Genomic DNA, 576,716 nt, shown 5'->3' with positions numbered 1-576,716 from the left:
ATCATAATCTCTCCTCTTTCTGTGCCTGTGCCACACACTGATTTTGTATGGGGAGCCTTTTAGAAGTAGAAGTATGTAGTTGCTGTTTTGAAATAACTTTCTGGGTGTTTATGCTTCCTCCATTCCGTGTAAACAAGGTTGTACTCCAGACTAGCTAGGCTCATTTTGGTATTCCAACCATGTCTGGCTCTGATTTAATCTTAGCTCCTTTTTCTAATTTTATTTTCAGATTTTCATTTGGCATAAGTGATCTCTCATCTGTTTTAGTCAGCACAGGACTCTTCTATCAATATCCATGGAAAGTTTTACCTCTTCCAGGATTATGCCAGTCCTTAGTAGTAGTGTTGTCTCATACTGTATTACTATTGGGTGTAATGTTTTTCGATGTTAAATGTCACACATTCCATTAGATGCTACATTCCCGTAATATACACTGAATTACTTTCTATCGTTTGTGTCCTCGGCCAACTAAATTTGTTGCAGCATTACTTGGGTTTCAAGGGATTTTGCATTCAAAAGTTTGTTTTGGAATACTTTTTCTTGAGAACCCATAGTCTGGAGAAGGCTTTCTTTCCAGTATGTGATTTCTAGCTGAAGAGGTAGGCCAAACAGGCTGAGGTTTTTGTCGTTTTTTCCCATCAAAATGAGGGTGTTAACCCATATGGGTGGATTTGGGTAGAAAAACAGCGGATCTATTAAACACTACTGTCTTCTTCCAAATCTATAAGACCATGGAGCCCAGTCTTCATGCATGAGATTTTGGCACCATGCTATGATCTAGATACCTGGTATGTCTTTATTTTGTCCCTCTGTGCTTGTGGTTTGTGGTTTTGGTTTTTGTTTTTTTTCATTTACATCTATCATACTCCTCCTGATTTTTTTTTCTATAAACCCTTCTACAAATGCAGCAAAAGAAGAATTTACTGGGCAAATATTTTTCTATTTTAAGTCTTTTCAATTATGTGAAACTCTGCAACAAGTTTAATCAGCTGGATCTGCCTGTTACTCTGCCCTTTTTAAGCTTTGAAAGAGGGCGTTAGTTCTAAATGTCAGGATACATTCTTGCACAAAGACCTCCCCCATCTGCCCACCATACCTCCTTTGTATTATTGCTTTTGGAGAAACAATTCATTCCCATTGATTTATCCTTAGTACAAGCCAAAATGCTGGAGTAAATAATATATACTTCAGTAAAAAAGCTATATTTTTGAGTTCTTGACTGCAAAACAGAAAAAAGAAAACAAAAGGCAACAAAAAGGGAAAGTAGGGAAATGAGGTATAGTCTTTCAGGACACCTGACATTTTAGTCTTTCCTTGTATTCCACCACGGGTCTTTCAGACCCAGCTTAGTCATGGACTCTGATGACTAAACAGGTCCTGTGCATCTGGCTACTTTTCCTCTGAGCTTGTGATGTGGAACTTGGTTTTATTGTTTTCAGGGCACTCACTGTTTTCAAGTGTTTCAAGGAAAGTACATTTTGTGACAAGAATACACCCACTCAATTCATATCTAATTTATAGACCTTATTGTACCCAAGTTTTCTTCATTTGTTTGAAGTTAGAGGTCGCAAATGAGGTGTTTGAGAAGAATGATTCTGCTTTGATTTATATGAAGACTGTTCATTCATGTTTGTCTTGTTTTCCAGGGGGTCAATTAAATTTCAGTTGTAGGTTTACGTCAGAAGTATTTCTGAATTTGTACCAGATCACACAGTAAGTTATCCCTGTACAGCAAAACATATAGACACCAAACATGCACCGTAATAAAACAAATGCTGGACTGAGTTATGGACTGAGTATTGAAATGAAGAAATTTCTTTTCCCTCCATTTTTACCTAAAACATCATGACAAATCAAATAATAATAGTAATAAGAACAAGAATAATAGTTCTAGACTCTTAAATATAATACTGTCTTCTCTGTTTCCTCCAGATACTGCTAGCAACAGTGAAGACATATCCTAAGCATATCACGATCTTGCACAGTTACAAGAGACAGAGGTAGCTTGTTATTTACTCTGCTTATGTGCTGAAAAGCTTAGGGAATTCCTTTTTTTTTTTTTTTAAATTCTTTACCCAAGATGGGGCCTAATCTGAGACTATATTTCTCCCCGCTCTTACATATTGCTGAAACTGCTATACCTTTTCATTCTCACAGTCACAGCAATTACCCTCTCTCATTACTGAGATGATTAGGTTTCTGATCTGGAGTTTTTCACACAAAGGAATAAAATTCAGTCTTGTTTACATCACTGACCAAAGCCTAAAGTGTGTGCAAGTGCTATGTTGGACACCGAAGTGAAGAACAGGTTGTGTGTTACTGTTCTCAGAGCAATGAATTTCACTCGTAGTGCTTCCCAGCTCTCAGAGAAGTCACTTATGCTGGCTAGTAGTGGCAAAAGTTCCCCAGACTATCCCCCAACCATAATAAATATAGTTTAAGCTAATTTTCCAGTACAGCTGCTACGCTGTACTGCAAAAATAATTTCTAGCATAATAATCAGGGAAAATGAGAGTAATGCAGTCACCCTATTACAACCTCCTTGACTGTAACACTGAGAGGTGTCAAGTGCCGTTCTCTTTACACGCTTAAAAATTCTTTTATGCTGCTATAGCTTCTCAAAGAAAATAAGTTATACTTGTCAGAAAAAAATAAAAAATCAGTATGTAAGTCTTTTTGATGTTACTACTGCGTTGAACTACAAATAAACAAGGGAAGGCACAAAATAATTTTACTCTTAACCAAAGTAGTTAAGATAACAAAATATTTTAAGTAGTGAATATGCCTGAGATGAAAAGAGAATCAGTGTTGTAAAAAAATTCTGGTATATAGAAACCAAATCTTTCTTATGACATCGTTCTTAACAGCCAAATGGCTGTCAAAGGACTGTTTGCCATAAGATAGCTTATAAAAGCAAAAAAGTTTTGAAAACTTTTAAACTTAGACATTATAAATGTCTATCTGGCATGAAGACTAAAATATCTAAAGACCCACTAATCCTAAAGTACTTTATTTTCCAGGATCTTATATGGACAAAGTCTGATTAAGTAGCACGTAAACGACTGATTAATAGCAGCCTTCCTCAAGGTCTAACAGGCATTTTCAATTTTTGTTCTTTCTGTTCATGACAGGTCTGTGATAGTTTAAGTTCCTCATTTGCATGAAAGCAGTATTTGGTAGCTTTGCTTCTAATGGTAGCTGGTTCAGGCAAATGGTAAAAAAACCCAACTCAAACCAATCTGCGGCTTTTGCTTAAAGCAACACGTGGGGATACATAGAAATGTTTGTGATTCTGTTTTTTAATTCTGTGTGTTTAGCATGTAATTATTGTGTGTGCTTGTTCCTTTTGACTGGTGTGTTTGATTTCATGGGCCTAAATGCACATTCTTATAGGAAGAGTTTTACTTGAAGTAGCGCCAAGCACCCACAGTTGTACCCACAAGCCAATTCTGAGCAGCAGTTATGGCAAAGGCTTAAATTCTTTCTACAAAACTATACTAAATATAGTTGGCAAAATTTGTCTTCCTGAAACAGAAGGACCTTTTAATGTCCACTTTTATTCCCTGCCCTATAAGTATAAAATTCAAACCTTTAAGCATAGCTTTTCATGTTTCACATATGTGCTTCCCAATATTCCCTGCTCCAAATTTCCCACTGCATCTCTCATTTAGATTCATAAAATTAAATTTATAAATCCTTCATTCCCTCACTAGGTAAATGAAATCTAAATGTGTTCATAAAAAAAAAATTCTAGTTGAAAGGTAAGCTGACATATATGCCAACAACTAAGCTGAGTGAGCTGAAATTTTCATATATTAGGAGGTTTGTTTTCAGTAGAACCTACCATACTAGCTTCTCTTTTTCTACTGTTCCTGTATGTGCTTTCATTTCCCACACTAATTGACTTCTTTTCTTCCTTTTGCACTGTGAAATAGTCCAAAAAAATTTTAATTTTAGCTTTTTTCATTGATTTAGTAGAATTCAAAAGAGATTCATAACTCAACTACATAAACGCAGAGGAAGAATTTATAATATTTGTAAAAAAAAAGTCCATTTGCTATTCAGGTGTGGTTTTATGTATTTATTTTTAAATTTATTTATGTAGTTGTTTTAATTTTTAATATATAATTTCATTTAATCTCACTGTTTAACTCAGTGGAAATTTTCATTTAGGTATTTCATTATCCACACATACAAAAACAGAAGTTCTAGATAGTAGAGTTTACATTTCAGTTATATTTTACAATACACACTGGATTTTGCTAGAACTGCTTTCCCTTTGTCACTAAATTCTGGCCTGTAAGATCTGATTTATGCTTGTCCTTTCTGCCCACCTAAGCCAAGTGTCTCTTTTTTATTCCTTTTTACTCTTTTTGATGATTTATATCTATTGACTATATAATGCATTGTCTTTTAAAGCAGATACAGGAGCAAGAACGAACTCTGAAAGTTGAGCTGTCTTCTATTAATACTTTATATAGTTAGCAGACACTATGTTTATTTTTTCACTAGTATCTTCTTTCCTGTCCTCTTGCCTGCACCTGGTCATCACCATTTTTACAGCCTTTCTGGAACTAATTTTCCTGTTTCTCCTGGTTTACAGCAGCATCTGCATGAGAGAAGGCTCTGTGTGAATGCGAGGAAGGACTTTGTGGGACCAGGAAAACAGTGCTAGAAGAGACTGGTGATGAAATCTTTCCCTTGAGCACCTTAACCTTAGAGAAAAGAAAGCCTCATAAAGTAAAACAAAATAACTGTGTCGCGCTGAACAAATACCTTCTAGTCTCACTTCTGCATATGTTTATATGTATTAAAATTTAATCAATCACATAGTTTTAATGCCTGTAACTGCATTTTATTTCTGCTGTTTAATCAGAGTATTGACATGGTTTCGGTGACTGCTCGGAGAACTGTTTGTTTGAACAACAACAAAAAAAATCTTTTGAAATCCATTTTTGGAGTTAAGTTCCATTCTTCTTATTTCTTTCTCTTTGAAATCACTCAACAGATAACAATCCAGGAGTATTAATTCAGAAGGTATGCATTTTTGCAAGTGAATGAAGTTACATGTAAGAAATGAAAGAAGATATTAATGAGCATATTCAGGAACTGATTCTTGGAATTTTTGTGATATAAACTCTTCCCAGACAGTTAGTTTTACTGATTTACTAAGAATTCATGAAAATTTTTTGCATTTACTTTCCACACCCCCACATCTTGCTTTTTTGCTCTACTTATATCTTTTACAGTTGTATCTGTGGGACTCTGTATGGAATTTCAAAATGCTGTTCAGATACTTCATTAAGTATAAATTTTTCACATGTGCCTGCTTAAGGAAAAAACATATACTCATTAGAAGAATTTAGCAAGTCCAGCTAAAATAAGAAATTCTTTGTGGGGCAATGTTATCTGGATTATGAGATATATATCTGTCATAGCTATCTGTCAGCTTCCCAGAAACAAACTGGCTATTACAGATGAAAAAACTGTTGAACTTAAAATAGTTATCATACTCTTTGCATGCCATTTTTGATGAGCAGACTCAGCATAACTATGAGGCCTCATTCTCCAACTACATCTGGCTGTGTCTAACAGTGCTTTAGGAAGTATCAATTTTATATATATATATATATATATTTCATATCCAGACTGTGTGCCATTTGATCCTCCAGGTTGTTAATCCACCTTTATTCTGGCAAGAGGAATATACAAAACAAAATGAAATACAAAATATTATATTGAGGTATCCTATACTTTTCTACTGTGCTACCTTTTAATTTTCTTAGATCTTTTCCCAAGTTGCTACCAGTGCATGACATGTTTCCTTGGACTGGAGGCAATGCTTAAAGGCTGCTTGAGTTGTTAAAGTTAGGTTAAACACAAGCAAATAAACATATAAGAAAACATGGAGAGTTAGACTATGGAGCACACTTATAGTGAAGAAAGTTTAATTTACTTGCTTGATTGTTTGCTTGTTCATTTGTTTAATTAGTTTGCACACGCACCTGTAGACTACTGGGAAGTGACAGAATACGCAGGATGGCAAAACCATGCTATCAGAGCAGGTATGCAAGTCTGGCTTGTGTTATCAGATTGTTTCTGTAGGGCTGTGCACAGCCACTTCTGTGAACTTGTCATGAGGGTGAAGGCTTCTTCTAGACCTCAAGTGCAGGCTCTCCTCCATATGTCTCACTTCCAAGCATCTTTCACAAAGAGAGAGGTGATGAATGAGGTGGTGGCTTTCCTCGTGGATTCTCTTAGTCTAGTTGCATAAATTCTGAGGAAATTAAAAGACTTCAGGATGTAATTTTATTTATAATTTTTCTTTATTTATTCTTCCTTGTTTTCTTAATCATAAGGTGTCCTAGGAAGAGTGTAACATTCAAAAGCAATTGTTTTCTGCTACAATGGGCAGATAAAGAATGTTAATTTGCTTATTCCTTTATTGTTGCACAGAAACCCAGTTCAAATACAAAACACAAGCAGAAAAGCAATCAAGGTTGTTGAAATCAGTAAAATATTCAGGTTTGAATAGAGAAGAGTGGTGGGATTTTTTTTTTTTTTGCGTTACTTTTGTTCTTGAGAATGTGTATGACTTTAAGTCTACACTACTGTTCTGAATATATGATTTCTAGCGGAGAAAGTTGTGAAAGGGGCTAAAAATTTGCAAGGGGTTAAAAATTAAACCTATTAATAATTGCTTTATGTTGAAATTGTAAAGGCAGACATTATGCTGCCAACAGGAGGTAGGCAATTTGTGCAGCAGTAGTTCAGGGATGCCACAATCCTGTGTGCAACAAGTTCATAGCAGCAGATGTCGGAATTTGAGACACTTAATCAGATACAACTTACTTTTCTCCATACATTACTTTGTAAATCCTAGCTGCACTTTGCACCCATCATCTGGATTTGATGTTTTTCAACAACTCCATTACTCTGACATAAGTGACAGTGCACTTTGTTCTGCCAATGCGCTACTTTTTCTTTTGTGTAAGTACACAGATGAAGCTTTCACATCACCTGTATTCTCTAGTTGCAAAAAAGGCCTTACGATGAAATGTGAAAGATAGCAAGCTTCCTCATGTCACCACAGAGTAGCTAATGTCATTCAAACGACAGCAAAGACTACTTACAATATATGAAGTCTACAATCTTTCTGGAAGGACACACATTTACATGAAAATGCTTTTCAGTGTATGTTTTCCTAACAAACAAGGATACTTTTTCAAGGTCATTTTCATGGTGATAAGAAGTGCATGTTTGATTTTCAGTTGGAGAGCTAAATATAATGTGTTTTTAAATTTTGAATTCTTTTGGATTTATTAATACCTTGACTGTCCCCATTCCTCTTCCACCCAAAAATGTCGAAAAAACCCAAGACCCCAAGCCTATATTAACTCTAGTATTTCCTTGGGGGAGAGGACAGGACAGAGGGGCAGATCAGAACATTACTATATTTCTGTCACTAAATTTTTCAGCGTATATTTTGCTTTGGTTAGATGGGCCTCGTTTCCAGACACCTGAATTTTTTGCATCATCCAGAAAGCCTGCTTCACTTGTATTTTTCTGGGAAAATAAAGAACGTAAATAATCATAAAAGCTTCTTTGTGTTTTCTGAACTTGTGGGTACAGTGCAGTGGTCTTTCTTAAGAAGTCAAATCTAATTTTCTGATGGTCATGCCTGTGCAATAATTCGTTCTCTACGAGACACCACATGCTTTCCATCAGCAGAGAGAAACTGTCAGATGAATGTATTTAAAAGTCTTATTTGTTTTCTTTCTCATTAAAATGAGGATGTTTTTTAACAGCAAGAATAGTTTCACTTTGCATTAGGAATGGAAAACATAGGTCCCTGGCATGGATGTATACATATACATGTGTGTGTATGTATACATGCATATAAACACAGGGATATAGGCACAAAAATAGATAGGAAAGAGAAATGTAATTTGAAGAAGGAAGTTAGTAAACAAGCATGTCAAGAGTATTTCAAATTTACAAAGGTGCTGTCAATTAGCCAGGATGCTGTTATTTTTCCAAATGTGATTTAGTGAGTATTAGAAAAATAATCTTGTAGTAAGGATTAGATGCTAAATAGCTGAAATGAAAAGAGAGGAAGAAATGATCCTGAGTAGCCATTTTTATGTAGGTCTCCACATGTGATATTGCATCCTCAAGGGGGAAGGGAGCACCCCAGGTTTCTAAATGTTTATGGTTGAAAGGAACGACAAAATTCAGAGGGTCTCCAAAAGCTTACCAAGTTTTATTGCATGCTTGTCATGGAAATTGGTATGTTAGCCCCTCATCCTGGTATAATGACATGGAAGTGGGTTTGGGATAAAGGGGTAGGATGAAAAGGAAGAGAGACAAATAGAAATTAAATAGGAGGAGGAAGAAAGAAAAGAAGGAAAGAGAGGAAAAGAGATCACCAGTCCTGGCTCCAGTGTTGATCCAGATGATGGGCCGTCCAGCCTGCACATCTGGGCTTTGTGGGGGTACCCTTTTATAGATACGTTTTTCTCACCCTGGAGATAAGTTTCTCATTTTCTATGCAAAATAGTTATCATGCACAGTCCAATTTGCTAGACCTTTCTGGAAATGGACTGGAGGGTTTGGGGGTCTTTGGTGGTCTGGATCCTCTCCTACAGTCCAGATCAAGTCCCCTTCTCAATCTTATTCCTGTGCTTGTGCTGTACTGTGTTGTGCTTATCTCCAGTAGCTAGAAAAAGGATGTTTGCCCCAGAAAAGTACTGCCCTGCTTCCGTATGGTTCCCTTCTCCTACATCCCGTTCTTTCTCACAGCGTGTTATTAACAACAGTCATTGGTTGTTATTGCCAACAGTCCTGGGTTGGCTCCACAGCCATCCAGCTATCGATGTTTCAGACGTGTATATTAGCCCCTTATCTTCTGGACTTCGACACCACCCTCATGTCTGATCTCCTGGTCCCTGGACAAGCTGCATCACATTGCCAGTTTGCCATTTCATATGGTTATTTATGAAGTGGCTGGAGATCTCTCAGACGGAAATCCTTCACGTATTATTAAGTTGGCCCATCTAGTTTAACTTCTTTGCCTTAGATTCACCCTTGCACTGTAGTATGTCCCCTGTAGACTTAGGGGATATGCCAGAGACAGGGAGATAACAGTGCTACTTTGCGCCCTCCTCACTCTTGACCTCAGCGGTCTCAATATTTTAGCTTCCATATCCTGCAGTAATCATTTCATATTATTCATACATTTTGTATAGTCTTGTAATGTGTCATCTTAATTTCTCCCATTTGCTCAGAGAAATTCACTTCTTTCAAGTACTGTCTTTTCTGACAGATTCCTTCATTTGCTTTGCTTGAAAAGTAAGTTTTCCTTAACTAAAGCAATGTCTTTACACATAATCATTTTTGAGGACATCTGGAACTTTCTGTCTTCTTGCTGAAAACTTTATTTTTCTAAAGAATAAGAAGGATTTTTCTAAAGAATAAGAAATGTACCAATAGCATTACCAGCATCCTTATGATGACTAGCTCAAGAAGATATTCCAGTCACATATTACTGAAGAACTTAACTCGGATGAGGCTTTTACCTTTACTGAGAGAATACAAGGAGATAACCAAGGAGTTCTGGCCCTCTTAAAGAGGTTACAGCTCCCTCATGGACTCGGTAAATGAAGCAACAGGATAGTGCTAATTATTCATTTAAAAGTCTGTCTTCTACACACTACCGGGTAACACCATCACTGCAAGGAGGTATGTGAGCAAGGTGAATATATATCTGCTGACTGTGGAAAAAAGTGCAGCTGTATGTACACCAGGTAATAAAATCAGATTTTATAAAGACAACAGAGACTTTTGTACATTTGCTGCAGGAGCCTCATTTTCAGATTAAAGTCTAGGATGCATTGCTTTCAAGTAATTGTTCAGATTTCTAACTGCATGTTCTAGAACTTGAATTGATGCTTGAATCTATGAAAGAAAAAAGTTCCAACACTGACATATTTCATGAAAAGAAAACTATTTAGTAGTGCAATTGAAAGCCATGCTGATAGTCCAGCAGTGCAGCACATTGCTGCCTAGGCTTTTCTGCGTGGGGACCTTATCCCTGCAGGTTCTGACTGTGTATTTCTCTGTTTTGAAGGCTCTTTGTGTGCTTGAACTTCCCCTAGGATACTGGCAGCTACTCTTTGTGCCTGAATCTTATCAATGTTTAGGTATTAAGCAGTTGTAACCTTAGCACTGGGAAGTCTGAACTGTCAGTTGCACAGCTACAGGGACCAGGACATCAGTGGATGTCGGAGATACTTGACAGCTGTCTTGAATGACACCATCTGAGACTGGAAATACTCAGATCAGTGGTGAATATGTCTGTTGCAAAAAAAACTGGGGGATAAGGAGGCCCTGGTCATATGTGTTTGGTATTCCTGAGCTCAGCTTAGAAAGATATTGTGCTGAATTCACTTCTGAAGACTCTGTCATGCATTCCATGAGGCTTTTCCTGCCCTCTGTACCAGGAAAAAAAAATCTGCTTCATTAACACCAAACAGAGTAACTTGCCACACTGTTTAGTACGAACAAAAACGCAGTCTGCTTGAGGAGAAGAGAGCACATTTTTTGCAGCTTGACCTGTGTTTTCATGGTTAACCCTGGGCATTTCGGAAGCATAACAGTGGTATTGAGAGTGTCACTTGAGACAGTGTTTTGTGCTGTTCTGAGATAAAAGGCATTAGTGGGTCACTGTGTAGATTTAAAACACAAAGACTATCATAGATTTTATTGAAGCTATAGCTTCTGCCAAGCCTAGACCCTGAGGCATAAGAAAAAATGTGATCAAACCTCTCTAGCCATAAACAAGTTATTGAAGATAATAGTTGCAGTTGCCTAAAGCCTGGTAGGTCAGAGCTAACACAGTACATTAAACAAAGACTTTCCTCAACAAAGGACAGAAAAGTTATTAGTTGAAATTTAGGTTTGTTGGATAAAAAAGTCAGAATTGAGAATTGCGTTTGAGAGCTTGAAATGAATTTATTTATTTATTTATTTATTTATTTTGAAAACTAGAATGATTCCTCCAGAGAAACCATTTTGTGGACAAATTCAGAAATATTTTTCGTTTTCACTGTATACAGGTCAACTTCATGGATATGGACTGGGATTTTTTTATCATTTATTTTTTCTTTCCTTTTTTTTTTTTTTTAATGTATTTTTATCCCAGTTTATCTTTCAGGAAGTGAGCAGGAGTTTTGGTATAGGAGGTGGGATTGTTGTTGGAATGGGTGGTGATTTTGCTTTATTTTTCATGGCTTACTGTGATACTTTGAGGGCATTTTACCATCTCTCAGGACAGTAGGCATCTCTGAGTAATTTGTTCATTGTATAGGCACTATTGAGATTTAAGCGTATTACCTAGGTGAGTATGTATATGTTTCATTTGAGGAACCTGTCACTGACAACAGTGGTACATTAGTGATATCATTAGCAATAACTAAAGAAAGGTACTTGAATACCTATGATAAAAGTCCACACCTATAACAGAGAGATTAAACAGATTTTCAGACAAAGATACCAGAAAATATGGTAAGCCATAGGACTCTGTTGGTCATTTTGCTATTGATTTCTTAGGGAAGAATCTCAGACACTTGCTAATGGTGGTGGTTTAAAGTCTTAAAAAGATACGTATTTGGAGGGGTACTCTGAAGGTATTGACTTTACTACCTAAGCCTGTCATTTGGGACTTTATTGAAGTGCATCTATTGAAAACAGACCAGGCATGGGTCACTGTAAAGCCTGTTATTTAATTGTTCATGGGCTTTGTTTGATTTTAAAATCCATTTTCACCCACGGTAGATGTAGTCGGGCTGGCAAAGCTCCTAAATAGCTGGAAAAAGCTGCTGTTACTAGGAGCATTTTGTTGAGGATATTCACTATCAACATTTTTTCTGAGAACTTGTTTAATTAAAACATACTTTACAGATTGTGACTTTTCAAGTCAGTCTCTGAGGTCTGTTTTCCATCTCTGAGCAATACTGTGGTGTTTCCAGCTATAAACACTGAAAAGTGTACATCAGTGTCACAGGGCCCAGGAGGCAAATGCAGCTCTCCTTTACTTCATTCCGCCTTGCTGTGGAGTGAAAATGGTGTCTTATTGAAAATATATTTATTCCATGTGTTTCCATCTCACCTGAGAAACCATAGGAGCCAGTGAACTGTTCAGAGGGAGAAAAATATTTTTCTTTCCTTGTTTTGCCTTTCCTCGCCTTGCCTCTTACCTTCCCTCCCTTCTCTCCTCTTCTTTTCTTTTCTCTTCTATTTTTTTTGTTAAGGCTGTGTCTGCTGTCTCTCTTATAAGTGGCAAGTGTCAGGAGAAAGAGCCGCTATTTACTCTAATTTTTTTTTGTGGGTATAGCTGCAAATAGTGGTCTGCTTTCATCTTGTAACTGCTTTTTTTTCAAGGCCAGCCTCAGAAACCATAATCATACCTTTGTTACTTTGTGTCAGTTTGAAGAGAGAAACTGCTGTCAAATACCCTAAAGAAATGTTGGTACCTATCTCAGATTTTTTAAAATATTTTTTTATCTGAATTTACTTTTTGATCCATTTTTATCTGGAAATTAATATTCAGGAGATTTTTTTTAAGGTATCCAATAAATCCTCTGTAGGAGACTTTTCATATCTTGTCAGATGTGTCTGGATAGATGTCACAGATGACCCACTTGAAACAGAAAATAGTTGTAAACTTCTGTTTACTTCGGAAATATTTAAGGATAGCAATAACTTATCCCTTGCTTGGCTCCGGGGATTATGGGCTGTTAAAACCCACAGAATTGCACGAATATCTTTAGGTTGTCCAGCCTGCTTGTAAATAGCCAGATAATGTGTATTTGCTTTGTTGGAAGTCTCCAAGGGACCATGTTTGAGGTATTAGGCACTGAACACATGCCTAAGAAGAGGCAGCCTTGTCTGGAGGAGTTTATTGACTTTGGCTTTACAGAAAGACAAAAGAAAGGAGAAGATAAATGTTGTTATTTGTTATTGTTACAGTAGGGGATTGAGGTAGAGAGAGTAAACATCTTCCCAGCATACAGACTCAGTTAACACTCTTCTCCAAGGGTCACATCTTTTGTCTGGCTTCTTACAAATGGCAAGTACCAGGTGGAACAGAAAACTTGGGCTCCTTCCACACGGTTGCTAACCACAACTGGAGGAAGATGAGCAGCTCTGTGGCTCCAGGGAGATTCATGGAGTGAATTCACTGGTTATGTCTTCCTAACCTTTAACATTGGGATGTTTGTCAAAGTGCTTTTAAAAGATGGAGCTCGGTGAATAAACCAGAAAAAAAAAAAGAATCATTATCCTTTAATTATTTTCAAAGATAATTCTGGAAGCATACAGTATTTGAAGCAAAGCTTGCTTTATTCTAGAGTCCTCAATGTCCCAAAAACTTTGGCTTCTGCTCTGGGAAGTAGTCCCATTATAAAGAGAGATGTTGAGAAAATACATTAGCAATGTTGATATAGAACCCTGATTAAGACTATAAGAATAGCTAAAGAAATTACTCCCATTACTAAACCTCCCATTCTGAAGCTTATACCTCCTGCTGTTTGTGCTGGATGCTCACTTTTATTTTTCCTGAAGTTACTTCATAGAACACCATGAACTCTTTCTGTTATTGATAATTTTCCATTGCTGCAAAGGTCTTTGTGTTTGTTGCTGTGGCATTGCTACCCATTCCTGAGCTTTCCCACAGTTGCATTATTGCTCTACAGCACAATCATGTAGAATTTGGAGGAGGAAAAACTACTTTTGAAACAGAAGCAGAAAAGATGATGTGGAACAAACTTGGTGATACCCTGCAGCCTATTTAATTAACAGAATCAATCACTTCTTTGAAAGGATAGAGTGATTTGATAGAATTCAGAGAGGAAACACCTTCTTTCTAGGGTAGGGATAGTTCCTTATTGACATTCCCACTGGTTTCTTAAATTAGTGTCTCCTGATTCCCACAGAGAAGAGGAGAAAATAATTTTTTTATTGTGTATTTAGAACCTCAGAGTCAAATATAAGTGACTTTGGAACATATTCCTCTCACAGGACAAGGCTTTCTCTGTCAAGCTACTAGTTAATACTAAAATGATTTAGTCAGTTCAATATGATAAATACATGATGTTTCAAAGTACATTTTAAATGTAACAGCTTTACTGTATACATGAACACACGCATGCAGACATTAGAAATATTCCTTAAACAGATTTTCCAAGTTAGCAACTGTTCTAGTTATGGGGGCCAGTTTATCACTGTGTGAGTATAACCAAAACTGTGTATTTTACAGCCTCTATGTCATTTCTGATGGACTGTTGATGATGGATCATTTGCAGCAGATGCCCAGGGTACACATGACACCCCATCCATATCAAAAGGTTCCCTTTCCTTTTACTTTGCCCCCGGGGGTCCACGTGGTGCTCAGGACAGGGGCTAATGAACACCGTTTTGTTCCTATTTCAGGGTGCTGGGTTATACATCTGTCTTTGTGGGTTAAAACCAGTTTTCTCTGTATCATTGTATTTATTGTAATCTTTTTAGTAAATTATAACTCTGATTTGTAATCTCTTGTCATGGTTTGACATAGCTTCAAAATCTTAATTCTCTAGTCTAAGCCCCCTCCCACATCTCAACCCAATGTGAGATGGGTTTTTCCAGACAAAACACACCAGACTCAAAGTGGGGGAAAGGGAATATATTACAATGACTGCACAAATAAATATTATAACACATTATACACACGATCACAACTATCTCTACCATGACATATAGTATTTACAATGGATCAGATCTCTTCTCCCCTCCAAATAAAAGTCCAGGAGGGAAAGAAGGACAGATCCCTTCCAGTCTCTCAGGGCAGCAGCTTCTTCAGAGTAGCAGTCTATCTCTCTCTCATGCATGCAGCTGTTGCTCGATCTCTGCCAGCACTCACGAGGGAGGTATCCAAGCTCCCTCGGCCCCTTGACGCAGGCAAAGGGGTCTTCCTCCGTGGACTACGTCACCCCAGACAAAGGTCGTTCCACCATGGTCATATCACGAGATGCAGGGGGTCTTCGTGACGGTCTGGTATCTCCAGGAGATTCAAGCTCCTTGCAGGGCCTCTGTGCCCTGTCTCAGGCTGCGAGCTTCTTTGTAGCTTGCAGCAAGGGAGGGCTCCCAAGGCCAACCTCCCACACCGTCCTGGCTCAGCTCTCAGGACAACTGAGCTTCTCAGCTCCTCTCTCTCTCTCTGGTGCTGCAAGTCCAAAACTGCTCTCCAAATTAGGAGTCCATCTCCCTCCTTTGCAAGAGGGGTCTCAAGGGAGTTTTGGGGGGTCTGGTATCAGTTCTTACCCCCAAGAACTCTGTAGCTCTGCTGCCGGCTCTCTCTCTCTCTCTCTCTCTCTTTCTCTTTCCAGGAGTTCCCTCCTGCTTGGCTGTAATGCCTCTGCCGCATCTTATCTTTTCTGGCTCTCTGCCACCACTCCAGTCAGTGCAGTTCTGCCGCTGCCGCTTACAATGAAGAAACATCTCCAGGTTCAGCTACAGACACTTAGCCCAGCTTAACACTGTTCCAAGCCTTTGCAGTCCCCCCCAGCCAGGGGCTGGGAGGCCCCAGAGGCCCCGAGGGGCTCTGAGCCCCTTCCTCGTGGCTCTAAAACATGGCTACTTCTTCTAACAACCAAAAACTACAACTCGTCTCTTCTGGTGCTTGTGATATGTTTATATTTTTGCAGGAGTGCCCATTGGACAGAACTTCAAAACTTCTCTCTGGTGTTAGGATAAATTGTGGGAAGGGGTGGGGGGAAGCCTAAAGATTGGATTTTAGATTTCTAATGTGGCTCAGGCTGCCACACCCTGCAAATCCAAATTTACTGTATCCATTTCACCTTATTGTAGGATAGTTAAAGATATACTCTTTGCACTAGTCATGACTGAATAATCTGAAGATTAACAATCCAATTTTATATTTTCTGTAGTACTAAGAAACATAGAACTGGAATGTGAAGAACACATTTACATATCTAAACACAATGTTTAGATATACAATTTACATATCTAAACACAAGAAGTGTTTTTTTTGCTGTTGCAAGAAATAAGGTACCAAAACTCTTACAAAGCATAACAGTTCATTTTCTAGAGGCTTAAAAGCCAAAATGTTCCCATTGGCATGCCTGCACCATTGTGAGGTTTGCCAGGAGGCAGAAAATAAAGTTCCTTTTGTCTAACAGTCTCACTTGCAGAAGACTCAGGCCTTCCCCCTTAGAGACTGCCAAAATAAATGGACACAGTCTTTTCCAAGCAAAAACTGGTAAAAACTATGTTCCATCAAGGATGTTTGAAATTTTTGAGATTTCTTCCCTAAAAATACAGCCAACTGTCAAAAGTGCTGGTGTCAGGAATAAAAGCAGGCTGACTGCAAATAAGTAGGGTCACACATGGTTAGTTTTTCTGGGTAGAGTCATAACCAAGCTCGTACCTGACAAATGCATCTGGGTGCTACAGCTTTTGTGCTCTCAGTCACTTCCATTGGGGGCTGCAGCCCTTAGTACGTTGCCTGCGGGCTGAACATAGAGTGGGGATAGGCAAGCCCAAAGTATTCAAAGTTCCCAGTGCATGCACTCCTGAAGGTTGCTTGGAACGATTTTGCTCCAAACATCAGGCACATCTTAGTGTCTGCTGACCTGAGAAGACAGCTAGGTCAGTTCATGGTGGTACTCCCATGTCTGGTGGGGCAGACTGGAGATGTGACAATCCACCTTCGTTACTAAATGAGAAACAGAGAAAGAGGCATGTAGCATGCCTTTTTTCTAGATCTGATTTGCAGTGTTTCTGTTAGTTCTAGGGAGGTTCAGGGTTCCATACAGATGACCTTCCAAGCCACATGCCCATGTAGTACAGCTTGCAGGGAGGTTTCAGGGAGCAGCTCCCTGCAGGTAGTGATCACAGGGTAGACTGTCATGGTGGCGGAAGAAGATGGCTCACAGGAAGGTGTGCAACTTAAAAGCAGTCAGAGGTCTACAGCTTCAACCCTGCTGTCTTGTGTATAGTCAGGAGAAAACAAAAAGCAAAGATCTCCAAAGCTAATTAAATAGTTACAAATTTGACTGGTACCTGATAACAGCACGGCATATTAGGGCACAGATAGCCCTTACATATAACATTTGTTTAAAATGGACTTTGGCTCTGTAGCAGTTGTGAAATCTTTATAGTCATCTAATTAACTTGTTTTCCCCGGATCATAGGCATCTTTCTCCAAAACCCCAAACACTTGTAAAATATTCTGTCAAAGCCTTCCTGCAACATTCCTTTTACTGGCCCAGAGCCTACAGCCTCCTTTATTGAATTTCTAATAAATAATACATTTTTTAATTGTTTGACTCTCAAAACTGCATGCTTTCTCCTGTGGCAAGAGAACAAAGCTGAGATTCATAGCCAGCAGAATTAATGGTGTGTTAATTCACTATATTTTTCACTCTGAGAAATCCTGTTCTACCTCTGTATGTTTGTTTGACCACTTAATCCATGGAGAAGAATGAGAAAAATGAGAAAATCTGAGCAGACTTGTGAGTTAGTGGGCACACTTGAGCAACAGGCACATAAATTGTCAGCTGTAAAAAGAAGAATCAGTTGTCCTTTGTCCCATAATTTCCAATATTGATAAGATCAGTCCTTTAACTATACAAATACTGAAGGACAGGAGAGTTTCTCTTCAAACATGGCCTAATATTTTTTTCTTGTATAATTTTTCATATCTCTCTTCACCTTGTCTTGCAATGAATGACTTGTTAGTTCTGTTTAAAAGCTTGGAGGCTGGTGGTTTTCAGTATCATATCCTATGCAAACCCTTCCCAAAATGAGTAAGAAGAGGCATCCTACATTGCTAGGAGGCTTACAGGTGTTTTCTTCCTTCTTCTGCTTTACCATAATGTTTTACACAAAAGAGTAAGTGGAGGTACAAATAGCTTCATGAGGTGTATGACAGTGATTAATGGAGCTCTAGCTTACTAGGCTGCAGGAGATATGCAGCTAATTAAACTTCCTCTGAGACTTCCTTGCTGTTTTGTTCCCAAATTTGCAAACTGTGTGATATACTCTAAGTGTTGTATGAGGTAGCCATTAGCTACAGTGACTGACTCATGAAAAGCTAATATCTTTCCTATCCAGCACAACTAGTGTCCTTTGCACTTAGTTTGGATTCTGGTTTGATCTGTGCTTAAAGGAAAGAAAATTTGTCATGTTTAGCTGGAAAGAAAATTCCTGAAACCTGCTGTTATGCTGCTAGCAAAGCTTCATGGATCTGAGAATATCATTGATATTTTTGGATAATTACTTAGAGAAAGTTTAGGAGGGCCATGTTCTATTGCACTTTAATCATAGTCCAAAATTGAGTTAATTTCTCTGAGAGGCAGATGTAGAAGAAAACCAAACCAAAAGTTAAAGCAATGTCAAAGGCACTTGTTTGTTCATTTCTCAAGTGACACACTTCCTTTTTTCTTATTCCTTTTTTTTTTTTTTAGAATTACCTTTAATTTCATTTGGATATTCCACCCTAATAAAATACATTCTTAAGAAATAAAAATTACTGTCTCTGTCATGTGAAATTTTCAAAGTGCCAACTATTGATTATGGAACAATAATTTGGTGAGAAAGTTTATCTCTGTGTCTGTGCTCGTAAAAACCTTTCATGAAAAGGACATTTGCCCTCCATTTTGTTGAGTGATAATATTTTTCTTCCAGTTTTCCTGAGCAGCTTGTTTAGAGGAAGGAAGGAATACTGAAGCATCTGTGCTTTGCCGTGTAAAAGAGCCGCTATTCATAGATTCCTTTTGATCTTCAAATACTGAACTGCAAAGACAAAAAATAAGAGAGTTTGAGTCATCATTCATTCATGGCTACCTTTGTGAATGAAGATTTGGGAAGGGCTCCACCCACGTTTGTTGCAAGTACGCTGGTAGCTAAAGAGGCCAATATGAGACAGGTATGTCCAGTTGCAAAAGGCACAGCAGAAAGACTCCTGAGGTGGAATATTGTGCAAGACACGATTCTTTCTGCGTTGCCTTTTCTCCTCAAGGGTGATCCTGCGTGCGTTCTCAAAAGAAGCAGCAGCGTTATAGATGGTGTGTCTCCAGACCTCCCGATTGGAGGCCAGAGTAGACCAGTTATGTCGATCAATATGGCCGAGGCTGAGATGTTGTCTCAGGGAATCCTTGTATCTTCTCTTCAGGGCTCCTCTCTTGACTCAGCTGGTGGCAAGTTCACCATAAAGCAAGATCTTAGGGAGGCGGTGGTTGGTCCTTCATCCTGGAGACGTGCCCTGCCCATCTCAGCTGTGTTCTCATCAACATGGCCTCAATGCTTGTGATTGCTGCTTGTTCTAGAACAGATGTATTGGTCACATAATGTGACCAGTGGATGTTTAGGATTGTACAGAGACGATGTTGATGGAAGTGTTCTAGGAGTCGCAGGTGGTGGTGGTAGATGACCCATGATTCAGATCCATATAAAAGAGTGGACAGCACTATGGCTCTGTAAACACTGATCTTTGTACTTTTCTTCAAGTGTTTATTTTGCCAAACTCTTTTATGGAGTTTTCCAAAAGCACTATATGTCTTTGCCAACCTGTCAATCTCCCTGTCAATCTTACCATCTGAGGAGATGAGGCTACCTAGGTAATTAAACTGCTGGACTGATTTGAGCTCTGATTGGCCAATGGTGATGTGGGGATGATGGGGGACTTCCTGAGGTGCCAGTTGAGAGAGAACTTCTGTCTTCTTTAAGCTGACTTCCAGCCCAAAGAGCTCAGCAGCATCTGCAAAGCAGGATGTTAAACGCTGCAGGGCTGCTTCTGTGTGGGCGACAAGGGCGGCGTCATCAGCATAAAGCAGCTCCCGGACAAGATGGTTTAAGGTCTTGGTGTGGGCCTTCAGTAGCTTTGGGTTGAACAGGCTCCCATCAGTACGGTATCGAATGTAGATACTGTCCTGATCCTCGAGGTCTGCCATGGCCCTTTGGAGCATCATGCTGGAAAAGATTGTGAATAAGGTTGGTGCAAGAATTCATCCTTGTTTCACCCCACTGGTTATTAGAAAGGGCTCAGAAAGCGCATTGCCATATCTGACTTGGCTGCGCTGATCCTCATGGAGTGAGATGATCATTTTAAGGAACCTGGAGGGACATCCTAAACGTTCCAAAATCTGCCATAGACGTTTTCTGCTCACAGTATCGAAAGCTTTGGTGAGGTCGACAAAGGTTACATAGAGACCTTTGTTCTTTTCCCTACACTTCTCTTGCAGTTGTCTGAGAACAAATACCATGTTTGTGGTACTCCTGAATTGGCTGCTTAAGAAAAGACAGGCAATTTTCAGAAAAAATGAGACCCAGCAAAAGAGTATCCAGCTATCCATTTTATTTTTCCTAGAGATAGCAATACTTTTCTCATACAGAAATAATCAAGCATAAAAAAAGGGACTCTGAGCACTGAATGTTTTGAACTGATATGATACCAGAAAGATGTTTATAAAGCTAAACACCAAGTGAAATTTCACAGTGGACTGTTAGGGTCAACTGTATAAAAACAGGGGTGGGAGAGCCAGGAATCTACATCCATGGAAGGAGTTACAATTCAGCTAATGCAAATTATCCATCTGTAGCAAATCAATTTGAAAACACCCTGAATGTTTGACCTTTAGAAAAAGGGTATCAAGGGAATTTGAAGCCGAGGTCCCACTGAGCTCTTATCTAACTCAGCTACATCCGACTTTTTACCCTTTTTGTTCGACTAAACAGCATCCTGTTAATTCTGTTCTTTAGGTGGGCAGAGAATGCTCTGTTTTTAAGATAATTCTCCAAGGCTTTCTTTTTGTCTCCTATTATGACTATGCTCCATTTGCAGAAGCTGCTGATGGAGTTGTGTATGTGATAAAACATACTGCCCTTGTATTTTGCAAAGGAAAAGGGAGTAGGGAGGGGGCTATGCACCAAATAACTTCAATCTAGTACTCGTTTATCAGCCTTCTAGTCTAAAGAAGTTTTTCATGTAGAAAAACTGTATGAGTCCTTCATTTTTAAGAGCAAAGACAGAGCTCATTTACATTTAATTCAAGTATGAATTTCCTTACTTTTCAAGAGGGTATTTTAGATCAGACAGCTGACTAAGAAGTAAAATGAATATAAGAAGAAAAGTATAAGAAGAGGCATCTATGCTTTTTTTTTTTAAGAAAAATTGTATTAAAAAAATTTATAAGTCACCTTATGTCTGGACAACAGTGCAGACAAAACAAATCCTATCTACTAAAGTGCAGCATATGAGGGGAAAAAAAAAGGATATAATAGTAGGCCATCTTAAGAATCTAAAGGAATATATATTTGGCATACTGTGGTCAAGGATGTCTGAAACACAGCTTACAAAATCCTTTGAGGAACTGTCTTCATGCATCTTCTCCAGGGTATCCATGCTTGCAAAAGCCATCCAAACCTGGCTTTGCAGAACTTTCAGCTTCTAGTGACAGAGATTCAGGGAGGGTACAGGGAGAACATTTTTAGTAGTTGACACTTAAGTTTCCCTGTTCAGTGATAACTTTGTCTCAGTCTAAGTATTTTAATATGTATTTAATTGAGCGAAGGTTGATGGAGAAAAACACACTGATTATATTTCTTAATGCATATTTCATAACTGAACATTAATTGTTTCAAATGGAAAGACTTCCTTATTCTATGCGTGTGATATTTAGAATTTCTTCTCTTTCCAGTCACTATCAGCTGTGTTTTGCCTCAATTTCCTCTGGGAAAAAAAAAAAAGGCAGAACAACTCCAAATCAGAAAAATTACCCCCAAAGCCAACAACAACAAAACCCCTTTGTCTATATCATAAGCCTTTGAGGCCTGTGGCAGATTACATCTACTTTTAGCAGAGACACAGTGAAAAAAATGATGCTACAGTCATTTCTGTGAGAACTGATATCTTGTTTTGGAAGCTAATAACAAACTATTCATAAAATATAATTTATTTTTTTTAGCACAATATTACTTTCCCTAACTTTTCTATGCTTTTATTATTGAGTGACAAAAACACCTTCCACATGTATTTCACATCAATGGACTTTATATATTTTCTGTCACTCTGTGTTAGTCTAACGCAATCTAGCATAGAAAATATCTTCCTACTGCCCTTACAAAGAATAAACTGTATGCTTTTACAGAAAAAGAGGTGTATTTTTTGGATGTAGAAAAGAATTGTAACTTTTTATATAAGTAAAATAATTCTTAAAGCTTTCATCTTGTATCCAGGGAACACAGGGACTAATTGTACTATACAGATGCTGCAGAGACCAGGGTGCAAAGCCAAATTAGTAGGAAGTACATTATGATCCCTCTGAAATCTGCAGATTGACTTTTGTCAAAGTGAAGGAAGCTCACAAAACTTTTACAGCTCTGCAATACAGGCAGGAAGGTAGTTGTAACACCATGTTACCTCCTTTGCTTAAAATGTACCTATATGTCATAGAAAAAACATTTGTTCTCACTGTATTTGTTACAAAACTGGCCATCTCCATAGAAAAATCGTTCTGTATTGATGTATATGCTGTTCTTGTGCATTTTTTCTTCTGTGGGCCTTTGCTTTTTTTTATCTTTCTTTTTTTTCCTGCCTGTTTTTGCTTTATTTTAACATGATAGGATTCTCAACTACAACCTGGGTTCTGAGGCTACCCAGTGCTAGGCAGATCAGTCTGAAACTTGCACCCTTTGCAGTTAAATTCATGTGCTTTTCAAAAATATTATCACCTGGGTCAGGTGCTTGAGACCATGTCCAGGTAGGTATTGAAGGCTGTAGACTCCTCAGCCTTGTAGGGCTATTTACTCGAGTCTGATCATGAAGTAAAAATCCTCTAATTTTCTGTTTTCCCATTTGTGTCCATTACCTTCTGTCCTATCACTGGGCACCACTGAGAAGAAAGTCTGATTTACTCTTCTTTATATTTCCTGATCAGGTGGATAAGATATCCCCAAGTTTTTTGTTCTCTGTGGGAACAGTCCCATCTCTCTCAGCCTTTCATCATGGGAGAGATGCTCTAGTCCCTTTAACATCTTTGTGGAGCATCACTGCACCAATATGTCTCTGTTGTACCAAGGAGCTCAGAACTGGACCCATCACTCCAGGTGTGGCCTCACCAGGACTGAGCAGAGGAGAAAGTTCATGTCCCTCAACCTGCTGGCCACATATTAGGAGGTGGGCCTCCTGATGCAGCCCAGGATGCTGTTATCTGTCTTTGCAGAAAGGACACATCACTACCTCATATTTGAATTGGTGTCCATCAGAAACCCCACCTCCTTTTCTACAAAGCTGCTTTCCAGCTGGATGACCCTCTGCACAAACTGGGTTTGTTCCCCTCCAAGTGCAGGATGTAGCATTTGTTTGCCCGGTTGATGATTTAGCAAGGGAACACTAAGTTGTCATTTTAATGACAGCCTATGAATTACAACTAAAATTAAAAGAAAATAGAATTTTTTCCTTGGTTTTACTGTGACACACATGATTGTTTTTTGATAGAGACAGTATTTGCAAACTTCCATATGTGTTGGCAGATGAAACCTTTATGTGGTAGAAGGTTGTCAGGCCAACATATACTGCTGAGAAGAATTGCTATTCCCCTCAGGCATGATAATAAAACCTGATTTTACCTTTAATTGTCAATGAATCACTTATTATTTTGGAGTCATCAAAACCCCACCTCTAGAAATGGCTATAAGATTTCCAAGACCTTCTGCAAAATCAAATTATATAATGAAACTTATTTACCCTGAAGTAGTAAGCCAAAATAGGGATAGAGGTAATGCAAGTTTTAGCCACCTACTCACTACTGTTTTGTCTAGCTCACAGTCCTTTTCTGACATATTATGCCAACTCTACCTATAAGATTGAAGTTTTGTAGTTCAATGTGCTTCTTTGAGAAACCATTTGCACAGGGATCTGTCAGGTTGGCTTTTCAATGTCACAGAATGGAGAGCCATGCCATGGCATTGCCTAGATAAGACAATTTAGCAGAAATCAATAAATTTAGTCTAGAAACCTAAAAAATCCCGCACAATGCAATGGAAGGGCTGTATTATAGAAGACAGGTGGGCACTGTAGGCATTCAATTAGGTATCATATTAATTATTGACAACACCATTGTACCTGGCATCAGATTCCATTGAAGGTTCAGGCATCTGACAAAGAAGGACTTGCTCTGGTGAATCTCTGCAAGACCAAAGTTACGTTGGAAACATTTTAAAATAAAACTCAGAAGATGCCTTACCTCTCTCAACAGAGGTCTGATGTACAGGGATGCAAAGACCATCAAAGTTTCTAGGTGTCTTTTCTGACGATTTCATAAAAAACTTCCCCATTTTCATTGAACTTTATAGAATTTTGGTCACAATGTTCTCATGAATTTGAATAAGAGAGAAACAGACTCTTTCTCTGTTATTCTTTTTTCATACTGTATCCTTTAGAACTACTCACATTTTGACAATTATGTGTTTTGGGATCTTACTTACTGGGTAAAATAGTTGGTAATTCACAACAGATTTCTCTTGTTTCGTGTTTTTTTTTTTTTTTTTTCTTTTTAATATATGAGGAATAATTGTCAGAGAAGTGATAAAACATCACATCATTCCCCCTTTCTTTTTTCTCTACTCTTATTGGAAGGCAAATGAATATATAGAAATAACGGCATCATGTTCCTTGAGAAAAGGAAAAAAAGGATGTCAAAACTGTAAAATGATGCCTTTTTCTTCATATTTTCTGTTAAATAAAAAAGAAAACAATGACTCAAATGTTAATTTAATTTTTGGTTTTAAACATTTATAAGTACATTTAAAAATTAAATATTTTTGACTGAAAATACATAATCCTCTGTTACCCCTAAAAAACCCAATTTATGAAAATTTCCTTCAACTACACATTTTGGCAAATTTGCAATATACTTCAATTGCAAAAACTTTGAACTTAATTGATAAATGTTGTCAAGGCTCTTGAAACTTAGGTTCAGGAACAATATCATGTTTTCTTTGTACAAGATCTACTTCACTTCTCTGTTGAGTCCACCAAGCAAGGCTGACATAAGGATGAACTTAGATGAAAAGACAATATTGACATATTACCAAGTATAACATAAACTATCATGACAAAACTTTTCCTAATTTCATTATTTAAAGGTAATATTTTCAATACATTCTGTTAAACTGAAGTGGGGGAGACCTAAAAAATAAAACAAGATTATTAATATGGCCATAGTTTTGAAATTACAATAGATCTCTGGAAAAGCTGAAGAGAAGCCTGTTGTAGTCACTGAAATCCTCATACATAAAGAATACATCTGATGTTATTCAGAAGGAACATCAATTTAATTATGTTCTGTAAGCTGGACAAATAGCATGGAGTATATGTCAACAAAATTTCTACATGGAAGTGTGTCCTCTATGCAGGTTGGAAAGAAAGTAGATCCAGAGAAAATAAGGGTTGTGCAAAGCTAACAAAGAAAGAAACTTGCCCCCCCCACCAAATATTTTTTTTTCAAATAGAAATGATATTACAGTAGAACAATCAAAGAAAATGATTTCTTTTTGCCATGAATAACTAAAACCATTTTTATCTGTCATAATTCTTTTCCATGCTGAAACCAAGCAATGCAATGGTGATAGGTTTGGAAGCAACGTATATAAGAAAGACAGCATACATCTGTTTTCAAAAAAGGCTGTTTTTAAAAGAGGTGGTGATATAATTAGTAGAGATGTCAGAACAATGCTTTAGGCAAAATAAAAACACACTGTTCATTCATTATTTTTACACAGGCACTGCAAAATGTTCTGCCTTTCCCTTTCTAATTCCTAGACACACATATACACACCACTGTAGGTATGTTTCAAACTCTCTTCAGGAGATCAAAAGAAAAATACACCATAATTACAAGAAATTATTATTCTCAGCAGCATAAAATGTAGTGAATAAAGGATATTGACTCAAGAATGAGAATGCAGGAAAAGAAATTAGGCGTCCATATAACATAAGAAAATCTGTGTAGTATCCTTGCTAAAATGCATTGTTTCACTGTAAAAGTGAGTGGAAGGATGTTTTCAAAATGGATTTAGAAAACTATTGATTTGTTTCAAGTACACTGGCCTATGGATGCCCAAGATGAAATCTTTTACACAAACAGCCACCCTAAGAAATGCTGTGTGATGTACACACACTCTCTTCTGAATTGGCTTGAAATAGGAAACTAAGTACACACGTAAACTGCAAAAGCTCTTTTCTCCACCTGGGGATATCAAATCCCTGTGAAACAACTTGCTTTTCCAAACGTAGGCACTTGTATACAGTACAGGGCATATACCATCCTTCACATTTGCAAACTACCACTGCAGTTTCAGATACCATTGGAAGTAAGACTGCATTACTCTATGTGAACAGTAAACTGGATGGTGGTGGACTTGATGGCCAATATAACAACATAGCAAATTGAGCACATTTATTACCGTGATTTGATCTTGCCATTTCAATCAACATTGCGAATGATGCGTTTTTTGGGGGATAGATCATAGCTTCTGCTTCCTCACCTTATTAAATTAAAAAAAAAATTATAGGAAAACCAACCTGAAGGTTTGGCTTTTTGTGTTCTCCTACAAGACCCAGGAACAGTATAGCTTCTTGTCTTGGCTCTTCATCTGAAGTAGTAAACTGGAATACTTATTAATGATCTTTGCTACTGCAGATTTAACATTTGGTGACATACCCTCACATCTCAAATCACCTTTATCAAAAGGTATGGGTTGCTTTTTTATCTGAGATTCATCAAGTGGACATGAAATTGGTGTGCAAAAATGTTGAGCTTTATCACAGCAAAATGACTTGCAGGGAAGTAGAAGGCAGTTTGTATTTATTATCCAGGTAACTAATAAGACTTATTCATACTCGGTTTATATTCTTTAGAGGGTAGAACACATGCACTCACTTTACTGACAACCAGACCACTCTTTTAAAGGTCATACTGTTATTTACTTCTACCTTTGCTCATCAGCCTGACATAATCTGGCCTATCAGTGTTCTCTTCTGCTCAGATCTATACCACACAGAAGATCTGGAAATTTTACATTTTACTAGAATTTACAAGAAAGAGCACAAATAATTTAAGAGACTACCCAGGCAAATATTATTACATATGACAAAACATTATTTAAACAATAAATGAAGTTGCCATTTTCTCTATAAGCCCACTTATTTGTTAATTTCACCTTAACAGTGAGAATTCAAGCTATGTTAAATATTAATTATTCTTAAATAATGTATTTTTACTAGGTAAAAAACATTTACTGTTGACAATTAATTATGACTTTATTATGCTAATGAACAGAACTCATGCCCTTCATATATTTATCTATGACTTCTTTCTCGTTTTTTTTTCTTCCTTATTATAAAAAATTGACTGTCAAAACATCTTTCTGAAGATTACTGTGTTTAAATTAATTAAGCAATATAATAAAAACTATGATTAAAAAAATTACTGTGCTAAAAGCTAGTGGTAACTCATTTTAAAATTTTAAGTAAAGAACAGAAAAAAATCAATCAAGGGAATAAGGCACCCAGTTTCTCGTGATTTGTCATTTGGCTGCCAAAATCTAAGAGCTTTTTGAAAGGGAGGGCTAATTACAGAGGAATTGATTCAGATTAACTGTTTCTTTTTAAATTCCAGTGCCACTTTCAGATACATCTACAGTGTCTGATGTAACACAGGCCTGGTAGGAGGCTAAATACTTTCTTGATTTTTTTTTTTCTCTTGGTTTGTACTGAACCCTTTTCTAGATGGATAATTGGTTAGTATTAAAGATGGCAAAGAACTGTTGCTAATGAGGAGGAGTTAGTATTCCTATGTCACTTTTGCATGTAGAATCTCCATTATACTAGATATACCCTTGGGATACTAGTAGTAATGCTTTCCTTTTCTCCCTGATAGATTGGATGGCATGACAATTGTGAGCTGCAATAGTTCTGTATCTGGAATTTATTGCATCAAAATTGCTCCAAAGGCAATCTGACCAAAAGCATTATGCCTCTGTCTTTACTGTCTTTGTCATTTCAGTCTAACAGGAAGATTTTTTTGACCGTTGTTGGTCATAGCTAAGAATGAAGGGATATACAAGGTTATCTTGAGCCTCTTTGCTCTGAGCCAGTTACAGGATGAATGAAAGGCATAATTGACATTAGTTTATCACAGCTTACTCCAGTTTACCTATCACAATAAGTGTTTTTCCCATTAAAAAAAAAATTAAGTGTCTTTTGTAAGGATGGAGGGTCTCCTATTTTCAGGATCAGACTGACTTTGCATCATGACAGTCTAGTACTGTAGAAGTTAGGCAGCTATGGGACATTAAAAGCTATCTGAGAAGGGTGGACCTTATTAAGTCATAGGATTAACTTCTCACCTCTTTTCTTGCCTGCCAAACACAGGCTCCCTTCCACCAGAGAGCAACATGCAGGAAGGAAAGATTGATGCCCACTTGAATCTCCTTCTGGCATGAATCCAAGACTCAACAATGTTTGAATCATGGTACTTTGAAACATAGTGTTAATTAGTTTTTCCACACCTCACAAATCAGATTTTGTAATCTGAAACTGATGAAAGTTATAAAAAAAGCAAATACATTGGTTAATTATTGCACACCAAACTGAACATCATGTACTTTACACTTGCCTGGAAAGCATTTGCATTGTTTCACTTGAAAAAAGCTTTTTTTTTTTGTTAAATTCTTAAGAAGTCTTCTCTGTTCTTCTTTCAGAGACCAGGGGGAAAAATGCATAACTTTAGGATAAGTGAAGAGGTGAGTCTAAGTCCCAAGTAGTACTACAGGCAGTTGCACTGCTGTTTATGTTTGATGATCATCATTGCCAATTAGTTCAAGAAGACATGGGCTCTTAGACTTGCAATGAAAATTAGCATAAAGATACCAGGAGTTTTCTCTAAATATTTCAAACTGTTTAAAAATAATAAGTCAACGTTACAAAATTACTGTAACACCATGCAAGATAGAATTACAATCATATTTTGCAACACAAATTTTTCAGTACCTTAACAGAAGAAAAAAGGCTGAGGTAAAAGCTCCCTCCTTAAGGGACCTTACAAAAAAGATGTTACTTTGATTTTGGTTTCTATTTCCAAAATGTCATATTTAAATGTATAAGGGATCTGATTCAGAAAATTCCTTTGATAGGAGTATAATTTAAATAACACAAGTAGTTCTGTTTTCCAGGTAATTACTTGTGCATGCACAAAGTTTAAGATTTGGGTTTTGGTGTTGTGGCTTATTCTTTCTCTTATTTTTAATTGCATAATTTAATATAACAATGAATCTGTTCTCCCCAAATCTGTACTCTACTGGATCTCATGTCCATTTTCTTTCTGAACTTTGGCATGTTTTAGTATTTTAGATCAAGAGAAAAAGAGTCAATGCGAAGAACAGACTGTGAAGTCCGGGTAATGACAGAACAAAAATGGGCAGAATTTAGAAAGTGACTTTACTGACCTCTTATAGTCTTAACATAACATTATTGAGTTTCAAAAAAAGCAATTTTCAAGTCTCGATTTTTTGGATTCTAAGAAACAGAGGTGATGACCAGAGAGAGATTCAGTAAGAAGACAAGTAATAGTCTCAGAAGAACATAAACAGGTACATGTACTACATAGAAATACCTTTTACTTGGGAAGGGCTTAAGAAGTCACTGACTGGCTTGTATAAGTGGTAATTAGGTTAGTAGTCACAATGTGACACAATCCAATGGGCGTAATTTCCTATGTCAATTTCATTAAAAAACCCCCAAACCATTTACACTTACATGATGACTCACACATAGAAAGCATTTTCACTAATATCCAGACACATCGTTTAATTTGTTCACTTTCATTCAAAATCAAGATCTAAGGGGGTGATGCCATTGTGCTTAGAGAAAGTCATAAAGTCTCAAGAACTCTCTTCAGAACTGATTCTGAACTAGTTCAGCAAAGCTAGTGAGCATACAAATTAAAGAACTGTTTGATATATTGTAAGAGACCAGTATAAAAAGAACAAATTTGCACATGTAGACTTAATTTCTACACTACCTGAATGTTTGTACTATGTCTCTTTAGGAGCCTTACAATTTCTTTTAATATTATTTAATTGTATTTGGTGAAGATGAAAAGCAGTTACATAAATTTAGTATTTGTTTGGCTGTTTATTTACTGTTTTGGAGGTTTTGCCTTTTTTTTTTTTTATGTAATGTGCTGTTGAAAGGTCAATGTACTAGTCCCAGTGTGCTTGTCCTTGCATGTGTATAGGGTTTTCTTTCATCTGGGTACTCACATTGCTGCCTTAGTGCAGCTGGGGGACTTCACCTGTGCCTTGGGGTTAGCATGGTATATAACCTGATCTTTAAAATTTTATACTGGGCTCTGGTAAACCTGAGTCTTACAATAGTTTAAGGCCACACTGTTTGTGACTCTTCATCCCAAGATCATGACAGCCACCAAATTTTTATTTCTGCCCAACTTTGAGATTTTCCTGTTCGTCTTGATGCCTATAGTCCTTTCTCATGAATAGCATGCCTTGACATGTCCCACTGTCATATCTGTGTTATTTGAAGACACCATCCTATTACTACGTTCAACTGGAGGACCACATCATCTACTTCCAGAGTTTGAAGTTTACACTATAATAATGAATTTCCAACGTAGCATTTCCCTCCCTCATTACTACCCAAAACATAGCAGCAACCTTTGGTGATTTCAGTCAGATTGACTTTCCCTTGCATGCAAAGCACTGATAAAGCCACCATAATTTGAAAAGACCTTTCACTGTACCACTCACCCTTTCATAGCAGTCTGTATTTTCAATCTTTCTCTACTGAAATTTTCTCTTCATGTTTTTGTATCCGTAAGTCCTAATTTTTCCATCTCATTGTGAACTCTTTAAAATCACCTACATCTTCATGTGCAGATCCAGCAGTAGTTGTGCAGCTGTTAACAGTAAATTTCTCACTGTCTTGCTGTGTGAGTGAGATAGTTAGACGATACGATTTCTACTGAGAGCAGTAACTTAACTGGTGGCAGTTTTACTGAAAAAGCTCTGCTGCACTTTGATATGTATTCTGTCTTTTATATCCAAAAGCATTGCCTCACAGACAATGGCCCAAATACTGTATGATGTGCATTGTGTAATCCTGCAACAACATGTTGAAAAAAACCTAGTAGACAAATGAATTCAGTGCAATTCTGCACGGTCTGTGAATAAAGCCAGGTGACTTATTTGACAGTTGTATTGCTTAAAAAGCTCCATAAGTAACAGAATCCTTTTAACTCACCGACAACAGTAAAACACTTGTGTTTTTGTTGGCTGATCAGTAACTATCTGACCACAATCTCGCACTGTAATTTGCAATGACACAGCTGCAATGGACAAGCCGCTATAAAGCTTTTTGGTCAGGATATTGACAAAGAACCGGTGCTGAAATTTTGATACAGCTTTGTGCATTTCCTACCAAAGCGCTACCACTATATCTTATTGACAGTGGCAACCCTGGTGCTCTAAGTTCTCAAGTCAGAAAATCTTTTCTGGCCTGAATTCATTAGATGTGTTCTTCTCTTTAAAGTTTTACTGCCATTGTGCCACAAATGGCCATAGCTTCTGGTTCATTTGTTTTGTTCTGCTATTTCAGTTAGGAAGCTCTTGCTTGGTCTCTCAGCTAACTTGGAGAATATTTTCAAGAGCACTTACAAATCATCTCACAGCAACACCTGGCTTTAAATAAGCCCGAATTCAAAGCCCTAACTTTAGTTAGCTACTATAAGAGTTTCAGCTTTGCAATTTTGGTAGTAAAGATGATGAACTGCCACAACCCTGCCTAAAATGAATGGCAGTTTAATCTATCTGAAAAGCAGGGTTTAACCGCATATAATACCTAAATTGTAATTTCTCAGTGTTCTCTTTAAACTTTTACTGCCATTGTGCCACAAATGGCCATAGCTTCTGTATTTAGATACAGAAATGCTTATTTTGTGTAACAATGTCCAGGATCCAATATAAACTTCCTGGTAGGAGCAGTGTTTACAATCTAACTGAGGAATTTAGCAGACTTTATTGTGGATGCAAACTACTCTAGACAGAGCTTTTGTGGATGGGCTTGTACCTCAAAAAGATGCACTACCACTCACAAAACAGATGTTTTCATTTCTGTTTCCCCACGCCATGCTGGTATAAACCTTGATAGGATTATGTGCCATATGGGAACAGTTCTTTGGCCAGAAGAGATGAAGGTTCTTTCAGGTGGAGAAATGGGAAGTGGGTGCTGCATGGCTTCCACAGCCACTTGGAACACCATTCACACTTCACTGCAAAATTTTATTTATAAGCATACTCATCATATGTGCATTATGAAATCCCTTAGGAAAGGAATTTTCTCCTCTTTTCTGAAAGGTAGTAGATTCCTTCTAAATAAAACTTAAATTCAGCTGTGAAAAAATGACCTGGTTTTGAACAGCGAATTTACGCGCGCACATAATTCAGAGCTGTACGGAAATATATCCTTTGCCATGTTTATTTTAAGAAACACTACTGGCAAATGGCTTCACTCACTTTTTTTTCTGTGTTGTTTGGTCCCAGTTGAACATAAAAAATGTCATATTTCAGTCATCAATAATATTTGTAAACTTTTACAGCCAAAGTGCTCATAAAAACTACTATTTCTACATTAAAACCTATCACATCTCTAACATAGACTATTTTACCCTTGGGGGAATGTAGTTAACACATGTATATCTTTATTTCATTTCTCCTTATTTTAGTTGTGTAATCAGCTATAATGGAACTCTAATGTATTAATTACAAAACATAAAAAAATTAAGATCCAGTGGTTTCTAAATAGGATTATTACTAAAATGTTCTTTTGGAAGGATTTTTTTTCAAAACACACTTAATTTCATCAGCTAAGACTTGCCTTTAGATAAAGGCAAGTCTTAGCTGATGAAATTAAGTGTCTGTAATAGTGTTGGCCTTCCAAAGGCTCTGAATCATAAACAGTCTGATACTATAATATGTAAATAAATATACACAGAGGATATGTACTATAGTCTTGTCTATTTACCTAAATTAAAGTCTTTGCTGTCCCTTAGCCTTTTTCTCCCCCCCCCCGGCCCATTTTAGTGTTGTACTTAACTGTATATGCATACATAAACATACAACTCTGCTCCATCATTCTTATACATGCAGGTTTTCATGTGTGAACAATCAGTAATCAAAATTTATTTGTGTATTCTGTTACTTATGGTAAAGGGATCTTAAGCCTTTCCCCAGGCTCCCCAGGGCAGTGGTCACAGCACCAAGACTGAAAGAATTCAAGAAATGTTTCAACAATGTCTCGAGTACATGGTATAATTCTTGGGACTGTCCTGTGCAGGGCCAGGAGCTGGATTTTGATGATCCTTGTAGGTCCCTTCTAACTCAGGATATTCCATGATTGTACAATTCCAAGCTCAGTGTTAATGCACAGCTTGCTCACATTCTCAGAACCAACCATCTGGAGGTGCTGGTATGAAGCAGTACCATGTGGGAGATGTTTGGATTTCTTGAACTTTTGCAAGATTTTCTTCTTCCCTGTCATGTAAAACTTGATGAGCCACAAATAAAGAGTATCTTAAATGAACTCTGTGTGAGTGATACATCGTTCAAAAAAAAAAAAAAAACACCAAGTCTTTAGTCCTGAACTTGCCAAAATAGTAAATAAATTCTGGCAGAGAAAGACTGTTATTTGCACATATGCTGAGATAAGATCTAAAGGTAACCCTAACTCCAGCATAAGTAGATGGATTATCTTATTGTAGCCTTAAGCACATTGTAAGGGGATATATTGAATAGCATGCATCATAATTCTGGTTTGTATTGGCCTAGTAGTGATTGCTGAGCATCACACATAGCATTACCTTTCCACTTTCCTTTTTCCTTCATCTCCAGAGCTCTTCCTCTGCCTTCAGCATCTACTACCAGCAGAGCAACAGTTAAATGTCCTTCCTTATCATTGTGCCTTGAGGCAGGGGACACTCCTGTTTCTTGGTGCTAAGGTCTTTCACTCTCCATGATTAACCCACAGGATTAACTAACTCTGGAAGCAGCACTCTGGAAAATTCCTTTCCACCCCCCCCCCCCCCCCCCGGAAGTATTTTCAAGGTTGATTGACACACTGAGACCAAGAAGGTTCTCTGAGGGCTAAAGAAACTGAAGGGATGCAAAGGATGTTTCCAAATACGCTTCCCTGTAACCATCTTCTCTTTTAAAGCACTCCTCATTGTTTGTTGTAGGGCATGCTGACCATATATCTTTCTACTCACCTGATACCTTATATTTAACAGAGAGGACACTGCAGTCTCAAAAGTAGCTGTTTTGAAACTGAGACTTGTCTCATCAATTTGTCTGCTATCTGAAAAGAAGTACTGTTATTACATCTTTCGGTATTTAAAGAATAGAGAACCTCTCCTAAAAATGCCTGTGACAGATTATTTCCCTCTGATACATATTAAATTTTAACATCCTGCAGTCTTGTTTCTGTATGTGAAATATGTATTTGAACTCTACATTATGATTTTTTGCTCCTGAAATGGATATTATTGACTTGTGAGGAAACTAAATCAAACAACTCTTGCAGAATCAGATGGGATGCTTCACATATTCTGAGGGTAGTTTTGGCAGTCCTTATAGCCCTTACTCAAACAGAAAATGTGCTGACTCGGCTTACTGCATGTTAGTCACTCTAAGTAGGTTAAATGCCTATTCGTGTGTAAAAATAATTTTTCCTTTGTTTGGATTTTTGTTTGTTTTGTTTTGGTTTGGTTTGGTTTTTTTACTTTATGTCAAAGCTAGCTTCTGTTTTATTCTTGCTTTACTGTTCACTGTGGCTAACTGATTAAATACATGGATTTCATCTTGTGAATTCCAAGCTGTGGAATCTAAAACTATTCATATGCCAGCTCATTAAATATTTGTCTGATATTTGTGATGCTGAGGCAACAGTATTGGTCTTAATATTAAGATCATGAATATTACTTATTTCTTTCTTCCTTATTGTGAATTTTTTAACATTTTAGTGGAACATAACTTCAGATCTAGCTGGAAAATATTATAAGAGCTAGATATTGCTTTCAATCCAGGTCAGTTGTGTATTCATTTCATGTGTAAAAATAAACATCATTTTGATCCTACAATTTTTTTCTTGTACATCAAAAGATTTATATTCTTAAAGCTAGTCATCCCTTTGACATGATTCACTGATGCATGCAGTTTAGAATAGCGTATGATTGACCAAACTGAACTGTCTTTACTCAAACATATTAAAATCCTATCAAGTTATCCCAAATGAGGACTTCTTGCAGAGAATACTAATGCAGTGTAATTCTCAAGAGACAGTGCATGAGCATTTTATGGGGATTGAGAGCCAGATTTGAAAGATTATGATCAGGGTATAATTGTAGAGATTCTGTACAGTGCATAATGCAATCAATGGCTTACTTCTAGTTTCTAGGGACAGTCAGATAGAGCCTTCACTGGTGTGGATCAGCATAGCTGCACTGAAGTGAGCAGAGAAATACCATTTATTTACACAAGCTTATTTTCTTGCTTGGGGCAAACAACATGCTAATGAAACCCACAGGACGTAATAAATGGGGAAAACTTATGAACATCAATAAGAATAAAGAAATAATAAAAAGACAACATAATGAAATAAGATATCTGAATGGAAGATTAAATGAGATTCTAAGATGGAAAATACAAACAAATCTATCTTGGGGAAAAAAATCTTGCTGATACTATACTCCAGCAAGAGGAAGAAAAACTTATGAAGTGGTAATTGTGTGCAATTTGGAGGAAATACTCAGACTGGAATTTGGCCCTCAGTGCTCATTGACTTTCAATAGGATTGGAATACTGGTTCTGCTCTGTACATTCAAAAATCAATCCATCAACTGACAGTAATATATGGTGGTACTTTCATGTTGATTTTGGTTGTTTGCTTTAAAACATTTAGTTGAATATGGGGCTGAAAAACACAAGCTTTTGTTTTAGGAGGAGACAAAAATGAGTTCAGGTCTCTCCAGTGAGACTTTTGTGTACATCCAGAATACTGTTTGTGTTTCTGCAGAAATCCTCTTATTTCACACAAGCTAACTTACATTAGGTATAAAGGACAGTTATACTAGGAGAAGAAAGACAGTTACTTTTCAAACGCATGCTTCACATTTTCTGTAATGTCAGAGCAACAAGACAATTTGGGCAAGGTGTACTATACATTTTTAATATTATGTCTCATTGTCTATAGAATAATGATCCAATAGTAACTGTAGGAAGCTATAGTTCAGGACAGTATAACCCAAAATGCACGTTACTAGACATAAGTCAAGAAACAGAACTTGGTAAAATGAAGGACTTGATAGGCTTATATTATCTTTTCAATGTCTGTTTTTAAAGCAAGCACCCAGATGCACAGTCTTAGTTCCTTAACTAGAAAAAAATTATTTACAAAGCAGAGAGGCTATTTTGGTTGCTAAGGTCCCTATTTTCCAGAAGATGACTCCAAATGAATGTGAAATTGAATTAATGGAGTAACTACTTAACGTATCTTAAGAAATTATAAACATGAAAAAAATCTGCTCGTGGCAGGCTTCTTGTTCAGCCACCCCACGCGTCTACAAAAACTTAACAGATAATATTTTTTCCAGTTTATTCTATGGACTAAATATAGGATTGCAGACACTCATTTTTACTTCTCTATGCCTTTGTGTTCCCTTCTCTAAAATAAAGGTGATGTTATACACCAAACGTTTAATTTCTTAACCTTCTTAATTTTTAAATTGACTTTTACCTTCAAACACTTTGATTAGCTATTTCAAAACACTCCTCCCCCCCCAAATAATTTTATCACAGAGACACATCAACTGCAAAGAGTATAGATAATTATAAAAAGTGCATGAAGGACGATTAAACAGTGGTTCTCTGTAGCTTGCTGGGATATTAATACATATTTTTTCAATATAACGTGGGCCATTTTTCTGTAATGCTAGGAGGCTTTATGTTCTGTAATATTTTTCCCTTTCTGACTCTTTCAAGATGCATGTATTTCTAACATTACTTCCTGCATGCTGCTATTCAAGTTTTCCTTACATGGTTTAGAATTGCTACCATGAATCCCTTACCTACTTCTAAGCTTTTGTTTCAATGGCTTTCTAATTTCTTACCCCTAAACTATGCCTGCCTCCCCTCCAAGCCACCTTGCCATCTGTCTCTGTGCATACTCCTGGCTTTTTGTGATTATAATAGCCCCAATATTCTGCAAAATAGCTTGCAGAGTGACTCTGAGATTAGCTCAGTTGGTAAGAGCGTGATGCTAATAATGTCAAAACTGTGCATTCGATCCCTGTATGGGCCATTCACTTAAGAGCTGGACTCGATAATCCAACTCAGGATATTCTGGGAAATGTTTGCCCTTGGTAATCTACTCCACTTTCCACCAGGCAACAATAGCATTCTTTTCTCCTCCTTCACAGTGAGGCCAGTCTGCATAACTTGTTCAGAAAGACCCTTAAACACTAGATCAGTTCTTTGACAGTGAGAAGGGGAACAAAGAATGTTTCTTATGTTTCATAAACTGCAACTAGCCATTGCTAAAAGTCAGTCATTGGATGAGATGCAGTGCTAATAATAAACCTATGGATAGTGGTAAAAGGAAGTGGTTTTGCTTGTAAACATTCAGATTCTCAGTGTGAATAATCTGACTGAAACTGAAGGTCTTGAATGTCAGTCAAATTAGACAGAAATGTTACATCCTTTGCTGCTATCTCTTTCTGTGCTACCTAACCAACTCCATGTTCTCTCAGTCAGAAGCTCCACATCCTTCCCTTTTCTTTGCTCTCTAACAAATGCTTGGTGAAAGTCTACAAGAGGAAGTGTCACGACTCTGACCACTGAAGGTGGGGGAGGTCCGATTTTAGAAAAAGTGGAGTTGAATGATCAGGTTTTCTGAGTTCATGTATGCTGAAGTCAGTATAAAGTGATTTGAGAAGGTGGATGCAGGTTTGATCTTTATTCAGGTGTCAATTTTTGAAGTTTGTTTAGCTAGCTGCAAAGTTGGAATGAAGGATCTCTGTGAAAAAGAGCTTACCTTGATGATAAGTCAGTTCCAGGCACAAGACAAAAGGTTCTTACATGGTATTGAGACATGACCTCTTAGACTGATGAACCCTGCATGCGGTCCCAAGCATTCAGAAACACATGGGAGGAGTGGGAGGATGATTCCAATGTGGGGCATCATGGATTGTCACGGAGTTGTGAAATTCCTGCTATGCAACTATAACAAAAATGACTTAGAAAGACACAGACCATGAAGTAATCATAGAGTTCCTACTTTGTATTGTTTTCCCCTACAGCAAATATACTCTTGTAGAAAATTGCAGAGTTTTTCATCTGTCAGCTGTTCAGAGCCTCAAGAAACTTCATCTGAGTACCAGGATTTCTTGATTCAGAGCTTGATTCGGGTATTTCTTATGAGAGATGTCATTCAGCTTCTTTGTTTCTCAGCTCTTACGTGGAAATTTCTTGGATTTGGATCAGATCCACCAGCCATATCAAAGCTGGTGTTGTTATAAAGCCCTGAGTCTTAGTGTCATCCCAGGCTGGACTGAGTTAAGTACTTGAAAATTAATGGTAAAAATCGGTGGATTGAGGTTAATAATCTCAAGCATCATTATTGTCAATTGTCTAACAGCTGTGAGATGCATAGTCTGAGAGGTTATGTGACAGCATGAACTTGCACTGATTTTGATGACAGCCCCAGAGGTTTAACATTAAAATACAGTCTGAACTTCTTAACTCTTTGCAGAGAAACCTGTCCTTGTCCAAGTAATTTTGTCCTTCCCAGACCTTGCCTTGAAGTTTTCCTTTTGTCTTCAGTTCATGACAGACTCTCTTGGTATAAAGCCTTTTGTGTTACTACCTCTGAAGGATGCTGTTTAAGAACAAAAAATTCTGTAATGTATTCTTTATCTATTTCTTCACATACAACATTGCATTTTAAGCAATGTTTAAAAAGCCCAGTATTCAAAGCCCATAAAAAATTAAGCTGAGAATATTTGCAGCACAATGCTGGGTGATGCTTTGGGGCATATTTGGGGAAGTATGAATATCTTTTTTCCTTTGCCCTAAAGATTTTGCTATATGAACAGTCAAGCCAAAACCCATCAACTAAGTCTTCTTTAAGCTGTACTACAATAATGATATTAATGTTTTGCCTCTTTATGCCTTTTTCTTTGTCTCAATTGTAAAAGGTGTCTTAAATAAATGCATTCAACTGCTGTACATTCAGCACTACTATTGCTCCTCCCTAAAATTTCTGGACAGTGGTTGGGGCTATACAGGCACAGGATAACATCTACACTGTAATCCAGGTATTTATTTTTATTCAATAGTCTAGACTATGTCCTTTCCCTTTTGTCTGAGTAAAGCAACTGTCTTTTGCTGGAAATGGCAAAATATCAGATAACACAATTCTTGGATTTGAGTGATTTTTGGGTTTAAAATGGAGAAGACTAGTGTTGACTGATTCAAGGGAGTAAACAGGAATTCTTCAGTCCCTGTGTTTGAGTGTCAGTTGCAGAGCCACATTTCAAATATCTCATATATATTTTGCCGGTTATGCTTCTGTTTTAAATCTGCTTATCTGCACAATGTTTCAACAAGAAATGAGGCCTGTCTTCCTTACAAGCTTGATCTGACACTGTTGGCTATTAAGGTACCAGTGTAGATATACAGCTGTTGCTGATGACTGATTGTTTTCAATAATCCCATATAATTTTGTCACACTATTGTATGTGGGTAGGTAATACTATATTAAAGTGGTAACATGTCTTTATCTCTTCTCTGCAGCTGTCTCTTCAATTCCATTAAGTTTATGATCCTAGTTGTGTACATCCAGAAAAGTAGATTACTGTGTCTGCTCAAAATCCCTAGATATAATAAGTTGGTAGATGTGTGATTTAGTCACCTACATGTCTTGTATGATTTCACTTGGACATGTGATCATTGTTTTTTTTTTAAGATACTTTCTTTTCTGTTCTTCTACTCTGACATTACAGATATCAGGGCACATCCTTCTGTACTATACCACAACCTGCTAGTGGTACAGGAAGCAAATGGATACTGTTTGAAAAGTATTTATGTAACTAGTGTATGTGTAATTTAGTTATAGATGCCTTATATGCTGAATGAATGCATGTCTGTTGGGATTAGAGGAGTTTTGGCACTCACAATTAATTCAAAATTATATATTTATCAGGCAAATAAGATAGTTAGGTGCCTGTGTGGATCTAGCTTTTAGGGAGAAATGCTGTAATCCACCCACAGACTTCTTAATCCACCTCTTTTCTGCATTGCAAGACTTCAAACTAAGCATCAGAAGGACTGAAGATTTTTCAATGCAGAGATGACTCTGGAGTGAGTAGTAATACTTGTGAGGAAAACCGTACAAAAAAGGTAAGTTTTCAAAGAAAAAAAAATTGAATTCTCCTTGCTTTTTTCCCCTCCCTCATGCTTTGTGGAAGGCTGTCCAGGTTTCCCACAGCAAGAGAATACTTTCTCTGGAAATTTCTGTGTTTAGTCTCAGATTTACTTACTCTGAGCTCAACTTTTCTACAGTGTATAATTCTGTTGATATAAATTAAATTAGTCACACTGCATATGTTGAATATGTGCTCAAGCACTTGTGGACAGCCACTCTAAGACAATATACAAGAATTTGACTTATCTAGCTCTTCTCATTCCTATGAAATTATTTTTTATTTATCAAAGGAATCAACAGCTCTCAAACATCTTAAATGATGTACAAATCTTCTTCTGAATAATTTTGACTAGAAAAAAAAAAGCATCTTGGAAATAATAAAAATATAATCAGTGTTCTTATTTTTAAAGTTAGGAAAATGAAGCATAAATATTGGCAGAATTCCCTGAGGATAAGGAATAAACAGGTTCATTGCCTCAGTGCAAGATCCCTGGAGCCCACAGACTTCTCCCCATTCTCAGATTTCACCTCCTAAAAACTGACTTCTCCACATTCAGACCTTCACACCTCTCATCTCTCATTTTGATGTTCTATTGCTTTGTGGTGAATATAACAACAACAAATATTAACTAGAACATCTTCACATTGCTTAGAATAGGATTAATTTATCATTTTCTGTAGATTAGACTAAACTATATTATATTACCCTAGTTTGCTCTGATGCCAACGTCAGGACAAGAAGCTAGTCACACTAAATGATCTTTTGTTCAACGAAACCTTAATTTTATATTTAGACATAGCACTTAAAAAGAATGCTTCCACAGAACACTGGCTATAAACACTGTTTCATTAGCATAAAGTGGTGAGTGTATGGTGCCGTCAGAATATGCTGTCAAACAACAGTGGTTATAGCATTGTACTAGAAACCACATTTGTTTTGATATAATTGAATTCTCTTGTCCTGCACTTCAATTTCGCCATGGGTAATTGCACACCCGGAACCACAATTTAAATAACTCTTTTAATTTATATGCTGTGCTAGCTTTTTATTTGCTGGGTGACATTACTATTAGAGCTTTAACTTTCCCCAGCAGTTTGAGATTATTTTTTTTTAGAGTTGAGATGTTAGACTGTTATAATTTATACCCAATTACATATATTGTCATAAATTGTCAAAAAAAGATGGAATTGAATCATGACTCAAGTTATACAATAAGGTTAATGGTTCAGAAGTGTAAAGCAAGATCTGTAGGTTTACTTGTACTGAAGCAGTAAGAATGTGCTAGACAGAAATCCTTTTGTCACCCAAGTGCTGGAGGTGTTCTGACTAGGAGAACCGCTTACGAATGGGGTAAAACTGTGGCTGGTCAGGGCATTAGTGACCTCAAGCATGTGCACATTGCCTTGAACAAATATTCTACTTGATAAACAGTGGCTCCAGCTTGATATCTGAAGCAAAAAATTAATACCAAAATTTTTTTTGGGGAGGAATAAAATGTTTACTATCATAAGGCACTTGCTAGACAATCTTAAACAACAAAGGCTGCTGACACCTATTCTGAGTTTGCCAGTCTTCCTTCTCTTTTCTAGAAGAAATCAGAGCCACATTCACTGTATAAGGTGGCCCATTATTCATGGAAACTAAGCATTTACCCCTTTCCTTATTGAAACTTTCCCTAAAAGTTTTTTACCAAGCTTTCTGTTTCCAACTTTTTGCACTTCAATTTAATATAGGAGCACAAATAGTCATAATAACTTTTATATAAGACTTCTGATAATTTCTTCTGCAGCTCTGTTAATAGCAAAAATGTGAACAAACTTGGGGAAAAAAAACAAACAGAAAACTACCACAGGATGTTTTTCTAATCCATCATTTTCATTTTCAACATTTTATCTGATCTAAGCAGTTTTCTTCTATAAGGACAGACAGAACAATCACAGTTGTAATCTGCTGGGTTAAATGCAATACAGTGGGTTAAGCACACTACAAATGAAGTATTCTGTTTAATGTTCAAGAATATTTGTATTTCCTACATCTTTATTTCAAAGAAAGAATGTTATTTTTCCCTAATATGGTTACTGCTATTCAATTTTCATACTTCCATGGCCTGTGGACATTTTACAAATAACTTCAACTGCATAGGCAAGTAAAAAGTATATTTTAGTTAAGATTAATGTAGATCAGATGAGACCAGACGCTGCTGAAAGAGCACGAAGTTATTGTGAGGCTTTGAAATTCTCATTGCCTGGATTTGGAAAAAAACAGCATTTTTTTTTTACAACAGGAGCAGCTGGATGCTTGAAAATCTGGTCTTTCATTTGTAGGCTTTAGGCCTTTTTCTAAACAGAGAATTTACTCTGGCTTTGTTGAAGCAACCTCAGGGCTTATCTACATGGGTATGCTTGTGAGGCATGAGCTAGGATATGAATTTTTAAGTGTCACAGCTGATTCCCATAAAGGGAACGCTTTGGGATGTAGGTGCCTTGGGATGTAGTGAAGGTTCGTCTACTAGCAGAAGAACTGGTTCTTTCTGCATTCTGCAGCTATGTAGTTAATTCTTCCTCAAAAGTTTCCTGTTCTGAGAGGTTGTTATTGTTGGGATTTTTTTATTTCTCTGCTATTGAAATTGGTTTGTTATCTCTCCCTACAAACTTCTTTCATTATTATCTAGAATATTTCAGGTGCAACTACAATAATGTGACAGGATTATACCGAGCCGGTTTTGACTTCTGAGATGGCTTGTGTGCTTCTACATTTAGGTATTGCATTAAAAAAAATGAGGATTTAAAATTTATTTCTGCCAGATGTGATAAAGAAATTACTAACTTGAATCTGAAGCACTTCTAAATTCAATTTCTTCAATATATCTGCCTGACCGCTGAAGTAAAGAAAGTACCCCAGAGCACACTGACTCTATGTTACCAGTTCAGTGGAAGTCATGACATTCACAGTTATCAATAAGGTGCTCAGCTGCTTGCTTTTTTTTTTTTTTAAAATGAAAACAGATGTCAACTCTCTGTCTTTTCACTGTAAAGTTGCTAATTGGAGAGAGATGAAGGTGTAGTAGGAAATCTAGGGAAATTATTTCAGTATGCTAACTATTTATTTTTGTTATTTCCCTCACTGTTTCAGTGTAGAAATAAGCGACCTCTCTCCATCTCTCTCTCTCCCTCTCTCTTCAGTGGGTAAGCTTGCAAAACCACTGAACTCCCTATGTAATAAAAATATTTATTTTGTGTGACAGGAAGCACATTTATTTTTCATTATTTTCTCTACTTCATAAGATTTTTGGACTCCATGTGTGGATTAACTTTTATATATAGTTCTGCAAATGCATGGTTTTCAGGTAATGTAACAGAGAAGATAGAAATCCTCTGCCCAATATTGGATCACTGGGGCTGGGAGAAAGTCATGCTTGAGTGGCAGCAAAATGGCAACTCCAGTTAAAAAAACCAGCAGACTTGGTTGATGTAGAGCTCCTCCTTTTTTTTTATTGGATTGATCTTATTTGCCATCATACCTTCAAGTGATGGAAAAAAACCAAAGCAATACTCTGCTAACAAGGAGGAAATCAGAAAGAAAGGAGATATGCTTGCTTGGGCAAACCCAAAAGTAGTTAAAACCAAATACCTATCTGCACTTAAAATCTGCAAAGTGGTAATTTATATCGTTGCAAAGAGTGTATTGGGATACTGTCTTGCCTACCTCTTATCCCCAAACTCCAGATAAAAGGCAGACTTTTTGTGCCTGTTCTGCATTCACATTGTAGGCAGCAATAACTGATGTTTTTCGTAGTTATTTAACTTAACAGAAGTTCTATCACGTGGTTTTTCTGATAGGTAAAGGTTAGATCTGACAGAGAAAAGGGGGATTATCACTGATAAGAATATGCTTTGAAGGATTACAGAAGGAAAATAAATTATTTTTTCACATAATTACTGAAATTCTTTAATGAGCAGAGTATATCAGTACTTTTCCCTCATTTAAGGAGGAAACTGGAAGTATATGTGGGTGCCAGGAGAGTGCCAGATCCTTTGAGAATATCTGGACAAAGCAAATACAACAAGGGATAATAAGAAGGAGGAAGACAGAGACAACATAGACAGAGACACAGATGTGGTAAAATAAACACGAAGAAAATCACAACAGAAAAATCCTGCCACTCACAAGAGGCTACCAAGGAACTACAGGTGCCATTACAGGATGATCAGCCCAGACACCGCAGTGGAAAAGGCTGTTAAACAGGTCTGGGAGGGGGAGGGAGTTGACAGAGTTGTACAAACGCAGGGAGGACATGCCAGGGAAGGGAAAAAAGGAGGAACAGAGCAGGGATAGGCAGAAAAGGTTAAAAGGGGTCTGGTTGTAGAATGAGTATGATCAGTGCTGGTGAGATCTTTGTGTGTGACGGGATAGGGTGCCAGCTCCTACCAGTCTGCAGGTGCCCCAGCCCATGGTATCAGTTATGGGGTCTCAGTGTCAGTCACTGGGCTGAGTGGGAGTCTTTACCCTGCAGCCATAGGGCGGGAAAGGTGCATGTCCTGAAAACCAGCTATTGGGTGGGAAACAGCACAGACGAGGTGAGCAAGAAACAGTGCTGGCGACTGGAGCAGGATCATGGGTCAGGATCATGGAGGGGAACCATCTGTATCTTCCTCAGTCCTAGTGTGCATGTGGGGGCCACGTGTACTCGCTAGTAAAGCTGGACAGGCTGCCAAGTTGCTGCATTTGAACCTGTAACCAGGAAAACAGCACCTATTTCCTCAGCACAGGCAGAGGCCCAGGTCTCTAGGGCACTGGACTGGGCTCCAATGGCTGCACCCCCAGGTTAAAGCAGCTAGAGGAGGTGGCCAAGCTCTGAACATCTCATAACCAGCATCTTGATAATTTCTCCCTCCTTTGAAATTGCATAACTCCACAGAAACTCTTGTAAACTCCTTCGTTGTGTGCTATTTCCTTGTTTGTTTGGGACATAATTTTTTAGCAATGTGGCTTTATTTGGACAAGGAGGTGTGGTAAGCAGTTCGAAGCTGTTGTTATCTGTAATTGTTGTGGTTTAACTCCAGCTGGCAGCTGAGCACCACACAGCGACTCACTAATGCCTCCACCGGCAGGGCTGGGGAGAGATTTGGAAAAGTGGAACAACTCGTGGCCTGAGATAAAGACAGTTTAATAGGTAAGTAAACACTGCACACACAAGCAAAGCAAAACAAAGAATTCAGTTATTGCTGCCTATGGGCAGGCAGGTGTTCAGCCATGCCCAGGAAAGCTGGGTTCCATCATACCTAATGGTGAATTGGGCAGAAAAAGGCCTCTGAATGTCCAGCCTTCCTTCTTATCCCCCCAACTTTATGTGCTGAGCATGATGCCATATGCTGTGGGATATCCCTTGGGTCAGTTTGGGACAGCTGTCCCAGCTGTGTCCTCTCTGAACTCCGTGGGGAGCTCCACGCTATGGGGCAGCACAATGAGCAGCAAAGGCTTTGATGCTGTATATGCACTGCTCAGGACTAGTGTATACATCTCTGTATTAGCAACATCATTCTCAGCACAAATCCAAACACAGCCCTATATGAGTTACTATGGAGAAGATTAACTGTACCCCAACCCAAACCAGAAAAATGATAATACAAATAATTTTTGTTGAAAGCTCACCCGAACAGGTGGCTGATGAAGAAAGTTCCAATTTATCTTTCTTGTTGTTGAATCCTTTACAATGGCTAATTCACCCCCATAGCTACCAGTTATTTGAATTAGTTGCTGCTAAATAACGTCTGTTTTACAGTTACTCTAAAATATGACAAACCGAAAAGATATGCCCAAAGGCTCTTCCACGCAATTATGCACAGGCAGGTTTTCCTCAACTGTTTTGGTTAATTACTAAAACTGAGGCACTATTGGTTAAGAGAGATATGCAAAAGTATGAGTATTCAGAACTACAACACTTATCGTGTTAGTTAGTAAGAGATCAGAGAGTTAGTAAGAGATCAGAGAAGATCAGCTAGAAAAAGCATGAAAAAAACCCTAAGCATGTTGTGAAATGATGAAAGCTGGCTTTTGTGGTCTAATCTTGAGATTTGGGAAATAATTTCTGATAATTGTTCATTCAAATATTTGAACAATAAATAATTAATTTTTCCCATTATTCCCTCCCTCAGTGCAGTGACATTTCTCCTCTTTCATCCTTGTTCTTTTCCACAAAAACAGAAACGCTCAGCTCCCTTTGCTGGTTCATCTACCAAGCCATAAGCATGCTTTCAGAGCTTAGCAAACAGTACACTTCTGCTGCTTCTTTAAGTCTGCTGCGTTTTCAGCTTTTACAACTGTGAATGTGCTGGGCACAGTAATGACAGCCTGGAGAGCTCTAGTCATTTATTGCAAGGCTGCTTCTTTTCAAGCCTTGTGCACACCCACAGAGACTCCTGTCTGCAGAAACAAGAGGCTGATCACACATCTGTGAAGCACACATGTGCCAGCAAGGTCTGATAGTGCTGGGCAACTGCTGAGGTAAATTTCTGCCCAGAAACAGACTGCAGCTTCCAATTTTTATCACAGAGAGCTTTGATTGACTTGCTATCAGCAGTTATCATTCTGGACTAGCTTTGGAGCAGCACCTGATGCACGAAAGATTATAGTAAGTTTCTGGACAACTAATCTTTTGCAATCCATCCCACTTTATTCACTTTAAAACCCCATTCCCAATCACTGGAGAGCAGATGCCTAAATCTACAAGCAAACCCAAAGATTTAATCAAAATTGAACGATTCAGCAACAACAGAAAATACATTGTTCGCTTTCTATTGCTTCACTCTGAAAGTGTGTTTTCAGCCTGTGCTTCTTGTTGGGAAAAAAAAAAATCAAACCCCAAACCCAAGCCCAGCTGTTACTTATTTTAGATGTGAATGCTGTATCTTTTTGGATGTGGCATAACCTATCAGCTTATGTGATAAAAGATTTTTGCATGCCTACAGCAAAGTGTAACAGCTACCGGCAACCCCAATTATGGACTCAGAGGAAAGAGCAACCTCTCTGGGCCTCAACCAGCCTCAGCCTCATAATTCAGACGTGGAGTTTATCAAGACTGAAATAAAAGGGTAGTTACAGGGTAAACACAGATTTGAGCCCAGCTGCTGGGCGGACCCACCTTATATCTATATACACACATACACATTTCCCCATTAGTAGATGTGCATCCTGTTCAGCCAATGAGGCCACTGTAGCCACCCAAATTTATATGATTGCTCTGTGTGTTTGCCTCTGGTGATCCATGTGGCTGGTTGTGTACACATGTGGTGTATACCTGTGCTTGTGTACACGTGCCCGTTGGTAACACGCGTTCAGTCTTGTTGCTGGTCAGAACTGGAGTTGTGGAGCTGCAGCAGCCTTGCCTCTTTCAGTTTGCTGAAACTGGCCCTGCTTCCCCTAACACAATGCAGAGAGCATTCAGCTTAAAAAAAAAAAAAGGTGGTTAAAGACACATATGTTCTTTTCTCCTCCCTCCCTGGTTTGCCCTGTGTTCACATTCTTCAGGCTTCATTTGATCAAAATGTACTCGGCAATTACATCAACAAGTGGTGTCCCTCAGGGGTCCTCACTGGGACTAGTGCTATTTAATATCTTCATTAATGACATAGACAAAAAGATTGAACATACCCTCAGTAAGTTTGCAAATGACACCAAGCTGAGTGGTGTTGTGGTTTGAGAGCCCCAAAATCCAGTTGACACACATGAAGGGTGAGATGCCATCCAGAGGGACCTGGTCAAGCTTGAGAAGTGGACCCACGGGAATCTTGTGATGTTTAATAAGACCAAGTTCAAGGTGTTGCACCTGGGTCAGGGCAACTTCCTGGGTTCAGCAAAAGCTGGGGTATGAACAGATCGAGAGCAACTCTGCCAAGAAGGACTGGGGAGCGCTGGTGGATGAGAGTCTTGACATGACTCGGCAACGTGCACTTGTCCAGAAAGTCCAGAAAGTCAATTCTATCCTGGGCTGAATCAAAAGAAGCATGGCCAGCAGCGTGAGGGAGGGGATTCTACCCCTCTACTCTGTTCTTGTGAGAGCCCACCTGTAAGACTGCATCCAGCCCTGGCGTCTGCACAGGGAGGGATGTGGACCAGTTGGAACGAGTCCAGAGGAGACCACCAAAATGACTGGAGGGCTGAAGCACCTCTCCTATGAGGAAAAGCTGAGAGAATTGGGATTGTTCAGCCTGGAAAAGAGAAAGCTTAGGGGTGACCTGACTGTGGCCTTCCAGTACCTGGAGGGAACTTACAGGAGAGATGGGGCAAGACTATTCACAAGAACATGTAGTGACAGGACAAGGGAGAATGGGTTCAAATTGCAAGAGAGGAGGTTTAGATATTGAGAAAAAATTCTTTACCGTGACAGTGCTGAGCCACTGGCACAGAGAGCCACACCCCAGAGAGGCTGTGGGAGTCCCATCCCTGGAAGTGTTCAAAGTCAGGTTGGCTGGGGCTCTGAGCATCCTGGTCGAGTGGAAGACATCCCTGTCTATAGCAACGGGGTTTGCGCTGGATGATCTTAAAAGCTCTTCCAACTTTTATGATTCTATAATTCTATCTTCAAGGTCCCTTCCAACACAAAGCATTCTATGAACTGCCTTGTGTCTATGAACTTATGAACTGTCTTGTGCTATCTCCATCGCAGTTTCCAAATTAAAATTCCCAGCATTTTTAAGAAGGCTCACATGGCATACAGTTCCTGAAATCTTTTTTGCCTTCTTTTCACTTGTTGCAAACTAACCTTTCCAAGGGCAGTTGATGAAGAAGAGTTGGCTTTGTTCCCTGAAGGCTCATCCAAACTCTACACTTGAGCTACTGAGAGGAAAAATGTAGATGTGGTGTTGGGACAATGTGGTGAAGAACACATACAACACTCGGGGGTTAAAATGATCCCTTGGCTACCTTTTGTTTTTCTATGCTCTGACCTTTTCTTTCCAGGTCCTGAAGGGCACTTTTAACTCGCACTAGCACAATCTCTTACCTCAAGCATATTTAAGACAGAGTGAAATGGCCTAGACAGACATTATTACAGTTTAAATCTTCCACTTCATGCTTTAAAAGTCTTTCTCATAGAAATGGTTCTCAGATACAATTCATGCAAAACTGCTTCAGGCATGCCCATGGCATTTTTCTGCTTTCTTCCCTTTGTTCCTTCCACTGCATCAAAATAATCTCCACGCAAGTCTGCTCTCTCACTTCTTGACCTCTGGGATTTCTTAGGGTGTGGGTCACCTGAAGTGTATGCTTTTCTTTATGCATTTATCACTAAGTTGCAGTAGTTTAACTTACCATTTTTAGTCAAATGATGCTATTCTCAGAACATTAATAAGGCTTTGTCATACTTTTTTCCTCTTCTATTGTAAAGACTCATAATCTTACTAAAGCAAGTCTGTAGTGATACAGAGCACAATCACACGACAGCATGTTAATGTGTATCTACAGGTATGAAAAACCAAACTGCTTTCAATCGTATGGATGAGCTGCTCGGTCAATGAAGCATCATCACATATTTCAAGCATTTATTATCATCCAGAGCTCCTCTACCACTCCTTGTTTAGTTTTGATGGATCATCTGTTACATTAAGAATAGTTATAATTTCTTCAAACCCAGATTGATTTTGCTTCTGTGCTGAAGTGACGTTGCATAATAGAAACCTCAATTATCACACTTATTGTCATTCAAATAATATTGACAGGATAAAAGCAGGCAGAAAATATATTTTATAGTTCATCACAAGGTAGGTAGATTTCATGATCTCTTTTATATGAAAGAGTGTATGTCATTTTGGTAAGTCTAGTTTTAACTCCTTAACTGACTGGTCCAAGACTGAATTTAAAATGCTGTTTCTACTTAGTTTGAGTCCTTTTAAAATTTGGAGAAAATGTTGAGCTATGTAAGCTTTTATTTTTACATTATATTGAAAGATTATTTCATCTAATGCAATCTAAAATAATACAAAATAATGCAAAATTTTAGAATTTTTATTTTCTATTTTGGTTTGTCTCATGTTTTGTCCTTTTTTTTGTTAAAATTTAGTCAAGTTGTAGATGTTATCATTGTTTTCTTTTACTACAAGAAGCTGTAGGCAAATTTGGAGCTCCCCATGACTTAGTAATGATGTTCAGTCATTCCTTCTTTAGTTACAGTCTACAAGATAAGAAACATTGTTGATTTCTGCATTAGTCCTTTTGTAGAGCAGATTGACTGTAATTATATCATTCATATTATGGATTTTGACTTTTTAAATTATGGTGCTTCTTCACCTGAAAATGAGAAACACAGAAGAAACAATTTGAAAGGCAAATGAGCGAATGTCTGTAATGGTAGTAGTTGTTACATATATGAACTTATTTGTGGCCCTCAGGAATTTAGATGGCAATTAAAAATTCATTCATATATAATGTGACTTTCAATGTAAATATGGGAACACAGTAAATACGTTGCTTGTAGGTAAACCCATTATTGAAACCAGAAATGGTTTTGATTTCCTGTTAAACACAGATTTTTGTACGTAAGTTCAAACACAGTCCTGAAAACCATTGCCTCAGCTCCTCCTTTCTTCTGATCCTCTAATACATCCAGAGCTTTTGAGGTGAAAGAACAAAAGGTACCATTAAGAGCTGTCCTATCCTACTCTGAGGGGGATTTCTAGACCTTATTGTGATGCAAGTAAAAATCGCAATGACGTAAACAGAAAAACCACCATGGTAAGCAAAACAACTACAACAACAACAAAAAAGTTGTGAATGCTGACTGGTAGCAGATTATTTGTGTGTCTTAACTGAGGGAGAGACTGAGTGAGTGTGTGAGACATCCAGTCAGGGTAAAAGCTCTGAACTTGTTAGTCCTCTGCTAAGCCCCAGTAGGCAGGTGGCCTATGAGTGCACTTGAACACTTCAGCTTTTTGAGAAGATGGAGTAAAGAAGAGAGTGAATGACTTTGGTACTGCAATGCTTTCTTATTTGTCTACAGTTACCAGCAAAACTTCATTAAGACTGCTCCAAGCTGACAGTTCCTGATGGGTAGCAATGGGGTACAAGATAAAACACATGAAACCTAAACAGGTTTGGCGTCAAGTCATGTGGTCTCAGGATAAGTGTTCTGTAAAAGCAAAATAAGGATTGATTTACTGTGGCTCTCAGGAAATAATCCATCTGAATTCCAAATTAGTCTGGTTGGGTTCCTGTTTGATATTAGAGGTCTATCTTTATAGCACTTTGAAGGCACTAGCCCGGCAGTGTCAAGGAAAGCTGACTAACTACGATACTAGCCTGGAAGGAGAAATTAGTGACACAAAACTTAGTGACACTACTTTGTCTTGTGGCTGATCCACAGCATTAAAAGTTTGCCGGTGACACAGAAGTTAATGTAGGAAGTTATGGTCACAAAGACAGGAATATCAAGGTGGTGGCTTTCAGCTACCTAAGCACAATGATTCTTGGGATATGTGAGATACTCTGCTGGCCTCTAGTTGCTGCCAGGGCAGCTTGTCTCCACCCACTACCAGTCTCATAAACAGCAACCAAAGTACCTTCATACCAACTAAATCTCTGAATAGCGTTTAATTTCCATGGAAAGATTGAATAGTGCTTCCTTCCCCAAAGCAAGCTGGCTCACTGTTCAGTATATCATACAGCTGCCCAGGGTAATGACTTTAAAGACAACAGAAAGCTGGTGTTCTACTGGCTTTTAAATACATTGTGTGTGTTTTCTCTCAAGTTCTTGCAGTTTTGAGCATAGAAGGTATTTTACCATAATGATAAGACTCCAAGTCTGTGCAAGACTGGTACACATAAAACACAAGCATGGATTGTCAACGCTGCCCCTAAATAGTGGGTACTGCTCTATATTTGGCCCTTTGGGAAAAAAACCCAAAACAACAATGATCTGACAGCTTCTGCAATTACTGTCCTCATTCCCATCCTTAGTCAGTGAATCTGAATGCTAACTTAGAGCAGTTTGCACAGGTTTCCTGGGACTTTGCCAGATAACTTTGAATGTGTGACAAATCAGACTAGATCTCTTGCAAATAACATTGCTGGAGAATACGGATGATGCTGTCAGAAACAGTCAGAAGCAAATCAGCTTAGCTGGAATTGCCAGCCAACTGAGATGCCAGTTTGTGGGCTTTCAGAACTTCATCTTGAACTGTGAGGTACTTTAAATGTGTGCTGCTGTAATGAGACTTCGGTGATAAATTTGTAAAGCAGTAATACATATCTACTTTTTCATATGCTAGCCTTTTTAATAAAATATTTAATAAAAGACAACAGGTAAACCATTTAAACTGTAAAAAGACAAAACCATTTTGTAGTGTAAGTGATTACATACATACAAAGTAAGGTAAAGTTTCTTAGGCCTGCATATTAAAGGCAATGAAATAATATAGAGGTTATGCCACCGTGTTTGCTTATTCACTCTACAGTGTGCCCCTGCTGTTCATCAGATTGCACATCAAAAAGTCCCCAACAGGTTCACATCAGCTTGTTTGAACCATAGTTCATTTTTTAATTAGTGCTGGAGTTCAGAATGGCATTGTAACCTACCTTTAGTAAGCTGTGTCCCCAAAAACAGCAATCAGCTGGATTTCTACACCACTTTTGCTATATATTGGCAGCTAAAGGAAATATTTAGCAAACTCCTCATATTTAGCAAAGTTAGGCTTAACCGAATTTGACAAAAATAATCTTGAGAGATTGGAAAGGCAAAACTAGCAAGAGCAAATTATCCCACCTGGAAGAGTTATGATGTGATCACTAAGACACAAAGTCTACATGAGCACAGCAAGAAGTTTTTTTGCATCTGCACCAGGATGGAAACATACTCTGGTCTGACAGACATTGCTTGTTAGTGCTCATGGTAGCATGAACACTCACTGAGTTAGGGTAGGGAACCTCAGGTAATTTTATGTGCTCATTAAAGCAAATGACAGTGTCCATAGGTAAATAGGCTCCCCAATATTTTCAAGGTCCATTGCCTGTACTGCAATTGTAGCTATGACCCTGAGACTGGCTCAGTTGGTTAGAGCATGGTGCTAATAACGAAAAGGTTGTGGGTTTGATCCCTGAATCCACTTAAGAGTTGGAATCGATGATCTTTGTGTGTCCCTTCCAACTCAGAACATTCAGTGGTTCTGTGATCTGCTGGTTGCGTGGTGTGACAAGAGTAGAAACGTATTTGTACCATCTTCTGATAGACATTCTCATCCAACCTGTACTGCAGGTGCTTTTGTCTGTCTGTCAAAGTCTTCCAATACCAAGTTGCATCAGCAATATTCAGCCTCCAACTACAACTGTGGCTCTGACTTGCCCTTACGTGGCTTGCCCATGACCCCTCCAGCAGTGTGAACCCCCACAGTTGCACAACTATTTTTGCATTTCTAGGGATTACCACTAAATCAGTGCTCTGGTTATTAAAGAGTTTTAAATCACCTTTCTGAAATAAAACATGACCAGTGAGGATTAAGAACACTTTCTGGATTCATGGGCAAGGGGCATACTGCCATTATAGTTAGATTTCTGGAGGCAGCACTACTGTGCCAGGGAGAAAATTGATCCTTATTAAATATAAATGACAGTATCTGACAGCACATTGACTTCTTAGGCTACCTTGAGGTTATTTTATTGGAGAGGAAAGAGATAACAAAATGCACAGGAGAGCAAGCACTGGATATGTAAGTCCAGAATGGGAAGAAAAGAAGAAGCAGAGCAACTTATAAGGTTTACTCTTCATATTACCCTCAGGGTATAAACTGTACTATACCTGAATGACCCTGAAAGGGAGGTTAGGCTTGCAAGGCAAGACTAGGCCTTTGAGGGATGAGAGTTTCCCAGAGAGCTCCTATTTTGTTCCTATCACCCCATGCAAGCTGTGCTTACATATCTGCCAATGCAGTATCACAGTGTTTTCTTTCACAAAAGGTTTATCTCCTTGGTCTATTTGTATGTATTGTGTAAGTGATGTGTTTATGCATACAGTGTGAAGTGAGGGCTTCTTGAGGCCCCTTCTAGAGGGTATCTGAAACCTGCTTGCTCCTCTGAAAAAGATGATTTTACCGTCAGTAGGCATGATTTTTTACAATTTTTTTCCAGCTTCAGTGTCAGTGGTTTCAGATTTCATTATCATGGATCACAGGACATAAAGTATAGGGATTAACCTAATGAAGATCAACGCATATCCATCTCTGTTTTTCTTGGAAGTGGCATCACCTTCTAGACACCTGTCTTCCTCACCATGTGTGAAGGAGTATTTTCATTGAGAGAGACATTTCTTAAATTGAGATGTTAAAAAAAAACCCAGAGAAGTAAATCTTCTTACCTGATTCAGCAGCCTTCTCAGAGACCTGCCCAAGTTGCCACACTTATGGAGCGCTATTTCCCCTTCCTTCTGTTTCAAAGGACACTGAAGGAAAGGAGAAACTTCACTGAGTCCACCTTCTTGTAGACCAAAACCAGTTGGGTCACCAGTGTCCTGGACTTGGTGACATATATATGCAAACTTGTAGTTAAATATTCCAGCACATCTAAGGACAGGAAAGTCAACCAAGCACTGCAGACTATTTTGTTTAATCAGAGAAGAAAAAGAAACAATAAAAACAAAATAATGTTTGCAAGAGAATTTTATTAATGCTGTAAATTGCATTCACAGAAGCACTCAAGAGCTCTCTAAGCAAAATGGAAAACATTCCTTTTTCTTTTCTGACAGTTTACTTTTAATTTTTTATGATTGGGCCCTGAGATCAATATCAGCAAGCTTTATCTCATTTGCTTTGCATGTGGAAAAAGACAAAACCAGGAGATAAACTGCGCCTCTGAAATTGCGTTTGTGTTGGCAGTTTATTTTGTGTTTTTGTAATTTTATTAAAACCACTTATATGCATCCTACATGATTCCACACACAGAGTCTGTAAAATGAGCTATTTAAGCTGTAGTGGTTTGCTGTGTAAACATATTTATCAGGACTGAATTGCCAGTCAGCAGGTCTGTTGTATAGAACTTAGAAAAAAAGTACACATATCTCCTTTCATATGGCATTTTCCTGTATTTTAATCAAATCAGACTTTTTAAACTGGTATCATTGGTTAATCAAAAGCTCCACAGTCTTAGTGAAATTCTTGCAGCACCATGATTAAGATTAGTAATGTGTGGCTTTCCTTGCACACCAGCTAATACACATATAGAAGTGCAGACGACTACTGAAGGTATCTTCCAGCAGTCACATAGTTCAAAGAAGAAACAAATCTATTCTAGAAATTTTGTTCCCTCCTTTTAATTTCCTGTGTTTGGGACTCAAAAAACCCTAAAATCAACCTTTTACTTTCTGCAGCAGAACAGGATAAGCAGACTCCAGCTCCTGCAGAGATTCAATTCTGGTCTGTAGTCTCTTCATCTAAAAATGCACATGGTCATCTCATGACCCTGTGTGTACACTTGAACAAGAAGCATTGTGATAGGGTAAGAAACAATGCACACAAGTCATGTCATGGGAATTTCGAATAAGATATAAAGAAATGCTTTTTCAGTGTGAGAGTGGCCAAACCCATAAATAAGTGCTTAGAGAGGCTGTAGAGTCTCAAACCTTAGTGACACTCAAAAATCAACTCAACAAGGCCCTGAGTCATCTCATCTGACTAGACACACCATGAGCAGCAGGTTAGACTAACTGCCCCCCAAAGGTCCCTTTCCTCATAAATTAATCTCTGATTCTGTGATTCAAATTAGGGAACAAGAAAGTAAAAAAAGGGACAAATGTTTCAACTTTATGTCTACTTGTGAAATAAGTAGTCTGGAAATCTCGTACTGTCATGTAGCAAAAATAAATTATCCCTTAATGTTGAAGTGCCATATAGAACTTCTATTTTATATAATTCTATCTCATTTTTTAGACTCCTCAGTGGCTGGCTATTCCCAATCCAAGTTTAGCTCCTTTGAGTTATCTTGTTCTGATTGCTTTTCAGGTTTCCCTACAGATAGTGGTACATCATCTTCTCCTGATGATTCTGCTTTGATTTCTGCATTCATGTGTTTCAGAACAGTGTAATAATTCACGACGTTCAAGTAAGCAGACTTTAATCTCTCTCTGAAGAATGCTACATAGAGTTGACAAATGTAAGCTAAGGACTCTCAGTGAACATGTCTGAGTATAAATATTTTTCTCTACCACTAACAAGACCTGCAAAAGCTAACAAAAGAAGCCTTGTTCCCAGCTTTTCCTTTGTGAGGAATCCTCCAGACCACTCTGTGATATCACCAACCTTTTCTGCAAAGGTAGTTTCTTACTTTGCTATATTTTTTATTACCAGTTTCCTTTCTGTCAGGATACAATACAACCATAGGATGCTACCAGCAACTACATTTTTTTTCTCCAGATTCATCTCCTTCAGGAAACAGCTTTGTTTTTTTGCTTAGAGGGGGATTGGTTTGTTTGTTTATTTGCATCAGCCTTATTCTAAAATGCTAATATGTGTTAAGCTCCCAGCTTTGACATTATTTCATCCAGGAAAAATATTCCAGATTCTTGGCAAGTATTTTCTCCTCTTCCATTGTGTTCTGAGTCCAAAGAAGTTAAAAATAGTGGAAGATTTCCAGTACAGACTTTGAGACAGAGGAGTGCTGAGAGAGAAATAAATGCAATAAAACTATTACCAAAATTCACTAACTACAATTAAAGATGCAATCTTTTATACACTCCTCTACTTTGGCTTTATGCCTTTAAGATCTCTGAGAATTGGTTTGAAGGTTGTTTTTAAACTTTCAACTCCTTCTCCCTGAGGTTTGCTGGTGTAGGTATAGAATTATTGGTCTGGAGACCTTCTAAAATGCATATACATATAAATTTATAATTATGTATAAAAAAGCATGTCTTCTTCCTTATTATCACAGAATCACGGAATATGCTGAGTTGGAAGGGACTTGCAAGGATCAGTGAATCCAGTTCTTAGCCCTGCACAAGACCATTCCCAAGAGTCACACTGTGTGCCTGAGAGCATTGTCCAAATACTTCTTGAACTCCCTTAAAAGGAAACCTTAGTTTTCAGAGATACGATAAGCTTTGATGAGCAAATGTTCTACCAAATTTGCTCTTGCTGGATCTTCCTGAAGATATTCCTGATGAGCATATATATAGCATATATTCTCCTTTTTTCCCCCCCTTTTCTAAACACAGATAGCAGCACAAATAGTTTTAAATAGTGCTCCAAAGATGGACCTAAAGTAGGTAGCTTTTAAATTACATTAAGACTTTTTTATTCAGTCCTTCTCTATCATGAAATTATCGTGGACCATGTTGTTCATCTATTCTATCCTTCTGGCAAAATGTTGTATGTAGCCTGCATATATCCTGTCTTAAAGCTCTAAATCTCCAAAGGATAAGGTCTGGAAGTACATAATGCAAAACTTCCAAAGGTTCTGCTTTGTTTATCTCAGACTCACTGTGAACGGTTTCTCTAATGTTATTTCAAATGTCAAAATGTTCTCCCAACACTGAAACACTGGCTGGTTTTGTTTTATTTTTGGGGGGAGGCAGAAACACCAAAAAAAATTTAGTGATGTCTGCATACTTCTAGCACCCTCTGAATCTCAGATAACTTCACTCTAAGGCACAAAACTGTGAATTTCAACCAAGTGTAAACCTGCATATGATATGGGTGGCAGGACTGAATCTACAGATGTCTACAACATGGGTGTTACTGTTAGTTTGTGCGTCTGTGTGTATCCATTTTTCACTGCCTGTAGGTAGACACACCGATATATTTGGCTTTGGTTCAGTATTATTTCAATTGGATGAGATCTGTGTTATAAAAGAAATTATAGCAGTACAGAAGATTGCATCAAAGCCAATCAGCTCACTAAAAATGAGCAGTGTTCCAGCAGTGCATCTATACTGCAAAGATATTGGGGGTTTCCCAAGTGGTCTTTGAACAAACTCCCTAGTTGTGTACATATAAAAGATTAATACAGGAATTTTTTTTAATTTTATTTTTATTTTGTAGAAACTGCCAGACACAATTTTTCCTTCAGCTTATAAATAGAAAATAAAATGTTTTGTTTAGATTTGCAGAAGTTCTAACTCTAAGGGATTTTTAACATAGTAAATTACTTCGTGCTGGATCCAAACTGCCATATTAAATTGCCTTGAGAACCCAAATTACTGCTTCTACATCTAGTATGAGTATGTCTAAATTCTGCTTCAATACACAGGTCCTAGTCATTAAAAGATGTATGAAGACTTTGGCTCGGCAAGGTAAAGGCTCATTGTTCGTATTCGTAGAGACTGAGCAAGTTTTTTCTTCATCTCTGATTAATTCTTTCTCTACGTTCTGCAGAATAAGACCTCCTCTTTCAAATACCTTATTTAGACAGGTATAACACTTAGATAATCTGATAGATTATTAGTATGTTTGTGTTTTGAACAACTGATTCACTAGCAGTGTTTGTTTCACCCCCATTTCTGGAAACTATGAGAGAATGTTTTCCACATTTCCTTCTAGTTCCTCCCTTCTTCCCCTCTGCCATTGTCTGTCTGCTCATCTCTCACAGCCATTCACCTCTGATTTGTGTGTATGTTGTCTGAAGGCCAGAGTATTTTAAATACTGGCAGATTTTGGAAGGACTGTCAGACATGTTAAGAGTGGAGAATAATAACATTTTTTTCAAGCTTATAATTAGTCCTGTAGAGAAGGATGGAAGAAAACACAGTTTGTTTGTATGTAGGAAACTAACTAGTATTTAATTCACCACTGAGAATGTCAGAAGAAATATTTTATCTTAGTTAATTGGATTGTGAACTTCACAAACCTCAAGAACACAAAAGGTTATTCCCTACACTGGGGAACAGTTTCAAATTTATTTTCTGCTTTCCTGGTATAAATTGGTTTGGTCAATATAATGTCAATTAAGATAGATAAAAGAAAAAATTATGCATAAGCAGACAGCTATTGCAAAATATAACTTTGCAATAGAGAAATCCCATGTGAGCATGTGGTAAATATCATCTCTAAATAATCTCTCTCATTTTAACGCAGAAAGTCCCTGATAGAAATAAAAAAACAATTTAGGAAAAGTAATGAAAATCAATGGAGGAGAAAAATATGAGCTTTTATACCATAATGCCTTATGAAGAATATTTTTATTCTGGACTGAATTGAAAGATCATAAAAACATGACCTCCTTAAAATGAAATATTAGAAATGAGAAAGCTGTCATGATTTGCTTAATATTTTTGGTAAGCCTTCTGGGGAGCCTCCACTTATTTGACTGTTCATGATAATATAGGCCATGTTACCATCTTGGAGAGAATCAACTGATTTCACATGGATGTTTATATTTTCCTTTCTACTTTTTACAGAGAAAAAAATTTCTTATCTCTGACTTTTCTTGTACAACATGAGTTCAAGGAAAGTGTGAACTACTCGGTCTAGCAAAGATTTTTACTGTCAATGAATACAGATTTCCATCTTTAGGTGTTTTATCACACTTTGTTGGTATTGCCTGTGGCTTAAAACGTTCTAGTTTTTCTTAGGATAACTTGCATTTATGTACTTTTTTGAAATACAAAACTGCTACTTAAGCTGGCATTTTTGTACTTCTGCAGCTTCTATATAAGTTTCTATATCTTGAACTGCCTAAGTTGCACTATCAACAAGTGTATTAATTTAATTTCTTTGCTGTATTGTTAAAGCATCTCCTTGCATTTCTCTGGCAAAGAATACATTGGTGCAAGAGATCCTAATCTTCGTTGATTTTTCAAAGACCTCCTATACTGGAAATTCTAATATCTTAGAATTCGGATCTTCAATAAGCTAAATAGTACTTTAGGAGAAAAAAAATTGACTGACTGCATCCAGAAACTTATTAGTCATCTCAAAACAAGTACTTTGTATTTTTTTGAAAATTAGGTTCTTTCTGGGTATAACATTCAAAAATTCGTTTTTGCTAAGGAGAACCCTGAGCTTCAAAACTTTTTTTAAATAGTTGTGATGTCTGCAAAACAGTCTCTGACGGCTTTGAATGGACAAATGATTGAAGAGATTATTAAAAATAAGTGATTGACAAACTTCAGTTACATTTCTACATAGTGCTTGTACTCATGTGGGTGGCCAAAAACGGATGTACATGTGTGCAGGTTTACACGTGGGCGCCCTCGAAAATTGGGTATTGATATGTTTTTGAATGAAAGGTTTGATACGTGTGTATGCATTCAGCACAGCCCTTGGCCTTGGAGACAGTTAAGCCTCTGTTCTTCTGCAAAGGAATGAAGCTCAAAATAGATGAGGTTTGAAATCCTGCCATCAAAAATCATCTTGAAGTCTTTACAGAGGTTTCCCACAGGAATTCTGAAACTTTCAGGAATTTTACAAGGGAAGAATCCTTCCTGTTCTGCTTCACTCCAGATTTTAACTGAGTCTGACAACAACTGTGTATCATCCACAATGTCATCATCAGGAAAAAATCTAGATTAACTATGGCATTTCCAATTTTCTTTTAGTATGAAAGCCCTTCTCAGTCAAAGCACCTTTCATTTTACTACCTGTAGTTAGATTTATAGGTTCACTATAATAAAACACTTCAAATCTTTTGTGAGTTGAGGGAAGGAAAAGCAGCCAGCACTAGCCTTGTTTGAGTAATTACTGACCTGAGATGAAACTTTAATAAGAATAAGTAAATAACAATATCATGTCCCCTCACTTTGCTATTAGTATGCTAGTGTGTCCACTGTCTATGTAATTTTATCATGGCTGATCATGATAAATGCCCATGAAAACACCATATTTGAGAAATGATTTCTGTGGGGATGCAGACATTTTATATATTTCTTTTTAATGGGGTTTTGCTTCTAAGCATATTTTCAAGAAAATCACAAATCACAGAAATGAAGGTTCAGGCAGCTAAAGCCTTGAAGTAGATGGATCACCTAAGGGATGACAGGTAAGCTAAAACATCTGTGCTAGTAGATTGAGGTAAATGAGTTATCCCCTCAATGAACAAACCATGTCCCTGATGAGTTCTCCTTTCTCCTGACAGTAGCTCACTGATGAGCAGTACTATTGCATTGATTTCAATTTGGTTCCTTATTTGCATGGACCTTGAATGAATGAATGAATTCAGGAAAATGGAAGAGAGACAACCCAAGAGCTTTTAGGAATTCCCCCAGTCTGGGGGCACACTTCAGATATTTGACAAAATCCTTATTCTTTTGAAAAAATCAAGTTGACTGCTCATCAGCTTCAGCTCAGAATGCCATCTTCTTGAAAAAACTTGGCGCTGATGACTTGATGTGGCTTACTGTTTTGGCTTTAGTTTTTCAGTTACTTGGACAACAACTAACTGAACTATAAGACTGAGACTGTTTTTTCCATGCTGGAGAACTGATCAGTGTATTGAGGAATCTCAGATAGAACTATTTGCCAAATGAAAGCTTATGTCTTACTCCTTCATTACCTCATGTTGCTGAAAGCTTGCTTGTGTAATAAAAAAACTTCAAGTACACACCCAGACACCTAACCTAATTTAGGAAAGTTTTCAGTCACAGACTTAAATATTTTTCTACAAAGATATAATTTTCCTGATCCTTTACCAGGGCCATGCAGGGGCCAGGGGCTGCTGAGGTCTGGAAGCGTGGGGGGGTCACCTAGGGATGGCAGGCCCCAGGGACCTGGCAGCCAGGACCGTCCCAGTGCTGCACAAGGCAGCAGAGCAGCTGAGGGGTAGCTGGGGCAGACCCAGTCCCAGACAGTGGCCAGCTTCCTGGAGACAGGGAGAGACTGACATCATGCTGAGATGAGCCTGTGGGTGGGATCAAGATCAGGTGTGGTGAGGGGACCCAGGGTCAGATACAGCCCCAGGATGACTGGACAGGGTCGAGGAGACACCTCTGTCATCAGAGATCTGAAATAAAGGAATCACTAATAAAAGAGTGCGAGGGAAGGAAGAAGGAAGGGAGGGAGGGAGAGAGGAAGGAAGGAACCCCCAGCAGCACTGCCCTGGAATTAGGCCTCTACTGAAGCAGCCATGCCCAGAGGGGTCCCTAGGGCAGCAGCTCCTTGTGTAACTTGCAGAGCCGGGGCACTCATGTACTGGACCTGGAGGGTAGAAGAAGATGTTGGGCCCTAGGAAGAAAAGAGTAGGACTGATCTGTATTCAAGTCTCCCAGTTCTCTCTAGGTCCTGGTTTGCATCTGAATGCCCAGGGCTGAATTTTGCGACAAAGCTGCCGTCTGGCATTATTCCCACCTCATTATCCTCAAAGTGTCCATGGTTAAGAGGTGTACAGAAGAATATTGCTATAGAGGATTCTTCCAGAAGCTTTACCTGTGGAAGTGCTCTGTGTGCAGGTTTACACGTGGCTATTTCCTACATGAACTGCAGGTCAAAAGGCTCTCCATATTCACTCTTCCCTTTCCCTCCCCAAATCATCACCATGGGATCACTCCATTGTAAAAGCTGAATGCCGTGGTGCAGCCCCATGGGAAAAAGGGCCATGACATAGGTGTCCACTACCACCTAGAGGTACCTTTTACCTACCTTTGATATTGCAAGAGACATAGTTGTTGATTTCTGTTTAATGTCTACTGTTGAGAGCTGGAGTTATGCTGGTGTCATTGGCTGCAGAATGGTTTGAAATAGAATTCTCTGGGGTAGGCAATACTTGGCTCTGTCTCCTGCAGGGTTGTGCATGCACAGACCTTCCTTGCAGATTGTACTGGAGCCTGGAAGGATTTTAATTAATGTTTATGGACCTGGATTTCTGGTTTCTTTGGTGGGGCAGTGGAAAGCCACCCATGCAGAAGCAGCTGAGACAGTGCATGCCTGCAGCCCAAGACTCAAGGAAACCACAGATTGAGAGGGATGAATTGATCCAAAGCCAAGATCAAGTGCTTCAAATTGCCTACAAGCCATCCCCTGGCTCCCATCTCACAGCTTGCAGTGCTACTCATGGGCATCCCCAGGGAATTAACAGTTCTCTAATAGTACTGAGTCTAATGGATGCTCAAACCCAAGGCTCTGTGTCCAAGTGCAATGGTGGCAGCCAGAGGGAAGTGGGATGTGATACAGCCCTAATGCTTCTATGAAGAGAGTCCATTTCACTATTCTCTCCACAGGGCAGAGTTCCCACTTTTGCACCTTCTACTTTGTTCTCACTTGTTTTCTGCTGAAAGGTTATGGTGATGAGTCCCAATGCTGGATCACTCTGTTTTGATTTTTAAACTGGCTATTGTAATGAAATCAGGAACTCATCTTTCTAAGTATTACTAAAAATGTATTCTCCTCTACAAATAAGCTATTTATATGCATATGTATCTCTTTTTCACATCAGATCAGGTAAGTACCAGTGCAGCTTTCCTGTACAACGTCTTTAATGGTACATGCAAATCTAAACTGACCTGCCTGCTTTGGATTCTTCTCTAATGGGGTTTGGATTTCTCATTGGTTAGGATTTCTGAGTAAACGCAGGTTTTGTACTCATTGTTACAAAAAAAAAGTAGAAATTGTCATATAACATATATGAGTATAGTACTTACACAATTCCTAATGAAGTTATCCAGGAAATACATGATCAGATAGAAGTGGAAAAAACCCCAAACCCAAAAACCTGTAGTTTACCACATCTGTCTAGAATAGTAAAACAAACAAATAAATAGAACTTCAAGTCAGCCTTTGGTTGATGATCCCCAGCCATTCTCTTTCTTAGGTAAGTCTCTTGTAAATAAGTACCCCTTCAGTAAAAAGTAATGCTTCAAACTGGCATACCATATTCCACTTAAGAATTTGAAATATTTGCAATTCTCATGAGTCACATCTCAGTGATCTCCTTTTATTGATTTATTTCCACATAGACAAAATTAGACAAAAAAGATGGATTTTTCTAAACTCATGGTGGGAGTTGCATGTGGTACCAAGCCCCAAGAGAGTGAAAGGGAATCCCCTTTTTCTTTTTGGTAAGTCTGCAGATCAATCATCTTGTAACTGGAAAATCAAAGCTCCTCTCTGCTTTCTTAGCATTTACTGATCTAGTGACCCATAGGGATCTAGTGACCCTAGATAGTGATTGCAGATAAAGCAGATAGTAAATCTTGGGGTAAGATGATGTTGGTCCAAAATTGTCTGAATGTTTCAGCATTCTTATTCTTCCATCCCATATCATATGTATAAGGTTGATGAATGGGGAATAAGAAAGACTGGTCCATTCTTTTTACTATTCATGGGTACTGTGAATACAATGCATTAAATATCTGGAAATCTTGAGAACTGTGCATGAATACTCAGAAATTCCTGTTTTAAAAGACAGAAGACTGCCTTTCCTGCTTTGAAACGCTATGAGGATTCACCACCTCAAGCATCAGTTTGTCTCCCATTTTAAAGTCCAGAATTTGAGACTGGGAGTCAGGAAAGCAGAGGTAAAGGAATCTTACCTCTTAACAGCCTAGTGAAGAGACAGGAGGATGAAAAAAAGCATTGTGCTGAAGGTGATGCTGTGAAGTGAAGGTGCTGGCCATTGCCAGCTGTGCCAGAAATTATTACTGCAGCATGGGGCAAAAGGAAAAGTGTGTCAGAACGGGCTATAGCCAGACTGAAGGACTCATTCATGTCACAGTCCCATCAGAGCTGCACTAGGTCTACCAAAAAGAGGCAGACAAGGTGGGATATACCTGTTTACATCTACGTTATGACCTCTGCACTAATGTTTGATCACTGAGAAGCTGTCTGGAGTTTCACAGATTCAGCTCAGTGACAAATTAAGAATACAAACCAACAGCCCTGCTTTGTAGCAACCCTTAGTTTGTCCTCCCTCCTCTGAAGCTGTTCATGTGTGTTGGTGCTTCTTTAGCTGATAGACTGAAAAGTCACAGAATTGCGGAATCTTAGAATAGTTTGGGTTGGAAGGGACTTTTAAAGGTCAGCTAGTCCCTAGCTCATGAGCGCAGACCCTCTTCACCTTCAGAAAGGTGAATCCCATCTCATGCCAGCAAGCCTGTTGCTGTGTAAGTCATCCTATTATCAATACCCCCCAAAATTAATAGACTTTGTCCATTTGTTTCTTCCAATGTCACTACCCAGAACTGGAATAACAGAGGAAAAAATAACCAGTGCTCCAAATTCCCTTATCAAGCACCCCAAGGCCTTGAAGACCATTTTATTGACCTTAGCCTACATGTTGTGACTTCGTCGCCACCCACATGAAAGAGCAGTAACAGCAATAATCCAGGGGCTGTATCAGACTAGGAAGTTTACTAGTGATGTCCTTAACCCAGGCCCCATGGAGGCAGCAGACCCCCCTAAGAGGAGGGTCTGTCTTGTGGTGGTAGTCGCAATACAAGGGTCAGGTCTTTCTGACTGTGGCAACACCTCTGATGTAGAGAGATCATTACCCTTATCTACTGACTGGCAGTCCAACTCTACAGTGCTCATACTTATTGTACAGAGGCTGCTTGGAGGGTGAGGACCTTCATGTGGTTGAGAAGACCAAACTGATTTGAATCAGAAATTTGGTTGAGCCAGAGAAGGGCACGGTAATGGCAGAGAAAAAGCAGGAAGTCCATGAAACTCTGGAAGAGAAGGAGGAGGAGATGGCCCAATTTCATGGTTGAATAAAACAAATAGCTAAAAAAGGTGAGGAATTTAAACATCAGAAGGAAAAATCTGAAAGAGTTGCTTTTGAAGAGTTTGAGAGGGCTCTGAGTATTGCCCAAAAGTAAGAGTAAGTCTGGAAAAAATTGCAGGTTGAAGTAGACGAGAAAATCAAAGCACTAGAAAAGAAGCTCCAGATGGATCACAAGCTGAGACACATCTCCAAGAGAAATTTGATCCCTCCTTAGAAGAAAAAGAGTAACTTATTAGTGGCCTGCAGACTCAGTTATTGTTGCCAAACAGAGGTTACAGAATGGTCAGATAACAGCCTGATCCAAATACTTGAACCACAAGTTCAAAGTTGAACAAATGGAATAAATTTTCACAGAAAATACTGTGGAACCAGGAAGCAATGAGGATAATGATGGCTTTGTTAAAATGCTGGAAACTGTAAATCTTTTCACATGAAACTCCACCACAAAGGTTCAATAGTGGAGACAGCAAGGTACCTCTCAACAGGAATGCTCTGATCGACCTGGAAGGATGTAGCCAGTTAGTAAATTCATTGTGTCTTGTCATTTTTGTTCATTAGCGCTTAGCATGGAAGATATCCTTGACTGAGCTCAGTATATTTGGCCCACTACAGATGGCAAGATTAACAGAATTAATCCTGCCGGTTAAAGAGTTTTGTGTGGTGTGGTGAAGCAGAGAAAGCAACTGCTTGAGGAGAAAGAGATTTGCTCAAGGCAATTGTCAGCCAAGTTATGGGGAAACAAATGTAATATGTCAGCAGTGCATAAATTCAGTGGCTGCTACTTTTTTAGAGAAGTGCATTTCCATTACACTCAGGGAAATAATATTACTGTCAGAAAAGAAAGCCATGTGCTTTTCTCAGTGACCTGGCAGAAAGTGCCATTCAAAAATCCCCACAAGCAGCTCAGCAGGAGGTTAATTTTAAGATCTGGACCAACATGTCAGCATTGCAGAATCCCTGGCAATGGAGCAGATCAACAGCATTAATAAATTCTATGATGTTTCACTGGAGGGATTAATAATGTTTCATTGATGGGTTTCCTAAGACACTTGAAAACTTGTGGTTTTACTAAGTAGCTTCTAAGGTATTCTAAGCCAGCTTTTGAGTCTCCGTTTTTTCAACTTTGAAGCCTGGTGTTGTTTCTCATTTTCATGACTGACATACAGTAGAGTGACTACCTTCACTGAGATACTGCAACCTCTCTCCCCTTCTTATAAGAGTCTTTTTATGAAGCTGTCTTAAAGGCCTTAAAGTAGTCTTCTGACCAGAGAGGTGCTTTACTATGTCACCTTCCCTCCAAATCAAACTGCACAGCAGCAAGAACTAACTAATGGAAGCAAGAATTTTTAAATGAGGCTGTCAACTTGCAGGGAAAATCCAGTACTCTACCAGTCACTCCATAAAAGTGCGAAATATTGCAAAGCTTATTCTTTCAGTCCTTCTAATTCACCCTGCTTGCTTGGCTTCTCCAAAACTAGCATCCTTCTCTTATAGAGGACAGCTAAGAGAATTTTCGAGGCAATGTTTCGGAGGATGCTCTTTCTAAAAATGGGGCTTATATTTCTTCTATCTGTCACAGCTTTTCAAATGTGATAGACAGTGTCTTTGCGGCTTCACCTGCTAGTTCCCTTGGGACTTAGATCTCAGTAGCTTTTGAGAGGCCCATTTACAGGTAAGTGTTGCTGTGGATTGGTTCTCTAGGCTTTGTTTGGTACTCCTAGCTGTTCCAAAACTGATCTTGTCCACCGTTTAGAATGACTGAACTGGTAGCAGGAAAGACCTGACTGGTGCCTAACTGGCTGACCAAAAGCTAACCTTTTAGCCAGGGAATGGAGGACACAAAAATACACCCCTGTGCATCTAGTCCATCTTGTTCCAGGTGTTTACTCCCAGCCAAACCTCCACCTGTAAACCTGGCATCACTTATGCCATGCTGTATACTCACTGCTCAGACTCTTTACAGAGGGGAGAGGCATTACAAAGATAATGTGGGCATGTTTTAGAAACTCTCATATCCCACCTCCTGATGGACACTGCCATACACCAGAGAGTAAAGAGGGTGACCACCCTGAGCTTGCAACACCTGGTGTATCCCTGCCATGTCAGAGTATCTTCCCCTGTGCTTGGAGGGAGACGAGGAGCCTGGGACATTGCCTTATATTGGAGCAACCTGCCTGTTGCTCACATAAAGCCCTCATGACCCAAGATATTTGCTAGCCTTCTTGGTTTGTTAAGTAGATAAGCTTTACTGTGGGGTTTGGATGGTTTGCACGAAGAAATGTACAGGATTTTTGCAGAGACTTCTTCAGGCCTCCACTCTTACCCTACATGTGCAGCCTGTGATAGCACTACATAGCAGAAAGCCCCAAGCAATCAGGGGAGAAGAATTAGGCAGGAGAAGCAAATCAGGCAGGGGACCATGTTGTGGGGTCTTAGCCCCAACAGTTGCCCTGTTCTCAGCTCAGCTTCCCGACAGCCCTACCTGGATGTGGGGATAGAAGACAGATATGCTACAGGGGCTAATCACAGCCTCTGCCCCAGCAATGGCAGCTCAGCTCCCAGCTTGTCCTGGTCAGAGGAGCAGTGGCCTCAACCCAGCCATGGTAGCAGGGAGGCAGGGGCCCCAGGACCATCCCCTCAGAATTCCCAGGGCAGTGTGCTGGGGTGGGTAGATGGGCAAACAGGGCAGGGCTGCAGCAGGACTGTGATCTGCAGGGCCCTGACAGCCAGACCAGAAATGGTCAGTGGAAAAGCATTGTATATTCCACACTGCAGATCGATAAGAGCCATCAAAATTCATGAGGGATATTAATTTTAATATATATGAGAAAGAGAGTGACAATATGCAAGCAGTCATGCTCTGTGTGATGAATTGCTGTCCACTCACATGTGGTGCTTGCAGTAATAACCATTTGCAGTGATATATCATTTTCTTTATTATTTAATCTCATAGCTCTTAATTAGCACATTGAATTTTATGGTTGTTTCAGGGCTTGTGGAGACATGATTAGAAATTCTGTGTAAAATCCCTCCCCATGTGACATAACAAAGCCTCAGTTCAGCAAGTTCACAAATGAAATGCTCTCTGGCTTTACCTTGGTTGAATGCTTGATACCACAACTCACTTTTTTAATGTGTTTTTAAAAGACTTTCATTGAGGGAGACTTTTCCTTTTTTCATGACAAATTGGCAATGTTCTATCTCCCTGAATGCAGAAGAGGTTCCTCCTGACTTGCACTGATGAGAACCACAACCAGCCTTTGAGGAAACTCTTCAAGAGGTCTTTACCTGTGAGTCTTCCTGGAAGAGGAAAAGGTTGGAGCATTTTTAGACACCAGTTTTGTCTCAAGTCTTGCTTCTTCATTAAATGAGTGTTATAACCCCAAATTTCAATTATGAGGTGGGATCTCTAAATTAATCTCAGAGAATATGACAACAGATCAGCTGATACATTTGATGGCATCTCCTTTCATCAGTTCCACTGAGCACAATGGTGTTTTTCAAGTTCTTTGATAATAGTAAGTATGATCCCTTGTAAAATCAAACCAAAACAGATGAGATAATAATATTGGCCAAAGGAGGTAGTTCATGATGTGATTAAAGAAAAAGGCAGTGGATGTCCCAGATCACATATTAGGATGACAAAAATGTGCACAAGAGCAAGTGAAAAAATATTAAAGATTATTAAAGTATTTAAAGAAATAAAAATATCAGAAAAATTATTATAATTATGAAAATATTCCATATTACGAAAAGAATACAGTTTCAACAGTCAGATGGAGAGCATTACTATCTTGACTATAAAGCAGCTATAAAATGCAGGAATACCACTTTTCTTGAAAAAAAATTATGAAGGTAAAGATAAAGAAACTGTCATCCAATTTCTGCCAGGTGGGAAAAGATGTTGAACTGTGAAAGCTGCAGGTCTGTTAGAATAAATATTGGCAGCAACCTGCTTCAGTTGAATAGCCTAAACTGTGAAGAATAGCCAAGAAGACAGGAATTGCTTCAAGGAAGATTTGGATTCTCTAAGGACTGAGAAAGTGCTTGTAGGATGAAGTGTGGCTGAGCAATTTGATTCTTCAAGGCATGCTTTCATAGCCCCATAGGAAAAAAGGCCAGTAAAACCTTGCCTCAGTTTTAAGGTGAATATATAATTCTTCAGTTTCCTTCATACAGCTGGAAACGCTGATGCCAAGCGAACATGAAGAGCTCTCAGAACAGGACTTTGTACAGGTGCCTCTGACTGTGCTGAGCACTGAGTAAGTATGTTATGAACACTCAAGGAGTTAATGAGAACACTGAAACTGTATTTAATTAAATCAGGGAGAGGGGAAGGAAATATTACATCAGCCATGAACAAGTTTTGTATCCCTGGTAGTACCTGACAATTTACAAATGCAGTACCCTTATTTTCAGCTACCTTACAAACTGGAGTAGCTAATCCATTATATCTTGTGTATCATGTTAATGAGTTATTGGACTTGAGTTTCCAGTACTTGAGTTTCAGAAAGAATGGAAGCAGCAAGATTGGATCAACTATCTATAAGAAAAATGAGCTAGTTTAAGTTCAGTGTCATGCTATTAGTAGAAAAAAGCAATATAGATGCTACGAATAATTTTTGTATATACAGGGTTATTTTTAGAGATGTTAGAGCTTGTTTTCAGACTGGAAAGCTGATTCCTAAGTGAGGGAATGGAACCATGGATTTGACAGACATGTAAGGTTTAGTGGTTTTGTCACACCAGAAGGAAGGGATGCTATCGAGAGGGACCTAGATAGGCTTGAGAAGTGGGTACATGGGAAACTCATGAGGTTTAACAACACTAAGCTCAAGGTGCTGCACTTGGTATCAGCACAGGCTGGGGGATGGAGGGATTGAGAGCAGCCCTACTGAGAGGGACTTGGGCCTGCTGGTGGCAGAGAGACTGGACAAGACCCAGTAATGTGTGCTCACAGTCCAGAAAGCCAGTTGTGTTCTGGGCTGCATCAAAAGCAGAGTGGCCAGCAGGGAAAGGAAGAGGATTCTGCCCCTCTACTCTGCTCTTGTGAGAGCCCACCAGGAGCGCTCTGGGGTCCAGCTTTGGGGTCCTGAGCACAGGAAGGACATTGACCTATTGGAGTGAGTCCAGGGGAGGGCCACCAATGTGATCAAAGGGATGAAGTACCTCTCCTAGGAGGAAAGGCTGAGAGATTTGGGATTGTTCAGCCTGGAAAAGAGAAAGCTTAGCAGTGTTCTGATCGTGGCCTTCCAGTGCCTGAAGAGAACTTACAGGAAAGATGGGGCAAGGCTATTTATAAGAGCATGTAGTGACAGGACAAGGGGGAATGGGTTCAAATTGAAAGAGGTATTAGAAAAAAATTCTTTACTGTGATGGTGGCAAGACACTGGCACAGGTTGCCCAGAGAGGCTGTGGGCCTGGAAGTGTTCAAGGTCAGTTTGGCTGGGGCTCTGAGCCAACTCTGGTCTAGTGGAGGGTGTCCCTGTCCATGACAGGAGTGCTGAAACTAGATGATCTTCAAGGTCCCCTTCCAACCCATTCTATGGTTATATGATGCTGTGATGATTCTATGGTTAGGAAGTAACTTTTAAAAAATTATATTTAGGTGACAAAAAAAGAGAAAAATATCTGAACAAAGTCAGTACGATTGCAGTATGGGGTCCACCACAATGGACTTTGTTGCTTTACTGCAATTTGTTAAGGTCACTAATTACAGTTATTGCACAGCTCTGTGAATGTTAATGTGCTCCATTAGGCAAAAAAAGTTCTTTGTGGTTTGGGAAAAGCTGTGAAACACATTTTCCAGTCAGACTTCCAAGTATTAGGGGAAGGTAGAGGGAGTGTGTTCTTCTTTCTGAGTTAGCTAAAGTGTGGTATTTACTATACAGTTAAATCACGTTGCAGAGAGAGGTAGTTAACATATTGACTGACAGTTCATAACGTGAAGTAAGAACACAATTTCAGTGCTGAGCATCAGGTAAAAGCATTGCAGCTAGTAATCAAAATATGTGTCCCAATGTGTCTTAAAATGTAACTTTCAGATTTATTATTTTTTAAGTGGGCTAAGGAAAACATGTGAATTTTAAAACAAAGTGGAATGCTTTAACCAACCTTTTGTGTTTCCAAATACAAAATAGCTCAATCAAGCTGATGCTTTTCATTTTCTTAATGTATCAGGATTGCTTAAATAATAGGGATGAATGGAAAAGGTTATTTTGACAATTCTGTTACAATGTCTCCCTGATGAAATATGGAAATCTAGAAAATGACTCTTTATACCTTTATTAATTTTCTGCTATATGGATGCTGCATCTCATGTTTATACATTTGAATGAAATGGGTTTTCCAGTTTGTCTCTGGATTTAGAATTAAAAACTATATGCTTGTATGAAAATAATCCAGATTTGTTGACTCTTGAGAACTTGCTTAGGTAGTGATTTAGACTGCAATAGCCTTTCTGAAGTTTTTTTCCTTGTGATTTCTCCTCATATTTTTCAAGCCTCACGTTGTTGTGTAATATCAGTACTTTAATTTCCTGCTTTGTTGCAGTTTTTGTGTGGAACTTAATCTGCAATTTCAGCTCTTCTCCACTTCTGAAAAGGAAAGCAGTAGTCAGATAATGTATATACATGTTGGTTCATTCTACCTGGTGTGCAGGTAAGCTAAAGTCAGCCTTAGGTGTTGACTTAGACTTTCAAGAATAATAAGTAAAACAAGGAATCTTGCTCATTCAAATGGCTATGCAGTGTGTTGCCTTGAAATTATATTCTCAATTGCAAGACCATGGTCCTGAGATAAAAGGGAGGGGAGTTCTATCAGTATTGGGAAGGATAATAAATAAAAAAATTCAAAGCATGTCTTTAGTATCAGGTCCTTGCTATTGTCTCTGAGTACAAATGGAGTCTGACAGTTTGTAAATCAGGAATGAGTCTACCATTTTTGCCATTCCACACAGTGCTAGTGCTAGTGCCAGTGAACATACCTTTTCTCCTCAGTCGGTTTAGTATGGTCTTTGGCAAGCTGTGGATGAAGTTTTGATTTTGTCAAAATTGGATTCTGTTCTTCCTGGGGTGTCACTTCTTTATGATTTAGTCTTTTGGATTGAACATTTCTAACACTCTGTGGCCTATGAAGCATTAAGCATCCTTCTTGTTTTTATATTTTGCACTTTTATTCTGACAAACATTGTAGTTTACTAAAGTGAAACAATGTTCAGTGTCAAGGCTAGAAAAAGAGTGCACCTTTACTGTTGCAGTTTTCAGGGGCTTAATCTGGAGGTGTTTCTGTTTTGTGCTGTTCCTGGACAATAAAACTGTTCCTTGGCAGTGTTTGGTCTGTCCCTCGTCTCTAATTTAGCTTTTCATATTCAGGTCTGTTACTGTAATCATTCAACTTTGAGTCATTGCTTCCACTGTATCACCCCTTAGCAGGTCACCCTTTTGTGGCACTCATGACAGACTGAGGTACTTTTGTTTTAGAAGTGGAGAGAGCATAGGTTTGCTGTGTTGCCTAAAAGACCACAGAGAAAAAAAGACTCCAGGCCAATTTAGTGTAGGACATAAGATAAAGAGAGTAGGTCCTTTAATCTCAGGCCTCAGGCCCAGGGAATACATACCACGAGTGTACCCACAGACACTGGTTCTATGATTTTATAATAATGTCCATCCAATCCCAATTTGTCCACCCCCTGGTTCTGTCCTGTTCTACCCCCCCAGCTCACCCCTTCAGAAATTGAGTTCTGGGAGAGTTTGGGACCCCTTCTTCCTCATCTTTGTCTTCCTTGCAGCACATACAGTCCTTGGAGCTCCTCCAAAATCCTGGACTTGAAGGTGACTGTGTCTGTGTGATATCTCATGGTGCAGGCCTCAAGGTGTTTTTCTGCAATTCTACCTTGAAAAGAAGACTAAACAGCTAATGGAATCTTGAGGGATTGATATGAGATGGGGCAGTAGGGTTTGGTATGTGTAAACATTATGCTAAGGGTAAGGGATATAACACAGTTACATTAAAATCTACATTTGCTATACACCTACTTCTAAAATCTAGAAAAATTAAAAAAAATCAAAAAGCTCTGAGGCATCAGCTGCAAGTCTGGAGCTAACCGGGAGAAGGTTAGTGTCCAAAAGGCAGATGAGCACAATTTAAATAACTAGAAATACATACTTGGATTCTTCCCTATAAAGTGAGAAGTCTCTTTATGTTTCTTCTCTCCCTCTAACAAGTTCTCCAGGGTGTATTCAGAGGTTTACTCTTGCAAGGTATTGTTCAGGCTTAGCCAAGGTCATTCATTAAAATTTGGTAGAGTAGATGCAGAGACAAACAATAGTGACAGTGGGTTCCTCCCCAAGACAATGTGCTCTTGACAGTGCTATATTTATATTTATATTTATATTTATATTTATGAAGAATACATATGAAGAGCTGAAATACTTCCAGATATCTCCCAGTAAAAAGGAAGTACAATCCTGAATTTTGAAGGTTGTATCACAATTATATTGTCTGATTGCAATAGGTTAGCTCATAAACAGAGAATTAAGCTTATAGCTCCTTTGGCTTAGTGACTCTTTGATAGACCTTTGCCAGGAGGCCAAGTCTTTTTGGTTGAAATTGATTTCTCAGTTACCTAAATAGAAAAAAAGGAGCAGGTTAAATAAAGAGTGAGCATGAATCCCACCTTGGAGAGAGGCAGTTTGTTTGCCTGAGTTTAGATTGATTTATCTGAATATCTGAATATTTTTCAAGTTCACTGGCTGGAGCACAGTAAAAGAAATGTTTTGGTTTTCTGCTATACGAGAATTTTGAGCATCCTAGAGAAAACCTCCCCTGTGCACCTCTGCGTTTCGACTTTTCCCTGCTATCTGCTTTTTCTGTTTCCCAGCACTAAGCACAAAGCCAACAAAGATCAATTCCCTTGTCTTTTTGAAAAAAATAATATTTTGTCCTGTTCCATGTTATGTAGAAACCTACACAAGTTATTTGATTATGGAAACATGGTTCAAAATGTAAGGAATTCTTCAGATTAGGCTATATTGAAGGCCTGAGAAATTTGTAGGGGAAAAATATTACTTAATATATAGTTTAGCGTCTCCAAGAGTATTTTAGGAGGAGCAGCTCAGAATCAAATCTTATTAACAGGGAGGATAGTCCTTTTCTGGAACTACCCTGTGGTAGTTTGTGTGAGAAAATTTTGGTCCTGGGCCAAGGGGACTACAGGGGTGGCTGTTGTGCGAAGCTGCTAGGAGCTTCACCCATGTCAGATGAAGGCAGTGCCAGCCAGCTCCAAGGTGGATGTGCTTCTGGCTGAGGCAGAGCCCACCTGTGGGTGTGGTAGCACCTTCTGAGATAATATATTTAAGAAGGGGAAAAGTTGCTGTGCAAAAACAACCAGAAGAGGAGTGAGAATATGTGAGAAAAACAGACCTGCAGATATCAAAATCAACGAGGAAGGAGAAAGAGGAATTGGTCCAGGCACTGGAGCAGAGATTTCCTCACAGCCTCTGGAGAAGACCACAGTGAGGCAGGCTGTGGCCCCTCAATCCACATAGGTGCATGGGAGAGCAAATATCCACCTGCAGCCCCTGGAGGACTTCACACTGGAGCAGGCTGGAACATGAAGAAGACTGTGACCCCATGGAGACCCCACACTGGAGCAGGCTAGTGGCAAGACCTGTCAAACCATGCAGGGAGGAGCACATGCTGGAGCAGTTCACCTGGCAGGATTTGTGACCTCGTGCAGGACCCAGGCTGGAGCAGTCTGTTCCTGAAGGACTGAACCACGTGGAAGGCATCCACGGAGGTGCAGATTGTGAAGAACTGCAGCCTGTGGGAAGGACCCATGTTGGAGTTTGTGAAGGACTGTCTCTTGTTAGAGGGACCCCACAATGGAGCTGGGGAAGAGTGTGAGGAGTCCTGCCCTTGAGAAGGAAGGAGCATTAGTGACAATTTGTGATGAACTTGCCAAGCTCCCATTCTCTGTCCTCCCACACTACTATGGATGGAGGAGGGAGAGAATTTGGGGATGAAGCTTTGCTTGGGAAGAATGGAAGAGTGTGGGAAGGGTATTTTAAGATTGGTTTTATTTCTTATTACTCCTCTTTGACATGTAATAAACTAAATTAATTTCCCTGAGTTGAGTCTGTTTTACCTATGACAGTAATTGATAAGGGATCTATCCCTGCCCTTAATTTGACTCATGAGCCTTTCCTTATACTTTCTCTCCCCTGCCAAATTGAAGAAGGGAGTGATAAAGCAAATTTGGTGAGGTGTGGTGGTCATCCAACCAGACTCAGCACACTACACCTTTCCGTACTGTCATTGATGAGGAAAGATAAAATTTGTCTGATCCAAATGTTAGTTTATTTAAAAAAAAAGTGGCTAGGGGGAAGAATTAGAAACTGTCAAAGTTGTGCAATGGCTTGAGCTATATCTGATTTCCTAGTCAATTCATAAATGAAACAGTGATTTTTTTCTGCTATAAACCTTACATAACTGATATATTTATTTGCTTTAAACACTGCCACTAAGGTTACCACCTCTGATGTGACCTATATACTATCTAGCAAAAAGAAAATACATTTTTTCTTGTTCTTTCCAAAACAGTATTTTCATAATTTAATAAATAGTTGAATACACACATTTGGGTTCTCTTAGGGATGTAGCCAGAGCAATGACCTGTGGTATACGCACAGATTCTTCAAGGGGTGGTGTGGGACCTTCCTCCCTAGATCTAGCTAACTCAGCTAGCACAGCACCATCCCTACTGTCTTCTGTCCTGGTGGTGGTGTACAGCAGATGCAGAAACCCAGGTTATATGCAGGGTGAGATTTCTTGGACCTTGAACTTTTGAGTCATTTGACTTTAAGCTACTGGAATGCCAGTAGGATCTGATGACTTAGAAGGGCTACTTTCTGGTTCTTTTCATACGCAGAAACTGCAGCAGCACTTGATCAGTACTCAGCTCTTTGTTTCACCCCTGCGCTCTCCAGTAAAGCAGAACTGGCTTGAATAAGCCCATGTGGAAGCAGCTTCAAATTTTCCCTTAGTGCAGGGAAGCAAAAACTCTGTACTTCACACCTACCTCCTAACTGTAACTGTGTGAGACCAACAGTAGCAGCAGGAGGAGAAAATAAAATAAATAAAAAAAGAAAACCTCATCGAGTAGGGTTTAACTCTGTTTTTGGAGGAGACATCTCTAAGTGGCAGCTCAGCATTGCTCCAGGGAAACAGTTATCTGAATTTCATTGAGAGTAGGTCTAGAAGGGAAACTCATGAATGAATGATTATTTCCATTTCAGGATATGACAGCAATCTTTTGACTGAATTCTGCGGAGCCTCAAATGCTCCTTAATCCTGCAGAATATTAGACAGCAGAACATTCTTCAAATTCCACCCTTTTTCATAGTAGCTTTTCCTGTTTCTCTATAAACATTTCTGTTGCACTGCCAGATCCTGCTTTGTACCCTCTATTTTTTAGTCATCCATTTTGTTGATTCACAGGATCATATGAGAGCAGATGTGTTTGACAGCTTAGAGAGTCTACTAAAGAATCCTTTTCAGTGTATGGTATATTCTTCCAAAGTGATATCTGTCTTTAAGACATCTCCTTGATGTTAATCTATCTGAGATTTTCTGCTGATTGTCTAGAATACAATAGTGCTTCCAATAAAGGGGATATATATTGCTATGTGAAACTTATGTTAATGCAATGAGGCAGTTATGGGCATCTGGGTTTTCAGCAAGTTGCAGCCTTTTGGTATAAAACAGCTAACATCTGTCATGGGAATGGAAAATGAGAGAGATTTTGTGAGAGGGAAAAAAAATCCAGCAAAGAAACAGAAGCACCATTGTGGGAGAACACAGAGGTTATGAGCCATGGAAAGAACGCCTATAGGAATGGGTCTCTCACAGCAGCAGCTCTCCAGGATCTAGCGGAGTGGGAAGACAACGATTACTTGCATTTTTATTGTATGGTTCTCCCTTGAATTCTGTAATTCCCTTTCCCACATGGTCTCCCTGTACAGGGTCATGTTCTCTCCCCTCCCCAAATTAGTCCCTGCCCCTGTACAAGCATTACTGGTTGTCTCATCTGTCTCTACCCAATCCCTGGTTTGTTATTGGACTTTGGTCCTCCTGTATCCCCCACTGTATCCTCAAGCCACTCCCTTTCCCCTGAACCCTTGCCCAATGACGTTCCCCTTTCTAAATCCTCGTCTGGAGACTTTAAAAGCCCGTGGGATTCGAAATAAACTTCTTTTCGCCACTGGAATCCGGAGAAGAAACCTTGTGGTCGTTTCCTCCTGGCTAAGGGAGATTGCTAAGGGAGATTGCCACTGAAATCCTTTATGAGAAGCAGCGAGTGAACAGTCTACTAGCAATCAACTCTGTTACACCATCATTAAAATCCCAAACCAACAAAACTTCACATAAGCTTTTTGGAGCATTTTTGTTCAGGATATGTCTCCTACCTAGCACAGTGTGCCCATGCTTGGGATTCCTGGGTGTTGCCATAATCTAAGTGCTTGTAAAACTACTGTTTGCAGGAATATGAGACCTGGCACTCCTTACACGCTGTTTTTTATGGTGAGAGATGCTTCTGAGTCTGAGGGCGGAAGAAGACAACTGTGCTGAGCATAATAACACTCCGTTTCTCCTCCTGTTTTGTGCTGACTCTTCATTCATGGTCATGCAGGATGTAATCCTCCTGATTAGCTTCCACAGGCCAATAACCTCAGATTTTCCTTTCTTCTAGTTTTCTGTGAGTAGGTCCTGTGCAGTCCAGTCCTGTCCAGTCAGGGAGGAAGACTTATTGTGAGAGAGTGAGAAAAGGAACAGTAGAGTTAAACTTACAGAAAAGATTCCAGAGGAATGTGGAATTACTGGGACTCAGTTAGTATGAGTGTTACATAGGAAGAACAGTGAGACAGCTCCCACCCCCAAAATAGTGCTGAATTTGGAAACCCAATTTATTTATAAATGTGTCCATCTGTTCAGTGGTAGAGCTTGGGAAGCTACTATATGTTTCAGAATGAAGGTTAAATCTTTTCTGGAATAGTAAGGGCATGTGTGTAGAAATATTTTCTCTAAAGGACTCAGGTTTTGAAAATAATAGTTGCTATTTTATGTCCTGCTTAACTGAGGATACTTGCTAAGTGTGTTTTGAAAAAAATGATGTTAAAAAAAAAGTGAGGAGGACCAGAACTAAATTGCTATGCTTCTAAGTTATAGCTGTGAAAATGCTGAAGTCCAGAAACTGGATCCAGTCAACAGTGGATATGTTATGTTTCTTCAGTTCTGCTGACCTCAGCTCTGGAACTGTGAAGCATGCACCCACAGCAAACACACTGTGCAGAACCTGGGCCCTGTAGGACTGTGATCAGGCTTAGAGCACAAAGTCCTGCCAAGACCCAGTCCGGTGGAAGCCCTCTGGATGGAGAAAACACATCTGAAATCCCAACTCCACATGGAATTTCAGTTCTTTCTCAGTCAACAGATCCTGAATGAGCAATCTTCCTTAAAGACAGGTGATTGTGTCATCCTTTGTGAAAAACTACACCCTTTTCTTTCACGGAACAGCAGACAGCTGGTTCAGTTGGTCCACTCATTTATGAAGTGAAAAGCTTGAGGTCAATGACTCCTCAACTTAAGGGGCTATGAAGCTGTACCTGTCATACACGAGGAGAGCCCTTAGCCACAGACCTGAGACTCTTTTGGGGAGAGGCAATTTCCACTTAACTGTTGGGAGAATGTACCTCATGCAACAAAGAAATTCAACTTGACCATTACTTTAAAAGAAGTAGAAAAGGAATTTAATGACATTATCTACTTTGTCTAGCAAACAAGTACATTTTATTCTGCTCCCACCTTCAGGGATAACTCTGTTTTTTTAATTCATATAAAATACTGCAAGAGTTTCATTGTGGCTATAATGGTGTATTTCATCTTTGTTTTCAGCTTTAAACTGAATCAAGAATTGTGTCATATGATGAATAAATTACAATATGCCTCTCATAATTTTCCTGTTTCATCAGAGGTGGAAAAAATCAGGCTGCTTCTGCCATTCACTGGCTTAACCTTTTATATACCACAATTCACTGCATTGAGCAAGACATATTCTTCTTCTTTGGATACATTTCTATAGTAACACCATGAAAACTGTTTTTACTGCTTTTGGTAACTCTGTAACATATTTCCAGTAATATTGGAGCTCATTTAATAAAACTCCTCATGCCCAAACGATGGGAGACAAACCTCCCAGTAGACTATTTCTGTGGTAGCAGTTGCTAGATGCACAAAGGTGATTAAAGCACATTACAACTGATGCAGAATGAACTGTATAAAATATTGATTTCCTGTCACAGAAATATCATTTAAGAGGTGGGAGCAAGGAACAGGCGAATGAAGCCCAAACCCATTCCTATTCAGAATTTATTGAGCACAACTGATTCTGGCATCATGGTTTTTCTATCACAGACTTTCAGAAAGGATTTGTCTTGCGGAAGGAACTGAAAGACAAAACTTAAATGGTTTAAGAAAAAAATATGAGTCTCAAATGATACACAAAAACTCACTGCTGGTTTATGCCTGTTTCTCTGAAAGAAGCATGGCCAAAAAATCCCCAAAACCACTTATAAATGGTATAAAATAATTTTACAGTAATACCTTTTTTTTTGTGAGAAATAAACTTTACAGTATAATTTTGGACGATTAAATAAGGTTTCTGTGTGATACATATAAATTGGCATTTCCATCTTTAAAGTATTTATGAGGCAAGATAATCCATCTTTTGTATAGCCAGGACAAAAAATTTCCGTGTATCAATGAACCTTGTATAAATAAATCTATTTACAACCAAGTTATTAATAAAATGCATATGTCTAGTTATGAATATACAACATTTTCAGAGATTTATAGGTAATTTCTAATATGTATCACTAGAAAGGCTGCCAGAAATATATCTTCCTAAACAAACTACAAATAACTATTGTCGAAAAGGAAGTGTACTGATATTCATACGAGGATAATATTACTGCTTCGTACCTTATGATTAAAAATAAGAATAAATTGTTCCATGAATACTGTAGCTCATGAAGATTGATCTCTTACTGATCTCAATTCTTCAAGCACTAGGTGCACTAAGCACCACTTCACCTCTTCTTCCTCCAGCACTTTCAGTACTGTGAAAGTACTCCTTTTCTTACTCTCTGATGCCAAAACAACACTACTTTTCCTGTGCGAGTGGCTCTAAATCATCTCTTACAGACCCCTAAATTTCTTTTTCCATCTTTTTTGTTGGTTGGCTAAGAAAGGGTATGAATGGCCTGGGGTAACCAAGTTGATTAGCCAACAAACATGTTAGACACAATATACTGGTGTTAAAATCATATGTCTTCAACATACAAATTAGGGCCTTCTGTAATATAGATGAATTTGTAGAAGTTTCACACCTTTCAGACTTCAATATTTATCAGCTTTTCTCGAAATGCTTGAACAAGATATCAAAAAGTTTTTGAGGATAACAACTGCAGTCAGATACGATCAGCACGGTGGCTATAAAAACAAAGTTTATGAAACAAAATCTGTAATTTTTGATGCACTGTATGGAAACATCCTGTAGAACAAAAGATGATGCTTTATGATTTTGATTGTAGTCTGGAACAGTTGATGGACCCATTTGTTTCAGCCATTTGAGTCTTTGTTATCCAGTCTAGATCTGACTTAAATCATCAGCATCATATCTGAGTTTGCTGACTGGATTCCACATTTTATTATAATTTTCTTACAAATAAAAATATTGTGATTTATTCTAGCTTCATAAAATGACTGTATATAAATTGCAGTTGTGTTACTTTAGTGATGACTTTTTGACTATTAATTTTAGTATCGTTTGGGTATTACTTTCTTTCTGGAAAGTCATCAGTACCAACTTCAAACTCCAGTTATTTGACTGCAAACCAGTATTTTTATTATTATACACACAACAGTAAGATACAAATAATATACTTCAAATATTAATACATCTGTGGCATTCCTTTAAAAATTTCATGTCTCTTCTTTCAGTCAACACAAAGCCCAATGCAGAACCTGGCAGGTATGAAGCTACAGAAGACAAAACCAAGGCCTGAAATCTCTGCATTATATTCTGCCAATCAAAACCACAGAATGCTTTGCTCTGTAAAAAAGGTCATGCAATCTCAGATTTCCCTCCAGACTCACAAGAACTTGATAATTTCTAATTCTAGTGAGAAATACAGAGTTGCCTGTGTAAGAATCCTTGTAATCAAAGCAATGAGAAAATATCTAGTCTTTTTTTGTCTAGAAGGCTTTTCTTCAAAAGAAGTAAGAGACTTTTTTTTATTACTTCAGAAATTGTTGGGTTTTTTGAGCATCTAATCAAGTTACATATAATTGTAAACCCCAGTAATTTAGAGTTGAAGTTGTCAAATACAGTTTACAATAATTTTACATGAATGCCCAATATTTTGTTTGCTATTCACATGGTTTTCATTACATATATTCCATCACACCAGAGAAGTTTATGTAAAATGTTCAGTAATTCCTTAGAAACAGAAAGGGTATTTATAACCTTACCTGTTTCTCTTTTTTGAAGTGAAAAATGGAATATGAAAACAGGTTTTGTTTAAGCAGCTTGAAAAGACAGCCTAGGTCATAAACACAAATTAGTCACAATTAGAACATGTGTTTTGTAGTTTCATGTTCCATTGAAAATCACATTGTGCACTGAAATACTTCACCTTGTAGTGTGTATCTTCTGCTAGATTAGAGTTCAGGGATCTCTCAGTTTCAGAACAGGCCCTGAAGTCTTTCTTTACCTCCCGAGACGAACCAGGGTTTCCAGTACTATTTCAGGTGTTCTTTTGCTTTTTTTTCCCCCTGAGCAAATATTTTGGCTCAATATCAAAAAAAACCCCACTTGATTCACACAGAAATGATTGAAGCATTTATGTTTATTTTAAATTGTTTACCCTTTCTTTCCCCTCCTCCCCCTTTTTTTTTTTTTTTGGTGTATATATGTGTGTGTGTGCATGTGGGTTTTTTCCCCTGGGAAAAATTGTTCTTAGAAATTTATCTCCATTTCAGAAAAGCAGTCAGTTCCGCTGAAATTCTACCATTCAGTAAATGTAGTAATAAGACTAAAGTAAACGAAGGTAAAAATTTGGGCAAGAGCCCATGAGGGCTTCTGTGATGATATATTCTTTCAGCTGATAGATACGTACTTTCAGCTGTATCTACTGGTCAGTGAATAATCTGAGCCTGTGGAACTCATTAACAGTCTTTGATAATCTTTTGATGGTAGACCTATACTGGTCATAATTAGTACTGGCAACCTATCTGAGTATTAACACATCTGGTTTTCGAAACCAAAACAGTTTCATGCAGACTTAGAAGGTAACTGATGGGGCTTGCGGGGTCTGATGAGCTCCCTAACACTTGTGCTTTTCACAGTATTTTTTCTGATGAAACCACTGTTTTTCAGCTCTGCAGAAGTATTTTAGAAATAGTACTGAGCCTAGAAATGTGTTTGGTTTTTATTAGGGTGCAGATACCATAAGTAAAATATTACTTATAGCTCTGCAGCTCTTCTGCTTTTTAGGATGCAGTAAGACCATGAATAAGGATGAAAATAATATCAGACAAATTCATAGGAGTTGGTTAAAAAAAAATCCTTGGATAAATATTGTTTTTATTTTGCTCAAGGTGATGTGTATGGTAGTATATTCATGTGACCTCTTATTAAGAATATCAGGAAAGCTTCCTAAGTTGAAAAATATTTTCAATTCTCTGAAAAAAATATATTGTTAAAGAAATTTGTTTTCTTGAGTTATAGAGCTGATATGAGAATATCATAGAGAACCCTGTTACAAGGAGAAAAGGATGGCATAAACTACTGGTGGACTGGAAAACTGCATACTGACTTTCTCCGGAAATTGGTGCCTTGAATCTTTGAATTTTGTTGTCATACCTTTCTACTCTAGGGACAGTCTTTATTATGATCTTAGACCCCCTCAGGTGCTGGATATCTCCACGGTTCTCTAAGGTCAGCAGAAGCAACAAATGCTTCTTTGATAAACAATCCAGTAGTGGGCTACAGCAGCTACCTACATCAATTACGAAATATTTGTTTGGCTGCTCTCTCTCTGGGCTCCAGGGCAGTGTAACTCTTCTGCAACTTGCCTAAGAAATCTGTCCAGCCTTATGGCAATAGCATCAATGATTTCTCTCAAACTGTACTGCAGCTGGTTTCTACATTAATTGCCCCAAACTTTTAATTCTTACTGTGTTGCTGGGGTCTGATATGCAAAGGTGAATCATGATGAAGTGTATATTTCACTGGATTGATTAAGGTTGTATCTGGAATATATGGCGACGTATAATAAAACTTTATTTCTGTGGCAATTCAGTGCCAGCAAAACACAGCATGTGACAACTGACAGTGTGCTTTCTTCCTGTCTACTAGTGACTGTATGACAAGATAGTGATGCATGAGGTGTGTGTAGTGAGCAGAATAAGCATTACTGGCAAGCTGTTACAAATGTGTAATACAACAGAACTGCTATAAAATCTTCAGTGCATTACCCTCACCACACCAGTCTGCTCTCCTGGGTGTGTTTGAAAAATTTCAGCTTGTGGTGTACAATGGATGCTGTGTAAATACATATCTGTTGGATTGCTGAGTAAGTACTGAAGGTGGAGGGGGAGGAAAGAAGACTTGTTTTGTTTGCAATAAACACCAAGCCAAACAGTTGAGCCTTTACAATTTTTGATTAACTCTGTGGTCAGCCATATTATTGCTCATGATTCTTAGACAATTCTCCCAATTTCAGAGACATTTGTACTTAACCTTCCCATTACATGAGAGACTGTACTAGAAGTCTCAGAGAGTGTCCTTATGCCATACAAGTTTATGCGTCATAGTTGTACCTGCAGCTAGCTCAAAAGATAAAAGTGCTGCTATGAAGCCAACTAACTTTGAAGAAAGGCAGGACTTGGAAGATAAGGCATAGCCCTGAACTGATGTTGCATTGTGCCATGGAGGGCCTGGGCCAGCCTTTCCATCAGCACCACAGAAGCACATCGGATCTTTCCAGCCTTCTCCAGAGTACTGCATGCCATGTTCTGCCGTACAAGATAGATCTGGCCCAAGCCACATTAGTTGGAAGCGGGTAGATCTGCTTCTCTTCTATATTATTATTCTATTAAACTGGACTGCAATTCTGTTCACTTTATTTGGTTTCATTCCTGTTAAAATTGAAAGGGTTGCAGAATATGGTGAAACTAATTGGTCTGACTTTCCACCTATGTTTAATGAATGCAGTGGTAAATGATTTGTGTAAATTTAGTTTAAGGAGTGTCATAGATGCTCTGCACTTTGTAACCTGATTTTATTACTTATGAATACTTTTCAAGAGTATGGGACTTTAAAATTCTCATCTTTATGGAGAATAACATGACTAGTGAGGAAATAGCTGCCTTTTTCTTTTTTGCCTTTTTTTTTTTTTCTTTTCTTTTCTTATCTGTGGCAAAAGGCATTCAAGAGAATGGTTTTGAACATTTTTTAGGGTAGAGAATATGTCCCAGGGAAGCACCTGTCTTGCATATCTATTTTTTAAAAGAATCCAACAATCTCAGAGCATCTCTCTGGAGGGAGATAGTTCAACAAAGAAGATGCTTGATGAGTAGGCTTCCCAGCAGTGTAAGACTCACTTATTCATTGCAATTCTGCAGGGTTAGGATGAAATCTCTTATCTCACAAGGGATCTGATACAGTTTCTCAGCTTCAGTACTTGCAGTTTCTGTCTGAAGTCACTGTTTCTCTGTTGCAACATTGTCTTTGCTTTCTTGATCTGACCTTGCTCTCTCATAGAAGAAACCATTACCTGTTCATATATCTCCAGCTGAGCGATTGGAAATAAACCAGTACAGTTTTGTGGCTTTTTCCTTTTTTCTTTTTCCCAGTATTTTTTTGCAGGATTTTAGAAAGTGGGCTAGTTTGTCCACTGCTTCTAGTGTACTGCAGAAAATTTGCTTTATCTGCTCTTGGATAGAGACATATGGTAGACCATCACTTGCAAAGTTGAGAGCAACTTGGTGAGGCTTGTCCTTGAAAATCAAGGGCTTAAACATCTTCATTCTCTGCCAAGTGAAGCAACATCCTGTCATGCAAATGGAAGAGATCTTGGTCCACACCACATTCATTTCCAGTTGTTGACAGTTAATTTTCACTTTTTTTCTTTGAACCCCAGAAGGTTAGTCACCTAGTTTATTGAAGTGTAATCATGAGGAAGAAACTTACTTAAACAATTCATTTGTAACAACCTTATAATAGGAGCAATTACTTTTGTGCAGTACTGAATCCAAACCTGGGAGGTAGATGTTTTATGTGAGGAAAAATATAATTCTGATAAAATGTGAGAGAAGTGAAGCAAGAACTCAGAGGGGAGGTGGAGGAGGGGGCATGTGTTGCTCCCAGCTGGACTCTAGGTCAAACATGTATAGATTGTGGTAAGATTAGTATATCCTCTTGTAAATAAGTCCGTTCTAATATTCTGTCTGTAAAGGTACTGTCTTTTCACTTTGTATTCTAGCATCTTACACAACAACTAAGTTCCTATTAGGCAAATCATAAACATTGATATAAATTTATCTCTTCCAGTAGAGCTGGACTAATTTGTACTTTCTGGAGGAATGACCTTTTATACATGGATACATCACATCTTGCAAAACTTTAACACTGGCATTTTGGTTCCTATAACAAATGAACATCTTGGAGTTGACCTTTTTCATGAAGCAAAATTCCAAGTGTCACCATCCAAATATCTCACTCTCTTCCTAAAAGAAAGTATAGGCCAATGAAACAAACAAGGAAGTTATTAAATGTCAAAAAAACCCCCAAACAAACAAAAAAAACCAGCAAAAAAAAACCAAACAAAGCTGGAAGAGAAAAAGAAATGTCTGTCATATGACAAAACTGTTTAAAATGAAACAAAAGTTTATAAATATCTTCTATGGGCATCTAGGAATTTTCACCTAGATCATCATCTCCCTTATTTTCTGTTCTGTGGGAAATCATAGTGCATTTTCTGTATCTCTGCACAAGAACTACATGTGTACTATTTGTCTACAAGTCTAAATCTCTTCAGTTTTTCATTTTGCAAAAAAATATGTATGATTTATGCTTTGTGTCTGTTTTTACATATAACTTCTTATTCATCTATGTATACAGCAATCAAGGAAAGCTACTCAGAATGCTTGCTAAACTACTATTTCCTAAAGGCACACAATAAACTGGACATGATACTAGTAGACTTCTGATTCAGTGAATTGTATGTGTTTTGAGTTTAAGAACACTCTAGCATCTGAAAGGATTTATAAATTTAATTGGATTTTCAGTTTGGACCTAGCTCATTAGAGGAGCTCAGGTAACCTTCATGGGGTTCTTGTTTTTTTTCCCTTTTTCACAAATTACCATGTATGAAAAACAGGACGTTATGCATATATGAAACAGTGGTTATGAACATACAGTGCATCAATGGATGGAACAGATAGTTAGATAGTTCAGAAATGTAGAATTGGGTCAACTCATTTTTTTCCAGCATTTTTCACTGTTGTCTTACCTTTCTCCCACTCATATTTGCTGTGAGGGAAAAACCCCTTTTGTGGAATCGTCAAATCATTAGGGTTGTAAAAGACCTCTAAGATCATGGAGACCAACCATTGACCTAACATCACTCTATGGAAGTCACAAAATGGATTCCTCTAGGTGTTAGGCACTGTTCATCCAAAGAAAAATGTAAAAATTTCCAGACATTCTCAACATCATTGTCATAAATGGAACCAGGACTGCATTCAAAGAGACAAATGTACAGATTCACCTGCTGATAAGCAGCATTTATGCTTCTAGTCCCTGCTCCCATTTAAGTCATTCTGACCTCAAAGCTTGTGTTGCTAAGACTCATTAATTCTTGGGAACAGAACAAAATAAATGTATCTTTTTTACAAGTCAGTAACAGATGTCACTTGATTCAGCAATGATATTTCACTCTGGATCAACTTATGACCAGTTATGACTCTTTGAACACAAAACTGTATTCCCAGCTGTCATTCAAACATATGAATTTGCCATCCTCAACGCAGAATGAAACTAATTCCTTTATGTGTTACAAAAGAGAAGGTAAAAATGTTGAATAAATCAGCTCATGCTCTTCCTACACACTCATTCTGTCAAGGCATAAGTATTATCTTATCAGTAGATATCTCCTGTGCTCCACAGGTGAACTCATTGTCACTCCCTCTCTCTGATTGACTTGAATGTGAGATGAAATAAAAGTGTGATGATTAAAACTATCGATCTGATTTGCTGAGACATACAGGCAACTTTGACAAAGGAGATATAACCTGTATTTGAGCCTGTACATCATAAACTGCTGGTATAATTATGGGAAGATGTGAGATATTTGATTTCACCAGTTTAGATGGCTTTATTTTATTAGTTAAGCTGGAAGATTCATGTATTGTTGTGTCTTAAAGCATAGAAGGTTAACATTCAGGACAATGCTGGGAGACAACAGCTCTATATATTACTATTCAGTTAAAGCAAGGTGTTCAAAAACAAGCCATGGGTGATTAAACAGGATTATGAATCAATGAGACAGACTCCTTTTAAAAATTCTGTTGTTCATCAAAATTATAAAAACAGTTGCATAGGGAAGGACATCTGTTTTCCACTTTCATGTCGTCTGTTTAATAACCTTTATCATAAGACCTGAACACTCCCCATTATATTTGGAAGTTTTAACATAGAAAAGAAAAAAAAAATTAAACCATAGCTCTTCAGTCTGGTAACTTCATTCTGCTCTGGATATTCTGTGTACTTTTTCACTTTATTTTTTTAGATGATGCATATTGTTAGGGCAAACTGTCACTTGCCAACATGTCTATACAAATAAATGAGCATGTAGCCCTTTCCTTCTCTTCACTGGATGCCAGCTTTATAATGCATTGTGTTGCACAGAGTGAACTCTAAATAATTCTTTAGTTGGACAGATCTGAAGGGACTGTCTGGAATTGAGAGAAGTGCTCTCCACATCCCCAGGCATGCCTGCTGGGGCCATGCAAAGAGGAAAGGTATTGGAGCTTTTGTCTAAATTTGCACAACCTGTATATTCTGGGACTAAGGTGACAAAACAAAGTCTATAAGCAGCTTACTTCGTATTGTCTGTGAAGGGTGTATTTCGTGCTGCTACTGTTTGCCTGTGTGGTAAGGGAAGGGAACGTAAACCAGTGCAGTGGTGCTGCCCCAGTCCTGGGTATAAATCAGTGATCATAGACCCATAGAATTGTTTAGTTTGGAAAAGACCAGTAAGATCGGCAAATCCAGCTGTTCATACAACACTGACTGATCATACAACAGGATCAAGCCATGGGTGAGGGACTGTCATGAAAGATATTAGACACCTTCAACTTGTATCTGGGCCAGAAGGTTTCAGGATTGCTTATAATCTTGCTTTGATGCCTTCCTGGTTTCTCTGAGTATCACAGGGATGCTAATTACACAGACGCAAAAGGAATATAACACTGGATCTTGAAGATAGCAAGTTGAAGGGGAAGGAAGGGGGAGGGGAAGGGAAAGGACTGTGATAAGAGGGAAAATGAACTGACTCAAACACAACCCTATGAAAGGCCTCCTTCTGCTGTGAACTACATGAAGTCAGCTTTGTTATCTGCCACAGGGATACCCCTTGTTATCTCTCCTTGGAAATGAGAGACATTCACAGAAAAAGACTCTCCTGGAAACCTTTGCTTCTGGTACTTTCCTTCTGTCTTTCATCAAGAAATGTCAAATTTAAATGTGATCCCATTTGGCAGCTATGAAGTTGGAGGGAGAGCTTCTGTTATGAAAGGAGTACATTTAGAGTGATATGCATGAGGCCAAACCCAGAAGTTTAAATTCCACCTGTCAATGACAGACAGCTTTGATCTGAATTAACTTTCCTGTCTTCCTTTCTGTCTTTGCTGTTAGGTCGTATACTGGAATGCTGCCACTTGGGATAAGGGTTCATTTCCTTGAGTGTCTGAGCATATCACAGATACATATCATGGTGTGCTAGTTTTGAGTTAAAGTCCTGTGAAATTAATATAACTTGATTTTTTCTCTTTCTTGTGTCTTTTTCTGTGGTGATCTTAAGTGGTTTCTGTCTAGTTTCTTACAGAAGCACAAGAAAGTGCCCCTATGATATTTTTTTGAGTTTTTCGTTTTGCTGAGGCTGATATTGCATCATTGTACAGTACTTTTGGTGCCTTAGCATCTGGAAAGCTATGAGTCTTCCTTTTACAACTCTGGAGCACACCTTTTTACTTCACAGTCTTTCATCTACAAACACCGAGGATTCCTGGCAGTGCTTTTAACCTGTTTTCCCAGCTGCTCTCTTCCCTGGGCATTGCTTCCTCGAACCTTTGCTGGCTCTTGTTTCTTGTGGATAGTGATTGCCACCTATGTTTAAACCTATGTCCCGCTCTTTCCTTGCCTTTTTACCTTTTTTCTTTCAAGATCATGGTTCTTAACTGTTTTCCTTTACCTTTTGCTTCATAGCCTTAAGTCTATAAATTCATGTTAGAAAATATAGTACCTAGTAAGTAGGAAATAAGTAATCATATCACTTTCCAGTAAAAATTTATCTGATAGTTAGATGTCTACCTACCTGGTAGAGATGAGATGTCTACCTACCTGCCTATGTCAGATAATATTTAATATTTAATTATATTTAATAATACTAATATCACCAATATTGTCACAGAGCAGAAACTACCAGCTAGGGCATTGTGTTAGTCTCAGTGAAAACTGTAGTTGTACCAGGAAGGAATGCCTAAAGGTTCATTTTCATCCTCTTACTCATTTTCACCCCCTGCTTTATTGGAGAGGATGCTTGTCACAGGACCTACTGGTGATTGCTAGCCAGCAGGCCACTTTGTGGAAGTCTTTTTTTCCACACTTTCTCTTTTCTGTTCTGTGTTTGTTTTCTGTTGTCATTTTGGTTTTTTTTTAACCCCTGAAGTGATTTTGAAGTTGATGTATGCACTCTCACAATCTAGAATTTCATCTTCCCCTGTGCAGCAGTTGGTAAGTTTGTGGGTAGTGGGAGTTCATCTGCAAAATTAATGCTTGTTTAGTGTCCTAGTTAAAGGGGCCATTAACATAGAGGGACTGTAAACTCAGAGGGCAAATGGCAGAGCTCCAGAGGGACCTATCTTCCCATGGGATGCTTCCGCAGCTGGAGACACTAAGGGATGAAGACCAAAAGGTTGTGACAAAGCAGCACTGAATTTGAAGGTCTGTCAGTTCCTCAACCTGAATTTACTTTTTCATGATTTGCCCTAAAAATGTGATGTGAAAATCTCATCCAGTTTTCCACTCCCTAGCAAGAAAATGTTCGGGCAGATTTAACAGCAGGTGCTGTTTCATATTTGCTGTGGGTGACTGTTAAGTTGGTTTTGTGTTATCTTAATTTTTTTGCTTCAGTACAAAGAATACAAAAGTATCTGTCAATAAGAGATTGTTGATTTAAAGAGAAACCTGTGCTATCTCTAATATTTTCTGTTACCTTAAACTACCTGTTTAAATAAAATTGTCAGCTACTGAAAGAATCCAGTAACACAAGAACAGAAAATGAGTGTTTGCTCTATTACAGTAATGGCTATTTCTGTTACAAATTTATTGGTCTGGAATACAATAAGAGCCACAATGGATTGCTCAAAAATGCCATCCAAAGAACAGTTAATACATTAAAATATGAATATTTTATGCAGGTCATTAACCTTGATAATTTACCTTAAAATAACTTTGAACTTGCTTGATTTTGGTTAGTTTCTAATGGAGCTTGAATCATCTAGATGTTAATCTTCCCTGTGTGGCTGACAGGTTGTTGGGTACTATCAGGCTGATAATTATTCTGCTTTCATCATCTTATAAACTGTCTTTATGTATTTAGTAATAGATTCAAGGAATAGTAGAGCTAAAGGAGAACTCCAGGACCTTGTCTGTTTGTCACAATTGCTTCTGACATGCTCAAAGAAAAGAATAATTGTGCTCATGCTACATTTTTTCCTAGGGTTGGTTTTTTTTGTCTTGCTTTTAAAAATATCCTGGTCAGGCAAGCCTGTGACGTCCCCAGGCACGTCATAGGAGCTTGCCTATCTCTGACAACAGGGAAATTTTCCAAATTTCTAAAATTTCTGCTCTGGCATTGAATTGGTTTCTTTTCATACTGTGCAAAATGAATGAGGAAAACTGACTGTTCCATTCCATACATTTGTTTAGTGGTGGTATTTCTCTCTCTTCTTTTTTTTTTTTTTTTTTTTTTACCAGAGATTTATGTGTTTTTGAGTACTGCAATTAAATTAGATTTGTTTCCTGCCTGTCTTCTGCTCTTTACTTTGAAATTGTTTCTCTCATAGGATAGCCTTTCTCACAGAACCTAAAATCCAAGCCAGTCCTACAATTTGATCATTTATGTTTTGGGAATTGACTAACAGAGGACAGAGAGATTAGGGAGAAAGGAAAATTTGTTGAATAGGAAACTTGCACTCTTGTACAGTGACCTCCTGTCTCCTAGACATTCAGGATATGCTCTGGGTTTGTTTGATTTCTATGTTTTGTGTTAACTATTATAGTAGGATTTGGGGGATTGAAAGAATAGATTATCAACTCTTATTTTCTGGTAAAAAGAACATGGAAAATACAGTGCTATGCAAGAAATTTTAAACACATGGGAAGAGTTACAGATCTGGAGGGTAAGGACATGACCCCAGTTAAAGGGGGTAAGAAGGCTCTGAATTAGAAGAAAAAAGAGAAAGCTGGAGGAATCCATGATGGACACACTAAAATGAGGTGTGATTGACAAGACAGCACCAGTCATCACAGATAAACTTCTATCTTGTTGTGAGGAATGTTTTGTGACACCTTCTGTCCCTGAATGAGTTTCTTTCTATAGGACTGGAATGTATACAATATGCAATTAGATATGCAATAGTAAAATGTGCAATATATTTGTTTTCAAGGAGGAACAGTAAGTAGAGGATAACGTAAGACATAGAATTAGAAAAGGGATTTGGATATGAAGTTTTTGGTTAGCAAGAGTCATGCATACATATTGATGAGATGGTAAATTATTATAGCTAATACCAGACAAATATCTTCAGAAAGAGGTAGATATATTGTTCTACTCCAGAAGCTCCTAAACTCCTGACTGCCTATATAACATGTTATGCAATCTCAAAAAATATAGATAAATCCATTTTTCCCACCAAGACTCTTGACATATTTCCACTTAATTAGCATGAATTGGATGGATGCATTAGAAGAATTAGTTTGTTCAATTGCACAGCTGGGCTGTACTGCAACTGAAAAATTCAGTTCAGGGCTTTTGGATCCTGAAACAGTAACTCAATTCTACCTGTTAGCCTTCAAGAAGATTTTGTCTTTCAGAATTATCTCAATGTCGAAAGGTTAAGAAAAAGTTACATTTTATTGGAAAGGTGCCCAAAAGCAAGATCTGTACGCTACACTTCACACTAGTCATTTTTCTTAATTATCCTCAGTTTAGGAAACAACTTTTAATGAATTTCCTGTATTTTCCTCCTTTTTGCAGAAGCCTCTCTTTCATCCCCAGCATGTCCTTACAGGAGTCTACGTTATGGTTCCCTTCCTTCCACCATTTTGTTCAATGAAGGACAATGTATCTAGCTGACACTAGGTGGTATTGGAGTTCTTTTGTTCTCATGAGTCCTTTGAATCATACTGCTATCACTGCATTTCATTCCTGTATATCTAATTTAAGAATAGACATATGACCTAAAACTATTTATCATCTTTCCTTGAAGAATACAGTTCACTCAGTCTAATGTAGTTTGCCAACTCTTTCACCATGCAGCAGCCTCGAACACTCAACAAACAGATCTATGACCTTGACAGTCACTTCAGCCGTATGAGCATTGTTAGGATAACAATGAAGACAGAGAAGAAAAAGACGGAAGATTAGATGGCGAGAATACAACCCTTGAAGATGGGTGTACTTTGAAGTTAATGAAGTGGAAGAGCTGCTGAAACTTAAAAGAATAGTTCAAAAGTTGCTGCACTTTGATAGGTGTATTCTCTCCATGTTTTCTACAGGTGCTTTCAGAAATATTTTCCCTGACTGTTGTTTGAGGGACAAAATACGGGACGAGGCAGGGGAATTTATAGGCTGAATATTCAGAGAGCTACCTTGGTTTGCTGCTGGTTTTGTTTGCCAGGATATACGGTAAAATGAGATCTTCGTGAGAGGTGATCATGACTTATATGAAGAATTGAACCTCGTGGGACACTTCAGTAGGCTATCATGACAAAACTTCAACATGACAGATATTCACATTGTGCTTGAGAGTTGTAGGTGGGTGGCATCCTAAAACAATTGTTCTTGATGCTGTTAACATGATTCCTTCTAACTGATAAATCCCTTCTTTCTACTAAGAACAATCCAAAAAATGTATGACATTAGTAAAAACCTGTTCAGAAGTAACTGTTATTTTAGAGAACTCTGTTTTCCTCCATATAATGGCATAAAAATAACATATTCCAACCTAATGACTCTTCATTCTTCAAGCATCCAATCTATCTAAAAAGCTGAAAAGAAGTGTTCGAGCATCTTTAAGTTACAGGTTCAGTTTCATGTTTACAAAAGTGTAAGAGAGAATAAAGAGAATGAAAAAATGTTTTATATTTCTGAACATCATTCCTAAAGCCTGAGATATTCTCATTATCATCTCAGTGACTAGATTTTCTTTGTTTAAAGTTTCTTTTATTGATTTGTAGCATATTGATTTACATTACAAAATGTGGTGATGAAACCAGAAAAGTAATACTGAAGTGTCCAGCTTTCTGTATTGAAGCACAGTGCAAAAATGTTTGAAATTTGCTATACAAGCACTGCTGGCTATGTCATTGCCTCTGTTTATCATATAATTTTGTCAATGATGCTATATTCCCTGAACATAAATTGTCATGCGTGTCATGAACAATTTTCATGCTTGTAGAGATACTTACCAAATATTTTATTTTTCCCTTTTCAACTTTTTTCAATTTTTTTCTAATCTAAAGTGAGTGAGGATTCAATTTAATCTCTTTCCTCCTTTGGCTTTTTGAAAAATCTCCAAATCTCACCATGAATGAAGGAAACACACTGGTCTCCTGCTAATGGTCTTGGGAATAATCCTTTTCCTAAAAAATGTTGCTTAAATAAGACGTTTTATGAAGACTTGACATGAAAAATCAAAGTGACCATGGACACAGGTCATGTGCACAGATGAATAAAAAGCACACCTCATCTCCACAACCTCCAAAGTTACTTCTCTATCTGTTCTCCTCTCTGGCTTAAAGGTTTTTATTTTTATTACTGTTTTGTTCCAAATTATTCTAGCCTCCCTGTTTTTCAGTGTGCATTCCATTTCACTGAAGTCTTACACCCTCTCTGCTTTCTTTGTCAAGTCCCTGTTATAACATGGAAAATCTCTAAAATCTCTCTGAGAAAAGCTTTGCATGTGACTATCCTTTCAATATGGGTTCTCTATCATCAATTAGTCTGTAAGGAAAAACACATTGGTTTACTTATCTGCATTTGCATTGGGAGTTTCTTGAAATATGGATTTTCCTTTCTTGTCTGTCCCTAAAAGTGGCTGCCTTCTGTCAGTACGAGAATAATGATAATAATCTAGAGTTCTTCTGCAGTGACATGGTGAAACTGCACTTGATTTGTAGACTGAAACTTGCCATTTTTCAGAGAAAATGATTAAGCTTGTCCTATTGTAGCACTTGATAACCTCCATACCATTATTATTTAAAGTTGGTTTCAAAAGAGAGTTATCACATCTCCAAAACATGAAACAGCAATGTGTATCTTGCTGGGACTGCGACTGGTCATAGACAAGATTTATCAGCTCTCTGAGATTTGTCTCTAATGTTATAATCAAGCAAAGCTTTTAAAAAGTAAATATGCTCGTATTTATAGAAAACAGAAATTTTCCTCTCATCAGACCTCAGAATCTGAGCACGCTCATAGCTGCAAACATGCCTTCAGAACAGCCCTCAGCACAAGCTGTTTTCCAGTCTCAGTGAAGGAAGTAGAATTTGGATCCCCACACTTTGATACTTAGACACTGTTGTTTTTTTTGCAATTGATAACAGACGAATACTCATTCTGAATCAAGAGCTATCTTTCTGAGTGTAGTACCGCCAAACAGTTTATTGAAAGGGGTTTTATTTTTGTCTGTGGACACATGAGGGTGTTTTCCTTTCTCATAGTTGTATCATCCTAACACATACAGATGGCAAGTTGAATGTGAGTCAGCAGTGCCCTGGCAGCCAGGAGGGCCAACCCTGTCCTGGGGGGCATCAGGCAAAGCATCGCCAGCTGGTCGAGGGAGGGGATTGTCCCTCTCTGCTCTGACCTGGGGCACCCTCAGCTTGAATATTGTGTGCAGTTTGGGACACTGCAATATAAGAAAGATATTAAGCTGTTAGAGAGTATCCAAAGGAGGGTAACAAACATGGTGAAGGGCCTTAAGGGGAAGCTGTACGAGGAGTGGCTGAGGACACTTGGTCTGTTCATCCTGGAGAAGAGATGAACATCACAGTCTACAGCTTCCTCATGAGGGAAGAGGAGGGGCAGGCACTGATCTCTTCTCTGTGATGACCAGTGACAGGACCCAAGGGAATGGCCTGAAGCTGTGTGAGTGTCATGACAGTGAGGAAGGTTTAGGTTGGATACTAGAAAAAGGTTCTTCACTCAGAGGGTGGTTGGGCACTGGAAGAGGGTCTCCAGGGCAGTGGTCACAGCACCAAGCCTGACAGTTCAAGAAGCGTTTGGGTGATATTTTTAGGCAAATGGTCTGACTCACGGGGATGGTCCTGTGCAGGGCTAAGGGCTGGACTAAATGATCCTTGTGGATCCCTTCCTACTTAGCATATTCTGTGATTCTGTGATTCTGTACTGTGTATTTCTCTGGATTACCATTTTATCTTATAAAAGACATCTATGCTATGTCCTACTGCACATTTAAAATTCTGTTATGTTTCCGTAGCACTAGGCAAAAAAAACCCCAAAAAACGAACTCAAAAGTGCTGTGGAGCCTGCAATGACTCAGACTATCATAAGTAGAATAAAAAATAGTAAGCCATTTTTCCTAAATGTCTTTTTTTTTTCCCCCTGTAGAAAGACCTAATGTCAGAAAATGAGAATTTGACATTTTAAATAGATGTTAGAGGAGAAGGTTTATTTCTCTGTCATTTCTCTGGTGGGTAAGTTCTTATAAAATTTGTAATATTTATTTCATGGAAATGTTTAAGCATTTACTTACTATCCTATGTCTGTACTTTGCCCTGATGAAAGTGCTTTCAATGAATGAGATACATGTGTGCTTTGAATGTTGTTATTAAGATCTAAGATGCTAAGACATTAAGTTTTTTTTTAGGAAAATTAGAAACAAAACATTTTTTAATGTTTTTTCTCCTCCTTTATTTTTTAAAAAGGCATACAATTTTGCAACTTTAGAACTTTTTCATCTTAATGCATTTTTATGTCAGACTCCATCAAAAGCAGGGAGAATACATTATTTTCCTGTTGGTAGTACCCATCCTTTGAAGAATGTCTAAAGCCCAAGCATAGGAAACATTGCCTGAGGTAGCATATTCCTATGTGCATTTCCCAGAGCTTGAAAAATCCATCATAGGATTTTTATTTGGTATTAACTCGTTTTGCCAGAAATATACAATTTGTGTGTCTGCAAGTGTCTGTGGAGTGCCTAAAATTTTTTTAAAGAATCTGGATCTAAAATGGAATATCAAAACATTTTGGTCATTCTCACTTCTTAGCAATTCAGTTTTAGTTGGGATTTTCATTCACTGGAACCTGTAACTTTGCAGTAAGAAAAGCGTAATGTTGACACCTGTAGATACTCTTCAGTTATTTATTAGTGATGTGAAAAAGGTTTTGGGAACCCCTCTGTTTGGTCTACTTTTCTACTCAGAAACCCAAGAGCTCTTTTTCCCAATACACGTACTCATCATGCAGAAGCACAGTGCGTGATCAGACTTCTAATGGCTGATTCTGTATTGTACCTCTTTCATTAACTGAAGGGTCTACGACATGCCACTTCCTTTTAGTCCAGATGTTAAAATTTAAAGCCAGCTTATGCTGGCTGCAGCTAGCATGCAGCAGAATTTTGCTGGAGAATTCAGAACCTCAGTTCCAGTTCCAGATATTCCTCTTTGCCCCCTTTTCCACCACCTATTCATGCTCAGTTTAAACTGCGTTTTTTCCTGACTGATATTGCACCCCTTGCTCTTCAATTTGGACTTTTTAGGTAGGGCTTTTGTAATATTATAATCACTTAAAGACCACAAGTATCACTCAGACCTGTACACACCATGTTAAGATTGGATTGTTGATTTTGGTTGCAATGGAAGAATGTAGAGATATTTTGGTATCTCTTTTATGGGGTAATATTTGACATATTAATCTTGTAGTCAAATTTATTATTTCTTAATTTATTAATTATTTGCTATGATTTATTACATGGTACTTCAGATATATAGTTAAAGGTTGTATCTCATAGGCTAAACAATTGTGGCTTTTTCATCTATGTTGTGCATATGGCTGGATTTCTGTCTATCATTTTCCACCCCCTGGATTATGTGATCTGATATACACATATATCATGGGGTCAGTGAAGTTAATATTGCTGTCAGTCCAGGGACATTGTCATGGTTTGAGATAGCCCAAAATCCAACTCCCTAGCTCCATTCCCCCTCCCACATCTCAACCTAATGTGAGATGGGTTTTTTTCCAGACAAAACACAACCAGACTCAAAGTGGGGGAAAGGGAATATATTACAATGACTGCACAAATAAATATTATAACACATTATACACACGATCACAACTATCTCTACCATGACATATAGTATTTACAATGGATCAGATCTCTTCTCCCCTCCAAATAAAAGTCCAGGAGGGAAAGAAGGACAGATCCCTTCCAGTCTCTCAGGGCAGCAGCTTCTTCAGAGTAGCAGTCACTAAGCAGCAGCATCTTCTAAGGCAGCAGGTTCTCTCTCTCTTCTGTTTCTTGCAGCAGCTGATCGCTGGATCTCTGCCAGCACACACGAGGGGGAATCCAAGCCCCTCGCAGCCCCGTCGTCAACCAACCGAGGGGTCTTTCGTGGTCTTCGTCACTCCAGACAAGGTCGTATCACCACGTCATATCACGAAGCACAGGGGGTCTTCGTGACAGTCTGGTATCTTCAGGAGATTCAAGTTCCTTGCAGGGCCTCTGTGCCCTGTCTCAGGCTGCGAGCTTCTTTGTAGCTTGCAGCAAGGGAGGGCCTCAAGGTCAACCTCCCACACTCCGTCATGGCTGAGCTCTCAGGACGACCGAGCTTCTTAGCTCCTTTACCCCATTTAGGACTTCTAATCAGTAAGAGTCCACCCCCCTCCATTTTTGGAGGGATCTCCAACGAGGTTTAGGGGAGTTTTACAGTTCTTACCCCAAAGCTTTCTCTCTGTAGAACTTAGTTCTGTTCTCTGCTGCCGGTTCTCTACCTTGGCTTCAGCAACTCTGAGTCTTCCTTGGCTGCATGCTGTTTCTGCTGCTTCCCTGGTTCAGGTCTTATCAGTTGGCTTTTAGCCATAACCTCTGGACGCTACCGCCGCTTCTGCTCTGTCTCTGCTCACTCATGATGGAAAACATCCCCCAGCTCACAGCTACAGACACATAGTCCAGCTTAACACTGTTCCAAGTCTCTGTAGCCCCCAGCTGGGGCTGGGGGGGGGTAGAGGCCCCCCCAGAGGGCTCCTACCCTCTCCTCGTGGTCTTTCACAACATGGCCACTTCTTCTAACCCAAAACTACCACTCTTCTCTTCCGTTTGGTTGTGGTATGTTTACATTTTTGCAGGAGTGCTCATTGGACAGAATTTCAAAACTTCCAGGGGTTTCCACCCCTTGGGGTCTACCACTTTTCTTGTCCTCTGGGGGAAAACAAAGTCCAAACCACTACAGACATATAAAACATTGACTGAGAACATCGGTTGGTCCTGCAGATTACCATCTCCCAACTCATTCACAGCAACTAGATGAAGCTGTGTTGTACACCTCAAGTAAACATACAGAAATCCACATAGGTGATATAAAACACATTACCATTAGATGTATTCTCACAGGTAGTGGCCTTTGCAGCCTTGAGGCACCAATCTAAGGAAAATACTTATTTTTTCAGATGTACAGTGGATTCGTGACTGAACAAAATTTGACTGTTCATACCCTACTGATAGTCCTTCTATGATATCTCATGTACTTACTCATTTGTTGACTCTTATAAAAATCCCTTCCTATTTGTAATGATGACATGGTGTAGAGGGCAACGGACAGATTGAAGACCCTACGATTAATCCGTGATCTTTCAGTTGGGCTTGTACAAGTTGGTTCGGAAATTTCTACCAGCATCCTGCTGCATCTTTTGCAAATGCATGAAATGATACTCATAAGTACAGATGCACAAATGTACATACATAAAAATGTTTGCAGGACTGGAATGGGATACTCAGTTTTTTGTGTTACCTATTGAAGGCAAGAATAGCTGCTGATTATTATTAATTGCTGTCTTTGTTCCCCAAGCTGGAAGATATCCCTTTGTAGAAGCATCCACTATACTCACTGACAGTCTTTTCCCGTTTTTCCAACTGTTGGTTAACTTTTCCCTTCCTTCCTCCCTTCCTTCCCTTCCTCCCTTCCTCCCTTCCTTCCCTTCCTCCCTTATTCCCTTCCTTCCTTCTTTCCCTTTAAATGAACTATGCTAACGTATTACTCAGGATACACCATTACATAATGTAAATTGTCAAAAATGCTAGAATACAGCTGTTAAGCTTATTTAATCAGACAGATACGTGTCCCGCCCTTTTTCTTCCATGTTACTTCAGTTCTGGTTCAATTATTATATCTCAGTATTCACCATCCTCTCTCAAATCTTCATATTCGCGTGCTTAGTCAATAGTTAAGCTGAATCTTTGACTTCTTAGGTACAGACAGCCTTGCCTTTCTCTTCTCTCTGCTACAAACATTCTATCTTCCTGATATCTCCTCCTGTACTACACACCTGTTAAAAACAGCATGACTGAAACCAATATTTTTATTGCTGTTACTTTTCAAGGTGGTGGTCTTCAAAGGAGCATCCTGTAAAACACAGAGAAAAGACTGAGCAAAGCAGTTACGGTCTTATGGTCTAGCTTTAACTTTGACTGCTGATACCATTGTTTTTTAGATTACTCAGGGTTATATGCATCTATAACTTCAGTTCAAACTGTTTCTCTACATTGATTTTCCTTTATGACTGACTAATAGCACACAAAATGTTTTCTCATATGAACTACAGTACCGTTTTGTCCTTTGGTGTTGCAACAAAAAAACCCCAAACCCTGGCACCTGAGTTCTAGTATTGGTGTAATGCATTCCTATTGGTGTATAAATAAAAAAGCAACACCAATAATGTTACTTTTCCTGTTGAAAATTACTTGTCTGCAAATGCTACCAATAAATTCTGTGCAGCCACACAACGGGGATGTTGTATATATGCAGTGTGCATTCAGACACACCTACAGAGCTAATTGCATCTCCAATATATTGTTACATACAGCGCACAATCTTCAGTTGCATAACCAGAGTCATGCTTAGCACAGAAGTCAACTCAAGTCAGCTCTCTGCCTCACTTGTTTTTCTGTAAGTAATTATTTTCTCATTTCCCACGGCTGTGGCAATACTAGTAAAGCTCACATGAAAATAATAAAAAAATTTGAAAGAAAGAACACCTAATTTCCAAGATAAACTAAAGTAATACTTGGAAAGGGTATATAATTTTTCCTGTGAGGAGTAAGAAAGAATATGAAAATACCCACTCAAAAAATGTCAGCCAAATCTTAGTACATGGTAAGATTGGAGTATATATACAGGATATATCCTATATATCTAGGATATTTTCTATAGGGTTTATGATATTATAGATATAGAAATTCTGTGTTGTTATTTGAATAATAAATCACATACCCTATTGATAAACTGATGTTGCAACAATCAGAATGTGAAAAGACACCATTTAGGGAGCAAAACCCCCTGACATATTTCACCCTTCCTGGTCATATCTTTTAAAATCCTGTTGGACAATGAGGATTAATCATGAAAGCAAGCAAATATGTTTAGCAATTTTCATGATTTACTTTAATATAAAAAAATGAACATCAGTTAAAGGAAGCGTTCGTCTTTAAAAATTAGAAGGAAAATGTGACAAGATATCCCTGAAAATGATCCCTTAAAAGAATTTATTTCAAAATGTGTGGACATTCATGTAGGTAAGAATATCAATATTACAGAATCAAAGAAGTAAGAGTTTTTTATGTCTGTATTATTCCTGACAGAGCTCCAGAACAGTCTTCTTGATAGATTCCCTATTCCATTCCTTTGACATGAAGGCATTGACAAATTTTTCGTTGATACATAGACATTTTGTTCCCCAGTTCAAACAAGTAAGTCTTGGCCTAGTCTTTGTGTCTCTGAAGACCCATGTTTTCTCGTTTTCCTCTTAAAATGTCATAAGGGATTGTGGCAAGGCCACATGTCAGTCCTGTGGGGAATGAGATAGCTACCTTCCCATGCACAAAAAAGTTAAATGTTGTAAGTTTTTTCCAGGCTTTACTAGTAATTCCTTCTCCCTCATTACCTTTCAGATGAGTATGAATGATTTGCTTGATTAACACTTTCTAGCAACTGAAGATAAGCAGTCTGACCTATAGCTCTCTGAGTCATTTGTTTAACGTTTCCCTGCCTCTCCCAGCATGAACATCATTAGTCCCATCTGATTAAAAACTTGATTTTTCGAAGTACTTTTTAATTAACTTTTGCTTTTTATTTTTTTTTTTGCTTTGTTTTTGGTGTGTGTGGTTTTTTTTCTTCTCATTATTGTGTCTGTACAGTCCTTTTACCATAGATATCAGTTTTGCTGGCCACCAATTATTCTACAGTTGTACATTTATGAGAAAGCATGTGGTGAGGGAAGACATTAACTTTCACCTTTGATATTCTGTTGATAACTTTTCATGTAGACCATTTACTGTGTATTCTTCCCATGACAAGGAACTTACAGAACAAATTCCCACTCCTTACTATGGACCTTATTAATTCCATTAGCACTTAGATACTTGCTAAACTATTCAACACTGCTTTTATCAAGACTTTCATACAAAGCCTCCATATAAACCATATGCTGAGAGAAAGAGGTAAAGGAGCAAGCTAATCTTGGACAGGAATAACATAATAATTCTGTTCATGCTCACTGAAGTGTGTGATACTACTGAACAAAACTTGACATTGATCCTAGTGATAACTGGTACCAAGGTTTCAATATCTATATATTATCTCTCACTAATCATCACTCAAACACAGAGAAAAAAAGCCTTTAGCTAGGGACTTTGGTTGGTTGGTTGGTTGGTTTGGGGTTTGATTTTGTTTTTCTGTTTGTTTGTGGGTTTCTTTTGGTTTTTTTTTTTTTTTTTTTTTTTTTTCCTGATTTAATAATGATTTTCATTAAAGTTTGCTTTATGTGACTTGGACAACTTAGATTTACCACATGTTTTGACCAGTTATGTGGTATCTTTGTGGTATGGTATCCATATCCATGTGGAGGTGCTGTCTTCTGTGTCAATGTAGGTTGTATAATATACATGGGTATGTTAATCTGTTTCTTTTTCTGTGTCATTTGTATGTTCTGTAATTCTCTTTTAAAGCTCTGGGGGAATTCAACTTAACTGGGAATGCTATTAGACTCAGAGTGATTTATAGCATTCTCTGGAAGACGTATAATCTACCTGACATTGTTAAGGTCTGAAGAGAAACAGATAGCAATATATTTCTTGCAAGAAATTTATTATTGTAGGAGTTGTCTTGTAGTACCTTTCTAAAATATGCACTTTTTTTTAATATGCATGATTTTTCTGAGGAAGTCAGAGAACTTTCACTGAATGCCCAGATTTAATAATACTGTTACAAAAATGTTTATCCAGATGTACTGTTTTCTTCTTGAATGCTGAGAAAACAAAACAAAATGCCTGACTGTATCAAAGAATTAGATGCTCTTAAATCTGATTTGAGAAATATCTTGATTATCAATGCAGAACCAATTTGATATTGATGTGCATTCACTAATGGCACAGTAATAAACCATGGGACTGTGCTCAATCCTATATTTCAGGAGTGTTGTTTCTGCTCAAATGACACACAGTCAGAGAAAGCATGAGGAGAGAAAAGAAATTATGTATCATGAACCTCAGATAAGGAGTGTAGAGAAATGCGTAGATAACACTGGAACAGCTGTATCGGATGAAGGCACTTGGTATCAAAGTATTGCCTAATTTATGATGACAAGTAAAAAAAAGAGTTCAGGGGATTAAACCAACCTCTAACTAAATATTCAGGTTATTTTCAGAAGGGTCTTTAGACTTATTTAACCATAGCAAATACATGATAGCATATCCAATAATAATTTTTTTTTTGTCTGTTATTTATTTATTTATTTTACAGAAACAGCATTTTCCCAAGAGAGGATCAGCTGCACCTACGTAAGTAGGGGGGTATCACTTATTGCCCATAGCATTCTTCTGTAACTTTTGTACACGTAAGATGTTATTATTGAACAACTAAAAAGAAAAGAAAAGTCATTACTTGCTTACTGAACAACTGTACATTTCCTATAGTTGTCAGCACATTTTCTACAACATACAGTTTTTGCTACATTGAGATTAGTTGAGTTTTCCTGTGTGAAACCAAGAACTGAACCTTCAGTGAAAACACGTGCTTTGCCCCTCTGGATACTGCTGACATATCTTCAGAGCAGACGACAGACATGAAAATAAATCGGCTACATATATTCATCTGGAAGGAATAGTTTCAAGGGGCAGGAATCCTGCCAAGGTCTGAGTTGAATTCTTTATGGAAGTAATGAACCTAGATAGTTTTATGAAGGTCAGAGCTTGTGTTTTGCAAAGCTATTGAGTTCAGATTTGTGAAATGGTCACTCCAAAACCACAGATTTATGATCATTTAGGAATATAGATTTTTTTCTCCCGAATTCTCCTAGCCTTGGGCAGCTTTCCACTATGAAAGAATTGTGTGCAGTTTTTTTTGGATTTATTGAGGAAAAATTTTCATGTATATTTACTCATCTGAGTAGCCTGGTAGAGTATGTGATGTTTAAAGAGGTGATTTTATGTAATAAGCACTGTAGATGAAATTCTATTTCATAATTTAATGTAAGGAAGAACATAGATCAATGAGATTTTGTAGCTCTAAGCCAGTTCAGGGTTAATCTGGTGTTACAAACTGTGGGATAACTTCAGCTTTGAGAAAGAAATACTGCCCTTGGGTTGCGTATATTTTTTCCTTTCACAGCTAGCATAATTCAGTTTTGTGTGTTGCAAAAGGAAGGAAGCTCGATAAGGGATATAAGGTCTGTGGACTGTTACAGGTACAGAACCTGGGGAATGAAAGCTGTTGGAGTCCCATATCACACATTTGCTCTGCACATCCGCACCTTTTATTCTCATATTGAGAACATAAACATAATACAGCATGGAGGAAGTGAAGAAGGAAAGGAAAGAAAAATTGGCCTGAGAAACCTTCAAACCACCATCTGGAGAGAGTTGCTAATGTCATACATCAGTAAACTGGGCTATTTTTGTCATTCTCAGGTATCTTGCAGTGGTGAACTACAGGACTTTCTTCAAAATATCAAACTTTTTTTTGTTGTTGTTAATTTGTCAGTTAAGTTAGTCATTTAAGCCAAGAAGGGAGCTGGAAAAAATTTTGAATCTTTCTAACAAAGTGTATTATAAGTTCTAGAAACTATATGGAAAGTCACCAGTGTGTAGTCTAAATCAATTTTTTGGGTAGTCTCTTGAAATAGTGCAGAACCACTTGGTGTGCAGAAGAGCTATTTATGAAGTAAAGTATTTCCAAAGCGACTTAACACCCTAAATTTTTCTTTGATGAAGAATTCTCTTCTGCCTTTCCAGTGAAATTAGTTCTAATATTCATTTTCCATCCAACCCTTTAGTGGTGGATCTGCCATTTTTCAGAATGTGTATCTTGCTTCACAGATGACTAGAGAGTTTCTCACCTTCAAGTTTCCTTGCAGAGTTATAGTGGCAAGTCTCAGTAACATAATTAGGAGACGGAAATTCTTAGCCAATCAGGGATTAATAATTAGGTAGATAACTTGGATATCACGATGGCTAACTTCTATTTCAGACACTAATTCACGGTGTGGTTATTAGCAGACACTTAATTGCATGTCATATTCTCCTAGTGAAACAGCAATATTTTTGCTTATTTTTAGTAGTCATGCTGAGATCAGAGAAACTTTTTTTTTCCTGACTTTAAATGCAAGGTGTTGTTTGATTCTCTGATTCTGCCTTTTTTTTTGCCCTTTTTTTTTTTCCCCTAGCCTTCTAAGCAGACTCTGTGGTGATTGATGTCATCATAAAACTCTAGAATATCACTGAGCATTGTCGTTATTGCTCAATACTAAAAGCAACAGAAGACACTAAATCATATGCTGAAAATGGGAGAGGTCACGATGGAACAATAATGGATACCAGAGAGCCATTTTGAGTTAAGGGAGATTTTTATTCAGGGAAAACAAAGCGTAATACATAATCATCCTAAGAGACTACTGTAAATTCTGGAACAAAAGTTCTTGTTTCATCCTTTTCGGATAGGAGCATTCATCTTGATTATATGATATTAGATGACTAAAGATACTGATTTAAGAAGGCAGTATATTTGCTCTTGGAGGATAAAGGACTTTAAAAAAACCCAGTACAATGCTCATTACCCATATTAAATATAGCTTCGATAAAGTCATTCCATACAGACCAGTGTTTTAGAAGATTTTAACTCTGTTTTGGTGCACAGCAGGATAGAGGCTTTGCAGTCATCACTGTTTTGCTCATAAGATTTATATGTGTAGGAACTCAATATCCATAACTAAACAGCTGAGCTCTGTGCATGTGTTCAACCTTTTCTCTGGTGGCCAGTGATAGCACAGGAGGGAACAATATGAAACAGTATCAGGGGAAGTTTAGGTTGGATATAATCAAAAAGTTCTTCAACTAGAGGGTGGTTGGGCCCTGGAAAAGGCTCTCTGGGGATGTGTCACAGCACTGAGCCTGACAGTTCAAGAAGCATTTGGACAACACTCTCAGGCACATGGTTGGGGTGGAGGAGTTTGACTTCGATGATCCTTTTAGGTTCTTTCCAGCTCAGGTTATTTTACGAATCCATGATTCTATAACACTTTACTATCCTCATACAACAGAAAGGGATGAAAAATTATTATTTTATCCCCATGAATATTTTCATAACATGTTGGCTTTTCTTTCCAGATCCTGAAATGTTTTTCATTGAAGGCAGTCTGTGTATATTGGGCTATAGATGTTTTAGTTGCAAAATAATATTCTGGTTCTGTGGTTACTCTAGACACTATAAGCCAGAAGAGGGAGACGAGCAGGAGATAACTGACTGGCTCTGAGGTATGGCATGTGTTCCTGGCTGGTGCCCTGCTTCTGCAAAGGTGCCACAGTGGCTGGGGGCTCAGGACAGCTGGGGAGTGGGGCAGCCATGCTGCCGTGCTCTGGACGGCATAAGTTAAGCATTAGCTGGGGGAAGCACACTTGCAGATGTCAATGACCTGGGGTATTCTGTTGCTGAGTGACCTGTAGTTGCAGTTTCTGACACTGATACTTGCCCCAGGTGTTGTGAGTGGGAAGGTTCTACATAAACACACCAAAAAGTTCCGTTTATTAGCGTGCATTGCGAACCTCTCCTTAGTAGCTCAATTTGGTATGTTACTTCTACTGAAATTTTGGAAGTTTGTTCCTAATCTTCTAGGAAAAAAAAAAAAAGTCCTTTGAGTCTTCTCTAAGAGACGATTTTATTTGTTTAAAGTTTGTTTGTTTGATTTTTCTATTTCCTTCTTACCTTCTTCCTAAAGTGTAAACTTAGTGGTATCCTCCTCTACACATTCATCACACACTTGTCTGGTGTGGTATGCAAAAGTTCTTGTAGGGTAAACTATTTCAAGAGGATGGCTGCAATATTTCTCAAACGTGGAAGATGTTCCACGCTTGCCTGCCCACACAGAGCACTCTTTTAATTTCATTTCAGTGGCACATCTTCGAGGCGATTAATTTGATTTATTTTGGTTTCTTTTAGGCTTAAGCTTGTGCTGTTTTTGAGATAGTGCTCTTGAAACCTGAGAAGCTGTGACAGATCTGATGCATTGCTACTAGCAGCATGGAAATCCTCGAGGGTTAAAACTTCACGGTCATGGTTTTCAAAGAGCTGTCTAAAAGAAACTCAGGAGCTTTATTTTAAGGACAGCTTTTCAAGTTACACTGGACAGTCAGTAGACTGGTCGGTCTTCATTTGTCCCATGAAAGGTAAGTGTAAGTTGGTGCTCATCTAAGGTTTATAAATAGAACCAGTTATCTTGTAAATCTGTATCTCATTTTTCTCCTCAAAATAAAACTTGGTTGCACTTGTGGGTTTCTGAGTAAATTTCTTGCTGGAACACTTCTCAAAAGTACTAAGTTAAACACTTTCCATCAAATGAAAAGCAATTCAAGACATAAATAAATAGTCTATAAAAATCATTGAGAGGTTTGGTGTATTGAATTACTGTCTTGTTTAAATACTTTTTGTTGTAGACAACTATAAAAGACATTCCTCTTTCTGTAAGCACCTGCTCCTGGTAGAAACAAGAGTTATATTGATTTATTGCAATTTATTTTCTCCCTGGATTCTGGTCTTGACATTGTGAGAAGATTAATTGGAATTAATGGCATTTGCACAGCTAATTAAAGTCACTCTTCCTCCAGTCAAATGAATTCCTTTTATCAGAGACATAACAAAGTCTTGCTCAGTTCCTGCAGTCTGCATGTAAATGTTCTTTGCTTGAATAAGCACCTCTGCAGTCATTAGTGGTTGAATACAGACATTGCTAATGATACCTGATATTTTCTTCAGCACTTGAAAAGCACAAATAATATACCTATTCATTCTTATAGCTAGTGTAACAAAATAAGAATTTTTAAAAATTGAAGTTAGTTAAAGACAGGGTGTATTATTACTCCAGGGAAGGAGTCTGGAGATGATTATGGTAGTATTAGAGAGTGTACTCTCAGTTTTACATACACTACCCTAACAGAAATAAATGGTACAACTCAAGGAAAATAAATCCTGTGTGAATTCTAATAATGCAGTCTCTCTTTCTAGGCATCATACCAAATAGTTTATTAACAAATTACTGTATGAAAAGGTTTTGCATGGAAAATAAAAATAGGATGGAAAGCAGAACAAAATCAACATGCCGCTAATCTGTGTGTTTCTACTTAAAATGGAGGAGGTATAACTTCTACTGCAGAATAATTCTTTGAAGAAGAATTATTTTTAAACCAATCTGTACTGCTTACTTCACGCTTGAGCTGCAGTAGACTCTTGGGAAACATACAGAACATTGCCAAGTACAATGGCCCTATGAGTTGGCATTGCAGTCTGAACAAGTACGAAAGTGTTTTTGTTCCATATGATGGTAGATTTTTGTTCTACTTTGATTTTTCCTTATAAGTGGTACATAGAAATTATGTGAATCCAAGCACATATTGAAGATATTCTTTGACTATGGATTTATTACAATAAATCCCTCTTTGCTGAAATATTTAGTATGAATTGTTTTCTAATGTATATGAAATCTTAATTCATGTTATAAAAAGAGAAAATCTCTAGCAGTTCATCAGATAATAGATAATCACATGACTGTGATTACCAGTTCTGCTGCCTAGATACAGATCTAATTTTCAGACTCAGAATATATTCATTATCTTTACTTTTATACTAGATCTGCTCTCCAAAAAGGTGTTGAATAACATAATAAAAAAATTCAAAAAAAACGTCTCTGGGCAAAAGTTGTGACTGGTATTATTTACACTGTCTCTTGTAAATGTACAGTGGATGCAAAAATGTCGTATTCTTGCATCTGTACAAAATTACGTCGATTCTGTGATGTGAGTTGGGTTTGTCCAGCCTGGAGAAGAGATGGCTCTGTGGAGACCTCACAGCAGCCTTCCAGTATCTAAAGGGGGCCTACAGGAAAGGTGGAGAGAGACTTTTTCCAAGAACATGTAATGACAAGACAAGAGGCAATGGATTTAACCTGGAGGAGGGTAGGTTTATACTAGATGTTGGGAAGACATTCTTTACTGTGAGGTTCATAAGACACTGGAACAGATTGCCTGGAGTAGTTATGGATGCCCCATCCATGAAAGTATTCAAGGCCAGTTTGGATGCAGCTTTGAGCAACCTAGTCTAGTGAAAGGTGTCCCTGTCCATGGTGTGTGTGGGGGTTTGGAACCAGATGGTCTTCAGGGTCCCTTCCAACCATTCTATGATTTTACAATTCTATGAATTCATATATTCAAAGAAAAATTTCAGGAAAGGCTGAACCCAAAGTCTCCATGTCTGAGAAAAGCCAGTCTTTTAACCACCACTTGATATTAAATGAAGCAATTAAAGCAGTAGGATTGAAAAGTCTGTGATCTGAACAAGGGTATTCTGAGCAAGGAAGGATTCTTGAAGCTCTACTTTCAACACTTACCTGTATTATATCTGAGTCAGTTCACCCTGAAGTAGGATTCCAAATACATTTTGCTGTGCTGTTTTTTCCCAAAACTGTAAGGTATCTTTAGTCCAGTGTATTTAGTCTGTTTAGGGAATCACTGTATTCATAAGGGATTAAAAAAGTTATACACTTTTCATCTTGTTTAGAAGTTTGATGCTGAAATGTTTCCAGAGTTATGTTTTAAAATGCAACTTCTGAGCCACGTGAAATACAGACTTCCATTACAGAGATAGTTTGGTAAGCTAATATGCTTTGGGATTAATGACTTATTGAAAGCTTCATGACAACAACTTGGTAGTTGTGCACCAAGAAAGTATTTCTCATTCTTCAATTCACCATTGAAAACCTTCTGAACCGATACAACTGAAATAGTAAATATCTTCCAGATGCCATCATCTTAACTCAGAAAATCCCTACAGATTTTTATACAGTCTTTGAAAATGTCACTTCTGAGATACCTGAATTTGCAATGAGAAGTTTCTCAACCACAACATTATTTCAGCTGCATTTTGTCATGATTTAGCATCAGCTGATAACTAAGCCCCACACAGCCTGTGGCACGGGGAAAAGAATTGGAAGGGTAAAAGTGAGGAAACTCATGGGTTGAGATAAAAACAGTTTAATAGTTGAAATAAAATGAATTGAAAATAATATTAATACATTTTAATGAAAAGGGGATTAACAAAGATAAGAAATAAAACCCAAGAAAGACAAGTGATGCAGAGGAAAAAATTGCTCACCACCAACCAACCAATACCAGTCCCTGAGCCCCAGTCCCTCTTCAAACTACCTCTTTGTTTTGTTGCTGAGCATGCTGAATACTTTACTTTTCTTGATGACTTTGTATTCATATACATATACTTTTCAATCATGATTTCTTTCAATCTTTTTTTTACTATTCCAATGCTTATAGTAAATTAAAAATAGGATTGAGATGCATACATATCACCTTTCGTTTCTGAAAGTGTTCCAATTATTAAAGTAAATGAATTTATGCTCTCTTTGCATTTACTTTCTTAGGATTTTTTTGCCTCATGTTGTCAAAAACCACCAAAACCAGGCTAAACCAAATTAGTAAAACAATGTAATTTCACAATGAATAATTATAACTTAATTTACTAATTAAACCACATCCAGTGAAGAAAAAGAAAATCTTGTGACCAATTAAAACCATTCCAATGTTACTGTTTAATATTCTGATCAAACAGCTGACAAATGAGTGATAGACAAAGAATTTTCTCTGTAATCATTTGATGAATAGTTTTGAATTGCTGACATATTCAGAGAAAACCGCAGCAAAAAATGTAGACCTGCCTGACCAAGCAAATTGTTCCTTACAATTTATTTCTTCACCTCTAATTAAAAACAATAAAACTTGCTTCATGAATATTTAATCTCAACAAAAATCCTACCAGTTCCGTTACAGTTCTCTGAAAAGTTTTATGTCAAGAAACCGTATGATCTACTATTTCTCAGTTTTTTCCTTAAAAAGCATGAATATTTTAGAGCAAATTAGACTATTCTTGCCATCTAGTCTTGGCAATAAATTCGACCTATGTGATAATCTCTTTAGAAATAGTGCTCTTGCAAGAGAATGCAAAAACATCAGTATAGATGTTTGTATTCCTAATATGAAAGGGAACAGAGCACAAATTTTCTAAAGAAAGTAGAGTAGTACTGGTCTGATGATATCTTTATAATTGTGCTTAGATAATAGCAAACTATAATCAAACCTTACATATCATTATAACTGATAAATTGTTGAGCTAAGAAACTACTGTGTACAATCTTGGCCATTCTCAAGGCAGAGAGAATTATAAATCATAGAACAGTTAGGATTAGAAGGGGCCTTATAGATCACCTCGTTCCAATCCCCCTGCCGTGGGCAGGGGCACCATCCACTAGACCAGTTTGTTCAGTCTTACCCTGCCTAGTCTTGAACTCTCCCAGGGGTGGGGCATCCGCAACTTCTCTGGGCAACCTGTTCCAGTGCCTCACCACCCTCACAGTAAAGAATTTCTTCCCAACATCTAATATAAATCTGCCTTCTTTCAGTTGAAAATCACTTCTCCTTTTTCTGTCACTATCTGCCCATTGAAAAAGTTTCTCTCCTTACTTTTAGCAAGTCCCATTAAGATCTGCCTTCTGATCCTTGAGTGAAGGAAAAACTGGAGGTGCATGGAAAGTACACCCACCAAAACACGAAGACACAGAGCCTTGTCCAAGTCTGAAGAAATCAGCGAAATCATCCATGCCATGTTTTGGATCTGAGCCTCTATGATGTGGTAAGAAAGTGAAATTTTACAGAAGGTGAAGAGAAACTAAACCCCAATGATAAAGCACCAGGGAAGCTCTGATCTCTGGTTCTGATGGGAGGATACAAAGTGCAAAAAAGAACAGGAAAAAAAGGATGCAGCAGACTCATAAGGAAAGATTCTGTGCAGAGTAAATGTGCTTTGGAGCATCCTAAATGCAATGTGCTGTTCCAGAATTGTTTTGTTAGTGGCCATTTAGAACAAAAAATCTCTCATTTTCTGCACAAGAGGTGCTTAATGGCACTGAAAATGTTCAGATAATTAAGAACTCACCAGAAATGTTTTTCTTAATGCTTCTGGTAACACCACAAATTATTGAGTTTTGTTCACATTCAGAAATGAAGATGTCATTTGCAGCTAGAGAAGACTAAACAACATCCTAATAAGACTCTTTCCATTTTACACAATGGGCTATGCTCTTCTCTCAGTTTGGTGTAAATCTGAAATAGTTTCATCAAGTTAATGTGTTGAGTTTTTTCTTATAGTTGTAGAAAAGTAATTAATGCAATCCTGTCAGAGAAAAATCCACAGGCCATTTCTGCCATTCATGTAGCTACTCTGAGTACTATAAAACATCTATTTTTCAAGCTGATTCCAATTTCCTCTCCGACAAGAGAAGAAGGAAATTTTCCATACCCTGTTTTTCAGTTATGATGTAAATACTATTATCTCTTCATAAAAGTTCTCCAGTTTGAAATAAATAAACACAAAATTTCCAGAAATAAATAAGCTCAAGATTAGTATTGTGAAAGTATGTTCTTCTACCTTCAAAACTCACCCATTCGTCTCTCTTTCTTTTCCTTTCCAGAACCCCATGTTGCCACAGAGACATTTTTGAAAGCAGTATTCACAGGTCTAAAGATGTCAGGACATTTTCAGCACTGGTGAAAAATATTGAATTGAACAAATGGTTGGACTAAAGCTTTAATTCTAGACTGACCTACTCCTGCAGCAGTTTTCAAAATGGGCCACCATCAGTCTAGTCCAGCATAACCCTTCAGCACTGGGGAAAACACCGATTCTCATTCGGAATTCTGCAGATTTGGTCTGGCAAATGGCAAAATGGCATTCTGTCAGTAAAGGAAAAATTCTTACTGTTCCGAGCTGGTTTGCTTCTCTGTAAGTTTGGAACTGGTTTTCTGTAATTTTGCTGGTCTGAGATTGGGGTCTTTCAGATGCCCTACAAGTGCTTGCAAAAACAGACATTCAGAATTTAGGAGAAACTTTGCTTTCCTTGAACATCTTTGATAAAACTGTTCAGTGCTTTTCAGACTGATAGTCCCCCAATACAAAGGAAAAAGAGGTAAATACGAAAGTCAGAGTAATCATTATATATGACATTCCAGGAAGAATATTTTTTCTTGACTTTGTGAAAAAAAAAAAAAAAAAAAGAAAATTACCAGTCATCCTTCATATTGACCTACATGTTTAAAGATTAGATCTTATCTTTGTCTGGTTTTCCCTTTTTGATTTCATATTAAGAGCATATTTTCATGTTCTGGTAGTTATTAAGAAGGTCTCTTGGTGCAAAGTTGAGGCTGGTTTTACTCATTATCTATTTCTAGTTTTCCCATGAATACAGATTTTAATTTTGAATATGTAGAGAAATCATTTGTATTTTACTATTAAAGGCCAGAAGGTGACATCTCAGTAATAGTCTAGCAGATAAAACCTACATGCAACCCAACCGCTGAAGGAAGGAAAAATGTATGGATAGGGACCTGGACATACTGTAAGAAAATGGGGCTTTTATACTGACTTTTTGGTTTTGTTTCATTTAAATCAGCAGAAGATCTAGGATATCTGTGCTCAACTAAACCATGGGCCTTGTACACACAACGGTACCTGTAGCCCTTAACAGACAAATTTGATCCATATAAGGCAGATGAAGCATCATCATCATTGGCATCATCATCATCATTGTCATCTCTATATGTTATTTTCTCTTTTTAGTTGCCAAATAATTTTCTGTTAGAAGGTAAGATGGAGTATTAAAGCAATAGTTTACATAATAGTATATATTATAGTATATAAACCTTGTGATGACTGCCTTAAAGAATGTAAATACTCAACTTTCAGGGCCATTTTGTGTAGTAAAATCAGACTTACTTATCATCATTTGCAAAATCTGAAGTGCTTCATACACACAAAGCCCCACAGCTAAGACTTGTTTGATTTCTTTTTTCTGTTTCTCAGGATGTCATCTAATTTTAACCACAGTAAATAACTGTATTGATTGCAATAGCGAGGAGCATATTTATTACTTGCATGATAGCCTCAATATAGGAGATATTTTGGCATTTAATTTACAACAAGAAATGACAACATTTAGTTTCACTAATTTAAACACTAACATAAGGATCACAACAAAATAAAACTTTTGTGGTAAAGAATGAACAAATGAATCATCTTCCTCTTCCCGAGGACATTTGAATAAAACTTTTGAACTAGATATTACTTGTAATATACATAATTATTGTAATTATTATTGCAATTGTTTTAAGTTCTCTATTATGCTTTATGTCTCATTATATTAATATAACAGATAACATAAATCCAACTGATGTGTTATGAAAAAAATGTTGGTTTTGTCTTGCTTTTACTATAATGTCATTATGTAACGCTGCTTGCCTTATTGCTCTGTTTATTCTCTCTAAGGATTAGAAAAGTATTTTGTGGTCTGATGCATGAAACACGTACTGGTTTTTGCTGACCTGCTTGCTCACTTCCTGCCGGTGGGATGGAAGGGACAATCAAAAAGGTAAAAGTGCAAAAACTCCTGATAAAGACAGTTTAATAGACAAAAGCTACACATGCACACAATGCAAAGTGAGGAATTCATTCACTACTTCCCATTGGCGAGCAGGTGTTCATAGCACCATACAAGCTACCAGGAAGAGATTATATCCTAGTCAAAATCAGCATGGTTCCTGTTGTTAGTGTTTTGACAGAGGCCACCCATGGGCCTTGCTGGCCCTACCCCACTGCTGGGACTTGAAGTCACAGCCACAGAGTCACAGTCACAGAGTATTCTGATTTGGACAGAATCAAGAATCATTGAGCTCAACTCTAAAGTGAATGGATTCTACAGAGATTGAACCCGTGACCTTGGCATTATGCTCTAGCAATGCCATCATCCATGGTCCAGCACTCCAGTCCTAGTGTGTCCCAGCCCTGGCTCTGGTGCTTGGGGCCTTCTGCTGCTGGAGAGGGGGAGAAAATGCACTGGTCCTTCCTCTTTCTTTGTTGCTGGTAGTTTCTGTCCCAAAAAGCTAAACTCGTCTTATTATAGGATTACAGAATCAATCACTGAGGTTGGAAAAGATATCCAAGGTCATCAAGTCCAACCTTTGACTGATCTCCACCTTGTCAACTAAACCATAGCATGAAGTGCCATGTCCAGTCATTTATGGAACACCTTCAGGGATGGTGACTTAACCACCTCCCTGGGCATCCTGTTTCAGTTCTTGACAATTCTTTTTGTGAGGAAATTATTCCTGGAATTGTCTCCACAGCCATCAGGCAACCCCCAGATGCTTCATGATATTCTCATGGGCCCACTTTTTGAGCTTGTTCAGATCCCTCTGGCATCCCATCCTTCAGGTGTATCAACCATGCTACTCAGCTTGGTGTCATTTGCAAACTTGCTGAGGGTGCACTCAATCCCTTCATCTATGCCATTAATGAAGACATTAAATAACACTGGTCCCAATATGGACCCCTTAGAGACAGCACTTGTCACTGATCTCCACTGGGACTCTGAGCTGTTGACCACTACCCTCTGGATGTGACTGTACAACCAATTTCTTATCCATCTAACAGTCCACTCTCCAATTTAGAGAGAAGGATGTGGGGGACTGTGTCAAAAGCCTTACAGAATTCCAGATAAAAGGCATCTGTACCCCTTCCCTTGTCCACTGATGCAGTCACTCCATCACAGAAGGCCAGTAGGCTGGTCAGGCAGGACATGCCCTTGGTGAAGCTGTGTTCCCTGTCTTCCCTGTGCCTCAGCACAGCTCCTAGGAGGATCTGTTCTGTGATCTTCCCAGGCACAGAGGTGAGGTTGACAGATCAGTAGTTCCCAGGGTCCTCCTTTCTACCCTTTTTAAAGATGGGTACAACGTTTCCTCTTTTCCAGTCACCCAGGACTTCACCTGACTGCCATGTCTTGTCAAATATAGCAGAGTGGCTTGGCAACTACATCAGACGATTCCCTCAGGACTCTGAGATCTCTCTAAAGACTCTATGGGATATCTCACTGGGTCCCATGGATCTGTGTGTGTGCAAGTTCTTCAGGTGGTCATGAACCTGATCTTTCCATGCAGTGGGAGGGACTTTGCCTCTCCAGTCCCCGTCCTGGGAAGAGGTGTTGCCATTGAAGTCTTGCAAAAATGTTGTTAAGGACCTCAGTCGGTGTTCTCATCCACAGTTACCAGTTTACCAGCATTGTTTATTGGGGGGACACACGTCCTTTGTCTTCCCTTTTCTGGTAAACATACCTGTAGAAACCCTTGTTGTTATTCCTTGTGTTCCCTGCCAGGTTCAGTTCCAGCTTTGCCTTGGCCTTCCTCACCCCATCCCTACACAGTCAAACTCCATCTCTACAATGTCTATACTGTTACCTGTCCTTGTCTCCACTGTTCCTGCATTTGGTTTTTTCCTTTTAGAATGACCAGCAGTTTCCTGCTCAGCTATGACAGTCTCCTGCCTTCCTTGATTGATTTCTTGCTCCTGCATATTGCCAGCTCTGGCACCCTATGAAAGAGTTCCTTAAAGATCTACCAGCTCTGTTCCACTCATTTGCTCCTAAGGGCAGTTTTCCAGGGGTGTCCTGTGGACTGCCTCCTTGAAGAGATGGAATTTTGCTTTCCTAAAACTCAGAGACTTAACTTTACTCCTTACCTGACCCATATCCCTTGGGACTGTGAGCTCCTCCAACACACAGTTCCTGCAGCCCAGGCTGCCTCCAATCTTGACGACCCCAATTAGCTCACTTGTCTTGGTGACCAACAGATCCAGTAACGCATCCCCTCTAGTAGGACCATCTGTTACCTGGTTAATAGAAATAGAAAGTTATCCTTCATGCGTTCCAGGGGTCTCCTGAATTGCCCACAACTTGCTGTGCTACTTTCCCAGCAGATGTGAGAGTGGTTGAAGTCCCTCAGCAGGACAAGAGCCTGCAAAGGCAATGCCTTATGTAGATGGAACAAGAAGCTTCTATCAGTAGGCTCCTCTTGATCAGGCAGGCTGAAGCAGACACAAACCACAAGGCTTGTTTTGTTTACTTGTTCTCTGATTCTTACCCACCAGACTACTAGGTGCTGTGAGCCAATCCATTTGCCCATCTGGCAATGCATAATGCTAATCCTTTCTTTCATAGTTTTCTCAGTGATTGGTGTGTGTAAATAAGACATTTGTAAGAGCTGGGAAGGTGCTGCTGTTCTAGCAAAACATTTCAATTATTCCTGTAATTTTCTTGTGAGAGACTTGAAGCTATAAAAGCAGGACAAGAGGAAATGTTAGGAAGATCTGTGCGGTTTTCTTTTATTGCTTTTGTAATGAAGGGTGATTTTTATTTTGCAGTTGTATCTTTTCCAGAAAAGTTTTTTCGAAAGAATATAAATTTAATTTTTATGAATTTATTATGTATTTGAGAATACATAGAAAGTATATTAACTCTTCTTTTGATCTTCTCTAATTTCAGAATGACACAGTTTTCTCTTTCCTTTTGTGTTAAAAAGGCATTTAAGTAATTCAGTCTAGCAACAAGAGGCATCATAATGTTCTGTGTTCTTTCCTCCCTTCTCTTCCACAAATTTAGCCATTAAAAAATCCTGAAGCAGATAAGTGCATTCAAAACACAGTTCTGATACTAGTTCTTTATTTTCCTTGAGTAAATCTTTTAAGCACCTCAGTTTTCTTTTTTCTTTTTTTTCAGAAGAGGCTCAACAATGGCATTTTACCGAACATTTGACAGAGGAAGTCTGAATCTTTACAAACGGGGAAAATGTTGCATATAGAGATGAAAAGGTTTGCCCAGGGTCATCCCACAGACTGAAAACAGGTATAGTCAAGACCTATTAAGTCCAAGTCCAGGAACACAAATAAGTAATTTAGCTTTCTATAAAACATATGTAGTTGTTTTAGAAAATTCTTGGAGTTAGAAAGTGTCACTTAATAGAATTATAATACAAGCAATATAGGACAATCAGATCTATGGCTTGCAGTGTTCTAGAGAAGTTATTGCAGCACATATAATTTCTAAGAATCAGGATTTACAAGTGAATGTCATCACATACAGGAGTAGGTTGAAACATAAGAATTTTTCCTTGTCTTATTTCAATTAATCACAATTGCATACTAAAAATGGGTCTGCCCAGAAGTTGGTTTTCTTGACTTCTTGTGTATTATGTCTTGGCTAGAATAAGGAAAACAGGAACAAAGGAAGAATATTGAAGTTTTTTTGAGGTGGTGGTTGATTATGAGTCAAATGTATGGCTTTTTTTAGTCTTCTAACAGCTAGTCCCACTGTCATTTATTTCTATAAAAAGCAGAAGCCTCCCCTGTCAAAGACAGGCACTAAGACCTGATGTAAAATTGCCAACTTAGACAGTGTGATCTCATTCTCTAGTTTGATAGTTTCTGTCTCTTCAGCTGGAACATGCGTGATATATTTGTATGTGTCTAATATTTATTTGTTCATAAATATGTACTATTTTTTACTCCCCCATTCAAACAGCATTTACTCCCCCATTCAAAAAATACCCACGTAGAAGGAGATGAAGATGAACTTCCTCGGTTTTCTTATGAATTAAAAGGTGCTATGATCTGTGCATGGGCTTCACTGCAACCCTTTGCTTATGCCTACATTGACCATGATGCAGCTAAGTGAGATGCCAGTGGCACCAAAAGCCACACTGTGTAAGCTCAAAACACATGCTAAAGGAGTGAGACAAAGAAATCTTTGGGCAGCCACCTTGTGCTGAGCCCCTCATAGCTGCAGTCAGACTGATGCAGAATTGCAAAGGATGGGCCATTCCCTTAGACTACCAACCCAATCCCATTAAAAATCTTTTCTTTCAAATGAGGATTGTAAACATTTAAATTAGATCATATTATCAACTCTCTTTGAAAACAATAAAACCTAACTAAGAAAAATGAAAACCTATGAAATTTTAACCCATCCATTTAATGACAGTGACGTAACGTTTGCTTAGGACTCTACAGAAGCAGTGAAATCACAAATGAAGCAACAGCAGTCTAAAGGGTCAATACACATCTATTAATTACACACAGTTAAAAATTATCAGCCTTTTACAGATTTAATTGCATAGTATATTAAAATAGTTTTTTCTTTAGATTTTAAACTGTAGTAATTTTATAACAAGTTCTATTTTAAAAACAAACCAAAAACACACAAAAGAAGACCTCAATACCACTTCCTGCTGCTCTTTCCCCACCCGCCCTGCCTTGCTGTTCTTCTTCTCCCTCCACCCCAAGTCTGTTTTTTCTGATAAGTGGTATGATGATGCTTAGGTTTCTGTTTCATGGTACAGTAGATAATTTCTTGGTATATATAAATTTATGGTACGTAGGCTTATGGACAACATAAAACGCAGACTGCTAGATGAAAAATGAACTGCACGCTTTCTGGAAGCCTAAAGAATATCCATGAGTTGTGTGGTGAAAGAGGAATTCTGATTTTCGTTGTGTCTCAAATTTTAAGCAAGATTTCTCTGATATTTAGCTCACCACTTTAAGTTATGCATCACAACTTTATTGATAACCTTAGCTTGTCAGCCCCCAGATTCAAGTATTGCACATACTATATTTAAGAAAAGTGTATTTTATGAAGCCTTACTGTGCATGTTTTCATACATGTCAGTAGGCTCCCAATTTTTCTTCTCTTTAGTAATTTGATAGAATCATAAGTATCTTTTGTTATAAAGCCTGAACCTAGTTCTAAAATACCTGCATCATTTTGACAGAGGAAATGTTTTAAGTATCTTCTTAATGGATCATCACTACTTGTTCCTCACTTCTTAAAAATCTGTGATTTCATCTACAGTGAAAAGGGTATTGATTCTGGGAGTTGTGACATTTCCTTTTCTCTGCCCTTTTCTTTAAAATCTGTGAACATCTTTTGTTGAACATCTTCAAAGAATATATGCCAACCTGATGGCTGTCTTGTGCTTTAACGTAACAATTTTTTTTTACTAACATAAGCTTCTGTTAAATTTTAATGGTCCCTCCTGTGTTGATCTTTGCCTTAATTTTAATTATCTATAACAACAGGGATGTTTGGGGTTATGTCCTATCCTACCCTTTTTATGTTCCAGTTTTAAGGATTAAGCACATCTGAAAGCTCTACTGTTGCACCAGCAAAAGAGGTAGTCTGTCTTACAGGATTGAAAACTCATTTGTTCAACAACACATATTTACCAGGTCTACCAGGGTGTGTGTAAGACAGTAGTCACTCTGGCATCTTGCCTGAAAATTAAAGGAAGCAGTGAAATAAAGGAACAGAGAGAAATTTAAGTGCAGAAATCTAAAGGTACATCAGTACTCTGTGCACAGCTTATGGTTTCAGTAAGATTGTATAATATTTATATATATGTTTCCTCTAAGTGTCTGAAGTGTAAGGCAGTTTGAGCAGATTGTAAAGGCAAAGAATTTGCACAGTTCTTCATAGAGGAAATTTTAGATGTTAACTTTTTGTAGTAAAATGCTTCAGCAAATGTCTGGGTATTGTTATAGTTTAGAGCCAGTGTAAGGGAGTTTAAACATTTTGTTGTGTTGATTTCTTATCTGTCTCATGTATCAGGTATAGACATAAGATACAGTTCTTTGATCTCTTCCCATGAAAAGACCAGAGCCTTGGACACACCAGTATAACTCTGGTTTACAAAGGAAAGAAGATGAAACTTATGACAGGCTCTGCAAGTTCACACTGCTTTTGTACATGGTTTTCACACATTTGAATTACACTTGTAAATAATAACTTTTGGAAAAGAAAAAGTAGTTACATCTATGATATTGAATTTTGCTTGTGCCTAATATAACTTATCCAGTATGGGGAGGGGACTGGGTAATATAATCTAAAAGTAAAATTAAAAGGAAAATTTAACACATTTATCCCAAAAAGCAGTGGGAATACTGGGGATTGAATGAAACTAAACTGTGTTTGCTACTGATTTTTCAACTGAATATCTCTGCTTCTCCTTTTATGTTTCTATCTAGTGATAAACGGTCTCTTTTTCCTTAAGAAACAGCTGATCTAATAGAAAATTTTCACAAGCTATTAGAATGTTTTTGGCTAACCCAAGAGTCAAGGGTGAAGAGGAACCAAAGACAATCAACTCCTTTTTCCTCCCCCCCTCTCCCCCCCATTTTTGTTTGTTTGTTTGTCAGCTTGGTTTGGCTTTGTTGTAGAGTTTTGGGTTTTTTTCCCCCCTGCTTTATCTCTTGGTACCTTTAGTAGAACTGTCCACACTGTGGGTAATCTTACTTCAAGCACGAGGTGCTCTTACCTTCAGGTGCTTGTACTCTCTATTCTACTACTAAGGAGGATAGGTTTTCATTTATCTAATGCCGGTCACTATCTTGCTTCTTAATCCCTTCTCATGAGTATTTTGTATGGCTTCTTTACGGAACATTCTTCACTGAAGCATTACTAGTTTGATCTGATGAGTGTCACGGGAGAGTAGAAGGCTTAGACAAAGTTTTGAAAAGCAAAACCTTGCTGGTGAGCCTCGAGGTGTAGAAAGGACTCCCTTGCTTTCTAAACTCCTTCTCAAGAAAGGGTTTAGGTGTGGCTGAATCCTATCTTAACCTCGGACTGTGGTAATGGTTTAAATTTAAAGGAATTGTAGAGGTGTGATTAAATCACTTTGTCCTGCAGGTTTTAATGATGGCAAAACAGATATATTTATATAAATGAATTATTTATTATGACAAATTAACAAACAGGTGAGCAGCTGAAAGATGTTAATCAGAGTTATTTACTACACAGTATAAAACATAAAAAATCTACTAGTAGACTATTGTATAACAAAGTAAGATAGTACACTGTAACAAAGCAATTGTATTAAAGTAATTGTATTGAAGCTAGCAAAAGAAATAATTATTAAGTAGAGATTGATATAACTCACCATATGAGATAGAGGGCAGATCTCTCTCTTTCTCTTAACCCCTGGGGAACAACCATGAAAAGTCTCCCCTGCTTCACGGGAGAAGATCCACACTTCAATGAAGTATGTGGAAGAATCTGCCATATGGAAATTGGGCTGGGCTTTTACAGCTATGAAGTGACGGACTGGTAGTCACAGATTTACAGGCTTGCAGACGAGCTTCTCTGTCACATCTTGTTTCAAAAAAAGGGTGCGTATTTGAAGTCTGGTGAACCAGGATTGTCTTAGCATAATTTAACACCCAAGACAGTACCCTGGCACCAGCAGCTGAACTTGCACGATAGCTTGCACGATGGCCTGCATAGTATGTATTACTGGATTTTAGGTTTGTTCAGGGTGGACTATCCTGCCACAATGAGGCTTCTGCAGTGTACATTGCATGCCTCAAATTTCAAATAGTTAGCTTTATCTTCAACAGAAATGATTTTTTTTTTTTAATCAAGTACAAATGAGAATAACCACATATGAAAATGCTGTATTTTATATTTTATTGATATTAAAAAGGGAGTTGGAGTGAAGGACTCCAACAAGGAACATAAGCACTTTCTCAAGGTACTACTTAAAGTGGTAATACTATTTAAAATGGTAAATGTGAACAACTAAAACTAAAAAAAAAAAAAAAAGTTCTTTTACAAATACCACATTAGCTGTGACTTTTCACCTGTATTTTAAGAAGACAAATATTCTGAATACTCTAAACACCAACAGCTCTGTCTTTCTTCTTTTAAATAGTACATTTGCAGTATATACATTGTTAAGTGGGCATTTCAGTCCTTTTTTTAACAAACAGAATGTTCAAAATTACTTTAGAAAGCATTCCTTGCTTGTATTAAAAAATATTTGAGCAATCAATCCTGACAAATTACGGTAGAAAGACTAATTTATGCAGAAAGGGAAAGCTTTTGTTATATACTTTTGTGTGCTGAGTTTCTTCCTAACATTTCTACAGATAAGCAAAAGAGCCAGAGCATTTCTGCTATAATGAGTGATGTTCATGAAGCAGTTTTATGGCTGAATTTGGTGAATGAAGTGTGCAGTTGCAATACAGAGCTACTATTTGAAGCAAAATCAGAATTTATGATCTGTTCCATATAACTTCAAAAATTTCTGTGTTGCAGCTATTCCCTTCAACGTCTTTATCTCATCCTGGTTTACATTTCCCAGAGTATGGTGAAGTTTATTTCTTGATGAGAGAGAAAAATTGCTGGAAAATGAGGAACTATTGGACAAAATATGTGCAATGTTAATGTGAACAAAATATGTGAATTTGAGAACAGATATATTTGTTGATTGACTACACAAAACATGAAAACCAACATCATGAAGGAATGTTGTGAATATATAAGTATGTTAATGACTTCATTGTACATTTTTATGTAGAAGGCCATATAGTGCAGTTACATAATATTCACTCCCTCTGTTCCTCTCCCTCTCCCTCTCTCTCCTACCCCTACTTCCTTCTTGGTTCCCTTCATCTTATTTCTCCCTTCCTTCTCCTGATAACATGGAAGAGAAAAAAAATTTGCTTGCGTTAGAAGATCAAGTTGCATTGTTTGAATATTTGAACTACATACATTTTAGTAGAATACTGACTGAATCATTGCCCCAAATGGTAGGAACACAACATTTTAAAGGGATCCTACTGACTAATTCTGGAAGAGTAAGTAAGGTAATCTGATTCATACAAGGGTTTTAAACATGTACAAGAAGACTTTCCAAAGTTGCTTTTTTTTTTTCATTTATCACAGTGTAGAATTTAAACATTATTTAGGCTGTTCATTTCATACTAGGCTTTTGACATTAATCTTCAGTAAGTGAAGACAAGTCTTGAACCTATATAATTCATGGATAAACCAAGGAAGTAGAGATTTGCAGATGAGGTGACTCTTCAACAAAAGGTGAGATTGAAGCAAAGTATGCAGAATTACAGACAAATCCAAAGTTAGAAAACATTTCAAACCAGACTTTGGCCACAGTGGTCTGAACAACTTGGGAGAAAGGCTTAACTTTCAGGCATAGGGGGAATGCACTTAAATGTTGGTAGGATGTTGTCCTTCAGTGGGCACAGAGTGTACCACAAGTTTTTGTAAAATATATATTTATGTCAATTCCAATTTACAGTTGTAGTTATTCTAGAACATGAGTGAGAGACAGGAGAGAAAGAATGGCCCCTGAAGATATCTCAGGCTTTATGCCCAGATTCTTGATACAAGTCTTTTACACCATGGACAGATACTTTAAAGATATTTCAGAAATAAAATGGAGATTTGCCAGAAGAGAATGAGGCAAAAAGCATGAACACATTGTGAAACTGTAGCCATATGCAAACACTGAAGTATATAGTGTCTGTGAATATACTGGGAAAACCAAAGAATGACAGTGCTCTTTGTTACTTTCTGTCCTATTCAAGAAACTGAAGCAAATTAATTTCACTGTTCTTAGCTCTAAACAGATATTGCACTGAAGAGGTTGCACTACTGAGTGCAGAAACAGAGTCTCTGGAGGTCCTCTCATCCAAAATTCCCTTTACTGCAAGGTAACCTAGAGCCAGCTGCCTAGAGCTGTGTACAGATAGCTTTTGAATACCTCCAAGGATGGAGGCTACACCATCTCCTTAGGCAATGTGCTCCAGTGTAGAGGAGTCTCCTGTTTATTTGATTTAGTACTGGTGAAATAAAAATCAGTTTAAACTAATGAGCACCATAACACTCTCAAATTAATATTGTTACCTATTTTCCTTTTGAAGCTTGATGGTGTGTCAGCCACAAGCAAGGTTCCTCAAACTTTTTACTGGTCTGAAATTCACATGTGAAAGAGAGATCTTAATTTTTTTTCAAGATAAGATTAATCTTAATTGCCTCTCTTAAAGTCATGTAAAATTTTCTGAAGTATTTCTCCCTTGTTCAAGTTTCATTATGTTCAATGATATGTTCTTGAAATATTTTCTTTTAACTATCTGTCATCACTTGTATCAAAACCTTCCTTCATACTACTAGAACTGGAAATTCCTACTTCAGTTCCTGTGCAGAGCTAAGGGTTGGAATTCTATGATCCTTGTGAGTGCCTTCCAACTCAGCGTATTCTGTGATTCTGTGAAGTCAATATTTTTTCAGTCTCTCCTAATTTGAGTTTCACTTTGAAATGCAATATTTATATCTTTTTATGACCAGGCAGCCTGCTAGTGGATGAGGGGAAGGCTGTGGATGTAGACTACGTGGAGCTCAGCATAACCTTTGATACTGTCTCCCAGGGCATTCTCCTGGAAAAGCAGGCAGCCCAGCTTGGACAGGGGCACTCTTCATTGGGTACAAAACTGGCTGGGTGTCTGAGCCCAGAGTGTGGTGGAGGTGCCACATCCAGTTGGTGACAGGCCACTAGTGGCTTTCCCCAAGGCTCAGTATTGGGGCCAGTTCTGTTTAGTATATTTATTGATGATCTGGATGAGGGGATCAAGTCCATCATAAGTGTACGGATGACACCAAATTTGGAGGGAGAGTTGATCTACAGAAGGTTAGGAAGGCTCTACAGAAGAATCTGAACAGACTGGATCAACAGGTCAATAATGAGGTTCAACAAAGCCAAGTACCAGGTCCTGCACTTGGGTCACAACAGACCCATGCAGTGCTGCAGGCTGGGGGAAGAGTGACTGGAAAATGGCCCAGTGGAAAAAGACCTGGGAGTGCCGGACATGAGCCAGCAGTGTGCCCAGGTGGCCAAGAGAGGCAGTGGCAACCCGGCTTGTATCAGTAATAGTTTGATCAGCAGGACCAGTGAAATGGTTGTCCCTAGTGAGGCCTCACTTTATTACTCTATGCCTATAAGACTCTCTACTGACCCTGGTTCTGAGCTGTCCAGTCAGCAAGATGTTTTTATCTCCCCACATACCACACACACTCATGTGACTGCTTCCAGCCACAGAGAACAGCCATGCTTCAAGCAGCTTTCCGGTTTGACCTTGCAATTCTTTTCACACACACACTAATCTTAGCTCTGGCTCACTCAGGACCACAATATTTTTGCTTTAGTATTTTCTTCTTCTTCTTTTATCATCCTAGTGGTTGGTGCTGTCCATCCAGCAGCTCCTACACTAGTTTAGGCTGGAAAAAAGGAGGCTCAGGTGAGACTTATTGCTCTCTACAATTATCTGGAAGGAGGTTGTAGCAAGGTGGGGGTTGGCCTCTTCTCCCAGGCAACAGTGATGGGACAAGAGCAAATGGCCTCAAGCTGCACCAGAGAAGGTTCAGGTTGAACATCAGGAATAATTTCTTCGTGGAAAGGGTTATTAAGCATTGGAATGGGCTGCACAGGGAGGTGATGAATTCAGTATCCGTGGAGGTGTTTAAGGAATCACTGGATGTGGCACTGAGTGCTATGGTCTAGTTGACAGATGGTGGTTGGTCAAAGATTGAACTCAATCATCTCAGAGGTCTTTCCCAGCATAAATGATTCTGTGATTCTGTAAGAGGCTTTGTATATAAAGCACTGAAATATGAGTAGCACTTGAGACATAATTTTTTTTGTTGTACCGCCTTCTTTTTCATTTGTGTGAGGAAAATGTGAAAATTTGTAGGTCTGAGATGGCTTCTCAAAACATTTTGCTGAAAAGTCTGCAATAGTATTTGCAATTAAGCACTGCCATTGGCTTCAACAGAAGCAGAGTTGAGCTAATGCAGCACACTTTACACGCTTCAGCTGCTTCCTTGTCATGTCCTCTTTGACATTGTTCAATAATGTATGCTATTATACCATATCATAAAATCTTTCTACTCATAGTGTAAGAAAAAAAAATCTGGAACTTTATAAGCTTTGTTCTGGAAAACAAAAATCTTGGTTGCATTATGGGAGGTACACCCCAAACAAGTGAATCGAGTAACACCTAACCTTTTCCTCTAGGGACAGGTAACTAGGATGTGACATGAACATTTCCATTTTTTTCATGGGATAAAGGAGATTTTTTTTGCCTTTTTTTTTGTCTTCCTTTTCGTTTTTTTTTTTAATGAAAAAATCTTTTTTTTTTTTTTTTGGGGGAGAATAATTCCTTGCCCCTGCATCTTCCCTCTTAAACAGCAGCTGTGAACATAATGAAAGTACAGCGTAACTCCAGTGCAGAGCACTGAAAACTCAGCATTCTTATGGTATTGTGATGGCATTGTAAAATTAATGGGGGGGAGCTGAGTCAGCTCCTTTTCATTTGTATTAAAATAAGTTTCAATGACAGCTGAAAAAATTGTGCAGAACATATGCAGTTTGGGAAAAGAATGCTATCCAAAAAGTGCTTAATGATTCATAACTTGTCTTTCATGCAAATAAGCAAGAGATGGTAGAGAAAAAAATATTCCCTGCTCTGCTGGTTTGAGCTGTGATACAGTTAATTTTCTCCCTAGTAGCTAGTATGGGGCCATGTTTTGAACTTGTGCTGGAAACAGGGTTTGTAACACAGGAATGTTTTGCTTATTGCTGAACAGGGCTTACACAGAGCTAAGGCCTTTCCTCCTCCTCATTCCAGTCCATCAGCAAGGAGCCTGGGGGTGCACAAGTTGTTGGGAGGGGACACAACGGGGACAGCTGACCCACACTATATGGTGTCACTCTCGGCATACAAAGCTGGAGGAAGAAGGAGGAAAGTGGGAACGTTTGGAGTGATGGTGTTTGTCTGCCCACGTAAGACTTAAGCGTGACGAAGCCCTGCTCTCTTGGAGATGGCTGAAAACCTGCCTGCCTGTGGGAAGCAGTGAATAAATCCCTTGTTTTACTTTGCTTGCGTGCAAGACTTATTAAACTGTCCTTGTCTCAACTCATGAGTTTACTCACTTTTACCCTTCTGACTTGCTTCCCCATCCCACCAGGGGAGAGTGAGCAAGTGTCTGCGGGGTGCTTAGCCACTGGATGGGGTTAAACCACAACGTTTGCCTATTAACAGAACAGAATAGTTCCTTTCATTGCTGATGTTCATAGTATATGTCATATAACAGGTATTCACTTAGAAAAGCTTTTCCTACACTATGCAATTACTTCTCTCGCTCTCCTATCACAAAATAGTCCTAAAGGTTGTGGTAGCATTCTTTACTGCTCCTTTCAGTTTGCAATTAGTGTCTATCATTTAGATATTTTCATTATGTATGTTTTATTTTATTCCTGGTGATAGTGCTTCATCTCCCCATGCTATCTTGTATTTTCTATTTTTAATGTCTGTGTATACAGTTTGTCCTGTGCAAAGTTTACAGCCATGGTTGCAGGAGGAACCCAATCTTAGTTGGAATATCTAGATTTTAGTCCATTATAAATATCTGTGAAATGTAATTGAACATTCCTTTTGCAGTTAACACCATTTTTGCAAATTTTAGAAGACAGAATTAGCATCCCAAATTGTATTACCAAACTTTCTTTTCATTTTTTTCTTTTGTATATGTTTGATTTAAATGAGCAAATAAAAAGGTTATGTGCAGTGGTAGTTTCTTCTACTCTGGACAGGCCGAGGTGGCCTAGTGACCTAGTGCATGTGGTTTCCAAATTGTAGAATACAGAGAAGCAATCTGTGAAGATTTCTGTGCCTTAAGTAGCACTGAGGAGTTTGGTTCTTATGTAGGTAATAATGTAGGGGTCAGCAGAATAGGTCAACAAACACAAAAATGCCTCAGCTGAACCATGGTGAGCTGTATGACCTTTGGATGCAGCATTGGTGATAATATCCAACTACTTTTAAATCAACTAAAGTCTCTTGGGATGCACTATCCAGCTGTTATGAAGAAAAAAAGTGAAGCAGGCAATAAGTTTTCTTTTGTTGTACATCTTGCAGTAGGGCAGCTCATTAACATTTTCTTTCAAAGAGAAAATACAAAATGATGGTAACTGGGGTTAGACTTCAGAAAGTACAGAGACACAACTGGGAGGATAAGAAAATTATTAAATTAAAAAGAGATTTTAGGATCCTTCTTTGGCAAATGTTTTACCAGTGCTGTGAAGATAATGTGAAGGTAGTGTGAAGATACATTCAAGTAGAGTATGTTTGGTATGGTCTGCTGCAGAAAGCCTAGTAGATCTCAAAGATCTACTTGTAGAATTGTATTCTACCTTAGTGAAACAAAGAACTGTCTTCCTGCTCAACTTGAAATCTCCACCCATCCTCAAAGGGAACAACTAACCCAGTACTGTGTGTCTCTTAGCTTCACCAGAAAGAGGCCTGTTCTATTTAAGCCTACAGCCTGAAGACTGTATGTTGAGCCATTTATACCCATCCTGCTCACCACGTGCTCCTTTTCCATCTCTGCTCCGTCGCAGCAAATCGTGTTGCTGCTTCCTGCTTTAACTTCTTAGCTACATATGGCTGCACCTCAGGATTGCTAGAACTGTAGACATAATAAAAACAGATTCCTGTTTGCTTCTGACTACTCCAATTATCAGTATAGTGGTCAGCTTCCTAAACTGGAAGACCATTTTCCAGCCATCTGATCTCACTCACTCTGTTACCATGACTTAAATAGTGGTGTGATGGGAAGGTCTCATCACGGCTTGTTCAGAATAAGTGAATTACACCCTGTGGTGAGTTCACCCTGTCTGGAGACCAGGTGTCCACCAAAGCTGCTCTGTCACTCCCCTTCTCAGCTGGACAGGGGAGAGAAAATATAATGAAAAGATCGTGGGTCAAGACAGGGAGAGATCACTCACCAGTTACTGTCATAAACAAAACAGATTTGAGTTGGGGAAATTAACTGAATTTATTACCAATCAAATCAGAGAAGGAAATCAAATCAGAGTAGGATAACAAGAAGAAAACCCAAATCTTACAACCCCTTTCCTCCACTCCTCCCTTCTTCATGGACTAAACTTCACTCTCCGTTTTCTTTACTTCCTCCCCACCAGCAGCACAGGGGGACTAAGAATGGGGGCTGTGGTAAGTTCATCATATGTTGTCTCTGCTGCTCCTTCTCCCTCAGGGGGAGGACTTCTCACACTCTTCCCCTGCTCCAGCGCAGGATCCCTGTGATGGGACACAGTCCTCCATGAACTTATACAATGTGTGTCCTTCCCAGGGGCTGCAGTTCTTCATGAATGGCTCCAGTGTAGCTTCCTTGCATTGGGTGCAGTCCTTCAGGAACAGACCATTCTAGCACTGGTCCCCTGTGGGATCAAAATTTCCTCCAATAAAACTGCCCTGATATGGGCTTCTCTCTCCATTGTGTCACAAGTCCTGCCAGGAGCCTGCTCCAGCACAGGATCCCCATGTGGTCACATCCTTCTTTGGGCATCCACCTGTTCCGTCCTCCATGGGCTGCACGGGCACAGTCCACCTGACCATGGTGTTCACCATGGGCTATGGGGGAATCTCTGCTCTGGTGCCTGGAGTACTTCCTCCCCATCTGCCTTCACTGGCCTTGGTATCTGCAGAGCTGCTCCTCTCACATATTCTCACTTCCCCCTTCTCTGTCTGTGGTTGCTGTTGTGCAGCAACTTTTTCTCCCTCTTACCCCAGAATTGCTGCCACTCTTTCTGATTGGCTTGGCCTTGGCCAGCAGAGTGTCTGGCTCGGATCTCGCTGTCACTGGCTCCATCAGACATGGTAGAAACTTCTAGCAGCTTCTTATAGTTACCACGCCTTTAATGTGTGTGTTTTTGTCCACATCACCACCTCTTTCTTTAGTCTTGAAAGGTCTAATTTCTTCACCTTATTAATTGCATTGACAGTTGTACATGGATAAGTCAAATGTATTCTCATTTAGTATACTTGCATTTCATTCCTAATAGATCTATTTAGCAAGTTTTCTAGAGTATATAAAACAGTACAGTTACAGATTAAACTACATTATCTACTATGTTAAAATACATTAAAACCTACATTATCTTGGGTTTCTAATGCCTTACAAAAACCAGAGAACCCTTTAATGCTTAGTAGTAGGTCTTCAAATGTTATGGGAAACTGAGAAACTCTTTTTAATTAGCTGACATGTTGAGCATAAATGTTTACACTGTTTAGGTATAGATACTATGTTGATAGGGTGTTTTTAGGTACAGGACAACCTATCAGGGAATGCAAACCAACTCTTGTTCACTACAGGCTTCAGGTAGGTATAACCTGGGGAGGCAAGAGAAGTGTGGAAAACAAAAACAAAACCAGCAAAAGAACCCAACAACAACAACAGCAAACCCCCCAAAAACCAAAAGATCCCAAACCCCCCAAACCAACCAACGAAACAAACAAAAAAATCCCACAATTAAAAAAACCCCTAAACCAAAAAAACACCGCCAAGAAAACCTCACAAGATTCCTGCTTCCCTTTTTCAGTAGAAAAATCATGCCTATCAAAGATTTGGATGCCGGAATAAACGTCACCAAAACCAGGTTAGACAGCAGATAACTGGCAAGAAGATAAAGGATATATGTTCAGTTAATAAATCACATCTCTGAACTCCTAAGTGTAACACCTCCACGTATGTGTAATATATTAAATGAATATGTGTAAAACACGCATGCACACCATCACTCTGTATACTCAGTCTATTAACATTTCCAAAGCGCTTGTCATATCCCTGTCTAATATTTCACAGAATTAAAACACCACCATTAACATTTAAAAAGTTGTAATTAATTGTCCTTCTTGTACCAGATAAAATTATAAACTTGTTTCTGAAGAAAAATGATTTTTGCACTCCTGATTTCCTTTTAGTGAAAGGCTGTTGTTTTATAATATTACTTTATTGCTTTCACTCAAGCCCTTTGGGAAAGCTTGAGTGATGAAGCAGGTCTTACAAAATAATCCAAAGAATGTAAGGTGATGGCTTTTCTTAGATCTAATTCTGGAAGATATTTCAGAGTCTGGGACCTATGCTTAGCTGTTAAGTGTAGTGCACTTGTTAATCACAGCAGTAGCAGCTACAGACAAAAGCCTTGAATCTGTGCCAAAGTACAGACTCACTGCACTGCAGCAACTGCAGATCTTCAGTCTGTGAGAAATAGGAGGAAAATAAAAATTTCTGGAAAGCCCTTCATATGTCCCCCAAATGGTTCCTTTCCCACTGTGTAAATAGACCACTTGTGAAAGCAGTTTATCATATTACATAACTCCAAAACCTGATTCTAGATCAGTTTTGGCCCATGGGTCCTACTGGCTTTCATAAGTCACTCAGCTTACAGAAGAACACACCCATATGCTTCTTTTCCTCCAAGGATGAACCGGTAGTTATGTTTTAATACACTTGGGTAGTTAATGTCTTCCAGCAGGAGAATGTGAACCACTCATTTTTTTTCTCTTACATTTTTCTCAGTATGGCAGTATTCAAATGGCACTGAAAGTGTCTTTAAGATCAGGTGCACTGCACTGAAGAGGGACTCTTAGAAGAACCGACATCGCTAGTTACCCGAGAATTGGTTTATGCATTACTTGTTTCTCAGGGAAAAATCCCATTATCTTTCTTTTGGATGAGATTCTCCACAGATGATAAAGGCTTTTTCATGCAGAAATGCAGTCATATGGATACCTACTCTTGCACACATGAAATCTTCTTTCTGCTAATTCCTGTCTGCTTCACCGGATTCTAATTCCTAATTGCCCCGATAATCAAAAGCATCTTCAGCTGTTTTGGTTTGTAGAGTGGGAATCCTGAATCCAAACCACTCCATTAAGGTTATAAAACAACATGACAGTCTGGAAAGTCTGGGTCTGGAGAGTATATTAAGGACAGATGGTGAACATAGAACATGAAGGGAAAAAAGTAGGTATTGTCTTGGATCTTATGCTGAGCAAGTTCTTTTTTGTTTGCTTGCTTGCTTGGGGTTTGTTTTGTTATTACAGTTTAGTCAGTTGGTTCAAACCATGCAAATTACTTTTCTTTTTGGTATGAAATCTTTATCTTAAGTTGCTGTATGAGGTCTGTGTTGCAACACAATAAAGTACTATCAGCTGACTGCCCCATCGAAGTGGTGGGACTGGGGAAGAGCAGGCTCAGGAGACATCTTACCAGTGTACAGAAATACCTGAAGGGGTAAAGTGAAGAGAACAGAGCCAGGCTTCTTCTAGCAGTGCCTAGCAACAGAACAAGAGGCAATGGGAACAGGCTGAAACACAGGAACTTTCCTCTGAACACCAGGAAACACTTTTGAAGTTTGCATGTGGCTGAGTACCTGAACTGGTTGCCCAGAGAGGTGTTGGAATCTCTGTCTTTTGAGGTATTCAAAAGCTGTCTGTGCGGTAGGTTTGAGGGCATGAGTGAGAGTATTGGACAAGGTAACCTCCAGTGGTTGTTCCCAACCTCAACCATTCAAGGATCCTCTCTAATGGAAAGAGAAGCAGCCCTGGGGTCACTGGGGACTGAGCAGAGTATGCTGCTAGCCAGAGGGTCATATCAGAAAGAAAGCATATTGACAAATCTTTCCTTTTCTTCCCCCACTCCCTCCACCCCACCTCCCTTCTCCTCCCGGCCCCCATTCTCCAATTTGGCTGTCTTTTGCTGGTCTGTAGAGAGATCACGAAAGGAGGAGAGTTCAGTGCCCTTCCATGTCATAGCTCTAGTAGGCTTTGGGTTTGGTCACCCCCTCAGCTGTAACAATGCTTGTGTGTGTATATCAACTCTATTATTTGCAAAGTCCAGATTGTGTTCAGAGAACGGGACACTGAGTTCCAAATCTCAGGTGACGAGAGGACAGCCTTGAAATGACCAGTTTTTGTTTATTACATACAAGCTAAGAATGGCAAATCTTTCCTTTGATTAACCAGTGAGAATGTTTATCATAGAATGCATATGCCTTGGTGATTTCTATGGCCTTATCTCATGTCAATAAAAGAAAAACAGTTTTCCTGTAGTATTCCTGGAGCTCTAAAAGTTGCCAATCTTGCCAGTACCTCACAAATACTTCCAGAAGTTGATAAAATCTTTTTTTTTTCCTTCCTCACACTGAAAAAGTCTGCAGCGAATGTCAAACTAATGATAAGCATAAGAAGCCTGGGTAAAATTAAAAATTGCTTGAAGCCTTACTGGACATTGCTAGTTTTGAAAACTCCAACTGGTTTGGTTGGTTTTAGTTTAATTTCCAATGTCTAATTATTCTTTGTCTAGTCCAATAACTCATTGACTGGTTTTATTACAATTTGACAGAGATAAGCATATCACAAAGACAAGCAAGTTTTTATGTGAAAATAGGAAAAAAACTGTGGGGAGAGAACTCAGGGACTCCAACAGTAGGAATAGAAATACAGTGACTTCACACAGTTTAAACACAGGAAAAATCTTCAAACACAGATAAAGCTTCAGTCAGAGCCAGCGACTGATTAAGGGACATAAAAGTGAAGAAGAAATGTCTGTATGTGTTTTGGTCCTCACAGAACTATTTGTAGTGAACAAGGCTAGGTCAAAAGTCCGTAATTTGGCCATCTAAAAAAAAGTCCCCAAAACACCAACCAAACCCAGACAAAAAGACACCACCACCACCCCACAAAAAAAACCCCAAAACTAACCAGACAAACCCAAAATAGAAAACCAAACCTACCAACAATCTGACTCTTTTTACTTTGGAACACTTTGAATGCTTTTGGTATTTTGAACAGAAATATGGATTTTGGCAATCAGATAGAGCAAATTCACAGAAATTATTACAGAACATTTACTGAAGGAATGCATGAAATAGCAGGATGAGAGAGTAGCAGCTGACCTGGAAGATCAAAAGGCTGGAGAAAGAGGGGCTAATGGGGCAGGGCACTTGGGACAGTGAGTTAGGCAGGAAGCCTGTTTCTTATGACTAGAGGGAAATCAACAAGAGAGAGAAGGTTAAAGGAAACTTGGATCAAAGAGAACTTGAATATGGGTGAAGAGACTGTAAAGCTGAGCCACTGTTTCCTTTTATTCTGACTTTTCAGGTATTTGATTTTCCCCCTCTTTTAGTGTTTTAGAAGTTAGATTTGGTGTTCCAGGAGACAGGTTTGAGGCAAAGATTAATGGAGAGCTAATATGTATGTGTATAAATTGTTATGGTTCATCCTATATATAGAAATAGTGGATTCATAAACCAAGATTTTAACTAACATCTGGCTACCAGAAAAACTAAAATAAATATTGTCACATGATGCTGTTTCAGTCACAAAAAATTTCAGGGACACTCTGACACACTATATGTTCATCTACTGAACTAAAACATATTCTTATTTTCTTTCCTTGTCTTTCTTTTTTAAAAACAATAATATTAAATTCATTTTTAAATTTGAGACAGGCCTACCTTTGAAATAGTCCTTTAAAAAAAAGGGTGCAAACCGGAAGGTGTATGTACCAAACTTAAAAATTTGTGTGCGCAAAACAAAATTTTTTGTTTTCTAAAGCTACAGATTTTTTTCCAGAAGCAGAAAAGTTGTTATTGAAATTGGCATAATATCCTAAAATAAAAAAAGCAAGATTTTTTTTTATCAGGGTTTGCTCCTAGGATAACTCAAAGAAACTAGAGAACAGCTGCATACAAACCTTGTTAAGTGACATGGTTAAACCCAGGAGAAAAAAAAAAAGAGAAAGAATTGTCAGTGACTGCATATTAATTGATAGGTTTCATGTTCTTCAAGACATATTAAGATGTAAATTAGGTGGACTGTTTATCTTGGAACAAATCTATTCTAACAAAGACATTTAAGCCTCTTTTTTATGCTTAAAATTCAAATAATTTTTATTTTTTTTCCCAAGATGTCTTTATAGAAGACGTGTGTTTCAGAAGCCACAACTAAATTCAGAGCCTCTCAGGACTAAGAAAAAAAAGTAGGGAGAAGAAGAGGTGAGAAGTCTTAGTAGTGAGACTTAAAGGTTTCTGAGTATGTGAGCATGGACTGCAGATGATGTTGTGCAACTTGATTCAAACTGAATTATTTATTCAAATCCTGATGTTTTGGCGTGAATTCCATGTAACGTACATGGATTGTCATGCTCTTACTTTTGGAGTTGGAGACAAGCTTGTGTTAAAACATTGCTTCACTTCTGGAAAATCACTCAATAACCCAGGGGCTTCTGTCCACTCATCCCACATAGCACAGGCAGGACAACCTCATCTGAACTCCTCCGGTGTCATGTCTAGTGGATGCCTTGACACAGAAGACCCAAGTGCAAGTCAACCATGATATCAGTTTATTGGCGTTTTTCTGCCCACAAATCAATACTTTGTACACGCAATGAATAAACAGTACAAAGCATCAATGAAGGACTGCGATATTTTTGCCCCTTGTCAGCCCCAGTGAACTGAAGCAGGCTTTTGTAGTAATTTTAGATTACTGAGCTACTGTGGAGAAATGATATAGGCAAAATCATGAGAGATTTCTTCTTAAATTTTATTACTACTTTGTCAGCTCTGTTCTTCTGTTATTTTTTATGCTATGTTCCTTAGGCAATAAATCCTAATGCTGTTTTAAACCATGATAAGAAAACCAATCCATGAGGTGTTTTTTTCGTGTGTTGTCTTGCAGTACCTATTCAAGATGCTAAAAGCTTGTCCTAGGAGTTCACCTTCTGGTGTGATCGACTAGAGAGATTAACAATTAAACAGACAGTTAAGGCAAAACTCTGCAAGTGATATGTTAGTTATCTATGTCTGGAAATATTTGATATACCATTTGACCACAAGCCTGTTACATTAAAAACATCATGGAAGATTTAATCCCAAACTTCACTTATGTATAAAATTAAATTATGCCACTAATTACTTACAACTCTTTTTCTTTCCTGAATAGCTTGCTAATTTTGTTCCTGAAAACAGATTTGATGAGGCTTTGGGCAATCTGACCTAAGGTGAGGTGTCCCTGCCCATGGCAGGGGAGTTTCAACAAGATGATCTTTGGGTTCTCTTTCAAGCCAAACCATCCTATGATTCTGTGACTACACATTTCTGTCCTACTAAGTGTGATTTTTCATTAATACAACTGGTTTCTAAAATCACTTACTCCATTCTACGAATATGTGAATTCTGACTCTTGAAAACTTATCAATGTATGTTCTGCTCATGGTGTTGATGGTCACGTCGTGCTGATCTGAACAGTTCTCTGGTGTTCTGACTGACTGGTAATCCTTGTCATCTCTGAGTCTTTCTCTAAAACAAGAAAGTTTGTATACCACCACGATAAAGCATTTTTGTGAATGCTTTTTTATCAGACATTGTGTTCTTGGAGAGTACTTGGAGAACTTGTCTAGATTTGGCAAGATTTACCCTTTACCCCACATTATTCTTTCTGCAGAGGCAGAAAAGGTAATCGCAAATATTATTCTCCTAAAAAAGTAACATTTAGAAGAACTTTGCATGAATTTCATCTGACATTTTTCTGTCCATATTTGTAAATCCTGCAATTTTATGAAGGGCAGAATGATCTCTGAGAACAAAGTAAAGTTTATAATAATCCTAAAATCCATGAAAAATACCGTAAGAATATTTTATGGTGACATTTATATACAGCATTGTAACAAAGAGAAAATAGAGGGTAGGTGCTCATTTATGGGGAACATATGTCCTTATGGAAATATTGCTATTACCAGATGAGGAAATTATGTACTCTAAGAGCTATACATCTCCACATGAAGTATACTTCATGTGGAAGTATACTTCAGAATGTGGAATATAACAGAAATTGAATTCCTTCTCAGTAGTGCTAAGATAAAAAACTCAGTGTCTTTGGAGTATAAGAATTTATGTCCTTTCCCTGAGTATTGCAGTGCTGATGGCTTGGAACTGGTCTTGGTGGTATGACTTCATATTAATCAACCCTGTGATTCCTGTCTTGTTTAATCAAGTACATCATGTACAGTTTTTTGAGCTCTGCTACCTTTCCACATCTTGAATCAATCAAATGCTGACTGGCTCTTATGTTAAGCAAATTAAATTCCAGATTCACACAGCCTTGCTAGATTATTCTGCCATTGAAAAGATTTTATCATTTACTGAACTTGATGGAAAACACGTAGTTGTGTAGCTCTAATAGCTAAAACTTATACAGTGCCTATACTGATCTCTAGGTCATGTTTCATACATTAAAATCACCCTTCCTTATGTAGAATCACATGAAGGTTTTTCAACAATTTAAAGTAGTTTTTTCCTATTTTGGAAAGTCTGTTTTAAAATCTCTGTGTACATTTTAGTCATTGCTAAATGGCAGTTGATATGGACAAGTGAAGATTTTGGCTTTTAATTTTTTCACTTAATTTCATTGTAATTATTCTTTCTTCCTTTTGATCTGTAGGCAAAAATCTGAATAGTCTGGAAAAAAAAATTATGGGAAGTATTATGATTTTAATTAATTCAGGCTGTTTTCTAATATACGTTATGAAATCTTTTCAAATATGTTTTCTCTGTATCTATAAATCAACTGTAATTACTTGCATGCAGATTTTTTTTAACATCACCGCTACTAGTATAGTAGCTAAAATAAAATCCCTGAGACAGTCCTTCTGTCTTAAATGTATATTTAATTAAATATTTTGGTAACTTGGAACTATTTTCTGAGAAAAAAATCTCAAACCGCGAACTTAGTAGCAGGAGTAATGGGAAAAACATACACTTATGGTATAACTCTTCATTCTATGTAAACTTCACAGAGGACTTCTAGAAAGATGTTTTTAATTCACCTGTAGTAGTTCTGTTCTATTGAAGGGTTCTCATATTCTAAGCAGCTCCTGAAAAAGCAATCTTTCAAGGTGGCTTTGAGCCCAAAATAATGTGTCTTGAGTGCTCATGAAGCCAATGGGACCTACTATATGTGTAAGGACATTATCATCTTGTTAGTTTAATTTAAATATAGCATTTGTGTAGCATGAGTTTAATTAATTAAGTTACCATCTTTGAGTCAACATATGTTTAAACTTCTGCTCACTCCCTAAAGATCTATGAGTTGTCTAAGAATTTCATCTTTCAGAGAGGTAAGCAGATAAACAAACTTTTTCATCCTTCTGTTCCCTGACTGGTCCTTTCCATCTGCCTAAAATGATATAATCATTATATGAGTTTTATTGTGGGTTTATTTTTTTTTTTCAGATGGAGTGATAGTACATATCGAAAAATATCCATTAGAAGCCCAGCTCTGATTTAGCAGAGAAGCTCTGTTCTGTTCCATCTCCATCCCTTGCTTTTACTAAGGGCACTTTAAAATTTACTTTTCCGATCATTATTCATGTCGAAAATTTTCTACAGTTTTTCTTAGAGTCTGGTGGTGTTTTTGTGTAGAAAGCTGTTAACAAAGGAGTTTGAAACAGAATTTTACTACTTGAAACAGACTGTGAATCAGTATTTAATCTTGGAAGGCGTATGAGGGTTTCTTTTGGAACAGTCCTCCATTTGGGTTTTAATAGCTTATTCTAAACAATGCTCCACCTGTGGATTGGATTAGTGGAAAAACAGCTACCAAAATATATTGTGCACTTTTTCCCTTTTCATTCCACCAGATGGACTGAGGAGGTGTCAGTGTAATTCCTTCTCTACCTTCATCATCTCTGATGATGATGATCTGATGATCACTGTTACAGCCTGACCTTGAATTTTTTGCAACACTGTTGATATATCTGGACATGGAAGACAGAGCAGTTCAGCACGATATAGATGATTCCAGCCATGAATCTCTCTTGTGAGAATTTACCTTGAATCTCTCTGTTTCTTCCCCTTGTGGGGCTGTATTGCTCTTGTCTTCCAGCTGCTGAGCAGGAGTGTTTACCGAGTTTGAAAAAGTTTTTGAAAAAAAAAAGTTTTGAAAAATTGCTTGAAGATAGGTACTTGATTATGCTTCTGCACCAAGATCGAAAGAGCTGCATTTAAGATGAAAGTCCCAAACATAACACAAAGTAATTTCTAATATATTTTGGGGGAAAAATCAAATAATGTTTTTTAATACATATAGTTTTGAGAACTCACACACTGTCTCTGTTAGTGTCCCTCTCACTCACCGAGTTCTCCATGGGCTGTAGAGTGGCTCTCACCGAAAAGATCCTGTGTTCCTACTGGGAAAGGGAGAATGGGCCCAGTAGGGTACATGGCAGAACTGTAGACCACCTCTGTGTAAAGGTAACTACACCAGAGCAATTCTTTAGATTGTAAACTACATTTCATTTTACCTAGAGCTCTTTCCTGGGTCTCTTCTCTATCAGCTGAATTGTATGTGAAATTGAGCAGCGTGCCTTGTTTCCTTCAGATGCAGCACATTGAAATACGTAGAAGGGAGATAGAAAATGGCTAGGTTCAAATGCACAACTACATGTCTGCCTAATATTTGCTACTGCAAAAGTGTCAGTGGTTGTATAAATTCACACTTGTTCAAATTTCAGTATGAGATCACAGTTTTGAGCACAGAAGTCAGTAGAACTGTAAATATGCATATGTGACTCCTCAGTAATGACCATAGTATTGAAACAAAGAACTGTAGCCTTGAAATAAGAATAATAATAAATAAATCAAAGTGGTTTTATTGCTTGTTCTTTCAGCTTTATTTTAATGGTACTTGCATAATTTTTTTTCAACTTGTATCCTAAAATATATTTGATCAATCACAGTTCAGCTCTGAAATGTTAAGGAAGTTATCACATGTTAATGAATGAAAATAGATAGTTTTTTCTATTATTTTTGAGTCAATTTCATTATTTATTTACTTATTTTCAACAGTCCTATTGAATCTTTCAGTTTCCTTGACAGATGAATAATGACAGGCCAATGAGACACCAGGAGTTCAGAAGACCAACTTTTCATTTCAAGACTTTGAACTGTACAGAAATTGCATGATATACCTGTTTGATGTGACCTTTTAGATTTTGGTGGTTGAGATTGCAATATCACTATGACGATGTTAAATAGTCACTTTAATTTTTATATTCTTCTTACCAGTGACAGTTCAGCAAAGTACTGAGACTTTATCTTGATTTTAAGTGCTAGTTTAATTACCTTACTGGATCAGAGATTATATCTATTTGATTCTGGATCAGATATGACATTTTAGGAATGGTTATTTGCAGCTCCATACTCTGCACTGTCAAAATGTTCTTATTTTATTAAAGCACTTTAATGTGTCCTTAAATCTCAGCAAGATGGCTGTTCTTATTTAGAGTTGTGGACATCCTTTACTGTTTGTATTTACTCAAATACCAGAAATAACATTCAGGTTCTTCCTGGTGGTACTGTCTCCTCTTTAGTGTTTGACTCTTGTTTGATCCAACAGAACAAAATTTTTGGCTGATGTCTAGGGTAGTGCCTTAAAAAAGAACTGAAATACCCTAACTGGTATCCCCCAGTGCCCTTGGTAGTAATAGCATGGTTTAAATGACAGCTCATTTATGTCACTTTCATATTAGCAGTACCATTAATGCTCTTGTTATCCAACACACACTCTCTTAAAATTGTCAGTGGTTAAACTACTCAACTTTGTAAGTATCACTCTATTCTTATCCCAATTGGAGAATGTTTCAATCCAATAAATTATGTAATCTAGGGCTACATTGTTTTATTAACTAAAATTAATTTAATTTTAAAAATTTATTTTTTTTTAATTTAAAATTTAATTAACAAAAAATGTTCTTCTGTGTCAAAGTCTTGGACATAATCTTTTTTTGTTTCCCTGATGTTACTTCACAACATTGCGAGCCAGCTTTACTGTTTGGAAGCCAAATTCTTTTATATTTGTGGTGTGTCCTTTTCCAGAAATTGTGAAATGGTCAGAGGTTTTACCCAAATGTCCTGATATGAATATGAAACATTTTGAGCACATTCTTATGCTGCCTGAAATATTGTGCAGTCATTGACATTTGTGTAAACGAGCACAAAGTATTCCCAAATCGGAAAGACCATTTCACATAAATCTTTAATAGGTATAAAAAGCTATCCAGTGGGCAAGATTTAGGCTGCTGAAAGCGAGCTTATGTTTGCTTTCAAGGCTGTGTTTAACTCCACTGTTTACTGTAAAACCTGCTTTTCACTGTCTTTAACGCTGATGTGGAAGTGCTTGCATTACTAATGACCTGGTGCTTTGGAGATTCAAATAATTAGTGAGGGCAGACTGCTCATCCATGGCAGGCAAAATCTCACCTTGACAAGAACAGAGGGAATCTTTCTGTCTGTTCTGATTGTTTGGTGCCACAGATCAGGTTGACCCCTATTATCACATCTCTGTCTGATGATGTTTAGCCAATGTTTTAGTGCAAAAACAATTGACTCACCCCACCTTGGAGGAAGGCATTGTGGACAGCGGGGATGTGGAGCACAGTGAGCATGTCTGTTGGTGTTTAGTTCTCAGAGGTTATAGCTCTGAGTTAGACCAGAGTATGATACACTTCCTCTGTAGGACTGTGGCTGTGCCTGCCAGACAACTTGCTCTCCAGAATGTTTCTGACATCTTTTTTTGGTTGGCTCCTCTCTGGGAGCCATTACTGGGATTCTCCTCTGAGAAGTGCCAAGCCCTTTGTTGGTGTGAGCAGTCATTTACCTCTACCTATCAATATATGTAGGCAAAGTTTTTTATTTTGCTATGACCAGTTTTTCAGTCTGACCCAAGGGAGCTACATCATGCTGAGTTTAAAAGGCCAGATAAAACTTATCTCAGTGGAAGAAGCAGGGAGTTCTTGGGCAGTTTGCTCCAAAGAGTTGCCAGAAATAGCTTTAAACTTGCACTGATGACATCAAAAACTTGCACATCTGAAATCAAAGAAGAAAACACACCTGTAGTTTAACAAAAATGCAACTTTGGACAAGCATAACTTATTTCATGGTAAATGTAGATGAAGATACTTGAACCTGCCTGAGCGAGTGAGAGTATGAGGATCACTGCTTTAAGATAATAATCACCTGCAACTTATGCTTGGTTTTCACAACACATAAAATGACATGCTTAATCTGAAGCATTTGAGTAATCCTGTTGAAAGTAATAGAGTTATTCACATTTTAAGCAATTTCTGAGCTTACATTTACTGTAATTTTTCAAAAATAACATAAAATTAATAGCATAAACATAGATGTAAGACATATTTCACTTTGTATAATTTTAAATCTCATAATGCTATAGCCAAGAGATTTAATTAAGTTCTACAAGAGCATTATTTAGAAAAACATCACCAACCAAAAAATACCTACAATTACTAATATATTGCAGAGGTTTATTTATACAACTGTAAGTTTCTGAATTATCTAAAGAAGGAAAGATAAAATAACTCACTTTCATAAATTTTAACTATGAGTACTGAAATTAGACTGTCATGAATTGATTTTAGACGCAAAATATCTCCAGTACTTTGCTTTCTCAAAGCTTTTATGTAGAATGTTGCCTCTCTTCCTGTCACCGTGTACTTCTGAGGGAGGTGAGGCATTGAAATAAATCTTTGGGAAACTAATTCCATAGCACCATTGTGCTTTTAAGCTTTCTTTTTCAAAATTCATTTGTGGACTATTCAGAGTGATGTTGAAGTTTGGGGACTGGGTTTTTTACTGTTGTTGTTTGTTTGGCGTTTTTTTTTGTTCTGTTTTCTTTTCTTTTTCTTTCTTCTTTTCAAAGCCATTGGTAGTTGGAGAGCAATATTCTTTTTTCAGTGTAAGCAAACAAATGTAACAACACTGTTCTTTTTAGAATAATTTCTGGAGAATAAGTCAGTGTTCATCATATTGTAATATTGTTACCAGGAATAAAATCTCTCTGTGATATGCTGAGACCTGTGTGCAGTGGAAGGATTGCATAAGTATGTAAATCCTTAAATTCCAGTAGGTGCCATGTGTGACTCTCTTTGCAAGAAAAAGCCAAAATTTTGTGAACAGTGTTTGACTCCTGTTTCGTAGAATCACAGAACAGTTCTGGTTGGAAGGGACTTTAAAGATCATCTAAATCCGACCCCCCTGTCATTTTATTGGCTACAGCTCTATCTGAGTTAAGCTGCAATGACAAACTTCATGTGTTAATTATCAGGTAACTATGTCCTGATCTTCCACAGAAAGGAAGTTCCAGTGATCTACAATCTAATGGGCCCTTCTTTTATCACATCTTTTTACTTCAATAGCTTCCACTTCCCAAAGATGGATGGATAGTGCCTGAACATTCTAACCAAAAGTAAAAAAAAACAAACATGACCTCACCTTTCTGCTGCAGTCTACCACCACTAAAGAAGAACTCAGAATCCAAGGTTTCATTGATGATTTTGGCACTGCAAAGCTAGTTAGCTAAATACAGATTTGTAAAAACAAGCACATAACTAGACACTGTGTGAACTGCGGCACTAGTTATGAGATTAAAAAGCTCTGGATTTAGATAAAGACTGTGAGTTACGCCTTAACCTGGCTGTGACAGGAAAAAAGAAACCCAAACAAATTCCAAACTCTTGTTAATGAAAGACATTGTAGTAGTTTGATAATGTACATGCAGTATCCCTGGGTCTCTATCTCTGTAGTACTCAAATTAATTCTTTTTTTGGAAGATGCTGATATTTGCTGGAATAATTAATTCCAGGTCTCTGCTTGAATAAACAGCTGATATCCTTCTCTTATTGTGGTATGCACTTAAAATGAATTTTATGAGTCCTGAGATGGGATTCATTGCAGATGAAGGGTGACAGGTGTAACAATGGCAAATAGTTTTCTTTGTTAAATATGTCTTTCTTGAGTAAGGCAGGCTTTACCTGAAGACTGAAAATGTCATCTTTGCCATTAAGCAACATAAAGGTTCACATTTCACTCCTTTAAGTCTCTTGTGATGCATTTCGAAAGAATAAATGTCCATATTCCAATTTTGAGAGCAGTGTTTTTAAAATGTTTTCTCTGGTGTTTTCCTCTCCTTTTTTTTTTTAACCAGAGAAAGTGCATTAATCGAAGTCTCTCCTCAACGGTTTCGACAAGAATCACTTCTTTAAAGAGGAAAACTTTTTCTACCAGATTCAATGGAGAGAGACAGCATAGCCTAATTGTAATTTAAAACATTCAGAATATAAACCAGCTAATTTCTTTACAAGTATTACAGCTTTTTATGGAAAACCACATGTTGGTGTGTGCAAATTTGTTCTGTGGTGTGGTTTTTTGTTTCCCCCCCCCCCCGATTTTAACTTTGTGTGCTGTGACTGACACTAACTTCTCATCTTCAGTTTTTCAGGAAAGGCATGTGATGCTTCTGTCTTTCTGGTACATATACATGTTGTACTGTGCATTGAAAATAGGCACTACACAACAGGTAAATCTTCTACTTTAGCTTTTTTAAGATTCTGTAGTCTACTAGCAAGAATTTTCTCTGCTGAGGTACTAGATGTGATTAGTCAAGAAAACATCCTTCAGTTTTTTGTACCATCCATTTCCTTTTTGTGGTAAACTGGCATGCTGACTATAAAACATTTTCCAAATATAGAAAAAATATATTGAAGAAAGACAACTGAGGCATCTTTAAATACTTGTATTTTGAGATGTCCTCAGACAAAAATCAAAGAGATTACCAGAAATTTGAGAGAGAATTTGAAAAAATTGAAAAAGAGAAATAAACAGGAAAGAGCTGTGGTCTAAGTGTCTACTTACATTTGTGTAGGGAGCACAAGTTCTTCCAAAAAAACTCTCAGGACTCACCAGTAGCCAGCTCACATGTACATATTTTCATACATGCTAGAGTCTTGAGAGGAGTTTTTAGCAATAACTAAGTAGTTCTTTATGACTTAAATTATGGAAAGATGACTGTATCTGTAAATATTGTAAGGTTGTTGGGATATGAGTTAGAAAAAAGATGATCTATGAAAATCAAGGCTAAAATAGACATTGCATATGTACTGATTTTACCTGCGTTAGAAATTTTTTCTCCACTTTTCTGTGCCCCTGGGTGTTAATAACTCCTCTATAGTCCTAGATAGATGAGAAAAACATATTTCAGAGTATTTTTTCTATAAAATATGTGGCTTACATTTAAAAAAATGCAAGCATTTCAGAAACTTCTTTTTCCACAAAAGTACTCACCCCAAAAATACCCCAAAACCCCAAAAAGCCCAAACAAGAAAAAAGCCATAATGTACTAATTTTACACTTCGGTTTTTCAAGATGTCAAGAAAATTCAATCAAAGAATCATACAGAACTGTATTTTATGTTGATATAAAAAAAATAAAAACATCATCTAACTTTGGCTATAGTATTTTACTTCTGTCTTTTGCTCATGGGAAATTAGGATTTTCCAGTGTAATTCAGGGCAAGCCAGGTAGGTGCTGCCCTTAGCTAATTCCATGAAACCACATGATATGGTCCAGCCTCCCCTGCCCTGACACCAAACAGCTTCCCCCAACCTAATTTACATGTTTTCCTTTCATTCCCTAAGGCATCTCATATTCCTAAATAACCATGACATACGTGTGTCATGGTTTAACCCCATCCAGTTTAAGTCCCACACAGTCACTCGCTCACTTCTCCCCCAGCAGGACCGAGGAGACAATCAGAAGGAAGGTAGAAAACTTGTAGGGAAATCAAAAGCTGCACATCCAAGCAAAGCAAAACAGGGAATTAATTCACTGCTTCCCATGGGCAAGCGGGTGTTCAACCATCTCCAGGAGAGCAGGGCCCCATCATGTGTAATGGTGACTTGGGAAGACAAACACCATCACTCCTTCCTCTCTTTTCCCCCCACTTAATATACTGAGCATGACACCCTATAGTTTGGAATACCCCCTTGGTCAGTTCAGGTTACCTGCCCTGGCTGTGTCTCCTCCCAGCTTCTCATTCATCCCTGGCTCCCCACCAGTGTGGCAGTATGAAAAGCGGGAAAGATCTTGACATTGTACTAGTGCTGGTCAGCAATAAAAAAAACCATCTCTATGTTGCCATCACTGTGTTCAACACAAATCCAAACACAGCCCCACATCAGCCACTGTGAAGAAAATTAACCCTACCTCAGCCAAAACCAGCACAGCATGAAATGGGGGAGAAGTATTATTATAGTCCTGACTGTGAATAAGCAGACAAGCTAGTAGGTGAGGATAGTAAAGAAGTTTTATGGCTAGAAGTTTGGAACGGACAGTAACACAAATCATGAATCCTTTTGCTGCAGAGATCATAAAGGTCAGTCGACATCTGGATCAGTTCTATGGATGCACATTATTATTGGAGTTCAAGTGTACCTTGTCCTGCTTAATTTAAGAGATTTAGTTAAATAGGTAGAAAGTGAGATGTTCTTCTTGAACAGAAGTGACTAAACAGGTAGAACATCTTCAATTAAATAACTATACTAATTTCACATTTTCAAACTCACTCCAGTATATTTTCAGATTCAGCTCATGGCATAAAGCTTGATATCCAAATACCTCCTTCTCAAATGTCTGACAGATCACACTTGGCCAACTCAAAACCTATGCTGCCTATTTCTCCTAGTTTAAACAGGGAAGAAATATATCTGTATACTCAGTGAACGTCTTTGTGATTATTGTCACTGATACTCATTTCACAGCTGCAAAAAAACCCCAACAACTTGAAGAAGGATGAATTAACAATGAATCTGAAAACAGAACCAAAAAGACAGTAGCTCTAACTTCCTAGCCATGGACTCACAGATGTTGTGCATCTCTTCCTTGGCACCAGGATGGCACATGGATGTCGATCACAAATCTGTTGTGTAACTCTTCTTGAGACGCAGCCAAGCAGCATAGGTATGCCTAAAATAAGCCCAACTGCAACTTATATTTCAAACCATTCTTCAGCCAATGACGGGCTCTTTTTGCTGACTGTTGGATGATGCTGTTTAATAGTAGTAAGACTGCATTGCTATATTACTACTAATATCTACATTAAGAAGACTGAAAAAAATTGCTCACTTTTTCAAGCGGAAAATGTCAGAGCTTGGAGAATAAGTGTTCAATTTCACCTAAAGTACCTAAACCATCTACTTAGGTCAGGATGGGGAGAAAGCTGATAAACCAAATATTAAATACACTATAACAAAAAGGTGTTTCAAATCTGTGAGAATATATACTGAATATATCACAAAATCATATATTTTTCAAGATTGGAAGAGGTCTAAAGATCACCCAGTCCAACCATCCACCCAGCACTGCCACATCACCCAGTGCCAGATTCAGATGCCCCTGAAACACCTCCAGGGATGGTGACACCATTGCATCCCTGGGCAACCTGTTCCAATGACTTTTTCACCTTAACAGTAAAAAAAAAAAATTCTAACTTGAATCTCCCCTGTCTCAGCTTAAGGCCATTTCCTCTATTCCTCTCACTGTAGGCATACTGATACTCCAGGTGACAGACTAAGGGTGAGTGTATGGATCAGATATTAATAACAGATATAACAACAATGGGATGCTTTTGGGTCTCTTTGTTCCTGATTATCCCTCCTGAGAAACATCAGGAAATCAGAACTTTCTTTATTATAACATTTGTAGGTTTTCTTTTTTGTGTGTGTTTATAATACATGAAAGTCCATCCAAGCTCTCGGAGGAAGGTGATGGCTATCGTTTTCTTTATGAAAAGATTTTCTATTTTGTCAGCCCTATCTAACCTCTTAAGGTTAAGAAGGGATACCTGCCTCATTTAACACTCATCTCCTCTTAAGGAATTTCTGAAATCTACAAGAGAAAGGTCTATGATCTGTACCAGATTTCTTTTATTCTCTTCTTTTATACAGAGTTAAATTTCTTTAGAAAGTGAATAGAGAGTAATATGAAAAGCTAATAAGAGCATGAATTCATAGTAGAATAAGCTAAATAAATTATGACTTTGCCATCTAGACACAACTGACCAATTAATTTGCTTGTAAACCACAATGTTTATAGTTAAATGTCCCCTTTGGTTTTGCATTGATTATTCTTGGGGTAGTTTCATTACACTTTTGAACTGGTTCACACATTTCTCAGCCTATGTTTTTCCATGAAATTTGCGTTATATTTAAAAAAAAATGGAATTAAACCCTCTACTTTTATTTTATTTTCAAGAAACACTCTGAAGCTCATGAAAACAACAACAAAAAATCGTTATGACACAAATGTGCAACAGCGAAGGAGAGATTAACTGGGATTTTATTGTCTGTGAATTGAAAAATTACTTGAGCAAATACTGATTTTTTTGAGTCCTAATGAAAGTAAAGCTAGTGAAATAAATTTGCGAATAAAGTCCATACATCATGAGTTTTTACTTTCTTTCTTTTTGGGGGAACATTTTAAAGAGTTTATACAGTGACAAAGCTCAGAGTTTCCCCCGAGTGAGTTCATTTAAGTTTAAGGTATTGATGGAATTTGTAACTGCTAGCATTTGTGGATGTAAAGCTACAATATCAAATGAGATAGACTTTAGGTCTCCATCCATGTTATTTATGAGTTATTATCAGGGGAATTACCTAGAGGAGAATTGCATAGAGAGATTTGGACATATTAATGCTGAGGTGAAGTATTTTCTTGATCTTGCTATAAAAATGATACATCAATAAATAAAATAAATGAACCTTTATTTTTCTGACTCTCTGTATAGTATTAACTCTTTCCTGCAGAAGAACACTTGTTCAATTATGAACCATACCCCGGGGTAGTTTAAATTGTTGCAGCTCATCCAAATGCAACACATTGTCTAGATAGACCTGGGGTCATTTCTGTCAGCTGAGGCTCTGCTGCTATAGAGGAGCAAAAGGATACAAGATTTGTTCAAAATTATTCTAATCTCAGTCAAAACATCATCTTTGTTTTCAGATATAAAAAGCATCAGCAGTGTATCAATAATTTAATATTATTGCTGTTGACAGCCCTCAGCAAAAGATCTTTTACAGATGCTAATAAAAAGGAATGCCGTACTGTATAGGAAGAGACACGTAAATGTAGTTCCTGAGTTTTAAGGTGTCCTAATGAAGTTTCCAGGATAACATGTGGTGAGAGAAAGGTCATGAGCCTCATTTGTCGTGGCAGCAGTTTTTACTGTAAATCTCCATGCACAGTGTATAAATATATTCCCATATCATGCTCTGTGCTATGAAACGGTATCTTCCTCTGGTATTCAGCAGGAAAGCTATCTCAGGGGGAGCTGTATCTCTCAGGGCTCAGCGGTCCCAAAGGCATTGGTTAGACTGTGAAGAGTTCATCTTCCATTAATAAGTCATGTCTTACATCTATTTGGAAGAGCGGTTCCTGAGTCAGCTCACTTTCTTTGGATCACAGTGAAAACCTGCATGGGAGCTGGGGCTTGGGCTTTGGGGTTGTGCAAATCATAACCTTCTCTCCCAAGCCCTGCCTCATTCCAAAGCTAAGTGCCTTTCTTTCTTTGTAAATGCAATGAGAAATCTCCATCCCTCAGCAGGATTCTGTCCTTTCCACCCCTGAGATTGGGAGTCTGGGCACACTACACATTTTCCAGTCTTCTACTGGGCAGTTCGTAAAACCAGATATCTAATTTCTTCCCAAAGCATACCAATTTTTTATTTCACCTCTATAGGGATTTGCATTAGGTCATCTTCCAGCTTCAGCAGAAACCTCTGCAATATCTCTGTCAGCCTGTAGATATTAATTTAGCACCTTGGAAGTGCAATAACACTAATGCTTACCAAAGCTGAGAGAGTGATTTTTGAATCCTCTATGAAACCTCTACATCCTGCTATGACTCAGAATAACCAAAGTTTAAACTGTTTCTGGAAAAGGTCCAAGCAGTATAATGAAGCATGGACAGTATTAATGTTTTTGAACCCCTTTCTGGATCCTCACTACACAAAGTAAATTGTTTGATATCTACAATTCTTTAGAAATGGGCAGCTCTGTTCCTCTACTCTACCTATGTTGAATGAGGATGAGATGACTTTTGTTTACCCTCTGTTAACCAGAAAGCACTATAAATACACTATAAATCCCAGTGTTATGAATACCATCCTGTAGATGCTGTGATTTATCTGCTCCATCTGAAATCAGAATAGTTTGTATGCTGAGAGCAAACCTGGACACAGTAACATTTAAAAACAGTCAGACTCATTTTTGGTTCCTAAAAACGGGCTGGACTAACAATAGCAATTACAAGTGTTAATACAGAAATGTTCACACATTCCCTGCAATTAGCTGTTAATAGCTCTTCTGTTCTTTATCACGTGTGTCAAGTTGTCTGCTGGGTTGTTTTTTTTTCCCTAAATCCTGGACTTTTCTGAATCATACAAATAAAAATTAGTCTTTCTTTAAAGAAATATATTAGTGAAATGCTAGAAGATTTACCACTCTGTGCTTGAAAAGGCACTGTGATGTGAAGGATCATCCTTGAAATCTCTCGGTTTTAAAATCCATTTTATGCATTTCAAACTCAGTTGCAAATAATATTGCATAGGAATACTGTTGTAAGAGACTGATGTTGTGTCTCAGTCCTTAAAATGGGTAAAATTAACACCAATATTAAATTCAATATGTATGTATATGTATATATATATATATATATAAAGAATTGGAAAGCTGATACTTACTGACTTACAGTCACTCAGCACTGAGTAGGCCAAGATGAGTTTGGAAATAGTTAAGTAAATTGGCTAATTGACTGATTGATTGAGTCCTTACTGTTTTTAGCTAGGACTTTTCATTGCTGACTTAGAGTTTCCTACCCATAACACTTTAAGTATTAATCCATTTACATGTCTCTCCGACGGCAGAATTTCCAAGAGCATCAGAAGAACACACAAAGGCAGACACAATAAATGTAATGGAAAAACGTATTTTTTTTCTTGTTTGAGTACAGAGAAAGGGAAAAAAAAAAAAAAGTGGAAAAAAATGGTTTCTTACCATATGCACCTTCAAACATTTTGGTGTGTTTCCAGGGTCTGTGATTTGAACATCATCAGTTTTAGAAAAGACCTAGCATGCTGTAAGAAAACTAAAAAACTGACAGCAATAAATGTGGCATTTATTAGAATGAATTTATTAGAATGAAGTTTTAAACAGGAAAATGTAGAGTCTTTCAATAGTGAAGGTTGGGGGGGTGTCGACTTGTTGTACGAGGAGGATCACTCCTGCCCTGCGTGTGGGTCTGCAGCACCAGAACAGACAGAGTGTTCTGACAACAGTGGAGGGGCGAGAAGCCATGACCAACACAGTAAACATGACAGCAGGGCCTAAACTAAGAAGCAGCACCAGAAGGAAATGAGGAGTGTCTGTAGGTGGAGACTACAATTAGGGATACGTAAAAGAAAACCAAAGAAAATTAAGTTTAGGATCACAAAAGGCACTTGACTAAATCAGTCATATCTTAATGGATTTTTTTAGGTGAGCCAGTTCAGAAATGTCTCTGCAGACTCAAAGCTCTAGGGGTCAGATTTTATTTTTCACCACAAAATCATTATAATCATGCTTCCTTTTACATTTGTTTGCAAAGCTGCCTTTTCAGGTAGCATTTATACATCGAATTTCAATCTGCATAAATTCGGGGTGATTAAAAATGATACACTAGGGTTTTTTTGTCTGGTTTCCATCTCTGAAAATGTTGTGTATGTCTTCCTTACAAGAGTGATAAGCATATGTCCTAGTTACATCTGTCTTTGTGGGTTAAAACCAGTTTTTCCTCTGTATCATTGTATTTATTGTAATCTTTTTAGCAAACTGTAGTTCTGACTTGTAATCTCTCTTGAGTTGGGTTGGTTTCTCCAACTGCTTTACTTTTAAACTGGCACAGCATACACAACCAAACTAAATTGTGGGATGTATAACTGTATCTTGCAACATTCTTCTTAATCTTGTAGAACAAGGTAAGTTTATGTAGCTCTGCAAGAAAAAACACTGGGGGATTAAACAGAAGCTCTGCTTTTTCACAGTTTGTTTCTATTTTCTATCTCCTAGATCCTTGCATACCCACCAACTCTCTAGGCACACTCCTCTTATGGTTTTCCTTCAGCAGAAAATCTGACTTTTACAGAAAAAAATAGTTTTGAGAATTTAGAGTTTTGTAATTTTTCTGAACAAACGAGCTTTTGAAACAGAGCTTACACTTTAGAAGATTGTTCTGCATTTTGAAAGTGAGTAGGCTTTGTGGTTTAGAAGAATTTGTGTATGTATACATATTTACACTTGTGTACATATGTATGTACAGATGAAAGCCTCCTTCTTTCTCCTTTCATCCAATTTTGTGAACTCAAAAGAAAGAAATAAAAAGAAGGTGAATTAAGAAAGTTAAAAATTCCTTAGTAACTGACATATTAATATAAAATAATGTTCAAAGAATAAGTCACTCACCATTTCCAGAACAATCTTGAGTAAAATCAGTGTAACTAGTCATGCATAGCAAAGACCTTGACAGCTTACACAGCAAAGAACATAAGTAAGATGTCAGAGTTAATGATTATCAGAAATGGGATCTTAAGAAAGATGCTTGCCCCTAAATCTACTAACACCTGAAAAAATGACATCAGAATTTCACTAGATGCAGGCAGCCTTTACTGGCTTCTGATGATATGTGACTACAACAGAAAAGGGCTCTGCTAAGAAGCATTTATCATGTTTTGCCCAATGCCAGACAATAATTTTGTGAAAAAGAAAGTGTAACAAAGGAATGAAGAAAACTAGCAGTTGTATCTGTCTCTCATGGTTTCAAATAATTACTTGCCTTCTAGAGATTGCATGTTGGAATAGTAATCCCTATATATGCCTGTGCTGCAAGAATAAAAACAACAGTGCATTACAAAATTCCTTTGGCACAGACAGTTACAGGTTTAGAGGTATTTTGCAATCTGGCCCTCACCCAGGCAGGACAAAATCAGAACAGATTGATTCCTTCACTAAATAATAGGGTAGTTTTTGCATGGTGGCAAGTCTTGGGCTTCCTGAGATGAGTACAGCATTCGGGCACTGCTGGTAGCTGTCCATGTGCTTAGAGAAAATGGTAGGAAAAAGTGTAGGTGGAAGTAGGTTCAGGGGGGACCTTATCACTCTCTACAACTACCTGAAAGGATGTTGTAACAAGGTAGGAATTGGTCTGTTCTCTCAGGTAACAATTGGACAAGAAAAAATGGCCTCAAGATGCACCAGGCGTGGTTTACATTGAACATTAGGAAAAATTTCTTCACTGAAAGGGTGATCAGGTGCTGGAACAGGCTACCTCGGGAAGCGATGGATTCCTCCATCCCTCAAAGTGTTCAAAAGGCGTGTGGATGTGGCACTTGTGAACGTGGTTTAATGGTAAGCATAGTGGTGCTAGGTTAGCATTTGAATTTGATGATCTTAGAGGTCTTTTCCAATGCTACTGATTTTATGATTTTAAGTAGCCAATCCATCCAATGAATGGGATCTATTAGAGAGATGTTAAGGGTGTAACACAGTGATTTGTATTTTACATTGCCACCTGGTGATCAGAAGCAGGAAACATAGCAGTATTATGTACAAAATAATTCATGTTTGTCTCCACTATCTGAACATATACAGTTCCAGAGGAAATACACAATGTTGACATTAAACATTTTAATGTTCACTTTCAATGACAGTGTTATTACTGAATGTGTGGTTCTCAGTTCCATTTTTCAGACCCCTTTTCAGACTCAGTGGTAGTGTTAAACTTTGGTTTAATTAACTCCTGGAAATCATCAAAGTAGGAGGAGAAAATGTGAGTAATGCAGATACTGGAGGCTGACCTCAATGAATTATAAAAGATACTAGAGATAGGAAGCTGTGTAAGAAGACAGCTATGCCTGGGGGATGAGCACAGCTTCTCAACCTGCTCATTTCTCAGCAAGTTCACCTACAGGAGGAACATGATGGTAGTGGAGCTGAAGGATGTCTCAGATTTAAACAGTTACATGTTGAGCTGATCTTAAGATCTCTACGTAGTACTGTGTCATGCTGTGCATGACATACCTTTCCATTGGCAGTCTGTGGCCATGTTTGCAGGGAAAGAAAATTCCTTCAGCCACAGAGAATTTAAATAGAAAGATATTCTAATCTATTAAATCTACTAATCTCTCTAATTAGTTGAAGAGACTTTAATCTATTGTTTTCCTTCCACACGTATCTATTGGACAAGGATTTTAGCTGTGTATACCTAGAAGTAATCCTAAAATTAAGAATAAAAATTAATTATAGGATAAGGGTTTTTTTTACATGAAAAGTTTTGTTCAGGTATCAAGAAATATATTTTAAAGTCCTGAAGCACAGAGGAATTATTTGGAACAAATTCAGAAAACTCCTGAATGAATAATTCACTGCACAAAGCAAAGGAAAAATGTTCTGCTTTTCTTTGCAGTGCTTTTGTATGCTTACTGTTCCTATGAAAGAGAAGCAACTATCACATGGAAAGCAGAGGAGAATATATGTATGCTGTGTATGTTTTATATATGCTTACATTGACAGTGTGCTGTTGGTGCAGCATTAGTCATTTTAGAAACATCATATCTACACAGAGAAATCACAAGAGTTCTTGCCAAAAGAATATTGGCAGACTGGGTGTATTCCAGGTTGTCAGGAAGTTCTGGTGATTTTCAAAGCTTTGTGAGATGACCATTTGAACTGGTGTGGTGGTTTGAACTCCAGCTAGATGCCAGGTGTCCACCGAGGTACTCTCTTACTCACCCTCCCAAAATGCACAGGCAGGAGAAAATATGGCAAAAAGCCCATGGACCAAGATTCAGACAAGGAGATCACTCAACATTGCTGCCATGGGTAAAATAGGCTTGACTTCGGCAAACTAATTTAATTTCTTGCCGATTAAAGCCAAAGTGAAATAATGAGAAGTATGAACAAATCAGCAAACACTTTTTCCTTTATGGTCTTCTCTCCATGGGCTGCAGCATCTGATGGGAACCTAATTCTGTGTGGGCTGTCCATGGTCTGTGGCTTCTTTCAGGACACATCCACTTACTCTGGGATATCTACTCCCCACTGGTCCTTCATCGGTGCTGGGGGGACAACCTACATCACGGTGGTCTTCACCATGTGCTGCAGGGGAATTTCTGCTTCTTCTCTGACCTTGGTGACTGCAGGGCTCTTTGTCTCAGTTTTAAGACTGTTCTCTCACTGGTGCTATGCAGCAATTTTTTACCCTTTCTCAAATATGTTATCATGGAGGTACTTCCAGTGTCACTAACTGGCTCAGTTTTGGCTAGCATCAGGCCTATCTCGGAGCTGACTGGTATATTGGACAGGGGACAGCTTCTGGTATCTTCTCAGAGAAACTATTCCTGCTGTCCCCTCTCTACCAAAACCTTGCCATGGAAATCCAATATGGCTCGAGTGGAAAATAATGGGAAAACTAGAGGAAGATACTCTCTTTATCATGACAGTATGATATATAAAAGTAATAGTAAAATAATATAATGGGTTGCAATGGAAAGGATCTTAAAGTTTATCTAGTTTTAACTTCTCTGCCAGGGGCAGAGACACCTTCCACTAGACCATTTTGCCCAGAACTCTATCTGACTCGGACTTGACGACTAACAGGGATGGGGTACCCACAGCTTCTCTGGGCAACCTGTTTTAGTAGTAGGTTTAAGTGCGTGATGGTATCATATTTTCATGGTGTAAAAATATTGTGATAATAATACAAAAGTCTACTTCTATCTGTATATGATAATTAAACTAACCTGATATTTTTTCCTATCAGAATAAAGGCTTCTGTTTTTTAATTAATTACTATTTTAATAAAGATTGAAAAATGGGAGAATTAGATGATTACTGAAAAACAAAAATAAAAAGTGCTCTGTCCTTGCGTTTCAGACTTTCAACAAAACTAGAAAGTTGTGATATGGAAACAGTAATCATAATAAATATAACATGATATTTCAATATCTGTGTCTTATGGAAAATCTCTGGTGAGGTTTTTACTGACACTCTTGAAGAAGTCACGTAGAATCTCCCTTTAGTTACTATACTGCTTTCTCTTCTCCTCCAGCAAAATGCAGCTGTCATATATCTACTTTATGCTGAACTCCCTTGTTTTTTCAGTGAATCACCAAAGTAGTTTCTCATTGTCAGGAAAATACGCTTGACATCCCACAAATCAAACTGCTCCAAACAGAATAGACCTCTTTCATAGAGGAGTAATATGGGAGCAGTCATCCTGGTTCAGTATTTCCAGATGTTAGCTCAGATAATGTGAAAAAGTACAAATTCAAGCACTGTCATTGCCTCTTTAAGTAGTCTCTTCAGAACTGGAAGATGCAGTTGTTGTAAGAGTGTTACATTATGAAAAAAGCTGCCATTTTCCATCTAGACTACTTCAGTTTTTGTGGAGGAGGTAAAAAAAATGATGGAGAAGGTTTGATTGGTGATTTTTTTTAAATTATCATTTTCTTTCAGAAAATTCTGCAGGCTATCTTATGCTCTTCATGAGAACTAGTCCATCACAACAATGTAGTTGCAAGCAATGCTGTAAAGCAGTAGGTAGGGTGCAGTTGCATGTTGTCTTGCGAAGTAATGCTCTCATTCAGAGTATATATTCTATACATGGACTAGTGTATGTGAGGGTTTTTTACTGGTATTCTCCAAGAAAAGATTGCATTTCTTTTGTGAGAGTGAATCTTTCTGTGTATGCCGGTGGAGTCTCAGAATTTATGACACCTCAGAAGGTGGCATCTCCATTTCCAGTAGTCTCTGAGACACAATCAAACCAAGAAATATTTCTCCTTGTGTTTCCAGATTAATTAGACTTGTGTCTGCTACAGATCATTTTCTAGTTTCTTCATTCTTCACATCTCTGACACATGCAGCATGGGGAGAAAAAAGGACAAATTACTGGTCTACAGGTGGCTGCAGAGCCACAATCTCATTGGAAATAATGAAGATGTGGTGGGATAGCTTATGCAACTGGAGTGCTGCAGCAGGTGGATACAGTCTCTTCAATACGGGCAGGACAGGAATATGAGGAGGAAGAGGAGGAATTTAATGTGAAAGCAGCAGGTATGTATGGAGCTCTGCCTAGGGATGGATGATGAGACAACTGAGTGCTTATGCATCAAGATTAGCAGGCAAACATAGATGACTGTCATGGGAGTCTGCAGTGGACTGTCTCATCACAAATGAAAATCAAATGATACCTTCTTTAGACAAAAGAAAGAATCGTTGCATTCTCAGTCACGGGGAACTTAAAGTATGCTGATATCTGCTGGAGGGATAAGATAACAAGGCAAGCTGGGGTGAATAAATGGAATTTTGCTAACCTGCTGTTAGAGGTGCCCATGCTGACAGCAAGAGTCCCCTCTGGGGAGGCAGAGGGTCTGTGTATATGCATGGGGTTGCCCTCCTGCTCCCTGGCAGTGCAGATGTCCCATTGGCCCAAATGCCTCTGGTCCTCTTCACTGCACTGGGGCACAACGGCCAGTGCAGGAATGTTGCATGTGGTCTTGCAGGCTGGACTGCAGCTCCTGGACCTGAGTACACCTTGTTGAGTTCCAGAAAGCACAGACTGGTCATGATAACAGTATCCACTTCAATCACTAGCCACCATCAGACCCCACAGATCTCCTGCAGCAATTATTGCAGCCAAGACAGGATGAGCTCAAGGGTTTGCGGATAGCCTTGGAAAATGCTTGCCCAGGTGTCAGGTGGGAGGCCACCTGCAGCATCCTTGGGTACCATCTCTGCAACCTCGAAGAAGAGCATTTGTCGGGAAAAAGATGGTGGGAATGCCATGGAGTGATGGGGCCTGTGAGTATCTGGATGTCTAGAGCTCTTCCTACGTAGTTGCTGGAATCTGAGGGCTCTGTGACAGGCTTATTGGTTTAGTCTAAAAAGTTATCTTTGACCCACACCAAGAACTTGATGGGCTGGACAGGGCCCACACAAAGGAGTCGGTCTGTTTTTATACTGGTCCACTGTATCACACAGCCAAAGCAGACCTGATGTGGACACAGGATCACATAGGCCAGGTCAGACTGAGAACTACAGGAGATGGAACATGTCCAGCCTGGTGCTATGGCCATGGTCTCAAAGCATTGTGGCAGGCTGGGGAGAGCTCAGGGTAGCAGCTGCTTTCCCATGGCAACCAGGGAAGCACAGCCAACAGCTGCAGCAACAGGCATCAAGAACTGCTGCCAAGAGCCCCCAACGCACCACACAGCACCAGCCAGAGCCTTGCTTGACCCTCCAGGCATTGCAGAGACATGTAGCAGGATTCCAGGCATTAGGCAGGCTGGGCCAAGCTTTGTCAGCTCCTGGGCACGAGTGGTGAAAGTCTGTGCCTGCCAAGAGTGGTAAGTGGGATTTGGGAAGAGGGTGAAGCCCAGGTGCTTTTCTGTCTTGGGAGCTCATGGGCACCAGGCAGTGTCAGTGCCTTCCTGAGACAGGAGAAAATACGTATCTCAGTGCCTAGTTCCTCCACTGGTGGTTGTTAGTGGGTAAACAGAGAATAAGTGAGGGTTGAAACTTGATTGTTAATAAAGACATGGGGGAGTGCATTCATCCTTTTAAAATTGCTATCATCCTTTTGACCTGAATGGACATCTGTCTCAGTTTCCTACACACCTAGTGGGTCAGGATGTTTGGATCAGAACCAAAAAATCAGTTTGGTTCTCTTTGTTTTGTTGACTGTTTGGTTTGGTTTGTTCTGTTCTGTTTTGCTTTTTTCTCTTTTGCTTTGTTTTGTTTTGTTTTCTCTTCTTGAAATAATTTTTCTGAATTAGACGAAGTAGTCATAAACCTGACTTAGATGCTGGCTACCCAGAGAGTTGAAGTGTGTATTGAAGAAGTGTGAAGGAAGAAGAAGGAGCTACACATGGGAATAGCATAAACAAATCTACTGTTTAAAGAATAATGAGTTAGGCAAGGGCTTGGGAGACTCTGCTTAACTGTTGTTTCTCTGCATGGATTCAGAAAATTCAGATTTACTTCTTTGTAAACCGTAATTTCCTGAGTATAATTTGCATCATAGCTAGTTACACCCTTTGTAAAAGGATTTTGTATCCATAACCAAATTATGGAGGGGGAAAGTTTTTTGGAAGACCTTACCTACTGATGTTTCAGTAGATAAATTTGTATAATGTGATATTATGCTTAGTTATGTAAAACTGTTGAAATATTTCCATAGCTGTATTTCTGTGTGGCTACTTTTTCAGACAACAGAAAAATTTACTACCCTTCTTTCTGTCCCTCAGAAAAAGAATTTTTGCCAAAACCTCAGGTACAGTATAGACCTGCCTGAACAGCTTGTTTTCATTGGTCCCACTAGTCAGAAAACCATACAGCTGAACCAACATGGCACTTTACCCAAAGTAATTCCCCTAGTTTTAAGTTTTTACAACTGTATGGTTTCCAGACCAGAAACTGACTACTTTAGATTTAGAAAGCCAAATTCATGTACATGGTGTTGAGGACTCAGACTGACTAAGATTACCTTAAAATCCCAACAGTAGCTTAATTCTGTTATTTTGAAAATTAAAATGTTATATTATAGCAGAAATGAACAATTTCACACAAATACCAGCAGAAGATCTGATATAAAGCTGAAAATCAAAACCAGCAATCTTGCCTCCCAAAACATGGTAAATGCACTAGACTAGTCAGTGATTTTTCATATTCCTAATTACAAGCTTTGTGACTGCTCCAAAGTTCATGATTTGAAGCTCCAAATTTCCACACCATTATTGAAGTGAAACTGATTGAAATAGTGATGTCTAATCTTTTGTGTAAATATTTTCTTTCTCTTCCACAGTTTTAAGTCTCATCCATAGGGGTTTTGACATGCAGGCAGATAGTTCCAGCTATCCATCTGAGCACTATGAAAGTAAGGTACTATGGAAGCATGATCCTAATTCCTCATTGACCTAAACCACTGACGTGACCCTGAAGTAAGCTCCTGACTTCTGTGCATGGATATGACCAAGGACAAATGATGTGGATGTGCAGTGCTTTTGCATGACGTCATAATTGTCCAGTCTTGCTGGCATACGTGGACAACAGCGACAAAGCCACACATAGGCTAAAGCAGCAGTTCAAAACTTATATGTAAATTATGACCTGGCAACTGCTGTCATCAATGATCTTGCTTTTTACTCTCAGATTTTGTGTCTACTGAAGTTGATATTCTTGTTCTGAAGTCTTCTTGCTGCTATCTTGTCTCTGTGTCTTTGCATTCTCTGTCTTCTTAGGGTCTATTCTATGCACATTCTCATTGTTCCTGCTCAAAATGCAGATATTTCTTCAGAAGTCTAAGCTTGTCGCTGGACTGTATCAAATCTGGACTTCAGGTTTCAACTACGTGTACTTCAAGGAAGACTGGGTGAGAGAGTAAGGAAACAGGACATAAAAAGAGAGAACAGGATGTTTGAGTTAATAGACTGGCTGGTTTAGAAAAGTGGAAGCTGCTGATTATGATCTACTTATTTGATTCTTCACGTCTGGAAAACAGAATGAGAGCAGAGCGAGATGAAAAATTGCAACTGGCATTTGTAGGAAGATAGTTGGCCCCTGATAGCATTGTCTATATTGAAAATTTGCTCTCTTTGCTGAGATAGTTACAGAATTTCCCGGAGTGCTCAGGTGAAATCACTATTATACATCAGTGAAATCTGATAGGTGAAACCCTACTTCATAAAAAAGAAGGACTAAATCAGAGAGTCTATTAAGAGTAAACCCTTATCTTAAAGAAACTTTTCCAATTGTTTTCATCTTTCTTAAGATAAATATTTATCATATCCCATTGTGAAATATGACTTTCGGTTGCTTCTAAAACCAATGGTGTTCAAGTGAATATTTTTGAAATTGTAGCACTAACAATAACTCCTAGTGTAGCCATTCTTTGCTCTATCAACAAAGACACAAGCAGGGAGGAATATGCAGAAAACTAATAGTGTTTTTCTTAAGCTGTGACTATAGCAGTAGAAAACTGTAATTTGCCTGCTCTTCTGAAAGACTGCGAGACCATTACACAAAAGTATAGGAAGAAAAAAAATAGAGTTGTACAGATTTCAGTCTTGCAATAGCATGCCTGGATGATTCTTTCCTGTTTCAGGATTACTGCTGGTATAAGTTTGCAGTGTCAGCTGGCTTGCAGATAATAGAAAAGGGAAAAAATTGGACTTTTACACTGCTGCCTGCTCCACTTTACCTGTTTCTGAGATAAAAAGAAGAGATAAACCCTTCAACTGTTACAGAACTTTTCCACTATGAAGCACCCCGTAAGAACTGTAAACCCTAAGAGTATAGAGCTTCAGGAGTAGTTTTAAGCCTTTGTAAAATGAGTGCAAAAGAGGAGCCAGAAATGGTCAGGTAAACCCTAGAGCTGAGCTGTTACACATGAGAGCATCTGCTTCAGGCACTTTGGGGGCTTCACTCCTGGATCTGTATCAATCATTATAAGGACTAAAACTTACCATTATATTCGCTTAGCCTTGTTAGTGATTTCTAGCTGAAACAGGCATATAATTATATCCAATGGGCCAATGCTGCAATAGTTAAATAAAACCGTAATTCTTTTCTTCCTATAAAATCCTTTTTCAGAAGAAAACACAGAAAGTCAGAAAAGTCTACATATTATCAAAAGGTTAATGAATCACCTTTTCTTTTTTATAGGTTGTCTTAAAAAAATAATAAAACGTAGGAGACTAAAGAAGAAAGTGGTTGGGTTTTTTTCATATAAAAAGTTATACTGCTCTCAAGATGTCACTTTATTGTGTTAAAAAAAAATATAGTTTAAAATCTTGGTAACCCATCATTTTTGTTAAAAGTATTTTTGACCAATGTGAAACAGAGTTCACTTACACTTAAATTCTCATTTTCAACTGCAATACTTTTTATTTTGTCTTGTGTGCCTGAGTCTGTGAAAAATAATGAAAAATGTGTCCATTTCCAAGCTTGACATGAATTTAAAAAAAAAAAAATTGTACTTACTCTCTCTTTATCTCATTTGCCTAGAAATATAAGAATTAAATAGTTGTTTCTTCTCCCACTTTTTTTCACAGCACAGAATCTCTTTGGGGTGGGGTAGTGGGTTGACCCTATCTAGATGCCAGGTACCCACTAAAGCCACTCTCTCAGTCTCCTCTGCAACTGGGCAGAGGAGAGAAAAAAAAACCAGCTAAGGATTCATGAGTTGAGATAATTGCTGGGAGAGGTCATTACTGATCACCATCATGGACGAAACAAACTCAAAGTGGGGATATTAATTAAATTTATTACTAACAGGATCAGAGCAAAATAGTGAGAAATAAAATAATCTTAAAAACACCTTCCCCCCCCTCCCTTCCAAGTTCTCCCTCCTCCCCCCAGTGGTGCAGGGGGATGGGAATGGGGGTTACACTCAGTTGTTGTTTCTGCCACTGCTCAGGGAGAGGAGTCCTTCCTCTGATCTTGTGGGGTCCCTCCACAGGAGACAGTCCTTGATGGACCTCTCCAACGTGAGTCCATCCCTCGGGCAGCAGCTCTTCCCAAACTGCTGTCCATGGATCACTCCTCCATGGGATGCAGTCCTTCACCAATGAGTGGTACTGGAATGGGTCCCCCACAGGGCTATAAGTGTTACCCAGGAAAAACCTACTCTGGTGTGGGCTTCCCTCTCCAGGGGCTGCACGTCTCCGGCAGGACCCTGCTCCATCTTGGGCCTCCCACAGAGTCACAGCTTCCTTCACGTATCCACCTGCTCCAGCAGGGGCTCCTCCATGGGTCTCTGCACCCCGATGGTCCCCCATGGGCTGCAGGGGCACAGCTGCCCCACCCTGGTCTGCACTACGGGCTGCAGGGTCTCAGCTCCGGCATCTGGAGCACCTCCTACCCCTCCTTCTGCACTGACCTTGGTGTCAACATTGTTGTTCCCATCTTCTCACTCCGCTCTTCCCTGGCTGGAATTCTTTCTGTGCAACAATTTTCTGTTCTTAAATATGTTATCATAGAGGCGTTACTGTTACTCTTCATTGGCTCAGCCTTGGCCAGTGGTAGGAAGTCTGTCCTGGAGCCTGCTGGCATTGGCTCCATGGGACAGGGGAAGCTTCTGGAAGCTTCTAACAGAAGCCACCCCTGTAGCCTCTCCACTACCAAAACCCAGCCACAGAAACCCCCTATAGGTGGAAAAAGCAATAATGAAACCACACTCAAGCTACATCATGGATTAGCAAGTAAGTGCCATGCATTTTTAAAAATACTGTATCAGATGTTCATAAATCTAGTTTGTAGATGAGTTGATGGTAGATCTCTGTTTGTGGAACTTTTAAGTTTTTCCTTTTCATTTATTTCCTTCATGACATTGAGCAGATATTCTTTCTACTACTGGTACTTTATCTCTGACATGGACACTGAGAATGATATCTGTAATAATGTCACTGACCTGACATGAAAATGTGAAACTGGGAAGAAAGGTTATGTAAAGAAAAAAATCAAACCTGTTGTGTTCATTCAAGTACCCTTGATCTCAGTGTAATTGCTGAGGACTAAAATTCAAATGCAAGGAATTATGTATGCATTAAGTAGATATTTGCATTGATCTCTCCAACCACCGAAACTTTATCAAGTAAAGGTGAACAAATCTTTTTAAGCTCATGTCCCGTAGCTGTTTCCAAAGAATTTTATATAGATAACAGCTTATCTTTCTGTATTTCTGGCAGCCTGTAAAGTTCCTCATCTTAGCCAACTAGTAGCATATCTTACTGAAGCCTAGCAGGAAAAATTTTTACATTTAACACATAATTTTTTTGTTGAAGTGAAGACACCTGACCCCTTTAAAGAACAACTTGTCATGCAATTGTCCATTGCAATCACACTTTGGAGAACCTGTCTTCAAAAACAAAGTACTGCTGTAATGAAGAAAGATGTCCGACATTTCTGCTTTTTCCCAGTTTTTTATCCCTTCCTTTCTTTCCCTTTCCCTGTCTGTCTTCCAAACTACTACCATGGAAAAAAGCAGCTCAGCAGCATTCTGTTCACATCACTGTTTTATGAAATCCAAGTAGCCCTCTGCTGAATATTTTTTGCCTGTAATTTGTGTGATAACATCAGATATTTTGGAGATCAATGCTCTATGGCCTGCAAAGCGAAGAATTGTTGTCCTCTGTGTGTCACAAACCATTTCCATATTTCATTCTTCCTTCAAGACTTGATTTGTGTACCTCCTTTGTATAACTAAAAATGTAATGTTTCTTTACATGTAGTTAGCATTCACCTTGTGATATAACACACAAATCTGGAGGAATAGGGAATTTATTCATACGCTTGGAAACTGACATCTACCTTCATCTTTTTGTTGTCTAAATGTCCTCTCTCTTGATATTGCTCTAATATATTCTTCAAGTTATTAGCATTTGCAGCGTAAAATAATAAGGCTCTTTAGTAGTGTTCTTTACTAAAGGTAGCACAACACAACTGCTGTAACTATATAGCTGTTTAATTTGAAACTTAAGTTGAATTCACTAGGCAGGTCATCTGATGTAAAAGGAGATCAGGTTGTTCAGGCAGAACCTGCCTTTCCTAAACCCATGTTGGCTGGACCGGATCCCCTGGTTGTCCTGCATGTGCCGTGTGATCACACTCAAGATGATCTGTTCCATAACCTTGCTGGGCACCCAGGTCAGGATGACAGACCTGTAGCCTCTCAGATTCTTGTTCCGGCCCTCCTTGTGGATAGGTGTCACATTGGCCAACCTCCAGTTGTCTGGGACCTCCTCAGTTCGCCAGGACTGATGTTAGATGATGAAGACTGGCTTAGTGAGCTCTTCCACCAGCTTCCTCATCACCATAGAATCAAAATCCCATCCGGTCCCACAGATTTGCGTGCATTTCAGTGGGACAGCAGGTCACTAACTGCCTTGTCCTGGATTGCAGAGAGTCTATTCTGCTGCCTGTCCCTATCTACCAGCTGCTCTTCTTGCTTTATTTGTTTATTTAAAAAAATTGACTTAGTTATTTTAATCTGCTTTTGAATCCTATAGGATAGAAAATGTGAGAAATTAAAAAATCAAGCCTTTCCTACAAGAATGTCAATGTCTAGGTATTTTCTAAGACATGTTTAAGTTTGTTGTTCAGCTCTGCTTAAAATTATCATGGTGAAATGAGAAAAACCACTTATACAGAACTCTGAGTTTTGCCTATATTGTTATTGCCCAGGTGCTGTGAGAGCAGCTGAGTGTCTGCTTTTGCTGTCCAGGGTAATGAGACCTTTTTTCCTGTGTTTACTTTCTTAATTTATTATTTAGATTTTTATTTTAAAACATAGAGATTAAAACAAGAATACTTTTATCTGACTCTGTTATTTGAAGCTAATTTCTTAATATTACTAACGAAGTCCCTAAAGCAGATCATTTTTGCACTTCTCACTGCTAGAAAAAAAGAAAAAAGATGAGTAGAAAGGAAACCATTAGGGAAAGCTATATAGGATTCTGGAAGTGTTCATAAGAACTAGCAAGCATAAGGAAGCAGACTTCAGAGGAATATAGCGAAATTGCTGTAAATCAAAAATATGTCACAGTATGCTTGAGAAATGGAAAGCTGGAAAGATATCTGTATATCAACTTTTTTTCTATATTCCTTATGCTCTAGGATAAGGCAATGCCATCTCACATATTTTAATTTGATTTAAAAGCTAAGAAAAGAGCTGTTCAAATGTTTTTTGTGAAGTGTTTCTCACTAGACTGGACTGAAGCAGGCACAATCTGTGAGAATGGTAAATTAGTGCTTCTCATATGGCTGTAAGGAAGACAGGAAAAGTGTTTGGACCACAGTAATGTTTGAAGATTTCCAATTTGACTCGAACTTGAATTTACAGAAAAAGAAATGTTTTTGCCCATGTGATTATGAGACTGTGGTACCGTACTATTTATTTTGTGCCTTAGGGGTCAAATTACAACAGGCTTTGGAGAGGCAAGACAACTGATATAAACTGGCACAGTCTTTACAGATGAGCCTGCATCTCACTGACACAGCTAGGAATTTCAAATACATTTGCCATCAAGCCCGTTCCCATCACTTATGATCCCACAGCGGAACAGTAGGTCTTGAAACACTGTTTTCTGCCCATAAAAGTGCAGCAAGAGCTTTCAACCATCAGAGAAGGGTCTGCTCTTGTGGCTGTCTGGCTGGGCTCAGCTACAACTGGGACACCCTTCCAAAGGAGGGAAAAACACTTCCTTTGCAAGAGAAAAAGGGTAGGAAGAAGTGTGGTATTACCTGCTGTAACAGCAGGTCCATGACAGAGTTCACTCAGTCAGGTCTCCCAGAGATTTTCTATGTCTGTATTATTCAGTGCTAGTATCTGTATTGTCTGACTGTTTTTGTCATGGGTTTGTTCATAAGACATGCATTTCTGTGACTCCTGTATCCATTGTTTTTAATTGAGGCCAGTTAAGCAGTTGTTGTCTCCCACAATTTTGGAGGATTTCAAAAAAAGAAAAATGCAATAGCAATATGACAGTAATATGTTCTCCCTAATGGCTAAGCTGCTCATCATCTCTTTCTGGAGCACTGCTGTCTCCAGAGACTCATGCAACTCAGTCCCCTGAGGCACAAAACAAAATGCTGGCTGTACTTTCACTGCTACACCAGAGCAAACATTTCATTTTCTCTACAGGATTCAAAACCATTTGTTGGATTGCTTTCAAGATGGAAAAGTTTCCTCAGTAGCGGTATCCTTTCACAAACAGGTCTCGTATATCCTTTAAATTCACATCAACACATGGAGGTCTTTTATTTCTTAGCTATTAATACACATTTAGTGCTATTAAGTGCCTCTGCTAAAATATTATTTATGTTCAGTGTTATCAAGACTCTTGATGCTATGCTGTATTCCAAGGCTCTTGTTTACATAGATAAAGTCTTTTGTTTTGACAAATCTGGATACATAGAATGCAATCCTCTGACAAGGTAAAGGCTTTGAAAATTTTATTTACAGAAGCTGCTTTTTATTATTCTTGGATTTTCACAAACAGAGAAAGTTAACAACTAATGCTAAATGCTTATCAAGTACAGTTGTCATTGCATATTAAACTTATTAACAGCACAGGACAATCTCTTCAGGGAAGAATTTAAATTTTTCCTGTGGTATTTGTTTTCCAAATGTTCTGTTTTGTTCTTTCTGCCTCTTCCTAGTAGGTAAGAGAAGAACTAGCAAAAACTCAGAGTAAAAGTGTGGTGGGTTGACCTTGGCTGGATGCCAGGTGCCCACCCAGCCACTCTGTCACTCTATCCCCTTCTCAGCTGGGTAGGGGAGAGAGTAAGGTGGAAAAACAACTCGTGGGTTGGGATAAGGCAGTTTATTTAAAGTGAAAGCAAAGCAGAAGCTTGCACGCATAAAAGCGAAGCAAAAGGCAGCACAGTTTATTCTCTGCTTCCCATCAGCAGTGATGTCCAGGCACTCCCGAGAAGCAGGGCTTCAGCACACGTGATGGCTCCTCAGCAGGCAGCCATCAGACAGTGAATGCCCACCTTCCTGCTCCTTGCCTTGGCTCTTATATCTGAGCTGACGTCACATGGTATGGAATATCCCTTTGGTTGGTTTGGGTCAGCTGGCCTACTTGGGTCCCCTCAGAGGATCTTGCCCTCGACTGAGGAAGGAACACACTGATGCTGTGCTGCCCTGCTCAGCAGGAGCCAAAACACTGTGTGTTATCAACACCCTTCCAGCTGCCAATGCAAAGCACAACACTGTGAGGGCCACTATGGGGAAATGAACTCCAGCTCAGCCAGAGCCAATACAAAAAGACAAACCTTAACTGCAGGAATCAAAGTGAACAGTTTATTTTTCCCAGCTTCATCCTATAACACAGAGGTTTTTCATTTCTGCTTGCAAGGAACTTTCCAAAGCTTACCATGGTTCCCAATGTGCTGTTGCTTTCACTCCAGCTGCCATGCAGGATGTCTTTGCTATAATTTTCTTCACTTCTGTTCTATTAACAAAAGGAAGGAAAACAGACTTTTAATCTGAGGGTTCAAGTAGGAGTCATAGATAATCAAAAACCAGCTTAGCATAGTGACATTTATCATTTGTATGTCATGGGCTTTGCTTATTCTGTATCTGTTACCTTCAGAATGAGTAAAGAGAGTACACATCCCATGTTAAACCAAAAAAGTTACATTTACCAGTACTGAGAAGAGGGATGAGAATGACTTGAGACCCATGTACAGAATCTGTACTTTGTGCTTGATATCCTGGATCAGACATAAAATTTTTTGCATTTTTTTTTTCTAGCTATGAGGAATAACTGTATAAACAAATATGACCATTAGCTAAGGATATAAACACTGTGCTGTAAACATCTGGTACTGGATTTTGAAACTATGTCTTCTCTCTGTTGTTCTGTCTTTTCTTAGTCATTATTTTTTCCCATAATATTACATTTTTAAAAAAATTAAAAATTAAAAAAAATTTATGAAGATTTCTGTATTTGTTGCATTTTATATTACAAATAAACTGTAGATTCTAGTAAATTCTTTACACAACTCTGTGGGGTTATGTAAACCATGTATACTGGAAGTGCTTGGTGAAAACTAAGGAAACATACTAAAATATAGTGGATTTTAGAGTAATTTGAGGAGCTAAGGCCCTTTCTCTCCCATTCATAATTATTTATTTGTTGTTAAGTGCAATCAATATTGAATAACCATGAAGATGTAGTCTGCATTTCATATTCCTCTGTGTTAAAGAGTTTTTTATTTACTTTTATTTTAACTGGAAAGACTTATTTCATGGTCATAGGAATAGCTAAAATAGAACTGTAGGAGAAGGTGAATTTGGGGGTCCTGCAGATATTATCCCAGTGTTGTATTGTTAAAAAACACTTGGAGTTTACATGTGCAAAAGCAGTGCAATTTAACAGTGAAAAGAAACTTCATAAAAAGATCTTCACAGGCTCTGTATTATAGGTCAGTGCACCCACAAAACCTGGACTTTTGAGTGTAGCCTTGCTGGTACCATCTAAACTGTTCTTACTGGGACATCTATCACTTTCCTGTGACCTGTATCATGGTTTAACAGACTTTAGTTTCCCATTTATATAGGAAAGGGTATTAGTCTACTGGCAAGCAGAATACCAAATTTGTTTAGGCTTTTGCTGTATAAATATTATTTGAATTAGAAGATGGATAAAGCTTGCTTAAGAAGTCCTGATGATTTTTCTCACTAGCCGTGTGATAGAAGTTCCTCTCAGACTATATTTACCTTTTAAATTAAATTCATCCTTATTTAATCAAATATATTACTACCTAAATCTATTTCATTCTTTTAAAATAAGGTCATCATTTGCAGTATGAGTTTGGTTTCTTTTTTGTGGGAAACCTACATCAGACTTAGAGAATTTGAAATATTTTTTCCTCCTTTTGCCAAGCTGTGTTTTGTAGTTTCTATTCTACCCTTCTGGCACATATAGGGTACAGGTACAATTTGTAGGGACAGGTACAATTTTGGAAGAATTTGTAACAAAAAGCTAGAACTGGTCTCCCTTAGGAAGATGGTAAAATGCCTTCTGAAACGGGCTAGATGTTTTTTTTCCTCCCTTATGCGTTTCAGAGAAAGTCTCAGTTGTGAGCAAGCTGCCTCTGTCCCTGGTATACACAGAGATAACATGTTTGCAGACATGCACAAGGCCTCCTTGGGCCAGAAAGGGTGGGTGAGCAGAGAGAGAAGATACAAAAAGCCTCAGAGAAGGTGAGGCATGACCTTTTTCCCCTGGAGGCCCTGTGTGTACCATGGTGCAGAAATGGTCCTTACATCTGAAATAAACCTTTTTTTTTTTAATCCTTCCACTACCTTGGCATTCTTGAGAAGAATATCTGCGTATGTTTTACCTTACAGGGTTGTAAGATGCTGTAGGCCAGTGTGTGTGTTGTAACTTATTGCTCCTGTAGGGGATCATAGAAAAACAATAAGCATCAGAACTTCATTTTGCTAAAAGTTTTACATATGCATGGTGGAAGGCACTAAAGCTCCGCAAAATCCTGATGCCAAAATGCAGATGGACAGAACCAGTGAACATCCTTATTTCAGTGGCAATATCTATAGTGTTGAAAACACAATGGGAGGAAGACTTAATTAATTTTGGCAAAGCTGATACAAATTTGATCTTAGATATTAGTTTAAGTATAATTGTGGACTCCTTTTCATTTATTGGTGTGCTGGTTTCGGCTGGGGTAAAGTTAGTTTTCTCCATAGTATCTAGTATGGGGCTGTGTTTCGGATTTGTGCTGAAAACAGTGCTGATAACAGAAGAACGTTTTTGTTACTGCTGAACAGTAGGTGAGCGAGTGAGTGGCTGTGGGGTGCTTAGTTACTGGCTGGCATTGAACCACAACTGTTGGTGAAGGGAGTAATTCTTTTTACCATCCTTCCTTCCTCAGGAACATACAAAGAGTTTGACAAAAGGAGAAATCTGGAACCTATGAATACTGGGTCAGTTTATTTAGTGTGTTGTTCTTGTGATGTGCAGCCTAAACATAGGATGTACAAGAAAATGAAGCATGAAAGAGATAAAAAAGGAAGAAATTTTTTTTCAGAATAGAGATTTTCTGGAAGCAGAACACTGATAGGCTTGAGGACTGATCCATTGTCCAGTTTTTTTCCTCTTGAGTTCCATAAGGAGTATTCTGTTAAGCCAAGCTGGTCTTCTGTCCCATTTGCTTGACTTATGACATATTGACTGGTCTTGAACTTTTGAAAGCGGTTCTTAAAAATTACCAGCACTCATAGACTCCTAAATTGTCAAAGGCAGATTCTCAGTGTTCACTGCTAAGTAGCTCCCGAATAGTTTAAGTTTTGTGTCTTGAAACCCAGGATAGCAATTCTTCTGACCTTTTTACTCATTACACTGAAAATTTTAAACTCAGTCATTTCATGACAACTGTGGCAGACAGCCACCTACCATTGCATCTCCCGTGAGTCCTTCTCTATTCACAAATAGGAAGTTCAGGAGGGTGTCTTTCCTATCTGACTCATTGAGTACTTCTAACAAGACGTTATCTCCTACAAACTTCAAAAAATTGTTATCTCCCACAAACTTCACATCGGTAGCAGACAACCACTACAACATCTCCTTTGTTTTCCATCCTCCTAACCCAGAGTCACTCAATCATATCATCACTAATGGTAAGGACTGAATGGACAAACAGCTTCTGTTCATACAGTGCAAGTCCTCCACGTTGGCTGGCCTGCCTATCCCTCCTGAAAAACCTATAGCCCTCCATCCCAGAACTGCAGGTGTAGGACTCATTACACCACGTTTCACTAACATCAGCGATATCATATTCTGGGAACTGACCAATTAGTTGTCTGGTAGAGAACTTGCTATGTGAATTTAGCAAAAATAAGTTAGCTGTATAATCTTTAGCAATAATGATGACTGCAAGTTTCAGTCAAATGTAATGCCCAAGGCAGTTCCTCTGGTTTAAGGTTCTGTAAAGGTGGATAATCCTTGCTCCACTCCCTTTGCTAATTATGAGAGTAAATGCCAGTAATTATTTATATTGAGCAGAGAACTGAGGTACAGATCATGCTGGAATTCAGTGGGGTTTACAGCTTGTTTAGAATCCAGATACCAAAATTTAAGAAGTTCCTTTTGATACATAGAGGTTGTGACTTTGGCCCTATAATCAGAATCTCATGTGCTTGAATGACAATTACAGTATTTTAAAGCATAATATAATTTAGGGAAATAGTTAAAGAATTTCCTTAAAGTATTCCTTTGTAAAAGATTAGAAACTGTGGAAATTTGCAAGAGAATAAACAAATATAGTAAAAAATGTTTTTAGTTTCCCTCTTCTTTAAAGGATTATCTGTGGGGTTTATAAATCTAAATTATCCGCTGGTGTAAACTGCATTACTCATGTAATTTGGCATACACATTGAGCATATCTGGGTTCTGGATGAGAGCTGGCTTGATAAATTCAGTCTTGCCTAGTCTAAATTGTTTAAAGTTGTATTGGAAAAATCAGGTGCCATAGATAATGAAGAACATCCTTTGTTGTCGAGGAACACATTTCAGTGATTGTGAGAAGCAGGCATATGAATATATTTCTATAATGAGTAAGAATACTTCTCTCTGTTTACTTCTAACACGGAGAATGCAACCATATCTCCAGCTTCTGTATTTTGCAGTGAGAGTGAAGGGAAGTGATCTCATACCTGAATTTTTTGGTACATTTTTTGCTGACCCATCTCAAATGTCATAGATGTTTTACCTCTTTAATCACAGGTAAACTTGTGATGGTATTAAAAATGACCCTCCCATTATTGTACCTCATGAGTCATTCCTGAACTATTATCTTTAACCTGTCTTGGTTGCAGAATGATAACTCTTTTCTATTTAAAACCTTGTCTGCTTCCATGGGTATGTGTCACTAGCATTCAGACAACTGATGGCTCCTCTTCATGTGAAGATTTTAAGAACACCTGAATTATTTGGGTTTTTTTGAAGTACAGCAACAACAGTAACACAAATACTGCTACAGCTCTTATTTTTCTATATAATACATAAGAAGCAAAGTATCCAAGCATGGAAAAATTGGTCCATTTGCCACCGAATGATCCTGATTCTTTATTGTTTCTCCTTCTCATTCCTCACACCAAAGAGTAAAAAGTGTATTGGAAGGGAAGGTGCCTTGCTGGTTTTGCTACATCTGAACATGATGTGTAATAGATTTCCAGTTCAGAAAGCTGGGATTAAGCAAGTTTATTTGGTTATGTACTTCCAAATACCCCTAAAAGAAGATGTGATTCCGTATTCTTGTCTCAAATAATGACTGTATAGTGAAAGCAATATATTTCCAAAATAAAGCTTTTAGGGTTACTTTTAAGATTTAATTCTGTAGATTTTCAGTACAGGGAATCTTTTATTTAAAATATTTATGAAGCTTTAATTTAATTTTACAGTATCAGTATGAATAACTCTTATCATTTACTTTCATAGGGAGTGACAGTATTTTGCATAATAAAAATAGACACATTTCTATTTTATTGTCAAATAAGCTGAAAGGGCAAAAAGAGTAGGTTTGCTACAGAAATGAGTAGTACATGTTTAAACAAACTCAGTCATTCCCAGGAGGAAATTACAGCAAAACCCACTGACATTAGGTTGTTAATTTTGCTACATACCTTACTCCTTTTTTATAGAGATTGATTTTCACATCTTATTTTCAACCGTGTAAGATGATAAATCTGTTACTTTTTTCAATCACATATAATGCAGAAGGAAGAAGTAGTTTGCCCCCCTGAGATGTTCTATGTGTAACAGAGGGGAATTAATGGCAAAAGAATAAGAAGTTCTGCCTGTCCCATTACCAGAGTCCCACTGGTCATTATATTTTACTGGTTATACATATATGAGCAAGTTAAAATCCAAATGGGATAAAGAATCATCAATAGTAGTAGTCCATATATTATTTTTATTGATAACCTTTTTCAGTCCACAGGTATGCTTTTTAATTTCATGTTGGACAAATCAACAGTCCTTTTATGCAACTATTTTTGCAAATGCTGGGGAAAAAGTGTACAATCTGGAGACTCCCACCTGATGTGAAGTGCAGCAGCTCAGTACTAGCCAGGTAATGCTGCCTCCTGTTTTGCATTAGTAGGAGCACTGTCAGCAGGTCAAGGAAGGTCCTCTTTCCTTCTACTCAGTGCTAATAAGACACATCTGGGGCACTGTGTCCAGCTCCATGCTGGACAAACATATGGACTTATGGGAAGGAAGCCTGTGCAAGGACCACAAATGTGATGAAGAGACTAGTGCATTTCTTTCTTGAAGTTGAGTGACTTGGCACTGTTCAACCTGGAGAAGAGAAGGCTTAGGTACGGGTATTATCAATTTTTTGCAAACACCTGAAGGAAGAGTGCAAAGATAATGAAACCAGACTCCTTCCAGTGGTGCTCAGTGACAATGGCCACAAAATAAAAGACTCTAAATTCCATCTGAATACATGGCAAAGAAAATATTTTAACAGAAAATGTTAAGACAGTAGGACAGTTTGCTTACAGAGATTTTGGGGTCTCCATCCTCACATCCTCAGGCCCAGCTGGAGACAGACCTGGGTAATCTGTGATTGAGTAAAGGATTGAACTCCATGACGTTCACAGGAGCTATTCCGTCACTCCGTGAATATGAGGGTCAGCTGGTATCACTACCAGTGATGAGAAGAGAGTACGGAAACTTTGCTGTATATTATCTGAGCATGGTGTGCAGTCAAACTGCCTTCTGCTACAGAAAGCCACAGAGTTAGACTGAAGTTTATCATATATGGAGGAGAATAATAAAAAAAAAGTTATAAGGAAGAAACAAAAACTTTGAGAGATTCCTGGAGCAGAATATCCTCTGTTAAAACCTTTGCACTACAGCGACTACACATCTGCAGCCTTTGTTTAGTTTTCTTTCGTTTATTTACATGATTTAATTATGGTGACAGCATGAGGAACACCTAAAAGAGAAAACAAACCAAATCAAACAAAAAATCAGGAAGTATAGTAATGAAAATTTGTGTTTTGGTTTTTTTTTTCCTATACATGGTCTGTGATAGTTAAGCAGTCAAATAATACACAGCAAATAATCTGGGACAGTGAATCCACTGCTAATAGATTCGTTTTATTTAGTTTTAATATTTTCATTACAAAGTCAGTGACAGTCAAATGAAATACATGCCTACTGTAAAAGTAATGAGTTTTATAATGTGGTGTATAATATTGAAAATGTCTATGTAAATGGCCTTGAGATGTTCCTGAAAAATCACTCAACAGCTTGATTTTTTGTGAATTTCTTCAGCAAAAGGAAGACCCATGGACTCAAGGAGTTTTTTCCTGAGTTTTGGGGAAAGGAAATATTGCATATTTAAGTAATTACAAAATTAATTAAATAAATAAATTTCAAAACTGTTTCTTTCACATTTTTTTCACATTTATCCTGAATAACCTTAGTGGTTTTCTCAGTCAGTTAAAAAATCTCTTGGGTGTGTTTTTATCTTCTCTCCCTATGAACAATACATTCATTGATCCAAAAATAGCTATTTTCTTGCATGCAGATCTAGGATCAAATTCTTTCCTTGCACAGGTTCAGTACAACTGTCACTATTGAAGTTGTGCACCAGTCAAATCAGCAAAATGGGTATTGACAAGAAACCTAGGTCAAAATTTGTATTCAATCTGTGCATAGCTTTCCCACGTGTAAAGTGAAAATATTTCTCAATTTTCTCAACACATCTATGGTATTTTTAAATTACACATTCAAATGGGCCAGACTGCTTCTTCATGTGGTTTGGAATAGTTCTCCACAAAATATGTGTCTGATGTGGTGGTCCGTGGCCGCCGGGGGCACAGTGACCATGAAATAATAGAGTTTTCAGTACTCGAGGACACAAAGAGGGCCATCAATGAAACTTAGGCCCTGGACTTCTGCAGGGCAGATTTTGGCCTGCTCAGAAGACTGGTTCAGAGGGTACCTTGGGAAACAGCTCTTGAAAACAAAGGGGTCCAGGAGGGACGGATATGCTTCAAGAAGCAAGTCTTTAACACACAGGTGTGTTTTGGGATGAAGCCAATTACTCACTTGTAGGTGCAGTAACTGAATTAAGTTTATCACAAAGAACACCAGCTTAAATACAATGCTCAAACTGTAACACGTGATCTTTCAACCAATGACATTAGAGCACTTCAATGTGTATGTCGGATAGAGCACTTGGAACTTGATGATCTCAGAGGTCTTTTCCAACCTGGTCTATTCTATGATTCTATGATCCTTTGATGCACGTTCCAAATTGACATCTGGTATGCTTGCTATATACTGTTCATATTTGATTTGCACAACCTCTTTCTTAGAGTTGTGCACCGTGATAAAATCAGACCAAAAGGTCAAAAGCATATGATGCTCTTGTTGAAAATCTTTATGGCATTCAGAGAACTAAAGATGTAGACTAGCACTTCTGAAGGCATTTATTGATGGCTAAATTATTACTTCCCCCATTTGTCATAAGAATTAATTTTATTTTAAGTCTGGAGTGCTGCTCAGACCCCATTTTCACAAGGGACAGTGGAAAGTAGGAAGTAATTGGTTGGCAAATACCCGTGAAACAGTACCAATCTCTGAAACTCACGTTTTTGAAGTCTCAAAAAAGGGGACAATTGTTGTGTCAGAAATAAGAAGCACTCTTTGCCCCAAGGTGGTGGTCAAGTGCTAAATCTGTTCCAATACTTTTTTGTAAATGTCAAATATTAACAACCTAAACATATTGGTTTGCATTTACTTTGTTCTGTTTCACATCCTTTAGGTAGACCTTTTGGTGACACTTCTGAGCTTGTTAATTTCAGGCCTGCTCCAGAAACCATATGTGATTTGGTGGTCCTTTAATTATAGAAGGTAGAAAAAAAAGAATTGATTCTACAGAGGGGTATGAAGTATGAAGGGAAAATAATCCTTTCTTCTTAAAGAGGCAAAGTTGTCTAATCCCAAGGGTATGAATAACCAGAATAACCCAGCTGGTTTTGAGTGACAATAAGAAGCTGTTGCAGGCAGCCCTAGTCCTGTAACACATCTCCACATGTGAGCATATGTGCAGTCTTAGGCAATGGTTAAGAAGAGCTGTCTGAAGAGGTACTTAATGTTAGCAACTGCAAGGGCAGAAGGACTGTTGAAATGAATAAAATTTTCTTTTGCATTTCACTGGATGTGGCTATTGTTCCCTCGAAACTGGTGAAGTTTACACTTTTACAAACACATTACTACACTGCCATACTCCAGTACTCTCCAGGAATATAGACGTTATTTGAAAAAATGTAGAAGCAATAGTATTTTACTTAAGCCCTCAAATTTCTTGTATTTTTTTGGTTTAGCTCTAGGACTTTAAGTAGTTTATGATGAAAATACAGGAACAATTTTTAATTTACGTTTCATTAGTTTAACTGGAACGCATAGTCTAGTTTAAATTACTGTAATTACAGTGCTAAGTCTAGCATCTTTTTAAGTATTGTTAGGAGAGTGATACAACATACAGTCAGTTGCTGAATAACTGTTAATGTATACAGTCTGTAAGTCACAGGTTATTATTCAGCAGTGAAGTCATTACCTCTTTGAAAGGTGAATAAAAACTAATCTAAAGCAGGGAACTAGAATATCACATTTTGTAAAGGCCCAGTGCTATGTCCTTTGCACATCCAATTGGGAGTATATGAGGTAATTTACCTAGGTAGAGTCACTGAAGCTAAAAAGATTAACACATATAGAAGATTCAGTTTCAAAAAATAGTTGCATCCATACAGATTGATTAGGGTCTTGTGATATTTCTACAGGGTATGATTAATTCTAGTGTATTTCTCTTAAGGAAGGATTATACTATATTTTCTAGCATATTTTTTCTGATTGTTCATTGAAATGTATCCCATGACCCTTCGATTTCTGATAAACTTACTTCTCTCACAGCTAGAAGTCAAAATTTATTAAGAACTCAGTAAAGTGCTGTATATTACAGAAATATGGTACACTTGGGAGAAATAGAAAACAGAATCAGAAGAAGTTTTGGGGCCACTCTAAAGCTTTAACTAACAATGAAAAGGCATTGTATACTAAAGTTATCTCTGTGAGTCATACTCCATAGGGGCCACATGAGATTGACACAAGATTCTACAAATGGCATGAAATCAGTTTTGACCTTTAAACTTGCTGTACAGCAGGATGTTTGCATCCTAAAATCTCCAAAGGAAAACCAACAATGAGTAAATATTGGCTTTGATTCTTGAGTGCAAAGCTGCTTATTTTCTGAGCAGCTAAATAGCATGTACCTGTATCTGCCTAAGTACAAAAAAACCCAAACCCAACCAACCAAACAAGAAAACCCCAAACAGTCTTGAATCTGCTGGAAAAAAGCTGGAAACAAATCACATCTTTTTAATCATTACCAGTTTTTATCTGTACTGAACACCTGAATCTTACATGTTAGCCTTCTTGCAGCCTGTTTCATTTAGTAAAGAAATTAATTTCTACCTGGTGTAGTAACATTTTTTTTAAACTAAAATTTCAGTTACTATAAATGGACTACCTCCTTCACTGGCACAGGAAAGAGTAGTGCTGTCAGAAGTAGTGCAACAGGTTTGTTTAATATATGATGGGCAGCTTGCCCACTGCTTTCTTCCATGCCACACCGGCCTAGTCAAACTGAGTCAGAACTCTGCTGATTTTATCCACAGACCACCTATAAAGCAGCAATATAAAAACTTCTTCAGGAGTTCAAGGGCTATCCTTGCTGATTTCTAGTTCATCTTTGTAGTGCCTCTGTCAGATCTTCAGCCGTCATTAATCAGCTTAGCTGCATCGACTTAAAAGTAGAGTTTAGTTATGCCAGTTAAAGAGACACACCTACCGATAGTACTAATTCTGCAGGAACTGGCTTGGCATTAGCAATTAATTTTTTACTCTCAGGTGATAACAACCCCTGATGATACCGCCTTAACCTTTAAATGAAGTTCAGAGGTTTAAAACAGAAATAGCAAAATAGGTTCCCCCACTATGTTTCCTGAGTTTTAGTATACTTTTTCTTGATCGAGAATAACAAGTTAAAATTAATTACGTTTCGTAGAGTTCTAGTTTTAAAAAACCCATTATTTCATACACCATAGGAAAAAAGCTGGGTTTACAATCCACCTAGCCTCCAAAGGGACTTGCATGCCTCCTCCCTGTGTCCCTTCATGTCCAAAGGATGGGGTTTGGATGTCATTCTCAAGCGTTAATTTGGATAGATTTACTGTTTCTGAAATGCCAGCCTGGTTCTTCAGAAATAAAGAAGTTTAATTGAGAATTTAAATGCTTTTAACAATATAATTAGTAGAAATACAAATCAGCAATAACAGCTTCTGAAATTCTCCTCTTTCAAGGATTGCTTGCACATACCAGTGTTGCATATGCTATCACTTGTAAAATAAACTTCTTACTTCACACGCTGCTCAAAGACAACAGTGAGTTTCTGTGATGACAGTACTGTACACATGTAGAGCAATTCCTTGAAAAGCTGTTCTTTAGAAAGTCTGGGTAAAAGCCATCTCTGGAAAAAGACCAAAGGCAGGTAATGAGAAGTCAGATCATGTGCTTATGTATGATGATGTATATTTTCAATGGCTGGGTATTTGGAACAATGTCTTTAAGAGTTTAGATACTATCTTTGCATCCAGCTTTAATGAAATATTTTTTTCAACTTCTTGTAAGCCATGAGCCACACAAAAATGGAAGACAATGTATGTAAATGGATTTGTACTAAGTAGCTTTTTTCTCACCTTTCCCTCCCAAGTTTTCTTTTATATTTTCTCTCCCCATACAAATATAATAGAGTAATTAATCATATGATATTTTGCATTTGACAGTTTTAGCTTCTCAAATACATTATATATCAGCCAGAACTTCCTTATGCCACATCCCTTGGCTTGCTATATATTGCCCAGTAATTTTTATTGCCATCTACTATTCACCTCAGACAGCAGTTTGCAGCCACTCAGGAATGATTATCTATCTGAGAAATCAGTAAACTGAAGGTCCATTAATAACACACATTATAAGGGACATGCCAACATGACTGTCATATTCTCTTGTGTGAGAGCTGTCTTAACATAGAGGAAGCTGTCAGAAACCCATTAGAAATAAATCATTCTGACACCATCATTCTGCTTTTTTAATAGCGGGGTGTCAGCACCTCAATATTTGTCTGTGCTGATAGATGGGTGGTGTGTGGAATAAAGTTCTCTGTCACTAACAAAAGACTTTCAAAGGCTTGAGTTTTGGTGTGACACAAAATGAAAACAACAGACTAACTTATGTTCTCTTGCCCCATGGTCACTGTTACATAGTACTGATGCAAACACACTGATTTGGGGAGCATTTGAAAGCGTGCCTGCTTAGTTACAGTGAGTGACTCTTGAAAAGATTCACATCAGAATAAAACTGAAAACTACTTACACAAACCAATGTAACTTAATCTCTACCCCTGGATGCCATAAGTTTGCTCACAAAACACGATGGCACAGGACCTCTGTCGCCCATTTCACGGGATGATACATCTGAAGAGTTATAATTTCCTGGTCTGTTCTGAATATTACATGATTCTCATTATTCTACATGATTGCAGTAGTCAGCTGCAATCAAAGGTGTGCAATTATTGAACATAGTACTTGACAACTGATCCAGTTTGCCCTTTGCAATAGGTGGTATTGGTAAAGAGAAATCTAAGGAAAGTAATTGTAATATTTCAAATCATTGTTGGGGTTATATTTCACAGGAGATGGTTGTCACTTTTCAGATTTGTAGCACTCCTTTTCTACTTTTTGCCTTGTTTTTCAAGACTGAATAATGTCCTGTAATCCTTGTGAAAGAAACCCTGTCAGTCAGCAGGATTTGTTTGTTTAGCTTATTATCAGACGGCATACACAAGAAAGAAATTATTGTAATTCAGATCCTTATGCTTGTGTATTACTATGGTCTCTGTTCCTGTGGGGGAAAGCTTGGTAGGCCTTTCCAAGGGAGAAAGAAGCAGATATAGCATATCATGTGTGAGATAACAACATCTACCACCTACATGTGGCCTTCTGTTTTGCTAGGTAGATGTGTTTGAAAATCCCTGACCACAAGGTGAAGAGAGAAGACAAAGAACATTCCAATTTATGCAAGAAAGTTTTATGTAACTCTTTGTCATGCAGTTGAGGTCACAATGCTGTCGTGTCTCCATATTTGCAAAAATTATATGTGGAGTTTTCAAGGACTCAGATCACTTTATTTGAAGATCTGAGTGAAACTGAGGTTTCAAACACTGTTGGGGATTTGGAGAATCCAATAAGTTTTGAACAGAATAAATTAAGTAATTTGTTTTTACTGGTAGACTTTTATGCAGAATTAAGTCCTTTTAAACTTTTACAAGTAGACATATGACATTTTAACTATTACTACTTATGAAATTCAAGAGATGATGAAACCCCAGACTCACTGAGACACAAGACAACTGAAACAAAGAAGAAAATTATGCATGTGTCCATGTGTAGAAAACATGGCAATTTACATAATAAATAACAATTATAGATGATAGTGAAATAATAATTGCAATGGTGGAAATAAATTCAGGAAAAGGGTTTTGATATATCATTTGGTGAAGCATGGACTTTCAGGGAATTTAGACTCCCAAGTTCTTGCCCTCCTGCTAAATAGCTGTTTTCCTCTGTCTCTCTGTTTGTGGTATGGATGATACACACTTTCTCATTGGGGTGCTGTGACTTCTCTCCAGTGTCTGAAGCTGATGTGTTAGACATGACCTATTGGCTTGGAAGTTAGGCATGCATATTTTCTCAGATCCTGAATAAAGAAAACCCTGTAATATTACACAAAGGCAGATCCAATGTATCTCTTGCTGAAATGAAAAGTAGAAGGGGGATGAGTTAATGCTGTGCAAGCTTAGTTTTTAATTCATGTCCAGTTTTGTCTGACTTGCAAATTTATGTATTTTCTCACAGCAGCAATAAACAATACATTCTGGGATGCCACATAAGAGCTGATGTTAACCTTGGTTAGTTACCTATTTGTACTGTATAAACCCTAGTGTAAGCAAAACCTTGACTATACATACTTGACATCAATTTTGGGACCATAGGACTTCTTTCAGGAGTAAGTTAATACTTAGTTAATATTTGTAACTTTATGGGGATTTTATGAAACTTTAAAAGTTTGTGGAATTCCTTCTTTCTTTCTTTCCTTTTCTTCTCATTTTTTCCTTCTTTCTTTCCTTCTTTCTTTCTTGTCTTTCTTTCCTTCTTTCTTTCTTCTCTTTCTTTCCTCTGCTGCATCCCATTAGTACTGTTGGTATAAAGAGACTCAATGGCATGAATGATATGGGAGACTAAGATCTATGAATGCCTTCCCCCTCCATTGGTTAGAACTGAATAATGAAAAATAGTAGAAGTTTGACTAGTTCAGAACCCTCTCAAGGTTATTATTTACTGGCTGCTGTTCATGTCTTTGTTGTTTTTGCTTGTTTGTTCATTCACTTGTTTTACACAGCAGAAAGTGTACACGCAGGAAAGGAATTCTGTTTCTGGCAATGAGGACTTCCCCACAGCAAAGTCAAACACCCTGGGGCATAGCTAGGAAAAGTAGAAGAAGGGTTGATCTTACAGATTTTAAATGCAAGAATCTTACAGATTTTAAATGCAATGTAGCCTTGGGTTTACAAATTTAAGGAATTGCTGAAAAATCATATTAGCAATTATATAACAGTATTTTCCATTAAGAAATAGATTTTGGTTCAGTGCTGAGATGCATCTCTTACTTTGTACAGAACTCCTCTAAGTAGGAATAGCATTGCTTCAAGTAAAACAGTGGTTATTTGAAATAGGACATCAAATTCTGTTATACACAATCTGGAACTTTAGGAAAATCTGGTTTTGTTTATTGCCTTGTTACTTCTGATACTTAAAAATGTATAATTATCATGAGATACCTGCTCTTCAGAACTATATCATAGGAAATAAAGCAAATATATAAGCATTATTTGTGAATGTTAACCCTGCTCTTTTCCGAGGAGACAGAGGTTGCAGACAATTAGGCTGCAGTCTCTAAAGGAAGTATTGGTTTGTGCAAAGGTAGAAAGCAAAGAAAATGAAGCAAAGCAAAATGAAAGAATATTAGCATTTTCACAGAACCCATTAGAATGGGAAAATAGGCATGATGAATGTGAGGCAAGTTGTGACTGCACAGTAATGGGTAGCATGGCAGGTGAGCTGGATTTGGATTGCTGGAAGCATGTGTGTGTGTGTGTGTGTGTGTGTGTGTGTGTGTGTGTGTGTGTGTGTGTGTGTGTCTGTATGTGTGTGTGTGAACATGCCTGTGATGGTTTATTGTTTTTCTGAAGCCTTAACTACCACAATTTCAGAGAAAGAAAACAAAAGAATAAGCAGTCCTTTAGTCCTTGTGCAGTTTGTTACTACATCTTCAATATGAAACCAACATCTTTGTAGTGTCTCACAGTCTGTAGGGGAATGTAGAATCACAGGCTCATAGAATGAATTGGTGTAATTCTGTAATTTTCTTTTCAGCCAAGGCCACGAAAACAACAGTAAGACTCACGTGATAGCACTTGGTTCATATTTGAGATATCAGTGTATCCATACGTTCTGTATTTAGTGACTAGTCAAGGCCCTGGAGCATTTGATAGTAGATGCTCCCTTGGTCTCCATCTAGGCCTTGGCCAATCCTCAGGGGAATAGCAATAGAGCAAGAAAGACAAATTGTTTTCCACACCAATTAAGTGATGCAAGCTGGTTTGTTGAACACTACATAAGCTGGACCCTCTCACAGGGAAGATGGATGCCTCACCTGCGAGTGGACACACTGTGTAGGATTTCCCAGTTACCAGGAAGGGATTCTCCAGGCCTTTGCTGTGATCAGGGGCTCCCCAGATGAAGTATGGTCTGCATTATGATTGTGGTGATGTGTTTAGGGTAACTGGTGATGTATCTCTCTCTCTTTCTTAATCCCTATGAGGCTTTCTTTGTAGTAATGATTGGATGCATTGCTAAGTGTATCCTTTCATAAGTCACTGCTTCTTTTGTAATCCTTTACTGTTTTGCACTATAGTAAACTTATATACTTATTCTTTAAGATTGGTGACTGTGTTCCTTAAATCCATCCCTGTTACTGTGAGAGGGAGGAGGCAAAACGGATTGACAAAACAGTTGGGTTGGAAGGGACCTTTAAAGATCATCTAGTCCAACCCCTCAGCAGTGAGCTGGTAGTAAGTTTTGTTAGCCCACCTGATGGAGCTGGAAAATAAGCAAGCCTTCAGGCACACTGATCTATTAAGACTTTCATCATCAGTATGTCTACAGTATCCTATTTTGTTTAATTCTAGAAAACCAGCAGATGTGACTTATCACCCATTATTTAAAACAAACTTCTAAAACATATTTGTATTTGAAACAAACACACTGAGTCAGCATGTAGTTTGTTGCTTAAAATGGATTAAGAAAATTTACTGAAATAAAGCTATTTAAAAGAAAAATTTGATCTAAAACTGTTATACAAACTGTGGTAAGTCCAGAAGGTGGTTGTTCTGGTTCAGGTGTGTGGGAAATTAAAACTACAATTTTTCTTTTGATGTCATTAAAATAAGCATTATAAGTTCTTTTAGAATTCATTCTTTTAACTAGGAAGAAAGCAGAATAAGTAAGTGATATATATAAGTGATATGTATATAAAATGTATTTATTTATATATATGTATATGTATACATATACATGATAATGACTGTCAAGGATTTCTCACTAGATGACAAAAAACAGTATTATGCTACTCTCTGAAGAGCCTATGTCAAAAGTTCCTGTGCAAACCCAGATCACCCAGTAAGTCTGCTTTCATTCTCTACCTTTGTGATGCTTGGTTGAGTAAGAGAAAAACCTTGTTGGGATCTCCTCTGCACCCACTCCAGTTATACCATCAAGCCTACCATCAGCAAAACAACTTTGGTCTTATGCATTAAAATTTTGCCTGTGGATCTCAGATGTAACTAAAAACATGCTAAGGATTGTTGAATGTATTGAACAGATGGGAAAAGTACTTAGAGAGTGACTTACCAAAGGTCAGCACAAGCACTTTAAAAGTTCACGTAATTCCTACCAGATTTGTAATCTGTTCTGTCTCCAAAGAGAAGATCCAAGTCTCATATCACGTAATTGAGATCCTGACATTTAGTCATGCAAAGTACTTTATTAATATTGAACAAAACTCCTGCATGACTTATGCAAAGTGACTGAATTAAAGGAGAAGGTGAGCAATCTGAGAACTAATTAGAAAACATCCAAAGGAGAGCCATGAAGATGGAGAATGGTCCAAAGGGTAAGCCATATGAGGAGTGGCTGAAGTCACTTGGCTTGTTCAGCCTGGAGAAGAGGAGACTGAAGGGAGACCTCATGGCAGTCTACAATGTCCTTGTGAGAGGAAGGGCAGGTACTGATCTCCTCCCTGGTGACCAGTGACAGCACCTGTGGAAATGGCCTGAAGGTGTATCAGGGGAGCTTTAGATTGAATGTTAGAAAAAGGTTCTTCACCTAGAGAGTGGTTGAGCATGGACAGGCACCCCAAGGAAGTGGTCACAGCATCAAGGCCGACAGAGTTCAAGAAGCATTTGGACAATGCATTCAGGCACGGTGTGATTCTTGGGGCTGTCCTGTGCAGGGCCAGGAGGTGGATTTCAATGATACTTGTAGATCCTTCCAAGTCAGGGTATTCTATGACTCTATGATTCTGCGATTTGAGATAATTCTGATTAAACCTGGCAGGTTTTTTTTCTGCTGTAAATTGATATGTGGTCATCAAAGTCTAATCAGATCTGAGTTTTCAGGCTAATGTCCTTCACAGATGCAAATTGATGCAGCTGCCATGGAATGAGGGATAAGCTCATTCTGTACTGCCTTAGGATCTGAAACAATCAAGGGTGTTATGGAAGTAGACTGTGATTCAGAGCTTGAAAATTGACAGGAAGTAACATTTAATATTGGTACACCTCAGAAAGCAATGAGAACCTGAGCATGTACATGTAATAAAATGGAAATCGGGAAGCAAAATTAAACATCTGAAACCTATGGAAATTCCAATTTAGTCTTCCCAAGGAACTTTATTGTGTTTCTTTCACACCTGCTTGTGATGCAAACTGATGCATTGTCTTATCCCCAGCCACATGTTCACTGTTTCAGAACAAACGGTGTAAAAACCCCTGGGTTGCTATGCTGCATTTTGTTCTGTGCCACATCAATCACTGTGTGGTCCAAGTCTTGTTTTCCACACATTGTTCAGATGCACCCCTGACAACAAATTTTTTCATCTGTTCCTCAAACCTGAGTGCCTCAGTGATGCACAGTCCATTTATCTTCACAGTGCCCCTGGGAGGCATTTTGTCCACTCCTACACGGAAAGGAGCACCTAGGATTCATGGATCCTTGTGGTTGAAAAAGAATGGGAAAAGGGTCCAAGAAAAATCTCAGGAAGTTTTATTAGCAAACTACACACTTGGCATGGAATTTGGTATGTCTTATACCCCATACAACAATATTAATATTTTTCAATAATATTAAGAACATTGATAATATAGATAAGAATATTAATAACAGCAATACTAATAACAACCATAATAGTAACAGAATAAAAATAAAGAGAGAAGAAACAGAGACAAAAGATGAAAGGGATGTGAGAGAGGAGAGAAAAGGGGAATCATCAGTCTGGGTCCACCATTGATCCAACCAACAGTGTGCTCAGAGTCCTGCAGGCATGCCACATGGGCTTAGTGAAGGTACCTTCCCACAGGTAAGTTTTGTCCACCCTGGGGTTAGGTTTCTCCATCTTCACATAAATGAGTTAGTAAGCGCAGTCCAATCTTTCTCTATATTTCTATATCTTTCTGGAAGTGTTTTGAGGGGCTTTTGGGGGTCTCAATCCCCCTTTATTGGTCTTACCTTCTCCTTGATCACACTTCTGTTCTTGCACTGTATGTTACACAGTCACCACGGACCTGAACAGGAAAACTAACTCCAGGAAGGGGTTACCATACCTTTGCATAGCCCCCTTTCCAGGCACATTCTGTTCTAATTAGTCTGCTTGAACAGTGTTCAAGAAGCAGTGCCATGGTCTAGTTGAAAAGGTGATGATAGTCAAAGGTCGGACTAGATGATCTCAGAAGTCTTCTCTAACCTAAAAGATTCTATGTCATTCCATGATTTTGTCATTGGTTCATTGGTGCTTGGGGAATAGTAATGCATTAACTCTTTGCTGCTCAGGCTTCTAGACAGTTGAGATGGTGTCACAGCCATTTCAGGATCTCCATCTGAGAGCACTGACCTTTTTTTTTTTTTTTTTTTTTCTCTTTTTACAATGTTTTTGCCTTGTTTAGCATCTTTATCTCTATTTAACTTCAGGTGAAAGGTTAGTAGCTGGCTCAACCTCAAAATAGGGCCCTGCTAATTTATATTGTGCACTAGAAAACGGAGAAGGCAGTGCAATTGTTACTGTGAACCATCAGTCAAAATAACTTTTTCAATATCGCTGAAGAAATCACGAGAGGAGGGACAGTGAAAACCAGTTGTGTGCAGCAGCATCCTGCTGTCTTCACCACGAAAATACTATATTCACCTTTACTGTCTGGTAACCATGGTGCCACTTTCCAAAAATAAAAATACTCTGTGAAAGCTTAACTGTATCCAGAGGAGAGATTAATATTTTATACAAGGGAGATCAAAAGCCTGTTGTGGTCCCACTGACAGTTTTATTACAGGAAGCATTTAAAATGGATATCGGACAAAAACCTAGACTTATTCACACCCTGGGTTTGATTTCAGCTACCTGTCTTATTATGAGGAATAACTGTATTGCATTCCTTTTGAAACAGCATGTGGAATGGTTTGACCAAGGATGTGGTGTCCATCACTCTGCTGGGTACCCATAAATATATGTGCTGTCACCAGAGATACTTACAAAGGGATGTGACTAAACTAGCACTGGTTCTGAACTCAAGGTTAGATGGGACTTTCTGAAGCCACCTTTAACTTTTGATTAAGAGCTCCCACTCTTCTGGGATCACACTCTCCTCCCAGACATAGACACACTCTTCTTGGATCACACTCTCCTCCCGGACATAGACAGACTAGTTTGTCACATTTAAATCAACAAGGCTGCATTAGGAAACATGTGTGAGTGGCAGGGATATGTAGTCCAGCAATTATAAACTCCTTATTATCTTGCAACAGAGGTTTTTCAATAAGCAAACAAAAAGCATGAAGGAATAAGAACTATTGTTACAGATAAGATTACTCTAATTAAGTTTAATTAATATACTCTTGCACTACAGTATTTGAATTCAAACTAATTTAATAAATACATTAGTCATGCTGATTAAATGGAAATGAATAGGTAATTCAGTATGCCCTTCAGTTTCAAGAAAAGTGTTAAGTCTTTTATTAAATTATATACCCAGGATAGAGAAGACTGGGGAAAAATATAACATTTGTGAACATTTTTGTCCTCTCAAAAGTTCCCATGGTTAATAATTCCTTTTCTAGAGTTGTGTTTCTCAACCTTTTATTACTGAAGGACCACTTCACTTTTAAAAACAGTGCATAGATCTCCCCATTACTGCTTGGTAGATGGCAGCAAAAGTAATTAACAGATTATTTATTATTTAGGTATTAGAAAATTCTGGCTTGTACAAAAATATAATGTGCTGTTATGATTAAGAATGACACAGTTAAGTTTCCTGATGGCTATAAAAAAGAAAAACAAAGTGACTACCTATCCATCTTCAGGACCTGTTATATAGTTTCCATTCAGGTATGTATTTTTTCTTCTTTTTGCATTTCTCTCCAGTTTATTCATGAGCTTTTTGTGAGGAAAACAATTGATTCATGAGGGCCTTTGTGTGACCACCGAAGGGCTGAGCATTATTGTTTTAGAGAGCTGTTCTCCAGTCATAAAATTTGTATTTGGATATGAATCTGAATATTGAATTTGTGTGGATTATTGATGTAATAGTCCACTGGAAAGAATTTGTGCTAATGTTTCTTAATCCTGTATTTGAACCAACCTAGTGGATGCAGTGCTTCAGTCAATACATGGCTAAATACTATTGTTTTAGTGATATTTGTGAAGTAGATCTGGTCCATCAGATAATATGAAAGCGATGGAAAAAGCTTCTGTTGAAAGCTGGTAAATCTAATTAATCTGTGTACTGTGTGTGTAATGTACAGTGTGTATTCTGTTTTGCATCTTTCAATCCTGGCTTTTGCACTATCCAAAAGGGTTGACCTTTTTATGGACTCAGTGCTTGTACCCTGAAGTTTCCTTGCATGGAAAGCAGTGTGTGTGCACAGTGGTCTTATCCAGCTGTACAAACAACATGTGGCCATGGTACTTGTACTGGAAATAGATGTCTAGGGCACAACAAACCTGCGTTACACTGTGAATGCGCCAACTGGAGCCTTGATCACTGAGGTAATGATTTTTAAAATGTCACCTTTGACATATGCAGTTTGAATTACTTAATCCATACTGTACTTCATACTGGGGAGCATGTTCCAACCCCCTGAAAAGTGGATGCATGTCTCATCAGGTGATCTTCACAGGGAGAGTGAGGAGCAAACGGGACATAGGATTTGTACTTCTCTTGGTTATCCCATTGTAAGAATCGATACGCATGCAGATAAAGCCAGAGAACAAAACCATGGCTCAGGTATTAAGGAAAAGTTTATTTTAAAGTCAGAGAACCTGAAAATATTGCAATGCATCACTGAATGATCATGCAGCAGGTGAGAGACTTGTGTGCATGTCTCTGCCCTGGTGCTTTTATAATAACACCTTTTGCACATGCATGACTTTAAGGTTGTGTTCTCCCCTGTGCTTTTTATGGACTTCCTCTCTCCCAGCAGGGCCCTCACCATATGTCTGTGAGAAAGTGTTGTCTCTACACAGGAATCCTACTTCTCAAAACAGGCTGAGAATAAACATCAGTAGCAGTAATAAATTATATTTTCCCATACTGATTTTTCTAGGCCTAGTTTTCCTAGCAACGAAAACTTCCTTGGGTGAAAATGCTTTTTCTTCCTCAAATATATCTTCCTCACTTAATTTCTCTGTCACTACACTCATGCCTTACAGTGAAATGGAAAATGCAAAAACTCGCTTCTGTACTTTATTACAATAGTCTTCTGGCTTCCAGAATAGCTGATAAGTTGAACTAAGCAACTGCAAACACACAGGGACCTTCAAAGAATCAAAAACTCTTCTCTTTCTAAAGAGCTTCTCTAGGTCTTGGCCAAGTATTGGCAGTATGCTGTGACAGTGCCTGTGGTTAAGACCCACAGGTCAGAGGTACTTGACAGTGTGTGGCATATCATAGCAGAACTTCTTGTAGCAGAGCTCTGCAAGATGAGGACTTGCAGTGTGCTCCCAGGGATCAGAGTCAGGAAAGAACATTCTTATGTTTAATGCTTGTACTGAATCTAAAGGCTCTGGGATTTTGTTCCCTGTTGTGTTAGAATTCACTCAGAGAACACAGAATGTGTTTCATGAATGAATAACAGGAAAATGTGAAAAATGGGAAAAAATTCGTTGGATTGTTATAGAAACAATTATTTGACTGTGGTTTTACAGAAACATATATACTTACATATAGGTTTACACATATACATATACACACTAATGGCACATGGATTATGTCTCAAATATCATATTTTTCTTGAGTTTTGTCTGGATGTCAAAGTTCTTTTTCAATATATATTTACCATTCTACTTTAAAAATAGATGATAATAAAAATGTTTTAAAGCATATTTTAAGATTAAAGAAATCCCACATACAATTTTTTACAGGAATATTACAGGTTTTTTTCCACTACTACCTGTGTTTTGACAGTATCCATTAGAAAAGCCATGCCTTTAAATTTAGCCTCCTAGATTTAGCCTCCTAATGCTGAGGATTTTAAAATCCATTCTGTGAAGCTGAATGAATAGCATTTGGCTTTATGGTTGGAAGTTGTCTTAATACCTTGTAAACTCAGCCTAGCTACATTATAAAGGACACTTAAGTGAATTGAAGTATTTTTAACAAGACCAATTTTCCAATAAAGTTTTTATTCTTATGCTCCCCAGTAACCAACAAACGAGTATTTTTAAATTGCCTTTTCTAAGCATTTGTTCTCTGTTGGTGCAGTCCAAATTTACAATACAACATACAGAATCCCAAAGTAAGGGATTTTGTAAGCAACTTTGCTGTCACACCTACTTCCTCATCCTGCCTTCTGGGTGATAGCAAGTTACCACAGGACACTTTGAGACTAAGAAATAAGGTTGAGATAAGGGGTGTTTCAGAGTTAATGGTTTTGTTCTACAGCATCAGCTCAACTTTAGTTGATTTACCTTATTTCTTTTAATGTTTGTTAAGATTTGTACCATGGAAATGAATTTTGTGACAAGCCACAAAACCACCCTGCTATAGGGCAGTGCAGGGTCCCTGTGATGGTCAGGGCTGGAACATGGGGTGCACAGTGGGAGGTGGTGGGTGCTAGACTGGTTCAGCCTGGTAGAGGAGACCTTAGTGCTGTTTGCAACTGCCTGGTGAGAGGCTACAGGAAGGGAAACATGCTCTTGCTGGAGGTGCATGATGAAAGTACAAAGGAATTCTCAGTAGATACAAGTAAAAAAAAAATCTTTATCAGGAGTGTTGTTCTCTGACTGCAGAGAAATGCTTGGATCTCCATCCATGGAGATACTCAAAACATGATAGGACAAAGCAATAAGTAATCTATTAAGTGGCACTTTCAGGACCAGGCATTTGGACCATATGAACTAGAGGGATCCTTTGATCTACATAAACTGCCGAGATCCCTTTTAGTCTATGTTGATCTTTGATTTATGATATATTCATTTTACTCTAAATTATGTTCCAAGCTTCCTAGGAACACTCATAGTCATATTTCCATATTTTTCATTTCTAACTTGCATAATTTTTTTTTTACAAGGACCTGTTTTACATTAATGATTCTGAACCAATATGTGTTGGGTTTTTTCAATTCCCTGGTGCATTTTTTTAGCCTTGTTCATACAATTCTTTTATATTACTTTATGAATGCTACTACAGCTGAAATTAGCTCATAAACAAGCTTGATTTCCATGAAAAATTGCGACCCAGATCTTCAGATTTTTAATTTGAATTTAGAAATAAAATTTGGAGAACTAATTGATTAAGAACTTAATTTGCTGAAAATAATATCTCTACTTTTTTTTTCCCTTGTAGTTCACTTATTCTGAGTGTAGGGCCAGAGATCTACCATCTTCTGCTTAATTGAAATCTAAAAAATTGAATTAGAAATAAATGTTACCACTCTATTTGTAACTCTTTGTATTCCAATTATATTTTAGATCTGTAGTATAACCCCCCTTCTTAAGAAATAAGAGGTAGGCATAGATCAGTCAGATGTCCACACAGCAAAGGGAAGGTTTATTTTCTCAGGATGACACTGAGGGCTTGGAGCAGACTGCAAACCTAATGAAGAACAAGAACATCACATGGATAATTCTTGTTTGGGAAGTTATGCCCATATGAAATTACGAGGAAATATTTACAAAAATCACCTACCATCTTATAGGCTATCGACATGACTTACTGAGGTTAAGATTAATCTCCTTATTGGTTGATAGATCTATTGATAGTGAGTCTCTGTGTGTGTGTGTGTATGTGTGTATGTGTTTGTATGGCTATCTTTTTCCTTTACTGTCAAGGAAACATGTCAAATGTCACCCTTCAAAATTGGAGGCTGGTAACTGGGGGGAGAGCTGGTTTGTACTGAAATGAGTAAATCTTCTTGAACAGTAAAATGTTCTCTGTGTGTATTTGGTTTGCATTGAAAGGTTTTTCAGGTGGGTGCTAGAGGGGTAGCTTCTGTGAGAAGCCGCTAGAAGTTGCAGCCAATGCCAGCTGTCTCCAAGACAGACCCACTGCTGGACCACACTGAGTGATGGTGGTAGCACCTTTTGCATAAAGTATTTTAAGAAGATGGGAGGAAATCTGTAAGATGCAACTGAGACTAAGAAATGCAAGAGAAACAATCCTTCAGACACTAAGGCCAGTGAAGAAAATAGGGGAAGAGGTGCTCCAAGCACCAGAGCAGAGATTTCCCTGCAGGCCATCATGAACACTGTGGTGAGGCAGGCTGTCCCCCTGCAGCCCATAGAGGGCTTGTGACCCTGCAGGGAACCAAGCTGGAGCAGTATGTTCCTCAAGGATTGCATCCCGTGCGAGGGACCCGTGCTGGAGCAATTCAGAAAGAACTACATGTCGTAGGAAAGAATCACATGGTAGAAGTTCATAAGAGGACTGTTTCCTGTGGAAGTCCCCACATCACAGCAGGGGAAGTATGTGAGGAATTCTAACCCTGTGGAGAAAGGAGTAGCAGAGATAACATGTGATGAACTGATCACAGGTCCCATTCCCAGTCCCCCTGAGCCAATGAGAAGGAGGAGTTAGGGAAATTATGAGTAAAATTGAGCCCATAAAGGAGGGAGGTGTGGGGTAAGATTTTTTTTAGGGATTTTTTTAGATTTTTTTTTAAGATTTAAAAAAAAAAAAATAAAAAATTTGGGCTTCCTTTTCATTATCATACTCTGATTTGATTGGTAATAAATTCAGTTTATTTTCCCTGAGTTGAGTCTGTGGTGGTAATCAGTGACATCTCCTTGGCCTTATCTTGACTGTGAACCTTTCGCTGTATTTTCTTTCCTCTATTCAGCTGAGGAGAGCAGTGGTGGAGTAGCTTTGGTGGGGATGCCGGGGTCAACCCACTATGCTAGGAAACCCGGAAACTGAGGCTTTTTCACAGTGATATGGTATCATTTTAATTTATCATTTTAATAAATGACACATTTAGTGGCCTCTGATTATTAAATATAAAATTTAATTTCTCATAAAACACAGAACTATGAAAGGTATCATAATTGTTAACTACACTGGAGAGGCAGCCAATTATTATCTTTACTTAAGTCTTTTGTGAAGGTCTTTGTTTCAATGTTGTATTAAAGAAATTTATGATTAACTTCAGCCTCCTAGAACCTGTTGTTCATGTCAATAGCTAGAACACTGCTAGCCCAACTATTAAAAAGAAAAAGATTTAAAATTAATTTGTTCTGAGACTTGTTAGCTATTATTATTGGGTTAAAAAGGAAAAACAGTTGTCTTGGTCCTTAAATTTATTTTATCTCTTCAACCAGTTTCTGGTTGGTTTTTCCTTTTTAATCTGACAGAAGAAATCTTTTAAGAATCATCTGGCATTGTTTTCTTTTCAGGTACATGTCAACTGTCATGAAAAGTGTTATAAGAAGACTGCACAGCATTTTTTTTCCCAAAATCATTGGTCAATCTCCTAGATATTACAGTAGGGTCCACTAGCAGCAGGAAATGTTATACTTCTTGATAATCTCCTTTTTTAGAGGCCATACTGTACTGAAAATCTTCTTTACTCAAACTGCTAGATTCAGAGAGTAAAACTCTCTTTTCAATTTTTTTGTTTTGTGAACTGCTGGGTCAGTGAGACCAGAACATAGGACTGGTCCTTTCCAAATCACTGAGTCATACTTCCATTGGTCTTTTCTCTTCCTGTTAAAACTAATATTCTTTGCTGTTGCAGTGACACTACTTCAGTAGGAGGGATTTTTATCTTTTTTTTTTTTTTTTTTTTGACTAAACAGAGAAGTAAATCACTTCTTTTCAGGGGTGAAGAGAGAGTATATTATCTGCGAGTCAAGAAAAGACCATGGAAGATGAACAAAGAAGATCAATAAAATAGAGAATGTGTCATCTCTTTCAACAAAACGTGCAAATCTCAGAAAGAGGCTATTTGTCTTTTCCTTTCACTTGCAAATCTGTGACTGGGATGCTTCCATTAACGTCTTCTTGTTCTACCAGTGTAACAACCCTGGGTACCACTTTGAACATTCTTAAGGAAAAATGACAGTCCTTCATTTAAACAACCTTTTTCTTACTCTTAAACAATCTATTTTCTATGTGACAATAACCAATCTTCTTTCCTATTAGCTACAGAAAGTATGAGGGACAAAGACTGGATCATGATTTCCCTATAGGCAAAGCTAAATTCAAGCTTTTTTAAATGCACTGCTCAGGACCCTCCAGATAATTTCAAAAATAATATTGAAATACTTTAAAAAGAAGTTCTCTCAGCTTCTTAGTGATTTGTCAGATTTTAGTCAAAAGCACTTATGTTACATCACACAGCATTTAAGCTCCTACAAGTTACCGTATACAACAGTATACGAGGTAGAGATGGGAACCTGAAATGATCTCTAAGCATTAAGCAAAGAAGTACAGATTCAAGTCCGAAGTTAGAGGACAAAGTGTAACTCAAATTTCTGTCATAAGAGAACAATAGCTTCTTTTGCACTCATGACAAGAATACTTTGTTTCTATGGCTTTTAGTGTTCTAATTCCAAACTCTTGACTCACTTAAGTGGTTTCCAGAATTTTACCAAAGACTGATTCTATGTCAGAAATATATGGTCAAGAGAAAACAAGTTGGCATAGAGGTACTCAACTATAAAAAAAAGCAAAATCAGAATAAACAAAATAATACAGCTGCTCCAATTTTTTTTTCCCCTTGCAGACCTGTCAAGAAGTATTTTTAGTTTTGAAGATTAGTAATTATTATTAGATATGTGTTTGTCTGGTTCATTCTTTTGCAGATACATGTTTCTCTAGATTACTGCCAGTTAGGGACAAATCTGCCTAGGACTGCACATGGCAAACTGAACATAACATTTATGGACTGGTGACCCATTGGTGAAAGAATTTTTCCTGTTTTAAGTTTTCTCAGTTCTCTGCTTCTCTTCTGGCACCAACTGTCGTGGTTTGAGAGGCTCCTGCCCTGGGGGGACTGAAAATGGTTTGCTTCAGAGTGGCTCTTCTGATGCAGAGGCAATCGAAAGCTGTAGTTATGCCTCTGCAAAATGACATATTTTGATACACTGGGAGAGAAACTGGTTGTGCGGTAGGAATTAGAGAACATGAGGTAAAGAGAGAGAGAGGGGGCCATACGGCCTGCGGGGGTCGGGGCTTTTCCCCCTCCGGCTGTGGGCCAGACGCAACACTGAAGCCAAGCTGGGCCCCTGGCTGACATGAACTCAGAAAGACTTAGCTCCAGGGGTGGCCGAGGGAGGACCCTGGGCCTCTGTGTGCCTGACTGGGCCAGAGCTAGGGCAGTTTCCCTGTCATTTCCCTCCCCACAGTGCGAGCGGGGACAGCAGCGATCGCGAAGCAGAGCAAAAAGAATTCCAGGCAGAGGAAACTTCAAGCAGTCTTGCTGCCACCTGCCCCACCATGGCGGGGGAAGGGGGCCACTTGAGCTGAGATCAGAGCAGCAGAGATGGGCCAAGGGGCCTGGAGGCGTCCTGCGAGCTGGACCAGGATGGCCAGACCCTTAGTCAGCAGGAGCAGCCGAAGCAGCAGCAGCAGCAGCAGAAGCAGCAGCAAAGCATAGCAGGGAGCGGAGCAGGCCTGGAGTGGCCAAGACGGTACCAGTGGCCAGCTGGAGCTGGACCGAGAGATGTGGGGACGCCCTGCAGAGAGAACTTGCAACACAGTAGAGAGAGGGAAGCCAAACTGGAACATTCTGGGGTGGGACTGAGCCAAAACCCCAGAACCTTTGACCCGAGAAGAAGGGGTGGCCCCCAAACTTGGGGTGACCCCTGAAACTCCCATGGAAGGAAACCTCCACGTAGCAGGAAGCTTTAACTCCCTGTACTCCGTGGTGAAGACATGGTGATAATGAGTGTTTCCCTTGAAGCCCACGGTGCACTCTCAGTGGGAGCCGACTGGTTAGAGCCGGGGTACTGAGGCCCCACACCCTATAAGAGAGAGAAAGAAAGAAATTTTACATCTACGATGAATCTAGGCTGTGACCCTGAGAGTGAAGGAGAGACTTCTTTCTCTTCCTGGACTGGTATGGGGGGAGAAGGGGTGATTTTTATAAATACATAGATTTGTCATCATAGGAGAATTAGTTAGGATTGTTGTATATATTACTTTTTAGTTTTTATTCTGTTAGCAATAAATTTTGATATTATTTCCCCATGCTGAGTTTGTTCTGCCTGTCTGGAAACTTCCCTCACCTTTGAACAAATTTGTGTGGATTTGAAAGTTGGGGCCCTCTCAAACCATGACACCAATTTAAAATATTCAGCTGCCTTATTTCTTTTCTCTCTCTGATTGAGGAATTTTTACTATGTGCAACACTAATAGAAAAAAGGTTATCCCCTCAGACACAGAATTATATGATGCTTTGTAGTCAAACTTGAGACTAAACATCTTTTGCTTGGTTACTGCATTCAGAAAAATTTCATGCAAATATCTCTATTCTGATTGTACTTTAGAAGTTGAGGAAGAATGTGTGCTGTGTGGTCCATTAATGTGTGTGTGTGTGTCTGTGTGTGTGTGTGTAGAGGGAGAATTCAGTATTAAAAGGAATGCAACATGAAGGAGCTACATGTAGAATACATGCTATAGAAAGAGAAGACATCTGTATTTTAGCCATTATACCTAAAAGGACTTTACTTTTCAACAACGCTTAAGAAAGGTGTCAGTTATGCAATGAATGATGGTGTACTCCATTCCTGGTGAAAAGAAATCCTTCAATTTCCATCTTTTCATGGGTATTTGCAGGGGGGTGGGAATAGGGGGTGGACTTGTATGTGAAGTGCATGGGGGTCAGCAGTCCACTGGAATGAAAACAGCTTGAGGTTTTGCTGAAAGCCCCATTAAAACCAATTTATTTTCCAGAGATATATGCTCTATAAAATATTAATTAATTTTGTTATTTATTGAAGAAATAATTTCTCAATATTATGGGAACTAGATAGAAAACTATTACCTAAATTAAAACTAGAAACAGAATTAAATTCTTCTGGTGCCTTTAGGGTGCATTTTAGTAGCTGTCTGACACTTTAAATGAAGCAGTGTTTATCTGCAACAAAGCTTACCATTTGATGAACTCACTAGTAGATAGAAAAAAAAGGGATTAAAAGCTACAAACATACCAGTATTTATCTCTTTATGTTGTGTCATGAGGACAGGACCATGGTCTTTTGAAGATAGGTATTTTATACAGCTTGAGATTTCTGATCAAGTGGGTCCCAAGTCTTTTTTGCTGTATGCTTTGTGAAGTTTTTTTATATTTATGGAAAGCATGAGCCACCTGTGGTTGTGTAGCACTGGTGTGCACAACTTCCCAAGGGATTGCCTCAGACTATGCTGGCTGAAACCACTAGTCACTGACAGCATGGGACTATCTGCTGTATTTAAACCCTGTTGCCCACGACATACTCCCTTTCCTAGTCCCTGATATGTGAGTGATAGAAAAAGTCACAATATATGGAGCCTGAGACTTTGAGTGGCAGAGATGTCAAAACAAAATAACTGGAGTATCCAGCTATTTCATGGAGATAACATGCTAATCTTTTGTGCCGTTTTAGAGCCATTAGGTTTCCTTAGCATCTCTTACTGGAGTTTTTTGAAGTGGTCTAGGATGTAAAGCCCTCAAGCAGATGAACTTCTTGGATATACACAGGTTATCATGTGCAGTGGTTTGGAAACTTCCTGCACTGTGCAATCAATGCTACAAGAGGATGAAAAGCAGTACAACCCTCTGTGACTTTTGCAGCCACTCCAGATAAAAAGATAGCTTAATATGAGTCACCTTTCATCAGCAGTTACAAATTTCAGATATTCCTAGGCTTTGATCCTGACTCAGATACCAAATATTCTTGCACCTTTCTATTAAACTCTGTCCACTTCCATCTGTCCAATTGTTTAAACAAATCAAAACCCCTTGTTGGATTCAGGCAGTAGGAAGACAAATTAGCTGGTATTTTTTGAAATGTTTTCCAGAGCATTATGCTTTCAGAAGAGATATCTTTTGTGAATGCTAAATATTCAGCTCATGTCCGTATCGTTACAGCAACAGGATTACATGTATTTACTCAAAGGAAGCTTGGGATAGAAATAGTTTGACAAGCTTGTCCAGGAGGAAATTAGCCAAGTCCCAATAAATTTTGAAATAACAGAAGTGCTAGTAGTCATCAATTTTGTGGTGGATTTTTGCCCTGTAAAACACATCAGGCTGCTTACTGAAAGTAAATAGAGCTGCATGTTTCCATAAGCATTGGTAGATCTCTCACTAGCAGAAGATATACCAGTGCATTGAGTAGTCCCTAAAGAAACTGGAGATTATTTTAGTATAGTACTTCTTTTTTGTTAAACATTATAATTAATAAAGTATCTAGGCTGACATAACATCTCACAACATCTGTTCTCTAACCTCTACAGAGCAGTAAAACATGCATTATACTAAAGTTAGGTATTATCATCTACACCTGCAGTTCCCTACTGTTTTAATATAAAAAGACATCAACCAGAAAGTAATTAGAAATGCAAATAAAAAAGTGTGAGTGGTACTGTGTTGGTAGATGAGTAATACAGGACAAATTATCAATGAGACTGTGCTTAGGACAAATTTAGGACAAGTTATGGGAGGGTAAGAGAAAAGACAGGGAGAGTAAGTGGAGAAGGAGAATTAAAGAAAAAAAGTTTACGTCCTGAAGTCTCTCTTCTTTTTTAGCAAAGTTCAGTGTTTGCTTTAAACTACTCAGTGGCTTTCTCTAAATTTCAAAAATTGATTTCCTTCTTTATACTGACGCAAATAATTTTTTTTCCAAAAGTATTATTTCCTAAATTTCTACTTAAATTGGTGGCTGAAAAACAATGAAAAATTTCGCAGAAGTTAGTACAGTTGTTCCTTTTTTGTCTTGGTTTGGCTTTTTGTTTGTCAGGTTTTTTTCTTTGGGAAAAAGCTGAGTCCTTAGGCTGCAGATCTTCTAGAAGTTAATGAATTAATGAAGTGGGACTGTAATAAATCTCATTAGAGATGATAAATTAAATATATATGTATACATATGTAAAAGACACTAAATGTATGCTGTTGAGTGACAAATCTTTAGCCGAAACATACAACTGAAATCATAGTAACTGTGTTAAATGGGAGACACACATGGACTTCGAATATTTCTGACTGTGTCACTGTACTTAACTTGGTCTTGTATTGTCTGGGTTCTTGGGCATTACATTTGTTCATATGCTTACTGTCAAAGGCACGATCAGAGGCAGGAGGACATTTTGGATTGTTAGGGATTTTGTTTACTTTGTTTGCTCTTCTGTTTGCTTTCTGCATTTTTTGGTAGTATGATAATTTCTTCGGCAACAACTGATCACCATAGCTTCCATACATACCTTGTGTATTAGTAACCTGTCTTGTATAACTGGCACTTTGACTGTAGTGAAAAAACAGAACACCTGAAAATAAGGGGTTAGAATAATTTATTTGTTTAATGTGATCTATATTTGGAGGCAGATGGGGATAATATACTCACAGACAAAGTACAGTTTGATTGGGAGATAGTTAGTAAATAGACCCATGAACAGCTGGAATTTCAGGTTCCTGAGTGGAGACATGTTTGATGAAAGCTCTTTCTTTGCTGATAGCCAGAAATTATTTTTCTTTTAGAATTTGTATCTGATTTTTTAGACTAATTTTCTGAATAGATAAGTATACTTTTTAAAAGCGCTGGTCTTCCCTCAGAAGGAGACAGCCCAAAACATTCAGGAAAAATCTGCAGAAATAATGGGGTTGTAATCGGAATAAAAACAGGAGCTGGTATGACAGTTTTGTCAGGATATACTTTTGAGGTATTTCTTTTCTGTGTGAACAACCCACATTTCATAAATACAGAATACACTCAAAGACAGAGTCAAAAGTAATCAAAGTTTCTGTACTATTTTAATGAATAGTGACGTGCATGTCACTTCCTAGTCATAAAAGATCTAACTTTTTTGCCTCTGCAGTGATTAACAGAAAAAAAATCCAACAGGATAAAGTTGTCCAAGGTATCTTGGTTTTTTTCACATCAATCATACAACAACTAGATATGATACTGTGTTTAGATTATTATATAGTCTCTTAATTGTGTGTTGGCAGCACGTTGAAAGTTTGTGCATGTGTACTGGGGTTTGTTGCTTAGTGTCGTGCATGCAGGTTGATTTTGTTTTGTTTTGTTGAGTCAGATTGCAAACAGAGTCTCTGAAAGGCTGTTTCTGGATGCGCTGTATTTTGAACTTTACTGACAAGTGTATATCAAGAAACAGCTATTTTGGAGAGTTGCTATTACACTTTACCTATATTTGAAAACAAACAGTTATCTTTTGTGAGCACAAATGCCAACATGAAGAGAAAAAACCCCTAAAATCCAATATCTGAAATGTCTCTTTTGTAGATGTTAAAAGAACATGTTACCCACTAACAAACTTAAGTATTTGATACATACTGTAGCAACAGCACATATAAATATACTTCAAAGAAGTATATTCTCTTCAAAGAAGAGAATCCCATACATCTCTAAGATTTCTCACGTATTATTAATACTCAGGTCTGGGTATTATTTAATCATACTGTGAATCTGAAGTACTAAAAATGCTTTTGATTTTGATGTTATGCAGGCTTGCACAGGCATTGTGCTGTTCAAAACAAGCTTTTCAGCTCCTTGACACAGTTCTGTTCAGGGTTTTCCTGCTAGTTTACAACCTATGGAAATTATAAATTTTAACCCATGAAAGCACCACTGGATTTGTTTAGATAAAGATTGTGATACCTTTTATCTGAAATTTTATATAGAAACTCTTTTGTATACAGTTATGCAATAGTTTAGAAATTAATATGGAGAAGCAGATCTATGTTTGGAATTTCCAGGATTAAGTTCTGAATGGACTTTTCTGCCTGTAATTATTTCTCTGTGTGAATTTAACCATGATCCTATATCTGATGAAATCGTTCAGTAAAGCAACTTGTTAAGTTCACACAGCTCCAAGCATTTGCCAAACAGACACTCTAAGACTGACAAAATATGTGATAGCTAAACAAGAGTATCAGGAAACATAATTATGCTCTGTACTCTGGTTATTTTTTTTTCTATGAGATTTTTTTCTTGGTCCTGTCAAGAACCTTAGCTTTGCAAAGGTACTGAAGGACTTTATGATAATGATCTCTTTATTAACTGGGGAAATAAAAGAGAAGAAAAAGATATTGTAGCACATGTTATTTTTATTTCCATCTTAGACTTAATGCCACAATGTATTTATCCTAATTTGAATAACACATACTGAAAGCATTAAGGATGTTGTTACTCACCAGAAAATATCTGCATAACACAAGAGGTGTGGACTAGCTATCAATGAAGGAGTTTAAATGATGAGGACTATATTATCAATTTTCAGTTAGTAAGCTTTTCCCACATTTTTAATGATAAAAATATTTAGGGTTCTAGTCTTTGTGGTGCCACTTTTTGTATTTGTTTTAACATTTAAAAGAAACACACAACCAGTAGAGTAGAAAGTAATTTCAAGTGTAAAACTTAATTCAGTGATGGTTTTCCCTCTTAGTGAAAACATGGCTTTCTACCACTGACTTTTTTCTTTTTTTGTGCTGCACTGTTGATATGAAGACCTACAAGACACATGGTTGCTAGGAGCAACTCATTGCAGTAATGTTTATAGCAGAAATTTTGAGGAGAAAAGACAACACAGAAAGAATCATATCTTGCCGAATATACCACTTAAGGAGTCTTTCTGCTGTGTCTTTTGCAACTGGACATGTCTATCTCCTACTGGCCTTTTAAGCCACCAGCGTGCTTGTAGCAAATGTGGGTAGAGCCCTTCCCAAATCTTCGTTCATGAAGCCCAGCCATGGATGGATAGCAGAAACAGCAAAATTAATCCCTATTTGAGAGTAATGCTTTTAAATGTCAAGGGCACTTTGATATGGTTGTGGAGTCTTAAGTATATAATAGTATCATAAAATCATGCGGACTTTTCCGGCTGAGCTTTTTATTTTTCATTTGGTATTCTACTGGGTCTGGCTGAGATAGAGCTAATTTTCTTTGTAGAGCCTTGTGGTACTGCGGTTTCTATTTGTGACTGAAACAGTGTTCATAACACAGTGAAGTTATTGCTGAACTGTGCACGTAAACTGTAGAGAGTTTCTTTTTCCATGCTCTGCACCCACAGTGAGCAGGCTGGAAGGACACTGGAGGCTGGGAGGGGACACAACTGGGACAACTGACTTCAACTAACCAAAGGGATTCTCCCTACCATATGATGTCATTAAATGTATATTAAACTTGTAGGTAAGACAGAGAATGTATGTTTTATTCAGTAAGACCTTTTTTTTTTTCCACAATATATTTTTTATTGAGTCTGTTGTATTTTCTTGTAAAACTGTAAAATTTTACAATGTTAGCATTTGTTCTGCTCCAGAAAAATCTTTTCTCTCTCATGTAAGATGAGGTAGAGGAATTAATATCTTAATGTTTAATTATAACAATGTACTGGACCTGCCTAGCATAGAATTAATTTTCTTCATAACTTGCTAGTTTGTTTGTTTGTTTTATACTGACTTCTTCTTCCTTTCCTTTTCCCCAGACTACTGGGTATAGAGGTAGACATGACCTAGCAGTTTCGAGATACTTAGCTACCACTGGAATTTAGCCACAACAAACAGTGATTCTTAAAAATTGAAATATTGTATGGAAGAGCCTTGACTTAAACAGAAAACTGAAAGTTATGGAAAGGAATGACTGAGTGTTCAGATACAGTTTTGTGAAAAAAACACACAACAAACAATCAGGCAGAGAGAAATATAAAAAATAATTTCTTTAATTCTACATATGATTAGAATCACACTGGCATGAGTAATTGACCCGTTTTAATAACTTCATATATTAATATTTTTATGGGAGCATAGAAAGCAGTTTAAAACAGAAAGAAACAGACAGTCCAGGTGAAATACTTCATCTGTTTCCCACTGTAGAAAGGATGATTAATAAATGTTCTTTTCAAATTCTGAAAACTGGCCAGTAAGCTTGGGTTTACAAAGTTTACATAATTTTTTTTCCCTTCTTGCTTACAAGTTGAGAATTCTAGATTCATAAATATCTTGAACATTCCAAAAATGTAGAGTTGGTGCTCTAAATCATACTGTTCTACATTACTCATCTGTGTCACCCCACTTTCTTCCTCTAGCATTATAATTATTGCAGTACATATTAGAAATTCATGGAAGGAACTAAAACACCCTTAGATTTACAAGATAACTGGTTGCTACCAGGAGATACCCTACCAGGTGGCAGAATGATAAACAGGAAATGGAAAACTGCTGGGTCTTGGGGGTTTTTTTTAGTTAATTTTTTTTAGGAAACACCATTTATGTTGATGTTTTTAGGAAAACTCACTGGCTTGATCTTTAACAATGTCAAGTTGTCATTGCTGATAACGTGGACGAAAAGAAAAACTTGTTTGAGTGTGAAGTTTAGTCGGATATTAAAAGCACCTCAGCATAGTCTGATAGAGCTGATCTGCTGGCTTATGATAGGCCAAGCTGGTTGTTTATAGACACAGATTACAAATGTTAAATGGATTTTATAATCCAATTCATACAAACCTATTCAGGTCAGACAACTACTTTTTACACAGATTTTTGTGAAACAAACACTTGGGCTACAGATTCAAGATTGTTAAAAAGCAGCTGTTTCAAATCCTTCTTAGCTAAGACAACATGTTGACTGAAAAAGTAAATGGAACTGTAGGAACAAAAGATTCTGGATCAAAGTCCCTCAAAGATCTGAAGAAACACAGAAATTACTAGGAATATCAGTATTGTTTTTCAGTGTTGCTTCTTCAGAACTTTCTTGCCCTTTTGTCACCTAGAATTAGGAGTTTCTTCTGGGAGAAAAACAGCAGTGTAAGGTTCAGAGACTTACCAGAAATGTATGTGATCTGTGACTAAGTGAAAAGCTAGATTCTTCCCAAATGGAGAGCAATTTCACAATTGAGTTTGGCAGTACTTTTCTACATCATTATTACCTTTTCCTTTCAGTAAGTTTTTGTTACATTTTCTACTCCATATTCGCATAGGCTGTGGTCTAACTTTGGTTTCAAGGCTTAGTTCTTGCTTAGTATGCTGTTTCTTGGCCCCATAGATACAAAATAACATTCATGATTTTTTGGTTCTTTTTTTTTTTTTTCTTGCTATGTTGAGTGCAATTCTAATTTCAGCTGCTGCAGTTTATGTGTTTAGGCATATTAGTTATGCAGGGGTTTAAAACTGGCTGTTATTATCTTCCTGTTCTTTTGCTTGTACAATATGTTTGGTTTTTCTGCTTTGAAGGAGTGGTTTCCACTGGTTACCTCTCAAAGCTCGTTACGTTTGTGCCCAAGTCCATTGGGTGACAAACACACTGAAGAGAAACAGAATGCAGAAAGCATTACAATTCCAGAATAATTCCTTTCAAAACCAGCTTGATAAAAGAAAAATATATTTTTCAAAATGTTTTTAAAACCCACCCAAACCCCGCAACAAAACCAAACCCAATACACTCACCATCTTTATTACTGCTAGATCAATAACTTGCATTAAATCAAATGTTCTCTATTCTTAGGCTTAATTATGAAAGCTGTGCACTTGGGATTTTGCATGTGTTGCCCAGCCTTATATGTGTAGAAGAGGACAAAGTGGATGACTTTTTTTCATTTTCCACTACTTGATCTCCTGGCATGTACTTAGACTTCCCTTTGTGACAAGACAACAATTCAAGTATTCAGATATGTACCTTTTACCTGCCAAAACACAGCATTGCTGTTGTAGAGCTTGGAACAAACAGCAGATTTTTTTTGCTGACTCATTTACACCATTAAAATCTCAAAAAGCATCTTGCTTTGAACTAAGAATGCATGTTATATATCCTCAAAACTCTGTCCCAAATAATCTGACTGATGAATCACTGTTATCAGGGGAGAAAACAAAGGTGAGGTTATTTCAATAGATCTGAGAAAAAGTATCCACGTAAGAATGCAAGCAAAAGCACAAAAGTTGAAAATTGCTACAAGATATCAGACTGAATTTGATAAAATATTGCTTTCTCCCTGGGACACGGTCACGATGACTTAAAAAACCCAGTACTTATCTTGCCTTAGAGTTTGAGTTCATTGAACAGAAAAGGAACACATACAATTATTTTCTTTCAATAAATGATTACTTGGTCTTTGGAACATCTGTTTACATCCTCCCTCTTCCTTACTTTCTCTGTTCAACCACAGTTGTTGTCATTCTAATTGTGTTGCAGTGGTTTTCTATAACCTACTGACTCATCCACATGCTTTGTTTTGAAACAAAGATACTAATATTGCATACTTGTGAGAACTAAGGGCTTTACTTGCAAACTGGAGCATGCATGACTAAAGATAGTATAAAACAAATGTAAGTCGCTAAGAGAAAGTAAGATAAACATGCAAAGAACAGAAATTTTAGCTCTTCTCTAAAAAAATAAAAATAAAAGAAGTCTTATTCTGTAAACGGTAAGAAATTGGGTTTAGAAGTCTTATATCATTGACAAAAATCAGATGGAAAAGTGATATAGCAAAGAAGTGAAACGTGAAATATTAGAATATTGGAAAAACAGGCCATCTTGGAGTATTTACATGCTTCCAAAGCCTACAGTCTTAACAGTTCTGGGAGTGTGCTAATGGGGTATTTGAGCTCCTGCGTAGTACCTATGTTGACTAGGAAAATGAGAGGTTACATCCTTTGGGCCTATTTATTAGTAAATATTAGATATTAGGAAAAATTTTTCACTGAAGTGATGGCCGGGCATTGGAACAGGCTGTCCAGGGAAGTGATGGAGTCACCATCCCTAAAAGTGTTCAAAAAAATGTGTGGATTTTGGACCTGGAGGTGTGTTTCACTAACATTGATGTGCTAGGTAATAGTTGGACTCAATGAGCTTAGAGGTCTTTTCCAACCCTAGTGATTCTATGATTCAAATCATTGGTTGCAACAATTTAAAGGTATATCCATTACAATCTCCATCCGTGGTCCCTTTGGACCAGACCATCAGGTTTAACATGGCAATGAACTCCTTCCCTTGCTCCTAGCCTGGCTACTAACAAGAGATTCCTGTTACAGCACCCCCATAACGTGCAACTCCAAACACAGGTTACAAAAATTTAAAGGTGTTTCCATTAAATCGTCCCTGGTCTCTTTCGACCAGATTACCGGGTTTAACATTGTAATGAACTCTTTTCCTTGCCCCTGTTCTGGCTTGGAGTTATTCAGAGACTACAGTCTCTTAGGGGTGTAGTTGCTCCAAGGAGAGCCTTATGTATGAGCCACAGTCTCTTCAGGCATAGACTTATCACATCCACAGTCACTCTGAGGTGCACTGTTCTAGCATGGTCTTCTCCACAGGCCATAATCCCTAAGAGATATACCTGCTCCAGCATAGCCTTAATTACAGCCATAGTCCCTTCAGAAAAACCTGCTTCAACATGATCTTACCTCTGTTTGCAGTCCCTCCAGGGTTGTGCCTGCTCTTTTGTGGGCTTATCCATAGCCACACACTTTGAAGTGCTCCAGCATAACCTCATGCACAACCACTGACTTTTCAAGGTGTACTTGATGCAGCAGAGACACTCAGAGATGTTTTGAGGTGTACCTTCCTCAGGATGGACGTACTCTTGGGTCAGAATCGTTTCAAAGCTATACCTGCTACCACACAGACACAACCATGGCCACAGGTGCTTTGAGATGTACCTGCTCTCATATGGACTTATCCACAGCCACAGAGGCTGTGGAATGTCCTGCTCAGCCATTGACTCACCTATAGGTCACAGTCCCTTTGATTCAAGTTCACACTGAAGTTCCAACCTGTCCAGTACAGCAGCACAAACACAGAAGTGGTGCCCTGGCCACCTGCCAGCCCAGGAGCATTGCCAGGCTGTTAACAAAACATTCCCAGGTACAGCAGAATGAGGTGATCATCAGCACAGCACTGCAGCGAGTGGTGAAAGCACTAGACTCCAACGTACAGCCAGGCAAGAGACCCCCATGGCAAGCACAGGAGCCTCCTCATTTACTCCTGAACTGCAGTGACAGCTATAAATTCGGTCTAGTACATCCCAACCTAACCTGTCATTATCTTGAACCTTGTGAGCCCCATGTTGGGTGGCAAAAAGGACTGTTCCCAGCACAAATCTAAAACATAGCTGTGTACTGGCTACTAGACATGAGTTTGGTTTTGGACATTCAAGTGGGACTTTGAAATCTTAATAAGCAAAACAAGAACGGACCAGCCTATGCTGTTTTGATAATCTCTTTATACTTTGTTATTCCTTCTTTGACATCCAGAGACAGTAATTTCTCTTTCTTATTCTTTTATCTCTATAGATTTTAGTCTCTCTGGTAGGTATTGCCTTTTATGCAAATTCTTTCACATAAACTTTCTTGAATACAACTATGACACAAATAGTCTGTGTTCCTATGAATATATTTTATCTGAATGAGTTCCTAAATACCTCCTATACCATATAGAGGGTGTACAGAGGGGAGATCATTAATCATCGTTCACCTTGTCTATTAAGCAGAATATGCCTGAGAAAGGGATACAGGGCATCCAGCCGTTGGCAATGTAACCTTCCACCACTCGCACGAAACTGATAACAAAGATAAAATCAATAACATTTAACATCCCAGTCATTTTAAGCCTTGGATTTGCAGTTTTTATCAGGATGATGAGGTTTTGCTTCTCTGGTACAGGGTGTAAGAAACCATGGATATACAGCAGCTGCAGAGAGCTTTTGGAATAACATTGTTATCAAGTTTTCCTTCCTTTTCTAAGTGCCTGGTTCCATCCTGCCATCTCAAGCTTTTATTTCTGTTTGTGCCTTTTATCTGAAAAGACCTTCAGTCTATTTAAATATTGCTTTCTTATAGATCTGGTACATCATAACTTAAAGTTTGTGAAGTCATTTTTACTAACAGAAATCATTACAGCGTACAAAACAACTTATAAAGCAGACCGACAGGAAGATATTTTGCTATCTCTTGCTGTCTTTTCAGATATTTATTGCTCAGCTACAAAATTGTAGCAATTTTACATCAACCTTCAGAGCCTGGCTGATGAAGTCAGATCATTTAGGTTTCATTTGCTTCCACTGATGAAGGCACTGGACTTCAGTACTGTCTCTGTCTCAGTGTGTTATAGCACTGAATCAGCATCCTATGTTTTTAATAATAACTTCTCAAGGAAAAGGACTTTAAACAGATATAAAAAGATGAATAGACAAAAAAAACACTGACTTTATTCTGTTTAAGGTAAGCAGTATTGTCTGCCTTTGGAGATCACGTGGTTTTGGTCTGGAAGCACAGTGCTAAGTTTTCAGTCTTCATATGTTAGACAGTACGTTGTAAATGTCTCCTTAAATTCCAGGAGATAAAATATTTGGGAAATTCCCTCAGTATGGAAAATTATCCCAATATGGAAAACAAACCTTACTTGTCTCTCTTCTTTTATATCTTCCAGGTCCTACTTGTATCTTTCAGATCCATTGCTTCTGGTATATTTAACTGTCATGTTCAGTTGTGAACTATTCAGCAAAAAGCACTTGCTGAAGACAAATTTCCTTCACGCAGGGAATGATACTTGAACACAGATGCATATTTTCTTTTGAAAGAAAATTATTCTTAAACCGTAAAGAAACCTGAATGGGTGTTTTTGGGTTGGGGTTTTTTTTCCTCTTTCCTTTTTTTTTTTTTAAACAATTGGTACAGTTCCAGCCTATACTGGTGCCTGAGGTTGTTCCTTCCGGGGTGCAGGACCCCGCATTTACCTTTGTTGAATTTCAGACTGTTCTCTGCCCAACTCTCCACCTGTCAAGGTCTTTCTGAAGGGCTGCACAGCCCTCTGGGGTTTTGACCACTCCTCCCAGCTTTGTGTCATTAGTGAACTTGCTGAAAGAGGCATCTGTCCCTTCATTCAACTAATTGATGAACAAGCTAAGCAATACCGGGGCCACTACTGAACCTTGGAGGACACCACTTGTGACAGGTCTCCATCTAGACTCTTGTACCACTTCTGATTTGTGCCAGTGATCCCAATCTTCAGTGACCAACTATTCACCTATTTCTCAATCCACCTCACTCTTCACTCATCCAGCCTGCACTTTCTGACCTTGTCTATGAGGATATGATGGGAGACAGCATTGAAAGGCTTGCTGAAATCCAGATAGATAAAATCGACTGCTCTCTTCTTATCTATTCAGTCAGCCTATTGTAGAAGACAATCAGGTTGGTTAAGTATGATTACCATGACTCATAGAAAGTGTTATTAACCATTGGAACAGGCTACACAGGGAGGTGATGGAGTCAACACCGCTGGAGGTGTTCAAGAAACAACCGGATGTGGCAGTTAGTGTTCTGATCTAGTTGACAAGGTGGTGATTGGTCAAAGATTGGACTTGATGATCTTAGAGATCTTTTCCAAACTAAATGATCCTGTGATTTCCCTTTGGTGCATCAATGCTGACTACTCCTGATAATCTTGTCTACCACATGCTTAGACATGGCCTCCAGGATGTGTCATTCCATCACCCTTCCAGGAATGGAGGTGAGACTGACGGTCTGTAGCTCCCTGGGCCCTCCTTCTTTCCCTTTTTGAAGACTGGAGTGACATTTACTTTGTTTTCAGTTCTTGGGCATCTCTACTGATGGCCATGACCTTTCAAAGATGATATTAAGAATGGCCTAGCAATGATGTCATGGGGCTGGAACAGGCTCCTCTGGGAAGTGGTCACAGTACCAGGCCTGATAGAGTTTAAGAAGCATTTGTACAATGTTCTCAGGCATATGATGAAATTCTTGGGGTGGTCCTGTGCAGGGCCACAAGTTGGAATTCCGTGATCCTTTCAGTCCCTTCCAAGTTAGCATATTCTATGATTCTGTGTCTGACAGTCCCTTCATCACTCCCACCGGGGCCCGTGTACTTGTGGATTTGAAGTTTGACTACATGGTCTCTAACTCAGTGTGCCTCATTAAGGGAAAGTCTTTCACCAGACCTTCTCCTTCGTCTCCTGGGTCAGCTAGAAGCTCCAGCTGCACTGCTCCAGCCTCACCTAGTGCCTGGAAACATTCCTTTCCAAGTGCAAGATTTTGCACTTCCCTCTATTGAACCTCAGAATGTTACTGCCAGTCCATTTCTCCAGCCTGTTGAGGTCCCTCTGAATGACAATACACACATCAGCTCTACCAACTACTCTTCCCAATTTGTATCATCAGTGAACTTGCTGACGGTACATCCTGACCTGTCTTCCACATGATTCATTAAGAGGTTAGGCAATATTGACCTCAGTATCCCCCTCTGGTCTACTACCGCTAATGACTAACCTCCAGCTGGACTTTGTGATATTGATCATTATCCTCTGAGCCCAACAGTTCATCCAATTTCCAAGCCACCTCCCATGCTTCATCAACTTGTACCAAAGCTAAAGTAAAGAAAAGTACTAGGAGTAAAATTTCTTACAGCAATGGAACAACTTTAGGAGTCTTTCTTATTGGAATCTATTTTTTCAGGAGTTTAGAAACTGGAATAAGGATTAACATGTTAATAGCTATAAAACATGTAAATCAGTTTTTAGAAGCTTATTTTTTTCTGGCATTCTGAGGGTTCATGGTTCTTAGCTAGAGCTGTTCCATGTGATGAACAATTGTTACAGCCGTGTGTCTGAGCCTTGACATTTGCCTCTTTTGCAGAATGCATGATGTATTTCCAGTGCAACCAACAGACACTGAGTAAAGTGTATTCCAGCAAACACTGCAATTTCCTAAGCCAGTTGTATTGCATTAATCTATATGATTAACTTCAAAGAGTTCTCACAATACAGCTTGGAATATAAGCTTTACATTGAAAGGCATTTTATGGGAGTTCTATATATAATTTAACAGGGACTACATTGTCTAATGCACTTAAATCCTTTGTATGTTTTGAGGAATGCACTATTAATGTATTTGGATAGAAATGAAAATTCCCCTCATTACTGTGTGTCTCATAGGGACTATTATTATTTTTTTCTCCCAAGAATAAAATGATAATTTTTCTGTGTGTAGTTATTTAGTCTATTGTACTAAAGGTGGACAAGTCTTTGTGTTCTAAAATTTAGATGTACAATTATTTTTCTCTCAAGTATTTACTGGATTGAAAATGATTTGCCCATATTAATTTTCTCCTGCTGAAGCACTTATTTCTGAACAGAGCAATATGACCTTGTCAGTTGAGAAGAAGAGTGTTCAGCTTAGAATATTTTAGAGCTTGTTGGCTCTGAAATTAAATTACATATTTTACATGAGCATATTGTTCTCACATACATTAGAGGGGAAAATTTGAGAACATCAGAGATGCTTTTTATTTAAACACTGAATTTAGAAATGCATTTCTGTCATTGTTATGGTGATCAGTAATGCTTCCACCTGGAGCTTTACTTTAAAGTTATGTGCAGAAATTACTTAGGGTTATAGATTAAAAAAACCCCAAACCAAAACCAAGCCCACTTTCCCCCATAGGTTGTTAATAAAGAAAGAAAATACCAAAAATTGTTAGCAGGAATGCTCAAGTGGGAAGGTAAGTTTAAAAGACAGAAAAAGCAGCATGGATCTTTAATATATTGATAAATTTTAATTCAAATGTATGGTACAGGGTCATTTGATTATAATTTTTGTGTGCTTGAAATAGACAATACTAATTATTTTTTTAAAAACATTTTAAAAACTTCATTTCTATTATTCAATTCTTTCACTTAGCAAACTTCATGCTTGTTCAGGTTAAGAAAAAAAAGAGAAAGGGCAGCTTATGTAACTTAGATCTGACACAAATGTTTAGAATAGCTTTGTGGAGAAAGGAATAGCTTTGCTGGATTTCTTTCCTGCTAAAACTAGATTATAAGAAAATATTTTTCAAAAGGTTCTCTGATAAAGGAGTGTAGCAAATAACTTTTAACCTATTAAACACTTTTTTCAGTCTGTTTTATCAGCAAGTGTGACAAATTCCATCAATTCATGTTTATAAAACTGGATATAAATTATTTTATGTTGTAAGTTTAAATATCATTTTTTCTAGTCATATTCAAAATTGTTTGGCAAAAATTAGGGGTTTTGTTTTGTTACATATACTGAAAATGTCAGTTTTCTGCCTGGCGTTGACAGCCTTAAATCTGGATAGTAGAGTGATGGGAAGTGATTTACAAAAATATATAAAAAAAATATATCTTGGCTTCACTTAATTTTTTTTCTAAAATCTTCACCCTCAGCATTTTTAAGGATGCCTAGCACTTCAGGAAATAGATGGGAAAATTTCCACTAACATGGATATTGGATTGACCACTTATTTGAAAGGCAGCAAGTACCCAGGGATGTCTGGAGTCATGATAATCTGGAATGTATATATCTGCCGCTAGTTTTGTTGCAGAAATAAAGATGCTCATTTAGTCCTTGCTCCAGATTCTACCAAGGTTAATATAACAATGATATTGTCTTCATTTTTTTTTGACTGGGAGCCTGAAGCACCAAATTAATCACAGAACCACACACTATGACTCTGAATCTATCTTAGATTGGAGTCTCTTTTTAGAGGCTAAAAACATCAAACCACTCTTTGGAGTGAAGCAGTAATTTCAGGGTCTAAGTGGCCAAGCACGAAGAGCAGCTAAGTAATTGCCAACATTTCTTTTGAAGTAACTCACTAAGAGGAATATTTTACCTTTTCAAAGTCAGTGCTTTCAGTCCTAAGAAAACATCCTCTTAAGTGATTGTTCCTCCATATACTGCTTTTCTTGATATTGTTTTCTAGAAGATTTCTTGTAATTTTGTGAGGCTGAACCAAGGTCTATTGGGTCAGTAATTACCTCATACAGGGGGACTCAGTTTCATTTTCACTGCAATTAGAGAATGACATCAAGAGTTCATATAGTTTCCTCTTAAAGCAAGAGAGATCAGGCCATGCACTTGATCAGTTTTAGCCTTGCTTTGCCTCTGGCTCTGTGGAGCTGAGAGGATTAATGGACCATGAAAAGAAGGATGTGACACACCAGAAAATGACAAGATTTACACTATTGCCTGTGTTCTGCTTCTTGGCAAATATCTGTCAGGATAAGTAAATATGTGCAGTTCCTGCTAGCCTGTAAAATATTCACTTGCTAGGGTTTAAAGCCTCTAAATCAGCATAGAATGTCTTAACTATCTTGAAGGTAAGAAAAGGTTTAAACAAGATCAGTAGCTAGAACTGAGGACTGTGGTGACCATGGTCCTCCAGGACTTCAAATTTCAACCAGAAGTTCAGCATCATCTGTCCGCCCAGCTCAAGACCATACATGAGCATTTAACTGACGAACACACACACAAATAAAAAGGTGTTTTTAAAATTGAGTTCATGGGTAGCTAGAACTACAATTCTCTCTTTGAGTGCAGGTAGATTGACAGTACTGTGAAATGAAATTCCCTCTTTGCAGTTGAAGTATAAAAGGTGATGACACACGATTTCATTATGTTGTTTTGTCACAGCAATTTAAATAAACTCATGAAAGCTTGTTTGGAAGGAAATGTTCATTAGTATAGTATAGATTTGCACTGAATCTGTGTGATTAAGACTGATAATCTAGCTCTTATTAAACATAAAAAACTAAAACTGCCTCTGCTATGGAAGTTATATTTCTACAAATGTCTCTCTAAAATCAGTTCCCTATTCTTGAAAACAAGTATCTATAATAAACAGAATTATTTTTCTCAGAAAGTCCCCTTATCATTTTTCCTAAACTCATATGCTACATGTGCATTTTATACAGGTTTGACTATTTGCATTTTCACATTTATTCTATCCTTTTCACTCTTTGCACGTTGTAGGCACACACTTTAAACCACATTTTTCTTTATCTCCTGATACTGTGCCGATTCATCTCAGAAACATCAACATTTCTTGGGAAAAATGTGAATAAGGGGGAAATCAAGAAAGCCTAAGAAATTCTGGTGTCAATCTGGTACAACTTTAGTCTGCACTATCTTTGTAGAAGTTCTTTTACTGTTCTTATCTGGATATATGATTTCACTGCAATGTGTATGTTAAAGGTGATAGCAAAAATCCCTAGTGGACTAGGGAGGTATGTTCCATATCTCCTTGATTCAACAAAGAAAATAACTTGCATGAATAAATCCAAGTCTTAAGGTAGGGATGCCATGGGTGAAGGGGAAGGTAAAGTATGAAGATTTCTGTTTACTATAATTCAAAGGTTGATTAATTTAATTTAAAATTAGGTACAATTTATTTTTACTGTGTAAGGGGGTCTACTGTTATTCTTTGGGGATCTTACTGTACAAAGAAAGTGTAACCAGTGACTGCATCAATCAGTGACCAACTCATTATCTGTCACACAACAGCTGTCCTCAGTGTTACACAGGATAAGCCTGAATCCTGAAACAGGAATGCTGCCACAAATAACCATTTTTGCAGAAGTAGGATGAAGCATAGAAAAAGTAAAGAAAGGCAAAACTTATTCCCGCAGTGCTTCTAAAAGCTGTAAAAAATGCTTAGTATCAATGTCTCTTTTGTTGATTCTCCAGAGAAGTCCTGTAGAGAGAGGCTCAATCCCAAGAATATGAATTTTTGATATTGAAGATGGAGGATTTTTTCTTTTAGGTAGATAGCGTAACAAAAGAAAAATGAATGCTTACTCAATCTCAAAGAAACCAACATGAAAGAAAAATGACATTTTGTTACTTTCCTTAAGGGCATTTTTACTATATTCACTCAACTGTATCAGTTGCATCAAGACAAAACCTTCTGATGAAGTGACCACATTAGACTCAAATTTAAAGATTCCTCCTGTTACATTTAGAGCCTGGAGGCTCAGGTCAGATCCCTGGCTCCTTATGGTACATTTTCTGGAGGGATCCATGGAAGAGGGAGTAAGTAGAATTTTACAGGAGAGCATTTTACGGTTCACAGGTCATAGATGTCTCCACTAGCACAGTGAAAGGATGTGCCAGCTGGATTCATAAATACGTGTCTCCTGTGCCTAGTTCTTAAGATCTACACTGGTTTCCCCATGTACAAATTCTCATTATGCCTTCAGTCATGGAGCATTTTCTTCATAACTGGAGGAAAGAATTTAGGAATTTTCCTGAGAGCAATAATTAGTGTTATTGTGTGCTAGTGCTGTGAGTTTGGAGTGATGGAAGCTTTCAGCCTAGGAAACTGACCTCAATCCTGATATGCTCCTCAAGGTCCTGCCCTGTTCTTGTCACATACATGAAAAATCTTTGTGTGAAGGTATTAGATTTTTTTAGAGTAATAGCTTTTTTTTTTCAAAGTTTGAAATGTAACAGCTTCCTCAAATATGAAGTCTAAGGCTTTGTTGTCTCTGTCAGTGTTATACATATCTGTGACAACCCAAGGGTGTGTGAATGTAGAGACTGTGCTTCTTGATTTAGTCAGGATCAAAGTATTCTGTATACTCAGTTGATCCTTAAACTTGTCGTGGACAAATATAAAGTATGGAACATAGGGATGGGTAAAACACAGGTCCGTGCTATTTGCATGCTTAGAAGTCTAAAAATTGCAAACAAAATGGTGCAAACTGTTGTTCAAAATGGCTAATCATTTAAAGCAATAAGGATGCTAAGTGTAATGCTTAATGTTTTTGTTAATCACTGTGGGGGAAATAAACCCTAAGACAATGGAAACACAGTCGAAATATACATGAAAGGTGCACAAATCTTGCATAAGGCAGTCAATATGCAATGATATGTCAAACTGTTTCCTTATACACCCTTAAATTTCTTAATATTCTGAAATTCTGTGACAGAAATGTTAAGGGTGCTGAGAAAACCAGATGCTCTAGTGGTGAGTACAAATGGAACAGGTGAAATATTTGGGTTACAATTAAAAAAAAAATAAGTCTACATCACAATAATGAGTTCCCCATACTTCAACTGATGATGCTAGTATTTATGAAGACCTTTCCATTGGTTGTCCAAATATTTTATTCTCTATCAAAACTGGTTTGCATGCTGAAGGAATGAAAGTCTTTTAAGAGCACAAGTATTAAGGTAGACCTCCAATTCTGGTTTGAGTGAGATTTAGGCATTGAAAGGATACACCTGGTGCCAACAATAAATTGATGATGATGTGCAACTGAAATAGTTCAGTGTTTTTAGTCAATGTTATGTCTTTCCAGGAGGACTGCTTCTATTGTTGTTTGCAATTCTGCCACTGCCAATAATCTGTTGTTATTCTAGCTTCTTAGAAAAAGCAATAAATGTTCTCATCTGAATACAGCAGATATGTATCTCACTACAGGTTAGGATTTCACTCTCAGCAGGGAATACTGATACACTGTCTTTCTCATGACGTTAAGGAAACAATTCCTGTCTCATGGTAGTCATAACATATTCTAGCACATTCTTGGCAGAAAAGTACTTTTGAGGCTCAAAATTGGAGAGTCTATCAGAAAATTAATGTCAGCCCTGTAGAGTTGTTTTTTATTTGCAGATAATCTAGTTTGGGGGGGATTATGTGTTTTTGTTGTTGTTGTTTTTTTTTTGTTTGGTTGGTTTTTTTTAATTATTCGTTTTGATTTTCTTGTTGTTTTTTTTTTTGGTGAATGAATCTGTTTTTCTAGGCAATACTGAATATGGAGTTTTTAAGATAGAATTTGTAGTGAATTTATTAATTCCCTGGATAATCTTGATTTCAATCACTTTTAACTTTCCTAGCTTTCACCATTTTTTGATAAGTTTCTGGATTTGATTTATAGAGAGGGAGGTGCTACATGGAATTCATGTAGAAAGATACATAAATACTTTGTAACCAGGGCAGGTCCATACAGAATACACTGGACCTGATTAGTTTTGAAGTGGAAAAGACAAGAGTAAATACTCTAAGGTGTGAAAGGAGATAATTTTGTAGAAGTGCAGATGAAGATACTAGCATGTTCTACACAGTCATCAACTGTCAATCTGAAAGACTTTAAAAACTGCAAGTTTTAAAGGAAATATCAGATACTGTATGAAACCTTTGGACAATTCTTGTTTCTTGTATGTCACCAAAATTACCTTTCCTTTCTAGTGCCAAAATCTCAGCACCCGTAATCTTTTCCTGAATGCCACTATGCAAAAAGGACAAACATTCATTCATACCTGTCTGATTGAGAGGAGTGCATATTGGCTATATAAACAATCTGGTCCTAAATAGTCATTGAAAAGCCTGGGGGTAAGGAAGTAAAAGAACAATTATAACAAACCTGGTAGTAGTTCATGTGATACAGAGTCCAGCTGAGATCCTGCCAAAGTAAAATGTAAAACTATGAGAGCTGAGAGAATTGGGTTTGTTCAGCCTGGAAAAAAGAAAGCTTCAGGGTGACCTAACTTTGACCTTCCAGTACGTGAAGGGAGTCTGCAAGAAAGATGGAGACATTATTTACAAGACCGTGTAGTGACAGGACAAGGGGGAATGGCTTCAAACTGAAAGAGAGTAGCTTTAGATGTTAGGATATTAGATATTACTGTGAGGGTTGGGAGGCATTGTAACAGGTTTTTCCAGAGAAGTCATGAAAGTCCCATCCCTGGAATTGTCAAGGCCAGGTTGGATGGAGCTCTGAGCAACCTGCTCTAATGCAAGGTGTCCCTGCCCATGGCAGGGGTGTTGGAACTAGATGATCTTTAAGGTACCTTCCAACCCAGACATTCAATGATTATATGATATGAGTAGAATGACCTATTTTCAGGGTGGTCACTTTCATTTGTTGTTCAAATATCAAAAAAGTTTAGCAATAGGAATGTTCATATCCTTTTGAAAAACGGAGCTTGAAAATAGTTGACACGAACTTGAAATTTACATTGTAAAAATATGCAAATATTGAATAATTTAAGATGAACACGCAATTTGTAAATGACATTGATAGGTATTGCAATGAAAATTCACAGAATATATGTTATGATATCATAGATTCTCCACAAAACCTCCTCTGATTCATTTGCATGCTAGTTATCTTGTTAACAAGCTTCTGCTTTACAGGTGTATGTTGAAATACAAGTGGTTGGCTTTTAGTATTTCAATTTATTTAAAATGTTTTGAGGTACCTATATCATGTTAACTAATTTTTATTAAATGGGTGGATTCTTCTCTTCACATCCCTTCACGTTTCCTTTGTAATTTTGAAATCAGACGGTTGGTGAGGTTAACAGAAATCTGTTCAGTAGTTTTGGGTTTTGTTTTTTGTGGTTTGTTGAGGGTTTTTTTGTTTAGGTTTTTTTAGCAGTTTGTAACTTTTTTACAATTCAGTATAATTTTAATATAGATGTATCTCACAGTTACATTTGAAGCAAGTACATTTTCCATTCCTAAATACGCTGACATTGAGATAAAGTTACTCTGCTCATTACAGCTACAGGAGTACAGGATGCACTTGGAAGAAATATTCTGAAAGGGAAATAACATATACTCCGTGTAAGTCATTAGGTTGACAATGATATCTGAGTAGAGAAAGAAACTATTAAAGAGAAAATTTTACACTGGAGAAAAAAAATCACTTTTCTGAAAGTTTAATAAAGACCAGATATTGTGATAGCAGACCTTCACATGAGAAATGGTCAAGAAACAGAAAAGAAGTTGAATTGTCAGTGCTGCGACAAGAAAACAAATGAGGCACTAACATCAAATTCTTAGGTTCCTGCCTGTGAATTTTTGACATCTAGCTGATTTTCTAAATTTCTGTGAAGTCCGACTTTTCTTCTAGTTTTGTAAGTTATGGTAGCGTATCTGCCACATTTATCCCCCATTTTCTCAAGGTGGTTACTGCCCAAAATGAAAATACCCATGTGAAATACTTTGGATTTCTGATCTCAGCAGTTTGCATAAGCTACCGTTTCTGTTTAGCATGTACCTTAAAGGACACTTGTTAGTAAGCACATAGGCAGCACCTTCCCTGCAGTATCCTGAATAGCACTGAAAAATTTTGGTCTTGGTTATACTTTTGTGGTAGTTATTATTCTGTGTGTATATGATATCATATCACTTCGAATTATCAAAGTTTTTGGAAGTAGTCAATTGATTTTCAGTTATCTGGTTGAAAGGTTTACTAATTGAAAAAAAAAAAAAAGAAGATTTTTCCATTTCTTCATCTCCTTGTGGTGGTCTGATAAATGGCATTTCCAGCAGTGCTCTTTTGGTTGCCATAAAAGCCTGGTTTGATTTATGATAAATGTTAATTGCTTTCGTATAGCTTCCAGCCTGTCCAAGTAAGTGTTCTAGGACAATAAATGCCACGCTTATTCAAGCACACTGTGTTCAGAATATTATCTATTAAAGCCACTGTGGATTAAATGAGGCAGATAATATGTGATGAAATGTTTATTTTCTTCTTTTGGCTCACAAGACAAGTATGCATTACTACACCACTAGATGTCTTGCCTGAAGGAAGAGAGTTCCTTTGCAACCGTGTGGCTCTAATGCACTGCTTTGTTTCTTTACACTGCATTTACATCATTATTTTGCTGGTGAAGCAGGAAAACACACACTTAGCTGGAGAAGAAATAAATTTTCTTGGGGCAAAATATTATTGGAACCTGAGGTGAAGCAAACTGGGAAAGCAATAAATTCAAATGAAGAATGCCCTTCTAAAATCAATAACAGTGCCCCTAAAACAGGGATATTGTATTGTCAGTGTATCTTCTTACTCAGAATAGAGGAATGAGAAACTTTACTGTATCTGAGTAAGAACATCTAATATCCTCTTAGAATTGTGAAAACTCATACTATGTTCCTTTCATGTCTATTTTTTAAATTTTTTTTAAACATTTTGCCTTAAGGGACTTGGATTCAGGTAAATCCATCACAGGAAAGTATCAGCAGTGTCACCTATGTGGCAGTGTTACATGATGAAAGATTACAGGTTGTGATCATTGCAGTTTCCTCACAGTGTCACTACTAACCTCCCTCAACCTCAGGCAAACTCTGAGACACAATTTAACCTCACAACTCCCTATAAGGTTTACTTAGAATATGTTAATTATCTTTTTTCTAAGGAAGACATAGGATTTCTGTCTCTGCATCTGTAGCTATGTCTCTTTTTCTCTGTCTGTCTGCCTCTCTCTCTTTCCCCTCTCATCTAATCTCATCACCATTTCTCTCTCTCTCTCTCATCTCTCTCATCTCTCTCTCTCTCTCTCTCTCCCCCTCTCCCTCTCTCCCTCTCTCATGTCTAGTCTATGTCTATGTCTATGTCTATATGTCTATGTCTATGTCTCTCTCTCTCTCTCTCTCTCTCTCTCTCTCTCTCTCTCTCTCTCTCTCTCTCTCTCTCTCTCTCTCTATCTCTATCTCTATCTCTATCATCTCTATCTCTATCTCTATCATCTCTATCTCTGTCTCTATCATCTCTATCTCTATCTATCTCTATCTCTATCTCTATATCTCTATCTCTATCTCTATCTCTATCTCTATCTCTATCTCTATCTCTGTCTCTATCTCTATCTCTATCTCTATCTCTATCTCTATCTCTATCTCTATCTCTATCTCTATCTCTATCTATCTCTATCTCTATCTCTATCTCTATCTCTATCTCTATCTCTATCTCTATCTCTATCTCTATCTCTATCTCTATCTCTATCTATCTCTCTATCTCTATCTCTATCTCTATCTCTATCTCTATCTCTATCTCTATCTCTATCTCTATCTATCTCTATCTCTATCTCTATCTCTCTCTCTCTCTCTCTCTATCTCTATCTCTATCTCTATCATCTCTATCTCTATCTCTATCATCTCTATCTCTGTCTCTATCATCTCTATCTCTCTCTCTCTCTATCTCTATCTCTATCATCTCTATCTCTATCTCTATCATCTCTATCTCTATCTCTATCATCTCTATCTCTGTCTCTATCATCTCTATCTCTATCTCTATCTCTATCTCTATCTCTATCTATCTCTATCTCTATCTCTATCTCTATCTCTATCTCTATCTATCTCTATCTCTATCTCTATCTCTATCTCTATCTCTATCTCTATCTCTGTCTCTGTCTCTATCTCTATCATCTCTATCTCTATCTCTATCTCTATCTCTATCTCTATCTCTATCTCTATCTCTATCTCTATCTCTATCTCTATCTCTATCTATCTCTATCTCTATCTCTATCTCTATCTCTATCTCTATCTCTATCTCTATCTCTATCATCTCTATCTCTATCTCTATCATCTCTATCTCTATCTCTATCTCTATCTCTATCTCTATCTCTATCTCTATCTATCTCTATCTCTATCTCTATCTCTATCTCTATCTCTATCTCTATTATCTCTATCTATCTCTATCTCTATCTCTATCTCTATCTCTAGTCTCTATCTATCTCTCTCATCTCTCTCGTCTCTCTCTCTCTCTCTCTCATCTCTAGCTGTATCTCTGTCTTTATCATCTCTATCTAATCTATGTCATATTTGTCTCTATTTTTATCTCCATCATCCCTATCTCTATCCTCTGTATCTCTACCTCTATCTTTATTTAATCTATATATGCACATATATATATGTATATATATACACACACACATATCAATAGCACCTATATTTATATCTATATATCTCTGTATATAGTATTTTCTTTTTCATTCTTTAAATATGTTCATACATTAAGTAAGATGGCATTAGTGAAATGCAGAGAGATTGGCAGTCAGGTCAAGAAGAGACAAGCCAGTTTGGCAAGTATTGGTATGAGAGATTATACCACAGAAACTATAATTTATTTCTGGGCAGGAGATCAAGATTGGCCCTATTTTTAATATCTCTGTTATTTCCTCAGAACAGGCATGTAAAAACAAAATCATGGGATTTCTAATGCTGAATATCATGTAGTTTGTGTTTCACCATGGCTGGTACTAAATAAGGAATGCTGAAAACTGAGAAATACTGCAAACTGAGGCCTACATTTAAAAAATTGTTTAAAATAAACAAAAGCAACAAAATGCACATGTAGGATAAATGTAAATAAATTAGATTGTTATATATGTATATACAGGTGTCCTGGCATTGGTGGAAGCAACTTAATTGAAAGGCAACTTGATTTTTGCATGAAGAATAAATGCATCCTTTTTCTGTGTGTGTGTTTATGTTTTAATGTATTTCCCATTATCCTTTTTTGCCTGCTGATAACTCCCTCCAAGAACCCCCCAAACCAGCCCTTAAAGACTGTGGAATGTTTCACAATGTATTGTCATGAAACAATTAGTTAGAAGGCTTTTTTCTTAGCTACTTAAAAAGCTTGCTGACACAAAAAATAGTCTGGGGTTTTTTTGCTTTGTTTTGTTTTAGGTTTTAGGGGGGGTTGTTTGTTTGTTTGTTTTGTTTTATATTGTTTTTTAATTCAGAGAGGAATTGATTGCCACATTGAACTACTTATGGTTTGAAATTTTGCTTATGTATGCTTATGTGTGTGTTCACATTTTTTAAAACATAGTTGTGACACCTTTGATCACTGTATCCAGCTTTTCTCCATTTTCCCTTCACCTTCATAGACTGATGTGTTTGCACTTAGTTCCTATATTAAGCTAATTAGTGATAAAAACCTGTCCATGACCTTTGGTGCGTGTTTTTTGTTCCCTATGCAAATGTGTTCACAAATTTTGACAAAACAGAAAGTGTTTTGCCATAAGCATGTTTTCCCCTAGTGAGAATTTAACACTGCAGTCTGCACAGAGATTCAAAATATTATGGAAGAAGTTTATCATGATAGATCTCAGTGTATGCCATAGTCATTGCAGAACTTCTTGAGCACCTTGTCTGTGTGTAGCAGCAGTTACTTCAAAATCAAAGAGAAATCTACCACATACTTTCTTTTCCCAAAGGTCAGACAAAATGTCATTTGACTCAATCTTTCACAGGAAAGTAATGCTACATTTTTTTTAAACAGACACATAGCAGCTTTTGTCTTTACTTAACCAGTGTGCTTACTAATACCAAAATTTTTTCCTTCTCTGTAAAAACACACATTTTCTTATGAGATTTAGGAATTTATCAGTTTTTCACTTCCCCCTCCCCCCCAGTGAAAATGTACTTTGTAAAAGTTATTATTTTCAGATAAAGAGGATATAGCTTTGTGAGGTCCACTGACCTTGAAATAGGTGTTAATGACAGAGGAGAACTCCTGAAAGGTTTTGACTGATGTGTTTTGTCAATTTTCCTGTAAGATTTGCTGTGCAAGATTTTCCTGTGTTGACATCCTGATGTTCAAGGTTTGGTGAATCAAAATTTCTTTATGAAGTCAATTGAATTGTTGGGTGCAGTCACTAGATTTAGGGATCATACTGTTGGTTTTGAGCTATTCCTCCCATACCGTATTGTACAATAAATGTATATCCTTATAAATAAAGGGTTTTCTTTATGTCTTTGAAAAACACAGGGTGTTATTGCTAAAGCATGCTAGTTACTGGGTATGACCACAAGTTTTTCACAGATGTTTTGGTGCGCTTTTTTGTGCATAATAAGATGTGATTGATTCTTGCTTTTGGAATTTTGTCTTTTAATCTGATTATATAAAAAGCTTATTTATCTATGGTCAGCTTTAATCATGCTGTGGCAGATGTGTTTGACAACAATCTCACATTTGGTGTTTGAATGTGTCCTGGTGGATAGACTTCAAGAAAAAATAAATTCTTCCATTTTTAATACTATCTCAAAAGTTAATTCATTAAATGAAAGCATTAAATCTGTTTTCATGAACTTGTTCTTTAGGCTTTTGATTAGCCTTATTGGCTCATTTTCCTAATAATAGGAGAAACTTGAGGTACATGTTTTAAAATACTTCTTTTTAAAGTTTTTGAGACCTTAATAATATGTTTGTTTGGGTTTCTTTTTCCTTAATAGGACATGAGAATAGGACCAAAGTATGTTTTTAATTTTTAATGGAAAAATAAGAGGGAGAAACGTGCTTTGCCCCCATTGAGAGCTTCAGCATTAATGAATCGATCTGGATTTGAGTTTTTTAGCTCAACTCAGGCAGCACAAATGGCCCTGTGTCCCAGACACTAGAACACAGGCTCTTCTAGTCTCCTTAACAACCAAAAGCCCTTTTCATACTGAGATTAATGGAACTGATGTGAAGTCCTGGCAAAAAAGACCCGATATGATGAGGAATAAAAATAGCTCTTGTGAAAAATTCCCAGTAGGTGTAGCAGTATTGCTTCTTAGACCAAATTATTTTGATTACTTCATGCACTTGGGTTTAAGAGACTGATTGTAAGGCTTTTAAGTGTTAATGGCTAAAAAGAAGAATAGCCTAGAATTTAGGGTACTCTTGAAAGAATTTGCAGATATGGATGGAAAGCATTTGAAAACCAATGCTTGTCACAGGTTTTGTGCTAAATTTTAGACAAATAAGCTAGTTTCTCTCTGAGTCTTAATGCAGCATCTGTAATATTTGTCATATTATCCTTCTCTTAATTTATAAACTGTGTGATTAAATTGATATATGTTTGTGAATTGCTTCAGTATTATGCGAAGTGAAAAACTTGTAGTCCAAAGTGTTACTAAGCAGAACAAAGAAAGAGGAGAAATTTCTCATCTGCCATGAGCTCTGAAGTATATAGGCTCCTTGCAAAGGAGTATCTCCCTCAATGTCCAAAAAGCCTCAATGTCCAAATTTACCTCTACTAATTAATTTTTCTTCATGTCTGTGTATGTAGTTCTCAGACTATTGTAATGACCAGAAAACAGAAAAAGGACGATCTCATGAATGCCTGCACTGAAACAAGTCAGCTTTTTGTTTTGAAAAACCCATCTACTCATTTACAGTGGAAGCCGACTGGTACTGACCTCCTGAGCATGTGGGCTGAGCTAATCCAGTAATCTTGGTTCATTAGTGAGTAGTTTAAGAGCATGGCTTTAAGAAGTGAAGTAGCTATGCTTACCCATGCATAAACAATAACGAGAGGAGAACGAGAGATGTCAGGGACTGAACAGCTTTGGAGAATCAAGATTATGGGGAATTGACTTTTGGCAATAGCACTGTTAATGTCATTCTTAGTCTTTGATATCAAATATTTGGGAATTAGTGGTTTTTTATTCCATTACTCTGAAATTTTCCCATTCTCAATTGATTTGTACATTAGCATGACTCTACAAACGTCAACATTTCTCAACATAATCAGGAAAGGTTTTTGTGTGTTTTAAGTAGGTACTGACAGCGTAAATCCACTTACACTCACAGTTACTCTTCTTGGAATGTACTTAATTTCCTATACACAAATACCTACATCCTATTTGTATGTGGCTGGAAGTCTTGGCATATGCACCTCGAGTGAGGTGATCCTGCACTGCTGAGGCTGCCTCTGGAGTGCTGTGTCCAGTTCTAGGCTCTGTACAAGAAAGACATGGAGCTTCTGGAGCCAGTCCAGTAGAAAGCTATGAAGATAATTAAGGCACTAGAGTATCTCTTATGAAGAAAGGCTGAGGAGTTGACCTGTTTAGTGTGGAGAAGAGGCAAGTGAGAGGGGATCTTATCAATATGTATACAAGTATATGAAGGGAGAGTATCAATAGGATGGAGCCAGACTCCTCTCAGTGATACCAAGCAATAGGATGTGAGGCAACAAGCAGAATCTGATGTACAGGAAGTTCCATCCAAACATGGGGAAAAATTATTTTACTGTAAGGATGATAGAACACTGGAACAGACTTCCCAGAGAGGCTAAGGATTCTTCTTCCGTGAACATATTCAAAACCCACCTGGAGGCAATCCTGTGCAACCTATTCTAGGTAAACCTGCTTTAGCAGGGAATAGGACTATGTGATCTCCAGCCATTCTGTGCTCGGTTATGACACGAAAAGCCTTTTCAACTATTCATATTTGTTAAACTCATCTTTTAGTATAGTAAGTTTCCTTACAAATTCCTGTTCCGTACTTTGTATAATACATTTAATTCTGTCTTATTTCCAGACCAAACCTTAAGGCAAACATAGTCCTATCTTCAAGGCAATTCAGTTGTTTTGTGTCTGTATTTCAGTATAACCAATCCTTTTCTGTATTGAGGATACTTTATGTCATCAGAAAATTTAATTGGCATATGCCCCTTACCAAAAGGTTGCTACTGAAATAGGCAAAGCTGGTTTCAAAGCAGGTCCTGAGAAGCTCTGCTAGTGACTCTGCTTCACTCTTGTCCCTTCATTTTCAGTATTAATTTTATGCTTTGCCCTTTTATACAGACCCCTAGCTATTCTGTGGTTCTTTATCTTCTAATGTTTTCTTCATATATTTCAGTGAAGATGTTGCAAATTCAGCTTTGGCTGGACTTAGGCATATGCAGATGTTGTATAATATCTAAGACTCAAAGCAAATGAATGTAACTGAGCTTGTGACAACACTGATTAAGTAGATAGGATAATAGATATATCTCGACTACCTGTTGGAACAAAGAGGTACTTATAACTGAGTTTTTCAGAGAACAGCTCCAATCGCACCTGCAAAGTTATTAGTTTGAGAATTCTTTTCTCAGTGGAGATAGTGCTCTCTCACACAGTAAGCCAGCAGATGTGGAAAAAGAAAAACTCAGCCTTACCAGCTGAGAAAGGGACACTTTTCAGAGTTTCAAAAGCAGAACAAGTGGAAATGTAAATGGTGATAATTGGGAGCTAATTATTCCCCTTAGCACTTTATGCACTCTCTGAGATGCATGCATGGAAAGAGACTGGAAACAAAAGATATGGTTGCTGCATTTTGACCCTTAAGTGAATGTGTAAATGAAAATGTCCCAAACAGAATATAAATCACAGTGTAATGCTTTGTTCCTAGAGGAATATAGTTTAACCTTGGAGTTTTATATAACAAAAGTATAAGGTTGATTTTTGCGGTTTTGTGCATCAGTACATCTTACTTCCTTTTTTTTTTCTTTTATTTTTCCTTTTTTTTTTTTTTGTACTTCTGTGTCAGGGAATACATTTTTAAATAATGTGCTCATGTAGCATTTGTCCTTCTGGATGTTTATAAACCAAAAGAATCTACATAGTGCATTAATCGATTCATGACATGTAAATAATCCCAGATATGACAGAGGCACTCAGTGTTAATCTGTAAGCATGTCTATCAAATGAAGGCCTGCCCAAACCAGGTTTTTCTAAATAATTTCATTGCTAATATGTGCAATATCACCTACGGTTGACTGAAGCTTTGATTTTTCATGGTGTGCTGGTTTTGGCTGGGGTAGAGATAATTCTCTTGACAGTGACTGGTATGGGGCTGTGTTGTGGATTTGTGCGGAACACGAGGCTGATAATATAGAGTTGTTTTTGTTATTGCTGAGCAGTATTTGCACAGAGCCAAGGCCTTTTCTGTTTTTTGTACTGCCACACTGGCAAGGAAGTTAAGGGTGATAGTACGTATCAGTAGTTACTGCCACATGCCAGAGACTTTCTTGTTAATACTGAGAAGCAGAAAGCACTGTAAAAACTCATAGGTGCACTCCTAAATTCTCTGATATGGTCACAGCTGGAAGACTTGATTGTCTGTGGTATCATTTAGTGTATGTTCTGGAAAGTTAGCCACGTAAAGAAGGCAAAGGCAGCTGTATGGTGCCAAAGGCTGTGTGACATTTATATTGTGCAGCGCATATCCAAGATCTTTCTTTTTTTTTTCTTCTATTCTCTCGATACTTTCCCTGTTCCTTTTCTCTAAAAGAATTCAACAAGGTATTTTTTCCACTTGTTTGCTGACGTAAATATTTTTCACTGTGCTGTTTTCAGATGCAAAGTTCTTTATCATGACAAAGTGTATTTTAAGATGTTAGACTCAGAGAGAAAGAAACAACAGAAGGTTAGAGAGTGGTGTTTCAAAGGTGGTGGTAATCACAGCAGTCAAGGTGAGAAGTGATTTCATTTTTCGCAGAGTAATATAGTTTCATCTTAGAGGAACATGGAGTCACATGATATCAAGGATGTTCTATTATTCTTTGAAAAATTGTTTGAGCCACTTTGTCTTGCTGATAAAACAAATCTATGGAGATACTCTGCATTTTGTTTAACAGCAAACTTATAATGGAAACTGAATAACTACCTGTTTTTGTGTTGAAGAGAAGGGATGAGAAATGTAAAAAAAAAAAAGAACAATATGGCAAACAGAAATTATGGGATAAAATTGTTCATAGGGTTTGAATATTTAGCTAAATCTTAATACACTGAATATTTACCAAATAATTTTAGGCCATCCCTGGGGAGTGGAATGCACATTTTCAGCACAACTCATCCAACCCTTTGGATAATATCACATATTCTGTCACCGGGTAGACACATAACAAAAAAAAAAAAATCAACTTCAAGTTATATGTTTTATACTAAGCCATGAGATTTTTATTATTTTACATAACCATATGACTGTGATAACACATGTGATCTATTATCTCAAAACATTTTTTGATCGGTTGGTTGTTTTTTAGTGTGTTTTTAGTTCTGTTTGTTTGTTTGTTTGTTTTTTATATGTGTCCCTTAAATTCTGAGTTTTATCAACGGGAACTTATCCACACAAACTCTACTCTCAGAATTGAGGATCACATGGCTAATTTTAACTTTGATTGGCATCATTCTTTTGGCTACTTTGACTAGAGTGAACTTAGTTAAGTTAGAAAAGTATGATTCGTAGCTGTAGAAGAGTGAATTAAATCAAACAAACTAAAAATGCTACATAAATAGAGGCAGTATTAAATGGCAAAACTGAATTTATCTGAGGTCATAGCAAAAAGCTTCACAAGTATTTGTTTGTGAGAGAAAACTATCTGCTATAGCCCTGACTAGAATACAAGAGTTTGGTCTAGTACTTTCCCAGCAGTTCTCAGTGATCTCATGTGGTTTGCAGCTGTTCAGAATAAGTTTCTGGATTGCCATGGTTGTATGTGCAAAATTCACTTAGTATAGGTAAGTATCCCAATGCTGCTTTTTGTCTAATTTGTTCTCCTAAAAACTGTTGAACTGTCCAAAGACTGAGACATTGTGGTGGTGCATCCCCCCTCTGTGCCAATTACACTATGATCTGAGAAATGAGACCTTAAAACACTCATTTCATGACAAATATCCTACATCTATGTATGCAAGATCTTAAATATGTGATTGGATTTTTATGTAGATGCTCTGTAGAGAAAACTAACTTCCAGCACAGAAGTGATTCGGTTTCCTTTTTATTTCACCTTTTTCTTCCTTCCCAAACTGGACCGATTCAGAAAAACCATGTTTCATCCAACAGAAGGCTTGACGACCTTCTCAGTTGAAGAAAGCAGCATGATTTTCCCAAGGAAATATTTATCTGTACTTTTTACTTAATTGGTACAGAGCAATAACCGATTGCAATTATGAGAAACTGATTAGGTTTGTGCCCTAGCTCTTAGGTGACATTGTGTGTGTGGAATGGAACTGACAGAAAAGAAAAATTTAAAAAATGTCAAGATTTAAACTAAGGTTTCACTCTGCACAATTTTACAGAGATTTTGAAATACAAAATTATATGATGCCTTTCAGGCATCCTCTTGCAGATCAGCCTTTGTTTCTAGGATCAGGCCATTAGTTTCAGCTGTGTTTGCATTTCTGTAGAGTTTACTTACAGACGCTAAAAATACTTTTTTTTTTCCTTTTATGTTAGTATCCTCCAAGCATAAACACAGTAATTTCTTTTATACTTAGGAAATGAGGACCCCAGGATTCTCTCTGTCCTGAGTCCTGTCCTATTTATTGTCCTTATTAGTGACCTGGGAAGGTGACAAAGTATATTCCATCAGTTTTGTAGTGGACATCAAGTTTGTTGGGGATGGTTCTTTTGGGAGAAGGGGCAACTTTGGGACACTTGGTGTCTACAGGGAGGCAATTGAGGGGACAGAGATAGACAGGAGGATGAGACTGTTGCTGGGACACACAAGGTTCAAACTACATATATTGCAATCAACACGCCACTCTGAGGTTAACTAAGTGGTGGAACAGGTTGCTCAGAGTGGTTTCAGACTCCCCACCTTTGGAGACTTTCATACCCCTGTGGAACAGAGCCCTGTGCCTCCACATCTGAGTTTGGTGTTGGCCCTGCTTGAACCAGAGGACCGCACTTGAGACACCCTGATGTGTCCTCGAACCTGCGTGATCCAGTGATTCTGTATACAAAACAGAGACTCTGAGAAATGTTTGTGCCTTCAAACAGCAGTTTTGAGATTACATTTATAGGCTGTATAACAAGTAAGGATTACTCTGACAGTGAAGCAGAACTGAGTGCACCATTACTGTTTTGGGTCTTTGCTGTTTTTAGTATTCTTGTAGGCACCTGTGCTGAACAGATGGGCTTCCTTATATGTGATCTGTGAGTGACCTTTCAGTTTCATCAACTTTCCCATATATTTTCTATTGTATCTATTTTTTTTCAGCAGTTGGTTCTTCTCCCAGCTGCATAGGTTTCAGTTCTGAAAGAAAGTCATTAATAGACAAAGACAGATGGGTTTTATCTTCCTAGTCCTGGTGCATAGCATTCTCTGGAACATACATTTTCAGTAAACATCATTGTTTTCTTTGCCTTTTAACTATCACAAAAGACTGGAATTTTACTGTATTAAGGTTGATTTTTATACTTTTTTAAAAAACAAAAATCAAATACTTTGTTGGATTTTAGTTCTTTATTGCAAAGGAAAAAACACAAGTTCTGAAAAAAGCTTCTTTTTTTTTTTTTATAGTGTGTGCGTGTGTTTCTAACATATGAACAATCATATAAAGCAAGACAGAAGTTTCCCTACTTCACCATTCTGTTTCTGGTAGCACCCAGCCTTAGGAAAAGTGCAAGTATAAGGCATATCTATGTCATACTGTTTCAGTCATGTGGTATATTTTGAGCCAAAAGCTGCACCTACATGTTTCTGTTTACCCGTACTTTGCATTAAAACACTACTGGGTTAAAACCAGGCTGGATGGCTGGGCCCAGAGAGTGGTGGTGAGTGGTGTCCCATCCAATTGGGAACCAATAACTCGCAGTGTTTCCCAAGGCTCAGTATTTTGGCCAGTCCTGCTTAATATCTTCATTGATGATCTGGATGAGGGCTTCAAGTGTACCCTCAGGAACTTCACAGAAGATACCAGGTTGGATGAGAGTTTTGATCTGGTGGAAGGTAGGAAGGCTCTGCAGAGGGATCTGGACAGGCTGGATCAATGGGGCAAGGCCAACAATTTGAAGTTCAACAAGGCCAAGTGCCAGGTCGTGCACTTGGGTCACAACAAACCCATGTAGCACTGCAGGCTGGTGGAAGGGTGGCTGGGAAGTGGCTCAGCAGAAAAGGACCTGGAGGTACTGGTCAACAGCCAGCTGAAACTGAGCCAGGAATGTATTCAAGTGGCCAAGAAGGCCAGTGGCATCCTGGCTTGTATCAGCAACAGTGTGTCCAGCAGGACCAGGGAAGTGATTGTACTGTACTGTACTTGGCACTGGTGAGGCCAAACCTCAAGTTCTTTGTCCACTTCTGGGCCACTCATGACAAGAAAGACAGTGAGGTGCTGCAGCAGGTCCAGAGAAGCGCAACAAAGACGGGGAAGGGTCTAGAAATCACATCTCAAGAGAAGTGGCTGAGGGAGTTGGGGTTGTTTACCCAGGAGAAGGGGAGGCTGAGGAGGGAACCTTAGTACTCTCTAAAACTACCCAAAAGAGGTTGTAGTGAGGTGGATTGTTGGCCTCTTCTCCCAGGCAACTAGCAACAGGATGAATGGACTTAGCCTCAAGCTGCATCAAGGGAAGTTCAGCCTGGACATTGGGAGTAATTTTTTCATGAAAAGGGTTGTTAAACATTGGAATAGGCTGTCCAGGGAGGTGGTGGATTCACCATCCCTGGAGGCGTTCAAGAAGTGACTGGACATGGCGCTTACTGCCACGATATAGTTGACAAGGAGAAGATTAGTCGAGGGTAAGAAGATGATCTCAGAGGTGTTTTCCAACCTCAGTGATTCTGTGATACTGACAAATATTTCTGTGCTACTTAAAATATCCTGAGTTGGAAGGGACCCACAAGGATCAACAGAATCCAACTGCTGCCTCTGCATGGGACTTCCCCAAGAATCATACTACGCCCTTGAGTGCATTGTCCAAACACCTCTTGAACTCTGGCAGTCTGGGTGCTGTAATCACTTCACTGGGGAGCCCGTTCCAGCGTCCAACCATCACTGAGTAAGAACCATTTCTTGACATCCTGCCAAAATCTCCCATGGTACAACTTCATGCCATTCCCTCAGGTCCTGTCACTACTCTTGACAGAGAAGAGATCAGTGCCTGCCCCTTTGCTTCTTCTCACAAGGAAGCTGTAGACTTCAACGAGGTCTCCCGGGGTCTCTTCTCCAGGCTGAACAAACCAAATAACCTCAACTGCTCCATGTATGGCATCCCCTCTAGACTCTTCCTCATCTTTGGAGCTCTCCTCTGCTTTCTAACAGCATTGTATCTTTTGTTGTATGCCCAAAACTACCCCCAGGACTTGAGGTGAGGTCACACCAGCACAGAGCAGAACTGGACAATCCCCTCCCTCGACCAGCTGACGATGCTGTGCCTGATGCCCCTCAGGACACAGTTGGCCCTCCTGGCTGCCAGGGCAATGCTGACTCATGTTCAACTTGCTACTGACCAGAAGCTCCAGGTCTCCTCTCATGGAGCTGCTATCCAGTGTCTCATTCCACAGTCCGTCCGTACATCCTGAGTTGCCCCATCCCAGGTGCAGAATCTGGTGCTTATCTTTGCTAAATTTCATAAGATTGGTGATTTCTGCTTAGAAAGTTTCATTTTAGAAATTTTAAAAGAAGAATCCCAGAATAAGTACTATACTGGCAATATTAATGTCTATGTTAACACTCCCTAAGATGTACATCTTCTCCTTTGTCTCATTTAGAGAAAACAAAGATGAAATACTTAACGTTAGAGTACAGTATTCCTTCAGCATGTAAGAAAAATATTGCCACTGTTTCTAGATGGGTTTAATATACTAAACCAGTGAAAACACTCAGGTGTTTTCAGCTGGTTTTAAAGATGTTTCTTTGGTTAAGAAGCTAAAAAAATTTTTGTTTTTGCATATATTCCCTGAGTAAGAATGTTAAGTGATAACCAATAAACTCATGTAGCCACTGAAGTTGACTGCCAGATGATCAAAATTGCCTGGTATTTAAGGACAAAATTCTGCCTTGAATGGAAAATTAGAAAGTACTTGTGCCCTGGTTGTAACCCAAAACAAAATGTGCTTTGCACTTGACTGTTTCTCTGAATGTTAAATATTCATGACCAGATTTACTCATTATAGAAATTCTCACTCATATCATTAAATCATATAATGAATTGCATCCTCTGTTGAAAGTAGTCATTATAACTTGTATCTCATCCAATCTCATATTAAATTTTCCCCTTTCTCCGCTTCTATACCTCCTTTTTTTGCTGAGGCCTTTTATTTTTTTTTTTTGAGAAATAAATGTAGGGCTGATATCTTACATGATTAATTACAACCTGCATCATATAGTTATAGGCATCTTATATTACACTTCTTAGACCTTTTGAGGTAAAACAGCTTTGTAGAAGATCAAAGACTAGCATTAACTAACTTGTAGACTCTCTCTGTCACAATTTATGCCTAAATTTGGACTTTGGGCTTTCTTCTGGTGGGGCACCTTTTGTGTCCACAGAGTTCACTAATTCCTCTCCATTCTCAGGAAAAAAACCCACAGTTTTTGGCTTTTGGTTCAGTGACATGACATTCCAGTTGGGAACAGAGGAGAAAACAGGAGGAAGAGAAGTCCAGACTGAGGTGGATTTTCCTCCATTCTCAAAAGGAAGGCTCTGTGTCACCACACAGTGGACATTGCTGACCACCCTCTCAGCTGTACAGAAGTAACAGGAAAACATTAAGCAGCCTCACTGCAAAGAGGAAGAAATCTGTTCCTACAAGTTTCAGTTATCCTAAAGAGCTCAAGAGTTTTATGTGATCATCTCGGTAAATTCAAGGGGAATTTTTCACAGGTATATATATACCTTTCTAACATACTTTTTGTCAATGCACGTGCATGTGCAAATTCATTTGAACACCCTGTAGCAAGAATAGCATAAATATTGCCATTTTGATGTAAAAATGTACCTGGATTAACATAGTGCAGAAATCTAATGGTATATTTGAGCTGCATTGCCCCAAGCCAGGATAAAGGGAGGTCGGTAGAATTGCTTCATGATATGAAAAAATCACATAGTCACAGTGGTGTTCAGTGACTGTTTCAGTAAGAAGTGGTATGTTATACCAAAATTATTTATTGTTTTAATAATTTAAATATCTCTTTTAAAGTTGTAAGTAGAAATTATGCAGACAATTGCATTGTAAACAGAGAATTGTATTTTAAGAAGATAATCTATATGCTTATTTATTACAGTTTAAAGAGATGTACCTTTTGGCTCAGTGCACCTAGTGATGTGAATAACCTCAGGCTGATTTGCTCAGTCATTAAGAAAAAGTTTCAACCATTTTTTTAGACTAAATGTCTATGACTTTAAACATATAGACGGTAGAATAAAAATATATAAAATACTGTTTTGCACACTTGGTTATATAGTATTGACGATTAAACCTTTCCAAATAAATAACAAAATAAAACATAAAATATAATTGCTCATTTTGAAGGAACTGACTTGACTGCATAACAGAAAGACAAAATTCAGAAAACATGTGCAGTTCCCGTAGTTTTAATGTTTTCTGTTTTGGATATCTCTGCTAATTCAAGTTAATACCTCACATGTTGATGAATCAAGCCTTGCTGCAATTGTGGTCAGTGGGAAAAGCTGGGTAACCTTCTGATCTTCTTTAAATACCTTAATGCGATAACCTATAACTCTCTTTACTGATGTTTTCAGGTTACATTGAGTGATATGAGTTCTAAATCACTGAGAACAAGCCCCGTGTGATCTCATATCTACTAAGGGGTGATGGAGGTTGAAAAACCTGTGTATGGTATTGACTCTTTGCGTAGGGGAGGCATAGTCTTGAACATGAAGATATTGCAAAGAGGCTGAGCCCCCTGGGGTCTATTCACCCTCAGTAACAGTCAGCAGTTGCAGAAGTAAGCTATTTCATTGTGAACAAGAGCAATTTCTCCTTCTACTCAAACATGCACTCTCCTTATTGGCTTTCAAACACAGTACCTGATTTCCTAGCAAGTTTCTCATAGGATGAAAATGGAAGCTATACACAGCTGCAACCACAGTAAATGTTGCTGTGGGGTAGGGTATACGAGGTTTATGCTTTCTCTAAGCAGATGGGAGATTGTTGCTACCAAAGTGTTTGAATAAATGTATAATAAAAACCAGAAAAAAGGTAATTGAGTTTCTCTTGCATGCCAAACCTAAAACCAACGTGTGTATATATACATATATATATATGTATATATACATTTTAATTATTGTCTCAACTGTAAAACAAGATGTGAGAATTTCTTTGCATAATCATAATCATATAGCATTATACTCAGTGGTTATCCTCACCTAATACTGTGGTAGTTCAGATCAAGAAGGGTAAACTGCATGTATAAATACATTTTTTTTGCGCTGTCTTTTTTCTGTTCAGATAGATTAGAGATACTTTCTGCTCACCTGACAGTGATAGGAGCAATAACAATAATAGAAAAATACGAAATCTTGGTAAAAACATGTGTATAATCTGTGTGTAAACAAAAGAACAAAGAAATCAGTGAAATTATTCTGATCATTCTGAAGATTTCAGTTGGTATCAACTGAAGTTTAGTGGTCCAGAGCTTAGGGTGTAAGTTTTTGTTTACTATTTCACACTAGGATATATCAAATATATTTTGCATGAGGGAGGAAGAGGTTTTATTATAATTTATTTTTCAATTGCTGACACTACCACCTTACCAGCTGCAAGTTATGTGAACAATTTTTATCACAAACATCAATTGAAGTCATTGCAGTGATTTCAGTAGGGTTTCTGCTTGTTTGCTACTCTTTTATTCAGGGATAATGCTGTGTGTAGTCACCCCCTACTAATATTTACATTCTACATAGCACTACAGTGTTGTTAAGTGAAGTTCACAGCAGTCCTGTTCTTTGTCCTATCATTAATTATTATGATCTGAAAAAGTGGCTAAATAATGCACATAACGCAATATGGGCAAAACTATAATGCAATGCATTGTTCAAAGACTGAAATGTACATGGAATTATTCCTCAAGGATGAAGAAGTTTGCCAGACTTCTGTATTGGTTTACAGTACAAAGTCAACAATCTTAGGCAAATCAATAATAAGCCTGAAAAATAAGCTCTTCGAGAAACTTCTTTTGATCTCTCCTTCCTCTACTGTCACCTAGAATTCAGAAAAAATGTGACAATTTTCAGGAAAAAAACTTATCCCTAAAAAAACATACTACACAGAGTAGAAAAGTTTGCCTTTAGAGCTGAGTCACTATGTTTTCCTTTGTAATCAGAGAGCAGTGGTAGTAAACTTCTACCACCACAAGGATATGTAAGGAGAAGTACACTGCACACACATTGTCCTGTCAGATTCCAGGAGGAGTGTCGGACTGAGGGTGTGGTGTGATGTTAGGTGCACGTGTAAAAAGCCCTTTGACTCTTTTGTCTAAGTAACTGATGATGTCAAACGTTAGTTTTCAAACAAATCTACTTGGATACCAAGCTGAGCTCTATATTTCAGGTACCCAAACTTACTTCTTGTATGCTACTGATCAGAATTAAGAATTTCTGAGACAAACTAATATGTAAAAATTTGAAAAGGGTTGTTTTGTTCTAGACTTAAAACGTGTCAGGAGCTTCTATAAATATATTTATGAATAATTTATAAAGTCATTTATAAGGAATTTATAAAGAAAAAATAAAAAGGATTTTTTTTCTTTTAGAGGTATCAGTTTACTAATTTCTAAAATCTGTTGCTGAATTTTACTTTTCTGAAATTCTTTATTTACTTACAATGTTAGAAGAGCTCTATTTCACAAAAGATGTATTTCCAATAATGCTTAGGTTCAAAAGTACAGATTTACCAGAAAAGTAGCTTTACTTCTAAACCATAGGTGAAATGGGTGGTTTAGCTGTCTTTCTTCTCATCATAATAATCAATTTTTTTTTACCGTCTTAAATATGCTGGCTGAATCTATGAATATATAAATCCTTTCTTCTTCTAACAATACAGAAATTAAATGCTCTATGGAAAATTAATTTAGTTGTCCTTTGAAGTGTAGGTGTTTTGTATGTGTTTCAACACTTTCTGCTTGTGTTTTTTAGTAAATTTTAGTCTTATTGGTTTACCAAAAAAATAGTTGAACTCTTTTAATACAGATGTTCCATAATGTTTAGGGATAAATTAGTTATGCAAGCAGAAGTTTCAACATGCACCTCTCCAAGAACTCCCTAAAATTTCTCTAATCATAAAAGTGTTTCTACAGGAGTCTATTTTCTCTTAATTATGAATTTCCAGTAAGGAATAAGTGACATTTATACCTTGAAATTTAATAGATATTGAGGGAGATGATGTAAAGTACTGCCACACAAAGCTTCTAAAAAACTACTGCTACTATTACTATACCCACTATTACTACTACTACTACTGTTTTTGTGGTCATTGTCATTATTATAGATGTTTCTAAATTATTTGACAACATTTTACAACAACACTTGTACCAAATTGTGATTCTAAGCTCTCTGGTGTTGAGAACCAAGAACAGGATTTTTTCACTTTTCTCAGCGCTATCTTTAAATGTCAGGTGGCTCTTAAGCAATGAGACAATGTCACAAAATCATGTCAGTTCTTTGTGTTCTTCCGATGTTTTCCTTCTTGGCATATTCACTCTCTTCTATGAGTTTTGTGTTCTTTTGGAAAGACAGTAGTGGCAACCCTTACATAAAGATGTTTGAAGCACATATACGTCCCAGAGAAATCTAGGAATAATCAGATTGAACCACCACATTCAGAAGAAGCTGTAGAATTGCTGTCTCAGCTTTATGGACCTTCCTGAATCAAAGGACCAATATTCATAAGATTACACATTCTAACTGAGTGTTAGAAAAAAAAAAATAAACAAAACAATATCCTAATGAGAGTTTTAAAGTTTTTGTGTGTGTGTGTTGGGGAGGAGTTTGTTTGTTTTGTTGTTTGGGTTTTTTTTCCCCAAAGTAGTAATAGAAAGAACAGTGACATCCTTTTAACTATATATATATAGTTTACAGGGTTCTAACTAACAATAAAACTCAGGCATGGAAAAGTTATATTCCCTTATTTTAACTTGCATTGTTTCTGTAATAGTAAATCAGCGGATGTGTGAAATAATTTTATGGTGGAAAACTGTTTCAAAAAGTGCTTGCCAGTGTTATCTTACAGTGACCTAGGTAGAAATTCTTCCAGCTTTTATCAGTGTAATTCAGGGGAAATAATCCATTCTTGTGCTTTCACCTTCTCATATTAATTCCCTTCCATTTTACCTGTACACAGAAAATGAAATTAAGTTATTTCTATGTGTTTGTAGGTTAAATCCAAGGCCTTATTGAAAATTGTCTTTCAAATGACATTTGGCAAGACTTTAAATTCCTAATAACCTAGGAGGAAATTGTGCTCTAAGATTTATTCATTCTGAACATCTAAGGTTTATGTAAAATTATAATTAAGAATTTGCAAGGAGTAAATTATTCTACTCTTACATTATTGCATTCATTATCCTTAGAATTTGTATTGTATTCATTAGTCTAGAAATAGTTGCCATACTAACTAAAAATTCTCTCTGCCAGAATTTTTTATTACTATATTACTGGTATTATATAATTTAATCTCTGTTTAACGCAAAACAAAACAAAACAATAGCCATGAAAAAAGATTTTGACTATTCTTTGCTAACAGATGTCTTCAAGGTGGGGAGTGTTTACTGAATTGAATTTAACTCAGTAGATACTTAAAACATAACACATACTCTCCCAAAACAAGTAATAAAATTCATAGAAGTCAAGAATAATCTGATTTATGCAAATGGAGATCACCTCATGACACACCTAATAATAGCTTTTTGGAAAATCTTGCTACAGCCCTAGGGTCATAAATGGTGTTGAATTTCTTAAATATTCACTATTAAAGATATAGTCTGTGAAAGTGTTTTTGTTTTTGTTTTTGTTTTTGTTTGTTTTTTTTTTTTAATTTTTATTTTTTAATTTTTTTTTTATTTTTTAAATAATGTATGTATAGATTGAATGCCTTATTACACATGTTAAGAGCTGCTATTTTCATTTAGAGGGCAGACACTTTCATTATCAACAATATCTTCACAAACTGTTAGAGCAACTGAGCATCCAACCCAGGCTGAACAAATGTATTGTGAGTATTAAATGCTGCCAGTCAATAAAACTAACTTATTGAGAAATTATTTGCACATAAAAATGGCTGCAATCCAGTCTTTTCAAAGAGTTTGCATATACTGATGGCTTAATTTTTTCACTGAAACCTGCAGCAGAGTTAAAATATTGAATTCTCATCCTTTCTAGTTCCACTAAATGGTTTCATCCAAACTGGGGATTTCATTGTGGGTATAATGTTGCTTTTATTCCTGACAATAAGGAAATATTGTAAAGTTAGATTATTTCCAAAATTGGAACTTAGAATGAGAAACATGTAATGTAAAAGATTGAATCACTTAAAAATGCTATGTAATGCTAAAAGCAAAACAAATTTGACTTGATTCACTATTAAGAATACATAGAGCACATAGAAATAAACACAAATATGAAAAAAAATCTTAGTATCAGAATTCCTACCCACGTCATTTCCAGAAGGATTACTTTCAGAAATGTAACAACTGTTGGCTGATGTCAGCTACTCTTGTTCTGGATTGAATGGTTGGATAAAGGTTATTTAACAAGAAAGCTGATGGAGACAAGAAGTGTTATGAACAAAAAGCTACTGTGAGATTTTGCATGCAATCAATATTGTTAATATATGTCCTGAAATGATGAAAAATTATAGCACATATTGAGTTTTATTTTCTCAGTCTCCTCTCCTTTCCTGCACATGTTCTTCAGCTCCAGTCACTAAGTTCTCCACTGGAAAATTAACAGTCCCCAACAGTATTATCTTCCTACATTGACAATAAAAAAATATATCTCACTTCACACAGCTATGTTCACCTGCTCACAAAAATAAAAACCCCTTTCCCTCAATGGGACATTTTCCGTTAAAGACTTTTTTATTGAAGACAAAAAACCAAGACAGATCTCGGTTGAAGTTTCAATATGTTTCTTGCTATTTAGACATAGTAACAAGTGGTATGATAGAAAGGAGTGAAGAGTGGATGAAGGGAAAATTTTAAAGTTCCTGGAATATAGTTTTCACAGTGTCCTCTAACATACCAGAAAGTTGACCCAATATTCTGCTTTTCCTTTTTTCTTGGATTGTGTCTTCAGCATAACCATTAGTAACTCTAATTTGCTCAAGGGAAAAACAAAAGTGTAAGGTCACTAGTGATGTGCTAGCTAAATACCCACAGTATTCACCTAGAAAACTTTTGCTTTGAGAAGTTTAACTTTTCTGAGAGAGTGGGGCTGTGGTTGTTTCTCTTTTAAGCAGACACAGGCCTTTCTGGCCACTTTTTTGAGGAGCAGGGGTGACATTTTGCATTCAGAACTGGCTATGTGCACTCCCAGAATTCTGGTCTAACTTTCTTCTTTAAAAGGAGTGGTCTGAATCATAACTTACTACTGCATCTGCCACTGTAGTGGTCTTCAGGATGCAGCATTATACTCTTCAGGAAAAAGGAACACTGTGGTTGTTCTAAGCTTGCTCACTTATTTTCATCTGAAATGAAATATTCAGAGCTGCTATTGCCATTTGGAGGCAATGTACAAGTAGATTTTCCAGTAACTCATGCATTAGCTTGTGCCTATACCTTTTGGGAGCTCAGTCTTGATTCATTTGTTTGGACAGGAAATGTGAACTCTGAGGGAAGATGTTGCTCAGGGGGTTAAAGAATACATTGTGGGGAATACACTATGCTTTCTAATACTAAGGCTTCTGCCAAAGAAAGCCTAATGAAGCAAGAGAGAAAAGCATGACAAAGGGGGATTTTGCAAGTCACGTTCTCCAGCATGTTCTCAAACGTAGTAGATAAGATGTTCTCTGGTGATCTGAAAATAACTGGGATTTCAGAAACCATCTGAGACAAGTTGAGCACAGTCTTTATCAACCATGTGGGAGGCATCCTCTAATGGTGTAAATTTTCTAAATCAAGCCATTCTTTTTTCGGTTCTTGTTCTTTTTATTTGTTTCTACTGATCTCTGTTTAAAGCAAAAAAAAAAAAAAAGAAGAAAAATTAGAAGCAGGCTTAGTTTTGTGTTAACACTCTCATGTTTACAAATTAATTAAGTTATGTCTGTTTATTTTGGGATTAGCTTTTAATGGTAACATCAGGTAACAACTGCTGTCCTGAGAACTTACACACATCTTCTAACAGAAATTTGAAGGAGTGCTCTGTTCTTAACCTATATAACACTTAGTATTCAGGTGTTCAGAGTCTTTCTAATGTCCTTCTAATATTTTGCACTAAAAGCTAGCATATTAGAAGATATAGCAAAATTAAAATTGATGAAGCATGTTTTGGTTTGGTTTTAGGTTTATTTTACAGGTATCATTCACACGTATCTAAACTCTTTTGCTGTTAGTGCAATACGCTAGGCACAATTGCATAATTGAATCTAGAGTTATGACATAAGTGATTCTCATAAAAGGTATTTAATACATATTTAGCATATATATGTATAGAAAATCTTATTGAAGTACAAGAATTTGCTTAATTCTTTTGAAATCAATTCCACAAAGTTTGCAAAAACGTAACATTCTGCCCATTCTAAATAAGTGATGTATGACATGATATTTTACAATAAAGTCATTTGATATCATAATTATTAAGTCCCAGGGTAGGACATTACAGTTAATCTTTCACACATCTCAACCACGAAATGCACTTTTCTCTATATGTCTGCTACAATGTTTTAAGAAAAACACTTTCACTCTGCTCATTAACACCTGAATCAATATATTAGCTTAAATTATTTTTACTTGGTCTTGCCTTGAAGATTTTCTTCCAGGATTTACTTGTATTTTTCTCAGAGCATTCATCTCATATATAAACAGGAAAGAGTTCTACCTGTAAGGGAATTGCCTCTTCTCTAAAAAATTAATGCTATAGCATTCTTCCTGTTTTTCCAGAAAACTTCCTTATAATTTTGGTGTGCAGTTAACAACGCAAAAAGCATCCAAGAGAGTTTTTCAATTACGTTTTTCTAAAACCCAACCAAAACAACCCAAAGCAAAACAAAACACCAAAAAAGCCCTACTAGGCTTTCAAGTTGTTTAGCCTTCAAAATATTTAATTAAAACGTGACAGCAGTATAGGTTTCTCAAAAATTCAACAGTACAGACTAAGTTACGTTGTTCCCTACTCATTTTCAATGTAGTTGTTAGATGTTGCTAGATGTTTTGTAACATTAAACTTCTTCTTGAGGACCCTTCTGAGTGAACATGAGGTATTGCCAGCATCTGTTTCTCTTGTCCAAGATGTACATCGTGCTGTTAAGCTTCTGATTTGTGAAAGTTTGAAATACAAGTGCATAAAATACCCTCATTGAGAAGGATGGCACTTGGGCTTTTTTCTCTATCCATTCCCAAGAATGGAGGAATTTAAAACACCTCACATTTTAAACTGATCATGGTGGGAAATAAATCAGCTGCCTTCAGATACTACTGCATTGGTGAAGGGTGGATAACTTAATTGGTAATACATTGGATTCACATTTCGGAATTCTGAGTGCAATTTACTTCCCTGCTTATTTCTATTCTCTCAGGAAAATGATTTAATCTTTATCTCATTTCCCTTTCTGTAAAATAGCAATAATATTGCTTTATGCATTTGGATGGAGGGGAAGTGTGCAGTTGTGTGGGACTCAGATTTTGTAGTGATAAAGTAGGAAATGCTTCACATGAGTTTCAGACTTAACTGTGCATACTTGGAAAGGGATATGTTATTTTTCCCATGTGGACATTGATCTCGCTTGTGGTTTTTACAGAAAGACAAATCCTTGCTGATGGATGTGTAACTCTTAACGCATATTCAGCATTGTGCAGGATTGTATAACCAAGGGAAAAAAAGGTTAAATTCAGAGAGAAGTCTTTTCTTCAGAAGAAAACTTCAGAAGATGCGAAACTAAATATCTTTTCAATGCACAAGTAGTTTCTGAGTTCATTTATGCAGCACTAGAGAAACTAAAGTTTTGATCTGATCATACAGAATGAGACAGCAATTTTATAACCCAGCAAAACCAGGGAAATATTTAATCAAATAATTCAGATTTTTAACTTTTGCAATGAGTGTCAAAGAGCATATCTAAACTGTGTTTTCCTTCATTTCAGTTTTATCCCATCTTGCTCTCTCCAGAGAGCAGTTTTATTCTCTTCTATCTGTGTCATCCTGATGTGAAACCAAGCAACCACATATGGCTTGTGAACTCTGAATGGAGAAAGACATCTGAATGTAGTCATACAAGAGGAGACAAACTACTGGGCTGAAAATTTACCTGGGAAAGAAATAACACTCCTGTAATTGCTTGAGTAATGTATTGCTGTGCTTATATTTCCCCAGAAAGACTCACCAAAAGCTTTTTTGGTTTGAGGTGATAACAACCCAGTCAATTCCTTTCAGCAAAGACAGTGAACCTTTTTGCAGCTTTTCATATTAATGTGCAAAAACAAACAAGATAAGTATCTTTATCTTGCAGATCCTGCCCTCATTCCATTGGTATATTGTTCTATTACACAGCTAATAGTCTGGAAACCAGTCCTTCGGGGTTTTAATATCTCATTGGACCAAAATATTAGAATGCCTATTTCCCGAGGGTAAATAAAAAAGAAATCTGAGGTTTTGTGATTTTTTTTTTGGGATTGTGGTTTTGGTTTTTTTCTTCTTTTCATTGTAATTTTTTTTTTCTCTACCTCTACAGAATAAACAAAAATGTGTTTCTAAAAAGAAAGTGATTTCACTACCACTTAAAAGTGGGAAAAAAAAATTATGAAAAGGGAGAAAGATCCTTACCTATTAAAACCTCTGTGTACTATAATTGTATTTTTAGCTGATTTCTAACTAGAAATCATATGACTGATTATAGTCAGAACAAATAATGTCCAAGTGATGATCTGCTCTCATTGATTTACTACATTCAAAACTAGAACTACCAGGTCAAGGCTGGTAACACTCTATTCCCAAGACAACCTTTACTACATGTTTGCCTTTGCTTTTTACTTTTTTGGGGGGTCAGGAGTTGGTTGTTTGTTGGGAGGTTGGTTTCCCAGAAGAAAACTCAACTGTGTTAGTTACTTAGCCTGTCTTCATTTTACTCCACCTACAAAATGGGCTCGGATGATGCAGGTTTCTTTCTGAAAGAATGGAAGATTTTTGGTTTTACATCTGCTCCGTGATTTCTCTGTTTTGTTTTTTTTTTCTAAGCAGGGTATTCTAGTGGCTCAGAACTGTTTAAGTAATAAGCTCTTGGTAAAAGTAAGTAACATGTGGCCTTTGATTAAAATACCTTTTAAAACTTAGTCATAAAAAAAATTATTACATTGATGCATTTATTCAAGTGGAATATTTATTTCCAGTATTTAAACATTCATGAACCAAATTAATTGTAATAGATGATTCAAACTGGTTAATAGAAAGTTAATAAAAAAATATATATTCATCCCAATCTGAAACTAGAAACTGGCCAGTGGGTATCAGATTAATTTTATTTTTATTCAATGATAATAAAGTTTACTCTACATTTTACAAGAAGAATTAGAACACAAAGCTGATTATCCATATTGCCCAGGAGCTTAGAATGTAACAGATACATTTAAAGGCTAGAATGAAGCAAACTACCAATAGTAGAATTAAAACTCTATTACTGATGATAAGTTACAGACTCTACTGAGTCAGAGTAGACATTAAATCTTTTTCTCAGAGTTTTAATTATCATCTATGACAAATGAAAATACACTACCTCATGTTGCGAAGCCTGAATGATTTGCTGTGCTTCATATATACATGCCTATGCTACAGTTTTCATTCTTTCCAGAAAGGAATCCATTACACAGCTCAGTATGTTCTCCATTGTATCAGTGTGAAAATCAGCCTTTTAAATAGGCATTACTAATGAGGGAAGAAGACCACAAAACATAAATAAACTGTTTCTATTCCTTTTATTTTCTAACCTTTCTCATATTTCTGCCAATATCGTGCCAATCCCAAGACATTTGTGAGTGCTACAACTGTCACTGACTTCTCCAGCAATCACTTTGAAGTATCACTGGTTTTTGATCACCTACTTCAATCATAATCAGAGGATAAATCAATTGACCACAGCAGTGGACAACTATTTAAGTGTATTGCCCAGATAACACTGTTGGAGAAATGATATTGAAATTGAAAATTCCTGGTCAAAATTTTTTTTTTTAATTAAGATTGCTTTTTATACAAGATTATCAGGATATGCTAATGACTGAGAGAAATAACATTTCAGGGTTAGAAAAGTTTCCTAGGGTTTTCATACGCAAAAGGGAGGAGCGGTCCGTATCAAGCCTGCCATGTACATACATAGTGATAATTATTATTAATGTGATTTCTTTTTCCACAGAAGAAACATGGAACACAACTTGCTGGGATATTATTAGATTGTCTGTAATTCTTTGAAAATGTATGAAATGCAAGTTGTGAATTGTTTAAATGGAGCATTGCTGATTTACTGTAAAACATTATTATTGAATTAAGACTTGTTTGTTAGCTGCACAGTATAGAAATGGTAGTAGACTTGCTAGATTTCAGAAGACAGATGAATAAAACTATAAAAAAAACCCCAACAAAACTTTGATGATCTCATCTGATACATGCCCACACTGTGTAAGAGAACAGTCACTGATGGATAAATGGCAACTTTGTGGTCTGGGAAGTGCCTGGATATGCTTTTATCAAGTTAAACTTGAAGCATGACACTGTCTGAGCCTTGTTTCGACTTTGCTTCTAGTTGATATTACAGAGACACAGAATATGCTGAGTTGGAAGGGACCCACAAGGATTATTGAGTGCAGCTCCTGGCCCTGCACAGGACCATCTGCAAGAGTCACATCATGTGCCTGAGAGTACTGTCCAAAAGATTCTTGAACCTTGTCAGGCTTGGTGCTGTGACCACTTCCCTGGGGAGCCTGTTCCAGTGCACAACCACACTCCAGGAGAAGGACAGCTTTCTGGTATCGAACCTAATCTTCCCCTGACACAACTTCAGGCCGTTCCCTTAGGTTCTGTCACTGTTCACCACAGAGAAGAGATCAGTGTCTACCCCTCCTCTTTCCCTCATGAAGAAGCTGTAGACTGTGATGAGAGTCTCCTCTTCTCCAGGCTGAACAAACCAAGTGACCTCAGCCCCTGCTCATGCAGCTTCATTTCAAGGGTCTTCATCATCTCTACTGCCCTCCTTTGGACATTCTCTAATAAGTAAATATCTTTCTTACATTGTGGTGCCCAAACTTCACACAATATTCAAGGTGAGGATGTCCCAGGTCAGAGCAGAGTGGGACAATCCCCTCCCTCAACCAGCTGGTGATGCTTTGCCTGATGGCCCCCAGGACAGGGTTGGCCCTCCTGGCTCCCAGGGCACTGCTGACTCACATTCACCTTACCATTGACCAGGACTCTCAGGTCCCTTTCTGCTGCACTGCTTTCCAGCATCTCATTCCCTGGTCTATACTGTTTTGAAAGAGAAAGGAAAAAGGTCAGGATGGTCTTCATTAGTTTTTTCTCTTCTATTTGTAATTCCTATGTTCTAAGTCCAAAACCTGGTAACCTAATTACATTCTTGTTCTAGATGAGACTATAAAGGTCACATCAGAGCCAAGAAAGAAAATCAACATGCAAAAAATCAAATAAAAAATGTTGTCCTTAATTTCAAATGTACTTAAGTTCAAATGAGACAATTATTGTCTTCTGGACACTAGCTGTCCACCTTTCAACTTAAGTGCATTTTAAATGTGTTCATAAAGGAAGCAGAAATTTCAATATTCTGTCTCCTACAACATTCATTACTTTCAAAGCAAATGGTAAATTCTTATCCATGCAGACCACTCAATAATGGGTTTTTTTCCTTTGTTAGTTTTTTTTTCATTATAATGGAGGTGACCGTGATAGAATCTGATTTTTATATCTGTGTAGTCTGACATAACTGAATAGTCTTTTTTTTTGGATCTGTATCACTTTACAGTGATGAATTTCACACCATGAGTTATTGTAACTTCCTTAATTTATTTTGCAATTTGCCAGATTATCAAAGTTGGAAGAGAGATCTAATCTTTGCCAAAAGACCCTATAATTATCTGACACTCTACTGATCCATTCTTGTAAACACTGATCACATTATATGTGTGATTTCTGCACCCTCAAATAGATAGTGCTGGAAGGACAAGATTTAATTTCCTCATTTACTAGAATTCAGTTGGACTGAAAATATTAATATAAACAGATCATATAACCTACTCATTATCTCTGTGCACTGCTAAGGTCTGTAAAATGCTGCAGCACTTCATATTCACTTTGACCCTGAGCAAATAAAACCAGCAGGTATAATTTAGAAGGAAATCAGAATCTGATATTTCTTATTGTTTTTATAATAGCTCACTGTGTCTGTTCCTATCAAATTCCATATCTAATGAATTGCAGTTTCAAGAGCTGGTTGTTCTACTGTCTTGCAATCCAAGCAAATGAGTATGTATCATATAGTCAAAAAAAACCCCTCAGAAGAACACAATTTTCTAGTATGTAAAGAAAAAAAGAAAGGGGGGAAAAAATTAATCATCATTGGTGTTCCTGGCACCAACAAGGTGAGAAACTTTATGTCAAGCTTGAAATTCCATTTATTCTTGTGTACCATTAACCATACATCCAATCACATAGGGTTTTTTTCCCAGGGTCTGTGAAATTTGCCTTGCAAAATAGTGGAAATGAATTAGATGTGCATTAAGATATTTTCCTGGTGTGTAATGTGTTATGAAGTATTTTTCACTCTAAAGCCTGACTGGTACCTTCAGGCTTTTCCAACGGCCAGAGTAGTCCTGACAGTGGTACCATTGCTGTAGAAAGTAGCACTGCCAGCAGGCAAGAGACCAATAATGGTTCCTCTCCTGTAGCTACAGCTCCTGCTTCAGAGGGTACTGAAAGAGGCAAAAAACTCCTACAGCTCTGGGAGAGTGAAGGAGGAGTCTTCACTTCACTCTCAAACATCACACAATGTTTCCAAAGGAACGACATAGCTTCTAAATGCTGAAAGATAAAAAACAAAACAAAACAAAAACCACCAACCAAAAACCCCTGATGTTTCCTCCTCACCTTTCTCTCCCCTGTATTCTTGGAACTCCACTGCCCAAAAACTTAAAAGCATTGTAACAAATGATGATATATACATTTTAGGGTTTTCTGATACAGTCATCACTGAACAGTTACTTAACCTTGATAATCTTTCCTTTTATGGTACATTATGACTACATAATTCCACTGTGATTAAAATAGTGTGTTGTTCAAGGTTATACGCAGAAGTTCAGTCAGATGTCTATTACATTTTAGCTGCTGCTTCCTTTTACCCATCTTTATGTTGTGTTTAGAGATTAGGAGGTTTTAATGTTTCTTATTATTGATGTTATAGCTCATATAAGAAGGTATAACCCAAATTAAAACCGATTCCTCCCCCTCAGAAAGCTCTCTGAAATTGCTTAAAAGATGCATGCGATTTTACTTCTTCAAATTCCTTTTACTTCATATTTTAATACTTCATGTGAGTCTCGAAGATGCCTTATTTTAGCTAATGAGTTTTGCAGGCAGCATTCAGCGTTGCGGATTTACATAAATTGTACTTCTTTGTCGATATTTGAGTAAATGTTGAAGGTAATGATTTCATCAATGTTTATATCATTATTTATATCATTATTAAAAGGCATAAAACTAAAAAGTATAACCTACCTTACTGTTGTTCACTTAAGTATTCACTAATTACTATTAATCTGATTAGTACAGCAAATTAAAACAGAAAAGAGACAGAGTTTATTCATGGTTAAATTACGGAAATCAGTGGGTTATGCAGTATTTGCATTTTAATTAAGTCGTGAACACTTAATGCTATGTGCTGGAAATACAGATGGATTCTCTGGCTTCACCGAAATTTAACATTCCTCTAATTTTTATTTTATCTTTTTTTGTAGAATTTGGTATCCGTGTGTCTGCAGACATCCGCAGGTAGAAGTTCTGATACTAATACAACTCCATAACATGGCAAAATTAGTTGACAATTCTTTCCTAAAGACTATCAAAACAATCCTAAATCTGCATTACAGGTAAATCATTAACTTGGTTTTGTTATGATCCTTGGTTCTTAAGCTTACAGACTATGTGTTGAGAGAACTTCAGATTTGTAACACCACAGTGCGTGAAGTGCTGTTAAACTGTAGACCACTAGAGTCTGTGCAATGTAAATTTTATGTGTAATAATGTTTGGGCATCTGCTATTCGTTCTGAAATTCAGTATAAAATTCTTTACAGGTTGTTTTTATGTAATACATAGGGAAAATTAAGAATCTCACAGGGTAATTCACAGTTACCAGACAACAGCGTAGAGGCAACATCTTCTGTCTAGATGGACAACCCTCTCTGAGCCTGATACTTCCACACGAAGACTTTTGAAGGCCAAACAGAATGTAGAGGTGATATGGTTTGAAACTGGCTCCCTGCCAAGTCTCCAAACCTTACCACAAGAGTTCCCCCCCCCCCCAAACCTCAGGGAGAAACAACGAAGAAAACTCGAAACAAGAGAGAGACAGCTAAAGTGATATATATAAATATATTTATACTTATATTACAATTATATACAATTTAAATATATACAATTTCACAAGGGAAAGGGAAGGAGGAAAGGGAACAAAACCAAAATAAAATATATATTTATATATATCCCAATCAGTAGCCCAAGATCTAGTAACTAAAGAGTTAGCAAAGAAATATCCCACCACTCTCCTTGGGACAACCGAGAGTTGCTCCGGGACGATCGCCGGCAACCTCCGCCTCCCAAGGTCGACAAGGCCTTACCAGGCCTCGCTCCCCAACACGGCAGACTCAACAGCAGGGAACCTGCACCTCCAAGCCGCCGGAAGGAAAGAGGGCGAAGGCCTTCCCTCCTTTCTTCTTATAGTCTGGCTTACGTAAAAATCGTAGGGAATACTGGGTAAATCTGGACCCTTCCTTGGTTACAAACTGGTCACCAAGGAAGGCCTAGCCCAAACCACCACAAGAGGCTTGCAGTTTTCCTTCAAAATAACTTTTTACTTTTGGCTTGTTTGGTTTTGAGGGATATAAAGAGGATGTAACATCACTCTCTTCTGTAGAAAACCAGGATTATTCTCTGAAAGGAAGAGAGATATGGAGATTGTCTCTTCAACAAGAGGGAAATCCAACCTGTAGCCTTCCATTTTTAAAACATAGTCATTAGTGATATTTCAAGTGAGAAGAGGACTCTTACTCATTAAATTCTCTTAAAATCAAAGGTAGTACAGGAATGTAAGAGCTTGATCTGGGTTCATTTCATCAGGCACTTATCCTAAATCTTGTTTGTTATACTGATCAAGGAATACGTCCATGAAGACTGGAAAAGAGAGACTGAGGGAGTTATATCATTCTTTAGGCAAATATATGATAGTCTCTCTTGATGGAAGGGAAGATCTGGAGCTAAGCTGCAGCTGTAAATTGGCTTCCAAAAGGACAGTGTTTTGTTATTCACAGAGGTTGAAGCTGAGACAATGGCGCCTAGAGAGACCTGAACCTTTCATTCACACTACTGAGAAGAGGCGTGCTGAACATATACCACTTTCAGCTTGGTTTCTTGTAGCTTCTTGTGAATCTGAGAGTTCTGGACCTGTGAGCAGGCACCAGGAGATTCAGGGTGCTTCTACCAAGTTTAAAATTTATCATCAAATTACACTAACAGAAAAAAAAAAAAAAGACTGTGTCAGGGGATTTTGTTGTACAGCTCCCACTCACATTAATGGAAGCTGCATGACTAAACCCCTGTGCTCAGCAATTAAATTCTATCCTTTAAAGGAACATATTAGGAGGAATAAGGAACTAATTCAGTGGCTAAATGGAACTTCTGAAAGCTTATGGTACGGTGATTTCCCTCTCCACTCTATAAGAAAAATACTTAAAACTTATAGAATATTGTAAATTGGAGGAAGTACTGAATGTTATACAGCTTCAATCCAAACTGTCTTCTATCTGCTGTTCTCATTGGTATGTAACGTGCACTATACAGAGTGCTGGCTTTAAAAGAGTTGAATAGAGTAAATGTCAACACTAAATAAATGCTATTGCCAACAAGCTGCCAGGAAACGTTTATCACACTTCTGGTAATGTGTAAAACAGTTACTGCACAATGATGAATCATACCTTATATTACACACATGTTGATCATAAATGTTTATCAGGCTTTGGGAAGTTTCCAGAATGTTGAAGAGGCACTATAGTTCGTTGATGAGAAAGTCTCTCTTCTCAGTAAGCAGTTTTCTTCACTTTAGTATAAGCAAAACTTGTAAATTTTTTTAGATGGTTTTGCCAGAGATAAAGGAAAGATGGAACTCTTTTTGATATAGTGTACAAACATACATATATATCAAGATATATTAATTTTACTCTGTTCTGACAATCTTCTTTAATTTTCTGCTTATTATTTTTTTAAGAAAAATTGATTTAATATTTTCTTCTAAATCAAGTTAAAGCGTTTTTGTGGTAGCAGAGACACAGTAGACATTACATGGATTCCTGCAGGTCTTAATTATGAAACTTTGAATTTAACAAAGGCTTCATTATGGTTTATTTGGGTACAGACACAGGCTGTATTTTATATTTTTGTAGTGGATGCATGTTTCAGTAACAAATTTTAAAACATGCATACTGAACCCACCACACAGAGGCACATAAAATTATACCAGTGATGGGAAGTGAGAGAGCAATTTAGTGGCCTATTACAGACGAAAATAAACTTTTTTCTATTTTTATATCCAGATTCATGCCCTAAATGTCAAATCATTTAGACCTTGCCATTAGATCCAATGCTTACTGCAATATTGCTATGATCGATCAGGAGCAGGGAGAATTCAAAGGCATCACCCTTTGAGGGCAAAGTGAGACTTGTAGTTCGAATTTTCCTCAGTCTGAGGAGAATGATAAAGCCTCCTCCACGTATCTTTGTTTTGATCAGAGTAATCACTTCAGGATGATTTTTCCTTTAAGCATATCTTTTTTTTTTTTCCTACATTTATATTCCATGAGAAGAGAATGGGTGTAAGAACAGGATTATTTCAGCAAAAGAAGTCCAACACCCCATGGTCACATAGTAAAAATTAATAATTGTACACACTTTGATTTTGGACAGAAATCAGAGAATTTTAAAATACTTTACTGCTATATTTAAATTGCTGTGTCATAATTCATTCCATTATTATCCAAGAATTATTACCTGGCAACCTAGTTATGGAAAACTTAACATCCTTTTAAATATAATTTTGAGAATTTCTCACTTCTTTTTAAATAAGAGCCAGTTTTAAGGCATCAGAAATGAAAATTTCAAACCAGATAAAGCATTGGGCTTGGGGTTTTTTTATTATTATTTTGGTTTTTTTGTTTTTTTTCACGAACTGCTATATTTTTTTTGCCTTAGCAATGCCTTGGGCTGTTATAGAGAAGCTAATGAGGTATGTGCTTGAAATAAGATCAAAGGAATTTCAGCAAATAAAATGAAAATGAGGTCTCATAAAGAATCAGTACTGAAAATAAAAAAAAAACCCTCAAGAGTGTGTTATCCAGTTACTAACTCTCTTTTGAATTATCTCTGAAATCAGAGCATCCTTTATTATACTATTTATAAAAATTAATCACTCTGGAACCAAGACTGTGTACTCTGACATAGAGCAATGCAAAATGTTACACAAGGGTGTGACTATATATTAAAAGCCTTTAGGTTCAAAATAACTTTACGTTCTGCAAAAAGACCTTCTTGTGGCAGTGAGGTAAAACTACCATGTTCCCTTACTATTTTTCTATTCCAGTAACTAGAGAAACGTGTGATGTAGTAATGGCTCTGGTAATGAGCCAAAATGCATTTTAGAGAGGTACAAAAATACATGCTAGAATTTGCCTGCCACAGCTAAAAAGTGTAAGCTAATGGAACCTAAAGTGATTCACTGTGGAAAGAGCTCTCATTCTTCCTTTTCAATGGGATGAAAGAGGGAAGGCAGAAGGTCACATTTCAGGAGGGAGATTGTATGTGTCTTCAAGGGTTTCATTTTCCATATGAAGGGTTTTTCTGTATTGTATTGGGTTTGCATAGCAAGGGCTTGGTAGCAGGAGGAGCAGTTACAGGAGTGGCTTCTGTAATAAGTTGCTAGAAACTTCTCTTATGTTCAATGGAGTCAATGCCAGAGAGCTCCAAGACAGATCCATCTCTGTCCGAGTCCGAGCCCACCATAGACAGTGGTAGCATTTTTGGGATAACATCTAAGAACACTGGAGAAGTCAATGAAGGATTGTCTCCAATGTGAGAGATCCCACACTGGAGCATGGGAAAAGTGTGAGGAATCCCTGCCTGAGGAGGGGGGAGTAGCAGAGACAATGTGTGATGAACTGACTGTAACGTCCACTTTGGATCCACCTACATCACTAGTAGGAAGGAGAAAGAGAAATACTGAGTGAATTTGCGCCCAAGAAGAAGGGGGAGCTAGGCAGAAGGAGTATTATTATTAATTCTCTTTCTCATTACCCTACTGATTTTATTGTTAATAAACTAATTTCTCTGAGCTGATTCCTTTTTGTCTGTGATAGTAACTGGTGAGTGATCTTTTCCTGCCCTTATCTCAACACGCGTTTTTCATTACATGTGTTCTCCACCATCCACCTAAGGAGGGGAGTGATAGAACAGCTTTGGTGGGCATCTACTGTCCAGCTAGTGCCAACCTACCACACATACCTTTGTAGATTTTAAGTAATATTATTTATTACAGCAGCCAGACTGAAAATACATACTAAAGAACAAGTCATGCTGCAAAGGGCTTAGAAGCTGAAAAGCACAAGATGAAAGGCAAAGAGAAATATATGATGTCTGTTTCCACAGAGAAAATAAGGTCTAGAGAAATTAGGAACAAACCTTACAAATTACTTAGAATAAATCATCATTTGTGAGAGTTAAATTGACTTGAGTAGAAATTAAACACTCCTGAAAATACCTGCTACATGCTTTCCCGCACCTGAAGGACACTGGAATCTGTCACCATGGCATTGCCAGGACTATGAACAGGAAGCACACGTATCAGCATAGAGAACTATCCAAAAAGAAATGATTTGAGATACATGCCACAAAAGTCACATGCAAAATTACGTGAAGACTAGGATGATTGCTAATCATGTTCAATTCAATCCCTAGTTGCATAAGGAATGCAGACTAGAAGTCTTTACAAGGACAATTTATAGACATTCTGAAGAAGCAGTACAGAATATAAGAAGTAGTTTTGCAAATAACTTCTAGAGTGGAATTTCAGCCATCGTCAAGACTGTGTTAGATAAATGATCTTGTACAGCCTGAAAAAAATCAGCATTCTGAATTTCATCTTTTTTCAGGGTATTAAGAATGACTTGAAATGTCAGTTTTCTTTGTTTTATTATTCTTGATTTACTTCATATTTTTCTTTATGGAGCATAACCTAGCTGTGATCACTCTCTATCATTAAGCATTGCTCTACAAATGCTCCTTTTTTGCTTTATTTTACTAAACACTTTTGGCTTCTACATCAAAAAGTAGTTCATGAGTGTTGCCATGGTGATTTCAGGTGGCTGGAAAATGTCAAGACACAATATGTTGTGCATATACAGCTACAAATATGAAAACAAAAACAAAACTAATTTTTTTTTAGCACAGTGGGAGAACAAAATAACTACATGTTATTTTCAGTTTCATCTAATTTAGATGAAAATTTAGATGAAACTGAAAATACTAACTAGTTACTCTGCACCCAATAAAATGGGTACGTTACCTTTCAGATATACAGTATTGAACGCCTAAAAATATTAGTCAAAAAATATCATATATGTATATTAATTTTGACACTTGACACTGTCACCTATTCTGAAGGCTCTCTGTTGCCTTTGACCTTAATATTTCAGCCTCTGGATATATTTTTTTTTTGTAGACCATTGTAGATGTGTACAAAATCTTAGTAAAAAAATTAGATATTTCAAGAGCCAGCTAGGGTCTTTAAATTCGTTCTTGCATGTACAGACTTATATACCATCACCAAAATATACCTAGATTCAACAGATACTTTTGCTATGTCTAATTTGTCATAAAGTGAAATAGAAGAAAAAAGAGGGAGATTGGAAAACAAATGAAAATTCAGCCTTAAAACTGGAGTTTAATAGAGTTTATGGAGGTGCATTTAGGTCTTTGATAATAAATTGAGGTAATTTTGAATATGAGAAAGACTAAAAAGTTAGTTATTTCTAGAGAAGACAAATTTTCAATTGTTTTTCTGAATATCTCTCTTTGCATAATTTGTATCTAACTGGGTAATCCTAAAGTATAAAGTAAGCTTGTTTCTATGAGAAGGTGATTTTTCAGAACAACTTTTTAGGAAAAAAAAAGCCAACAAAAAATTAACATAATTTTAAGCACAATTTATTTGTCTAGGGAGCATAAACAGTAAATTGGATTTGAATTTCAACTTTTATTGTTATATCAAAAAATACTTTTTATTTGATATTTACCTCACGTATCTATTAAACCTATGAGAATATACTGCTTTGTCTCAGTTGTGCAAGTCAAAGAGTTAACCCAAGTCCACTAGACAGTAATTTCATGTTGCTGTGTCAGTACTGAAAAGGGAATAGCTCAGTGGGTAATATCTTAATCTAATATTCCTTTCACTCCTCCCATCCTTCTCTGTATATTAAGAGGAAATACCAAGAAGCAAATCACCAGCCTTGCTCTTTTACTACTTGCAGCACTCCTGCAATTGCTCCCCATCTCCCAGGCTCATCCCCATTTCTGGAGCTCTTCATGCTCTGCAATAGCAACAAGACCAAAACTTTACAGAACTTTAAGTTATATTGATCATGTTCACAGATATTTCCCAGGCTTGGGAATGGATTGGGAGGACAAGATATTTTTATTTTCTGATGTCTATGATTTTCGAAACATATAAGCATATCTGAAAGAGTCAATGTGACAGTGTTGGAGAGTTATTTTGGGCAGTAGGAACTAAATCTGCAGTAGTAAAAGCTTATATTATCTGCATGGAAGACATCCAAGAGAAACCTGTTCCTTAGCATGCACAAATCTCTTTAAGGAAATGACTTATGCTAGATTTCAGTAACAAGATACATTATATGAGTCAGAGTCAAGTTCTCTCTGGCAAAGTTCTTTCAAAAATTCCACACGTCACACACAGAGATGTAATATTTAACATAAAATTTGCCTATTTGAAGATATTTGATGTTACACAGAATTTCTCATTTACTTTTGTTTTACAAGCTATGCTGAAAACACAGTATAAAAGTTGCACTTCACAGAAAACCCAGCTATTGTAATACACAGTTCAATCACAATACCAATGTAGCTCCCATTTCTGTTCACTGTCACAACATCGCGTGTCCCCAGTTTCCAGGAAGCCATATATGGGTGGAAGCCAGCTCAAGCCCTCTGCTTTCTTTCAAATTCTGTTATTGGTTGTTCAGTTCCTATATTCTATGTTCGGTTGGGATACATATTCCCTTCCCTCCCACCCTCATCCTACCCCGTGGTGGTCTGACTAACGCAGGGAAACTCATTTTAATGAACTCAGGGCAAAATACTTAGACCACTTAGATCACTTGATCCACTCAAGTGTTGATAGCTATTTATCTAAAACATAGGTCACTCTTCAGTCCTCCTTCATGTGGAGATAAAATCAGGTCTTTTGCAGCAGCTGTAGCAAGTCATGATCTGCATTATTGAACAAGCACATTCATGAGCACCTCACCTTTGCTCATCATAGTGAATTGACCCTGGCCAGACGCCAGATACCCACTAAAGCCACTCTCTCACTCTCCCTCTGCAACTGGACAGAGGAGAGAAAAAAAAACAGCTAAGGATTCATGAGTTGAGATAACAGATGGGAGAGGTCAGTGATTACCTTATGGGCCAAACGGACTCAAAGTGGGGATATTAATTAAATTTATTACTAACAGGATTAGAGTAAAAGACTGAGAAATAAAATAACCTAAAAACACCTTCCCCCCACACCTCCTTCCTTCCATGTTCTCCCTCCTCCCCCTCAGTGGTGCAAGGGGACGGGAATGGAGGTTAAGGTCAGTTGTTGTTTCTGATGCTGGTCAGAGAGAGGAGTCCTTCCCCTGCTCCTGTGGCATCCCTCCCATGGGTCCCTCTCCAGCATGAGTCCATCCTTCAGGCAGCAGTTCTTCCCAAACTGCTGTCCTGTGGGTCACTCCTCCATGGGGTGCAGTCCTTCATCAATGAGTTGTACTGGAGTGGGTCCCCCACAGGGCTATAAGTGCTACCCAAGAGGAATGTGCTTCAGAATGGGCTTCCCTCTCCATGGGCTGCAGGTCTCCGGCAGGACCCTGCTCCATCTTGGACCTCCCACAGAGTCACAGCCTCCTTCAGATATCCACCTGCTCCAGCAGGGGCTGCTCCTCCATGGGCTGTAGGGGGGTCTCTGCACCCCAATGCTCCTCCATGGGCTGCAGGGGCACAGCTGCCCCACCCTGGTCTGCACTACGGGCTGCAGGGCCTCAGCTCCAGTGCCTGCAGCACTCCTTGCCCTCCTTCTGCACTGACCTTGTTGTCTATGTTGTTCCCATGTTCTCATTCCACTCTTCTCTGGCTGGAATTCTTCCTGCACAATACCTTCTGTTCCTAAATATGTTATCACAGAGGCGTTTGTGGAGGATCAAGAAACAGAATGACAGCGTTTCCAAGCTTGGAGAGGCCTGTATGGTGCTTGAGGAAAACAACAACATATGGACTTCCATGTTTTTACCCCAGTTCTGAACACAGTTTAATGTACCCACACATATATCTCTGTATTAATCCTCTTGACTTGTATTACCTCAGACTTGTCTGAACTTGTCCCCAGTTGTTTCTCGTCAAAAGTTGTTTACTCCCTTGCTCTCCTCTGCTTTCCTGCTCATCCCACACTGACTGGTCAAAAAATGCTGCAGTGCAGAGTGAGCTCCCACTGGTCCCAAGCACCAGACTCCTCCCAAGTTCCTCCCTCCTTTCCCCTACTCCCCAGTCCTGTTATACCCTGAGATGCCCATCTCATGCCCCACCCTGGTTATCAGACCTCCTTCACCTGAACCCTATAGAAGTCCTCGTTTCTCTTAATAAAGCGGCCATTGCACCCTGACCTTCCACCTTGTCAGACCTTTCTGTGCAGTGTCACATCCCTATTTCCCTCCCTTCCAGACCATGGCAGGCGTTACTGTTACTCCCCATTGGCTTGGCCTTGGCCAGTGGCAGGAAGCCTGTCCTGGAGCCGGCTGGCATAGGTTCCACCAGATAGGGGAAGCTTCTAGCAGTTTCTAACAGAAGTCACCGCTGTAGCACACCTGCTACCAAAACCCAGCCACAGAAACCCACCAAAGTCATCTGCTTTAACCCTTCTTCCATTTTAAGGGCTTATTGAGCAGTCACAGTGCAAAGAGTATGTACATAAATATATAAAAAAAAAAGTTTTATATGATAAGGAAGGATCAATAACATTCAAATCAATAAGAAGAAAGTAAATTTGAAGTTAGATTTAGGAAGAAATTCCTTACTGTGGGTGTGATAAGGCACTGAACAGATAGTTCAGGGAAATTGTGGATTCCCAGTTTGTGGAAGTGCTTAAGGTAAGATTGGAACTCTGAGCAACTAGTCTAGTGAAAGGTATCCCTGTTCATGGCCAGAAGGTTGGAACGAGATGACCGTTAAGGTCCCTTTCAACCCAAATTCTATGATTCTATAAAATTGATAGTGCAGAAATCCATAAACAGTAAAGCAAATGTTTTGGGTGGGCTGCTAACAACTGGTATAACAGGTTTTTTTAGGGTTGTATCACAGCATTTTGTTTACATACACTGATGTCTTATTTCTAATAAGCAGTGTTGACAAACAAATATTTCTTTCATGGTACCTTAATTTTAGTTGCTATGCTACTAATACAAGAATGTTGTCTGAAACAGGACCCTGGGTTTTACTCAAAGCATAATGTTGTGGGTGTGGGGAAAATGTTCCCTTTTGTGCTTCTGAAGAACTTCTTTTGATAAATGTCATGCTGACCTATCTGGGAAACTTTCTTCATCTACAGAAGAAGCCTTTAAAATGTAACTATGGATCTATGAAAAAAAAATTTAAGCAAAAGAAAGCAAGAAACTGTTTTTAAAGCTGAAATGCTGTCTAATTATACATTTTTAAACATTATTTTTCAGTGTGCACAGTACAACTGAAGGTCTTTAAATAGGTTTATGTTTGTAAGTGGTTGTGGAGGACAAACTTTTTACCTGTTGCAATAGAACAAGGGGTATGGGTTTTAAACTAAAAGAACATCAATTTAGAATAGATATTAGGAAGAAAATTTTTATGATGATTGTGATGGTGAAATCCTGGCACAGAGAGGTGGCAGATGCCCCATCCCTGGACACATTCAAAGTTGGATGGAGGTCTGAGCAGCCTGACCTAGTTGCAGATGTCCCAGCTCATTGCTGGGGAGTTGGACTCGATGAACTTTAAAGATTCCTTCCAAGTGAAATTGTTCTACTATTCTCTGATCAGGTTCTTGGGTCATGCTATTAACCTCTTAAAACTTTTATTGTCTGTGTATTGCTATTGCCTCCCACAACCTCTGTGCTGTTACAAGGCATTTTCTTCTTGATAAGCCTGTCTTTTATTGATAGTATATTTTCTTGACCAAAATTGCTGGTTTTTGCATTTCAAATTATTATATTTTATGGTAATATATTACAATATTCACTCTATTCTCCCATCTGGTTCTGTTGAATAAAAAGGCTTGTAACATTCACCAAGGATAACAATAAAAGCAATTACAACATAGCTGATTATATTTTTTCAATCTGCTTCTTAGAGCTTTTATTTTCATTTTATTTTCATCCCAAACTCCATTTGCTAATAACTTTCAACATAGGAACAAAAAAACTTTAAGATGTGTCCTTCGCAGCAGGAATAAGTGTTAATCAGCTATAGATTAGTTCTAGTCATTCATAAACATTTAGAGTAGGCTCATGATGTGGAAAATAATAATTAAAAAGCTACTCTTCTTGCGAAATTCAATTTCAATCACAGAAACTGGCATGAATGATAGGCCATAAAAACCTGAGCTAGTCCATTGTACAAAACATTTAGATATTTTTGCTCCTATTAATATTGTAATATCTGACTGTCTAAGGTGCCAAACCAGAGACAGTTTAGGACAAGTAATTTTTCAGAAAGAGCCCATCACTAAAAAAGCTTCCCATAAATCATGATGGATTTTCAGACTTCAGAGGTACTACTATAAACAACCTCTAAATACTCTCTTTTGAGTGACTGCATTTTATACTTCTAAGTGTAGTTTGTGAAGTCTTTTAAAGTTCCTGCAAAATATGACATCTAAGTGTTTACACTCAGATCCTCCTTGTCACAGAAAGGAAATGAATGTTGGGTTTTCATGATTTTATTGGTACTTTTTTCTATTGGTAAAGGACAAAACAAAGAAGACTGGTTTTAGCCTTAATTAAATACATTTTTTTTATCTCATCTAATAAGTGGAGTATTAACTTTAGAGGTTTTGCTACCATTTTAGTACTTTATATTTTTATGTTAAGACTTTAGCTACTCAGTTATCACAAATTGTAAAGAATTTTAAGTTAGAAATACTTAGTATCCCTTTTTGATTAGAGTAGTATGTTTTAATACTCAGCATGGTGGGAAATTAAGATATTTTATTCCAGTATGGGTCATAGAACCATGTTTTAAAATACTGATTGGTAATTTTCTGCTTTTGACACAGTCATGTGAATACATCCAGCTGTAAACATGAATGATATTACTACACAAAAAATGTCTGATCACATCCAGTTTTGGCCTCTGCAGGGCGAGAAAGACACTGACACATCAGACCAACTCACCAAAGGACCTTTCAGATTGCTCAGGAGTGGAGCACTGGATGTAAAATTATAAGTTGAGAAAGTATGGCTTGTTCAGTCTGGAGAAAAAAGGTGAAAGAGAGGCTTTACAAAGCCATCTAATGGGAAAATGTATAAAGAGTGGAGATCAGACTTTTCTTGGAGAAGTCAAAGAGCAAAATGCAATGAACACAGGTTGCTAGAATGAATTCAGATGCTGTCTTTTTCTCAATGAGGATAACACAACATTAGAACAGGCTCCCAGGAAGGTGATGGAATCTCCTAGAGATGTTGGACAAGACCTGAACAGCACAATCTTACTGGACTTTCACAGTGCAGCAGGTTGGCACAGACGCCTTCAAGAGGTCACTTTCAACCTTCAGTACTGGGACTTTACGTTTCTACTTCATGAAGGCAGCTAAAGGGTTTTACAAGCATTTGTAGAGTATTCTGGTATATTATTGCAGTACTGCGTATTTTTTTTAGTTTTTAATTTTTTTAATATGAACTGGAGGCACTTTCCAGGCACTGGTTGCATAAAATATATCAAAGTATATCAGTGTTCCTTTGTATACGTATGTATGTATGTATGTAACTATCTATCTGTCCATCCATACAATTATATATACACTTCCTGTTCCAGGCTGACGTATTGTTACTGTTAAGCAATGTTGTCTTTTTGTCACTAAAGCAATTGAGAATATTTTACGACAGTCCAAGTCTTTTAAAACAGTCAATGGCATCTACTTTCCCTGGTTAACAAGCAGAAGGAAAGAATTGAAAGAGAGGTTTTATGCAAGGCCATGTAGTAATAGGACAAGGGGGAATAGCCTTAAGTGGAATGACAGTGGTCTTAGATCAGATATTAGGATGAAATTCTTTACTGTGAGGGGGGTGTGGCACTGGAACAATACCCAGAGAGATTTTTGACTTCCTGTCTCTGCAGATGTTAAAGATCAGGCTGGATGGGGCTCTCAGTAACCTGGTCTAGTGGAAGGTTCCTTGCCTATGGCAAGGGAACTGGAGCTAGATGATCTTTAAGGTCCCTTCCAACTCTAACCTCCATAATTCTAATCGGAATAGCTTCCTGGTTTACTCCATGTGCTTGTACATTCTCAGCTTTGGTTTGCAGTGTGTAAGCTTTCTTCGTAACAGATAATTAAGCCATGAGAATCTCAGGCATATAGATTCAGAAATGGTATTTTGACTTTCAATGGGAATTGCTGCATTTAATTTTTAACATAGGGAAATGAAAATTCTCGTGGTATACCATGCAACACAATTCTTCCTGAGGCTTAAATTACTCATGGGCAAATTGTTTTAATATGCTGTTAGACATCAGAACAGCTATTATTAGGTCAGAACACTTAAGTTGTATGGAGTTTGTGTTTGCTGGGTGTAACAAAGGTTCTCTTACTATAGCAATGCTCATTAGTCTCAGTAATCAGTTGCAATGCTTTCACAAAATTGCACATTTCTGTAAAACCTTTTTTTGTCAAAATACCTATTTTCTCACCAAATTAAAAGAAATCTCTTAGGAGAAAAATGTTCTCCGGATGTGAACTCAAGGTCTCAAAGAATCAAAGACTGTGCAAGGGTTTCTGTGGGAGAAATCTCTTGAAGTCTAAAATTATAGTGTACAACCAGTAAAAGCATGGAGCTTCTGGACCAGGGTATAACATACGCAAGTTGACATTTCAGTATATGCCAATCATAGAAACGAAAAATCAATACATTTAAAATAGCCTGCCAACTATTAACATACAGATGGCTCCACAATTCATTTCTCCCTGCAGAGGTATATCTGAACGATATTGGTACCAGCAGTATTAGGAAAGTTTAATGTGCCAATGTAAAATCTTTAGTTCAGTGTAAATGTATATAAGTTTGAAAAGTAAAGATTATTTCTCTTCCTAATAGTGTGCAACTTTGGCCAATAGTATCCACATGTGGATCTGTCAAGAATGGACAAAATTTACTAGAATCTTACTAGAGATGTGTAGTGAACTCAAAAAGTTAATTATTAATGTGCTACCATATCTTTATTTTGGAACAATAATCTCAGAGTTTAACAGCAAATTACATCAAAATTTTACTTTCATCAAAACTTACACAAGCAAGACTGAAAATTTCATATTTCTGGGGGAAATAATATTAAATTCCACCTGCATTTCCTTCATTACCTAAGCACCAAGTGATTTCATTTCCAGAATGATTCTTTAATCTAGCAGTTTCCCTCAATGATAGCTTTCATTTGAATTACATATGGCCACACAAGAAGGACCACAACACTACTCCTTGATACACATGACATTAGTCCTCCTATACTGAACAAGTTCCAAACATTTTGGAGAAAAATTTCTTAATCCAAATTTCCAATCTAGGCTCTGGTTAAGGCTCTGGAGTTGACACAGCAGAATTGTTTAAAATCAATAGGTCCTTCATTTGGAAATGTTACTTCACAGCAAGTACTTGGGTTAGTGTTACAACTCCCAAGTCCTACTGGACATTCTCGTTAGTAACTTGCAACCACTTTTTGTGATTGTAAAAATGCAATGGGTGCCTCAAGGCTACCATGTTGTACACTTGAGACTCCACTAAGAAAACTACATTAAGACTCCCATAGCAAGTCTCAGAGAAATTCCTCTCTCTGAGAATCATTGGTATTCAAGAATTTTGTGTCCTGCCTGATGGCTTTGAGACAGAAATTGATGTATCATTTTTTGTATAGTAAGGCCAGCCACATGCTTCAGCTTCAAACCCATTACTTTGTTGCATCTTTCTCTCTGCTGTGCTCTCAGTCAAATGACATTGGATTAATTTAAAAACAGATTTTGAACTAAGTCATCTTCAAGATGTGCTATAAAAAAAAAAGGAAAGAGTTTCCAGGCTCTTTGTATCCTCCCTGAGGAAAGATAGAACGTTTCTATTTTAGAACTACAACCTTAACTTATAAAATAAATTCTTGGGAAATTTGTTTTGCCTAAATATCTTCATTATATTTAAATTTATTGACAATGAGATTTTCCTGACTTAAAATATAAACAAACAAATAAAGACCAGTTGCAATTGCACAAGGGAACCTTATCAAGGAAAAGTGTTTAGTGGTAAAACCATGACAGGTCTCTTCCAACCCAAAATACGATACTGTGATGTACAAAAGTTTGCATGAAAGATCTTTGGCTGTAATAGTATGCATATATACTGCCATTGTAATTATTTTATTTCCTTGAAATTTTTTGTCGAATTGTCAGAACAGGCACATGTGCCATATGATATGCTACATGGCTTATGTATTTAGTGTACAGTGCATGCTATGGTCTTCAAGTACATATTCAGGAATCTTCAGCCTTTTTTTTTTCATGAGTAGAAAGAGAAGAAAGTACTGCTTGCAAGGCCATTGAGATGATGTTGGAGAACAATAAAAAATGCAGGGGTAACTGCATTTCACTGATTGTGTAGTATAAATAATAGGATGAAATGAAGAATGTAAAAATGGAAGGTGAAGAAGAGAGTTTCTAATTATAAAACAAATTTCAAAGAGAAGCTTTCTACAGCAAAAGTCAAGTAAGAACTGTGTATTTTGTAATAGAGGTTGACTAAGTAGAGGTAAGTTCAGAACCTTTGAGATGGAGTAGCATCTGCAAAGAAAAAAAAATGGAAGAGAAGAAAGAAGGGGAATTTCTGTATCCTTATGCCATCTCTTCTTTCTACACTTCATAGGCACAGTGATACAAGACTGTAGAATTGACACAGTTTAGACTTCTATGCCATAGTGTTCACATATGGTATGTGTACATCAATTTCCCTTCAGCTACCTCCAACTGATCAATATGAGTCCTGTTTGTAGTTAATTTCCTCTATTAAAGACAAAGTAACTGAATCCTCCTCTTAATACTCACTGACAGCCAGCTGAGTTCAAGGGCTCATGAATCCACTTAAAAGTAGATTGAACAAAATATTGACATATCCACCAGACTTAATTTGGCACTAGTTATGGGGTAAAATACTGGAAGGAGCTACCTGGGGATTTTCTGGAATCAGGGAAACCTGAGAGAGAGTGGAAAGACCCATCAGGACACATCCTGACCTGGCAAAGGCATTGTCAAAGTAGCTATGAGAGATTTAAATAGCTCCAGGGAGTGTGAGAGACCCGGAGGATGGTGAACAGTGCTGGTGAACAGCAGGGGCAAACAGAACATGTCACATCAGCAGGACGTGGTTTAGCACTTTGGGTAGGCATGTTGGAGGGTGCAGCCGCCCTCCCGGCTCCTGAGGTGAGCTCAGCTGGTGGTTTTGTCTTACCCAGCTAGAACAGACCTAGTGATGGTTTCCACATGGTCGAAAGCCATTGCTGGGAGGAACATGGTGACCCAGATGGAGCTCCCTCAGAGTCATGCAGCTGTCCAGGTCTCCAGCTGCAGGAAGTGTTTCAGCTTGGCATTAATACAGGAAGGCAGCAGAGACCTAGGGGCCATATGCCAGTGTTGGGGATAAAATGGATAGCCCAGCTGAAGTGCACTTACACCAATTCATGTAGTATGTGTAACAAACAGGAGAGCTCAAAGCTGCTGCACTGCCGGGAAACTACGGTGTATTTGCCATTGCAAAGATGTGGTGGGATGACTCCCATATCTGAAGTACTGCAATGATGGTTATAAGCTCTTCAGAAGGAGAGGGGTGGGGTGGCTCTGTACTTCAGGGAGTGTTTTGACTGTATAGAGCTCAAGGGCAGTGATGGTAAGGTTGGGTGCCTATGGATAAGGATCAGGCAGAAGGCTAACAAGGCAAATATCCTGGTGGCTGTGTTATAGACCACCCAACTAGGATGATGAAGTGCTGAGGCCTGAAAAACAGGCCCTGAGCCAGAGTTGACCTCTAGATGAACCTTCAAAGTTAATGTTATATTCAGCCAGGTATCTCTTATTAGCCAAAAGTATATGTAATCACTGGTAAAATACGTAGTATGATAAGAGTACACCTGTGAAAAAGGAGGTTCAGGACAGGCTTTACTGCTCTCTACAACCAAGTGAAAGGAGGTTGTAGCCAGGTAAAGGTCAGCCTCTTCTCCCAGGTTACTAGTGACAGGACAAGAAGACATAGTCTTGAGCTGCACCAGGGGAGGATCAGGTTGGACATCAGGAAGAATTTACTGAAAGGGTTTTCAAGCATTGGAATGGACTGCCCAGGGAGGTGATGGAGTCGCTATCCCTGGAAATGTTCAAGAAATGACTGGACTTAATGCTATGGTTTTGTTGAAATGTTGGTGTTCAGTCAAAGGTTGGACTCAATGATCTTGGAGGTCTTTTCAACCTAAAGGTTTCTAGGATTCTATGATTAGATCCTTCCTCTGAGGAAAGTAAGGGTATCTCCTTTGACACTTGCCTATAATACCTATTTCTCATTACTTATATTTCAAAATCTAGTTTTGCCATTTTTTTTAAATAATTCTACTTGTCACTCTGAGTTGAGTGTCAAATATTTTGACTCTTCTATTTTTAATTTTTTCTTTTTTTTTTTCAGTTTGCATATCTTCACGTAGAGTTATTTTCTAGACTGTTTGTCACTCTACATTCTTGTTATCCATCATGTCTTATCAAATAAAAAGACCAAAATTTCCACCAGAAAGTCTGTACAATTCAGGAGACCAGATGCTAGAGTCTGATTATAGACAAAGTTACAAAGACATTTTAATCACGAGCTGCACTAGTGTAGCCTACTCTTTTTAGTATAGTGCCAAAAATTATCCATATGGTTTATGCACATATTCTTTCCTGTTGATGTTGCTTATGCATCAGATATTTAAACAATAATCAGGTGACAAACAGAGATGCGTAGTTCTTATTACAATGGTGAAGTAGTACCCTAAAGATAACAAGATGTCCATTTTTATACTTCTGCAAACAAGGTTTCCTTACCTGTGCATTTTATGAAGTCACAGAATTGACGGGTCAGGGTGTCACAGGACATAGTCTACTTTTTTGTTTTATTGCTTAGGATTTTTTGCCTTTTTTTTTTTTTTTTCATTCTCCCCAGAATACCTGTGTTGTCACAGAATCACAGATTATACCAAATTGGAAGAGACCCACAAGGGTCATTGAAGTCCAGCTCTTAGCCCTGCACAGGACAATTCGCAAGAGTTGCACTATGTGCCTAAGAGTATTGTCCAAAGGCTTCTTGAACTCTGTCAGGCTTTGACCACTTCCCTGAGGAGCCTGTTCCGGTGTCCAACCACCCTCTGGGTGAGGAACCTCTTTCTAATATCCAACCTAAACCTTCCCTGACACCACTTCAGGCCATTCCCTTGGGTCCTGTCACTGGTCATCACAGAGAAGAGATCAGTGTCTGCCCCTCCTCTTTCCCTCATGAGGAAGTTGCAGACTGCAATGAGGTCTCCCCTCAGTCTCCTTCAGGCTGAACAGACCAAGTGACCTCAGCTGCTCCTCATAAGTCTTCCCCTCAAGGCCCTTCACCATCTTCACTGCCCTCCTTTGGATGCTCTCCAATAGCTTAATATCTTTCTTATAGTGTGGCACCCAAAACTGCACACAATATTCAAGGTGAGGCCTCCCCAGGTCAGAGCAGAGCGGGACAATCTCCTCCCTTACCTGGCTGGTGATGCTTTGCCTGATGTCCCCAGGACATGGTTGTCCCTCCTGGCTACCAGGGCACTGCTGACTCAGATTCAACTTGCCATTGACCAAAATCTCCAGGTCCCTTTCTGTGGCAATGCTCTTCAGCATATCGTTCCTCAGTCTGTACAAAAACACAGGCTTGCTCCATCACAGGTGCAGAATCCAGCACTTCCCTTTGTTGAATTTTGTACAGTTGGTGATTGTTCAGTCCTTTAATTTGTTAAGGTCTCTCTGGGGTGCCTCCCTGCATTTGAGGAAGTCAACAGCTCCTCCAAGTTTTGTCCTGTCTATGTACCTCATTCACATATTTTTCTGTTATCAAATGACATTTATTTATTCCCCACTTAATTCACATGACACTCATGTTACCAAAGATGATTTCTTACTGTCGGGTTTTTTTCCCCACTCTCATTTCCCTGTGGATACCTGACTGTCACATTGAAGTGACAGTTGTCTCCTAATACTAATGTAATAAAATTATGATAGTAGGGATATAAGTTTATGGCAAAAGAAATGTAAGGAATTAAACTTTTTTTGTGTAAAACAACCAGTCATAGAGAGGTACTGCTGCAAAATTACCTTTTTGTCAAGTTTAAACATGGAGGAAACCTGCTGATACCTGAAGACTGAAATGAAATCTAGAATTAGATGAGAGTTATTCCAAAATAACCATACTTACTTTTTATTGCTTGCCATTGAAATTTGGTGTAAGTATACCTTCATGTACAGATTATTGCACGTGTTCTGAACTGTTCACAGGACCAGAACTCTTCAGTCCCTGATTAAGAAGAGGCGCTCACCCTCCAACCACAAGTATAGCATTCAGCTACATCTTGGAGAATCCCAATCATAAATCTTACACATTTTCATCATCAAACTTTTAATTGAAATGTGTTTTAGCCTTTACAACATCATAATAATTCAACCAAGTTGGATGGCCATGATCAGACTGTCACCTATTGTACCAAATATCCTCTTATTCCCCCTCTTTCTTCATTAACTTTGGTGTCTGTGGGGCTGTTTCTCTCCTATTTTACTAACTCCTCTCTACTATAGCTGTTGTGCAGCATTTTTCACCCTTTCTGAAACAGATTTTTGCAGAGTGACCAACAATGGCACTGGTAGGCCCAGCTGTCTTCTGTGGTGTGCCTTTTTAGAATCAGCTAGAACCACCTGGAACTGGCTGTGTCCAACATGGACAGCCCCTGGCCTCTTCTCACAGAATCCAGCCCTGCAACTCCCCTGCTGCCAACTCCTTGGAACCAACATCCATTATAGACTAATTGGCCACATTAAATAAATTTCAAAAATGGTTGAAAATTTGCTGTCATAATTTTTAAAAATGGGGATATCATATCAATGAAAATAATATATTATAGCACGCTTTTAGGGGGATGCTGGTATAATTTTCAGCATTAGTAGTGACTAAACCAGCTAAAACACCAACATATCACACAGCAGTTAAGTAGCATTGTTCATGCTGCAATGCTTAGAGTTTCAGAAAAGCCACGGAAGTAAGACAGTGTTCCACAAATTGCCAAAATGTCTCATTATGTGCCAGAAAGGTCTTAAAAAGGTTGGCAATGTTTTCCTTTTGATTTGTGACAGAGCTGATGTAAGCTGCCACTGCAGGAGATGATGCCACCATCATTGAAGGTATGCATACTGAGTAGTCTACTGTCAGCTTAGCTGATGTGGGGATCATCCCATTCTTATTTGTTAAATTATGTAATACAACTTCTAGATGCCAGCTGACTACAATTAATATGGTCTTTCTTATTCCTCCCTTTCCTTTAGATGTATGCACATGTACCCACTTAAATTCAAAAAATAATTTATAAGTATGTGCATCTCCATAACAAATACATAACAGTTGTCGTGTAGAAGTTTTTAACACCAGAGGTTCATAGGAAATAGTCCTGAGACATCTGATGCAAAAGTGGAGTTCTCATGTGCCAGGATTAACTCAAATGGGTCACGCTTTATCTATTTTTATTTATTTTTTGTTAAACAGAAATTATCTACACTGTAATATCTGCAAAACCTTTTCTTACTTTGGAGAAATATATTGTAGCACATATATTTTCACACTGCTGTACATGAACGGTGGTTTTCAGTGAATCAGAGAAAAGTATGAAAATATTTTTCTTGTTTGATTTCATATGGTTTTAAAAGGGTGAGATTATTTTTTTCTGATCATTCTTCATGAGCTGGTTCCAAATGTCTACATATAGTCTGAAGAGTTTAGGCTCTATGAGTCCACTCCAAAAAATTTAGATCTCCAAGCTATGACACTTGTGAAAGGAAGGCATATTCACATTTTATTTACTTTCAAGATTTTTCTATTTTTTTTGTTTGTTTTAGTTTCAGCCTGAGTAGTGCAAAACCATAGATATATAGGCTTCAGGTAGCACACTAACATTTGGTCATCTGTTTTCTACTACTACAGCAGTTGGGAAAATGGAAGAAATGTATGGAGAGAAATAACTGATAGCTTCTCTCAGATATTGATACACTTTTCATTTAATAAGGTCAAACTCATCCATCAGCCAAAGCTTAGTCTGACTCCAGCAATCCTGTTTAATTTCATTTAATTGGAATCAGCTCATAAGAATCTAGAAATTTATCCTTAGCAACCAGGACTGTGTTGGAAAAGGTCCTAAAGGAGACAAAGTTCTTACTGCATTCTATCACTCTGTCAGCACAAAAAAAGTATGGCAAATTCTGTTCCTTTTTAGGAAACTTCAAATACATGCCCAGTATCCCACTGTTTTGTGAGTAGAGCTTAGTATGTCTCTTCACATGTTCTCAGTGAACACTCAGGATAGAAATTATTAAACAGAGGGAAACGAGTGACAAAATCTGACTCTATACATATTATACATTTCAATCATCTTTCAATGAAAATATTTCAGTTTTCTTGACTAAGGGACAGGTTCTGCTATGCTTATGAGCGTTAAATACCTGCTTGATTCTACAGGGAGCCTTATTTTTATGGTAATGATTAGCTTCAATGATTATCTTTTATCTTCTTTGATGAATGACATTGAACCTTACAAAGGAAAGGCAAGTGAAATTTTTGAGCCTAAAGATGTGCAACAAATTTACATTTTCAACAAAGGCTATATTCATAATTTCATATGAAGAAGCAGGCTTCCTGGTCCTTTGGGTTCAGTCAGGGCAAGAGAAGATAAATGTTCTCATCATATACAGTTATTAAAAGAGAAAGTCAGGGGAGCTGGATACATAGTGCATAAATCACCATTTGTTTATCCATCTGCCTTATTTTTCTCCTCCATCCAGAGATTAAGGCATATACACATGCTACATTAAGCATCCTAGAGGAACAATTGCAAGTAGCTATCTCTTTTTAAGCATTGTCAATTTCCTTTTCTAATTACTAAAATAATTAAGAATTTGTGACAGTTATGTTCTGAATTAATGGCAAAGAAATGAGCTGTAACACATAGAATGCTCTGTTCCATGGCTTACAACATGATTTGGGAGTATTATTTGTATTATGCTTATGCTCATTTCTGCAAATAGCATGAGTCTGACTGGTGCAGAGATAATTAAAAAGTGAAAAAGCTTACCTATTTGGTTTGTCTGAAAAGCAAAGGGACTCTAAATTGCCCACCTCAAAGGTGGGTATACTTCATTTACTAGAGTGTTATGTTGGTGAGACACCACATACCCACATAATAATAGTAGGAGTACTCTCAAAGTAACCACATTTCTGGAGAAGTACTAAACACACTGCATAAGATAAGCAAGTGAGAAAGAAAGCTTATTACTGTTTATAGTTATTGTAGAATTTTTTTTTTAGTAGTTAAAAAATCAAAATTTCCTTTAAAGAAGTAGCCGGCACTTTGCAATCTCTGCCTACACTTTAACTCTTCTTTTGATGGAAAAAATTTAGAATAAAGCCAATTCCTGCTGTAACCTCTTTGCCATTGTCTGAATGAAGTGTACTGTCTTGTCAGGTGCTAAAAATGGTTACCCATGCTGGTTGTTTTGTTGATACTGCAAATGGAAGAGAAGCACAGTCCTCTGTTGGAAGATACATATATTTCTGTTGTAAGTCCTCCTTGATTGTCTAGGAATAGTTTATTTCCCTTGTTGAAAGGAAAGAGGAAATTTATCAAGTCAGCACTTATTTACCATTTCAAATATTAAAGTTGCCAAAAAAGAAAGCCTATAACATGACTTTTTTATTTAGAATTGCTATCTGCTAATCACATGAGCGTAGGTAAATACCTTAAAAAGAGGATTAGCTGTTAACTACTAAAAAGAAACTGATATTTTAGTGGAGAAATGTTACAAACTGAGACAGACATTTTTGCCATTTTTTACTGCACAGCTGTGAAGGAGTTCATGAAGCTGATTTCACAGCCCTTGAAGTTCAGGAATGAGGCTGACTATCGAATAGATCAATGGCTCTGTGGAAAAGTTAAGGAAAAATACTGTCCAAATACTTACCTTCATGATGACAAATAATAGCAATTTCTTGTCTCAAACAGTCACATCTAATTGGCAGAGTCAAATAATTTCAGAACAGTCAAGGATCTTACTGAATAAAATATTTCATTAATGTATAACCTGGTACACTGACCCTAGCTCTTATTCACACTGAAGGCCCATTAAGATGTATTTATGCTTTTGTCTACACCATACCTCCAAATAAGTGAAAACAGAATTAGTTCCAGGACGTTGCCTACGTAATTCTTAGGATTTTGGCAAACAATTGTGTTTGTCTTTGACTATTATACTTAATACTAACTCCAAATATGAGCACAAGAATGTGTTTGTACTGTCGTCTTTCTTCCACTTGGGAAAAAATAAAAGATGCTTTAGACTGTAAGATAAAGACTCAGGAAGAACTAATCACTTTAATCCACCTCAATACAACACATTACATATAAGAATTAATATTGCTGATAGAGCTTTCAGAGGCCTACTCATTACACATATCACTCTTAGTGGAAATATGTTATCCCAGATTTTCCTAGCATAAGTATGCTCTTGCAGTTTCTGGTAAAATTAAATTGTTTCACACTAAATCTGTAAGCAGTTTTATTCTCTTTAGAAGAAAAAAGGAAGTTAGGTATATTCTCGGTGGGTTTTCCTGGTGGCAGACATGGGATGTTTTGAGTTTGGGGCATTTTGTTTCATGTCTATATTTTCATTAGGAGAACTTTTTCTTTTACAAATTCATCAAGCTTAAATTTTCAGCAACTGTATTCATTTACATTCTGATAGATTTTCATCATTACATAGGAAAACCCCAAAACACTTAGCCTTCTTCATACCAGAAGATAAATTGCAATCTTTAATAAAATATGGAAGATGTACAAAATTGTTATCTACTTTCCGAGCTGTCACTACCTGATTTAGAGGAAAACATCTATTTATCTACTCTAATTTAGTAGTGTTTTTTCTATTTTGTATGTATGTACACACTGCTGAGGATTAACATAAAGAGGATAAATAAAAAACAAAAATTCATTCTTCTATGACAAAAATTTGCAAATTCAAACCAAAAGAGAATAGAACTAGAACTTCACTGTTCTTGAGGGAAGTAGTTAGAGAGCACATTGGGTCTCAACTCACTATTATTCACTGAGTTATTACAGAAAATTCCTTCCTGTATCTCCAGTTAATCATCAGAACCAAAACAGAGCAGCAAAAGATTTATGCAGAGAAAGAATCAATGCATGTATCTCCTTATGAAAGCCATAAAAGCCATTTCTGAGTCATACATTTGAATTGCATGCTTTAGGGGAAAGTTTTTCACATAAAACAGAAAATATTACTCATGTGTTGACTGTAAACACATCTATCAAGGACTGGTAAGAGATGGCGTATGAGGAAATTGTACATGGGATTTTTAATTTTATTTAATTTTTATTTTTTCCAGATTAGTGCCTCTTCAGGTCTGCAGATTGAATTTAAAGTGAGTTAAGGTGTGTCTAAATTCCCCCATGGAGTGAATTTTAGCAAGCTGTTCAAGCCAACCTCTGATCAAACACAGAAAAACTGAAACAGCTGGTAAAATCTGGTGTTTTTTGCTGTTGATAGTTACTACTATTGTCCTACATCTATCAAGAATTAGTTCTGACTATATACTTCAGCATTCTGCAATATTGACTCTACGCATCTGTGTCACAGGTTTACTGGTAGAGAATTCAAGCACTGTAAGAAAAAATGTCAAGGCACACCTTTGTTTGGAAAACAATAATCAATTCAAAAAATTGTTGCAGTACTGTAGATTACATCCTTTTGAGAAGGGCTTAATTGTGATGGGTATGTGGTGTCCATCCAACGTGTATCTTGGTGGACAATTCTCAAGTCAAAATGGACCTCCATTCTTTGGCTAACTATAAAGCTTGCACTGTAATTTCTAAGTTGTAACAAAAAACCCACAAAAACCAAACCAAACGAAAACAAAAACACCACCCAAACCACTAAACCCACCAAAACCAAAGCTGTAACCAGTATGTGGCTTCTTTGTGTCATGACAGTAGGTAAATTGAGTAATTGAAATTTAGTTCAAGCACTAAAGTTTGATTGATGGCTTCCGGCAATAAAAAAAAAAGATTGACAGCAGCTGTCATCGCTAAGAGAAGAATTTAAAAACAAACAAGGAAGAGTGAGAAAGGATGTCAAGAGTATAATCCCTGAGGTAAGAGATTGATCATTTATCCTACAGACAAAATAATATCACAGTTTACCCTTTTATAATAAGAGAGAGCAGTACTATGATATGAAGAAAAAAGAATTAAGAGGAAACTCATATTAAAGCATTCCAATTTTGTTTGTAAAATTGCAGAATTTTAAAATGTCTGCAAACTACTACTACTCCTGTTTCGACTGCCACAACCATTTTTTCCTGGATGTTCTGTTAACATTCATGACAGCATTCCCAGATAATGAGAGATCTGTGTTTATTATTCCAACCTAAATGTAATACATTTTTAAGCAGTCATATTTCTTATTAATTTCAACTTTTCGACCTTAGGATGGAAAAATTAGGAAACTGGACTTAATACAGAAAACATAGATGCTCAGACACGATAAAACTCCAGTAACTACTACAAATTTATTTTTGGACCATCACCATTTCAAGCTGAAATTAATTTGTATATAAAAAGATCATTCAGGTCTTCTCTGTTCTGCTCAGAGAATAGGATAGTGCTGTTTAATGCCACTCACATTAAATATTAACTGTTTTCTGCAGCCAAACTAAACTAAGAGTAGCAATAACAAAAACATTCCGTAAATTATTTATGTGTAACTTCATATATTACCCCAAACCCAGACATATGAGAGCAGTTTTAAAAAAGCTTTAAAAGAAAGTTGTTTTGGTTTTTTTCTCTCTCAAGTTTCCTTTTTTTGATGGATACCTCTTGAAAATATTGATATTTTTATCTCCTTTGCATGCTTGCTTAAGTTTCAATGTTTTTCTTCTTTTTTTCAAAGTTTTACTGAATCATTTAACAAATTGTCAAATTGAAATGTGAAAATCCACCTCATTTAGGCTTTCCCTTTAATTGCTTTTGACAAATAATTGTTATTTTGATGTTTCCGTCTTTCTCATGTGTGTAGCTATATTAATTTATTCAAGTCAGTTTCTCCTGTGTTTAGTGTCCTCTAGTCCCTAACGAAAGTCACTGATCTTTATTTATCAATAGGCTGGTGTTAAGGATTTAATGATGGTTACATTCATAACAACTAAAGTGCTATGGAATTAAAAGAAAAAAAGAAAATGTTTAATTATTTGCCTATCTTGTATCACCTTTGCTCATTTAGGTATTTGATTGTCCTAAAAATCTGAACCTTGCTTCAAGTTTTCATTTCATTCATCCATCCATCCATCCATGCACCCATCCAAGAGACATATATTTCTGTAGTGATTCTGAAAGGACTTGTACATGAAGCATGAAAATTGAACAATATATGCTATTTCTGGTTGCTTAGGCTTTCTTGAGTTCTTTTATGACAATAATTTTTAATGCTCTATTTATTTGAGTCTGTACAGAACATATGTGTCAGAAAATAGCAACACAGAAGGAGTATAAAAATGTGAGTAAAAGCTGCAGCGTTACAAAAACAAATTATTGACATGTTGTTTACCACTAGCTTTGATAGTCTATTTTTGCAAACAGAACAATGATAATAATATGGTATGAAGTGGACCCAGGCTTAAAAGGCTTTTTTATCAAGCTCTGAACATTACTTAAATGTATCTACCAGTAACTTATTCTAAAAATTAAACCACTAAAAAGCAGTCTAGACTATAAATTCTAAAAAAAAAAAAAGGCAAGCAAATTATTCTGTAAAACCAGCAATATAATACGATATTTAAAATGTGATAACATCTTTTGGACACAGTGACTTGAGAAAATATAGCCCTGGCATGTGGTAAGTAAAGACTATGGGCACCTGCTGTGTGCCCACTACTACCAAAAACTGCACAAGAACAGTGAATTTTCAAGTTCAAGATTGAGCACTTTTTATTCAAGAATGTTCTTGCTACTCTCCACAAACCCATGGATAGTATAAAAAAATCAATCAGCCATAAGCAAAAATTTAAAAATGGTTGTCAGGTATAAATGGAATTTTAGCAAGAGGTGATTTCATTTAAAACAACCTGGGAACACAAGTCAGGCTTTTGCAGCAGCCTGAGCTTGTCTGTCTCCAGTCAATCCATCACAACATTGTCAGAGTGAAGTACTGGTTCTGCTGTGGAATATGTGGGTTTGGCATTAAACTTTGTCAGGCCGGAGTTTCAACTCAAGTGAGCAGTGTAATACTGACAGTATTAATTTCTCATGTAACAGTAATAATTTGTCATGTTTCATCCTTGTGGTTTTCTTATTTGCCATGAACACACATCTCAGTGAAAAATCCTTCCAGAGAGAATGGCCTAATGTATCTGATTTTATAACCTTGTTTTGAAATTAGGTGTGAAATAAGTTCTGAGAAAAGTTACTGGCGAACACACAATAGTTTTCCTGCTTTCCAAGGTGGTGAATCTAATAAAGTCTTACAGAGCACTGAAAATATGTTTCAAGGAAAAGAAGTGTGGGGAAAAGAAAAAAACAAAACAAAATGTTATGAGTTATTTGAAAAAAAAAAGAAAATATTTCAAGAAAAATACAACACTTTTCTGTATTAACTTAGATGACTCATTCTCTTTAACAAACTGTGTTCCTATATTGCATTAGAGTTTTTCAAGAGAAGAAACAGTTCCTTAGAGTACTTCTGTTAATGGTATGCAGAGACAATTCATTTCAGCCAGACACATTTGCCTCATGATAAGCACTGAAACTTGGAAGAATTAAACTAGTGTGACATGATATCACAGCACAGTTTGAATATAGAGTGTTTGGAGATTTAATGTTTTAGTGAGGAGACTTGAAGGGTGACCTCATTGCTGCCTACGACTTCCTTGTGAGCGGTAGCAGAGAGAGATCTCATCTCTCTCTTATCTGGTGATTGGATGTGAGCAAATGGCTTAAACATGCATCAGAGGAAGTTCAGATTGGAAACTGGGGGAAAGTTCTTCAAAGAAAGGGTGGTCAAGTACTGAAACAAGTTCCTCAGGGAAGTGGTTGTTCAAGAAGCCTTTCAGCAATGTCCTTAGATATATGGTTTGTCTTTTAGGTTGCCCCGTGTGGAATCAGGAGTTGGACTCGATGATCCTTGTGAGTCCATTCCAAGCCAGCATATTCCATAACTCCATGATGTAACTGTTAAGGAATAACATTCCTGCATAAAGTAGTTGCTTTTCATGAATAAATAAATAAAATTGTATCAACAGACAATTTAGTTTGATTTGCAATTTAAGTAAATGGACAAAAAAATTAAACAATTTTTAGGCTTTGTTTTTTAACATATATAAATATAGGATAAAAGACAGTTCACTAAAGGAATTATGGATATATTGCATTTCAAAAGAAAGAAATTCCTTTGAGGTTTTCAAAGTTTCAAGGCTTTGGAACATTCATTTTCATTAGGGAAATTTGCCTTCTGATTCCTGCAGAGCAAAAGTACTTTGTGAAATACCTGTATACTTGTTAGGTTTGTGAAGGATACTTAAATCTTTTTTATATATGTCAGAAGTTGTTAAGGATAATTAACCTTTCTGTATCATTTCCATGGCTGCAGTACATGTATGACCAATGTATTATTCGAGGAAGAATTTACCAAGCAGAATAATTTTTCTAAAGTTTTTTTTTTCCTTTTTATCTGCTGTAAAGTAACAGATTATAGTGCTTAATTTATTCTTTTTTGAAAGCATTTGTTTCTGGATTAGAAAATAAAATTTCCTATTAGTTTTAATCAGTGTTATTCAAAATAAGAGCTTCTGTAATAACGTATCTAGGAAACAAAAGTCTAATAGAAGTAGATAAGTTTAATAGCCCAAAATGTAAGCACTCCTATTCATGCAAAGCTTTCTGTTCTCCTTGCATGAAATAGAGGAATAATTTTTTGTGAGTTTATATTATATTTAAGATTAATTCCTATGTGGACCACAGTGTGGTCCTATGGCTGCTGTGCTACTACATTGTTGTGGGCTCCTAAATCACCTTTCAGAAAGCAAATTCAAAAGCATAACTGTAATTTCAAATTTTATACCACTACACTACATTACATATTCTGATGAGGAGCTTGTTCCACTTTCAGCAGTTTAAAAAACTATATTTTTGAAGGTTCTTCTACGTATTTTTTTAGTAAGATTTGCATATCAGGTGAATTTTGAATAATATTATTTAATTATACTTGGTTGGTTGTAACTAGTTTCTTGCAGTTACCTCAGAAATATATTATTTACCAAACTGATCAAAGTAAACACATTGGCATGTATAAGCCTTCACTGCAACAAGAGGTTATTCTTAAACATACTATGATGAAGCAAACACACTAGAGGGTCTGAAACCTATGAAAACATACTCAGTCACAGAAAGAATTTCAGTTATGAACTAAAGTTTTGGTGTTCCAGATACCAATACTAGTCTAATACAAATATTAACTTTCACTATGATTTTCAGGACAAATGCTCCCATCCTGCTTGACTAGGCAAGCACCTAGTATTTGCATGTGTAGGTTGAACACACCCAGCTAAAATCGTATACTTTATTCATAGATAGCTTTTAAAAAATGACTGGTTATTTACTCCATGGTATTTTCTGCAATACAGTTAAACAAAGTAGTCTAGACAGCTATATCTGCTGTCAGACGTGCAGTTCATGCAATTGAGAGTTGTAGCTAAGTTTTGAAAACAAGTTGTTTCTTGAAAAATATAACTTTTGAAGGCGTTTTTTTTTGAAGCATAAGTATCCTAATTAGCCAGACTTCATGAGAAATCTTCTTAGGACGTAGATAAAGGCTAACCATGATATTTGAAGCCCAGTTACAACATTTTCTGTAACTTCACAATTTATTTATAATGCTGTTACGTATTGTATACCACCTCTTGAAATTAAGAAAATGAAACTTAAAACCAAAATGTTTCTATCGTATTTAAAACTTTAAGCAATAATTCTATACATCAAACTGCCTCTTACCCATGAAATATAGGGTATACATTGACAATGAATGAACTGACGCTTATTGCTTGCATTTTTACATATCTAAGTTGATTACTATAGGTAAATACTTTCAGATTTCAAACCTTTTCACATGCATATTTAAACTTGATCTCTGCTAAATGAGACTACTATTCTCACCATTATTCATGAAGCTACTATGAAAACTACTGCAGAATAAAAATGTGGGAGCAGATAAAACACTACAGAAAAAATCAGCACTGCAAACCCCACCACCCACAGCATTCAGTTGTCTGTCCATTTAAAGATAAAAATACTATCCAAAATAATATGGGTTCTAAATTTATTTTCATTTCATTTAATTTCATTTTTTTTCCTCCTTCAGAATGCATTAGTATTTATAAATATGAACATTTTAAAGGATCAAGTAAGTCCTCTTCAGAGATACTGAAATTTTGTTAAGATACTATTTATATTAAAAAAATACGTATATGATTTTTATAGTTAGAGTCTAGAGTAGTCTGATTTGCTATGACATAGATGTAATTCTGGTACTCAAACCTTATTTGGGACTGCAGTTCTATTCTTTTTTTCAGCTTCCCAGCCCACCCTGCCTCCTACCTCCTGCCCAAGAAAAGGATTGAAGATCTTCCAGTGCTTCAAACTCACAGAATTAAGTACTACTTCATTGAATTGGCACTTATGACAGGTTGAAAGTCACTATCATAGCTACTTGTACAACCCTCCTTCCTGTTACTGATGAGTTACAGGTAATCACAAAATCACAGAATCACAGAATATGCTGAATTGGAGGGGACCCACAAGAATGATCGAGTCCAACTATTAGCCCTGCACAGGACCATCCCTGAGAGTCACAAGAGATTTGTCCAAAGACTTCTGAAACTCTGTCGGGCTTGGTGGTGTGACTACTTCCCTGGGGAGTCTATTGCAGTCCAACCACCCTCTGGATGAAGGACCTCTTTCTAATATCCAACCTAAACCTCCCCTGACACAACTTCAGGCCATTCCCTTGGGTCCTGTCACTGGTCACCACAGAGATCAGTGTCTACCCCTCCTCTTTCCCTCATGAGTCTCTCCTCAGTTTCCTCTTCTTCAGGCTGAACAGACCAAGAGCCCTCAGTCACTCCTCACACAACTTCCCCTCAAGGCCCTTCACCATCTTCACTGCCCTCCTTTGGACACCTTCTAACAGCTTCATATCTTTCCTGTGTTGTGGTGCCCCAAAACTGCACACAATATTCAAGGTGAAGCCACCCCAGTGCAGAGCAGAGCGGGACAATCCCCTCCCTCAACCGACTGGTGATAAACGGACTTTGTGAAGTCTTTGCATGTTTCTATGTTTATTAAAGACTGAAGTATCTTTAAAAAAATTCTTATGGCTGTACATTTGGAGAATGAACTGATCTCAGAAATTTAAAAAAAAAAAATTAAAAGGCATTAAAGACAGAGTTCAAGAAAGCATAATTTTTTTTGTGAAGCACTGCATTAAGTAAAATAAAAATTAACCATATTCCATTCTGAGTTAATCATACTAGATGCTTCTTTTTAGCATAAAACCTTGTCAAAGAGAAGTCATGGACAAAATTTCCATTAGTGTACCTTTGGATTTCTGTTTTTGGATATCATCACAATGCACAAGTTTATATATATAGTCATATAGTCAGTGAAGCTACTGCTCAAGGGTAAAAGCACAGCTCAGCCCTTGTTAGTATTTTGACCTTTTAGTAGGTTGTTTTGGATTTTTTATCAATAATCAAAAAATCGTTATTTCTAGTATTAAAAATAAGCAATTTTCCCTCTTTCTAAATTATCTTTAAATTCCAAGATCTGAAAGACCAAACTAGGACAGTTATTCCAAATGAATAGAACAGTAATCTGTACATAGTCTCAATAAAGAAGGTTTTTGAAAAGAAAAAGAAACCATCCTTCCAGAAAGAGAAGTAAAATAATGAGATGAATACTAATATGTACGGAATTAATTTGCAGGTCCTTGAAGAAAAAAAATACTATAGAATAGATTTTGAATAGAAATGTTTCCATTATAGCTGATGGTTGGATTTCCAAAAATATGGAACAGTATTATATAGTCAAATACTCAGAAGATTTGTGAATCAAAATGTGTCCTTTAATTTTACTTAGGTAGTCTGGTATTGTAGACCATTTTCTGTGACACTGGTTAACCATACAGTCAGTGCACAGGTAAATGCAATTGGCCAGGAAAAATAATGTGGAGCTGCTTTGAATTCCTAGGGACTAAAATTTGCCAGAGAATGCCGGATAATATAACTTTCAGTTTCTAAATAAGACACAGTATCACTCTCATTTTGAAAAGATATATAGGTTCATGCACATCATGGATACATATTCAAATGATCTGATCTAAAATATAAAGAAAAAAATACGCAAGAGGAAAAAGTAGCATAAATACTAGTCACATTTTTATTTTCAAGACCTATAATCCACCCATATAAGGAGACCTGTAGTCATGAATATATAAGCTTGATTTTTCAGTTAAGCAAAATCACTTTTGTACGGTAAAATACCATGTATCTCTTCACTGATGTGTGGATTTAATTCATATATAACATAGATTTAACCAGAGATCTCAGTAATGAAAATTGGTCAAGCTAACTAGAAAACTCCACTCTTCTCCTCCATACTTGATGTGAATAAAAAGTGGTGCACACTGTTTTCACTAGAGATTCTTTGACCTTTTAACTTATTTAAATTTTTATATATATTTTTCTCAATGAAATTTCCATGATGGGAGAAAAAGCCTCAGATGACTTAGTTATGTTGGCCAAGCTGGAAAGGATAAAATATTCTCAAGCCTTTTTCAATTCATAAAGGAAGCAACACTACTGAGGTATACTGTTACAGTCATTACGGTCATCAAGATATTTATATGAAAGAATGATGCAATGTGGTTTCAGTACGATTGCCCAATCAAGTTTCAGCGTGGTAAAATAATTTAGATATATTTAAAAATAAAAAAATTGGATGATCTGAGTGTGTACGAAAGATTCTAGGTAAGGTAGGAATGTTAAATGTGGAATTATTCATTCTATGGGAAAAAAAAATTACTCCCTCATTATTTTTATGTAGTTTGCTATTTCTGAGTAGAGACTTGGAATTTAATTAGATTTCAATGGAATTATGTACCTTCTTGTAAAAAACAGCACAAAAAAGGCTGTAAAGCTGCTTTTTTCTTTGTAAGACGCTTTATATGTATGAACAGTATTGTTGGCTCATTGTTACGCATACAGCTGGATGGAGGATCACAGCTTACAGCTGGAAAAATAACCCTATTTTACATAAAACTAACAGCCTGGTTACTATACTGTAATATGTTCTTTTTAAAGAAGAGTTCAACAATTATTAGAAGTTTCTAAAAGCTCCGTTTTTTAACACATGTCTCTGAAGAGATGAGGAGAAAGTTGAAATTATACTAAGGTAATCTACTCAATAATGTTATTATGGACCAGCAAATACTTTTCCTAGAAAATTTGCTTGGTAAGCTAAATAGAATTTACCTTCATTTACTGTATTAAATGAAATTTGCTATGAAGATCAGAAAAAATCAAACTGCTAGCTTAGTATTATGAAAAAATATTCTGCACAGAAGGAGGGACTCAGATGTATAAACACAAGTATTCGGGGGTAGTTGATATAAAAGACTGACAGATGTAGACAACTTAAAACACTCCTCCTTTCTGAAGCTGATGGGAGACTCTGTATGACATACACACTATGCCTAATATAGAAAACATACTACTGTTTAGTCAACTGAGTTTAATCAACTGAGCACATACTACCCAAGAACTTTAGGGAATAAAAAGCAGAATAAATATAATGAGCGTATTTGACACAATGTGCTTAGTAAACAGCACATTAACTAGTTATTAACTTATGAATATGGCTTTTGTGGTGCTCCTATATCCTAATATTATCAAGATAGGATTTTGAACATAAGGAGAACCAGACATCTGGTTCACCTAATTCGCCTAGGTAGATTTGAAATACAAGATATCATAAGGAGTATGCAAATGTAGATACCAAGTTAGCAGAGGTACACAGTGACACCAGTTTTGACATGGATATAAAAATATATTTTTTAGAAGGAATATCATAATTTTGCACATTTGTCTGCATATTTTTTTTCTTAAAGGAAATAAAATGGGATACCACAGCAAATACTAAAACCCTGATAAGAGAGCCGTCACATCCTGGAAAATAAAACTGTCTTGTGAATGCTTTTAAAGACTTTATCATGATTGCAAATACTTTTAAAGCCTTTATCATGATTGGAAATACTTTTAAACCTCGCGAGCCAAAATGTATCATTCTTATAAAGATGGCACAGTTTCTCCTAGTTTAATTTTCTAAAAATTCTTGTGATTTCATCCTGACAGGGATTATGAATAGTTGGTTTATGAAATCTGTATCAGTGAAATATCATTTCATCACCGATTTAGAAATTGTTATTTCTGATATCATGAAGAAAGAAGGGTGCCATTTGCCTTGACTCGTTTAATAGGACAGAAGAAATTGCTTGGACCACTTTAGGTGTGAAAATGAACGCTATTTCAAGCACTGGATAAATTATGTGAAAGATTCTTACTCTAAGTCAGAAAGAAGTATAAGGAAGCTAAGCGCTGCCTGTGAGTGCATAGAAGAGTGTTTATACATAAATGTGTAAAACTATATACCATAACTTCATTGCTGCTCGCATATTAGTCTCATGATTTTCCTCACAGACAGTTGAAAATGTACAGCTGTTAGTCCTTTGTTTTGTCAGCATTTCTTATTTTTCACTAGTGTTGCACTTCTGTGATCTGATAGCACAGACTTTGACGTAAGAACGTTGAGAGAGAGCAGGTGGGGAACAAGGGTAGACCTGGGTATAACTACCATCTTGTACTGTACTGAAACAGACCAAACATTTTCCTAACTTGGAAAAACACCCACTTCAGACATAGACACCTGGATACAGTTTTTACAAATTGTAAAACATTTGCATTGGACAGTGTGAAAATTATGAATATTCAAAATGCAGTTGCAAATTTCATGTAAATTTTTTTTAAAAAAATCACATTTCAAAAGGTGTAAACTTTGAAAAAATGAAAACACTGCTAGCAATAGCAGTTAGCCTTTGAGAAAGAAAAATGCCTCTCAGATCAAAAGAAGCCACAGAAAATGCTTTTGTTTATATGTTTATAGAAAACTCAGTCATTGATGAAATGCCTATCACCTCTGACCCGTGGGAGTTGTGTTTTCAGGTAACATCATGGCCCATATATGAGGTTTTCCTTCTATCCTATCACAATTATCCAAGGAGAAAAGACAAAGAACTTCTTGAATAGTAAATGAACTCTTTCAATTCCTTAAATTTCTCTGACTTTTAAGTTAACTCACCTGTTATGGACCTGTTCGTCTACATATAATTCTGTCCACCTGCTATGGGCCTATGTGTAATTTTGTGTTTCTGCATTTACACTTGATATACTCTGGAAGTGGGCCAATTAGTTATTTCTGATCAACATATGACTCCATTAGCTCTTGTTCATTTTTTAATCCATCTTCTTCTGTATAGTTAAAAGAAAAGCTTCTTTCTTAATGTTTAGTGACACGTTTCAGTGTTTTTTTGAAGGAACTTGCTCAGATGAATTCCTTGTGACATTAGACTGGTAATTGATAGGAGTTTAGAACATTTTGAATTACTGAAACAAATACTGAAGGGTTAAATACATATCTTAGTAATTTCTTGAAATAAGCCATGGGAAATGGGGTTCATGAGTGATCCCTCAGTAACAAGATCAACTATTTTTAATTACAATTTTAAACAAGACTGGTGAGGAGATTATAAAAGCTGTTCCTAGAATCACTACAACTAAAGGGAGAAAATAGAAGCAAGGGAAGTTAGCTGTGATAATTGAATGTCAATGTTATGCCCTGTGAAAACCTTTACTGAATTCACCTTCTGGGATTCATTGCTATTGTTTGGTAGAGGCCTCCCAATTTCTTAATTAATTCTTACCAATACATAGATTTGATATTTTGACTTAAAGATTTCTTAAAGTCACACAGTACAACAATGGATCACATAATAAAAGGCCTCATTTGAAGCCCACAATTAAGGAGTTGGTCCACAAATAACCAAGGATGATATAAAGATGATGAAAAGTAAAATATTAGGCTACTTATTTATTCTTAGCCAAATTTTGTTCTGTAAACAAGGGAAGTTACTTCACAGCATTTTTGTTTTCTCTTTAGGAGACCATAAGTATTTAATTTTGGGGGCAGAAAAAAACAGCATCCTAGGTCAAGTTCATACTCCATGAAACACAGCAAGATTTGTTCCAGGTGGGTTCAACAGATGAATAAAAACAATAAAAAAATCTGTCCCAGCTGAGTTAAGCATGAGAACATGCAGTGTTTGAATATTGTCCTGAAGTAGCTACACATTATAAAGAATGTGCACATACCTCTCAGTTCGTCGTAAAATTTCTTTGCTGCAATAAGCGATAGAATCCGATTAATCAGTATTTGTTTGTGTTTTAATGATCATGTTGCCAGATTATTCACTTTTCTTTATCACTGCTTATATCAGAGGCATACAGAGGTTCCTGTCTGTCCACTTGAGACCTCTTTGGGACTTTTTAGACCTGTATGTGCTTGGTCTCAAGGTTAAAAAGAATCATCTCACATGCACATGTGTTGCCTTTAAGTGAATCTTGGGTAGGTTTGTTTTTTGGTTTTTACTTTTTTAAACACTTCCCGGTTTGTAGTCTCATATGATTGCAAATATCATTAGAACTTTAAATGAAGATTAGTCCATGCCAGTATGCAATATATCGGTTTAATAAAAATAAGTAATTATAGTAAATCAAGATGCTAGATATTGATTGTTATTAGGCATGTTTCTAAGTCACTCAAGGGTATGAAATGGTGTTACTTTTGATAAGCACACCAGCCTGAATGCTACTATAGATCTGTCACTGCACTTTGATTTACCTTCTCCCTTCTGCCCCACTATGTCCCCTCTATATTTGGCTTCTGTCACAAAGGGACTGTTGATACTCCTTCATTTTCTATAATTAACCTGAGAATTTAACAATTTAGAGAACTTGCTTAATTACTATTTCCTTATTGCCTTCTCCATTCATTATGATAAACAGTACATTATGTAGCCTGAGTTTCTAGTCGTGAGGAGACTGAAGTTGTGACAAATTTGAATGATTTATACTGTTGTGTATCTTAATCGGATCAAATCAACCTTTGCAATATTTAAGTGAAGGAGGAAAGAATACCCATGCTCAAGGTTCTACATCCCTTCTCTCCATACAGTACTTCACTAAACTGATACACAGCATCACCACCAAAGGTTAATCAGGTCCTTGGATGTCCTATAAAGTTGGCTGGGAATTTTAAGTGCAAAATTTAAGTGTAAATGATGGAAGTGGAAGGGGAGGAAAACACCTTTGATAAACCATCATGTTCCTATCAAGGTAACTGATGGACTTAGTAAAACTAGACCTGTAAATTATTTCTGGAGAAGGGGAAAAAAAGAAAAAAAGCTGGCAAATACCAAATACAGTAGTTGTTAATCAAAGAGACTTGAAACAAGGATTGTGTTTAAGGTCCAGCTGTGTTCTCCTCCATGTGATTCCTCCACTTGCCGAGATGCAGCTTTTTCCCCGCCAGCTCTTCCTGGCTGGGAAGATGAAGGGGATCTTCTTGACCCCATTGACTGCTCCTCAAAAATGCATGAAGTGATAGCACTGAATGACTAGACACGGATGTATCAGTCTGTAGAGTGCTTGGTCATCAAGACTGGACACCTGATTGGAGCATAAGGCAGCCTTTTTTTGGGTAACTTGCTTATGTAATCCTCCTATGGAAACCACCGTGGGAAGGGACAGCAAGACAAGTGTGTGTTCCTCTTTTACCACAGCATTGAGCCAAGAAACAGATGCCATCCATGTGTATAGAGGCCTGAGAAAATGGAATCTGTGCTAGGTTTATCACTTCGGGCGTAGTTTAAATTAACCATAACTAAGGTTTTGGAATTCGCATAGAATTTGCAAAGGATACACTTAAGATCAAGTAAGCCAATTATTATTTTACTATAACTTATGCTCTTAAAAGAAGAAAGCTGAAGTAGCTTTTGACTGAGTAGCTTTTGACTGAGAAAAACACAATTCAACTATTTCACAGCAGAGGTATGACAAAATGGGCATCAACCAGGGAGTTGACGAACAGCCACGGGCTTTTGCAACATGAATAACATCATTATGGTATCAACAAAATTTGTGGTAAGGGTGAAGGCAATATAGACTACAGATTGCTCATGTCTTGCAGTGATAGCAGTCAGAGTAACATCTGGAGCACAGCGTGCTGCTCCTGACTGTACTGTTTATGTTGATTATGTTACCACTTAAACGAACTTTATCTTCTAAACAGAGAGATTCCTTTGTTGCTCCATTTACCATAAATGCATCTACCTAAAAAATGTTTACCTAAAATAGTCTGTTGGGGGTGCTCTGCATATTCTGTTTTCTATTTCTGAAAGAAAACATATGCGGTGGGGGGAAACAGTTTTCCCTCTGAAGTTATAAAATGGTAAATCCCCAGGGGGTGGTGACCCTTGAAGTTTTGAGCCAACAAGCACTTCTGCAAAATATAAGCGTATCACAAGCAGAATGGAAGAGAAGGTAGTTGTAGTTGTTGTTAGAGAAGTAGCCATGTTGTAAGGCCACGAGGAGAAAGGGCAGGAGCTCCCTGGGGGGATCTGACCCCCCCCGCCCCCCAGCTGGGGGGCTGCAGGGACTTGGAACAGTGTTAAACTGGGCTAAGTGCCTGTAGCTATAAAGCTAAAGAAGTTTTCTCCACCGTGAGTGAGCAGAGACAGAGCAGCAGCAGGAGCAGCATCCAGAGACTGTGGCTGAGAGCCAAGAGATAAGAGAGAGCAAGCAGCAAACAAGCATGAAACAATGCACAGAGAACTCCTGCAAGGAGGGGGGGGGGAGAGAGAGAGAGAGAGAGAGAGAGAGGGAGAGCCAGCAGCAGAGAGACAGAGTTTGGGTAAGAACTGAAACCAAAGACCCCAAACTCCTTGGAGACCCCTCCTAGAAAGGAGGAGGATGATGAACTCTTACTTGAAAAAGTCTTAAAGTGCTACAGCACTTCAGAAAGGAGCTGAAAAGCTCCGAAAAGGAATGCGGAGAGGGTGACCTTGACCTCCCTGCTGCTTGAGACAGAGCACAGAGCTCTGCAAAGGGGCTTGAATCCTCTGAGGATACAGACCGTCACGAAGACCCCTGAGCTTCGTTGATATGACCGTGGTGAGACAACCTTGTCGGGGGGAACGCAGCCCACAGAAGAGAAGACCCTCGCTTGGAGACGAGCGGCCGAGGGGGCTTGGATACCCCCTCGTGTGCACTGGCAGAGATCCAGCTACAGCTGCTGCATGGAAGAGAGAGACAGAGAACCTGCTGCCTTAGAGACTGCTGCTCTGAAAGTCGAAAGGATCTCTTCCTTCTTCCCTCCTGGACTTTTATTTGGAGGGGAGAAGAGATTTGATCCATTGTAAATACTTTTATGTCATGGTAGAGATAGTTAAGATTGTATATAATGTATTGTAGTATTTATTTTGTACAGTCATTGTAATATATATTCCCTTTCCCTCATTTTGAGTCTTGTGTAGTGTCTGGAAAAAACATCTCACACTGGGTTGAGGTGTGGGAGGGGGCTTGGACTGGGGAATTGGATTTTTTGGGACTCTCAAACCATGACAACGTGAGAACTGTAACATGTCTACAGTGAGAGGACTAGAGAAAATGGCCTGGAGACAGATGAGAAAATTTTTTTTTACTATCAGGGTGGTCAGACATTGGAATAAGTTGGCCAGGCAGACAGTGGAGTCACCAACCCTGGAGTCGTTTAAAAGATGTCTAGATCTGGCATGGCTGATATGATTTAGTGATTTAGGGGCTACAGTGATAGTGCTGGGTGGATGGTTGGGCTTGATGATCTTAAAGATCTCTTCCAGCCTTGATAATTCTTTGATTCTATGATTCTATATTTATAGTTCTTACACCAGAGCTGCTTTTTTTTTTAACATGGCAATATTCAAATGTTCTTATACAGTCCATATAGAAAACATTTCACATTTCTATGGTAGTTTTTTATTCTCATTTGCCCAGAGACTGAACAAGGTGAAAAAAACATCTATCAGGCAGGTAAGATACATTATCTGCTTCTAATATGTGATTTAGGCTGTGTGTCAAGCCCTATATAAACCTTGCTGGACAGATTTAGTGTGAAAACCTTGAGTTTTACAATACAGCATTTGTAACATTTTCAAAGTTAGCCCTCTGAAAATACAAGTGTATTGTTTTGCTCTATCGGCTCTTCTCCTTCTCTTTTCTTGTTTTGGGCTTTTCATGAACTGTAGTGATATTCAAGCCCCAGGTGAGTGAATATATCCTGCTAGTCCAACAGAAGATCCACATTTAGCCTGAAGTAGTTAATTGTATTTAAACTACTTCAAATACAAGTAGTTCAAAGTATTTGTGTGCTTGCAGTTATTCTTTTAGCTTTTAAGTACACATCCTGTATATTGTTAAGCATATTCCATTAAATAATTCTCTGTAAGTGATGGAACTTCACTAGAAACATTTAATTTTGGTCCGAGGAAGAAGAGGAATTTATATTTCACTGACATCATATTAAAACAAACAAGTTAAATATTAGTGAAGGAGGTGCAGTTCAGTTTTACTTAATTTGATATAAGGTTTCCAGCTCTTATCACAACTACATGAGGAACGTAGTTGGCTTTGCAGCACTTGTATGTACTATGAAACACCTGAACAATGATTATAAGAAAACAAATATCACATTTTCATTATTATGTTAGTGTAAAGATTTCTTAAATTAACAGAGACCTTGTGAAACACTTCAAAATGTACCCCAGGTGAAAGGTTGTTGGAGGGGTTTTTTTACATGTATCAGGTAAACAAGGAATGGTTTACTATAGCCACCAGCAGACACAGGTCATTTGGCTGCCTTTTGCTGTGGGCAGGTTTAAAAATCTCCTTGATCGAATATTAATTTTCTCCTTCACATATTTTCACTTAACCAACACACTGTGTAAAAGAAACATTTAGTGAAATTAAATAAACTAGTGCTCTCCAGATTTGAAATATATACAATCATGAATGATCTATTGCCCAATAGACCTCATAACCCAAGGATCAAATTAAGTTATCATGTAACTTGATTAGGCAGCATGTTTAAAGCTCCTTAAGTATGGAAGATTTTTAATAATGAATAGTTGGAAACACACTGCAACAAGACACTGTGGAAGCCAAAAATTTAACACAATTTAAAAATAGATTGAATAATCTCATGGAATAAAAATCTAACAGAGTCCAAGAAGAGGGAGAATATGAATGAACTCTTTGACACCTAAACATATATTTTCAGAATCACAGAGAATACCTTGTGGAAACATAACTGTAGTCTCAGAGTTACTGTCAGAAACTTGATACTTTTTTGCTGGAGAGCCTTAGTTGAGTCAAACATTGCCTTCTTTTTCCCCCTTCCATAATGGAAAAAACAATAGTCCATATTCTCTCATTTAGGTACCTCCTGTATAACTCCAAAGTGACCATAAATTTGTATTTCTCATGAAAGAGACTATCTAATTTCTCATTCTCCTTTCTTAAATGTCAATATCAAGATTACTGTTATAGAATATTTTCTACTCAAATTTCTAGTTAATTGCTTATTCTCTTTTCTTTTCCTATTGAAATTTTACAGAGCAGTATTATAAATAGCAATATCTTTATTACTTTATATGACAAGTTGTTTTCAGATTACATAAGGGTTTGAGTTGTTTTTATTTTAGATGGAAGGAAACACTTTTAAAATAAAGTTAAAATTAAAAAAGAATAAAAAGTGATAGGATTCTCTTTGGGTGCCTACAGATATTCCTGATGCTCTTCACAAATCTCCTTGGCAGCTTCTGTCCCACCACATGCCAAACCAGAAAATGTAAGAGAGGTAAAACCTTCAAGAAAACTGGTGTCAGTGACCCAGAGACTTATTCCGGTTGTTGAAGCTGGTTCACTAAACATCCATGACCAGGTGGTTGTTAGTGCACTCCTACCATGGTGTCATCTATCTGTCCTCTGACCCAGGCTTCCAGCTCTCACCTCTAGTTTCCTGTTCCATGGAGAAGCCCTTGATATCTGAGCTGCTCCATCACACTGAGAACCACTCCATCCTCCTCTTTCTCCCTGCCCACCTATACTGAAGAGTTTTTACACAACTCTCTCCCTAGTTTTGCTAGTTGTCTTACCACATCTCAATTTTTGCAACAGCTCCCCAGTAGTAGCATCTATCTACAGAGTGCTAGTGAGTGTCAGGACATGCACCTTTCTAGGTGCTTTGGAAAGAAATGGGGGAACTTAGTAAAGTAGTGTGTATCAATGAAACATGAAGCCCTTTGGTGTAAGAGCAGGTTCCTATTTGTTTTCTAGGTTAGAGCAACAACTGTTTCTATTTTATTTGATTTGCCTGGCTTATGTGACCATATTTCCAGGGCTTTCAGAGGATGCCAAGTCAATTTCAGCTATCTTGGAATTGGAAATGCTATGTGAATATTCCCAAGTGCCTCCTGCTCAAAGAAAGAACACAGTTAACAGAATAATAAAAGACTTGTCAAAATAAAGATGGAGTTAAACTGGATCAAAACATGAGTTCTGTAGCAGTATCTATTATCCATAAGCATTAGATGCTGTAGAAAATAATTAATAACTAACTTGAAATTAACATGAACAACTTTTCCTGCTTATTCATGTGTGTTTCATAAATTTCACCTTCATCTTTCAGGAACAAAAAAGTTCTTCCCTTAGTTTCTCTGTGTTTTTGAACAAAACTTACTGACGTTCAGGATTTGAGAAGATCATAAATCTCTGGGCAGGACAATCTGTCTGTGCCTTCATACACCTCTGTGTAATGTGTAAAATTGCTGCCATTCTCTATGTGACCTCAGCAATTGCAGAATTTCAAAGATTAAGAGTAGCAGTCTATTGGTTTTTCAGGCCATTATTTTGTCAGGAAAACACTGCAGTGGTTCTGTGCTGGCTACCATTTTTGCAGTCTTACAACACTTTATCTATATTTGATGTGTGACCAAGAGCTGTAGGAACTTTTGCATAGAGGAATTATCTAGACTTGAAACACACGTAAATATCATACAGTATTCCTCTTTGAAAGTAATTGTGTGAATACACTAAGGCTGGTCTGTGCTGTGTGGAAATGATTGACTGAAATCAATGCAAGGTCAGTTGAATAATCTCCTGGACTGCAACAACCTCCACAGGTCCTCTCTGTGTTGCCCTTAAATAAAGAAAACCTAACTTATTAAATGATAATTAATAACTCCGGCACTCATTTCCTCATTTTTTTTATCTCTTTAGGTACAGTAAATATATAGCAGAAATTGTTTCGTTTAAACAATCTAAAAGTTATATTTGAGAAGTGGACTAAATGCCATAATAGCTATATTTGTCTTGGAAACAAAAATTTACCAGAGTAAACATCTTGACATAAGCCACAGTGATCTTAGGTTCAAAAACAAAAAGCCATGAATTCACTCTTGAGACTAGCATATTAAATCTTCTGAGGACCTTTACTGAATTTTAAATTAGATCAGGAAGTTGGCACTGATTTCTTGGACAGTTTTCAGCTTTTTTTTTTTTTAATCTACTAGTACAACAACAAATATCTGGGCAATAATACAGTCTGGAAGAACACAGGCATGGTCTAATCAATAGCGATATGTATGTGTGTCTACCTAACTGAAGGTTATTTCCTATAAATATCTGCTGCAGGCTTGTGGTCTCCTTTTCATTTCTGCTCCCACCTGCAGCACTAACATCCTGATGAGTAAATAAAGAGAGAAGGTTTTTCAGTTCTTGAAAGAATTTTCTGTGGAGACCAGCAGGTTATAAAACAGTAATATGTAAACAGCCCAAAGCATATACAGAAGTTTTTCAAGTCTAATGGAATTACATATATTTGCTTAACATGCTTGCAAAGGATGTTCTGACTTAGAATGGGGTAACCTAGGTAGGAAAAAAGTCACCCTGACATCTTCATCAGGATGCATTTTTAAGTCTGTATAACTATATCAATAAGCTATCATGTAGCTATTTAATGGAATCCAAACCATAGTGCAACCTCCAATAGAGATTTTAGTCTAGAAAATGTAACATGCAGGAAAGAGTAAGAAACAGTTGTCTACATCATACCTCTCAAGCAATATCATGACTATTTTAATAGTATATAACATACACTTCTGTTTTTCCATTTGCTTACTAACTTTCTGACTCACCAATAATATCATGAAACTACACGAAAACTGAAGAGATTATTTCAGTTTGCAAAAATAAGGAGTTTTTAAGTACCACATATCTTGCTTGGTGCCACAGCTCGTGGGTTGAAAGGGAAAGGATAGGGCACTGCGAATAAGGCTAGGGCACAGTTGAGGGTGAGGAAGCAATGCCAATTTTATTAAGGGAAACACAGACTTATATAGGGTAGCTTTAGGGGTTGGGCTCAAGCAAGGGGAGGAGGGAAGGATTGACAGGTCAGGAAGGGTAGGGATTGGATCTTAGGACTAGGAGGGGTGGTGACTTCGGGTATCCGGGGGAAAGGACCAATGGGAGCTACCTCTGCACTGCGGCAAACTGCAACCAATCACAGGCAGAGGAGCGGGAAAACAGGGGAGAGCAACAGGCTCTGGCGGGAAAACTGTGAGGGGAGGAAGGAGACAATATGGAGGAAAGATTTTTAAAACAACAACCAGGGGTACAGACATATTGATAACTTTGCAACAATAAAATGGGGGCAACTGGAAGCAACTGGGGGTAACAGGGGTGTAACTGTCAAGTCCGGGTACAGTCTTTTCAGGTTGTAAATGTCCATTCCAGTGATAAATAGTCTTTTTATGAATTGTAAACTCTCCTCCATGCTTGGTATCTCTCCCATTCCTCTCGCTGATTCTCCTCGTCGTCCCCAACAGCTTGGTACAAATTGGTCTTGAACCTGATATATTAGTAGTTGATCTGTTAAGGATTTAATTTGTAACATTTATATCATTCTGTGCTACTATTTCTGTAAAGCTTGAACAGCAAAGTCAACCAGCAAAGACACTTCAGGAATTGACCTACACATGGGTTTTGACTTGTCAAGAGCATGTTCCCTTCTGATGTACATGTGTGCCTACTTTTACAATCTATCCTTCATCTTGGCTGTGGTCCTAAAACTGCATTGATTTACTGTACCAAAAATGTACAGTACAGGAGTCTAAAAATACAGACTATACAAGTGCAGAAAACAGATGAGACGTTCACAAGTTTCTGACATTCAGATTCCAGTTTGAAATGTTGATTTATATATACATTTCTCTGGCAGTACCATTTCTGTAAGATTATCTGTCCTGCATGTTTCAACTGTATAAGGCATGTCTAGTAAAAAACAAACAATAAGAAAAATTCTACAGAAACCAATTTTTGTTTAACAATAGGTGTATATTAAGCTCCTGCTAATATTGCAGTGTCTTCATTCAAAGGAATGAAACCACAATAATTTAGATCACCCTCCTTGGTATTAGGGAGAAGGTGATTTCCCCAAGGGATGCTGAAGACTTGGGGCATATTTTCCTAATTTCACATGACAACAAAGGAAGATCCACACTAGTTCAGGTCAATGGACCCTTTAGTCAATGACCCATCTCATGAGACCCCACTGGGCTTATCTGGGGACCCCAGCACAAGAAGGATGTGGACCTGTGGGATCAAGTCCAGTGGAGGGTCACAAAGATGATCAAAGGACTGCAGCACCTCCTGTGAGAGGACAGGTTGACAGAACTGGGGCTGTTTGGCTTGGAGAGGATGTGGTTCTGAGGAGACCTTACAGTGCATTTTATCTTTCCTAAAGGGACCTATAGGAAAGATGAAGAGATATTTTTTCAAGGGCATGCAGTGAAAGGGCAAGTGTTGAAGGCTTTAAAGTGAGAGAGAGTAGGTTAACATTAGATATTAGGAAGAAATTCTTTACTGTGAGGCATTGACACAGATTGCCCAGAAAAGTTGTGGATGCCCCATCCCTGGAAGTGTTCAAGGCCAGGCTGAAGGGGGCTTTCAGCAACTTGGTTTAATGGAAGATGTTCTTGAAAAAGGCCCACGCTGGAACTAGGTGCTCTATTAAGGTTTCTTCTAACCTAAATCATTGTGTAATTCAATATCTTTAACAAAGGTCCTGTGCAAATGTTTAGGAAAAGAAAGAGCAGAGCAGATGTGTGCGTATCTCAAAAAACATTTTCCTTGATTTTCTGCTTCTAAAATTGAAGTTCTGTCTTCCTGAGTTAGATCTAATTTCGATTCCAAGTCCTTTCACCATATATTTTGCATCTACACCTTCATTTGACAAGGTGTTCTATAGATCTATTGCTCATTATGTGTTGAATCACTTTATGTAATTGCTGTTTTTTGCTTGACTGCTGCTATTTCCACCAGTGATTCCTGTTTCCTACACCGGAAAAAAAACATTAACAGTTGACCCATTTTTATATCATCTCCATAACAGTAGATTTTGTAGAATTACATTTACAGAAGACCAAGTTTACTAAGTTCAATTATTATTTTTTTAATGGTTCCTTAAGTGATTTTTAGAATTTTATGGGATCGGCAGGTGCCATATAGGTCTATGCCACACATAGACACATATTTAGGCGTGGAAACTTACTGTTCACAGAGATCATGTTCTACCTTCCACTGTTTTGAATAAGCAAAAGACCACCATAAGGAAGTGTCCTTTCATACATGCAAACACCATCTATTAGTTGCTTATTAGTTGTTCTTAAAGGCGTTAGGAAACAACTGGAAACAGTTTCAATTAATTTACATATGAGTAAAAGACCATGAACTCTCTGACATCCTCATCATCTTGCTTCATTCCCAAGAGTAGTTCACGAGCAAGAAAAAAATAAAACAGAACTGGAATTTATTATCTCCTTTAAAAACAAAAATCTGCTTTTGCTCCTAAAAGCAGCCTTCAGGCAATAGTTCTGCCTTGCCTGTGTGACAAGAAATTTCCTTTGCTACGTGAAAAGACAAAGAGAATAATTTTTTAGAAAGAATGTAGCTAACATGAGAACATTTCTAAGGTTTTGCATGTCTAGTGAGATGTTTTTGTATTGTCATATGAAATCACAGAATTAACTTGGTTGTGATTATGTCATCAATGTGTCCTTCATTAGTATTTTAGTAGTTACTTCACAGTTTAATGACTTGGATTTGCTAAATCAGTACTAAAGTGGCTACACTGATAATCTATATCAGTGAAAGTGCTACTTTTAAGGGGTGGTGTAGAGTTGGTTGACAGACCAACAGTCTTTATCAAGAAAATCTTTACTTGTTTATCTAATATTTGCACACCTTGCTTATACGGCTGATATCTGTACCTATACCATAAATAAAGTTTATGAATGTAGCTTGTGTGTCTGAGACAGTAGTTCTATGTGAGCAAACTCTGACACCGCTGGACTTCCTGAATATCATGCTGATGGTTGTATGATTCAGTATGATTAACTAACCATCATAACAGGATTTTACAGTTTCAGCACACTAGATTTAAATTCTACCACCCTTCTTTTTGCTAAGTGGTCCTTTAACATTGCTGTCATTTTGTTGAATTGTTCTTTTTGTGGTCATCAATTTAGACATTTTCAAATGGTTTATAGGCCAAGAAGTAGTCACTATTATCAGGGCAAACTTTGTTCTAGTTATGCTAAACCCTACAAATACTGTCCACACGTGATAAAGTATGTGATAAAAGCTTTATTCTTAAAAGCTTCACCTGGCAGTATCAGTGGATCTCTGTTATTACAGACCTAACTGCAAGACTGAATCCAAAATACGGTAGTTTGAGGTAATTCTTCCAATTATGGCAGCAGCAGCAGTTCTCTATTTTGTCTGTAGACTTTTATTTTAAATTAATCCCTTAAAATTCTCCTGTGCAAGAGTAAGATATGTTTCTGTGCCTCCAACAACATTCCTATGTAAATAAATTCCACCGGAGGAATACATGTTCACACTGGCATTTTCTCATTTATAGCATTTGTCAAATTAATAAGTACCTGCTGAAGACATCAAATTTGATAAATTTACAGAAATTATGGGAGATTCATGATTATAATGGGATGATATATGTACATTTAATGTTAAAACTTTATTTATTATGGCATTGAATACTCATTAAAACATAATTAAGTTAAATAATTTAGATTCATTTAGAAAAAAAAAAACAAAACAAAGGAGAGAAATAAAGCTGTTTCAGTAATATTGTTGTGGCAGTCTAGTATATGACATTACAATCAGTCTTGTACAGTAGTTTAGGTCCAGAAATTTGGAACTGTAATTTGAAGATAGCTCTAGCAGTATGAGATTCAGGTAAAAGATGAAAAAAACACTTTTTATGATGGCATTAACCAAATGGAATTTTCACAGTCTTGCAGTTCTCTTAGATACTTAGAGAGTCTAGTAATATTTCTTCTAACAGATCTTGTACTGAGAATCAAGTAGCTATATAAAACAAATCAGCTTTTCTTTTTAACCTTTTTCTAACAGTGTTGCAATGCAAAGCTTGTAAAGATGAATCTTAAGTAATGAAAAAGCCACAGGCAAATAAAAAATAATTCCTCCTCTGATTATTTTTTAAGTAAATGATATGATTTTGGGATAATTTTGGATGAGTTATTTCTAAGTACTGTGCTCTGACATTTATACTATAAAATTTGTCTCTCTGTTAACATCATCAGATGATCTGCCAGACTTTTTTCTTTGTCAGCGACATAGACTTATAATATCCTTTGGATAAAGTGCTACAGGATTTTCAACACAATATTCTGATAGCAATTATTTATCTGGTTTCTTGGAACTAATATATTTTAGAGCTCAGAGACCTTAACTATCTACTGGAAAATCCAGATATATACAAATCGTTATGTACATTTCTCTATGGTTATAGGAAGTAGTAAACACTCTAATTAATGAATTGATTGTCTGCCTTTAGGGTTAACTTAAAAAACAGAATCAAGATGATCACAAAATCACAGGATGGTCTGGGTTGGAAGGGACCTTAAAGATCATCTAGTTCCAAACCCTCCTGGCCCTACCATGAGGAATGCTGCACAACACTGGATCAGGTTGCTCAGAGCCCCATCCAATCTGGTCTTGAATACTGCCAGGGATAGGACACCAGAACTTTTCTGGGCAACCTCTACCAGTGCCTCACCACCCTTACAGCAAAGAATTTCTTCCTAATATCTAGTCTAAATATCTACTCTTTTTATTTAAAATGTTTTTGTTTTCCTATGAGTAGATTTTACCTGTGTAAGTAGTTGCTCTCTTTCTTTTTAATAGGACCACTCTAGGTAAGGAAAGTTGTAATAAGGTCTCTCTGGAACTTTCTCTTTTCCCTACTAAGCCAACTCCAATTCTGTCAGTCTGCCTCTGCAGCAGAGGTGCTCCAGCCATCTTCGTGGACCTCCTCTGGAGCCAATCCAATAAGCCCACATCTTTCTTGTGCTGAGGACCCCAGAGCTGGACACAGCATTATAAGTGAGATCTCACAAGGGCAGATTAGAGGGACAGAATCACCTCCCTTGACCTGCCGGTCATGCTTCTATTGATGCAACCCAAGACATACTTGACCTTCTGGGCTATGAGCACACACTGTTGCCTCATGTCCAACTTTTTTTTCATTGATGAGAACTCCCAAGTCCTTCTCAGCAGGACTGCTCTCAATGTCTTCTTCTCCCAGTCTGTACTCATCTGGCATTGCCCCAACCCAGGTGGCAGCATCTTGAGCTTGCCCTTCTTGAACTTCGTGAGATGTGGACACACTTCCCAAGATTGTCCTCCTTTTCTTGTGTCAACTGCATCACTCAGTGTTGTGTCATCTACAAACTTGATGAACGTGCACTCGATTGCACTGTCTGTGTAATTGATAAATATATTAGAGAGCACCAACCCATGACAGAGACCTGAGGGACACCACTCATCACTGTGAGGGACATCTCCCATCACTGACCTCCACCAGGACACAAAGCCATTGACCACAAGCTCTGATGATCTGTTCAATACATGCTTCCTGTTTAAATCACCAAGGAAAAGGGTGTGTTAAGTAACATGGGTATCATGGGTAATCTAACCATGGGAAGATTTTTTTCATAAAGGATGTATAAATAAATGCAGAAGCAGGCTGGGGTCAGAAGATCTACAGTCGTTTAAATGAAAACATTTAAAAATTAAAGATTTTAACAGGTCACTATGATTCCTTACTAAGTGATATCTGCCGATCTGATTTCATCTACAGCCTGACTCCATAGGCAGAGCACTTGTATCATAATGCACTGGTACACAGACTCCACAAAGTAACAGTTCCTTTCATTAAAAGCAAAACAAGCAGTATTTGCCTCGAAAAATGTGGCAGCTCACTTTATCTAGGAAAACCAGTACTCAAGACAGTATTTCCAATGCAGGATTTTTTTGCATTTAAATTTCTGTGAAGCAATCAATAAATTGAATTAAGAAAATTAAATTTTTTAAAAAGTCTTCAAAAGGAAGAAATAGCTGTTATCATTTAAATGTAAATAGCAGAAGCAAGGACTGCCAACAATATGATCCATGTGCAAGAAATGACTCTGCAAGCAGTGCATGAATGGTTTTTAGCCATTCAGAAAGAGAAGAAAGCTAAATCTACTTCCCCAAAGGCTCATTAAAGTACATCTGTGCTCAGGGCAGTTCAGTAATTATGTGATAGGAATAACTTCTGTGATTATAGTACATAATGGCCACCTACAAACTTTTGGCACTAGAGTTGTAGGGAAAGCACAGCCAAGGGGAAGAAACTGATTGTATTGAAGAAGAGAAAATCTTTAGGTTATAAAATTTTACAGGCCAGTAATCACTAGTATAAGAAAACTAACTAGCGTGTGTTTGTTTTATTTTATTTTCTAACATAATCAGCAATTAAAATTCTGGTTTAATCTTATTTTCTCTTCCCTCCCCCTGCCCCCCCCCCCCTTCATTTTCGATATCGGAATACAGCATCTCAGTCCCAATAATGTTTTGCATTTCTTGCAGGATACATGAATTATTATGTGATTTATTAAAAAAAAAAAGTGCAAATTGTATTCAGTAGCTACATTTACAGTTGCTCTAAAGAGAACTGCAAAATTAGCTTTAACAGGGTAGATGATTTCCATTTTGTCTTAGTTTTCTTCCTTGCACTTCTCATTTGGTTTAGTAATTCAAGAGAGTAGGCAAACACAAATTGTTCCTAACCAGTTCATCAATTCTGTCCCTGCTGCTAATCGCTCAATTACTGCATTTTGCTAGAATTACTTTATCGTTTCACGTCCATTGCTACCTAGATTCTTACAGATTTCAGGGTTAGCAAGAAGGACTTCTGCTAACAAGGGATCTCTTTGCTGTAACTGTTATGGTAGAATGTAGGTACCTTAGAAGTAATGAAGCTTTTATATTTGTGTACTACCCATACTTATTTTTGTGTAATACCCCAAGGAGAGCTTTCTATATCTGAGCATTCTCTGACAACAGAAAGACATACTGCATAGCGACAGCCAAACAAACAACTATCAGACTAACCAGCATCTTTTCACTTTTAAAAATCATTGTCAGAGAGATCTGTTTTGCTATTGTATTATCAAAACCTGCTGTTGAAGGTTGATTTCCTACCCTAGAGAACCTCATCCAACTTGTCTTTCAGGTTAAACAGAGCCCTCTGACCAGCCTGGGGAAAGATGGAGACTGAACAATACCAATCACTGCTGTGCCCCAAAAGGGAAGAGTCCTTCTAGAGATTACTTTGTTAACAGTTGTCTTCTGGAGGTTTTATGTTCAAGGAATAAAGTAACCTCAGAAGCTGTGATGCTGTGTTAATGCTATCATATTTTATACTGCTTCTCACCTAAACTTATTGCTTTGAATTTAGGATGACATAAAGTAAAACCAATTAAAGATAATGCACTTTTTATTATTTTATGCACTTCAATAGTCTTTGAAGACCTTTGCCAAGACTTTGTCATGTGCTATGCAAATGTAGGAAGTTGGTCTGTGTCCTAAAGAACTTACATTCTGTAAAAAACCCATGGCTATTAATCTTATTTTACAGCTGAAGAAGCTCAGATTGAAGAAAATAAACTCCCGAAGTCACATGGAAAATTCTGAAACAAGCAGGAACGAGATGTAGATCTGCATCTGAAAAAGCTCTTTAAAGCATTTGTTCTCTGGTAAATCTTCAAGGAAGCCTGTTGACAGAATTTTCTTCTACAAAACAAATTGTTTTATGATCAAATAGTTGGATATAAGACTGTTAGAGTAGAATGGTATTACAATCTGCTTAAATATTGCGGAAAGAACTTCAGACTCTAATATCCCCTTGAAGCAAAATTAAAAGTCATGCAGGTTATCTGTTGATACCAAACCAGATTTTATTAATTGCTAAGAGATGCAAAGAGAAAAAGGAAAAAAATAAGAAAAGGTGGAAAATGCTGCGATTACTTCTAGAAGCAGAGAAAAGATACCACCAAAGCTACCTTTCTTCTGAGCTGGCCTGAGGGGGGGGGGGAGAAGCAGTTTTCTGCCTTGTTTTTTCTCTGTCTCTACAGCTTTTCGATGTTATCTCTTTAGCTGCAGGGGGTCTTAGCAGCTTTAGTTCTCTGGAATGCAGCCAGGGTGTGGGTTTCGACACATGCCAAGAGCTGTGTCCCAGGCTGTGCAGAGGTCCTGGTCCAGCTGTACCTTTTGGCCCTCAGAAATATGGTCCGGGTATAAGGATAAGATATAACTCACGCAGGTGGCATGATGGGCCTCAGTCCCCTCCGGGTCAGCAGAGTTCCAGTCCTCCGATGGCAGGCAGGCAGCATATGGTGGCAGAAGAAAGGTGAGGGGGGAGGTGGGGGAGAGATTTCTTGGCTGCTGTAGCCAAATCTCTTTCCCACTCCTCTCTCCCTACTTTTCCCAAATTTCTCCTCAACTTTTATAGTGTTCAAAGGAGGTTGTACGTGGTTTTTAGGCACGTAGCCCTATATAGATGTTCGAAGGGATGTGATAACCCTAAACAATCACGGGATCTTTTGGCAGGAAAAATCCGGTGGGAAATTCTGGTGAGAACTTCTGGTGGAAAACTGACACAGAATTTTTGGTAGGAAGTTTTCGACAGGCAGAAACAAGAGTGAAATGTAATTTTTTGGCATTTCTGTTATCTGTCTGTTACAGATGGAAACCTACACTGGAATATGGCAACAGGTATTAACTGACAGGACAACTCTTTTTCTCCTTTGTTCCTTTCTGGATAGAGTAATTGAATAGTGAAATTGACACTACAACATCCTTCCATATGTTCTTTCTGTTGCAAGTCCTGCTGAGTTCTCCTGCCCTGATCTGACCCACAAATCAACCTCCAAAAAGGAGGACGTACCTAAACATCAACAGCACATGTTAGTCCTCATCAAGTCTTGCACTATTTACCCTTGTGAAAATCTCTGCTTTTCATTACAACATATTTGAGGCAAACTGCAGCTACAAAGCAAACACAGTAACAGACCAAACTGTGGATTGTGTTCAGAAGCTTGTGGTCTAGTTGATTTTCTCTCTTGAAATATTCAACTCTGTGCAAACTAAATATTGAATGAAAGGATGTGTTTACGTAAATGTACACAGCACAATCTTGGGAAACACAGAATTTGTATTGCAACAATTAGCAACCAAGTACAACGTACTGCAGTCAAAGGCAGTGGATACATGGAAGCTAAGTGTGAGTGCAATTAAGTTTGGGAATATAAAGTGCCATATCCTCACAGTTTCTTCATCTGACTTCCACTGGTTTCATTGGGGTTTAGGTGTAATTGTCTTCTCCTAAAGCAGACTACACAGTGTAGGAGTCTGAAAGAGAAACTTGTTTAATCAAAATAGCAAAATGCTGGTTTGTATCAAAGACAGTCTCAGTGAAAAGGGAATGAAGTACACAGTAAAGTAATTTTTTGCCTAAAATAGCAGTTAATTGTGTCGCTCATTTTAACGTGGTTTGAATGTCTGACTAAAGAATACTGCACGCTTGAAAAAATAATTTTCTGAGTTACACTAACGGCAAATATCATTGGGTGGGTTTCTTTCCAGTAAGCAGATGTAGATCCATTTAACTTTCTTTCAGTTTAAGAGATGAAATCAAGTGTGTAATTTTCTTATTAACTGCAGTGATATGTTAATTTTGAAATATTTAGGAGAAAATTTATCTGAATACCTTCAAAAAACCCCAGAAAGATCAAAATCAACTCTTGCATTTTTGTTGTTAATTAATCATAAAGCTCTCAAAGTACTAGTAAAGAGTCATGAAATAAATTAATAGAATAACTAATGTGGTATGTGATATATTTGATGACATTGAACGTTGCAGCTAATATAGAATCTGTTCTCTGGTTTGAATCCTCACAGAAAGAGGGGTAAGAGGGGAGAAATCAATACTTTAGGAAAATAGATTCCATTTTTATTGAACCTATTTATTTTACTCTTTTTCTATAATCACTACCAAGAATGATGAAGAAGTGTTGGTTTTGGCTGGGATGGAATCAATTTTCTTCGCAGTAGCTCGTTTGGGACTGTGCTTTGGATTCGTGCTGGAAACCAGTTTAGTACCACAGGGATGTTTTTGCTACTGCACAAAGACAAGGCCCTTGCTGCTCCTCACCCCACCCCACCAGGGAGGGGACTGGGGGCGCACAAGGACTCGGGAGGGGTCACAGCCAGTACAGTTACCCCCAAGTGGTCCAAAGGATATCCCACACCATTAAACATCATGCTCAGTATATAAAGCTGGGGTAAGGTTGGTGGGGGGCTGTTGCACAGGGACTGGCTGGCCATCAGTCCGTCGATGATGAGCAACTTTTCATTTATTTCACTTGTCTTTCTTGGGTTTTATTTTTCTCTATAATTTTCTTTTTAATTAAATTACTATTATTATTACTACTATTATTATTATCATCATCATAATTGTCATTACCATTATTGTAATAGTTATCATTATAATAATTATATTTTATATCAGTTATTAAGCTGGCTTTGCCTCAAATCACAATTTTTCACACTTTCATCCTTCTGATTCCTTCCACACAACCCACTGTGGAGGAGTTAGAGACTGGCCACGTGGGGCTTATTAGCTTGCTGGGGTTAAACAACAACACAACACCAAGAATTTTAAAAAAGAAATGCATTATATAGACAAAAAAATAAGGATGGTTGTTTAAAAAAAAATAAAAATCCATAACCAGAGTAAACTCATTAAAGTGATACTAAAATGGCAGAAGGGTTCAGGAGGCTTTTTGCTTATAATTCTGAAAGCATATCCTGCTATTTTTTACCGCAGCTTTAGCAAATAGGTAAGGTCCTATCCATAATGTTGAAAACAAAAGAAACATGAAAATTAAAAGTCTGTCTTGGTTGATTTTCTTACAGTTAAGTTAAGTTTTCTTAAATTTCCAAAGCTGGTACACCTGAGCCATGCAACCAGTTAAATATTTTATATTGTATAGTATGATGCAAATATGGAATGGAAAATAATCCCCCTAACGAAGGGGCTTTTAGCAACCGTGCAAGTGAAAGTAAGTGGGGAATAATAAATTCCAAATCTTGAGAAAAAAGAACATGTTGGATATGTTCTTCTTGTAGATGCTTCCAGTATGTTACACCACAACAGAAAGACTTGAAATTAAAATAAATAAATAAATAAAAAACCCACTAATTTTCAAACAACACCACAGTGGGGAAAAAATTACATTAAATAGTGACTGTACTTTCCAAAGAAAGATATATAGGAATAATCAGTGTTTCTTGTGCAACTGATATGGATCACATGCAATCAGACCAAGCTAAAGAAGTGAGTCACTAAAAATGCCACATAGAGCAGCCTGTACCTCCCATGGACCAATTACTACAAGAGAGTTTTGTCACCTATTAGAGAAACTCGAATATTCCTTCAATTTAAAGCATTTTAGCCTTGAGTGTCATAGTCCATCCGGTGAATTTGTAGACACATTTTCTTTTTCTATGGCCAGATGTAAGACAAGTCCCATATCATGATACCATGAAATTGGAGAATGCAAAACAATATTCTTAGAGAAGAACAAAGGTAGAGAAGAAAACTTGCCTTTAAACATGTATAAACTCTGTAGATTTTATCTAGAAATTTATGGAAAGTATTAAGAATCTGAGACTTATCCTTTAGTTGTAAAATACATATTGCTTAGAAGTGGATAATGAGCTGTAGAATCTTTCTGACAGTGAATTAAATCCATATGAAACTGGCAAAACTCCATGATGATGTTACTCCTTCTGTTATAGCAGATTTTCTGATGTTTCTAATGTACTAATTACAATTACTGACACTAATGGATTGTTTTGTTATAAACACATATAAATAAATGGGCATGAAAAGGGATGAGGAGTTTATTCTCCCTCTCACATATGTTTAGTGTGCAGTGCAGTCCTGGATAATCAGAGATTCAGAATCTAAGTAGGTATGCAGTAGACATATCCCTCAGATCGACTGACTAGTTGATCATTAGTTTAAAATTAACCTGATAATGTGTGCATAAGATACACACTGGCTTCTTTTAGAGAAAATTTCTTTGCATCTGCAGCTGTGAGATTTCTGTTACCCTATTTGGCACTGACAAAGCATAAACCTTTTTCCAACCTTCCCTAAGAGCTGAAGATCTACCAAAATTAGCCAAACATATGCTCAATAAGCAAACATTTGAGTGCAAATTAATAAAGATTGTTTTATATAGAAAGCTAAAAAGTAATGTTTTGTATATTTCCTGTATATTCCAATTTCTTTGGCATTTGAGTCATCATTGTTTAGTACACAGACGTGCATCATGTTTTATAAATTATAATGTAAAATAATTTTTCTGTGAAGTGCAAAAATTTAAAGTAGTAATTGTATAATATATATCTACATGCTTTTAATATTGAATAACTAAGGATGATATCCCAGTTTTGGTACAGGAGTCTAAGAAGTTCAATGTAATGTAAATGTATGTTTTCAATAAAGACATATAAGTTGAAACTAGACCTTCTCTTTAACAAACTACTAGTCTCCTTTCCACATTCACCAATTTACATTCACCAATATTTTTAAGACTAAATTCTTTACTGTTCAAATGTAGACAATGCTAGAGTCAGCAAACACCATTAGATCTTTCTGGAATATAGTCAGTCTGTATGATCCAGGTAACAAATATTTATTTCTTTTATCCTATAGAGATTCCAAATTTTTTTCAGTGGGAGAGGAGAGAAGAGAAGCCTTACAGTCCAGCAACAAATGTAAAGAGCCATGCGTGATTTTGAAAGCCTAAACCATAAATAATTTCCAACCACAAAAGGTAGTCAAAATTGCAAGGACAGGTGTAAGGATTGTGTTCTGGACCAATGACTTCACGCTGAGATATCATACAGTGTGGACAATACAAGGATCTGCACTGAAGGACTAGTGATTGCTTCATAGCATTTTCTAAAAAGAATAACAACTCTATTCACTGCCAATTAGTGCCTACAATCTGCCACCTACTGCAAAATGTAAGCTGAGCATGCCTTTCACCTTCCTGATTTTTAGTCATATGGAGGCTGACTTTTCTTCAGCATTTTTTCGAAAACAAGGGAGAACCTGAAGGAGGCCTAAAGAAAGCTGGAGAGGGATTTTTCACATGGGCATATGGTATTAGAACATGGAAGGATGCTTTAAACTGAAAGAGAATAGGTTTAGATTAGATATGAAGAAGAAACTCTTTACTGTAAGGGTAGTGAAGCACTGGAACAGAATGTCCAGAGAGGTTGTGGCTGCCCCATCCCTGGAATTCAAAGTCGGGTTGGATGGGAGTTTGAGCTACCTGGTCTAATGGAAGGTATCCCTGCCCATGACAGGGGGTTGGAACTAGATAATCATTAAAACATCTTCCAACCAAAACCATTCTAAGATTATATGATGATTCTAGATTAATTTCTAACTGCATGTGTCTAAGATGTTTAGTTAGAACTAGCTTGTCTTCATAATATGGTCTAACAATTTAGATAGGTTGTCTTTAGTTTAAAACATATCAAAATAGGCCACTTATTTTATCAAAATTTCTCAAAAAAGTGTAATAAGGTAATTTGAAAGCTGGTTTAGGTACTTCTAAATAGCCAGGCAGTTTCTCACTTGTCTTTTTTTTTTTTTTTACCCTAAAATGTTAATTATACATTCTGATATTTTTTCGCAATTCTGTATGTAGGAATTAGAAGGACATTTACTTATGAACAGGATATGAGGAAAAAACATTTTTTTAAAGTGTATAATTCATAGCAACAACTCTCAAAGATTAATACAATTAACGCAGAATATACTATTTATTAACTTTTAATCTGTACAATATATAGTTCAAGAGTTATTGAATAAAAAGTAAATAGGAATATTCAGCATTTGAAAGCTGTAACATTGCATTGCACAGTTGAAATATGGGAGGCATTAGGCTACAGACTGACAGCATGGGGATGAATTGCTGATATGTTGCAGAACTCACAAGAATTATGTTCTTTTCACTTATATTTAGTGCTAGTTGAAAAGGTCACAACTGCTGATGACTGCATCCATAAGCTATGAATTATAGGTCGAAGTTTACCTGTTCTTCCATTCCTACATCTTCAGAACCATATTCTCCACACAGTTGCAGGTAGCTTTATATGTACATTTGCCATAAAATGTCAGGAGATATGTATCAGTTCAACCAGAGTCATGGATTGGTGGCACTTTGCCAATACAAAACAGACATAAATGCTTCTCCTCTTGACTGGTTTATATCTCAAAAGTTTCTCAGTCTACCTGAAGGAAGCCAAGAGTTTCAGTTTCAGCTGTAGAGGTGATTTCTAGAAGAGATGGGCTAAAAGTAACGATTCTTCAAAATAATAAATCAATAATTAGTAAGTGATTTTACTTCTCTAAGAAAGTCATTCTACATAGTGTCTTATCTTCTATAAACCAGGTGATTTGAAGTGGTTTTTTTGTTCTCACCAATGTTTTGCAAGCTTGATTTAACACTGGAATTTCAGAAAAATTTTTGTTAGTCCCTTTACACATATTTTTGCCTTTGGTCCAGATGCTTAGTGAATGTAAATAGATATAGTTCAATCCCAGCTAATAAAACTATGCTGATTTACGTCAGCTAAATATCTGTCACTTAGGTTTAGCAAGTTGCTTACTAGAAAGTATTCTAAAACCTCACAGTGTGGAATATTCAGACATGTGATCCCAAATGAACACTTTAGTGGACCTTCAGAAGCTACTGCCTGGCCAGTGAGAGTTTATAGTAGACTGTTCACTTAGTGTCTTCTCATGTTGTAAAGCAAAATGCATTAATTTGATAGAGATTCATTGTGTTCCTTGCAATTGTAGTGCCTTGAAATGTGGATGTTTTCTGTACTGCATCACGGCTAAGAAATGGCAATTTCTTTCAAGAAAGTGATTCATCATCTCTATTTGCATGAACAAACTTCACAGGTGTAAGCTCATGAATAAAAGGGTATTGGAGTCAGATTACTGGAGCAATTACTATCCCCTGTCCTTCTCACTCTTCTCTAAGCAGGGGTTAATTCTCTGAATTAGGGACAGACCGACCATGAAGGAGGTTGATGGCACATTCCCAGAGTCTGGAGCATGGTATGAGTTGAAACCTGAACTGGCATAAAATTTAATGATAAAACATGCTAATTTGCAACATCCAGGTTGAGTACTTCTCCATCTTTAGGTCAACACTCTGCCTCCTCTTTCAGTAGAAAACCCCTCGGAGTCATGGAATTCTCATGGATCTCCCTATGTACAGAACCTGGACACCAGGGTAGTAGGTGCCCTCATTCTGTTAGTTGTTTGGTCTGGCTGCATGCAAATTCCTTACGTTACCAAACCACTTAGACAAGCATACTGACATCATCTGGCAAATACCTCTGTAAAAGACTAATTTTCAGTTGATATATACTTTTCCAAAGAAAAACATTTACCTCGTTAGAAGCATAAGAGAGATTTCCAAAGATCACAAATGTGAGTCTGAATCTAAAGCATCATTTTTATTTATGTGGCTTGTCATCAAGTTTTATATTCAGTTTCTGAACAAGTCAGCAATACTATTCTTTATCATTTTATAGCCACCGGCTTCACAACATTTTATAAAATTGGAGGAGTATTACGATCCTTGTTTTCCAGAAAGCTTGATTTAGCTGCACAGAATCTACAATCTTCTGTTCCGCGTCTTTCAAAGAAATGTATTTTCCATGGTATTCAAAACTGAAAAAAAAACAAGAGTCCACGTAGAATTGCAGCACAGTGAAGGATTTCAAAGCAAAACATAATGACACTGCTTCAAGAATTCCTAAACTTTCTGATTCATTTTACTCAAATACAGTAAGTGCAAAATATTCCTAATAAATAAGACACCTGCCTAGTAGACGAGGGAAAGGCTTTGTATGTAGAATACCCGGACTTCAGAGAAGCCTTTGATACTCTCTCCCACTGCATTCTCCTGGGAGAGCTAGCAACCCATGGCTTGGACAGGTTCATTCTTCACTGGGTTAAAACCTGACTGGATGGCTGGGCCCAGAGAGTGGCAGTGAATGGTGCCACATCCAACTGGCAACCAATAACTAGCGGGGTTTCCCCGGGGCTCAGTACTGGGAACTGGGATCAGTTCCTGTTAAATGTTTTCACTGATGATTTGGATGAGGGGATTGAGTGTACCCTCAGTAAGTTCACAGGTAAAACCAAGTTGGATAGGACTGTTGATCTTCTGGAGGGTAGGAAGACTATGCAGAAGGGTCTGGACAGACTGGATCTATGGGCTGCAGCTCAACAAAGCTGAGTGCTGGGTCCTACACTTCATCCTCAGCAACACCACACAGCACTGCAGGATGTAGGAAAAGTGTCTGGAAAATGGCCCAGCAGAAAAAGACCTGGGGGTGCTGGTTGACAGAGGCTGAAACTCGAGTTCTGGAGGGTGCCCAGGTGGTCAAGAAGGCCAGTGGCATCCTGGCTTATATCAGCAACTGTGTGTCCAGCAGGACCAGGGATTGTCCCCCCTGTATTCAGCTCTGATGAGGCCACTCCTCAAGTTCTGTGTCTGGTTCTGGGCCCCTCATGACAAGAAAGACATTGAGGTGCTGGAGTGAGTCCAGAGAAGAACAATAAAGATGGTGAAGGATCTGGAGGGTAAGCCCTATGAGAAGCAGCTGAGGGAGCTGAGATAATTTAGCTGGGAGAAAAGGAGCCTCAGGGGTGCCTTTATTGCTTGCTCTCTACAACTACCCGAAAGGAGGTTTTAGCCAGGTGGGAGTTGGTCTCTTCTCCCAGGCAAGTAGTGACAGCTCAAGAGGACAGACCAAGCTGTGCCAGGGGAGGTTCAGATTGGACATCAAGAAAAATTTCTTCAGGGAAAGGATTGTTAAATGTTGAAATGGACTGTATAGGGAGGTGTGATGGAGTCACCATCCCTGGAGATGTTCCAGAAATGACCTGACATGGAACTTAGTGCCATGGTCTAGTTCACAAGGTGATGGTCAATCAAAGATTGGACTGGATATTCTTGGACGTCTTTTCCAACCTATTTCTATGATTCTGTGTGAGAACTCTTTGACAGGGGATGTCCTAACAGTGATGGGTTTATCTTTCTTTGTTTACACCTTTCCTACCTGATTCTACTTTGTTATTTGCTCTTCCTCCAGAAAAGGAGATCTGGTTTGCTCTTGACCTGCTTACCTTGGTTTTACTTCTTTCTTATTTGCTCAGGGGATGTCTTTCCTCTTTGCAGTTTTTTGTGCTTATCTTGCTCTGGGTTTTTTCCTCTTATAAAGTGCCATCTCAATTTCAACACACATCAGGTCTTATTTTTCCTTTTTTTGCTACTGAATTATAGAGATGTTCTAGCTACAAAGTCTTCAGTCTAATCAGTCAAACTTTCCTATTCTTTTTCTCCTGTAAATTTTTATCTTCACTTTTCTCAGTAGAGTTGCAGAAACATAGTGTAACAGATAATATTTCACTCCCCACTCCCACAATTCCACTTTGTTCAGATAATCCTACATGTTCACTCCTTTTACATATGAAGAACCATGTGGCACAGTTAAAGAGATTTTAAAAACATTCATCTATGCCTCCAGATTTTCTTTAAAGGTTGTTGCTGCTCGCTGCAGAAGAGTTTGAATGAAAGTGAGTTCTTAATGAATTCCATCCATTTGAGCCTGAATTCTCACGGTCAGCATAGCAATGAGTGTTACCATCTTGGTGAATGCTTAATGTCTAAATAATCGCCTCTTATGTATCACTGGATAAACTACCACATCCCTGTAAAGCCGTCTTGGTTTTGTGTTCTTCTATGACAGTTTTTTTTTTCCTGTGCATTTGCCACTGATGAACACAGAACACTACCACTGTGCAGTGTGCTGCCTCTGCTCTGTGTGTCTTTACAGGCTGGTTTCTGATGCTTTGAATGGAGCTACTGCACAAAGTGTTACTGAAGTTCATGTTCACCTTAAGATTTTAAGTTCAAGTCCTTTTGCAGAGTTTGGAATTGCAGGCTGAAAAGTGGGATTCTCTGCTTAAGTGCAAACAACAGCAATACTGACAGTCACAGTGCATATATCTGGTAATTTCAATGTAGTCCATCACCGTAGAAAGAAATATGCTCCTCCTACTGTTTTGAATTAATATAGTAAGAACAAGGAAAACTCAAGTAAGTGAAACTGCTGCTGGTGCCTGTTACTTTCATATGCGTAATTATCAAAATTCCATCACCTCTTGTATCTGGCTGCCATCCTTATTCTCAAATGTAATTTTGTCACCTCAAATGTCTATTTATCAATGGTCCTGTAAGATTCGACTACACTGTGTTGCAGGACTCATGCAATGACTTGATCACTAAGTGGTCTGAAGTCATGTCTTGGTGTGAAGACAATAACAACTATGAGGAAGATAATTTTACGAAATGGGGATACATCTAGAAAGTTCTGTGTGGGCTTGGTTAGAATTGAGAAAATAATTGGGAGTTCAAGTCTCTATTTTGTTTCAAACTACCCTTGAAATATTGCACAAACTGAGGTTTTTTTGGGTAGGATGTAGAGGAGTGCATTCAGGTGGTTTAGAAAAATCTCCATCAGTCTTGTAAACATAAAGTCTGAATACAAAAAAAAGAACAAAAAAAAGAGGATTAGAAACAGTATTTCACAGAGGAGAAAATGCCAAAGTGGAGAGGGGGAATGTATTATTTCAATGCAAACCAAGTAGGGTGTTGTTCTTTACATCCAGATGCACAGAAACACAGGAGCAATAACGTGAAATGTTGCAGAGAAAAATTACTGAGGGAGCAAGTTCAGCCACTGTGGGAAGTACCCTATGGCCATTGCTGGTTAGGTGTTTGAGTTCAAGTTTGAGGTTTCTCAAGGATTCATCGTGGGTTCAAACATGAAAAAAACTTAGGTGACTATAATTAAATGTCTTCAGTCCATTTTATCTTTTGTTCATTGCTTCTCCTTTGATGCAGCTCCTGTTCTTCCTTTATGGTAATAATTAAAGGGATCATACAAGTAAATTAGAAAATAAAAACCAACTCCCTATTTAGGGACTGAAAGAAAATTACTGAAATAAAAAAGGTAAGAATATCATTTCATGGCAAGCTTATTCTTATCCTGAAATATAAAATGGGTCTGGTTTCAATGACGGTGTCAGTATAATCAGTAAATGATATTTTATAGTGACACAAAACCTTTCACTCAGAAATAAGAATTATGAGAGTCAAACTGTAGAACCATGCAAGAAGTATCCTTTATGTCTGCTGACTGTTTACAGAGATGTACATCAGCCAGGAAAAGACCATTTCTGTTTCAGAACCATGATAAGATTTTTAAAAAAATTAAATCTAGATATTCTGCTTCTCTCTCTCTATCTCTTCTCCCACTCTTCTCTCCTCCCCCCACAGGTTCAGAAGGGTGGAGACCATCCAGTTTAAATTATCATGGAAACAGTGGCACACACAAAAACATTTGGTGATATTTGCAGAAAATGCCTGTGACATTTTCAACTTGTTAAAATCAATGAAACAAGAAAAAACATTGCCAAACTGGGAGAAAATAAGCCTTTGAAGAATTGAACTTCTAAAATGTGATGTAATGTCTCTATTTTTCTGTGACAATATGCTAAAAAGACAAAACAATCTCCTTTGGGCTCTCACAAACAGTATGTGAATTATTAGAAATTTACGAAGCTGAAGATCAGGAAAGAGCTCTTTCACCCCATGATTCACAAACTTTCAGTTTCCCTCAGTTATGCCTCTAACTGACTTCGTCATGTTTTTGTCCAAAGTGTAATTCTATAAAGGTGCCAGTTTGATTAAAATTTACCGAAAATTGACAAAATTCAACATTTCCTTTGATATTTTGTGTCCAGTGTTAATTGTCATTACATTAAAAAAGTTATTCTTCAATTTTAATTTGAATGTGTTACCTTGAAACCACTGTTTTTTAATTGATCAAAGGCCCTTGCAAGCCCTATATATTCTTATTATGAGGATACTTATTAGTTTTTATCAATTATCTACCTACAAGTTTCATTTTAGTATAAGTGAACATATAAATGTATTTCAAGATACTGAGAGCTATCAAAGCTTTTGCATCCCCCCTCTTTCTCAGTTTCTAGTAACATGCAGTTACCCAAATAATATCTTATTAGACAGAATGCCTTACTTGGAGGCAAAGTCTGTTCCTGAATCCTAGTGTTCTTTTACTTGTGGTACTTTTTACCACATCAGTTCATCTGGAGAACCTGCTGTGCTACATATAAAACAGACCCTTGGACTGTTTTCAAAATCACCATTTTCTGTATGTTGTCTCTGCTTCTATACATATTGCATACTGCAGACTCAAACAATAGAAACTTTGCATGTATGTGAATATCATTTTATTTTTTCCCTAATTGCCTATTGACCAAACTTTACTTTGTCCTTGCAAGTCAGAAATTTCTTGTTTATAGTTCTGAAAAATCTTTGCGCCATACCATTTTTTTTTTCCTTCTGCAGTTTTGTATTATTATCTAAATAATTGATGAAAATTATCAGGTATTGTATACATCTAGACAAATCCTATAGAAACATGTATTTGGTCATCACCAGTCCTTGTTGATTTCCCCCATGATACCTATCTGCCTTTCACAGTTTGCAAAAGTCTTGCTTTACTGTCTGTCACTGCAGTGGGTGATTAGCTTCATGTCAGTGAAGTATGTATCATAGTACTGCTATTGCTATCCACATATTGGAAAAAGAACCTGATGCGGAAAAAATCCTTGAGAGATATCTCAAAAAGTGGTTTCAGCAGCATTTTGAAAAGCAAAATGCTAAAAGCAAGGATAATGAAAATCTTTCAGAAGCAGAGGAAAAAAGTCAAGAAACTCAGCAAGTCTAATGGAGATATTTCATATGCTTTCCAAAGACATCTCCTCATAGTGTATTCATTATAGCGGGGAAACATTTTGTGAATTTCACTATTCCAATTAACTCTTACAGGGATGTTCTAAATCTAGTCTGAAAATGATGTCATTCGTATTTTTCAGCGTGAGCGTATTTTCAGTCAGTTGTAGGGCCTGAAAATGCATATTGGGAGTCAGGTACTTCTTTCCTCATCCCACATAAAGTTAGTTACAGTTTCCAATGTAACACACATTCTTTTCATGAATATTTTTAAGTTTCATAAATTTTTCAAACATTTCTGTGAAATGAAAGCTGTTGCCTTAAGAGACCGCAGAAAACAGGACCCTGAGCCAGCTTACTGTATAAGATAAGATAAAGAGGGTAGGTCCTTTAATTTCATGCCTGAGCCCACAGGAATAGATATGACACGTCTCCTGTGTCCACGGGTTTCCACAATTTAAGGTGTTAATCCCACCAATCCCTGATCTATCCCCCCCCACCCCAGCACCTCCCCCTGGCACATGCCTCTGGAAACTGAGGCAGGAGGCTCTGTGACCCCCTCTTCCTCAACCTCCTCATCATCACAGCATTCTTCATCAGCCCTTGGAGCTTCTCCAAAGTTCTGGGCTTGAAGGTCGCTGTGTCTGTGTGATATCTTGTTGTCCAGGCCAGGGTGCAACAGATTGGAGGCCTACCTTGAGGGAAGTCTAAACAAGATAACGGAATTTTGAGGGAGGCCTGAACCCACATCATAGATGTTTCTTGACAAACCCTGTTTATTTGTGTTTTGTGAACTGATGAAGTGTGAGTCTCTGTCCGATGACAATCCCACAGGAATCCCAAATTTTGGAATTCCTGCATCTTGACTGTGTGATAGTAACTTGAGCTTTCATCACATAAAGTGATTAACTGCCAGTCACACATCAATAAGCCAGTTAGGACCTTACCAGAAGCAGGCTGTGTCTGGATACAACACCAAACAGCACCCTGGCAGTGCCAGTAGCTCATCAGAGAGTTTGCACTCCCTGGACAGACCCCAGCCTTATCAGGGAACAGACCACCCTGCCACAACCTGCCCCAGTCTACAGTTGATCATCTTTACTTCATGGAGTGGTAGTGCAGGTACCTCTTACCTCCATGGATAAAAGCATCCTCATATGTTGGGTTAGGTGCACTCATGTATATGTGAACACTGATAAAATAGCTGTATTACAATAAAGCTAGGAAGAAGAAGCAACCTAAGCAAACCATTTAAGCGATCTAAACGAATTGTCCCGACAAGGATGTTACCAGTTTGTCTTAAAGATTGCAGGCAAGATGCAAGTCAGGTCTCAGGGTCCCATGGTAGGGTTCACAGAACCAGTGCTGTTGCAGTGCTGCAGCCACCTTCTCACTTCTCTTTCCGTCCTAACACAGGACTTCTCTTCTGTGAAACTCAGCGTTCACACACTCCTAGATGACACTGGATGAGAAAGCATTCCAGAGGCATAAAGTACATAAATCTGATCTCACAATCACATGAAATCCTGTGTGGATTTTCCCACCAAACCATCCCTTCAGGAGGAATCCTTTTCACAGGTTTCAGTAGCCAAAGAGACGCAGATGTTCCAAATGGTGTTTACAAACTGCTGTTAAGCTCCTGGAACAGAACATATACAAATATGAACGTTGCAAACTTTAAAGCAGTCCGTGTAGCAAAAGCAAGATAAGCTCTCAATTCTGCTGTAATTAAACTAATAGCAAGAGAAGCCTAAAAGCAATATAGGACAGATGACAACAAAACCAAATACAATAGTCGTGGCACTGTCTGGTTCTTGTATATGTACCACCTTTGGAGATCACAGGCTCATCTTACAGTAGCTCTTAACTGTGTCAGAAGCTTTTCCTTATTGGTGTCTTGTTTACTAATTCCTGACCCATCTTAGGAATTCTTATTACAGTCCAAAACTCCTTGTCTTGGTGCATCTCACTTGCAGTTATTAAAGCATTTGTTCACTTCTGCACAAAGTTGTTTCCATCCATGTCACTTTCAGTTCTGGTGGCACAGTTTCCAGGTCTGTCTGCCGATATAAGCTTTCTGCAAACAGTCAACTTCTGACACACTGTAAGTTCACACTGAGAACAAAAGAGTACCCCCCTTTTGATTTTTCCGCAATCCCCCAAGCTGAATTAGGGCACAGCAGGCAGGAATATTCACAGGCTGTGAGCCTGAAACAGGGATGTTTCTCAATGCTTGTCATTTTCCTTTTTCACTAATTGACCTGGTGGAACAGTATTTGGATTTTAAATTACCTTTGAAGGACTAAATTTGCACCCTCATCCTCTATCCGTGTGTCAGATAGTCCAATGAAGCTTCTCTCAACAGGCCTGATGCTGTGATGTTGATAAAAATAGCAATATTCCCTGCTGCAGTATCAGAGCCTACATATACAAAGTAATGATTTTCAAATGTTAAAAAAAAAGTTTTTTTAATGACACATTTTCTCTCCTCTTAGAGGCTTGCTTTCCCATTACTGCCTTTTCGTTTGACAGAATTTTGCTGCAAGTGTTCTTTTGCAGTTACTGAGCAATTTTCCTATCAGTCCTTCTGTTACTACAACCAGAGCACAAAATTGGTTCATTATACTCTGGACACTGGAATCACTCTCATTTTTGTCTCTCATAATTTCTCTTATTTAATCCAAATGCTTTTATTGTTTCCTCTATCTTTTTTCTCCTTTTTTTTTTTAATTTTATTTTTTATTTCTATTTAACTAATAGCTTGATAGATGCGATCTCAGTTGAATGCCTGGTATATAAGAAGCTGTAGATTTCATCTGTTACTTTTATATCTAAGAGTATTGTTCATTGCATTAATTGTGCTTCAGGTAAACCAGGACTCACACAAACATTGTTATGGTTTTGGTATACTCTGACCAATAACTGGTTTGGGGTTTTTATAGTTACTACAGGTTAACTTCTCCCAATCCCCAAGGATAATGCACTTCAAGATGAGAATTGCTTGTGAAGGAAAAACAACTCCGCAGTGAAGACTGAATGATATACTAATGAACATTAATAAAATACTTCTCAGAAACAGGATGAGCTTAAACAAATCTTTTACTTAAGAAAGGGACTCAATCCAGTCAGATAACCAGGTTTCTAAGAGTGAAACAGATTCAAAAAACCGAGCTGATTTCAGTGACTTGCCACCAGATTAGTCTTGACTTCCTTTGAGCTGTGATGTAAGCCTGCATAGTCACATTTGCACATTAATAACATCAACAAAATGCCTGTACTTATCAATGTTTTCAGGTTTTTTTTCAGCTTCACAGCAGGTCTGCAGTCACAGGTGCATCAGAGCAGTCCAGGAACAGAGCTGATCTTCACCTCCTGCATAAGAACGTGATCTGATACAGGAGAGATCTCTGCCCAGTCTGTATCTTTTGTGGTTACAGTATACTGGCAGGGGGTTTTGGGCCTTGTATATTTTTCAGTTTCAAAATAACTTACAGTAGTTTTCATTATTTTACTCCTTACATTCTAAGCAATTAATTTCTAAACCTTGGAATAATTTTTGGCATGTCTAGCAAGGCAGCTTCATATTACAATAATTGTAAGAGCCTTTATCACACTCCATTACACAGCTGAGATACATCATCATTGTGTTTTGAAACCCCACCCAAGGTTCCTCTCTCTATCTTTAGGAAAATAAATGTATTCATAGGTTTAGTTTATAATATAAATCCCTTTGTGTGTTTTCCCAAGCTTTGGGAAGCACTGAGTCAGAGCTACACTACTACTATGGTTACAATTGCTGTAGAAATATATGGACATTGAACCATTACCATTTTAAAGCTATATCAACGAAATTTTGTACTAAAATGTGAGAAACAAAATCCAATAAGAAAGCCACTGCTGAAAGGTAGCACACTTTGGGAATGAGAAAGATTACAAATGCTATTTTTCCTATTTTGTTACACTTTTACCTTATTGTTTCCTTTCCTTTCCCTCCTGGTACCCTGTTTTTGGAGGAGAAATCAGTAAGATGTAAGTTTATTATCAAGATAACAGCAAATATAATTTGAATTCTCAGTCCACTTGCACGTTCAACACCTCTTCCATTCACAAATCCCTGTGTACTTGTCCTTGCACCAGAACAGAACTGGTTATGTTTTGCCTTAACTGTATACCTATATATACTGTATATATACTGTATACTGTATACCTGATACCTACCCCCAGTAGGTATCAATTAACAAATGCATTCATTCTTTTGATATAAAATGGGTAGTGTGTAGCTCAACAGTCAATCTATGCTCATCCTAAAACAACCTATAATAGCATTTAGGGGTTTATATAATATTTTTTTTTTTATGTGACAACTCAAATTTAAAGTTAAAACTACTGTGGAGAGAAGCCAGGAGTTTTTTACTAAGACCAGATTTTTATATTTTCTTACATAATACTTTGATGCTCTTTTAGAATAATCATATTCTAGGCTCAGGATTACCTGCTTTAAGTAATAGCCTTAATGAATTGTCCCATAACTAACAATTTTGAAACTGAATTCTTAGAAACTGAAGGTAGGAGAAATGAATATGTTTGTGTTGGTATATTTAGTGAGTTACTGCAAAATGTCCAGTTTTACAGATGCACACTGCCCTGGAGAATTTGGTTCACCTCTATCAAACAGCGTGCAGATAACTTTTTTAACAGTAAAGTCTTCAAAACGGGGAGAACAGGGAATTATGGGAGGATGTTATCAGACAGGGTTACTGTGGTGGCTTTTATGCATGTAGTACATACTCAGCTTTTGTATGATGTGTTTATGAATAAAGGTCTTCATATTTAAAAAAGAGACCAGTACCATCACACTATTGCATGGCAGGTGAAACTGTGACAATGGAGATATTAGAGATTTATCTATATTCACCCTGCAACCAGTAGCAAAACCCAGGATCTGTACTAAGGTATAGTATGACTTTGCTTGCATAAAACAGTAAAAATATTGCTATTTTTGCAGACTTAAAAATGTTTTTTTGCTTCAGATGTACTTACAGAAGCTGAATTGAAACACATGAACTCAACAGGGGTTTAACTCTGAAGATCATTGGATAAAGTTCATTTTTTTCAATATCAGCAATATGTGCAGGTCTTTTGCCAGGTTGCAGTCAATATTTGCCTGTCAGCTTCCCTTTTATGAAACAAGGACAGATGGTATTAGGATTTTTTTATGAAGGTTTAAACCATAGCACATTCAAATCCACTGATATAATCTGCAGGGTGGTATTCACATATTGTTAAAATTGATGCATTTGTGATAGACAGACTGGTAAAATTGTCACTGGCAAGGGAAGTGCATGCTCTTAGTATTTTTTTCTGAGGTAATTCAAGGGGACTCCATCTAACTGCATTTAAACAGATGTCAGAAAGAGTGAAAGTCAATTTTGATGTTTTGTCACTGCTACTAGTTTCTATCTGGAAGAATCACGTTTGAGGTAGCTTCAGTAAAGTCAAGATAAAAATTAGACAGCAAAATACATCACAGTTCAGGTTAATGTTACTCCAATCTCCTTTTACATATGGCAGTCAAGTGTTATGAGGCATAATTCTTTGTTTGCAACCAGAGGCAGAAAAATCAATATAAATGTAATTTGCCTATGAAATTCTTCAAGATCAATCTACCAGTGTTTCTATTCAACATAAATCTGATATATGTGATTTTCCTGTTAGTTCTTCTGGACTAATTCCCCTAGTTATTTCAGCATGGAAAGAAAGAGCAAATTCCAAAATAATCTGTTCGTTTTTTGGGTCTTGCATCACATTTACCCTCTTATGTTTATCTAAGTTCCTTGCACTGTATATTTGGGAATGTGTTCACTGGAACCATTTTTCATATGATATCATTTATTCTGCTCTTAGATGTTAAAGTTTCTTCAGTTTTAGTAGATGTAGTGTTTTTCCAAATGTCCTTCCTTTCCTCTACTCAATAGGAGGAGAATCACCTTGTTTCCATATGTCCCTCCTACTCCCACTTCATTAAGTTTTCCTTTACTTTTAACTTCCTAAACCTAGGCCTTTTGTTCACTTATTTATTTATTAAAATTCATATTTCTCACTCAGTAGTTTGGAAAGAACTACTCAACAACATTTAGTTTTAATTTCTTAACCCAACTTATATTATTTTAATGGCAGTAAAATAGAGAGAGAATGTTGAACTGAATTCATTTGACTCACTCGCCTCTGGACTGGGCTGCTTAAACAGCCTACATCCCCTGCCCACCTCTGCATCAAGCCTCCCAGGTTAGGAAGAATATTTCCACACTAATGAGTCTTCTTTATACAGTATGGAAATCTAGAAAAGTCTTAAGACTTGTGACTAGTTACTAACAATGTTGAGAAGACAGAGGTTCTCCATAACTCCTTTACCTCTGCCTTTATGGGCATACCTGGACCCCAGATCATGGGATCAAGAAGCCACGACAATGCATGTATAAACTCCCCAGCAGTGGAGGAAGGGTTAGTCTTCATCTTCTTGCAGGGGCTCAACCCACATAAAAACTATTGGATTGCACAAAGTTCACCTAGGGTATTAAGGCATGACCTTGACATTATTGTGAGGCCACTGTCCATAGCACCTGAAATGTTGTGGAGGTCAGGGGATGGTTCTGGTGGCTAGAAGAAGGCAAATGTCACATCCATCCACAAGAAGACCCAAAAGAAGACTCAGAAAAATGCAGACTCATTAATTTTACTCCAGTACCTGGGAAAGTAATGGAATGTCCCCTCCTGAAAACTACTACAAATAAAATTCAGTTGGTGACAGAGAAATACCAGCACATATTTACTAAAAGGTGTTGCAGATCACCTTCTACAAACCAAATAATGTCTTGCATTGACATAAGGACACCAGTGGACTCCAGCAAAGTGTCTGATGCACTTTCCCACAGTTTTTACTGGACAAACAGACAAATTACAGATCAGTTGTTTGGTCTACGACTTTTTTTTTTTTTTTTAATTTATCACCTGGATTTAAATGCATGCGTGGTTGAAGCTTTTCATTGAGTACATTACATTACTTGCATTGCTGCTCAATTTAATCCACAGTTAAAATATAATTGTTCAGGTCACATTTTCATATCACATATTTATTTTCATATCACATATTTATTTTTGTTGTTTTTTTTTTTTTTTTACTATTTCACTGAACTTAATCCCATATAATTAAAACAATTAAAGCAAATGTACATCCTTCTTTTTTGTTCTGATTGCATACAGAGAACTATGAAATTCTTCTGGAAAAAAGACCTGGTACAGTATTTTTTTAAAAAATTACAAAAACCCCACCACTCTGACGGAGAAAATATACAACCCCCCTTCTTTATTTCCTCCTTCACTGGTTTATTCAGAATAGTTGAAACACATCTCAAAACTCTTACCAAAAAAACCCTAAAAACGTAGATTAAAGCAAAAGGAAATGAAATCAGGGTTCACGGGATTTATTATACATTAGGAATTATTCCTTTGCAAATGTAGAAATATTCACATTTTTGTATCTCAGAATGTGTTACCTTACATCAGGATTGTAATCTTGTTAAATGGTAAAAACATTTTTTATAAAATTACTGGTCCCCAACAGGTAAACCAGAGAGATGATGCTCTGAACCCAACCTATTTCTATCAAAAAAAGAGAATTTCCTTTTTAAAGAAGCTTTAATCGGCTCTCCTGAAGAGACATAAATTTAGTATAGCAGTACCTTAAAGATTGCAAAGAAAACTCCATTTTCTTTGACCTTTTCCTTAAATGCCATCACATTGCTCTTTCTACATCTATATTTCAAAAGGTAAGGTACTGCTTAGGAAGATTTCTCACAGTCCTTGGGGAAAATAACTTCCTCATATCTACATCTGTAATAGAATTTTATTATATAGTTATTTTTTAGTTATTATTATAGTCATGATTGTATGTGTTGTTGTTTTATTATTATAGTTAATATAATAAAAGGCAATACTATTATAGAATTTTGTCATAGAAATAGAATTTTATGTCACAAAACACTATCTGGTACTTGCAATAAACAGTTAGATCTGCGTGTGGAAAATTTGCTGTGTGACCACTCTTTCCTGTTTTTTCCTTTCCTGGGACTGGATAGGTACCCTTTGATTCCAAACATAGAAGAAACCAGAACAGAGACCTTTTGTCTGGATAGAAGTACCATTTTCTTTCTCTTCTTTTTGAATTATATAAAGATAAGCATACACTTCATACAGGGAGGGGAAGATAAGCATTTGGAAATCATCTTTGGACAGTCTGGAACTGAGGGAGGCTGAAGGTAGACAACACTCAAGAAAGATACAAGATGTTGGACATCCTTTTTTTGTGCTATTAACTGGAATTTTTTTAAGAAGTGTTCTGGAATATGTAAGATACAGGGAGTCAGTGAGAAGGTAAGAAAAACTGAAGCAATGCTTTAATTTCTTACTTATCATTCTTTCCCTTTCACATTAAGAATTTCAGTGAGATAAGACAGACGACACCTACATTCCTGTGAAGTGCCAGGTGCAGCTTTCTGTCAGCACTCACATTGAATAATTAGTTGATTACCTTTAGGGATTGAGGTAGGTTGTATAGGAGTGTCCTAAAGATTCATTTGGAAAACACCTATGGAGAGATGCAGTAAAAGTATGAAACCACATTTAAAACAACATTTCCTGACGATTGTAACTCTTAAACTTATAGCCAAAATTCTTCCTGGAAAGGTTTATATTTAGAAAACAGAATAAAAACCATATAGGTTTGATTGCAGAACCTGCATTGGTAGCCTAAAGGTTTACATTAACATAGAAGCAGTAAGATAAAAAGGTCAGATATGTCATACTATCTTTAACTGTTCTATTTGTCACAAGAAAATATTAACATTTGTTTTGCACAAAGATCAGAAGCAAGAGAAAATGTCTTATTTATATGGAAAATGTTGTGTTGCTGAAAATACCCAGTTGCTCTAAGCTTCTTTTTGGAGTACTGCTTGGATCTTTCTGAAGATGTAAACCACATAAATTCTCCTTTCGTAAGTACAACTGGATCAGTTTACAGCAGTGAATATTTTTGCCCTTCTCCTTAATTCCATCAAAGATACATTCACATATACTTTCTTTGTGTACATTGTGAAGATCTTAATTTTTCTATGCCTTGTTTACACTTCAACTGTCTGTTCGGTGTTTTAGACAAAACATTTAAAAGAGACATTGATGTGCAGAATGCGTATGAAGTATTTGACATTAGTTCATTTTTTTTAGGATAGACCTAACTATTTATCTCAAAGTGCTCTGTACTTGTCAGTAAATTATAATAACACTCACAGTACTTTCATAAGTCTCTATTTTACACCCAATTAAGCTTATTTAGAGGAAGAGTTATGCAACTAACCTTTGTTATTAAGCAAGTCACCTGCCAAAACTGAAAGTGAAATGCAATCATTCTTCTGACTCGGGAGTGATTTTTCTAGTTCTTTAATTTTATTTTTTTTTGTTGTTTTGTTTTTGGTTTTTTTCTTAATTTGTTGGTTTGGTTTGGTTTGGGTTTTTTTAATTTTGGTTTGGTTTGGTTTTTTTTTTTATTCTTTATTTCATCATGTCTTTTTCTTTTTTCTCTTCTATAATCGAAGTAGCCCAGAGAGATGAGTAAATGAGTCAGAGGAACAGTGGGAAATCCAAAGAGGATTCCATCCATAAGGATGAGAATCCTGTATGCTAAGACATATAATCAGTATTTTTAATGTTAACAAGAGAGTACAATAATTTCTGTGCAAAAAAGGGGCAACGTTTCTTAGTGAACGAGTAGTTTGTTTTCTTTTTTTAAAATTATTTCTGAATCTTTTTATGTTACTGTCTTTGTTGCTTTAACTGACTAGAGAACTAAACTTCTGATTTCAACTTTCTCTCTTGTTTGTATCCATCAGCTGTATCTGGGCCAGGTACTCACCTGAAAAAATAACTGAAATAATTTGAATTACATCTTAATTAAACAATCCTGTAGCTTAACCCTTGATATAAATATGTTGTTCTAGAAATAACAGCTGTAAAACTGAAATTCCATTAAAAAAGAAAAGCCAATATGTCAAATAAGTATTTAAAAGAAAAGAAAGTTTAGCTTTGTTTCATAAAATGTGATCTGTGCTTATCTTGATAAACAATTTCTGTATACTAGGAGAGAATACTTTTCTGTGATTAAGGAAACTAGTTCAAAGTTTCTTGTCTGGAACACAATAATTAAAATTTAATTTCAGCTCTATTAAAACATCTTGGCTTAAGGCATAGTAAGTTGTCTGAAGGGAATTAGTCCCGTCAGCAAACCTATAACAAGAGATAACACGTGTTTTCCATCTGATGTTTTGCAGTTATGCTAACTGTGGTAGAATCTTGTAGTTGAGAGACTGAAATTAAGACTCTGGGGGATCCAGAGGACAGTTACAAAATAGCTGTGTCATAGAAAGAAGTGTTCTTTGAGCAATTGCGCATATCCTGAGCTTCATTCAGGAAGATGAAAAAACCTTCAGCTTTGCCTTGGATCGGTAGAATCCAGTTCCCGAGTGCCACTCTTCACTTTACAGGTTTACACCTCCAGGTCCCTGTTCCGAATACATTAAAATTAAAATATCGACTTCTATGAACAGCTAACAAGTTTGAGCTCTACCTCTAGCTTAACAGAATAAAAGGTTATGTTCAAGGTCAGAGAAGATGTGAAGAACAGCCTCCTGTGTGAGATAGTGCTGTCATTCTCCCTTGTAATCTGTCTGTGAATAGGTCCATCAAAAGCTGGAGCAATCTCCTCACACTGGGTTAAACCACTGCCAATTTTTCTGCATCTGTGACAATTCCATTCTGTGTTGACTGACGCTTTGTTCCCTCTCCAGTCCTAAAACACCCTCCAGGCTAGGATGTGCAAAGGAATCCTTGGAAAGCAGACTATCTTCCAGGACAAAATGTATTTTCAACTACAGTGTTCTATTTAACACAAAAATTCCCACTCTGTCCCCTTTACCTTCCCCCTTGTTTCAAATATTTGAGTTCAGTTCTGGTTTATTTTCCTTTGGAGTAAACATTACATCTGCAGGAATAGCTGTTACTTTGTACATTCAGCTGGTGGTCAGACACATGGAGAGTCTTTCTAAAACTCTATATGTGCCTGTCCTCATTTGATGTAAAGCCAGAAACATCACTGACACAAGCAGCAGGGAGATGTGTCAATACTTAGTAAATAAATACTGTGCAGGCTCTGCTGCTGTCAGACTGGGTATCATGCATACTCTCAGCCTTCTGATACTCAGACTGAAAAATCCATCTTCTCAGCCAGAATATAAGCTTTTTAAAAAGACAATAAAAGTGCCTGAGAGTTTTGACAGGAATTCCCTCTTGGTGAGCCTTTCAGATACTTTCAAGCTTTTTGCCTTTCATGGAGTTCTCAGTCAGGAACCTCATTACTTTCATCAGTCTGTTAAATGTTGCATTAAAATTTCCAGATACGCTGAAGCCGTACCATGATTTTTCTGGATTTTATTATAAGACCTACTCTTTTGCTTCTGTCATCCACAACACGTTCAGTTCAGTATTAGGGTCTATGTTAGTAAGAGACATTCTTAAACTAAAAGGTATCTTAACCACTGAAAAAAATTAAGAAAATTTTTCCACAATGACTAATTAAAAACTTTTTTTTCCTTCCCTGATATAGACCACATCTTAAGAAAGATCTTCCAAAGGGGCCCATAATACCATGAAACATCCTGGCATCCTTCTTTCCTCACCCACTCTATTTCAACTCTTCTCCTGTCTCCTTTTTCTCTTCCTTTCCTCTTTTTCCTTTCTCTTTTCCTTTTTCACTTTTCCCTTCAATGCTGGTTTTGGCTGGGAAGAGTTCATTTTCTTCACAGCAGCTAGTATGGGTCTGTGTTTTGGATTTGTACTGAACACAGGGTTGATAATTTAGAGATGATGTTCTTATTGCCAAGCAGTGCTTGCACAGGGCCAAGGCCTTTTCTGTTTTACACACTGCCACACCGGTGAGGAAGTTGGAAGTGCATGGGAAGCTGGGAAGAGACACAGCCAGGACAGGTACCCCAAACAGAACAAGGGGATATTCTATACTATATGGCACCAAGGAAAGGGTAAGAAGCAGAGGATGTTTAGAGTTATGGTGTTTGTCTACACAGGTAACCATTACGTATGATGGAACACGACTGAACATGGCTGAACACTTGCTTGTCCATGAGAAGTGGTGAATGAATCTATTGCTTTACTCGGTTTCTGTGTGCAGCTTTTTCTTTCTCTATTAAGTTCTCTTTACCTAAAGTCACAAATTTTCTCACTTTTACTCTTCTGATTCTCCCCCGGGTCGTGCTGGTAGGAGAGTGAGCAAGTGGCTGTGTGGTACTTGGTTACTGGCTGGGATTAAACCACGGCATCTTCCCTTTGGCATCACAGCCCCATGAAGACTTCTGACGACCTAAGAAGTGGAAGGATACACCTGTCTAGCAGAGAAGGCTTTTGGCATTTATGGACAGTTCGGAGTATTGTGGAATCTGTACTGTCACATGGAAGACTCCTGTGCTGGGATCATTGGTCCTACAGCTCCATTCCTCTTTACTGACTTCCACACTCATCACAACTACAATGGGGTGACACAAAGAGAATTTTATCTGAGAAATGACAGACTTTGCAAGAAAGAGGAAACCAGGGGGTGTTCTAAACTTGCTGGTAGAACAAGGAATTTGTAGTGCAATTGGAAATTCGGTTGCAGAAAGGCAATATTCCTGGTTTTGCTGTACATTCCTCTCTGCCTCTTTCTCTGCGAAATTCCCAAAGGTGTAACCTGCCCAGAATAGTAAGCAATTTTTCAGTCAGGAAAGGTGAAAATCCTGGATACATCTGCCGAGGATGGGATCCCACTGGTTTTAATGCAGCCTTTCTTGGGAAGGAGGTAGATGATCTCCAACACTTGTTCATTAAGGCCTAGCTTAAAATTAAGAATTTTAAGGGATGTTCATTCTTTGGTTAAAGTATTTATGATGTCTCACGTTTACTGAGAATTTATTCAGTAGAAATTTTATAGGCAACCATAAGAGAACTGGGAATCCTCAGCTTATTTTTCTCCCTTAATTTGATCCTAGAGTGACAAAAGTCTTAATTCTGTAGTTATATAAACATTGTATGTGAACTTAAAGGATAAGGAAACATCCTGTGCCACTTCCTTGTCTCTCCTTTTGTGGAGAAAATTTGAAATCTAGCCATGACAAAACATTCTGTGTTTCATTACTTGAAAAAAAGTATGCCACTTGAATAAGAGTTGTGTCATTATTGTAACTAATGCTTGTGTTACTGTGATAGTTTACTTCCCAGGACTACAGCCCTGTGGTTGTTATTTGTAAACTGGAAACCAGGGTCCTGTTTAAATAATCATGGGATAATCTGTTAAACAGCTACCTTCGCTGTTTGTAGATGCCTTATGTTATCTCCACAAGTGCGTCTTCTAACTCAAAAGACAGCAGCTGTCAATAAGGAACTCAAGAGCATGAAACATGGAGGACATCAAAAAGCAATCCTTAGTGTGAACGAGGAGCAAAAAACCCAGGAGAGAGCCCTTCAGGAAGAGAGTAACTTATTGACATAATAAGAAAGATATTGAGGGGAAAGATGTGAGAGTAAAAGTAATGACAGAGGTGACTGGGAGAAGGAAAGAGGTTATGAAATGAATGTATGAGGTTTTATCTGCAAGTATTGAGGAAAATGGTTTCTACTCTAAAGTTTAAATTGTACAATGAAGCACCTTGAGAAGAGAAAATTGAGTTTTGATTCTTCATTTTTAGAACATTAGTTTCTTTACATATGTGATACTCACATGTTATTTCGCTCTGTTTTCTTATTAGGCACCATTATTTGTATTAAAAGTTTCCCAGTAACCAGTGTCTAATCTGTTCATACTGACAATGATATTTATTATGTCAATTTACTTATTTGTTAAATTCATTCAGATCTACCTATCTGTAAATTTTTCTTTTCCTTCCTTCTTTTCTTTTTTCTTTTTTCTTTCTTTCTTTTTTTTTTTCTTTTTTTTTTTTTTTTTTATGTACCTTATCTACTTTCTGTCCTTCAGTCCTTCATTTTCTCAATGTATGAGTAATGTTTTGATTTCCTCAGGAAACATCTGTAAGAAAAATTACATGTAAGCTTTTTAGTAGAGACTGACTTTCTTTGATTTAATCTCAAGGTGCCAAGAGACCAAGTTACAGAGACATAAGATGTTCTCCTATAGACATAGATAGTGTTCATCCATCACTTCAAGTGATCGAGGTGCATTCAAGTATTTGAGGTCTCTTTTATAATTTTCTCTCTTTTATGACTAATATCTTGTCAAAATGACCTCTCTTTCAAATTAAACCCATTTTGACTGACATAAGTGAAATAAAAGCCTCTTCTGTGATTACTTTTCAAATATTTCTCTAATATTAAAATTTGTTAATCTTGCTTTCCTTTCCTCCAAAAAGGTGAACGGCAAAAGCTTTCTTTCTAAGGAGCGTTTAAAACAGACATGCTTTGATGAGACAAATTTATTACAATAACCCTTTGAAAGGCAAAAATAGCATGAAAAGCTCAAGGTAACACTCTGAGCATGACACTTGGAGCCACAAGTAGGTGAAGCAATAAAGAAATTTTGTTAACAGTAACTGAGATTAGTTTTGTAAAGCACAGAGGAATACATTGCTCAAATAACTTGTAACAATCATGAAGTTTTAGGACTATGCTATCTGTGTGTGTTGTTGATGGATTTTAGCACCACTTTTAAAAAAATTTAACTGATTGTTCACGCATCTGTTTGAAATACCATGTAGCCAGAGACAAGGCTGTAGCTGAGAACCAGATTGCTTTGTGCTGTTGCTTTGGGACCATCCCTTTAGCAGAACGTGATAGTTTTCACCCTAGGCCTTCCTGGAGACCAACTTGTAACCAGGAAGGAACTACGGCAGTGACTTAGGAAGTATTCCATGCTATTCCTTTCCGTAACACAACACATAAAAAGGCGCAGATAAGAGAGTTCGCTCTCCTCTCTCTTCCAGTGGCTGAAGGTGACAGGTCTCTCCATATATAGGCCAGGGCCTGCTACTCAGACCTGCCATTATCTCCGGTTGCTCCGGGAGATATGGGGGAGCTGGCTGCTGCTTTGAACAGCTCTGCTGTCCCGATGAGGGAAGTATTTAATTCATTTTTATATTTATTGACTAACTCTCTATTAACAGCTATATTTAGGAGATATTTGTTTTCAGGCTTCTTTTTATCCCTGTTTCTCTCTCCCTTTTCCCTTTTTTCCCCCTCAGGAGCTCCCTGTTGTGGATAATATATTCAAATTTTATATATATAATTGTAAATATATATTTTTGATAGAATCCCGTTTCGTTCAAACTTCTTTCAGTTTTTTTCCTGTGGTTCGTTTTTTTTTCTTCCCTCTCTGGGAAGCAGGCCTTATTGTCAAGTTTTGGGGACTTGGTGGGAAGCCAGCTTGAAACTTGCACACAGAGTCAACCTTGAATCAAGCAGTCTCGATGTTCTGCTATGGGTCTACTTTGCTGAGAGCTCTAAATGCCATTGCTGAAAACATGGAGGAGAGAGGATAAAGGCCAGATGGATGTCTTTGTACCATGTCTTTGTTCAAGTAATACTCATTTACATTGTATATATTGCATTATATATAATGTATTTTGTATACAGGCTATATTCACACCGGTAGATGGAAATTGCCAAGTCCGCAGTGGCACATGGTGGAAGTGGAAACAAAGTCAATATGTATGTTTCCTAGGAAGGAGCTCATATCATCAGGACATTTTGACTCCCTCAACTAAAAAGGCTGACAAAAGCCATTTAGATTTTGTAAAAGAAGTATTTTACCAATCCATGTGTTTGAATGTGAAGATTTTGAAATAACATACATTTTAGTTTAAATATGTGGCCAATCAACAAATTTTTTTTGTTTCTTATAAATATATCTGGTATGCAAGAAACCAGTAAGTCTTTTCTATATAATTACAAGGAAATGTGACTAAGATGTGTGTAAGATGACAAGTTGTTCTGAATGTTGGTATGCTCTTGATATTTACAGCCACATCAAAATGAATCTGATATATTTTATTAAAAAACAGTGATGAAGCTCCATTTGAGTGAGCAGGAAATTCTTTTGCTTGCTGTTATGCTGTTGTATGTGAGCAGTACTTGAAAAATGAACATAAAACAGAAGTTTAACTCACATTTCCCAAAAATCTTAGTATAAAGAAGTGTAAGTTATGCATTCTGCAATTAGGAGGAAGATTCATTAATGACATATTTTTTGCATCTGCCTGCTTAAGTGAATGGCTATAGTATATTTCTAAGATATTGTTACCAACACAGAACTGAAAACTTGGGAAAATTTTCACCTAACTTTGTCTAAGGTGCAAATTTTTTAAGTGTTATATCCATTAAAAAAAAAAAATCTCTTGTTTGTCCATGTTCTTTTTAATTTTCTTTTGGACTTCATCTTTAAACAATAGAAGCTCTGGCTCTGTGTTAATACTGGAGTCAAATAGCTTTTGCTTTTCATGATTATGACTATTCCATAATTTAAGAAATATTTCAGGATATGGAAACTGTAGCCCTTGGTCTCTGTAACCCCTAGTGTAGTGCCACCATGGTTTAAGTGTTGTGCACCAAGGACTGAAGGTTCAGCTTCACTATAGTACAAAGAGTGGATAGAACAGATAAAGTATTATACATGTTGTCAAAAAACATACTGTAAAAGCAACAACAGATAAGGTCAGAATGTAGAGACATATATGTGGGCTCTGATTGTATTATGTCACACAATATTGGCTTGCAGCTATGAGGTCTTTATTACTTCTGACTTAGACTTTGTATAAAAAATAAATAGACGAAAAAAAAAGATGCCTCTAAATGCCGTAGTGATTTCCTGTATGCAACCAACCAAACAACAACACAAAAAACAAAATAGAAAATAATTTTTTCTAGATGACAGTCCTGAAGCTGTAGAGAAAATTAAAACGATAAATTCAATTCTTAATAGGAATTTTACATTTTATTAATTCTTCAAGTGTTGTCTGCGTAGTTAAGGATAGCAGCAACAAAAATAAATCCAGCTGTGGATAAGAAGTGATGGATTTTATATATGGATTTTATATATATGAGCCTTTTTTATATGAGGATTTTTTATGTATGAACCATGAACTGCCTCAAGCACTGTGGTTGTGACTCTTCAGTTGTTCAACTGGTAAGAAAGAAGTGGACAAGAAAAGAAGTTTCTCTTAAAAACTACTTATTCTGGTGTTTGCTGGTTTATCTGCTTCATTACAGACCCATCTAATTTGTATGCATTCAAATGGATTTTTGCAGTTGCACCTCGTGTATGTTTCCCACAGTGTGGAAGCCTTATTGAGATGCTTTTGCTCTCGGCTGCTTTCCTCCCAGTATTCCCCTCATTCTTCTGATACATCTGTTTGAGGTATCAAGCTGTGCTCTTTAGATACATGAAACTCAACTTCGAGTGTAGATCTTCCTGGTGATAGAACTAGTAGGATGGAGCTCATGTGCTAAAGTTCCTTAGAGTTTTCAAAGTAAGGTATAAAAATGAGAACTCCAGTTTTGTTTTTTCCCCTGATAAAAAATAGCAAGAAAATAGCCGACAAGAAAGAGCAGGAGCATGGAAGAGTCAAATAAATTTAATTTGACTGTATCGGTCTGCAAGTCAGCTTTGATTAATAGGATCTTCCATGCTGGAATGCATGAATCTTGTTTACTCTGTGGTAAATAACAAAATTCCTCACCAGAAAACTAACCAGTCGTATTCTACATCTTTGTTGAAGACTATTAAAACCCATGGTCTTTGAGAGTATTGAAGTCCTTGTGCTCTGTATGGGGCTCTTACAGAGCACATAATGGTAGGGAAAGACTGATTGTAAGAAAGAAAAAAAAATGGCAGTCAAGGATAAGCTAGAGCTGATTCTGCTTGTAGTTAACAGTCTTACATCCTTAAGTGCCCAAACTTACTTGAGAGTTTAGGCTTCATCTGAAAACGAGGAATACAGTGAAAAATATATTTGCTTCTATCTGTCAATACAGAAAACTACATACTCTATCAGACTAAATTTTGTTTTATGATTTAAGAATATTTAATGAATCCATGAAAACACATTCAGAAAAAGAGCCTTTTTCTTTGAAAGCAGTGTTCTGATAAAAGTTTACCCAAATGCATCTTTTTGTTAGCTATATTATTCCTGTGCTTCTTGATGTCTTTTACATTATAAGGACAAGAATTTTCTGCTAGCAAGTGCTAATCCTTAATTAAATAAGATAATACATAATGTTATGTTTGTGTTCAGACCCCAAGTCATAAAACGCGAAGGATAGGAGCCTCTAATATGTATAACACAAAATTAAAGGCAATAAGCAAGCCTTTTAGTAACAGTAACTAACCAGTAGCTAGCTCTAGTAATCTTGGAAATTCTCTCACTGCATCTGACTCCTCAATGTATTTATATGGTTGCTTTCTCTGTAAGTGTTTAATTTTTAAACATATATCTGTGAAACTATCATGTAAAGCTACTTTGATCTTACAATAGGGAAAAAATACTTTTTTTAAACTGTTTTTGTTTCTTTCTTTAGCTGCTGTAGTGGACACACATCTTTGTGTGAACATTCGTGGCTGAGGTCCGGTTTGCCTACCTCTAAGCAGCACACAGAAAGTCTTTTAATGTGTAAGCCCTTTCTTCAATTTTAGTCTGTAGCAGATCCTGCAGAAGAAAGTGTAGTAGTTTTGATGAATAGTTAGGAATTTATTTGCTTTCTGGGAAAGGTAATACTACCTGCCTTGAATGACTTAGAAGTTATGTTTGGAAAAAAATCTAAACATTTTACACATTTTTTTTGTTTTAAATTTTAAAAGCTGGGTGAAATTGCAGACTGCATTTTTTAAGATTAAGTATTTTTTAATTTTTGTCAATGTAAACACTTCCATATCTTAGGCTGACAACCTTGCCTGTGTGCTGGTAAAAAATTGTATTAGCTTGAAGGAACCTCAAGTACCTTGTATATGGGTGCAAAGTTTTTGCAGTACCTATCTGTGGAAAAGCTGCTGTAAATTTTCTCATATCTTTCTAAGCAACAAGAATGTTCTTGGATCAGAACAGTGTAAAGCAACTTCAGGTATACTATACATCTAAAACCTCTCTTGTTTCAACTTCTTTTCTATCTCAATAAAAATTAATAATGCTCTAGTAGTATTAGCAGCAGGCATCTTTTTTACTGTAAAGACTAAATATTTGTTATTGTTCATCTCACCAGCACTGAGGTACTAGCAAAAACCAAAATCAGCTCTAAATGATAAGACTCATAGAAGACTACCACAGCATCATGCCTATGAAAAGAAATTTGCCATCTGAAAGTTGTAGGTTTAATTTCAAAACTGACAGCTTATGTTCACCAAATTTAGTCATATTGATATTCAAATAAGCATGATGAACAAGACCCATACCAGAACTGTTAATTTTTATTTCACTCTTTTGTAAACCTCTATCCAGCAATCTTCATAGTTAGGTGTTTTACAAACCCTTCCATGTGAGTTTTCCTCTTTAATATATTTATGAATGAGTTTTTGCCATGACTCAGTATTAATTCTTCTGTATCATTTTGGCATTGCACTTCACTTGCCACACTGTGTATGCACTTGTGATGGCAATGAAAGACAGTTGGGTCTTCCTGTTTGTGTCCGTTCCCTGTCTCCACTTCCACTGTCTCTGATGGACAATGTGGTTTATCCTAGAAAAGCACACCATGTGGGCATTGCAGAAGGAACTTTCTGGATGCTCATACAATTACTGCATTCCAGAGACAGTGAAACTGAGGAGTTTTTGATTCACTTTGGTGCACATCAGCCTACAAAGGGATATAAAATGCTGCTGGAGACTGACCCAACTAGGAAAACCCATCTCCCACAGTTTGCAGATAGTTTCTGGGTGAATCTACACCCTGACAGGGACACTTGCAGGGTACATCCAGCCTAGAGACAGGGAACTCTCATTTTTGAATGGCTGAGTAAAAGGCAAATATGGAAATAAAACGCTAAAATGCATGTGTGTTTTTTGTTGGTTTTTTTTTCCTTTGTAATTACGAATACTACAAGGCCAAAGACTGTAAACCTGTATGTTTCTAGATGAACCTGCTTATATTGCAACCCTTTAGGCACAGTCTGTTGACCGAATCTGAGACTAATTGGCCCCAGTCACATCTAGACTTCTGAGAAGTTAAGACAGCAAGAGAGTTCGTGACTCAACAGGAGGGACAGATTGTACTATAACAAGTTGTAACGATAGACTTACTATTTAGATACTGAATTTACAATATTAAGATACCATATTAGCAATAAATCTAATCATAATCATCCACATAATCGCTTTGTCTTACTTTCTGCAGACGGCCAAGAACCTTCCCTCGACTACTATGCTACAGCACTACAGTACAATATGCATCACTGTTTGGTGAATCTATAAAATAGTTAAAGAACTAGAGAACCATAAAAAACTTCTTTTGAAATTATTCAAAAGCTTTTGGAAGTACGTAGGCTAGGAAAAGTGGAATGACAGAATAATTTCAAGAATAAAAAGAATATGAGCCAAGATAATAGTATTTTGTCTTGACTAACAAAGTAATATTATTTGTTTTGTGGCTGCCTTCATTTTCAGATTAAACAACTGCATAAAATGAATCAACACTGGAAGATTTTGGTCTTGTTTTTTAGCAGGAAAAATCAGTGAGTTTGCAGGGTTTTCTAAATGAGCTTAGGCATGTTACTCGCGGGTGTCTGAGTTTGTTTCCAAGTCAATTAAAAAAATTATCTCCTTTTCCAGAATTCATTTATGTGATGAGCGAAAAATCATAATGCTATACTAGTCCAAACAAAGTGGAAGAAGATGGATGTATGGAAAAAAAATAGATTAGGGTTTGATTTTAGAAAAAAAACTTGAAAGGAGCAAATATGTGGGCAAGATGGCCAGTCATAATTCTCAAGTATGTTCACATGCACATTTATATTAGTACTAGATGGCACCTACCTACCTACCTGAAAAGGCTTCATTCTTTTCAAATAGGCAGAGGAATAACACTTCCTCTCTATTTTTCATTTTTCACATTTAAAAACTAATCTTACTATTCATGTCCTCCAAATAAAGGTAGGATTTACAATCGAAGATAAAGTGGAGAGATGAGAGAAAAAAATGTGAAGTAATAGATGCTACCAGTCTAAGTGAAATCCTAAACCTTTAGATAAAAAGATGAGTGTCAGAATAGTTAGCTCATGACAGTCAAAATGCCTTCGTCTATATAAGTGACTACTTACTTCAGCATGGGTTCCTTCCCACAGGCTGCAGTTCTTCATGAACTTATAGTTTTTAATCTTATCTGAGGATCCTCTCTATAAATTATTTTCAGAACACTAAATCATATTCTTGTTATTCTTAAGGGAGGGAGATTTTGCTTATTTATTTGGTATACATTTTAAAAGATGTATTTTGTACAGGTTATATACTTCTTATCGTAAAAATTACAATCCCCCTCCCCCAAACATAGCTATTTTATTAGATCTCATCAAAAGAAAACTAAGTTAGGAATCTCTGGGTAACAAACAACCTTTGTCTTTGCACATATCTTTGCAAAAGGGAACCCATCTGTGGTGGATTGACCTTGGCTGGATGCTAGATGCCCATCAAAGCTTATCTATCATTTCTCTCCTCAGATCGACAGAGGGGAGGAAATAAAAGAATAGATTAAGATAAGAACAGGAAGAAATCACACAGCAATTACTGCCATGGGTAAAACAGGCTCGACACGGAGAAATAAATTGAATTTATTATCAAAAAAATCAGAAGAAATAAAGAGAAATAAACCCAAATCCTAAAAACTCCTTCCTCCCACCCTTCCATTCTTCCCAGACTCAACTTAATTCACCATTTTCTCTTCCTCCTTCCCTGCAGTGGTGCAGGGAGGTGGAAAATGGGGGCTGCAGTCAGTTTGTCACACATTGTCTCTACCACTCCTTCCTCCACTAGGTGGGGATCCTGCACACATTTCCTTTATTTCCCCTACTTACTTCAGCATGGGTTCCTTCCCACAGGCTGCAGTTCTTCATGAACTGCTCCATCATGGGTCCCCCATGAACTCACAAGTCCTGTCAGAAAATCTGCTCCAGTACAGGATTCTCTCTCCACAGGGCCACAGGTCCTCCCAGGACCCTGCTCCAGCTTGTGGTTCCCACAGGGTCACAGTTGTGTGTGTTCACCTGCTGCAGTATGGGGACAACGGGGACCTCTATGGGCTGCAGGTGGATCTCTGCTTCACCACAGGCCTCCATGAGCTACAGCGGCACAGCCTGTCTCACCATGGTCTTCACCACAGGCTGCAGAGGAATCTCTGTTTTGGTGCCTGAAGCACCTCTTCCTTCTCCTTCTCCACTGATGTTAGTGTCTGCAGGGCTGCTGCTCTCACGTGTTCTCACTCCTCTCCTCCTTAGTTGCAATAGATCTTGGGTAGTAATTTTTTTCCCAGAGATGCTGCCACCACCTCTGATGGAATCAGCCTTGGCCAAAGGCAAGTCTGGCTTGGAGCCTGCTGGTACAGGCTCTGTTGGACATAGGGTAACCCTCTGGCAGCTTCTCACAGAAACCAATCCTGTAGTTTGCCACTACCAAAACCTTGAAATACAGACCCAATACACTGTAATTTCTCCACAGTGAGGTACTACAGATTCAGGCTATGACAACAAAAACTTTCTCTTGTCTGAAACTAGATTTTCCCTTCACATTTGCCCAAAGTGGTCTTTAGTCCCTGAGGCTTTTGCATGATTAGTGGAAGAAGACAATGCAGCTGATTTTAATAGAGCCATTGAGGCAAAAGAGAAATTAATGGAGATCAAATGAAACCACAGGCTGATATGACAGATAGAGGTTTGCTTATTGACAGACTTATAACTTCTTAAGCAAAGCAAGTTGACCCTACATTATTGTATTACATGACTGAAAATAAGCTGAATAATGAGCTGAATAATCTAACCCAGCTCCAGGAATACTTTGTTTTATCTCCTGAGACTCATTCTCCATGCGAAGAGCGTGCAACACTGAGGAAGAAATTAAGTTAACAAATGCAGTTAGTATCTCTTGTTGCTTAGAAGATCCCTCTAAGGCAAAATGCTGGTCCTTTTATACTTGGCAGGGATTTTGCTATTGACTTCAATGAGTCCCAGGTTTACATGTAATTTAGCCAAACAGAACTTTATTATATACATTTCCCTGAAGGCACCACTGACATTTTTGAAACTTCTGTGAGTTAATTTAATTTATATACCTGTAGCAATTGTTTACAGAAAAAAAACCAAAACAACCAAACAACCCACAAATCAAATCTACTTTGTCCTTGTAAATACAGTCTTCTGCTACACAAAAATTTCAATTACATTACTAATACAGCGTATTTCATTTGACATTACTGGGTCTTTTCATGCTCTCAAAACAGTGGCTGTTTAAACAGTAAACTTCTGTTCTTAAAAGGAAGCTTAATGGATAGGTGCTAGTTTGCTTCCCACACGGTTATTTTTGTGAAGTATCAAGTTGCGAACTGCTGATGAGACATTTGGTGCTGACCTTCTTGTACTTCTCTAGGTTTTCAAAACATCCTTTTTTTTTTTTTTTTTTTTTTTTTTTTTGTGACTAACACCTGCCTCACTACAACTTCCTTTCAGGTAGTTGTAGAGAGAGATGAGGTCTTCCCTGAGCCATCTTTTCTCCAGGCTAAACAACACCAGTTCCCTCAGCTGCTTCTCACAGGACTTAGTCTCTAGACCCTCCACCACCTTCATTGCCCTTCTCTGGACATATTCCAGCACCTCAATGTCTTTCTTGTAGTGAATCCAAACTGGATGCAGTGAGGTTGTGCCTCACCAGTGTCAAGTACAGGAGGACAACCACTGCCCTACTCCTACTGGCCTCACTATTGCTGCTGCAGGCCAGGATGCCACTGACCTTCTTGGTCGACTGGGCACACTGCTGGGCAGCTTTTCAGTCACTATGCCTCACACCTGTAGCACTACACGGGGTTGTTGTGACCCAAGAGTAGGATTCAGCACTTCATCTTGTTGAACTTCTACAGTTTGGCTCAGCCCATCAAACCAAGCTGTCCAGATTCCTCTGTAAAGCCTTCCTAATTTCCAGCGGATCAAGACTCCCACTCAGTTTGGTGTCATCTGCAAACTGGCTGAGGGTACACTTGATTCCCTTGTCCAGATCATTGATAAAGACATTACACAGGACTGGCCCCAATACTGAGCCCTGGGGAACATCACTTGTGACTGGCCACCAGCTGGGCCCGGCCATCAAGCCAGTTTTCTACCCAGTGAAGACAACATCCTTCCGAGCTGTGAACAGCTGGTTTCTCCAGCTTAATGCTGTGGGAAATGGCATCAAAGGCTTTACTAAAGAAAATATCCACAACCTTTCCCACATCCAGTAAGTGGGTCACCTTGTCACGGAAGGAGATAAGGCTGGTCAAGCAGCACCTGCCTTTCCTAACCTCATGTTGGCTGGGCCTCATTCCCTGGTTGTCCTGTATGTGCCATGTGATCCCACTAAAGACGACCTGCTCCATGACCTTCCCTAGCACTGAGGTCAAGCTGATAGGCCTGTAATTCCCTGGATCCTCCTTCTGACCCTTCTTGTGGATGGGCATCACATTGGCCAAACTCTGACTGCCTGGAACCTTCCCAGTTATCCAGGACTACTGAGAAGTGATGGAAAGTGGCTCAGCTCCCTCTGTACCCTTGAGTGGATCCCATCCGGCCCCATAGATTTGTGCATATATAAGTGGTGTAGCAGGTTGTTAAAAGAGTTCCCCTGTGTCTTTGACAACAGATCTGACTTAACCTTAGCAACACCTCCAATCTAGATGAACCATCATCCTCATTATTTTCCAGTTAAACTTACAGAACCTCATACCTATTGTACAAGGCTCCCTAGTAAGGCAGAATACTCACAGAGGAGATGTACCTGCTTGTGTAAGCTGGCTTTCCGCCAAATTGCCGAGACCCAGAATAAAGCCTACTCCCCAGAGAGGGAAGAAAAAACCACAAACAGCCAAAGCTATAGCGAAAATATATATTTAAAATTATATAAACAGTTTGAATATATTGTACACATGATAGGGAGCTCCTGAGGGGAAAAAAAAAGGGAAAATGGAAGAGGAAACAGGGATTACAAAAAATCAAAAAAAAAAGGGACAGAAACAAAAACAGGTATGCACAATCGAAAAACCCACTAACTAACAAAATAAAGAATTAGTAAAATCTCACCACTTCCCTTGAGAAAAGCAAGACAAACTGGACGCAGCCCAGCACTCTCCCCTCACACGTGGTAGACAACAGCAGTCACTGTAGGCCTTAGCTTTAAATAAGGAAGACCAACGCAAGGGACCTACTGTTCCCAAACCTCACCAGAAGAGAAGAGGAATGAGGTCTCTTATCTACACCTTATTTATACCTCAGGTTACATAAAGGAATAGCATGGAATATTTCCTTGGTCACTTCCCTAGTTCCTTCCTGGATACAAGCTGGTCTCCAGCTTGGCCTAGGCTGAAACTATCACACTGTTGCAACAGGCAGGAACTTTCTACCATTGCCCCCTACCCCTTAAGTCAGTGAAAAGGTCTGTCCCAGGGAAGCTAGGGTGAGATTTCAGTAGTCTATCTCTCTATTGGATTCCCATTATCTGCATGTTATGGTGATTTCATAATTGTGGAACATCCTTATGGTCACTGGAAGGTACCCATGAGTATCATTGAATTCAGTCCTCGACTCTACACTGGACAACCTAGATGGCTTTTCCTGACCACTACAGCCTTAGTCATTGGACAGCAATACTAATTTCTGCTGCTAGGCAAAGACAATAGGTTAAACTTCTTTTACACTGAATTCTTCAGAAAACAACTTAAGGTATAAAACCATTATAATATTTTTAAAGATCTCAAGACCCTCTAGAATTCTGCTTCATCATAAATTTCCCTACTGGTCAGCATTTTGGCTTTCACATCCTAACGATAGATATGACACTGAAAGTGAAGAAAAGCTTTTGTTATCTTTTTGCTGTACAAGAGACTTGTCACCTTGGTCCAAGTTTGAGCTAGCTTCTGCTTAAAAAAGTTTTTGCCTTCAACCAACAAGTGGAGTTGTGAATGTATCTATTGCCATGGTAAACTGCAGGTCATGGGAGAGTATTTATGGACAGTTACCATTGGATGGTTGAGAAAGAATTGCTGAGCATCCATTTGTTTGTTAGAAGTCAGCATCTATAAAGACTCTGAGTCTGAGAGGGTCAACTCTCAGGTTGAGAGAGCAGGTTTTGATGAACTCTAATTACCAAAATAGACTGAAATATATTTACAGAATGAAATACTCTTTCTTGTAAAAAGATAAAAGTGTGCATATTCATACAAAAAAATATTTTCTAACCATAAATAACTTAAGGGTCAAGTCAAGAAACAAGGAGATTCACATTATAATATGAAAACACGTACAGTGTGGCACCTCTAAAGTGGTATATTGAGAATTTCTCGGGCCTAGCACTTTATAGCTATGACTGGCTGAATAAAGTACTTATTGCCACAAAGAAATTATAATTGTTGTAATGCTCTTTACTGCTTGGAATATTCTTTCTCTTAACAAAGAAGAACTAGATTCAGTTTAATAAACTAATAAGAGTGTGAGGAAAAGAGAGACTGAATTGTAGGGCGAGGGAGACAAGTATGTTGTTAATATTATTCATCATATATTCTTAATAGTATTGCAAACATGACACTAGACTAGCTTAAAATCAGCGCCCAAAACAGCAACTTAGGAATGGATTTTGTCAGATGAATGCACTCCATGTACTGAGAGTAAGTACCCACTGCATGAGTACCGAAATTCATATGGAGAAGTTGATCTGAAGACTGAAAACCATTCAGTTGCACAATAGCAGTCCAGTATGTCTTATTGGTTATTTTCTTTTTTTTTTTTAATCCCCTTTTTATGCACAGTAGACTGGGTCATACTGGAAAGTGAAGTTCTCAATTACAAAATATCTTTTCATTTCTGCCTCTTGAAACTGTTTGATACTGTCCTGGAGGCACTGCTTTTGGATTCCCTAGGAATTCCACAGTGGGAGTTTCTTCTCCCACACAACCTTCTTCTCTACTAGCTGTCTCAATCACTCACTTTCCTCATCTTGCTGCAAGAATTGAGATGCAGTAAACATGGGTAGGAAAATCAAACTGTAAAGGCTTCTTAATTGGCTTACCTCAGAAACATATAAAAAATAATTTCCAGATACCATTAGTCAATAACTGAAATTTTGCGTATATTTTCAAGGTGCAGTGACCACAACAGACATTTGCAGGCTATTAATTATACAAGAAATACAAAAAAATACTGTTACACCAACATGCTAAGTTAATTAAACCAAAACTGCAATAATTCTGATGCTCATACTTAATACAAAAACCTAGTTATTAAACCAAGGGTGAAACCTGTGTAAGACAAAAAGCATATTCAAGATAGCTTTTATTTGACAAAGTCTGGTGTAGATACAGTGAAGGTACGGTGAAATTATTCACTACCCATATTCCTTGTCAGACTTATGTTACTGCAGGGAACACTACTCTGTGGTTTTTGTGATGAAATGAGGCTTGTTGTCAGTAGTGCACACATGCTACACATCATTCTGTTACCAAAATCAAGTTTTTTGAGACTCCTCACCTGCCCCTTGAAAAACACTGCTAATTGCTGCCAATAAAAATTTGCATTTCGGAATGAGTAGTTCAGCATAAGCATAATTTTGAATCAATTTTCACGCTCTGACGAGACTATTTTCTTACTCTGATGGAGTATTTTCTTGCACAATCTGTCAGACTGTGCTTACCAGTTGAGGGAACTACATTTCCATCGTGCAGATGCAGCTGTGCAGTAAGGATCAACCTACCTCAAAGAAACTCTGTAGTAAAATAATTTGTGGATCTCATGATCTCTTCTTGTCACTATAAGATACAAGAATATAACAGGGTGAACTGAATAGCTCCTTCCTTAGGTAACCCTTTTCATAATAAAAATGCAGAATTAAATAAGAAAATTAATTATAAATCTATATCTAGCAGTGGTTTAACTATTTCTCTACCAAAACCAGATAATAATCTTCTCTACATTTAAGAAGAGATGAATACTCTTATTAAGCTTAACAAAGGCTAAAGATTCCATTTAAGGATTACACCACAAAGGGCCTATGAGGTCAGAAGGGCTTTGGAAACAAATCAAGAAAAAAATATTGAGATTTCAAATCCTAGTAAATGTATTCTGGAATACCTTGTCACAATATCAAAAGAGTAGAAAACCTTCAAGTTGAGGAAAATACGTATTTATATAGATGGAAGCATAGCACCCTTTCATAAGTTAAAACAAGACAAGCAACCTCATGATGGTGATGAGAAAATGCATGGATGACAGTCATAGATATTTTAAATTGGGTAAGTTGTGACAGAAATATGTTTTCCTCTTTTCAGAAGAAAAGAAAATAAAATGTTCGGCAACAAACAAGCAGCAGCATGCTCTGATCCCATCACTCAGCTCTACAGTATAGCTCTTTCCTGTTCATCTCTGCCAGCAAGCCACTAATAACAGCAATCAGACCAAACAAATAGAAGCTGAGAAGGACATCAAGAAAAAGCAACCTTCCACTTCAGTGACACAGAGACAAATTTTGCAATACTGGTGATAGCAAATGAGATTAATGTTTTCATTATCATAACTTTTATTTTACACCAAATTGTTTAAAGTATACTGATGTCTTACCTTGTTGGTAAACCACCTTGGACTTAGTTTTGTCAACAGGAAGGCTTATGCTAAACTTGGTGAACCATGAAATTACAAGATTCATTTGAATTCAACACTCTTGATGATTGTTTCTGTGCCAAGACTTGTCTTTTAAAAATTTCTTCTGAGAAGGTAGGATAGACTATGTTCCTCATACTTAAAAATTATACTGCTAATTGTGAGTCTGTATTTGTTTTGAGAATAAGGTTCTTGAAATTTTGCCAAAAGCAAGTCTGCAACACAAAAGTCTAAGATCTACTGAAGATTTCCACACATGAAGACATTAGAAAGATTACAACTAAAGAGATCAGTATGTGTCAAGGATCTTTATTATTTTTCTTTTCTCCTTTAGTAAGCATAAAATCATGATTAATGATCACCTTTGTTTATTTTTCTATGTTTTTTCTCTTAATCCCATTGTCTGCTAAAGCATGATAGAGATCTTGTTTTAGTTTGTGCTTAAGTTGCACAAATAATTGTGTGGGTCATTAAAATGTTTGTCTTCCTTTATGTTATGAACTGTTTTGTGTTTTAAGATAAAAGCCCTTAGCTGTCAGACTGCTAAATTGCATTTATCATGCTGATGTAACATTTACTTTGTTTAGTTGTAAGAGTGGACTAACAAAAACAACAAAAGAACATAGTCATCTGACTTGTATCTACAACACTTCTCTTACCATAATAACAATAAAAAACACCAGCAGTTAATTACAATTGATAGTTCTAGTTAGTGCAGTTAATCATCTGACCTATGATCTTTTACAGTTTACCAATAAAAAGCACATTTTGTGCTTTTGCACTGGATGCTATCAGCTGGATCCTTCAGATGATTACACTTGAGTAAGAATAGTATTTCTATAAATTATCGGGCTCAATACTAATATAGGTGAATTTGAAAAGAAGATGAAAATAACACTGGTGACTTCATGTTCTTTGGCAGGCACAGTGTCTTGTAGCACCAGGAGTATGCATTTGAGTTACTACCTGGTATTGACCTAAAAAAGATGTTTGGGAATTGTTCCCTACTTTAAGTTTCTATCTTAGGCATCCATGTAAAGTTTAAAATTGATGCCACTCATTCGCGCATGCTTCTGCAGGCTCTGTGCAGTTTACTAAATGCTTAAATGTCATAAAGTAAAAGAAATACCACACTATTTGCTCTACTGTTAAAACCTCCTAAACAGTAAGGTTTGTGCATATTATTGCAGTCACATCCAAGAAATCAGTACACCCTTCTCTAAAGGACACAGAAATAAAGGAAAATTAAAATGCAACCAATTAAACATACCTGATAATAATAAATTTGCTTTTAAATATCTTTAAGTAGCTTTGGTTTTTCTGCCCCACTAATAGTTTATTTTCTGGTCAGGTGCATGATTGATTGTTCTGCATTGAAACTATTTTTCCCCATTAGCTTTCCAAACTTTTCTTCCCTCAATTTTCTTCAGATACAAAAGCTTAGCAAGATTATGTGAGACTTGTTGCTTAGCAACAGTCCTATTCCTAAAATGATAATGGCTGAGCACTCCCTGTCATCTTCTCGTGAAAGAAGTCAGATATTTGTCCTTTTGCTCCACACTGTTTAGGGTTCCATCTCCATCTTCCTCTCCCCTCCTCAACCAAAAGAAATAAAAAATTATAATTATTACTTATTTCAGAGTTTGTTATGCTGCCACATGCAACTTACATGCTATTTAAATTTGATGCATCTGTATCTGTCTGTGTGAAAACAAGAGCTTATATTTTATTTCCCTACAGAGCAGGAAGACGTACCTAAAAGTGTTGTTGACAGCTTGCAAAATTAATAGAGGGATGAGAGAAGGGGGGAGAGAAGAGGAAGAGTTTTGGGGAGAGGAAACTCATCCTTTATTACACTCAAAAATAATCTTATCCTTCAAATTTTTGGCACATCTAGGAATAATAGATGCCTGGCACCTTCAGTACTACAGAATTAAAGAGTGTAGAGACTTGCAGAAAAAAATGAACTTTCTGTTTGAGAATAGTTAACATTGTGTTGTTTGTTTTCTTTTTTTAAGAAAAAAGAGCCAGTGACTCATTCTTAAGGAATCTTCATCTGCCTTAAAAGCATAAAAACCAATCCATTTACATTCCTGCTATAATTGCCCACAAATAAATATCTTCCTATTTTAACAAAATTAACATGCCACTTAAAGGGTGAGTGTACATACTGTACAGAACAGACAACAGGTCCTACAGGAGAACCATTTGAACAAACGCCAAGAGAATATGAACAACAAGGAAAATAAATAGAGTTATGTTTTAACCTTAGCTAGCAACTAAACACCCCACAGCCACTTGCTCACCACTCCAGTGGGACTGGGGAAAGGATCAGAACAGTAAAAGTAAGAAAACTCATTCATTGAGATGACAGACAGTTGAATAGGCAAAACAAAAACTGCATGCACAAGCAAAGCAAAACAAGGAATTCAGTCACTACTTCCCATGGGCAAACAGGTGTTCAGCAATCTCCAGGAAAGTTGGGCTCCATTGCACCTAATGGTTACTGGGGAAGGCAAACACCATCACTTATTCCCCTTTTCTCTGTCTTCCATAACTTTGTATCCTGAACATGATGACATATGGTATGGGATATATCTTGCATCAGTTGTGTTCAGTTGTCCTGGCTCTAGACCTTTACCAACTTCTCAGCAATATGAAGCTGGGGGAAGAAGAAGAAGAAGGGATGGAGTTCACAGTGATAGTGTTTGTCTGGCCAGGTTACAATTGGGTGTGATGCATCATGCTTTCCTGAGGATGCCTAAACTTGTCCCTGCCCACAGGAAGCTGAATGAAATCCTTGTTTTGCTTTGCTTGTATGCAGAGCTTTTTCTTTACCTATTAAACTGTTTGTATCTCAAACCATGATGTTTCTTACGTATACTCTTCTGATTCTCTCCTCCGTCTTCCTGGGGCAGAATGGGTGAGTGACTGTGTGTGGTTGTTGCTGGCTGGGATTAAACCATGACAGAAACACAGGATAAGGGGCAACTCTGGAAAATAGAAGCAGCTCTTCTGCAAATGAAACCACACCAGAATTTTACTGTTTCGAAGTAAGGAAAAATTGGCTCCAAGGACCACATTTTGCAAAATATCTTTCAATTAGTGGTTGATTTAGGTATTATTTTGTGGATTGAGGAGAAGGTCTTTTTATGGAGGGTTTGGTCTACTGGGTCAAAGAGGATGAAATTGTCATTGTGATGTTGATACAGCATTTGTGATCATGCTGAAGTTTGTATTTTAGCCCAGAAGGCACAGGTGCAATCCTTGACTGTTATTCCAGCTCACATTCTTGCTCTCTACTGTTCACTGAGATGCCAAGATAAGGAGAGATATCCGGAGGCAAAATTTGCTCATCAGCCTTAGGGTATCTGTGAAAGGTCCAAGGTCATAATAATCTATCTCTGATGCTGGCTTTCCAGCTAAGCCTGAGTGCAATCTATCTTGCAATCATGCTATGCACAGCTGACACAGTCAAGTTATGTATGAAGTAGAAGGAGTTGTGTTCACTTAAACCCTTCACATGGCCTATAATTTTCCAGGCAGGGAATTTGAACCAAGAGAGCAGAGGATACAGCCATGGCAGAGAGAGGTAGCTTCAAGCCAGCTAAGGTGGGAGCAATACAGGAACTAAATTTCTGTGATAGTAGCTTGAGTACTTATAAGATATCTGGAAGCCTTTATAGTGTCCTTGCTTACAAGCAGCGGTATCCTGGTGACATGAGGGCAATTTGCTATCATGGTAGTCCAGTGCTGGGTGACCCATCCTTTTCTACCTGATATAAACATTTATTAATCCCCTCAACTCTTATTTTTTGGTCCTCTTCTGTATGGGTTTAGGAATGACAGATCCCACCTGACCAACCTGATCTCCGTTTATGACCAGGTGACATACCTGGTGGATGAGGGGAAGGCTGTGGATGTGTCTACCTGGACTTCAGCAAAGCCTTTGACACCATCTCCCATAGGATACTCCTGAAAAAACTGGCAGCCCATGGCTTGGACAGGGGCACTCTGTGCTGGGTTAGGAACTGGCTGGAGAGCTGGGCCCAGAGAGTGCTGGTGAATGGGGCTGCATCCAGTTGGGATCCGGTCACTAGTGGTGTCCCCCAGGGATCAGTGTTGGGCCTAGTTCTGTTTAGTATTTTTATTGACGATCTGGACAAGGGGATCAAGTCTACCATTAGCAAATTTGTGGATTATACCAAATTGGAGGGGATTGTCAATCTGCTGGGGTGTAGGAAGAGGGAACTTGGACAGACTAGAGACACCAGTGTCATGAGTTTCAACAAGACCAAGTGCCGGGTTCTACTCTTTGGCCACAACAACCCCATGTACCACTACAGGCTGGGAGAAGAGTAGCTGGAAAGCAGCCCCGTGGAAAAAGAGCCAGGGATGTTGGTCAATAGCTTGCTAAATATGAGCCAGCAGTGTGTTCAAGTGGCCAAGAAAGCCAAAGACATCTTGTCCTGTATAAAGAATAATGTAGGCAGCAGGACTAGGGAAGTGGTCTTCCCCCTGTATGCAGCATTGGAGAAGCCACACCTTGAGTTCCGTGTTCAGTTCTGGGCCCCCCACTGTAAAAAAGGACATGGAGATACTGGAGTGTGTCCAATGAAGGGCAACAAGGCTTGTGAAATTTCTGGAAAACATGTCTCATGAGGAACATCAGAGGGAGCTGGGTTTGTTTAGTGCCAAGAAGAGGAGGCTCGGGGTGACTTCATCGTTCCTTACAACCACCTGAAAGGAGGTTACAGCCAGGTGTGGACTGGTCTCTTCTGCAGTGCCTGCAGGAAGAGGAAATGACCTTAAGGTCAGACAAGGGAGATTCACACTAGATATTAGAAAAAATGTTTTGACTGTTGGGGTGGTCAGGCATTGGAATAGGTTGCCCAGAGAGATGGTGAAGTCACCATCTGTGGAGGTGTCTGGATCTGATGCTAAGTGATGTGGTTTAGTGATTTAGGGGTCACAGTGATGCTTTAGGTTGATGGTTGGACTTGCTGATCTTAAAGATCTCTTTCAATCTTGATGATTCTATAATTCTTATAGAAAAACAGTTCTCTATTCTGCATGTTTGCCTTCACACATCACCTAGTCTGTATTCCTCAACATTAAAACCATGAATTTAACTGTCTGATACACAGTTCTATCTGTGATGACTGTGTGAATATAGATGTGTGATACAACTCTTAGTTGTTCCAGAATTATCTATTTATAAAAGCTACCAAGAAAAAAGCCTTTAAAAATGTCTTCCACTACCTTTCTGGAAGACAGAAGCATGTGCTTTTCATGGTTTGGTCTTCCACTTTATTACAGAGCCAGCCCAAGTCAAAAGCTTTTGTAAGGTAAACATACACAGGTATTCTTCCTAAGAATGCCAAGGCAGTGGAAGGATTAAAAAAAAAGGTTTATTTCAGGTGCAAGGACCACTTTTTAATGATGCAGCACATCAGGCCTTCTGGGGCAAAAGGCGAGTTCCTGCCCCCTCAGGGCCCACTTTTATCCTTTCTGTTTCTCCCCCACCTTCCCAAGGGCTCTGTACCTGCCTGTTAGTGCTATGTCTCTCCTCTCACATAACAGAGCAAGGCTGAAAATTTCTCTTGCTGTCTGGGGGGGAAGAAGCATTGAAACTGCCTTTGAGGAAGAGTTACCATTAAGCAGAAAGCCTTCCTAGCGAAAACCGAGTTTCTACCCTTCCTTTACAAATTCTTCCTGAATTGGATCTATTCCTACACTCTTTTCAAGAATACATTAGCTGCAGTAGCACATATCAGAAAAGAGGACTTAATAAGAATGATGTCATGATGCTAAACAAAGGATGTCACTGTAATATTGAAGTCATTGTATATACCAGGAACTTTGTATTCTGACAAAATTTATAATACGTAAAATAAAACAAGAACATGTTAATTTACAAGTCCATTTTAGCTGCTTGAATAATAGCTGCAAAATACATAGCATTTTGTATTTCAAAGACAAGAGAAGGAAAAATTCTCCCTTAACTTGTCCACCTCTGCTTCTTCTTGTACTCTGAAATTTTTTTCTCCTTAAATTCACCATGGCCTTTCCTGCAGAGCTTTCACAGCTGATGATTACATTTTATCTATCTACACTTATAATCTGTATTTACACAAAATCTACTGTTGTTCAAATTAACATGGCTTGCTCTACCTAGCTATGTTTTAAATGAGATTATAGGTTGACATTATGATTGATTATCATGAGTGATTAAGGTGTCACCACCTCTCTTCTTCCACTGACTTCTTCCTCACTGTCATCTTTCTTTTAACATTTCTACCACATCACCCATTTGTAAAAGTTAGCCATTCCATTGTACAAATTAGTTGCATGTCTCCTTGCACTGAAAAAAAAGAAAAAGAAAAAGAAAAAGAGGGTGGTGCTCCAGGAGGACATTTTTGTTTGATTTGGTTTGGATTGGTTTGGTTATGTCCATCTTACAACTTTGGTTTGACTTAGTTCCCTCTGCAGCTGTAGAAATAGTGTGTCACGGTGCAATGAAATGTAGGATGTAAAGAAGAGGAAGCAAAGAGAGATATCAGGGGTTCTGCTGTCCATGCGTTGTTTCCTGAGGCTGTAGTTGGTTTCTGTACATGAGGTAAATAGGTTTAAGAAGTCACAGGTCATCCCTCCATGTTACTTCCCCAGAGTGAATACATATTTTATTGAGCATTGAATAAACTTACCATACCACTGCCAAAACTCTTGTGTGAGCACAAAACATGAATTACTACTGTAACTGCAGAGCTTGCAGTGAGAAGCAAGGATAGACCAAGCCTGCTGTCAAAAGGTCGTTTGTAAAACATCACTTAAAGACCAGCCTTTCTAATTTGAAGTCATTATGAGGCTGGTAGAAATGGTAAGGTATCCAATCCACTGGGTAGAAATCGTTCTCTATTCAAAATGGTTGCAAATAAAGATAAGACTCTGGTATTGCCTGCACTTCCAAAAGCCCTCTCTAACAAGATCATAAACTTTTTAAATGAAACTTTTCCTATTAGTCTGTAAGAGTATAATGTATTTTTCTTCTGGACACAAAGAAATTTGGCAGGGAAAGGTCACTCCCTGGTATGGGTGTACAGATGTTACCCTACCTTCCCAAAATTTATGGCCACATTGCAGGAACAAAAGTTGGCTATTGCAGCAAATCAGGCACCCAGTCTGATTTTACACACTTACAAAACCAAAGCCACTCATTTTGCCTATGGCTACCAAAATTTTTTGGCAGATCTGAATCCTGCATATGGGAAACCTTGGAAAATTATGGTGCTGATGTTGAAACTGTGCTTTCTGCCTTTGTGTTGTTTCTTCTCTTTATTTACTTGTAGTTGTGAAAATGAAGCTGAACAAGATGTTCTTGGTGTGTGAAAAGGGGGTGACCATGCAGAACATCTACTTAAGCCTTTGTGTTCAGCCTCAATAATGTCATTCCTTTACATTTTAAAATCAATCATTTTGCTCTTGGTATAACTTCTGGGCATGTTAGTTTCTTTGCATGAGGAATAAATCCAGCATTCATTATTTCTTAACATATTTGATGCAATTTCCTGTAGAATTCAGGAAGTATCCTGTTAGTTTTCTCTTGTGTCAAAATTTTATTTAGTTATTAAAAATTCAATCTATTTTTATTTATTTATAATTAATTTTTTTCTTCCTTTACATTTGTTTCACTGGGAAGTCTTGTTTTATCTTTTCCTTTATAATATTTTTTCCTTTACCTTTTACAATGATAATTTTAGTTTCATGTTTTCAAGATTATTTGATTCATTGTCTTGCTAAGTGTATTTTTGCATGGTACATTTATCAGGATATCTTCCATATACATTCTTTTCTTTTAATATTCCCTGTCGTTTCTTGCTTTGTTGCTATTTTTCTCTTTCTTGTCAGTCAAAATGATAAGACTTTCCCCTTTATGAGGATCCCGATGACAGCTCATTAAACAATGGATCATATTAATTGCAAAAATGCAAATAGTTGCACATTTATTCTCCTTATAACAAACCCTTCCCTTCCCTTCCCTTCCCTTCCCTTCCCTTCCCTTCCCTTCCCTTCCCTTCCCTTCCCTTCCCTTCCCTTCCCTTCCCTTCCCTTCCCTTCCCTTCCCTTCCCTTCCCTTCCCTTCCCTTCCCTTCCCTTCCCTTCCCTTCCCTTCCCTTCCCTTCCCTTCCCTTCCCTTCCCTTCCCTTCCAGAACCCTCCAGAACCTTCCAGAACCTTCCAGAACCTTCCCTTCCAGAACCTTCCCTTCCAGAACCTTCCCTTCCCTTCCCAAACCTTCCCTTCCCTGAACTTCCCTGAACTTCCCTCAACTTCCCTTCCCTGAACTTCCCTTCCCTGAACTTCCCTTCCCTGAACTTCCCTGAATTTCCCTGAACTTCCCTTCCCTTCCCTGAACTTCCCTTCCCTGAACTTCCCTTCCCTTCCCTGAACTTCCCTTCCCTGAACTTCCTTTCCCTGAACTTCCCTTCCCTGAACTTCCCTGAACTTCCCTTCCCTGAGCTTCCCTGAACTTCCTAAACCTTCCCTGAACTTCCCAAACCTTCCCTGAACTTCCCTTCCCTGAACTTCCCTGAACTTCCCTTCCTTTCCCTTCCCACCACCACATTCCTCTTCCTTTTTGTAAACACATTTTTTCCTGTGCTGGAAGATACCACTCTTCTCTTCTCTTCTCTTCCCTCCCAGCTTAGCTACCGAGCCAGCTATTCTTTTTTTTTGGAGACATGCAGATGCCAATTTCTACACTGAATTCTTACACAGTTCTGTACAAAAGTACTGGATATACTGGAATGCTGTGCATTAGAGCAGGATGGACAGAAGAAAACACAATTCTACACTTCTGCTGTCATGATTCTTGCACCTGAACATCACAATAGCAGTTTTCCTGATTCTCTTTGTCTTTCTCCAGTCTCTGGTACAGAAATTGAATCAAGTGACTTTCCAAGGCCTTACAATGAGATTGCAACCCTGTTTGAAATGCCCTTTAGGAGACTCTTGCTGATTGTCAATCTGTTGATCACACTGAGTACTCTCTCCCTTTGCTACCACATGGTCGAGGAAGGCAGACACTCCAAGAAGCAATGAGCTTTCTGTGATGAGCTTTGAAAATATGCTGCTAATTGCCATGGCTGTGATTCTCAGTTTTACTGAGAGCTCTAGGAATCAAAGCACTGTCTCTGGAGTTCACCGTGATTTACAAGTGAGCCCTCTGGCTTTCTTACTTGAGTCACCATGCCAACCATTAGTAGCATTTCTCACTAAATACATAATACAGTCTGCTGGCTTTTCACCCTTCAGTGTATGGGGCTGTAAATGGTCGACAATACGTTTATTTTAGTTTGCCATAAAATACTGTTCCCCCCCTCCTATTCGGACGAGGCACACCTAAAAAACTAGATGTGTACATAGCAATCATATCATAGAACAGGGTCATTTGCACACTGTAATTCTTCATGTGATTTCCTGTGATAATTTTTTGTTGCTTTTACCAAAACACAGGCATTTAGGTAAATCATGCATTGCACTCTATATAAATTTTAATTAAAAAGTGGTCATGTTTTGTTTTCAAAATATTCGCTGTATGGCACTCAGGTGTGATTTTTAAGGCTCTTTATGTTGGGGCTGTTTCTATAAAACAGAATACCTACAGACTGCCAAATAATAAGACAGGGAAGTTTCAGTATGAAACAGATGGATGTCCATATGATGATAAGTAAGAATAAAATTATTTGTGCTTTTGTGAAGCTTTCAGAATTCTTTTAGCAAGATTTTTGTCAGAAAGTTAGTATGAAGTGTGAAGTTCTAGCACTCATGTAAATGCTTATGTATTGTGCCTTTTTGCTGGGTGTCTACATAAAACACAGACTTTTTGTGGTATAGACATTATTGAACAGAAATTTTTAGGTCAGAAGAGCCTTATACTGTTGTCTTCTTGCAAATAAAACAGAAATCAGTCTTCATCAAGGCCTCTGTGTTTAGAAAAAAAATGTTTAAGGAAAAGAAGGACCAGCAGTAGATGTGAATTGATTCAAAGATTACTTACACAAACTGAGTCCATACAGTTCTGTGAGGTCTGGGTGGGTCACTACACCTGAACAAACTGGGTAGTGGCCTTGTAAGGCCTCCATCAAATATCTTCGAACATCTATGGAGGTTAGGGGAGATTATCAAAAATTTAAGAAAGGCACATTTCATGCCCAGTTTCAAAAAAGACAGGAAAGATGGTGCAGGAAACAGTCAACCAGTCAGTTTGAATTTGATCCCTGAAAAAGTCATGAAGTGGATCCTTTTGGGGAATATCTCTGGGCAGATAAGGGAGAAGAAAGTGATGGGAACAGTCAGGGTGGATTGAGCTGGAATTGATACCCAAACAACCTTGCTGCTTTCAGGGTTAAAGTGGCTGAAGTTTTGGATAAGGGAAGAATGGGGGATATCAGCAAAGCTTCCAATAATATCCTATAGTGTCCTTGAAGCCAAGTTGGAAGCTAAGGTATCTTGGTGTGTGTCCTACCAGGTAATTAGGCAGTTAGGTTCAGAGGTGGTAGGAACTACATTGCATCTGCCTGGAGGCTGATACCTCAGGGGGTCTCATAGGGCATCTCCTGTTTAGCATCTCTATGTCCCACCTGGAAAGGTCACAAAGTACACTCTGTCAAGATGCCAGCAGCAAAGACCAGTTAATGCCCACGAGGACAGGGCTACCAACTGAAGGGACAAGGACTGGTGAGAGGAAGGGACCAATGGAGCCCCCATGCACCCAGGGCAGGAGTAAAGGGAAGGTAGCCAGGGGCAGCTTTGCAGAGAAGACTCTGGGCCCTGGAGGAAAGCAGTGAGCAAGACCAGGGAAGCTGGGAATACAAGCATAGACAGGCAACAGAGCAAAGCAGACGGCATCTCCCTCCTAGCAGGGCTTCCAGCCTGCACCCATTAAAGCCCTGAGCAACCTGGTCTGACTCTGTGGCTGAGCCTACACTGGACAGGGAGTTCATATGGAGAGATTATGAATATATTAGACAATCAGAAATTTTATTTATAATTCAGAGGCTTTACAAAGGTAAGGCTATGAATTTTCTCTTGAAAACTTTCTAAAGGTTCTAAAACCTGGGGTACAAGGAAGATATTTTACCATGTTTTGTGGCAGCTGTTTTCCAAGTTTATACAATAAAAAACACCTGGAAAGGAGGAATGAAAATGAGATCTCAGTAACAGCTGACATTCAGCTATCAGAATGATCTGACACACACTTTCAAATCCCACTCTGATCAAGACTGGAGAAAACAAGTTTATTTATTTATTTTTATAAAGTATACATTAACTCCTAAAAGCAACCTTTTACAGTTGGAGGTGCTCCAGGTACCCTGTAGGGAAATCATCATCATGACTCTTAAAAATGAATTAGAAAAACTCTTCAGATGATGAAGAGTCCTTGTCTTACCTTCTCATTAGTGCAAGGCTCCTTTTCTGGACGAGCCAGATCCATTATTTTGCTTTTCTCCATGTTTTCTTTAAAAGCAATGTTCCATGCTTTAGAATGGCATGTGAGATACGGTAAGGTTTACATTACTTAAACAGTTTTTAAAACTAGTTTAAGAATTTTTTATGAGTATTACTTTCTAATTTTTTTACCTTGCTAAAAAGTATTTTTTTTTCCTTTTTTTTTTTCATTAAAATGTTAATTCAGTGTAAAGTTTCCTAGCAAAGGAAAGATGTCTCATCTCTACAGAGCTGTATTTATCTACATGCCTACTCAGGAGTCCTGTCAAGAGAAAATTTAAACAGTCAACAATTTTTTCTTGGAGAAAAATCCTAGTTCTACACAAACTGCCAGGGTTTTGAACAGTGTTATTTTAAAAATTGTGAGTTTAATAGTGTCTAGATTAAGCAGATATGTAATCCAAGGTGACAGTTTTTCTCTGTATGTAGAAAAGAATGCAGGTTTTTTCCCAGTTAAAATATAAGTTTAAATGTTAGGCCCTCAGAGTAATAAAACAATCTTAGCAATAGAATGCTAAGAAATTTTACCAAACATTGCCCACTCTTGCACCCATATTCATTTAGAATCCACCCTCGCACCTTGTACAGTACTTTTATAAGCTACTTGGCATTATCTTAATTCTACAAGTGGAGATCACTAATTAGCTCATTGTTGGATTCACTCTCTCTCTGTCCATGGCCATAAGGCAGTTATCAAAATAATTAGATTCTCTGACCTCTTAAATTCGATTTGGCAGCATTTTTCCATCTTTATTGACCCTCTTCTTCACTTTAGCCCAAAATAAAACTAGAGAGGGAAAATTTCAATTAACATAATATTTATTTGAAAAGGACCATGTCTAATGCAGATCTGTCTAATGCAGATACTCTACAGTCTAAACCTTGCCTTCCAGAAATCCCAAGGGTACTTTATACCCATATTCTAAATAATTTATTCTCAGTTCCGATTTCACCATTTCTTTAAACTACAGGACATTTCACTTTTATTTTGAATTAACAATATTCTGATATTAATAATGTCTTTGAGGTAGACTACTGTGTTATGATCTGATTTGTGAGAGATACCTTTACCAGAATTAAGGTACAAATGAGACCTATGCTGAAATCAATAATACAGATGTTATTTAACAGTAAATGTGAGGTAGAGAGATAAAAAGAAGCAGAAAAGAAGAGGGGGGAGGCAGAGAGACATCAAGCAGAAGATAGTCACCCCACCTCTGGATCCAGTAGCATCCCACTGATCCTTCCTCACCTTGAATTTCTTGATGTGGGGGTTCCAGAGTAATCCTTCCGGGGGTCCCACTTTACACAGTTCAAGTTCCAGGTATCCATATGGTGGTCACAGATGTTCCCATAACTTAGGGTGGTATGTGTTTGAGAAACTGCTTCCTTTCCCACAGTTTGCTCCAGCTGGAATTTTTATCTGGATGCATTAATCAGGATGTACAAATCAGATCTCACCTCCATCAGTCCTGGAATTAGCACCTTCCTGTTGCAAATTTCTCCCCCCTGTGCTTATCTGAAGTTCCTTCTGTGGTGGCTTATCTTATGGCAAGTTCTTTCTGTGGCCTTGACAGTTTTGAGACAAGTAACTGTGCTCTTTAAGTCCTAATGCACTGGTACTTGGATCTTTTGACAGGTCATAGGTTTTAAAAAAAATTCTTCTAGGAGAATCTGAGTACTTAATACATTCAAATTCATTGCCAGATTTCATTTAAAAAGGGACTTAAAATTTTCATGACCTGAGATCTACAAAAGGAAGTTATCAATCCTGCTGCAATAGGACCATCTATTGATATGATCAATAGACCCTGTCTCAGAAGATCTCCATTGTGAGGAAGCAAAGAAAAGGATTTCTTAGAAACAAAACTCTTGGGATCATGATGGATCTGTGGCTTTCTCTGTGTGTGGTGGTCATATGTCCAATAGCTGACATTTATTCTTCCTTAAAAGAAAAATGACAAACAGACAGTTTTATACTAGATATAAATATCTTAGCACAAGAACCCAGAGGAGTAAGTTTTTCAAAGGTCGAATGAAGACCAACATCAAAAGCTTTGCATCCTCTTGCCCGGAGTGATACAATCAATTGGTCTGCTACACTGCAAGCCCACACCCACCCTGCAAGTGAGGGAATGTTCAAAACCAAAGATGCTACAGCTACAGCAGCAGTCCCTCCCATAAAATATAAAGTTTTAGATATTTTACACATAGTTGCAAGCTTTTCATAAAAGAGATTACAGGCAAAAGAGTTTTGTACAAGGGAACAAAATAGTTGGAACCGAGCCCTTCAGAACTGATTTGATGTGCTTGTAAACAAGAATATTTTGCTTAGTTTTAAGGTCAAAAAAACCCAATGGTATTTAAATAAAACACCAAATAGAAAGTGCTGTGGCTCTTATTCCCTTCAAAACATAACTACAGGCCAAGTCCCCCTGGAAGACAATAATCTTTTTCACTGGACAGTTTTGATTAATAAATGGTGCTTTTCCTTCAATCTAATTAAGGAGAGTAGAAAAACATTTGCCTTCTTGTAAGAAAAATGATTTTTCTACCATCTTTTTTATGAGATGCAATGGAACAGAAATGTCTCATAGCTGTTTCATGATTATAATTCCTACTCCCACTTATTAGTAAATTCAAAAGAAATATCCATATTCATCCATTGTTTCACCAGCTCTTTTTTCTGAGATCTTCATTCACTGGACTTCAATCCTGCCTCTACTCAATCTCTCTCAGAAGTGGATGGACATTGTAACTTCATGTATGTCAATTATGGTTCAACTATTATAGAGAGAACCGGAAAAGTAAGAGTGAGAAAACTCTTGGTTTGAGATAAAGACAGTTTGATAAGTAAAAAACCACAACAAACAGAAATCTCAACCCCTGCAAAAAACCCCAACATAACAAAGGAAAAAAAAAAAGCCCTTGAATTTCTCACTATCCCCCACCTGATGTCTGGCCAGCCCCCAAGCAGTGACAGCCCTGACATGCTTCCTCTCCCCCAAGTTTTTATGACTGAGCTTGATACCATAATGTACAGGGTATCCCTTTGGACAGTTGGGGTCAACTGTCCTGATTATGTCCCTTCCCAGCTTCTGCCACTGCCTCCTCGCCGCTGGGGTGGAATGAGGAGCAGAAAGGCCTTGGCTCTCTCTAAGGACTGCTCAGCAGAAACTAAAACATTAATATGTTATCAAGACTATTTTCAACACAAACCCAAAACACAGCCCCATACAAGCCACTATGAAGAAAATTAATTCTATCCTACACAAAACCAATATGATATTTTGAAAAATCCCACCTACTAGAACCAGGTAGAATACTATCAAATGAATATAAGAAGTTCACTTATTTGTTTATTTATTTATTTATCTGTTATCATCTATTTTGACTGAATGCCCAGTGTCCACCGAGAGTCTGTCCAACCCCTCCCTCCTCAGAGAGAGAAGGAGGAGGGAAGGGGGGAAAGGAAAAAAAAACTTGCAAAAATGAGGCTGCTGAGAAAGGTAGTTTTATTTACACAGAGAAGAAAAAGAGAACTATAAGCACTATATACACAGGGCAAACTAACAGTAAAGACTACTTCCCCACATAAGGTGTTTTCCTCCTCTGAAAACAGCCCCCTATCCCATGCAACTGTCCTGGAAGAGAAGAAGGGAGTTGTTTCCTTCTGGTCTCTTTATGTCTGAGCTGATGTAACATGGTGTGGTAAAATCAGGTGAACTATCCTAGTTCCATTTCCCTCCCAGGGAGGGTTACAATTCCACTACATTATTTTACAATGTGTCCAGTTAGATGACTGTTATTTTACCTTCTCGCCATATAGCAGGTGTGCCCCTCTCTTCCAGAGCCCTTTTCCACATGTTGCTTCTATCCAGTGTGAACAGTTTCAACAGTAATCTGAACTTTGTGCAGACACTCAGGGCCAGCAGGATCTGTCTGATGCAAAATCAGAATGCTGAAACATTTGTGTGTAACTTACCAAGAGTGTCTCTCACACAGAGAACTGTATCCTCTCTATAATAGAGACATTATTGTTGTCAGTTATTTTGACCTATGTTAGAAAGGTTATTTTCCTTTCTTTTTCATCCTCATCATCTCACGTCCTCTGTATTTTACAGATTTTCAGGCCCACCTTCTGAAATGATAACATTAGCAATTTTGATATCTTGATATCAGTCTTCATATTTTCCTCACAACAAACTCGGTATATGAATTGCAGTTTACCCCAGCAGACCTTCCCACCTTTGCAACACATTGTCATTTACGTGAGTAAGAGCAGCAGTTAAGATAATCCACCAATTTGCTGTCTACAGCAGCAGCATGAAATGTAAAGCTGCTGGGAAACACTATTCTACAGGCCAGAAAAAAGCAATGGCCAGCACAACACTTAAAATAAATTCTGTATTAATAGACTAAGATACAATTTTAAAACTCTAAAAAAAAAAAAAAAAGAAAACAAACCAAAAATCCTCCCCACTTTTAGAGATAGAATGTAACATCGTTTAATTACTGAGACTAACTTCTAATCGCGAGACTGACCATCTGTTGCTCTGTTGTGTCTGATGTATCTGTCTCAAAAGCAACATGTTTTCTTTATTATTATTTCTTTGTTATTCTGTTGACACAATGACAAAGAACAAATGCATGATGTTTTATTTCTAATTTAGCAGTACTGGAACAAAAAATAATGTATACCTTTCAAGAGAGTATGTCCAAAACTTTTGTTATTCCTCTTTCAGAAAAAATATATTTGCTGTACCTAAAAAAATAAAATCTTTACAAAATATATGGCTTCTATCCCTGTCCTTTAAGACAAATAAACTGAATTTGGCAACATATTAGAAAACACAAAAAAATTGCCATTTAGAACTAATTTTGCTCTGTATTTTAAACAGTTACTTATGACCTGCACTAATCAAACTCCCTCTTTCTCTTTAGGAACATAATTACCTTCTCCTCCCTTTTGTCATGATGTTTTTTACTAGAGAATCTTTGTACACTTTATCCTAATCCTTCTATATAAGTACTGCAAAGAAGGAAGCTCTCGATTTATCTGGTTTAGGGAGGTTCAGCTTCTGGGTGCAGTCTCTAATCCACCTGGTTCACACAATTCCAAGTTAAATGAACCTTCCCTTAAAAGAAGGAAAAGTATATGCACTCCTGTGTGGAGGAATGGAAACCACATGAGTAAAGCCTCTTGGCTTTCCTTTTGCATGACAAACATTGGGCATGAAATACAACCATGTTTAACATGGAAGGAGCTGAAGCCAATCTGTTTGCTTGCTATGAAATAACACAAGCATATTCCCAACCCTGAAATCATCTAACACCATGGAAGGTAGGTAAGATTGATCTGCTGTAATATATGATATGATTATTCTTCATTATTTTTCTTCTCATTTCTTTTTAGTTGCTGTTGGGTTTTTTTGTACTTTTTTTTTCACTATAGGAATAACTGTAGAAACACTACAGCACATTCAATAACAGCTCCCTCTGAGAGGGAAAGGTAATAGGCAATACCCAAGTTTCTCACAGGCAGTACTTGTCAGAGGAAGGCTTTCATTGTAAATTGCAAGAATACACCATAGAAGTAATTTTAATCAAAGGCTTTTAGCAGTATGCATAAAGGTATAAAGGTTTGTCAGTAAACAAAAACCTATTAAAGTGATTTGTAGTTAAGGTCCATGGATTGTTATATTTTTAGTTCACACAGGTAATAAGAATAAATAGAAATCTTTGTCATGTATTTTTAATATATTTCTAGGAGATATATATCTAAAAAAATATAAATAGAAACACACACACACACACATATATATATATATATAAAATCTTTTTTATATCCATTCAGGATATAAAATGAATTGAGTACAACAGTCAGACTTTGTCCCTTGCGCTGACATTTGTAAGAATTTTGTCTGTGTAGAATAAGATCTGTTCAGATGTGAGTAAAATAATTAAAGGCTCAAGCCATCTTCTATCCAAGAGGAGTTATGACAAATGTCATCTCCAGTAAGTCACTCCATAATACTTGAGGTCTAAGATATGCCTGATATACATCATGTTGATTTGGTAGCTATCACTAATTTCCCACTTCCAACAAGCCTACATCCAAACATTCAGCTATTGCTGAGGGTGTTTGTTTTCACAACACATCAGATTTCAGTCATTTAATGGATGCCTCTTACTATTCCTATTTATTGTTCTATATATTGATGTTTCTCAAATTACATGATATAAAACCAGTTTCTTGTACACTTAGAACTTATACAGATGTCTATTAGGTCAAAGAAAAAAAACCAAACTCAAACGTTTAAAATTTATAGTTGACTTGTGTTAAATTCAGGTAAAATCTACCAAGACAGAATAGAAATTTTGGGGTTCCTTAACATTGCAGTGGTGAACTTCTAGCAGACAACTGACAGACATCAAGACAATCCACAATCCAAGTGCCAACAAAGAGTGGCTTGGGAAATTATGTATGTTAGCTGTGTAGGGTGTTTTAATCTAGGAGAGGCAAGGATGGAATTAAACTGTTATTCAGACAAAATTAACTAATTTTTTTCTTTAAATTAATAACCCTGCAGACCAAACTGAAAACTACAGAAGCACAGCATTATGTGACACCTATGAGACATAAATGGAAATAGAAGCTGGTTGAATTGAAGCCTTGTTTCAATTAAAATCTCAGTACTATATATAACTAAATGTTGGCAGGTGGTTGTCTGCAGTGGGCTCAGTAAGTTTGATATGACTGCACTGAAATATCCCTTCGGTAATATGAACCTTAATAGACTGGAAGTGTATTTCCCATTATAATGAAGCCAGTGACCTCTGTTGTTTCAAGATATATGGTGTGCTTGAGTAATTGATTGAGTAATGATGGTGATAGGTAACTTTAACAAGCAGAAATCTTCTCATTAAGCTACTGAGAACAGTTCTGCAGCTATAACAGAGGAACTTATAAGACATCAAGACAAGCTGGTGATCACAGGCCCTTGTAGCCTGTGGATATGCCTCCTCTTTCTACCTGCTCTTTTTTCCACAGAAGCACAGTTCTATATTTTCCAAGCTGGCAGGGAATTGGCTGTCTGGAAAACTTTTCTCTATTATTAGCAATGATAAATGTTGCATTGCAGAATGACCTACACCTTCACCTCAGATGGAGTTGAACCCTTATACTGACCCTTTGTCTAGGGTAATTCCCACCTGGAAAAGCCTAGTGCCTGGAAGGACAAAATATGTTTTTTGGCATAAGCTGAGGTGAAACAGCTTGACTAGAGAGGGATGGCAGTTTGGTAGTAGTGCCAGGGCAAGAAGTCAGTCAGTGAGTGCTGCTCAATGGGCATCAGGCTCACTGTCTGCAGGAATTTAGACCTTCCACACTGACAGAATGGCTGAGAATTCACTATTTCTTTTTATATATAAATAATATAAATATAAATATGTATTTAATTATTTTTTAATTAAACAAGAGTTCAGAAAACTTTTGAATTAAATAAATCTGTTTCTAGATTCCTGGAAGGACACTATAAGTGCAATTTCTTCCAGGGTCCATTGCTGTAAACTGCAAAACCTGCGTTTCAGTTTTGCTCAGCTTTCTAATCTCACCTGCAGATGAATTTTCCCCTGAAAAAAAAATTGAAAATTCCTTATGTTTAGAGACTTGTTTTACCACAGAAGAACTACAGCAGTGAGCACTTCTTTCTACTTGTAAGTTTATACCTGAAAACCAAATACCTCTAGCAGTATTAAATTCTGCCTATGACTAGTCTCAGAAGTCCTACTATCTCACCTGCTTGTTGTTTGCTATGTGTATATTGTATGTGTACATTTGCATGTGTGTTTGACTCACACTGGTTTAAAAACATTAAAATTCTCATGGTTGTAGTAATATATTTTTCTCCCCAAAGAAATTAATTTGAGCTATAAATCTACTGCAATTGAACTCAGGTGATACTGAGATCTTGTTCAAGTTGGAGCTTTTGTTAATTTTTCCAGTAAAATCAATCTTCTTTCAATATTCATTTAGAAATAGTTAACAGTAGAAGTGACAATATATCATATAGACAGCATAAAGGCTATATAGTCTCTCTATATTCTATATATTTTAGAATGCTTCATTGCTTACCAAAGAAAAAGATAGAAAAATAGCCCTCTGTTAGGAGAGAAACACAGTTATTTTACTGTGACTTTTTTTTCCTTAATGTATAAGATATTAGAAAATATTCAGCCCAATGTAAACAACTATTTTTATTGCTTCATGGATATCTTAGGCTCAAGTAATCTCATTTCAAAAATTATAATTTATGCTGTTGGGGGTTTCGTTGGTCTTTTTAGGTAATGTAAATTGAGGAAGTTTGCTGAATTTTGCTTTGCATAATAATGGTGATACCTTTTATTAATTTATTTTGCCATTGTATGAGTTATGAATGCAGTCAAACACAGCTTTACAATATAAATAGACTGTCTGGGAATAAAGTTTAAACTAGTGCTCTGGGTTGCTTTTCAAATTCTGATGACAGTTTTACTGCAAGGAGAATTCTGTGGAAAAGAAAAAAACCCCAGACCCTAAGACCATGCTGCCATATCTCTCACTGACAAAAATCGAACAATTAAATTGTGTTGTCTCCCTGAAGGTGGCACCATAGTAACTCTGCATTTCTCAATGGATAAAGAGATCAAACCCATATCCCTGTCAACTGCTACTCTGTTCTTTACCACCTTGATAGTCTTCTAGATTCCAGTGTATACTTGTGCATTACTGTGTATATAATATTTATCATATTATATTGTATAATTATAATTTTAATGTAATGCATTATTCCATAAAATTATGGAATAATTTTGGAATAATCAATATAAATATAGTTTTGATTTTTGTACTGGGATTAACCAGACAAGAGAAGGATCTGTCATTATGACTGGGTCTGCAGTGGCAGAAGGTATGTCCTAGAGTGGTAGCCTCATGGGAACAGAGTGGATATTTTAGTTTAGCATCTCATCATTCAGTGCAGTACTTGGCTGCAAGGTGAATCCTGACTACAAGCTGGTGTTTTCTGCCAATAGGCAGCTGCCTTTACTCAAGTACTTGAGCATATATCTGGAAATATCCCAAAAATATGTGTCTGCATCGAAGTCCAACTGAAATTATTCAAGGTTCAATATTTAGTTTTATGTCCATGTTTCTTCTTGTGGATTCTAGAATTCCCAGAGTAATTTTCTTGGGAATTCCCAAGGTTTCTGGAGGAAAATTATTCCATCGGTTGCAAAAACTGTAGATGAACTATAAAAAAAATCTCCAAAATCAAACCAACATAAGTGTCTTTCTAATTATTTTTTTCCTTAGCAGAAAATGAAAGTACCCCCTTAGATATGATTGATTGAAACCTTCTGTGTAATAGAAGATGGTCATGTCACTTCATTTTCTTTCAGACTCCTTCATGTTTGCCTATTTTGATTAGGTTTAACAGCTAAAGTATTCCACTGAGCATTAAATGTCTTGTACTTAACTATGTTTTTCTCTTCCTAAAAACGTTTTACCTTGATCGATTCTATATCTCCACTTCTCAGCCTAGCTGGAAATTATAATTTGGTTGTTTCACTTAGGGTGAGAGAGGCGGTTTTAAGGTTACCTCTTCCCCATTTGGTTTTCTTGATACCATGTTTGAAACTTGTTATTTTGTCTCTAGATGTTGCAGCATAATTGCATCACAGAATCACAGAATAGTTTGTGTTGGAAGGAACTTTTAAAGATCATTGAGTTCCAGCCCTGCAGTGAGCAGGGACATCTTCAACCACATAGGCTTCTCAGAGCCCCATTCATCTGGCCTTGAATGTTTCTTTATCCACCACCTCTCTGGGAAAGGTTTCAACACCATAGTGTTGTAAAAAAGTTGCTACCTTATATCCATAGCTTGAATCACCCCTCTTTTGGTTTAAAATCATTAACCCTTGTCCTAGCGCAACAGGCCCTACTAAAAATTCTGCTCCCGATTTTCTTATAAGTTCCCTTTTTGGTAATGAAAGGCTGCCATAAGGCCTCCTCAGAGCCTTCTCTTCTCCACAGCAAACAATCACAACTCTTTCAGCCCATCTTCATTGGAGAGGAGTTCCAGACCTCTGTTTTATTTTTGTGTTCCTCTTCTAGATTTCTCTAACAGGTCCGTGCCTTGTACTGAGGACCCCAGAGCTGGACACAGTATGCTAGACAGAATCACATGACGGATGTATGATCTCTGAATTCCAGAATGACTCCAATTTATGTGTCCGACTAGCTAACTTACACAGGTAACCAAGAGATCCAGTATCACATCCCCTTTGGTAGACCTGTCTATTACCTGTCTAAAGAAGTTACCCCCAGTGCAATCCAAGAGTCTCCTGGGTTGTCTGTTGTGGCTACTCTGAGTGAAAATTCTTGGTGACACATTATGTATCCTACAGTTTTGTTTATGGCAGGATAAATTAAGGCACAGTTCATGTTTGAAGACTAAGGTTAGTGCAGAGAGTGCAGAAAAAGAAAGGATCAGAAGTAAATCCAGTGCTATTTTAGTGTGGGCAAGTCTAAATGAGATGACATCTAGCTCTACCAGTCTTCAAAATTGCTTGATCTGAAATCAGCCAGCTCAGATGTTTTTATAAATCATCATATCTTAAACTGCCTTAGCATATCTTTACATCACATTTCAATTTAGAGTTCTCTGAGTTATTTACTGCTTTCTTTCTGATAATCAAAGATTTCACACTTACATAGATTATGAAAACTTAGCTATTTTCAAATAAAAGCATTGAGACTGTCCCAAGAAGTCTCTTTTTGCTTAGAAACAGATTTTTCCTTAGTTTTCACTTCAGCAAGTGGGCCGGGTTGCTTTCTAAAATACTTTCCCTGTAAACGTATTTTGAAGAACTGAAGAATTATTCGCATTACTTCCTATAAACCTGTACATTTCAGCTTAATAAAATATTCATATACTCAAGGGCTTAGGGATGTTACTTGTACTAATTAATACATCTCTGCTTTCTCTTCATTTGTTAAGGAAGAAACTGGCTTATACATTTTATGGGATAAAAAAATGCTGAGTCATTCAGTGACCATCTCAGAAACAAAAGCTTATTAGCCCCTAGCTGAAAATAGGTAAAGAAAAAACAAGCATTAAAGAAGAAGGTGCCTTTACTTCCAAAAGACACAATGCTCTTTGGGAGGGGTAGTCACCAGTTAAAAAATTTAAAGAGAAGTTTTACCCACAATATGCAAAAATGGTGACCTTCCTTTCTTTTTTAACACCTCTGAGTTTGATAGGAATTGGATCCCAAGCAATTTGAAATTATCAAATAACCGCAGTGACGACACACTAAGTGTTCAGGGTAATACTCTGAGAACAAATAAAAGATCAGAAGCAAGCCCTTCAGAAATCAATAAGTTTTGACAATACTAGTAGGTTCTTCCACACGTTTGATTTAGGATTAATATGATTTAATATTTCTAGATCAGAGCAACAAAGCAGATAAACTGAAGTGCATGGACTGGTGACAAGCAAAAAGTTGATACTCTGACACAGAAAAAGAATGAGAAAAGCATTTTTTTCATTATAAGGGATACTGAGCAAGTTTGCAGATGACAAAAAACTGGGAGGAGCTGTTGGCTCCCTCAAAGGAAGGGAGCTCCACAGAGAGACCTTGCCAAATTAGAGTGCTGGACAGTAACCAACCGCATGAAGTTCAACAAGGGAAAGTGGTGGATTCTGCACCTGGGATGGGGCAACCCCAGGTGTACATACAGAGTGGGGAATGAGATGCTGAAAAGCAGTGCCATGGAAAGGGACATGGGGGTCCTGGTTGATGGCAGGTTGAACGTGAGTCAGCAGTGCCCTGGCAGCCAGGAGGGCCAGCTGTGTCCTCAGAGGCATCAGGCAAAGTATTACCAGCCAGTTGAGGGAGGGGATTGTCCCACTCTGCTCTGCACTGGGGCAGCCTCATCTTCAATATTGTGTGCAGTTTTGGGTGTCACAATATAAGAAAGATATTAAGCTGCTAGAGGGTGTCCAAAGGAGGGTAATGAAGATGGTGAAGGGCCTTGAGGGGAAGCCGTATGAGGAGCTCACAGCTGAAGGCACTTGGTCTGTTCAGCCTGGGGAAGAGGAGACTGAGGGGAGACCTCATTGCAGTCTACAGCTTCCTCACAAGGGGAGGAGGAGGGGCAGGCACTGATCTCTTCTCTGTGATGACCAGTAACAGGACCCAAGGGAATGGCATGAAGTGGTGTCAGGGGAGTTTAGGTTGGATATTAGAAAGAGATTCTTCCCCCAGAAGGGTGGTTGGGCACTGGAACAGGCTCCACAGGGAAGTGGTCACAGCACCAAGCCTTACAGAGTTCAAGAAGAATTTGGGTGATACTCTCACTCACATGGTGTGACTCTTGGGGATCATGTTGTGGAGGACTAAGGTTTGAACTTTAATGATCCTTGTGAGTCCCTTCCAACTCGGTATATTTTGTGATTCTGTGATAATAATAAAGTCCCCTCCTGTTCTACTTCTGACCAGAAATATAGTAGACTGATGAGGAGAGATTGTACACAGTGAACTAGGTTCCCTCCTTAATTTTCTACTGAAACTGCATGCAAAGACCATCAAGACCCCAAACTGTGTGAATAATTAATTTTCTCATCTGCGGAACAGCAGAGTTTCATAGTCAGTCAAATAAAAAGGCATTACTATCTCTCTGGAAATGTTTTGGTTAACAAGTTTCTTAAAATCTAAAGCTTTAACTCCAAGCTCCCTAGATTTATATCTTGATCAATTGTTGGATGTGGTATTCCTGCTGCTATTGCACTATAGTCAAGACTCAGGGGTGATGGTTACACCATACAGAGAATCCTGTGTGCAAAACCACCAAATGCCTTATCTATAGCATTTAAGAGTGGAGCATAAGTAAAGAATGATTCCTGAAGTAAGGGATGGCTAAGGGCAGAGATATTACTTGTCAGTTTTGGTCTTCGAACACAAATTATCTTCTGGCCATGATAGCTGAGATCTGGGTTTGGGAGACCAGCATTTCTGTTGTGGTCCTTGCCATTGTGCTCTGAGTCTGTCTGTCAGGAACAACTCAGAAGACAAATGAACCATCTGCTGATAGTCCTTGCAGCTGTGCTCATCATCAGATTTGTGCAAGAGTTCAAAAAAAATAAGACATGATGCTTTGAGTCAGAAAATGGAGTAACATGGCAACAAAAGCTCTGACAGTCATTCAAAATGCTACTGGTAATAATCCAGGAGCCCTGGACACAGCTAAAAAATTCATGACCTCATAACAGAGTTTGTGAATGAATCTGTGAGTGTTCTTTTGTTTATCAGTGTCAAAACTCAACAGTGCTATCCATTCAAAAATGGATAACAGTAAAGACGGATGAAAAATCCCTAAATATCTGGCTCTTGCCTTATAGAAGCAGAGAAGAATATGAATAGATATGACAAGATGGGTTAGGAGGAATTACTGAGACACAGTAAAGCAGTGGTTTAGACTCAGAATACTTCTGTTGTTTTTGGTGAAATAGTTGAATTTACAAGGGGATAGAAGAGAACATTCTCAAAGGAATTCCTTTGCTACAAATCATCAGGAACAATGCAGATATCCAGCTCTTGTTTATTCTCCTTCCCAGCTTCTATAAGGTACTAAGCACTTTAATCTTCTTCTGAATTTAATAGCAGAGGTATTCCATCTTCTCAACACTGGTGAGAATTTCTATTCTTGTTATACTATTTCAGAAACTATTTCAGAACACGCTATTCTATACTATAGAGTATATACTATTTCAGAAACTCTAAGGAATTATATCTACTTTATTAATTACCTAGTCTTTCAATTATTAAGGTATTTAAATTTTCAAGTGACTTTTTGCTTAGGCTCCCCATTGCAGTCCCTAGCTTTTAGAAATTGATAATAATCTGATTTTACACTTTTTCCAAGGAATATAGCAAGTTCAAGAAACACACTGCTCAGACCAGTTCTGTTCCTTTATCTGACCTAAGAGTGCCCCTTGGAGGGATTGTCAGAGTGTTGTCAGTGATCAAACTGTTAAATTTTATATTACAATAAACAAGATGCAAAGTAAAGACACAGTGGAGTCATTCACAATGTAACAGAAAACTGCATCATAAAATTTATGTATATCGCAGCAGTTGCAATGTCTTCTAGTCTTTATCCACTGTTTAATCCTGGTGTAACTCTCAAGAAAACTTCCTGTGAAATAAAAACACATATATATTTGAACATGTGGAAAGAATCAGTTACATACTAAGTTCCAAAAAGAAGGTGTTGATTCCTTCCATTAATGATCTTACACTTTTTCCATATTCAGTTGTTTCTCTGCCTTTTTGTAAATGCAAAAAGAAGAAAATGAAAAATGAGAATCTGACTTCTGAACTTCTTACTGTAATGAAAAAAAGTTATTTGAAATAAATTCATGTAAATGACATGGTTGATAAAAAGAAGGTAAACATTATCATAGTGGGACAATAGTAGTAGTAACGTGTATGAGTTTATAATGTTTATAATGTTTATAATCTTTGGAAATATACAAAAATGCATAAATAATAATAATAAAAACAAACAAAGGTTAAAGTGAGTTTCTAAATGCTTAAAAGACTATAGTACATGTGTTTTCCTTGTCCTACGTGCTCCCAGAATCTTGGGTAAGATAAAGTAGTTTTTAGGCAAAAAATAATTGTCACCAAATATATTTTGAGCTTCTACAAATATTAAAAGGGTTGAAAAAATAATAACTGATATAATCTTTATTGAGTGTGTCTTAAAGAGTATTTCATGGTTGTTGGAAGTTAAATGTGTCCACTGTTTCTGATAATTTTATATAATGGTATACAAACCCTCCCTTAGCTTTTCAAATCTAAAGTACTCTGTCTCCTATGAAAACCCATTATGAACAGAAGATTTAAATTGTGGAACAATTTTAAATTGTGAAAAACAGTAGCTTATACATCACAAACAAGGATATCTTCTTTAACATGAGACTCAAAGGCTGATATCTGTATCTGTGTAATTTTTTACTACCAGGGTTACAAATGAAAATGCATAATTTACACTCTACAGGAAGGCTTTTGACTCTTTGTGTTACAGACTAAACACAGAAAAAAATATTCTAAATCTGGCAATTATAATTCCCTGTTTAAAGAAAATGTTAAGGAAAGGAACTAAATTGCTATTTTAAGCACAGCCTTTGAAGTGAGAGTTGAATCATAAATGTTGTTTGATTTCTGTTAATGAAATGGAGATGCACAGTAGAAAAAATTAGAATATGTAACTGAAAAAAAAATTATTCTGTTTAACTGTAAACAAACATTCTTTAGCTCTGATGAAGGAAGCTGAGACATTACTCAATTAATCTATCAGCAAAGAATGGGAAATTTCGCATGCCTGCACTGAGAATGACCATTCCATATTTTCTTGTTCTGTCAAGAATTTTGTCATCTCACATGGGAACAAAGGTTGTTTTTAAGTCATTTCCATCCTCTGGCTGTGGTGCCAGGCAGCACAGGAGTAGCCTCACATTCACATTTATTTTTGTTTTGTATAAAAATGATATTTCATCCAAAATAGTGTCAAAGCAGACAAAAGAAAAGTTCTGGCTTTGCTTCTTTTGCAGGCAGGTCTTTGATAAATAGTCCAGATCTGTGAGCACAGTATCTTCCTGAAAAACTGTCTTTTTGCCAAGTACCTCCAGCATTTTTTAAACTTCAAATGGCTTTTTATAATTATGCCTGTCTTTAAGTACATGCATGTATTTAGGTACATAGATAGCTGGGTAGATTACAGTTCACTGAGAAGCCAGTTTTTCTGGTAAAATTTGATATTTCAAAATGCTGGACAACTCACAAAATTTCTTGATGGCTCACAATAATGTTTTTTTAATAGGATATTAAATACACTAAAAAAACAATTTGTGGTGTTACGTCACAATAGATGAGAACAGTTTTGTGTAATTTCAAGAGTCAAAATAGAATCTCAAACATAAACCAGAAATATTGCAGTAGTTTGTAGCTACTTTTCTTGTGTTTTCTTATGTATCCGGAGGACTCTGTTATTTGAATATTTAGAGAAGTTTCTTATCTATTTTATCTATTTCTTATCTTTCTTATCTATTTTTTTTCCAAGTTCCACAATTAAAAGTTATGGTGATACAAGCAAAAAAATGAACATAAATAAGAAATACTGAACATGTAACATTTCGCAGGTGTTCTTGTGTGTTTTCCCTGTGTGTTTCATTTTTATTTCTCTCTTTAATTAACTGTGGTTACTTAAGATCTCTGACCATTTCAGTGCTTTGCCCTTGGGCTTCAGTGGGCTCACTCTGTGTAAGAAAGGCCATGTCTGGATCACCATTGTGCCAGAATACTTTTCTATGCCTCAGCAACCCAAGCTATTCTGAACTTCAATGTAATAAAACAAGACATGCACCCTGAGTATTCCATGGTACAGGATATCTTATGTAAATATTCTCATATCCTCATGGCCTCTGATTTAAATAAGAAGTTAATGGGGGAAGAAAAAGCCTCCTCAAATTCCAATTGTTTTGTTTGGGAGCTTAGAAAAAATCGTCTTCCCTGACACTGTGTCCATGTTAGTTTAAGAAGGACGGCTTCTCTAGTAGCTCAGCACAACATCAGAGTATCCTTTAATGTATAATGACACTGGATGCATGTAGACTTCACTATGGATTTTTGAAAAGTAGGATTTTTGAAAAGCCAACTCCCTTGTATATTTTAGTACGGAGCAACGAAAACACAAATCTGAATTGGAAGTGACTCACAAGGACCATTGAGTCTAATTCTTAGCCCTGCAATACAGCCCCAAGAGTCACACCATGTGCCTAAGTGCGTTGTCCAAACTCTTAAACTCTGTCAGGCTTGGTGCTGTGACCAGTACTCTGGGGAGCCTGTTGCAGTGCCCAACCACCTGACGGGTGAAAAACCTTTTTCTAATAAGCTCAGAAGGGTTTCATAGTAGTCAATATTAGATATTGCTCATTACAGAATTTAATACATCACTTTGGATGCATACTTTTATTACAATCTCTGCAACAACAGCTGTTGACAAACATCCATCCATACTTCCCTTGATAATATATTTTATAGGAGGACATATTGTATTTTCAGAGTTGTCTGTAAGGACCTGCTCCGTCAAACTGTACAAATGTGTTTAATGGTAAGCCTAAAATATTCCCGCAGTTTCTCACATTCTTAGCACAAACTGATGAAGGTTTTTGCTTAGCCTGGATAAAGATGATCAGTTATTATCCCTCTCACTGCACTGAGTTAACAGTTAACAGTTAACAACAGCCTTAATAACTTCCCTAGTTCTTTCAAAGCTTGTCCAAACATTAGCGTGGTTTTATTTTTTTTTCCAACCAAATGACTACAGTAGAATGAGGACTCTGTTGTTACAGTAAGTACTTTTTCTGCATTGAAAACATTCAAAATGTATAATTTAGCAGTGTATGAATAAGTATTACAAGTGCAAAAAAATCCTGTATTTTTTTGCTTAAAATTTCTCCATAACCTTCTGTATCAAAATCCTCCAACACTTTAATAGTTTATATGTGTGGGGGTAGGTGGGATTTGTTTCTTTTGTGGTGTGTTATTGATCTTTTTTTTTTTTCCTTGACAATATTTAGGGAAAGAAGATTATAAATTATTCTGGATTTTGGTTGTTCACCATCATGTAAACTAACCCTGGCTCAAAATAGCAGCCCACATTAGATATTTAGATAGAATAAAGGTTTAGACTGAAAGCAAAAAGATTTCAGTAGCAGTCTGAGGTGTTCACACAAGAAAAAAACCAACAAAACAAAAATTTGTAGATACTAATTATTCCTAAATCCAATGGAAGGCTAACAAAGGAGTTATCAGACTTTATTAAATAAGAAAATCAGTCTCTGTACAACAACGAGGCTATTTGAAGAGTTATTTCTAAACTCTGTATTGTGGAGGATTTTCTCAAGGATATCAAAGGATACCCACTGAGTTGCAGCCTGATTAAAAGCAGAAAGTCTGGAGAAGCTGTCATGAAGAATTCAACAAGCAAAAGACCTTCCACAGTCTAGGCAGACGTGGGGAGTGTGAGTAGGGAAACCTAGGTGATGGTTGGCTTTAGGAAGAAGGCTTTTCTGGTAGATGGCAAAAGAAAATAATTCCAAAAAGTGGACATCCACTCAGACTAATATGCTCACACTTTTTTCATACCAGAAATACAGAAATGATGTTAAAATTTTTACATTTATGTCCTTCAGCTAAAAACTTTACCGAAAAAGACAGGTATTGAAATCACATATTCCACAGAGTACTTTCTAATATACAGTAATCACATTTTGAGAACTAATACTGTTCCAAAAGTACAATATAAAGTAGATGTTTCACATTAGGATTTAATTCTGAATCAGTTTCCCTATGGCAATATAAGTTTGTCATAAACCACAATCATACCTGAGACAACAAGGAAATACTCAGGAACAAAATTTGATAGAGCATGTCTACAAAGTATTGCAATCATAAAAATGATTGCATATCTGCAATAATATAAACAAGGACATGAAGCATCCTGTTATTAGGAAAGATTCTGTAGGACCATCCAGTAAGAAACAATCATCTGTACATAAGTTTGTGCCTGTGTAACTGTTTTCTTCAAATTCTTCCTGCCTAATTGACTGTTTCTTTCTACTTATGTGTCAATCAAAATGCATGACTAATTCAGAAGTCTGAAACTGTGTTGTGATTTTGATGTAATAGCAGACTTCACTGAGAGTGCTTGCCACTGGTGAGAGCACAAATTGCTGCAAAACTGCCCTGGATTCCTTAGTGTACAAAGTCCACACGGTCAGTGGCCACACCATTCTCCTGCCCCTCTGTCAAGCAGCGAGAGAGTGTGGGCTGAGCAGTTGTCCTGAACACCATTATGCCTCCCACAGATCACTACAATGCCTGGATTTATTCTTCCCTTTACTCTATACAAATTCCATAAATTATAAATGATGTGGCAGTAAATGGACTGCATGAATAATAATTCTTTCAATTATTTTGATTCACTTAGTTTCTTTCCATGTCAGGCTTGTCTGTGTGCTAATATAGTAATATCAACGTGCTAGTACCAGTAAAACTAAGCAGGAGTTTGAAGTCAAATTTTATTAACTTTATGGATTTTTGAGCCATATCCATTAAACTCTGCATTTTTTTCACCTTATTAAGTAACAGAATAAAAAAAAGATTTTTAGTAACGTTTCAATGGTAGTTGATTTTTAAAAGTCAGAAGTATTAGACACCAAAGCATCCAAAATCTTTGTCTTTGGAGATGGAGACCTATGCAATCTGAAAAGCCCAGGCGTGAGGCATTATATGTACAAATAAAATTTTTTTTTCTCTCAGCAAATTCATCTATGAAATGGTTACCTAGATTACACAGCATACCCCAAACCATTTTTATTACAATATTACTGTAAGTTTCTTTCTTCTGAATTCAAATATCCAAAACCAGCATACAATGTATAAAATTTCTCCTTTAAAAATTTCTAGGTACATGAAGAACCAGTGAGGTGCTTGTGTTTGTCATATTTCCCATTACATTTTCTGGATTTACAGCAGGAATAGGTGTTTTTTACGGAAAGGATCATAATAAGTGCTGTAGCATTTATCAGAAAGTGTATTAACAGATACAGGTTTTTAATTAATGAATGAGATCCTGAATTTATTTTCTTTTCATACAGGAGATGAGGAAGGAGAAGGAACGATGACTTTTCATATGTCTCAAGAAATCAGTTACACACTTTTTAAAAGAAAATTTATTACTCTGAATAGATGGATTATTACTATAATAATAAGAAAACGAGAGATTGCAGATGAGATTTTGTGAGTGGAGAGAAGTATGTTTTACCTACAAAATTTTTTGTTTTGCAGGCACAAAAGAGAAGAGACTTGAAGAGACTTGTTACAGTTTTGTCAGCATATCATATCAGAAACCACCAGCTCCTGGGCTATGCACCTTAAGTCTCAACAATCATTGCTGTGCTTGATGCTGCTATCACAGCCTATTCTAGGTAAGACAGCTTTTTACCTTCATGAACAAACCGTGAGCTATGTGAAAGGAATGAAGCTTGTGAAGAAAATGTTTAGATTTCTTCTTCTTCTTTTTTTTTTCTTTTATTTTTTCCCCCCTCCGTGGCAGTATGTATGACAATAATCTACTGTCACTACAACTTCACTAGTCCTAACCCTGGCAGTCTGGGGACAATAGCCTCCATGTACACCCTCTATATTCTTAGGTTCTATCAAAACATCTGTATCAGCTATGTTAGAGAGGCTTGTTTCCTGAAAGGAGATTAAAAGCAACAAACCTGAAGTTTTGTGAACATATTGTACTTTGAACAAAATGAGTTTTTTAAATGGTTAAAAACCCACAGACTCTAGAGGATAAGTAGAAACTAATAAAGTCTAGACAAAAAAAAAAAAGGAGAGGGCAAAAAAAATCTACCATTTCAATAGCAAAAACTGTTCCCACTCCAGCTGCTGAGGTAACCTAAATTTAAAATACAAGCCTAAATGCAATGATGTTAAAAAGAGTTAATAAGGTTTCTAGTTTTTTTCTTGCTCAGTAAATTTACAAAAGATTGGAAGTTCTGAGTTTTCCACCCCTAATTGATTGTAGTGTTGCATAAGCTGATTGGAATCTTGAAAATTATAATATTTGTGTATACCCTGAATAGAAAAATGTTGTGTAAATAAGTCAGAATATTTTAATTTCACCTCTCTATTGCTTTTGTTTCCAACAAAACAGAGCACAACAAATCATAAAAATCTTCTCTGACTTTTGTTGGTACTACTTATCATAGGATCACAACTCATGGGAGTGGGATATTACTTCACTCTTTCTCCTTGTATACACCAAAGGGCAAAAGGTATGAAACCTTCATCGTTGCCAAGACCAATGAGCATGATTACTGGGAGAAACTGTATCATCAGCTCATAATTAAAACTGCAAAAGAAAGAGGAGAGTACTAGTGGTGAGTGACTTCTGAAAGGCACAGAGACACTCTTGTTGGCCTGATGTACATTCAAGGGAAGTTTGTATCTTGTCAGGAACCAAGAACCAGTTTGCTGTAAAGAGACTGCCACAACTAGTTAAAAGCACAGATTACTGTCCTCTGTATGTTTTCCATGTGGGTACAAATGCAAGGAAAGGTTTTGGCAGATCACCAGGACTTCAGAGCCCTGGAGTTCCAAGTGAAGGGACAGATACCTGAGTGATTTTCTACTCTGTGTTGCCAGTCAAGAACCAGAGTACAGTCAGAAGTTGATGTTTCATGTAGATCAGCTTTGTGGCTGACATTGTTGTTCAGGTCTTTGACTTCTGTGATCAAGGGATGTTCTTTGAACCATACAGCGTATTGGGAGAGATGGGACCCACTAGTATAGAAGAAGCATGAGAATCACCACTAGCAAATTGACTGAGTGAATTGTGTTTTTAACTAAGAAACTGGGGTGTATAGTCCACAGCTGTGACACCTGTAAGTCCAGAAGCAATAAGGTGGTTGAACACACCTACCAGAGTATTTAAGAATGCTCTCCAACCCTTTCCAAAGGCTGTAGCCCTATATCCAACCTCCTGTATACCAACATGTATAGTCTGAGCAATGGATAGCAAGAACTGGAGCCCTGTGTCCTGGCTGACGGTTCTGGTGTCATACGAAACACAGAAACATGGTGGGAAAAATCACGACTGGAACTTCATGATGGATGGCTACAAACTCTTTTGATAGGATAAGAAGGGAACAAGAGGAGTTGAAGTCATCGCTTACTTAAAAGAGAAATTTGATTGTATAGAGGTAAGCTATGGACATCACAAAAGTTCTTTAGATCAAGACTGTAGTGATTGTCACTCGGGGGAATCTTATGTTAGGTATTTGTTACTAAACTCTCAATCAGGATGACAAGGCTAATGAAACCTTGCTTCATCTGTGCAAGGAAATCTTGGATCGACAGAACCTCCTCCTTGTGACTAATTTGAGTTACTTTGATATTTGTTATTAAAAACACATGGTAATCACAATCCATCAGATTAATGGAATTCACTGAGGACTGCTTTCTGATACAGATGCTGGACATGCTGATTAGGAACAACATATTACTGGATTTACTGCTCATAAACCAAGCAGACTTTCTTGACAATATAACTAGAAATGGTAGCCCTTGGTACAGCAACCACAACATTGGGGATTTCAAGATCCTTCTGAGCACACTGAAGAGCAGTATTAGAGCAAAGATCCGGGCTTTCAGAAGAGACAACTTCAGTATACTAAGAGACCAACTGTGAAGGAGTCCATGGAAAGCAACCACGGAAGGTAAAGTAGTTTGTGCATGCTGAGAGTTATTCAAGAGCAGCCTCCTGAAAGCACAAAGGCAACTGTGAAGAGTTTGAAGGTTCTCTCTTCACAAGGAACCAAGACAAGGGGAAATGGGTGTACACTGCACTGGGAGAGGTTTCATCTCAAAGAAATTTTTTACAGTAAGGTCAGTCATTCACTGGAACAACCTCCCTAAGAGACATGATAAACCTTCCACTGCTGGAGGTTTTCAAGATGTGATTGGACAGAAATAGATAGATAGATAGAGAAATAGAGAGATAGAGAGATAATCTCATCCAAGTTCGCTTTCCCACAGAATATTGGACTAGATGATCTTTTAAGGTCACTTCCAAACTGCGTATGTTCTATGTTTCTATCTAACTACATCCCATCCCTCTATTTTCAAGGGAGAGAAATGTGGTCCCCCAGGGATCAGTGTTGGGCCCAGTTCCGTTTAATAACTTTATTGACAATTTAGATGTGGGGATTGAGTCCACCATCAGCAAATTTGCAGATGACACCAAGCTGGGGGGGAGTGTTGATTACCTGGAAGGTAGGAGGGTTCTCAGAGGGACCTGGACAAGCTGGAGAGTTGAGCTGATTCCAACGGGATGAGGTTCAACAAGGCCAAATGCCAGGTCCTGCACTTTGGCCACAACAACCCCCTGCAGTGCTACAGGCTGGGGACAGAGTGGCTGGAGAGCAGCCAGGCAGAAAGGGACCTGGGAGTTTGGATTGACAGGAGGCTGAACATGAGCCAGCAGTGTGCCCAGGTGGCCAAGAAGGCCAATGGATCCTGGCCTGGATCAGGAACAGTGTGGCCAACAGGTCCAGGGAAGGGATTCTTCCCCTGTACTCAGCGCTGGTGAGGCCACACCTGGAGTACTGGGTCCAGTTCTGGGCCCCTCAGTTCAGGAAGGACATTGAGGGGCTGGAGCAGGTCCAGAGAAGAGCAACAAGGCTCGTGAAGGGATTCGAGCACAAGTCTTATGAGGAGAGGCTGAGGGAGCTGGGGCTGTTTAACCTTGAGAAGAGGAGGCTCAGGGGAGACCTCACCACTCTCTACAACTCCCTGACAGGAGGTTGTAGCCAGGTGGGGATTGGTGTTTTCTCCCAGGTAGCTATCAGGAAGACAATAGGGCATGGTCTTAAGCTCTGTCAAGGGAGGTTTATCTTAGATATTAGGAAGAAACTCTTTACAGAAAGGGTAATCAGGCATTAGAATGGGCTGCCCAGGAAAGTGGTAGATTCTCCGTTCCTGGAGATTTTTAAGATTAGATTGGATGTGTCATGGTCTGATAACCACGGAGATGTTGGATCAAAGTTTGGATTTGATGATCTCAGAGGTCCCTTCCAACTTGGCTGATTCTATGATTCTATGATCTGTTGTTTTTCAGGGTATGTTCAAAAGTGTATAAAAAGAATTATTCCAACATACAGACCTCTATTTTTTATATCTTCAAATAAAATACCAATTTACTGTGTACAATTAGTTAGCAATTCAGATCTACTAGACTAGATCTACTTTGTATTTTATTTAAGTCTGATTGGAATATTTTCTTGGAATCTGAACTTCTGAAGACTTTAATATAACAGAATTTAACACTTATTTTTATATCTGTTCCTTCATCAGCTGAAATAGGCACAAATCAAAATAGTCAGACTTATCTCAGCATATTCAATAATGCTTCTCCCATCCAACAGGGGAAAATTCTTCTTCACTGGGGAATGGGATAATCTATACTTATATCTTGCACCTACAAATCATTACTTAACTAATCTAAACACACCTATTCCTGTCTAGGAAGCAGTGCAAAGGGCTTTTAGGCATACGTTTCTCACTAACTACTAAGGACTCTAATAATTTATTCTTCTATTCAAGATACCTTTGCTCAAGATCCACCTATACATTTCTGAATATATGTGAACATAACAATTCCTCATACACTGAAACATTTACAAAATCATCTAGTAAAAAAGAAATATGTAACAAATAAATAGTAGTAAAAAATTTCACTCAGCAAATAAAATGTTATATGCACATGAAACTGCTGAGGATATTATTACAATTAGCATTTTCCTGTAAATGTGGTAACCCATGGAAGTTAATTGGAAATTATGCATATTCACCTTTATAAATATTTAAAGAAAGAATATGGAAATGTTTCACTGCTTTTGAAAAATGCATTTTTATATCTATTAAAAACGAATGCATACTGCAGTAGCTTCAGTAGTAGTATAACTCTTATATTTAGTACTTTCAAAGTAGTTTACTGGATTTTTGACCGTGGTCCCTTGTAAGACATGAGAAATTTTAGATTTCAGGCACATCTATATCAAAACAGCAATATAAGATACTCTCCATCCATTTCTTTATCAGTTCAATTATTATTTTTATGTTCAGACTTAATCATTAATGTTATAAATCAAAACACTCTGAATTTTGAAAATGAATGACCTGAAAGATGGAAAGCAGTACCATATATCTTACTTTTGAAGATTACTATGCAGTCTTTAAACACACAGTCCAGTTATCATTGGCCCTTTTTCCCTTTAGTGTATCCAGGCTGCTCTGCTTTAAGAATATAAATCAGAATTGCTGACTCCAGGAGGATATTACCTATATGCTTCAGGTTTACTTGTTGAATAACCCACAGTTTATGAATGAATGTGGCAAACACTTCTTCAATCTAGTGGGAGAAACAAAGAGAAAGAATGATGCTTCAGATGAAGCAGCTGAAAAATTTTTGGTGGCAGTTATGCTACAGGGTTTCTGCAGGAGCCTTGACAAATGATTAAAACTAGGCTTTGCAGCATAAATCACAAGCAGTTTGTTCTGCTCCAGGAGATGATTTGTAGAAGTGTTTACTAGGCAAAGCCACAAAGTGGCTAAAAATATAAGTAACCTGAAAAATCAGAGCACAGATCTTCAAAAGATGGAAGGTATACTAAACCATACTGAGCTTTGTGCAGTTGAGGAGACCACTACCAACATTTGACATACACACCCCAGCAGTTTGGATATACATCTACTGGTCACTGTTCTATGCATTTTTATTTAGGAAGGCAAACACACTTTTTTCATCCTGAAAACCAGAAATTAAAGGTAGGTGCTCTACAGCTATCACGAGATTAATAGACCAGTCGAAGCAGAATAATTTTCAAAGCCTTTGTTCAGGGAGTTAAAGTGGTGGAAGATGAAAATACCCACCAAATTCTTACTGGTATCAGTCAAAATTATACAGAGTCCCATACTTCTATCTGCATTCCCTCAAAGTGCACATGGCCGCAAATAAGGACTTACATCGTTAGGGTTAAATATGGATTTCCCATCATCAGGTTTACAGATGGAAGTATTGCACAAGGTTTCATGCCTGGACGCACCTAAACAGCAGCTTTACCTTATCTAAAATCTACTAATGAATTCATTCTAAATTGCATGAACTGTGATATTCCCTTGCAAAGGCAGCAGTACACATCTTTAACATCTCAGAACAGCCAGCTTTCTACACTTGAGTACTATGTTGTGTATTTATTTAAAACATTAAAAGAAAATACTGGTTCTGTGAGGATACTTCAGTCTAATTTAAACAGAATTAAAACATATTGTCCCGGTACTGTCCCCTTGAGAGGACAGTCACTGTATAACGTGACAATATCTCTGATTTCAATCATCTCCCCAGCCCAACCCTATATGTTTTCACCAAGCTCATTTTTCTCATTGCCCTGTGTGGGAGAAACATTGATTTCTCATTTCTGCTAGACCAAGCCAATTTTGACCAATCCAATTTTAACCTCTCTTTGCATTCAACTTCAGTTAAACCAAGGGGTTCAACTGTGCCATAACTCATGCATGACAAGCCCTCATCTAACTGCATTAGTTCCAGTCATTTGTAATTTGGACATCACTCTTGATCCTTTCTGACGTTTCATACACAGCAGCCAGCAGGGAGATGGGAATGCCATTTCAGTGTTCTTGCTCAGATTCTAGCTGACAGAGTTTATAGTCAATGTTGCTTCAATACCATGGAGTTCATCCCACTGTGATGAAATATGCTATTTCTAAACTCACCAAAGCTGTACATTGCAGTAACTAACAATAGTCCCCCTGGAAAAAAAATAATTAAAAAAGACAGAAAATAAGCTCTCAAGAGTGCCCCATTAATAAATGACAAAACTAAGCTCTGAAATGTAACCATAAGATAAATACTTAGTATGGAAAATCAGACTTAAAAAAAAAATGGAGGGGAATTCAAAAAGTGTGGTGTTATCTCATACATGTCTAAGTCTAGAAAAGAACATGTTCTGATTGTTTACTACACCTTAAAAGTAGTTAGGTATCCACTAGATGCTTCATTTTTTTACACGCAGACAACCTGTGATATTCACTCATCTATCAATGTCGCACTGCAAAGCAATCATGAGGCTTATCTGATGAATGCTAATGACTTTATTATTGAAAAAATTGTAAATCTGTATGTCATCAATTTAGGTAAGGTAACTTAATCTGCAACTAATTTATCAATTAAGACAGCTGGAAATCATATAAGTTGAAAATCTCACGTTGTAAATATATGCTGCAATCATAATGAACAATTAGTAAATGATAGTGTTTGATTAGGGTGATTAAAATCAATCTATAGTCACAGAACAAAAGTTTAATTGAGAATGAAGGTAGTTGAAGACAGAATAATCATCACACAGCTAGAAAGGTTTGCCAGCTATCTTGAACATATTCTGTACCAAAAAGCATGCAGTCATCAGTAAACGTGTAGTAGTTCTCATCTGTGAATTTCTTGATTCTAAGAGTAAAGTGCACATTGAAAACATTGAAGGTAAATCCTAAAAGCAATCCAGGTGTAGCTTGTTAATTCGGTTTACACAAAATTAGACTATGAGTGGGAACAAATTACTTTTGTACATGGTTATGCATGTAGCTTATATAGACACATACTAGAGAAACTGAAAATCAACCTTTTTCAAGCAGACCAGGCAAATGCCAGAGAATCTAAAATGGAAGGTATTTTACGTATTTTATTGTCTCAGTATTTAGTTGTTTTTGTTCTTCCTTACCAAGGGAAATATATATCAATTTTCTTCCCCCTTTAAAACTTATCTTCCTTATTACTAGCTGCATTTAGTAAGGAAGTTCAATAATTATGAAATCTATTATTCAGTGTCATTCAAAATAGCACATTCAATGGGTTATAAAGGATGAAGGAATAAAACAATCTGATGGTGACAAAAAGAAAAACATGTAGGCAGTACTTAGACTATAAATATTGTAATCTCTAACAAATCTGCTCATTTTGTTTCAATGAAATCCATTTTGACATCTTAAAACTCGGCCATGAAAATAACAAGAATTGTGCCACCATCTTTGATCTTGAGGTGTGCAAGTCTCTCACTTTCCCACCTTTCCCAAGATGGAAAGAATGACACTGTTCTGCTGCCTGCTCAGTGAAACACCAAGAAGATTCCGTTGGAAGAGCAAGATTTAGAGATTTCTACTTTAAAGTTCTTTTTCCCAGGAATAGATAAAGAGCCTGATTCAAAGTCCATTGATACTTAAAATGCTTCCTTCAATCTCATAGTTCAATGCTTTTTTACTGATCTCTACTATTGTCTCAGCTTTCTACTTGAACCAAGCCGTTTTTCCATAACATAGTTTATGAATTCTTTTCCTCCACTCTCTTAATTTCTTATTTTCTTTCTTCATCATGCTTTATTGGGTCCTGCCATTTGTTGTAGGAATTTATGGGAGTAAAGGCTGGACTCAAGTACACAGTTAAAGTAGTTTATTTGAAACAGAAAAGCTACAACTACCAGCTCCATGTTTGAGTAACTTGTGCACCCGACCTTCCCAAAGCCATGTGGGAGGTAAGGCAGAACTGAAGCTGAATACCAAAGACAGTAACATTTGTGTAATGCCCTCACCACAACCAATCTACACAGTTTTAGTTATACTACGCTTTCAAGGAAACAAAACAGTTGGGAAAATGGGAATTAATTCAGTCCTTTTTCCTGTTGTTTTTTTTTTTTCTGAGGGTTTTCTTACATTTTCCTCTTGTTTATCCACCCTTTTGGTCCTCGCAGATCATCTGTACACAGCTTTTCCTATTGTAATGCTTGTTTCAAGAAGGAATATGTGTAGTGGTGGCTAGACTGAGCCTCAGGGCAATGTTTAGACTAAATCTAATAAACACTCAGGTGGATATTAAAAAAGAACAACAAAAAGAACAAACCAGAAAAAAAATCTTTAAAAACACTTATGCATGGTCTTCTGTAATAATTAAAGTAGTAGAAGTTGCAGTAGTAATACCGGTACCAATCCCCGAAATAAAATTTTATTTTGTTATTTTTGTTCCTTTGCTGTTTTCACTACTGATGTTGTGCATAGTTCAGTTTTCAATTCTCCTAAGTGGTCCTAAGTGATACCAGAGAAACTCCTTTCTTCCTTGTACTGTGCCACAGCTTTGTGTTCACAAAACCAACAACACTGTAGTCCTCAAAGAATATGCTGTCATGTTTACAAAATAACTAGACGTATATGTGCTTTATTGCCTTAACCTAAAAGCTGCTGTATTAGTATGATATTGGTATAGAAGGCATGAGACCTCTACTGTGTAACAACCATACAAACTGGATTGTCACTTGCAATCAAGGTTCACAGATCTGCCTAACCATGAAAAGCATCATCTGAGATTATTATATTTCAATCCAGTATACAGTTATCCTGCCATACTAATGCATCATAAAATTTTTCTTAAGAATTGACAGTGTGACAGTAAAAGTGTTTGTGAACCAGGTTATGTGCTTTTCCTAGGATTATATCTGTCACAAGTCATTAGGAAACTATGTTAGTAGTATCCTTCATTTTAAATGACGTATGCTGCAGATGCAATATTTGTGTATGCCATGTTATTTTGGTAAACTAGAAGATTTTGAGATTCCAAGGCTTGAAAGTTTATGCAAAGAACAGCTATTAATTTTCATTTATTTTTTAAAGGTAAAAGTGATCAGATGGTGAAGTCTTTTGTTTACACATCTTAAGTAAAGACATAAATAGGAAAGAAGAAAGCAGCTCTGAAGTGTTGGGTTTTTTTAATTATCCCACAAAAATATCTGAAGTTTAGTGTTCTTGCAGATACTCAGAGAGTGATTAAAATAGCTCTGAAATGACCCTAAATTCTCAATTTTCTGTTTTACTACCTAATTTTTGAAAATAAAGGCAGCTTCCACCTGGTAGTCCCTCATTATAGAAGGCACTAGAATTATGACCAATTTGAGCTCTATTACTTGCAGTGATAATTCTTATATTTTTATCCAAGAAAAAAGCAGTAAATCTCAGAAGTCAAGGTGACCTTCAGAGAAGACTAGAGATTGGTAAAACTTAGATATCATGTAGCTGATGATAAAAATTAGGTATTTGATATTCAGAGTTTTGATGATAAATAAAAATACTCTTCCTGTATTGGATTAAGAACACTGGTTTTTTATTGGTTTATGCTATGTTTTTTCTCCCATGTCAACTCATTTAAACCATCCCTATCATTATACACCAGCTTACCAGGATTTGCTTGTTCAGATAGATGGAGTATTATTTGTAGTGTAGCCCTTGGTTTGATGGCTAAATAAAACTACATCAATGTTTGTATTCATTTTGGTGACAGCAAACAATTCCTTAATGACTATATACTTTCAATACACTATTTTTGATAGCAACTTTTCAAAACAGTTTTTAATTTATTTAGTTCTCATGCATTACTTTGTGAAAACTATTGGTTTTGTATTGTTATTTGAGTTCTAATATTCCTTTAAAAGGTATCTTAACAAAAATCATAGATAAAAAGAAATAGCGAGCAATACATTTCTTGACAGGAACTGTTGTATTCCATGTAAATAACACATTTAAAGTAGATCAATGTTTGATTTAGTCTTTCAACAAAGAGTGGTTTGAGTTCACAGTAACCTAATACATCACAGTATTCGAGCACAAAGAGAATGGAGACTCTCTCTTTAGAAGGAGCTACATGAAGTAAACCAGTGGTAGAGGGTACAGGTTGCCCTGGAAGAGATTTCATCTCAACATATGAAGGTATTTTTTTGCAATGAGAGCAATAATTTACTGGAACATTCTCCCTAAAGGATGTGGTTAAGCCCCCACTGCTGCAGGTTCTCAAAATCCAATTGGTCAGAATGCCAGAGAAATCTCATCTGGGATCCCTTTTCCCATGAAAAGTTGGACCAGATGATGTTTCAAGCTCCCTTCCAACCTGGGCTATTCTACTATTCTATGGTATGGCTGCATTACTTACAATTTAAGTGAAGCAAAATTTTGTGGGTCTGGACCTCAAATACAGGTGAGGATGCATATAACTAACACAATCTGTTTCCTGATAACAACTAAATACACAGTTTTGTACAGAATGTATACATTCCGCTCTACCATTACTCTGTGTTGTATCTTTCATTCTTTCCCCATTCATCTTCATACATGTGACTAGCTCAGCATACTTAATCTGTAAGTTTTATTTTTCTTTCTCAACACCAAATGCTATTTTATTTATAAGAATATTCTTCAGGACTATAGTGTATTGCAAAATCAATATATTGTACTTTTTGAAAAGGTTCTTTGTGACAATTTTCAGAGAAGGAAACAGCTGAGCCCAATCCTCCTTTTGAAATTGTTTCTTTTTCCTATCTTTTCAAATGGAATGGTGTTTTCTTATGATCTCAAATGGTCTTTTATCAAATTCTATTCACAGCTTTTCTATTAATCTGTGTGATTAGATGCTTATAATCCGAATTAATCATCCTTGTTATGACCATTCAAATGTTTAGGCGCATATGGGTCCATCTCCTTGCATCAGCAAACGTGTGATTAGGTTGTCAGTTTAGCTGCTGGCAGAATATCAGAAATTATCTGTGTTTTTATGGGGAAGCAGATTGCAATGAACTCTCAAACCTAATAGGACTGTTCTGAACCTTGATTCCTTCCTCCTGTTGTTGGGTTGGTATTGTACCTGGGTGAAACATAGCATACCACCACATCAAAATACTGCAGTTATATTTAGCACAGGAGCAAGTATTGGGTCGAAGCAGTACAGAAGTTGACACCTCAGTTCCACAAGGATGTCAAGCGTAAGAAAAACTCCCTGTAGAAAGCTGCTGCTTTGATCAACTTGGCTTGTGACAAAAAGACAAAGGAAGGTTGTGAAAGGTCATTTGTGATCCTCAATTAAGGCTACCTCCATTATCCAAGAAGAAGAAAAGTCAGATAAAATCTGTAGACATTGGTCATAGTTTCCAGTAAACAGTAAATATTATGCCATGATCAGACTAAAATAAGGATATATATGTCTGTCTGTACTTTTTAGTCTTTAATTTACAGTATTCTTTCAAATTAAGACAGCAAACTCTGAAATAAAATATTTTTGAAATCCCTTGATCTCTTATTCTAAAATATTCATTTTGAAACAGCATTAAAACTGGAGCACTGAAAGAAAGCTTAAAGGGTAGCATTCAGTGTCCAGGAAAATGACATCTCAGTACATGAGTGCAAGTATAGAAGATGTGCTTTAGAAAAGACAAAGTGTTGCCATAAAGCAGGAAAAAAGGGGTTGTGAAGGAGTTGTGTTTATGCACTCACTGGTCACAGACATCCAGAAGTGTGATCATTAAAAAATTCTCCTATAAGTTCTGCCCCTCTTCCACCCCTTTTCCAAACTGAGTATGTCACAGCAAAATCGTAGTTCTGTAGACTTTCATTAGGAGTCTGGTCTACATGTAGTTGGATTTGTAGACTTGACAAAAGAAATATAAATGAAGCAATGCAGGAAAAAGCTCATGATTTTTCCCCTTTGTTCAAGTTTACTTACTGTACTATAGGGAAACAAGACAGTGATTCCCTACTACAGATTTTCACTTTCGGGATACTCATATGTGAATTGCTAGATTCTTCTACTGCTGTTCTATTTACACTATCCTTTCTGAAGACTCCAAATAATACTTACAGGCTAGAGTTAACGTTGAGTTTGAGTATTCAGCAAGCAAACCACAGCTTCGGTTCTAATTATAGCTAGCAGTGCTAAATCTTGAGGGATGCTTATCCTAAATTGTTTAAGCAATTTTAAGTGCTAAACTGTGGCTTCTTTTCTAAAACCTGCCTGGTCCACATCACAAATAACTTGAAGGAAAAAAAGAAGGAAGGGGATAGGAGTACTCAGCAATGGTAGCTAGCAATCCTAAATAGACCCAAGTCATTGGCAAATACAAATGTTCTCCTTCCCAATTCTACCCCAACTGTCCTACCAGATAAAGACTTCAGATGATACCCTTTGGAAGGAGTCTGTGCTGCTGGTTATACTTTAAACAGGCCTGTTACCTTACTATTTGAGTATGCTGTTGAACTCTGCATACGCTGAGTGAGGCATTAAGGGTAGAGGAAGGACACACAAAGAGAGTGAAAAATGAAATAAATGATTGATAGCAGGAATTTATTTGTTAAATTTTTTTTTTTTTTAAATCCTTATGTGAGAAGGTTGAAATCTCATGTAGTGTGGGTGAGAACTACTATCTCCATGTTACTGTAAGGTTTCACCCTTTATCTATTATACTGAAACTGTCTAAAACTGGTCTGAAGCTATGCTCCACAAAATAGTAAACAGAATGAGGGTCATGATGAGCTATGAATGGTCTGTTCTTGGGAAGAAGGCTTAATTTTCCTGTAGTTAGTGTCAGAACATCAGTGGTTTCAAGGGTTGTAACATGCTAGTCTAAAAGGATGAGAGGCTTCCATTTCCCCCCCACCCTCCTTTGCTTCCTTTCTGTCTTCTTGCAAGAAACTGAGCATAGGTCTAGCTAGCATCTCACCCAATTTAGATTGTAATAAACAAATTAATTCCAGGGTCTTCAGTTTAGTGCAAGTATAGTTTAATTTTTTATTATAACACTTGATTAATGGATTGTTCAACTCCTAAGTTCTGGTAATGTGTTAATGAATATCATAACAGACTCATGTGAACTGAAGAGAAAGAAAAAAACAATCAAGTCTCTGAAATGAGAAAGAAATAAGCTGATTTTTCCTGAATAATGTATTTGCACAAATTTCAGTTTGAATATACATGTAAATGATTAAAATCTAATAAGCAATCATAGGACTCTTGTTTTCAGTATAAAATTTTACACTGAACAGAGAATAAATCAGAGTAGCAGCATAAATTATTTCTGTGCCATCAGTCAGCACCTACACAGAGATCCTCCTTTTGCCAAATTGTGCAAGCTGCACCGCACTTCTGCATGCAGCAATTACGTGACATAAACTGATGAAATTGTTATGTTGCTGTGTTGACTCTCCAAACTACTGTAGAACTGCCACTTTTTAGCCAGGATCTGGGACTTGGCTTGTACTGGAAACAACATATGTTATGCTCCTTAAACAGATCACGCTCAGCTTTATGAGAATAGAACCTTTTCATACCATCTAGCTATTAAAACGACCCAGCTACTCCTTTTTTATCTACAGATCAATGAAACTATTTACTAATAGCATGAGTATCACCATTGACCTCTGAGTTATCCAGATGGCTTTTAAAAAGAGGTTGTCACATGTTTGTACTACTAAGAAAAATATGTGCCCTGTGAACATCTGAATTTTTCTTTTATTTTGATCACAAGTGTAAAAAGCCTGATAGGAGGTGAGTGAATGTTTACGTGAGATGATTTCCAGACCATTAGAATACCCATAACTAATTCTGGTTCTGTGTGTATAGAGGATAAATTGACAGTTCTGAACTATTAAACCTGTCTGTGTCACTGAAGACGGTAGACAAGGAGGGCAGCTTCATATCTTATTTGCAAGTCAGCAAATACATGAGGTAAATACTCGTGAGGTAAGGAGTGCCTAACCTCATTATCATCTGGCAGGTCCATTTCTTTCCTTCCTAACAGCAGTAATGAAAGAAGAAAAGAGGGACATATTTGTCTTTTGACAGAGAATCATCTGGTTATACACTAAAATTTGCCATGTTTTAAAGCCTAGTTTCTGTCCTTGCCAAGAACCTTCATACTGTCATAGAAATTAACATGAAAGTTACAGCTCTCACTGAGTCATCAAATCTTTTTCATTTGTTCTTTAGTTTCTGGAGCCTCTCTATCTCTTTCTGCAACCTTCTGCCAACTGATTTTACATCGGAAGCAAACATAAAATTGTACTGTGGAAGTGAAGCACTGGTGTATTACAGGCTGTCATTGCTTCAAGGTAGACCAAACTTTTATTGTAGTAAGTTCATGTGGCAGGACTGAGTATTTCTATTTCTCCTTTTCTCCAATGCTGTTGATCAGAATATCATAACATTTTGTTCTTCTTTGTGTTATCTTTTTTGTTTGCTTGGTAATTTGTTCCTTATTTTTTTTCCCCCTGAATATCTGTCTGGGCTACTTGTTCCATGCATTTTTTCTCTGAATAACTTCTACTTGCTTGTAACTTGGGAATAATTGAAAAAGCTTTTCTCTAAATGTTTTAAGAGTTATTTTACACCAGAGACTTCATGTTAGTCAGCAGTTTGGTCTGCAAAGTCATTCCTGTATAGGGAAGTTACTTTCAAGTCCTTAGAATCATATGAAATAATGTAATAAAATATACATAATATATGTAAAAATATGAATGAGTACAAACATATAAACATGCTTTTGAATCATATAGTCATGTAATAATAATATAATAGTATAATATATTCTTTTCAATGTATAGTTATATCTTTCATTGGTGATGTATGTGGTATATTTGGGATCATCTGAAGCACTTGAAATGTGGGTTAATGACGGTGAGAAAAGTCATAAGTCACTCTGAAAAATTAAATCACAACAAAAAATATTTTGTTTCTTTGAATTAGAAAATTTAGTTAATCAGCAAATAGAAATGGGTCAAGGTTACTTGCAGTTAACAAGTAATTTGAAGAGGAATCTAGACCTATAACTCTGTTAATGATCCTAATTAAAACACCTCCACTGTGAATAAGTAAATTCCCCATAATAATATATAATAAATAAAAAAATATTATTTGTTAAATAGTAATATAAATACTAATAAATAAATAACTTCTCCATTAATTGTATACATATGACAACTGTGCTACAGCCTGACCTGAAATCATTGATGAACACTATTTACAGCAAGGTAGATTTTGTATCTTACTGTAAAGAGGGTAAAAGATTACCACACAAGAGGGCAGTTAAATTGAATAAGTACCATCCACAACTTCTAAGCAAGTCACAAATGAAAAAAACAAACTAAATCGTACTGTGGTTCTAGCTCTGTGATAACAAAGCTATCTAACTAGTGCTGTGCAGAAAATAATGTCTTCCTGTCATGAATGTATAAGCAAGAAACCTTTGTGAATATTTCTGCAATCACCTACTGCATTGCATTGATGTAGGCCCTCAGATGGACAAACTGGGGTTTTGGGTGCCTGTGTTAACAATGAGGTCTTTTACAGGCGATGATATTACTGAGGAGAGCAACTGGGACTGTGGCATCTGTTTCAACAGTACTCCCATCTGGTCAGCTGCAGCCCAGCCTTCCTATCAGGTTTCCTAGTTTGGTAAGTCATTCCACCTATTCACTGCTGCTGAAAATGGCTACTTGGATGACAAAAATCAACCATCTGGAACAATCAGATGCCTTCCTTTTGTGGTACTGTAAATTAAAACAATAAGAACAACAACAGAGCATGGATTAATGGATTATAGCTGCATATTTTGAAGCCTATGCATACACTAGTGTTAGAGTACATTTGTTCAGAAACCTTCATGTAGGGAATTTAGAAATCTTTGCAACAGTCTGACTTCCTGTTTTGAGAAATCAAATCTGTTCAGAGATTTGATACTAAGCAGTAATTAGTCCTAGAAGACTCCTGGGCAGTCGTACTGCATGAATCTGAGTGGGGACATACTGGACTGTGGAAATCAGGAATTCATGAATAGTGAAGAAAGTACTGCTGGTAAGAGACACCAGGATTGGATTGCACCTATATTTTACATTTAATCCATTGAAAATAGATCCCAGCAGGTGGTACTCAGAAAAAATTATACACATGCACACGTATGCATTTGTGCACACAATAACTCACAAAATGGTTACATTTAGTTTGAGGTGTGTTTAAAGGTAGAATTTTCATAATTGCCTGGATGTAATAAAATGGTTCTCTACTCTATTAGGAAGCAACTAACTGGATATTATATTGAATTAATGTGGAAAATTTTTGTGATGCTCAGATGTGTCGCACGCAGGACCTTGTAAAACTGCTGGAATTATCTCCACTGTAAACTTCTGACTATGGAGGAGAAAATTAATTTTAGACATCTTGTATAAAACACTCAGAAATTTATCCAAAAAATCTTTTATACAGGTAGAAATTGATTCTAGTAAATAAAAATTACTGAAATGTAAATATATTTTTAAAAGACACCTCAAATCATATCCTATTTTATTAAAACCCAGTACTGTTACAATATGATACTGATAATAAATTATGATTCATGAATCTAAGCTTTCTGTGCTAATTTTTTAGCAAAAGCATTGATTACTGTAACGTTCCGAAAAGAGAAAGAATAATACACAAAGAGATATATAAGGAGACGTGAAGGATTTGGTAAAGCTCAATCTTGTTTTGTATTTTTAATGCAGATTCAAACTTCTGCAGGGCTAATCCGCAGGGCCAATCTACTTCTCCTGAATATTGTCTGTCTCTGTAGAAAACATGGAAGTTATGGCAAAGAGCATGATTTCTACTTCTATTCCCATATCTGTTTTTATATCAGTAAAATTAATTTTTTTAACACTGAGATGCTTCTCCTGTTCTGAGGATGTTTTAAAGAAATTTTTAAAATAAATTTTTAAAGGTATTTTTGAAAGACCTGTTAGTAAAAGCAAATAAGGTTTTTTTCTCTTAGTCCATCTAAGAGAGTTAGAAAAGGCAGATCAGCTCTGAGAACAACACAAGGAATGTTTCTTTAACTAAAAAAAAAAATAAAAAAAATTAGCTGAATTTAGGAACTGGTCTTGTAGTCTGGCCTTCATGAAATGTCAGAGCATCTAATGATTAGTAGTTGCAATTATCATTAATGAAATTGTACATTCTTTCCTGCTCCTAAGAGAAACAGAGAGATAGCATTAAAGGTATCTTTTTTGATCTATGTTGAGGTTACTTCCCTCGTTTGGAAAAAAAAATTCTTTTGACAAATCGGAAGAAATTGGTTATGTGTTTTTTGTAATATAAAACTGACTACAAATTTGGTACTATGGTATGTTAGGTAGAAAATCCAAAATTTTTTACATCCTTTGCTGGATCTATTTTCAAAATATTTTGAGTTCTAAGGATGGATGAAATGAGGTATGGAAATTATGAATTTTTGGATAGAAGAAAAAATGATAATGTAGTTACCATGTATGGTAACTTTCAGGCTATGATAAGAGTCTGTGTTTTCAAGCTTATAACATACATTCTTAAGAAATATGTTAAAAAATCTTGTTAGGTTGCAATACTCCATAAGTATTTTGTCTTTATCTAGCTCTCTACTTGTTCTTTTTAAAACTCCCTGAACAGTCTTCTGCTGGTGCCAGTGGAGTAAGATAGTAGCCACTTTACTCAGAGCGATGGGTCTCCCTTCCTTGTACTGCACGTTTTTTTGGCTGTTCTCTAGTTACCAAAGTAGCTTTTCCTGATAAGGGATCTGTCATACAAGGGATTAGGAAGAAAAAAACCTTACCCAATAATAATGGAGGACTTATGCTTGATTCAAATCAGCATTAGCATACACCAGAGTGAGGTGGTTTGAACAGGTAGGGGAGAAGGAGAACAGTGCAGGTTAGATGACTGTCAAACACACGTGAATTGGGGAAGAGAGGTCAATGATTTAGCGAAAAAGGACATTGATTTTGAAAAAAGAAAATTGTTTCTCTCTGGCGATTGGGACACGGCAACAAACAGGAGGGGTTGAAAGTCACTGTGCTGCAGGAAAATTATGACCTAATTGCCATCCCTCAAAGTTGGTGGGATGAATGCCATGACTGGAGTGCAAATATCAATGGCTACAGGCTATTCAGAAGAAACAGAGGAGGAAGGTAAGGATTGCCCTTAGCTTCCAGAGTTGGACTAAGTGTGAAGAGTTGTCTTTGAAGAACAACCACGAGCAAGTTGAGAGCCTGTGGGTAAGAATGAGAGACTGAGGCAACAAAGGGAACCTTTTGATTGGTGTCCACATCGGGCCCCTGATCAAGAAGAGCCTGCTGAAGCCTCCTTGCTCCAGTCACAGGAGGCATCACACTCACAGGCTCCTTTCCCACTGGGGGACTTCAACCACCCCCACTTATGCTGGAAAAGTAGCTGCAGGCAATCCTTGAGATTCCTGGAATGCATGGAGGATAACTTCCTGACCCAGGTAATACACAGCCCTCCCAGAGGAGATGTGTAACCAGATCTGTTGGTCACCAACACAAGTGAGCTAAGTGGGGACATCAAGATTGAAGATTGCAGCCTGGGCTGCAGCAACCATGTGTTGTGGTCTTCCAGTACCTCAAGGGAACCTGCAAGGAAGAAGGACAGGGACTCCTTAGAAGAGCATATAGTGACAAGGCAAGGGGGAATGACTCCAAACTAAAAGAGACTAGCTTAGATTAGATGTTAAGAAGAAATTCTTAACTGTGAGGGTGGTGAGGCATTGGAACAGGTTGCCTAAAGAAGCTGTGGCTACCCCACCCCTGAAGCTGTTCAAGGCTCAGTTGGATGGGGCTCTGAGCAATCTGATCTAGTGAAAGGCATCCTTGCCCATGACAGGTGATTAGAGATCAGTGATCTTTAAGGTCCCTTTCAACCCAAACCATTCTATGATTCTATGATTCTCTTATATTGTTAACAACTTCCCATTGAAGACATAGGATGAAACATACCTCAAAGTGCTGCTGCAGAGTTTGAACTTGATGAGATTATTAGATTAATACAGCAGTGTTAAACTATGTAATGTAACTGCTGTTAATGTCACAGGTGCTATAATACATCTGGGCAAAGTGGACCAGAGGCTCTGTAATAGCCACTAGTGGCCCTTTGACTGGGAAAAAGCCAAAGAGTTTGAATAGGAGTACACAATTAGGTGGCTTTTCCTTATTACCTAATTTAAAAGGTTATGAGAAGGGAAAACTGTAGTCCTTTGAAAGGAGACACAGATGGGGAACTACAGGCCTGTCAGTCTGACCTTGGTGCCAGGGAAGATTATGAAACAGATCATCTTGAGTGGCATAGTGGGGTACATACAGGAAACCAGGGGATCAGACCCAGTCAACATGGGTTTAGGAAAGACAGGTCCTGCTTGACCAAGTTGATCTCCTTTTATGACCAGGTGACTGACCTGGTAGATGAGGGAAAGGCTGTGGGTGTTGCCTACCTGGACTTCAGCCACTGATATTTTCTCCCACAGCACACCCCTGGAGAAGCTGAATAGGTACAGTCTTCACTGCTTTAAGAACTGCCTGGACGGCCAGGCCCAAAGAATCGAGGTGAATGGTGCCACATCCTGTTGGCAGCTGGTCACTAATGGGTTTCCCCAGGGCTCAGCACTGGGAACTGTCCTGTTTAACATTTTTATTGATGATCTGGATAAGTGTACCCTCAGTAAGTTCACAGGTGACCTTAAGTTGGGTAGGAGTGTTGAAGGGTGGGAATGATCTCCAGAGAAATATAGACAAGCTGGATTGATGGACCAAGGCCAACTGTATGAGTTTCAACAAGGTAAAGCTCTTGGTCCTGCACTTTGGTCAGGACAATCACATGCAGTGCTGCAGGCTGGGGGAAGAGTGGCTGGAAAGCTGCCCAGCAGAAAAGGACCTGGGTGTTTGACATTTGGCTGAACACGAGCCAGCAGTGTGCCCAGGTGGCCAAGAAGGCCAGTGGTATCTTGGCCTGAATTACCAACACTGTGGTCAGGAGGACTGGGGAAGTGATTGTCTCTCTGTTATCTGCACTGGTGAGGCCACACCTCAAGTTCTGTGTTCAGTTTTGGGCCCCTCACTACAAGAAAGACATTGAGCTGCTCTAGAAAGTTAAGAAAAAGGCAAAAGGGAAAGTTGAGAAAGGATCTGGGAGAGTAAGTCTTGTGAAAAACAGTCAAAGGAATTGGGATTGTTTAGCCTGGAGACAAGGAGACTCATGGGAGACCTTATCACTCTCTACAACCACCTGAAATGACATCATAGCAAGCTGTGAGTCAGTCTCTTCTCCCAGGCAATTAGCAACAGAACAAGAGGAAATGGCCTCAAGCTTCCTGAGGGGAGGTTCAGGCTGGACATCAAGAAGAATTTCTTTGCAGAAAGGGTGGTCAAGCATTGGAGTTGGTTTCCTAGGGAAGTGGTGGACTCATCATCCCTAGAACTTTTCAAGAAATGACTAGACATGGCACTTGGTGCTATGGCTTAGTTGCTGTGGTGGTCATTGGTTAAAGGTTGGAATCCATAATTTTGGAGATCTTCTCCAACCTTAATGATTCTACGATTCTATGTAGACCTTCAACAGCAAGCAGAGGGTTGAGACTGAGAGGGAGTTGCTGGGGCCACAGGCCAGGAATTGGAGTGGTGGAAGCAAGCATCCTGCTCCCCTATGGTTCTGGTTTCTGTGGATACATCCTCTGGGTGCCTTTCAGGATAGAAATTTCTGTCCACATGGTCGTTTCCACTCAAGGGTTAAAGAAAAAGATCATATGTATTACTGTTTGTTGTGATTGTGGTCTTGTGGCTCTGTACCACCCAATTCCATTCCGTTAAAAGTTAAGGATCAGGGAGTGGAGAAGAAAACCAAAACCAGAAGAAAGGTGGGCCTGAACTATCTATGTCAAGAAGCAGTACAAGGTCCTGAAAAAGAAGCAGGAGCCCAGACTTCCCGGTACACAAGATCTGATCACTCTCTCTTAACATTAGAACATTACGATGTTCTAAACGTGTAGTATTCGAAAGTATATTTAGCATACCCTGTAGTATTCAATAATAAAGGCACACAAAATAATAAACGGTGACAGGTGATGTGATGTCTCACTTTGTTTTGCATTAAACGTAAGCATCCATTTGCCATCAGCATGAGGCTTCTTTGCTTGCCACCATCATCCTGAGTTAGTGGCAGCTCCATGATATTGGCTGGTGGGTGGCAGCAGCCCTCACACATGGCATCACTTCATATTCTGGAACCCAGCACCCGTGCACAAGTGAAGGGCAGCCAGTGGTTTCACTGTTGCTGAAGCAGACAGCACATTGTTCTAACTAAATTAACTAATTACCATAAATAAATCACATTGCATTCTTATTGGAAAGCTTATCAGACAGTACTGTTACGGCCTTTCTGTTTGGGCCTGAGAACCTTATCTTCGCAGACCATGCTTCTGAAGTATAATGTACCTTCTTGGGCATAAAGAAACTCATTCCAAGGTTTGAATGAGAATTAGATTCACAGGAGTAATACCAATATTGTGATACTCTTGAATATGAAATGTGATTTTATTATTTCATGACTTATGATACGGAGAATAAAAGAAAACACATACCAGCAAAAATCTCTATATCTCCACTTCAATATAAAGTATTTTAATATAAAATACATAGGTCCTGAAAGATGTCTGCAAACTTTCAGTCATTGGACTAGGATGAAAATTTCTATATGCAGGCAGGAATCTTAAAATGAGAGTGCAGTTTCAGAGAAAAGCATGAACAGTATTGTTCATTAAGGATCCATCAATTAATCAGTAATACATTGCCCTATGTTGCAAAAAGAATGCATTTCAAGGTTCACATCTTAATGTTATCAATGTTTTAATATTATATTTATGAAAAAAAATTTTTTTTTCTGGGATCTTTTTTTTGTGATGATCTATACATCATCCATAAAACCCACAAAATGCTGTTTTGAGAGGTTCACTTTCTCCTTACTACTGATATGTTGGCCTCTTCCAAGAGGCGCAATAAGAAGCAGGGAGCAGTATAGTATAATAGTACAAATTTAGGTCTTTGCTTGCTAATTACAGTATGCATTACATTTAATTATTTTTAGAAATAATGGGACTAGTATTAATTTGCACAGAACTGTCCTGTTCTCTAGGATTTGTTTTCTAGTTATCTATAGAGTGTGGCCTTTTACCAAACAAGATTGTTTATGTAATAGAAGTGGTGCAGTAAAGGGAATCATCTTCTTAATCATAAAATGTGCAGTGTCTTCCAATTAAACAACTTACAAGTTATAGAAGCCATATGCTCAGTCCCTATAAATCAGCCTAACTTTATTTAAAATGGAGATAGAATAGTTTGTTTTCACTCAGGAATTTGTTAGCCACCTATTTAAATAACCCATAAAGTCTTGATTATAGAAATGTTGTCATTTAAATGATACTAGCAGAATTAATTTACCATTTCCATCCTGCATATTGAAGTCAAAATAAGGGTGGACAGGGTCACTACAGCACTTCTGTTGTCTATCTGAAACTTATGAAATCTTTACCAAAGCAATCATGCTGGAGACATCTTAGTACATATCAGTTCTACCTTGTTACTCCTCTAAATCTTTGCAGTCTTGAAGGTGATTAATAGACAGCTGGGTTATGAATAACCCTATTTGCATAATAATCTTGTTCATGCAATTATTATGCATACACTTAATGCAAAGCAACTTTGAGAGATTGTCCTTATGGTGAAGAATTTATGTACATGTTGGCAAGGAAAATCCAAGGACAAAAAAAGTCCAAGGAAGGACCAAGAAAAATTATGTTGTGTATTTGGACAAAATATTCAAAGTGTAGAAGAAAGATAAGAACAAGGAAAAGTTCTCCTTTTTTCTTTTCCTTTTTTTTTTTTCCCCTGTCTTGAGACAAATAATGATGTCAGCCCTACTTTTAAGCTTCTTTTAACTCCTGGTGACAAGGTGCTCAATGCTTCCTTCATCTCAGTCATCACTCTGGTCTTTAAAAATAGTAAAGCTACTGAAAAATCAGGAGCAAGGAGGACTTACTGTTGTTGGAGGAGGATGTGGTTAGAGGGCATTAAAGAAACTGGTGCTACACAAGTCTGTGGACCCCATGGGATGCACCCACAAGGGCTGAGGGAGCTGTGTCATTGTGAGGCCCCCCTCAATTCTATTTGGAAGGTGATGGTGGTTGGGGGCAGTCACTAAGGACTGGAAGAGAACAAGCGTCACTGTTGTCTTCAAGCGGGGCAAGAAGGAGAATCCAGAGAACTGTAAGCCTCACTTTGGTCATGGGAAGCTGATAGAGAAACTTATTCCAGAAAAAACATTTCTAAACATAATCAAGGATAGGATGGTTATTGGGAGTAGTCAGCATGGATTTACAAAGGAGAAATCATGCTTGACAAACCTGGTAGACATTTACAATGACATGATTAACTTAGTAGATGACAGAAGAGCACTAGATGCTCTTCACCTAAGAAAGGCATTTCCCACAAGATCCTCATAAACGAATAGAGTCAGTATACATTGCATAAACAGTGGGGTAGATTGAAAAATCCCAGTTGCCAGGCTCAGAGGGCTGTCATCAGGAGCACAAAGTCCAAGCTGAAGACCAGTCAGTAGTGGTATGCCTCAGGACTACATATTGCAACCAATACTGTTTAGTTAATAACCTAGATGGACAGGCCAGGTAGCATCCTGAGCAATTGGCAGATGCTTGATTTACCAAATAAAAATTTAGTATTCTCCAGAGGCATCTTCCGAACTCAGTTATCCTTTGATCACCCCTTGAAGTCATAGTGCTATAGGAAAAACCTCTCTAAAGGAAAGAAAATAGAAACCTAATGCACACTGCTGCCACATTAAGAAAATAGGTCTAAAAGGTCTTGAACAGCTACAAATTAGAACTGAAAAGCAATCACTGATCACAACATGAGAGAAATTCCAAATTAGCTCTTTCATGAGTGAATTAGGATGATGACAACATGGGTACAAAAAGTATACTTCATACGGATGTTACCTGTTAAATCAAGCCATTATCATGGTAGCAAATGAAATCTGGATCACTAATCAAACCACAGAAATTCTTAGAGTAACACTATAAGACTTCCACTTCTTAAGTACTGTGGCTTGCAAATCTTGCTTTTCTCACATACGTGTATTTTTCTATCCATACATCCATTATTAATCAGACAGCAAAGAGTACAAGTTGTGGTGGCTTTGTCTGGAGTAGAGGTAAAATATGTCTTCAGAAGCTTCTCACTTTATTCCTTTACTGTTTGCTCAGACCTCTACTGTTGCTCTTATCTGATTATAGACAAGTCAATCAACCAGTAGTCACATTTTTTATGTAATTACTCCTGTATCAACCCCTTCATTTTAAAAAAATGACAGATCAGACCTCAAAAGGTGTTTGTGTCTTCATACATACTGACTCAAAAAGGTGAAGGACGGAAGTTAAAGGGCAAAGTTGTTTGAGATAAACACATATGATTTAAGAGCAGCAATCATCTCATATTACAGAATCTTACTACTAATTTTTAAATCTGAAAAAACCATTAATTTCAGACCTTCCTTTTACAGTATAAAACCTTATAAAACCTCCTGTATTTTTCATGCATATTAGTACCTTTTTAAATTTTATTATAAGTTAGCAAATGGGTGACTGGTTTGGAGGTAAGGAAGTAATCAGATTTACAATGTTAATTAAAAATCTAACATGTTGCCATGAAAACAATCTTTTATGATTATCAACCAGAGGCTTATAAAAGATGTACGCAGCCAAATCTGATATTTTCTTTTAATATGCTCTGAATTATAGAACCCTGTTCTACATAGCAATATTAGATGGAAAGATTTTAATTAAATCTAATGATCTGTCCAATAGTCAATGTGTGTGGAAATGGAAAAAAAATCCTAATCCATTTTTGCTGATTATAATCAATTAATACATAGAAGTGAATATTAGAAATAACTCATCTGAGAACAAATATATTACATATAGAAAACATTTACCTCTGTCTGACATTGATTAATTTCTCATTTGACTCCCAACTGCAAACAAAATAAAAAAATTGTAAATTAAAATTGTGATATGCCATTTTTGTTTTATTTCTAGCTAAAGAATTTGCTTCCTATAATAATGTAATATTTGAAAGCATAGTGCCTTTTCTGATAATCTAAGCAGTAATCTCTAGCAAACATGAGATGTTTTTTCATACACTGTTATTATTTACAGATCTATAAGGGTATATATATCTGCTTTATAAGTGAGGCAATGAGATGGTTTTTTTTTCCTCCTCCCTCTTCTCACATCAGTCAGACTCTACTGCAGTTATCCTGTGTAGAGGGAGTATTCCAGATTTAGCTGTTAAGATGTAATAATGGCTTGAGAGTTTGCTCAGTGGAGTACTCCCAAAGCCAACGGGAACATGTCTTGCTTCAATAGTGGTTCCTTTACTCTTCCACTGTTCCTACATCTGCACAGAACACCTCATATTTTTTGGAAGGTCCCTAGATAAAATTTCACTGTGTAAAGGCCTCTCAGCAGCAAGCTGATATAACAGCTAGATTTTGCATGCTTTGAAGTTGTAGGATGTTCATACTTACTCTTTATCATGAAAGGGAAAATAAAAGTGTCTCAGAGGTGTTAAGTGATAACTGAGACCTCAGAGTATACCACAATTCTAATTTGGCTATGTCAGGAAACCAAATGGAATCTTGTAAAAAGGTATAAAAATGCCATACGTTACTTTCCTTTATTCCACACACCTAACACCTCATTTACTTTTTTTGTTTATTCTGTTCTTGTTGTTTTAAATTCACAAATGTATTGAAGTCCAAGATTTTGCCTTTTATCTCCTTCTGTTGGTTTGAAATCTGCCAGTGTGAAACAGACAACAAATCTTTCCAGGTATGATTTACCATCTGTGCATCTTTCCTGTTTTGTTTTACTAAGGTGGAAACCGATGTAGTTTAACTAATGCTTCCTCAACAGTGATTCCAATAATTTTTTAAAGATGTACAACAAGATATTTAGAAATCTTCTATGCTCAAACTTGTTCTTGTCAAGAGCACAGGTTAGAGAAGTTTTCTGCATAAGTCTGTTATCTTTGAGGTTGTATTCACCTGCAGACAAACACAGTCTAGTCCTCCTGGATAAATAGAAAGTCAACATAACAGGAGGTTTTTGGGTATTGTTGCTGGTTAAAACCAGATTGTTGTTTTGAGACAGAAACATTTACAAAGGTCTCACAGGCACTGGAGACAACAATTTTGACCTTGCATTTACAGAGATGTTAACGTTATTCCAAAGACAGGGAGCAGGAGTGAATATTTGAAAACAACCTTTGACCTGTGATATGCGTATGAGCAGTTGCTTCTTTACACTGCCACAGTGCGAATTTTTCTCTGAGTGAATTAACCAGGATATGTGCTAACCAGAACTGACCTCCTTACTCCTCATTCCGTGATTCTTTCAAAGTCCTCCTGTGACCCTAACAATGTTCGAGACAGGCAAATGTGCTCTTGGAATCCTTACACGACAACAATGAAGACTAAGTCATGAGAAGTGGTTGTGTCTTCTGGTCTTCCCACTGTGAAATGCCAACATTTTTGTTGCTGTCTTTCTTTCTTGCTTGCTTGCTTTCTTTTCCCTTCTTTCTTTCTTTCTTTTTTTCTTTCTTTCTCTCTCTCTTTTTCTTTTTCCTTCTTTCTCTCTCTCTTTTTCTTTTTCTTTCTTTCTTCCTTTCTTCCTTTCTTCCTTTCTTCCTTTCTTTCCTTTCTTTCTTTTCTTTCTTTCTTTCTTTCTTTCTTTCTTTCTTTCTTTCTTTCTTTCTTTCTTTCTTTCTTTCTTTCCTTCTTTCTTTCTTTCTTTCTTTCTTTCTTTCTTTCTTTCTTTCTTTCTTTCTTTCTTTCTTTCTTTCTTTCTTTCTTTCTTTCTTTCTTTCTTTCTTTCTTCCTTCCTTCCTTCCTTTCTTCCTTTCTTCCTTTCTTTCCTTCTTTCTTTCTTTCTTTCTTTTTCTTTCTTTCTTTCTTTCTTTTTCTTTCTTCCTTTCTTTCTTTCTTCCTTTCTTCCTTTCTTTCTTTCTTTCTTTCTTTCTTTCTTTCTTTCTTTCTTTCTTTCTTTCTTTCTTTCTTTCTTTCTTTCTTTCTTTCTTTCTTTCTTTTTCTTTCTTTCTTTCTTTCTTTCTTTCTTTCTTCCTTCCTTTCTTTCCTTTCTTTCCTTTCTTTCCTTTCTTTCTTTCTTTCTCTTTGCCCCATGCCCATGGTCACATCCTTGTGCCTTGTGGTGAACATTATATAATACTATATACTGTGTAATACTTTTTATAGTATATAGCATATATATGCATATATATACTAAAAAGCATGTGTATATAAAATCCTATTGAAAAACATAATCTACCTTCAGAATTGTTATTTCCATTTAGTGCTCCTTTTCACTCCACATCCACAGTATGATGAGTGAATTTTTCTTCTATGTTTTCCAAACAGAAGAGAGTTTATTATTAATGAACAGTCTTACTTTCTTATGCTTTGTTAAGAGATTCTATATTTGGCTGTTGCTATTAAATTAAAATTTTCTGGAGGCTTTATTAAAACTATTAAATTTGGGGGTTTACCAGTTTTGCAGTTAATTCCCAGTTGGATCCTGAGAACAGAAGAAATGCAAATATCGGAGAAAATGTGAAGGTGCACAGGGACAGGATTGTCTTCCCAATACAGAAACAGGATTGAAGCTGTTGGGTAGATAGATCCAAGTGTGACTTTGGACATATCTCTCTCACTCTGTCATGAACACTACACAGGACTCTGGGAAAATTGTTGATATTTCTTCTATCCAGTTCTGAAGAGTTGTATCTATCCCCAGCAACTTCTAGTCTTCTTTAGACTTCTAGCACATGCTGTTACAAATTAATCTGTGAATTTTATTCCCTCTCTCTATATCAGGCTCCTTTGGAGGAGTGGAAGGTTTTACAGCCATGAAAACAGTAACTGAAAAGTGCCATTGTCTAACCAGAAAAATAATAAATTTGTAGAATGACTTCACAGTAGAGTAAAAAACCACTATACTTATATGATCCATTTATCTTTACCCAGGGAAAGTTTAAATAATTTTATTCATTACCTTGAGATTACCACTTTCAACCATTATATTGGCTACTTCAGTAACAGGGAAATAGCACTTTCCCCAGGAGAAAGTTAGATGTTTCAGGGTTTTACAATAGAAAGATCTTTCTTTCTGCCAACACTACAAAGACCTAATACCTTTAAATTGGGCCATAATTTAAACTGAATCAGGAAAAAAACCCTACATAATCTTACCCCAACCCTAACAGTAGAATTTTCTATTTAGTTCTGTCATACACTGCTGTTTTCCTTAATGATGGTACAGTGCCCTGCATAATAGCTATGAAATACTTCACTATCGTATCCATGACGAATGCTAGCAGTATCATCCAAGGGAAAAACAAGTTTCCACAGATGGCTAATTAATCCACTTCTTTCCACAATGCTTTCATGGCTGCAGCTATGTGACCTTACACCCTGAGGCCACACCTCCAGTTTCATGTCCAGTTCTGGGCCCCTGACTACAAGAAAGAGACTGAGGTGATCGAAGCATGGTCGCAGCACTTCTGCTTTTGGAAGTTGCCTCTGATGTTCTTGTCTTGCATCAAAGTGTCATGAAAAACTGCGCCTAGAAGCATGGCTGGTAGGCTCATAACATGCCTAACATTCTCATAACAGCATAACATGATGTTATTTTGCTCTGTCTCGAGTATACCTTTTTTGTTTTTTCTATTATATTAAAAAGTCAATTTAACTATGAGCTCTGGCACAGGTCTGCCCCCTACAGCCTTATAACTGTGTAAGGAAAAAGACACATTCTACCTTCAGATTTAGTTACAAAGAAGTGTATTTAAACACATTCTGTCTTTCAGCATACTGCAAATTTGTTTTCTACAAGTCAATGAGGTGGGGAATAAAGGGAAAAGCTCTATTGTACCTTTTCATATTTTGCCTGTGTATAAAGCATGTTGAGGAACCCTGGGGTGATATGTTTTTTCCTTCATCTCCCAGTGAGATTTATTACTTCAACTGTGAGAAAATGACAGTTCTTTCTACAAAGTAATTTCCCACCTAAAAATCAAGAAAATTAATAAACAAATAAACCAACCAACCAAAACACAAACAAAAAACAACAGTAAAAGTTGCCACTTGGTCTCCCTTTGATTTTTGAGGTTTTAAACCATGGTGCCTATGTAATCATTATGTGCCTACTTTGGAAGGCATCAGGTATATTCAGAAAGCTCTGTGATATAAACTGCCTCAAAGGTTCAAGTAACAACTAGCAACTAGAGGAAATTTATTTAGAGATGCAGTTTTGCACTTGATTGTTGATAATTTGATTTGGAAACCTAAATGTTTCTGGTTCAAGTCCAATAACCCAAAAATGTTCCTAGAAGGCTGAAGGTTAAAGTAGAAATGTTCAGAAATCACAAAAGCTGATAAGAGACTATTTAAGAGTAACAGAGGCACAGATGGCCTGTACACCATTGAGGAAAAAAAAAAATAAACCATCGTGAGGAATTAACTAGAACTAAACCAGTTTCCCTTTAAAAAGGTAAGCTCTGGCCATGCAAAGTTTAACGAAAATATGACATGCTATAAATGAAACACATAGCAAGTAATCAGATAGGATACACAGTCACTCAGAAATTCTCATATATGTTGTAATTATGATTTCATAGATGACTGCTGACTTCCAATAGTACTGAGAGGAGAAAAACTAAATCAAACAAAATAATGAATAACCTACTACAGTACTCTAGTTCCATCCTGTTTTATGGACACAATGTAATATAGTAGCCCACACGGTTCCCGTTATTTACCCTCAAGGTTAAAATCACATTTTTCCTAAGGCGTCTTCCTTGCCTAATTGTTCAGATTAGTCCTTCAATAGATGTCATTCAGATAAGTTTCCCTTGGACTTGCATAAATAATTGCTCTCTATAACTGGAAACTATTTCTCCTAGTATTCTGTGATACAGTTCAGAGACTATTTAAATTTCAAAAGAGTCTGAAACCATTGGATTTTCATACCCCACTGTTACAGATCTGTTGTACCGAAGCACTTTTCTCAGCAGGTGACTACAGCAGAATTGCTGTCTTTTGATGTTTAATGTATTCTATAAATCGTAATGTCTAATTAAAATAGTGGCTACTTGGGATATTTTTACAATAAAAAAATTAAAAATCTAAATATTCTGCAGTCTGATAATAACTAATCAAGTGACTTTCAAGCTCAGTGTATCATCTGAGATTGCTCCAAATATTTCCTCTCAAAAAGAGCTTTCAGGCTGTGTACTTTACTGATAAAAATTAGGAGTATAACCTTGAGAATTTGGAAATATAAGTACTCCTTAAAACTATATAAATGTACAAAGAGGCCTATATTGTTATTTTATTTTATAAACAATTCAAAACAGAACTTAAAAAAGTGAGAAATATGAACACCCATGGTGACAAGTAGGTCTGGTTTTTGTTTGTTTGTTTGTGGGTTTTGTGGTTTCGTTGTTGTTGTTGTTGTTGTTTGTTGGCTGGTTTGGTCTAATCGGGAGATTCTTCTTGGGTTTTTTGTTTGTTTGTTTGGTTGTTTGGTTTTTTTTTTGTTTTTTGTTTTTGTTTTTGTTTTTTCTGCAGCTGAGTTTTCTCATGATACAAAACCAAGTGTTCAAAAAATGACACAGAAGTGATAATATTTATCTGATAGAAAACCAGAACTCCTGTTTGCCCACAGAGGTGTAGTCTGTGATATTAGTCTCAAGGTATCACTTTTGATATGATTATTTTGGTGAGTAGCTAAGCTTTGGAATCACAGTTTTAAATTCAGATGTAAAGTTAGACAAAGAGCATAGTATGTCAAAGGAGAAGCAAGTCCCTAACTTGCTTGAAAAGGACATAATTATGTCATAAAGCAAGCATGGATAGACAGATTGATTTTACGTATATAGTATATTTATATATTTTATACGTATTTATAGACGTGTTATTTATATATATTGCATATTTTTGAATGTTTATACACAAAGGAAAGTCTTTAAAGCAAAGCTTGTGATCAAACAGCATAAGGTTAGAAGTAATTATTGTAATGTAAATGGTAGACACTGAACACACACAAGTATTTTACTAACATTCAGTTACCTTATATAACTTCATGTCTCAAACATGTGTCTGTTTTATCCTTTGATGCCGCCTTTTCATCCTGCTGTCAATTGTCTCCTGTCACTGAGAGTATACCTTCTCATTAGAACTTTGGGAGACTCCTAGAAGCAGAGACAGGTGTTTCCTGGTTTTGGAGTAAATGTGCTTTTAAATGTGATGTAACTCCACACAAACACTTCTTTCATTGTAAGTTCACAAAGAAACTCTCTGAAATGAAAAAATACAGTGAAAGTATTCATACGTAATGTTTTTGGGACAACAAAAAAGTGATTCCTTAGCCTTTCTTCTTCTCTCCCTGCTGTGTCTTTGGTATGAAAACTGTTTTTCTGCTTCATATGAAAAGATGTAAAATCCAGAAACACTTTGGAACACGTTGGAGCAGATTAGCTTCCTGGTATTTTAATCCTTCTCTTTCCTGTTCATCTGTAGGGCTTTATGGCTGGATTTGGTGATGCTTTTGCATGACTGACTTGTACTTTTATCTTTGCCACAAGAAATTTCATTGTAAATGCCTGGGATTTACTAGTCACTAGATGAAGCAGATGAGAGCTTTCTATGAAAGTTTCTGCACTGGTTTAAGTAGTAGCCATTTTAAGTTAATTTCTATAAAAGAAGACGGAAAGGGCACTGACCTGGCATGCAGTATTCCAAATGTCTAACAGGAGAGATTTTGCTGCATATTCTCAAAAGCGCAAAGTTCAGATAAGATACCTCTGTATTGAACATGCACACACAACTATTTAACACAGCCCGGATAGGAACATGGGGAAGTTCACTCAGGGTTTGACACAGGTTGTAGGGTGGAAAACTCTGGGTCTATCAGCCTCAAAGCGGGAAAGGACAGCCCGAGCTTTAGCATCCAGAGCTCTCCACACCTCCGTTGACATCATACATATATTTGCAAGTAAAAGTTCCACACAGCTTTGTAAGAAGTTAAATCTTTATGTTGTTACTAAGTTTTAATTTTTCTGATTTTATTCTTTTATTGTTTTTATTGTCTTTTTACTGCCTTTTATTGTTTTTTACTCTTTTTCTTGGTTTTAGTAATAGTTGTATTAGTTTTAGTTGTATTAGTTTTACTTTTATTCCATTAGTTGTTATTAAAGCTGTGTCTTTTACTGTGACCCTATCCCCCAAAAGTGGTGAATCTTGTAATGATTACTTCTAACGCGCACTGGGCATGACGAAGGTGGATGGGCCACCACTAACCCGGAAAAGGTACATACACTTTGTGTATGTTCGTTTAATAGCCTAAGAGTCTATCAGCCACTTAATTTAAATGGCTCCCCCTTTCATAGGGGAGCTGGGAGAACTTTCCTGAGTATGGTGAATAAGGGAAGGAGTTTTGGGAAAGAGGAACAACGATTGGGTACAGAGTATAAAGGGGAGGGATAACAATAGAATATGCATAAGAAGGGAGTGGAACTCCTACAGGAACGGACCATTACAACATGGGGATAGGAATAAACCATTATCAAAAAACGTTAAAACAGCCATAAACTTGTAATTTCTCTGCGTTCAACGGTCTCAGCTAAGTAAGTCCATTTTTTAAACGCATTCCTCTTCTTCCGCGACTTCTTTCAATGCTGCAGCCCAGCGCTGGTAGGCTTTTCTCTCTGATTCTTTGGAGTCTTCGTCCACAATTATTTTTTACACATTTTAAAAAAGTAGAAGGCATTGAAATGGAATTGGGTATTGGCGAGCTTCACATGTATTACAAATAAATTCACTTCCAGAAGTTTCATTTGTCGTTTGAATACAGAAGTCAAAGTCATGTGAAATATTAAAGGAAACCTGTATATTTTAAACTCTTCAGTGATGGAATTTACAATTCTGTGCCTATAAATAAGATAATGTAATTCAACCATGCCTGTGCACAGGCAGCTGGTGATCATGTATTTACAAAGGATATATTATACTGTTTGAAAAGTGCCTGAGACATACAAGAGGGGAAATAATTTTTCTTTCAGGAATGCTCCATTGCCAAGTGGTTACTAGAGATCGATGCGATGTGTTCCTATTTTCTTGTTAATTCCAGAAAGAAACCCCAGACTTCTAGAAGGAAGTCACAGGTAAAATTTCATTGATTATGTCATGTCATCTGGTAAAGGAGAGTAGGTAAATAAATTTAAATAATCTGAAAATACTTCAAAAGTCTTCAGTTTTGCAGAGAAATATGCAAAGGTTTTATTTTCTATTATATTTAGTTTTATTTTATGTGTTAAACCAATAAAAAAATTCAAGTCAATTGTAAGTTAAGCAAACCATAGTTCAGAGAATGGAAATTGAAATTTTGTTCATTTCTGAATGCTAAGACTGTGGTAAAGTTATTAAAACTGAAAACATGGGGAAAAATGCTTTGATTCTATGGAAAAAAATGTAATGAAGTAAATCACTGAGTCATAGAATCATAGAATGCTTTGGGTTAGAAAGGACCTTAAAGATCATGTGCTTCCAATTCCCCTGCCATGTACAAGGATGCCTTTCAGTAAAGCAGATTGGTCAGAGCCCCAGTCAACCTGGTCTTGAACACATCCAGGAATGGGGGAACTTCTCTGGGCAACCTATTCTGTTCCAGTGCCTCATCAGCCTCACAATAAGAATTTTTTCCTTATAACTAGTCTAAATCTACTCTCTTTTAGTTTGAAGCCATTCCCCCTTGTTCTGTCACTACATACTCTTGTTAGAAGTCTCCTCCATCTTCATTTAAGTTCCCTTCAGGTACTGGAAGACCACAGTTAGGTCACCTCTAAGCTGTCTCTTTTCCAGGCTGAGCAATCCCAATTCTCTCAGCTTCCCCTCTTAGGAGAGGTGCTCCATCCATCTAATAATTTTGGTGGCCTCCTCTGTACTCCTTCTAGGAGGCAAATGTCCTTGTTGTGCCAGGGACCCCAGAGCTGGATGCAGTGTTCCAGGAGCAGAATCCCCAGCCTGCTGGCCACGCTGCTTTTGATGCAGCCCAGGATACAATTGGCTTTCTGGGCTGTGATTGCACATTGTTTGGTCAAGTCCAACCTCTCATCCACCAGCACCCCCAAGACCTTCTCGGCAGGGCTGCTCTCAATCTGTTCATCCCTCAGCCTGTGCTGATACCGGGCGTTGCCCCAGCCCAGGTGCAGCACCTTGAACTTGGTCTTCTGAATCCTCATGAGATTCCCATGGGCCCACTTCTTGAGTTTTTCCATGCCCCTCTGGATGCCATCCCATTTTTCAGTTGTGTCAACCACTCCACTCAGCTTGGTGTCATCAGCAGTTTGCTGAGGGTGCACTTGGTCTCTTTGCTTCTGTCATTAATGAAGATATTAAATAATACTGGTTCCAATACTGATTCCTCAGGGACAACACTTGTCACAGGTGTCTATTGGAACTCTGAGCCATTGAAACTTCACTCTGGATGTGAACATCCAATCACTTTCTTATCCATCTAACAATCCACTCATCAAGTCCATTTCTCTCCAATTTAGACAGGAGGGTGTCGTGGGGGGCTGTGTCAAAAGCTTCACAGAAGTCCAGATAAATGACATCTGTAGGCCTTCACTTGTCCACTGGTGCAGTTACTCCATTGTAGAAGGTTACTAGGTTGATCAGGTAGGACTTGTCCTTGGTGAAACCATGTTGGCTGTCCCAAATCACCTTTCTGTGCCTTCTAGGAGGACGTGTTCCATGACTTTTCCAGGCACAGAGGTGAGGATGACAGGTTGATAGTTCTCAGGGTCCTCCTTTCTACCCTTTTTTAAAGATGAGTACAATGTTTCCCCTTTTCTAGTCACCTGGCACTTCATCTGGCTGTCATGACATTTCAAATATCATGGAGAGTGGCTTGGAAAATACATCAGTCAATTCCCTCAGGACTCTGGGGTACATCTCGTCATGTCCCATAGGCTTATGTACAATCAGGTTGTTCAGGTGGTCATGAACGTGAACTTTACTTACAGTGGGAGGGTCGTTGCTCCCTCAGTTCCCATCCTGCAGTCCATCCACTCGAGAACTGTGGGAAGAAAAGTTGTTACTGAAGACAGAGGAAAAATTTTTTGAGTACCTCAGCCTTCTCATCATCTGTAGCTGCCAGTTTACCAGCGTTTTTCATTGAGGGGATAGACCTTCTTTGACCTTCTTTGACCTTCTTTGACATTCCGTTTCCAATGAATGGGAAAGTGAATCTACAATTCTTGCAGTGACAGCATAATAGCTCTGCATAAGTCAGGCACATCTGAGTTTACATTTAAAAGCTGAACTTTGGAGTAACCTTTATTCTTGGAATACAACACTCTCCTAGAGGTTAACTTCCTCAGAACAAAACACTCTAAATTAAAACACAGATTTACTTTCATGAGTCTGTAGTTAACCCTCAGCAACAGGGCTTTCTGTCAGTATGGCCAGCATTCTCTCTGTTATATTTTATAAAATCTGCTCTAAAGTTAACGAGACAGATGAGTTCCCTTCGTCTATCCTGTCTGATTTCAGTTATTTATCACTCGATGATTATGGCAACTGTAATAAAGCAATTAGGAAAGAATTAGCCCAGCAGAGAACCTAAATGAATTTGAACTTTACTGGCCAGTATAGAAAAAGAAATAAGAATAGCTTTGCTTTGATAGATGAAAAATGCATTTGTTAAGTAAGTGAGTAAAGTTGAATTGACAGTATCCAGGCACTGGAAAGCTACTGTAAGGGCTCCCTGAAGCCTTCTCTGCTCCAGGCTAAAAAACCTGAACTCTCACGTCCTGTCTTCATAAGAGACAGGATATCTCAAACCATGACAGAGGGGTTCTCCAGCTCTCTGATCATCTTCGTCACCCTCCTCTAGACTTGCTCCAACAGGTCCATGTCCTTCTTGTATTGGGGTGTCCAGAGCTGGATGCAGTACTCCAGATGCAGATGGATGCAGTACTCTGGCAGAATCACCTCCCTTGAGCTGTTGGCCATACTTCTTTTGATGCATCCCAGATACATTGTCAGCTTATGTCCAGCTTTTCATCCATCAACACCCCCAGTCCTTCTCCTTGGGGCTGTTCTCATTCCATTTGCTGCCCAGACTGTATTTGTGCTTGGTATTGCCCTGACCCACATGGAGGAACTTGCACTTGGCCTTCTTGAAATTCATGAGTTTCTCAGGGGCCCACTCAAGCCTGTTCAGATCCCTCTGGATGGCATCCCTCCCCTGCAGCACATCAACTGCACCACACAGCTTAGTGTCATCAGCAAACTTGTTGGAGATGCCCTTGATCCCACTGTTCGTGTTGCAGATGAACATGTCAAACAGCACCAATCCCAGTACTGACCCCTGGGGAACCCCCCTTATCACTACACTTCACTTGGGCATTGAACCATTGACTACGACACTTTGAGTGTGACCATCCAGCCAATTCCTTATCCACCTGGTGGTCCATCCATCAAATCCATGTCTTTCCAGCTTAGAGGCAAGGATGCCGTGCAGGACAGTGTGAAATGCCTTGCATAATTCCAGGTAGATAATATCAGTTCACTTTCATTATTCACCAAAGCTGTAACCCCATCATAGAAGGCCACCAAACTTGTCATTCATGATTTGATGTTCATGAAACCATGTTGGCTGTCACCAATCACCTCCTAATTTTCTGTGTTTCCAGGAGTGTCTGCTCCATGATCTTGCCAGGTACCAAGGTGGGATTTGCTGGTCTGTAGTTCCCTGTGTCTTCCTTATTTACCTTTTTAAAAATGCAGGTTGTATGTCCCCTTTGCTAGTCAGAGGGAACTTCACCAGAATGTCATGGTGTCTCAAATATGATGAATAGTGATTTATCCATTTCCTCTGCCAGTTTCCTCAGGGCTCACTGATATATTTCATTGGTCCCATGAACTTGTGAATCTTCAGGTTCTTTAGATGTTCTCAAATCAGATCCTCTCCTATAGCAAGCAGTTCTTCAATATCCCTATCCCTGTCTTTGCCTTCTGTGACTCAGGAAATGTGGCTGGAGCACTTGTGGGTGAAGACTAAAGCAAAAAACTCTTTGAATATCTTAGCTGTCTCCATATGTTGAGTAACCAGGTCTCCTGTTTCAAGAAGACACACACATCTAATAGAAAATATTATTGACTGTATCAGATATGAGAAAAGTAGTTCTAGAGCAACCTATTTTCAAAGCAATGAAGTGTCCAGTTACCACTTTACCTTATGCAACATTCACAAGACATCTTCATATATGCAAGCATCATGATGGTAGATAGATCTAAGTGATGACTATCAATCAGTGCCTGGTAAAACAGACATTTATTTGTCCATGTCATAACTCATACAGTGAAGGTGTGTGTTCCAGAATTTTCACTGATCTAAAGCTACTGTGAGATAATTCTCCAGTATGACAGAATATTGGGTGGAGGTGATCCCAGCTGAAGTCTAAAAGAAATACTTTGTTATGCAAAATTAAAGCACGGTCAAACCAAGTGCAAACACCTTCTGGTGTTAATAATAACTGTGGGTAACTCTTCATGATGGTTAGAAAACCTAGTGATTAAGATTTCTGTAAAAAAAGTTCAAACGAGATGTCATAGATAGATTTGAAAACACTTCCCTATTTACTGGATGTGTAGAATTGGTTGTTCTAATTTAGAATACCAATCCTTCTTTTATAACATTTTTAAAAATGAGTAGGCAGTATTTCTTTTGAGAGAAGAAATGTAGCATATTAAGGAAGTAGAAGAAAGAGAATAACTGATTTTTTATGCGTAAGAAACATTTAAATTAAATTACAAAAATGTATTTTATCAAGGAGAAAAGATAACTCCATGTTAATAGTTTATGATAAAAGACAGTACTGTGGTACTAGTTGTCTGGTTTTTGACTGAGGATTTTGGGGCTAAGAAAGAACGACAAAGAACAAAAATATTGACATCTTACAATAGTAGAATAAACCTGTACTCCCAGTTGGAAGGTACATCACTTTTGTATAGTGCATATAAATACAAGATGCATGCAAAGAAGCTGATGTACAGAAGAATAATGAAACTGGTGAAGGGTCTGGAAAACAAATCTCGTGAGGAGCAGCTGAGGGAGCTGTGGTTGTTTAGCCTGGGGAAAAGGAGGCTTCAGGGATATCTCATTTCTCTCTACAGCTACCTGAAAGGATGTTGTAACAAGGTAGGTACTGGTGTTTTTTCCCAATTAACAAATTTTAGGACAAGAGAAGTTGGCCTGAACTTTCACCCATGGAAGTTTAGGTTGGGTATTAGGAAAAATTTCTTCACTGAAAGGGTGGTGAGGCATTGGAACAGGTTACCCAGGGAAGTGGTTTTAAATACCTGACAGTCTATAGAAGACATGTAGACGTGGTTCTGGGAAGCATGGTGTAGTGGTGATCTTGGGACTGTTACATTAACAGTTGAATACTCAGTGTCTTCTCTGATATAAATGATTCTATAAATAATAGCATTTTGGCTTATGGAGGTAACAAAACCCACTAAATTACCACCATGTCACAGGAATAGTTGAAATACTACAATCCCTTCTGTCTGTTAAATAGCATTTAATATCATGAAGTGAACACTGGAATGAAAGACAGCTATGTTCGTGTGTCTCTTGTCTTGCACAGAATGGATAAACAGTACAGCTGGGAGTGTGCAATCAGACAGGTGAGATTTGGGTACATAAGAGATGAAGAAAATATGATGTGAGAGTGAGTTAGAGGGAGCATATATTTTCGTGCATCAGCTTAATAAATAGCTTTTATAAAAAATGGCTGCTGTTTTCACCCACCCACCCCTCCACCCACCCTTCCATTTATCTTAATTGTACTAAACACCACTTTAAATTCTTGTTTATAGTAACATTAATTTGATTGCAATCTCTAACTTTTAAATATCTGCTATTACATTGCAGATGCTGTAATGATTTTCTGCATATTTTTTTTCACTCTGCTATTTGGAGAGGTCTTGTTTAGTTCTGCTTATTACAAGCTATCAAAATTCCTGTGGCATTTCAGTTTAGACTGACAGCATAGCCAAAGATGCTGTACTTGAGGGGCTAAATTACATAAAACCACATGCTTGGAGGCCATAGTAGTGGTTTATTAGGATGTGCTTATAACAGTGAAGGAGAACTATTTTACCTTAGTCTTCCTCTAGCTCTTTTGATGCTATTTATTACATGGTTCACTATGAGACATTTCTAACCCTTGTCTGCCTGAGGATGCACTGATGAGACAGGATTGACTTGAATCATTCAGACTGACGTACAGAGAAAATGAGGTATTATGGGGTGCTGCCTTTCTAGACTATCCTCTGCAATATGAGATGAGAAAGGACTTTTTTCTAACATCATGTGTGACCATATGAGCCAGGCTTAAAATTGCTGAGAGCCTGATACAACAGATTTAAATGATAAGTCATCTGTAGGCCATTGGTAGTTATGCCCTTGGTGGAACATGAGTCATTCATGGAAAAATGATTGCTAAAGTTTTAGATACAAGAAACTGGTGTCCTTTCTCAGTTAAAAGCATGAGAAGTTTGCTGGAGGTGGATGATTCCAAATAGTAAGATTGCTTACTTATGTGCATGCATGCTGCTTGAAAAATTATACTCAAAAAAAATACATTTTTCATTAAGTGTTTCAGCTTCATCTTTCAAAGTGAGAAATGGACTCAATAATCATTAATATAAAGCCTGCCAGAAAGTAAAAACCCCATCATCTCAAAACAAATCAGAAATTTGTATCTACTGGGATTTTTTAGAGAACAGTACTCTGACGGGTAGATTTTGAGAAAAATGTGGTTTCTTCTGAGAATCAGTTTGATTTGTTCTCCTCTCTTTAAATTTTCACACGTATTAGTCAGGGAACAGAACATAATGACTGTAACTACGAAAATACTACAGAACTTGTTATTTCTTTTCCTTGGATTGAACTTGGATTTTATAACTTTTGCAGTGCACACAAGCTGAATTCTTGCTTATGCAGGTCATTGTCACAAAATTACATCTTCCAGTTGCCATATCAAGACTTCTGCCTTTGATTTGATAAAAAACTCTCTGAAGTGTATGTATATGAATTTGTGTCTAATGCTGTTAGAAGTTTTCAATGTTTATGTTCTTATTATTGTTTTAGTTCCTTGGTTATACCTCTGGGATTAAAAAGTTTTCTTTTTGGAACTGACAAATAGTTCATTTTTATTCAGCAATATTGATGTCAAAACACTGTACAAAGTATAATTTTATAATATTTTTCTTTTTATTATGAAGATAAGGAAGTCAGGTAGATGTGATATGTTCAGGTCATCTAGCCAACCCATGTCACCAGCTCAGAATAGGAGGACTGGAAATAAATTTTCTTAGAGCCCAAGTGAGACAAGTTTTAGGTCAGGATATCTGTGTTTCTGTCGCCGTAATTGTAAAGGTGAAGGCCTTGAACCTTTAGTCAGTTTGGTTCCAGATTAAATGTTGTTTGAATACAGATTATTTCTACTCAGTCAAGAGTATGATACAAGAGATGCAGGAAACAATACAGTGAAAGAACGAGCTGTAATTTTCTGTATATACCTGTTTTCATTTAAAATTAACAACAAAATGATAGATGCCAGAAACAATTCCTGGACTTTGGAAGTCTATGCTGTTCCTTCTGGCCTAGAAATTAAATCATAATTACACACAAAAAATTAAATTCTTCCTTTATTCTCTGGGCAGAATCACAGCTATAATTGCAAAGTCTTTGCTGGAATAAATTCCTCAAAACAAATACAATCCTCCAATGTGATGTGTACTCCGTATTGTACAGTCACAGATTCTAATTTTCATTTATTCCTACTGGAATGAACTTATTCATTAGTTTTTATATTGTCTCAGTAGTAACTTTAATATGCAATAATATTCCATTCCCCGTCTCTATTTTCAGTTACCTACACTTTCTAAACCAATTACCTTTGGGGTTGAAATTCTCTGCTTGTGTGTAAAAAACTACATTTTTTAGAACTCCTGTGAAGTTTTAGATGAAAATATAATTTGGAGTAGGAATAAAGAAAGAAGAGTTGTTTTAATTTTAAACAAAGGTAAAGACAATACTGAAAGGACAGGTTGACCTCCTGCTTCCCCGAAGCACCCCCAACTCATTACTGGGGCCTTCCACAAGAGGACTGTGCATGATCCACAGTGTTGAAACAGACAGTGTAAAACTCCTCCCCTGCCCACCCAGGAGAGGTACCTGGGCATTCCTACATACCCCTGAACATATATTAACCCATCAAAATCTTTGTTGGGCTTCCAGTGGATCAAGATGGTGACCACCACTTTCACCAACAGATATTGAAATGGCAACAATCAAATCTCATTCGTGGATCCACAGGTGGCAATATCCTTCTATTCTTTTCCTTCCTTCCTTCCTTCCTTCCTTCCTTCCTTCCTTCCTTCCTTCCTTCCTTCCTTCCTTCCTTCCTTCCTTCCTTCCTTCCTTCCTTCCTTCCTTCTTCCCTCCCTCCCTCTCTCCCTCCCAACTCCCCTCTCTCCCTTCCTTTGTTTCTTCCTTATAAATTTCCCAGTTTTATTTTTATGCTTTTGCATTACTATAGATAATTAAGGTTGGAAAAGACCTTTAAGACCACTGAGCGAGCTATAAACCTAACACTGCCAAGTCCACCACTAAACAACGTCCCTGAATGCCACATGTAGCTGTCTTTTAAATACCTCCAGGGATGATAACTCAACCAGTTCTCTGGGCAGCCAATTCCAATGCTTGCTAACCTTTTTGTGTTAAGAAATTCAGGTTTCTCCAATAACATAAAGGTGAACAAGAATAAACTCTGCCTTTTTTGCTTTTATTATGTGACCTTAATTTAACACATTGAAATTTTCATATCTGACAGCATTACAGGCAGAATGACAGTCAAGGAAGCATTTTAAGATTTTGAATTAAAAACAGAATTTTCAAAACAGGATAATTTCTTCCAAAAGTAATTCTTTAGATTACCTAAATTTTCTGCTATGCTGCAATTTAGATAAACCACTAATCTGAGTTTCAGACACTTGTCAGAAAGGTCAAGAAAAGGTCAATAGAAGACACAAGAATGGTGCATATATAGTTTTTCCCTTTTATTGTAGCTTTGTGTCCTATTATGGGTAAGGTTTAGAGGGAAAACAGTGAATTACTCATAAACCCGAAATTCTGTATAACCAAAACAACTGAGAAGGAACAAAAGATACAGGTCTAGTAAAATGGTGTATTAAATAAAAGGGGTAAAAGAACAATAGCCCGTGGCTGGCGACTGTCAATGATGCAATAAATAATCAATATCAAAATCCCAGGACCAGCAGAATCTTATTTTAAGTGTCCTCATAAAGTGAATTTTGATGGTTGAATGGTTAAAACACCTCTAAAGGTGCTTATAGGAGGTTTGTTGACAGCCTCTTCCCTATACATTGAAGTGACATAGAGAAATAACACCATTTTCAGTCAGGTGCGTTTCTGTACATCTGCTGGATGAGAGAGATAATTGATTATTCTATATTGTCAACTGAGATGGACATGAAGGCAAAATAACTGGCAAAAGCGGAAGTTTGAATGACAAATGTAAGTAAAATATAGTGGTTGAAATGACAATAGATTGATGCATTCTCACAGCATGACTGGAAGCTACAAAATGTTCAGTAATATCTTTCAATATCTGATAAAGTCTGCTTCCTTTTTTCTTTAGTCTCAGAAGTTCAGTGAAAAAGATTAACATAGGAAGCTTGTAGGCTCGAGTTAATAACAAATCACAGTCTTTTTTTTAGAGATAAGAGACATCATATGTTAAGAGACATCACATGTTGAAAAAATATTAAAATTTCTTTCCACAATAACTGAGATTTGCTCGTGGATTAGAAAAAGTATCGTATTGTTTGGATAGGGACAAAGTATTTAGTTTTGGAAAATCATGTTCTAGAGTCTACAAAGTTGAAGTAAAAACTTGAAGCCATTGTTCTTTACCCTTTCTATTTTCTTTAATTATCAGGAGGTAAAAATGCTAACACAAAGCCATTGTAGGTTGTTCTGTAAAGAATATTTTTTTTCTCCTGTAAATAATGGAAGATTTTAAGTTGTGTATTTGGATACTAGGATCACATAGAAGTAAAATCCCATAACATTGTGAATCTAAATATGACATGACTCTGAAGGAAAATTTTCAGAGGGATTTCAGGAAATTGTATCAAAATTACGAAAATTTGTAGAATAAAATAGTTTTGGCATTTTGGTATGTGTGGGAATACAGACAAATCATCTCAATTATTACATTAGCCAAAATTTACCTATTTCCTGACTTATAAGCTTTTGAGTTACAGTTTTATCTTATGATTCTCTCCTCTCTCTTTTACCTATTGCATTATTGAAGTAGAGGTTTAATACAGTCAATAATTCCTTTCAAATACATTCCTCCAACCTACAAAAATGTGCACTTAATTTTGACAGCATGATGGAAAAGGGTAGAGGTAGAAACCTGGTTTATAAAATAATAAATTTTGTCAGTAAAAAAGTAAGAATTCCTTTATGAAAGGGCTTTCTGAAATAAACAATATTTTAGAGCCACTTGAACTGTGAATATTTTTTCTTTACCACTTCATGCATGTTTTAGTTTTTTATGGTGTCATTTAGGATGCAGTTTTGTTCACCAAGATGTAACTTAGTGCCATTTTTATGCGTATCAGTACAGTAGTCAAGGCACATGACCTGCTGAAGATTGAGGCAATTCTGGAAGTTCCCTCTGATCTAAATCTTACATACCCATAACTCAGACATGAAGAGGTGACTTATAGCAGAAAGATGGCTATAAGGTTCAAAATAACTTGTTTGTCTTATAGCCTATAGCCCTATATAAGTCCAACAATCAAATCTTGCTGAAAAGTTATTATCATTGATATAATAAACACAGAAATATTTATTCTGTCACTACTCCACACAACTGCAATGTATTTTAATGATGTTTTTTTCTTTTTCTTCAGCTGCTGCTGATTTCTCAGGAAAAAAAAAATAGAGGAATGTTAGATTGTATTAAAGGATTCATACAGAGGACAAGCATAGTTATCAATTTAACAATACAGCAGGAAAATGCCAGATTGTCTTTTTGTTCTATAACTGGCAATATAAACCTGTAAACACTGTTTCTCACTCCCTTATCAAATCAACATAGAAAGGATTTTGCATTGATTTCTTCTGTATTAATTCATTAGAAAAAAAATAAAAAAATATTCCCTTAGCTGTTTTTGTCCCAAGTAGCATTTTTGTACTGCAAAGGATTGTATTAGTGAAATTGGTCAGTAAATTCATTCTTTATTTCGCTTGAGACTGTGCTGTGTAAAGCTAGTAGCAGTCAGCATCACTGTTGCAAATAGCATGAGGGCAATAATAAAGCCCTCTGTAATGTATATTCTTTACATAAAGCCCTCTGTAATGTATATTCTTTACATAAAATACACTTTTTCATTACTTTATGACATGATACAGATCACATAATGCTTAGTTGGAGTAGGAACCTCTGAACGGTATAATTTTGAGGGGTGAAATTTCAGCACCAGCAAACACAATCAACTTTATCATCTTTAATAATTAAAAGCTTTCTTCTTTCTCCCTTAGGAATAGCAATAATAACAATAATAATAATGGTAATAAACACTCAGCTTGGGAAAACACTCAAAATAATGCAGTTAGGATGACTTCAGAGTCAACATTTCAGAATGGATGACCTGTCATTCCTTCTCTGTCTTGAGCCTGACTGCTAGTTTATAATTTCTGCACAGAATCCTTTCACGGACAACTTTTTCAAGATTTCTTGACTTCTCTACACCAGCAGAGCAGCTCTAGACACTCATGAATGGAAGAGAGAAAATTCTGATGATGTTCATTCACTTCAAGAGGCTAACCAGCTCATTTTTTAAATGGACGTATCTCAAACAGCTGAACGTATGATCAAGAATAAGAATTGCTTGCCCTTTGATAAGCAAATTTATTGGCAGGATGTGAAGTGATGGGAGTGTTTCTTCACAATCAAATTTGAGGTTGAAAACTTTTGTCATAAGGCTTCGTTTTTACTCTAGAATCTGACTGAAGAAAACGATTTTCAGAAAACCTGTTTACAATTCAGTAGGTCAGTCAAAAGTAAAAGAGGTATACCTGACAGGGTTCTGACAGTGCATTGCTGCCTGAAACATTCTGTATAGCATTTTATGTGCACAGTGAAAATATTTCCTCTAGACTGTAGCATTTTTTCATAGAATTTTTTCATGACTCACAAAACTCACTTTTACCTTCTTTGAAACTCAAGGAAAATAAAAAAGTTCTTCAGTTAAAATTAAAAATACATTATTTCCACTCAAAACACATTTTCATATATCTTGGATGAAGAAAAACTATGTTTCTTAGCCTGCTCCATGGTTGCATACATGATGAAAATGCAGCATTTGAAAAAAAAAAATTATTTGTTAATAATTAGTAAGAACCTCTTAACATTTCCTACTCCACGAAAAAAAAATCTGTAAATCCCACTTGTAAAAAGCTTATTTGAACAACAACAAAAAAAATCCAGTTACATGTGGAAAGTTACATGGAAACCAAAATGTAATTTTTTTCTGTTGTTGCATTTTTTTTTTTGCTTTTGTTAAGAGAGTATCATATTAATGTTTGAAATAAACAAAAGAATAAACAGAAAGGAAAATGAATTTTTAAAACCTCACTACTTAAACTCCAAGGCATGAGTATACAAATAATTTAAAATAAGTTAGATTTCATAACACAGTCTAGGGGCACCTGACTTTTTGACTTTTATGAACAATATCTGTGTGGACAATCTCCCAAGACATATTGGATAAGCTAAAACTTTCACAAAAAAATTTCAAACACTGCACATTGGGACAAAATGTTTGAAAATGAAGTACATTTTTTTGCTGGAGTGTTATTATGTTGTTGATATTCTTATCAGACAGTGAAAACAGAAGCTAAAGTACTGTTTGCAGAGGTACGTTCATCCAGCTGCAGCTGTGTTCGTTCTTACCTCTAAATCTTTCTTCTGAATAACTTGAAATATTCAGTTTAATATAACAACAGTTCTGTTTCTTTGTTTGTTTCAATCATAATTTTCTATTATCCTGAGAACAGTAGTGTGGAGATGGAGTACATCTGCATAGCAATTACAAAGAAATGCACAAGTTCCCGGAGATGGATTATTTTTTTTTAATTTTTCAATATTTTTTTTTTTTTTCAACCTGCTAGAATTACTTAGCTATAGGAAACAGAATTTCTTAGAGACAACTGCAGGAACACTGCCTCTGCTGTATATGCAATGACACTTCTTTTCTCAGCAAACTTAAAAAGCCAGTGAAAGGAGGTGATTGACCCACTTTGCTCTGCCCTGGTGTGGCCTCACCTTGAGTCTTGCGTGAAGTTTTGGGCACCACAATATAAGAGAGATATAAAGCTATCAGAAAGCTTCCAAAGGAGAGCTACAAAGATTGTGAAGGGTCTAGAGAGAAAGAATTATGAGGAGCTGCCAAAGTCCCTCAGCTTGTTCAGACTGGAAAAGAGCAGACGGAGCAGAAACTCATAGCAGCCTCCAACTTCCCATGAGTTCTACAAATTCTATCAATTCTCAGGGTAAGCAATCATCTTGTCTTGGCTTAAAAATAATGATAAACATTAGTTGAGCTACATGATGAACACCAGCTTTTTTGTCTTGGTCAAATCTATTCATATTAAAAAATGTCTTTTATTTTCACGTAATCATAGAATCAGTGAATATCCTGAGTTGAAAGGCACCCACAAGGACCATTTAAGTCCAGCTCCTGGTCCAGTACTGGACAGCCCCAAGAATCACATCAAATGCCTGAGAACGTTGTCCAAACTCTTGAGCTCTGGAAGACTTTGTTCTGTGACCATTTCCCTGGGGACTCTGTTCCAGCACCCAGCCACCCTCCGAGTGAAGAACCTTTTCCTAATATCCAACCTAAATCTCCCCTGAAACAACTTCAGGCCACCCCCTTGGTTCCTGTCACTGATCACCACAAAGCAGGGATCAGTGTCTCCCGTCAGTCTCCTCCTTTTCAGGCTGAACAGGTCAAGTGACCTCAGCCACTCCTCATACAATTTCCCCTCAAGGTCCTTCATCATCTTTGTGACCCTCCTTTGATACTCTCTATTAGTTTTATGTCCTTCTCATATTATGATGAATGAGGGGAAATGACAGGAGAGGGTAGGTGTCAAATACTTAGTAGGATGGTAAAGGTAATTCTGCTTGCATAATTTCATTATTCTTAGCCATTTCTGTTGGGGACCTTACTCAGAAACAAGGCTTTGCTGAAAGGGACCGGATATCAAATATATAAAAGATAATTTATTTTTATTTGAAGTTAGAAGTAAAAGCACTTGAAAAAGCAGTTCAGCAGCTGCTATATTTGAGTAGGAATTTGTTTACATTTGCTAAAATTCTTCATGTTACAACAGGCAACTGAATTACAACAGGCAAATGACACCAAAGAGTGTTCAATACTGCTGAAAATCTGCAGATGATTCTGTGAAATGACAATTCCCCAATCCCTGTTTAATTCCAAGATTCTATCCCAAAGTAATTTACTTTACAAATAAGCTACAGTATGTAAGGAATAAGGACATTAATGTGAGGAGGTACATATAGTTCTGTAGTTTTTTACAGTAAGGTGCTCTGTCTTTTACTTCAGTGTGCATCTGTCCGATAATTACAGCCTAAGGTACTGCTGCTGTTTACAGACATCCAGCAGAGATTTACAAGAATGTTATTAAAGCAGCATCAAAAAGAAGCAGAAGATAGTTCTTTCTTCAAAGTCTGAATCACTGTTACTTTATGGTTTAGGAAGTCACTTGATTCATACAGCGTTCCTTAAAGAATTTAATAGATTTTACATATGTAATTTTATATTTGGTCTGTTTTTATCAGTGATATGTTCCTGTCATCATCATGGCCAGGCTTCACGAATGAAGATTTGAGGAGGACTCTTCGTACATTTGTTACAAGTGCGCTGGTGGCTAAAAAGGCCAACATGAGATAGGCCCATCCAGTTGCAAAAGGCACAGTAGAAAGTCTCCTTTGGTGGTATATTCTGCAGGGCACGAATCTTTCTACATTTTATTTTCTCCTCAAGAGTGATCCTGCGCTCTTTCTCAAAAGCGTCAGCAGCGTTATAGATGGTGTGTCTCCAGATCTCCCAATTGGAGGCCAGAGTAGACCAGTTATGTTGATCAATGTGGCCAAGGCTGAGATGTTGTTTCAAAGAGTCCTTGTATCTTCTCTTTGGGGCTCCTTTCATGTGGCAGCCAGTGGCAAGTTCATCATAAAGCAAGATCTTAGGGAGGCAGTGGTCCTTCATCCTGGAGATGTGCCCTGCAGCTGTTTCAGGATAGGCTCTATGTTCCTGTGGATATCACAAAAATAATATTTTAGTCTGTTGCTGGATGAAATGACAGCTTTGCCTTTTAACAACCACATATTAGTATCTGAACAGAACTCTAGACCATGGGTTTAGCAACCTGAAATAATGTTGTTTAACAGTGATTAGCAAACAGCATCCACCAAAGACTTCCTAAGCCACAAACCTCCTCAGTCTTGTGTTGAGATACTGTATATTAAATCTTAAAGGATTTGTGAAAGGGAAACCCAGCATTTTTCTTTGAGAAATGTATAAACACTTAGCATAGGAAAAATACATTGTATAGAAGAATATGGAGTGCTTGAAGAATGATTTCTCTTATACACTAGGGCAGAGATGTTATGTTTTTAAGAAAGCATTTACAAGATCTGAGGGAATGTAAGAGAAGGCAGATGATATTGACTACTTGAAGTTTTTGACTACCTAAACTGAAAATAGGATTATTTGTTTCTCTCCAGTTAGTGAAAATTTATGCTGTGTGTGGGTGCAAATGCATGGACTTTAGTTTTGGATTTAATCTTCATGGGATGTGCCTTTCAGATCCTTAACTGATCTTTTGAATTGCTTTATAATTTCATCATCACTTTAAAGCAAACCTCAGTTTGATGTATAGCATCTAACTTAATAAACAAAAGGTTAATTACCTGCATAATAATGATGACCTACTTTAGCTCTTCTTTTTACAGTGTTTCTGTAACTATGCCTACCACTAGGTAATATGCCCAAGTCTCCATTAAGAAGAGCTAGGGATAGTGGCATGCCAGTAGTAACCTCTTCCAGATCAGTAGTGAGGTGCAGTTCCTATTTATATTATTATTTCATCAGTACTAACATGTTTCCCCAGTCTCCCTTTTACATAAAAACGGAAAAAGAGATGTGCAGAAATTTCTACTGCCAGAAATTTTCTACTATTTCTACCAGTAGAAAATATACTGTGCCTGTAGGAATATCTTTATTGGTTATTTCTAGACCACTTGGACTGCAACTCCAGCTTTTAACATCTAGTCAGTTATTTTTTAAATTCACTGCTAATTTCGAGGAAAAATATGAACTTGAAATTCAAAATTTTTAAGCTATTAAAAATTTCTGGTCTTTATTTGGACCATTTTATATTTCTCAGTGAATTTTTGTGAAATAGCAACACAGAGAGTGACACAAACTGTCATGAATCCCATAAAAAAGAGAGGGGTGGAAAGATTACTTTGTCAGTATCCTATTTTAAACAATCAAAGATGGTGTAAAGCTTTTTTCATGTAGCAACATGACAGTAGGATTTCTCCTCAGCTGGTTATCTATGGTGAGTTTAAGTGCTTTTTACATCTGCTGTTTTTTCGACATAAGCTAGCACTACGGTTTGGAGCTCAGCAATAATCCATATCTGATCATTTTCTGTGGGATAGGGACCTCTATCAGAACTCCAGTGGTACCAAGCCCACCATGCCAGAACTCCTACCTGTCTTGCTGAAATAGTCATGGAATTTTTGTTAACAAATTATTAGGCACAGAGAAGTATAAACTGTGACTGTTGAGATATAGGAGAGCCCATTTCTCTATACTTCTGAGAATATTTCCAAAGAGTGGGACAATGCTCAACAGAATTCCTGTTGCTGCAGTTCTTGTCTTCAGTCCTGGCCACTACAAATTCTGATAAGCCAAGTCAGATTTCTTGTCTGTTAGGCTGTTTGGAGAATATCTTTTCAATATAGTGGAGATTGTCCTACTTCCAAATTCACCAAACTCTTTTCTAGGAATGTTTTTTTTCTAACTAATGCTAGAAGTCTACTGTGGATTATTTTTACTTGTGTTACTGTTTGTGAAAGTTACTAATTTGTCAATGCCAAGTACCTATAGATGAAGACATCTAATTTCATTGAAGACAAAGAATTACATAAAACTGACTTTTTGATATCAAAATATGATGGTTCATTGCCTTCCCCAGTGTACAAACCTGAAGGTCATATGCATTTGACAGTGAAGAGTGCCTATCTGGTAAAAACTATGTTTCAAAACATCCATGAAAATATAATGAAACATCCATGAAAGTAATTTTTCTGAAGAGAAAATAAGTTATGTTGTTGTGTAATTCTTATGTAATTTGTTTTGAAACACCAGATATAACAATTCGTTACTCCAATTTTGTCCCATTCTAGATCTATTGACATTGATAGAATTGAACTGGTGATCACGTGGAATAATGTAAAAGTAAATCAGATATTCTATTTTAATTTTTCCTCTTTGGTTTTACATTTATTTAAATTCCTTTTAAGTCAATGTCAAAAGCCTACTGGGAGCAGAACTGTATTAGACATTTGACTTCTTTCTTTTGCTGAAACTGTCAGCTTCAGCACAAAGTTAATCTGCAGAGAGAAAGCAATTCTTAAGAAGTATTCTTTAGTCTTTTCCTCTTCTCCTGTAATGTGTTTTTTTTTCCCATTGTATAGCACTTCCATTTGAATTTGAATATAAAAATATACAAAAAGTGATACTAAAATATAAGCTTTTAAAGAAGAGACTTGGGTATAATATCTAGCATTATGGATAGACTTTCCATTTCTTGAACACACTTTATACTCTGCCTTTATATATTCCCACAGCTATTTGTTGTCTGCATTTTGTCAGCAATTTACTCTTTGCTAGGTGTTATAGCCTCGTTTCTATGGACCTGTTCAGAAGAAATTGCGATATGTGATGGCCAATTCCCAAGCATATTACTTTAGCATAGAAGGTTGAGAAGTTTGTCTATAAATGTGAAGAAAATGCAGTTGGAATTCTTTGGCATGAGAGTTAATATTATGAAAAGCAAAGACAATTGTTTTTAAACTTTTTAAAGATAAAGGGCTCCTTTTCCTATGTATTAAGAAAGTATAGCTTGCAGAACCAGAAGTGAAATCATGGGATTGTTGGTCTTGCAGCTCTTAAAAGAGATCAATACACATTTAATATAAACATGAACATTGGATGTTATTTAAAACACATTTTTCATATTCTAGTTAAATACATTATTTATTCACTGCTTTGGCTGGTAAAAAGAAAACTGTTTCAAATAACAGGTTATGTGCTGAAAATCCAATGAATAAAAATCAACACATACTTAACAGAATGCTGAACTCATACCAGTAAAATTTAGTTCAGAGAAAGAAAACCTGAAAGCTTCTGAGAGGAAACCAGGGAAAGGTTGAGAATATATTTTAAAAGGGATTGTAGCAGTAGAATCAAGGTCTGGTCTTCTCCGTTTTAAGAAAGTTTGGCCTTTTGTACAGTTAAAGGCAGATGCAGCAATTGAATGAGACTTCACGACCTGCTGAACTTCAAGCACACTGAAGTAGCAGCTCTGTGGGTTTTATCCCCTAGGGCACTCATTATTACAAGGTAAGACATGAAGGTTGCATCTTTCTTCTTTATGCACACATTCTCAGGAGGTGGAACTTATTTTCAAAGAACAGAAGTCAGCTGAGGACTTCATAAAAGACTGTCAAGGTCATTAGGTACTCCATTTGTTCAGTGTGCCTGTGATTGAGAATGGACACGTAAGATAAAGAATTGAGTCTTATTATTCCTAGTCAGCATTTTGATCTGAGGGTGATTCTGGCCCATGTCTCCCTCCTCTCTCTCCTTCACTGCACACGTTCCATGCCATGCCATAGTATGAATTTTGTATAAATGCATATTGTCCTGCAGAAGTCTGGTGCTCATACCTCCTGTTAAGAAGAGGACATGATCAGCATAACACACCTGACAACAGTAAACAGGGGTTGGTGGGACTGAGAAGGAATAATTATGACAATATTAAATTTTTTGACCAGTCAACTGCATTGCACCTCTATGTTACCTGATGTCATACTTGCGATTAGGGGAGGAGATAAAAATCTAATGAAATACTGAAGAGAGCAGGGTAAGGTCTTATGAGATATGTAAGAACTGTCAGATAGGTGCCTTATCTGTCTGAGCCTGCATTAACTCAGGGTACAGGGATAGGGCCCTAAGATCAAAGTCAGCAAATAGAGAAGATAGCACATGATGGAGTCAGTGAAAAGCATCCCTCAGCAATGAGAGTAGGGATGTGGCTCTTTGAAGAACAGCAACTCAAGCTATTAGCTGCAACTGAAAGATGATGATTTCACCAACCAGTTCTGAAGGAGCTGCTCTCACAGAATGTTCATTCTGCAGACTTCAAAATGAAACTTCTTAAAGTATCCTGGGAGTAAATGAAGGATAGGGTGGATTGATCCAGGATAAAGAGGAAGCCAAAATACTTCTAACTGAACCATAATGGTGGCAGCACTTACAGAATTCTCTTATAGAAGACATACCAGACCCCTTACTGAAATGGGGACTGGCCACAAAAGGGAGAATTCTTGGAATATAAAAAAGGCTGTACACAATTCTGACAATATCTCTGCCTGTGCCTCTGAGATGAACGCTGTCTTGAGAGTAACTGTGAAAGGGTCATGTGAACATTTAAGCATTTCTGATTGCACCTTAGACAAGAGAAAAGCAACAGCAAAGTAGAAAAATCAGAATTAATTGATTAATTAAGTGAGAAACAGAGGAGAAATTAAGGTGACTATGTCCATAAAGTAGAATGAAGGACCAAAAAATATTAAAAACAATAAACTTGAATTCATAATGTAAGGCATAGAATTAAATGACAAAATATAGCAATGAGTCTGGAATAAAAAAATTTACCATGTACTAAAAAATACCATACACTAATGACTTTATGCAATTATTTAAAGTTGAGGCCCTGTATATATGCTTACAGATGCACTGCCTTATTATCTGAAGTCTGATTCAGCTGCTTGTGGTTGCAGTACTACTTTGGTTCAGGTAGAATCCTTCTTTAATTTTTTCAGCTTCTGCAGCTTTATTGTAGGGAAGGTGAATCGGTTTTTTCTCTTAGTTTACATCATTTCCTTCCTGTGTTTACTGTACATACCTTTCCTGGGACTCATGGAGTCCCAGGGTTTCTATTTGTTCACAAGGGAAACCATGACATTTTTAGCCTTGTTGCTCCCAGAAGAAATAAAAAACACTTGATGGAGTTACTTGCCTGATAGCACACCTGCCTCATAAGAAGCAGTAAAAGAAACTATTGTTCAGAAACACTTTGTACTTCCCTGGGATAGAATTTTGAACAGATTCGTTTTTGATTTAATTCTTAAACAAAGAAATGACAACAGGAATGATTTCTCAGATTGTAGTTTGGCTTCAGACTGCTCGTACTGGCCCGTTCATTAAAAAGCTGGAGGTAAAATTTTGCTAATGTTACCTTCCTGAATACTTGTTGCTCAAATAGGTATTTATCTGATATGGAACATGTTAGCAAGCTCTGGGAAACTTAGACACCCCTGTTGCATGGTGCTACAATCTGCTTAAATGTTGCAGAAAGGACTTCAGATTCGAATATTCCCCTGAGCAAAGTTAAAACTTACACACGTTATCTGTTGATACCAAAAACTGATTTTATCAATTACTAAGAGATGCAAAGAGAAAGAGGAAAAAATAAGAAAAGTTAGGAAAAAGCTAAGATTACTTCTAGAAGCAGAGGAAAGATATCACCACAATGCCTTTCTGCCGAGCTGGTGGGGGCTGCGGGGGGTGGGGAGAAGCAGTTTCTGCCTTTTTTTTCTCTCTGTCTCTACCACTTTGCGACGTTATCTCTTTAGCTGCGGCTGGATCGTAGCGGCTCTAGTTCTCTGGAATGCAGCCAGGATGTGTGGTCTCACCGCTGCTCATGTTGAGTCATGTCCCAGGCCGTTCAGGGTCCCTTCAGCAGCATCTTTCAGCCCTCAGAAATATGGTCAGGGTAGAAGGATAAGATATAACTCACTTATGCTGCACAGTGGGTTTCAGTTCTTCTCCAAGCCAGCAGAGATTCAGTCTCCGGTGGCAGGCAGGCAGCACGCAGTGGTGGAGAAAAGGTGAGGGGGAGGTGGGAAGAGATTCTTGGCTAGGGTAACTGGTTGTCTATCCCTTTCCTCTCTCCCTGATTTTCCAAAATTTTTCCTCAACTTTCATAGTGTTCAAAGGAGGTTGTACGTGGTTTCTTGGCACATAGCCCCATTCAGATGTTCAAGGAGATATGATAACCATAAACAATTGCAGGATCTTTTGGCAGAAAAACTCCAGCTGGAAGCTCTGGTGAGATTTTCTGGCAGAAAGTTGGAAATTTTGACAGGCAGAAACGAATTTTTGGCATTTCTATATTATCTGGTTGTTACACATGGTCTGGTCAGATATTGGACTAAGTTTTTTCAAAGACAGTAGCTCTTCAGTGATCCTCCACACTTGTATAGCATTTTTATAATGATGATTTCCTTATTATCTCCATATACTATCTCAGAATGTTAAGCATGATTTAGCCTTCTATTTTTGAAAAAAAAAAATATGTTCAGCATAATTACAATATAAAATTGTTTCCAAATATTCCTTCCAAATGTGGTATTGCTTAATTTTTGTTTGTTACAAAGAATGAATTAAGGAGCCTGTAAAATACTATGACTGCTTGCACTATGCACAGAATATAAAGCTGAGGTTTGAATTCAATTCTAGTTAAAATAAGAATAATATTTCAGGTAGATTTTCTGCTCATCTTGCTATGTTGTAGAAAGATACCCTATTGATGGAACGTTAGGAACAATGTCATAACTATACTGGGGACAGAGCTTTTACAGGTGGTCATATCTCATGTCCTGATAAGAAATATATATGAAAGAGGGAAACAAATCAAAAGGTGTGAACTGGAAAAAATAATTTATTTTCCACCAACCTGATGTCCTAAAAGAGGGCAAGATTTTCAAGTAACTCCTTTAAATGAGTGATAGGCAATGGTGCCAAATCTCGTAGAATATAAATAACTTAATTTCTTAATTTATAAAATTTCTCTCATGTATCTAACCTTTCAAAAAAAGGTTAGTTGGACTTTGACTTATTTCATTCCCTTTGTATATGAGCAGACTATTTCATAAATTTTTATTTTATCCAGACAGGGAGAATAATTCATTCAGTTTCAATCTTTGGACTTACCTGTATCAGCACACCTCTGTTTCAGGAAGAGTAAAAGAATCTAAATTGCTTACTCTATTCCCTAAGAAGTTCTGGTTAGTCTCGGATACAAGCATTAAGCCTGTAGAAAAACTGAAGCAGTTTCAAGAAAATGGACATAGTGGGGTTTAAAAGCACATCCAGAAGCATTTAAGCTCCTGTCTATATTTTCATGGGTCCTGTATTACTCATGATTGATCAGGAAAATTATTTAGCCATCAAAGAGAATGTATTTCAAAGAAAGACAATAACTCTGTTTAAGTGGACAAATCTTTTAGTAACTGAGATGTTTAAATTTAGGCTCAAAAACATTGAAAAGAAAAAAAAAACAAAAAATGTCAATTAAACCTTACCTGTGTCTTTTTACCCACAAAGCACACATAGGTGTCAGATTATAGTTTAAAGGTAGTGATTAATTTTTCTATCTATCTCAGCTGAATATTTTTGAAAAGCAGAAAAAATCAGACACACTTCAAAAAAAAAAACAAACAAACCCAAAAAACAACCAACAATTTAAAAAAACCCACAAATTAAAACAAACCCCCAAGCAAACCAAGACCTCATAAATGTTTAGCAGAAGACTGGGAAGATTTAGTATATGCAAGATCATAGAATTGTTTGGGTTGGAAGATATGTTAAAAAATCATCTAGTTCCAACTCTCCTGTCATGGGTAGGGCCAACTTTCACTAGACTAGGTTGTTCAGAGACCCATCCAACTTGGCTTTGTGCAGTTCCAGTGATGGGGTATCCACAGCTTCCTGGGTAACCTGTCTCAGTACTCCCATAGAGGATAATTCCACCCTTATATCTCATCTGAATCTGCCCTCTATCAGTTTAAAGCCATTCCCCCTTGTCCTATCACTACATATGCTTGTAAAAACTCCATCTCTAGCTCTCTCACAGCCCCATTTATGTATGGGAAGGTGCTAAAAGGTCTCTCTAGAACCTTCTTTTCTCCAGGATGAACACGTAAAACTCTCTCAGTCTGTCTTCATAGGAGAGGTGCTTCAGCCCTCTGATCAATTTAGTGGCCCTCCTCCTGACTGGCACCAACAGCTTTAGGTCTTTCTTGTATTGAAGCCCCAGAGCTGGATACAGTACTCCAGGTTGGATCTCACAGGAACAGAGTAGAGGAGCAGAATCAGCTCCCTTGCCCTTCTGTTCATGCTGCTTTCACTGTGGCCCAGCACACAGTCAGTTTTCTGGACTGTGGGTGCACATCGCTGGTACAGTTGAGATTCTCATCCACAAACACCCCCAAGCGCTTGCCCTCAGGGCTGCTCTCTTTCCACTCTCTTCCCAGCAATCCTGGGATTGCTCTGACTCCAGTGCAGGACCTTGCACTTGGCTTTGTTGAACTTCATGAAGTTTGCATGGGCCCACTTCTCAAGCCTGTCCAGATCCATCTGGATGGCATTCCTGCCTTGTGGTTTGTCGGTCGCTCAACACAGGTTGGTGTCAACAGCAAACTAGCTGAGGGTGCACTCAATCTCACAGTCCATGTCACTGACAAAAATGTCTAACAGCAGTGCCAGTCCCAATACCAGCTCCTGAGAAATGCACTGGCACATTCGGAGCTGTTTCAAAGTGGACATCCTTCATGTGTAGACATAGAAGAAGCTGCAGTGAAAAACTGCAAAAGCAACAAGCATACATTACTAAATCTGTAGTGGAAAATAACATATAAATAATGTTCTAATTACCATGTTTAGTATTAAGCTTTTATGTTACCATTTCTAATTGTATTAATTTATGGCCTTTTTTTTTTCCTGTGGAAATATCTAGCTTTTGCATGTATTAGATATCCAGTATGTCTGTTCTCTTATGTTGCATAACAATTAGTTCTGGAAAGGTCACCTTACTTTGTTACATCAGACATCAATAGGTAAAGCCAACACTTCCTTGCTTTGTGCCTCAGCTTTGCTGGTCCATGGATTTCAATCTCTGAAATATTGAATGAAACATTTATGCTCTATTATGTTCCCTTCAGCCTTTTATTTTCTCTGATAAACATTATAAAAAATTGCTCCCAGAATAATTTCCCTCATATGACTTCATAAAAGCAGCTATAAAACTTTGTACTGTATAATTAATGCTACTTTTTCTTTTCTCAGAAGCAGGCTAAGAAATCAGAAAGCACTCAAAATGCAAAAGCCCATCCCTGCCTTGACAAAACAATAAAAACAAGTTCTGACATTGGGACCAAGAAGCACTATTTATTTTCCACTGAGTAGAAAAATAACTTGGAATTGATTTCATCTGTGAATGAGGATTTTTCCTATGGGAAAGGTCTTTGATTGATCTCCATCCCTGCAGGTTTTTAAGATGAGACTGGATGTGGCACTTGGTGCCATAGTCTAGTAACCACGGCAGTCGTAGATCAAGGGCTGAACTCGATAATCTCAGAGGTCCCTTCCAACCTGGTTGATTATGTGATTCTATGATTCGGTGTCCAGTATCTAAAACTAATTAAGCAACAGTGTGGATTTCAACTGGGAAATTTCTGTCACATTTTGTTTCAGTGGATCAACAGGATTGAAACCTACCAGCTTAGAGAAAGAGGATAATATATGTGTTGGATTTATTTCACTTATTTACAAGTTTTCTATATGTAGTTACCCCTCGTAACTGTTCAGCCAGAACAGACAGCTACTGTCTGTGCAGTTCAATATTTAGAGACTTCAGAAAAGAAAATTTTCTAGAAACTTTGACATTATTTTGGATTTAACTTAGTATAAATCAAACATAGCCATGAATCAAAAGAAATTAAGATGTACCTTATTTTATGTTAGGATACAGAGAATGCCACTGTTCTTCTAGTTCATTCTACACTGACAGGTCCAATGATTGTGTGAAGAGACAGGCAGACTTGACATGTTACATATTATCAGATCAGTTATTATTGGGGCAGAACTACCTTGTGGGGAGTGTGTGTGTGTGTGTGTGTGGAGTGGGAAGGGATGGGTCAAACCCCAGGGAGGTGCGGTGGTGTTGTATCCCTCATGGCAGCCCCTGGAGCCCACTTGGGGAAGCCCTGGAGTAGCTGTCAATCACAAACAGCCCGGGAAAACTATAACACACCACACGTCCTGGAGCCCCTAATCCATCTCACAGTGGTAGGGACAGTGAGAACACTGCCCTTCACCCTGCCCTGGGACCCCAGAGTGACCAGTGGGTCAGAGATCCTGCCTGGAGGGTTTGGCCGTAGGGACCACAGCAGATAAAACCACAGGCATGTGTTTGCCTCGTGTCGTAGCCCTGCCACCTGGATGTGTGAGAACCGGTCTTCTACAAGGCTTCAGCAGTAGCTGTCTCTCCCTCTTTCTCCTTCTCCCTTCTTGCTCCCTCTGTTTCTCTCTTTTTGCTCCTTTCTTGATACTTAGGGTGACTTGGAGCTAGAGGGATTGAATCTTGATTTAAGTGTTGTGGAATTGGTTGGATTTTGCCTTAAGTGTTGTTGTTTTACTGGATTTTGACTTAAGTGTTGTGGATTAATAGTGTATTCTGAGTCAGCTTTGTGCTGAAATATTTTTGTCTAATTTGTGTGGTGTCCTTTTGAACTTTGGCCAAGTCTCCTTGTTTACTCCCCTAAATTAATAAAAAAATCCCTTGGGAAGAAGTCTGTGGCTTATTCTCTTGATGCTACCTCGAGGTATTAAAGAACTCTCTATCTGTTTATTAAACTAAAACTCCTAGCCAAGCCTGTGAGCTGGTAGCTCACAGGACTTGGAGTCTTACACATGTGTTTAAAAATGCCTTCTTAAGTCTCATAATTCAGATACAGGTGCCTAACAGTGAAGGGAATAATAAAAATATCACTGTTCTCCCATTTTTTTTTAATGTAGAAAGCTTATTTTATTAAACCTACAAGAGCAACTCAAAACATGAAAGGCAGGTTGGAAGAATAAAAAGCGTGACCACTCTTCCAGAAAGACAGAAGAGAGTGGAGACTAGCTTTGTCTGCAGCAAACATTTCTTCTATTGGTTATGACAGTGTATTTTGTCTCATATTCTACACTGTCTTTGTACCTTAAAGACTAATAAAATTGATGGTTGTAAGTGAAGAAAGAAAACTAGGACTCATTTACAAAAATATTAGCCCTTGAAAATAATTAATCCTCCACCTTTGCAACTGCTATGTTTTACTTCCTAAATGCAGTTTCCTTGAAAAGCAACTGAGGAGAAAGACAAGAATCTGACAAATGCACTCTATACTACCTCAGTTTCATAGTCAGGTTTATACAATAAATGTTGTACTGTGAATATATATGTGCATGTGAAACTTACTGTATGGAAACCTATCTGGACAGCAAAAGACATTAAGAAACACGTACCATGTTTCTATGACATAAGCAGCAGTGTGCAAAGCCTCATAATTGCATTGAAAGCATTGAAATGAATTAAAAACCAACGTAACAAAGGCCCACAGAGTTGGAAAAGGAAACGTAACAGTATAGCAGATAAGCCCTATAAAACCAACATCAAAAGACATGACTAAGAATGAATAACATAGAAAATAGACAAAGCAGCTTGGTATTTGTATTGCAAGGAACATTTTGTTTCTTAAGAATGCAGTTGGTTCTTAGTGACAGCAAAAATGAACAAGCCTAAAAAAATGGGTTGGAGACAGTAATCCAAAGTAAAACATATCATTTCCCCTACTTTATATGAGTGAAGTAGTAAAAGACCCTGATGTACTGCCAAAATTTGAGATGCCTGTAATGAAAACTAAACATGAAAAATGTCTACAAAGCTCTAAGTGTTTTGATGGGCTCTGTTGTTGAAGAATGTCACTAGATTCTAGATTTTATTTTCTATTTCAAGCCTAATAAGGTTAAAAATAATATTTGTCCACTTTGCTTCTACTTATTCAGTGATTCTGCTGATGACTGCTCTGACTTCAAATAATTTTATGAAGAACAGAATGTAGAAGTTTTCAATTAGATTGTAACACTCTAAAACTTGCATTGTATTTAAGAGGGAAAAAACCCTAAAACACCACAAGCCCCACAATAAACCAACAGATGCTTCGAAGTTCAGTTTTTTTCATCTCTGTATTCTGTTATATTCAACAGCATCTAGGACACTACAGCACATGATTTTATGCTTCTCTTCCCTGACTTCCCTCTTGCCCAAATCTGTTTGGAGATCCTTTTCTATATCAAACTCAGAATGAAACTGGCATTTTTACATTCTCTTGGTTAGCTTTTCAAATACTGTGGCAGGATTATGGAAACATGAGAGCTGAACTGGCTGAACATGTTCATGTGGCTGCGCGCAAGATACACAGAAGGTACACAATACTCGTTCTTTCCAGAAGGATGCCTTCCCTTAATGAAATTGCTGCAGCACAATTGTGTTAAATAAGTCTTGTAGCTAAATCAAACCTTGCACTTTTAAATAACTGCAATAAGATTCAAATAAATGCCAATACAACTTCTTTTACAAATCTGCAATTATACTTGCAGCATTTTAGCCCATTCTACATATCTACAGCCAAAATATACTCCCTGCCTTAATGTGACAGTTCAGAATCTGTAGCCCCCATCTTCTTCTTTTACTAATTTATTACACCTGAACATCAAATTAATTTTTCAGCAAGTAGACCATTTTACAGTAGATGACATTCTGTAAAGTTCCATTTTTTCCTCAGTGGCTTAGTCATGACAAACATAAGTTTTCTTAAAATTAAGAGATTTGGCTTTAAAAATATTCAAGAAAAATAAAAGGAAAGGAACAGATGAAAAAGAGAAAGAAATAATGTTGGTCTAGTTGTATACAAACACTATTCTTACTCTCTCCAAATTAGGTAAACTTTTTTGTGTGTTTAAACTTCCCTTCAGCACAAAATAAGTAGAAATTCTCCAAAAATGTTTTTTTCCAATAGTTTGACACAAAGATATTGAAAGCAAACTATTAAGCAGTCAAAAAGACTTTTCTGATGTTTCTTTTTGCATTATAATTTTCTGTAACTCTTCTATTTCTTATAGTTATATTTTAAGTTTGTATCTTCCTCCAATAATTTGAAAGTTTTAAAATTTACAAAAGTTAAATTTTCAGACAACTTTTGATATTCTTCTTTAAATTATCAACATCGGGAAAAATTCTCAGCACATGGCAAAAAGGCTAAATATACATACAGATTGATTTTAGTGGTAATACTAAACTATATTTCATAACTTATTAATCAAAACACATTGCAGGTAATAATTAGCCCTACCATCCCTCCCGTGATCTTATTATGTTGTTCTTACACAGGAAAAGTCCCACAATTATTAACACAAAGTAATGTGAAAATCAGTGCTGGAGCCATCATTATGGTTTCTGAGCACCCTCAATATTTACCCTGTGTGATAACCTCTGTTTTACAAATCACTGCATAATTGGAGGAGTATTAACTTTCCAGTCATTTAATTTTGAATGAGGGCATAAAAATTTAAACTTATATCTTTGCTTTACAGAGCTCAAATTCACATTTACTTCTTCTTTTATGAATACAGCAAGTTTCTAAATTCCCTAGAGTTTCTTGTAATTTTCCTAAAGGAGGAAGTGACAGAGAAAGCTGCAGCTGTTAGGCAATTAATTAGGTACAACCAAGTTTATTATCCTTTTAATTCTATTCCCTTAACTCTGGTTTACTTCTGTCTTCACCTATAGTCATCATCAGTTAAAGCAAAGTCTGCATAATATTAATCAGGGTACTTAACATGACTGTGTGCAGCTTAAACATAAAATGTCCAAAGAAGCAGATCCCCCTGGCTCAGTGACTGACCTTAAGGTTAGCTGAATTAGTAACAACACATGGTGAAAAAAATGATCACAGGGGAAATAGCACTGCAGTGAAAGGCAGTAAGAGCTACTGCAGACTCAAAAAAAAAAAAAAAAAAAAAAAAAAAAAAATTACAGTCCCCAGGAAAAGATGTACCCAAATTCAGCAGCTGGAGATCACAATTATGTAGACAGAAAGTGATTTTAATTAGAAGGATAGCCACTAGAAATTAATGATGAAAACAATACTAATAATGCTTCAAACCTGAGATATTTTTAATTTTGAACACAACAGATACTCTAATGACATAGTTTGTTTTCATATAAAATTTTCACACTAAGTATGCTTGAAAGGCTCTCCCAAACAACATATGCTGGGTAATAACCAATTTGAAAAAAAGTGATATTCAAATGCAATTCCGCTTGTTTTCTACATTCTCATTTTATTTAGCAGAGAAATGCGTATCATCTACCATGTAGAGTGAAATTAGTCTCCCCCATCCCCTTCCAAAATCTCTGTTTTCTACTGATTTGTGAAGACTGACAAATTCTTGGCATTTCTGGGTCAACCTCAATTTATTTGGTCCTGTTTTTTGCCTATCACTGTCTTTATTGGAAGTCTCCTTGCCTTCTTACATATTTTGCTATGAAATAGTAATGTCAGCTTGAATTTTGTCCCTACCTTGCCATGGAATTCGTCTGGTAACAATTTGTCATATAGCAGCCTGATAAGAAGTCTTGTGCTGCCTCATTGTCCCTAGCTGGCCTGGTCCTAATTTGATGCCACCAAGGTGAGTGCCTGGTGGGGTCTACCAACAGCTGTAGCCCTAATGTACCTGGGCACATTTTAAGTCAACTGAAATATCATCTCCAGACATGAGATTTGCTTTCCCATTTGTGTGATTCAGAGCTTGAAATTCCATTGCAATATCTACACCGTGGCCTTCTATTGTAATCATTGCTTTCAGAATTCTTTCTTCAGTATTCCCTGTGTATAAATTTCTTGTGAATGGAAAGTTCATGACAACACAATTAAAACACTTCTACTTTAGGTAAAACATTTAATTAGTCTACAGTCGTTGATGACAGTTATAACTTTTATGTAGAGTCACTCAAATATAAAAACAATTTTCTGTGAAAAAATTGTAATTATTTTTCTTCTATTTTCTCTGACATTTTTGTCAGCAATATAAAAAAATGCTTTCATCTGACACTATTATTTCCTTTCTTTTTCTCACTCACAAACCAAATAGATATTGAGGGATATATGGATATCTTTTTTCTAGGGAATCACATTGGAATAAATAGATATTCTCTGAAGAGCTGTCTTCCTTTAGCTATCTTTCTTTCAAAAACAGTAACAAAAACTGCTTAAATTATAACTTTTTCCCATCACTTGAGCTTTTTGTCTGCTAAAGAGTCTTTGTTATACTTAAAGAGAAGTTTTAGAACAGAGGCAACTATTTTAAAAATAAATTTTCCAATAATTAAAATGACGTTGCTTATCATTGGCATCATAAACTTACCAAAAGGGAAAAAAAAAAAAAAAGAAAGCCTGATCTTGAATGTCAGAGTCTCTAGAAGAGTCAAGGGAAGGAGAAAGGGAAAAGGGAAAGGGGAGAAAGGAAAAGGAGAGGAAGGGAATGGGAAGTGAAGGGAAGGAAATGCAATGCAAGACAAGGCAAGGCAAGGCAAGACACGGCAAGGCAAGGCAAGGGTGTAGCATGCATAGATGTTAGCAAAATATGCTAGACCACTATATCTCACATCAGCTTTCCGTGTGGTTGTTTAACAGTACTGTTTTACAGTGATTATTGGGCTCCACACATCTAGATGAAAACTTCTCTCTCATATATAGCACAAACTTGAATCTTCTTACATTCAGGCAAATTGAATAATGCAAAATCTTTGACAGAAAGGAAGCTTTTTTTACATGGAAAACTACTTTTTGAAACTATTTTTCCCAAGAAACAGATGGTCTTTTTGACAGGAGAATATGTTCAGATCAGGTCTTGCAGGACATGAAGTCCTTTTAAAAATGAAAACCAATGCTTTGTATGAAAATACACACAGGCTTAAGCCTAAAATTAGTACACAAAATAAATGGTGATAAAAATAAAAATAAAAATAAACACAGAGAAATAACTTGAGAGACACCAGATCATGAGGAATAGGAGAAAGGTTGAAAAATAAACACAAGTAGAACATAAAAGCAAAATTTATAGTAATTATACCACTCAAAACACTGACGTGAATACAGAAACTGAATTTTTCTGTTTATATTTACTCTCTTCTAAAGCAAGACAAGATGTATCATCATCAAAGACACATTCACCATGATTCACCTTATAATTCCCTGCTAAATATTGAGAAAAACAGTGTCCATTTTAAAAGATATTTTGAAGCTGATACTTTCACTAGAAAAAATGTGAGCAGCTTACTACTGTCAGCAGCAATGTATCAATGAAAGACACATTGATTTAAATGGGCAAATGAACATGCTTAGTGAGCATTAGTATTGACAAAGTTTATTAAGCCAAAAGAAGAAAGAAAAAAATTGTATGTTTTAAATATCAGTAAGTAATGGGCTTCAGTTTACTTTAGCTTTTCGTCTTTATTTTAGAAGGATCAGGACAGAACTATTTTAAAAGCATTTCTTCAATAGCAGTTCAATATGTAAAGAGTTAAGGGATGTCAAGAGCATGGCCACTTGCACCAGCCACTCCAGTCTGGGCATGCCCCACCCAGGCTGTGGGACATGGCTGCTGCTTTCCTGGGTGTGTGTTCAACCACTCTCAGAGCTGCACAGGGACCCAGAGACACGCACACAGGGGACACTGACAGGACTGGTCACAGACCAATATGGCCATGGTGTTGCCTTCAGCAACACACAGATACAGGACTCATATAAAACAGAAGCACAGATGGCCACTTCCCCTCCTCCTCCTGTAGTTTCTTGATAGCCCATCCTCTAGCGGGAGTTGCAGGGTTTGTTTATCATAATAGACCCCATGTTTGTTTTGTGAGGTCTGTGTCTTCACATGTTTTGATTTCAGTTTTGTGGTTTTGCCCTTATTTCCCAATTGCCAAGGTTCCCTATAAGATAATCTCGTTGAAATAATCTCCCACACCATCTTCAATAAGCATGACTGACCAAGCCTGGTTCTCATCACTGCATCTTTTATCATTTGTCTGGCTTGTAACCAGGCACAGCTTCACATACAGCCACTCTACTGCTTAGCTTGGCACAAGAAGGAAATTTGTTAAGCTGTAAAAAACACCTGCACTATTCTGGAACTCTGCCATCTTGACTATAAATAAAGCACAAGTGTACACTAAGCACAAAACAGAATGTGTCTTTTGTTATATTCTGTCACTAAGTCCAAAAAACACTATTCCACCTGTAGTAGATGGGACCTTCAGAAAGGTTATAATCACACTGATGTGCACATCCTGGGCTAATTCCTACACTGCAATGCAATGTGTCCACAAATAGTCCCTGCTGGAATATGTCTCACCAGACATTTATACACTACCTTGAAGTTATGCAGTGCATCAAGGGAAATTTGGTAATATATTCAGAATAAAAGCTAGATTGGACAAAGCCCTGAGCAGCCAGAACACAGCTGACAGAGCCTTCAGTGACAGATTGGATCAGGGACACCCAGAAATTACCTCCAAGTTAAATTATAGTTTAATCCTGCCTGATTTCATCTCCATTCAGAGTTTACGGCATGTTCAGGTTTTTGACACCATCTTGTTCACGCTCCACATTAGCAAAGGTTGTTAAACAGCTTATCCTGTAATTTACTGGCTAATGACACGTTATCTCCAAGAGTCTCAATGGTTGTCCTAGACAACTGTGACTGTCTTTCGCCTGTAAATGTTGTCTGGGAGGTTGTATATGTTGCACAAGGCAAACTGAAGAAAGAGTAATCATTAAGGGACCATAGTTATTACTAATTCCACCGTGAGTCTAAACAATTTCTATTAAATAACCTATGATCCTGGTGCTCATCCACCAGCTGTTTTTAGACCAAAGAAGTGTTACTCTTACTCTCAAAAGTGAATTTTCTGATTTACATATAGGTATTTTGAACAAAGTATCCTCAGATAAGCAAAGCCACCTTTGTGTTTCAAAGCTTAATAATAATTATAAAGAAAAGCTTATTTACAAAACAGATTTATAGAATTATCTAAGGCATTCTGAACATGTTAAACAGATCATTAAATCACACACAAGTATAAAGGGCCATAAAAATTAAAGAAATAATTTGTTATACAGAACTGAGAAAAAAAGTATATTTTCTGAACAGATTTTTATCAATAATAATACAGTAGAGTAATCTCCTGCAGTAACCCACCTGGCATTTACTTTCCTACCCAGGTCTCTTTTTATGGGATTGATAATTCTTTTGACTCTAGGGAGAGAAAACTACAGGTAAAACCTATTGTAAATTAAAGCTAATGTTATGTAATAAAATAACTAAAACAAGGAGATTTAAAAAAACCCAAGATGTTATATTTAATTCCACGTGGTAGGGAAAGGATTTTGATCCCTGGCATTTCCCATATCAAAGGTAGTTAAATGAGCTATGCAAGACCTTTAACAGCTTAGAAAAGAAACCAAGAAGGAGATGCTTCCTTGTGATGATCCTTCTTGTGCCTTTTTGGGCCATCATTCAGGAGAGTATAGGGAGAGAGGAGAGAGACATGGTTCATTAATGAGATTTGGAAGCAAAGTACAACAGCTCCTCCTTCTTATCAGGTGCATAATCCAACAATAACTGAAAGGGAGTGAGTGAATGGGTATCAACCGTAAGGAGAGAAGCACAAGACATCTTGTCACAATATGAAACCATACTGTTTATCCTAAATTCCTACTTCTTATCACACCCACATTCAAAGATATAATTAAACCTGAAATCTTTTTCTGTGAAAGTTTAGGAAATACAGTTTGTAAAAACTCACAGCACTAGTGAGTAATAAAAAGGGGGGGGGGGGAACCAAGACAAACCCCAAAACTATTTGGTGTAGTCCTAAAACATAAAAGGAAGGGAACGAAATCACATAGGGCAGTCAACCCAACAGATGTTACAAAGAACTCATGCTAGATGAAATCACATCTGATTGGAGAGAGATTTCTATTAATCCTGTGTTTTAAACACAGGCTTTTAATTGAGATATGCAGTTTGGCAACAGTACAAAATCCTGACATTTTGCAAAGGGAGGGTGTTGAGGTACATCATGGAAACTGCAGTGTTAACCTGCAGATGGATTTCCTTCCGTCTCTGTAGACTAGTATCCCTTGACATATTATAACACCCATGTAGAAGTTTGTTGTTAAGCCTAATTAAGGAATAACGATTCTATAATGAAAGACAGACCACTCGCTTCATAAAAGTATTCGCTTCATAGAAGAGAATGGCAGCAAAAATGTTCCTAAGAATTTTAGTTTTACTGCACAAATAGAGAAGACAAAGTTAGCATATATTTTGTTAAAGTGTTCATTTTTTACAGATTTTAAAAACTGTGAAAAAATCTGAAGATTTTCACAGCAATTTAGTGAAAGAAAATATTCTACTGTAGATGTTCACACTTTACATACATTGGTTCTGTTCATATTAAATATATAAATGAAATGTACCATGCCAAAATCTTACTGCTAAACTATATTTTGGGGGAGAACCCATAAATGTACCCTTCCTTTTCATTAATAATTACATGAGTAACTGAAATGAAACCAAAAAACTGTATGAGCTGTAGATGAATTAAAATCTATGTCTCTTATTTTTCAGCATTTAACAATGACAGCAATCCTAAACAGTTGTGCCTGTAAACTTTCAAGAAATTTGTTTAATTGCCCATTCTCTACATTAAGTGGAATTCATCATTATTTGCAGACTATGACTTTTTTCCAAGGTTATTTTTTGGGACATACAACTACAGAGGTGTCCAGACACACAAACTGCCTTGGTATTTCACACTGACATGAATTAATGAACCTTCAACAGTGGGAAATTTAATATGTTCAGAGTTGAATGTAAATGCCACGTGGTTCCTTTGTAGAATACTAACACATTTCTTCTCTCCATCCTCCTCTCTTCTCCCCTTTCTTTACTAGACAATATGGTAATTATTAGTCACTTGAAGACTTTGGGAAAAATTGGCTGCTGGTTAATAGACCTTTAAGCACCTTAACATGCTCAAATTAGAGATAATATGGTTGTGTTTAGTAATGACAGTACCCATATGCTCATATACCAAAAATGCCCATAACAAGATCGATGTTATTTTATCCCCAAGCAAGCTGAAGATGTAATAAGAGGATAAGACACTGAAATATTTTATTTAATTAAGTGCTTATGGGGGTTGCCTCATCCTATTCTGATTTTAAATTATTCAGTTCTACATTTTCCAACCTTCATACTTCTGAGATTTTACTTATGAAAATGACCCTATTTCAGCACTGTTTCTCTTGAGAGGAAAAAAAGAAAGGGTAAACAAACAAAAACTAAAAAAGCCCAAACAAATAGAAACAATTAAAGAAAACTGAACACACACACAGAGAAAAACTCACTAGCTCAAGAATTATTTTTTCCATCAAATGTTCCAGTTAAAGCATAAACTTGAATCCCAGTAAAGAAAATCTAGCTGTATCATGTCAATTAATGAGCAAATATTTTAGACTAAACAGTTTGAAGATGAGAGTATTGTCAAGTATATGAATATTACTAGTCACAATCTCTATTTCAAATATAATTAACGTAATGGGAAAATATGCAACAATTCCAATTTAGTGTTCTGTCCAGCATCCCATTGACAACGAGGTCAATTTTTCAGTATGATTTTGGATTCTTTAAGTACCAGGTATTTAAAAATTATTTAAATTGTTTGCTGCTACCATGTTATAACTTAATTATCTGGGGCTATTCTGTTTAATATCTCTATCAATGCTCTGGATGAGGGAATAGAGTACATTCTCAGTAAGTTCACAGATGACAACACGTTGGGTGGGAGTGCTGATTTGCTGGAGGTTAGGAAGGCTCTGCAGAGGGATCTGGGCAGTCTGGATCAATGGCCAAGGCCACTGGAATAAGGTTCAATAAGGCCAAGTACTGGGACCTGCCCTTGGGCCACAACAACTCTGTGCAGTGCTACAGGTTGGAGGCAGAGTGGCTGGAGAGCGACCCAGCGAAGGGGACATGGGGGTTGTGGTAGTTTGGTCTAGGCCTTCCTTGGTGACCAGTTTGTAACCAAGGAAGGGTCCAGATTTACCCAGTATTCCCTACGATTTTTACGTAAACCAGACTATAAGAAGAAAAGGAGGGAAGGCCTTCACCCTCTTTCCTTCCGGTGGCTTGGAGGTGCAGGTTCCCTGCTGTTGAGTCTGTAGTGTTGGGGAGCGAGGCCTGGTAAGGCCTTGTCGACCTTGGGAGGCGGAGATTGCCGGTGATCGTCCTGGAGCGACTCTCGGTTGTCCCAAGGAGAGTGGTGGGATATTTCTTTGCTAACTCTTTAGTTACTAGATCTCGGGCTACTGATTGGGATATATATATATATATTTTATTTTGGTTTTGTTCCCTTTCCCCTTCCCTTGTGAAATTGTATATATTTTAATTGTATATAATTGTAATATAAGTGTAAATATATTTTTATATATCACTTTAGCTGTCTCTCTCTCATTTTGGGTTTTCTTGGTTGGTTTTTTTCCTCCCTCTTCTCCCTGAGGTTTTGGGGGGGGGGGACTGGGGGACTTCTTGTGGTAAGGTTTGGAAATTTGGCAGGGAGCCAGCTTCAAACCATATCAGAGGTGCTGGTCGACTGAAAACTGAATATGATCCAGAGTGTGGCCAGGTGGCCAAGAAGGCCAATGGCATCCTTGCTTGTGTCAGAAATAGTGTGACCAGCAGGACGAGGGGAGTGACTGTCCCTCTGTACTTGGCACTGGTGAGGCCACACTTCGAGTACTGAGTCCAGCTGTGGACTCTTCACTGCAAGAAAGTCATTGAGGAGCTGGAGCGTGTCCAGAGAAGGGCAGTGAAGGTAATGAAGTGTCCAGAGTAGAAGTTTTGTAAGGAGTGGTTGAAAGAGCTGGAGTTGTTTAATCTGGAGAAAAAGGAGGCTAAGGGGAGACCTTATCACTCTCTACAATCCCCTGAAAGGAGTTTGTGATGAGATGGCTGTCAGTCTCTCCTCCTAAGTAAAGAGGTTTAGACTGCATATTGGAAAAAATTTCTTCATCTATGGGGCTGTCAAAACCGGAGCAGTTTGCCCAGGGCTATGGTTGAGTCACCATCCCTAGAGGTTTCTAAAAGACATGTAGACATGGTGCTTAGGGACACATTCCAGTAGTGGACTTGGCAGTGTTGGGTCAACTTGATGGTCTTAAATGTCTTTTCCAATATAAATTTTTCTATTATGTGATTCTGATAGTCAGGGAGAAAAAATTTAAAATTAAATGATACCTTCAAGTACCATAATTAACCAGCTGTCAGCTCTCCAGATTTAACCTTCATTGGAAAAACGCAGAAAACTCTATTTATTCCTTCTCTTTGGGATACCACAGCTTTCCTGCTGTACTCTAACTTCAGACTCTGTTGAAAGTGAAATCCTAAAGTAAATTATGTTTTCCTGCCGTGTAAGTATTTATTTCTTACAACTTATTCCTGACAAAAGAGAATTTTCTCAGACTTTATTGAAAGTCATACTCATTTATTCTTGCTTTAGATTTTGTTGCATCTTGCATTTGAATTGTATTTAGTCATTTCACCTTATGGAGTTTGGTGATTTTTTGATTAATTTCTAAAATAATATTGTATGCATAAAGAAGTAGAAGCTACTATCCTTACGGTCTTTCAAAATTGTGTCTGTTAATACAAAGTGACCTATCACGCATGATTTCATATAATGATTTCATAAACAAAAAAAAAACCAAAGAAAAATATAATTGAACTAGTCAAACTAATTAAAACCATAAAAATCATGTTTTTAAAGACAACTCAGCAAAAATAGGCAGGCAAAATTTGTAGGTGCAAAATATAGCACAGTGCTGGAAATTGGAAATGAGGCAATCAGAACAGGCTTCTGAAGGGAATTAAGGCAGATAAAAGCTAACACAGAAGCACAAATGAAAAAAAGTCTGTGAAAAACCATGGAAATTCTTTCAATGAGAACACACATAATCACTTTTTCAAACTACAGTAAGTAGAAAAACTCAAGTGAAAAGTATTTCCATTCAAGGTTCTAAGTTACTCACACTAACTAATCATATAATTTTTTCCTTCATTTAAGAAAGTACAGGATCTTTAACTGTTCATTACTCTAAGCCCCTTTTCTTCATAACCACCTTATTCACACCTGTCACTTACTTTACTTAATGTGTTTCCTGTCCAGTTCACAAGGTTAAATATAGGTCACAGAACACACTGATCTCTGTCAGATTAGTCTTTATTAGAAAAACAATAAGGCACAGTTTTCAGCCAATTTACCTCAGCAATTAGGTAACTTTGCTTTCGTCTTTTTGACCTACAGTTCTAGTGGTTGTTGTTATCCATTCAATTTTAAAAACTTTTTCATTTTTTTCATTCATTTGTTTCATTCCTTTCCCACCCTGGTCCCCATCTTAGTCACTTAAGAAAATGGCTATAGTACTCTTTAATGTCTGCAGATATGCAGTTCTTTAATCTTATCAATAATTTGATCTGACATTTTAAACAAGAATTATACCAATGTTTACAATTGGTTTGGGGGCTGTCATCAAACCTAATGTAATGGAAAACCCCCACATTATTTACCTATTAAACCTTCATCAAGTTAGAGGAAAAATAGTGTGGCTGAAATTCAATGTCTGTGTATACTGGATTATGTCAGAGGAAAGAATAAAAGAGATTTCCAATCCCTAGTAGAAATTACTAAACTATAAATAGACCCACAAACATCTCTCTGACACATTAAAAATTACTCCAAAGAATTATATTCTCTCATTGCTGTTTAATAACAATTTCTTAAGAGTTTTAATGCAGAGTTCTGCTCAAGCTTTCACTTTGAATATGGTTTCAGGATAATCTCTAAAATAAATGCTGATTGCATTAGTGTTCTTAGAATAATAGCTTCACAAGTATACTACTGTAAAGATGCAACTCATATGGACAGTAAACTTTAGGAATCAGACATTCCTGAGGAATTTAAAAACAGGTCCACACACAGTTTCCCCACTTTACATCATTGCAAATTCATCTGGATTCTGAGTAATTTTCATTTCCATTCTGACAGGTATATGATAAGTTTTGTCAATAAACAAGTTTATTGTTCCTTTTCATCACTTTCATTCAAGCAGTACCATGGCAATTTACTATTTATAAATTCACTTGTCCAGAACAGAGGAATATTGATAATATTTCTTGAATTTTTTCACAAGGGTCTGTCAGCTGCTAATTTATTTCTACTTTGTCCATCATTGTGGAGAGTGATCAGTGATCCTTGAGTGTGCTGTGGTTGATTGCCCAAGTCTCTTTTGCTACAATGATGTAGAAAACCATCTTCTGTGAGTGTGATGGGTGCCAGGCATCATCAGATGGCTGTATTATCAACAAACACACTGATTTCTCCCTGAACTGGAAGCGGAGATTTAGCTTCTTACAGCTGATTTATCTACCACGCAGATTACAAGCTTGAGCAAAGTGCATGAGCTAGTTTTCAGGCAGTCAGCTGCAGTCCAGAAGGGTGTTTGGGGCACTAAGATGTGTATGTGGCTGTGTGACAGAATGATCCTTTGAGTGCTGTGGGGCACAACTATTCAACTGCTGATCTTATGAATTCACAACCTACCTTTTACTTTCTTCCCAGTTTGTCCTCTATTTTCTTTTCTATTTATCTCTTTTTATATTGTTATTATACTTAAAAAATTATTTTCTTCAAGCTTTATGAAAAAGGATGAGCAGTGACATCCCCATCACGTATGTGACAAAATTCCTACTTCAAGTCACTTGTAAAGGTGTGTGATAACGAAAGCATCCAATAATGATGCCCACTGTAATCTCTTGTGCTGAGTTTACTGTCAGGTTTTCTGTGACAAGTTGAGGTCAGTACTTTCTTTAAAATAAATTAACGGATAATTACATAAAATATGTCAACTGCAAAGCCAGGAATCAAGGTATCTGGTGTTTAGATGACAACTGCAATCGTAATTCAACTTTGGTCACCCTGAAAACCTGAATCACAAGTCTCTAGTTAACCTGCACCTGCAGGGATCAGAGGTTTGGATTACTGGTTCAAATAAAACCTCTGCAAAGGTGGGAAATAGCTGAGGTCAAATTTCTTATTTGTTTGTCTGACTCCAGGAGAGCTTCCAGTAACTGGAAGTTTTATGCCACTTTCAGCATTTTGAGGGGGTTAAATTTTTGTTCTAAAGTTCAAACCAATGTTGAACTCCAGCATTCCCTGGTGTGAAGTATAGATGCTGCATAATGTTCCATAGTTTTGTAAGGTAGGGCTGGACTTCAGCTGTCTCCCCTCCGGATGCAGGCCAGGATGCAAGTGAGCTACCGCTCACCTCTATCAAGATGTTCTTGTGGTCTCTAGGACAGTTTTTGTTACAGGACTTAGACTGAATGTTATCTGTGAAAGGTGTGGAAAAGAAATTAAATTTCTACAGTCAGTTCTCTCCTAAGCTCCTTAAGCACAAATTACCACGAATTAAACCTCTCTATCTGTGATATGAAAATATTAACTGACACCCAAAATCCATTCTAAGCCAGTTAAATTTGTGAGACATCTAACAGAATGTGATATCAGGAAAACAGACTTGAAATAACACAAACCCCGTCACAAAGCTGTCTAACTTTCTGAACCAAACCAAACCAAACCAGACAAAGCAAGGATTGGTCTTTTTTTTTTTTTCCCCTTTTCCCACACTTACAGTGCATTCTATGTGACCTTTTTCCTCAAGAAATTAATTTTTTTTTAAATTAAATTGATATTATGGCTAGATAGACATTTTACTAGGTTCGATTAAATCTGTGGAACATAAGCATTGGTGTGTATTGAGTTCAGGTCCCTATGTGCTGGCAGAGAGTCTACAGGTGTGGCCTCTGTGAGGAGCAGCCAAAGGCAGACCCAGAGAGTTTGAGATGTTTACAGTCAGTTCCAAAGACATACTGCTCAGACAAAGCTGAGCCCATCAGCCATGCTGGTGGTGCTTTTCCAACAACATGTTCAAGAAAGCACAAAAATTGCTGCACAGAAGCTGTATGAGAGAGGAGTAAGAATAAGTGAGAGCAGAAATTCTGTGGACACTGAGGCCAGTGAAAGAGTAGAGTGTGGAAGTGCTCCAGGCACTGAAGCAGAGACATGGTGACCTAGGTTGTTCCCCCAGCTATGTCTTTGTTTCTCACTATCCCACTCTATTTTTTCAAAGGCAATAAATGAAAACAATCTTCCCCAAGTTAAATTTGTTTTGCTCATTATGATAATTGCTGAGTGGTCTTCCTTGCCCTTTTGTCAATGCACAAGAATTTTTGTCTTGTTTTCTCATCCTGTCTTGTGGAGAAGGGGAAATGAGAGAGTAGATTGTCAAGCACCTGGCACAGAGGCAAGATGAGCCCACTACAAAGTGGTCATAAGTGGATCAAAATAAGAACATCTTTCTAAGGAGAAAGGGATGATTTTTTTCTGGTAAACAAGTTCTGCTATTATTGCATGTGAGTGTTTGTTTTCCCCAAGGGTATGTAACAAATGAAAGATGAATTATTATGTGTGATAATCAAAGGCATTGGTGAGCTTCAATGACTTAAGCTCACTTCAGAATTGTGTAATTTTAATATTGTGCCAAATATGAGTATTTCTTCTTCAATAATGTAATTGGTGAATACTGTTTTCTCTGTTTCATCAACCTTTGATTTCAATAATTAACTGTTTTCTGAAATAGTGGGTGGTTGTTTGTTTTTTAACCTCCCTTCTCAAGGTCTGAAAATTCTCAACATGGTTGATTATTTTGACTGCATGTCTATAAATATCCATTCTCAAGTATATATACTGGAAACCATTAATAATTTAAAAAAAAATCCAAGAAAGCAAACAGAAAAACATGTGGTGAACACTTTAATTCTGTCAGTACTGAAGTAATAAATAATTCTTGCTCACTTTAAAAATGAAACAAACAAAGCCTGAGAAATGTGTTTTTTCCAAAATGAAGGACACTTTTTTTTTTTTCACAGAAACAAGTGAAGAAAAAGAGATGGTTAGCACTTCTGAAAACCATGTAAGTGTTAACATACTAGATGAAAGAAAATACACTTTAGTCTGTACACCATCCTTAATGATAGGAATTATTGAATAAGGAGGAATGTATATCATACTTTTCCAGCAATAGTGAGTGCTGGGACTTTCTGACCTGAAGGTTGTATCTGGACTGTTACCTGTAGTAACATTCAGGAGATCTATTCTTCAAGAATTTTTCTAATTATTTTCTGAATTTATTTACAGTGCTTGATCCTGCAGCACCTGTAGCAAAGTCTTCCATTGCCACTGTGGATGCTGGTGTTGGAAGATGAGGAAAATTTCTGTAGGTCTGGTCAATGTTTGCTGCCTTATAATGGTTCAGGTTTTTCTTTCTTCCACTGAGAGAAATAGTGAATAAATCTCCCTTCCTTGTCTTCTACACTCAGTTTTAATTTTGGCAACCTTTCTTTTTATCTCCTAACTGACATTTTAAGCTGAAGAATCCCAATTTGCTGAGAATTTTTTCATGCAGAAGGAGGTCCATCTTTCTGGCAATTTTTTTTTCTCATGACATAATACATGAATATGTATTGGGGTGTCAGGAACTGACAACTAGAACCCAGGTACCAATCATCCTGAAAAATTTTAGCCAAATACTTTTACTTGTGCAAAAAAATATATCTTCGTCTTCGTGAGTTTGACAGCAAATTAAGAAGGATTAAATTTCCTTATTTGTTGCAGATGTTTTTTTCTGAATTAATTTTGTCCTTTTAATGCTCTGATATAATTTTGCCCCACGTTCTTGTTCATGATCAAAAACAAAGGAGGGGAGAAAAAGTCTGACTGAAACACCTCACGTGAGTTTGAAATCTTCAGTTACCAACTGAACCTGTTAATGTACAAGGGTACACATAAGTTAACACCAAGGTTAAAACTGTAAAGCCTATTGCTGTTTGCATGGTGAGCCTAAGTGCAGATGTCCTGTCTGTAGTCACTGTTACAACTAGTACCCTATACTGTCAGTTATCTTCCTCTTGTGTTATTAGAGTACTAATTTTCTCATGCTTTCCCACTTCTTTCTCCTTAAGATGAGATAAAACATGGACCAGATTAACCAAGAACGTCATTGTATTCACACTTTTACATCTGCTTGTGCAAGTAACATACCTACTTCTACTAATAATATACTTCAGCAGCCCCTGTAAAAGAGGAATAAAATATATGTATAGTTTTTTCATAGTATGAGAGTTTAAACGAGCAGGAGCTGCCTGCCCCATGTGTCTGCTTGCCCCTATACTACACCTGTCCTTCTGCTGGAGCACTGCTGGTCCCACTGACTTTGCTGAAGTGGTGACACCCAGGAGCCTGCCCCTTTGCCAAATTTGGCAGCTGTCCAAAGTAAACTATGAGGGCTGACTGCACAGTTCTCTCCCTTTAGGAAAGTGAATTGCAAACAATGGCATAAGCCAAAGATAAGTCAAACAGGAGAGGAACTTCTGTGAGCTCCCTGCTGCACAACCTTTTTTTTTTTCAGACTGAGAGAAAGAAAACTATCCATGTAGGACCATCAACTTTCTTCAGCACTCTTTTGTTTCCTTGAAATCAATGGCACCATCCACAGTCTCAAAGTTCCAGAGTTCCAGCTCTAAACTCTGTGACAGGCAGAGTGGATGGTGTTGAAGAGATCAAAAGTTTTTACAGAAAGAAGTCAGGGCAGTCTAGACTTTTTCAGGAAGTTATTTCTAAATTTTCCACTGTTATGTGAACATAGACAAAATGTAGAATTACAGTAGAAAAGACATTAAGGGACAGAAACTGAAAGGACAAGCGCGAATGTCAAAGCTGAATTAAAAGCAGGTACTCTCATAGTGTGAGACAGAATTTTAAGGAAGATGAAGTAAAAAAAATGCATAATAAAGTCAGGAGAGAATGCAAAGGAGATGTTCAGCAGGTGGTGTGGGTTTGCATAGGAGAGACTAAGAGACAGGAAGGTTGCCTTGCTTACTTGACCATTAGGAGGTAGTATGTAAGCAGACAAGGAGTAAAAGAAAAAGAAGTTTTGTACTTTATGTAAGGTATCAGTTAAATCTGTATTTCTAATTTCTTCTGCAGCTCCACAACCATTCATTCTTATCTATCCTTTGTCAAATGAAACTGCAGAATTTATCCTTTTTGTTTTTCACAGCTAACCTGTCCCTGCAGATATTTTTGTGCCTCCAGAACTGATACCACCTGAAATCATTGGAAAGCCACCCATAGCAGCTCAGACTGCTGTCTACAACAATGAGGAATTATATAGGCTTGTCCTAATCCTAACTGGATTACTAGCAGCTTTGTTGGTTTATGGAGAAATATATGTACATATTGAGTAATATATACATATATATGTACATATTGAGCTCATGTTTGTTCCCAAATGATCCTCGAGTTTACTGTAAATGACAGAACAGTTCTCAATCACAATACCAATGTAAATTTTCATGTCTGAGTCGTAATCCCCGTAACATTCTGACCCATTAGTGCATAAAAAAAAAAAAATCCTTTCTTATTAGGTATGCCAATTAAGAGTGAAATTTCTAGGGGACAAATTGAAATTGTATGTCTCATGGGTTAATTTTCTAAGAGCTCTGTTGGGTTTTGTATGTATCCTGTATTTTTTCAACCTAGCCACGTATTTGCAAATTATTTGACAGATGAAAATCACAAGTAAAATAAATTAAAAAACAATTGGAAGAGTCAAAATTCAGTAAGGTTTGGAATGACTAGGGTCAAAACAGTAATTTCTAACTAATGGAAGACTGTAATAAACCAGAAAAATGCAGGTTCATTAAACAGATGATTTTATGGTGCGAGGGAGTACAACTTGAGAAGAAATTTCATCAAGACAGCTGTCGGTGTCTTTAATTTTTGCAGTTTCTACAGGAGCCCTCATATCCTGATTCATTTTTATGGTGTATATCAAAGTATGTTCAGTTAGATATTTAGAAGCTCCAGTACAACATCATTTTATTTGCAAATTAAAAATGCAGAACAATCCTTTTCTGAAATGCAAAATTTATTTTACAGTTAGAGGAGGAAGGAAAATGTACCCTAGAATCTACTCAGTAGTTTGTGAGATAGATCATTAGGTGTCAAGACAATCTGTAATTCTTTTTATTCACTTAAATGTCCTGCCCAATGAAACACACATCTCTAAAGATTAATGCAAGAAGAACAGTTGTGTTTTACTTACAAAATGTAAAAAACCATTCAATCTTATGTATTCATGTGGGGGTGCCCAAACTTGGACATTTTGTCGTCTTGTATTTCTACACATGTTTTTTGATGGCTGAAAATTTTTGTGATCCCTTGTGATGTTAATGTTTGAATTCTGTGAATACTGAACCAAAAAAAAAAAATCTTTGTTTAGAGAGAGAATTTTCCTGAAAAGATCACTGAAAAAAAAAAGTCACTGGAAAAATAAAACAAAACAAAAACAAAACGAAACAAAAAACCTCACAGACTTTGAAACTGTTGAAGAAAAGACATGAAAAGAAGGGGAAAACAAAAGCAGTCAGATTTAGGATAATAAATCCTCCTCTTAAGTACTTGATTATTCTATCCTACTGACCAGATAACTACTCTAAAACCAGTTGTTACAATAGTAAAACAATTTCTTTATAATAAGGACAAACTGGACCTGTTTTAACATTTTATACAAGAAAGTTCAAATCAAGATGAATTTTAGTCATTTCTGCTGGATTGGATAGAGAAACCAGAAGGGCAAGGCTATGGATTCTTGATTATGTACATTGTCTTACAATATACATTGTCATTATGAAGGATATTTTAGAATTTTTTTTTATCTTTTGAGAAACAGATAAGTGTTTGCTTAGGAATGGGCTTATCGATGCTAGTGTATAGAGCAATGCATAGTCTCCTCTAGCTCCCTCCGTTCTGTCACACAGAGTAATTCTTTGCTGCTAAGGAGAGTTGTGCTGTTCAACAGAATGAAGAAAGACACAAAACTGCGTAACTATAAATGAGTGTTCCTTCCTCTCCACTAGCAAGAGGACACTATTCTTTTTGTTCAACACCTGAATTATTTTTCTTGAGATTCTGTCAGACTTTTTTTTCCTTTTTCTTCATGACTTCCCGCAGATGACAACCAACTACACTCATGATGCACTGTTTTGTGATCTGTAATACGTAGAACATCGTATGCTGGCTAGCAAATTAAGAAACAGCATAGCCTGGACCAATTCAATTATATTTTTGAGAACTCCCTGGAAGGTAAGAAACATGTGGGAGAATGATAATTTATTCTCTACTTTGGTGTGCTGTTGGCGTAAATATAACCATTCTGCTTAACAAGGAAAATGAGCACACTCCATGATTTTTCTTATAAATTATTTGAAAGAAACTCTGTGCTGACAGAGAGTAGAGTGAAAGAAGAGCTGAACCATTCAGTTCTGTCAGGTCTTTGGATATTTTGCAATTCAACCCCAGAAGCCTTACTCTACCATTGTTAAGAAGAATTCAGAAATATGTCAGATAGCAGTTGCTGAATTTCTTGCTCTATAGGAAAGAGGAGTAGGAGTGATCTCATTAAATAAACCCTTGGCTGTTCTTGAAATCTGAAGGCACTTTTAGTTGAAATGTTTCTCTTCTTTCAATGCTATAAAACTTTATTAAGCCTTTATAAATCTATTATTATTTCAATTATACTTTAAATCTCTGAATCATTGTTTTATGTTAGTCCAATTCTAGTTCTTGTTCTAATGACAACAATGAGCTAGCAACCTCAGAAGCAGAAATTACTTCCTTAACCAAGCTTGCAATATAAATAAAGGAAATTTAATCAAACTTAAGTTAGGGCTACTTCCCAGGTACAAAATACATGCCAGAACTGAGGATTCATCTGAGCTTCAAAGGCTCTTTGATATCACACGGGTAAGATTCAGACAAATGGTTTAATATAACAAGAAGGAATTGTAATCAGATTCAGAATGCAAGACAAGAATGGTGAACTTCTATGGAAATTTCATAAGCTACAGAGAGCTATGGACAGAATTCACAGCACTGGTAAAAATGGAGGTTCTTCATTTTAAGCCTTATGATTTTTAAGGTTCTGTGGCATCTCTTCTCCCCAACACAACTTCCCCCAAAATTCAAAGAATTAATACTTGTCTGACTGTAGTGTGTTGGGATATAGGTCTGACAGGGTATAGGTCTGATAGGGTATAGTGATCTTTCGATCATTTGTTTTCAGTAACAGTGGTGATGGCTCAGACTTCTGTTCTTTCTGACAAAGCAAATCATAGTATAGCAGTTAGGGAGGTACCTCTCTCTTTTCCTTTTTTTTTTTTTCCGATTTGTTCACTGTCTCTGGGAATTACCAACATAAACCAGCACGATTTGAATTGTTACTGTCTTACTATAAACTACAGTATCCTTATATATACAAGCAAAAAATTGTATCACCTGCAATCCCAAGGAGTCCAAATAAATACAAGATTTTTTCAGATAAATTCTTCTATATTTTAGGATCATGTTCCAAATGAATATGCCCTATCTTACTTGCCAGGAATAAAAGAATGTATTGCACAGGTAAGCTGTTAGAATGTTATACCTAGTCTGATGAACAAAACATTATTTTAAGTACCTAAAAACCCCAATAAAAGCCGAATTTCTTATCCTATAATGTATTTTCAGTGATATTTTGATGTTAAGGAATCAAAGAAAATAACAAATCTTAAATTGTTCTTCTAACTTTCTTTACTTTTTTCCTTGTGCAGATTTTTTTATGTTTCTATTGACTAAGTAAGATTTTCGTAAAAAAAACCTGACTATACTTCAAACAGAATTTTAAAAATGCATATCAAAAGGTCTGATTGATCTGTTTTAAAATTACTGTATTTTTATACCCTTATGTAGACTGTACATCTTTATGCTCTGCCTAGACAAGATGAAGCATGAAGACAGAACTCCAATACTGATAGATATCTTCTATTCCGTACTAATATCTCTGTCTGCGAAGTTGTGGGTTTTTTCAGTTTGAATGACTTTGCCCAACATCTTGCACTTCAAAGATTCTGCATTGCTAAATCTAGGATTTGTTCCAGATTTTTGTTTTGTACTAAACTGAATAGTATCAGCTGTCATTAAGGTACCATGAAACTCATTGCACTATCTTAGATAAATCTAGAGAGAAATTTAAACAGTCTAATAGTGAAGGAATCTGGTTTGCTTCTAGGCAGGTGCAGGTATAATTTAATTTTCTATATACTCTAAAATCAAAATGCCAACTACAATTTTTCCCTATAAAATGTTTCTGATTTTCTAATTAAAAATATGTAGTTGCAAAGTAAATTTTCATCATATTTTTGGTTGCAGGTCATCTACAGTCAGGTGTGTCTACAAATGACTGGGGAAGATAACAATTTTCACGATAGATTAGGCTAACATTTCCTCTACAGCAACACCCCTTCTTTAATTGAAGCTGGGTGAAAGGTGAAAGGACTTGATGGGAAAGGAGCTAGTCTGTCCTGTATATTTAGGAATAAAAGTATTTTAAGGTGTCTTTATGATCTGTGTAGATATCCAAATTACACTCAACATACGAATGTTTAGACAGAGCCTGTGTACGTTCAAAACTATGTTAATTCATGTTGAAATTCTATGTTCTTGTACACCAACCACTTTATTTACAAAGGAATTTCTATTATTGTGTACAATGGGTTTGTAAGTCATGTCATAGCTTCACAATGAAAAAGTTTGGTTTTGGCTTTTTTTTGTGGATTTTTTTTTCTTTCACATTATGCTGTTCAACACTTGTCCCCACTTTATGTAGCTTTGGTGTCACTACTTATTTCTTCTACAATTTATCTCTGTCTAAACAAGTAATCTCTTAAAATAAAATTTTGATGAGCAAAGACAAAACCTTACACTCAAAATGACAAATATTTTACTTTTTACCTATAATGTAGATGTCATATATAATTTCACAAAATTTGCTAACAATTCAAAGGTACTATATATGGACTATACGTGGCCTTTATACCAAGCGCCAGTGCTCCATTTGCTTACATGCTTATAATCTTTGCTTATTGAAAAGAAATAGTTGCACTAGGGGTTTGTGTGGATTCATGGTCAACACTTACCAAAGTCTTTAAATTTAGGTTTAGAACCACATAATATGTCAGTAATTTATTAACTAAATAACTCAAACAGAACGAACCACCCAAACTTCCAGTCAGGAAGTTGCTGAACTCTGTGGCTCAAAAGAAGAAAGGCTACCTCAGGTCCTTTCTCCAGGTCCAGCCAGAGGTGTAGGTACACGTACACAATACATAGGGGCTGGGGCAGGAGCTTGTTCCCTTGTCTGAGGTGTCACCGCCTACTGTGGTGACCTTCCAGGTGTCAAGGTGGGCCTTTATCACATATTCAACACATATTAAGTCATTTGGTAAATCAGTTCTTACTAATTAAACCTGTTCGAGCAAAGATTTTTATTTAACTGAAGTATTGTTTACCCCAATAAATTTTAAAGTTCTGATTTTTGAAGATGTTCACTACAAAACATGTAAATATGCTTTGTTAAAGAACAGGTTTCTGCTTACTCCCCTGTTATTCCATATGTCTGCTCAGATCAGCTGTTGTTTAAGCCCTTCCAAACATTTAAAACAAGAAATACCAATTAAAAGGAGAAAGCTATAGGTGTTTATTTGGGCTTATTAACATCCTTACTGTCTGTTTTTCCATCGGGCTTGGATGAAAACCCAAACTATATCATTGAGAAAAGCATATATAAGTGAATTTTGTCTTCACCCCCCCCCCCCTTTCCTCACAAATCAGACCCAGTTTCTCCAAATTTTCTTCACAACAAGTAAGCTGTTTCACCATCATTCCTTTGAAACAGAAGGATGCAGAAGTCATAGGAAGTCAAACCTTGTGAAAGAGTAGATATCTTGTGGATATTCCAGAGAGAATTTCAGTTTAATTTCCTAATTCAGTAAGAAAGGCACACAGTGAAATGAACTGAGAGTAAACAGGTCTCCTTGTCAAACAGTCAAGTTCATGATGCATTTATTTCCAGTTTTTTACTGATTTTTGGTTTTATCCTTAATTCTGACAGGTGGAATTCATCCAAAATTTTAAACTGTTATAGCTACTGCACAGAGCAACTAAGATCAAGTATAAATGCTCATATGCTCTGTGTGCAACATATATTTTGTACTAACTTAGTGCAATTATAAAAGCTCTAGAAATAACTATCTTCTGAATTGTTTAAAAAAAATTTCCTTTTCAGCTAGTCCTACAGGCTGGACTTTCAGTCATAGTAAAAGAGTTAAAAGACTAATTCTATTTTTCAATCATGGTGATGATTTCTGCTCAACATGCTCTAATCATTCCTACACAACAAAAAGAAAATAAATAAAATTATCTTCCATTAGAAGTACCTTGCACTTGTGAGCAGTTGTTAATCCTATTTTCCATATTGACACATACCTTATTTTATTCAAAGATACAGAAGGTGGCCATTGTCCTCACAGTAAATGAGAGTCCTGTTCCAAGCACTCAGGATATGCACTCCCAGAAATCTTGGATTTCAGACAGGCTTCTGCCTCTTAATGATATGCCATAGAGCTCTGCTTAGACTCTTAATTCTAAGCAAATTCCAAATTTTATTTCACTGACTTTCTCTAGGTAATTATGAATACATCTACCAGCTCACAAATTGCTGTATTTGTGCAGTATCTGGTCTTGTAGGTGGGTTCTACTTCACTAAACAAATAGTGTAGAGAAAAAAGTATCAATGTGAGTGATTAACATTTCATTTAACAAAGCAATTATCTGTGAACTCAGCAAAGCTTACAGAAATGAAGTGGAAGAACCTAATTTTATCTTGGGTACCATTACTGAGGAGCAGAATAGGGCTCTGCTAGAACGATACTGATACAGTAAAAACAGCTGTACAAATAACTGTTACAGTGTTTAAACGTTTCAAATTACTAAAAATTCCTGAGTCAAACAGATTGAAAAAAGAGCCAACCCTTCCTTTTTCTCAGTGTTCTTAGAACAGAAAAGCTTTTTAATAATTTATTCTGGAGATGAAAGTTTGGAAGGGAATACAAAGATGTCTGTTGCCAATGTTGTCACATTTCTGGTATTCAGATCAGCTTGCCGAGATATTACACGTGCTTCCCTTCCCCAGAGATGCTGAAATAGAAGATATTCTTTCTCTAAACTGTCACAGCTAAATAGCCATGTGTAATTTCATTTACAGTGATGACTTCTTAGTGCATTGTTCTCTACATAGTAGATTAAATTCTCCTCTTTGTCAATGTCAATAGGAATTTCATGCATGGAACACAGAAAAAAATGTCTAGAGCTATCTCTTCTACCTGAACACACCTGTTTCCCAAGTAATCTATGTTAAAAATGCGGTATAACTGAACTACATCCTTTTCTCCTTAAATGTTTTTCCATTTGACCTCCTGATAAGTAATATTGAGCACTGAGGTCTAGATTAATGAATCTGTACCACCATATTCAGGGATTAGATTTGCTTTTAAATAATAAAAATAGGAATTAAAATTTTATTGAAATCACAAGAAGTGTTCCAGCAGGTGTATATATATATATATATATATATATATATATAAAAGGGTTATATATATATATATATATATAAATATCACCTATGTGATAGTTAGACAGATAAACACAGATAATCTTTTCCAAAAATATATATTCACTAGTTTACACAAAGTTTGCAAGGGTTGAACAATCCTTAGTGTATCTTTCAGACTAAGCAAGGACAGATTAAATATCACTTATTCAAAAGTCTATTACAGATGTGTAATAGCAAGCCACTGATGTGGAAGAAGGATCATCTGCAGAAAAATATTTTCATTAGTAATTAAATATGAAGCAATATACTTCCCAAAAAATATTTATTAGTGAAGGAAATAAAAGCAAAAGCTGAGTACAAACCATTTTTTTTTAATCTGCTGTGGATATAAAGTTGTTCTTATTTGAATCATGATAGCTCTATTTCCTAATAGTGAGTGTACTGTGTATGTGTGTCATTACATTATTCTTGAGGTTAATTTTTGAGTCGATGCAATTAAATAGGAGATTGTCTAGTGCTTCAAAAGTATTTAATTGAAGAGAATTTGTAGTAAATTACCCTAATAACAATCATCATCATGGCTAGGCTTCATGAACGAAGATTTGAGAAGGACTCTATCCACACAATTAACAATATATCAATTATTTTTAAAACACTTTTTCTGACCACTTCTATAGCTATTCAAAATTCAGATTTATGGGACTTCTATCTTAATAGAACAATAACATTAAAATCACTTCCCTTGCTTTTATTGCGCTCCAACTTCACATTTCCAGTTCTGGTTTTGAGTCTATTTTGTATAATTTTATAATAAAGCTATAACTTTAGTCGATTTTGAATTGCAACCTTAGACTAAGATTAAAAAGGGGAAAAAGCCTATGTAATAATTGCCCTTTCTATAACTGAAGGTTGTGGTGTGGAGCAAGAGAAGAAATACAGATTATGTTATCCAAAACTCAAAGTGAAGATATACTTAGTGGTTCTGGTATTTCAAAGTGCAGACATAGAGGAAATAGTAAAATAGACCAAAAAATTCATCATGTGTTTCACTGCACTTCACTGACTGATTCTATTCTCTTGTCACTCTCAGAGATCATTTAGACCAGTTTAGAAGTGACAGTAGGAAGCAAATTTTGAAGCTGGCTTCCTGAGGTGCACATCGGGATGCACTTAACTAACCCATTAGCAATGTAGCCAGAGAGATGTGTGACACGGCTGGTGTTTGTGTTTCATTTATCACTGTGTTTGTGCTTGAAGACATGTTCTCTTCCCGGGGTCCCACAACCCACTTACTGTAAGCAGCGGTTTACCTGAGTGTATTCATTTTCCCTATCCACGAGGCACCACAGATTTAACCAGGGTGCCTACAGGCAGGCAAGTGTTCTGGCTGCACTATGTCTTGGGGGAAGGCTCATTCAGAATCCCACTACTGAGCTTCCCAGGTTAACATGAGCCCAGTATTTCTCTTAGTTTATAAACACTAAATTAAGAAAGAAAAATAAAAGGTCACCCTCCTCTACTGCCCATCAAGGTGTATTAATTATCCTTTTTTTTTTTTCCATTCCTCCACTCTAATTGTACTGAAGGAATTTATATTATTAATAAACAAATAAATAAGTAAGTAAATCAATAAATAAATGGGTAGCCTAAATACCAATCACCCAGGACTACTGACAGCTTTTAAACATGTTAAGATCCTGGAAAAGGGAAAACTGGGTAGGGAGTTAAAGAGAAGTATTGCCAACCAATATTTTTTGGGAGAGGCAGTTCTTTTTCTATTTTTAGAAAGGAGCACTAATTAAAGCATATATGAAATGAATTAAGAACTGGTTGACAAATCTCCAAATCGTCATGGCTAGGCTTCGCGAACGAAGATTTGGGAAGGCACTATCCACATTTGCTACAGTTTAAGAACAATCAAAATGCCTGGTACTCTTCACTGGGAGAGAAGAAGGTCAGCAAAAATGAGAATTGGTCTTGGTTGTTCCAGTTCTGAAGCTCCATTCTTAAATCCTATAGTTCCTACACTTTGGCTACTGGTTAAATGTCTTAACTCAACCTGGGTTATTCAGAATCCATAATTGCAGCATGACTTATTATTTTTCCAATGTCAGTTACTGTATAGGATAATGATCTCTTTATATTTTGTAAAACTCATGAATTCTGCAATAGCACCTTTCTGTAGAGACCACTGAAAGTCTTTCGAACATAAACGTATCAGGAGCACAACATTAAAAACAAAATCTCAACACCATGAATTGCCTGTTTTTTTGAGTTTTATCACATCAGTATTATCACATCAGTTCCATCTTCCCTGTTGACAAAATACTTATTTTTCTTTCTTGAGGGCAAAAGATTATTTTACAACACTACCCACCAAACTTCAAATAATTCTGAAGCGCTACTAGCAATGTAAGATATCAGTGGAGAGAAATTGGTTTGAAATAATGAAATTCCTTTTACTTCACCTGTGATGACTGAATGTGGAAGGAAACTCATGCTCCATTCAGAATCACCATAGTTCCTGCATAGAAGATGGTTGGAGATTAAAATTTGGATACAGCTCTTGCACGTTTCATTTTTTGATGTGGTCTGTGAGGAGTATGCAGAGTAATCTGAGTGCAGTCCTCTGGGTGAGACCATTTGGCCCAGGAAGGATCTTCTACTCACAACACATCTAAGGTAGGTCCCCATCTTCCTGTTTGTTGACTGAGAAACACACAGTCTGGATCATCTGAAACAGGAATGCAGAAGACATGGGAAGAGTACTGCAAAAGAACTGCATCACATTTGTTGCAAAAGTGACATTTTTTGCAGGTAAAAATGAAGTATTTTCTTTGCCCAGCTGAGCTGCTTCCAGAAGAGACACAGTTTCATGAATAAACACATCAATGTCACATTTTTCTTCTTCTAATTCTACATAACACTGTTCCACAACTATAAAATTGATAAAAAATAACTTATGATGGGTAACAGCGCTACGTGAAAAGGGGATAAAAACCCAAGAAACACAGGGAGATTTTGGAATTTCTTCTCTTTGTCTCTCTCAGAAGAGTTAAAGTTTAGGAAACTGTGGAGATAAAAGGGAATGAAACCTAGAAATCGCCTGTGGCTCACACCTACCCTCTGGTTGCACAAGTCTTTGAATCTTCCAGACTCTTTTTTTTCCCCATAGTTCTCTATCTTCTAAAACCCATATACCTTTGATATTGCAATATTTAGTGCTAGCGGGGAACTTTCTCTGCTTCCTTCAATTGTAAAACATCAAAGGAGAAAGAGAAGTAACACATGGAAAGGTAGATTAATGTCAAAAGCAGTACTTCTACTGAATTCCATAAATTTACTAGAAACCCTCTTATTAGAACTTGTATTAATACTAGGGGGGAAATAGGGTTATCTTAGGAAAAGAATAGTTTAATATGTTTTAAGACAAAGAATTAAAGTAGCAAAAATAAACTGAAATATATTTTTATGCAGCAGAAATAAAGTATCATTGAGTAACATAAACTGACAGTGAATAGCAGCTTAGTCATCAGTTTACAGTGACATGAAGCTTTCCCAAACATGCCAGTGTTGGCTGGACACAACATAAAAAGCCTAATATATATCTGGAAGAAGGTGAAATACTGTATTGCTCCATCTCTGAATTTACAGTTCATTTTTCTGTTACTTATTGTCAAAACACTATTCACTGGAGAGAATTAAGAGAAGATGAAAAAGATGGTCCTGGGAATCAGGGGCTGGAGTGACTCAGGATTTTAAGATGTATACTTTGGTACAAAGATTAAAAATTAAGAGAATCTATATATAGCTGAAGCAGGTAAGTGTTAGGCAAGGAAAGGAGTTTTTATCTTCCTGAATCACTTGTTAAATATTGTAATGAAGTGAAAAAAAAGGTTTAGCTAAAAAAGTAGAACTAACAAAAGGATAAGAGAGATGCTTCAAACATTTGGATCATTTTAGACTGTACAGCTGTTTAGTTGCTATTAAATATATTCAAAAGAAAGCAAATGCATGAAAGTGAGCATTAGTAAGGATTGGAGTTGTACCTGTTCTATGTAATTCTACTCTTTGCAAATTACTGTTATTAAAAAAAAAATCTGGATAACTACCCTAGTTAAGATGACATGAAGACCTACAATCAAAAGAATGTGAAAATCTATTGGTTTGCTCATTAATAGGTTTTTTGTCCCTTTTTATTCTTTTTTAATAGGGAAAAATATTCACTGGTTTTGGTAGTATAAAATATGGTGTCAGAGATTTTAGTAGAGAAAGCTTGCCTATAAAATCGTTACATTTTATACATGTGTAAAGTGTGCATGCCTATATTTTATACACATGTATATACATATTTGTGAAATGAGTGTCTTATCTGATTTACTGTTTCTACAATTATGTGATTTTTATGTTTTTTTAGAACTTCGGGAAAAGGAATATTTTTTGCAAAAGTTTCACAGAACCAAATCAAATGCTGTGTAACACAGCACTTTTAAAAACAGGAAAATCCCTAATTTGGTGACTTTTAACATATAAATGATTAGATACGTGCTCATTTTCCACAAGCAATTTGAAGGACAAAAGTTATTTTCTTATCAGTGTATCCAGTGTACAGCGAACATTTTCTGAGTAGATCTTGAAAATCCTTCATTGCTTAAAACACAGAGGAAAAGCCTTCATCTAAAAAGATGAACTTATTTGGAATATGAAGTGATCAAAACCAAATAATCTTCTTTGCTAAACAAAGCTCCATTAAAGTAAGCATACACATTAATGCTGCCTCAACTGGTGTAAGCAGTACTTCAGGAAAGACATTTTCTGAAACAAAGCCAAATTTGATATTTCATTCTCTTTTTAATTAGAACAAGAACATTATTGGTAACAGAGGCTAAGCTGTGATACCTTTACTTCAAATTAATTGAAATCCAAAACAACACAAAATTCTGGAGTTAATAGAAGACATATTATTTTAGGAAAAATTTCTTACAGTTATGAAAAATTATGTGTTATCAGGTAACATTCCTTGTTTGGAAAAAAACACCTGCGCTTAAAATCTATCACAACAGATAGCAGAATAGAAAGGTTAATAAGGAATAAAAGACCTTGATCAACCATGTTCTCACAGGATTTTTAGGAATGCATATATATATGGGTCTGAAAAATGTTCATCTTCTTCTCTTTGGATTCTGTTACTTGGTCAGAATATTTCTCTCTCCTCTCTTTCTCAAAAAATATTGGGCAAGAATAATTCCCTTGTAAGTGTTCTCATTTCAAACACTTTAATTTTGAGCATCATGGGCAAATCAGACTCAGCTAGGAAAAACTAATTTATTTCCAATCAAATCAAATAACGAGAAAACCCCAAAATCTTAAAAACCCCTTTCTGACATCCCTCCCTTATTAATAGGACCTGATTCACTCCCCATTTTCTCTACCTCATGCAGGGTGTAGGGGAATGAGGAAGAGGGGATACTGCCAGTTCAGCACATGATTTCTCTGCTTCTGTTTCCTCCTCAGTATGAAGATTTCTCACACTCTTCTCCTGCTCTAGCACAGGGACACTCTCATAGAAGACAGTCCTCCATGAACTTCTTCCACATGGGTATCCCCATGGTCTGCAGTTCTTCAGGAACTACTCCACCATGGGTATCTGGCATGGGGTACATCCCTTCAAGTGTGGTACCTCCACGGGGTCTCAAATCCTGTTAGCAAACCTAGCCCAGCACACATTTCTCTCTCTATAGGGCCACAGGTCCTGTCAGGAGCCTGCTCTAGCACAGGCTTCCCATGGAGTCACAACTTCCTTTGTCTACCTGCTCTGGTGTGGGGTCCTTTACAGGCTGCAGATGGATATTTGCTCCACTGTGGACCTCCATGGGCTGCAGGAGTACAGTCTATCTCACCATGGGCTGCAGGACAATTTCTACTCCAGCCTCTGGAGCACCTCCTCCCCCTTTTTCGCTGGCCTCTCACATATTTTCACTCCTCTTTCCAGACGCTACCATGCAGGTTTTCCCTTCCCATCCTGCCACCCTCCCTGAACCTGTTGTCCCATAGAAACTACCACCATCTCTGATGGACTCAGACCTGACCAGTGCTGGGGTCATTTCGGAGCCATCTGACATTGGTTCCATTGGACATAGAGGAAGCTTCTAGCAGCTTCTCACAGAAGCTGCTCCTGTAGTGCCCTGCTACCAAAACCTTGTCATGCAAATCCAGTACACCCAGCCAGCAACTAAGAACCCCAGATCTGCTCTCTCACTCCCTTCTTATTAGGTGGGGGCGACAATTGGAAAAGCGAGAAAATTTGTGGGTTAAAATAAGGATGGTTTTTATAGGCAGAGCAAAATCCACGCATGTGAGCAAAGCAAAACAGGGAATTAATTCACTGCTTCCCATGGACAGGCAGGTGTTCAGCCAGCACCAGGAAAGCAGGACTCCATCATGCCTAATGGTTTACTAGGACAGACCAACACCATCACTCCAAACATCCCTCTCTTTCTTCCTTCTTCCTCAAGATTTGTATGCTGAGCATGACTTTGTACGGTGTGCGGTATCCCCTGGGTCAGTTAAGATCAGCTGTCCTGGTTGTGTCCTATCCTAACTTCAAGTGCATCTACAACCTCCTTACAGATGGGATGGGATAAGTAGCAGCAGAGGCCTGGGCTCTGTGTGATAAGAACATCCCTGTGTTATCAACTCTGTTTCCAGCACAAATCCAAAACCATACCAGCTGTTGGGGAGAAAACTAACTCTATTCCAGGCAAAACCAGCACACATCTCTGCTGGGGTATTTATGTTTAGCTATCTTTCAGCTTGTCTCGTAGGACTATAGTGTAACATATCACCTTGGTTGATCAGTCAGAGAGACATAAGTTTAGTGTTGTGTTAGGTCTGTTCAGGATGGATCTTCTTCCTCCTGGGAGCAGTGTATGTGCACGTGTGGCATTGGTTAAGCACAACTCTTCCACTCCTCTAGGCTGCAAGCGTGTACCCACATCTATATCTGTTTGTTTCTCCCGTGCAGGAAAATAGACCAACTTCATTCCCTATGAAATGAGATAAATTAAGGACAAAATCTTCTTTTTATAAATGAATAATTCTAAGTGATAATAACATGTATTTTATGATTATTAAGAAACTTGTCCAAACAATCTTTGTTTAATTTTTTTCTCCATGCATTTTAACACATGCTTTCAGCTATTATTCACAAGTGCTTTCTGAGCATTTCTCTGGTATCATATAAAGTTCTGAAAAATTACCTTGAAAGTTTCAAAAGTGGCTTGAAAAGAGTATGTTCAGTGTCACAGCTGAGAAATGTGGGGCAGGTAAACCTGTTACTAGCATACAATAAAAATAGAATTTTATACTGGCAATGAAACACTCTTTTGTGCAATCTCAACAAGTTCACATATCACCAAAGTGAATAGCTCTTCATTTTGGTAATGATTGTCTTAAAGGTTTATTGTTTGCACTTTGTAAATACAAAATCTTTCTAACTTTGTCATAAACTTTGTTGTGGTATTTTGAAAATTAAAATCCAGCCTGTTGATTGGCAAATCAAAATATCTAAACCCAGTAAGTTGCTTTGAGTCAGGACCACTGTGTTTTCAGCTATATGATCTTTTGACACTTGAACAAATAAACAATGTGAGAGAGGTTCACCTCTGTGACAAACTACAGAGGCTCTTGCTTTTGAGAAATGGAAGAAGGAATGTTTATGTTAGCAACAGGAGAAAAAGCTTTTATCAAATCCAGAGTATAAGAGCACAGCACTAGGTTTGCCTGTGACACAGTCTAGGTGATGTTTGAATCAATCTTGAGATTGTTTTTTGTAGATGGAATTAGGAATGCAAAGCTTAAATTTGTTTTATACTAACAAAATCTATGCTCAAGTGCTTCTCCACTATAATGCAATTTCTTATGTCCTGACAGCAACTTTATTAATAATAAATAAATAAATAAATAAACAAACAGAATAAAGTATTGTTTGTTAAGCTTTCTTTATCTGGTATAGTGGACATTATGAAACCTTATCAAATAATATATTATGCATATTTGCTTTGTAAGTAGAGGTGTGAAATCACTGTGAAGCAGGAGCAGACAGTGGCAGTAGGTAAAATAAAACACAGAAAATATAGAAACTCTTTTTTCAAATGTTTTTTTAAGTCTAAATTTTCATCAGTGACCTGCAGGTTGCTAAGAAGGAAGAAGATCCTTCTGCCTTCTTATTTTCTTTGAAAATTGTTTTGAAAGCTGTCACTTTTTAGTCTGTGTCCATAACAGCAAAGCGCAATTCTGCGAGGAAACAATATCACAGAGTACGTCTTTCAGAAATGTTTATATCTATTTAGCATTTCCTCCCAGAAACCTTAAGTGAACACTCTAGTTGCAAAATTTAAGAATACAAATGAGTCTATACTTTTGTATACACATAGGTACACAAAAAATCCCATTTGTAAACATATGTGCATACATATCCACCTGTATAGAAGTGCACGCATAGTCTCTTCAAACTCAACATGTCCTGTGACTCTGTGATTCTGTGATATATAATCCCTATTATCACCTATGTAATGCTTTAACAACTAAAAAACTATCCAGAATTTCAAGACTCATTGTTGAATTAACCGTTTAACTTGCATAAAATAGACTTGAGTTTTGATTTATGTAGGTGGACATGGATTGAAATGAGTGATGATGCAGATATTTATCTCAGAAACTGTCCAAAAATGTCAGTTGAAAAGAATAAAACCTTGATGATATAATAAGTGTCTGTGAAGAAAAGTATTAGACAAAGAATTCTGACCACTCATACAGTTCAATTATGAGTTCTGATTCTTATAGTTACAGTTTTCACTCTATTAGCTATAAACTACCATTTGTAACCAATTAGATGTCAGAGAGCTATTTGAGACAAATTTTCCTGTCCTTGTGTGTACATACTGTAGTTTATTATGGATTTGAAAAATGAGCATATGTGTGCCCTTCAATTATTTCCTCTCAAGAGTATTGCCACTTTTCAAAGCCCCAGGCAATCGACAGTGTAGCTGCTGTCATATTGGTAGCCTAAAAATTCATATAATTGGATAATGATGAACACCACAATGCATTATAAAGAAGTCAATCTGAGAGATTTTTTTAAGGTTGTGATTTTACTTTCACTCCTTTGTGTCATGATAATAAAATTTCAAGTGTCCCATCTAAATTAACTGGGAAATGCCTGCTACTGGAGTTGAGGATGGCTGACCATTATTTGTAGGCTTAGTTAATGGTAGACTTTTAAGACTACCTGCTTTGAGTGGTAAACTTTTCCCTGGTGTGTTTTTCCATGACAAAACAAGAAAGGAAAAAAATGGGGAAAAATGTCCTTTGTATATGACCTATTGCTTTTACTATATCAGATTTTTTCCAATCTCATTTGAATTTAGTATCTGGGCCTCAAAGCAGAAGGAGTAAACATGTTTACCTTTTACCTGATTCTTCAGGAGTACAGTGTTTTTCTAGATTATTCAGAATGAATTGGTGATACAAGTTTGATTTAAATCTCCCTTGCTTCACAGCAGTGAAAATGTTACTATTTTTATGTGTTTTATCCTACCAGTTTTATCATTTTAATATGAAAATGGGTCATTCTCCACTAACCCACTGACAAAGCACGACATTTTTGCTATCACTGCTACTTCTGTAGTGCACTTAAATTTGATTTATGAGAACATTTTATGCATGTTTGTCCTTAGAAGGCTCCAAGCAATGAGATAAAGAATACTAATGTGAATTTTTTAAAGAAAAAGGAAAAAGAAAAAAAACTATACAAATAAAATAACCCAAAGTACTTGAACACTGATTTGAGACAGATTTAATTTCAACAACTGAAATCAGAAACGAAAAAGAAGAGATTGTTTTGATATATTCTTAAAATTGCTGAAATAAATAAGATATGAGGAGTTAAGCACCTATTTGCTTTATATACAGGATAAAGAAAAAAATGTGTGAAATCCCCCCAAAATAACATCAAGCAGATTTTTTTATGAACTTGAATTATTAAAATTAACTCCACTCAAATATGGTCAGGTCTGGGCTTTTACTGCTGGTTTTTTTTTCAAATGAGGTTGTTATAAATGAAAACTTTCCACTGAATGTTCTACACATCTGCATTTCCTCAAGTCACTGTTGATTTTAGATGACTCAGTTTTTGATTCTTGAAAGCAAGCTAACAGTTGGAATAAAAAATTTCTTGGTTCCATCTGAGCATTGATCTCTTTAGTATCAAGGCTATTTAGATATGTCCCACTTGATGTTGAGGGTAGCTAGCTGTTCAAAACCAACCTCTGTCATAGATGAAATTCTGGGTTAATTTAAGGTTGTATTAAAAGTTTTCATTCACTTATATTAGGTCCTGTATCTTTGGGGTAGTCTACCTGGAAGTGTGTAAGTAGGTCTTCAGTTGTATCCTTCCATCTTCAAATGCCACTAAACATTTGAGTTATGATGCTTAAATGGTTTCGTCTTTCTCGTTTGGAAAACAAGGCACTTCAGAAATTTATACAGTAAAGAACAACTGGAAGTTCCAGTACAAATTTGGAAGCAAATGACTGTGCTAAACTCAGAGATTTTCTTTCTCTTTTGATTTTTATAGTGTGACTTAGTATTTATAAAGGGTGTGATTTAGAACTCCTGAGACAGTTATAAGTACGTAAATGGGGGGGGTGTCTTTAAAAATGAATTAAAAGTCTTGCTCTGCTAGTATCTAGTGCTTAGAATATACAGAACTAATTGTTCTGAACAAATGAGTGTCATATAAAATGAAAAATATGCAACATATCTGGGTAGCTTTCGCAATGCTTTATGTCAAGCAATAAACAACAACAATCTGTTGCAAAACTGAGGTCTTTGATTAGACAGAGATCCTTTTGCATCATCCACAGAAGTTCTGATGCTTCTTTCTGAAGAAAGATGTTTCTGAGGTGCTTGGGATTAGGGTTAGGGTTTAACAAGTGTATGATCAGTGTTTCCACAAAACTGCCTTTCCTCTCAAAATAACCCTTTGAAAATCATAATCATGCAGTGTTTATCTTATGATCCACATTCTTTCTTTAGGACTTCCATGTTCATTTGAGAAAGATATACTTTTTGCTTCAAGACATACAATTCTAACATCTGAGGCACAAAGGTTCTACATTGGTTAGTAGAAATATGGGGCCTTCGGTAAGTACCTGGAATTTTTTGAACGTTGATAAATACATTGTAGTGATGCAGATATTATGGGTCTTTAGTCTGCAAACATTTACTTCTGCAATGTGCCCTTACTCCTGAAGCTGGCATACATCAGTGACCTGAAACATGGACTGCTTTGATGAATATGAATATATGCAGGTTGGGGTCAGTTTTCTAAGATGACTTTTTACTTTTATTTTTTTTACTTTTATTTTAACACTCTTCATAAGCATTACATGCTCAGTGTATCTAAAAGAGACTTTGCAATGGTAAGAGTTAAATACATGCAGGCACCCCCAAATACCAGGCATTGGAAGGATTTAGGATAATTTATTTTCAAAAGTTGAGAGCACTTAAGATATCGGCACAAAGCTGCACCAGGACTAAGAAAGGAAAACTTCCTGTTCTCAGGGCTTTTGTGGTCCCCAGCCCACCCCGCTTCAGGGCCTTCAGACATGTCTGTAAGAACTTATCTTCTCTCGTACCCTGGAGTCAGCTACTCTGGAATGCAGGAGTAGAAAATATCTAAAACTGTTTCTGGGAAAGGTGCCTTTTTCCAGGCAGGAAAGCTTCCTTAAGTGAAAAACTTTCATCTTCTCGTAGTAAAATCTTCTGGAAGGGACTTCTACACTTACAGCAATGTACTAAAAATTGTTCACTCTTTGATTAATGATTATCTAGTCTATTTGAATGTAATTTCTGATATTTATGCAGAAAGATGTTTTTGCAAACAGGGATGATTCTCTCATTTTGTTTCTACAAGACTTGTGTCCTCCTGGAAGTTTTCAGTTGTATCTTTAACTTTTTTTGGTTGTTCAACAGTAAAAGAAATAGCAGAGAGAAAAAAAATACTCCTGGGAAATTCAGATGTGTTGAGACCAGTGTTCACCTCACTGGTTCTGACAGTCTTCTTATAGCTTTCATCAGCAAAGATTCCTGTTATTGTAATGGAATTCTGGTCATCATACAGGAAAATTTGAAATACATCTGAGCAGAAAACTTACCTCAGATATGGAAACCCTGTATTCAAGTCTCTCTATCTCCCATAGATAATGAATACCCAAAATCACAAGACTACAGTTTGTTTGGAGGTAAATTTCTCTACCTGGTTGGCTTCAAACAAAAAGTCATTTACACACTGGACCGAAGAGTAAAACTAGGGACCATCTTGGAGGCTACCAGACAGACATCACCTAATGTTTGATGCTTGTTTAAATGAATGTTTTAATTATCTCTACGAGGTAGAACCACTCCATCAAGAGAGACTAATCACAGAACCATAGAATCAGAGAATCATAGAATGGCTTAGGTTGGAAGGGATTTTAAAGATTGTCTAGTTCCAATCGCGCTGCTGTGGGGCAGAGAGGGACTAAGAGAAACTATGTCCAATCAAGGTCCCAGCATGTAACAAATGTTAATTTGCTATGGCATATGTGCGTTTAGACGGTTGCTAGGAGCAACACCAAGCATTATTCTTAATTTGTAGCATTGTTCAGGTCAGGATTCATAATTATTTATGGTATATCAAGCATGTAATTATTTCGATGCATATTCAAATCTGATTACAATCTATGTTTCAAGGATGCAAGATTTTTTTAATAAAATGCAATTATGCTAATAAATAAAATAATCAGTATGATACTCATGTTAACATTGAAAGAGCAAACTAATTTTGTTTTTCTCATATTGAATCTCTCTGTTTCTAATAAAAATCCACCTATTTTATCATGTGGGGAAATTTTTGTGACAGTAATCCCCCACCGTTATTCTTCATTTTCCACTCCTCACATTGGCTCAGATATGATTGGTGCAGGTGGATTTCTGTTAATAGAAGCCATTCTGCACATTTACTTTCGCAAAATGCAGAGCTCATGTAATATATTTCATTATTAGCTCTGGGTGAATAACACAGAAGGAAATACTGTGCTCATTGCTTAAATTATTCCTACAATTTTATTGCAACAAAACTCTTGAATGCCTGAACTGAACTATTAGATAAGAATTTAATTTTGCTTTCAGACCAAAATCATGTTTCAAAAAACTCAAGCAGATATGTATTAGATGTTGGTCAAGTGTTATTAATGTGTCTAAATGTCTCTGTGGCTTTGTGGTTCCTGCTGTTCAGTGGTAGATCTTGGCTGAAGATTTTATATCCTATGGATGTTATAGTTCATCTGGAACAAAAGTAGGGAACTTTGATCTCCATGGCATATGACAGATTGTGTCATTATTGAAAAATAACATAGCTTGAAATAAGCTCCCTAATTCTTCCTCGAAGTTACTTCAGAAAATGAAAGCATATGTCTTTGCCTTTTTTTACTGGTGACCCCATTTCTTTTTGCCTTTTGACCTTCAGCTCTCGTAATAATGGGATCTTAGATGAGCAAAATAATAGCAACTTTTCTCTCTCTTTTTTTTTCTTTTATAAGTAGGAAGACTGTGAAACAGATTCCATCTTATGAAGCTAAATATTAGTGTGTAATATGGCCATTGTAATACAGAGTTGATTTTTTCACCATGATCCTGACTCCATTTTTAATAGCTCACATGGTTTCAGATAAAAGGTCATAGAAATTACTGTGATCATAACTTTATTAAAACAGCATTTTGATAGAAGTGAATCACCTGAACACAGAAATACATGTGATGAATAAAGCAATAAGTAAATGGCCTGAATTCATCTGTGATCTTGCAAAACTACCTGAAATAGTTCTATGCCATCACAAGATATACTCTGAAGTCAGTATATTAATATAAATAACAAACTCATACCCGGTTCCTAGAACAGTTGATCAAAATATGAGACCCAGAATGGTCAGCTTGAATCATGGCATGAATCATATTTATATAATACTGTTACAGCAAGATTAGGAAATCCCTTCTTCAGTAACCCTAATGTTTTCATGAAGACTTAATATTTTGTGCACCAAATCACTTTGCCATGTCTCATAATCCTCTGAAAAGAAATCAAACTCTATTCGGTAGCTTTAATATGTAAATGTACTTGCGTGAAAGATCCAACAGTTATCTCAAAGTTATAATTTAGGAATTGACTTCAAAGGAATAGATGTTCATCTGAATTAGAGACAAAACACAGAAAGCTTAACTATGTCCTCACTTCATGATGTATTGAAATGTCATTATTTCCGCAGGAAGGACAAAGACAGAAAAGGAGACATCATTTTCTTTGTGGTTGATGATACAGATAACATTGAAAATAACAAAAAGCAGCAAAGCAAGCAAATAAATGGTAATATAAAAAGACACAATATCTCTTTCATGGATTGTAGATTTTTGGGGGGTTTGTTTGTTTGTTTGTTTGTTTGTTTTGGGTTTTATGAGGGGGGGTTGGTCTGGTTCTTGTTACTGGTTTTGTGTGTATGTGGTTTTGCTTTGTTTCTTTGTTCTTCGTTCTTTATACCCCCAAAATCTCACAGCTGATATAATCACCTCTGTACAGCTGACCTAAGTTAAGTGCTTGCTTCATTTACACTTCCCTTCCTGCATTCTTCAGTTCTGTATCATAGCGCGGGTAGGACTGTTGAGCTGCTGAAGGATAGGAAGGCTCTTCAGGGGGATCTGGACAGACTGGATTAATGACCTGAGGCCGATTCTATGAGTTCAGCAAAACCAATTGCCAGGTCCTGCTCTTGGGTCACAACAATCAGATGCAGCACTACAGGCTGGGGGAAGAGTGGCTGGAAAGCTGCCCAGCGGAAAAGGTGAGGTGCTGGTTGACAGCCAGCTGAACGTGAACCAGCAGTGTGCCCAGGTGGCCAAGAAAGCCAATGGCATCCTGGATTGTATCAGAAATTGTGTGGCCAAGTGGACTAGGGAAGTGATTTTTCCCCTGTACTTGGCATTGGTGAGGCCACACCTCGAACACAGTGTTCAGTTTTGGGCCCCTCATGACAAGAAACTTATTGAGGTGCTGGAGTGTGCTGAAGCTCTTTAAGGGACTGGAGCACAAGCTGATGGTTGGACTCAATGAACTTAGAGTTCTTTTCCTACCTAAACCGTTCTGTGATTCTACGATCTTCTCTTTTTAATAGCCCTATTTCAGAACTAAGACTCATGAGCACTCTATTCTTCAATTAATTTTTTTTTCTCATTATGAAGGTGATGGTATGGTGGTATTTTTGAATAAAAACAATATTTCTGTGGCAGGCCTCACAGAAAAGTCTGTATGCTCAGTTTTTAAAAGCTAAAGAGCTTCCTATATTTTATTTTATTGCTACAGTATCTGTTAATGGTTTGCTTTGTTGGGTTTTATTTTTGGAAAACAAACATGATTTAGACTTACTGAAAGAAAAAAGTAAAGATAAATATAAGACCTAACATCTCTTCTTGCTGTGGTATATTTTGTGGTGTCTAATCAAACACAATTCATCATCAGATGTTCCCAAAAAGATGGTCTGAAGTCCTACAGCTTTCAAAATGCTTCTCCTAGTCCCACCCTGCTCAATACACCCTTCTTGATCCAAGAACCATGGGTCACTCCCAGCTCTGCCTCCCTCAGTCAGTACAAACAGATGAATCTTTCTGAGTATGTCTATGCAGACACAGAAAATTGCATCTGAATCCAATAGTTATTATTTGCCATTTGTACAATAATAAACTAGAGTGTCCATGAGCATTGGCCTGGTGCCTAACACAAGACTCCATGCTGATGCAAAAGCTGTTATTTATTGCTAAATCAATACAAATTTCCTACAGCTTTACTAAATTTGAAGTATGATAAATATCTTTTCATACTGTTACTGAGGGAACTGGAATTAGATATTACAGTTTAATTGATTCTTTTTGAGCTGGTGAAGCTAAGGGGAATCTTACACAATCACTTTTACAAGAAAGCTTAAGAAGACACTTCGTGGTCCTGTGTATGTAGTTATCACTGCCATTTCTATATTTTTTTCTGTGTTATTTATTTTATTTTAAAATCTAGACAAAATTTAAGTTTTTTTGTCCAGAACTTCCATGGGGCTTCCATTTGGGCTTTTATTTTTTTAACAAATTTTTTCAAGATGGAAGTGTATCTGTGGAGTGACCAACATATACTTCATGTAACCATTCCTTCTTCATAAGGCTTCATCACATCCTCTTCCTTCCGTGCATGGCACCATTTATCCTGTTAGGGGATGAAAATAACACTGTGTGAATTACGGGGAATGGTAATAACTGCTAATGAAAACAGTATAGAAACAGAGCTAAGAAGCAAGACAAAGAATAAAAATACTTCAGATTAGAAACCAAATAGAGCAAATAAAGTAATCAGCGCACAGTTGTAGATGTGGCTTTCAAAAATGCCTAAGAGAATCCAGTACCAGTTTTCACTGAATAGTGAGTTGCTCAATTTCTACTGACTTACATTTTATCTCTAACTGTCCCACCCTCAAACCTGTTGGAGTGCAGACATCTAATTAATTGTGTTCTGGAAATACTTCTATAAGCACTAGTGGAAGGGCTGTAAAAATAAAACTTCAGACGCATAGTAGAAAAGTAAAGTAGTAGAGAGTTCCTTCTTTCTTCCTATTCTTTTTAATAATAGTAATGTCTCATTCTCCTTTTTGTTGACATCTCCATGTATGAAACCTTGTATCTCTAATGGGTTTGTATTATTCATAAATTTTCTCATACAGCAGTTTTCTTATTTTCAGAGAAAATTTTACAGATATCTGTCAAAGGCCAGATTTGTATCTCACCAGATTGTTTGAGTGATGGATAGAATAAACCATGTTGCATGTATCTGTGTGTTGGGGTAGGGGAGGGAAGGGCTCAGCCTAGGCCTGCATAGTGGTAAATATGTCTCTCTCCTCTCTTTCTCTCTTTATTCTTTCTTCTTTAATCTCTCTTTCCTTCCTCTTGTGGACAACTCAAACACCTATTGTCTATATTTCATTTAAGTTCTAGGCATTAAGTTGTATGGAGTTTGTGTTTGCTGGGTGTAACAAAGGTTCTCTTACTATAGCAATGCTTGTTAGTTTTAGTAAACTGCTGTAATGCTTTCAGGAAGTTGAATGTTATTTCTCTAAAACCTTTTTTGCCCTATTTTCTCACCAAATTAAAAGAAATCTCTTAGAGAAAAATGTGGAGTTTTTCTCCAAATGTGAACTCAAGGTATCAAAGAATCAAAGACTTTGCAAGGGTTTCTATAGGTGAAATCTCTTGAAGTCTAAATATAAGGTGTACAACCAGTAAAAACATGGAGCTTCTGTACTGGGGTGTAACAATATCCAAAGTTTCTGCAAATAAGTGAAATCTTTAGGCAAATCTCAGGTACTATATTGACAACAGCTTTTTATTTAAACAAAAAATATTGTACCACTAAACTGATAGAAAGTTGTATGCAAAATATACAAGCCAAATGGAGTAAATCATCATAAACGTGCAGTCCGATCAAACAGATGTACCAGGATTTGGCCATGTGCTCCTTCTTTTTTTCTTTTTAGTGTTACAATTTCACAGCTTTGAATAAGGTCGAACAAGAGAGGTCTTTGGTGCTTAATAACTTGAAAAACCAGTCCTCTCTCTGAAAGCTATGTTCCAGGTAGTGTGACGGCACCTAAAAAGGGGAGACCTCATCACAGTCTACAACTTCCTTGTGAGGGGAAGAGTGGGGGTAGACACTGATCTCTTCTCTGTGGTGACCAGTGACAGCACCCAATGGAATGACCTGAAGTGTCAGGGGAGCTTTAGGTTGGTTATTGGAAAGAGGTTCTTCCCCCAGAGGGTGATTGGTCCTTGTAACAGACTCCTCAGGGAAGTGGTCACAGCACCAAGCCTGACAGAGTTCAAGAAGCAGTTGGACAACACTGTCAGGCACATGGTGTGACTCCTGGGGATGGTCATGAGCAGGGCTAAGAGTTGGTCTTGATGATCCTTATGGGTGTTTCCCAACTCAGTAGGTTCTGTAATTCTGTGATTCTGTGATCTAACAAATAAAGTGAACAGGAGAGAAGGTCTATACGGTCTACATAGGCTTACAAAAAATACGGTGCATTGCCTGTAAAAAAAGGAAATAGTCATCATCATGCAGTTGACTTCTGCATGCAGGTATAAATCTGAAGAAAATCCATTCCAAGTAACTTCCATTATGCCATTATAAGCAAAAGCTCATCTTTCAGCACAGGGGGGCAGCCTGCTCTTGTGCCTTTAGGGTTTCCTCCTTGAATAATGTCCAACCTTACTGCACTAACTGGCTGCTTTGTATATTGCAACACAGAGGAGCAACAGTGGTGCTGATACGTAAGAGACATAAATTTAAATATATCTTTTTTCCCCTGGCAGAGGTTTAACTCTTCTATGAACATCTTCATAAAAAGCCTCAGATACTGCACCAGTATTGTTAACACGCCTGAAACAAAACAATCAAGTTTACTTTAGCTCACAGAAGCAAAAGATAATTTTTTCTCTCTCACACCCCTTTTATCTTGCACTCACAAAAATCAGATTTAGCAATAACCTAGTTTCTTTTTTCAACACCAGATTCTGAGAGAATAAAAAATGTCACTTTTTCATGCTATTTGTGTTTCTAGAAGAGCAAAGCTCTTCAGAGATTTGTTGCTTTAGCTTTTGTGTATGTGAACAAGTAGCAAAACCAGACTTCAATATTGTTTAGGTTCCAAACACCAAAACCGGACACCAATAACTCTGGGTTCCTTGGTGAATGTAAAACATAATATAAATTATTATATTATTAATTAGATTTGCCCTTTTACTTCATTGAAAGTCTGAACGTAGGTCAATGCCTTCTTGATTTATCTATTTATATCCAGAATTTATTGTACAGTTTCTTTTTTTTTTTTGAGAGGGTAGCATCTCTCCAGTAAACATTAGCATAAAACAAATTTTGAACACACCTGCATTTGTAGTAATACAACTCCAAGGATTTGACAGCTTGAAAAGGCAGCTATATTTTTTTCACTTAGGGAAGAGAGGGAGGAAATAATTTATAGGAGTCAGCAATGGAACAGTTATCAGCTGGCGGTTAAAATAGTCATATCCTAAATTCAGTTGTAGCCAATATTCTAGATGCTAAAAGCTATTTCCTTACTAAAAAGTTCTCAACTCTGTATAGTCACAAAAGTGGTTTTTCTTTGTTTAGAAATACTAAAATTTGAAAACCTATTAATTGCAAAGAAAATGCCAAACTTTGATCCATAGAAAGAATAAATTCTATAATTACATATTTCTTTATCTGGCCATTCTTAACAGAGAAAGTTCGTAAAATAAGAAAGAATATACTTTAAAATTATATAAAAATATAAACTACTAAATGTTTATCTTAAGCAAAGTTGCTTCATATTGTCCTATCAAAATCTACATTTGTGGATTGTATGTTTGGGATTTTTTTCAAAAAAACCAATCAAAACAAAACCCCACCAACCTTTTAAAGGATTTCCCCCCTGTTATGTTTTTAGCTGGCTGTTATTATCTGTTATTTAACTATCCATTGAAAGTAGTGAGGACTCCTGACCCTTCTTGCTAAAAAACAGAAGAATAAGAGTTTTCATGATTTGTGAAGTTGCTTGTATCCATGTATGCATGTTGCAAGTCAAGAGAAGGTAAACTCAAAAATGAAAACTTACAACTAAAACAAAACTAGTATTAAAACCAGAGAATACTCTAGTTTGTACTCATTACTTCCCTGCATTGTCACCTCAAATATTGTTTCTGTTGCTGTTAACAGCAGCAGCAAAGGACAGACAATAGCACAGATGCATCATTTTTTTCTCAGATAAGTAGTACTAAGAATGTTGGATAGCAAATTCTATTTATCAGAACTTCAGAGAAGGTGAATTCAATGTACTTGCCAAAAAAACCACTGAGACATTCAGTCTGAATCTGGAGCCTGGGAGAAATAATATCCTGGCCACACTAACTACCCTCAGTCTTGAAGTGACATAAGTTCTCAACAGCACTTCGTACCTGGATTATTGAGAATGTCAAGAACCTTGTCTAGATGATGAAGAGCTGATTTTTCACAGAAGTACCTTTTCCAAGTCCATAGTTTTAAAATCTAATTTTTCAGACTCTCATTTTCCATTTTTCTCTCTTCTACTATATTTGGTTTTACCATAAACCTACTTTGCCCTGGGGACTTAAAGAGCGCAGTTGCCTGTCTCAAACACTGATAAGACCACAGAAGGAAACAGACACAGGATAAGCTACCACAGCAGGAACTTGAGAGAAGTACAAAACGGAAGAATTTATGGTGCTGATTCCAGGCCTGGCAGAGGTGAGATCTGGTTAGCATATCCTGGTTTAAAGCACCCAGATGAAAATTCCCACTGTGGCAAACAGCGTAAAGAAGCAATTACTTACACACATATCACAGGTCAAAAAAAGCTCACTCCAAGTTATGGGACAGGTGGCATCTACAACCACCACTGACCACCAGAGGGCTGTGAATGATCCACAGTGTTGCATCAAACAGTGTAAAACTCCCCCACCCTACCGGGGAGGCATCAGAACACTCCCACATGTACCTGACTGTATATTAACCCATTGAACCCTATGGTTTTTGGGCTTCCCCCACCCCTGATGGATCAAGATATCACTTTGACTGATGGACATTGAAATTGCAACAAGAAAGTCTTGTCATTGATCCACAGGTCATGTTATCTTTCCTCTCCAATATCTACTCCTATCCTTTGTTTCTCTTTCTTACCTTTGTAGTGGGTTTCTGTGGCTGGGTTTTGGGGGGGGGGGGATGCTTCAGGGGTGGTTTCTTTTAGAAGTTGTCAAAAGCTTCCCCTGTCTTGTGCAGCCAACGCCAGCCGACTCCAGGACAGACTTCCTGCCACTGGCCAAGGCCAAGCCAATGAGGAGTGACAGTAACAACTCTGTGATAACATATTCAAGAACAGAAGGCTGTTGCACAGAAGGAATTCCAGCCAGGGAAGAGCAGAGAGAGAACATGGGAATAATAACTTAGACACTGAGGCCAGTGGAGAAGGAGGGGCAGGAGATGCTCCAGGTGCCAGAGCTGAGGCCCTGCAGCCCGTGGTACAGACCAGGGTGGGGCAGCTGTGCCCCTGCAGCCCATGGAGGAGCATCGGGGTGCAGAGACCCCCCTGCAGCCCATGGAGGAGCCCATGCTGGAGCAGGTGGATGGATGAAGGAGGCTGTGACCTCCTGGGAGCCCCAAGATGGAGCAGGGTCCTGCTGGGGACCTGCAGCCAGTGGAGAGGGAAGCCCAGGCTGGAGCAGGTTTTTCCCAGATATGATTTGTGGCCCCTGTGGGGGACCCACGTCAGTACAGCTCATTGGTGAAGGACTGCACCCCATGGAGGAGTGACCCACAGGACAGCAGACTGGGAAGAACTGCTGCCTGAGGGATGGCCTCACACTGGAGAGGGACCCATGGGAGGGATGTCACAGGAGTAGGGAAAGGACTCCTCTCTCTGAGCAGCAGCAGAAACAACAACTGACCTTAACCCCCATTCCCTGTCCCCCTGCACCGCTGGTGGGGAGGAGGGAGAACATGGAAGGAAGGAGGTGTGGGGGAAAGGTGTTTTTAAGACTGTTTTATTTCTTACTCTTTGGCTCTTATCCTGTTAGTAATAAATTTAAGTAATATCCCCATTTTGAGTCTGTTTTGCCCGTGAAGATAATCAGTAAGTGACCTCTCCCAGCTCTTATCTCAACTCATGAATCCTCAAATCATTTTTTTCCTCTTTCTCCTCTCTCCAGTTGCAGAGGGAGAGTGAGAGAGTGGCTTTAGCGGGCACCTGGCATCCGACCAAGGTCAACCCACTACAACCTTGTATATTTTCTTAAGTAAAATTTTTTACTTTTATATTGTTATGGTTCTACAGACAATACCAAAACCAACTACATACCTCCTTTGCATTAGAACCAAATTGTTCTAAAATAAAGCTGCCATGTATATACATATTTATAAGCACCTGTTATTCAGTGTCATTTCAATCTAATCTGCCTCGAGGGATCTATTAACAAAAACCTCAGCTCCCCTGCCTCAGGGAAGGGTCCTAACACCCCTTCTCCTTTTAATTTAGGTCAACCTATCCTTTATCCTGAAGTGAGCTATGGTTTCATTGTATCTTTGTAATTTTCATTTGCTTTTCCTGATGATTTCTTTAATAGTTTTTTAAATATTTTATATGAATATATTTGGAGTCTACTGTTGTTTGCTTGTTGCTATCTACCCCTCCTTGATCACTATGCCTGTCCAACTTTTTTTTTTCTGGATAAGTCTGAATTTTAGGGTATGTTTCCTCCATATCTTTTATTTGAAGCAGCAATGATTCACAGTGGAAGATACTAGATTTCAGCTCCAAGTCATCAATTATCACTATTTAATAACTGGCTTTTCTCATTCCCCGTGCTTTATCATCTCTCTTGAAATTTCCAGTATTCACTCATCATTTCTTTTTCTGTCTTTTGAGAACCTATTTTCTCTTAAAATTTAGTACCTTTTCTCTAATAAAAATGCTACTCCCATTTTTCTCTTCCACTTTTTACTTCGTGAAATTCTGACTTTTTTCAAAAAAAAAGAAAAAGAAAGAAGAAGCACCAACCAACCAACCAATCAAAACCCCACCCTGATTTATTTGCTACAACATCTCTTGCTTTGGGACTTAAACACTCTTCTGACTTTATCTTCCATAAACTTTTCTCTAGGCCTTTTTTCCAAAAAAATTTACCTTACATAGTCTTCCCCAAACATTGCAAGTAATTCCCTCTTTAAATTAGCAGATGTATTTAGTGTGCACAAGAAAAACAATGTTTCACATATTTCTTGCTTGTACCTGGCCAGATTTTGTTACCTTGTCTCAGAAGTTAACAAGTAGTCAGGTGGATACTGACCATGTCCCCGACAGCATCACACAGGGTCTGTTTTTGTTTACTGAAAATACGTCTTATTCTTTCCACACAGTGCTATATATTCCTTTCCCCAGAAGCCAGACAAACTTTACCCCCGCACAAGTTTGCTTATTAGAAAATTGAAACTTAATGAAAAGGCCACAAAGAGTCATGGAGTCTTTTTCATTGGTTTGTGATTGTGAGCTCTCTGGATCTAGACAATGGCCAAGAAGGCTTGTGAGTGGCACAGCTAGCTGCATCAAGTCAGACCTTAAAGTACTTAACAAAACTGTGACAATAAATATTTTTTCTACAGTTCTTAAGTGAAAAAGCAGACTAAAATCGTGTACAGAGTGAAAGATTTATAACTAAATTGGTAATGAACTGGTGGTTTTTAAGGGATAGACAGTTATAACTGGAACCTTTCACTCTTGCTACTTTGAATTTGGTAACCATGACAAGAACTTTCTTCTGTTGTGATAAATGGGTGATAACCTTAGGTCAGTGCTTTACTCTAAAACTCAAAAGTTGAAAGCAGATTCAGTGATGCTTCAAACTGGAATAGGTAGAGAGGCCAACTTCCAGGCACGCAACTTGGGCTCATTCTAAATGGAAAGAAGTCGAAAACCGGAGAAAAGTGACTCAGGATCTGTAGAACACTGAGAAAGAAATTCAGATCATTCACAGTTTTTTTCACATCGTTAACAGCTTCCAGACAGTGTTGCAGAAGATTTCTTTGATATTGACTGGCTGTTAATTATTTATGATACTATTTCTACTACAGAAACTCTTTGTTTTATAATGTGCTGTTTATTTTCTGTAAAATTTTCCACCTGATCAAAAATTATTCATGATCACAACCTGTGGATCAGATCCTGCTGCACTACTGAAAACAAACACAAAGAAAACTACAACTTCTTCCTCTCCACCATCACCCCCCCCAAAAAAAAATTGTAGAATAAGAATCTGAATATTATAGACTTTTGGAAATTCAAGTGTAATTCAATACTGTTTTGTTCTGTTTAAACCAGTTTAACTGTTTTCCCAGCACAAAGGAATGACAGCTACAATAATGAAAGGGACCTAAACGTTCTGGGTAAAGAAAGAAAATTGACTACAAAAGGTTTTAGTTTGGATTTAAGTAAATATTTAGGATTTAAGTAAATATTCTGATCTTCCCCTCTGATTTATGTAACAGAGTGGTGTTGGAGCACACATATTATACCTACTGGTGTTGAAACTAAAACACATGGTAGAAGTGCATGCTGTGCACTAGCTGATGTTAGCATATTCAACCCATGAGATGTCCTGAAATGAATCACATCAACCTAAACCCATATGAAGTAGACAACAACTCATCAGAATCCCCTGGTTTCCTGCACAGGCTTAACTGTGTTGTGCCTCACTATGAAATACTGTAGCTAAACCACTAGCAGTTAAGTCTTTTATTTGTAGAAGAAAACAGGCAATTAATCCATAGCTCAGCGACGCACTGTGAAGATAAGACCATTGAAATTTGTAAAGCTACTCAGATGGGGAGGTAATGAGGTCCTCATAGGTGCTGTGCTGCAACTTTATGTGCAGAAACATACACTAATGCCTTTCTCTCACTTGGACAGTGCTTTGGGCTTATAACTCTTTTGAGGCCAAGTTCCAAGTCACTGCTGCAGAGTACTTGCTGCTTTCTGCAGTTTTTCTTCACCTCCAATTTTCATACAATGTGAAATGATTACACTGAATTTCAGAAATCAGGAAATCCAAAGATGGAGAAATCATACTGGTTTTATGAGACAGGACCTTTGGATGTCAAGAAAAGCAGACCTTTTCCTGGGGACTAGGAAGAAGTGGAATAAAGTAATACCCTTTGTTTAAAGTCTCTGAGGTGTTTGTTTTCAAGGCCATCAAGAATGAGCTTGATTGTTTAATATATTTGAGAGACACACTATCTCTCAACTGTTTTGTCTTTCTGTTTTTAACTTTCTGTTACTCAAATAACAATTCAATAAAATATATTACTCAGTACAAGCACTCACAGGTGCTTGTAATATTCTCAGCAGAATGCTAACCCTAGGCCACAATGGTAAAGAAATAATTCCAGATATATTCAAATTTGTCAGAATTTGCAGAGGGGACAAAATTAAATTCTAGAAGACAAAATGAAAGCCACAGGAAACACACAAATCCTTGGAACTTCTAATGAAGTGCTACAATTGCTTTCAGTGTTTCATCAAAAGCTAATATGGGTTTGTTTTGTGATATAAATGACCTTCCTATAGATAGAAGCAAGAGAAAAAGAGAAGAAGGTTTTGAGAATTTATTATGTTTTTAAAAATAGGATTCTACAAAAGTCAGAGGGGATGAGATTTGGAACAGATAAATATTTTGTTGCTAACATCTTAGAGCTTTAACAAGCATTAACCTATGTATTGGGCTAAAATGTGTGTAGAAGAGTCAGAAATCCTTTTTACAGAGTATCTTCAAATATAATATTACATCAGTGCTCAGATTTTCATCAGACTTTAGATCTTCATCCTCATCCTTTTTTCTTTCTTCCCTGAGGCACTGCAGTGGGAAAAAATACCCTGAGACCACAAAGCCACTATTCTCTTCTTTCTACTTCTCTTCTCTCTTGAAAATACTAAAAAGCTCAGAGATTAACATGATAGAGTACAGCTTTAACTTCCCCCCCAAGAAATAACCATATGAAGTGATAATTACTGTATTTAAATATTCAGTCTTAGTGTTTTATCCATTAAAGCCCTTCTACCTCCAAGAATGCAACCCTGGTGTCAAAGGAATGAAAGGACCCATTTTTAATATAACTTTTCTGTATTTCTTTCATAGCTGCATTTTTTTAAAATTCCTCTCTACACCTCTCTTGACCTGTAGGAGCAGCTGTTCTTTCTGACATCAGTTATTCTCTCAGATATGCCTAAAACTGTATGTACCTCAACACAAATCCCTCCTTGAGGTGTCTTCATTATTGATGGTGAAACTTACATTGCGGTCACTGGCTGTTTCATGTAAAGACATGATGAAATCACCCTTGAAGAAACAGGCTGATGGGCTAGTATTATAGCTGTGATAATACAGGGCTCAGAATACATTGCAGAATATGAACGTGGGTGTTGCCCTTGTGGATCACCTGGCTGCTATGCTACCAATATCCTGACACAAGGAGTAAGTAACGGGCTTGTATTGTTTGCTCAAATTGTAGGTACTTGAGTATAGGTGCATCCAAAATTATGCTCCAAATGGTGTTTTCTAATTCAAGGTGTGTTTTCATATAGCAAAATATGATCTAGAAATGCAAGAATGGTCTTGTAGCTACCTAAAGCAAAATAGTCACACGAAAATCAGGTGGAGAGTAAATTGACCTATTTCACTGATTACTGATTTGCAGTCTAAAGATTAAAAAAGAGAAGGCAAAAAAATGTACTGAAGAGAGGTTCCATTGTGGTAAATTCATGGAAACAGTCCTCATATAAAGATTTGACTACTGATTTCAAAGTAACGAAAGCTTACCCAAAAGTAATGCATCAAGTTAAGCATCAAGAAGCACTGGAAAATATATGCAGTGAAAAACCAGTCACTTTGATATCTCTTTTTTGCTATTCTTCCTTCCCTTCTCCCTCCCCCACAGTTCCTTCATGTCAATGGATTTGTTCTTGCTATATTCATCTACAAAATGATTATGGATTTACTCCTTGGTAGGCAAAAGCACCTTGATAAAGACTTCTTAACCTGAAGAACTTTTCCAACAGTATTCCTTATTTGGTTCCCATATACCCACTGAAACATTCACAAGAATAACTCTGTTAGATTTTGTCTGATACGTTATTTGATTAGATAAAAACTTCTTAAATATTGCTCTAAAGGTGTTTTTTGGGAAATATAAAAATGTTGCTACAGTTGTTCAGGGTATTTTCAGGCAAATAGCACTAATACAGTATTATTGCCTCAAAGTAATAATCTAAATAGGGACAAAGAAAGCAAACAAAGAAAAACTTCTTCTAAATAAAGAATGTAATTTAATAAACTGAATAAACATTGAAACCAAAGTTTATGTGTACTTATCTATTAAATTTCCATTTTTGGAACAATCTTGGTGAAAAACTTGTTAGTTTATACACTATTCAGTACAAAAAAAAAAAGAACAAGAAAACAAACCAACCAAACCAAACCAAAATGAAGAAGGGTTAGATTACTTCACTAATTTTTCAAAAGAGATTTTGAAGGGAAATTTGAATTATTTTTTTTTTAAAGGGAACAGTACTGATAGAGCCTATTTCGACTGTGCAAAAGGCTAATATATTTTATTGTTTCTTTCCTATTCTTAGAACACAGTTTGTAAAACTCAGATCCTCTGTGATTCTTTGTTAGAAATATGTTCTTTGGGTCAAATAAATTGGATTTATTTTAACATGAAACATATATTTTAGTATATACTTTCTTGTGGTGATTTTACTTGTATCAGAAGGGTAGCTTGTAACAGAAACTTAAAATAATATCTGTTATAACAATTCAATTTCAACACATTTTCCAGATCTTATAGTTAACATATTGGATTACAGGAAATTAAAGTAGTAGTTTCTTTACCTCAGTTTTACAGCAAACTCTGCATATCATTCTTTGCCAAAGAAAAAAAAAATCATCTATCTCAGTGAGAGCTAAACCAGATTTGACAGGACACTGACCTTTTGAGAACAGTTTCCAAAGAAAAATTCGTAGGTTTGTTTGGTTTTTTTGTGTAAGGGGGTGGAATGTTTATTTTTAACTGGACTTTAAAAGGACAAGATGCAGATTAAGATAGGCATTACTCACTTTCTCTGCTGCACCAGAATCCACATAGACAAGCGTGTCTACGTCTTTCAAATAAAGCTGAATCTTAAAAGAACAACTTTTGAATATATAGTCTGTCAAACCATAATTTTATCCTTGTCTAAAGGAAAGGAAAAATCATCACCAATTGCGGCCTAAGGTTTAGAAAGAAACACCATTTAAATTTACTTCAAAGCAGCTGTAGTCACTCACTGATGCTTGCCAAGGTGCTTCTGTGTGGTTTCTTTTCTTCACTTCAGTATTTTGAGGATAGCGAAGAAATGGCAATATTTCCAAAGCATCATCTAAAAATAGAAAGAAATAGGAATATACTGCCAGTATGCTGTGCCAGTCCATGATCCTTTCCTTCATGATTCATTTCTTTGTGAGTAAGAAGAGATCATGATAAATAGGATTGACAGGAAGAGTTTCACAAAAAAGCTATGGTGAGAGGAGAGGTATGGATGTGGCTAAATGACATCACAGTCATTGGGGATAAAAACACAGGTTCAGTATAAGGGACCTTGTTTATTAGAAATGCTGCCATACTGTCTTCTGCTTTATGTCAAGAAGGGCAGAAGGTCTGGTAGAAAAGGCACTGGAAGAGGCACCACAAACATATCTCCTCAGCAGACACCAGAATGACTACAGGAACATCTCTGACATATTTTTATAATCTTCATGTGACTTACATAGTCATACCATAATCTATCTCCATCTGGACGTTCCTTGAAACAATGATAAATCACGCAGAAACCTAAGCCATAGGTGGAGAAAGAAAGTCTCCAGACACTGTAGGAGGAAGAAAATGAATTTCAGGATTGTTTAAAAGTACTTGTTTCTGAGAAGAGTCTGCTAAAACATCCCTAGAAGGTGTTTTGATTGTGTTATTTTGTCTGTTCATTAAAATTCAGACTCAGTTCCTCATCTGACTCACACACAAATAGTGAATAACTGCCAGGAAGAGGGTTGTCCCCATAAACCATCATTGCTATGAAGAGAATACCTGCAAAATAATTTCCATAAAATTATCTAAAGTACAGCAAATCCTTTGCACTATAGGAGGACACTTCAGCACTCTGCTACTAACCTGTTATTGGCAGTAGAGACTACCCTGCTGTTACTATATTATTATTTCTAATTGTGCTTAGACATGATGGTGTTGTCAGCTTTGAAGTTTACTGAGAATCTGGAGATTTATGCTGTCATGCTGCAACTCAGGAAGCAATCAAACAAGCGTGGAAAAAATAGGTACCAGAAATTAACAGTGTTTCAAAGCTGAAGGTTGAAACTTGGAAACTCTTGTTCTATTATCTCTCTGCAAATGGATTCTGAGAAATTGTAGTAGGAAGACACAAGATTTTGTATGTATGGCTATGTGGAAAACGGGTATATTTTTTTAGTCTAAAGGTTAGACATTTTTTGTTGGAAGAGCGTTAAAATCTTATAAAAATGATTCAATAACAATTTGATTTTCCTCAAACAAGCTAAGAAGCAGACAACTTTTACTGAATATAATAGGGTTCTTAAGAGAAGAATGTTAACATAAGAGCATTAACATGTTGGCTGGAAAGTGGTCCAGCAGAAAAGGACTTGGGGGTGCTTGTAGGATCTCAAAATCAAATACCTCCAGAAAGGAGTCTGAGCGGTCTCAGTAAAAGGCCTTGGGCTATGAAAGCTGGGGAAAAAAACCCTCAGTTTGAGGACCAGACAAGATATCACCGGTTTGGAATGTCCTGCTCAGACCCAGAGAGATTGTACTAACATTTTATCAAGCCTCTGCATAAAATCCATTGTTATTTTCTCCCTCCCTGTGTATCCTGTGTATCCTGTAAACTTAAATATCCCTTCCCCATGTAAATCCCCAAAAGCATAATCCTAAGATAAGTGGTTTTTCCCCATGATGTAAGTGCTAAACCCAAAGGGTGTAACTTGGGTTTTTCCCTTACATCATCCTTGTAAAACCCCCTGTTTGTAATAGCTCAACTCCCCTATGAATATGTAGACCCCAGACCCTTAAAATATCAGCCTGTATGTCCAATAAACCATTCCAGTTTTTGTCCCCATAGCTGGGACCGTGTTAGTTTCATTGACTCCCATAGGTGCTGGTAAACAGCTGTCTAGGCACGAGCCAAGAGTGTGCCCAAGTGGCCAAGATGGCCAAGAAGGGCAATGGCATCCTGGCATGCACCAAAAACAGTATTGCCAACAGGACCAGGGAAGTGATTGTCCCTCCATACTTGGTCCTGGTGGGGCCCCACCTTGAGTCCTGTGTCCGGTTCTAGGCACCTCAATTCAGGAAGGACATTGAGGTGCTGGAGGGAGTCCAGAGAAGGGCAATGGAGCTGGTGAAGTGTAGAGAGTAATTCATATAAGGAACAGCTGAGGGATCTGGGATTGTTTAACCTGAACAAAAGGAGGCTAGGAGAGACCTTATCATTCTCTTACAACCACCTGAAAGGAGGTTGTAGCCAGGTGGAGGTCAGTCTCTTCTCCCAGGCAACTAGTGACAGGACGAGAGGACAGAGCTTCAAGCCTGTACCTGGGGAGGTTCAGGCTGGACATCAGAAAGAATTTCTTCATGGAAAAGGTTGTTAAACATTGCGATGGACTGTCCAGAGAGGTGATATATATATATAACATAGATTATAATGTAGGATATGAACAAGAATATTTTAAAATAAAATTTATACTATTTTTTCCTTTCTATTATTCAAAATACTTTCTGGTGCAAAAGTATTCCGCCCAGTGTGGGTGATAAAACTGAAATACAATAATCCCAGTATATCTGTAAGAAGGAAGATAGGAATATTAGTGGGATGTTCTCCTTCAGGAACCACTTCTTTGCTTTTCTGACTCCCTGTACCAGGAGTCAGTTTTGTTTTGTGTCTGTGCCTGAACCTAGACCTTTGCTGAGCACAATGCTGACATACCCCAAGAGATCTACACAAACCGGTGAAGCAGGTTTTCCAGTCCCAGATCCAACTGTGGCCATGCCAAACTGAAGCTGACTCCAGAAGACTGTCACCCCATGGAGGGGATGGCACAATTCACCCATTGGGAGCTACATCTCTGCAGGTATCAAGCTTATAATTCCCTCAAACACCATACGCAGAAACAGTTAACATAAGACATCCCTGAAGTAGCTGAGATGCATTTTTGGTCTTCTAATCAAGCCTTTACAGCACAGTTAATCCACTGGTGGCAACTGGAGATGACAAACCTATTACATGTAAGAATTAATATCAGATCCACAAACAGAAGACTTGCACTTCTTTAAAAAATGACTTCTGTCATTTAGAGCTCATTGTGCTATATGGTGAATGGAGAGCTAACGTTAGAAACAAAGTTACAGTGTCCTTGTTGCTTCCAGAATACCCCAAACAAGTATTGCAGAAGCAAAATGTATGTCGTGATCTGTCAAGAAACAAACTGATACTAGAAACTTGGGGCAGCCAAAATCAATGTATTTTACATCTAAAAGCAAACAGTTGTCAGAAAAATAATTGCTATAAAAGCATTTAATAGTACATATTACTGAGCTAATTATATAAACTTGAAAGCATAGACCTAAAGGTCATTGTTCTTAAATCTATTGGACACTTTACTAAGCAGTATGAAGTACTTTCAAAGTAGCCGAGTTTGTGAAATTTGCTCTTATCAATGTCTTTTCAAGGAGTACATACATAAACAGTACTCATTAAAAGAAAATATTTCTTCTACAACTTTAGTGTTACAACTGCTTCATTATGGCATGCATCTATTTAGTATATCAATCAAAGAACCACCCTTGCTATGACAACTTTTAAATATGTTTAAAAAAGCAAACCACATTTCATTTTGGACATTAATATTCACATTTCTGTGAGCACTGATGGTCAAATGGGTCTATGATGAACATATTTCTCTATGGAAGAAAAGCAAAGGAAGTTTTGAAAAAGCTGCTTTATCAATGTTTAGCTGAAGGAATCCATGACAACAGATGATATACTATTTATGTGTCATTTATAATTAATTCATTCTTGAAGTAAGGGTGTTATATGACCTACACAGAATAAGCTTTTGAAGGTTGGCAATGATAAAAAAAGTACTCAAAAGCACCTCCCTGACTCAATAGTATGTTTCTACTAAATATTCAATAGGACATATCTTCTAAATTATTCTGCTGCTTTTGAAAACCTTTAAAAACCTCGGTGGTCTTGCATTTACAAAGGAATACATTAAAAAGACAAAGAAATCTTATTCACCTCTAATTTCATATGCATTTTTTGTACAATGGTGTTGATAAGGGTGAGAGATGCAGGATTGATTTTCATAAATGATAAATTTACTCTAAAATTAAATTCACATCATGCATTGATATTTATAATGACAAATATTTGACTTCTGTTCGCTCTAATAAGGTTGATTTAGCCCATATAATAGCCTATTGATAACTATGTGATTGGCAAGATTTCTCCAAGATTATCTCAATCATTAATTTCAGGTTGTACGTAGAAGACTGATGAGCTTCTGGTCCTTTATTTGCAAACCTGAAATGCAGAACGTTAGGGCAGGTAACATTTAAGGTAGAACTTTACAGAACAGTATAGCAGTAAATACTAAAAATGAAGGCTTGAGATTCCAACTGATCGCTAGGAAACTAACTTAAATAATACCATAAAGTCCAGAGACTTAAAAAATTACACCCAGATAATGAAACAATTTGGAGTTAATAGAACACTATAAGAGAAGTATGCCAATGATCCAAAATAACTTCTGCATCCTTTGGTGTAATTTCTAGGCTATCTTTCTGCAATCTAAGGACCTGTTAGGAGGAATGGGTGAAAAAGTGGAAGCTGATGAGAAGAACTGTAAATCATTCAAGTGATCTTGCAGCTGGGAATAATATTTGGTAAGCCTAGATGAAGAGTAGGCCAGTGATCCTCTAGCATGTACAGAGTTTAACAGTACTGCATCTCCATTTTTGTGCCTCTGCTTGGTGCTGCTTTGATCCACTAATTAGCGAGGTAATGGAAATAAACTTACTCTGTGTTCCAGTCATGAGTTTGTGGTTGTCCTGGCTGCCTTCCTGTGTCAACTGTTACACTTCTATGATGAAACAACTACCTGGACGGATGACAAGAGAGCAGTGGATACTGCCTACCTTGACTTCAGCAAGGTTTTCAACAGTCTCCCACGCCATCCTCATAGGCAAACAGGAAATATGGACTGGATGAATGGACAGTGAGGTGGATTGAGAACTGGCTGAATGGCACATCCCAGAGTGCCATAATCAGTGGCACAGGCTCTAGTTGAAGCTTGTCTCTAGTAGTGTTTTCCAAGGTACAATACTGGGCCCACATTGTTTAACTTATTCATCAATGACTTGGATGAAGGGACAGATGCCTCCTCAGCAAGCTCACTGATGACACAAAGCTGGGAGGAGCAGCCAATACCCCAGTGCTGTGCAGTCTTTCAGAAGGCCTTCAGCAGTTTGGAGAGACAGGCAAAGAACAGTCTGAAATAAAACAAAGGCAAATACAAGGTCTGGCACCTGGAAGGAATAACCTCATGCACAGGCTGGGGGCCAACCTGCTGGAAAGCAGCTCTGTGGAGAAGGACCCGATCCTGGTGGACAACAATCTGTCCATGGGCCAGCCGTGTGCCCCTGTGGCCAAGAAGGCCAGTGGTATCCTGGGGTATCAGGAAGAGCATTGCCTTAGATGTGTTAGGAAGGAGCACTAGAAGGAACACTGCGGGTTGAGGGAGCTGGTTCTGCCCCTCTGCTCAGCCCTGGCGAGGCACATCTGGAGTGCTGTGTCCAATTCTGGGCTCCCCAGTACAAGAGAGACATGGAGCTCCTGAAGCAAGCCCAGCAGAAGGTAACACAGACAATTAGGGGACTGGAGCACCTCACTCAGGAAGAAAGGCTGAGGAAGCTGGGCCTGTTCAGCTTAGAGAAGAGATGACTGAGAGGGGACTACATCAACATACATAAGTATCTGAATGAAGGGTGCCAAGAGGATGGAGCCAGGCTTTTGGTGGTGCCAAGTAATAGGACGAGAGGCAACGGCCAGAAACCAACGTACAGGACGTTCCACCTGAACATGAGAAAGAACTTCTTTAGTGTGTGGGTGACCCCCGCATTGGAACAGAGAGGTTGTGGAGTCATCCTCACTGGACATAATCAGTAACTATCTAGAATATATCTGTGCACTAGGATGACTCTGCTTGAGCAGGAAGCTGGACCAGATGGCTCACTGCGGTCCCTTCCTACCATACCTGTTCTGTGATTCTGTCATTTTTTTAATTATGTCTTGTCATTCTGTCCTTCTGCCATTCTTTGACTGTCTGAATGAAACCGAATTGCTGTCTTCATTTTCTTCCTTAGCATTTGGATGTCCTGAATTCTGAGACTCCATTTAATACTTGCAGTGATATTGTTTTAAATTGTAGTATTATCTGAAACTGCTTTTCTAACCTTTCTTGAATGCAGCAAGAAAGGAAAACCAAGTCAATAGCTTCCAGCTCCCTCTAAATTACAGGTAAAATTACATTAAGCCTCCTTCAAAGGTATAGGAAATATTGAATGGAAAAGACACGTTTCCATAAACACAGAGGAGAACACGAGTTCCTTAATGGTTAATGTTAGTGACTGACACAAATTACATTAAAATTGAAGACATATCATGTAAGTTCTTTTGTGACACAAAATTTTATTAATAATTAAAAATTTACAAAGCTCATCTATTTTATGTTTTAATTTGTGGTCAAAGGAGGCAGTAACTGCTTGAGAGAATATGGCTCATGCACTAGAGGGTGACAATATCTAATTGTGATCCTTCTACAGCTGATATACCAAGTTTAATTGCAAAAGAGCAGCAGTAAAGATAATATTGTGTCTTTGACAGTAGCAGTTCAAGGCATGGTACAAACCCAGATGCCTGTTTTGACCCTGCTGTCTGGTATATTTAATGGAACCTGTGATGGGGAGTCTCACTTTTTAGGTGGCTGTCCCTTAAATTTATTGAAGCCTATGCCCAGACACAGTTCTCACATATGACTGAGTCTTGCAAAATTATATCAAGAAACTAGAATTTAACTTTTTAACTTTATCAATCCATACTGCCATAAGTAGTTTACATAAGACCCTAGTTCAGACAACCATGTAAAAGTATTACCCAGTGTTTTTGTAGTCTTAGGTTGGCAAATATCCCTATTAAAACACTGTGAGTAATGTGGGTTTTGTGAGGACTGTTCAGCTGATGAGATTTAAAAGCTTCAGAGCAAATGTGCTAACTTTCAGGGAATTTTTATTTTTCTCAACTCAGTATCTCTGCACCTACAGACACATAGAAGTGAGCTCCTGTACTGCTGTGAAAGAGAAAGATATGAAGTAGTTATGAATGAGTTGGGAATAAGATCACTGAGAAAAATTAACAGGAAACCGTCTACAGGCACAGTCTGCCAGGCACTGAAGGCTTCTCATGCCACTGAGAAGCAGACCAAGGAGGCACACGAGCAGTTTGCAATGCGGTTGTAATCAGGACTTGAGGGAAAGTAGCAAAGGCTGATCAAGAGCCCTGTACCCAGGGGCACAAGTAACAGAAAAGGGGAAGAGTACTGTCAGGATATCTTCACTGCAGAATGAGCTTTCACTTCACTAATTCTGGTTTGCCTCCAGAGGGCTGAGCTCAATTTTCCTAGCTTGAACAAATAACACGGCGTACTTGTAGGGATTAATGTTATCTATTACATGCATTGTAATAAAAGCCCCACTGGGCAGTTACATATCAAATTACAAAATGTGTAAGCAGTCTGATACCTTTTTCCCCAACTTCTTGCTTCTTGAAAAGCTGAAGATTAATTACTGGTTGAGCTGCCTTGGGGCATGTGAAAAAATGGGAAAAAATTGTACACTAAAATGAAACTCATGTTATGTTCATTTAAAACAAATGTGTGTATATTCACAGTTTCAATTGCTTTACATACAAAAGAAAAAGAAAACATTGTTACATTACCTATAAACAGGGTATTGTGACAACTTTATATGTATTTTCTGTCCCATCATTTACACCTCAAGAGTCATCTTAAATTGCTTAAATTTTACTGTAATTAAATTTTAATCACACAATACAAATATTTATTTCAATTTATTGTTTTTTACCTTGAAACAGGTGTTCAACCTGGGAGATGGTACGTTGAGAGAACCTTAATAATTTCTGCTAATTTTTAGTATGCTGTCTTATTTTCTTTCCTTTTTTTTTTTTTTTTTCATTTCAGTTTTCACACAGGGTTTTGCCTGCAGTGATTTGTTTGTTTTTGCAGGAACTATTTATGACTACTGCCCATTTGACTTTCCTCTCCTAAGTCTCTAAAAGTTTTTCAAAAATCTCATTATTCTCACATTAATGCATTAATGAGAACTTCAGTTTCCCTTCAAGTGTACTTTGCTGTTTTATGCTGTATGATTCACTTATATTCTATTCTAAAATGTCAGGTGATATACTGTTCTTGCTTTGTCACTACCCAGGATTTTGTTTTACTGAAGGTCTTCCTTCCTACCCGCACATCAGTAAATATGACTGGAACCATAGTCTTCCTGATTCTATGTTTATTTTCACCTCATGTGAAGGCTAATGCACCAACTTTCTTTCACTTTTTTTTTTTATTCTGAGTCTGCTCCTCTCCATATTTTTTAGAATCATAGACTTCAAGGTAGAATTCAATGACATGACTATTCCACTATTCTATCTTGACAGTTGCTTTTTTTAATGACATAAATAGAGATTCTGTAACTTCCTAATTTTTTTTTTCTGCCCAGTTGTTTATTAGAATTGAATTATTGTTCAAGAAAAAGTCATCGTTCAACTGGCTGGGATATACAGTAGGGTACTAGCTTGGCAACTGCTTTTTAGAGATCCTAAAACACTGACTTTTTTTTTATGTTCAAGGTGTAATTACTGAGAAGCTTGTGTCATTTTACAGCAGTGTGAATATTTTTGTTTTATCATTATCTAGGATTATTTCAGTAAACTTTTGGAGATAAAGCTGGAAACCTGTGGTTTGTATTAATCAATATCATTCAGTACTTAGCTTTGTATTTTACCTCTCTCTGGCACTTCCCTGATACTTGCCTAAGTACTTGTGATCAAATTGAGTCTACGTGTCCAATAAAGATCTCTACCTCTCTCCAACAAATGTCACTGCACTGAAATTTGGACTAGTCAAAATGCGTAGAATTGTTCCTAATTGCCCTTCAGCTAAATCTTACTAGGAGTTACTTCTAGTAAGTGTTTCCCCTGAGCTTCAGTAACCACATGTGCTAGTGCTCAGGGTCACTCGATTGGGATCAGCAGCAACAACTCTAAATTAACTTGCATGTGTTCTTTGAATAGATATATGGATCATGACAAACAGCTTTTGTGTCAAACTGTGCTTCTTGTATGAGCATTTGCTCTCTGTCTTATATCCTGGGTGTAGCTTTGCTAGCGAAATTCTGATGATTTGACAGCTCTCCTTATTTCCTTTATATGTTCTAGTTTAAGTGTTTTGCCGTCTCTTGGTCCGTCAGCCCTCCATCTATTGTGAGACTAGACTTAGTTCACTATGTTCTCCCTGATTCCATATAAATAATTGTAGCTTTTGTTTGCTTGTTTATTTCTACTGGCTATGTAATTTATTCCTTCCTCTCTAGTCTTCTTGAAGTAGTTTTGGAGCAATGACAGGAACAGTATTGCTTTTACAGATGGAATAATTAACAGCCATTTGTTTTCACCCAGGCCTGTTTAAACAAACCACCTTTCCCCATTTGAACCACACACATACCTAAGGAAAATCCATTCTCTGTGTCAGGTTAAGTGGAGAATGGTACAACTCTGCAACTTAACGTGACAAGTTGCGTTGCAAGTGGAGGAGAAGGAGTCCCTGAACTATTGTGGAAAGAGCTGGTCTGGGCAGAATGTGAAGTGTGGCCTCACACTCAAAAAATTCAGCAGAGCTTCCCAGATGAGCTAGAAGATTATGCATTACAGGTAAGTGGTAAATTCAGGATGAGAAGGTTTGTAGGTCAAGCTGATCAACTTCAAGGTTTTTCCCACCAGTGTTGGTGGAAAAAGCACAGATTCCACATTTTCTCCAGGAATGCGTGAAGGCTCAGTAGTGAAAAGCTGTTGCAGCTTTATTAAAACTTGTGTTTGGCAGGATAGTTACATCAATAGGTGTGTACAGAACAACTTTTAGTATAACAGAATTAATACAGCTGAGAATTTTTGTGAATTTGTGACTAAAGAGAGTAAAGCCTAACTGTTTGCTTTTCAGGAAATATTCTTTCTGAATTATGAAAGGAGTTTTTTACAATGAGGCTTTCTAAAATTAGTCTACTAAAGTCACTTAAGGTACAGAATGTTTGTATGTTATTTCCAACTCACTGAATAGAAAAAAAAAATAGAAAATTCCCAGTGTCTGGGTCAGTAGAGTGTGTTGCTTACCCTGCTGCAACTAGCAATGAGCTGGACATGTCTGTCTGTCCCAAGTGAGGGACCATTTTTCCTGGTGCCATTAGAAAATGTGCTAAGTAATGAATACTATCTAGGATACTGAATGCTATCCTTTTGTCCTAACAGCAGTCTAAGTATTCAAGTATGGGCAGAGGTTTGATCTTCTCTTGAGTCTGTGATTGCTTGTAGATCCATTCCTGGACAGACCAATCTTCCGTTTTTTTTTTCAGTTTGTGATGCTAAATGTTGGCACCTAGCAGGAATAACAGGCAGAGACCACTGGCTGCATAGGGAATCCCTGCATAGAAAAGTTCTCTCATTATTTTCTGCTCTCCCAAACCAGATATATTTGGATAACTGTGGGAATGGGCCTCATCAGCAGAAGTCCGAGAAGAATTCACCTGAGTACTTCTGATATCAGAGTCGGCAACAAAGCTAGAGGAGGGATAGGTGGTTGACAGCTCATACAAGTGTGAGAATTGACAGATAAGAGCTTTCAATGAAAACATGCCAAGCTCTAGACTTAAGTCTTACCTACATTAAAGTAATGTATATAGTCCTGCGTGCCAGTTCCACAAGAGTTTTTTTCATATAGTAACATACTTGTTTACTAAGGTGTTAAGAGGATTTCTACACTTTCACCTTTTTCCTGACCAGTTCTTGAAAAGTTGGTTTTAATTCTCTATCTTTGCTCCTGATTGACAAGTAGTTTTCACACTATACTATATTTGAGGTGTCATAGGGCATTTGGGAAAATAAGAAGCAGAAATACATATTCTTAGAGTGTATCTCAATAGATAAACCAAATTCATTTCTAAAGGAAGTGGTAGAAATGAATTCATTTTGGAGAGCAATTTGCCACAGAGTTTGTTTCATAAGTTTTGTTTTGGTTACTTTTGCACAGTGCACTGACACAGAAATTTTTTTAATCCTAAGTCATTTAACATTTTTAAATTAACAGCTGGAAGTATTACTCATTGATAACTTCCCATCCCACAGATGCTATGTCTTAAGAAGTAACTAAGGATTTCCAAATAAGATGTCCTGTGTGGTTATTCTCTCTTTCCAGAACTTTTTCCTAGTATGTACCTTTTTCTTTTTTTTTTTTTAATTATTGAAGTTTTTTAGGAGACAAATAACTGGGACAAGTTTCCTTCTGCTTTTGTCCTATTGTAAGAAAACCTTCTTTTGACTTTTAGAGGGGTTCTAGCAAAAGTAGAAAGCTACTAAAGATACAGATGTTGAAAACTTATGAAAAAAAATCATAAGACATAAATTCGTTACCACCTAAACCATTGTCTTTTAATGGTACCAGTCTCTGCTCTTTTTAGAACTTTGATGGGTTTGTGCATCTTTCCTATACTATCTGAGTAGATTTCCCATGTACTGGAATTAAAAGCTAATGAGTTCTGCTGAAAATGCTCCTTGTTGCCCTGTAGATGCCGGGGTGTTTCAGGTAGTCAATGACAGATAAGTTATGAGACACCTTGAAGTGACCTGAGAGATCACCAGTAAGAATGTATTGTAATGAGAAGAATAACTATGACTTGTCCTTTTTGTATTCTTCTGAAAAATGAGTTATACTCCTTTTGTGAGGGGATGGCCTTAAGAGCAAAGACAGTGTGTACCTGTCACAGAAATAACTACTGTGCGATGAATTACATTTTGTGAAATTAAAGATGATGTCAAATCAGTTGGCTCTTCAAAACAACATTTTTTGTCTTTTGTCTCTGAATCAGGACAAAAAGGAACAAAACAAGTAAAAGTCAACATTCAAAACAACTTCTTTATTTTTCAACAACTTCCTGAAAATCATAGCTGCATGAAAATAAAATGTGCGAGGAAGAGTCTGCCAAACAAGCCAACCAACAATCTGGAGCTACACAGTCCTCTGTCATTACTGAATAACAAATGAAAAAAGTACAGTATTCAATATTTAATAAATTCTCCCGAAAGAGAGGAAAAAAAAATCACATACCTACAATTTTTTGTGCTTCCCTAGTGCTGTGACCTATGTGTGACAGCAGGATATTTCTTTCAATTATATTCTAATCCGCTGCACAGACCTACAAATGTTTTTCAAACTAGGAAAGATATCACTATCAACCTGAAAATCAACAAGGAAGGATGATAACAGGAAAATCATGATTCTGCTCACGTACCGTCTATTTAGACATTTAATCAAGATAAGCTCAGGTTGGAACTCCCAAGAAAATATTCTTCACAGTGTGTTATTGCATGGACTAAATAGCAATTCCCTATTTTACATAGCTCTGCAGAACTGTGTATCACCAGTTTCTCATCTATCATTGTAGAGCTCCAAAGGTGTAGACAAGGTCAGTGCTAGCGCTTGATCTTCTACAGGATATCTGGAAGATAACAGGCTTATGTAGCTTACTGTGGTTTTTGAGCCTACCTCACCAACTCAAATCTCAGTCAGGGCATGCGAACCCTCAGTGAGCATTGTCAAGAGGAATGACTAAAAGAAGACCTCTTTTTTTTTTCCTTTTTCTTTTTTATTTTTATTTTGTATTTACCATTTTAATTGCTCTAAAGAGTTCTACCGGATGCAAAATGCTAAGAGTTTCTGAAGCAGGTATTTTGAGGGTTCATGTTTTCAAGATTAACACGGAAGATCAAGATCACTCTACTATGAGAGACTAACACATGAACACACTCTTCTGTTTTTCAGAGAATAGCACCAAAGGAACTTCCTGAAGTGCAAGTGAGATAAATAAAATTGATATCAAATTAAGGGCTGGAAATCAATTATTACTTTTCTACTGTGTCTGTGTGTAGACTACAAAAAAAAAATCTGTTTTCTATTTTTACATATTGAATACTTAGAAGTCGAATCTAGAACATATTTGTTCTCAGCCTTTAAGAGATGCAGAGTATTGCAGAGAGGAGGCTTTACCTCATCATCTCCCTGCTTGCTGATTAACTTAACTGACCATATTAGGAGTATTCTTTGTGCCTGTCAGACTGTAAACTTGTATTTGGCTTTCTGAGAGCAAAGAGGAAACAGAAGAACAACTGTGATTCTGGAACTTGCACCTGACAGCAGGGCCAGTGGTCCTGAGCTGGGAAAGAGTTTATTGCAAAAAGATTCCTTCTTTCCCAGACCTGATTGGGCAGCCACATACGCAGCTTTTCCCAAATTCAGGCAGCCTCAATCACTCTGGCAGAATTAAACCAGTGAATAGGATTGTAGTGGTTGTGTTGGCACAACAATAATGGGAGGATGCTGGTGAAGGGATGGTAGTCTTGTAGCTGAGCTACAATTAGAACAGCACATACTCCTGTGGCCTGGCTTACAGTTTCTTTTGAAGTGCACCTCTTTCTTTGGTTTCTCTTCAGAGCCAAAACTAGAATGATTGTTTACACCAGAGGCAGCAAGAACCATCTATTTTTATTCTGCTGTCTGTGTGAAGCATGAAGATGGTAACTTGGAGTAGCAGAAGAGGAGTAGATATCTCATTGCTGTTCTTCCTCTCTCTGTTCTGTCTTTTCTCCAGTTTCTTTTAAACAGTTCTTTGGGATTTGTTTAAAAGAAATGGATTAAGAAAAGGCATTGCAAGCTTCTTCCCTCTTGCCTTCCCTTGTTTTTCTCAACTGCTTGCTAGGCTTCAGACACTGTGAAATTAGTATCCTCTAAAAGGTATAATAAGGCAGTGTATATCTTCTTTCATCTTTCCTCCAGATACTCACTTTTATTTTGGCCTAATGGAGAAAAGCTGCTTTCCTGTAAGCCTGTTTTAGTCAACTTTTAATGCACGGCTTGGAAAGCTTTCAGAAAGTTAATATAACTACTCTATAACACAGCATTCACAATGTCCTTGTTTTTCTGGTGAGTGCTCCAATTATAACTGAAGCTGATGACTTATTGAGTTATAATGGGCTGACGACCCCAAGCTTTAACCTTTGCATCTCAGAGAAGAAAAACTTTAAGGCAGTCAGGCAGATGTGCCTGTCACCATCTATTTTCACACAGGGAGGGAAATGTCCCAATGTCATTATTATTTCGCCAGTTACACAGTTGAGGCCTCTGGTGTGATAAAGACATGCAACAACAGAAACTTGAGATGCAAAAGAAAGGAAACATCAAAGGAAGCTAATAAACAAAATACAAAGAAGAACAAGGGGAATGGAGAAGAGGAGAGGAAGAGAGAGAGAAATTTTATAGATTAGAAATTGAGGACCAGAAAGTTTAAGTTAAATATTTATGGTAATTCAGATCAGCCGAATTCAGGCTCCTGGAATTCCAGGTTAACAATTTCAATAAAGCACCCAAGGAAGTAAAGCTGTATTTTAAACCCTGAGGACAATAGTATTTGTAACTCATAATTAGAAAGCTACCATATACCTCAGGGGTGTTCTTCTGAGAGCCAGCACCACCCATCATTCACTGGAGTCAGTTTTTAATATTGCACCTAGGAAGACACAGCCTTTTACCTCTATTCTTGCAGTGGTCCTTGAAAGACAAGGTAAAGAGAGATGAACTGTTTTCTGTGTCCGTTTCACCTTGTTTTTTGACACTAGTAACTGTAAAATCAGTGCTAATGAACATATACACAAGCGGAGAAAGGTACAAAAACGTTTGAGGTATCGTTCTAAGCTTTCTGCGGTTCAAGCATTATAGGTTTCATTTGTGTCTTAAAGGGCTTTAATTATTTTACTGCAGATATCTTTTCTTCCTCTAGCTGACATTTTGGTAGGCTGGGAATTTTACCTACTAAGAATGTAATGGATTTATAATGTAATTACATTATGAATATTTTATTGAAAAGAGAGCCACAGAAATGTTGACTTTAACTAGAAATTCTGTTAGGGTGACTTATTCTACTGTACTTGCATTTAGTGGTTCTTTTTATTAGCATAGTCCCTCAAGCTGATTTCCCTACTATCATGTTCTCTTTTTTTTTCTTCTTCCATTACAGAGATAATATTTTTTGTGTTTAGTGCCAGCTGAGTAACAAGTAATGTTCTCTCTCTTTTCTCAGTTCTCCTTTGTTTCACCTCTTACTCCTATTTCTTGTTCCTTTTTGCATTTTTATCTTCTTAGCTAAAGTCTTTGTTTTCATCCTATCTGAGCAGTTTGTTTATATTCCTAAAATATCCCTTCTTTTCCATTTCTCTCTCTCTTTTGATCCTTCTATACAAATTTCTTGTCTGATTACTTGTTGTACAATTTGTCACAAAACAGTGGTGTCTTGGTTTGACGCAATTTGTAGGGGCAAAGACCTTAGAAGTCTCCACCATCAGATTCAATACCCCTGGTCTCTCCAAATACACCTGGACATAAGTGGAAAAATAACTCTTTATCAAGAAGAAAGGCTTATAACAACACTGACGAAACTGGGTTAAACCAACCGAGTTAAACCAGAAACTTCCCAAGCCCCACCCACTGGACCAAATAGAGATGGTGGCTGGCCTCCCTCACCCCCACAAAAAACACATCTGGCCGCAGGACAGAGACAAGATGGGCATCCTTCCATGTTGTTCCCCTCCCTCACACCCCAAAAACCTGGCAGGAACAGTTGAAAAGTCAGCGTTGGCAGGAAATGGTGGATGGCTGGGATTCGATACTGGCAAACACTTGCATGGCCCTGGAGTGAGGCTGCAGTACTGGTACAGGCAATTGGAGCAGGGCTGTGGACATCCCAGGGGACTGGCAGGACCCACAAAACACCTGTTGGATCCAGGAATGAGACCTGTTTCGATATTTAATGATTGAAGTGGTGGTCATAGTCTGGATCTGCCAAGGAGGTGGTGGTGGAAGCTCTGGGGATTGAGGAAAGTCCTGTGTGGTGAGAGAAGAAAATCAAGTGTTGAGTGAAGTCCGAGTGTGGTCTTTTATTGGGCTCAGGTTAGGTGGGAATACCTCCACTGGGATGGGGAGTTCTACACTGGATGATGTATTACTGGATCATGGGATATTTAAGGAGTCTGTGACATCTTGTAAGGTGCTACAGTTGCCTGTTACAGTCAGCATGGGTGGATCCATTATGGCCCATCACCAGAGTTGAATATCATCAGGGTATGTGTGAATTGTTCCAGTGCTTCCCCAAAGGGGAGTTATTTGTGTGAGGACAAAGAAACCTACCCCATCTTGCAGGATTTGCCTCTCGCCTCATCTTGTTTAACACCTATCCTGAAGTGTTGGGTATGCATGCCCTCAGCACCTGGGTGGCCACTCTGCACACTGTTAGCAAAGCACCCTGCTGATTGAGCCATTAGCACCAATAACCTATTCTCTTATAACACCTGGGTGGTCACTGCAGGTGGTCGAATGTTTGAATCATTAATCACCAGCAGTTCAGTCTCTTTAAAGAGGGCAAAACACCAAAACGGCACATCTGGAGAACAGAAAAGAAAAGGTGGTACCAGAATTTTCGTGTAACTCAGGACCTGGGGAAGTATGAGAAGACTGCTTTGAAGAACTCAATCGGGTGAGCATAAAGACAGATCTCCCTTTTAATGCTCCCAATTACTCCAACAGTACGATAACTTTCTAATGGTGGGTTTCATATATTATCTTCCGACAAGATTTCGAAACCACATATATTTTAATGCCAGATTTCACTTCACTTTTTGAGACAGAAAGAAATTGTATGCATGCATGTCACTAGGTATGGGAATGAAGTATAAAATAATTTACAAATAGGATTGTTAATGATTTGTAGACTTCAGATCGGGGACCAAAATGCAGTTTTGGCATTTCCAAATCTATGGTGTGGTACAGCTTCAAAGACCATTCCTTCATCTGAGAAAGATTAATAGTTCAAAGCAATGTGTTAGTAGGCAGGCAGTGAGTCCTATTCAACACTTGATTTTGGTGCCTTGGGGCCTTTTATTAGGCAAGTTAAAAGGCCATTGCCTAAAAAGTGAAGGTGAGAAGCTCACTGCCAATTCTAACTTCTTTAGGCAAAACATTACCTAATGGAATTTGCCTCTCAGAGATGCAGCAATGAAACATCTGGCTTGAAGGGAGTAAACGCCACCTTGCTGACCAGGCATTGAAGCAGATAATTTTGGTTGGCTTTTGGTCTAGAAATTCAGATTACGTGACTGGGAGAGATATGTCTTACTCCAAGAGCTTCATTCTACTTTTAGTCACTTAAATCTTTTTAAGAACCTGTCACATTTTATCTGTCATTTACACAGAACAATGAGATTTATCAGATTTTTTTCTTTTATCTTGCTCAAGGTTGGAAACAGTCAAGCTAAAATTTCAGTATCAGTTCAGATACTGTGAATTTGGAGGCATGTAACTTGAGAATTTGGTAGGTCTCTGAATTATAAAATTATCTTCATGAAATTAAAACACTTGTCTCTGGATGATTTGATCACTGATTTCAGAAAAAAAGTAATGCAGGAAATAGCTGAATTCAAGATTAAACAAGGGCTGATTTCACTAACTTATGCTATTGAGCAGAGACTGCAGGAAATTGAGTTGGCCTTCCATTGACCTCTTATTAAAATTGTAGGGAAAGAAGCTTCATCTTATTGTTCATTTGATTTCTAACTAATGAGATTGGCCTTGGAGCTGGAACTGCCCTTCTGAGTAGCTATGTTTGAAAATCATGACTATGATATCTTTTGTTATTTCTGAAATCTGAAGTGATACATCCGCATAATTTACATTTTTAGAAAATATTGTAGTGTTATCTCCAGCAATAAGCTTGTAAGCTATATCATGAGTAATTTTCATTCACTACAGGCCTTTTTATCTGGTTTAATTTTCTGTGTGAGTGCATGAATTGGAAGTTAGAAGCAGATTTTAGAGTTTGAAGATTTATAGCTTAAAGTAAAAATGTGATAGTCCCTTATTGTCAGAAGTGCTTTTTTTATTCACCTTGGAAATTTCTACTACTAGCAGCCCTGGAACTCCTTACCTCTGCAGTTGGAATTCTAACAAGTAGCAAGAAGTTTGGGGTAGGAAGAGAAGTATGTGGGAAAGGACAGAGGCCTTAATCTTGTTTGGGAATCTGTTTGACAGAATCCCATGGAAACTGTCATGACAGGTAGAGGAGGTAAAACATTGCAGCAGAAGGACAATCTGAAATCAGAAAAATCAGCAAAAATTGAGAATACCATGTGCTGAGACAAAAAGCAACATACAGAGTTGAGAGGAGAAATCTCCATATTCCTACAAGTAGCCTGAGAAAGCAGTGTCTTGAGCATCTCCCAGCACCAAAAATCCACAGCTCAGTTGGAGCTGAAGCTAGCAAAGGAGGTCAACCAGATTGGCTTCTGCAAGTAGCAAAGGTAAGGATTAGGAAAATTTGAGCTTGTGACTCACTGGGACAGGATTCCTACTGGCAAGGGACTTGAAGGAGTCCGAGATACTCAGTACCTTTTTCACTGCCAAGAGCTTTCCTCCGGCACTCATGTCTCTGAGCCTCCTTACAAAATCTATGAGAGTGAGGCAGTATTCATAGGAAGAGATTGAAGAGCACTTGGGCCACTCAGACCCACGCAAGTCCATGAGACTACAGAGGACACATCTAAGGGTGCTGAGAGGTGTCTGGTGTGTCACTGTGGGGGTGCCTTTGAAAGGTAGTGGCAATTGTTACTGGAAAAAGACAGCCATTGCCCCCATCCAGAAGGGTAAAGAGGAGGTTCCTGGTAGCTACAAGTGTGTCAGCCTCTCCTCAGCCCCATCCAGATAGGAAATGAAACAAATCCTCCTAAAAGCAGCTTTCAAACCCTTGAAGAAACTGAAGGAACAGCCAGGCTGTTTTTCTCAAGGCTGAATTTTGCCTCACCAATCTGATTATTCACAGAGATGAGATGACTGACTGTATCGATATAGAGGGAACAGGGGATGTAATATATCCTTACAAGGCCTCTGGCATGGTCTGTTGGTAATGCTTCAGAAGAATATGTCAGATGGATCCTCAGAGTAGCAGAAAGATCACTCCTGCTCTGGAGAACCCATTTGGATATACAGATTGGAGAATATGTTCCAGAGATCATGGGATATGATGGGGAAAGAGCTAGAGCATGAGATCAGAGCATGGATAGGGCCTGAGGCAGTGTACTGGGGGGGATGGCCAGCCCGATCAGAGAGGAATGAACCACAGCCTGGATTGCAGAGCTGTAGTGTTTTGTGGGATATGAAGCAAAATTTCCACCATATTCTGCTTGAAAAGCAAATATGTCCTTGGCATCATATCTGTAGGTGATTTGAATGGGATGGAAGATGAGAAAGCTTTTACAGTGAAACTAGCATCCTCAGTTTCCTCTTGTGGTTCACCCTACGGGAATGCTGAAGGCAGAACAAGCAGATTCTTCCTTACTTCCAACATCATGTTCTGGTTTTAAAAAGCCAAGCATTAGAATTATCAGGGTTATTTTACCTTCTGTACCCTAAAGAATGTCTTCAGGCTTCTGAAATAATTAAAGTTTCATTTGAACTGTGAATAAGTAAGCTGTGGTAGTTGTATGTAGCAAAGTATGTTTAGCTTCAAGTAACCAGGTAGATTTCTACTGTCCTGGACCAATATGTGTGGGACTGCTGCAGTTCCCTATTCCCAGTGAGTAATGAGACTGGGTTCAGATAGGCAGACCCACACAAGGCCAGCCATAAAAATGAGGACAGGTGGAATACAATGCATTTACCAACACTCACATAAGCATGAACTGTAGGGACAGCATGAACACGATTCTTCAAATCATAGGTATGATTTGAATTCTCACCTGTTGTTGTCTGTGATTCAAAAATATAATTTGCCCAATTAAAAAAAAAAAAAGAAAAAACCCACTTTATAAATTGAGGATAGCTAATTTAAACAGCAAGAATCGTCTTTGATTTTATATTTTTGCTCATTTTTTTTCTTTGCTACTCACAATGGATACTGAACCGGCAAAAAGAATTTCATTTAACATTAACTAGTCAAATTAATGATCTCTTTAATTTTACAACATTTTACATTATTCCTGGAACATATTGATAGATGGGGAAGGACAGAGGAAACAGATTTCTCCACCAAGGAAAACAGAGTTTTACTTCAAAATAGGACTTTTTGGAGCAGCATAAATTTAATGGCTTCTTTGCCTAAGTTTTTGCTGATAAAACTGGCCATAAGACCAACATTTAACAGTCCCAGGGCCCTGAGACTAGAGGGAAAAACTGGTACAAGGAAGACCTTGATGGAAGAATATTTAAAGATCAGAAAATGTTTAGTTAAAGGAAGAGAGGCTCACAGCCATGGGATTTTTCAGCCTGAAGAAGAGATGGTTCAGAAGAATTTTATGGGGGAAATAATGAAGATGGATCCAGACACTTCTCAGTGGTACCCATTGGCAGGAAAAGAGGTAATGTGCAGACACTTCTCAGTGGTACCAATTGACAGGAAAAGAGGTAATGTGCACAAGCTGAAACAGAGACAATTTTTTTAGAATGATCAAACACCCACAGTTTTTGGTAGAGGTTCTGGAGTCTCCATCCCTGGAAATACACAAGCCCTGGCTGGACATTGGCCTGGGCAACCTTCTCTTAGGGATGCTGCCCTAGGCAGGGAGAGTTGAAACGGATGATTTTGAAAGATATCTTCCAGTCTTAGCCATTTTGTGACAGTGTGATAACTGTTTCTTTTATACTATCATAACTTTTAAACCTGTGCTGCATTGCTGAAACAATTGCTTTTCAGATAGGGGGCTCAAAATGACACCATAATGAACAGTAAAAGTTGTTTGGAATTTCTGTTCTTGCTCACATGAAGCAGAATCTCAAATCAACTAAATTCCTGCTTCTAATGCTATTTTTGTAGTAGAAGTGGCAATGTCTGGAAAAAGACTATATGAAAAAACCACTATCATTTCAACTTGTTTTCTGTTCAAATTGCAAATCCAGTTCATACCATAAATCAGTAGTAGCTCTCAGTTTGGTCCTTCCTGAATTTATCCTGCACAGGTACTCTACAAGTTGTTTGTGCTTTTAGTCAGAAGTGGTACAGAAAAGGGTAAAGAATATTAAAAATAAGAGGAAAATTTACTATTTTTATACATAGTGATATAAATAAATAAAATTTACTTTTTTATAATAATTGTTTTGTTTGTCACGTAAGAAAATGATCCCCAAAAAACTGAAGGTTTATAATCAGTCTATCATTTTCTATGTGTGGGGCTACAATATTTTAATGGAGATCTGTATCAATGCAAAAAAATGATTTCTGGTTTATTTAGTTTTATTTTCAGAAAAGGTTTTTAAAGTAAAAATTAATAGTTGATCTGTCTAAACTATTTATTCAAATGAAAATCTGTTTGCAACAAATATTTGGGGAGAAAATAAAGTTTAATCTGTTCTTTGAATCTCACTGGAACAGGTTGCCCAGAGAGCTTCTGGACTCTCCTTTCTTGGAGGTATTCTAAATCCATCTGAATGCTCCTACTTGAGTGGGGGAACTACATAAGATGACCTTTAAAAGTCACTTCTAACCTCAAAAATTCCATGAACTGAGGAGTAGGTCAATGCTATAAATTGAATGTGATAAATTCCAGTACATATTATTAGCACATATTTACAGATCAGCATGTCTCAAAGTGTTTGGCTTCCAGAGAACACTGTAAAAACTTTTTGTGATAAATCATAAGTTCTGACAGAAATTAGAAGGCCACTACTGGCTCAGAATTGTTAGCAGAGCTTATAAATGTGGCAGTTAAAAGCATGGTGTTCTTTGGCTTTAGCACAGAATTACAGAATATGCCAAGTTGGAAGGGAGCCACAAGGATCATCAAGTCTAACCCTTATCCCTGCTCAGGACCATCCCCAAGAGTCACACATGTGCCTGAAGGTATCGTCCAAATGCTTCTTGAACTCTGGTAGGCTTGGTGATGTGACCACTTCCCTGTGAAGCCTGTTTCAGTGCTCAACCATCTTCTGGATGAAGAACCTCTTCCTGATATCTAATGTAAACCACCCCTGACACAACTTCAGGCCATTCCCTTGGGTCCTGTCACTGATCACCACAGAGAAGAGATCAGTGTCTACCCCTCCTCTTCCTCTCACAAGGAAGCTGTAACTGCAATGAGCTCTCCCCTCTGTCTCCTCCAGGCTGAGCAGAACAAGGGAACTCAGGTCTCCTTTGGATACTCTCTAATGGCTTGATATCTTTCTTACATTGTGGTGAAACTGCACACGATATTCAAGGTGAGACCTCCCCAGGTCAGAGCAGAGCAGGACAATCTCCTCCCTAGACTGGCTGGTGATGCTTTACCTGATGCCCCCAGGACAGGTTGCCCCTCCTGGCTGCCAGGGCACTGCTGACTCACATTCAGCTTATCAACCAGAACCCCCTTTCCTGTCACTGCTTTCCAGCATCTCATTCCCCAGTCTGTACATACATCCAGGGTTGCCACATCCCAGGTGCAAAATCAACAGCTGTGGCTGCTGTGGTTGTTGGCTATGAATAAGTTTCATTACACGTGTGATTTCTGTTCACTTGTTTTCCATCCTTTGGCTTGCCATGTCCTGCTAGAAGTTTGGAAAGGGAAATTACTAGATAGAGACTAATCTTTTCTGTGCAGTCCCAGACAAATGAAATCCAAATGCCTGTTGGAAGTCTCTATTTTTAAAAAACAAAAGTAATCACCCCTTTGCAGTAACTGATGTGGGGTTTTTTTCTAATATAATTTCTGCAACCAGAGGAAACTTGACCTGCTGGTCAATAGAAGGAAAGTGAAGTTGTTAAGAAAAATGTCTTATGTGTACAAATCTGAAAAGCTTGCAACAAGCCCTAAAGAAAGCAATTTTCTTATACAAAACTTTTTTCTCATTTGTTTTCAATAACTTTTAACCTTTTTAGAATCCTAGGCTTTTAACTGTGTTAAAATATTTGACCATCTCTCCGACAACTTTAACGCTTCCTTCTTTTTAAGAAACCCTAAAATGTAAGCAGAATCTGTATCATGTTAAATCCAAACAAAGATAATTTAGTCTATAGACTGTCATATGATTAATCTTTTAAAATCTGGAGAACAGGACTCAAGGTGAGGCTGCAGCAACACAGAGTAGAGAAACCATCTCCTCTCAGAACCAACTGCCTTTGAGGGTACCAACAGCTCCTTTGCATTTTGTGTCATCTGCAAACTTGCTTAGTATCCCTTCAAGTCCTGCATCCAAGATATTTGTGAAGATGTTGAAGAGCACTGGGCCTAAGATGGAGCTCTGTGGAACATCAGTAGTGACCAGTCACCACTCTGGTGTAACCCCATTCATTATAACCCTTTGTACCCTATCCACAAGTCAGTTGCTCACCATCACATGACATGTTTATCCAACCATATGCTGAACATTTTGTCCAGAAGGATATTGTGAGAGACAGTATCAAAGGCTTTGCAGAAATACATCTGTCCTGGCTATCCAGGCTTTAAGGAAAGAACCATAGTATTTGTTTCCTTGAGATGATTTTTTACTCTTTCTATTGCATATACTTGGTAAATCTTGTGGGTCATATTATAAGACAGATCATTTTGGAGGCTGCTATGACAAGCTTCAAGACTGTAACATCAGTCAGCATCAAGGTAGTGTCATGAAATGAGTGTTTTAAGGTCTCCCCAAAAATCACCAGCAAAGGTGTCAGCAAAAGTAGTTTTAATATAAAGGCAGTGGCACAACAGAGTTAGAGTTCGTGGCAAGGTTCACTCTACTACTATCAGTCCAGACCAAAATAAGCATAAGACTATGTATGTGGAGACTGTGGCTGGGGAAGGCAGGGGGGTAGGCAAGACAAAAGGATAGAAGGAATAAGGACAAAATGGAATACAGCCTAAAGGCCTAAAAGTATTTAATTTAACTTATGACTTAACCTAACAGCACTTAACTTATAACTTTAACACCTAACAGCATTTAACTTAACAGCATTTAACTTAACCCTCAACCCTTAACCTACTAACTTAACAATTTAACTTAGATCCATACACTATAACAGTTACTTACTCATAAATCTAAAGTGCTTAAGAATTTAAGAAAACAGTATCCCTATCACATTTGATATAGCATATGCACACAAAGAGTCTGTACAAGGTGCCTGTGAAAAATTTCCCTCGAGTTCCGTGAAATACTCATTTCAAATGTTTTTGCATTCTTCTCAACAGGCGAAGGATTGAGTCTCAAGGAGTGAGATGTCAGCCCGGGATCTGTCAGTCAGGATAGCCCAAGAAATCATGACTGGGCTTCGCGAACTAAGATTTGGGAGCCCAAGAAATAACAAGCATGAAAGTTGCTAACTCTGGGGGCATCCCAGCTCAGAGGGAGGTTGCTGGTCGTAACCTGCTGCGGCCCAGGAGAGCTCAAGGGGTCTCATTTTGGGCCACTGTTTGTAGGGTCTCAGGGCTTTAGTCATAATAACCTTTCACCTTGGCCACACTTTTCATTTTTACACTTTAAAAATGTGAGAATAAAAAGCGTTGTTGAGGCAAAAAATTTCTAAGGATGTTCATTAGAAAAGCAAGGAACTCTTTGGACAACACAACACTGTCTAGGAACAGACGGTATTTCTGATAAGCTCAAAGGAGCTCAGCCTGAGTGTTGTCAAGGCTGAGGCCTAATGAGCATTACTCAGATCATAACACAGTCTGTGAGGGGACAGGGAGGGGGGTGGGAAATGCACCACTACAGGTGGGACCTAGTAGCAGTTGTGAATACATCCACATTATCTGCATATGTTCTCAAATTCCTTCCAATACATTGATCTTGGTGCATGAATGCTTGGGGTTGTGTGTGGCAGCACACACAACATGTGCTAATAATTTCAGACCTATGCAAGTGTTATTTTTATCCAAGGATTTTTGTACCTTGTCTTTTGGACTGGAGCTGTAATTTCTTATCACTGTAGTTATGCTAACATAATATACAGTTCATACATTATCATGTCAGAATAAAGACATCATCAAAAGTATTTCTTGTGAAGGAGTTGTTTTGCTGCAACCAGCTCATTTCAACCACTTATAATGCACACAATTTATGGAAGTTTCTGCTTTTTCAGCTTTTCCAAGAAAGTTCACGCAGTTTTGCTTTTGTAGATAGTCCAGAAAAAGTGTTAAATTCAACAGCTGCAAAGACAAAATAAATTTACTGAGCTCTGTCATAAGATTAGTTATACTATAATGTTACGAAAAAGCGTTAACAAGGATGCATTAAGTAAAGTACTAGTAGAAACTGCTTAGAACTTTGTGTAGTATACTATGCACTAAACCCTACCCAGAAACCTGTTAATAGATGGGAATTTAAGTAGGCTGGCTACCCATCACCCTTTCCCATTTCCCTAGGCTGTGCCACATTGTAGCAACCCACATCTTCCAAATTAAATAGCATTGCTTTTTTCTGATTACAATTAATTCCCAAGGCAAAGAAGATAGTTCCTTTTTCAGATGCTTCGGCCACAGGGCAGAGCAGAGGGAACTGACAAGCTCCCTCTACTCTGACATGTCTGGATGACAAGTTGCTGCAAGTGAGAGTGCCTCGGAGATGGGAGAGACATTTAGGGTTTGCTTATGAAATGTTGTGTGAAGGAATGCAAAAAGAAAAAAATAAAGAAAAGAAAAGGTTATAGCAAAACAACATTGAGCCTAGGGGAGCCTTGAATCACCACACACACCAGATGAGTCTTTTAATCTGAGATTCAGACTGCCTGAGATACAGAGAAATGTGTGAATGATTGTGTGTAATTGAGACAACAAATAAAGTACAATAGAAAACAATGATTTTTTTTCCTCCCTCTAAGTAAAGGCATTTGGAGGTATGGTAATACAACAGATGCTCAAATGGTGCCAATAATGGCATATTGAAGCATTTCTGGTTTTCAGTGTAATTCTTTAGATTCTAAAATGTAAGTTAAATGTATCTGATACCAAGCTGTCCCTGTCTCTAACCAGAGGTAAGTCAGCACAGATACTGAAGTAAAGTTTGACCTAAGAACAATTTAGACAAGGAGATATGATATACGAAATCAGTATGAGATCGAAATTAAAGGACCATGCGCTTAAAATTAGTTCTTTAGCAGATATTAAGATGTGACTGAGCCAAGAAATGTGTCTATTTCTGTTGTGGGTCTAGATCACGTTTGTGAAAAGAGGATTGTAGTTGCTGCTTGTAATGAATATTGATCTTTCAGACCCTGGAGGGATCTTTTCCTTTTCTGTTCTCATGGGGTTTGGTTTCTAGTCCCCCTGCTTCCACCATTATTGTTTTACTTAACAGAGTGCAGAAAACAAAAGCTCCTGTGCTGGCTAGCATCCAATATACTTACGTGGTATATCTATTCTGTATTTTATATTGTGAAGCAGAACACAGGTTTTGAAGATTTTGTTTTCTCAGTTTACTACTTATTTTATAATCAAAGCAATATAAGACTATTTCTAGTGCATTTGAGTTCATGCATAGTGTCCTTTTATAGTAGCTGCTATTAGAAGAAGGAAAGGTGTTTTTTTTTCCCTCTCCATTCACCTACATATATGCAAAAATATGAAAAAGGAAAGTTGGCTTTTACTTTACCATACTTTACTTACCTTGAGCCTATGCTCAAGGAAATGGATAAAAACTAAAGTGTGTCTGAATTATGGTGTCCAATTAAAACAACCCTGGTATTTAGTATATTCAAAACGTGTATTCAAACTCTGTGGGTTAAACTCATAACTAATTACTAGTGCTACTCCCTGGTTCGGTTTCTTAATCCCTACTAAAATATCTGCCTGTGTTGCATTTCAAAGGAGAGCATTTGTATAAGGTTGCAGGCTTGAGGCTGAGTTTCTAAACTCTGCTGCTCTCCTCATGTGGTGGGACCATCTCTAATTCAGCATTTGAGAGCTAAGTATCAAAAGGGGACAATTCCATACTGTTTGTGGAGATGTGACAGGCTGAACTCATCGCTCTCATGACAGTTTTCTCTTTCCATGTGGTTGTAAGTATCTACAATTGGATATGTGGTCTGTGAACTGGAACCTTTCCATGGAAGGGTTCTTCATTGCAGCTGCATGGTAGACAGATGGGCTGACACATAGTCTGGGTAGTAGCACTAAGGAACTAGAAGTGCAATATCCAAAGCCAGAGTGATTAGAGTGTATTCTGTGGTAGAACACCACCAAGGGAACTCTACTGAAAACTAGACCTTCAGTTCAAACAGCTTAAAAATTAATATGTTAAGCAAATTAATCCTTTAGACTACAACTACGGTGTCTGAATATGTTACTGTCCTTGGTGAGTAAAACATATTTGAACTGTTTGAAAAGGAAGCCTTTGCTAAGCCCTAAGTTGTCTCACTGAACTTGAAGAAGGCACACGCTCATCAGAAATGGGAACAAAGCATCATCTTCTAATACTGATGAATAATCACACTGAATAGAGGGACTCCAACTAGTCTCTTCAGCTGTCACATCACTGAGATAAAGGTCTGCTTTCCTAGCTAGATGGTTACCTATGTCCAGGATGGTCCTTGTTGCCTTTCTGATTGTGTCTACATCCTAGCTGAGACACAGGTGATGTAACAGTTTGTGTCTGTTTCCACTCTGCCACATGAAAGTGAAGGATTTCCTCGAACCCTTTATATTTGATCAACCTATTAATGCCCCCAAGGAAGATGAGACCTTTGCTCCCAACAGCTTGTCAGTTCCTTGTTATGGGGACCCCACTGGAACAGCCTGCAATATCAGAGTGGTTCAACTAACGTATTCAGAGTCACATGCTGACAGTGTCCCCACTCTTAATTGGTATATTATCAGTTTTCTCAGCTGTTATCTGCTGTCAGTTGCTGCTAGCACCCTTGAAGGACTCACAATAAGCAGTTTATGGAATAACACACTTTATTAACAAACATACTGATAGTAGAAGACTGTGGTCTTCTAAGGTTCAGAGATTGCTGTTGATAGCATACTGATTGCAAAAATGAATTGGGAGCAATATACAGATAAACTCTAATCATCAATGAAAACTAGCTCAAAATAATCAGTTAGCATGCATACAATAAGGTTCTTACCCAATGGGCATCCCTATGGGGAAGAAGGTTCAGTCTGTTAATCAGTTCCAGAAGTTACAATGGAGTTTTCTCCGACCTCTCTTCCCACTTCAGTTATATTTATATTATTTTCCTTGAGGAAGAGGAAAAGGCAAAGTTAGAGGTAATTTCATGTTTAGGTAGAGTTTGAGTGAATTTAGTTATTTGGATATGTAGGGCATGAAAAGTAATACGTATTTTTTAACAAATTAAACAAAGTTCAGCTTTCGATTACTGTCTGGATCATTCCTTTGGCTCAGTTCCTGTTAGCTTAATTGTTTTTAAAAACAATGTTTTTAATGGAGTATAACCACCACACTGCCGTGTTGCTCCATCCTTTTTTTCTTATCTGTAGGATTTAAACAGAAGCCGTGGGCTACAGAAGCTGGGAAAAACCCTCTTCATTGTCTTCATCTCTGTGGATTTTTCCTGCCTTGTCCAGCAGGATGCGAAGAGACTTTTTACATAATGTTATCACATGTCCTGTTGTATCTGCTCCTCCGTGTATAATCCTGTCTCAAGAGATGTGAATGTCTTTCCCCCATGAATATCCCCTATGATGTATGTGTTAAGACCCCAGATTTGTTAACCTGGGTTTTCCCCTTATGTCACCCCCTGAAACCCCCTAAATGTAATAATTGTAATAGGTACAACCCCCTGTTGAATATGTAGACCCTAAACCCTTTAAATACGAACTTGTAAGTTCAATAAACTATTCTAGTTTCTTACCTCCCTGGGATCATCTTAGCTTTATTGACCTCTACAGTATTGATTTCAACAGAGCATGACTTCAGCACCTTTGTGCTGCTCTTTGTTTCATGTTTCCCTTAGAGCACTACACCAAGCTCCCTCGGCATTCCTGCTCCTAAGGTTTGTTCACCAGTTTGTCCCTGGTGAACCATAGCCAAGTAATGCACTCCTTTTTTCTGAACTTTGTTTTTCAGTCTTCTCCTTCCACAGAAGATTTCCAAAGCAAAAGTTAAAAATGTGTTTGTTAATAATTTAGTATGTGGTCCAAAACTGTAGTACAGAAAAGGTTTAGTGTTTTTGTTTAAATGGACAATATCAGCCTGTTTCCACCCTTTGAAAATCCCCAATTTAAACTTATCCCAACTCGTAAACCAGACAATGTTTCTGCTTTCATATTCTCTTTAAATTAGTTTGCTGGGAATTTATTATTCACACCGCAATTTCTGCACATAAGAGAGTTATTTTGCATGTTAAAAATGCATAATCAGCTATTTAACTATGTCACTTTCACCAGAGCCATCACCAAGTGTGCTTTTTTATAAGAAATACATAATGAGAGCAGCTCGCTGCAAAAAAAAGAATACAAGCCAGGAATAAATGTATGGCAATAATGTTAAAGCCCTGCATTTAGATTTAAATTGATAGGAGAAGACTAGAACACTTTTCAATTTGAAACTTTAAATAACTTCCAAAATTTCCTCTTAAAACTAACTGTGGTTTAGTGTATACTGCCTATCTTTCTGCCATCCTATTCAAAATGGTTTGAATTGTACTTAAACAATGAGTTTCACAAAGGGTTCAAAAATATTTTCAGAACAGTAATGTGATTTTTTAATCTGTGCAAGCTAGTTCACGAATTAGCAAGATGACACATTGTTAGACACCAGATCAGTGATTGTTGGGTCAGAACCACCTTGTGGGGAGTACCTGTGTGTGTGTGTGTGTGTGTGTGTGTGTGTGTGTGTGTGTGTGAGTGCGAAGGGGCAAGGGATGGGTTAAACCTCACAGAGGTGGGGTGGCATCATATCCCTCATGGCAACCCCTGGAGCCCACATGGGGATGTCTCAGAGTAGCTGTCAGTCACTAACATCCTGGGAGAACTATAATGCACCACAGCTCCTGGAGTCCCTAAGCCAGTTCAGATTGGCAGGGACAGTGAGAACGCTACCCCTCACCCTGGCCTGGGACCCCAGAGTGGCCAGTGGGTCAGAGGCCCCACCCGAGGGGGTTGGCCATGGTGACCAGAGCAGACAAAACCAAAGCCATGTGTTTGCCTCGTGTTGCAGCCCTGCCACTTGTATGTGTGAGAGTTGGTCTTCCACAAGGTTGCAATGGTAGCTCTATAATCTGTTTCTCCCTCTTTCTCCTCCTCTCTTCTTGCTCCCTCTGCTTCTCTTTCTTGCTCCTTTCTTGATGCTTTAGGCGGCTTGGAGCTGGAGGGATTGGATTTTGACTTAAGTGTTGTGGATTAATACTACATACCATGTCAGTATTGTTGTGGAACATTTTGTCTAGCTTGGGTGCTGCCCTTTTGAGCTTTTGCCAAGTTCCCTTATTTTTTACCCTAAATTATTAATAAAAATACCCTTGGTAACAAGTCTGTGGCTTATTCTCTTGACACTATTGCGAGATATTAAAGAACCCTAAATATATATTTTAAAATAAAACTCCCGGCTGAGCCCATGAGCTTGCAGCTCCTGGGGCTGAAGTGTTACACACATCAAGCCCAAAACTATGAAATATTATTTCTTGGTTATTTTATCTATGCAATGCCTTTTCCTTACTTACTTTGTTTCATGGGCTACTCATCATAAATTGTAGTTTAGCAGTGAAACACTTTTGGCATTCTAACAACATTGCATTTCCTGTGCTGGTCAGATTAGAAAAGGTATGGTTCTTAGGCCAAGAGGGAATAGCGTAGCTGTGCATCAGTTTAGTGTGAGTACCTCCTCCAATTTAAACTGCTAGCTACACCTGCTTACAAGTAAACATTATTTTCACAAGATTTCCTCCTCTACATGTGCCAAATGCATTCTATCTGTACACTCACATGCCTTAAAACTGCCTAAAGATGTTTTCCTCCAGAATGTTTGGAGAAGATAATTAGCTGAGAAACTCCAGCAATGGAAGGAAAAGCGTTATTCACAGGGACAAGAAAATATTGAATTTTTATACTCATTAACTCTGATTGCTAAACAATTATATCTTTATAACATATTGTGCTGCGAACACAGAGCTGTAGCAATAAAAGATCATTATTAATTGTACATAAGAACGAATAATAAGCTCTTCAATCCAGATGTACCCCTAGTGTGTCAGATATCACACACTGGACTGTACAGAAGAACAGTCATTACATTTCAGTGATTATATTTCAGAAAAATTGCTTTGTATGCATGTGTGTTTCTTGTTTTTATAAGTGTTGTAAAGATGTGTATGGCACAGTTAAATTTATCTCCATTTATTCCTCAAGATTTCAGGTGGAAATGGATTTTGGGGACAAATAGCATGTTTTTCTAGTCTGTGAATGATAATTATAATTTTTTAAAAAATTAAGAAAAAAACAGCCAAAAAACCATTCAGTTTCTTACACACTGAATTGTATACATAAAATATGTTAACTACATTCCACCAACTGAAACCATAATGTTTGAGTATACTGTATCTGATACTGTATTTTGTTGAAAGTAGTAGTCAAGGTCAGTGAAAAGTATTAATTCTGCTCTTGGATAATATAGCAATATAAAAAAATAATTACTTTAGAAAAATTTTGGATCTTCAAGCGTCTCTAACAACACTACGAATAACAATTATGTAACAAACGGAAGCAACAGAGAATTTTTACCTTGACCTTTTATACTCCTCTAAAACAACAGTTACTTTTAAATCTTTTAAATACATTTTAGAAATCCCTTTAGAATAACATACATATTCACACACATTAATCAAATACAGCCATCTATTAAATACTTTTAAAAGGGATTGAACTTCTGTGGATTATTTCTTAGAGTTTTTTTTCATTGTAATCCAAGATTCGAAAATATTTCTCTGTTGTTTGTTGCTTTCTGATGTTCCACAGCTGGAGATTACAATCCTACTGGGTATCAGGGCGTAAAACCTACTGCTTCATGAATTATTGACTAGCATTTAACCATCAGATGAGAGCAGGGAACAAAATGAGTTGCATACTTTGAACGTATTGGTTGGGAAAACACTGTTATAGTTGTCTTCCACCTAGGAACTTTGATCATTATCTTTCTGTGTCTGCTAAGATCAATTTTCCATTGAAGAAATAAACCATTTGTTTTAGTTGGTTGTTTCAGTGCAAACTTAAATGTTTCAAAATTTGGTTTCAGACCCTGTTTCTGATAATTTTGTACCTTGATGTACAGAAAGGTAGAAAATATCTGTATGATATAGGTAAACTTTTAATATATAGGATGGAAATATTGGCGTGGTCACTCATGTGAAGGGTGTCTATTGGCACAGATAATGGTTCAGTTATAAACTTTAAATCAGGAAAGTCTTTTTGAAACTGAAGAAAAATAAACTGATATGTAATGATTTTGAGTTCATAAGTCTACATTGTTGGAACCAAACTTTAGTGGTCAAATTTTTAAGAGGTCTTAGGAAGCCAGAGTTTACATGACTACTCTTTTTTTTTTGTTTATTGACCATCACTACTCTTGAAGGTAGGCATCAGTGTGTTGAATGAGATTTTTTCAAATCTCTTTTATCTTTGTAAAACTAAATCCGACTAAAATTTTTGGCTGTGTATTTATATCACTCAGCTATTTTGCTTAGAACCAGAAGTAGACCATATGTGCCCTGCTTTAATGAGATTTGCAAGCCGAATCTGCCATAATATTCCATTTCATCCTTTTATGATAATTCCTTTATCAAATTGGATAAAATAGATTTAAAGAAGATTATCTGCTTGCATAACTCCAGTAAAGTAGTTAAAACTATAAATGGAATTTAGAGCTTCATAGTCGGTAGCACCGAATGTTAAATAAACAAAATTTTAATCACGAAAAAAATCATACATCTGGTGCGGTGAAAGAATAGGAAGAGGATAGAAGGGAGGGAATTATTGTGTGGCTGTGTCTAGATAGGTGTTTGCTGTACTGGTTCAAAGGGAATTCTCTGTTCTTGTAGCCTGGGTCTTTCCCTGCCGTAGACAAACACTCACTGAAATCCAGTGGGCTGCAACATTTTCTTTCCTATGCGGTATGTGGACTTGGTGCACTGATCATTTTAGCAGGTGATGGGCTCTGTTGGTATCATCTACAGAGGCTGTGTCCTACAGAAAGCCATCCACTTTGGTTAGCTTATGGTGAGATCTATTTAGTAAGACTAACATAAGTCTGCTTTTACTCTTGTCATAAGCACTTTCTTGGTCATATCTATTCCTATGAACTGAGCTTCAAAGATGCATGGATCATTGTACCTACTTTTGGAAAAAGAGTACACCATAATGAATAAAAGTCTATATTTTTTGCAGCTCTGGGTGTAATGTTCCTGTTGTGACTCCATAAATTTTTGAAAAGGAAATTAAGTACATTTAGGAAATTACAGGATCCAAAAACCAAAAGCTGGAATGAATGGTGAGCAGTCCTTTGGGTTCTACTATGTGAAATATGAAAGAAATTTTTCACATTATAAATTGTTGCAATAGAAAAAACATCAGCTGGAGCTTTGGGAACATGTGTTTATGCTTTCTCATTACAGCAAGCTCCCCCAAAATATCTGAAAGTATTTAGATAAAAATTTATGTAAGGACTCTGCAAGTTTGCATGTACACTGGAAGCAGCTCTTGTTTATGTTACACTTCTGCAATCTCCAATTTATTTCAACAGCAATGCTAAAGCAGAGTTAATTCCTCTGTATTAGACCCTCAGGGAAAAAGGAAAGGAAGAATAAATGACACTGTGCCTTTGTTCACATTATGAAATACAGCATGCTTTGCAACCTTTTATTGGAGACAATTATGTTCTGAATGTGAAGATATCAAGTATTTTGGAATCCTGGAAGAGGTAAAGAAAAAAAAAATAAAATTTCCATTATTTTGTCTGCAATATTGGCTATGAAAGAGTTTAAGGAGGAAACAAAGATGAGAACAAAGAGGTGATTATATTGTCTGTGGAGGAAGAAGCTTGGGAGACTAGAGAGGGGAAAGGGATAAAATAGTCAGGTTGTGTGTGGACAGTGTTGGTCAATGTGTACTTGTATATACATATATATAGGCATGTTTCCTTCTACAGACCTGCATCCTCCTCAGCAGGAGAGAGGAGCAGAATGAGGCCACTGGTGATGTTTGTATTCGTCTGTGTGTCAGCTTCTGCTGAGTTATCTGAATTACCAGCAATGAATACATGTGCCCAGAGGGTGATTGGGCACTGGAACAGGATTCTCAGGGAAGTGGTCACAGCACCAAACCTGACAGAGTTCAAAAAGATTTGGATGATACTCTCAGGCACACGGTGTTACTTTTGGGGATAGTCCTGTGCAGGGCTAAGGGTTGGACTCGATGATCCTTGCGGCTCCCTTCCAACTCATATATTTGTGATTCTGTGATATGTGGTATATACAGGTATTTGTGTGCATGTGCATTGTAAATGTGTGCTCAGATTCACCCCTAGCTTGTCCTGTGGGCATGGAGTTGTAGCAGCCTCACCTCTCTTGGGCTGCTGAATTTGACCTTCTCCGGTTGTTGTCTTCTGATGTCACCAAAGAAAACAGTTTAGACAAAATTTAAGACTAAGAAAGATTTCCCTTTGCCAAATAGAATATTTCTGTATTTGAAGTGAGAAGACCTGATGTCTATCCTAAATAGCAGGAAAGAACTTGGTGAAGCTCTTTTTTTCAAAGAAATGTCTGTTTTATGAGTCTGTGACAGATCATATTTCAGGCTTTATAGAAAAGAATTTTATCAGAAGTATTTATACTGCTAAAAGGTTTAATAATTGTGACATCCCACTTACCTCCCAAAGTTTGTTTTACATAATTATAATACTAGCTTATGTTAGGAACAAACAGTTGCCCCTCCCACTGTTTAACCAATAGCAATAATTCCACTATAGACAGGATGGAAATATTGTTCCATTTGCCACATGTGTTCCAAAGCCTTCAAGTAGCTATTATACATGCAAGACTTGACAACTCAGCACCAGGTCCCAGGCAGCTGAGTTCCTGAAAAACAAATACTTTTTCAACATTTAACAGTTTAATTTTCAAATTTTTTTTTATGTGCCCCTTCTGATTACATTATGCTGTGGTTTAACCCCAGCAAGCCTCACGTGGTTGCTCCCCCAGTGAAATGGGGAAGAATATCAGAAGGGTAAAAGTCTAAAACACTCTGGGCTGAGGTAAAATAGTTTATGAGTAAAGTACAAGCTGAAGTACCAGCAAAGTAAAACAAGGAATTAATTTACTACTTCCCAGTAGCAGGCAAGTGCATCACACCGAAAGATTGCTTGGGAAGACAAACACCATCATCACTCCAAATATCCCCACTTTGTCCTTCTTTCCCTAGCTTTTTATGCCCACCATGATACTATAGGGTATGGGGTATCCATTGGGTCAGCTGGGGTCAGCTCTCCTGCCTCTATCCCCTCTCAACTCCTTGCTGATGCTGTGGGGGGAGGAGCAACAAAGGCCTTGGCTCTGTGTAAGCACTACTCAGCAGGAATGAAAACATCCCTGTGGTATCAACACTGCTTCCAGCACAAATCCAAAACACAACCCCATACTAGCAACTATGGAGAAAATGAACTCTATCCAAACCAAAGCCAGCACATCACTTTAGGTCTTTTTTTGCCAATTATCAGATGTTTCCTTAAAAGTTTGTTCATAGACTGAGGTTTTGTTGTAAGATCTATGATAAACTAGAGATCCATATACACTTTCATTTTAGTTTAAAGTTATTATCAGGCAAGTTAACATTATGTTAAACTAGCAGAAATGTCTATTTGTTGGCTTCAAAATGTCAAGTAAGGGTTCATATTTATTTTTAATTGATTTTTTGAAAACACTACTCAAATAATCATTAAGAAGAAATTATGACATATCTTTAACATTTTCTCTGAGGGGAAGAATGTGGAGGAAGACATTTCACATTCATCTTGCTGTCAGTGCTGGTCTACTTCCTTCATCTGAAATCTGCCACAGCAGCCTACTCATACAAATATGTGGCTGTATCATGGCATATCACATTCCTTTTTGCAGGTGTAACCAAGTATCTTGTAAACTAGTAAAGGTAACAGACATTAAATAAATGAGCAGCTTTTTATGTAGCTAACGGTGCTACTAAAATTTTCCCAATTATTGTAAAGTGTCTGTACTTTTAAATTATTAGAAAAGGCAAATCAAACAAACAAATTGATATATCTTCTCAGCTATTTCTAATAATAAGACTTTCTTAGTCCAGAAATACAAGCAGAATCCTTGGAAAGCTACTTTAATTTTGTCTATGTTTGACAGGAAAACCTTTAAAAAGTGAAATTTGTTATCTAAAAGCCCAGAAAGCAAACAGAAATGTATTTTTTTTCTGCCAATAGATAAATCCAGGGATCTCCAGTGAAATAGAATTGGATGTGAAAAATTGAAGAGGAAAACAGAATAGTGTTATATCTGTGTCTGGTTTTATCAGATCAGATGATGTGCAACACAACACATGGAATAACTTAATGGCTGTTTGCCACAGCAGAGAAAAGAACAAAAGATAAAGATAATTTTTTAAAAAACAAGATTATATTTGGAATTACTAAAGTTCTGAAATCATTGAGCACAGGCATAGTATATCCCTAACTGAAAATGTTTCCAATTTTAATATAATGTGTATATAAATACAGTTATTAGCACATATATATCTCCCTCTTGAAAGTAATTATGGAAGGAAATACAAATATATAGATAGTATATTTGAAGCATATCTTGAAGTATATCAAGATACAGTTTGGACTAGGTATGTGCAATAACAAATTAAAGTATGGCTACTATACATTGAGTATAGATTATCATTGCTTTTCTGATTAAATAACTTTTAGGGTTTGGGTTTTTTCCTTTCTCTCTTTGGTTTGCCATTCACGTACTAACAGAGATCTGAGTCAACCACTGCTTTGGATGACTAGTAAGGATGACCCTAGACCTTTCCCACACGTAGGCCTGCCCCCAAATTTAGGTGGTTTAGAATTGAACCAAATAAATCACTTCCTTATTTGAATTAGAGGAAATAATTTCCTTTTTTTTGAATAGAGAGAACACAAAGTGAAGAAAAAAGAAGAAAAAAACAAACAGAAATAGAAGTGTATTTGCCTCTCTCCACCTTTGCATGGTGTCCTCTCAGCCACCTAGGCTTCATTTTAGTAAAATCAATCATTCTTTTCTGAGGCCTAAAAAACTCGGTACTCTTTTATGGTCCCTCTGTAGAGTTTTTCTTTCTCCTCCTTTGAGGTAGGATTGTCTGTGCCGTCCCACCCTCAGTCTTAATCAGCATGAATTGTAGGCTCTGGACCTGCACCATCTTTCTTACCCACAGTATGCAGTGTTTTTTCTGATCTTTGTTCCCAGAGCCAGTTCAGTTGCTCACTATTCTTGCCTGAAGTCTATTTCCTCGATGGCATTTGGTTTTTCTTGTTGTTCTAAGGAAACACAAAAGAGTGGTGAATATTTTTTTTTTTAAAAGGAAACACTGTTGGTAAGTAAGACATTTACTAAAAAAGAGACCTTTCATTTTAAGGCACTTCATTTTACTCCACATTTCTTCCTTTATCTCCTAATTTTTTTTTTTTGGTGATACATCTCAGCCTTGTAAGATAAGAACACTTCACTAACTGGCACTATGGATAGTAATGTAAATGCTGAAAAGATGCACCTCAACTAATTTTTACAGTATTTGACCATCAACCTCTCTCTAATCTGGTACTTCTGCTTTTATTGTTGTCTGTTCTTAGCTTTTTTCAGTTCCAGCTTTGCTAACACCCAGGTTCACCCAACATTTCCCATGCAAGTTTTATATCATTTACAACATTACTCATAATACTTTACAATGTCCTGAATTTAGACCAGAACCTCTGTGCCCAAGTTAAACATCATCTTAGCAAAGGCAGCAGCTCTGTTTCATTTGCTTTAGGCAGTCTCGTGTTTTTTTTTTTTTCCCATTTGGAAATTCTTTTTTTTCCCATTCCCATGGGGCTGGAGTGTGGAGAAAGAGAGAGGAAAAACAGCCAAAAGAGCATTTCCTTTAAAAAAAACCGCTTAGCTTGGCCATGATAAATGACAAGGAGTTTCAGCAGAAGATCTAAGTAAATGGTTCTTCCATTAAAATTAAGGAAAATGAAAATTACAAATTCAATGCTTCATTAGTTTTTCTCTGGATCATTCACATTCCAAATTAAGATTTGGCTCTTAATTTTATGTGGAAGATATCTGGGTGTTGGGGTTTTTGCTACAATGGAATTTCTGCTACTCTGACTTTAATTATGACAAAACACAAGTCATACTTCTCTGTAAATAACAAGTGACAGAATGTAATTTTGTAGATACTCATATATAGTTGCTTTATATAAAAGTATTCCCAAGATCCAATTAAATTATGTTAAATTATTCATTGTAATTATATTTCATTTCAGGACCTACAATTATATGAGCTAATACTGATTAGGCTTCATTTATATAATTTACAAAAGAGCTTGGCAGTTCTGGTATAACTGTGTAACCTCTGTACATGAAATTTCTGTGTACTAAGAACAAATGTTAATCCTCAGAGGTGGGGAACTGCTCATCAGTGGCTATAAGTATTGATCACTTATAATTGCAAAATGTATATGGAGTCTTATGCCATGACAAGTAAAGCTTCAAATTCTCTCTTCACCATTTGAATAACTCCAAAAATCAGCTAAGTTGACTTTTTTCTTTTTTTGATGGTGCAAGGAGGGCACTAATTCCTGTTTTCAAAACCATTCTCTGTCTGAAAGTTCAAGTTTATCCTTGATATTTCTTCCTTAGTTTTTCAAAAAGAAAATATCATAAAATTATTGGTGAACACCGTCTGAAGTTGCCTGTGGAACAGCATCAATTTTTACTTAAGGAAATTACTCAAACCAAACCATGAGTCACTTGGTATGTGGAAAGAGGCTGAGGAATGCAGGCAGGCCAGTGGATTGCAAACACCAGGCTGTTGTAACCACATTCTACATTTTAGATGTGAATAAGGTAATAATTAGCTGTACCACCTCTCTGCATTGCATTTGAGAATAACAATAATACAGCTGGGGATCTTGAACAAACTTTGACTACAGTAGCTTCAATCTATTTGAAGGCTACCAGAAATGCAACACTGCTAATGATAATAATAATGTAACTTTTCCCTGGAGCTTTTTCCTCAGTATAATACAAGCTGTGGATTACACTGTTCTATTAAAGTTAAATGGCTGAAATGAATTATCAGGCTTGAAGTTTCTGGAAAAGTTAAGGAAATAAGGCAATAAGTGAAAATGAGTATCTGGGGCAATTATCTGTACTGTGCATGGGTGTGTAGCAAGGGAAGGAAGGTGCTACCACAGCCTCCTCAGCATTCTTGTCCTCTAACTATCTTCAGCATAGGGCTGTGCTACAGCTGTGATCGCAATTGTAGCTGAGGAAGAACAATTGCCCCAGCCTAACCGCTGCCTGTTGTCTTGTCCCATGCTCCTACATCAGCATCAAAACAAACATGTTTACAGTTTCTGTACTGTGACAGTTGTAATCTATTGATGTCTATGGCTCTTCAGCTGCATGGCTCAAAGCATGAGTCCATTCAAACTGGTCCAATAGTTTTGATGGGTCAACTTTTTACTGGCAGGTCTTACACTCTGCAGTTGACATAAACTTGTAATTAACTCAGAGTTTTGGGTTTAACCTTAGAAGCACTAAGACCAGTGAACTGATGTTAAGGGCATTCAATAGGTATCATTCCTGTGTTTACCTAGCATTCATGAATCCTGATAAAATCAGCAGTGTTCAGGATTGCCAGAATTAACCTTATTGTTCCTGTAGTTTAGGACACTCACCAGAACCGCTGAAGTTATGAGATTCCTTCAATCCATAGAAAAAGTACAAAAAAACCCCAGGAAAAGTAAAATAAAAGGCAGAGCTGGGGAAGCTAGAGATAAGGGAAAACTTTTCTCCTGCTAGAATAGCTGAGGAACATGACTGAAGTCTAGGGTAATGATGGAATTGCCCTCCTTGGACAGTTTCCAGCCCTGCAGGGTGGAATCCTAAGCAGTCTGAAGTCCTAAGCAGTCTGGTCTGATTCCACAGCTGAGACTACTCTGGACAAGGGGTTGAACCAGATGCCAGCGGGCCTGTAAACTTCCTTGGCTCTTAAATTCAGTGTTTTAAGGCACCTTGTGTTTAGATGTACCTAAACACTGCTAACTAAAAGGGCAGTGAAGACAGAAAGGTGCAGACAGTACCCCATGAGCATCGGCTTAGCAGTAAGGATAAATGGGTTACACCTTTCTCTTTGACAACTGAGTTCTATAAAACACTTTTTCAGGGCAGTTATATTCTTGTCTCCTTGTTTTTTGAAGACTTCAGTTATGGACCAAAAAAGGCCATTTTTTTCAGCTGTTGTAGTTGCTTCTCCCCTGTTTTCATGCTGATAAGGAGCTTCTAGCTACTATTATGTTTTCCCAGACAAATTTCTGAAAACGTGCTTATTGTCACAGTTTTCACTAACTGCCTTTCTTAGCAGCTTTTCTCAAATTTTTGAGTCCCCAGCCTGTTTCATGATTGATCCACAATTCCTATTTGATATACATGTAATATATCTTCTTATTTTGCAGCTGAAATAGGTTGAAATGAGTTCTACATTTTTCATCACTCCTGTTTCATGGCTTCTCTCATGTTTTTGCACCGTTTTTTTTTTTCTCCCTTTTGCATGCTGTTGTGTGCTCTTGGTGGCAGCCACTGAAAGCACAGGTGACCAGCTCCCTACAGAAACAGGTTATCTAGTAGGCATCATTGAATCAATGTACCATTTGGAGGTAGTGACTGTAGCATATAAAAGGATTTGCATGCTGGTCTTACCCTGTATATAAACTTCTAGTGAAGTAATTTTGTAGGGTGAAGTTATTTGAGACTGTCAGGGTTCATGGACATCTAAAGTCAGAGGTTATAGACACTATGTGGATGCATGGATACACAATTATTTGTCAGATATATGTGTACATTTTTTTTGTAACAAGAATCAAAAAATCTTATAGTCAGAAAAAGCTAAGCTTTATTTTTTTTTTTTAAATAAATTCTTAAATTAGAAAACTAAGTGTTTGATGTGACTACAAATGACAATGTTTCGTATACTCTGGTTGCTTTGAATTTTTTTCTTGCTATTGGTTTTGGGCTTTTTGGCGCTGCTCTACACATTTAATCCATAATAAAGTCAGAAAATAAAATTTCTCCACCTGTCACATTTTTTAGGCCCGAAGCCATACCTTTCTTCTCAGAAGTGAGAGTCCCTTACTCCCACCCCCAGCAATGACAGGAGGTGATATAGAATAGCCTCTTAGCCACAGGTCCTCAGTCACAGTCCCCTTCCTGGCAAAAAATTATCTCTGTTCTGGCTGTAACCAGGACAGAAAGGTAGCAAGTTGGGATTTTGTAAGTGTTATGTGAAAAAATGTAAAACGAAATTTCACTATTTAATAACTAACATGGTATTTTTTATTTCTTAGATAACTGGTTCACCTGCTACCTAGAGCTCTGACTATAGGTAATATATTTAATTCTTACTTCCAGACATGAAAGATAATTAATAAAAAAAACACAAGAAGGAAGATGGTAAAACTGAAGTATTTTCTGAAAGCTTTGTAGATATCTGACAGAATTCAAATCATAATTCTAAATTAAGACCTGGCTCCTCAGCTTCTAACCCTGCTTGAAGGGCAAAGGAAGGTCTTTGTTTGCCCCGCATAAAAAAAATGGCTCAAGGATAGACTCTGAATGTTTATACTGAACAAATAATTTTCTTCATGTCCTCCCTTTTGTTATCCTTGTTTTGTTCACTCCTGTGATTACTTCTCTTAAATAACTGTACTTTTATTGTCCTACAGAGGTGTAAATAAGAATAAAGTATCATATCTTTTCAGGGATAGTACCACATGAGGATTTAACTGATTTGCTAAATCATTCCTGAAAACTGTTTGCTGGTTGTTAGAGGCGTGTGTTTGATAGTAGGAGTATATAGCATCTCTCCTACTGAAAGTAATGTGACAAAATCAATATATTCTGTTACAGGTTTTGTTTCTGCTACTTTTGATTAATAGAAAAACAACAAACAAGTAAACTATTATTTGACAGTTTCACTACAGTGAAAATAAACATATCAGAAGTAATTATGGTCCTTATTTCTGCCCCTATAGGGAGGCTTTCTGTGCTTGTCTGCAATTTAATATGGTCAACCTCTGGCTCACCTTCCATCAGTCCCACAGAATGACTCAGTGAGGTCAAGCCAGGGAAGAAACAGCCTCTACAGGAGTTGTACTATATACTTAAAGAGCTTGGTAAAGGAAGGCTGTTAATACAGATGATGCAGCGACCTACCTCCCTTCAGAGCTTTCCAAAATTTTGTACTCTTGCCTAGATGGGTTTAAACCTTGGTGGTGCAGGGAAATATGGAACCTGAACACTCAAAAGGCAGCTCATATGCACGTCTGCTTTTGTGGTTAAGTATGGAAGAGGCACAGTTGCTAGGGTTTTAACAAGCCAATTCAACATTGGCAGATTTATCTTGCTATGATGATCAGAAAGAAGAGTTTCATCAGGTAGGCAGAGGCAGTGCAGTCCATAAAACACCTGGGAAATGGAGGTAAAAGACATTGTGGTACAAATTAGTAAGAATGACTGCACTTTTTTTCCCCCTGTTGTTTGTCTCCCCATACAGTTATGAAATCAAGCAACACAAAGCTCCCAGAGAAGCCTGACTGCTCAATTGATTGTTAAATATTGGTAATTGGAGACATTTAATTATTCATAAAAGATGAAATCTATGCCATGTGCTGCTCCAGACCTAAATTTAATTGCTTGTGCAATCTTGAGATTTGTTTCTTCTCCCAGACCATCAAGCTTATCTTACCTGATTTTGAATGCATTGCTTTTCTTTTCTGTCCCTTTCTGTCTTCCATCTTTAAATGGTCTATTTGAGCTACATATTTTTTCTGACATTCGGTGCCCAGAAGCCAGGAGACCTGTATTTTGCCCTCTCTACCCTAACCCAACCTTGACAAATATCACTCTCACTTTGAGAAGCATCTGACTTTTGAGAGATACTGAGAAAGAAAGGAAGAACTGGACTTCATACTACGAGATGCTGCATATGAGAAGAATATGGGAATGTACCTCTTTCAAGGATGTCATAAACCTTTTGTCTGCTGATGTTAAGTGGGAGCAAAGGCTTTCAGCACTTTTCAGAATAAAACTGACACATACAATACGTGTGATTTTTGAGGAGAAGGACAGGGAGAGAAAAAAGGAAAAAGTAATTCATATTTGGCATAAAGTGCTCCCTTTTACTTGAGCGGAAATTTACTCAGTTTTTACTGCTACATAGAAAACATATTGAAATCCATTACCTTTCTAAACCTCAGGAATATTTTTCCTGAAGCTTATTCCAGTACTCACATATAAACTCATGTTTTTTCTGGTTTTGACTTAGAGTTCTAAATTGCTTCTGAAAAATGCAGTTCATGACACATTTCTTACAGTGCCAGAGACCCTCAAAATAATCATTCATCTGTTTCTACTGCAATGACCAAGCAACGAATACTGCAAAAACTTTATGAAACAAAAATGTGTTACAACACAACAATCAGTTGTGTACTTTTATGGTTGCTGAAGGCTTTTGCTTTCCTCTGTAAATGATCTATCTTAAGTGCACATGGATTTCCATCAATCTTCCTATTATGCCATTTATTGCAGTCATATTTTATATAAGAAAAAATGTATAGCTGGCCAAATACCTGATCTTGTTCAATTTTAGACCAATCTTTCAGACAGGAAAATGGAATATTTAATTTACCAAAAGCTTTCTGAAGTTTTGTGCTGGAGATAGACTTATTGAATAATGCTCTGCATCCATCCTGTTATCATTCTATGTTGAAAAAATGCTAAAAGTAGCTATTTCAGAAGTTTAAGCGGGTAAAGTACTGTCAGCATGATTTGGGCTTGTACTGATTTTCCTTTGAAAACTAGTGTGAGGTGCATATTACTGTAGTTCTCTTAATTCAGTTTGTCTGACCTCAACTTAGGAGTTAAGTTAGACCTAAACATCAACAAAAATATATATAACACAGTTGGGATAAGCCAGAGATTTTTTACTGAAGTGGATTGACGACTGGCTGAACAGTAGATCACAGAAGGTTGTAATCACACAGGGTCTGGTTGGAGGCCTGTCACAAGTGATGTCCTCCAAGGTTCAATAGTGGCCCCAGCGTTGTTTAACTTATCTGTAAATTACTTGGATGAAGGGGCAGATGTCTTGTTAGCAAGTTCACTGCTGACACAAAGCTGGGAGGAGTGGCCAATACCCCAGAGGGCTGTGCAGCCCTGCAGAAGGACCTTGACAACTGTTCTCACGGGACAGACTGGGAACTGAACAGTATAAACAGTGTATTATTCTAAGTCACAGGAAATGTCATCATTCAGATAAATTGCAGAGGCAATTGAGTGTTGTGAGCTGTGAGCTGGTCCAGCCCTCTAGCCTGTTGTGTGGAGTAGAACACACTCAGAATAATGATCTAAGAGGTAATTATGCCAAACTGCTAAACCTTTCTCTGAAGAGGAGAAAGTAGTTCACAATGTTCTTTTCTCAGCAAAGACTGAGAGAGAGGGTAACAGTACACCCAAAGTTTAAGAAGAGGTCTTGCTTTTTGAGTTTTGTGGGACAAAATAAACGTCTTGGGAAAAAAAAATGTTATCTAAAGAAATATCATGAATGGAATATATCTTTGAATTTGGAAGAGAATCCAAATTTTAAATATACTTGATAAAGCAAATCTAAAATTTTGTAGTGACTAGCAGATAAATATGTCTATTTTTGTGGGAGACAACTTGACTTTGTTCTCATTACCTGTTTAGTTATATGCAAACTGAAAGATGACTTTTGACGAATTCTTTGCAGTTTCAGCAATGTCCTTTGGACCTCTAAGATACTCTTCCATGAGAAGAAAAAATTACTTCATCTGATTTCAAGACATATGACAAAATAAAATCATTATTTCTTTCTTCATGTATTGATCCACAATCACATTATCCTACCAGTTATATTAAATAAACTGGAAGAGAGGGATGAAAAGTTGAATAGTTTTATTTGTGTTTCATCAAATTATAACTATTCATTGGATCTCTGAAATACAGGATGTTTTCACATCCTATGAAAAAATAATGACAGGCTATCAATTGCTTTTTGAGATTCAGCTTTATTTATTCTTCAGGCTAATTGAAAAAGCTATTGTAAGTAAATAGTTATCTCAGAAAAAAGCCAAAAAGATAAGAGTTTGCACTGTTTGGTTTTCCTTTGGCATTTTCTATCATGTTTAAGGGATAGAAATAAGGAAATTATGGGGAAGCTTAAGTTTTTTATCGTTGCTCCTTTCTCCCCAAAATATGCAATTCAATATGAAAGCTATATTTTAATGGGGATGAAACTGTAGTAGGGAGAAATGGACTTCTTATAGCCATATTCAGTGAACCTAGCTACATCACTGACCAGATTTTTCATGAATTCTACAGGCAGATGACAACACTATATGCTACCAATTTCCAATGTCAATATTTCAGCTATATGAGTTCAAATCTTTGACTTTTCTTTATTTGTATTATGGCTTCCTCTATCCTAAAACACGTTATCTAATAAGGATAAAAATTCTCTTTTTAATGGATTTTACTGTCCCTTGATGTCTTGCAGAGGTGATGATATCTTCATAGGAATTCTTATCATGTATGGATTGTCCTGTCTCTTCTCTGAGATAACTAAAAGCCCTGTAGTCAAAATAGTTAGGAGCTCAGCTCAAGGCTGTGTACCTGTAAAAGAATTATTAGATCAGTTTAGCATCATAACATGCTCACATGGATTATGAGTTGTCTGGAGAACAAGAAAACAAGCTTATATATGGCCAGAGTACACTGAAGACTATATTTAACATTCACTTTAATAGAACAGATAAAATTTTTATTTGTCAGCCTTATTTTCTAATGATATACAGGCTACTTGAATAATAAAGTTCCAAAGACTGCTTCACTTTCCCTCAGCTGTGAGGTATTTTGAAAGGAAAAATGGTTTAAATAAAACTGGAATATTTTTAATATTTTTCCTAGAAGAAGGGGACAAAAATTAACCCTTTCTGCAGCATTGTAAAATTCTGACCAGCTTTAATCAGTATGTCATTTAAAATAGAAATACTGTAAGCCTATAATACATTATGACAGATTGTCATGAAGAGGTAGAGGTATTGATGTTTCAATCAGGAGCTGACAGCTGAGTTTCATTAAAGTAAATATATATATATATTTATAAAATAAAAAGATAATCATCTTTTTATTAGCAGAAATAGATTCTAAGGTCTAATTCTTCTGCAGCTTCTTTATTCCTGTCACTCTGTCGTGACTTCTTCTGTCCAAAAGAAGTTAGACGGAAGAGGATAAAAAGTTATCTTTTCATTAAATCTTATGATCTCTGTTGCTTATCATCTCATTATTGATGTTAAATAAGCTTCAATCAGAAATGTAGAGACTAATGGAATCAAAGTGTATTTAATCTTAAGAAAATATCTTGCAATGTTTAAGTAATAAAAGCTTTTTTTGTTATTTTGGGTGACTAAAATCTTTTCTTAAAAAAAATTATTCTTAGAATGACCTTTGGAATATTTAAAGTGAATGTGCTTATGAAATGACATGATATTTAAATCTTTCCTTACAGTTGATTGATATGTGATCTTTATCCCTGATACTTCAAAATGGTCTTTGTTGTGGTGATGGAGAGTGACTGATAAACCCAAATTTTCCCATTTGAAAATGAGTGTGACAAACACATCTCAGAAAAAGATAAGAATTATTTGAGGACATTTTTATTTCTAAATAATACCTTTAATGAATAGTTTCTTCTACGTCCTTGCATTTCTGTCATTTTACCCAAAAATCTGTGCTTTTGAAATACTACTGGTAAGACAAGTATTTTAGACTCAATTGTAACTGAATTAAATTTTGTAGGAAGACTTTGGGTTTGTGGGATTGTTTTCTAAGACCACAGTGTTCCATATATGTTGACATACAATTACACTACAGTGTAATTGATTTACTGGCAACTGTTTTAGCAACTTTGCTTTTGAATGAGATACAGAGAAAAAGGTAATTATTTTGGTTTTATTACATTTCTTTAATATTCTATGCACAAAATTCCAGAAGTAGAGACAACAATATGCAGTGTTGTACATACTGAAATACAAAGGGGTCCAGCTGATCATGGAGATGTTCTAACTAAATATGTACAGTGAACACAATCAGTTTTCTGATTATTGTTCCAGATATGCTACAGGATGATTTTCTTGTATATTCTGAGTGTTTGGGGTTTGGCTATTTTGATTCTTTTTGGGGGTAGGGTATGTTCTCCCTACCATCAAAAATGCAAAAGAAACTCTGTTAACATCAGTCCAAAAGGTAAGCTAAACACTGCAGTCTGATGTCAGAAGGGTCAGAATGAATACTCTTAAAGAAAAGACGAAGGTCCCATTTGCAGCAGGTGTGCTGCACGGGTGAAAAATAATCATGATTCCTCGGTCAGAATGGTCCAGCGGGGTTCACATAGGGCCTGTGTGCTTCCCTACAGTCACACCAATTAACTAAAACACACAGCCATGTGTCATTCAGACTAATCTCCAGGGTTATTTTGAAGCTCACCACTGTGTCATTTCGTAAAATCTGCATGGTGCTCTATGAGGCAGAAGCACTCTGCAGGGAGGCACCAGTGGTTTATGAATCTACACGCTGGGAAGATGAAAACAAGGAGGTAGTGGTAGGGGGTACACGATGATATGGTGGGGGGGGGCCACACAGATTGGTCCCTGCAACACAGCTGTGGGGAAACTGGCCTATTTCCCTGGAAGACTGGGACTACACTGCATGACACCAAGGCAGAGGTTATGCAATAACAGTCTCTCTCCTACTTAAGTAGAAGGAACCTGTTGTAAATATGACACCCAAAATCTGCTGCAGTTCTGAAAACCAGATGCAGCAAATCCAGAAGTGTGTGTTTCTATACAATGTGCTGACCTGTGCTGCACACTAGTTGCTTCATCAAGAGCCAAACTAGAATGACTCAGGGAAGATAATGTTTCTAAATGGTTAAACTGATTTCTGAATACTTAACTAGCCAACCACATAATCCCTGGGTGGCATGCCTGTACATAAATCTGTATTGGTAATCAGAATACATAAACCTGAAGCACTTAACATGAAAATCTAGCAAGAAAGCCAAACAGAAAAAGAATACTTTACTGTCCAAGGTCTCCAGTTTGCAATTAAAGTGTAACAGACCTGGCTGCTAGAATACATCACACACATTGTAGTTCCACTTATTGGACAGCAGAAATTAGAACTCAGTAAAGTACTGTCTTTAGCTTACAGTCTTTTTTTCTAAGTGGGATTTCTTTGTTGCTGAAGGCATCCAGTGGGTGTGTTGTTGTCCACAGTAAGATCTTATTAGTATTCCGGCCCTGTAAACATTGATGGCTGATGACAACAATCCCTTAGTGTAAGCTGGTTTATAGAGTTGAATAATATTATTGATGTTACTAAGGGAACAGAAACAGGTGGATATACCATCTGTGATTTCTGCCTATCTGAAATTTTACAGAAAAATTATTAGAGCAGTTTGCTTCAGTACAAAGGAAAGGAACTGTAAATTCTGGGGGAAAAAATGCTAATACTCAACAATACTTTCTCTGCTGGTTTCTCTTTGTTTTAGTCTATAAATAAGAGCTGAGATACAAGGTTTATGCTTGATGAACATGGAGGAAGGAAGTAATGAGAAGCATATAGGATTTTCATGTAGTATTGCAGGATTTAGGGCCCAATTGTGATGTTTTTTTCATGCAGTATATTCGTACCTGCACAAAAACTTGGAAGCAAAGGCTGATTACACACTGAGGAGAACAGGCTTGACTTCTGGATTTATATACTGACTTCCTATGCCCAGATTTCTTTATGGTGGAAAGTAAAGAACAGTGATAGAGCAGAAAATGTATTGTCTAAGAAGACTTTAGCTTTGATATCTTGGGAAACAGAATCTTGGGGAGCACTAGAGAGCATAACTACTATGTATTCACAGACACATACTGACACAATACTTTAACTTACTTAGTTTTACCTCTCATTCCAGCTTTAAACATATTGAGTCACATTTTCATTAAGTATCTGTATTAGCATTATGTTACAGGTCTGTCTCATCTTATGTGATATGTCTTTCTGTAAAGTCAGTAATAAATACTTTCGATTACTGTTTCCAAAGCTCAATTAAAAATTAATTGTGTTGCTACATGTCTGTTTTCTTAAAAGCAAGATATTTTTTTTGCAATATTCATTAATGTTCAATGAAAAAAAAACAAGAAAGTGCTGGAAGCAAAAAATGTAATAGTATATCAGTAATGGTAGAATAAAGAGGCAACATACTGGAGTAAAAGGTCGCTAGAATGGGGGGATCTAACATTATTTTAATCCTGAACATGTTTGGCTTTAAGGAAAAGATTTCATTTTAGTGAGCTTTCTTTTCCCTCTTTTGCCTGTCATCTTGCAGGTTGTAAAATCTTTGAAGTTTTTATGTGTGTAATGACTACCTTCATGGAGTCCAGTTTGAGCTCTGGTAGCAAATGTTAATTTTAATAAATGTATATACCAGTGAAAAAAGATAGTAAAAGTACAATTTTTATATCTAGTCAATGGAGTAAGAATTCTGCAGCTCAGATATTAGTAATAAATTTTTCATAAGATTGTTCATATAGAAAAGACATGCACTGTATCATTTATGAAGAGATTAATGAATGTCAATCCTTTTATTTTTTAATTCTACCCATGTTTTAACAATACTTTTTTTCTACTAATTCAAAACTCAGCTCACCTTCTAGGAGGCACAATGAATCTCCAGTTGTCTGTCACTGTTTATTGACATTACCTACTGTTATCTGTCCTATTCGTCTACCATTCCTGCACTTTGGAGTGAAGATGAAAGCTGTGAGGCATAATCTCATAAAGAGGTTAGAGTAAATGATAAAAGAAAATAAGAAAGAGACCGGTGGAATTTCTGACCAAGTTCTTTTATGAACATGTTGAATTCTGCACTCTCAGAGTTCGTCTTGGCAGGATTTTCAGAGATCAGGCAGCAATCACTGGGCTGCTCCATTTAGTTAAGGCCTTTACTCTAATGAAATGATGTGCAGCTGAAGCCACCCCAAAAGTACCTGTACTTATACAAGTGAATGCAGGATGCCATTTGCTTTTCCTTACACTCTTGAGGTTTTGGCATCTTAATAGACTTGAACTTTGAAAAAAATATGAGGAGAGAGTTCTTGCTTTTGAAACTATTATTCTTAATTCTTGTAATTATCTGTCTTCAAAAACAGTCAGATAAAATGTGTCAGGTATTACTTAAAATAAAATGGTGTTACAATCCTGTATCAGCTTGCTGTGCCAAATAAGTTTTGTGCATCATTCCACAGGAAGCAAGGCTTTCAAAACTACTCAGTACGCAGGTTTAAGTCATGTAACTGAGCAGGGACAATTTAAATGAAAAATAATTCTGTAAATAAATATGTCATATGGAAAACTTTCCCACTTGCTACCACCCTCAGAATTTTTCTGGAAACCTGGAAAAGCATTCTCTGAGCAGTGGATTTGTATTCGAAAAATATAATACATCTCTGGAATATTAATTTTATTGTCAAAATATACAATGACATAGGATAAAGGAAGCTATGAATAGATGAACACCATTGAAACTGTAAGCGGAAAGGATATATGCAATGAAAATATTCATGTGTCATAGAAAACAGCACAGACCTCCGACAGGGTTACCCTTGAAGAGGGTCAAGCAGGGAGGAAAAGGGGATCAGCCTTTCATTTTCATCTGTAGGATATATGATGAAAGTTGTTTTTATTTAACAGAACAAAACAAAACAAAAGCTGTGTAGAAAGTATTATTCATTTATGAAGAAAAGGATGTTCCAATTTTACCTGATTTGAGGCAATTATTACCTGTGACTTTCTCTCCAGACGGAATTTTCTGATGCATATCATGCAACTTCTATTTGTCATACAGACTAAGCTGCTATTCAGACTGAACTGGTGCTGCATCCCATAAATACAGAAGAGAAATAGAAAATTAAGCAGGGGCCATTTAAAATTTGAGAAAGGCAAGTGCCAGTTTACGCACCTTGGGACAGGGCATGGATGTACGTACAAACTGTAAGAGGAATGTAAAACAATTAGAGAGTATGCAAAGGAGTGTAAGGAAGACTGTGGAACAATGGATAGGGTTAAAAATTAGAGGAGACTAGGAATTACAGTGTAAAATGCAGCTGCTACTCCCTGGAAGGAATGTGGTCGACAGGTCTCACAGAAGTTCCCTAAACAATGATAAGGACCTGCTGTAGGGGACTGAACGAGGGGGGAGTGGAGCAGAGATTCCGTGGCCTCCTCCATAGAAATCCCTGTAGGGAGTCTCTGTCAACAGTATCTGCCAACCAAAGGAGACAGATATCAATGACTACCCTATTTATGATTAAAGTCACTCAAGCTCCACCTAAATCTAAAGAGACAGTATAAAAATAAGTTGGGAACTGGGCGGAAATTGGAGGAAGACTCCACCAAAACTGCTAGGATCAGTTGACAGGATGAACCTGTCTTCCCCACCCCAGGGATGCTGACCCAGTAAGAAACTCATTCTATGTGCACTAAATGCTGCTATTAGGACTAGAGCTAGTGTTTGTTCTGTAGTATTAGTAGATTGATTGCTTTAAATACTTTTTTGCAGTCAGATATTATCACTGATGACCTACAAAGATTATTAACCTGTCACAGTTTGTATCAATAAAAGGTAGTATTCCATAAACCCTTTGTAAGGTGCTATCAGTTGTCAGTGGTGGATAACACATTGGGAAAACTTGCTGAGGAGTCTTCATACTCTTGTCTTAGCCTCCCAGCCCCCAGGAAGGGCAGTCGAATCACTCTCTGATCTTGTGAATCTGTTCGGTGAAGGATCGATCCCCTTATGGAACATTGACAGACTGGTTGGATATAAGGGTTTCAGCTTCCCTGGGGGTACTGACAGAAAAATAAAACACTAAGAGTTGAGAAAATCTCCCAACACTAAGAGTCAGGCAACCCCCCCCATCCCTTCTCATACCAAAGATGGTGAAGGGCCTTGAGGAGGAGCTGTATGAGGAGCGGCTGAAGGCACTTGGTCTGTTCAGCCTGGAGAACAGGAGACTGAGGGGAGACATCATTGCAGTTACAACTTCCTTGTGAGGGGAAGAGGAGGGACAGGCATTGATTTCTCTGTGGTGACCAGTAACAGGACCCAAGGGAACGGCCTGAATTTGTGTCAGGGGAGGTTTAGGTTGGAAATTAGAAAGAGGTTCCTCACCCAGAGGGTGTTTGGGCACTGAACAGGCTCCACAGGGAAGTGGTTCTCAGCACCAAGCCTGACAGAGTTCAAGAAGCATTTGGGCAACAATCTCAGGCAAAAGGTGTGATTCTTGGAATAGACCTGTGCAGGGCCAGGGGTTCTACTTTCACCTCAGCAGATTCTATGATTCTATGGTTCTAAAGTCCTACTTTAAGTTTAAAAACTCATATATATGATGGAGCACAAATTTTCTGGTCTTCAGGAAGGGCCTGCACTGTCCTGCAAAGGCAATGAGCCTCTTAGACAGCCTACCCCAAGCCTGACACTATTTATTTTCTGGAAAAACTTGCTACTGGGTGTGTGAAATCCCTCATAATCAGTGTGCTTTCAGAGGACTCTCACACTAAGCCAGCAAATTTCCCATGAGAAAATAGGGGTTTAGAAAGCAGATGACCCATGAAGCCCTGGGATCTGATGCTTGTTGGGCACACTGGGCAGCCTGCAGGGCAGACTGAGAGCGAGGGAAGGAGCTGAGACATCTTGCAGACTCCAGAAAGCTGACCTGCATGAAGCAAAATTATGTACCTGGCTTTACATGTCTGTAGCCCAGGGACAGTGGGAGATCTCTGCTGCTTTCCTCCTCTTTTTTGTCATCTGCAAGTCTGAGCAGAGACTCATCTTGAAATTCCAGAAATATTTAATCAAATCTTAGCATTTGAGGTAGTAGAAATAAACCCTCAAGTAAATGACAGTGCTTCATATTGCCCAATTTTCTCATCTGCTCACAGTGAGGCTAGATTTTTTAATTAATAAAGTGGAAAAAATCCTAACCCACCTAAGCAAGTGTTACTGGTAGTTATGCTAATTTTGACAGGGTCATCTTGGCATTCTAATTCTACTGTTATCAGTACACAAGAGTACAAGTAGAGTGACTGAAATCTGCAATTTGCAAAGAATTTGTAGATTCTTCCTGAAAACGGAAGCAAAAACAAAAACAGTAACAAAAAAACAAATAAACACAAAAAAAAACCCACCAAAAAAAACCAAAAGAACCCAAAAAAACCCAGTATAAAACAAAAAAACCCCACCAGTAGCAACAGCTAAGGTAATTGGCCAAGTTATTTGCTAATAATTACTTACCATGTTGTGCCCTTTACCAGCTCATTAATTGATGGTGACTACAGGATCCAGAGATGATTTGTTCTGGTGTCAACAGTGAATATAAAAACTTTAATTAAGCATGAATATGCATGTTCTGCTATTAATCCTATGAACTTCTTTCACTCTTGTCTTTTCCTGGTACAGGTTATTAAAGAAATTTAATGGAAAATATTGTTCATAATTCTATTTCAATAGGATGTGTGGATATTTTAAGGGTGTCTTGCAGGTATTTGTATACTAGATGAATACATGCAATAATTGCCAGAGAGCTTTTGGGTTAGAAATTGAAAAATTAGTTTAGATTTTTCAGTATCAGCAAAGATGTTCCATTCTTTCATCTAACTTGTCAGTATTTTTTGTAGATTGTTCTTATTCCTGAACCTGTTACAGCTTTCACTGAGGTTTTTGTTGTTGTTGATTCTTGTTCACTATTCTAACAAAGCCTTCCCTCTTTACCACTTTGTACTTTCACCACATTTTCTCACAACTGCATAACAGGATTTCTCCCTCTATGGAGTAAAACAGGCTAAAATACACATATTAAATATGAACCTACTGATTAAATTTTCAATCTAATGTTGAAGATATTGTTATAATCAATAATATTCAATTGCTCACTTATCTACTGGAATAATTCTTTCGCTAGAGCTAATTAAGCCTTAGTTTTACTTATAGTTGCACAGTTAATTTTGTTCCAACTCTGTGCTTGAAGTGAATATCCATAACTACAGTGTTACTGAACCACATTTATTAGAATTGTCTAGGTCAGTCAGAAATGTTGACTTTCTTTCACTGAAAATTTATCTGCTCCACTACCAGGAGCCTGTAAATTGTACTTCTGAATTAGGACAACATAGAAGCAAAAATGTGTAGAAAATGCAAATCTACTAGAGAGGAGAAAACTCAGTGCTTTTTTTCCCCTTTAGTTAGGAAATTACACTAGGGAAATATACAGATGAAGTGAAAAGAACACATATGAGCTGAGGAAACACGTATATGCAGTGGTAGGTACATTAATGTTGTTCGGTGATATATAGCATATGTTATGTTATTAATAGAATAGTTATATAATAGATGTATTAATTTTATTTTGCATAAACTTAGTTAACTTCCCAGCTCCTATACTTTGATGGTACCTTTTTCATCATAGTTTCACGTGTACCTATAGGTAAGCATGATTTAAACAAATACAAAAAATATCTATTTAAAGTACTTCAGCATTATCTTGTCACATAAATTTAAGTGGGTTTTGTTAGCGGTAAGAACAAGATCCTAAATGGGAAGGACTATACTGAAAAATAAATATCTGCCTCTCATCTTCTGTTACTGATATTGTCTGTGTATCAAGGACTCTCAGTTCAGTTAGTAGTGAAGAGCAGAATAAAAGACTGAATGATACTAAAATATTTTCATTTATTTATGATAGTGCACTAGTTGAAAAATCATTTGCAATTCATAACTGATGTTATCATATATTTTTAGTAAAAACTAACAACATGAGATATAGCCAGCATCCTGCTCTTCCCTCACTACAAGTTCAGCTCATTTTTGCCTATTTCCATGAGCAGAAAATGATGGACAATAAAGCAACAAATGGCCAGGTATTTTATCTGGAAATGTAATTAAACTGAGAAAGGTTTTTTTTCCATAAATATTCTAATTATTCATTACATTAAATTATTCAAAATACTGTGGACATTACAAGACGTGTTTTAGAAGCTCTTAAAGCCTAGAAGATGGTGCTTTAAAATTAGTCTGTCAGAACAAAAAAATGTATATATATGTAAAAATATAAATATATTTCCTGCAGTAACACAAATTAAGAGAAAAAGAAGTGAAAAATTATTTTCTAGCAGACTACCTGTTCTGTCTTTTTATTCTCACCTCCCATCTTATCTAAGACTATCCAAGCTAATCAGAAACATAATTTTATTTGTCTGCACCAAGTGGCAGCAATGGCAGAATTTTTAGTTGTTCTTTTCTGCCCATTCCACTTTCAGGTAATATCTGTGCTGTGCCTGTAGCTGATAACAGATGAACTATGGAAAGACTTGTACAGCATTGAACAACAAGTCTATTCAGTTGTAAAAGAGAAACAGGCAGGTAATACATTGCAAGTAATCTGTTAAGAAGCGATAGTGGTCTTGATGAAAATTCAGATACGTGGTCTCCAAAATCTGCTAAAACTGGGGTTATTATCTGTTCTGAAAGCAAAAAAAAGGTATGAAAATATCAGTATAGTGGGAATATCCAGACAGTCATTTTAGCATTTCTTTTAGTGGGAATGTCCATAGATAAAAAAAGGTTTTTCCAGTATGAAATAACTGATTAAATACTCCTTATTGCACACCCTGCACAAAATTGAACTGGAGGAATACTGTCAGCATCATATTTAGAATGTTCCAACATTAGGTAAATTTTTGTAAGATGAAATATTGTAGTCCAAATTTTTCCATGACAAAATCTACTTAAATCTAATGAAGGAGCTGTTTATTCACAGAGCTGTGATTTCCAGGTTAGGAAAACAAAAAAAAAAAATAAAAAAGGAGGAAAAGGGCCAGCTCTCCATCTCCTTTGTGTTAGTCTAACTCAAGGATGTCCCTTTCCTTCCTATATTAGATCAAGGTTCTGTATGGAAAAGGTAGGGGCAAAATTCTTTCTCCAAAAGAAGAGGGAACAAACTGTGACTTGGGTCCATGCAGCGCCTGACCCACAGCAATCTGCAGTCTCTGGGAAGTACTACAGAGTGAAACAAAGGAGAGCTGATGTCAAATAAGTTTTCCTGTGGACACCAAGCAGAGGATGTCACAGAAATTTGTCCAGCAGAAACAATATCAAGATTGCCTCCTGTCTACAAGTAAAGTTTTAAAGTTATTATTCAGAAATTGTTGTAGCCAACACAGAAAAAGAAGTCTCATTCATTCTGATCTGGAATGCAACAGTTGAAAAATATATATTTTCTGAGACAGTTTAATTCCGTTCTATCTTGAGGTCTTCCATCCAGTTTACTCTGTCTTCAGACAGTTGGTGTCAGTGAATTAGTTGACATATGAATCAAACTTGTGTACAGATTATAGGCAATCTGACACTCAGGGAAATGAAACTCATTATCTGATTCTGTATCAGAGCTATATGTGATTATCAAAATATTCTCTACTGAAGAAAAATGTGCTGCTCAAAATTTCAGCAGCCTGTTTGGACTTGAGGCCAGTAGTAAAACAAGAAAAGGGAAAAAGTCGCTTCCTTGTTCTTTTGCAAATGGTACACTTTGAAACATTAACTGGCTTGATTAAAATCAGATTTCTTTGTTTAGTTCCATATTTGTGATGGAAACATGAAACAAAAGCTATTTTTCTTCAGCTTGTAAATGTTTGTAGCTGCAGATGTTCTGCAGATGGCTCCCATTCAGATACTGCGGAAACACCTATTTACCCAGCTGGTAGGCAGCACTGCAGCAAATAAAGGCAACAGGGATCTGTCATTTTAGTAAGTTGCTTTTTGGGGTTTATATATTTTAAGAAGAAACTGGTTCATGCTAGCAGTGACTGTGACAATGCCATTTTAGGATTGCACATTTGGGGTTTTTTGTCAATTGCTTTATCAGATTTGGTTTTTCTAACAAAACGATTATTTTACTCTTTCTCTCCTCCTCATCTCTTCAACAATCAATCCTGTAAGTCATCTTTAGATTAAGAAATTCTACGAGGAAATCCATGAGAGAAAAAGTACTTCTCTATATTTCACCACATATTTCTTCTGCTTTCTTCTTCTTTATGTCTGGGAAGAGTAAACTACATTCTCCTTATTTAAATGCTTTAATCCTCTCAGGCAGTAAACATCACTGGTATTATGTTTTTGTGGGCACAATTGTCCATAATCCATAGTGTTGATTTATCAATCATGTTATATTCATTATTTTGGTGAGATTACACATGGAAGAAGGTCTCTCCTTGTCTCACGCACTTCCTGAACTTATCAGAAGTTTTCATAGTCCAGATGGTGCATGCAGATGGTGCTGCTCATTATGTCTAAGGACAGGGGCTGTAATCTTCTGGCAGCCACTGTTCATAATGAGATCCAGTCTAAGAAAGCCATGCAGTCCTGCTCCTGCAATACTGTACACTGAGTGCTCAGTCAAGCAGAAAGAAGGGGGATGAAAATTTTGATTATCCTTGCACCTTTTGAACACAGAAGTAAGTGACATATAGATGTCCAGAGAGAGGAAATCCTATCTGTGACATCATTATTTTTAAAAAAATACATAAGCATGTCTTGGGACAAAATCAGCTGAAGCTACGAAAACTTACAGATAGTTGTGAGTTTGTGGGAGTGAAGGGGCAAAATTAAACTTTGAACTTTCAAATAGAAGATAACTGCAAAAAATATGAGCTGGTTATAAATTTTTATGACACTTGAACTAATCTAAAACAGCTGTAATGTGCTTGCAAGGCAAGGCTTTGGTGGCAGGGCAGGTGCAGAGGTGACTTCTGTGAGAAGATGCCAGGAACTGCCCCCGTGTCCAAAGGAGCCAATGCCAGCTGGCTCCAAGATGGCCTCACCACTGGGCAAGGCTGAACCAATCAATGATGATGGTAATGCCTGTGGGATGAGATCTAAGAAGAGAGGAAAAAAAACTGCTGTGCAAAAGCTGCTGAATGGAGGATTGAGAATATGCGAGAGAAACAACTCTGCGGACACCAAGGTCAGTGAAAAGAAGGAGGAGATTCCCCTGTAGCCCCTGCAGTCTTTGGAGGTCCACTGTGGAGCAGAGATCCACCTGCAGCCCAAGAGGGAACCCATGCCAGATCAGGTGGATGTCCAAAGGAGGCTGTGACCGTCTGAGAAGCCTGTGCTGGAGCAGTCTGTTCCTGAAAGACTCCATCCCATGGAAAGGACCCAGACTGAAGCAGTTGTAAAGGACTGCGACTCATGGGAAGGACCCACATTAGAGAAGTTTATGGAAGACTGTGTCTTGTGGGAGGAAGAGTGTGAGGAGTCCTTCCCCTGAAGAGGAAGAAGCAGCAGAGACAATGTGTGAACTGACTCCAGTCCCTATTCCCCATTCCCCATCCCCCTGTGCCACTGGAGGTTAGGTAGAAAAAACAGAGAGTGAAGTTGAGGCTAGGAAGAAGGGAGGAATAAGAGGAAGGTGTTTTTAAGATTTAGCTTTATTTCTCATTACCCTACTCTGATTTGATTGACAGTAAATTCAGTTGATTTCCCATATTCTGCCCATGGTAGTAACTGGTGAGTGACCTCTCCTTGTCCTTATCTCTACCCATGACACAAGCCTTTCATTATATTTCTTTTCCCCTGCCCAGCTGAGGAGAGGAGTAAATGACCAACTTTTGTAGGCACTGGGCATCCAGCCACGACCAACCTACCATAACACTTTAAAAGGAAAATAAATCAGATATTTGGGGAATGTAAAATTCTCAAAAAATTACTTAAATTTAACAATTGCCTTTGAAAATGCATACAGAAAAGCCTATTAGAATTAAACTCTATGGGCAAGTGCTCTTTCACTTGCAAGATGTATATGTTTGTCTTTCAGTTCTACTTTATTCATCTACATTCAAGACCAAGGAAAAATAAGAGAGAAAGCCTCTGTAAGATTGAAATATGTGCCCATTGCCTGAATGCAAGGTTTACAAACATAGTTGTGTGTTATTATAGGACAGACGCTGATCTGACTATGCAGGACACAATTAAGACTGTAACTGAAAAGATAATAAATCAGGGAGAGATTACTACATTGTATAAACAACATGTACACTGAAATATATTTCACAATAAAAGAGGCTTTATGAAAAAAGTGAATTTTTTGAAAAGGTTTGAGACACTGACATCGCATCACTAGTTGAAAGATTAAAAATTTTAGCTGTTATTTATTTATATGTTTTCTTACTATGCTTTCTCTGTTCCATGACACATTAAGCACAGTAGTGTCTTCCTAAAGGTAAAGCACATATACATCAGGAATCAGGACATCTGAAAAGCATGCTTTTTTTTTTTTTTTTTTTGGAAAGACAAATGAAATAAAAAGGGTTTTTGGAGTGAGAAATGATTTGAAGTATTTTCTTTTTACTTCAAAATAATTGATTTAATTTTCTTCACCTCTTATGCATTTAAAAGATATTGAAGTAAATGAAGCAAAGCTCTGCTAATTTCTCCTATAAAATAGAAAATTAATCAAGAGAAAATATGCTGCATCTAAAATTCCCTTGTGTATTAAAACTAAAGATGTTTGATTTCTGCCTGTTTTACGCTGTTATATTAAGACTGCAATTAGTTTGATGTATTCTATATAAAATAAAGTCCTAGTTGAGATGACTTTTTCATTGGTTTAAAAAAACTACATATATTTAAAGGTATTGGGGAAAGCCACACTTCTTATAATTTAAATTACTTCTAAAATTTCAATTTTTATTAAAAAGTCAAAAGTTCACAAAAAAGACTATTATTTTGGAAGTGAGTGGTTATATGGCATTTCACAGCATTTCCAAGTACATCTCATGGTACAGTGTTATGGTAGAACCTGGGCCTTAAAATACTTAAATTCAATTAGGTTTAAAAATTATAAAGAGCAACTGATAACTTAGCACCTACTGAAACACTGTTTTAGCTTCTTTATGTTTTTAGTTCAATGCAGTAATGAAACTACGTCACTCGGGAAAAACCATTGAGAGAAAAAGAATTCTGAAGAGAACTAACTTGTTTTAAAAATTTCTTCATAGAGTGAGTTTCATGAAAATGAGAACATTGTTTATTATGTTTACATTTGAAATAACACATTTTTGAGTATATCATGAGTACTAGGTCCTCAGTTATGGCAGACTCTATAGAGACTTCTGCATTTGAAATATGAGCCAAAAACTGACAAAGTTTTAATAGTATTTGCAAATTTAAGGTAAAACTTTTGGTTACACAGAAATCAGAGGACATTATGATTTCCTTCTACAGTGCAGAAGATTTTTTTTCTTTCCAACAGGGTCAGTAAGACTGGTGCTGGAGACTTGTTTCTTCAATCAGATAAAATAAAACAAAATAATTAAATTAAAAAGTTTGAAGAATAACTTGAAAAAGAAAGAAAGAAACAAACAAACAAAAAAGAAACGAAAATATTTTCTAATTAATTATTTTGGAATGTTAGCTTCTGTTTTATTAATTACTCTATATTTCACCCAATGGTTGTCCTGTATAATTTAAGTGATATTTTGTTGGATTCCATTTAAAGAGGAAGTTCAGATTACTAAAGTGCTAACTTCTTTTTTGATGGTTGGAAAAGTACAAAGGAAACCAAAGTAGAAAAGGCTGATTAATTGACTCCTATAAACACCTGTTTAAATTTTTTTTACTTGGTCAAGTTGTAAACATTCATCAAAAATCGATTATAAGACTACTGTAATTCCAAAAAACAGTCTTCAGTTGTAGTCTTTATCTTCATTAAGTAATATGCAGTTCAGATTCCAGCTGGTGTAATTTCATTTCAGGAAGATAACAAACATACTTTGATGCTTTTTCAATGGTAATGAGAGTATATTGTCTATAATGTGGGTTCATAATTGTACAATTTGAAAAATGCCTCCCAGCTACTGTGCTTGTGTGATATTGTGCTTTGTATCTAAATGACACATTGTGATCATTTGTCACCTGAGAAAAAGAAGACCTGAGTTATCCCTGTTTTTTTGGTGAGGATTTTTTTTTTGGTTAGGTGGTTGTTTTTTTGTTCTTTAGTTGTTTTTTTGTTTGTTTTGTTTTGTAATGGTTTTACTTTCAATGAAAAGTAGATCTGTTGGAAATAGAGATGTGTATTTTCCAAGCTTAATTGGAAATATGCATCAAAGCAGGACTAGTTCAAACTTTCTAAGAAACTATATAATATTTGTATACATGTGATTTTCACTCTGGAAATCTTTTTGAAAGCCTTAGCTGCACAACTCATGAACGGAAGAAATATTATTCAATTAAAAATAACAGCATGCAAAAAAATTTTGGTGTAACTAGTATAAATTTTATTAAAATTTCCCTCAATTTTTGCTCATCGTTAATGAAAAATAACTTCTTGCTTCTGGTAGATCTTGTAGATCATGTACTAGGTGTCTGAAAGGCTAAAATCCACAGTTGCACAGGGAAAGACTGTGGAGGTCGGTGCTGGAATAAAGACCTCCACAACTTTTCTGGGTGCAGCTGGTAAGGTGATTTTATTATAAAAGTAGCGGGGCAACTGAACAGCTTAAAGGGAGGAATAAAAGGGCACTAAAGAACCCTACACGAAATGGCTCCAGCCTTAAATAACCGGGGCAAGGAAGGCACTAGAAAAGAAGGTGGGGTTTAGGCGGAGCATGCAAATTACAACCAATCATAGAAGATAGGGGCTGAACATAACCATATATGGTACTGTGTCAAATATCAACCAATAAAAGGACAGAACATACATACAATACAATACAATACAAAAACTTATATGCAAAATCTACAATTTCCTTATTAATTACACATTTTTATACCGCCACAAAAGACCACTGTAGCTCTGAGTAATGCGCATCACCTAGGAACATGACTTTGCATTCTAGCCTCCTGAAAAATCCTCCCTAAGACCCCTGTGTGAAAAATTAAGTGACAGAAGAAGATACTTGTGCAGGACTAATTCAGCTAATTTCAGAATTCAGCTTTAAAGGTTTGTAGATAAGTCTAGGAGACACAGGTTAAAAACTTAATGAAGTAATCCTGTTCTTTTATTTGAGAATTTAGAAACACTATATAAATACAATGGACAATTAGGCCTCAGTTTCTGCTTTATAAAATGGAAAGGAATTATAAAATTGTTAAAATTTTCTCACCATCTGTTTCAGAACCAATAACAAAACACATACTTTGCTGTTTCCTGAGGTTTGCCAGTCTGACATTCTGTTAAAGCCAACATATGTCAAGTATTAGTTCTCTCTGTAGAAGGAGTTTCAACACTGGTCGCAAAAATTATGACTAGTAGCATGTAATGGTAAAAGTATAACAGAACAGCTTTACGATACAAAAATATTGCTTTTTGTGCCACTCTGGTCTTTGACATGTCTGGGGTCTGGTTGCACAAGCAGAAGTAATTTTGCAAGACAATGGAGAGAACATGCTACAGAAACCTCTCTTTCTACTATCTCTTTCAGGGATGACTATTCTTCTAATTCCTTTTTGCCTTGTTCCTGCAGTCTCAAATAAATCTACCACATCCCATTGCTCTTTCTGAATTGAAAACACACAAACACACAAGTAGTTCAGAATGCCATGATGGATCAGAAAAAGAGTCATGATACCACAATTAATTCAATCAAAAATACTTCTCTATAGGTTCTTGTATAACATATTCTTCAAGTTTCCTGTTTTAAAAAGACCTTGAAAAGTATAATATTGTAGAATCATAAACTGGTCTGAATTGGAAGAGAATCGTAAAGATCATGTAGTTATAACCTTTCAACCATGGACAAGGACACCATCCGCTAATCACAGTTGCTCAGAGCCCCATTCCACCTGACCTTGAACACTTCCAAGGATGGGGCATCCACAGCCTGTCTGGGCAGTGTCTTCTTCGTCCAGTGTTTCACAGTAAAGAATTTCTTTTTAATATCTAATCTAAACCTACCCTTTGTCAGTTTATAAAGCTATTCCCAACTGCATGCCTTGCTGAAAAGTCCCTCTCCAACTTTTCTTTAGGCCCCGTTTAGGTACTGGAAGGTGATATAAGGTCTCCCTGGAGCCTTCACATCTCCAAGCTGAATTAGTCTGTCTTCATAGAATACATGCTTCAGCTCCCAGGAAACCACTTATAACATGGAGAGTAACATTTGTCCCTTCTTTATTGCTTGAAATTAGTGCATTCATCAACAACTTGTTGGTTCTTCTACAGATAATAATCTCTCTCTACTGCTAGAACTCTTTGTCAATAGAAGAGTATACACAGAGACAATCTTTCACCACAATTAACTGACTGCAATCCAAGCCAGTGAATATTTAATTATTTTCTATAAAGTAGAACAAATTTGAGAGAAAAAGAGAGATTTTGGTCCTCTCTTACCCATCTCCCAGGGCAAAGATGCGAGAGCACACTGATCAGCAATGGTGTAAATTAAGGGACTTGATCATCCTTTAACATATGCATATTTTAAGCTAGTATAATTTCTTATTTCAAAGAAGATATTGAATTTATATTAATGTAATGCTAGAGCTGAGGAATGACCAGTCTGATATTTATACCCAGACTCTCAACTGCTGTAAATTACTGTGTTAACATTTACTGTGATGGGATTATAATGATTTAATATCACTTGAACATTCATCTCTGAAAACCCTGGCACCAAGAGTGTCTGACTTGCATAAAAGAAAATTTATAAAGCTGAAGTCCATGCATAGATTCTACTGATGTTATGTACATTGCTGATCAGGATGCCCAAAAGAGGAAATATAGATTAATACAAAAACCTTAAATTGAATGACTAAAAAACTGAAGTTGTGGTTTGAAATAATGGATTTTTATCATGTCAATCAGCCAAGGGGATCAAACTGCTAGAGGGAAAGCTGGAGAATTTTTTTAGGTAGATATAATTGATTATTTAGAAATCATTGCAGAGATACTTTTCAAACTAATATATCTGTATCTGTTATCATCTTTATTTCACAGAATCAGAGAATATGCTGAGTTGGAAGGGACCTACAAGGATCATTGAGTCTAACTCTTAGTCCTGCATAGGACCATCTCCAAGAGTCACATCATGTACCTGAGAGTATCATCCAAATGCTTCTGAACTCTATCAGGCTTGGTGCTAAGAACCACTTCCCTGGGAACCTGTTCCACTGCCCAACCACCCTCTGGGTGAAGAACATCTCTCTAATATCCAGCCTAAACCTCCCCTGACACAACTTCAGGCCATTCCCTCGGGTTCTGTCACTGGTCACCACAGAGGAGAGATCAGTGCCTGTCCCTCCTCTTCGCCTCACAAGGAGGTTGTACCTACAATGAGGTCTCCTTTCAGTCTCCTCTTCTCCAGGCTGGACAGATCAAGCGACCTCAGGTGCTCCTCACACGGTTTCTGCTCAATTCTCTTAAAGGTTGTATGGGTGTAGGGAGAGGGTAGATAGCATTGATACCTCTGAGTATGTTGATTCTTCTTTAAAACAAAATAGAGAGCTGTAAGAGCAGCATGATTTGGGTATTATGAAATTTAAACACTGAATATGTTCATTTGAAACATGATAGGATGCTGAATAGGTTAATGCAGGGTCCAGAACAGACACATAAAAAGAAATAGTATTTGTCAGGAGTCTCTGTTCCTGAACATAGGCAAATTTATGTATGAATCATTATAGGAGAATATTTTCCAGCATTCTTGTTTACCTAAGTAATTTTGGTCTTACTTCATCACTTAAAGTACCAAAGAGTGACAGTTATCCAATGTGGTTTTGTACAGTACTTGTGAAGTTTCTTTTCCCCAAAATAGTAAAGATATTCTTCTAACAGAGAGGGTGACAACCTTTAGTGCATGAAGTAGATCAATTATTACCAGCTTGTGTACATCTTTTCCCTAACAAACACTGGTGTTGCCCTCTCTCCTAAAGAGAAAGCTGTGGGACCAAGAAACCAATTCAGCGAATCCACCTCGTCTCACTCTCCTTAAGGAGAAAGATTGCATTCACTGAACATTTGCACTTCAGTTTTGCCCTTATATTTCAATTTACTTCCACTACATTTATATGTACCTTGACATCACACTCTTAAAAAAACATCACAAAAGGGTGTGTGGGAGTAAATTTAAAAGCTGTTTGTGGCTTTTAAGAATCTGATTGTAAATATTGAAAGCAACATTTGATTTATGGAGGACTAAAGACACTGCTATTCTGCAGAAGATGAAATAACAGTAGAACCACAATAAAATAATTCATTAGTCTTCTGTCAAGTAGGTTATCATGTGAGAGATTTGTGACTTCAGGAAAATTATATTAAAGTGTAATCAACTGAAACGTTAGGAAATAAATTAATATACAGCTTATAAAGAGAGAAAAGTCCACTCTGTACATTGTCTGTAATCTTTTGTTAAAGACCACATTTTTGAAAGAAATTTCATTTTTCTTTCTCAGTCTGTTGGTTTAGTTGATTAATTGCACATTGGTACTGGAACAACCTTAAGGAGGATTATATTTCTTACTTTGCAAACATGTATACTTCTTTTTAAACAGTGAGGATATAGAAGGGAAAGAAGATAATCAGCTAACATTGTAGCTACATCATTTATTTGTTCTGGGGTATAAAAGAAAAGGAGAAAATGTGACAGTAAGAAGAAAACATATTTCAAAAGTTTCCTCTGTTGTTCTTATTCTGTTTTTATCGGTGTACGTTGTGTCATAGACTTCAGGGAAAGAGATTAAAATAACATTAAGAGAATTTGTAATCCTATTAACAAGATTTCTTATTTCTGAAAGACATTTTTCATTCACCAGAGTGAGTAAGTTTTGTGTGAATAGTGTTATAATGCCAACTGAAAAGTTCAGAAATGTTATTTTACATGATTTTCTCTTTATTGTGGATTTTTATACCTAGAATTGTCAGGTCTGCCATATTTTCCAAGTTCCCACCACCAAGTGATCTTTTGAAAGACTTAAAGTATTCCAACATAATTTAATACAGTTCAAATTTTTGCCTCTTCTTGTAAGGCTTGGTGCCTCTACCGACAGTATTAGGAAAAGTCCATCTGCTGTTCAAGCTGTGGAAGGAGATAAAGTTAGGGAACACTTGAAGAAACTGTAGATATACAAGCCCATGGAAGTGGAAAAGTGGCACTCACAAGTGCTGAAGGAGCTGATTTACGTCATTACTAGGCTGCTCTCAATTACCTGTGAAAGTTTGTGGAGACTGGGGGAGGTTACTTAAGATAGAAAGAGAACAAACGTCACCTTTATCTTCAACAAGGTCAAGGAGTACCTGGGGAATTCTAAATCCATCAACCTGAAGAGGTTTAATCCCAGCTGGCTACTAAGTACTACACAGCCTCTCACTCACTCCACAACCCCCCCTCATTGGTGGGATGGGGAAGAGAACAGGAAAAAGGTAAAACGTGGCTTGAGATAAGAAGAGTTTAATAATTGTAATAAAGTAGCAGTAGTAGTAGCAGTAATAATAGTAGTAGTAGTAGTAGTAGTTTTGATAGTAATGATAGTGATGATGATGATGACAATAATAATAATAATTATATAATGTAGAGGAAAATGTGGGAGAGGGACAAATCTTGAGAGAAATGGGTGATGTACAATACAATTACTCACCATCCACAGACCGATGCCCTGCCTGTTCCCTAGCAGCAGTTGGCAGTCCTGGCCAACTCACCCCAGTCTACATACTGAACGTGATATTCTATGGTGTGGAGTATCTCTTTGGTCAGCTTGGGTCAGCTGTCTTGGCTGTGCTCCCTCCTGGCTTCTTTGCAACTGCACACTGGCAGAGCATGGAAACTGAAAAGTCCTTGATTCAGAATAAGCACTCCTCAGCAACAGCCAAAACATCAGTGATCAACATTGCTCTCACAGTGAATCCAAAACACATCACTGTACCTGCTACCAGGAAGAAAATTAACTATCCCAGCCAAAACCAGGACACAACCTCACCTCAAATGTAGTGTGGGTAGTGGAGCAAATAATTCTGGAAGCTCTTTGCAAGCACATTACAGATGTGAAGTAGTCAATATGGATTTATGAAGATGAAAACATGCATGAGAGCTGTCTATTATGAGATACTGGTTTCGTGGATGAGTAGAGAACAGTGGATGTTATCTACCTTGTCTTTCCAAAGCTTTTAAGGCTGTATCCTAAACATCCCCAAGGACATATCACTTGACTATGTGACACGTAAGTAGACAGTGATGTGGCCTGGAAACTGACAGAACTATCAGACTTGTTTTTGTATACTGATAGACCAAAATGGTTCTGATGAGTGGCATGAAGTTCCTGCAGGCCATTCTCCAGTATTGCACCCCAGGTGTGGTTAATGGCTCCAAAATAATTTAAATCTTTGTTAATGATCTGAATGATGGGACAGTGTACACCCTCAGCAACTTTACAAATGACACAAACCTGGAATGATTGGTTGACACAGTAGATGTTTCTGCTGCTATTGAGAGGGATCTCATAGACTGAAAAAAAACTGGCAGGAAGCTCATAATTTCCAATATGGGAAAATATCAACTCCTACCATAAGAGAGAAAAGTCTCTAGGGGCAGGCTGAGGGATGATTGTCTGGAAAGTAGCTCTGTAGAGAAAGGTCTGGATGTCCTGGTGGACAGCACAGGACTCTTGCAGTAGAGAACAGTGGTCCTTTGATCTGTATAAGAAGGAGTGCTATCATCAGGTCAAGGGTGGCAGTCCTTCCCTGCTCAGTCCACATGAGAAACATCTGGAATTCTGAGCACAGTTCTACAATCCTTCTTGCGAGAAGGATATGAACTTATAGGGTAGAATTCAGAGGAAGGGCCATATAGGTGGTGCAGTGACCAGAGCATCTCTCTTATGAGGAAAGGATTATTCATCCTGAAGAGAAGCCTCCAGGGGGGTTTACCATTTATAGAAATGCCTGCTGGGAGGAAGAAAAGAAAATGGAGGAAGACTCTTCTCAGTGATTCTCAGTGACAGAACAAGAGGTAATGAGTACAGACTGAAATAGAAGAAATTCTACTGAGGCATTACTGTAAGGATTTTGAGCACTGGAAGAGGTTTCCCAGAGAGGTTGTGAAGCTATTAAAAAACTGACTAGACATAGACCTGAGTAGATTAGTCTAGGTGTTCTTGGTTGAGCAGTGGGGTTGGACTAGGGGACCTACAGAAGTCCTAAAAAGGTCCCTTCCACTCATCAATTCTGTGATTTTATGAATAATTTATGGGCATTTATTTTTATCTTAAGGATTATTCTCAAATAAAACAACTGCCTGAAGCTGCGTAGACTGTTTTAGCTCTAGAAAATGTAGACTGTTTTAGCTCAATGTGAGAGTGACAAAAGATAGTGGAGCGTGTGTGTCCTCCCACTAGCTCCCACACATACTCTCTCCCTCTGATAACCAATATGATTTGTCCTATGACAAGAACATCAGGTGTGAATCGTCTTGAGATAAGAAGACCAGTTCGGAATTGCAGAAGGAAATGTCTGAATGCTCATGCAATTGATGCGTTCCAGAGGTGTGGAAGCTGTGATGATTGTGGTAGACTTTGGTACACATCAGCCTGCAAAAGCATAAAAATGCTGCTGGAGACTGAGACACCTGGACAAACTGGGATCATATGGAGCTTCCAGGTGAATTACCACACCCCACTCCAGCAGGGACACCTGCAGGGGTAGATCCAGCCCGAAGACAGAGAGCACTCACTTTTGCATAGGTGAGTAAAAGCACTAAGATGTGGTAATGTATGGAAATAAAATCCTAAAGTAGCTCCATAGGTGCTTTATTGCTTTGTAACTGTGCATTCATGACCCTTTAGTCCTGCTTATATTTTATACTTAATTGATAATAATTGATCAGTGAGTGTCATGTTTCTCTCACCTGGCCAAAATTTTTCTCTCTACTACCCTTCTGCACTCAGTTTGGTTGCCTTGTCTGCTCTCCTTCAATTAGAAGTGTATGATAGATTCATTTAACACGTATCTTGTCAAAACCAGTGCTAATCCATACAGCACTGGTAATATATTTATGTAACCTGTTAATTCAGACCTATAGGAAATGAAAAGGCCTTAAAAGGTAGAATCCTGAGGCTGGGTATACCATGAGGCACCCATTCTTTTATGGAAACTATGGTGAAAAAGTAAATTCAAGTGAAAAATATTTGTTAAAATTACATTCTTCAGGTTTATTTATGTTTAAACGAACAACTCATGCTTTTAATTTCTATACTTATGCCTTTTCTCTAAGACGCAGCTATTTTTGTCTCATGATGGATCATACATGCATTAAGTATTGAACTGATAAGGTAGAACAACACTTGGAGAAATGGCCCATGTGATCCTGAATGGTGTTGATTAGAATGGATGACTCAGCTCAAATCTCACTGCTTTCTGTTCTGTATTGACAGATTGCCTTTGGGGATGTACATTTTGCATTGTTTTCAAATGACTAGAATACCTAATATCTTCGTTTGGTGTTCTCCTGACTTTCCAAGTCTCTAATTTTGTTGCATAAAAGACTCCCACAGGATGCTTCCTTTTGACTTAGCATAACTTCATTTGCATAACAATCCTTTGCCTTGAATATGAGAAGACGTTCCACATGCAATACGCATTATCCCTGACTGTATACTGAACATCAACAGAACAGAATTTTAAAATTCATCCTCCAGTATGGGGCTGACACAGAGTTTAGATATCCCTTGGATGTGCGTAAACTGCTGTTTTTCTATTTCTATATAAGCCTCACAACTGAAGCAACCACAAATGCCATGCAGAAAATTCTCTACTTGCAAACCTTAGCCCACCTGTTCATGCCTGGCTCATATAAATTTTTTTCTATCCTATGTTTTTTTTCTACTGAAAATATAAAGAATTAAAAAACAAGGTACGTTCTATAGATATGTATTTCTATGTATCAAAAATCATGTCACAGAACAAAAGATTCACATAACATCTCTTTAGATATTGAAACCTGAGTTGTATGTACACACAAGCAGCAGAACTTTAAAAAATATGCTACTTAAGTGCTGTATTTGTGTCATGCTTTGACCAAGATCTACTCCAAGGATGAAATGATTGAGCTATAAAGGTCAGTCAACAGGATTGAAATATTTTGTATTTAATTAGGAATACTGAAGAGATTTAGGGTGATGAGTCTTACAATTTTTGTTTTTCTCCACTGTTATTATACTTCAGATTTTCAGTGATCATGTTCAGTGCCTGACGTTCAATACCGTTAAAACTAGGTCAATTCATCCTTTTTCCAGAATTGATCTATGCCACAAGTTCTCCGATAATGTTTTCTTTCACTCATATCAGTTCTGTATATATTTTTATTCCACTACAGACCTTTGACTAGCTAATTTTGAAAGAAAATATTTGTAATTACTGATTGCAGTCATAAATCATGAAAACTGTACCAGACCCACAGTTTATTTCATCCATGGAACAAAACCAGCCATGGGTTAAACAACTCAGCCTCTCATGAATCCTATCCTAATAACTGTGTCATTTGTATGATACTACCAGCTCAGTCCAGTGATGACATTTAACAGCCCAAGTCCATGGATAAATTACTTTACTGCCCGTTTCCTAAGGGACTGTTGATTGACCATATGTACCATTGTCACAGATTTGTTTATGATAACACTTCTTTTCTTTGATGTTCATTGTGCAAGGTCTATGCAAAACTTTTTATTCAAATATTCTATTCAACAAGGTGCTACAGAGGAATTTTTTTCTTACACCTGCCTAGTTGTCTTCTCATGCTTTTCTTTCACTGATATCATTATCTTAGATCCACATTAAACTACCAGTATTACTTCAGAATTCTGACGGATTCAAGGTATTTTGTGGATTTGATGACCATTCTGCTTGCTCTGTTAATTTCTGTCTTGCCTTCAGTGAATATTTTCTTACAGAAGAAACCAAAGTTATAAATAAAATGAGCTCACTCATTACCGGAATTTCCTATACATGATTACTTCCTTACTTCTTAAACTATTTGTAATATATATATATATATATGTGTGTGTGTGTGTGTGTATGTGTATATATATCTAAATCTAAATTTTTTAAACAAGGTAGAAGGTTTTTTGGTCATCTTTTTTTTTTTTTTTACTTTTTGTCTTCTTTTAATAGTTCTTGCCAAATGAATTGAGGTTTGAGAACTGAACTCAATAGCAACATCAGTGTTAACAGCTCTGTTTTCCTGAGCACTCTTCTGCTGTATAATTTCAAATACAGAATAGGAGCCCTATCGGACTGGCACCTTGACAGCATGAATAATTTTATGTTCCTCTTTAAGTGTGATGCTTCCTTTCTTTTTATACACATCAAGAAACTAGCCTGAAAACAATCCATTCATTGCTGGATTTGTACCACACATACAAATCTATTTCTTATGAGAGTTTCTTATTAGTTTTCTGCTCAGCTGTTTCAGGGATTGTTTGTACGGCTACTATGTATTAAAGCATGCTTTTCTTTCCTGACTTCTTTTTTTTTTGTTTGTTTTAACGTTCTTTAGATTGGTTCCCAGATTTTAGCTACAGAGTTTTAAAATTCAGTAAATTCTACTACTGCTGAGTAGTACTAATACTTGCACTATCTTAAAAAAATGCATTTCCCTCTAACATCTGATGATATAATCTTATATTAGTATAAAAATACATAATAATATAGTTTTAATTTCAGTTAAGAGTATTATAATAGAGCAAGCATTTCTCAGCTTTTTTTTTTTTTTCTTACAGGTATGTCATGCTGCTTATATATTCACCTGGGGCCTAGCTGCTATAGATTTCATGACCAACTCAGAAGCTGTATCTCCAGTGACTTTTAAAGAAAATTTGTTTTGGCTTGGGCATGCCAGGAATGATACAAAACTAAATTAATGTGCAAGAATAATATAATGTGTCAACAAGACTGCAGGCAGTCTTCAGTATGTTCCTCGCTCTTATAAGAATACACACAAAACATGCAGAAAAGGAAACCCACTGTGAGTGATGATTGTTTTGTCTTTAGGAATATAAACAGCTATGGCTAAGATTTCTATTACATTTTTCATACACCAGGTCATTGAAGTGCAACATTTATATATCTTGGTTTACAAATGCCTCATATAGGCATAATAGAAGCCTCAGCAAATTTTTCTTTTTACTTCACTTTTAGTTAAAATGAAGAAATTTACAGTTACTCAAATTTGCAATGTATTGTTTCCAAAAATTCTAAACCCATATAGAACAGTTTTCTACAGTGCATTTTTTCTTATCTCTTTCTAGGATTTATGTCTGCAAGAACTGATAAGGTGTTAATTAACAGTAAATTCCTGTTCTGAAAATAAATGTTTTTGCATTTGTGATAGATCACACTGTAGGTTTTCAAAGAATAACTGAATTTAGTTTTTAAAAAAGTTAAATTTATTTAAGTAATCCACAACATTTATACACTTTTTATACTCTGATACCCCTTTGCTTTCAAAACTTTAGAAATAACATTTGATTAGACTTGACCAGTACTGTGTGTTCTTATATGACCTTCTTTTTCAGGTTAAGGTGTCTGTTCAATAGAGAAGGGAATTCAATTAAATCCTTTAGAACTGTTTCCTTTCTTTTCAGATGCAAGTACTAAATGGAAGTAATGCTAAGTATATTACCAAAAAAACCCCAAGCCAAACTGAACTTTACAATTTTCAGCATACAGACGACCTAATTTTAGCATATTGTTCTCATATTGAATACCAACACTCCAATTCTAAACCACCCAAGGGATTTAAATGACTTCACTTTGAATTTAGTACCTACTAGACAAAAGCCAAAAACGCATGGCTTGTTTTTCAAATGTTCCTACTTTGTCATTGCTTGGGAATATTTGCTATAACAATGCTTAAAAAACAATCTCTTTCAACTCTCTTGTAGATTTAAATAAAAAACATATTTTGAAAACACTAGTTTTTACAAGGAAAAAAGCAATTAAGATGCCCTGTGGAGATAACAAGCAAAGGTAACTTCCTGTACCTATCATTGAAGTGCTCTGTAATCATCGTTTTTCAGCAGAAGAAAAGATTGCTTCTGAGATGTCTGTCCACTCTCATTCTGATTTTGAGGGCAAAACCAGAATTCAAATAATTTCTTTGTCCAAAGATACAGAATCTCACTCAGGGCAAGAAGACAGAGTGCAACAGCTGTTTTAGAAGATGGAGAAATGGATTTCTGGTGATGTGCTTTGCAAGGTGATACAGTAACCCTGTTGTATGTAGTTTAATTTTTTTACATGTTGTTTTATTGTACCTGTGGGGGTATGCCAGAGCATACAGAAATTTCAAGATTCAAGATAGATGATCCTACACCTCCGGAATAACATTTGTCTACATTCATTCAATGGGCTGAGAGGTTTTTAAATGGAAAAGAAAGTTCTATATTAACAAAATTCTGAATTAATGCCACCAACTTTTAAAGGAAAAAAGTATCAATACTTGGGAAAGACATAATATAAATATTTATATACAAATTCCACCTGTCAGTTCTCATCTCTGTCATTGTTTTGTTTCAAATGAACTTTATTAATTCCTGAGCTGTAGCAAATACTGATTATTTCAGAAGTTACCCCTTCAACCAGTGTAATTACTGGCTCTATTTCTCTCCCAGAAGTCTCTGTGTCCTGGACAAGCTGTAGGTTCCCAATTCTATGCTTAGATTTCCTTTTTGTCACACACTAAGGCCCCTACAAACTTCACTACACTGAATGAGCTACCCAAGATGGAGAATCTTACCTTCCATCCTCAGGGATATGACATTCTTCTCTTAAATTAATGAGGCATATTGGGAACAAAATGTACATCTACCATAATATCATTTGGAAAACTTTAGCTTCCTTGCTTCTCTGGTTGAAGAGAATTTTTTCATCACTTTAAGGTGTAGGAATTTAACTGTTCATTTAACCCCTTCAGAGAAGGCAAGTGCATGTATGTCTCAGAATAGCTTGTGGCCAATCCCAATGCAGAGGTTTTTTGGGGGGTGTCCCCTCAAACTTCTCATGGAAATAGGGAAAGGGGTCATGGACAGTATCATTGAATACTATCTGTCTCATATCAGTATAGGTTTATGTTCAGTCAGAGAAGCACTAAATTGGCTGATTTTTCTAAATACCATTTTAAGTCGAGAAAAGGATGCACCGTAGAAGTGAAGGTCTATTCCTTTAAAGCAGGAAAAAAGAAATATCTTCTCACATATGTATGAAATCAACTTGTGAAACTAATTCATTAACACTTATTTATGATCAGTGTGGCTGAGGGCTTATTGGGATCAAAGTCAAGGACTACGAACCTTTTTAGAGATGAAAAGAAAAACATTAACAGTTACATTAGCTTGGATGGGTGAGGGAAGAGATCAGAGAAGTTCAGATCTGTTTTCTTTGATGGGGATGACTTCCAGCAGTGCTGAGGTATCCATGAAGCTGAAACCAGTAATCCCATAAACATTGTCCTGCATTTCCTTCAGTCCCATCCAAAACACCGTCTGCTGTCAGAGGTACGACACTGGGTTACATCTACCTTCAATATGATATGAAGGAGCAATTTCTATTTTCCCAAGTTCTGCCTTTCTAATTATACTAATTAATTGCTCATTACATAAAAATTGCAGAATCTCAAATGACTAATTCAGCTCCATATTTCAGAAATAAAACATAGCCCTTGGTCCTTATAGGAAAGTGAAACATTTCTCTGAGAATTTGCTTCCTATTCTCAGTTCTAACTGCAAGTTTGAGATTCATATAGACCTTCAGGGTAAGGAAAAGAATGAAAATTGGGAATCACCTCCCTAGTTTGTCTTTGCAAAAATTACCTTTTGAAAGCCTTTCAGTCTTGCTTGCTCTGTTTAGCACAATTAGCTTGATGTCATTAGTTTTAGTTCAATAGGATTAGGCTGATGGACCAGCTTTGACACTTTTCCTCTTCTCTTATTATGCAGTACAAATTACTTCAAAAAGTAACTTAACCATACTTTTTAAACCATTCTGTCACAGAAGAGACTTTCACTTATTGTGAAAATCATCCTGAATTTCCTTGACCGAGATACTTATATTTGAAATCCAGAATTTGTAATAGTTTGATTTTTTTTTTAATTTTTCAATGATTACAACATACAGCAGAACACAAAGACTATGAGTTTTAATAAGTGCTTTACAGGTTAGCATTGTGACCATGTGGGTCATTCGAACCTCCAGTAAAAGAATCCATGGTCCCATGTTTAGGTCATTCAGAATCTCATTTTGTATGACCCTGCAAACTGTCACTTTTGTGGTAAGTTTCTAATCTTTAAAATGTTAATGTACATGGTTTTATTAGCCCATGTTTACCATACATTAGTGCTGCACTTCAAAGTGTGAAAATCTTTAATTCTATCATAGTAATGATTATGACATCATCCTTTGCCTTCATAGCTAATAATAGTAAATTTAAATATTCTAGAAAAAATGATGTGTTAATTAGGCTGACATGGTAATAAGGTGCTTACAGCTGTTAATATTCCCCACAACTTAAAGTAAATATCTTGTTATAGCTTAAATATGAAGATGTATATTTCAAGGCTTTGGTTTTATATATCGTACTTGTTTTAAAAGTTATTTCTAGTTCTAGAGGAGTCAAATGATGACAGAGATCACAGAAGACACAATAATATGTTTGATAGAAAAAAAAATTAAAAATCCATGACACCAGTCACATTTAGAGTGAGAAACTTGTATTTAAAGGTAAGTATAAATTTAATTCTGCCTTCAAATCAGGGATCGGACTGTATTTTTTCTCAGTTACTACTAAAACCTCTTAGAGCATGTTTACACCAGAATTGTGGAATTTCTGTAGCTGCCAAATGTTTCTGATAACTTTTTCCCATTTTTAATTCTTGAGTACCAAGTTCCGTATTGATATTGAAGGTTTTTAAATGTAACTTTGTGAATCTTTTTGTCCTCAACTTTTGTTAATAGTTTTTTTTAATGTTAACTGTTCCAGCTTGATTAGTGTCAAGTACTGTCAAACACTTAGCAGCAAAGATGTGACAATTTCTGATGGTAAACTTTAATATATTGGAGAGTTCCTTTGGTTTTGCTAAACCAGTTTCACACCAATCAAGTACAGCAATGCTTGTAGGTTTCTTATCACTAACGAGATATCTCCTCTTCCACAAAACCTTATTGTCTCCTCTATCCCACCAATGCTTTCTTCTCTTCACTCCTCATACATTACAAGATACTTTCTGTTAGATGTGTCTCATTCTCTCTGGAACTGTCATCTTGGAGCTGCAATGACAAATCTCTGTTTAAGGTAAACAGTGCCTATTTCAGCTGTTTCATTATATTGACAAGGTACACATATCTCCTGGGGAAATCAGTCTCACTCATACCAGTTTGGGTCCATATTCCAACCCTGACAAGCTCTGACCACTGCTAAAGAAATCATTAACTTGTTTTCTCTGGGCATGCCTCCAATTCTGGGTGAAAAACTTAGAAAAACATATGTTCTTTTGAAGTGTCAAAGATTCAAATTGTCAATACCCTGTTGAAAAATCATTGTATTTGAACATATGCTGATCTTTTTTTAAACTAGTCAATTCAAATGCCAAACGCTTTATGGTTTCATTTTTTTCTGTTGAAAAATGCTGTTGTACTCTTTCTTGTTACAAGCAGCAATTGAACACACTGAGTTGGTGTAACAAGATATACAATCTCATCAGCAGAAAAGAATGGAAGTTCACCAAGGATGAATAGAATTTTTTTCAAGAGAAATCCTCCAAATAACCAAGTGCACACATTTTTTTAATTCTTTGATTTAAAAGTATGCTTCATTTTGTGGTGAAAATCATCCCTAATTACAGTGCTTAGTAAACATTATGGTTCATCTATGCTCATCAAATGTTTTCTTAGTGTTTTTCACAGAGCCACACTCATGTCTACAGTTTCTAAAAGCCTAATAGATGAGTCTAACATGCCTTTCTCCTGGTTATTTGAAAGTAAACTGCAGTTGTAAATTGGCACTCTGTAACACGACTGTTTTTTTTTCTTTGTATTGTCTTTCAGGAAGAGAATCTCACTGTGGAAAACTTACAGGGCCTAACTTCTTCATTACTCTAAGTTTTCCTAATTATAGTTTGGAAGTTTAAATCTAGTCACCACTCAATGAAGAGAATTCGATTACAGTATCACCAAGCAAAGGCACTGCAGGTAAAGAACATGTCTTTTGTTCTACCACTGAGAAAAGTCCCTTTATATCTACCTACTGTTTTTCAGTGTCACCTGCTCCATCCGTGTTCCAACTCTCTGTGCCAAGAAAAACAGTTTCACAGAGAGCTGGCCTTTCTGGCTGCACTTTGTATGCCTCTTGCTAGATCTAATCTTCTAATTAGTCTTTGCATGACAATGAGACAACTTTGGTAGATTATAACTGCAGGGGTTTTTTTGTTGTATCTGATAAAGGCTTGCCTTGAGCCGCTGGAATTAACCAGGAAGGATAAATGTTCAAAATCTATTGTTATTGTATAGAGAATTTAAAGGTCTCTGCTGCCCAATCACTCCTTCTGTGAAGACCTTCTTCCTAATATCCACGCTAACCCTCTCCTGGCACAGTTTAAGGCTGTGTCCTCTTGTCCTCTCATTAGTTGCCTGGGAGAAGAGACTGACCCTCACTTGGCTACAACCTCCTTTCAGGTCTCTCCTGAGCCTCCTCCTCTCCAGGCTAAACAAGTCCAGCTCCTTCAGCCACTCCTCAAAGGGCCTGTGCTCCAGACCCTTCACCAGCCTCACTGACGTTCTCTGGACCTGCTCAAGCACCTCAATGTCCTTTCTGAACTGAGGGACCCAGAACTGGACACCAGAACCATTATTCGAGGTGTGGCCTCACCAGGGCCAAGTACAACTGGACAATCACTCCCTTGGTCCTGCTAGCCACACTGTTTCTCATACAGGCCAAAATGGCATCGACCTGCTTGGCCACCTGGGCACGCTGCTGTCAGATTTTCAGCCTGATGTCAATCTTTCCTGCAGAAAGAATCGCAATTGGTGGTGTTTATAAAAGAACTCTGAAAATAATGGAAGAAGTTGCAAATGCCTTAAGAGTTGATATTTGTAATAGTTACGTAGAACATAGATTAGTGGAAGAACCTGTTCCTGCTCCCATTTAAGATGTTTCGTTGTTTTGAAATCAAGTCTCCATGTTCAGAAAGTCCAAGCTCATTGTTTTGCCTAACGTCCTTCCTTATATGCTTGTCTCCGTACCTACAGTCTTGCATTTTCACACTTTTGTGCTTGGAGTAATAGTGAACTGCTACAGAATAGGACCTCTGAAATCATTCAGAATCTCTCTGATTCAGTCCTGCCTTCAAATGTAAAGGGGTACTCCAAAGACAGGATTGTAGTTTTCCCTGGTAAAGTTCAATCCTCACTTTTAAAGTATTCTGACCTCTGGAAATTCCTTAAATGCAGAAATCTTGGTTTCATCATTTGCACAGGAATTCCTTGGCATGGCTGTCAAAAGTCCTGTCTTACAAATATGAGGTGGTCCTTACTCTTCCAACTTGTATCCAAATCCTGCTTCGAAACTGTGGGCCTATTTTACTGGGAAGATGGTTTTACCGGGCTCAGTCTTAACTGCAGGATTTTTGGAAGGAGGAAATATTTGAATTTCTGGAAGTTGTCAGTGGAAGTTGTAAAATAGTACACATAATTAGACACCTACAACTACAGAAGAGTAAAAACATTAAAAGCATATATGAATCTTTCTCCAAGTTTAAATATTCCTGTCTCAGTTTAGTAACTCCTAATAATTTAACAGTAATTGACCGTAATTTCTAAGTAAGTTTTGTTCAGTCTCCTTTTCAATGCATGGACATTTTCCATCCCAAACATACTCTAACAAGGACATATATGGATCTATTGCCCACTGTATGAGAATAACCTTTTTCTCTTTACTTAATAATAATGTGTTTAGTTTTGGATTTTTCATGGTCTAGTGCCACAGTATTTTTAAAATGAAGCCTTTTGCTTACTGATTGTTGCTTACTATTTACTGATTTCAAGCTATACCTGAAAACCATTTCCTGCTAAATCTCTACATTGTCAACATTGTTCCTATAGAATATACTTAGTTGTTAGTATACCAAATCAGTAGCAGCAACCCAGTACTGATTATGAAATGTTGGTAATGTGATTGCTTTTTAATATAGTTACTATATCTGATTTTTAAATCACAAAGTCTGCGTTGTTGTCCACAGGAGGTTTGCTTACGTGTATGAGTTACTTTTCAGAATCGTCTTCTTCGTTTAGATGGAAAGATACGCTTTTTGTGGTGTTTTGATGATTTTCTAAAATGAGAATATCCTTTGCAAGATAACTTCATACTAAGCTGTAATCCAGATCCTACCCAACTTTGATCTGTGCATCAACGCAGCAGGCAAATATAATATTCATTCTTACTGGCACAGCAGCTTTAAGTAGATGGTACGTTTAATAAGACCATTGTGTAAAAGTTAAAGCTTCTATAAATCCTGACATTTTAAGGAGATAGCATAAGTATGGCTTTTGAAATTATCATACTGGGATCTAAAATACAGTTTCTTTTATGCTTTTCTTTATTTGTATTTCATCTGTCTATGAGAGATAGACAGGAATGGTTTTTGCAACTAAGAGGGGATTTCTATTGTGCTTGTGTAGCAATTTGCCCCCTGTGGGACAACATATTTTAATCTCACTATGGGTCCCGGCTCCTGAACCAAAGCCCTAGAGGAAAACTGGCAGACCAGGAGTGAGATCAGAAACATTCCTCAGTGTAAAAGATAGGCCTTTGTGAGCTCTTAATCACTCACAGCCATTATTCTCTTTTGCCTAGAAGGGTTGGGCAGCATGGTCCTTTGCTGAAGTTACCTCTTTCACAGTAATCAGGATCTCATTCTGGTCCAACTTAGAGATTTGCTAATCAGCAGCTTTGCTGAAACAGATATAATAAGGGCCTCCATGATTTCCTTTTACAGGCTGGTTTGTTTAGTTTACCTTTTTCTTTTGACTATTCCTATTTGTCTATTTTTTTCAAAGCTTTCTTTCTTATTACATCCCAAAAGGCTGACAATTACTGCTTTCTTTACTAATTATTGGATGCAGCATCAGCTGTACTCTCTCCCTTGCTTAATTAAGTAGGGGCAGGAAATATGTGTATGTGCAAATGGACGGATATGAGAAAAGTGAAAAACAAAGATATAGAAATGAGAAAGGATTTGCATGTCAAAATGTTCCTTGCAATGAATATTTTAATAATTTTCCTAGCAACATTTCCTCTACAACTATTTAAATGGATGTTATTAAGATTCAGAGGTTCAGAGGAAACCTTTTAGTTGTTAGCTAAATAGAAAAGATTTTTTTTATAAATGTTAATATAAATATTAATTAAATATTGTGAAGATGCTGATTTTTAAACTTTTATGTAGCTACCATTTGCAATTGCTTATGAATAAAATCAATGAAGGCAGATGAGCAGCTTACTTGTAAGTTTAAAACTACCAGTTAAACAGTTGTTTGTTACAAAATCAAATAACTGGGATAGCTTTGAATGTGAAACTGAGTGTCAGTTTATGACTATTAATTCCTCTCCAGCACACACAAGGAAGGATTTGGAGACTACCTGAAAGACACAGGCTACCTGACCATCAGTACCCCTGCTATTATAAACACAGCTGTGTCTATACTATACAGTACTGGTGGCAGGGAACACTGACCCTGTGCGTGTCTTGTGGGGGAATACATCTGGTGCAGGTAGCTCAGTGTGTAGATGCAGTGGAGCTGCAGATGGAGCTCTGGGTGACAGCCAGAGACAAGAGGCCCTGAAATGCACAACAAAGGGCACGGAGACCAGTGGCCCAGCCAGGTGACCTGACACTGAGAGGCAGGGGCAGGAACCCATGACCTCAGACTTTCCTGAGCTTAAACTGTGAGGGTATAAAAGCACAGAGTTTCCTTTGTTCGAGGTCACCCCTCAGAGGCATCAGCTCAGGCTGTGTCAGTGTTACTGTGCCGTGAATAAATTGCTTTGTGGAACAAGACATCTGAGACTCTGCTGTGGAAAACCCGGGGTTGGACGGCAAGGAAACCTGGTCTGACTGTGTGAGTGGGGTGTGTGGCGAGTCAAGTAGGGCACTCATGGGTTCACTGGAGCCATTCACTGAGAAGGGGTTTTGGTCCCAGCAGTGACAATCTCTGGTGGTGGGAGTGTGACTACCAGAGAGTCTTGCGAGCTTTCAGACTGGGAAGTTTCCTTAACAGTCTCCTTCTAGGACCATGCTTTGTATCAGGTCTCATGGATGAAATCTATAAAGCATAGCAACACCTGTATTTTCCTGGAATGCCTTTTCCTTCAAAATATATTTAAGAGTAATTAGGGACTTGACTATACTTCTCAGACATACAACAGAATGCTTACGGTACGTATTCCTTTTAAATGCCTGGTGAATTATATTTCTGTTCAAGAGAGTATATTTGCTTTTGTATTGCTATTTATCCCTCTCACAGGCCACACGTGCACTTCAGGTCTACCTCACCTCCTTTGCTTTCTCCATTCTCTTTCTCTCTTCTACCTCAAGACTAGGTGCTTTGCATGAACATAGCGTAGTAGTAATAATAAAAATAATATCTATTATTTACAGCTAATTTGAAAAGTTCTATATTTTTTTCCAAGGCTGTAAATTCATCATGGACTTTTTCCAAAGTTTCTCTACAATAATTTTAGAACAGGAAAAAACCCCAGAACATAGCTACCTTTGTTTTATGGTGCTATAGTCTTTCAGCTTAAATATCTTTGCTCCTCATCCTAGCTTTTCTGTTATACTCCTTTAAAAGTTCTTTGTGTTGTCTGACTATCTCCCTCCGTAGTTCTATCTTCCTATGTGTGTTCCGAGAGTCAAGATTTGCCTGTCTTGCTCATTTCAACTTCCAGCTATTTAGAATAGTTCTTTATTTTTTTTTTAAATCCACCCCCCCCACTGATTTATTTCAGTAAGAAAGATCTATATACATTATCTAAAATATTTCAGTATTTACCATTACCAATGTGTAATTCATAAGTGGGCAAAATTTTGTATGCCCTGTGTAACTCCTGCATTTTTTCTATGTAATTTTTCAATTATGTGCCCCAGAATTAAAGTCCTAAAACCTTAGTTGCTTCAGTAGTATTTTTAAGCTGTTTTACATTCATCCAACTTTAATTTTAGTATTGTAAAGTTTATCTCATTGAAGAGAAAGTTGTCTTCTAAGAGTTAAAAATTCTACCAATTCTAATAGTTGCTATACTCTGTTAGGTTCATATTACGAATTAGAAATAATTTCCATTAAAGACTGGATATTAAACATGAATCATGACAAATGTTTTCTGTAAGTATTTTTTATTGATAAAGAGTTCTTTTCTTTCTTGTTTAAGTATAATTTCCTGACAAGATTTTTTTTCTAACTACTCAGCAACTGATGGAAAAAAAAAAGAGTTAGGTTCTCTCTAGTCAGAGGTGTAGCATTGGACCCGCTCAAGACATTTACTTTTTAATTCCCTCTCTTCTAATTTTTAAAATCATATTCATCTCTCTAAGAGACAGAATGATCCAGTAAAGTCTGTTGATGATATTAAGCAACTTTTGGAATGTCGCTGGACTTCTGCCTTTTTCAGGTCACTGTAAGACACTGTAAGAATAAGGAAGAGAGATACTTGATGATGTTTAATTTTTTTCATTGTTTCACTGTGGGTTTGTTTTGGTTTTTTGTTGGTTTGGTTTCGTTTGGTTTGGTTTGGTTTTTTTGCATTGACAGTTTCAATTATTTTGCCATGACAATTTTTTTTTCAGTTTGGAGAAATATTTTCATAAATATTGTTATAGAAATTATCAATGGGTTTGTAGAGAAAATGTACAAAACTAATTTTTTTTCTCTGAAGGTTTTTATGGGCTTTTTTTTTTTTTTTTCACTTTCCACCTCCATTCTCCAATAATGAAAAAAATAATTGGAGGGAAGTTAGCAGTGGTAGTCTGAATTTGGTGAGAGGAAGAGAGAGTTATACCACTGCAAACAGTTTCTGGCCTTCTCTTTATCACAAAGCAATCTATAACTGGGTCGTCATAGTTCACATGTATCCAGCTAAACATAAGATTCAAAACTTCTGTGGTCATTGTTGGGTCATGTTTAGAAAAGTACACATCAACAAAATAGTAAATGATAAAGTAGTTCTGAAAATGAGCAACTGGAAAACTGGACCTGTATTCCTCATTCCAGTTCCCAGAATGATGTGGGAATTTATTTTCAAATATCTGCAAATAAAAATATTTCAAATGCATGTACAAGGGTGAGAAAATTAAAAGTGATGGGTATGGTTCTGCAAAGAGCATATTGCACGAGATGAGTCTGACTTTTTTCTGTGACAAGGTAATGTTTTGTAGATAAGGGGAAGCAGTTGGTGTAATATCTTGACTCGTGTCAGGGTTTTAACAGGTTAAGATTTTACATTTTGACAGATAACCTTAGAGAACACAGTGTAAAATGCATTATGGATCACGCTGGCTAGAATCCGTTTGCAGAGACTAATTGTCAGAGGTTCATAATCAAAACAAAAGTGTGTAGTGAGTACTAATATTCAATATTTTTCATTAGTACTCTGAAAGATATAATGCAAGCTGTTCATTAAATTCACTGACCAAGCTACACTGGAGGAGCTTATGAGTCCAGGCAAAGTTTCAGCCTCCAGCCATTACCAAATTATAAAGTGTTGGTCACTTAAGAGATGCAGGCATAAAATGAAGAAGTCAACAATAGCCTTTTCACAGAGGATATCTGAGAGATTTAAACAAAACATAATATCAACCTGAATCAGAGGTGATTCACTGTTGCAGAGCAGCTGGTTGCACTTTGCGATTTATAAGGATGATTGCAGTCTCTTAAGACATAGCAAGCTATTTTTTCACCTTTTACTTTGATGTGGTTTAAGCTAAAGTACTGTGTGAAGTTTTGAAATTTAAGAAGGATGCTAAGTGACGGTAGGAGATCCAGAGGAAATACTGAAAACTAA

This window comes from Chiroxiphia lanceolata, chromosome Z, assembly GCF_009829145.1.
Source record: "Chiroxiphia lanceolata isolate bChiLan1 chromosome Z, bChiLan1.pri, whole genome shotgun sequence".
Classification (NCBI taxonomy): Eukaryota; Metazoa; Chordata; class Aves; order Passeriformes; family Pipridae; genus Chiroxiphia; species Chiroxiphia lanceolata.
The sequence above is the reverse complement of the archived record's forward strand: the minus strand, read 5'-3'. Positions refer to the sequence as shown.